Below are 576,716 nucleotides of genomic sequence, written 5' to 3'. Positions count from 1 at the left end.
TCTCTTAAAAGAGCTAGGACATGGAAATGCAGAGGTCCATCTTCTAGCTCCTTCTACTCACATCTTCCAGTCACCCCTTTGCAAATCAACTTTGACTCATCCCTTTCCTTCTGCTCTTGGAGACTATCCTCAGGGATTCTGTCCAACAAATATGGTGGGAGACCTAAGACCATCAGATGTGAAGATAAATGGCTGCAATTTCAGGGATGCTTATAATAGAGGAATCACTAATGTGACATGGCCAGGAGCTTGGCATATTTTTGGATATTTTCCAAAGGATTATATGCAGGTAATTCATGAATACACAAAAAAAGACCTAGGCTTCTCATTAAATAATGATTTCAATAGAGATCCCTCCAAATAATACATACAAATGAACCAAAAGCATATGAAAACATGCTTAACATAATTAGTAATCCAGGAAATGCACATCAAAATCAGAGATACTACTTCATATCCACAAGTATGGCCATAATAATAATAAAAAGACAGATATGTACAAATGTTGGTAAAGATATGGAGAAGTTGTAGCCCTCATGCTCTGATGTTGGGAATGCAAATGTGCAATGATTGGCAGGGGGGATATTGACAGTTTCTCAAAAGTTATGGAGTTACCATGCAATAGGCAATTCCACTCCTAGATGTATGCCCAAGAGAAATGAAAATGCATATCTACCCAGAAGCATGTACATAAATGTTCATAGTACTTTCATTCATAGTTGCCAAAAAGTAGAAACAACCTAAATGTCCATTAACTGATGAATGTACAAGTAAAATGTGCTATAACCATACAATGGAATATTATTGTCATAAAAAAGAATAAAATACCGACACATGCTAACACTGGATGAAGCTTGAAAACATCATGTTAAGTGAAAGAAGCCAGTCACAAAGGGCTATGAATTGTAGGAATCCTTTTACATGAAATGTCTAGAAGAGGCAAGTCCATTGAAACAGAATTTGGTTTAGCACTTACCAGGGACTTTGTGGGAAAAAGAATGGGAGATGTCTTCTAATGAACACAGGATTGCTCTTTGGGTGATAAAAACACACTAGATTAAGATAGCAGTCACATTTGCACAAACTTTTTAATTTATTAAAAGGCCATTGAATTGCATAACCTAAAAAGGTGAATTTATTGTATGTGAATTGTATCTCAACAAAGCTTTATAAAAAATAAAGAAACATGCTGAAAATATAGATTTTATAGTCATAGAATGGAAGATAACTAATTTCCATATAGTTAACCAAATTGATGACAAGATGAAGTCTGTAAAAGAAGGAATAGAATAAAAATTCTGTAGCCAAAAAGTAAAATTTAATGAAAACTAATACCTCCTAGATGGGTGAAACAATATTTAAGCACAGCAAAAGAAAGAATTAGTGAGATTGAAAATATCCAGATAAACACAAAAAGAAAAAAAAAACAATAGAAATTTCAGAATTAAGGAAAATAGAAATCTGGAATATGGTACAAAATTCAAATAAATAATATTTAATTGGAACCCCAGATAAAAAAGAAAAGGGGAAAAGGGAAAGAAGTGATATAAGGAGAGATACTGACCAAAAAGTGTTATACTGGCAAAAAGCACTAAACATTATATTGAAGAATTTCTACAAATCCCAAGCAAGATAAAGACAAAGAAAACCACATTTCAGTAAATCAGAATGAAATTTCTAAAAGAAAAAGCAAAGAAAAAATTTAAAAGCATCCAGAAAAATAAAGACATTTTACCTTCAAAGGAGCAATAGGATTCAAAGTTGAATTTATTAATGAATTATGGCAGTCAGAAAAAAATAGATTGGTATCTATAAAGTGCTAGATAAACAGCAGCCAGATTTCCAGATAGCCAAGGTAATGGATGTGGCATAAATCTGAATCTCTTACTGTATCTCCCAAAAGAAAATTAATTATAATAATAAAAAATAGAACTGCAAAATCCCATGAAATTAGTATAATTACAGCACATAGAAAATTTGAACTTCAAGGTTCTTGTAACTAGGAAAACCCACACCAAATCCAATGAGCTCTGAAACTGCTGCTACAAGCCTTCCCTAAGAGCAAGTGCAGCTCAAAACAAAACAAAACACCAAAAACACTACAGAAGAGAGAAGAATGGAAATGTCATCAGACCTGAGATTAGTGTAAATCAAACTTTATAAAGAGAAAACCCTTCCTAGGTGTGAAAACAAGAGAAAATTATACTCCTAGATAAGCTTATTAACTATAGGGAAAGGACTCAAGAAGTTGACATGAGACAATGTTGAAATAATAACACTTTGGATAAGAAGAAGGTAAAAACAAAAGAGGGAAGCCTGCAAAGTGTTCCTGGTCAAGGGAAAAAGCAAGAGTAGGAAATGAAAGATCTTACAGGACAGAAGAAATCAAGCAAATTAACACCAAAGACCACATCATCCTTCCCAATGAAACAAAGCTCCATAAAACAAAGGCTATCCATGAAGAACAGTATTTCACTACAATAATGGAAGAGGATACTAGGAATTGTATAAAACAACCCAAAGCTACTGGCTGTCTCCACAGAAACCTAAGAAATAGCTTTCATCTATTGAAAATTACTATTAAAAAAAACATAAAAGAATAATTCATCTAATGAAAATCTCTACACCTCTAAAGACAAAACGACAACAAGGTAATCAAATAGGAAACAGAATCCTCCAAACTGAGTTAACATATCATAAGCAAGTATTGGGAATATAAGGGAAATTCACATTGCATGAGAAATTTTAAAACTTAGAATGGGAACTAGAAGGCATCATGCTAAGTGAAATAAGTCAATCAGAGAAAGGCAACCATCATAAGGTTTTACTCATATATAGAATATAAGAAAAAGTGCAAGGGACCATAATGGAAGAGAGAGGAACTGAGTGGGGAAAAATTAGAGAGGAAGATAAATCATAAGAGACTCCTAACTCTAGGAAACAAAGGGTTGCAGAATGGGGAGGTCGGTGGGGGGATGGGGTAACTGGATGATGGGCACTGAGGGGGACACGTGATGGGTTGAGCACTGGGTGTTACACTATATGTTGGCAAATTGAATTTAAATAAACTTTTTTTAAAAAAAACTTAGGACATGGAAACGCAAAAAGGCCAGAGATGAAAGTGAACTGAGCTGAGAGAAAAATACAGAAGAAAATCATTTCAGGAAAAACACTAAGTGAAAACTTAATTGAGGCAGAAGGGACTAACCTGAAAACCTATTAAGGAACATTAAAGGCAAAAATGGAAATGAGGAAAATGAAAATATTTGGAAAGATTTAGGGAGAATGTGAGTAAAAGAGAAGGGAGACAAAGAAGACAAAATTGCATAAAATTGGAGACCCAGAAAAAGGTTATTTTAGAAAAGAAATGAAAATTAGTATTTAGGGGCACCTGGGTGGCTCATTGGTTGGATGTCTGCCTTTGGCTCAGGTCATGATCCTGACGTCCTGGGATTGAGTCCCACATCGGGTTCCCTGCTAGGCATGGAGCCTGCTCTCCTTCTCACTCTGCCCCTCCCCCCTCATTCTCTGCCAAATAAATAAATAAATAAATAAATAAATATCTAATCCAAGAAAGCTTTCCATAGATAAAAGAGGATTTAAATCTTTGTAAAGCAAAGGGCCTATGAGATACGAGGGAGTCACCACAATGATCAGCTCTGAGACTGATCCTGGGGAAACTATGAGACTTTAAAGATAAAGAAAATGTCCTCAAGATTTTCAGGCCAAAAAATAAATAAATAAACAAACAAATAAATAAATAAATAAAATAAGAGAATTAGACTGTAATTAAACTTTGGTAAAATAATATACAAAGTAGATAAATATGGAACAGTATTTTCAAAACACTCAACTAAACAAAGTTAAAATCAAAGATTGTATACCCACTCATACTGTCCTCTGAGTAAAAAAATTAGTTTTAAACATGCAGGAACTCAAGGAACTCTAAGCCCATTATCCCTTCTTGAAGAATCTAGAAAATAAACTGCACCCAGCCCAAGAGATGACTAGGGAACCTCAGGAAAAAAAAAAAATGGCTGATGAGATTTGAATGTAATAAAGTGCAGACATGAGATTAAAACAAAATTGAGAATGAGGATGGAAAAATAATAAGCCATATCTTACATGGTATATGCTTTATCTTTTGTATTTAATGTTCTGACAAATTTGAAATTAGGCAACTCATAAATCAATGAAATAAGAACAGTAAATAGATTACAAGTACAAAGATACCTAATAGAACAGAAATACAACTTTCCTATATACCAATAAATGTATAAAGAATTTTTAAACTATCATATAGAGAAAGGAACATGACAAACATAACATAATACACGTAATAATTATAACATAAAATAATATAGCATAAATGAAATAAACTTAAGAGACTTATTAAAAGAAGATTTTTAATTTTGCTGATAAAACTGAATTATTATATATATATACATATATATATATATGATATGCCCCAAGCAGATTGATTCTGAAAGGCTCAAATTAAAGAGATGGGCAAAGGTATACTAAGCTAATAGAAATAACAGAAAAACAAGTATAGCATTACTGATATCAAAGCAAAATTCAATACAAAATCATTAAACCATAACAAGGAATGACACTTTTTTAATAATAAAAGGCAATATTCACAATGTAGGTAGAAGAATTATGAATATTTACAGCAAATAACAGCATGTTGTTTTGTTTCATTACATGCAACAAAATTGTAGATGGAAGAAAACTCAGAAATAAGACAATAAGAAGCTTTAACACACTTTAACACACTACTCTCAGCACAAGACAAATTAAATAGATAAAAATTAACATCTAAAGATATAGCCAATAAGCAGACCACATGGATATAAGTAACTATACATAATATATAAAATAATAAATATATATTAGAAATGAAGAATCACTTTCTTTTAAAGTGAACATTCACAAACACTGCTCATATATGAGGTCGCAAAGAAACAGTAAGTTTCATAATTTAGAAATATCATGATCAACAATATTTGATCACAATGCAGCAGAACTGGAAATTAAGAGAACCCCTTAAGATGCCTTCCTAACTCTTAATTTAAAAACTTTTATTAAGTAACTCCTGGATGAAAGTGAAAATGCAGGGATCCCTGGGTGGCGCAGCGGTTTGGCGCCTGCCTTTGGCCCAGGGCACGATCCTGGAGACCCGGGATCGAATCCCACGTCGGGCTCCCTGCATGGAGCCTGCTTCTCCCTCTGCCTGTGTTTCTGCCTCTCTCTGTGTGTGTATGACTATCATAAATTAAAAAAAAAAATGCATGCTGCAGATAGAATCTGTGGGATCTGTGTTAAGCAGAGCTGAAAAAAGTCTATAACTTTAAATATATTTATCAATATAAATGAAAGAACAAAACAATAAACTAAATTCTCAGCTCAAAAGTTAGAAAAAGGATATTAAAATGAACCAAACACACACACACACACATAGAAGGAAAAAATAAAAAAAGTGTAATTAATAAGTTAAATACTAGAAAATTTTAATTTGTAATTAAAATCAAAATCCTCAATGTCCTTTCGACAGATGAATGGATAAAGAAGCTGTGGTCTATGTATACAATGGAATATTCCTCAGCCATTAGAAACTACAAATACTCACCACTTGCTTCAACGGGGATGGAACTGGACGGTATTATGCTGAGTGAAATAAGTCAAATAGAGAAGGACAAACATTATATGGTGTCATTTATTTGGGGAATATAAAAATAGTGAAAGGGAATGAAGGGGAAAGGGGGGAAATTAGTGGGAAATATCAGAGAGGGTGACAGAACATGAGAGACTCCTAATTCTGGGAATTAACTAGGGGTGGTGGAAAGGGAGGTGGGCGGGGGGTGGGGCTGACTGGGTGATGGGCACTGAGGTGGGCACTTGACGGGATGAGCACTGGGTGTTATGCTATATGTTGGCAAATTGAACTCCAATGAAAAGAAATTTTTAAAAATAAAAATTAAATAAATAAATAAATAAACAAACAAACAAAATCCTGAGTTTTTAACACTTAACAAAATTAGACAAATCACCTCATTTTATCAAAAAAAGAATAAAAAGACAATACACAACAGAAGAAATGAAGTGAGGAAAATACCATAGAAACAGGACAAAAATAAAAGGAAATATAAGAAAAATTTATAAATCTGCAATCATACTTGGAGGTTGCAATACACTTCTTTTAGTAACTGGTTTAAAATGCTGACCAAAAATGACTAGAGGAGTAAACTATTTGAAAACACAATTAACAAACTTAACCAAATTGACATTAATAGAATCCTGCATCCAACATCTGCAAGAAACACATTGTTTTCTAGTGTAAACTAAACATTTACAAAAATTGACCATATGCTGAGCTATAAAGCAAGTCTCAAAAATTCCAAAGTACTGAAATCATACTGTTCTCTGGCAACAGCGGAATTAAACTAGAAATAAAAACAAAAAATAACTGAAAAATCCCCAAATGTTTGTAAATTAGGCAATCTATTCCTATTTAACTCAAGGGCCAAAATAGAAATCCTAAAGCAAATTAAAAAAATATTTTGAACTGAATTAAAACAAACCATAAAAAATCAAATTTTATGGAATGAAGTTAGGGTGAAGCTGAGGAAGAAATTTAGTAAGTTTTTAAAAACATACAGAAGGGGAAAATGCCTGATAAGGATCATTTTCAGGGAGCTAGGATAAAAAAGAGAAAACTAAACAAAAATCTATTTAAAGAAAAAAAGGAACACAAGTCACTGAAAGAGGAAGAAAAGGTATATTTGAGGAAAATCAGGATCAAATTTAATGTAAAAAAAACTAATAAAATTCATAAACGTTTAGCAAGATTGATCAAGGAAAACAAAAGGCAGGAAAGAAAAGTGGACGTACTATAGGTTCTTATAGGCTTTACAGACATTTGAAAATAATGAAAGAATATTAGGAATAATTCTATGCCAATAAATTTGGGAATTCAGCCAAGATAGGTAAAATGCTTAAAAAATGTGACTTTGTACTCAAAAAGAGAACTTCCGGCCCATATGGCTTGCTGGTGAATTCTTCCAAGCACTAAAGAGAAATGTGATATTACGTTAATTACATATTAAAAACAATAGGTTCCTGAGGGGGGGGGGGGGGGACAAACCATACATACCAACTTATTCTATGGCTTTTTGCTACCAAAACTGGACAAAAACCTTATAAGAAAAAATTTCAATTATAGGATAGGCCAGTAGCTTCTATAAAAGCAAATGTAAAATACCCTGTGAAAAATTTAAGTCAAATCCAAAAATATAGAAAAGGAAAATGCATCTTGACCAAATTTAATTTATTTTGGGCCTGTAATACGAACTAAACATCTGAAAAAGAATCAATACAATTCATCGCATTATCAGAATAAAGGAGACAAATCATATGATTTTCTCAGTGGTTGGAGAAATGCATTTAATAAAACATAAAACCTACGCATAATTTAAAAAAAAAACTTTTGGCACCCTAGAAATAGCAGAAAATGTCCATATCTGATAACACTATGCACAAAAAAGCCAACAGCAAATAACTACACAACAATGAAATGTTAAAAGCACTTCAAGACAAGGAAGCCCACCATTTCTATTCATCATCATACTGGAGGCTTTTGCCAATAAAGTAAGAAACAAATAAAGATTAGAAAAGGAAAGAAAAATAAAACTATCACTATCTGAAGACAAGGTTTTTACTTATGTCAAAATCCTTTAAAATCTCCATAAAAATTACTAGAATTTATAAATAATTTAGCATGTTTTCCAGCTATAAGGTAAATATACAAATATTAGTTTTATTTCTATATCCTAGAAATAAACTTAAAGATATGTGAGATCTCCACATCATAAAATATGAACCATTGTTGAAGGAAATGAAAAGAGATCTGAATTAATGGTAGGATATGCCATAATCAGGGATAGAAAAATCCAATACGATCAAGAAGTCAGCTCTCCCAAATTTACTTAGGGAATCTACGCAGTCCAAATAAAATTCCTAGCTGATGACGTGTGTCAGTGCATTTGTGAAAACGGTAATACGTAAACTGAGAAGCTGATTTTAAAATGTGTATTAAGGCGTGCCTGGGTGGCTCAGTCTGTTAAGTTTCCAACTCTTGATCTCGGCTCACTTCTTATTCTCACAATCATGAGTTCAAGCTCTGCATTGGGCTCCATGTGGGTCATGGAGCCTACTTTAAAAAAAAAAAAAACTGTATTAAAATGTAAAGAGTAGATAAAGACAATAATCATGAAGAAGAAAAAAATTGGAGAACTTACACCATAACAAAGCTGCCATGAATAAGACAGAGTGGTATTGGTGCAAAGAAAGACAAACAGGCCCGCAATTGAATATAAGAGGGAAACCAAAAAGATACTCAAATATGTACAGTCACTTAGGACAAATGTCTCATTGCTATTCAGTAAAAATGGACAATACTTTCAATAAATAGTGTTCACTGAATCAGATATTCATTCTATAGGTCTTTTTCCCTACCTCATATTATGCGTAGCAACAATCGATTTTAGGTGGCTTGTAGATCTGAATACAAACATCTTCAGGATTGGGAGTAAGCAAAGATTTCTTAATCAGGACAAATTTTTTTTAAAAGATCTTATTTATTTATTCATGAGAGACACATAGAGAGAGAGGCAGAGACATAGGCAGAGGGAGAAGCAGGCTCCCTCTGGGGAGCTGGATGCAGGACTCCATCCCGGGACTGCCCTGAGCCAAAGGCAGATGCTCAACCACTGAGCCACCCAGGGGCCCCCCCAAATTAGTTTTTTAAGTAATCTCTATACTCATTGTGGAGCTTGAACTCACAAATTTGAGAATAAGAGTCATATGCTCTATCGACTGAGCCAGCCAGGCACCCCAGGACAACAATTATTAACAATAAAATAACCGTTGATAGATTGAGCTTCATTAAAATTCAGTATTTCTGTTTTCCAAAAGACACCAAGAAAGATGTGAAAAGGACACACATCCTGGAAGATTTCTGAATGCACGTCTTTCGTAAAGGACTAGTATCTACAATATATCTTTAAATGCTGGTAATCAACACGGAAAAGGGAATCAACTCAAAAGAAAATAGGCTACCGACTTGAAGAGATACTTCACAAAAGAAGGATATCAAAGGGCTAATAAGTATGTAAAGTGATGCTTGCCATCATTAATCACCAGAAAAATGCAAATTAAAGCCACAGTGACGTTCTACTGCATACCCACTAGAAGGACTGCAATCTTACAAAATGGCAGGACGAAGTGGTAGCCAGGATGTAGATTATCTAGAAGTCTTAAATACTTCTGATGATATGTATAAATTCATAGATTGTTCAGAAATGTATTTATTAAAGCAGAATATATGCATTCCCTATGACCAAGCAATTGAACTTTTAAGCATAGCACTCTACGGAAAGATTTTCATACCCGCTTCCAGAGACCCCATGTAAGAATGTTCAGGGCCCTGTTAATCACCTCAAACTAAAAACAACCCCAAACTTTCATTAGCAGTGATAAGTAATGATGCATTACGGCATATTCATAAAATGGAATAGTATAAAACTGTAAAAAAAAAATCAACTACTGCCATGTGCCATGGCGTGAGTGAATCTCACAAATAAAAGATTGAGTTAAAGAAGCCAGACAAAAAAGGAGACATACTTTGTGATTTCTTTGGTCTACATTGCAAAACCATCAAATCTAACCTATTGTGGTAGAAGTCAAAACTTCGCTGTCACTGAGGAAGGCGTATGTAATGACTGAAGGGACACAGGGGGTGGGTTCTCCGAAACGCTCTAATTCTTGAACTGAGTAGTTATATTAGTATGTTCACCTTGTAAAAATGTGTAGAGCTCTATACTTTGGATTTATGTAAAAAATATAAATACTTAACTGCATATATTTCCAATATCAATGATCATTTATGTATGTGTATATATTAATCTATATGCGTGTATGCTACGTACATACAAACTTTCCCAAATTAAAAAAAAAAAAAAAATCTCCTAAACCAAATAATAGGTAGAGCGCCCTTCTAGGAGGTATTTGTGCTTTATATGGTAAAATTAATAATGCACAAGATTGTCAGATACAATCTAGCTGTGACCTATGACATAGTTAAACAATCTTACTACTCTTTTCCAATGATGTTTTTAGCAGTCGAACAACCTTAAGGACGCGGGCCCAGCAGCCACTGCCAACACAGGAAAATGAAGTGAAAACTATTACCATCCCCAGCTACACAGCAGAAGAAGAAATCATTAACGCCAGGATTTCAAACTCTGTAGTAATATTAGGTTGACGGGAGAGGGCTCTGGGTTGTAAGATTTTTGTAGCCTCTGATCACTCTGGTAGGCAGGCACCTCTTTCGGCCCCAGAATAAGGCCAGCTTTGCCCTGAAGCTATAGCAACCTGCCAGGCCCGACAAGCCTGAACTTCAAACAGAGCTCAGGCCCATCATTTCTGCAAAAAGGTCCTATTAGAATGACCTTACAGAAATAGTCACCACCAGAGTTAAGTTTTGATCAAGCGTATTAGGAAATAGAACCTTATCTTACAGAGATTATAAACAACAGAAACTCTCCCTAGAGGAAAAAACCAGAACTTTTAACATTTAGTCGTGGCTCTCAAAAAGTAAAAAAAGAAGAAGAAATTATCATCTCCATTTTTGTGTCCGTACTCAGAATACTCTTTCAGGATTTCTGTAGCATGTACCTCAATAGCAAGTAGTTCCAGAAAAATCCTCATTTGGCTTACTAAACCATCTTTCTGTTCTAACTTACATTGTGACTCACATTTTCTATACATTGGAGATTCACATTTTCTTTTGGTAAACTGTTTCCTTAGGAGGAAAAAAAATCATAAGCAAGTGTTTATTTTTGTATTCAGTAATTATTTGCCTTATATTTATATACAGTAGGTTTCTCAGTGTTTCATAACACAGCGTCTTGAAACAATGTCTACTTTCTCCTACACTTTTAATCCTTAGGAACCACTTACACAATTGATTACGACATTAATCATTCTCCACTTTTTATGATCACCTGAGGTTGGAAAAAAGTAATTTACCCAACATTGGGAGAAATGAGCCACAGCAATTTGCACAATGCTGTAGGTTTCTGTTATGTTTTTGAAATTGAAGGAAAAAGCGTGTTTTGTCTTTTAAGATTTTCATTTCCACCACGAGAAGGTGGAAACCTAATTTCTGGTACGATCTTCATGACTCTGCTGTCTTCTCTGTACAGTGATGGACTTAACAAGTGAAGAACCATGACCCGGAATATTATGAACACACAGAACACTGACTAACGCTCAAAGAAATCTGTTTAAGTCTTTTAAAGTGGCGAAATTATTTTTGAATTAATCCACTGATGACCTGACAAGAGTCTCTTTCCCCAGAAACCTATCTCAGCAGCAGCCAAAGAAATTCTTTTCTATATTCTACAGAAAAGAGCCGGTCACCTCTCTAGGTGTGCTGAAGACAGTGCACTCCCCCATCCCCCGGAATCCTAGTAAGACAGTTCCTTTCTTCTTCTTCTTCTTCTTTTTTTTTTTTTTTTAAAGATTTTATTTACTCATGAGGGACACAGATATAGGCAGAAACAGGCTCCCTGCGAGGAGCCCAATGCAGGACTCAATCCCAGGATCCTGGCATCATACCCTGAGCCAAAGGCAGACGCTCAACCACTGAGCCACCCTGGTGCCCCAGAAGTCAATTCCCTACAGAAGAGCTTGGGTGTTGCTCCAAATGAAACTCATCCTCAAGGTTACACCTGTTATTTGTGGTCTATCTTCTACCACCTGAAATTCCTAGACAGGTATTGAAACCTTTCTACATACAACTGTATTTAATGGCTCTAATAGCCATTTAAGTGTTTGCTGAAGAAGGTCAGAGGGACCTTGAGCGTTTGTACCTAGTAAGATAACAAAAGACCTATAAGATGGTTAGTGAAAAATCGAATGAAATAGAGAAATCTTAGTCTGATAGGCGAAGGTTCCGGCTCAGTGTTCTCTGTGAATTAATTTCTTTTATCGGGAATGGTTTTACGAGCATTTTACTTCCATGCATACCAATTCCAGAGAAGTGGTTATACCAGACTGGAAGGCATTACAATCAGCCAACTCAGAGCCATTTATTTATTGAAAAGTTTATCTCTGTATTAAATTCTCACTGAAGAGGGTTTCATTAGACCCACAAGACCAGTATAAACAGGGAGCTGCAGTTATTTGGAAAACGAATCGGGATCTAACTTCTTGGTCTGTTTTTTTGTTCCCATTGCTCATACACCAGGGCTGCCAACTGCACCAAGAGAGAAGCATGTATTCAAGTTGGAATTTTTTTTTTTTTATTCCTGCATTTGAGCAGGCCACAATTTATATCACTCAGGTCTCCTTAAATTAGTCCAAGAGGATTTCATTTTACAGGCCTGCTTGACTGGGATCCTTTTGGCACGATGGGTTCAGCTTTGTATACAACTGAGATTCATATTTTATGTGTGTGTAAAAACCCCAGCCATGAATCTAACAGCTCAGAGCTTCACCTTCATTCTTTACAGCTCAGTTCAGAGCCCGGCACATTTCCATAGACTGAGTCTCAAGGCAGCTCCTGGCAGAGCTGAGAGGACAAAAGCTAAAAATAGATTAAGAAACTCAGGGACATAAGAAGAAGGAAAAAAAAAAAAAGGAACTCATTCAGTTCTTCTTTACAGTGCACGGCCCAAATTAATATGATGTGGACATAATGCTTCCCCTTCACACATTTAAATTGAAATAGCACTTTTGGCCGGACATTGTTTTCTGCTTTTAAGTTAAAAAAAGCTGTAGAATTGTCAGAGGCTTCTCAATTCCTATCCCACTCGTGGACCTCTTTGGCTAGGCTGCGAGGTTGCAGTCTACTCTCTCCACTCCTTTTCCCCAGATACCCTCCAGCTCCTGGTGGTATCTCTTTTTATGGTCTTGCTTTTCTCCCACTTCACTCCGAAACAGCTGCCACAGAGCTAGGAAATCTTGCTTTGTTACTCTTCTAATAATTTCATGGGCAGTTCTCAGAAACCTGTGCCAATGTGTATCCACTGATACCCATGAGAATATAATGGTGCTCAGTGCTGAGTAGAAAGAGTGTAGGTGAAGGGCGCTGAGTGAATGCATGTATTTCCAGGGTCTGGAAGAGAGAACGACGTTCAGAGGAGTGAAAAGATCCATAGGAGTTTTGTTTGAATTTCTGTTGTCATCTCTAATCATTTGTTTATTTGAACTAAAGCTGACTGCCTTCTGGGCACTTCTTGGCACTATTAATGTCTCTAATGAGGTGTAAAGCCCACAGGTCTATAGAATTGTCAATATTGTAGCAAACTGAGAGTTGTGATCCCAATACCATAGCTCTCTTAAAATAACAGAAATCTTGTCTCAAAGACCGTGAATCATGAATTTTCTAGTGAATTCTTTCATTAGTATAGAACTATTTAGTTTCCACCAACATGTAAATATGTGAAAGCATCATAAAATCATGATAGATAGGAACTCTGTCCCCTAGTAATAATTACAAAAATCCATTAGGTCTCCAGCACCCATAATGTGCCTGAAAACCCAGTGAATAAAGAACAAGATACCTTCTCAATCTTCAAGGAGCTTTCTATCTAGAAACACAAAAAATTAGATGCATGGAAATAAGAATAACATCAAACAGAAGTTAAAAATAGAGCTACCCTACGACCCAGCAATTGCACTACTTACTGGGTATTTACCCCAAAGGTACAGATGTAGTGAAACCCCAGGACACCTGCACTCCAATGTTAATAGCAATAATGTCCACAGTAGCCAAACTGTGGAAGGAGCCATGATGTCCTTCGACAGATGAATGAATAAAGAAGATGTGGTCTATATATACAATGGAATATTACTCAGCCATCAGAAAGGATGAACACCTACATAGGATATATAAAACTGGAGGGTATTGTGTGGAGCGAAATAAGTCAATTGGAGAAAGACAATCATCATCCTGTCTAACCCATATGTGGAATATAAAAAATAGTGAAAAGGATTATAAGGGAAAGGGGGAAACTGAGTGGGGAAAAATTAGAAAGGGAGACAAATCATGAGAGACTCTTAACTCTGGGAAGCAAACTAAGGGTCACTGAAGGGGAGGTGGGTGGGAGGTTTGGGGTAACTAGGTGACAGGCATTAAGGAGCACATGTGATGTGATGAGTACTGGGTATTATACTATGTGTGGGCAAGTTGAATTTACATTAAAAAAGAATATCAAGCAATAGGATATATTGCTAATTGAGAAAATGATTAAAAATAGACAAAATGTGAGATTATAGAGAAAAATCAATACGTATTGAAATCATTTGTGAAGACACTATAAAGTGAATAGGATTTGAGTTGACATTAAGGAAAAAGAAAAAAAAATGTATTAAGAAAAAGATGAAGACATGAACAGACATTTCTCCAAAGAAGACATACAAATGGCCAACAGACACATGAAAATACGCTCAATGTCACTTGGCATCAGGGAAATGCAAATCAAAACCACAATGAGATGCCACCTCACACAGGTCAGAATGGCTAAAATGAACCACTCAGGAAACAATAGATGTTAGTGAGGATCAGAGAGAGGGGATCCCTCTTACACTGTGAGCAGGGATGCAAGCTGGTGCAGCTGCTCTGGGAAACAGTATGGAGGTTCCTCAAAAAGTCAAAAAAGCAATATCTACCCTACAACTCAGCAATTATTCTACTAGGTATTTACCCAAAGGATACTAACATAGTGATTCAAAAGAGCACCTGCACCCCAATGTTCATAGCAACAATGTCCACAGTAGCCACACCATGGAAAGAGCCCAGATGTCCAAACAGATGAGTGGATGAAGAAGATGTGGTATCAATACAAGGGAATACTACTCAGCCACCCCAAAGAATGAAATCTTGCCATTTGCAATGATGTGGATGGAACTAGAGGGTATTATGCTAAGCGAAATAAGCCAGAGAAAGACAAATACTGTATGATTTTATTCATATGTGGAAATTAAGAAACAAAGCAGATGAACATCAGGGAAGGGAAGGAAAAAATATGAAAATAGAGAGGGAGGCAAACCATAAGAGACACTGAACTCTAGGAAACAAACTGAGGGTCGCTGGAAAGAAGAGGGTTAGGGGGAGGGGGTAACTGGATGGTGGGCATTAAGGAGGGCACGTTATGGGATGAGCAGTGGGTGTTATATGCAACTGATGAGTCATTAAATTCTACCCCTGCAACTAATAATATGCTATATGTTAACTAAGTCAAATTTAAATTAAGATTTTTTTTAAAAGATGGAGAAAATATTTTCTTAGAAGAATAAGGGGAGAGTGATAGCTCCCAGGAAGAATAAGGCTCAAAAGGCGGAGGAGTATATTCTAGGAATGGTAACCTGTGGTATACTAAGATGAGTATTTGGTCTTTTTCCCCAGTTCCTGGCACAGAGCTCCTAAAACCCTTGGGGTGCCCTGAGCGATAGGAGTGTCTTTTGTTATTCAGAGGGAGCCCCTTTCAAGCATACACCAGTTAATACTATGGGGTCTCTAGATAGCCTTAGAGTGGGACTGACCACCAGGAAGAGCCAATCCTTAGAAGGTTGGAAGTTCGGGCCAACCCGCCTCTGGAAAGGGAAAGGGGAGGTGGTAGGCTGATAAGACCTGCAAAGACCCCTGAACAAGGAGATTTAATGAACTTCTGTGTTGGTGAACACAGCCACCTGCCCAGAGGGTGGTGCACTCCAATTCCTTGGGGACAGAAGCTCCTGCCCTTGGGACCTTTTGAAACCTTGTTCTATGTACCTGTTCATCTGGTGGCGTATCTATGCCTCTATCATATTCATTATAATAAAATAGTGAACTCTAGTAAATATTTCCCTGAGCTCTGTGAGCCACTCTAACAAAGGATCAAGCCTGAGGAAGGGATCATGGGACCTTCTGGTTCCTTCTGGTTTATAGCCAATCAGTCAGAAGCATGAGTGGACTTGCAGTCGGCATCTATAGTAGGTCAGTCTTTGGGGGCTGAGCCTTTGACCCATGGGATCCAACGCTATCTCCAGGCTGTGTCAATACCAAGTTCCATTTGCAGGGCCGTGTTCACTAAGTGTTGGATAATTGCTTGGTGATTGGAAAACATTCTGGTGACCACAATACTGGTCTCCAATTATCCATATTGGTGTTTATATGTCACATGGTGAGTGTCCCTACCTGTGAGCCACCAGCCTGAACACGCAGGAGATCTGGGATATGTATCATGAAGCGGCACTGGTATAATTACAGTAAGGTGTTTTGTCTTGTTTTTTTTTTTTTTTTTTTTCTCAGCAAAATGACATGTCTGAGCACCAATCCTCCCCCTCTCTCCTGCCTTTATTCTGTCTTTTTTCTCTTCTTCCTTTCCTTCATCTCCTTTTCACATCCCCTCTTTCCTTCCTTCATTATATTATTTCCATCCTGGTGACATTCAACACTTCTATCAAAATGTGTGAGGATGAAAGGAAGACGCAGTAAAATGATATATTCATTTAAATAAATAAAATCAGCTATGGTAACAGGGACTCCTGCTTTCAGTCATTGAACACAATAAGGATTGACCTCTTTTTATTATCGCAGTGCTGTGCAGACTGAGGAAGGAGTGGGGGGGGGCACTTAGAGACCCAGACTCCATCCGTGTATCCAATGGCTATGCCATCCCATAAGACCTCAGTGTCTTCCCTCTGGAAGGGGCATTCATCACCTCCATCTTCATGGCATTGACCAGAACTCCTTCTTATGGCAAAGGAGGCTGTCAGAGGTAGTATGACCATGTAGAAGAAGTGATGCACAGCTAGCTAGTTTCTCCCACAGCTACTAAGAGCTGAGATTTCACATGTTTACAAGAAAAAATTAGTGCAGCTGTTCACCCTGAGAGAAAGCACATGGTCTGAGGGAGTGGCATTATATTTTACTCAACCAAATACCTGGAGAACATAACTCCACAAAGAAGATCCAAATAGGTAAGTGTGTCCTCTGCCCACCAAGTGCTGAACAGGTATGTTTGATCCAAGGATCCTGAGTACCAATGAATGGTAGCTGTTGAATTAGGTACTCTGCGGAGTGGCTCCAGAGACCTGAGAACCCCAACACGGACAACCACCTGTGTGAGGTCAGGACGTCAAGAGACCCACCAGGTGTGTCTTCCATGTCACAGCCCATTCCTCACTCTGCTACCTTCCAAGCACCTCTCTACCAGTGAGAGCACTGTGATGGGCTTGTGTCAAAGGGAAGAAGGTGGGGGAGACTGTTCACCTCACGTCGAAGCAGCTACAGCAGGAATGGAACCTGAGATGGGCAAAGAAGTGGTAGGAACTGCTGACCAGCTAGCATGAAAGAGAGTAAGAGACACACTCAGCTGTGGTGCCCACCAGAGTCACAGAGCACCAGTGCATCTACAGTGACCCTTGCCAGTGTACCATGATGAGAGTGACGGGAAGACGGCCCAGGGCACCAATAGCATTGCACTGGCACTCCAAACAACCCTCTTTCAGCCATGAGACCCCTTCAGCTTCAGAGAAGCCCCCACCCCCCAGGACTCCAGGGCTTGGAGGAAGGCACGTCCCAGAGAGGCAGGAAGAGTGACGGCTTCAGAGAATGAAGTCAGGCAGGGCCCACGGAGAACCAGAGCATCCACAGCATCAAAGCACAAGGCAGCGTGACATAATGAAAGATCAGGTTCAAGTTGAGTCCTTGCTCTGAGTGTCTTGCTGGGGGAATGAGGGCATCTACCTTTCTTAGACGGAAGGCTTAAATCAGATAATGCACAGAAGGGTTCAAGGTAGCGCTTGACACAGCAAGTGCTCAGGATATGCCAGTGAATCATAACAGTTGTTATAGTAGAAGTAGGAGTAGTGGTGGGGGGAGCGGGTGTGGTTAACCCATCAGATTGACCCTGGGGAGCTCCAGAACCAATTGGACATTTGGGGGGAAATAGACCCTTGGTTAAGAAGAGTGCTTGGATGGAGCTTTCGGGCTGCAGCAGAGGAAGTTTGTACGTACACACAACTTACACGTTCTCTGAGGACTTAAGTCAAGGGGCCAGATGCGTAGCCCCTCCCGCAGTATAGCCAGCAGCAGGAAGAATCAGGAGGACAATTTGACTCAGGGAATATACTAGAAACTCAACAGGGAGCCATTGTGAAGCCACAAGAAGTGGTAAACTATGAAGTTGGGAGAGGAGAGGAGAGGCTCAGGTCTGATTCCAGGGCTCCCCTCTTCCCCGGTTCCCCATCTTCCATATCAGACTCAGGTCTCACGGATCATTCCTTTCCTTTACCCCCACCTCTTTCCCCTCCACCATAGACTGCAGGGCGATGGATTCTTTGCCATGCTTTTCAAAGCATTCTGAATGCCCAGCTTTCTCGCCTGATGCTTTGATAATTGCTTTCCACCGAATCAGGGTCATCCTCTCTCATCTGCGCAAGTCAAGCCAAGGGACTGTCTTTATACAACAGTGCTTTTCTAACCAGAAATAGAAACAAGCAAAGTGGTATAACATCTCATTGTTGTTTCTATAGACATAAATACAACATGTCCTTCCACAAGGTAGAGTCACCCCACTTAACTAGCCTTTCCTGCTGTGTGTGAGGTTGTCTTCAAAGGCACCTTCCACGTGCCTCTTTGAGTCCATCCACATGCATCCCCAGTTCCACCCCCCAGCTCTCAGCCTCTCCCAGCCCTACAGCCCCATCCTTCCATCCCTTTCTTCTGAGCAGCTGCTCCCTGATTGCGGTTTTACCTTTTGGTGAGATTGTATTTATTTCTTCCTCTTTCATCCTACCCAGTAGGTTGACTCTAGTTCAAAAGCCATATATTTTATTGTTCCCACACCCTCCCTCCCTCCCTCCCTTTCTTTCTTTCTTTCTTTCTTTCTTTCTTTCTTTCTTTCTTTCTTTCTTTTTTCTTTCTTTCTTACTGGGAGGCCCAAAGACGCTAGAAAGGAGTGAAGAGATACTGATAACTTTAGGGGCATCTCTGTGGCTCAGCTGGTTAAGCATCTGACTCTTGATTTTGGCTCAGGTCATAGTCTCAGGATCTTGAGATCAAGCCCCAAGTCAGGTTCTGTGCTGAGCATGGAGTCCACCTGAGATTTCCTCTCCCTCTCCCTCTGTTCCTCCCCTGCTCTTCTTCTCTCTCTCTCTGTCTCTCAAATAAATAAATAAATCTTCCAGTTCCATCCACGTTGAAGCAAATGGTGGGTATTTGTCATTTCTAGTAGCTGAGTAATATTCCATTGTATACATAAACCACATCTTCTTTATCCATTCATCTTTCGTTGGACACCGAGGCTCCTTCCACAGTTTGGCTATCGTGGCCATTGCTGCTATAAACATCGGGGTGCAGGTGTCCCGGCGTTTCATTGCATTTGTATCTTTGGGGTAAATCCCCAACAGTGCAATTGCTGGGTCGTAGGGCAGGTATATTTTTAACTCTTTGAGGAACCTCCACACAGTTTTCCAGAGTGGCTGCACCAGTTCACATTCCCACCAACAGTGTAAGAGGGTTCCCTTTTCTCCGCATCCTCTCCAACATTTGTTGTTTCCTGCCTTGTTAATTTGCCCCATTCTCACTAGTGTGAGGTGGTATCTCGTTGTGGTTTTGATTTGTATTTCCCTGATGGCAAGTGATGCAGAGCATTTTCTCATATGCATGTTGGCCATGTCTATGTCTTCCTCAGTGAGATTTCTGTTCATGTCTTTTGCCCATTTCATGATTGGATTGTTTGTTTCTTTGGTGTTGAGTTTAAGAAGTTCTTTATAGATCTTGGAAACTAGCCCTTTATCTGATATGTCATTTGCAAATATCTTCTCCCATTCTGTAGGCTGTCTTTGAGTTTTGTTGACTGTATCCTTTGCTGTGCAAAAGCTTCTTATCTTGATGAAGTCCCAATAGTTCATTTTTGCTTTTGTTTCTTTTGCCTTCATGGATGTATCTTGCAAGAATATTATGCTGAGTGAAGTAAGTCAGTCGGAGAAGGACAAACATTATATGTTCTCATTCATTTGGGGAATATAAATAATAGTGAAAGGGAATATAAGGGAAGGGAGAAGAAATGTGAGGGAAATATCAGAAAGGGAGACAGAACGTAAAGACTGCTAACTCTGGGAAACGAACTAGGGGTGGTGGAAGGGGAGGAGGGCGGGGGGTGGGAGTGATTGGGTGATGGGCACTGGGGGTTATTCTGTATGTTAGTAAATTGAACACCAATAAAAAATAAATTAAAATAAATAAATAAATAAATCTTATAAAAAAAATACTGATGCCCTCAGAAGTAATGGAATCTGGAGTGGAGAAAGTACACTTGTTAAAACCTAAATATTTGTTCAGATATCTGTGGTCTTCACTAACCACAGAAGCATTGCTCTTTATCTTGTCAATTAAATAAAACTAAATACAATAAGTAAGCATTTTTTTAACTATCAAAGAAACAATCGTTCGAATTTCTGTTATCTGACAAACTGAAGATCTCAAAGCACTTTCAAAATATTATATTAAAGCGTGGTTGTCAACAACTGTTTCAGCTGGTAGGCCACAATTAATGCAGCCATGGACACATTTAAAAGTATTAAGCTGCAGTCAAGTGAAATGACTGTTACGTACACTCCTTAAAAAGTGTAACGTTAAATGAGAAATTTGAGTACTAACTGGCTTATTTCTTAGCTGAATAATAAACCAACTCAAAAAGGAACCAGGCTAAGTGAGATTATAATAAGAGAAATTGTTATTTAAAGGCTGCCTAGTGCTCCTCTAAGAAAGGCAGAAAGTCACCTCAAAGTAAATCTTATTGTTCTGTGTCATGTATGAATTTCTCCTCTTCATTATGCAAATGTAAGTTAATTTGGCTATCACTGCTGTGCTGAAGGGTGAACAGAAACCACTTATGCCTTGAAAAGCACTGCCCTTGGATGTCCAGAATCCCTCTCTGGGAAAAAAAAAAAAAAAAAAGATTATCATGTTTCACATAGGGATTAGGGAGCCAAGTGGAAGGAGAAGACTAGGGATCCTGGACACGTCTGTTTTGAAGTCCAATGTTATTAGACCCTTTCTGATGAATTGAGATAGCTTTGACCAAGAAGCATTGGAATTAGAGAACATTAGTGGTGCCCAAAATGAATCCATCATGAGGAGAGGAGGATCTGGCCGGTGATCCAGCCTCAATATTATGGTGTAGGCAGCTGTATAGGAGGGATGGTTCTAGCACATATGGCGATGCTCAAAGACCCTTCCAATCCAGCCACCCCGATATGGAGAGCTGTGCTTTGAGAGCAGTGGCTTAGAATGAAAATATAAAGCAAGAAATACCCTTAGCCAAGAGGAGGGACTCCTATCTCCCGTCCTTGAAGAAACCATGTTGTCTGCATCAGCATGAGTGTTTGCCACAACAGCAGACACCTGGGTAAGGCTCACGTTTGATTATGAGTGGCTAGTGTCAACAACTACTCTACAGTAGCAGCAAAGGCAATGGAAGTTAAAGCTGGGAGACCTGATGACAAGATCAGATCGCCAATAATTGTCACTAGAACAGGTAAGTTGCACACTGGTGACTGGAACACCCAAAAGGACTCATCTCAAGCACTATCTTCCCTGATGGCATCTCAACCCCTTCTGGCCACATCCGTTATCAAAAAGGCAATGACTGTCCCCCTTCTGCACCCGCTACTAGGAAAGTTTGCTGAATCACCAGTCAGACGCCACCCTGCTGATGGAGATGATGTAGATCCTATTTATATTTGAAATCTAGCCAGGGAGTTCCCAAATTCTCATATGTGGTGGGCCAATACCTCATCCACAATGAAATTTTCACCTGTTTACAAGGAATGAGAGAAAAGGACTATGCATTAATTTTTCAGACAGATTATGTTAGTCCAGATAGTTTACATCTTTCCTGATGATTCTGGTGCCAAAATAACATTTGTTTCAGGCCGTGATGAAAGAAACAGATAATTTTATATGATGGCATTATTTTACAAATAAAAAATTGTCAACTACTGCATTACTGGTTCTCAATTTCTCTTCCTCCCTCTCTGCACCCCCTCCTAATTTGTTAAATACACAAGAATGGAAGCGATATAGCACACATACCTAGAGAGTGTTTCATTTTTGCTTTCTTTCCCCCAAAAGCATGCATTTTCCCCCAAATTGATGCCAAGATATTAAGGTAGTCTCAAGAAATGGAGTCAGCAAAGCCAATCCAATTAATAGAGCATTACTTAAGTTTTTATTATGGATAATGTGACCATGGAATTGTAAAATTGCCTGTGCAATATAAACTCATGAAACTACTTAGAAGAAACAGTTTTGTACTGGAAAACAGAGCTGGCAGGGCCAGGTGTTCAGCTGGAGTACAGCAGATGCCCCTATTACAGCACACTACACCAAATTACAACTATCTGTTTACATATCTGTCTCATCTACAAACTGTAAGCTTAGTGAACATACAATTTCTCCCAATCCAGTCTTCTATTGCTAACACCTAAAATGCTTTTCACACAGTACATCGATAAATGTTTGCTGATTATGTCAATAGGTATTGGGTTTCTGTTAGATAATAAAGTCTTTCAAATGATTGACACATTAAGAGAAAAAGAAAAGAAAATGGATTGGGACCTGTTATAGGAATAAATATGGTGATTTGCTTGAATAATGATTTGGTTGGTTTTTGTTTTTTTTTTTTTTAAAGACACAACTCAACCCCAGAACCTATTTTTTTAATACCTGGCCTTGTATATCATGATTGCTTAGATATAAATATGCAAATAGAGAGGCTTCATTTTTATACATCAGGGCTTAGCCAACTGGGGTTGTCCATGGGCCCAACCCAACCAGTCACCTGTTTTGTAAATAAAGTTTTATTGGATTGCAGCCATGCCCTTGAGTTACGTATTATCTGTGGCTACTTTCATAGTACAATGACAGAGTTGAGTAGTTGCTACAGACATCTGTGGCCAGGCCCACAAAATCATATTTATTATCTGCTCCTTTGCAGAAAATGTTTGTTGATCAAAAGTTGCTATAGATCATCACTTCCCTATACATCCTAAGATTAATTAAATGCCAAGTTTGATCTTATATAACTAAAATGAATTTATTGTTCTTGTGATTGTTTCCTTAATAGACCTTTAAAAAGACCATCCATTGGCTTAGTCAGTAAAATGTCATAAAATGTCAACCCTTATTCTCCCAGACTCATGCCCAAGCCAGCACATCCTAAAGGTAGGTGCGTGCCACTTCTTCTGGAAGTCATCTCTTAAGGACATACAAGAGTCTTCTTACTTCCCATAGGATTTTGGTTTGAGCTGAGGAAAACTAACTGTATCTGGGGAAAGTAGGCCTTTCCATGAAGACATTATAAGATCAGATGGTACCACTTGGGGCGATTAAGATATCACATCTTATAAGGATACCAATAATAGTAGCTGCCATCTATTGAAGGTTCACTTTATGCTAATCACTAGGCAACTTTCCTTTTCTTTGCTTCATATCATTTTTTCCTCTTAACCAAAGCAAATGAGGCACATCTTCCTGGTTCCCCTTAATCACTGACTGTATCTTAGTCAGTGTGGAATCTGAGGCTTTAATACATTTCCCAAAGTTATACGTTAATAAAAGGCAGGACTGGGATCTAAAACTAGGCAGATTGATTACAGATCCTGAATTCTTCACTCCTCTAATATAACACATTCATTCCACTACATCATGGCGTGATAGTTTACTTGAGCTAACTCTTAATTTTCTTCCACAAAGTCTTTCAATATATCTCAGGTATAGGGCCAATGGTTTTCATTTGTTCTCAGCAGAGTCCCAATGAAGCATATCCCCCTGCTGCAAATGAATTTGCAGGGCAATTTGAGAGCAAATAAACTCTTCCTTGACTCCCAGGGAATGACCTTTCATAACTGGACTCCACAGAGGGTGTGTGAGCTGGAGACCAGTCAGCTAAAATCTGTTAGGCTGTGGTAACCCTCATTTCATACCACCATCCACTTTGATTGAATTAGCACCAAGTTTCCCAGATTGGACATTCTCTCAGAAGATTACCCACAGAATGATCTGCAGGACCTTTGTCCCTAACTATTTGTCTCCCTAGGGACACCAAAGCACAAATTATCTTCCTATGCTTTGGTGGCCAGGGATTTGTTGGGTAGCTCCAGGCGCCCTACCTGTTGGATTTGTTTCTTATGCCTCAGTCTATCTATATATCCTAAATAACTGGATGGTCTCTGTCTTAACTCAAGTTATTATAACAAATTTACATAGACTGGGTGGCTTAAAGAAAAAACATGTATTTCTCACAGTTCTGAAAGTTACAAAATCTGAGAGCAAAGTGCTAGCAGATTTGGTTTCTAGTAAGACACTCTTTCTAGCTTGTAGACAGCCACCTTATCTCTGTGTCCTAATGTGATGGAGAGAGACAGAGCTCTGGTTTGTATTTTCTTATAAGGACACAAATTTCATCATGGGGGCTTCATTCTCATGATGTCATCTAAACATAATTACCATATTACCTCTCAAAGACCCTCACCTCCAAATACCATCACATTCAGGGTTAGGCTTTAACATATGAATTTTGTGGGGGCACAAGCATTCAGTCCATAAAAGTGTCCACTAACAGTTCCCATGTTGCAGCACCACTAGACAATGCCCTGTTTGAATTATATGTGACATCATGCTTTCTGGAAACCAAAATGTCAGTCTGGTCATTATGTACATTTAACTAAGATAATGCCTGGCTTTCTCGGCCAGAATGCTCCCACAACTAAAGAGACAATTGCACCGTATCTACAGGCTACCTTTCAATCAAATGGTAATGAGACCAAATCATATCTGACTGGGAGCCACAATCGATTTCCCAGTTTTAGAAAGTACAATCCCCTCTTAATATAAAGTCTGGCTGACAGTACAATGCACTCATACCAGTAGGCAGATCAAGATAATAATTAGACCCTAGAGCAACACCCATCAGGTTATATATATTTGCCTCTATCAATTCCTCCATGGATTCTGCTATAACAATATAATATAATCTCTTCACCCACCATGTGACATTCCCAGTCATTTTATTGATTCTACCTCTGGAACTCTGCACTCAGACAATGGTTACATATCCTAGCCAAGGCTTTTGCCACAAGTTACTCTTCACAAACTGCCTTCTCTACCCCATTAACTTCCATTTCTACCTGGCTGACTCATGAGCTACCACACGAATAATCTTGTGTGGATTATTGTACTACTGTTATAACTAAGGTGTATGGAGATTATCTCAGTATTTCACCTTACAATGTGAGTTTTATAATTAGTCTGGAAATACAGTTAACAACCTAAGAAAGTGTTAATAGATGGCTACTATTAAAAAAAAATTGGTCAAAGCAATGATGGTAAATCAATAAATTTTATTGTGATAATAAAATTACTGAAACCAGTAAGTGAAAATTATAGGGATTCAAATTTAAACTTTAAGGGAAAGAATACTTTTCTCACAGAACAATTTTTTAAAATAGAATCAGTTGTCCATGAGGTAGGCCTTTCACTGTACAAAGAACAAATAGACATTGGATGTCATAAAGCAAGATCCAGCCTTGGGTGTGCACGGCTGACTTTCTAGAGCTGGAGCCTAAAGATATGAGGATCTCCTACCCAAGCTATCCATGGAAGTGAGTTAATAAGAATGATTCCTAGGTATACACTAGAGAGCTCAAATGCTTGGAAAGACAGAGCCAACACTGGAGAAGGCAAAGAAGAAAAATCATAAGATGAAAGAAAAATTAATGGATTAAAGCCTAGAGAAGTGGTTTTATCAATATTCCTAGGCTTAAAACAAGGCTGAAGGCAACAGAACTGCAGGAGGTCAAGGTGAGATCAAAGGGAGGCAGAGATGGAATGGGTTGTGAACAAAGGGTGGTAGGCCAAAAGGAGAACAGAACCTTGGAGGAACTAGCATGTGAGTGCCGTGGGCCTTTCCATACAACTTAGTACAGAAGATCCCCATTATTCATGGGTTACATGTGTGAATTCACCTGTTTATTAAAGTTACTTATAATCCTCCATCCCGATCAATACACATAATGCTTTCGCAGTTATTCACAGACACATTCACAGTTGTGAAAAACTTGAGTCACCTGGTGTCTGTCTTTCCAGTTGAGGTTGAACAAGGTGATGCTCTGCGTTCTTGTTTCAGCTCTCACACTGCAGACAAGTGTCACCCACTCATGGAGAAGTGAGCCTGCCAGGGTGAGACCTCAAGACGCTCAAGTAGAGGCAGAGCACAGGTATCCAGAGAAATCCATCTTAAATGACTTAAAGAAGAGCAGGATCAGGCCCAGCCCAGGAGCCAATGCAGTGTCCAGATATCCAACTAGGGTAAAGGTTAGGTCATCTCTATGGAATGAGAGGTATCAGGTAGAGAAACCAGTTATCCTGTCAACCTAAGCCAGAGATGGGAGTTTTAAAGAAGATGGAGTCAAGCAGCTGTTCTTCCATAGTACCACTGAAAAGCAATGGAATTAAGTTCATCATCCTCCGAAGGCCCACAGACGTAACACTGCAGGAAATAATAGTAATAGTTAATATTGTGCTAGGAGTTTTTCAGAAAGTTTGTAGGTGACAAAAGAAAAGGATTAAGGAGGTTGCAGTTTGCCGGGGGTGTCACATCTATAGGGTGTCTAGGGCCCTTTTGAGAGTAAAGAGGTTTTTGATAATTATGCTGGCATGACAGACAGAAGCTAAGATTGTCCAAGGCCAACCAAGCATATCACCTCATGTTTAAAATAGGTACTGGAGCTGGCATTCAAGGCCAGACAAAAGCTCCTTCACCCCCCCTGCTTACCGAGGCAAGAGTGCTAATATTATGCCCAGCTAGACCCCTTGGGGCAGAGAGGGTGCCTGGCAGCCCATAGCAGCTTGAGTTTAACTCTGTGATGAGACCTGAACCAGGCAGAGAGCAACAGTGTGAAAATGGTGAATTTTAATAAAGAGATTTCTGTAAGTTGCAATATCCCAATAACATATGTATGCCAAGAGGCCTAATAAGATTATATTACTTACAGTTATAAGAGCTGAAATAAAACAGAGATTGAAGAGTATCAGACAAAAGTCAGGCGGTTTGACTATTAGACTGGTTCCATACACATTGAGAAGGTGCAGAACTGTCATACCCTAGCATCAAATGAGACTCCTACGCACCCGACATATTTTTACCTCAAACAGATCATTAAAATATACTTAGATAATGGCTTTATTGTTATATTGTGTTAAGACCCAATTAATCCAAGCAATAAAAATGATGATAATGCCTTAGATTTATATGACTTTTCTTTTCTTTGCTTTTCTTTTAGTCTTTGGAACTCAAATTGCTTACCTGGTATTGGTTATCTCATGTATGTATATAGCCACAGAATGGAGAGAAAAGGTGGACTATAACTCCCCCCAATTCTTTGCCTGCTCCCTCAATTTTATCAATGGAGGAATTTGATTATTGCAAGCATAAGTGGCTTCATCGTGATTCAGGAGAGAAGAGAAAGAGAAATCTCATTATGTGCATCCGCTGATGATACAACCTCATGTGTTTAGTCAAAAATAAAGAAATCCACCTCACACTGAAATTCAGCGATGGGCAGGATCACGGTTGCAGTAGAGTTCAGTGGGAAGACCCTGGGCTGAGAATCAGGAACCTTTGGTTTCCAGCCCCAACGAACCCCATCACCATTCTAAAATCCCACGGTGTCAGTTTCTGATTCCGTAAAATGGGGGTAATGGTCTCTGCCTCATTCTACAAGAAAATGGGATCATTACAGGAAAAAGGAGAGAATGTATTTGGTACAACTCTAAACGTTGCCTAAAAGTAACCAGGCATTTGAAGAGTGTCTGTGCCACAGGAAGAGAATCAAAGTCAATTCAGAACAATGTACTGAGAGCCAGGAGTTGAAGTGTCATAAACAGAGTGATGAATAAAGCCTTGTAGAACTCATGGCCCCCATCTCCAGCAAGTCTCACCTCCGTTCTGAAAGACAGACTCCAAGCCAGATTTCAGACCCAGTGCCCTCTTCTCCACCGTTGACACAACTCCTTTTTACATTTATCCCAATGCTGGGCCTTGAAGGCTGTCTGCTTGATTTTCTGTGTTTCCTCCCTTTGGAAATGAGTGAAACATTCTATGCAAAATAGCCCTAGGGGTACAAAACAAGAAAAAATGTATAGGTCACTGATATATTTCAAGTCCTGAGACAAAGATCTTCAAATGCCCCCGGGATTTTTCTTTTCCCTCATAAAGTAATGGGAATGGTTAAGTGCTTTTAGAATTGCAGTGCGGAAGATGCTATGCTCCCATTCACACAAAGGGCCTGAGGTCTCTTCCAAGAGACAGGAAATACAGCGAATAGATACTGGATTTCCAGATCTGATGGAGTTTCTGATTGCAGAAGTGTTGCTCCTAACATCCCTGTCATTGTGGGTGTGCAAAAGTCAACAGGGACAGAGTTTTGTAGGTTTGTGTGTAGAAACCTGGAACTCCTAAGTCAAGTATTCACAATGATGGGAATGACTGGAAGGCCAGCCTAGCTTGCCCCTGTATTAGTTACACGCATTCCAAAGCTGAGCACATTTCTGGACTAAGGAGCTACGGTAACGAACCCCTCTGAGGACCCTCCCATTAGCCACTCTGCTAAATTTCTCTCTCACTTCCCTTCACAGGACAGTTCCTGTGGAGCTAACGTTGAGAAGGCTTCTTTTCTGCACTTAAAACCTTCCACTTCACTGTTCAGTATTTCCAGACCCTGAACACATGCTCAAGAGAAGGAATTTTGCCAAAATCGAGGCAACGCTTCTGAAAAACTGAGAATCCATCAATTACCTGCATATGGTGGATATTATCTAGATACTCTAAGATATTCTGCATTCTCGTGAGTTGAATTTTTTTTATTGATAAGGAAAAAGTATGATCTGGATGCTATCACTGCATGAGACGACCTCACAAGCATCCACCCTATATGATGCTAAAACCACAAATATCCCAAAAAAGATGAAAAAGTTGGCAAAATCATGCTGTTCTGTGGTTTCGTTGAGACTAAAATCAACTGAAGAGATGTTTGTTGAGTGTGTGCTGTGTGCAGCATGGCCACCACTACACGTTACTACTACCACAGGAAAGAGAAAGAAGATGGTGGAGGAACATTTTCTTGAGCATGTGTTTTGTGCCCAGCACTGTGGTGGGCACCCTAAGTACTTTAATTCGAATAGTCATTGACTAAGTGTCAATGGTCAATTTCCATTTTCTCTGTTTTAAAGGTGGGAAAACAGAAGCGCTGGTGGGTTAAGCAAATTTCCCAATGTCTCACAGCTACCCCATGACGGGATGGGATCTCAACCCCAGTCTAATGGCTCATTCCACTTTTTCTGGAAAATGTTCTTGGAACCTCTGTATTCTGGAGTAGATAGTTCTATTTTTTCCCATTGTACTTTGTACATCTCCTGTTAGGGTAACTGCTTAGTGGGCTGTAACCATCTGCTATGTTTTTTATGGGGAATGACTTTGGGAGTCCTGTTTGCCTCAGTACTTAGAACTGTGATCGACACATGGTACATTTTTAATAATTAATATTGACTAAAGATATTGTCTCATATTCCTTCAAAATAAAAGTTATGTGAGCCATAATGTGCCTTTATTTTTTATGTTAGGGGAAACCCCTACAGTGTCTCCTGGCTCCTGTGAGTCCAAATGACCCTACTGAATTGAGGTAAACCTGACCCTCCATATAGCAGAATCACTCCAGCATTATGTCTGATCTTGTCCATTCTGGTTGACCTTGTCTATTCCACTACCTTGAGTCTTGTGCAACCACCTTGAATTTGACCTTTTAAGAAGAATTTGTTTACCACCTTGAATATATCAGATGCTGTCCTAGGTGCTGGGAATACAAAAATTAATAAGATCTACTTCTTGCCTTCCCAATCCCCCCCAGACAAGGGGGAAGCCCACGTGTCGTATTGGTTTTGGTGTCCACTTCAATAACCAGGGTTCACTCTACTGGTCTCTCTGTTTCTTACAATTCTGCTCTGTTTTACAACAAGGTTTCTGCCACACACTCCTGACATCATTGCCATGGCCCATCACCTTCCAGTATAAACTGCTACTGGCAAGACAGTCCCATTGAGAATGTGATAGCCCTAATCATTGAATCACTAAAGACCCACTCATTATAGGTGCAATTGCTGTTATTTGTGACACTGAAGTGATTTTGGATCAAGACACACCTGAGGGACGCCTGGGTGGCTCAGCAGCTGAGCATCTGCCTCTAGCTCAGGTCATGATCCCAGAGATCCGGGATCAAGTCCCACATCAGGCTCCCTGTGGGGAGTCTGCTTATCCCTCTGCCTATGTCTCCGCCTCTCTCTGTGTGTTTCTCATGAATAAATAAATAAATCTTTAAAGAAAAAAAAGACAAAACTGAGTCCAAATCTTAGCTCTGATTTTATAGCTATGCGATCTTAGGCAACTTTTGCAGTTTTTTAAATATGCACAAAAAGGGTAGTAATGCCTCCTTCATGTGATTATGTAATTAAATAAGATACCATATAAAGGGTACTCAGCAAAAAATGTATTAAAGTTATTATTTTTTAAGAGAATTTATTTATTTGTTCATGAGAGCCACAGAGAGAGAGGCAGAGACACAGGCAGAGGGAGAAGCAGTCTCCTCAAGGTCAGCCCCATGTGGGACTCAATCCCAGTACTCCAGGATCACACCCTCAGCTGAAAGCAGACACTCTACCACTGAGCCACTCAGGCATTCCTAATGTTATTATTATTACTACTAGAGTCACATTACCTATTGAGATACAAGACATCATCTTCAAATTCCAAGTGGTACCATAATTGCGTGATGTTCTCCTCTGGGGCCTACATATATCATTTTCATAACCCTACCAAGGGTACTTCCCCCAACTCTAGCTGAGCCTACTGCCTTTGACTGTTAGAGCATGTTTGGCATGGAGACGCTTTGCTCTTACAGGCTCCATCTAGAGCAGAACTAAATGAACAAGTCTGTAGTAGAGCACCAAAGGACCAGGATACTATTCCATGTTGCACTCCCTCAAAAAATATAAAAACTAAGCACTTATTACTTGCTGTAAATTTTCCTAATCTAAACACTCTGCTCTAGAACTCTCAGCTGCCATTTTGCTTCTGCCATGATCCTCTCCTCAAGGGGTACTGTGTCTCATTAGTGTGGATGCTAACTGGGAAACATCACCTCAAGCCTTTCCAAAGTCCTCCTGTAGTCCAACAGGGAGCCAGAGAGCCTCTTCCAAAGGGACTTCTAGGACAGGTGATACCCCAGTTTAATCTGGGACTATGCAAATTAGCCCCTGAGCTACATTTGCAAGAAGAATGCTCAATCATCAAATATATTGGATTTACAGATAAATTGGGGTGAGGGAGACAATTACAGCTTCTATATATACAGTTCCCAGCCTTCATGTATGAAGCTGGTCCAGTCAATTGTTCACCTTCATTAAATTAGTATTCTAAGCTTTGGTCCAGAGCTGGCTCGTCACAAAGGAATAATTTCAGAATCATCTAGCAAATTAAAACAATTGTTCATCTGTAGAATGGAAATGATACCCACACAGAAGCTTCAGTTTAGAGCTAGGATTTCCCATTTCTTGTGGTCACACTACTTAAATCCAAACCTATGAAGTGTATATTAACTGGAGATTGCAATTGAATTCACTGAGAGAGCTGTGACCATTCTTACACAAGTTAGAATAGTTGGAAAAAGCAAACGAGAATTTTGGTGATAATCCTGGCCGATATTCCTCAATAACCAGCACGAGAGGAGGTCACAAGAGAAATTTCCTATGGCAGAAGCATTATGAAATTGTCCTAGCCATTGTGAGGCATGATCAAAGGGGACATGACCTCAGCTAGAGGAGACTCCTGAATTGCTTGATACTCAGCTTCTACCTCACAGGAATCAGGGCTGCTCTTGAAATGAATTGTATAATGGAGAGCACCTGTAAATTTCGTGGACTTTATTACAACACCACAGTGGCAGTATTAACTACCTCTTTAAGGTAGACAAATAGAATTTCAGCTCCTTCTAGCAGTAAAATTACCTCAGATGTATACTTATGAATACTCAGCACGAGTTAGTCACATATTGCTTACTTTTAGGAAGATGTAGAGAGCAGTCAGAAAGTGGATGATTCTATACAAATGGCTAAAAGACACATGAAAAAAATGCTCAATATCACTTAGCATCATGTAAATACAAATCTAAACCACAATGAGATACCACCCCATGCCAGTCAGAATGGTTAAAATTAACAAGTCAGAAAATGATGATGTTGGTAGGGATGTGGAGAAAGGGGAACCCTCTTACATTGTTGGTGGGAATGCAAGCTAGTGCAGCCCCTCTGGAAAAAGAGTGTGGAGGTTCCTCAAAAAGTTAAAACTAGAACTACCCTATGATCCAGCAATTGCACTACTAGGAATTTACCCAAAAGATATAAATATAGTGATATGAAGGACACATGCACCTGTTTATAGCAGCAATGTCCACAATAGCCAAACTATGGACAGAGCCCAGATGTCCATCAACAGATGAGTGGATAAAGAAGAGGTGGTATATATACATACATGCAGTGGAATATCACTCAGCCATCAAAAAGAATGAAATCTTGTCATATGCAACAACAAGGGTGGAACTAGAGGGTATTATGGTAAGCAAAATAAGTCAATAAGAGAAAGACAATTATCATAGGATTTCACTCATATGTAGAATTTAAGAAACAAAACAGAGGATCATAGGGGAAGGGAAGGAAAAATAAGATGAAAACAGAAAGCAAGACAAACCATAGGAGACTCTTAACTATAGGAAACAAACTGAGGGTTCTGGGGAGATGGGGGAACTGGGTGATGGGTGTTCAGGAGGGTACTTGACGGAAAGAGCACTGGGTGTTATATGCAACTGAAGAATCACTGAATTCTACCTCTGAAACAATACATTATATGTTAACTAAGTTGAATTTAAATGAATAAAAATAAAATTTTTAAAAAGGAAAGTAGATTCTAGAATAACTGACAGCAAATATCGGATTTACTAGCATTAAAATGAGTTGTACTGAATCAACAGTAAACAATCTGAGAACATTAACTCAATGACTCTGTTCCAATCTAGATCAGATCAGATCAATTTTTCCCTCGTTTGAACATCTCTGGCCATTGAAGATAAATAATCCAGGTCAACCAAATTTTCAGACATTCAGATGTCCGATCACACTGATCAACTGTTTTTGGAACTTCAGCAGATTGATAGGCAGCCTTATCTCTTCTTCTTGTGTTTCCTGTTGTTTTTCCGGAGCCTGTACATTGGGATTAAATGCTGAGATACTTATGTAAATGAAGTAGCAAATCTGATACTGAAAGCCATTAAAGAATGAAGCTGATGGAGCCGAGCACTCATTCTTGAAGCCTGTGGACAGAATCCTCTCCTTGGTTCATGGGGTGAGACTCCCTTGGAGTTTCAAGCCCATCCAAGAGTCTTCCTTCAGTCATCATCAAAGGGAATTCAGCCTTGAGAAAGAATGCTGGAACCTCAGGGAACGTTTCACGATTTCCAAAAGCCACATGAGGTGTTTGTGGCTGCGCTTTCCTCACAGAGACTGTTCCATATGGCACAGAGAGTGGCGGGCAGAGAATAGTCAGCCAACGCAGCAGGCATTTGTGGTGGCATTTAGGGAACGAGCCAAATTGTAGAGCAAATGCGTCTCTTAGAGATCATCTAATGTACCTTTGTAATTTTAAAGATGCAAACATTAAAGCCAAGGTTGATTAAAGAAGTGTCCAAGGTCAAACTCAGTAGCAGAATCAGACAAGGGCTCAGAACTTTCTGGTACCCCATTTGCCAGGCCTACGTAAGCCACCTCCCCGGCCTAACACACACATTTTTTAATGACACAAAGCAAATGGCCTATCTGCCTCTCTTTTGAAAATGCAATGTTTTCACCCTCTTGTCAACTCCTTCCTCATCACTTGCCTTCTCTTTCTTTCACCCCAAAGCTATTTATGTAGTTAGAAAAAAAATGTCTGAAAGCCTCAAGGAAACCAATATTTCTTGCGACATTCAAACCCTCTACTGTTCTGATGGCCAGGAATTCCACAGTCAGCATTTTTGTGCTATTTCTATTGAAACCAGAAAGTAAGTGTAGAAGAAAGTTATCTGAGAATTTAAGAGCTGCAGGAAAAAAAAAAAAAAAAAAGTTCAGTTTAAATCCCATTCCGGAAACCATGGACTACTCTATAACAGGAGGGCTTTTATTACTGTAGAGATAGCCAGCAGCCAGCCAGACTCACCGGGCTAGTTGTTAACTGACAAATATTAATCAACATCACTGGGCGATAAGGTTATCACCTTGCTGTGCCATGTGGGGGTCAGCCACTTATCCACTCTATCGGGCTGGTTCCCTTTTGGAAGAGAGCATAACCCCTCCACTTCCTAGAGCTCTGTGAAGCAATAAACGCCCGCTATGCCCTGGAGAAGAGAGCTATGTAAATACCAGGAGTGTCTTGATGATAATACCTTGGATTTATATGGCTTCCTTACTCCCAAGGAGCAGTGCATCCATTGTTATTACTCATCTTCCCAACTGCTCTGCAAGCAGAGACGACAGGGACGGTTCACTCCATTTTACAGATGGGAAAGGTGAGGTCGAATCTGCCTATCTGTGGTCATCCAACCAACCAGGAGTCATAATGATCCTGGTTTACAAGCAAAGTCCCCTTGGCATCTTAAAAAAACAAGGAATCATTTTTATTTAACATGAATTTGTCCACAGGAGTGGGAGTCATTGATTTTCATTTGTCATTGTTGACTCCTTGGAGATTGAAATATTTTATTTTTCTGGCACCTTCTGGCATGAACTCTAGATATAAATACTGTGGACTCTGCATAGGTGTTGATAACCCCTCTCCATTTACTCCCCAAGAGTGAAATAAGCCAAGAACCAACACTAAAAATATCCAGATTTCTTGCATTCTCTGTAAGTTATGTAGGATAGATACACGGGAAAGCGCATGGAATTTGAAGCTGGAGGGTCTTGGTTCAGGTTCTGGCTATGGCTTCCATTGGTTATGGATTCCCTGTCCAGTGATCCGGCCCTTTGTTTAAGGTACAAATTTTTATTTTTATTGTTATCTCATAAGATTTCAATAAATTTTTATAATAAATGTATGGAAAAGCACTTGACAAGTGGTAAAATAATGCAAATATCTGTCAGTGATTATAGTTTAGACTGTGTTATTTGAAAAAATATACTGTAAAGACAAACTGCTGACCTGTCTTTTAAAAAATGTGGTAGAAAATCAGAGCCATACACAAGAAGTTACTGAAGGTTACCGTGCACAGGGTCTCCAGGGAATTCTTGAGGAAACACTCTGGTGTGTGCAACAGCAAATTCCACAGTAGCAACATTTTAGAGTTTAGTTCCAAACATTCCACACCTTTCCAGTGTTACATGGTAAACTGGGTAGACAGTTCTTTAGATCACCTGTTGTCTCATCTCCAGAAAAATCACTTGGTCTGCTCCGAGTGACTTGCTCCAAATCACACGTTTCAGTAATAAGGCCCAAATTTAGCACATATCCCTCTCCCTATGGGCAATTGATAATTTTTCCAGTGCTTTTTATACTTTCTATATGTATATAATGGCAGCTCCTAAAGCATTCCAAAGATTCGCAAAATTTCCAAAAAGTAGCAGTTGCTACCAATTCCCTTTATTTTCTCTCTGACCCACCGAAGAAGTTCCTGTCAATCACCCACTCAGCATCAATTAGAAACTGACCTTCCTTTTGAAAATACTTGACAGTCGATCTAATGGCTACGCTCTGCTTTACCTTTAACCACAAGGTGGGCGATACTGTCATGAGCATCCTATGGACTATTTCATATAATCAAATCATTCTCAACCTAGTAATCCTCTGTCCAGGCTAGTATCTTCCATCTCTGCCCTAACTGCAGAACTTCCGGTTGTTTATGACTGTTCCCCAATCTCAAGGGAACTGATACATCTTCGTCTTCTTCTCATTGCCCATAGGTCATAGATGTTTCAGTAGACACATTATCTCCATTGATTATTTTACATATGGTATTTATCATTGGTATTTTGTGAATTTAAATGGTCATAGGCAGGGCATCTGGGTGGCTCAGTCAGGTAAGCATCTGACTCTCAGGTTTGGCTTAGGTCTTGATCTCAGGGTCATGGGATCGAGCCCCAGAGTCGGCTTGAAATTCTCTCTCTCTCTCTCTCCCCCTCTCCCTCTGCCTCTCCCTCCACCTGTGCTCTCTCTCCAAAAATAAATAAATAAATAAAATATTTTTTAAAAAATGAGTCACAGGCCTACCAATGAGAATCACGCAATCAGAGTGTATCTCATTTTAAAGACAGGAAGATGCAACTAACATTGCACACAAAATCCAGAGTCAGATGAGCGAATTGGTTTTGTCCCAGGTGCATTCCCTTGTGACTGGAAGTATTCTGCGGTCAGTTGCTATGACAGGATTAGAGAGCAAAGTACGCTGTGGCATAAAAACTGGATGGAAGGACATACCTTTGAAGAATACTTGCCAAAATGAACTAGAACAAGTGGTAGATGTCACTGTTGGTTCATAAATTAGAGATTACGTGAAAGTCACCAAGAAAAAAGAAAAAAACCCCACAATGTCAACCTAAGGAGGTTATATGGACTGGTTCTTATGAGCTGCCTCTTTGGGTAAAACTGAAACAATCTAATACTGAGGCATTTAAATAAATTCCATTTCCCTTGGCCTGGTTTTCAGCTCTTTTCACTGTCTGAACCAAACCTGCCTTCCTAGTATTATCTGTAACAACTCACTTTATCAAATATTCCAGGGCAATACATTATTTATTCATTATCCAAACACAGTTTACATTTTCTTGATTCAGAGGTTTCCCCCCCACCCCAGCTCCCTAAAGGTTTTTCTCTCTGCTTTCTGTATATTCAGATCATACACATTCTTGCAGATGTGGCAAGAATTTCTCCCCTCCTAATTCACAGTTTTTCCTCCATTTCTACATTCTTACTGCATTTAGCGTATCATTCATTTGGCAGTTAATCATGCACTCAGAGTTTTAGTGTATATATAATCAACTTGTTTGCTTATCTCTGGCATTATTATTTAACTCTTTGCATTTTTCTAACATTGTGTTTTAACTAACATGGACACTCCACGACACAGGGAGAGTGTCATGTTTTTCTTTGCATCTCTCTGGAGACATAGTTTTGTTATGAGCTCTTTGAAGCCCTGTGGCTCTAGGAAGCAGAAGCAAAGAGAAGCAAGGTAGGCAGAGCTCCGGGCCTCCAGGCCTAATTCAAATAGATCAACTCCAAGTTCACCTAATCTATGTTTTAGTGTTCCTTGTCCCTGGATGTCTTACCCAAAGTTTTATACTTGTTTTTGCCATAGTGCTGATTTCGCTTTTTGAAAAAAAAAAAAAAAACAGGTAGCAGGATAATACTGGAAATAGATCTGAAGTGAACACAAGACGTGCTCTGACCCAGATTCTCCTACTAAGCACCCAGGTAACTAGATATGTACAACTCCCCTCTTGGAGCCTCAGATTTCCTATTGGGGCAGTAAAGTATTTGGGGTAGATTATTTTAAGGATCTCAATGTGTCTACACTTCTCTCCCTACCCCCAGTCCCTGAAACCACCCCAACACTAGAACATACGACATACGACTAAATATCAAAGGAATAAATCCGGCTAACCTTGGCAGTAACATCCAGTTTTTAATATATATATTTTAAATATCATATATATGTGCTTTTCTACTTTGTCTTGGAGTTCTAGTTCATGGTTAAAATAATCTACTTTAATAATTCAAGTTATACCAGCCAGACCAGGAAATAAAGAAAACAAAGCATTCAAAGTACTCATCTCCAATTTTTCATAAATAATAGCTAGTTATCAAGGGAAGTCACAATGGCACCAGCTAAGTCCTTTCTGTCTGGGCCGAGCCAGAGGAATGCCAACCAGATCAGTAATAGCAGCCTCCCGAGTGGGGAGAAATGAAGGCTGTTCAATTTTGTATTCTGCTCATTTCTATTTTAGAAGAAAACAGTTGACACTGTCTCATTGAAAAGAAAATGCACTCAGATTTCATCATCAAATAGTATTTATTATTAATCCCCAGAGGGTGCACGGGGCTGTGCTAAGCATGCCAATTTGCCTGCCACCTGCTAGTGGCATTTTTGTGTGTCAGAATGTGGTCTCCTCGCTGTTGACGCTAGAGGTGAGCAAGGGCAGTGACAAAAAGATAAAAGGAATGAAGAATAGACTTTGGAGAAGAGGTCACAAGAATTGCAAAAGGTTAGTCACAGAAGGAAAGGCACAGGGGTTGCTTGGTTTGGGGTGGTTTTCAGATGGTGCATTATCTATAAGCAGGTAGGCTCTAATGTCGCAGAATATCAGACAAGAGGGGGAATGCATTTAGATTAAATGGGGGAAATCTTGATCTGCCAAAAGAAAAAGACAGTTAGAGATGGTGGAAATTCTGTCCCTGGAGATATTTGAGGAAGAAGAGAGAGTCCTATCTCCTGAGGGTGGGTGGGACACGATGGATGGGGTCTGTTTGAAGTCAGGCCCCTGGGCCCCTACGTCATGATTTCACAATTATCCTAAAATGATGGCCTTGATTGCCAAGTTCAAGGATCTCCTTGAGGTGGAGACATCCCCAGGTGGTGCAAAATCAAGAATGATTTCACAGGAGGACAGGAGCTTGCACTGAGCCCTGCGTGAGATTTTGACAAGTGGAAATAGAGGGAGAGGCAACTCTGGGCAAATGAATCAAAGGCAAAAAGACTTTGCGTCAAAGACGGAAGTGATGAGTATGCCTCATGAGTACCTATTCAGACCTAGCAGCTGCTAAGTCCCCCATAGGAATCCCAGCTCCACCCCTTACTACTCACAAGACCTAAGACAAGTTGCTTGGCTTCCAAGCCTCAATTTTCTCCTCTATGGAATGAAGAACAGATAAAGATGCTTTCACAGAGCTATTGTCAGGATTAAAAAACACACATGGCATAGGTAGCACAGTGCCTAGCGTACCGTGGATGCCTAATAGATGGTATAGTCATAATATTAATGGCATTATTTATCGTAAGAAGAAGGAAAGTGATTCGATTTAGGTGGAAAATTGAATGTATGTAAACAAATAATGGAAAGGTAAGACTACGAATATGGACCATGACCCCACTCCATAGGTGACAGCAGGTACCTTCCCGTGAAATTCTCCTACATCTCTACATGAATCCCCCCACACAGCCAGTTGCTCCGTCCTCAGCTCCCAAACACTGTGAATAAGCCTCAGAGAACTTAGCAGAGATGAGGAGCATTTGTGTGACTCATCTCCATGAGGACAAGCGTGTGTTGGAGAGTGTTTGAGTCTCACTTCTGAGCACAATGCCTGGCACTGAGCAGGAGCTCAGGAAACGTCCAAGTGTATCACTCGCTCTTCCTTTCCAGCCACCTCTGTGTTCGCTTCTGTGAGGATGCAAGAGAAACCCCAGTGGTTTGACTTCCTACAGCACAGCTCAGGACACCTGGGAAAGGAGGGAGCATGCGCCTGAGCTGGGCTGGCCTCTGTTTGCCATGAACCCCTTTGCACCAGTCTCTCGTGAGGTCACACTCACAGTGGCCTTGAGCCCGTGGAGATACAACCGGATACTGATCCCATAGCCACACCTCTTTAGTAAACCATGGAGTTATACTTAATGAATTCCCAACCCAAGAAGTGGCCATGGAATGGGTGACTCATGCTTTTTAATACCTGCAGACTACCCAGCATGGGTTAGTAGCAAACACAATTTGCTAGTTTAGTGCGCTGTCTAGTGAGCCACGCTGATCCTCTGCTCTAGTAACGTAAGAGACCCGGTCCCAGAGAAAGAAGTTTTTTGACTACTTGAGAAATTCAATCCAAGGAATACAGGAGAAAGTACCTTCCGGCCAGGACAACCTGGCATTGAATTTGGCTTTGCCTCATCCTAGTTCTTTGGCTCTTCTAAGCCACCCCATCTCTCTGTATCCTCGTTCAACAGTAATATGGGAATAACCGTGCCTGCCTTATAGGGCTGTCATGAAGTAAAAAGATTTGGTCATCTGTTCATTCACTCATTCATTCATTCCTTTTCTGTCTGAGTCAAGAAAAAAAGAAAAAAGCAGTGTTCATACAACACTTTGAAAAATGTAAGATGTAAATGTATAAGGTGTTATATTATCCTCAAGTGTCTTCAAAGTGTTCCCATAAAAATAATTATTGTCCGTTTTTATTAATGCAGCCTCAAGGAAGTGAGATTGTCCAAAAACCCAACACCCGGCTCACTGAACCATGTTAATTGGGCATAATTCCCCACCCTCACAGAATTTAAAGTGAGTCACGTCTTTAAAAAATAAATATATAAATCGTTTTCTCTATCATGACTCTTCTCCTCTTTCAATAGTGTGAATATTTTTTAATACTGTGAAGGATCTCAAATTTTTGTAGGTTATTTCCCGTACAGTAACGAATAAATACCACTTGCCTGAAAACAGTGATGGTCCTGGTATGGCTGTTTCTTACCCATCGCCATGTTACCCAGGAGGATAAAAATGGAAGAGAGAATCTGAAAATAAATATTTTGAGAGGCAGATCCCAACCAGTCAGCAAAATGGAATGTGGATTGTTAAGACGAGAGGACAGTAATTTCCAACCATTAGAGAATTAGTAGTAGTCCACTCTACTATGGTGTGATTTACCTGAAGATTTCCACTAACACACACACACATGCACACACATGAACACACTCAGCAGAGTGCAAGATAATTTAGTGAAAAGGTAATGGCATGTGCAGTAAGGGGGAAAAAAATCAACCCCCCCTTTTCTAGTTGTGAGTCAAGTGATCTCATATTAAGTCACTTAATCCTGACACTCAGTTTCCTATAAACTCTGCAAAATGAAGATCCTAATACCCACCTTGCCTACCAGGGTTGTGGTGATTAATATGTGTAAAAAGATTTCAGGACATTCCCATTTCTTTCCTTATATTCCTACAACATCACAATAGCTAATTAGATACAAAAATGTAGATCATATGATATTGGATTTGGGACTCACTGGTAGACTGTGCTAGAATTTCATCTGTGTGGGAAAAGTCCAATTTGGGAAATGTATAATAAAGCCAGCACAACAAGCTACATGAGAACTTCTAGAATCCTGACACTGCCCACCAAACTTCTTCCCAACTTCTTCATGACAATTTTGCTTTAAACTCTGTAGTTTGATGGCTTTTCTATTTAGCTTAGTTGTTAAATGGGATTTCAGCAAAATTAACGCTGGAAGTCACCTCTCTCAGAAACTTGGAGGATCTATTTAGTGCGGTTTGCCATCCTTAAACACGAGCACTTATAAAGCCTTCAATTATTGCCTTTGTCTAATTTCTACCATTCCAATTATTTATTTCCAGAATCAAATCCAAAATGTCACACACATGCACACACACGCACACACACACACGCATGCACATTTTCCTAAGCCTGAAGATCGTAGATAGTTGCTTGAGATTTCCACCTACATTAACCCAAACTCAAGCCTGCTATCTGTGCCTTCTGTTCTCAAAGACTTTCTATGCACATCGGATGCAGACCCTAGGACCTAAGGAAGCAGATTTCCCATGTTCGGCAGATACAAACCCTAGGACCTAAGTCCGCCCTCTACAATTGCAGAGAAAGCACTGCAGGCTCATAACCTTGGGAAGGATGGAGGAGAGGATGAAGGACAGATGTGCAGAACACAACAAGTCAGGGTCAGAGGCCAGACCCTCAGGCAAAAGACCTCAGGCTCTCCTGGCACCTCCCTCATTTCACTGTGGCAGGTCTGGCAGGTCTCCCTCCTTCCTTCCAGGTTGGGGAGGGAGCAGTGGGGGATGGGGGGAGTCCTGCATTCAAGGCCGGGGACTTGGGGAGTCGCTGACTGCTGCACTCCCATTAATTTCTCCCCTACCCTGTGGATCGCAGGCTGAAGAACAGGGACATTGAAAGTCACCTGCTGAGCCAGGATTCTGTACCAAATGCAAAAGCAAAACCCCCTCTGTTATCAAGAAGTCACTTTTCTCAATAGTATTTCTCTAATGATCACATATTGTTTCCCAGAAAGTGCTCCTAAATTATTTAAGAGGAACAGCCTGTCACCGTGTGCATTAAGATCTGCCTCTGCATCTCCAGCTCCTGAGGTGCGCTTGATCTCCTTCCTTGGGCGAGGTGCGCTTGATCTCCTTCCTTGGGCTTCGGGAGGGAAACTGACAACAAGGGGTGGGGGGTTGTTGTTGTTTGTCTTTCTGTCTGTCTGTCTGTTTGGAAGGGTTGCCTTTATTTTTGTGCCAAGAGGAAACGCTGAGGATTGTGTCCTAAAGTGAAATTACAAAGGAGAGAAGCGCACTATTTCCCCCCGGCCTGGGTGTGAGCCGTTATCATAATCGGATCCGCGAGCAGCAGCCACAGGAAAAAAGCAAACATCTCATAATAATTAGTTGTGGACTTTCTCTGTCTCTCTCTCTCTCTCTCTCTCTCTCTCTCTGTCTGTCCCTTTAGTGAAACAATACTCTGGCCTTTAATTCAGGGTAATAGCCTGCAGGTGAATAGGAAGAGTTGCACAAAAAAAAAAAAAAAAAAAACCCAACCCAGGAGTGGGTGACATTTGAAAGCCAAAGAAGAGTGAGAATGAGGGAGGAAGGGATCTTGAGACACGACCACGGAGGGGACAGGGAAGGGGCTGGGAGGGAGGGGAAGGGGAACCACGGCAGGTGCGGGAGGGGGAAGGAGCGAGGCAAACAGGGAAGAGATTGCAGGTAAAAATAAAACAGAAAAAGCCCAGGTGGGATTCATGCAAACTGTTCTCATCAACACGGCGACTCCCTCCTGTCACGGGAACTGTCAAACAGGCTCCGCTCGTAATGAAAGGAAAAATATTTTATTCAGATTTATTAATTTGAAAATGAAGCCCGCCTGTCGAGAGGGGGACAGTTCTTCTCAATCTGTCATCGTTGAACCACACGCTCCTGACATCGGGATTCATTTGTCTTGTCGGCTCTGACAGTTGGATTCTCCCAAAGCTCTTCCTAGTGGATCGCCCTGGGATTTTAAACCGGATGAAACACATTCCGACAAGGAACAGCCTCTTTATTAATGCAAATTACATGAGGAGGGGAGAAAAAAAGAGAGAAAGAGAGAGACGCCGGCAGCCGCTCTGGTGTTCTTATGCCTGTATCAGTCATTTGTTATTTACATTTATACACATTTTTCAGTTTTAATAAAAGGAGACCCGGATTTTCAGTGACATTTATGGACAGTTTGTTTCAAAAAAAATGATGCCATCACTATAATTGTATGCAAAAAAAAAAAAAAACCAAACCACAGCACGGTGCTTCGCTCGATGGTGTGCGCCCAGCCCGGGCCTCCTGCTGCGGGGACCAGGGCCACTGGGACCACCAGGGCCACCAGGGCCACCGGGATCACTGGGGCCACCGGGATCACTGGGGCCACAGGGCCACCGGGGCCACTGAGATCACTGGGACCATAGGAGTCACCAGGGCCACCGGGACCACTGGGACCACCGTGATCACCGGGGCCACCAGGACCACCAGGGCCACGGGGACCACCAGGATCACCAGGACCACCGGGGCCACCGGGGCCACAGGAACCACCAGGATCACTGGGGCCACTGGAACCACCGGGATTACTGGAGCCACGGAGACCACCAGGGCCACTGGGATCACCGGGACCACCAGGGCCACTGGGATCACCGGGACCACCATGATCACCGGGACCACCGGGATCACCGAGGCCACCGGGATGACCAGGGCCACCGGGTCCACCACGATAACCGAGACCACCGGGGCCACCAGGATCCAGGCCACCCCCTGAACCCGCATGCAGCCCCTTTGTCTTCAGAGCGGAGCCCCGGGGACACTCTGCGCCCACTTGGCCGGTGGGTGCCCTTGGCACAGCGCCCACGGTTGGGAGCACCCAGGAGGATACTTTCATTTCGATTTCCTCACAAGCACGAGGACTCCTAATGGATATACAATCATGAAGGCAGCCCGCGTGATCCGTGTCCCCTGAGGGAGGCAGGGAGCCAGGGAAGCCCGAGGCCCAGGCCGGTCCTGGGCGGCCCTGCAGAGACAGGGTGTCGCCCCCTGTGTTGCACGAGGTACTCACTAAGCAGCTTTGGAAACAGGCGTCCTGACTGTGTTTCTACCTGGACAAAGTCTTCCTTGAAAGTAGGCAAACCATGGTCACCTTGAAAGTAGGCAAACCCTTGGTCCCCACATGGTTGCCTCATTTGGGGACACAAGTGGCAGCAAGACCCAGACCCTGGGATTCTGGAGAGCCGGTTCCGATTCCATGCCAGTCTCCAGCGGTGACAAAGACCCAGACAGCCCAAGACCCCTGAGGGCACTGCCACACAGGAGGGCAACAGCATGGGGAGATTGCTTGGGTGCTCTGCGGCTGTCCCCCTGAAGACTTCGGACTCCTCGGAAGAACGACCACTCCAGAGGAGGATTTCCGAATACAGGATCAGAGTTATAACCTCCCGCGTGCTACCTGTCTAAAATTCTCCATGCTCCAGTGGGAAAGGAACGAGGTGGGGGGTCTGGGTCAGGCCCAGTGGAGAATCAGCCTTTAATGAAATGTATGACATTGGGCACATCGTAGTAACTTCTTAGGGTCTCAGTTTACTCATCTGTAAAATGTGAGCGTTAGACTAGATCGGTAGTTCTCAAAGAGTAGGCCCAGCTCAGAAGCATCAGCATTACCCGGCGGATTGTTAGGAATGCAACTTCTCTGGCCTCAACCCGGACCTACCTACTGAGTTAGAAATTCCAGGAGGTGGGACCTGGCAACCTGTGAATTTAGGAGGCCATTCTGATCATCCAAGTTTGAGGGTCACTGGCCTACATGCTCCCCAAGGGCCCTCTGCAGCCCTGTGATGATAATTCCAAATATGGCAAAGCTCTCCTTTCTATTTACAGTATTTAAAGTATATCCATACTTTAAGAATAAACTGCATAAGTAAGCCTTGCTAATTCTGTGGGCTAGAAGGTTTCCCTCCTTAACATTTAGGATCTTTACTTAAAGAGTCTCGAGAAGTAGTTGGAAAGTAGTATTAAATTGGGTAAAGGTCAGCCGGCGCTCTCATTTTCTCTGTGTGCCCCGCGTAGAGCTCTGCTTCTTTAAATCCAGATTCACCATCTACACAGGACGTGTTTTTATCCATGCGTGGCAGCCTAGAAACAGGTAACTCCCTTCGTTCTCCCTAAAATTGTCTTTCCAATTAAATGAAAGGGAAGGACAAGACAAATAACCAAAAAGGCAACGAGAATTTCGGTGATGTGTAAGGATACAATTAAGGGAAGCAGGGGGAAATCTGCTTTCTGCCTGGTGAGGCAACACAAAAGAGTACACCTAGCCAACAACCACATGTAAAACAAATGCCTGGGCCAGTGCGCATTCAGCATCAGGGTATATATGTTTGTTTAATGATGTCTCCACGGTCTATAGAATTAATATTTAATAGCACTTGTCAGCAAGATTCTATACAAGGGTTTGTTCTGGCTTTTTTTTTTTTTTTTAATGCTTGTTAGTGGTTGTGTCTTCCTGGGTTGTTCTTCTATAATATTAGAATTACTCTTTGCATTTGCAGCAATGTTTGTCTGCCTTTCTACTTTGTGACTTCGCGTGATTTGGCAGGGGACGGGAGGCAGGGAGGCAGGCAACAGAATTAAAAAGGCTTTCATTAGCGCCTCTTCCCTCCTTGGCCAGAGATATAGGGAGCACACCGGGCTTTTTTGTTTGTTTGCTGTTGTTTTTACCGGTCGTGCGGGGCCTGTCTTCTAGTAGTCACTCAAAATTGTTGGGTGGTTTCATCATCAGGATTATCATAGCAATCAACAGAAGTCAAAGAATTAGAACTAATAATATTAGCCAGATGGCCAAGTTACGTTTATAACAAAAATGCAATTTTGTTTTGACTTTCAAGGTTATTAGACTTCCAGTTATTCCACTGTGAATGAAATATTATACTGTGATGTTGAAGAGAACACAATTAGCAAATTACAGAGTATAGATCCTCCCAAGTCGATAATTGGGAATGCTCGGGGTCTTTTCTAAAATACCATGAAGTAGAAAGTCAGCAATTCTGGGTCTTTCATAGGTGAACTGGAACAAATCGTGTAAACTTTGTCCCCTCTTACCTGGCTTTATTTTCATCATGGCGTATTTTACTACCAGAAATTACAGACGTTTGCTTGCTTACCCATTTGTGTATTATTCTTTGGTCACTTGCTTATTTTTCTTCCCCACTGGGATATAAGCAAGGACCTTGCTTGTGTTGTTCAGTAAACCCTCCAAGTCTTTCTCTCCTTCCCCTTGCTGCTAAGTACATTGTCAAACCCTTACAGATATTAGAGGAGTGGCTGAGAGGATGGATGGATGAACGTTTTCATGGGTGCTAATGCCACAGGCACAGCCATGACTCTCAAATATGAGAGTTTTGGTCCCAGGCCTACACGGTAGAGAACCTGAGCTCTGTGGAAGGCTGTCCCGTGGACTGGAGACAGAGGGCAGAAAGGGTTTATCCCTGTACCTGGTTGATGGTAGACGCTCAAGAAATGTAACTCTTATTTAATTGTAGTCTCAGATAAGTTGTGCCCTTAAAAGCACCAGTCGGGTCTTACACTTCTCCATATCTCTAGAGTCCCTGGCACTTTGAAGGACAAATAGTAGGAGCTTTATAAATAGGTGCGTGACTGTGTGTGACTGATAAACTGAAGCTCCAACCACAAAGGAAAAAGTTGTTATATAAACCATCCAGATCCACAGATATTTATCAAGTAGCAACAATGATTAAGAATTGTGCTAGGGATTGTGTTAGCCAGACATCAGCAGGGAATTAGAAACAAAACTCCTGAAAAACTCTAAAAACGTGAAAATCCTGTTCATGGAGTCCATCTTCATAGTAGAAGCTTGGCTTCAGGGTACTCAGTTTCTATAATTCAAGTTCGGGCTCATACTCAGGAATTTACCTAAACGCTAGTAGTCTTAGCAACTGTCAGAAACCAAATATGTCTTTTGCTCTGTTTCCATGTATAATTTGCACTTACTGATGCTCTACCTGCTCGGGACCACCTGTGTTGTGTGTTCTCGTCATCTGAGCACCACACTCCCTTACGCCCCATCCTAGACCCTCTCCATCCTTTACAGACTTGACTGTGATCTGTTTTATGGGGGCGGGGGGTGGGGAATAAATTAGTTTCCTGGGACATCTACATAAGCATTTTCTCCAGAGAGAGTACCCCACTGAGAACAACCCAGGCCTTGAGCATTGTTTTGTTAAATAGTAATAATAACTTAAAATGTGATGGCAGCAGCTGATGCCTAACTGTAAGGTGAAGACCACTCTTGTTAGTGTTGCCTGGCAACCTAAGAGTGACATCTCAGAGAATCTGAAGGGACCCGTGAGTCAGGAGAGGTCATGGCACTAGAATCAAGGGAACCAAAGGGTCACCGAGGACCCACAAAAGTCTCCACTGATTTTATTTTAGTGATTGCAAAGGATCTGATCCTCATCTGTGACATGAAATTGAAGAATACGTGAATAAAAATGGTATAAATCAGATCAAATCCTTTCGGAGTTTAGTTGCCTATTATTTTTTTTAAAGCACCAAAAATCATAGATGGACACACTTCTAAGTGCTTTTCTGACCTTTTTTTTATATTTACATTAACTTGATGAGCTTTAAATACTTTGGGGAATACTCAGAATTTCAAGGACTAGTCAAGAAGGAATCAAAACCCCCAAATTAGAGACATAACAGAGCAAAAACAGCCCCCCAAATAAATGAACCTCCATGAATATTCAGGCTCAAACTTTGAAATATCAGCTTGCTGATCAAAATTCAATGTGGTCTCGCCTAGTTAACTTATGTATGTCCCACATGAGGAAGTACTAAGATTTATTCAGTTTTCTGCACATTGTACCGACCAGCTACACCATGCCCTACGTTATCATATGTCAGATATAGAAAAACACAAGGATCCTTGACTCTGCCCTCAAAGAAGAGTTCACAGTCCCAGGGAGAGTGGGAGTTAGATATGTACTTATACGTATTTGCAATTCCTATTCCAATCAAAGTGTATGGTCTACTAAGGCCTCTCTCTGGCCATGGCATTTTCAGTGAACAGCTGGTCCTCTAGACCTGGAATTTGAGGGAAAGTGACCTTCCCTCATTTTCACCCCCTATTGAGACAATGAAGGTCATCAACCCGACCCCTGGGTCAGGTCTTAGCCTCTTCCAATCCTGCCTGTCTCTTCCATAACTCCTTCCACTGGTCTACTCATCCCTTGCTTGGACTTGAGGAATAGCTTCCCAACTGGTCTACAAACAATCGCCACCCAGTCTGGGCTCAAGTCTGGGCTCTGACTTCAGCAGCTGTGTGACAGTAGGTGATTAGCATCTCTGTACCTTGCTCTTGTCATCAGTAAAATGAGGACAATAATAGCTCCTATCTTACAGCTGTTTTGAAGACTATACTTCCCTTAGAATAACACCCAGCAATAGGAACACTCAATAAAAATTAGCTCTTTTCATCATCACGGCCCCTCTTCCTTAAAATAGTGTCCATTGTACTTAGATAAAATTAAACCCATTAGGGCATAAAAGGACCTTCCTGACCTGATCCCTGCCTGTATGGGCCCTCATCATGAGCCAGTAACAAACCATCCATCCTCTCCTTGAATCTATACTTCAGCTGCACGGGCTTTTTTTACAGTGGATCAAAAAAGCCAAATGGCCTACCGCAGGGCCTTTGTACCTGCTGTACTCTTCCACTCTGAAAATCTGTATGGTAATTCCTCCCATTCTTTAGGTATCAGGTTAACATCTCTTTACAAAGGCCTTACCCAGCTCCCCTTTTAGAATACACCCTCACACCTGTGAGTCTCTCCAACCACTTATTTGCTTCCTCCCAGAACTAACTACAGTCAGGTTTAACTCTTCCCCTAGGATAGGAATCAGCAAATTTTTTCTGTAGAGGGCCAAAGAGCAAGTGCTTTAGGCCTGTGGGCTATACAGTCTTTGTCGTCCCTACTTCATATTTGTAGCACAAATGCAGTGCTTAAAATTATGAACATGAGGGATGCCTGGGTAGCTCAGCGTTTGAGCATCTGCCTTCAGCTTAGGTTGTAATCCAGGGTTCTGGGAATGAGTCCCACATCGGGCTCACCACAAGGAGCCTGCTTCTCCCTCTGCCTAAATCTCTGCCTCCCTCTGTGTGTCTCTCATGAATAAATAAATAAAAAGTTAAAAATTAAAATATGAACATGAATAAGTATATCTGTTCCAATAAAACTTTATTTATAAATTTTAAACTTGAATTCCATATAATTTTTGCAGCAGGCAAATACATTCTCCTGACTTTTCCAACCATTAAAAAATGTGAAAACGGGGGCGCCTGGGTGACTCAGTCAATTCAGCCTTCAGCTCTTGATTTTTGGCTCAGCTCATGATCTCAGGGCCCTGAGATCCAACCCCCGCATTGGGCTCCATGCCGAGCACAAAGCCTACTTGAAAAAAAAATTAATTAATTAATTAAAAAAAAGAAAACAAAGCCTGCTTGAGATCCTTTCTCTCGTCTCCCTCTGCCCCTCTCCCTGTGCAAGTGCTCCAAGTAAATAAATAAATAAATAAATAAATAAATAAATAAATAAAATCTTTTTTAAAATATGTAAAAACCATACTTAGCTCACTGTCCATACAAAAACAGGTAGATTTGGCCCTGCACCAGAATAAAAGCTTCATGAGGGGAGGGACACCCACATCATGTCATTATGTTACCCCAACATTTGGTCTGCGGCCTGATATATAACGGCACTTGTTAATTATTTTTTTGATGAATGAATAAATCTGGCTGTAAGTTGTCATAACTGCAGCTAGATCTATTAAATACCAAGCAAAGTGGCAATTTCAATAGAATTAATTAAACATTCATTTGCATTCAGTGCTTTATAGTTTACAACGTACTTCCCTAAACACGATCACACTTGATTCTCCCCAAAATCTTTGTAATAATGGGGGCAATGATATGAAATGGGAATTTAAGAACTGTAGGAACTTCTCAAGTTAATACAACTAATCAGTGGTGGGATCAGAACAAGAACTTGGTACAATTTCCTCTAGACAGCGGCTCTCAGAGTGGGATCTCTTGATCAGTCACACAAGCATTCTCTGGAGCCAATTGGAAATAAAAATTCTCAAGCCAGACCTACTGAATCAAAACTTCAGTTGTGGGGCCCCACCATGTCTGCCTTTCAAAGTCCTCCCAGATAATTTTGGTGCAGGCTAATGTTTGAGAAACACCGCTGTAGGCCAGAGGCTTGCAGCACTGGCTTCGTCTTGGAATCTCCTGAGGAGTTTGTGAAAAATCAGCAGTGTCTGGGAGCTTTTAAAAATACTGATGCCCACACCCACCCCCAAGATCTTCTGGTGCATTTCATTTGGGGTTGGGTGTGGGCATCAGTATTTTTTAAAGCTCTCTGGGTGACACTAAAGTACATCCAGAGTCAAGATCCACTGCAGCAAAGTCCATGCTGCTTCCCCTAACATAAAAGAAATGTTGCCCAAACTAGTTAGGATCACCTGCCATAGATCCAAGCCAATATTAGGTCCTGAACCTCCTCTCTTCGTGGGACATTGAAAGATGGATTCCGTACTGCCTCAGATAACTTAATAGAGTTTCACAGACACCACAGGCCCACAGAATAAGACCTGCCCCAATAATCTCTCATGTTCCAATTTCTCTTCAGGCCTTTATTCCCATTGCCACAGCCCCCTCCCCTCCTGCTTTCATCAGCTGATTGCACAGATTCCATTAGAACGAAGGGCAGGTGCAGCTTGGAATGAAGCAAGAACTCATCTGTTCCTTCACGTTCTCACTCCTGATGTTTGCTAGTTTGTATGATTAATTTTATCAATTTTCCTGACCTGCTTTGCCACGGAAATAAATATGACAGCTGCTGTGCTGCCTCAATTCTTCCTCTTGCCAAGTGAGATGCTGAGATGTGTTTTCTTGTTGATTGCAGACTTGGGTAAATATCAAGGAAACAGACCAAACAGGATCCATCCTGGTCATACTGACAAAGCAGGTGTGGAACCATACACGCACGCTCTAATAGGATATAAGTAGTAGAAGGCTAATTTCCCACGTTCCAGCTTTCCCAGTGATTCATTCAAGAAAACAAACAGCACATTCCTACATTTCCTGGTCCGTTTTACCCACAAGCTCTAATTTTCCTTCTTTCAGAGTAAACTACTTGATCAGTGACAAGATCAAAATATCTAGTCTCTGGCCGCCTCTTATATTTATCTGTCCGGTAGGGGTGAGGTTTCAGAGTAAAGGATGTATGAAAGCATTTTGCAGACTATAACTTGTCTCAGAAATGCTATAGCTGTTATTATTAAAAGCAGCACCACGTGGCCCTGGCCTAAAAGAAGGAAAATCGCTTGTACTGAGCACCTGGTATTTGCCAGGCGTCGTACATCACGACCCGTTACCATTAATCTTAAGGAAGGGCATACTGATCCCATTTTACCGAGGACACTGAGGCTCAGTTGACTGAGTATCTGTCCTTGGTGGGTTCAAAGACCAACCCGTAGCCCTGTAACCTACCGCATCACACCCCAACTGTCAGGGGTGATGGGCCATGGTCAGAACTGCTCCTAACTGCTCTTACCTGTGAACCCAGCTTCCACACCAGACTGTATTGAGGTGGCACCAGATTTGGCCTTGTAGGAAAATGAAAGAAATCGGCTTCCCTTGGTTCAGTTAGAGGAAAATCCAAAAGGCACTTCATTCCAAAATCCATCGCTACATGACTTTGAGCAAGTTATACTTTCTTCGTGATTCTTTCTTCTTTGTTTTCCAAAGTGGACTGACTTATTGATTTATTTTTATTTGAATTCAATTGGCCAACGTATAACACCCGGTGCTCATCACATCACACGCCTTCCTTAATCAGTGCCCGTCACCCAGTTACCCCAACCCCTCACCACCTCCCCTTCTGCAACCCTTCGTTTGTTTCCCAGAATGATTCTGTTTTCTAATGTGTAAAACACATAGAACACTAATGACTGATTTTGATTTGGGGGAGTTAAATTAGTTTTTTTAAGATTATGTACACAAAATACGCCAGAAGGCAATTCTTGATCCATATAAGGGGCTTGAGTGTGTGTGTGTGTGTGTGTGTGTGTGTGTGTGTGCGCGCGCGTGCGCGCGCGTGTTTCAGGAAGGGACAACAAAATACAAGGGCTGGGTCTTAGTGAGTGGCACCTGGTCATTTTGTACCCGTGGTAACCGGCTGAGGGCTGCGTGGGGGGACATGCAGAAGACTGAGCAGCCACACCAGCCTGGAGCTTCCCTCTGCGAAGGATGGGCAGCGAGACCAGTTTTGTGAGGGAAATAGTTGAAGAGAAAGTGCCAAAGCCTATTTTCCTAAATCATTCAACTGGAAGGAAACTTCAGAGGCCATTTGCCCCCCTGCCCCCTCCGCTTTCAGGGAGTAGGTACTATTATCTCTTTTGAATGGAAACACGAAGACCAGAACACTGAAGCAACAATGCCAGTGAGCAGCGAAGAGTGGACTCGAATCCATGCTTTCCACCCCTGTGTTATGAAGACTGCACCCAGCTTGCCCAGGCTTTCTTCTGTCCACCAGCCCTTTCTCCACATGAGGTTCTGGAAGAATACAGCCATCATGGTTGCAAGAACTGGCAAGCACTTGATGGGATGAGCACTGGGTGTTATTCTGTATGTTGGCAAATTGAACACCAATAAAAAATAAATTTATTATAAAAAAAAAAACTGGAGAGGGAATGGGCGCACCATAGGCCTTTCACAGGGAACCAGGCTTGCCTCGGCACTCCGTACTCTCTTTGCCATCCTTATCCCCATCCCTGCCCTCATTTGGGCTATTCCTCAAAACAAAGTCATCTGAGAATGTTCCTCTAACACCTGGATGGGGGCATGATAAGGTGTCGGCGGGTTATTGAGAAGAATGTGTCTGAAGGAGGCCTGGAGCCCAAGCAGCTGGGCGTCAAGACGCTCCCGTGGCTCTGGGGGTGGTGTTCTGATCAGGAGAAGCGACAGTGAGCAGGGCCATCAATTGTTGTCAGCATTAGCTTACATTTGACTTGGTGATAGTTTTTGGAGAATAAACCGCCAGCCTGCTCCCAAGTACACCACAGAACCCTCGGTCAATGGATCATTTCCCTCCCCACAGAAAACCTCCACTGAGTAGCTATCCTGCTGCTTCTTATCACTTGCTCCTCGCTGGGGGAGGGTGAAGGGAGTGGAATGGAGATGTTGTCTTTCTCTGTGGTCCCCTGGGCCTGCTGAGTACAGAGGTACGAGCAGGTGCTCAGCGATTTCCCCCCATCCCATTTGTAAAAAGAAAATGAGATGGAGGAAGGGAGGAGAGATGCTCACGTTACTTTCCTTCGCATTGATCGCTGCACACACCATCATCAGAGTCACCAGGGGGAGGGATGGTGGAGAGCACAGGCTCGAATCAGGGCCCTGCCTTCTGAGCAGAAAGAATCAGGCATGCGACATGATGTCTAATTTCCAGCCTCCCAATTGCCCAAGCAGACCTCATCCCCTGAATTCAGCTATTCCTAAATGAGGGGAGCGGGGAAGGGGGGTCTCCTGCCGGCAGAGTGTTGAAAGCACGATCCATGACATAGGCCTGGGAGGAAGATTTTGCTGGGGAAATGCAAGAGCTTCAGTATTTTGCACACCAAGCTTGTCTTCTAATGACAGCCTTGGGAGCCAGACATTTCTAAGTGCTAATTAGAGGTGTTGATTATCGTGGTAACCCTGTGGGGGCTCAACCCAAGCCCGAGAGCAAAAGCCACAGATAAAATAAAGATTGTTACAATAGCTCGCGGTGTCACATGAGCATCAATACTGGAATGTCAATGCTCAGGCGCAGTCCAATTGGGGACTCTGGCTACAGCAGTGACGGAGGCCCGGGCCAATACACGGGCTGTCACACCATTTAAAATGTGCAATTCTGATCGACGGACAGATACTCCATCCTAATCAATCAGGAAAAACTCACCAGGACTCAGATATGAAGAAATCGACTTATGACAGGATTGCACTACAACATATGCAGAAGCCACAGAAACAGGATGCACGGAGAGCCTCTAGCTTGCAATTTTAAAGTAAATGAGCTTTTTAAGGCGCAATGTGCTGCGTTTACACGTGTGACCTTAAGCATGCACATATTTCGACATGCATGCACGCGGTTTTTCTTATAGGGAAAGCATCTAGGTCATTGATTTGCGCTCACTTTACATCCCTATCCTTTGACAGCTCATATCTGTGCTGGAAAAAGGATGAGGATCAGAAATGGAAGTTTTGAGGATGAGTGTTAAGTAGAGAGGTGGTCCAGCATCAGATGGAGAACCGAGACTCTAGAATCTGAAGAGGGCCGAGCAGCAACTCCAACACTCCCTACTTAAGCTTCCTAAGCCCCAGTTTTCCCTTCTGTAAAATGGAAGTGATAATAGCAGGTAATAATAGGAGGCCTGAGGATTAAATGACATAAAGCTGACCAGACTCAGCACTGTGTCCGGCATTGATGCCAATCAAGTCACTTCACCTGTTTTGGCCTCCTTTTCCTCATTTGGAATAAACAGAAGATAATGATGCCCACTTTGAGAATTGTTTCAAAATGAAATGGGATGATGCAACTTATGAGCCAGTTCGAATTTACAAAAGACTGCAGTGATCATTATAAACACGGCCTAGGTTGCCATCTGTTTGAGGCAGATCGTCTAGGCTAGGCCTAGACCAGCTCCTCTGCCCTCGAGCCTCTGGCTTGCTGTGTGACCTGGAGGAGGTGGCAATCCCTTCTATTTTTCTTAATCCGAAAGCTGATTCAATAAAAGGTCAGAATTTGAATGAGGTAACGCACGGACCTCTCTTTGTCACCTGTGAAGCACGTACACAGACAACTGTCTTATGGTATGGTGTGGTGGGCTTTGAAGTGGGGCAGACTCAGATGCAATTTTGTCTCCACATTTTACCAGTTCCTTATCTCTGGGCAAGTTACCTAAGTTCCCTTGATTCTAAAACGAGGACAAGAGTAACTGTCCCAAAGGCCATGAATGAAACATCTAACACCATTTCTGGGATGCCGAATATCACAAACGGCCATTGTGTCCCATTCTCGCCCAGTGGGTAATCCTGATTAGGACAATGGGGATACCTTATCCCTCTGCAACGGGGAGAAAAGGTGAGCTCGAACAAGTATTAATATGACCTCCACACCTGGATGTGGTGGCATGCCCTAAGAAGCATATGAAAGTGCAAAAGAAGGAGAAGAAATCACTCTCAACCCCGCATACAGGCAGCCAAGCCCTGGGCATGATGCTCTATCTCTGATCTAAACAGACCCAGGAGGGAACATGGCAGGGATGGAGGAGGGCAGAGCCATGTAGTCATTTTTTTCTGCTGAGATATTCCCTGGCTGCTTAAACCCTCCCTTTATCCCCAGAGCTTACATTTTTCAACACCAGCAATCTGTACATTGAAGTCACTTTACTCTGTTGGGAGGCATAAATCTGGCCTCCTCAGAGTCCACTGCAGCAAATTGCTAGCACCTTCTCAGACACAAAGGAGAAAATCAAGGTTGACTGCAAAATTCTTCTAGTTGCTTTGAGAAAGTCATCCTACTTGAATTCGATGGACAAGCATTCTTTAAGGTATGCTCTACAGAACGCTGGTTCCAAGAGATACTTTTTTTTTTTTTTACTTTATGGCCAAAAGTTGGCAAGACACTGTATGCTCTATCTCCCTTTTTGAAATTGACAATCAGTATTAGCTCATTATTGGAAACGTATCCCGGTCAAGCAACTTCTACATTTCCATTAGTGTTTCCCTAACTGATTTGCCAATGGAGCCCATTTTCCAAAGAACACCTATCCAATATGAAGCTGGTTTCTAGGAAGGCACTTTTGTCGACTCGGTAAAGAGTCTAAGACTCTTTTCTCCCACATATGCAAAACTCTATTTTAGGTTTTAAGGAATCTTTGATAGATAGAGGATGTCCAACAAGTATTTGTTAAATGAAAGGATCCCACAAGTGATTAGCCATTTGGCAAATTATAGGGAATTATTCTATGTCCGTTAATGTGCCACCATAAAAAACTCACTGACCTATCGACCCACAAATGTTTATCCAATGCCCATACCTTTTGCTGTGAGGTGAATGGTTTCATACAAGCCAACCTGTTATTAAAATGCAAAGAATCCAAAGCAACCTCAGCCTTGACTTGGGTCAACTCTGGAATTATCTGTCAGCGTGCTTGTCTCTAGGTTGCTCTTCCCTCTAGCCACACAGGAGGACAGTCACCACCCCTTAGATTTTTTTTTAATGTCCTAATTGTCAACAGCCTCTCCCCTTTGTCTCATGAACCACTGAAATGTGCACAACGTGCTAATACTTCGATGCCCCAACTCCGTTTCTTAGATTTCTTCTTTCGCCTATTATCAGCACCACCACTCCTCATCAGATTACATGTCCTGATGTGAAATTCATAAAATATGACCACAGAATTCACAGGTAATCCAGTAGGAATCGCCCATGCCAGATGAGGTGAGAGAGATCTGATCTCTGTTTCCAAGGATAATGACAAGGAAATATATAATTCCATGTCATCTTTTATCATTGTTTTCGTTTTATAAAATGTCATTTTGTGGTTATTATATGTAGGTTTCTGTGCGTGAGTTTATATATTCTGAAGAAGACGGCCTTAGTCTGAAAGGAAATGCATACCACAGGGTCCTCACATCAATGCAAATATTACCTTTTTTCCAAGGTCTTAGAACAGCCAGCCACAGTGGTGGCCGTGGTGATTTACATTCCCCAGGAAGGGTTAACCTCATCTCACGGCCACTGTTGTCTCAGGACAACTTGTCAGCCCACAAGAACATCCCATAATGGATTTGAAGTGGATTGTGCAGCCCCTTGCAAGGTGGATGCTGTATTTATTGAATAGACATTAAAAAGAACATTTCTCAATTTCTCAGCACTGAACTCAGGGTCAATGGATCTTCTTGGCACTGACATGCTGAGTCAACTCCTAGCTCAAAGCTTTTAAAGGGACTGGGGTTAGATTAAAGGATTAGACTCCGTCTTGAATGTTTCCCTGGCAAAATCGTTGGGTCTTAAATCATTTATGTTGCCTTGCAGTACTTTACTTGGCCTTTCACTGCTAGCTTTGAAAGAAACACAAACAAACAAACACGCTCACGCCGACAACACACCAAGAGCATAGCAACTCTTCTTTTGCAGATTTGACTAGAGATTTTTAACCTCGGAGAGGAAACTACCCCAGACTTGTCATAGAGGTAAGTTGCTATGCCTTTAGCAATCATTAGAAGGTAGTAGGCCATGCCCGTGGGCTCCAAATCCTGCACCCCCAAGTGGAAAGTAAGCCTGGAATACCTGTGCCTTCGTATCCTGCCACACGGCCATCCTTAACGTAAACCCAATTGACTAATTGACTTTGTCTGAGACAGTCACAGTCCCCCTCACACCTTCTGCATGCATCATCCCCACTTCAGTATTCACTGGAATACCCACCCATGCAGTCAATCATTGTCACCTGTCACCCTGCTGGAAGTCTGTATATACACAATGCCATTCACTCATTGATGGCTTCTTACAAAAGAAAACAAGGTTTCAGTTCTTTTACATACTTGGCTCATGTACAATTAAATGCAGGTCAAACGACACACACATATTTTTTATTTAGTATATTCCAGTGTAGGAAAAATACCTGGCGTGTTACATGGAACAACTAAGAGTTCCATACATGATACCTATAGGTAGGAGCCCAACTAAGAGATGTTTGAGCAGAAGAGGAATTGGATATTCACAGGCTTACTGTGTTTTTGGGAGAACACAGGGTTTAGGAAAGGAGACCTGTGTTTGAATTTTGAGTTCCAAATTGAACTCTTCTTAGCTCTACTACTGACAAAAACAAAGCAAACACTCTTGTGACAATGAAAGTTAAGAAATCTCTAAAATATCCTCAAGAATCAGTAAGTCAAAAATGTTCATTTTATTTATTGCCTAGAACCTCCTTATCCCACCTAATTCATACAACAAAAAAAGTAGCTTTGATGAGATAGACATTAAAGCGTGATGGAAGGCATTAATAATGATCTCTTAAATACAAAATATAAACTCCATTGTTTCCTTTTGGCTTTGTCTACAGTACTTTGCTACAAAAACCTTCCAAGCCAGCCAACAGTGGCTTTCTCACTGACGTGCCAAGACATCTCCACCTCCACCCTCTTTTCCTCCGACTCAGGCTGTTCTTTTGCCTTTCTCTCTCTAGCCTAATCCTACATTTCCAAATGAGCCCAATTTTACATGTATGTCCCTGGTGAAGGCGTCTCTGACCATTGCAGTCACACTGGACTTTTTACTTATTCAATTGCAATGTTTACTATTGTTCCATGAGAATGTTTGTTATGACTTATTTCCTCAATTAGATAGAGAACTGATCAAAAGCTACAGCTTAGTTTTTACATGTTTCATTTTTGCATCTCATCTCTTCCCTCTCGGGCAACCGCAGACCCTTTATGTGCCCCATTGTTGTACTGAGCATGCTCTGTTTAGGATAGGTGCCCCACAGCGACTTGTTTCCTATCTGATTATGTTCTTGTGTAACCGTTCTGAACTATCTAGCTCTCTTCCCCCTCCAGAGTTGCCTTTCTTTCCTCCAGTAACAGCCCATTTCCTCCCCAGGCCCGGGAATCCATTCTATTCTGGGGGAGGATTTGTACTCGAAATTGTTGCCCTGCTTCCGGTACCTAAGCTACTGCCCCATTTCTGTGAACAAGTCCCTATCTTGCATCCCACTCTTGTACTTGTTTAATTTCACTGTGGTTGAAGCTCTGCCTCTGAATCTGACCAAGTTCCTCATTTCCCGCCCCCCAAAAAAGACTATATGTAACTCCTGGCAATTCTCTCCCAAAACCAGAGCCCTCCCCTAAAGACCTCTCCCAAAGCTGAAAAACAATGTCTGTTCATCGACTACTCTTCACTCCCTGCTGTCAAACTTCTTGATCTTTAATCCGGCCTCCATTGCACCAACGAATTCTACTCCTACTAGACTCTAAAAGTAAGTTTCTCATGCTCCCCTCCATTTTATCTTTACCTGCTTCCCCTGAAACTCTCCCCGACTCTGAACTCCAATGCCCACATCCCAGCTGACTTCCCCCTCTGGCCTCCAAGCCCTTTCTAACTCCCCCAGCACCCATACAACCATTGTCTGGATCTCTTAGGCTCAAGCAATAATACTCCATGTCCCGTGAAGACAATACCAGATTCCCCACTCTCCTATGAGGAGAGGCAGGACTCATAAATCACCCATTACTATACTTTTTGGACATCATTATCTACTTGCCTGGCTCTATTACCTCTACCATCTGCAGCTGAGCCCAGCTTCAAATGCCACCCCAGGCTTCCAATCTCTGCATCCAGATTCCCCGTATCCCATTCTGGCGATACCAGCTCTGGTGTGTACTGCGGGGCTCGGTCACTGGCAGTCATGTTGTCTTGAGCATGATGTTGTTTAGTGAGTAGAATAGTCTGTGGGCATCACCTGTGGTGTCATTGTTGTGACTTGGCTACATCTTCTGGTGGTCTCAGAGACAGAAAGCGCCAGTGAATTGCTCAGGCAAATTTCAGTGAGTTGGTGCCATCCAGGCAGTGAACCCAACAAACCAGAAACAAGGCTTGGAGTTTCTACTGCAAAATGACACAGGGTCAAGTGTTTGTTACAGGGACTAAAGAAAGGGAAGAAAAATCCTAAGCATATAGGCAGAATAAACACAAAGTTGTTCCAGAGTGGGAACAGTTTTTATTCCTCCCCTGGGCCTAGACTAATTCTCATTTCTCAAAGCTTCTTTGAGCCAAAGGGTCTTGCTCATAAACCTAGATGCACATGGCAATAATGTTAACTCCATGTGTGCCAAGCCACCGCTGTGTCCCAGGCCACAAGGAAACTAGTAGCTGTTATCAGAACCAAGCCATAGGTGAAGCAGTAAAAGAGATTCATTGTTAGGAAAGAGGTGAACCCAGAGAGTGTCTTGTTTGATTGTTTTCTCACACAGCTCAAGTGATAGTGGGCTACCGATCTATTTTAATAGTAGGCTTAAAGCATTCGGATTAATGCTTTGTTTGGCCTTGATGCCCATTAGACTAAGCGCCCCTACCTTGTCCCTGAACTTCAGGTGTCTCCCTCTCCCATTCTGGGACTCTGTCCTCCCCACTGAGTTCATGGGATCCACCTCAGTGATGGCATCTCCCACTGTCAACTCTGGCCTCTAGACAGCAACCACTACAGAGCCTTCGAGGGATGCTGGTGCTCTCTGACCACTATAGCTCTGGGTGCCTGATGAAGGGAGGCCCTCTGGATCCCGCTAGGGGACAGAGATGGCAGAGAAATGCCTCAGCATTCCTACCACCCTAAGGCTTTCAATTCCTTCTTCTACAGTATATCAAGGAAGTTCTAGCTTCTTGTCTTCATTTAAGATTGAGTAGAAGTTTCCATCGGCCAACTGAGAATATTGTCAAAGCCCCTTCCAGATGCTTGGGATGCATTTAATCTTTGGATAGTGCTCCCACATTAATCAGTTCAGCCCAGGCCACCACTAGAGATCTCCCTTCATGGTGGTAACACACTGAGATCCATTTCCACACACGTTTCCCTGATCACTGCTGATTTAAACTGGCAAAATAGTTCAGAATTTTTGGTGCGTATGTCTCTCCTCATGAGCTCTACTCCATGGTGCCGAGGCATTGAGTCTTGCTATGGGTCTGCCAGAAGTGAGAGATGGTAAGGCAGGGTGTTGAGAGACCCAGCATTCCCTACGAAGTCAGGTACCTTTCCCAAGGTCAATACAAGGTTCTTCCCTGTAAAAGGGCAGCCAGATCCTTAGACACTGGAAGTGGGGAAGGAAGGCTTATTGGTATTGGTGGTATTGGGAGGCTCACTGAACTCAAAATCATAATAATCAATGCAAATGCCCCATTCTAATCTCAGGGTTCCATTCTTCCTTTATTAAGGCCTAACTTTCATTTTCTTTCTTTCTTTTTCTTTCTTTCTTTCTTTCTTTCTTTCTTTCTTTCTTTCTTTCTTTCTTTTTTCCTTTCTTTCTTTCTTTTTTCCTTTCTTTCTTTTTTTTTTTTTTTTTTTTGCCTAACTTTAACTTAAGAGACAGCAGAAGCCTATGGGTTCAATTTACACTTAATTCTGTCATCTCCGGAACCATATGTATCTTGTTTTTCAGCCCTAGAGCTCTAAGAAACAGAGATTCCTTTAGGAGAGCCATAGACATTTTCTGGTTCTCTATTTGTGCCTTGAGCTGAGAATTTAAATTTAAGTTTCAGCTTTTGGCTTTTCTTTTTCTAGATTCTCCAGTACAGGAAGAAGCAGCCCTCCTACCTGCCCTACTCTTTGTGCTCCAGAAAGTGCTATTAACACAACTTGCAGATTCCCATGCCTCACCTTATGCAGACATTGGATTCCAGGAAACTGAAGGTGATAACTTAAGCAACTGTTTTATCATTTCATGCCATGGACTAGCTGTGACCCACTTTTCAGTGACAGTAAAGTCACTACTTCCTCCAAGTGTAGCCAGATCAGAGAACAAATTTGAGATTTTTAAATTTTCTCTCCTCCTGGCAACGCTTCTGATATGCAGAAACTTTTCTCAGTCGGACACCCCCCCCATCAGAAAACTAGGAAGTATTAAATGCACTGGGATATAAGAAAGCTTAATCACAGAATGAGGGATTTATAGAATCTTTAGAAAAGCTAGAGGAGCAAAGATCAAGGAAACAGATCCTGATGATAGCAGACCAAAGCCCCAAAGTGGATGATTCTCAAAAGCTTTCCAAGAAATTGCTGAGAAGCTTGCACCAACTGTCTCAGCCTGCCATGGAAAGGTTCTTAAAAGCTCACTGGAACCCCACTGTGAATCTCACCTTTGCCCTTGCACCTGGTGCAATTGTGTTTAAGGGAATACTGGCTTCTCCTTTTCCACCTTCCAAGGCACGCGTGAATTCTTCATACTGGAAAAGAGTAACCTAGGACTACAAAAGGAACGGAATTCTGAGAAATGTAATTTCTGGCTGTGCTTCTATAATGTAAAAGGGGATGATGGTGGTGATAGTTGACAACAGATAATCCAGGACACTTATCAAAAGGAAATAATCACTATGGATTGGGTTCCAGGCATTGGTGTACACACCGCAAGGGTCATATTTGGGGACAGGTTTTCTCCAGGAATGTCTAACTCACAACATGTAGACAAATGATTACCCTGACTAGACCAACACATATTTTGGCTCTATCTTATGAGAAAAAAATGTTTCCATATACATTTCTGCAAGTTCTGTTTCCAAGAAAGCTCTCCAATGCATCTATACCTTTCCATCTCCACTGTTAGACCTGTCATTTCTCATCTAGAAAATCATTTTATTCTCTTTCAGTTCTCTACACCCAATCCGCTCTCCACTCTACAGCCAGAGAGATCTTTCTAATAATACACTTCCCTTCTTAGAAATCTCCTACTTGTACCTATACCCTCCACTGAGTATCATCGGTATTAAACTCTCTTCGATTTTTTTCATTGTGCCCTATTTCCTCTGCCAAACACCTTTTCCTCTGCCAAGCCGACCCTCTCCTCTTTCCTACTCCATATTCAACTCTCTTCTGACCTTCCTTTGCACAATGTTCATCCAAGTCTTAACTTAAACATCATTTCCTTGAGGAGCCTTTCCCCACCTTACCTAATACACTTCATTATTGATTTTTGTGCCTTTAGTTTAAGGCCTATTCTAAGCTGCCCCATAGATGAGCACTGGGTGTTATGCTATATGTTGGCAAATCCAACTCCAATAAAAAAAATAATAAAAAAATAATAAGCTGCCTCATAGTCATAGCCTTTTGCTTGGCTCACCTTAGGTCACCCCTGAAACTGTGGGAGCAGGAAATAAGCTAGATCAGAAGGAAAGAGAGCATGAGCCCTTCCCTAGGGATGGAGGCCACCCAGGCTACACCTTTGCTCTCAGTTAGGGTATGAGGTGCTGCTTTCAGAGTATTTCAGTAAGCAATTGCATGGAAAGAAAACTGATGGGCAGCCCAGGTGGCTCAGGGGCTTAGCGCCGCCTTTGGCCCAGGGTGTGATCCTGGAGATCCAGGATTGAGTCCCACATCGGGCTCCCTGCATGGAGCCTGCTTCTCCCTCTGCCTGTGTCTCTGCCTCTCTCTTTCTCTCTGTGACTCTCATGAATAAATTAATAAAATCTTTAAAAAAGTAACTTAAAAAAAAAAAGAAAGAAAGAAAACTGAGCCCAGAGAGAGACTTAGAAGGACCAAAAACAAGGAGCTTAAGGACAACAAGAGCTTCAAAAACTTCCTTCCACTTGACAGTGTGCCACTACGTGGTTCAAAGGGCAGAATCAGCATGGCACCTCACATTCATCAAGCCCTCAAAAACACTTGTTGAGTGAGTAAATACATGAGAAAAGGGACAGATAATTAAATGAGGACAGAACTGTTCTTTCTTGAATACTGTTAAAGTATAGATCGTTCGCTGACACTAGCCACCAAAAGTGGACTGTGTCTGCTCATGTGTCAGGTGATTTATACCATGATACCGTGTGCATGCGTGTCTGTCATGGTTAGTGCTTCTTGTACCACCCGTCCATATGTCCTTTCATGGTACCTTCTCTGTAACCATGTGGACCTGATTGTCTATCATCTTAAGCTTTTTGAAACCAGCGCTTTGTCTTCAGTATTCTGCAAAAATACTGACACACAGTAAGAACTCAAAATGTCTTTTGGATAAAAGACTGTTACCACAAAGAAATACCATATTTTTTTACATATTCTCTTCTAAATAAGTGATTTTGCGAGCATGAGTATAAACCCTAGACAGTTATACCATGTTTCAAATAATAGAATTATTGGCAATCTAAATTTGGTCCTACCTATTCATAAAGTAGTTTGATATTTATGGTTGCTCTTCACTATTTCGATGCAGTGGAAAGGTCGGTATCACATCAGAGTTTGTTTTAAATAAATAAATAAATAAATAAATAAATAAATAAATAAATAAATAAAAAGTAGGTTTCCACATGGAGATACTATATATTTCCATCGTTTCAGACAAAAGAGCTACCAAATGCAAGGTGTAGAGCTAGCCATTGGGCAAATGAATCCTTTCTCTGCTACAACAGAGAACTCCTCCCCAGCGATGAGAAAGTTGGCATGGGTTTTGCTCCCTTGCACAGTCCTAGGTAAATGCTAATGAATTCTGGTTCTTTGGGTTTCTATGTCTTCTACTTTAAGTCAGCTTGCTCTCTTTCAGCTTTACTAGATTGGGTACAGTAAAATAGATTAAGCATTCCCTTATCAAATTACAATTCCATTCAGCCCCACCCCCCTTAGATTAAACCCAATACACTTGATGGCAGCTTGGGGCACCCTACATGTTACTGTTTTTTTTGTTTGTTTGTTTGTTTGTTTTTCTCACAATCTTTAGGTCTATTGCCACAGATGGCTAATTTCATCCACTATGTATGCTTTGGATATAATCTGTTTTGGATATTAAAGGCCAGACCCACGTTCCTCATCCACAGATTCTTGGTGGGAGGGATGCCCAGAGTGGACCACAGGCACTGCCAACACCTTGCAAGAGAAGGACGGGCATAGCTATCATGTAGGTATCCCTGGATGCATTTAGAGGCTGGTAAAATGAGATTCCCTGTTGACTTCAGAACAGCAAAATGAAGCCTGCTTGGGGAATTTAGAATCTATAGTAGCAAAACCAATGCAAAGAAAGGTATTTTGATCCTCACACTTTTTCAAATCAGCAGTACAGCACACAGCAGCCCAATGGACTCCTTGGGGCATTAGGCATTTATATCACCCAGGAAAAAGAGCCACAATAAATGCAGGCTATTTGGCCTCTTAGTGGAAATGGACTATAAGCCAATTGTTTATTAGGGCCCTCTATTTGCCTCCATTTGTATGCCTTCTCTGAAACTCTTGGTGTCTGTGAGTGAAGCAGTCAGGCATGGTCTACAGTCCCCCAAACAACAATTTTAGACTGTCAGAGCAGACCCCATTTTGGCAGAGCTAAATACAATTCTTATTGAAGTTAATTCCAGTTCAAGGAGCAAGTGTTCACAAACGCATGCCAGGACCATACTTTCCAGTCATGCCTTCAGGGTCTTACAAGACGTAACACGGTCTTGGAGTGGGAGCCACCAACACATTTCTCTAAAGGTGAGGGAGGGAGCAGCAGCACCCTCAGGAGAGGTCTGCAGAAAAGAAGTAGTTAAAATGGGGGAAATGACAGCTTTGTGTTTTGTGACCATATTGTCTCTCTTACAGTAAACGTAGAAATAAACTTTGTGATTGGGAAATTGAACCCTGAAATGATTCTTCTATTAATTATTCTTACAGCTTAAATGAGTGTGAGTTTTTAAGTAATCAATGGGCACTTAACAAGCACAAAGTCATTATTTTTAATAGGACCATTAGTGTATTTTTTTTCACAAAATGGTGGTTATTGAATCTATACTGCCTAAGAATAAAAATGCCAGATTTCATTATGACAATTCTCTAGTAAAGTTTAATGGGTATGTTGTATTCCATGGTGCATGCAGCAATGCTATTTTATAAACAGTCTATATACTCTTATCCATTCTCTCTCTCTCCATATATATATATATATATATGGTTAACATTGCCTTCAAAGATTTCTGATCCAATAATCATTAAACCTATCTCAATTTATTCATACTATTTGGGCTGACAAACTGTCTGTTACTTTTTTACATTTAATGTTGAAAATATCAGCCTCATAATACATTAACTCTGATTTTATCCTTTTAATCTATACCCCAGTCATCTCAATTGATTTTTTAAAAGATGTATCACAAAAAAGTCACTTTTTTTTTTGCAAGCAACTCATTACCAGATGCTGGAGGTATGGAGATGGTTTACATCTGAAAATAGCACAAATAAAGACAAACTACAGACACAGCAAATGTGATACTAATAAATCCTAAATATGTAAAGTTCACTGTATATGAAAACGGATCAGCTGATACAAAGCCAAAGTTATAAAAGCTCCATCAAGCAGCTCAGTGACACAAAACAGCAGCTACAGCTAAGAATCCGTGGGTCTATTTTACAAATTTTCACATTCCTTCATTAAGAGGCAATATGTGTCTTTATCTCATTAGATAAAAGGACAAACTTGAGGACAAAAGGATTAATTAACTTGTGGCCACTTTACAGAGTCATAAAGATGCAGTGAGGAAGTAGACAGAGGAGTCTGTGTTCACTCTAGAATTTGGTCATATTGAGGCATGTGTATAGGATTGGATGCTTAAAAGAACATGAACCCTGTGCGCATAACCCCTCACTTCCCAGCAAAATATCAATTGAGAAAGACCTTCCCTGAGGTTTAGCCAATTGTGATGCCCATCTATCCCTAGGAGAGCATGATTTGGGGCCCAATCATGGCTGTCACCTAATCTGTCCTATGGCCTGGAGCCTTCTGAAATCACATCTAAGTTCTGTGGGAAGAGGGCCGAAAGTGCAACTTTCTTCATCAAAACCTCACTGCATTATCTAGCACCACAAGACAGCACTATTTTGTCACCTTGTCATGTAATTTGTTTTAAAACACAAAGACAGAAAGCATTTTCTCCTACTTGAATGGACACCTATCAAGGGCACCATCCCCTTATTAATGTCAGAAATATTACCAGGCTTAACTGCGGTGCTTCGGGCATTCTGGAATTCAACGTGTCATAGATACAGCACACCACTGATGGGCCTCGGCAGAAGGCACCACAGCTGTGAAGTGTCCTCGTCAGACAGCACAGGTGATAGAGGAAGCAGAAAACAGCAAAAAAGTCAAACAGTAGGAGGGAACAATAGCAGGAGTCACATGATAGCAGAAGGTGCTACATTCCTGGCACACAAGAGATAACCTTCTACTCTCTCTTCTGGAGAATTCCAAAAAAAGCCTGCAGAGACTTCCCCATGGATTCAAGTCTCCACATTTGCAGAAGGAGGCAGGCCCTGGAGTACTTGTTGTGCAGTTAGTGGCATTCCCGTGACCTTATTTTATTATTCCTGACCTGTTTGGTAGGAAAAGCATAGATACAGAGAACACACAAAAGGGTAGATCATGGCCATGTGCATGGATCCTATCTAACGAGGCTGGCACTGCCTCCGAAAGCCAGCTAGGCAAACTTCCATGAAGCCCAGGCCCAAGCCAAGTATTCCAGTATGAATCACACACCCAAAGATAAGCTTGATTAGAGCTGAGTGGCTCCGCAAGGACAAAATGGTCAATGAGCCAAAATCAAAGAATAAAAGCACTTGATGGTAGAGTACCTGCCGGCAGAGTCATGCTCAGTCTCCTATCAGAGAGGGAGCAAGGGATCTGGCCTCTGCTGAACCAAAAGATGGCACCCAGCAATCAGCACCCAGGTTGAGGAAGGTGTCCCAAGTTTGGAAAAGCTAAGTTAGGGACATGAAGAAGCAAAACAAAACAAAAAGCAGAAATCTTTAATAACCAAAGTAGTTGGGGCTAGGCTAGATGAGATTAAAAGACCAAAAAAATGAATTCAATTAATTAATGAATGTTGGGGTTACTCAGTATGTCAGCACTGAGCCCTGAGCTAGGAGCTACTGATATGTAGGTGATGCAGGGAGGGAGCCAGGAGACTGCAGCCAGGGGGCTTCTCAGCTTCCTGTTGGGACACAACTTTTGTGGGTGAATTCCTTTTCCCACTTCCTTCTCCCGCTGTCTGTCATTACTGGTCTGTGCTCTCCATGGGGCCCTGAAATCTCTATGAGGCATTTGTACCACGCTACCTAATTCCCTCTGAGCTAACATTTGAATATTTAATAACAGTTTTCTGGTGGGGAAAGAGTTACTACCACATTAAACTTTTGGGGGACACCTGGGTGGCTCAATTGTTGAGCGTCTGCCTTTGGCTCAGGTCGTGATCCCAGGGTCCTGGGATCGAGTCTCACATCCTCCCCGCATGTAGCCTGCTCCTCCCTCTGCCTGTGTCTCTGCCTCTCTCTGTGTGTCTCTCATGAATAAATAATTAAATAAAATCTTTTTTTAAAAAAAGTTTGGACCTATTGTGAAATACATCATGATTTCAGAAATATTTAAATGGGGCATCTTCGCATTGGAAATACCACAGTATGCGCTCATAATTACTGTTGGAACAAATGAATGAACTCACCCCTCCTGAGTCTTAGTGCCTCGCTCTGCACCCCTCCTCCCATTACAAGGATAAAATGAGATATGTGTATATAAAGCACTCAGCACAATGCCTGGGACGTTAAAACAGTCTTCTCGCACTTGGAGAGAGTGGGGAATTCGAATCTGAGGTGGCCTGTCAGCTTTCAAAGAAAAAATACATTATAAGAAGTGACTGTGGGAGCAGTAAGGCTGTGTTGAAGGACATCAGGAAGGAAGAGACATAATGAGGGGCTTCGAGGTGCCACGACCCTGAGAGTTCTGCTGCAGTTGCAAGGCCCAGCAGGTGAACCAAGAGCAATCACCCTGGGAACCCCGATCTCCTGTTGAACTCAAGGCCCCCGCTGCCACTGCTGGGGGTGCTGAGAGAGAGCCTCCTGAAATATGAGAGCAGAACAATCCTCCAGAAGATGCCAGGGCCTCACATGGCACGAGAGGGAGGTGGCATCCCTGGCTGGGAGAGAGCCAAGAGCTCTGAGAGACATTTACCCCAGCCCCACTTAGAGGCACAGGAGTGCTGAGGGCAGGGCAGGACGAGAGAGACACACACCTTGAGCCACTCAAATGCCTGCAAAAGGAAAGATTCCCCCCAGCGTCGGATCATCCGATGCCTGTGGTGAAAGACATGAACGAAAGCAACCACAAAGCGCAGACTCAGGTCCACCACACACTGGACTGGCTCCACTCCCATCCAACACCCCCATGGTCTGACAAAGGGCCATGGCCTTTTCTATGGTTAAACATTAATTTCTTTTCAAGATTTTATTTATTTATTTGACAGAGAGAGCACACAAGCAGGGGGCGCAGCGGGCAGAGGGAGGGGGAGAAGCAGGCTCCACACTGAGCAGGGAGCCCAATGTATTGGGACTTAATCCCAGGATCCGGCAATCACAACCTGAGCCAAAGGCAGATGCCGAACCGACTCAGCACCCAGGTGCTCCCAAACATTGTTTACTCTCTTTCACGGCTTCTTTTGCATGTAATGTCTGTCGTTTAATCACAAATCAGTAGACATATGAAGAAGTAAGAAGACGTAGCCGGTTGCCAAGAAAGGAAACGGTCAAATAGAACTACACCCAGAAATTGCCCAGATGTTGGAATTATCAACACAGACTTTAATATAGCTATGCTAAATATGTTAAAGGATCTGGTGGGAAAACTTATAGGAACAGAGGAGGAATTTTGGTGAAGGGATAGAAAGTTTTTGAAAACAGTCAGAGGGAAATCCTAGAGGTTGAACAAAATCTTGTGGGAGAAAAAGAATTCTTTCAATGTGCTTATCAGCAGGATGGACTAAGCATCAGAGAATGAAAACAGGTCCAAGCAATCACTAAAGTAAGGCGACCATAAAAGAGAACACCTGCTTCCGGCAGGCAGCCGGCAGAAGCCATATACTGACTCATGGCCCAATGTCCCCACTCATTTTACCTGAAATGGTGGCCAGAATAATGTGGCCTAGGGTTCCTTTATTGTAGCTCACAAGCCACGGGGAGAAAATAGAGAAAATACAGAGGAAAGGAGGGATAGATAGAGCTTCAAGGGAAAAGAGAGATTTGGGTTGAGTGCTCAAAAATGGAGATAGGATGGTGGGTTTTTCAAGTACTAAGCACAGGATGAGCAAACAAAGGCGAGACAGGTAAGTAAGGCGAAAATTCACAAAATAACAGAAAGGGTTGTGAAAGTCATGCTGGGGAAAATTCTGAGTCTGCCCCGTTACAGAAAGGGAAGGGATTTTACCATAAACTTCTGACATTTTTTTTCTTCAACTACCCACGCTAATTAGTACTGCACCATGTGGAAAATAGGCACTAAATAAATGTTCATTAAAGAAGGAATATGTGAGTAAGTGAATGAACAAATGGAGGAAGGAAAGTTGTTTCCAGCACACCTTGAAGAGCTGTACTGTATCACCAACCAACCTGTACACTATCGTCAAAAACTTTGGGGTACCTTAGATCAAGAGTCCTAGCTGCAAGGAGAGAAGTATGCAGGGAGAAATGAGAAATGGGGTCGTGAATGTTGAAGCCAGAGCCTACATACGTCGCAAGGAGAGAGTTAACCAAGAGGAAAATGATGGGGCCTCCCCCTTTCTGAAACTGTCGCTCTGTCTCTTGTTAAACATGAGTGACCCCATCCTGGGATTTCTTCCAACCAGCACTGCTCCAGATTCCTGAATCCCTACATATGCTAGGCTGGATCAAGACACCACTGGATACACTTGTGAATGAAGCAGGTTCTGATTCCGCCCTCACAGGCTAGTGGAGGTTTCAAAGGCTGTGCGATGGGACTGGAGTCCACATGGGTTCTGAGATCCGGCGATTCAGCTTTCTGGACTCAAGGGCTCCACTAACTGGCCTTTGTCTTTAGAACCTTAACCTGCGTCTCCTCTCTCCTCCCTAACAAGCTGTTGAGCAGCACTGCCAAATATAATATAATCTGAGCCACGAATAGGAGTCGTGTGTAATTTAAGATTTTCTGGTGGTCTTATTTCAAAAAGTAATACGAAACAGGTTAAATTAAATTTAACCTGATATTCAAAATATGGTCATTTCTACACGAAATCAATATAAAATGTATTCAGGAGATATTTTATGGTGTTTGTGTTTGTATTAGCCTTTGAAATCCTGCTTACATTGACAGCTCATCTCCATTCTTAGCAGCAACATGTTTCCATTGTGAAGTAGCCACACGTGACCGCAGCGCCAGAGCCTGTCCTGTCTCATGAGTAGAGATGTGCACTTGATTAAAGAGGGAGGAGGCTTTGAAAAGTAGGTATAAGAATTGGGAAAAAACAAGCCCTAAACATATGAAAAATAACACCGACAAAGGCACATCAAAACTATGCAAAATCGGTAGGAAAGAGAAGAAATCAAGAAATCGTACTTTCCAGCCACCAAACTTGCTCAGGAGCAGATATCAGTGAGGAGCACTGGAGTTCCAGCGGGAGGAGCTGGGGCAACATTCTGTCTTCCCATCTACCAGCTGGATGACCCCAAGCAAGCGCTTGCTCCCAGCATGCCTCAGTGTTCTCACTTGAACCTGAGAATAATGTACCCTGGGCTCACACGGATCTTCTCAGCCTAATATTGGGAGGAAAGATCACATAAACTGGGGACAATGCAAAGGTTTCTAGTTCTCCACTCCTCCTCAATGTGGGACCTGTAACCTTTCCAACCTGGTTTCTTCATTTCCCATGGGCTAGTTGCTAAGACTCTCCAAGGGATGTCTTTACATAAAGACAGCCTGCCCCACCAAGCTGGGATTCCCTGCCAGGCGATTCTTGTGTCCCTCGGGGCATCAACCTACTCAGGCTGAATTTCATGGATTATTAAAATACGTGCACTTCTCCCTGGTGACAGATAGGAGTAAGTCAGGTAAAGTGTAGCCAATTCCCTCACACAGCGGTATGAACCAAACTAATGGCGGGTTCAAAGTTCTATATGAAACAAAAACAATCTAATGATATGGCCACAGTCATCCCAGGAACAAGTTTGGTTGTTTTTTTTTTTTCCATGAGCGCCGAAAATGACTGAAAATAAGTGAAATCCTTTTGGGATGAAGTCAGAGATCAGAGAGCCAAATATAAGTACGTATTCCTGAAACCTGTCTGAAAGGCAATAGAGCATCTGAACATCCGGGTGCTTTTGGCATTTTTAGCTCATGTTGTGGCTTCCTCAAGAAGTTATTGGGATTCATTATTACTCGAATGCTAAAAGCCTAAGAATAACTGGCTAAGAAAGCAGAATAAACTAAATAAGTCAATTTAGGATCCAGCCTTGATTGAAAAGTGTAAGAGACATCCCTCAATGCAGAGGAACTTTATCAGGGGGCCACACATGTCTGAAAATGCACACAAGGAGTCAGCCGTTTGAACATAGATGTTTTACTCCGCTAAACTATAAATATTCTGAGCAATGCAACATCAAAAGGTTGTCAGATACTTATGCCTCTGGCAGAATAAATATTCAATCTTTTTTACAAAGCTTGTATTTCCACAAATGCAGAGGCTGAGAAAAAGGCTGACATACAGGTAACTGATTTGGGAAACAATGCTCTACAGGGGAAGTTAAGGGGGGGAGAGTGAAACAGAAGGAGGAAAAGCCAACCCAGCACCTCAAATTGACCACAGGGATGGACATCTGATATTCAATCCCATGGGACTTTCTGGAAAGGGCTTGTCAAGTGAGCCTCAGAGCTATACACTATAGATTTGGAAGGATGGCAGAGTTATCCATTGGTTCCTTCTAAATGTCAAATCCATTTCCACAACTGTTCCAGATAATGGCATCAGCAAAACCCTGAGAAAGGACACAAGGGATATGCAGTGTTGGTCCAAGTAGAAGTGTTGTCAGGTGTTACTTGTGCAAAGCTAATCAATGCCTACATGAAACATGCTCTATATGATTGGCCGGAATAAAAAGTGAGGTTGAGTGGATCTGAGTGACACGTGAAAGGTGTCCGATACAGTCCACCCCTTCTATCACTTAGATCTCTGTTAGGTCCCATCTTTTAATCCTATTGAAGGTAGTGGGTGGCCACAATCTCCACATATACTAATACAAGAGAATAAGTGGAACAAACAGTAGGTCTTAAAGTACTACTTGGTTTTCATCTTCTCCCTCCAGCACAACAAAGCCCAGATTTTCTTCACCATCAGCCAACACTTCAGCTGATCCAGACTGCTTTCCTGATGGGGTAACCCAGAACTTCACCCCTGGTAACCCAGATCCTTCACAGGATCTCCATTACATAGCTACCTTGCCTTTACTCTTTGTTCAGCATTACCACAGAGCATGGAAGCACTGAGAGGTGCCACAGTGATTCCTTCAGATTCTGGATGTGCTCCCCTCTAATCTCTTTGTCTCAGCAATCCTAACTCTTCCTGATAATTGGGGTCAATGATCCCTTAGTATCATTCCCCTTCTCTTTGCCTATTGTTACTCTGGCATGAGGTGCCCAAAATGAGCAGGTTGTAATTGTAGATTTACATTTAGTGGAACTAGCACGTCTCCTAGTGGGACCTCCACCCAACCACCATCATCCCAAATCCAGAAACCAAGATTTCTAATCTGGCACTATCAAAACTAGTAGGGTAGGAGGCATAATAGTGAGTGACTCACAGAGAGTGATGGTGAGAGTCAATCCTACTCTCAGCTTTTGGTTCACAGACTCAGGTATTGAGTCTATTGGAGACTATATTAATTTCCTAAGGCTGGTGTAACAAATTGCCATAAGGCAGATGACCTAAAGAAACAGAAATTTATTCTCTTATACTTCTGAAGGTTAGAAGTCTGGACTCTCTGAAGACTCTAGGGAAGAGTCATCCCTTGCCTCTTCCCAGATTCTGGTGGTTGGCATCCTTCTTAATGCTCCTTGGCTCATAGCTGTGTCACTCCAATCTTCACCTACTATATCTTATGGCCTTCTTCCCCATGTCTCGCTGTGAGTCTGTGTTCAAATTTCCTTCTTATGAACACACCAGGCGTTGGATCAAGGAGTCATCTTCATCCAATATGCTCATCTAGGGTTTATTACATCTGCAACAATCCTATTTCCAACTGAGGTCACACTCATAGGTTCTAGGTGTATAGGAATTGGGGGAGGGGTACTATTTAACACATTATAGAGGCACGTATATCAACACAATACAGCATTCCAAAGGAGAGTACTCCCACCCCTCGGGGTTGTCTACAAGCTGGTGCTTTATCTGAGCCTACAGCAAACCTTTCCAATATTCCATTATCTATTCTATGCCTACATATGAAAAAGGTTAAATCACTAACTCTAGCACACACAGCTAGAAAGGATCCCGGAGTCAGGAGCCATGCCCAGCCTTTCACCCCTAAGTTAAGCATCCTTTCATTTACAGAGAATTTCCTCTAATTATTACTTTTCCAAATGTTTTATAAGCTTAAGGTATATGTGCCATCATTCCACATCCTCTCACCTTTCCTGACCTAGCTTGGAAAAGCTACTAAGCATTCTATTTCACCATCTTTGGACTCAGGGAAACCTGGTTCTGAGTCCTAACTCCACCAGCTCTCAGTGATGGAGCTTATAGCTCTTTCACCCTCAAATAACTAACACATAAAATGAGGACAGTAACATCTATCTCACATAGGAGTGAGTGAAATAAATATACAAGATGGTATTTGTAAAGAGCTGACCGAAGTCTCGGACATGTAGTGAGTTCTCCCTATATTACACTCATCACTGTGCCAAGTGCCGTGGGAGAACCACTCAGTCACTGTGGGGGACTTCTCAAGCAGCCACTTTATCCTATTCCTCTTTTTTCCTTCCTTCTGCCAGGAATGTTGGCCTGATGGCTGGGATTGCGGCAGCTGTCTTGGACAATAAAGCACCAGGGAAGAGAGAAGTCATGTATTAAGGGTGGTAGAGCAAAGGGAATCAAGATGTCTGGATCTCTGATGACAGTGGAAATGCCATGCAATCCCAAAGCTACCAACTCCAGATCTATTTGACATTAGCAAATAATAAGTCTCTATTCTGTTTAAGCAATTTATTTGGCTTTATCATTTTGTGAAGCAAAACCTAATCCTAACGACGGGTATCACATGTAAAACTGAGATCTCACTCTTTAAAATGTATAATCTTACTGAGGAGCCAAGAGATCTGCATACTTTCAAAGAGGAGAGAGAGGGAATGGTTACATTCTAAACTCTGTGGTTCAGATTATAAAAACAAGAGGATGTCAGAGAAGGCAAAAATCTATTTAGGTTGGAACAGTCAAAGGTTTCCAGCAGATTAAATCTGAACTAGGCCTTAGAAGAAGCAGAGGATTTGGATGGGGGTACAAGGAAAGATGAAACTCTCAACATGTCAATTCATTAAAGGCTAAAGAAAAAACTCAGAGGAAAGAAGGAAACAATTAACTAAACAAATTCAGGAGTATAGATGGAAGCTATCCCTATAGGGAGAAAAAGTATGGGTTTTCAAGAGTGACAAAAGAACCAGCTCTCCCAATAATGTGATGCAAAAGAATGAGAGTAAATTTATGGTTCTTTTAAGAAATGTTTAGTCTGGTCCCAGCAGTAGAAATGGTTAATCTGTCATGTACTTAAATCCCTGATAATTATTAATAACTTGTCATGATGGGAGAGAAATGCTATGGGAAAAAATGTGATGAAATCTCAAAAATATGGGCAAAATAAGCTTAAGAGAATAGAATGTAAACAGAAGAGTTTTTATGGACATATGAAAAACATATTTATATGAAAGGAATTAGTTGCGGTCATAAGGGGTTTTCCTCCTTCCCTTTCTCGTCCTTCCCCCAGCCCCGCACTTTTAGTATTTTAGCTTCTCCTACAGAAAAAAAATCAAAGAGCCCAAATCTGGAAAAAAATGATTCTTAGCCGGGACTGACTCCTATAGATGACTTGATTTTAGTTAACTTGCTTCATAGAATGTCAAACTCACAGAAATTATATGTGCATCGATTAACAGCTTTTTCGTTGTAAGTAATGAAATCCAATTCAAGTTAGCTTAAGCAAGAAAGGCGAATTGACTAAATGAATCCAGCTCATTCGTGCAATTTAAAGGAAGGATTAGGGCAGGGACTCATGGAAGGTACTGGAACAAAGAAGCCAAAAGCAATCAGAGTTTTCTCTCTTTGTCTCCCTGGTCTCAGCTTCTTTCTGCACATCTGCTTCTTCTCCTTCTCTTTATGGACAGACTTTCTCTGTTTCTCATTCCCGGGTCAGGAAGGTTTTCCCTCCTGCCCCTACTCCAGCTCCACATCAATAGCCCTCCCTTCCAAGAGACCATTCCAAGCTGAAGTACATTCTGCTCTCCCCACTTGCAAATTCCCAGCAGAGAAAATGTGAGTGCTCAAACTGGGCCCAGATCCGAGCAGGCCTACTAGGGCCTCAAACAAAATGGCCTTTTTGTGTCTCCCACTGGATACTATGTCCCCTCCCCTCCGTCCTCTAAACTCCTGACATGCTGGTCTGCTGCAGTTCTTGGCCTCCTCAGGGACTTTGCTCTCACTATCCCTTTTGACAAAATCCTTCTTTCTCCAGATCTGAGCACGGGTGCCTCATTTCCCTCCACCACAGCTCCCATAAGGTCTGCCCCACACATTCTATCTAAAATGGGAATTCCTGGCCCATCCACCCCATTTAGTCTCCATTGAGGGGCCTTGTTTCATTTCCACTTTAATACATCAATTGGGACATCTGGGTGGCTTAATGGTTGAGCATCTGCCTTTGGCTCAGGTCATGATCCTGGGGTCCTGGGATTGAGCCCCATATGAGGCTCCTGACAGGGAACCTACCTCTCCCTCTGCCTGTGTCTCTGCTTCTCTCTCTATGTCTCTCATGAATAAATAAAATTTTGAAAAATAAACAAACAAACAAACCAGGTTAGCCTGACCGCAGATGTCCAGTTATGTAAAGTTACAGATATCCTTAGGTCTGAGCTACTTCAGGACAAGATTTCAAGTACTCAGCTAGCTAGCTCATCCACTCTGGGCATAGAAACCGAGACTCTGTTGTCAACCATTTCCAGGGACTAGTGTGGTGCCTGGTTCAGAATAGAGGCTTAGGGATTACTGGTAAAATGAATGAGTTTGTTCTATTGTCTGAAGCCAGAGAGCTAAAAATCGTGTATTACAAATATGACTGCTAGAAGCACCAAATAAATTCAACAGAGTAAAGAAATCTTTTTAATGAATAGTGCTGAACCACTGAAGATTCACCAGGGGAAAAAAAATACATCTCAACCCCTACCTCACTGCAGAAAGAAAAATTAATTTGAGATGGAACACACGCAAATGTAAGTGTAAAACCTCGAATGATAAAGTTTCTAGACAAAAAGCTGTAAGACTATGTTCAGCACTATAGGGGAGCAAAGGTTTCTTAGACAGGTGGACATAAGAACAGTTTACCATAAGAGGAAACACTGGTAAATTAGACTTCATTGAAATTAAAATTTCTGTTCGTCAAAATACACCATGAAGAAAATGAATACACAAACCACAGCCCAGGAAGAACTATTTGCAACACATATACCCGACAAAGAATTTTTTCCAGAAAAATAAAAATTGTGTTGATTTTTTTCATAAAATGGATTACTATTGTTGAAATACAAAAACAACGAATACATAGAGCAACATGGGTGGATCTCTGAAACAAGTCATATAAAGGACAACAAATCTGGAAATAAAAGAATACCTAAATCATTCCATTTATAGGAAGGACAAGAACAGGTAAAAACAAACCTATGTTGATAGATATGAGACAGTAGTTGCCCCATGGGGGAGGTACGTGAAAGATGGAGTAGGAAGAGACATGAGGGAACTTTCGGGGGTGATGGCAATATTTTATGCTTTCTTTTGGACGTATACAATTGTCAAATCTCACTGGATGTGCACTTAGTATCTGCGCATTCTATTATATGTATATTGTTGGTAACAAATATGTGTGTGTGTAGAACAGGCCTGCCCACCCAAGTCAGCTCTTGTGGGTAAGGGGAGCACATAAAATACACTCCTTGTGGAAAGTTATATCAAAAAGAAGTCATGATAATAGTGCATATTCATATCGCTTTACCTAAAGACTCTCATGGACCGTATTCTCAAGGCAGACTACCTTACATCAGACAGTACATCCCCATGATGTACAATGTACAATGACTTCTGAAGTGGAAGACAGGTCCCTACATTAAATAAGAACAGCAGCACTGGGGGATTAAGAATAGACATTTAGGAAGTTGCTAGTTATGGAAATATTTCCAAATTGTTTTCCACAAAAAAACTAATGTGCCTTAAGAAATTAATCTATGTCCGGGGCACCAGAATGGCTCTATTGGTTAAGTGTCTGACTCTTGGTTTCAGCTCAGGTCAGGATCTCAGGGTGGTGGGATCAAGCCAGCTTCATGCTCAGTGGGGAGTCTGCTTGTGATTCTCTCTCTCCCTCTCCCTTGGTCCCTACCCGCTCATGTGCATGCTCACTCTCTCTCTAAAATAAATAAATAAATCTTAAAAAAGAAATTAATCTGAGTTACATGAAAAGAAAATTATCTGACCCAATGAATATGGGAAATGCTGCATTCTATATCTCTTACTGTGTCATTCACAGTGTACATGACCATAGTAGAGACTCTGAAAAGCACTAACACAGAAGCTGTTATATTTAGGCAACTCAGATGTCCTCAAAAGCAGCCCAATACAATTTTCATCACACAGTAGACTTTATGGTGACTTAAATCTTATTTGTCTAAGTCTTTTTTTTTCCTTCCTCTGATTTTTTTTTTGGGGGGGGGGGCAGTGGGACGGGAGGGTGACAAGGAATTCTTTTTTTTTTTAAGATTTTATTTATTTATTCATGAGAGACACACACACACACACACAGAGGCAGAGACACAGGCAGAGGGAGAAATAGGCTCCATGCAGGGAGCCCGACATGGAACTCGATCCTGGGACTCCAGGATCACACCCTGGGCTGAAGGCAGGCGCTAAACCGCTGAGCCACCCAGGGATCCCCAACAAGGAATTCTTAATAGACTTCATTTTACAGATAAGGAAACTAAACACTCCCTCAAATCAAGCAACTTTCTAAGCTAATACATTTCAATTCTGAAATCTTTATTTTTATACATAAGGAAATGGACACCCAGAGAGGTAAAATAGCTAAGGTCCTGTATCAAAGTGAAAAATAACTTTATGGAGCAAACAATGAAATCTGCTGCCTGAGCTGAGCTCTGTACATTGTATTCCCCCATTACCTTGTCATAATAGGGAAGGAATGCAAGCAAGACATGACTACTCAGAAAGTCCATTAGAACATGTGGTTTATGTATACAATGGAATATTACTCAGCTATTAGAAATGACAAATACCCACCATTTGCTTCAACGTGGATGGAACTGGAGGGTATTATGCTGAGTGAAGTAAGTCAGTCGGAGAAGGACAAACATTATATGTTCTCATTCATTTGGGGAATATAAATAATAGTGAAAGGGAAAATAAGGGAAGGGAGAAGAAATGTGTGGGAAATATCAGAAAGGGAGACAGAACGTAAAGACTGCTAACTCTGGGAAACGAACTAGGGGTGGTAGAAGGGGAGGAGGGCGGGGGGTGGGAGTGAATGGGTGACGGGCACTGGGTGTTATTCTGTATGTTAGTAAATTGAACACCAATAAAAAAAAAAAAAAAGAATATGACACTTAAAAAAAAAAAAAAAAAAAAAGAACACATGCTTCTAATTGGCTAACAGATCTCCAAGATAAAATATAACACTCTTCGCAGATATCTGCTTTGTAGATGTCTTTATCCCAAACATATATACACCAAGAGTGAAAGCTTCTTATATTTTTCCTAGATTGTTAAAATTACTTTCTAACTGGTCTACTTACTCCCACTCTTGTCTTTTATAACTAAGTGACTCAGTATCATACTTTAAGCAAGTTACTTTACTTTTCAATATTTCATTTTCCCTGGCTCTAAGATGGGCATAGTTGTATATTTCTCTAAAATGATTGGGTTTTATTAATTATTTTAGCATACTTGTGAAACTGTTGAGCCATTTAGGGGAAATTATATTAGATGGTCTAGTTACTTGACCATCTGGTGGCTTGATAATAATATTTTCTGACATTAATGAATTTTAGTTGGGTACCTACTATGTACTACATGTGATAGAACCTACTGATTTGATGTAGATGTTTCAGAAAATAGGCCCTCTATTTTATATTCTAAAGAGCTCCTTTACAGCAATTTCCAGAAGGACAGAAAGTTTAAAAATTAGGCCCATATCCATCCATCAAGCTATTCATCTTTTCTTCCTTTTCTTTAAACATGTCACATTCACAATGTATTTCAGATACAGACTCAAAAGTATTTGCTGATGGGTCGGATGTGCAATACGAGAAAAATATGTAACAAGAATCTCTTCTGGTCTTTGGCCTAAGCAACCACAAAGAAAATGGTATCATTTCCTAAGACCGGGAAAACTCAAGTAGGGCACATGAATTTAGGGTTATCAAAACCTGCCTTTTGTAAATATTGAGTTTAAGTTGATTTTGGACATCTAAAAATAGGTTAGAAGAGACACTCAGGGTAGAAGTAGGATAGACAAATGCAGAGCCCGGGGCCATAAACTTCACAGGCATAAGCATAGAGATGATGTTAAAAGCCGTATGAATAGGGAATAAGAGAGAGGATGGAACAACATTCGGAAGGTAGGAAAAGAATGAAGCAAACTGATCTGAAGCCAGTAATGTCAGCAGTAAACCAAGAAAATATGTATTTCAAAAGTCAAACAAAGAAAGCATTTTTTTAAGAGAATGATCAGTTGAGTCAAATGCTGCTGGCACATAAAGTGAGGATGAGGACCAAGGACACATCACGGAGCCTAACAACAGAGAAGACATCAGTGATCCCAGCCATCTGAGATTCCTATCATGCAGGGCCTTGCAGGCCATTAAAGGACTCTGGATTCTACTCTGAATGAGGTGGGAACCATTGGACGATATGGAGGAACTATAAGATGATCCATCATCCACTTTAACAGTCACTTTGGTCCTTCTGATGAAACGAGGTGGTCGGGGACAGAAGAAGAAGCAGGAAGGTCAGTTAGGAGATGATTGCAGTAATTCCTAGAAGAGAGCATGGTGCTTGGACAAGGAGGTAGCAGCCCAGGTGTTGAGAGGTTATGTTTTGGATCTATTTGTAGATAGAACCAGTAGGATTCCAAGGTGGATTAGAGGTAGGAAATAAAAGAGAGGAATCACAGGTGACTCCAAAAGATTTGGCCTCAGCATCTGGGAAGCTGAAGTCACCATATGAGTGGCACTCCTGAGCATTTGAGGAAATGGGGGCAAACAAACGAAGAGATGGAGGAGTAATAGGGAGGCTGGAGAAAATCCAAGAGACCCAGAAGAAAGCAGAGAAGAAAGTATTTCTAGGAAGAGGAGATGACCACTGGTATTAAGTGCTGCTGGTAGGTCAGGAAAGAGGAAGATGGCAAAATAACTCCTAGATGGAGTAACGCAGAGATCACCGGTAACCATGACATGAGTTCCATTAGGGCAGCGGTGGGGTGAAAAGTCTGACCGCAGGGAGTTCCAGGGAGAATGGAAGAAACAAGCCTGATATGACAAGGACAAAACAAATATTTAAATGCATTTTGCAAGCAAGACGTAGGGTCCTACCTGAGGGAGAAGGGAAGTGGAAGACAGTTTTCATTTTTGGATAAGAGGAGAGAGAAGCATGTTATGTCAAGAAAAATCCAATAGAGGCAAAGATTTGTTGACACAAAAGAAAGAGGGGAGGCTTGCTGAGAATCAGTAAGAAGGGATGGAAGATTTATGCGCAAGTGGCCAGCGATGCAGTGAAGAGAGTTCGTCCACGCAAACAGAAAGGCAGGCGGTAGCTGTGAGCGCAGGGGCATCCAGAGGTACGCACCATATCTGCACAGGTGCAGGGGAGGGGCCTTATGAACGCTGTCCTCTATGTGCCTCAGTTTTCCCCTAAGATGCTCCCTGGCTACAACTGAGACTGGGGAGAAGAAAAGGTAGGCAGGTGTCACAGAGCAGAAGAGTGATGCCAGCCAGCCTGTCAGCCAGCCTGCCAGCCAGGAGCCTGTTTGTGCTTTGAGGTCATGCGTCTAAAGTCAAGCATCGTCCCTGTCTCTCCTCCAGCAGGTTCATCTGCGCGGGGACACCGAGTAGGTGGAGGGTTGAATTTAGCCGGGGGGATACTTTTGCCCCAGTGAATAATTATTGCAATTAAGCTCTCAGATCCCAGCTGTGCCGAGGGGCACGACAGCTCTGGATAGGGAAAGGATGATGCAACAGACGGAAAACAGCATTTACTGGAGCCCGTCTCCACATTTTAGAAGCTTTAAATTTCATATAATTCTCCCAACAACCCTGGGAAGTAGATATTTTCCTCCTATCACAAATGAAGAAACAGATCAAGAGAAATGAAACCTTTTTTTTTTTCCCCAAAGAGATTCAGCTGGAAAGCAAAGTCACATGGAGAAACGCACAGATTTTTCTGAGACCCTCATGGGTAGGACTGGAGGGAAGATTTGGGACAGTCTTCTGGGGACGCTCATTGGCTCAAGGGCCAGGCTGTGGCTGAGTCAGCTGGCCAGACACCAGGACACAGCTTCCTGCCATCAAAACCCCAGGTGGCAGACACAGTCACCAGTTTGGCCAGGAATACATGGCGCCACCACTCACAAAACCACTCATTTGCTCCTATAAAACAGTCATCACCTAGCAGGATGCCAAGAAAATCAATCACGACTAAACTCCCAATTCGGTTTGATTCACTGACCACGTGTAGACATGATCATAATGTTTGGTCATCATTCTTCATAATTATCATCCTTAGGTCTGTAGCAACTGCGGGCCCGGACAAACCCAGTGATGTGTGGGTGAATCTTCCCTGAGACAAATTTCAGTGCTAGGAACGGATTGTTTAGCCTGTGGGTGATCCCAGAGTCCAAGAAAGGGTTTGCTAGTCTCTTAGAACTGGAAAAGGTTTTCCCACTAATCGTGCCCAGCCTCCTCATTTTACAGTCTTACGAATCCTGGTGTTAGAGAAGATGTCTAGAAAATGTATGTTATCCTGTCTTGGACACTAAGTCCATAATGAGGACCCATAGGGGAGAAATCCTTCTCAAGGATAAATACTTTTTGCAAGTAGGTACATCTTATGAAACTACTAGCTCCTTTTTTTTCCTTATATGGACACTGTTCTTGGCAAATTGCATGCACTCAATAACTGTTTATTAAGTGTTTAACTGGCCGGCCAGAGGGAACGAAGCCATGGCACAGAGAAAAATCGTCAGGAGAATTTCACACCCCTGGCAGTCTTTCTCCCAGACCAGGGCTTCATGGCCCTAAATGGGGACAGTATGGGGGAAAATAAGAACAGGTGGCAGATTTTATGAAAAAGTAAAAAGCCTATCAAGGTCACTGTAGCTGGGAGCCAGTCTTACTGAATTCCCAACCTCAAATCAGCTGCAGGACCTGTGGCTTCAATAATGACCATTAAGAGGCTATTGTTGGGTATTAAGTCAGTGACATGCAGTGGGGACCGATTTCTGAGCAGCAGGGGAATGTGGTCAGAAACAACCTTAATCTGGCTAAACATTTTAAAACAATCTCCTGAGTACAGAGAGAAAGGGATATCGAAATAGAACATCAAGGATGATTTAAGGACACGGAAAATTGTATTTCCTTCACTTAAAACCTTCGCAATTTTTTACCTGTTTGTCATCCATTGTTTTCAAGGTTTGCGAGAGGTATAAATTAGGTGTACTCCTTCTCTGGTTTAGAGAGGACTAGGAGACAGATGAGATATACACAAATGATCCTGCTCCGAGTGGTGTGTGGTGATGTCACAGAAGTAGCACTGACAAAATGGTGAAAGAGCTCAGAAACACTTTTACCGCTGATCCAGGCGAATTTTGACCATGGCTCCTCAAGTCACGATTATCATCCCTGCTATACGGAGAAGGATCCTGGAGGGGTCAAAAGGTTTAAGTGAGGTGTCTAATATCCTATGACTAGAATAGATGCTGGGCCTGGAGGCTCGAGGAGGAACTCAGCAGGGACAGGCTTCATGAGAGAGAAAGAAAAAGGGGTATGGAGTCTTGGAATGTTCCATTTGTGAAAGACCCTGCTGGTGAAAGAATTGCCAGTGCTGAGAATGTAGGTGACCTGCCGGTGAATGTCTGCAGTAGAGTGGTGCCAACTGCTCTTCATCATACCGCAAGAATCAGCAACCAATTTCTGGGTAAACCCTTATAAAATCTTATAGAATTCATCACGCAGACCATATTTCTATCAAGAGGCACCAAGAAACTCAAATTAACTAATATGCTTTAAGCACACTTTGTAAACTGCTATCCGCTCTACAAAAATCCTTTGAGAGACCCGACAGCACAGGGAGAGTGTATGGGGAGTTGAATTCCCAGCTCTATCACCCAGTAGCTGGGCAGTTTTCAGCAAATGACATGCACTCTGCAAGCTTCAGTGTTAAGGGTGACAGTAAGACCTACCTCAGGGGCTTTCCATAGAAATAATGGGCATCAAAGTGCTTTGTTATCAGGAGTATGACCATTGTAATAAACATTTTGTTAAAGAGGGAAAATGTTTCATTTCCTTGAAAAAAAGAGATGTTGAAGAAAGGCGATCGAGTCTGGAAAGTTCCAGAAAGGACATACAAAATTTTGTGGTTGGGAGTCACCATGCTATTGAGACAGCACCACCTTGTGCACCTGATTCAGCCAGGTAACAAGATGTCATGTGATTTGGGGTCAAGGATAGGTTACCATTGAGCTCAGGTCCCTTACCTGCAGAAGAGCAGTAATAAGAGCCCACTTTGTGGGGGTTTTGTGAGAAGGACAGCGTGAGATATCTGGAACAAAAGAGAAACTCAATACTGACAGCTGCTATCATTCTTGGTTCCTGCCTCACTGTCATCATCATCATCATGATCGCCCTTTCTCCCCTTGTGCAGATTTCAACCAGGGCAGTGGTAGAAAAAGGTACCTGTTTCCAACCAGAGCACAGATGGAGGTTTCCAGAAAGCTGCCCTCGCCCCCGATTTTAGAATTCGGTAGATTTGCCAATTTCTTCACTCTGCTATTGAAATCCTCTTAAAGTTTGTAAGTTCAGTTTCTTTGCATTCAACATGGAAGCCAACAAGAATTAAAGTTTTGTCAATGCAAAAGTGACCTGGCTTCAATAAGATAAGCAGAGTGAAATGCAAGGCAGAAATTCATTCAGAGATCTCAAGGTCAACGTTTATTTCTGTAAAGTACTCTCCGTTTGATTTACTTATTTGAGGTCACTGTGTAGAAGGTGCTAAATAAATAGGAACTATCATTTTGACAGTCTTAATGACTGCTACTTAAGTGTTTGAACACGGAACAATATTCAGAGTAAGCAATTTAATAAACTAGCAATTGCTCATGCAAGGGCAATTACCCCCATTTTGGTTTAATTATTAATGTGGGTTTTTTTTTTTATATTCCCAACTTTAGCAAGCAATCTTGTTGTAATGAAAAAGAAAGTACAAAATATTACATGCCATGATATACAAAATGATCATTTTATTAATATTATGGAGCACCTAGGAATAAGCAGCTAATCAAATCTCTTGAGGTCCTGAAATTCTTTCTCCACAGGGAATGCCAGCTCTGTCAAGACAGAGCTGAAGAGTCACGTCAGGGACACTGGATGCTCTGTGATCCCATAGATTTCTTGCACAGACCTAGTATGGTTTTCAAAATTCCCCCATTAAAGGGGATCTGGGAAAGCAGACAATGTTACTGGGCCACTTAATGCTATAGGGGAGTGTAAACTCTGAAGGAACTGGGTTGTGGGAGACTAGTGGAAGGGGGTGAAGTAGGCCAAAGACATCAAAAGGCAAAAGGGAAAACCTTAAAAAGTGGTTCCATCTTCTTAGTTAAATCATACAGGACATCCTTTAATGTAGACCCGGGAGTGAAGAAGCACCTGCCCCAGACCCCACTATGGCGCCAGGGGAAGCACTCAAGACCACAGTCCTGGAAGCAGTCTCCTGGCACACCACTCCAGGAAGCCCCCCACTAGAAGTCCCAACCTCGTAGGCTGTTTATCACCCTCCCTGCAAATCACATATTCTTTGCCTATGTGCTGGTCGGACCCAATCCTTCACTCTTTTTGCTCGCTGAAATCCTTCTTCACCGCCTTCTGGGCCTGTCAATCTGTAACCGGACAACTTCCTTGCATGGCCCAATATCATTTCACATCCTCCCTGGGAAATCACACAGACCAAAAAATAATCCCAAAGTCCCTACCTCCCCTAAACTCCATTCCAATATAAGCGTATACATCTTACACTAGCGCCCTGGAAGGGAGGGTTCATTCTTCTCGTGCTTTATACTAACTGTTTCTGTGTCTCTTACCAAATCCCCTCCTTCTCTATGAAATCATCCTGTTGCACTTTTTATTTCTACCAATATCCTGTTGATGTGCCCTCCTGGTTCCGTGAAGTCCTGAACTCCCTGCTCACCATATTCCTTTCCAACCTAACTAGAATCATTATATTTGGCAATTTCGATATTCATGTGGATGACCCGAGCTTCTCAAAACCTTGGCCCTTCAGGTCCTTCTATGTACAAAGACCATTCCCTCCACTGCACACCAGCCATTCTGTGTCTTTTTCATGGTCTTGGCTTACGTGACAGTAACCAATGACCCCAACATCTCAGTACCTTATAACAATAAGGCTTATTTTTTTTTTCTCATGTGAAATGTTGACTGCTGGTAAGCTGCTCATCTTCTCCATAGGTCTGAAATCTCGACGGAAGGAGCAGCCCCTGTCTGCAACACGTTGGGTTTGGGGCAAAACAATAGCAAAATAGGGGGAGGAGAAAGAGTCACAGCAGAACCCTATGATGAATCTTAACGCTGCTGCTCAACAATACCTGACATCAATTGTGTTCATATTCCATTGACCACAGCAAGTCCTGTGGCCACACCTGGCACAACAGGACAAGGAACTATATCCCTGTCACAGGGGAGTGCTGAGAGGAAGCAAGGAACACATAAAGAGAAATAATACTGGCACGAGGAGGATATTACGTAATTTAAAACACTAGTACAATCTACCGCATTATCCCTTTTACAGAGCACATATTTTATCATCAGACATTGAGAATATCAGACGGAGAATAGAGCTCTCTTGATTCCTCCAGCTTTCTGATACCAGCTTCTTATCCCACCGACCTTCTCCACCACAATAATTCTACATCATTGTGACCGACACGACATTGTTTCACTACTTGCTCACTATCCATCACTCCTCTTCATAATTCACTTCTCTTCTTGTCCTGTTTAGAGGGCATGGTCCATCATAACAACAAGAAGAGAAATACTAGCAGAAGGAGACATATTCTAGGCACCGGTCCCAACCCTTTATATGTATTAACATGTTCAATCCTTGCAACAACCACAAAGTGTAGGTGCTCTTGTTAGCACCATTTTCTTGAGGAAACTGAGGCACACAAATGTGAATACCATGCCCAAGTTCATGAATCTAATAAAAGGAAAGCAGACACCACTTTTGGCCACGATTCAATACTGTGAAACCACTCCCTCAAATAAACCCTTAAGTCCCTTTTTCACAGTGAGGATGTCAAAAGGTGGCATGGGGAGAGCTAAAGAATTTTCACTTACCCACCTCCTAGCTACCCCCAAATAAATATGCTTTCAGGTCTTCTGGGTGGTTCAGTCATCTAGGCACCTGACTCTTGGTTTCCACTAAGGTCCTGATCTCAGTGTTGAGGGATCAAGCCCCATGTGAGCTCTGAGCTCAGCATGGGGTCTGATTGACCCTCTTCCTCTGCCCCTCCCCCCACTCTCTCTCTCTCTCCTTCTGTCTCTCTCTCTAAGATAAATAAAATATTTTTAAACAATTCAATAAATAAGCTCTCTAAGGGAAAGCAGTGTTGTTGTGATGAAGATGCAGCATCCAAAAACTTGCCATGGCCCCAAGCCACCCACAATACCCACTTCCGGCGCCTCCTCTTCTGGTTGGTAATGCCACCTGTAAGCCATGCCTAGGTAGACATTTTGGACCTGCCACGATTTGCCCTATCCCACCATAACTCTTCAAAGAACGAATAAAATAGAAATCAGTCCTGTGTTAAGGCAAATCACCATCTTCTCTATATGAGAAACTTAACAGTGATGGAGGAAAACCACTCAGGTAGGCTAAATCTTTTCACATTAAATCATGGTCTCCGATTTCGTTATGCTCTCAACACTCCCTGGCACATCAACTCCCTGTTTCTGGGGCCTCCAAGAGGACTACTTCTTACCTCCTCCACCCTCTTCTCTACTCCTTGGTCACGACTCTCCTCCCCCTGCCCCACATACTCAGCTGAAGACCCGTCTCAGACAACATCTAGATATTCTATATTGTCATTGACGATTGCCTGACAACCTGTCACCACAGCTATGAAACCACATGCATCTGTATCTATTCCTTCCTCTCCCTTCCAGTTATGAGGGAAGAATTTTATTTGCTTTTCACAGGCTTGTCCTTCCACACAGGTGCTGAATCTCCTCTCTCAGCTCCCCCCAGATTGCACTCCTACATACCTTGTTTCCTCCTTTTGCGTCATAAAACTTTATTCCTCTTTACTGGAATAACTCAGCATACAGAAATTCTGTTTCCTCTTGTCCTAAAATAACTCCCCCTTGACACAGATCTTCCCCATTCCTCATCAGAGGAAAAGTGCTCACAGATATTGTCTATGTTCATTCTCCACATTCTCCCTCCTACTAAGTCTTCAAATCACTCTGATCTGCCCCCACACCCCAGAAACTGTGACTGCCAAGGTTACCAAAGACTGGAATTGACAGTCACTTCTTCCTTATCTCATTTCTTTCCCCTTAGAAATGCTCTTTTGGCTTTGTGTCAATCTCTCTATACGGCTTTCCTTCCACCACTACACTTGTTCCTATTCAGTGTCTTCTAAAGGTTGCTTCTCATCTACTTGACCTCTAAAAGCCACAGCTGATGAGCATTAGATCCTGGATACTTTATTCTTCTCATTTATTTCTACATAATTTACCTGAGCTCATCCATTGATGTGGTTTTAAATACTGTCTCTGTGCTAACAATTCCCCATTTATATTCTCAGTCACCACTGTGCCTCTGTGTTTTGTGGTGTACCAAATGAGAGACTTGATATATCCACTTTGAGATCTCATGATTACCTAAAAGTCAACATATTCCAATTGGAATCTATCAGTCCCCTCCTCCTTCACCCATGTCTACTTCTCTTTCAGGATTGCTCTTCTCAGTGCAGAGCAGAATGGACAATGCAGTTGCTCAAGATAAAACTTGGTTTCACCCTTGACTCATCCTTCTCTGTCATCCCAAACCCCATCAGGTCCCACAATTTTCTCTTTTCAAATCTATCTGGAATCTACTCACTTCTGTCAATCTCTAACTCCTTAAATGAAGCTCCTGAAATCCCCTACTTAAGTTACTAAAATAGTTTCTTTTTTTTTTAAGACTTTATTTATTTATTCATGAGAGACAGAGAGAAAAAGGCAGAGACATAGGTAGAGGGAGAAGCAGAATCCTCATGAAGCAAGGAGCCTCATGCAGGGCTTGATCCCAGGACCCTGGGATCACAACCTGAGCCAAAGGCAGACACTCAACCACTGAGCCACCCAGGTGCCCTGCTAAAATAGTTTCTTCATGACTCTTGTACATTCTACTCTTGTCCTTCTCTACATGCTATGTCCCACACAGTAGATAAACTAAGGAAAATACAACTCACATTTGCATTTTCCAAATAATTTGCTGAACTTTCTACTCCTTACAAACCCTTCATGATCAGACTTCTACCCAACTCCCTATCCTCAGTTGACTATTTTTCAATTTGTTTTTTGAGAGACAGCATACCAGCAGTGGGAGAGGATGGGGGTGGGGGGAGAGGGAGAAAGAGAGAGAATCTTAAGCAGACTCTATATTCAGCATGGAGCCTGACTTGGGGCACAATATCATGACCTTGAGATGGTGACCTGAGCCGCAATCAAGAGCAGACACTCAACCGACTGAGCCACCCAAGCACCCCTCCCTAGACTCAGTTGACGTCACTCTCCCTTCTTCACATAGTTTGCAGCCTTTTTGTCCCTTTTCACTTCCTTGAACACATAAGGTCCTTTCCTCAAAGACTAACAAACCCTCTGCTGGAAATATTTTTCTCTATCTTCACACATGGCTAGGTCATTCATTTCCTTTTGGTTACCTTCAGTGCTTTAAATGTCAGACATTTTTCCACCCTGTCCACTTAGGTCCCCACCTTTACTTTAAGAATTATTCAATGGATCTTCATCTCTTTCACAACTCTTAGTACAATATCTATGTATACACTTCCTGAATTCTCGTTTATTCATTACCAGGCTTCCCACCAGTCTAAAACCATTTTTACAAAAAGGACTCATGCTTGTTTGGTTCATCAATACATAATAGCTGTCTCCAGAAGCCTGACACTTAGTAGATACTCAGTAAATGTAACACTTGTTAAATAAATGTGTGAATTTGCTTTCCAGTTGTCTAAGTTATTCAAATCTTGGTTTCCTCACATTTAAAATGGGATAATTGGGATCCCTGGGTGGTGCAGCGGTTTGGCGCCTGCCTTTGGCCCAGGGCACGATCCTGGAGACCCTGGATCGAATCCCATGTCGGGCTCCTGGTGCATGGAGCCTGCTTCTCCCTCTGCCTGTGTCTCTGCCTCTCTCTCTCTCTCTCTCTCTGTGACTATCATAAATAAATAAAAATTTAAAAAATAAAATCTTAAAAAAAATAAATTAATTAAATAAAATGGGATAATTATTACCTATGATTATGGTAATAATTAATGTTTTAAATCTCACAGCACATGATACAGTCATCACATGGTAAATAGAAGATTCTCCTCTCTGTATTCACATATTAACCTATAGTATGTGTTTTCCAGGTAATGCACAAACAAGAGGGCCCAAAGGTTAAAATAATGATCTCAATGAGTTGCAAAGGCACAAATTCCAGTTTGTGTCTGAGCCTGAGAGAGATAGAAATTGTGGATAGAGGGGCACCTAGGTGACTCAGTCAGCTAAGTGTCTGACTCTTGATCTCAGCTTGGGTCTTGATCTCAGGGTTGTGAATTCAAGCCCCATGTTAGGCTCCATTCTGGGTGTGGAGAAGAAAGAAAAGAGAAGAGAAGAGAAAATTGTGGATAGACCACTTGAGAAGAAGGAGCTATAGAGACAGAGAGAGAGAAAAAGAGAGGGGGATCCAGAAGTCTCCTTAAAAGACACTTTAAGTCTTCAGCAGAATACTAAGTTGTTTACACATAAGATGAAACTCCATAAAACTCCATCACAAAGAACTACTATAGAACAACTATAAGTCAAAAAATCCCATAACTCACACAGGTTGGCAGATATTTGCATTGCAACCAGAGTAGAGAGACCTCACTGAATACCTGAAATATTCAGAATATATGCAGGAAAAATCATGCCTCAGTTTTAGGTCTAAATTAGTCCTACATAAAGTCTACTACTCTAGACCTACTCAGAAAAGGGGACAAAAAAACTTCAAGAAGTCAAGTATGGAGGTACCTGGCTGGATCAGATGGAGGCACATGCTACTCTTGATCTCAGGGTCATGAGTTCAAGTCCTACATTAGGCGTAGAGATTACTCAAGTAAATAAATAAAAACTTTTTAAAAAGATACACATAAACATATAATCAAATTACTGAAAACCAATGATAAAGAGAAAATCTTAAAAAGGTCCAAAGAAAAAAATATAATGTATAGGGTAGCAAAAGCAAAAATTACTACTAACTGCCAATTAGAAAAGAAATGTAATCAAAGACAATAGGATGACAACTTTAAAATATAAAAGGCAAATAAAATAAAATAAAATATAAAAGGCAGAAACAAAAGAAAAAAAAAACCCTGTCAAGCTAAAATTCTATACCTAGTGAAAAAAACATTCAGAAATAAAAAGAAAATAAACACCTTTTCAGAGAAACAAATCTGAAGGAATTCTTCACTTCAGGCTAGCACTATAAGAATTTTAAGAAAGAATGTTAAGGGGCGCCAGGGTACCTCAGTAGGTTAAGTGGCTGCCTTTGGCTCAGGTCATGATCTCAGTGTCCTGGGATCAAGCCCTGTGTCAGGCTCCCTGCTAAGTGGGGAGCATGTTTCTCCTTCTGTCCTTCTCCTTGCCCATTCTCTCTCATTCTCTCTCTCTCTCAAAAAATAAATAAAATATTTTTAATGTTAAGATTTTCAAGGAAAATGATACTAAATAGAAACTCATTTACTCAAAGGGAAATTAAGAGTGCCAGAATTGGGAAATATGGAGGTAAATATAAAACACTGAAAAGAGTTTCATTTTTTCCAAATTGATTATTTAAAACAAAAAACATGTATTTGAGTTTATGACATAGGCAGAAGTGAAAATTATGAAAACAACAGTACAAAATAATCAATGGGAAAGCGAGGCAATATTGTGAAGTTTTTCCATTATATGTTACCTGGTATAATATGTTTAAGATAAGAGTATGGTGAGTTAAATATGATATTGTAAATAATAGAACAACAACTAAAAACAAAAACAAAGAAGTATAGATAATAAGACAATAAAATAAATAAAATAAAAGCACATAAATATTCAATTAATCCAAACAACGCAGGAAATGAATAAAATAGAAACAAAGACAGAGAATAAAGAGAAAAAAATAGCAAATGACACAAAACCCAATTATATCAACAATTACATTAAATTTAAATGTGTGCTTTAGAGGGTATCATTAAGAGAAAAGACAATCCACAGAACAGGAGACAATACTTGCAAATACTAATATATCATATAAGTTACTTATATCTGGGTAAGGTATTTATATTCAGAATATATAAAGAATTTTTATAATGGAAAAATATAAAGACAAATAACCTCATTAAAAATTGAGGACAGGATTTAAACAGACATTTCTCCAAAATAAATAAATAAATAAATAGTCAATAAGCACATGAAATAATGACTAACATCATTAGTGACTAGGAATATGAATCAAACCCACAATGAGATACCACTTCACACTCCCTAGGATGACTAAAAGAACACAACAACACAAAAATTGTCTTCCAGAATATATCAACATTTTTTGGAGCCCTCCAACTTTGCTGGTAGGAAGCAGCCATTTTGGAAACAGTTTTTCAGTTCCTCAAAATATTAAATATAAGAGTTACCAGATGATCTAGCAATCACACTTCTAATATGCAGATAATTTGTAATACCTACATCTTAGACATCCACCCAAGAGAAATGAAAACGTATGTTCATATAAAAACTTATACACTGGTCTTTATAGCAACATTATGCATAATAACCCAAAAATGAAAATAATCCAAATATCCATCACCTGACAAATGGACAAACAAAACATGTGGTACATCCATGCAATCTAGTATTATTTGGACATAAAAAGGAAGGACGCTGAATCATGGTACGACATGAATGAACCTTGAAAACATGCTCAGTCAAAGAAGCTAGTCACCAAAGCACCAAGAATCACAAATTATGTCATTCCATAGAGACAGAAAGTAGACTACTGGTTGGGGATTAAGTAGGGATATGGAAAAGAACAGAATATGTGACTGCTAATAAATACAAGCTTTCTTCTTGGATTAACACACATGTAAAGTTAGTAATAGTAATGGTTTCACAACCCAAAATCACTGAATTACACACTTTAAAAGGGTGAATTTTATAGCATGTGAATTATATATCAATAAAACTCTTATAAAATATATATAGATATAAAGAGAGAAGGGCCTTTAGCCAGTTAGAACTGAGAACATCTGGCAGAAATGGCTAAAATCAGGAGGGAGGATTCAAAATGACCTTGGCTGCCGGAGAAAGAATCTGAATTCTAAGCCATGCTTCTAGCCGGCATGCTACACGTGTCCTCTGCCTATACATCCAGTCATGTGTAATAGAGGCTTTTATAAAAACAAGACGAACCCAGCCTTGGAAAACAGAGAAGTGGAGAGGAGAGCTAGCAGGATCACAGGAAGAGATTGCTAACAGGCCCCAGTTATTTTCGAAATAATGTCTCTTTGATTAGCAAGCATGGTGAGAAGCATAGGTGCCCTACAGGAAATGAATCTGGACGTTTCGTTGCAGTCTAAGAATATAAATTACAGAGCTGTGATTAGAAGAAAGTACAGCCTTGTTTTGCCTTTGCGGGGAAAGGACATTTCAGCTATTCACTCTTGGACTTCACGATGGCCACCACTGAGGAGAGGAGGCCCAGTAGTTCCACTTTGGCAGCAGGATCAGGTTCAAATCTTGACTCTATGACTCAGTAGCTGAGTAATTTAGAAGTCACCCTTTCTGAGCCTTGGCCTTTTCATTTGTAAAATTTGAATAATGGGGGGTGCCTAGGTGGTGCAGTTGGTTAAGCATCTGCCTTGCGCTCAGATCATAATCCTGGGGTCCTGGGAATTGATCGCCCCCCCCCACCTCTGTCACCATCAGGTTCTCTGCTCAATGGGGAGTCTGCTTCTCCCTCTCCCTCTGCCTGCTTGTGCTCTCTCTTTCTCTCAAATAAATAAATAACATATTTTTTTAAAAATTTGAATTACAGAATCCTTTTCATGGAATTGATATGTAAATGAAGTGAGATAATATGTGGGAATTTTCATACATGGTGTCTACACAGCAAGGCCTCTATGCCACCTGCGCTCTCCATTATTATTTCCCAAATATTTATCGGACATCTGTTCTTCAGAAGGCATTGGGATATAGAAACTCCCCAAATGTAGGGAATTATTTTGGGTATAATATGTGGGATATACCTCTGTTTTGGGAAAGCTGTACTGCAGAAAGGGATTATGTCTGATTCATCTTTTTCTCCTCAGTGCCAAGTAGAGTGCCTGGTAAATAACAGGTATCATAGATATTAGCTGAATAGTTGAATGGATTAATTCAAAGAAAATGTGGCAATTTTCCTATCACTAAAACTTGACCTTCCCCACTCCACCCCACCCCCCAGTCCCCAGTATACAGCTAGCTTGGAAAAAGTAACTCAGAAGCTAGGCCAACTATAACTGGGAAATAATATAAGAAATCACAAAATCCCGAGATTCAAGTCACTTGTACACAAGCTTCATTTACTGTGTGGAGGTTCGTCAAAGAGTTAAAAATAGACCTGCCCTATGACCCAGAAATTGCACTGTTGGGGATTTACCCCAAAGATACAGATGCAATGAAATGCTGGGACACTTGCACCCCGATGTTTATAGCAGCGATGTCCACAATAGCCAAACCGTGGAAGGAGCCTCGGTGTCCATCGAAAGATGAATGGATAAAGAAGCTGTGGTCTATGTATACAATGGAATATTCCTCAGCCATTAGAAACGACAAATACCCACCATTTGCTTTGACGTGGATGGAACTGGAGGGTATTATGCTGAGTGAAGTAAGTCAGTCGGAGAAGGACAAACATTATATGTTCTCATTCATTTGGGGAATATAAATAATAGTGAAAGGGAATAGAAGGGAAGGGAGAAGAAATGGGTAGGAAATATCAGAAAGGGAGACAAAACATGAGAGACTCCTAACTCTGGGAAACAAACTAGGGGTGGTGTAAGGGGAGGAGGGTGGGGGGTGGGGGTGAATGGGTGACGGGCACTGAGGGGGACACTTGACAGGATGAGCACTGGGTGTTATTCTGTATGTTGGCAAATTGAACACCAATAAAAAATAAATTTATTATTAAAAAAAAAAGAAAATCTCCAGTTAGAAGGAAGAAAAAGAGAAAGGAAGGAAGGAGAAAGGAAGGAAGAGAAAGCATTACATGGTCTTAAGACCTGGGCCCAGAAGTAGCATGTTATATAGAATTTCCCTTGTAAGGAGTCCATTGTGATCTATATTAGCACCACATACGTAACATGATGATAGCAAGAGCTACCTTGCATCCCGTGTCATTGATATACATGGACTCCTCACAGCAGTCCTGGGACATAGCATCCTGACCTTCTAGGTGCAGAGACAAGGGACCAGAGTGACTCTAAGGCCTCCAAAACCATCAAAATAGGAGTCACACTGGTCCATTGGGATCCACAGGTCAGACTCTTTCCCTTCCACCTTCCTGCTTCTCATTAGCAGCAAATTAGGAACCTTCTATCTAGTCCTAGACCCTCAAAAAGCATCTTTTCACCCAGATAGGCAAGGACTTCATTGTACTAGACAAAAACTTTTCATTTTTATAGCTTCTTACAATTTATGAAATGGTTTGTGCTTGACTTCCCTTGCTTTACATAACTAGACAAGACCAACAGCATGATTATCTCAATTTCTCAGATGAGGAAGAGGAGGGTAAAAGAGCTTAAATAATTTGCTCAAAGAAGGAACAAAGCCACTGGGCACCCTCTTGACCCAAGTCAATGAATGGTTTTTAAATGGGTAAACTGTACTGATATCGGTCACAATGGGGTTTTAGTTGTATGATCATTGTAAGATCAATTGAGGAGGAAGTATGTAGAGAACTTGGAGCAGAAGCAAGGCATAGGAGCTACAGAAATCAAGAATTAGGAGTAAAGTTTGAAAGAGAATCAACTATCCTTTAGGAAGCAAAACAGAACATGACGAAATTTGGCTTTGTGTATCAAGGCAAAACAAGAGAAATTGATTTTAAAGTACAACAGAAAAAAAAAATAGCTGTTAGACATGAGAATGGACACTTGCACCAAAGACAAAAACGTAACATTGTGTTGAATCCCCGTCCCCAAAAATTTCTATCATGTAGGACCCATGAATCCATTAAATGACATCTAGGTAGGGTTGGGTAGAGTCTCGCCCAGACCCTGGACGCCGGAGCAGAGACTCTTAGTCTACACTCTCCTCTGAATCAGAGAACTTTAGGGGTGGAGAACCAAAGTCTAATTTGACCATAATTATGCTCCAGGTAAGTCATGTGACCTTAATCAGGGCACTGAGCACCACTGAACCTCTATTCTCAACCAGAAAAATTTGATAGCGGGATCCCTGGGTGGCGCAGCGGTTTAGCGCCTGCCTTTGGCCCAGGGTACGATCCTGGAGACCCAGGATCGAATCCCACGTCGGGCTCCCGGTGCATGGAACCTGCTTCTCCCTCTGCCTATGTCTCTGCCTCTCTCTCTCTCTCTATCTCTGTGTGACTATCATAAATAAATAAAAATTTAAAAAAAATAGAAAAATCTGATAGAAATCCCTGCCCTGCATCTCTCACAGGATTGTCATAAACCACAAGTGAGATCACCTACCTGAAGGGGACTTTGTGAACTGTAAATGCCTTCATTTGCACTCATATTCCATGTGTCAACTTTTTATAATTTAACCAATAAGCCCCACAGTTTGCTTTTAACATACATAATTGCCTTAAATACCGGATCTCACTTTCTCTTCTTTCCATTTAAGATAAATGCTTTGATGTTATTTTACATAGGTGTGCTCAGGCAACCAAGAGGTGTTCTTCAGAAATCAAGATTTTACTGAACTTGGTCAGGGCATTGAGCACACTGGAGAATCTTTGCCACTGTTCCAATAATCAGTGGCAATTAAAACTCACTCATGAGTCTATCCATTTCTTAGGGTTATGGATGACTCTAGTTCTCCATGAATGGCTATCCCATCATTAATATTGGTTGCTAAATTGTTTTTGGCTCTGCTCTCTAGCATTACCTCTTTCCCTATTGATTTGTCTTTCTGAATTGAGGAGGTACGGGTCCCCCTTCTTCATGCTAAATGGCCCTATAAAAATTGAATTTTCCATGAAAAGATTCCAGGGAGTGTGAATATCAAGACAGAATCAAGACCAAGGCATTGCTACAGGATTTGGTATTAGGAGGAAGCTTATAAAAGGTCAGACAACAGGCAAGAAGAACATAGGGCCCTTCATCAGCTCTAACACAGTGTTGGGAGGTGTGGGTGGGAAATAGGTCCAGTCCTGAGATCCCACTCCTGATGACTACTGATTCAGAATATCTAGGATTCATGCCTTATCACATTGCATTTCTCAACAGACTGGTAAGCATTTGAGAATTATAATTCAGATCTTTTTGACATCCAGTAATTAAAATAAAAAAATAGGATAATCCAACCTATCTACTAATTTTAAAAACAAGCAAAATCTAATTTGAGGCAGATAAAATTTTTACTGAAAGGTAGAGGATGCTGTATTGGAGGATTGATGGTGGGAGGGGAGGCTGGGAAACACAACATTTTCTCTCCTCAAAGAGATTTTTCTCTCAGCAACACAGCTCCAATTAGACATTGCCAGCTTTTTATCTAGAGATATCTTTGATTGCTACATTTTTCTGCACAAAAAAAAACAAAACAAAAACAAACAAACAAAAAAAAAAAAACAAAAAACAAGGACGCTTGAAAAAAAACAAGGACGCTTGGAGTTTGAGACAGGTCCACTATATCAGCCAGTGTCCGCAGGAAACAGGAGCCCAGACTTCCTTTCTTGCCAATGCCCACCCATCAAGGCTTGGCACATGCCCCGTGCAACTCTTCTCAGTAACACTGATGTTCTCGATTCACATTTTCTAGGCTGTAGAGACCCATTCAAACAGTGTGGTGATACGGATCTCCTATAATTCTTCTTTCTTTCCTCATTTACCTACAAATTAATTCCCCTTGTCTGTCAAAATTTGGTCTTAACTTCACACTAAAAATCTCCTTACAGTTCTACATTTCTCAACTGTTTGATTTTGATACCCACGGGGCAGTGAGAAATGTTCCCATCTTTTTCTCCATCTCATCCTCATTCCCATTCTTACTTTTGTTTTGTTTTGTTTTGTTTTTGTTTTTTAAAAGATTTTATTAATTTATTCATGAGAGACACAGAGAGAGGCAGAGACACAGGCAGAGGGAAAAGCAGGCTCCCTCCAGGGAACCTGATGCAGGACTCGATCCCAGGACCCCGGAATCACCACCTGAGCCAAGGCAGATGCTCAACCACTGAGCCACCCAGGGACCCCCATTATTACTTTTGATCTCTTTTCCTTGTCTTCTCTCTTTGCCTCCCTTCCGGTCCCAGAAAGAGGATGGGGCACCTCTTCTTCCTCCCTTTGGAAGGGAGAGATTCTTGAGTGAATATCTTCATCTTCCTTCTCACTCCCTACTTGCTCATCGACATGATTATCAGATTTTTGAGGTTGGGGTGGGGTACCTGAGGCCAAGAGCACAAAAATAAATAAATAAAAATAAAAAATAAAATGAAAATAGAAAGCAAGCTCTACCCTATCTCACTCTTTATCCCTCAAAACCAACCTGGCCTTCCATGAAGCAAGCTTTCCTCTGCTTCTGAACCCTCTGTAGTTAGCTCTCCCTGGCTGGATCTCTCACCCTCTATCTCTAATTTCTCAGCTGTGAGTGGGGTGGGTACACTCATTTTGGAGCAAAACACCAAAGGTTCTGTGGCGTTCACTGATCCAGTCTAACCAATTTAAAAGCTAATATTGCAATGTGTATTTGGCTTCTTGTCCGCTCTTAATTGCTTAGAAGCCAAAACAGAGACTGGTGAGTGATTAACATTCCCTAAACACCAACGTTTCCTCTTCTTTTTCTATCTCTTGGCCTCTTGATTTTAATTAATTCTGTGTAGTATGTCTTGAGCTTCTTTGTCTGGAAGAAGCTGTTCAAAGCTAAATCATGGACATAATGAAGAATTCAAAATAGCCCCCTAGTATGAATGTTCTGACCGCTTTCTGTTAATAAGTGAAGTAAATAGAGAGCATATTTTGGGTCTAGCATGACACATGGCACATAGTAAGTACAAAATAATTATTTGTTGAAAGGATACCAACTACAGCATCATTTTTTTAACAATACGGCCAAGGATCTACACAGAGTGGCATATGAGATTATTTATAGATTTTTTTCCATTTAAGAATACCATATTTCCTAATTTTTAAAAACTAATTGTTAGATGTTTTTAAGTATTAACCATGTGAGGCTTACACTTGAATTGGGAAAAAAAAATCTGTATTTTAACTGTTTGACTAGAGATCTTCTTGCTAATCAGTCTGCCATCAAAATGGAGCATGTTCAATGAGATTGAAGCAGTATCTCACATATTGGGAAAAAATTTTCCTAAGTCATCCATTCACTCATTAACTGAACCTTTACTGAATTTCTACTACAAAGTCAATATTGTACTTAGAAATAACAAGAAGAATGAGACACTTTCTGCCCTAAGAAGCTTATAATCTCATAACTTAATAGCAGAAATAATTCACACGTATAAATGGTTTTAATATAAAGAACCATTGGGTGATATATGAGATATACTTTAAGAGCATGAGAAGGTGGGAACTTTTGGGAGTTGAGGAAGCTCGTTTACAGCCAGAGTAATTAGGTAAATCTGAATTTAGGAATTAAGGAGTTGTAGGGTAGAGCTGAGAGGAGGAAGTTCAAGGAAAACGGGTACCACAAGCAATAACAGACAAGCATCTAAACAGAGGCACAATTCATAACAGCCCAAAAGTCCAAACAACCCAAATATCCATCCTCTGAAGAATGGATACACTGTGGTATATTCGTATAATATAATATCACAGAGCGATGAAATTAATGAACCACTCATAACTGCAGCACCATGGGTGAATCTCACCCATAAAACCTGCAGCAGAAGAAACCAGACACAAAAGAGGACACGTTGCACACAGCTCCACTAATATAACCTTCCCAAGGCAAAACCTATAGTCTTAGAATCAAGATATTGGCTGTGATTACTTTTGGAGAGAAAAGGGGGTAGCGACCAGGAGGCGGCACCAGAAGCAGCTCCAGATAGAATGGAGGTCCAGCAGTGCTCTATTTCTGGATCTATGCCGGGGCTCCCAGGGGGGCATTCACATCGTGGAAATTCATTAAGCTACACACTCACGAGCTATGCATTTCCGTGCATGGATGCTATACTGCAATAAAAATGAAACGAAAAGCAAACAGAAAAATGAAAAACTCAAGATATAGAGAGACACTGGTAGGTCCACCTGGACTGGCGGTTGCAGGTAAATGCTGGGGAAGCAATTTGTGGAGACCACGCATCTTGGCAGTAAAAATAAAAAGTGGGGAAAAGTGCCAGGCAGTTATGATGCATTCCTCACCTCCTCCCACCAACAGCGTGCCCAGCTCCTAAATTTGTCATGATTCTTTCTGAGTTTGTGAGTTTAGGAAAAGGTGTTTGGGACATGATGCTTGGGAGAATTCAGCGGGATCGTGTTTAGGTTTGCTTTATACTCCGTGACAGGATAAGCACTTGAAATGCAGCCTGGTGATCATACCATCTATCTCTGTCCGCGATTCTCTCCCACTCCCGGCCTACAGAGCAAACGGCACCTGATTATTTTGTAGAGCGGGGTCAGAAGAGTCACTGGTGAGTGAGAAGTGGGAGGGTTTTGCTCAATATTCCTGAGTTTTGTCAACTGTAAAACAGGGCGAGAAAAATGGAAGGAGCAGCAGCTCGCTCGTAAAGTCTGACACGTGCTAAGCATCTCCATCAAGATTTTCTTCTTCCAACGCTCACTTCTTGAGCACCTACTATGGGCTAGGCCCTCTGATCTGGCTAAGTAAGACGTGCTGCACATTAAACCCAGCCAGCCTCACTTAAACAGCAAGATCATTAGAAAGGTAGAAAATACTCCCCCGGGGCTGGGGGGTAGGGGATTCCTGGAGCCCAGCAGAACCTAGGAGGGGCCTACTAGGCCCAGGCACAAACACTGCCCCGTTGGCCCAGTCAGCTTGGCAAAAGGGTATTTCATAGGACACCAAGAATAGGATTTTGCCTGTAATCGTACAGCAAGGATTTGCCAAGCAAATTACTGGTGGAAACCAGGGAAGTGTTAGCCTAGTTAAGAATGAGGAGATTTAGAAAGAACATTTGCATTCAGACAAAGAATATGCTAATTATAACCGAATCTTATCACTTGTGAAAGCAGTTACAAGAATTTGCACCACAGACACTTCTGCTCCCCCCTTTCCCCATTAACACTGTTCCTATAAGGACCTCAGATTAATAAGATCACAGATTAATAAAATCACAGATTAATAAGATCATATATATATATATATATATATATTTCCTACCTTCGTCTCTACCAAAGCTGGGAAACTCTGGACGTTATAAACGGAAAGGACATTCTGCAGAGACTTCACACCTCCCTTCTAGAATTTACTCTCATCCCTGCACTGCCAGTCATCATTGGCCACTCCGTCCTTTGAATCAGAAGCTTGAGAATCTTCCTACGCTATTCCTCCTCCCTGACCCCCAGCAATCCACCGATCCAGTCTGCTTTGTTCCACCTTTCGATGACCTCAGAAATTAGTTCCCTTCTTTCCATTCCAAGTGCATGAGTTTCCAGCCCTCAGCATGTCTCATTGAACTTCTAACATGAATTAACACTTCTTGGTGTGCTTATCTCCCATCTCTCCCACACGGCACGCTGTCTCAAGCCCTCTGCTGCAGAAAACTTTCTAAAATGCAAATCTGATCACATCAGCATTCCTTCAAAGACTACTGCCAGGAGAAAGAGAATAAAGTTCAAATCAAAATGCTTAACAATTAAAAAAAAAAAAAAAACAGCGGGCAAAGGATAGGAACAGATGTGTCTCGGGAAAGGAAAAGCAAATGATCTTACAGGTTCATAATAAGAGAAGTGCGCGTGAAAACTACGTGGACTCACTTGTCTCACACACACACACACACACACACACACACACACACACACACCAAGCTTCACAGCAAGCTCTACTGGAGAATCTCTACTTCTCTACTGGAGTAGCTGTACACAACCAGTACTTGCAAGCATAGGAAGTGGGAGCAAAAATCAGAAGAATCTGTAGACAGCTATGTGGCGACGTCCCCCCAGATTGTAACCCCACAGTCCTCCAATTCCTAGAAGATACTTATCCTAGAAGATACACATTCACCCTGGAGAAATTATACCTACAGATGCAAGGTTGATGCAGCACTTTTTGTAGTAGCAAAAAATTAGAAACATAAATATCCTTTAATAGGAGACTGATTCTGGGGGTGCCTGGGGGGCTCAGATGGTTAACTGCCTGCCTTGGGCTCAGGTCATGATCCTGGGGTCCTGGGATTGAGCCCCATAGCCGGTCCCCGCTCATCAGCGGGGAATCTGCTTCTCCCTCTGCCCCTGCTCGTGCGAGCACACACATTCTCTCTCTCTCTGTCTTAAATGAATAAATAACATCTTTTTTTTTTATTTTATTTATTCATGAGAGACACAGAGAGAGAGAGAGAGGCAGAGACACAGGCAGAGGGAGAAGCAGGCTCCATGCAGGGAGCCTGACGTGGGACTCGATCTGGGGACTCCATGATCATGGCCTGGGCCGAAGGCAGGTGCTCAACTGCTGAGCCACCCAGGCATCCCATACATCTTTTTTAAAAAAAGGAGACGGATTATATAAACTACCCTACACCCACAGAATGGAATTCTATGCAGCTGGGTTTTTTTTAAAAAAAGAAGGAAGAAAAGGGTAAATAGGAAAATAGAAGAGTTTTGTCTGTACCTCTGTGGAAAGATCCCCATTGCGTGTGACAAAAGGCAAGATGCAGAGTACAGAACCCATTTGTATTGAGAACTCACACACACACACAATCACACTTCTATTTGTTTATATGGAATAAAATAAACTTTGGATACCTAAGAAACAAATTACAGGGATCCCTGGGTGGCTCAGTGGTTTAGTGCCTGCCTTCAGCCCGGGGCGTGATCCTGGAGACCCGGGATTGAGTCCCGCGTCGGGCTCCCTGCATGGAGCCTGCTTCTCCCTCTGCCTGTGTTTCTGCCTCTCTCTCTCTCTCTCTCATGAATAAATAAATAGAATCTTTAAAAAAAAAAAAAAGAGAAACAACTTACAGGTGACCTATAATGTGTGTGCACCGTTCACTGTGTTTCTCTTTATACTTTTTGATTATTGGACCGTGTGAATATATTACATACTCAAATAGTTTATTCATTAATTTTTTTTCAAATGATGCATTAGCACAGCATAAAGACCCTTCCTCATTTATGCCCTGCCCACCTCTTCAGCATCAGGTCCTGTCATTTCACCCCAAGAACCACTGTTGCAAAGCCTATTGGTTATGAGAAACGGAACCCCTAACTAACTAGTGTCCTTTCTTCTTCTGTCTGCTTTGTCTTCTCTGAGCAGACCTCTCTGCTTAGAATGCTCGCCACCCTTCCTCTACTGTTCCACCATCTCATCACAGTCTACATGGCCTCTTCAAGGACCCCGTCCCAGAAAAGGGCAATGGTCAGCACACCTGCATACCCTCAAAATTCCTAGAATTTGCTTGGGTGCCACTCTTCTCATCCGCATGTGCCTTGATGAGTCCCCAGTCAACCTAGGACTCAGATAGTGGCCGCTCCTCGAGATGCCCACTTGGCTTTCTTGAAAAGTCTTTCTCCCTCTTCCCATGAGACAGGTGAAGGACTTAGTCACAGTCACACCTTTTTCTAGCTTGTCCATTGTCTCATTGCTCCCATTAAAAGTGAAATCTTTCAGGGAAGTGTTTTTCTCTTAATAGTAATAACACTTAATATTTATTTAGCACTTACTGAGCTATGACAGCACTATCCAAATAGAATTTCTTTGGTGATGGAAATATTCTGTATCTGACCCCATGTGGCTGTGGAGCACCTGGAATGTGGCTAATGTGACTGAGTAATTGAATTTGTAATTTTATCTGATTTGAATCCATTTAAATGTAAATTTTTTAAATCTCGTGTAGTTAGTAGACACAGTATTGGGCAGTGTGGCTCTAAGCTCTGTGATAAGTCCTGTATACACATTATCACAGTTAATCCTTACAAGAACCCTGCAAGGGGGATAATAGCACTTATCTCCATTTCACAGATAAGAATATTGAGCCTCAAAGAGTGTAAATGGCTTCCCTACAATCACTCAGCTACAATACGATGAATCTGAGATTAGTAATTGCACAACCTTGAGCCTCTGCATCCTATTCCAGAAAGACCTTTCTGGGACACCTGGGTGGCTCAGCAGTTAAGCATCTGCCTTTGGCTCAGGGCATGATTCTGGGGTTCCAGGATCGAGTCCCACATCAGGATCCCCGCAGGGAGCCTGCTTCTCCCTCTGCCTCTCTCTCTCTCTGTGTCTTTCATGAATAAATATTTTTTTAATAAAGACCTTTCCAACCCCCCAGAGTGTTTCCTCTTATTCCTTCCTAGTCAATCCCCACCAAACACCAGCCCCCAAAGGCAACCGCTCTTCAGATTTCTTCCACCACAGATGACTCTCATCCGCTCTAGAATTTCATATAAATGGAACCATTCAGTATACACTCTTTTATGTCTGGCTTTTTCCATTCTCCATAACATTTTTGAACTTCATCCATGTTGATGTATCAGTAATCTGTTCCTTTTTATTCTTGAGTAGTATTCCATGAGTTGAATATACCATGGTTTGTGTATCCATTCTCTACTGATGGACATTAGGTTGGCTTCTGACTTGGGGTTATTATGAGCAAAGCTCCTATGACCATTCCTACACAAGTCTTTTCATGCATATGTTTTCATTTCTTTTGCTAAATGTCTAGAAGTACGATCTCTAGTTCACACGAGAGGCACATGTTTAACTTCAGAGTAAGCTTTTAGCCTCATGGCCAAAGTAATTGCCCTATTTTACACTCCAGCAACAATGCGTTAGAATTTCAGTTGTTCCAAATACTCGCCATCGTTTGCTCTTCTTAGTCTTTGTAATTTTAGCTATTTTCATGAGTGTAAAATGGCATCTTGTTGTGGTTTTAACTTGCATTTCCCTAATGGCTAAAAACATCGAGCACTCTATCATGTGCCTGTTGGTCACTTGTATGTCTTCCTTTGTGGCTTGCCCATGTATGTGTTTTACCCATTTTTCATTGAGTTGTCTTTTGTTGTTTTACAGGCGTTCTTTGTATATTCTGGATAAAGTCCTTCATCAAGATACACGTTTTGTGAATATTTTATCCCAATCTGTTGCTTCCCTAGTGATTTTTTCATGTGTAGTGCATTATATCATATCGTGTTTATGCATTCATACAGTGTTTTCTGTTGAGAAGTTAAAATTTGGCAATTTCTAATTTTTCCACTTTCCCTTTATGTTATTGCTCTCTGGGTCTTATTAAGAAACATTTGCCTTCCCTGATGTCACGAAGATAGTCTCTGATGTTTCTTTCTAGAAGTTTTAAGGTTTCAACAGTTGACCCTGTATAGAAGGCCTATCTTTCACTTGTACAAATTCGTGTTATCAATAAAGTGCAGAGGTACATTCTGGATTGTTCTATTGCCCATTTCTTTATGCCAGGCACTACATATCTCAATATCCCCTTTTCTGTATATTCTGGGCTGGAGTTGGCAAAGGTGAAGAGGCATGAGTTTGGGGAAGAAATAGAGCAGCAGCCATACTTGATGAGGTTTTCATTGGAAGTAATGAGAGGCAGACGTGGAAGTGCCAACAGGATCCAACTTTCCTGTCTGCCCCATTCCATATCCAGCACTTCTTCCTGACAGCATGTGCTTGGGACCAGCAGCCAGCCCAACCCCACCAGACACTTTGCTCCAAACTCACAGGGGCAGTAGCCATGAAGAACCAATATCCTTGGGGAGACTTCTATGCCAGCCCTTTCTGTGCTCCCTGTCATGGCACCTTGATGTGTCCACCTTCAGATTTCCCTCCAGGCTTCAGCCCTCTTGGCTGCACTAGGGCTGCTTGGCAACCTCTCTCTGATCTTCCACTCCCTCTATTGGACCTTTCCTTCCCCTACTTGTTCCCATGTTTGTGTGTTACATTCCTAGTGTTCAGCTCCCCTGATTGAATGCTTACTGAGGAAGTGAAGAAGTGATGGAGAGGGTGGGAGGAAGGGCACAAAGATTAATCACCCTCATGTTGCAGAGACTATTATGAGAATTACTTGGAAGCCACTAGCTGTTTGCCTACAGCTAAAAGACTGTCCTGTCGTGGTTACTGGTACAGAGGAAAGAGCACTGAGTTTGCTCCCATTTCTGTCATGTACTGTGTGGACTTGGATAAGTCCTTTCAGCATTCATGTCCAGTTCCACCACTTTGTCATATGCTCACTCTCTTACCACACAGGATTGCATTAAGGACACCACAGGACCCAGTGTTTCATGCTCTGTAAACCAAAACACACACTTCAGCTTGTCACCACTGTAATCCTCATTATTACCATCATCATTCTTGCAATGATCTACTTGCCTCTCTCCCATGAAATAAGATCGTCATTTTGGCTTCCCTTTACAAGGCCCAGATGAAAGTTTAGAAGAGGAAAGAGGAGCTAGAGATGACAAGCTGCTCTCAAGTTTTTGTGTTCCCTCTGGATTTCTGTTCTTTTTCTTCCACCAATGCCCCCCGACCACAGAGACCAAACTGGTTGAACCACTCTGGCCCCTGGGAGAGTTAATGCATATTCAGGTTAAGAAATCATGCATGGGCCTTGCAAAGCATCCTGTCCAATAAGCTCTCAGCCACACCACAGGGTATCCCACTCAGGGTGATTGTCTGCTAGAGGAGAAACCAAGAGAGTTCTTCAGATGGCAGCAGTTAAGTCACATGAGTCTGCTCCTTTTAAACTAATTGATGTAACCGTCTGCCATCTTGCCTTTGTCTCACTGAAGGGGAGCAGGAGTGTGGAGGAGCTGAAACCACAGAAATAGTGATGAGGTAAAAACACGACATAGGTGAAAAAGCAGTGTTCATTCAGGAGACCCGAGTTCCACTCTTTGCTTGAGGAATAACCTTGAGGGACTTCAATAAATGCTGGCTTCCCATGAAACTCTCCAAGTTCATACTGGCAAAGTTGTTTCCATTCTGCTCTCCACAGAGACATGAGGTTCCATGTTGGGGACAGAGCTCTGGTCCAGTCACTGGGGTAGCCAATGGGATGGGATGCTGGCCTCTGCATTTCTTCAGTTTTATACCTCCTCTGCCTCATACGTTCAAGTTCAGAGTAATACTTTAGTATTACTTAAAAAAAAAAAAAAAAGCTCGAAAACATATTGTACTGGATGCTCTCTAAGACTACTTACAGCTTTGAATGCTATGAAATGTTATTTACAGCCAATTCCCCCTATCCTAACAGAAGCAATATCCTGGCTCCCATCATGCAAAACCTTATTTATTCATTCGTTTGCACTTTAATTCATTAATTAATTCAACAAAAGAGTCATTGAATAGCAGACATAGAATTTGGGGCTAAGAGAAGAAAAATGAATTTAAAAGCTCCCTTTACAATTGGCTCCCATAGGCCTAGGGGATCATACAAACAAATGAAAAAACCATAATAAAATGTGATAAATGCTATAATAGAAGTTGGTAAAAATGGCTGTAGGGATATAAAGGAATCCATTCATTCTGCTAGAGGGCTTGGGAAACGTACCACATTATAGTTTCTTATTTCTGCAAGGCATTGACTTGCAGACTTGCATTTTTGTTTGGGTTCATATTCAAATGATTTCTTCATTTCCTGAGCAGGGAGGAATAGTTCTTAGATTTGCTGGGCAACAGGGTTAGTTAGGCCATCAGAGCTGGAAAATGTGTCACAGATCATTCACAAATGGGAAAATCCACGTACGGGCAAGTCAGAGATGCCCACGGATGGCTTCACTATCAAATGAAGAAAACCTAACAAAGAGTGTCCAGGTGTACCCTGTCAAGCACACTCTCAGCACATTACTCCAGTATAAAAAATAAGTACAGTGGAGAAAGAGCTATGTTTTCCACGTGCCTAAATCATGGCCTCACGTTCTTCTCTAACTATGAAAAAGGTTTGCATCCACTCTCAAGACACATATTTCATTTGGCTTGTTGACAGTTTGTGAAGGGCAAGAAGGATTTCTCCCTCTCATGTCTGATCAAATGCACAAAGAGAGGTGCCAGCAATTAACTTAAAACTTTGGCAACGGCAGTGTCCCATGCCTCATTTAACAATAAGTCTACAATTTCTGACCCCATAATGATGTCGTCCCTCATAACTTATTCCCCTGGTTACCCACTGCTCACTTATCATAGGTTTGCAGCTTTGAACTCTTCTTTGCCTCTATAAATTTCCCAAATCACGCCTTTTGTGCAATTTATGAAAATCTATGGAATTTCTTAACACAAAGCATATAAATGTATAGAAAAGTTTTGCTCTCTGGTCTACATTTAGCATTGTGAGAAAAGTCATAAAACATGGGGATTTGGGGGACTTTCTCCAAAGGAGTCTTACATAATTCGAAATCTACACCTCTATAGACACCATCAATTTTCTTATTAATATTGGCAGTAATTCTGATAGGATCCATTGCATATAAAATGTCACTCAAAGTGCTTCATTCACAGCTATTGTGAATCCATAGCAATATCTCCTAATTCTCCAGCATGAGATACAATTTTAGTGAAATTAAAACTGGACAACTCAAATTTCTATAATTCATTACACTCAGTGCCAATTATCAGATTTCTGAGATTATACTTAACTCTGATGCATCCTTTAAGACTCATCCTAAATGCCACATCCTCTATGAAGCCAGTCACCATCTCAACTCACATATACTCTCTCTTCTATGAAATAAGAGCACTTGGCTTATTTACCTGTAATTTTACAATTAAAATCACCATGTCGGGGATCCCTGGGTGGCGCAGCGGTTTGGCGCCTGCCTTTGGCCCGGGGCGCGATCCTGGAGACCCGGGATCGAATCCCATGTCGGGCTCCCGGTGCATGGAGCCTGCTTCTCCCTCTGCCTGTGTCTCTGCCTCTTTCTCTCTCTCTCTGTGACTATCATAAATAAATAAAAATTAAAAAAAATAAAAATAAAAAAAATAAAATAAAATCACCATGTCTTGGAGTAAAATATTGCTATCATTCTTACTTGTGGTTTTCTTCTTTTCACGAAAGTACCTCATTTTCTCAAGTACAGAGTAAGTACCTCATGCTTTACTTCTCTTTGTACTGCTCATCACAGCAAGTACTCATTCATCCATGCAATCATGCATCCATTCCACAGATAATTGATGAGCAACTACCGAATATCAGAAACTGTGCAGGACACCGGAATTACAAGTCAGTGTCCCCATCCTCAAGCAATATAGTTTAGTGGGAAAACAAACCAGTATATATGTACTTACCATCCAGAATGAATTGTGTATTAATGAGTAGGCCCTGGGAGATGTGGAAGTCCACCAGAAAGCCCTCAGAACTAGAACTGAGTCCTTCTTGTGGGACTTCGAGAGTAGGCAAGTCAAGGAATGTATGCAAGTAAAAAGAAAGTCATGAGCAAAAGCCTGGAGAAGACACAGATAGATAGGACAGTGCTATAGAGATGGAAGACACCTGAAAGTTACTGTTAGTTGACGTGGAATGAACAAAGAAGGAAAGGGGGGGATAAAAAGGAGGAAGGATGGGGGGCCTGGGTGGCTCAGCCAGTTAAGCATCTGCCTTCAGCTCAGGTCATGATCCCAGGGTTTTGGGATCGAGTCCCCCATAGGGCTCCCTGCTCATCAGGGAGCCTGCTTCTCCCTCTCTCCTACTAATGCTCTCTGTTGCCATCTCTGTCTCTCTCAAACAAATAAATAAAAAATTTTGAAAAAAACTAACCATTTAAAAAAAAGGAGGAAAGATAAAATCAAAAGAAATTTCAGGGTTTTTTATTTTTAACACAGAATATTAAAAAGTACATGCAATTTTAGTTCTTTGTTGGAAGTTTTCTGTTGAAAACTACTCTCTAAACAACACTAATAAACTAATTACTAAATATTGGATTCACTTTTAAGGAAAGTGAATAAAACTCTCATTGGGGAAAAAAAAAAAAAAAAGATGTTTAGCTACCTGAGGCAGCTTGCCTTGTACAGGGAGCTAAATGTCGTTATTTCCAAGGATGAGTGTGCTTTACTCACTAAGATAAGACTTGATTACACCTTTCCTTTTTAGGATCCCTGAGGGCTGGGTAATTCTATGATGGTGGTATTCTTCTTGAACTAAATAAAAATAACTCTCTATGTGTTGAGGGGACAAGGTAGGAAGAAGGAGTCAAGTAAGATACTAAGAATATACTTAATTGAATCATTCCATTTATTGTATAGGAGTCAAAGATTCTCAGAAATAGGCTTCTCTAAAATAAATCAACCAATATATAGGAAGTGACATTCCCTTGCCTTAATTCAAATCTCTCAAGAGACAATAATGATAATATCTACCAGTTATCAGGAATTTATTTGGTACTGAAAATGTGCTGAGGATTGCATATATTCTTCTATCGTCAAGAACACTTTGAAAGTTAGGCATTATTGCTTGCATTAGGAAATACTCAGTAAATGTTTGTGAAATGAGTGAATAAAAGCTCCACCTAGCAAATTACTCCAGAAGCAATTCAATCTACTCATCCGACAATAAAAATTGAGGAAACGCCATGTGCTGTGTATCTAGCAAATCTTGCAGCTTCCTGGGAATCTGAACCCTGTTGGCCCTTAGAGAAAATAACCAAATAGCCATGCAAATATATAACCCATCCACGGTACTTGGCACATATGAAATATTTACCAAATGACTGTATAGGTGAATGAGTGAACGAATGCGTACAAGAACAGTAAAACCATTCCCAAGCCAATATATTGAGGAACCTTTTAAGAGACCAAAGAAAGAACCCATATTGCTTCCTTCTGAAACACTCAACCAAAATAAGCCTTTTTCCTGCAACGTGTGGGAGCAGTAACTTCATTCCCTACTTCTACCTTTTTCACACTGCTGCACACTACCCTAAAGCCAAATGGAAGGAAGAATGCAGCAAAGAGAGAAACCGAACATCGCCAGCCCTTGCCTTAACAATAAGAGTTGGGACAAATTCGATGGATTTGATCAATGGATCTAACAAAATAATTTGAGACTTTATGGCTTATTGATCAAGGAACTATGCCTGAGAGGTGCCCATCCATCACCTCTGAGGCCAGAGAACTCCCAGAGAAAACACTGCTCCTGCTGCAAATCACAGTCTCCCTTCTGAATTCAAAAGTTCAATGGCTCTGTCTACCAGAAAAACCTCAGCAAGGCCTAACAAGGCAATATTCTTTCTGCAGGAAGGGAGAGTGAACAGTTAGGAGGCAAAAGGGAACAGAAACTGAGTACACATTTTGAATATAATTCTCACCATGACCTTGTCAGATAAGTGATGGGATCCGTATTCCATGGACAAGGAAAATGAGGTTCAAAGCAGTGAAGTACCCCATCAGACACACACAGCCAGAATGTGCATTTATACCAGAGCTTTCGGGTTTCAACCCCACTCTTCCTCTCCAGCCAGTTCATCAGCCTCTACAGGGATATATTTTCTACAGGAGTCAGAATCAGAACATTTCTATACTGGGGAATATAATATCCAGATAAAAATAGTAATCATAACCCTCTAGAATTCATTTTTCAAGGAAAAACATTATCCAGGAGCTCCAAGGTGCCAACAGTCTTCTAAACCCTGGAATCCAACAGTGAACACAGGTAGCCCCAGGCCTTGCCCTCATGGAGTTCACCTTCTGGTGTAAGAGACAGTAAATGCTTAAGCAATAAGTGTGTGCACGCATGTGTGTGTGTGTGTGTGTGTGTGTAACAAGTTCACTTAACAACCTGGGTTCAGTGGAGTGTGAAGCAAAAATCTTTGTTTTGTTGTTTGTTTGTTTGTTTGTTTTCTTAATCATCTGAACACATTTTAATGTGTAAAGCTGAAGCTTTCTTTCTGACCCCTGGGTGAAATCTAGTGCACTTAGCATAGCATTTCTCATCATTTCCAGGTATTATTGAACAATCTCATTCTCAGTAACTTTAAAGATTAATCCAAATTAATATTCACTATCACTCTCATTGACTTCGGTTTTAGTGTATCCTCCCATCTTGGGCTGAGAAATGGGCAACAGGAAAGGGGGGTGGGGTCATGGTACGTTCCTCTCTGTCTCTTTAGTCTTCTTCACTCCGATTTCATTGTCTCTGATTCCTTCAGGGCTGGTGGAGAGTAAGGAGGGAAAAGAAGGAAGATAATTAAGGTTCAGGAAAGGTGAGTTCAGAACTGTAATCTGGCCCTTTCTCTTCAGGGCACTTTGTAGACCTTTTGGCGAGCTCATCTCACTAGGGATCTCTCTCAGGAGCACTTCCTGGCAAGAGTCTTACCTCCCAACCAAGTGACCTCATAACCTATGACCGCTTCAGACCCCACTCACCCACTCACCCTTCCTAATGCACACCCCTCCAGTGCCAGTCAACATGACCCCTCCAGTCTTTCTGTGGGTACCTTCCACCAGAAGGGAACCTCCTGGGTAAGATCTTGTTCAAGAAGATTAAAGGTTGATTACATTATTCAGGCTAACCTGATATGCTGAACAGTAGGAGTACTGCCATTGATGAATGAAGCTTGCTCTCACACTGGCCCTTCCCTGTGGCTCAAGCCAGCCCCTCTGAATCCCACCTCCAGGTCTAGACAGGAAGGAACCTGGCACCAGACAATCCCTGGATCCACCAATCTCCCACTTCCACCAAGATCCAAGGACAGAAGTCACATTTGCTGAGCAATTTTCTTGTAGACCATTTAGTTGGCTTATGTTAGAGAGGAGATTCTCCTTCCCCCAGAGAGAAGGAGTCAATGCACAGCACAGCCACTGGCAATCCTCTTTATGGGGTCCTTCCTCTCATCAATCATCTCACCTCTGCTTATATGCCCTTGAGATGGGCAAAGGGGTGAGGGCTGCTGGACGATTTTAAAGTCTCCTCTCACAGATATACATAGAAGGCCTATGTATTTTTAAAAAATGTATAAGCAATTAACACCTTTTGCCTTCCCCTTTGCAACCTCAGATAAATCTAAGATGACAGAGAAACTTTCATCATACACAATATAACTTCACTTAGTAATGAGTGTTACGGTAAACAATAAAGCAGAGGAAGTTGAGAGAGTATCAAAGAGAGCATCGACATTGCAGGGGCCACTCCAGATAAGATGGGAGGACAAGGCCACTCAGAAGAAGAGACATTGAAGCTGCAACCTGAATGAAGTGGAGCACTGAGTCACGCCAACAGCAAGGGCAGGAGCATGAAACAGAGGACACAGCAAATGCTCAAGCCCTGAGGTGGAACACCAAGTTTGTGCAGGAATTATGAAGACAGCTAATGAAGACAGGGTTAAGTGAAGGGAAGATATCATAGAAGTGGATATAACGGAGATAGGTAGGAGCCAAACAATGTGAGACCTCCAGATCATACGAAGCCAGTAGGAGTTGAACCCAAGATTGATAGAAGTCACTGGAGAGTTTCAACCAGGGTGGTATTACGAGTCTGGTTTTGTGTTTCATTTTTTAAAATATTTTATTTATTTATTCATAAAAGACACACAGAGAGAGGCAGAGACACAGGCAGAGGGACAAGTAGGCTCCTCAAGGGGAGTCTGATGCGGGACTCGATCCCGGAACCCCGGGATCACGACCTGAGCCAAAGGCAGACTCTCAACCACTGAGCCACCCAGGTGTCCCAGGTTTTGTGTTTCAAGTATCACTGGCTGTTAGGTGAATAATAGATGGTGGAGTTATAATTATCCATACGTGCAAACTATGTTGAGGATCTAGCGAGAACATCATGCTTGATGTCTATGGTCACCTTAGTTATAAAACTTATACACACAGAGCTATGAAGGAGCAAAGCCAGATACCACGTAAAACTACTACAGTTTCCCTTGGACATTAATTAGTTTCATGCATGAACCTTGAGGCTAGAAATTAAAAATAACATACTCGAGATCACAGAAATAGGTTAACTCAGGGTAGTAAAATTAATAATTATGAAATGTATTCAAGAACAAGGCTTAAAGGAAGTGTGTCTGGACTCTGTTGCTGCATAACACATCATGCCAATCTTGGCAACTTAAAAAGACAACATTTTTAAAAGATTTTTTTTAATTTATTTATTTGAGAGAGAGAGAGAGAAAGTATGAGTAGGGAGGAGGAGCAGAGAGAGAGGGAGAAGCAGACTCCCCACTGACCAGTGAGCCTGACTCAAAGCTCAATCCCAGGACCCTAGGATTATGACCTGAGCTGAAGGCAGACACTTAACTGAGCTGCCCAGGTGCCCCAAAAAGACATTTTATAACATCTAGTGGTTTTTGTGGGTCAAGAACTCTGGGAAGGCTAGACTAAGTGGTTCAGGCTTGGGGCCTCTCAGGTAGCTACAGTCCAGTGCCACTGAAGCTAGCCCAGCAGTGCTGGGCTACTACCCTATTTTCATATTATATCATGGCTTCTCCATGAGGTTTTTCAGCCTGAGCTAGTTGGGGTTTCCTCATAGCATGGTGGCCTCAGGACAGTTAGATTGCATCCAGGAAGGCTTATGGCTTCAGCACAAGAATTCCAGCTAACCAGGTGGAAGCTTTATCCCGTCTGCCACATTCTTTTGGTTACAAGTGAGTCACAGGCCCTCTGAGATTCCAGGGAAAGGGATAGAGACTGCCCCCCACCATCTCCCAGGGGGAAAATTGTCCAGCTCACGTTGCAAGAAGAGCCTATAGAAGTGGAGCCATTATTGCAGCCAATGGTAGGAAATACAATCTGCCACATGACACCTAACATGGAAGGGACTATTACAGAAAGGATTCAGAGTATAAGTAGAGATAAGACAGAGATGAGACAGAGAAAACTACTTTTGACCATCAGAACTGTTTCATGGTAAATTATTGTTTTTTGTTTGTTTCATGGTAAATTAAAAAAAAAATTGGAAATAGGATCAAGACATAGATGTGTAACACTGTGCACAAAAGTGAAGTGCCTCTCTTAGATGCCTACACTCACAGACTCGTGCTTGCACACATATGCATACACATATGCACATGCACACAGACACACAAATGCACATGCACCCAGAACCCTCTGACTCCCAACTGTGATTATGTCTGCCATGACCAGTGCTTTTATCCACAGTATTGGGACAACTTAGCAACTGTGCCCCACCACTTCCGTGTCCATTTTGTATCCTTGGAGAGCTTCCTCTGACCCTACTGGAGAAGATTTGTTGATGGTTGTCCTCTCAACTCAGGACAAAGTAATTTCTCTGGAATTCCTCTGTCATCCATCGTCCTCACGTGAACAGCCTGGAGACGTGGAGTTGCAGAGTGCGTGGCTCCAGTGCCATGGATTGGCCGGGCTCCAGCTTCTTTCTCCTAGCAACCTTGTTCTGCCATTTGATGTTAAATATAGAACGTAAGGGGCAGGGTGAGAACTCCAGAGTCCAAGACAAATTCTAATTCTTCCCGTCTCTCCATCTATCACCATCTGCTTATCTCACCATTTTATGGTGCTTATCATCCCAGTGCTTCGTTATTTCCTGCTCCATCATTCTGCTCCAAGCTAATCCACACCTTCAGAATGGGACACAAAGTTTACTGGTATCACAACTACTAATGATACCATTAAAATATCAACAAACCAGAGTGCAGCTTGCCAGATTCCTCAGTAAATGAGAAATTAATAAAAAGCATCAAAGGACAGGAAACAACTTTATATAAAAGAGTTGCCCAAAGGGGAAACTTCTAGAGTTTTTGCAGCACATGTACACTATGCCAATCTGTGTCTTTTGTAACGACAGCCACTCCAAAACACTATTAATGTCGAAAGATTTGGCAAATAAGCACTCTGGTATATTGAGAAGAGCTGCATTAAATTTTAGAGACCCTAGATCAAAACGTACGTCTTCCATCACTGTTAGTGCAAGGCTACCAAAACCTGGCTCTGCGGTCTTCAGTGACACCCTGGGCTTGGTTCCTGATCTGTTAATGGAAGGAATGGAGTGGGTAATGTCTCTGTTTCCTCTTAGGTTTCTGCTTTGAAGATTCAGAATGTTGCGCTTGGCATATCCCAATGAAATAGAAGATCCAACTAACTAGAACATTCATTCCCATACATTGTATTTAACCAAGTTCCACTGTAATAGTAAAAATAGCTACTTCTTCTATCGGTAAATCAATAGAGCTCACACACTTCCACATCCATCTATGCTCCAGGTTAACTTCAAAATGTTGTCCGAAGCTCATAGATGGCCCATATTCCTATGCTCTACCAAGTACATGATATTGAAGGGACAGATGCAATTACACAACAGGCAGTTTGTATGGCTCTTTTTTCTTGATTTAGAATAATACTTTTAGAATCATTCAGAATGAAAAACAGAACTTATAGACACCTAGGTCATACACAATATTCCTGTACTGGAGCATCATAATAATCTTGTGGAGACACATAGAAGAAATATCTAAGCTCAACTAGAAGCCCAAGTCAAGGCAAAGTTTGAATCAACTGCCTAAAAATAATGCCTTGAATATTTAGAGCACTTTCAAATTTAGAAAACACATTCACAAGATTACTTCACAATGAATCTCACAATGGCCCTGAGTCCTTGTAAACTGAAATGTTGTTCATCTCATTTAACCGGTGAAGCAACTGAGCTCAAAGAGGGTAAGTGGCTTGCTCCAAAACACAAAGGCAGCTAGAGGTGGGATCAGGACCTAACAGAACCACCAAATTCAAAGTTCTGAGGGACCTTGAGGGTTATCCACTGAACCTTTCATCCGAGGCTTCAGTTCTATGGCAGTGATGGCCAGCTGCCCATCAGAACTGGGGCTCTCTTTTCTATGCTGTGGATTTGTAACTGGGATGCGGCCTTCCAACCAGGGTCCACGTTCCCCAGTCTGTCCTGTATCCAGGAGGAATCATATTACCACTCACTGCCAATACCAGGTGAGCAGAAGTGATCTAGATCACCTCTAGGCCCAGATGGGTAAGGAGAAGCTCTCCTTATTCCGTCTCCACCATCTCTTCCCTGACTCAGAGGACGCTGAAGCCCAAGGAGATGGTGGCGCTAAAGATAGCAGATGCCCTGAATCACCACAAGGAAGAAAGTGTATCTGCCAAAGGGGAAACCCTCACATGGACTCTACATGAACAAGAATCTTAAATTGTGTTAAGAAACTGACATTATTTATTTTTCTCCATAGTTAGCATTATACCAATGTACCCACACCCCCACGCCCCCACTCAACCCCCCACAAGCTCCCTGCCTCCAATCAAACACAGTAGGGAGGGAGGGGCTCACTTCTACCACAGGCAGATCATTGCACGTCTGGATGGTTTCCCACCATTAAGCAGCTTTCTTTACACTGAGTAAACTTTTTCTTCTGTTATCTCAGCTGGATCACAGCATGCCTTTGAACTCACACAAAACTGATGTAACGCCTCTTCCACATAACTGGTGTCTGTCTCTAACCCTTTATTAGGACCTTTCTTTATCATCAACTACTGGTTCTTTGGAAAACCCATGTTTCTACAAGATCCTAAGTTCCTCTTCTCTGGCAGCCCTGGTGTCCTTCTGGGCAAAGGACAAGGGTTTGATTAATACCACATGTTTAATGGAAGCTCGTCCTAATTTTGAGGTTGAGCTCTCACCTCTTTTGGAAACATTCACAAATTCATTAAGACCTGCTTAGGTTCTTTCTCTGCTTGTTGCTACAGCACCTTTCACGTTTTTCTATCATAACCCTTCTCACATGATACAAATTGTAATCTACCCCCTCTATTTGATAAAGGCATCTGAGCTGAGTCTACCAGCAGCAAGAAGCCCACGTACCATTAGTTCATCACACACAGAACCACAGCTTGCACAACTCCAGGGGGCATCATTCCTTCCTTCATAGTCCTTAAGGCTGTGCCATGAGGTAGCCCTGAGCACAGAACCCCCTGGGGCCCAGAAGGTGATGCAAATGTGCCATTCTTTACTCTTGTTCTCAAGCTACCCCTCAGCCCATGTTGTGGGTACCTGGAGAGCCCATATTCCTTTTCCCCTTCTCACTCCTTTTCTGTCTCTCCTATTGCACATACCCAAATCCCACCTCCATCCTCTTCTATACGTCCTTTGTGCCCTGCATTCAAGCAGAGCAGATATAATGTGTTTAGAAATGGAGCACCAGGGGCACCTGGGTGACTCAAGGGTTGAGCATCTGCCTTTGGCTCAGGGTGTGATCCTAGGGTCCTGGGATTGAGTCCTGTATGGGATTCCCCAGTGGAAGCCTGCCTCTCCCTCTGCCTGTGTCTCTGCCTCTCTCTCTCTGTGTCTCATGAATAAATAAATAAAATCTTTTTAAAAAAATGAAGCACCAAAGAGACAACAAATTTCAAGCCTGCTCACACAAATACCTCTCCCCGCACTGCTTGAGAAATCCCTACATTCAGATACCTCCCCCATGGGGAGGAAGATTGACATGGGGGAGAAGACTGAGCAGTTCAATGGAGAAGGAGAAAGAGTGAAAGAAGTTGAAAGCCCCAATGCTTCCTTATTTGCTTATATGTCTTCTCCTCTGACCTACTATATATATTTATTAACTCACTTATTTGAAATTTCTGTAACATTTATTTGCTAGGTACTAGGCACTGTTCCAAGCATTTTGCAAATGTTAATTCATTTTATCCTCATAGTCCCTCCATAGGTAGCATCTCCTGTTTTCCCTATTTTAGGGATGAGGAAACTGGAGACAGATGTCTTGTGACTCACCTGATGTCACCAATCAGTAAGAGTTGTATCAGGATTTGAACCCAGAACCCACGCTGTTAACCACTACCTCTCTGCTGCCACTTAGAGGGGCTCCTTGAGAGCTTGTTTGGAAGTTTGAGCAGGGGATCACAGCTACTTGTATGCCCTTGACCAAAGAATGGTCCTCGTGTATCAGGGAAGTTCATCCTCTTCAACAAAGTGTGTAGTTTTGGGAGGGATGCATATGGAATGGTGAGGGCAGAAGGGGAGAGCCACCTACCAAGCCAGATCAGCTGAATCAACCCTGGCAATAAAGGGAGTGACCGATGTCACAGCCAGACTGCCCTCTCATCCTAGCAGAGTCCTTTGAAAATAAGAGACTGGATCCTACTTGTATCCCCACAAGCTGGCACTAGTTTCTGCAAGACATTGCTCGAATCAATGAGTGAGTGAATGAACGAACAAATGAACAAACAAATGAATGAATATCTCACCCGATTTACTCAGAAAGGATGCCTTGATGGGAACTGACTCCACCATGAGTTTGCAGCCATTTCCAGGCACACATCGTCCCTTTGGGTTGTTGCTCCCCGCTACACAACAGAGAGAGGCACACAGTGCTTCTCCCAGATGCCTAACGACAAGCTGAAATCAATCTACCCACTTGCAGACAGAAACACCAAGGAGGACATGGTAATCCTGTCCACTTCAAAATGTATTGCACATGCAGCCCCAGAGAAGATGCCTCAGGAGGAAAGCATGAGGTCCTCTACTGCAGGGGCCCCTCCCCATGGAAAGCAAAACATCATGTGCCCCAGCAATATGGAGTCACTCCAGCCACATCCCTTCTGAGGCAGAGGTGTGGAGGTGAGAGAGCAGCCACCAGAGCTGCTGCTATTCCTGCCTAGGAAGCAGCCTCAGGGCAATTTGCTGGCTCACCTAGAGGAGGTCACCGGTATGGCCTCCTTTGCCTTGTTCTCATTGACAGGTTGGAAAGGATTCCGGGTCTCCCATCCTAGAAGTGAGGGAACTAAAGCAAGGCTCACAGTGTTTCATTGACACGCGCAGGTTCACAGGGCTGATCATCTGAACTCTGGATCAGGACTTTGGACAGGAACCCCTTGCTTTTCATTTTTGCAAATGCCAATTTTTGGAAACTTAGATGGAATAAACCTTTTAAGCAGATGCAGCATAGCCCTAAGCTGCTGGGCCCACGTGTGGTTTAATCTATCACTTGCCCTTCCCTTCTCCAAACCATCCTTGACAGAGTTCCTACGGCCTCCTTGGAAAACCCCATCCTGGACCCAAGGCCAACAGTTTCCTTTTGCTAATCAAATCCTGGGATGTGTGATGTCAGGAACCCTCAGTGGACGGAGAAGAAGGAAGGGGCACAGCCCCAACTCTTCCACCAAGCAGCTGTGACTTTGAATGGAATCATTCAACCTCTCTGGACTTACTTTTTTGTATTTGTGCACACAAAACAGAAGGATTGGATTGAATGTGTCCTAGGTCCCGTGTGAGTTGACACTGAAACTGTAGGTGAGCTTCATGGCAGGTGAAACACAATGAAAACCCATACATTAAGGTGGAAATTATCCAAACGTTAACCATAGACAAGGGCCTGTGAACTCTTGGTTGCAGTCGAAGAAACGGATTCGAGAATTTATTGTAGCCTGCTGAGGACATGAGCCCAATGTGCTGTGGCCGCAAAGGTCAACAAAATGATGAGTGTTATCCAAAAGGGTATTGTAAAACACAAAGCAGAACACATTTAGCATTTACCCAGAAAACAGAGCCAGTCTATTGCCTGGGAAATGCCATGCTCTTCAAGCTGCTACACGTCTGGAAGCAGACTTGTAGGAATGAGACCAAATCTGGAATGAGAAAATTTTAATGGCTGAGAGCATGGAAAGTGGTAATCATTGAAGGATAGGCTGAAAAGATTTAAATTACACTATGATTATGAAAAAGCAATTCTCTGCCATTTAGTATCCCATATAATATTTAATAACATTCCTTAATTTAGTTATACATACATATTTAAAGTCTCAGATTAAATAAAGTAAAATGTTATTTTAGAAATAATGCTTCTTCCAACTCATGTTTCATGAAACAATTCAACTTTCCATGTGCACCTCTAATAGGAATAACTTGTTCATTATTAAAGTCACATTTTGAATCATCTAACATCTTTTACAAAGCACATCCTCCTCACTGCCACTGAAGTCATTTGAGATGCAGAACTTTCAGGCCCATGTATGATGCTTCACCGGAAATCAGGTTTCAACTCACAGTCGGGTCCCATTCACACAGCGTTTGGACAATCCATCATTTCATTCAACCTATAATTATAATTATGATCATTATAACACTATAATTTATGAGGTAGTCCCTCTAAAACTTTAGCCGCCCATCAGTGCTGCCTTTTAAAGTTGTTCACAATGACACCAAACGCTTGCAGTTGTGAGATTATACCCTCGGAAATAATGACTAAATTACCAATATCTTTGTCTTCTTTTATTTTAACAATTTCATCAGATGATTTCTCTAAGCATCACAAGCCGGCATGGATTGAAATGATTTCGGGATCATTTGTCTTCTTTAAAAACAAAATACTTTGTTGTCTAGAAAAAAAAAATTACCTGAGAGACCATGTCATAATATGAGCAGTGACGGGATCAAAGATAAAGCCACTCCGTCTTTTCCAAGAGAGAACTAGAAGACAGCTCACCTGGTATTCAGACATACAGGAGGACACTAATTACGAGTCTTAAAATTATAATAAAGGCTACAGTTTGGTTATTTCTTTTGTATGTTATCACCCCGGGTTTTGATTGTTCAAGGGTTGGGTGAGATGCCTAACATTTATTGAACATGTATTGTGTGCCAGGGGTTACCTATATGATTTCCCTGAATAATTAAGATCACACTCAGATACAGGTTCAATTATGTCTAGCTCCCAGGTGAATAAACTAAAACTCAAAGTTTTTAAATAGGCCATTTCCCCTAATCACCATATATCTGTCCTAGAATTAGAAATGAGTGGGATGTCTCCAAATCTAAAACCCATAGTCTTCCTTTTTTTTTTTTTTTTTTTTTTTTAGGATTTATTTATTTTTAGAGAGAGAATCCCAACACAGGGCTCCATCTCATAACCCTGAGATCACAACCTGAGCTGAAACAAGAGTAGGATGCTTACCTGACTGAGCCACCCAGGTGCCCCCCTCCCCAAACTTTCTATCATATCCGAAAGTTCAAAATACTAGAACAAAGAGCTGTAGTTCAAAGCCTTAGAGAGATAAATATAAAACAGAGTGTCTATTTACTTCATATAATTACAGGAATTTATGTTTCCTTGCTTTGCAATTTTGATAGTCTTTTGCATTTATTACCTCATTTGATATCTGTAAAAATTAAATATCTCCCAAATCGATACCTCCCGGTCGGTATCTCTGGTATGGCATAAAAATATAAAGTGATTCAAAGCAATTTTAGCTATATTCGCTAGCAATATGAATACATGGTTTATAAAAGTCCCTATGAGTCTGTGACGACAAGCACATTATTGTATTGGTGCTAATAGGTCCCTTCCGCATCTGACACAAGTTGGGTGGCCACGTTCCTCTGTGTCAGAGGTGTCAGAGACAAAGCAAATGGAGAGGTGGACCTCAGGCCTATCTCTGTCATTTCCACTGTAAATGCTTCTAAAGGATAAGTTTTTCCTTTTTTTTTTTTTTAACATAAGCACAGTTTTATTTTCACACCTAAAAACTAACAAGGATCCCTTTACTGCCAAAAATGCCACCACTGTTTAAGTTTCCCCAATGTCATGATTTCTTTTATGTCCTTTTAAAAATTTTATTTCCCAGTTACGTTTGGTTGATATGGTTCAAAGTGTCTTGTTTTCTAACTTCCCTCCCCTGACTGTGTCCCTGGCTATTTATCTATCGAAGTTCACTTGTTCAGCCTTTGCCCACACTCTGGATTTTGCTGACTGCATCCCTGTGATATTGTTGAACTTGTTCATCAGCACCTTCTATTTCTTGAAAATACAGGTTCTTAGAAATACTTAGATTGAGGGTTCTTTGAGGTTCTATTTTGTCTAAATATGTCTATCTTTTTGTGATGTTAAAACTCACCAATGGGCTCAGAAATTGCAAACCTCACAATCCAATTTTAGTAGCCATCGTGGGTCATTGTCTGTTTTGTCAGGGATTGCAAAAAAAAAAGTGATTTCTACAGGACTCAATTTGAATTGATTAGCTTGAAATCGAAAAAGAATTTCCTCTTATCAGCTACTTGATTATGTTAAAGCACATATTTGTACAGGAAAGTTAAGGAAAATGTTTGATTATTTCCCTTATTTATCACTGTGTAGAATAATGAATTTTTTCTCTAACATCTTCCAAAGGTAGCAAGTGGTATTTTTATTTTTTAATATCATAATGAACTCATGAATTTCAACATAGTTTACATATTTTAATCCTCTGGGGATTTTTTCCAGTGTTTAACTTATCCTATCTTTAGTTGGGTTAACTGCAGAGACTTTCTGTCACTCGTCTTGCAGTGGCCTTAGAAAACTTACTACTTTCTAATTCCAGAAGATGGTTCAGGCTCATTGGACCTTCTCTGCTCCAGTCTCAGAATCAACCATTTTTCCAATGAACCCTTGTACCACTTAATGCTAAGTGGTAGTAAGAGGCCACAGTGTGGGACCAGAGGTGCTCACTGCCACTGGGAGTTCAGTTTCTAGCCCTTATCACTGGATATAGCTAGAAAATAAGCCGAGTTTTTTTTTTAATTCTTTGATTTTATAGTCATACTATAAAGTATGACTATAAAATTTCATTACTATGAAATGATTTTCATTACTATGAAAATCTTATCTGCTTGCTCTAATGCTTTTTTCAGGATAATGATGCCAACATTATTACTAATAATGTTACTATTTATAATTTAAGATTTGCTTATAGTTTTTGTTGTCCTGAAAATGTGTCAGATTAGGAAGATATATGCAAATTACTATGATTTTGAAATAATTTTTTCTCCTGTGGTACATTCACCAATTTGCTATGCATAGTTTAATTTATTTTATTTTGCTTTTATTTTTTTAATTTATTATTTTTTATTATTTTTTTTACTTTGCTTTTAAATTTTAGGTATTTTTTTCTCATTTTGATCTGGTTTTGTTTTATAATTTTTAAAAATGTCCATGGGGTTCTAAAATGCATACAGTGCACATGTGGCTTATCTACATCCCAAATGTCTCCTCCATCTCATGTTCTCCCTCGTACTCATAGATAAACATTTAAAACTTTAGTATATCTTCACTTTTTTCTTTTAAGGAAAATGTCTATACACATTATACATTCCTACTGCTCCCATTTTTTTTTTTTTTTTTGCAAAAAGCAGGGTTTTATACAAACTCCAGTGAACCTTGCTTTCTTCTTAACAATACATCACTTCACAGTAGCATACACACTTTCTTGTTCCCTTTTTAAGAAGCCTAATAGTTTAGTATCTGTATGTATCAGAGTTTATTCAACCAATCCTATATCAACAGACATTTGGCATTTTTCTCCTGATAGGTAGAAAAGACAGGCATTTGTACTCATCTGCTACAAAGGGCTGCAATGAATATGTCTGTCAAATGTCTTCATATTTTTGTCAGTGTATATTGGGGTTCCTTGAAGTGACCTTATTGGATCAAAATGGAAATGCATGTGTCACTTTGTTAAGATTTTTGCCCAATTCCCCTCATAAGACTTGTACCAATTTGTATTCCCGCCCAACATTTGCAAATACCTTTTCCCTGCAGCCTATGCAATATAGTACGTTATCAAAACCTTGAATTTCTCCACCTAAAAGGTGAGGGGTACCATCTCTATGCCTTTTTATTTTGCATCTCTTATTATAGTAAGTGAGATTGTACATATTTTAATATATTTAAGGTCTTGTGCCTTTTTCCTTGTGGGAACTTTTTATTCATACCTTTGATCCAATTTTTCTATACAATATTTGCACCTTTTTATTTCTCTATTTTAAGCTTTGTATGTAGCAGGGGTACTTTGTGTTGTAATATGAAGATATTTTTCCAGTTTTTCCTTTATGCTCTTATTTAGCTTATAGCCTTTACTGTCATGAATTGGAGGGTTTTTTTTTTTTATATATATACACAGTCAAATTTGCCAAACTTTTCCCTCATTGCTTCTTTTTTTTTAAATTTTTATTTATTTATGATAGTCACACAGAGAGAGAGAGAGAGGCAGAGACACAGGCAGAGGGAGAAGCAGGCTCCATGCACCGGGACCCCGACGTGGGATTCGATCCCGGGTCTCCAGGATTAGGCCCTGGGCCAAAGGCAGGCGCCAAACCGCTGCGCCACCCAGGATCCCTCATTGCTTCTATAAAATGAAGCATAGTGAAAAATATTGTTTCTAGACTATGAAGGAATTTTGTATTTTCATTTAGACATCTAAGTTTTATTTTTCACGTTTATTATTCATTTGGAATTCATGCTAGTGTATAGTGTGGGGAATGAATCAAATTTTGCTTGGAATTCCAGTTCATGCTTTTTGAATTTTTTTTTTAAGCAGGCTCCACTCCGCGCCCAGCATGGAGGTCAATGTGGGGCTTGAACTCATGACTCTGAGATGGAGACCCAAGCCAAGATCAAGAGTAGGATGGTTAACTCTCTGAACAACCTAGGTATCCCTTAAACTTATATTTCTGAACATGTTTTTGTACATCCTCAATCATGAATAGTTTAAACAGGTATAGAATTTGAATCTGGAAATAATCCCCCCAGAATTTTTAGCACTCGGGGTCCTCTAGTACCCAAGGTTGTGCTGTCAATCAGATTCTTGGTTCTTTGTATGTAACCTGGATTCATCACCACATACACACATTTCCCTTCCCCTGCCCCCACTCAAATCTCTCTTTCCTCTCCCAGCATTTAGAATCTTTTTACTTCCGTCGTTTTGAAATGTCATATTGAGATGGCTTTCCAAGCGTGTTATTTTTACATTGTGCTGATCACTTTGAGAGTCTTTTCAATTTAGAAGCGTATGTCCTTCAGCATTTGGAAATTTTCTCCTTATTTCTTTAGCAATACTACCATCCATTTTCTCTATTTTTTCCTAGAAATACCATTAGTCAGTATTAGATAATTCATCTAATGTTTCTTTTTCTTTTCTTTTTTTTTTTTTTTTTTGTCATCTCTATACCCACGTGGGGCTTGAACTCACAATTTTAAGATCAAGAGTCACACGCTCCACTGACTGAGCTAGCCAGGTGCCCCACACATCTAATTTTCTTATCTTTTTCTCTCCAGCTTTCCATCACTTTGACTTATTCTACTTTCTAGCAATTTTCCAATTATAATATTGTAACTTTCTATTTCTATTATTTTTTCCCCAAAATTTGTCTTGAATAGTCCATTGCAGTAGCATTCTTATCCTTGTTTCTTGGAAGCAGTGTTTTCTATTATTTCTTTGGGGACATTAATTCTAGTTCTTGAAGGTTTTTTTGTTTTCCTATCTACAATGTCTCTGTTTCATTTAGGTCCCTTTTTTTTTTTTCTTTTTACTTCAGTCATTCATTTTGGAAGCTCTCCCCAACTATCTCCTTTGGTTTTCATTTTTTTTTTATTTGTGGGGCCTTGGTTTCATATTTAAAAGTGAGTGTGGTTCTGGGTGCAAATACTAGGCTTTCTCTCCGAGCTTTCTTTGGAAGATGATAGGACCTTGAGGTTGTCATTCATTGGGAGCCACCAAATCTCAGTGTCTGAATGTCCTCTCTGCAGAGACAAATCTTCCATTCTGCTGTGTGAAGGAGGTAGCTAGAGAGAAAGAACAGAGGTGATATTTTTGGCTCCTTACATTCCAGGATCTGAGCATGAGAAGGAACTGAAGTGTCTCACAACTTGCTGTGTCAATTCTCATTTAATCCCTCCAGTTTGGGCAGCCTGGGGGGCTCAGTGGTTTAGCGCCACCTTCAGCCCAGGGCATGATCCTGGAGACCTGGGATTGAGTCCCACATCAGGCTCCCTGCATGGAGCCTGCTTCTCCCTCTGCCCGTGTCTCTGCCTCTGTCTCTCATGAATAAATAAGTAAAATCTTATTTAAAAAAATAATAATCCCTCTAGTTTTAGTCTGCATCCCAGCTCTGCCCTCCACTATATCCACTGCTGTCCCAAAGACTGGTATGTACAATTTCTCCACAATCTAAACCCTGTTCTACTAAGAGAGGAAGGAGGACACCATCTAAGCCCCTAGCTCATGAAAGGGAGTGGAGCTTGGCAATCCAGCTAGTCTGTATACAGCCATTGAATCAACCTCACTCCAGTCTGGTGTCTCATTCCCATGTTCTATGTATGCCTCAAATGCTGAACTCCTTAGGGTTTTTGCAGAATTGGTTCATTTCACACCAATGTTCACAATTCTATGTACTTAACTATAACTTCATCCATTCCACAGAGGTAAATAATCCTCTTCTCTACTTTCTTCAAAAAATGTGCTAGATTCTCCCATCTACTGTTACCTTCTTTTTCCTTTTCCCATCCTTGATGGTTAATAATTATTTTTTTATTCCTTTACTACTTTTTTTTGTAGTTTTGTGTGTATGTATTTACTTGATTTGCTGTTGTCTAATTGATGATTGATTCTAACCTACTTCAAATCCTTTCTGCCAAAAAGTTCTGCTCTAAAGCAAATGTCCAAGTGCTATAATAACCTTAATTTTATCATTCACAGGTAGATGGGAAGATATATAAAGAAAGAAGGAATAAAGGAAGGAAGGAAGGAAGGAAGGAAGGAAGGAAGGAAGGAAGGAGAGGCAGGCTTAGTTGGATTTGAGAAAGGGCATCATTTGAAGAGACTATATGACCCAGATATTCAATGTAAGAAATGTTGCCAAGTTGTTATAATCTCAGGCATTTCCACTGGAAAAAAAAAAAATCATCATTATGCCTGGCCCCAAAAGCACACCTCCTGGCAGACAGTATGAGAGCACTGGCTGCCTCTAACTATCATATATTCTTCTCTCTCCCAGGCATTTTCCTGGATGAAAAGAAGACTTTTGAGAGTGAAGAGGGATAGAAGGGACAGTGTAGAAGTATCCAACTCCCCTCTGTGCCCAGCGGGGCGTTAACTATGCTTTCCAGCCAACATAGGGAAACCAGCACCCACAGGGGCCCCCCGACAGTGTCGCATTGAACAAAGAGTTGGACACAGTCCTTCACTTGGTGACCTTTTGAAAGAGATATGCTCCCAAAGTGCCAGCAGGCACCGCCAGGCTGTCTGAAAGAGCCTTTGCTGGGTTTCCTAGGTTTCTGCAGACACACTTAAAGAAGGTTATATGTGGTTTGTGCTGAGATGGTAATAAATTAAATTATAGCTCTGGACCAGTTATCTCCCATATAATGGTAGATTGTTCCACTCTGAAAAACCAGAGGCTCCGTACTTTCTCAGCTGCCTCTGATTTTCTGAGCAGTTGTCCTAGAAATTTTTAAAGAACATGTTCTGTTTTCATCTGAAAATCTGCCATCTTGTAAACATAGCATTTCTAATAGTCGAAAAATGTTTCTTGCTTTTGGTATGCCATTCACTTTTAAATTAAAGTGTCAGGTGATAGCAGATAAAACTTCCTTCCTCTCAAGTGTCCTTGTCACTATTCTAGTTCAGGTTCTCATTACTGCCAGTTTACGGCAACAGCTTTCTAGCTGCCCTCAACTTTAACCTTCTTCTTGATTCAAATCTCGGTCTGACTTCAAGCCTAGGCTCTTTTCATTACACAACACTGCCTCCCTACCAGCCTTTCTAGTCTGCTCATCTGATGTAATACAGGAAGGGCTGCATCTCAGAATAAAACCATTCGCCTTCAAAGTATTCCTCTCTGCAATCCACATGGTACAGATGCTAGACGTCCATTTTGTTTACATCTCTGTGCTTAGAATCTAGCAACGTCTGATACATAACAAGTGTTCAATTAGTATGTATTAAAGAAAGGAACCATTAATTTATAGAAGCCATCATTTCTCTAAAGTGTGTCATTTTCTCAAATCATCCCAGTAACTGAAGGATAAGGAGGAGACAAAGCAAATGATTGGCTTGATCTGGAGTCTGTGCTGCGTGAGTGTTTGGAAAGATAAAGGAGCAAAGTAGCTAATGGTACAGTCTACAGACAGTGGATGCAGGACTGTGTGATCCAGTGAAGGTTGGAAAAGAAGTCAAGACTTAAAATGACTCATATTTGAAGAAAACAGAGCAGCTCAGGGGTAGAAGGCCCTGACATCTAAAAGTGAATATACTGTCGTGGGAGTGAATTGAGAAACCGGATGGAAAAGAGCCTATGGTCAGAGATATAGCGGAGGGTAAGAGGTAGAGAAGTAATAACATAGAGCAAGGATCGGCCATGGGTGAGGACTAAGGATTACAGAAAAGGCCAAGCAACTGTAAGGCATCAAAATTACAAGACAGTATTGCTAGAGTTTAGGAGACCATCCAGGGCAGCCCGGCGGGGGGCTCAGGGGTTTAGTGCCGCCTTCAGCCCAGGGCCTGATCCTGGACACCCAGGATCAAGTCCTACGTCGGGCTCCCTCCATGGAGCCTGCTTCTCCCTCCGCCTTTGTCTCTGCCTCTCTCTCTCTCTCTCTCTGTCTGTCTCTCATGAATAAATAAATAAAATCTTAAGAAAAAACAAAAAAGGAGACCATCCATGCTAGAAGTCACATGCCGATGCTTTGGTGAAGCAGTTGGCAGTGTTGCAAGAGGGCACATACCTTGAGCACAGTGAGGCTTTTACACAAACATAAAGGAGGCATGATTTATCCCCACCTAACCTGGCTGGGGAGACGCAGGCAAGATTTGCCCATGTGATAGGACTAAAAACACAAAGTGCTGTAATGTAGTATAAATTGTTTGAGAATATTTGGAAGAATACAAGGAAAGGAGTATTGAGGACACTAGGGGCTGTTGGGGACCCATTAAGACTGGAAATACTAAAGGCATATATAATGAACTATATTTCCTGTCCACTCCTTGTTACCTGCTCAGACGGTACATATATACCGGGAAGATAACGGCCTACATTGTCAGCAGAGGAAGCAGTAGAGGCCAGTGGAAGGTGGGCAGGAAGGCTCAATGTCTGCCTATTGCCAGGCTGCAATGTCTCTAAGGGGCTCAGCTCTGGATTCAGAAAGTCACATTAATGTAATTTTCATAAAGAGTAAATAACATTTTAAGCTCTCCCTGAGAAAGGGTGCATAGCCAGGGATGAAGACAGCAAGCTAAGAAGGAAAAAATAAATCCAGGGGTGCCTGGGTGGCTCAGTCAGTGAAGCATCTGCTTTCAGCTCAGGTCATAATCTCAGGGTCCTGGGATCAAGCCCTGGGTCCAGCTCCCTGCTCAGTGGGGAACCTGCTTCTCCCTCCTCGGTGCTTATGTTCTTTCTCTCTCTCTCTCTCTCTCTCTCTCTCTCTCAAATGAATAACTAAAATCTTTTTTTAGAAAATCCAGTCACAGGACCCTTTAGGAGAGATGAAGAAATCAGCTGAGGTGTGGAGAAAGAGTACCGAACAGGGTAGGTGGAAGATTTCAAAGGCAATCCTCACTTTCCACTTGCCAACTCTACAGACTCAGGCTGCTTATTCCTGCTCTTGGCTACGTAAGGCACTGGGCACGCCTCTGGCTCGTCTTCACACTGCAGGGGTAAACTGTGCTTTCACTGGATGACTACGTACCACTGAAGCCACAGCAAAGCGCTAAGCAGAAGACAAAACCAAAAGGCCAAAGAAGGTGCACAAGGCACTTACTCGCTGCCCAGCTTGGAACATAACACAATTTCAGAATCCTACGTCATGGAGTCATCTGCCCATCTCGAGTTTGTTCACCTTATTATCTCTAGTGGGAAATACAACGGATGAAACATTCTCTTCCCACCCATCCCTTGTTTACTGTCTATCTCTCTTATGTGGCTATCTCTGTCTGTCTGTCATCTGCTGCTGCTGCTTCTCCTCCCCCTCCTCCTTCTCTCTCTCTTTAGCTTTTAAGTAAACTTTAAGATATAATTTACATACAGAAATATACCCATTTTAAGGATACATTCTGATGAGTCTTGACAAATGTATACACGTGCGTAACCACCACCACCACAATCAAGACACACAATATTATTCTCCCCATGAAGTCCCCTCCTGCCTTTTTCCAGACAATTCTCTCATCTCTGACTCGAGGTAACCATCGATATGCTTTCTATAGAAAGTGTATATGGTAGATTTGTCTTTTCCAGATTTCCCAATAAATAAAATCATATAGTATGTGCCCACTTGTGCCTGCCATCTTATGCAGAGGATAACGGGTTTTAGATTCATGCATGTTTTCTGAATCGGGTTCGATCCTTTTTTGCTGAATAGTATTCCACTGTATTAATACCTGGGTCATAGTGTAAGTTTATGTTTAACTTTATGAGAAACACATGTCCATTCTGTTTCAAAATGATTGTCTCACTTCTACCCCCACTGGCAGTGCATGAGAGCTCCATCTGCTTCAGATCCTTGCCAGCTTTCCACATTGTCAGTTTGTTTCATTTTAGCCATTCTAATGTGTAGGCCCTTGTAGGTCACTGTCATTTTCATGTGTGTTTCCCTGATAAGTAATTAGTTGAGTATATATTCATGAGCTCATTGACCATTCATTCATCTTCTTTTGTGAAGTATCTATTCATATCACTGACTCAAATTTTTAGATGATCTATATCACTATTATTGATTTATAACAGTTCTTTATATATCATGGATACAACTCCTTTGTCAAATACAAATATCAGTTGTCAAACATTTGGTTGTGTTAAAATAAGGGAACTTTAAAAATAGCATCACTGTCCATAGAATTCTAAAAATATAGAATATCTCTGTAAACATTGGCTTTTAAGTACCTCTGAACTTCCAGTTCAAGTCAAAAATCCCATTTTTTTAAGCAACAATATATTTCCCTCATACTCCCTCGGCCTAATTTTTCTCTACAAAAAATATCTGTTTGGTTTAATGTCTTTACCCTAATGAATTCGACCTTGAAATACTAGGCTAGTGGAACATGATTCCAAAATTTAGTTTGTTCTATGAGTAAACCACCTGCAAGAAAGCTTTTTGTTTAAATTTTCTCTAGTTTGCAGGTTGATAACTTTGTAAAGGGCCTGATAATAAATATTTTAGGCATAGAGGGTCATAAGTTCCTTCTGTAGCTACTCAACTCTGCCTTTATGAGAATATATTTACACATGACAAAGTATTGTCAGAGACATTCCAAAAATGAATGGCTATGCCCGTTCCAAGAAAGTCATATTTACAAAAATGAGTGGTAGGCTGGATTTGGCTTCCACATCCAAGCTGTAATAAGCACACACACACACACACACACACACACACACACACACCACATTCAAACATGCCTCAAAAAATAAAAATAAAGAAAAAGTTTAGTTTTTTGGTAAATTATGTCCCGACAGTGATCTCTGTACCACTGCAGCTGGTCAGACTCTAGCACTATATTGAGGCAAATTTTCAGGTTCAACCTCAATGTCATCTAGTTAAATTTATAGGACAAAAAAAATTTTTGTTGTAAGGTCACACACAGTGGTCTTAACTTTGATCAGCTATCCCATAAATCTATGCCAGTCATCACAAGGGAAACTGGGTGGATCAATTTAAGCCTAGCACTCCCATCAGAAAAGTAATTCTCAATGCATGTGAGGCTGAAAGAGCAGAAGCAACATGTATCTGAACAATTCAGAGTCCAGGAAACTACTGCACTGAAATTATAAGTGTAAATGATTCAGAATGAGCCTGTTAAGTTTATAAGAAAACTACCCTAACATGCTAAGTTTTTAGAATGCAGTAATCTCCCTGTGATCCATCTTTATATGCCATAACACCTAGAGGCATTTAATGGTATTCAGTAATTACCATTTGAATGTCTATGTTCTCTAAAATCATTTGTGTGCAAAACTCACCAACCCTGTTGCTCAAACGAATATAACATGAATTCCATTTTACCCACCCCAAATTGGTTCCTCACACCAAGTCACTTAATTCTACTATTGCCACCATGATTCTTTCCATCCCCTAGCTGAAATCCTAGCTTTGTCCTGGAGGGCAGAAGAATGAGTTTATCTTTCTTCAGAGTTTATCTGGGGACAACCTTGGTAATTCCCTGGTCTGGAGAACCCAAGATAATTTCACTCCTTGGGAGTTTTTAACCTCCATCTTAGATCCAATGTCTAACCTTCCGTCTTACAATGCAAATTTATGATGTGCCAAGCACTGTGTTAGTAGATTTTTAATAAGATTTATCTCCTTGGATATCTACAACATAAATTGATTAACTATTTTTATTCCAATTCAAATGAGGAAACAAAGGCACAAAAGAGGTTATGCCAGTTTCCCACGTGTTATACAAGTCACTACTGCCAAGGTCAATAATTCAGTAAGATAGGGTCCCAGGACTGGAGGAACTTGCATTCCCTAGAAAGACACAGGCACATACCAAAACTAAGAAAGTAAAAGTGCTACAAGGGAAATATCTACAGAAAACAAAAGAGGCAAAATAAATTAATGGAGCATCCAGGGCTAGATCAGAGTGAAATTTTTAATTAATTAATTTATTTATTCTTTAAATTGGCATGACTTCCAGGGCAACATTCAGATTAGCTTTTACCCTGAGGTGCTGTGTATTGAGCACTCCAGACAAATGAATGGGTATCAGGAAGAAAAGTTCAAATGACAGTGAGGTAGAACTTGGAAGTAACATGTCACTAGAGACGGGACAGTTGAGGTAGGCACAGAGAGGCAGGTGGTCTTGAAACTGAGTCTCTAATATCATAGCTCATGTTATTTCTCTCTCTCTCTCTCTCTCTCTCTTTAATCACCCTCTCTTCTCTCACCTTCAACCCCCCTTTTCTCATGAGCTCATATAGATGCCCATTCTCCAGAAAGAATGAAAGTTAAAATTACATAGTAGGAAGGCCTACCTATCCAATGTGTCTTCATTTTACATTTCCACCAATATTAGTCAAATCTGTCTAGAGCACACAACAAGGGTCCAAGCTAACAAAAAAAGGGAGTCTCATGGTTCTTCAAGATCAGGACCTTAGGCAGAAATTTCATGCTGACAGTCTCATGTTAGCCTCTTTCCTCCAGATTCTCTGAGAATCTCCTCAAGAAGCCTCTTCAATTGCAGTAGCACCTTCTGTCAAATACTTCACACATTTGTCACCAAAATGTTTTGGCAGAAGCATCATCTTTAGGTTTTGACATAATCCCGAAGAAAGAGTTTTTCAATTATTACTAATGGAACATTATGCTCCTCTTTGGGAACTTCTGCATGAATAAAAAGGGTCATTAATGACAACTACTTTCAGCCCGGAAATCATTAGTCAGTGCTTGGTGCAGGTTTTTTTTCCCCAAGCACCTGGTAATTCCCCACTCCTCCACCACCTCTCCAACTCAAAAAGCAAGTTATTGAGTTGAATACAATAAAGTCAGTGGTACTAATCCCCTGAAGGTGAATGCTATTTATTCTCCATTGTTTTGTTTCCCATAATAATATCTCACATTCCTATACCACTTTTATTCTGAAATGTTTTAGCAGTTCAGTGATACTTTCCAACAACCAGCAATAGAAACTGTTTTTGTGGTACTTTTGATGCTCACTTTCACATATAAAGACTGACCTAGGCTATTAAAACAGTGTGCTGGGAAGGCCTACCTACCCAAGTTGAATTGTTAAATAATATTTATGCTTATTGAATGGCCAAATCAACATGCAAATCCAATAAAGAGAAAGAACAATGGTTTTAGAGGTTCAGGTAAATTATCCATAAGATAGATGATCCCCACCATTGGGCCAATCCCACCATAGGATTCTAAAGGTCTAAAAATGTTTTGTTTTCGTTTTTGTTTTTTTGTATTTTTTCTATCGGAGTTCGATTTGCCAACATATAGCATAGCACTCAGTGCTCATCCCATCAAGTGCCCCGCTCAGTGCCCATCACCCTGTCACCCCCTCCCCCTGCCCACTAAAAATGTTAAATTGATCATCATACCTCTTAATTCAGTCAACAAACCTATAAGGTAAACAACTGTGGTTGATTGGTTAGATCAATGATTCTTAATCTCCTTTCTCTAAGGTATTCAAATATGACAGATAATAACAGGATCTGTTTAAGTATGTTTCCTCTAATTATAAGTCACCCATTCCTCTCCCAACATATGAAGACCTATGGGAACACAGATGAGCAGGATGATTACAATAGGACCACTCCGAATCTACTCTACTCTATTTAAAAGGAAGTCAATCATGAACCTTGATTTATTAGTAGTAACAGCTGGTATTTGATAGACCTCATGGCACACCAATAATACAATATGTCAAAAATTGCTGGTTATATTGAAAAGGTAGACATACTAGTTCAGTATCAGGGAAGTTCATTGGTTCCTTCTCCCCACCCCCCATCATCTCTAAATGATAGCCTTCTACAGGAAAATAAAAGAGAAGTTGGATTATATGCATGTGTAACTATCATTTAAGCATATAGAAATATTCTTTAAGGTGCTTTCTTAGTGTTATAAAGAAATGAGGGATGTCTGTATAGCAAGAAGAGCTTCCAAGACTAAAAGTAGCATCATGTATAGATACGGCACAGAGCAGTTTATAAGAGCACAAACTCTGGAGCAGATTACCAAAGTCTGGATCCTAATTCATCATTTATTAGTGGTGTTATCTCAAGCAACTTTTTTAACTTTTAACATTGGGATAATAACAGTATATGCCATACAAATTGGTTGTATGGATTACCTGTAGAACATGTGGAACACTGACTCACACATAGTAAGTACTCAATAAAGGTAAGTGGCCTCATTCATTACCCTCCTCCCATGACTGAAATCAGCTATGAAAGAATGGGTGATGTTGATAGGGTTTCAGATATTCTTTAATTTTACTTCAAGATCTCAAACACATGTGAGTAGTAACTTCTTCAATGAAATGAAACTATAAAAAAAGAAAAGCTAGAGATCACATTTTTCTTTGAATTCACTCTCCACTTAGATCAAAGAACCACTCTATGGATATATACAGTCATTTGAGGTTGCAGAGTCAAAGTGCTATAAGATATATATATATATAGTTTAAGGTATATATATATATACACACACACATACACACACACACACATAGTTTACTAATTCAGCACCATTTCTGGATGCACTTTGATGCACTATGTGGAGAAGAGTGTCCTGAAAGCTGTGATTCCAGACCAAATCAGAAAAGTGCATGACATTCACAACATATACGCATTATATATATGTAGCATGAAAGTAGAACTTAACATCTCAAAATGTGGACTAGATGACATCTCGGGAATGACTTTTACCACCTATTAATAGAAATGAGAAATAAGTGTGATTTGAGCAAGGTAAAAGTTTGTCATCTACCTATTAGGGCCAGTGTATACGATCCAAGCTCCAGTGTCATCACAGGGACACAGCTCCTTTTGTCTTCCTCCTTTGCCATCCTTGGTATGTAGCTTCAATTTCAAGGACACCTCCAGGACCTAAGTGATTCCTGGAGTTATAGCCATTTTCAATTCAAAGCCAGAAACAAAGGATGGAATGAGTAAAATTTCAATTCACCTATTAAGGAGCTTTCTCAGGAGACCAACTCAACATCTTTCACTTATACCTCACTAGTCAGAACAGAGTGTGAAATTATACAAAGGAACTCAAGGCAATCCAGAGTTGGAATATACAAAAGTAAAATTTAAAATATTACTAAAAGGGCTCAATAGTATATTTGAACTGGCAAAAGAAAGAATTAGTGAACTGGATAATGGATTGATAGAGATTATGCAATCTGAAGAACAGAGAAAAGAAGAATGAAGAAAAATGAATACTCTATTTCTGTTTCATATCAAGAACACCAATATATGCATAAGAGGATTACCAAAAGGAGAGGAGAGGACAGAGAGAAAGGAGATGAAAAAATGTTGAGGGGAGTAATGGCTGAAATGTCCCCAAATTTATTGAAAAGCATTAAAATGCACATCCAGGTAACTCAATGATATTCAAGTAAGACGAATTCAAAGAGAAGCCACAAATGGACACATTATATTAAAAATATTAAAATCCAAAGACAAGGAGGAAATCTTGAAAGCGGCCAAAGAAAAATAACTCATCACTTCCATGGAAATCCAAATAAGATTAACAACTGAATTTCCATCAGAAACAATGCAGGGCAGAAGGCAGATAACATATTCAAAGTACTCAAAGAACAGAACCAAGAATCCTATATCCAGCAATTTATCTTTCAAATCCAAAGGTTAAATAAAGACATTTCCAAATAAACAAAATCTAAAAGAATTTATTGCTAGACCAACCTTACAGAAAATACTAACAGAAGTCCTTGAGGCTAAAAGCATGTGACCCCAGTATTTTTAATCCTCATGAGAAAGCAAAAAAATGCTGGTAAAAGTAATTATGTAATTATAAAAGACAATATAAGGGTGCCTGGCTAGCTTAGTAGAGCATACAACTCTTGATCTCAGGGTCATGAGTTCAAGCCTCATGTTGGACTTAGACATTATGAGAAAGAAAGAAGAAAAGAAAGAAAAAAAAGAAAGAAAAGAAAAGAAAAGAAAAGAAAAGAAAAGAAAAGAAAAGGAAAAAGGAAAGGAAAGGAAAGGAAAGGAAAGGAAAGGAAAGGAAAGGAAAGGAAAGGAAAGGAAAGGAAAGAAAGAAAGAAGAAAAGAAAGAAAAAGTACATATTTCTTTACTTTTATTCTAAGTGATTTCAAAAGCAAATGTATTAACCATACATACAAAATATTCTATTGGGCCTGTACCATACAAAACTGTCATGTAAACATCAATAATGGTACAAAGGAGGTGGGCAAAGCTGCACAGAACCAAGGAAATGACCACAGGTGGTGTACAGAGGAGCAAATTAAGAGAACCATAAATGAAGACCAAGAAGGATAACATAACTAAACCATAAATGAATAATTTCCTTTCTTTGCTCACTTTCTCTCAAAGTCATAAAATTATGTAAATAATTGTAACAATGAGTTTGTGGCATTTACAGATATAAATTATAAAACACTAACAACAGTATTTGTAGCTTTGAAACTCAAGTGTGCCTCCTGCAGACAGCATATAACTGTTCCTTTCTGTTGTTTTTTGTTTGCTGTTTTTCCCTTCTGACAATCTCTGTCTTTTGGTTGTGTTGTTTAATCCATTTCACGTCATTATTATAAAGCTGGATTAACATCTGCCATTTATTTTTGTTATTTATATGTGTCTTGTGTCCTATTTTGTTCCTCTTTTCTCTTTACTTCTTTCTTTTGCATTAATAGCGTCTAAGGCAGCAATTTAGTTTTTAATGATCTTTCACTGTATTTTCTTAAATTATTTCTTCATTGATTGCCTAGAATTTACCCTGTACATCTTAACATGTCACAATCGGCCTCAGGCTTCTACTAACTTATAAGTATGTAGAAATATTATCGTTAGGTAGCTCTATTCCCTTTTCTACACATCTGTGAAGGGAAAAGGGGAGTGAGAACACAGACATGATAGATGACTTCTGTCTTGAGAGGGGAGCAGAAGGGAGAATAGGGTGAGAATTTCAGAAGAGAATTTCTCAGAAAATCCTGGAAGAGCCAATGGAGAGTTCCTGACCAAAACGGTCCACTACAGAAATCCTGTGCCAAGAAGGAATGGCCTGGTTCTAGTAACACCACCTGGCTCAGGGCATTAGCTGGCAATAAGGCCGTGGGAAGTGTGACTTCAGAGTGAATGCCGAAGTGGCTCCAGAGGAGCAGCAACCGGAAGAGTTTCATCAACAACTCTGTTCCTACAGCAGGTCCCTTTGTAGGGAGGTGTGAGCAGGGCATTTCCAAGGCTACCACAAGACTGTATTTTCCTTCCTTGTGAATCCATTTCAGGCCCATTAATATGCCCATAGAGCTGCTACCAATTGTTTTTACTCGAAAGATCATTTTATAAAACATTACACCACTGTCAGTTATACACTTTCAAAAGCACGCTCACAGGGCATGTGCAAAGTCAGTGCCGGATTTATATAAAAGAATAAAACGATAGAGTTCATCCAAGTGCCTCTGAGCATTTTGTCAAAGCTCCGGGCTGTGGAGCCAAGCTGGATGGTGCATGGTGCCGAGTCCAGCTGCCAGGATTACACAGACAGTGAGCAGTGCGCGCTAACTCCAGACGGTTATCTCACCAGTGCATGCCTTGGTCACAAGGGGGAACTGGCAAGGGGTTATTCAACACAAACTTAGCCCTTTAATCACAAAGCTTGTTAATGCCACACGGGGCAGGAGCTGGGCAGGTCTACTAATGGCCAACATCAGCAGTTTTTCTCCTGCCTCGTTGTGCTTCCAAAACCTAAATGCAGACATAGCAGTTCCACACCCAGGCTCTCTTTCGCTCAGTGAAAGTCTTTGCCGGTTTCATTAATGGAGACCAACAGGCAATCACGCCCAGAAGCTTTACATTTATCCTGCCTTGATTGAAAATTACTGTCTATTACATCACTATCCTACATCCCAAGGTCACAAAGGTGTGGACCTGTGTCAGCAGGTGCTCCCTATGCTCAGAGAACAAGGAAAAATTATCCCCCTCTTCAGTGATGAGATCAGGAAGCCCTGATATGTCACCATGTGTTAATGACCTCATTAGACTAAAACCTGTTCCAGGAAGCCTAATTGGAAGCGGCTTGTGATTGTCTTCCAAGTCCTTATTATGAGAAACTCTCAGAGGGAATGGCCAGTGTTCCCCCAGTGGAAGTGTGAGTGTACCCAACAGCCCCTACTCCCAACAAACTCCTGTAAAGCTACAGACACTACAGGCATTGCATGTCAAATCAGCTACGGAAGTCAATATGCTGCCGAATTCACCATAACTCTTTGGGTTCCAGGCAAACAAAAACCCAAGGCCACAGCCATAGCTGGCTCACCCACAGCCCAACTGTCCAACTCAGCCATGCATTTCTCCCTCCCACTCTCCTCCTTGTCTTCTTTATCTGCATGGGTTTGATTTTGATTCTGAAGTCCATTTTTTTCCACCTGGTGGCAAGAAAGCCTTACGTGGTCCCTGGTGCTCACCATTCCAGAGAAGAAAGACCATCTCTTCCCCCAGAGTCTCAGGAAGGCATCTGACAGGCTGGGCTTGGGTCACATGCCTGACCTGAGCCAATCATGGTGAAGATCGTAGTGTTGGGCCACCCTGCCTGGTCAGAAGCCCACCACCTGATGGAGATGAGTTGAAACACGATGGAGTCAACTCTGGCTGAACCACATAGACCAAGAGTGAGTGAAGGCTAATTCACCAGAGAGAGGATGAGCAACTGGGAAAAAAAAAATGCCCCCAACATTAAAGTATTGATTAAAATTCAACTTTCTGTTTATGTCTGAAATAGAAGGGGCAGAAATGTTCTCCTCTCTCAAGAACTGAGAAGCTGGGATCCCTGGGTGGCGCAGCAGTTTAGCGCCTGCCTTTGGCCCAGGGCGAGATCCTGGAGACGCAGGATCAAATCCCACGTCGGGCTCCCGGTGCATGGAGCCTGCTTCTTCCTCTGCTGCCTCTCTCTCTCTCTCTCTGTGACTATCATAAATAAATAAAAATTTAAAAAAAAAAAAAAAAAGAACTGACAAGCTAATTGGGGAGACATACGTAACACACATAAAACAACCCGATATGTAACAACACAGTTTAGTAAATTGTAGGAAGCCAAACAGATAATTGGAGGCCCAGTGAAGACTGGAGGGCTGGTCTAAACTTAAACGGATAATAATCCCCTATACCTAAAACCTAAAAGATACCAAGATGTGCATAGAGGAAATCAGGTTATAAATTTATTCAGACTGGTTTCTTCTTGGAGGAGCTTGCCTTTTTAAATTTGAATAAATTTTTCAACAATAACCACACTACTAAAGACAGTTAACATTTGTGAAGTGCATGCTATGAGTCTGGACCCGCTTTCTACCCTTTACACATTTCACATAGAATATTCACATCAAACCTAAGAGGTAGATACCATGATTGCCTGCATTTTACAAATGAGCAAACTGAAGCCCTGACGGCTAAGGAACTCGCCAAGCGTCATGGAGATGGTCACAAATGAGGTTGGGATTCAAACCCAGGGAGGCTGACTTGTTGATTCCACCCTCTTAGTCCCTATACTCTTCTGTGCTCCATTTGCATTTGAAAAACAGAAACAATAATACTGTACTTACCCCACAAGAATTTCATAAGAATTAAACAATGTCTGTGACACATGGCAAGTAATCAATAAATGGTAATAATACTATTTGTTTGTGAAAGAACTGCAGTGCCCTTTTTGCGTGATGAAAAAAAGCAATGAATTTAGATTAAAAGGGTCTGGTCGCGCATCACAGATCTTCACATTACTGGCTGTTTAACCTTGGGGGAATTCATTTAACCTCTCTGAGCCCCTCTTCCATTCACCTGCGAAGTTGGAATTATAATGTCTCTTTGAAACATCTATCTAAAAAAAAAAAAAACTATCTGAAAACAACATCTAAAAAATTTTTTTAAATAGCGTCTGTGTGAAAAAGTTCTCTGTTTGGGGAAGCATTGTCTAAAATACAGCTGAAGACAGGAGTCTGCAAACTCTTCAATACAATAAACATGCGAAATATTAAAAGGCTAGGTGAGGGGCTGTATACACATTTGTTCACGTCTTGGGTGGTACTGGTCATACTGTACAGGAAAGAGTGGTCATTTTAGGACACCTGAGCTCACCCCTGCCACTCATGAGCTGATTGGCCCTGGATGCCTCTCTATCTAGGCCATCGCACAATGATGAGACCTAAGATTACATGGCTTGTGCATTGCTTCCCTTCAGCTGGGTTGAGAGTTCCTACTTCAGCAGACTTGAAAATGCCTCCTTTGGATTGAACACATTTATGAGCAGTTAATGCAGGCCAGGGGTAATTCTGGAGAGCTGAGTAGAACATGAAGGCAGTGCCTGACTTGAGGTCATTGGGACTGAGGAAAAGTAGCATCTGTACCTCATTGTTTCAATCATCAGATAGCACAGTGGAAGGGTCCAGTGTTTTGTCGGGGCTGGTGACAGCGGTGGCAGTGTTACTGACTTGAGTACAGGTCGATGCAATAATTGAGACACGCAAATTATTTGCTTATTTGAAATTCAGATTTAACTGAGTTACTCATACTTTTATTTGCTAAATATGGCAACCCTAGTGTGCAGAGAAGCCACAATGATGGCTTATCTGGAGCAATAAGACACTCCCACAGCTACATTCTAAATAAAGTAGACAAAAGCAGTTCCTCATAAAGCACAATCTTTGCATCAATGTCTCCATCACACAGAACCAAGCCATGGGACCAGGGATTGTACTTGTTCCAAGTCAGTCACTTACAGGCTGGTCAGTGTTTGAGAAGTGGCCCGGCATGAGAAATCTGTCAACAGTGACACCATGTAAATGAATCGGTCAGATCTCTCTCTCCTAAATAATTTGCAGAAAAACATACAATTACCCAGTGAACAAGAAAATAGAAACAAACTCAAGAGACCACAGACCAAAAGCATGGAGCGGCCAAAGACAGGAGTAAGCAAACGCCAAATGATGGAGAGGAGTGGAGAGAGGGAGGCAGCCAGTTCAAGGCAAGAGGAGGAATCTAAGCAGAGACGGGCAGACACTGAGCCTTTGGAATGATAGTGTCAACAGTCAGGGAGCAGTCAAGAACTGACTCCGATGTAACAAATTCTAGAGTCATTCTTAGATCTTCGAGCTGCTATTTGTTCTGGAAGGAACTACATTCAATTTCATAAACTTTGTGGTGCTCAGGAGAAGAATTTTCTGTGTGTATTTATATATGTATCCTTATGATGAGCTACTGTCAATAAAGGTTATGTGAATGTCTCTGTTTCTTGAAACCTGAAAGAGCATTACACCTACCTTAATTCTCTAAGAGAAAGGTGCCTTTAAGCAAATTCATTCTAGGGGATCCCTGGGTGGCTCAGCGGTTTGGTGCCTGCCTTTGGCCCAGGGCGCGATCCTGGAGTCCCGGGATCGAGTTCTGCGTCGGGCTCCCAGAATGGAGCCTGCTTCTCCCTCCTCCTATGTCTCTGCCTCTCTCTCTATGTCTATCATGAATGAATGAATGAATGAATGAATGAATGAATAAATAAATAAATAAATAAATAAATCTTTAAAAAAAGAAAAGCAAATTCATTTTAAGGGATCTTGGGAATTTGGTCCAGCTGCAGTAGTGGTAGTAGTGGTGGTGGTGGAGGTGGTGATGGTGATAGTAGTGGTGGTGATGATAATAGCGGTGGTGGTGATGATGATAGTAGTGATAGTGGTGGTAGTGATGGCAATGTGGCTCTTGGATTTTGGTGGTGGTAATGGTGCTAGTGGGAGTGATGATGGTAGTGGTTTTGATAAGAGTAGATAATAATGATGGTGGCAGTGGTGATGCTAGTGGTATTGGTAGTGGTAGTGGTGGCGATGGTAGTAATGATGATGATAGCAGGTGTGATAATAGTGGTGGTGGTGGTACTAGTGGTTTTGGCAGAGGTAGTAGTGGTGCTTGTGGTGGTGATAATAGTAGTGGTGGTGGTAGTGATGATGATGCTGGTAGTAGTGATGGTGGTTGGTACAATCATGGTGAGTTGCACTGACATGGGCTCTGGTCCTGGCTAGTTGATGAAAGTCTAGGCCCAAGAGAGGAAAGACTCCCCAGTGCAGTATTATGCAGGAAGAACAAGGAACTCCTGCTTCCCAGTCTTGCACTCTTCTCTGTGTTCATTCCTAGCAGAATCATGCAAAGGGAAGATCAACGCGCCATCGGTGTCCAATAAATCACCTGCTACCCTGTGAGGAGTAAGAGAGAAAAGAGGGAAGAAACATTCCACTCAAGCATAGAAGAAAAAACGTCCATGGCCTGGCACAACACGTGATGCCCTTTAGACTCTTTCTAACCTTAAAAATGAAATTTCTAATGGCCATATTCTCATCAACAAGGCCATTACTCCAACCACCCAGAGATACAAACATACCCATGAGTTCCACATAAATATAATCTCTCTCACACACACAGGACATCCTGATTTTAACCAGAGCCATTCACAGTCCAGGCAGACTGCCCCGTAGGGCTGTTGGTATCCAGGGATCTTCCAGAGTTATTTGGAATCCAGGATTGCCCTTGTGTCGCAACTTTATCCTTGCATCTCTGTCTTACCTGAACGGAGGTAGAACCAATTAAATTCTTTCCAAGAGCTGATTTCCCACAGATTTGGGGACAGGTAGGACAACGCTCTGCCGGGACTTGACACCAAAGAAATGTCATCCATGTGTCAGCTGCAACCAGGTGGCAGGGAAGATCATGGCCCCTAGCACGGCATCAGCATTTCTCTTAATGACCTCACGTGTCTGTGGAGAGGAGGATGACAGCCCGGAGCCCCGTGGAACTGAGGGCCTTAAGGGCAAAAGAGCCCTTACTCTTGTCAGGGAGGAATGACTTCAGCCATGTTGGGCCCGAGGCCATATCGTTATCTGCCTTAGTTTGCTATATCTGGCTCACTTAGCTGCCTCTGCAATGCACACTTTTATTCCATATACCCTTCGCAGAGAATATGGATGGCTGCAATCCATAGAAACACTGAGAAGCTTGTAATTCCTCTCTGTTCCAGAGCCGGCATGACTATGGGTCAGAGGAAAGGAAAGTTCAGGAAAACACTATAAATTTACACCCACCCCCCAAAAGTGACAGTTCTCAACCATAATGTCACAGCACTCAGGTAAACCATGATGGGTTGTGAAGTTTGCTCGAAAGGAGTCCATTACTAAAAATAAAACATGGGCACTTGCAAATTGTTTACTTAAAAAAAATTAAGTGGATGCAAACTTATCTCAGTAATAATATGCCTCCCACCCTTTTCCGTTCTGATCCGCAATCCTGAGATGGAGTGAAAGGAAACGGTGTTGAGGAGAGAACCTCAGGGTAAAATGCATATAACCCGTGGCCTGTTCTTATCTATGTAGTTGCTATAATTAGCTAAGTGCTTGGGAATGTGTGCACAGGTATCACTGGTCACATTTCTCAGGAAAAAGAAAAATGAGATTGGATGCCCAGATTTGTACAGGCATGCAGTCCTCACCCTACACGTGCATCATCTTCCGAGAGGGTATTTGTCACTCAGGTATTTTCCATAGGCTGATGTTAACCGTGGCGGCTAATTTCTAACACCGGTTAAATATATCCCACGTTTCCAAGTGATAAACAATGGAAATTTGCCCTCTTCTTGGGACCAAAATGAGTCCCCAAGGTGGAAAGGAGGTGAAACCAGGAGAAAGAATGTTTCTGACTCCCACTCAACTGTCCAGATGGCTCCAATGTCAACCTTACCAAGGAACTACCTGTCACAGGCATAACGGGGTGAAGAATTTTATCCTCCAGAAATGTTCTGTGAGCGTTCTTTACAAGAAAAGCAGGATACCAGAAAATGTGCGTTTCTGCAAGGATCAGAAAGCACACCACTGACAAAGAATCATGTGCCTGTGCGGTAGCAGGAGCAGGAGTTGTAGCAGGTTGCGGGAACAGTGTGGTGGGTTTACAGGAGGAATTATGTGGGGAAAGCAGCCTGGAGGAAGGAAGCTGGATTGATAAAGGACAACAGGAGGGATTGTCATGAGGAGAGAAACTGGGGCAGAAAAAAATATCATCTAGACAGGCTTTGTGGGAACCTTCCTGTTTGGAACATTGGATAGAATCTTAGGTTAACCCCTTTCAAGAAAGTCCTCAGCAGAAAGCGCAGAGGAAGATGAATGGGAAATATCAGAAAGGGAGACAGAACATGAGAGACTCCTAACTCTGGGAAACGAACTAGGGGTGGTGGAAAGGGAGGTAGGGGGGGTGGGGGTGACTGAGTGACAGGCACTGAGGGGGGCACTTGATGAGATGAGCACTGGGTGTTATTCTATATGTTGGCAAATTGAACACCAATAAAAAAAAAACAAATTTATAAAAAAATAAAAAAATAAAATAAAATATAAAATAAAATACATAATAAAATAAAATAATAAAATAAAATAAAATAAAATAAAATAAAATAAATAAAATAAAATAAAATAAAATAAAATAAAATAAAATAGCGCAGAGGCTGGGCCATGCTAGCCCGAGCTCACAAGGAAGTCACCTAAGGATGGATTCATGCCTTCACACTCCTGAGATGCAGACGAAGTGACACTTCCTCCCAGAATGGACACCACCAATTTACAGGCTCCATCTTATGCAACTTGCTAAGGATTGGAGCAACCTACTAAGCAAATGTGAATATAATATTTTCAGGACCTCCGAGTGCATTCTAAATTCCACTAGATTGAAAATGCCCTAGCAATACATTTTTTTTTTTACATTTGCTCTGTACATTCAAAATTACAATAAATTTTTAACTGCATTGTATGATTTGGGGCTTACAGTAACCTAGCATGAAGGTCAATATTACATGATGAGAAAACCAAAACTTAATGGAAGTTCTGTGGTTTGCGATGTTCATCACTGTAACGAGCTAGAGAACTGGGCAAGCACTCGCTATTTTTGATTCCAGATATTGTGGCCTTCCCATCGTGAGAAGAAAAACCAACCAACAAAAATTGTCAGCCTAAGACAGGAATGAAACATCAAGGAAATGGGAAACTACTGTAGCTAATGGAGTTGGCTCAGACTGTGATTACCCTCCTTTCTATCACTTTCTATCACATGTGACCATTGACATAGCCCTAAACTTGAACAGGCTCCCCTAGAGAGTCAACTCTTTTCCATTACAGAAACCATGAGACAGTATTTCTACTCAGCACTGTTTATGTGCAAATGGCCATGGCCTATTGTTACCTAAATCTTAGATCCTTAGGGACATTTCACCACGTTTGACCTTAATCTTTTCCCAGGACCAGAATGTGAATTGAAAATGATCTACGGGTCTTTGCTGAAATAGCTGAGTTGAAAATGATCTCTTGGGTGCCTGGCTGACTCAGTCAGTACAGCATGTGACTCTTGGTCGCAAGGTCGGGAGTTCAGGCCCCACATTGGGTAGAGTTTACTTTAAAAAATTTAAAAAAAAAAAAAAAAAAGATCTTTAAAGAAGGTGAACTCATAAAATACATGCAAATTAAAGTAAAAAAAATAAGTGAACTCATAAACTAAAATTTCTCCTTTGATCTAGATTTTAATGGATGAGTGTCAAGTGAAGAATGGATAAAAGTCTTAAGCATGTGTTAAGATTGTTTTCTTTTCTAATATCTGGATGTTCCTGTGTCCTTCTAGAATTGAGCTTAAAGCAACTTTTTGCTCAGTTAATCAACAGAGCCTTGCACTAGTTTAGCAGAAATCCAGGCTCTACTTGGCAAATCGCTTGAAAACTCCCCAAGTCTGTTTCCTCACATATAAATAAGCTAAATGTTATCTGACTTGAAATTTCACTGTGCTGGTTAACTGAGCTCACGTATATGAAATTGCCTAGCATAGCAAGACAAAAATGGTTGATCCTAAATATGATATAATGTAGGCAATCTTGTGTCTTTTTTTTTTTTTTTCTGGGAAAATTGAGAGTTGGTATCAAAATTCTAGTCAATATTCTCCACCTATCATTCTCTTCAAGCCACATTACAATTGAATCCAACATTTTACTTCTTGTCCCTAATCTGTATTGTTATATCTGTGAACCTTTTAAGTAGCTTCTGCAACCCTCCCTCAAAGTAGCCTGAGAATTCACAGATGCTATAGCTTTGTTTCCAAAGTCAAGGAGAAACTGTCCTGAACCCTCAGTGCAGGTGGCTCCAGCACACTTATGATGCCAAGATAGAGGTAAAATGAGACAGATCTGATGATCTACTGGAACTAGAATGCTATAGCTCCCAGTGGGGTCAGAGTTGGATTTAGTAGAGAGGTCAAGCTGACTGAGAAAACTATGGAGGGAGAGATCTATATGAGAGAATTCATTTTTTAAATGAATGTTATGGGGGCATCTGGGGTGGCTTAGTGAGTGAAGCATCCCAGGGTCATGATCCCGGGGTCCTGGGGTCAAGCTCCCCTCAGACTCTCTGATCATCAGGGAGCCTGCTACTCCCTCTCCTCCCCTCCCCTCCTGTGCTCTCTCTCCCTATCTCTGTCACTATCTCTGTCTATCTGTCTCTCTCTCTCTCTCTCAAATAAATAAACATCTTTAAAAAAATAAATGAATGTTCTGTTCAACATTGAACCTCAGGCTAACTTCTGGGAGTGACAAAAATTATTGGGGCACCTGGGTGGAAGAGTCGGTTGAGTGTCCAACTCTCGCTTTCAGCTCCAGTCCTGATCTCAGGGTCAAGAGACTGAGCCCCACATTGGGGCTTATATGCAGGAAAACTTCACTCTATAGTCAGCTGGTTAGCTTCAGTAACTATCATTTTCCTGCCTTCCTTACACAAAATCAGTCCTTTTGATGCTCGTTTTACAGTTACTTTTTTCTCCTAGATTAAATACTTTGTCCTTGCCTTTATTGGATTTCATGTATTTCCTGGTGACACCCACCAAGGTGTGTCACTAGGACAGTGAGTCAGCAAGCCCTCTCACACAAACTGGTCGGTACCATAAGCTTAATCATCCAGCTCTATTTAAAGACTTGGCCAGGGGCATCAGGGTGGCTCAGTGGTCTGCCTTCAGCTCAGGTCGTGATCCTGGGGTCCTGGGATCGAGTCCCACATCGGGCTCCCTGCAGGGAGCCTTCTTCTCTCTCTGCCTGTGTCTCTGTCTCTCATTTTACTTTTCAAAAAAATTAAAATAAAAATAGAGTGGGCTGACTTCTTCCAGAAAGAGTCAGACTGAATATTTTAGGCCTTACTGACATTATGGTCTCTGTGGCAATTTATTACTCATCTCCACCGCTGTAGTACAAAAGAAGCCATGGACAGTGCCTAACCAAACAACCAAAGCAGGGTTTCAATAAAACTTTATTAACAAAATAGGTGGGGATCCCTGGGTGGCGCAGCAGTTTAGTGCCTGCCTTTGGCCCAGGACGCAATCCTGGAGACCCAGGATCGAATCCCACGTCGGGCTCCCGGTGCATGGAGCCTGCTTCTCCCTCTGCCTGTCTCTGCCTCTCTCTCTCTCTCTCTCTCTGTGACTATCATACATAAATAAAAATTAAAAAAAAAATAGGTGATGGTGGATTTGGCTCTCAGGCTCTAGTTTACTGACCTCTCCTCTTCCATTTGCCCAGAAATTAATGCTTATTAAAACCATGTTGATGACAAATGATCAATTTCATCTTATAGTTTACTTCTTGATCACCCAATAATTGCTTGAGGTAGAGTCTGTCTTCCAATGTATCATGAGGAGTCTGTGAAGGACAAGTTCAAGAGCCTTACAAAAAGTTGAGCTCGGTTACATCTGCCATACTTTCTTGACCGGCCAGAGCTATAAACTTATTAATAGAAGAATATAAGCCTCTGCAATCTAATGTTACACGCCATCACTTCCCAAGAGGAAGCTCGTGTTCCAAAAAGACTGGGTACTTGAGATGAATTCCACTTAGAACCAGCTTTTCAAATTGCAGGTCAAATGTTGTCTGCGATACAAAAGTCCCATAAGCTTCTGGAATGCTGGGCCATTATCTTTTTCATCCGCCCCGTATCCTAGTGCCTTGTACACTGTGGTGTTTGTTAAATATTTGGTGAAAGACGATGAATGAATGTTGTCCACAGAGACTAAGATTAACACAGACTGCTACTCAGTACATTGCCCTCTTCCAAAGACTTTAGTTCTTTTTAATTCATCAAGAATGTTCAGTGGAGGGGCACCTGGGTAGATCAGTCAGTTAAGTGTCTGCCTTAGGCTCAGGTCGAGATCTCAGGGTCCTGGGATTGAGCCCCAGGCTCTGTGCTCAGCGAGCAATCTGCTTGTTCCTCTTCCTCTCCCTCTGCTCCTCCCCTGCTCATGTTCGTGTGCTCTCCCTCTCTCTTTCTGTCTCTAATAAATAAATAATCTTTTTTTAAAGATTTTATGTATTTATTCATAAGAGACCCAGAGAGAGAGGCAGAGACACAGACAGAGGGAGAGACAGGCTCCCCGTGGGGAGCCCAATGCAGGACTCGATCCCAGGACCCCGGGATCACAACCTGAGCCAAAGCCAGATGCTCAACCACTGAGCTGCCCAGGTGCTCCAATAAATAAAAAATCTTTAAAAAAAAATGTTCGGGATCCCTGGGTGGCGCAGCGGTTTGGCACCTGCCTTTGGCCCAGGGCGTGATCCTGGAGACCCGGGATCGAATCCCACGTCGGGCTCCCGGTGCATGGAGCCTGCTTCTCCCTCTGCCTGTGTCTCTGCTTCTCTCTCTCTCTCTCTCTCTCTCTCTCTGTGTGTGTGACTATCATAAATAAATAAAAAAAAAATTAAAAAAAAAATGTTCAGTGGTACTGGACCTACCAAAACATTCTATAATATCCATAGACTTCTTAACATTTCATTAAAACAGTGATCCTTTTCCAGAAAATCTGTTAATGAGACAAAATAGACACTGGTTGGAGACTTAGAAGACCTAGGTTCTCGTCTTAGCTGTGCCACTTGGGCTGCAGGATTTCAAATAAGCTTTTCCCTGCTGTGGGTCTCTGTTTCCTCACGTGCAAGATAAATTAGCTGGACTCCACATTCCCTACTGGTGCCTTCTCTCTGCTCAACAGTGCGGCCCACACAGGCCATGCATCCACCTCTAATCCCACATTCTCGACCCGTTACCTGTCTTCGCCTGAAATGTGGGAAGGACATGACCACTAGGGCCTGGACTCTCTCTAGGCAGACAGAGAGCCCCTTTTCTTCTCCAAATTTGCACCTCAGGGGGGAAGACTTTCAGAGACTCACCTGAGGAAGGAAGCATCTTCTAGACAAGAGGCTCGGGTGGCAAAGGGCCCCGTAATCGCTCTGATGGATCTCCCTGAGATAGGGACACCACTCCTGCTGGGACAGAGTTTCATTGTCGGCAGGGGCAAAGCGAGGAATAATCAGCTCCTCCTGAGTCACAGGGACACGGAGAAGAGACAAGCAGCAGACAGGCAGAGAAGCTAAAGAGAAAAACAAAGGCAAAGGGAAACATGGAAAGTACTAACTAGGGAATACAAAAGACTTAATGGAGCAATGATTTACAACAATGTGCCTTTTTTAGGGAAGGCGGATTGAAATTCCACAGAGCTTCAATTTTCCTCTAAACGCTTGTGATTTCAGAGACTCCCCAGAGTCCGTGCTCCCTCTGGAGCACTCTCAGCAGGAAGGAAGTCCTGGCCCACCTGCTGTGGGAAGAGGGGAGGCGGGTGGTTTCTGCACTGGGACAGATGAGGCCACCCCCACGCCCCACGTGAAGAAAAATGAAACCACTCTTTTGAAAGAGGGGGCTCAGCCAGAGAACCACGAACACGCTCAATGAGAGATTTCTAAGCTTCCCGTTTCCAGAGGTTTCACCTTCCATGGCAGTTGTCAAGGCAACAGAGTCAAGTAACAACCAAAGGACAAATGGCATCAGCCTCACTGGGTGTCACCACCTTTACCTGCCAACTGCAGGTACACATAGTGCCCTCTCTTGTCTGGCAACAGCATCCCCGACTTAACTCCCAGATGCACAGACAGCAGGACACAGACAGAGACACAGGCACGCTCTCTTTTCCTACACATGAGGCCTCCTCGTGAGCCTACAAAGAATTTGGAGCCCTCTAAGTGTCTCTCAAATGTAGCAGCCTTTAGAAATATCTGTCATTTTTAACCATTCTGGCAACCTGGGCTTATGCATCATGGGGAAAATATTCTTTGTTCTGAAAACCAATCTGCTAGGGAACCTCAGGAAAGTCAGTTTGTTTGTTTGTCTTCAAAACAGACCTAGAGTCCCAAATATTTTCCTTATTCACAATTGCAGGGGATAAAGTGAACATTCAAATTAATATGGTCCCGATAGCTCCACAAGCCCTAAAGAAAGGACAGCCTCAAGGGCATCACACTGTGGACAAAAAGGAAGCAGGTATTAGAACTGGAGTGAGTGTGCGTGCAGGGAGCCTGCAGAGGAAGGATGGGCTCCGTGCTGGCCCCGGGCGTGCTCAGTTACCGCCGTAAGATGCTCCCTGTTTGGAATCTTTCTAAGTGGGAAACAGGCTAGGGAAACTCTACAGTGAATTATATGTTAAGACCAGCTGATTAGGTCTTAATTCACCTGTTTGCTCCAGACACATATCCTGGCAACACCATAAAAATGTGTAATTGGCCACTCACCCTGGTTTCAGTGCTAAGGACCACCAGGAAGCCTTCCCAGATGTGCCAGTAGACTGGTTCCTTCCATCTGCTGACCCGCTGACATCACTCTTTGTGCATCATTTTTCAAAACACCAACTACATCCTGTCTGGTCTCGAGTCACGCGTCTAGCCTGCCTTATCTCCTCACTACACTGGCATTGGCTGGAAGCTCCTAGAGGGTGGGTACAACGTCCAGATCATCTCTGTAGCCATCTTCACGGGGTTTCCTGAGGATCTTATTCATTTATTTATTCAACAAACATTTCTAAAGCTCGCATTAGGCCAGATGTACTGGGACCTGAAGATGCACCCATAAATAAGACATCTTAGCCACTTGACACTCACTTGTGAGGGAGAGACACTTAACTACACAAATGAAAAGCTTGGATGACCATTAGGATGGAAATCAACAGTACCGTGTGAATAATACTAGCTAATGTGTTCCATGGGGCCACCAACTATTTTAAGAATTTCATTGGGATGGGGAGTGCTAGGTGGCTCAGTCAGTAAAGCATCTGACTCTTGATTTCAGTTCAGGTCATGATCTCAGGGTCGTGAGATCGAGCCCCACATCAAGCTCCACACTCAGCATGGAGTCTGCTTGGGATTCTTTCTCTCTCCCTCTGCTCTGCCCCCACTCTACTCGCACCGTCTCTCTCTCTCTAATTCTCTCTATAATAAATGAATGAATCTTAAAAGAATTTCATTTGGCATCAACTTATTTTAATCCTCACCAGCCCTGTGACGTCCGCACTATTACCATCCACATTTTACAGATAAGGGCGTCAAGGAACAGAAAATCTAAGTAATTAGCCAAGGCCTCAAAGCCAGTAATGGCAGGGCTGGGACCAAATGCCAGGCCAGCCAGGCTAGTAACTGCTGTGTTCTTCAGGCTCTGAGAAGGAATGACAGGAGATCCTTTTTGAAAGAGGTCAGGAAAGGCCTCTCTGTAGAAGTGACACTGAAATCGGGAGCTGAAGGCAGAAGCAGCCACAGGTGTCTCCAGTGCTGTTGATGAAATAAGCCACCGGCTGGGGCAAGGGGCACCCTGCAGGGCTGACCTAGAGCTCCATTTGACCCAACAAGGGAGCTGTGGGATGAGAAGCATAGGCAAAGGCAGCTGAAAATATCAGATCAAGAGTTCCAGGTTTCATTCCAGGCTTTTGCAGACTTCTTCCCAGTGTCCCCATTTTCTAACCAGAGAAAAGTAATTATCAGCATCCATGTGAACCTCTGCCTGATGAGTCAGACAATCCAGTCTGGTTTCTCATCAAACCAAAGCCATCCATGGCCATCCTCTGTCAGGATGGTTCTGGGCAGAACTAAGGTGTCTCCTTTGAGAACTGAGTTTGGCAGGGGCGCCTGGATGGCACCATCGGTGAAGCATCCAACTCTTGGTTTAGGCTCAGGTCATGATTTCAGGGTCGTGGAATCGAGCCCCATGTTGGGCTCCACACTAAGCACAGAGTCTGTTTGAGATTCTCTCTCCCTCTCCCTTCTGCCCCTTGTGCTTATGCTTTCTCTCTCTCTCTCAAAATAAATATTTTAAAAAATATTTTATTTATTTATTCATGAGAGACACAGAGAGAGAGAGAGAGAGAGAGAGCAGGCAGAGGGAGAAGCAGGCTCCCTGTGGGGAGCCCAATGTGGGACTCAATCCTGGGACTCCAGGGTCATGCCCTGAGCCAGATGCTCAACCACTGACCCACCCAGGCATCCCTCAAAATAAATAAACTTTTTTTTAAATAAATAAACTTTAAAAAAATAAAAAAGAACTGAGGTTGGCAAAGTTTGAATGTGTGGTGTTCCTCTAATGAGCACTCATAGGAATGTGCCAGGCACCATGCTAAGAAGGGCACAGTGGAAAGAGGCAGCCTGAGGTGGGAGGAAGGTTAAAAGTTTCAGAGGCAGGCATCCCTGATTGAAACCCAGCTCCATGACTCAGTGTTCTCATGTCACATGGGATGGTGGCTTCCACTTCTACAAAATGTGGGAAACCCAACCTTTTTCAGGGCTCCTGGAAGGATAAGGCAAGAGAACCCTGTAATGCAATGAGAATCGTGTAGGCCCTAAAGACCATATTAGGGATTTTGTTGCCTTTCTCTGTCCCTCACCATCTAATGAGGGATCATAGGCATGTGTATGTGAACGAAAACAGCCACCTATGACCTAATGTGCTGTGTTGCCTGTGGGAGGCACCAGGCTAAGAGGGAGAAGTGGACACTGCCTATTGTGTTCACGCTTTCTGGGAAATGCATGGCCAAGCAGGTCTCCTGTGTTGACTTTTATGGATTCCCAGAACTTCCACTGTGGCTTTCCAGCCTCTGCTGCTACGCTTCCTACAACTTGAACTTTGGGGCACTAACATTTATGAAATACCCAAATACCATAATAATTATTATTATGCATATATTATCCCATTTAACTCTCAAGACAACATTATAGGATAAGTCTAATGATCCTCTTTGCTATTCTGAATGTTTACCAGTGTCTGGCTTTCCTCTAGTTCCTGGTACGTGAAGGAGTAGTAAGATCCCTCAGCCGCTGACCTCGAGGCATAGCCACATCCCTGGTATGGACAAGGAGATGTAAAGAGAAGAGAAGGATCTCACTTCTCTGTGTGGTTGCCAGTGTTAAAGCCTACACTCTTCCTCTGGGGGGTGGGGGGGGCACTTCTCCCAGGTGGTGTTGCTACAGAAAGATGTCACGTAAAGAATGGCTGCCCCAGAGAGCTGCCTCTCCCCGGCCACGGACTCCGTGTGAATTAGAAATTCAACTTTGTCATGTGAAGCCATGAAGTTGCTGGAGTTGAATTTTTTTTCCTTTTTTTCCTTGGCTGATCTGGGCAGTACACTCCTGAGACTCAAATTTGAAATCCGTCCTATCTGAATACAGGACCCATACCTCTTCCTCTAGGGCACACTACCTGATGATGCCAAATTTGATATACACGTTAAGAAAGAGTTGTTCTGAGGGCAAATATGGAATTGAAAAGAATGGAATTTCTGCAATGGCGGAACGTCAGGGACTGGGCAGGATCAGCAATGCAATAGGGCTTTTGAAAAGTCATCAAACTCTGCAGAAAGGGAGCTGGTGGTTGTAACTCTCACTGTAATCGTGTGGTGGTGGTGGTTAGTGTCAGAGGCAGGGCAGGGGCAGTGGCGGAAGCCAGGGCAGTGGTAGGTTCAGGGACCAACGTGGTCAGCAACGTTGAGAGTCACTGTCGGGAGGTTAAGAGTATCTAGTAAATAGCATTCTTCTCCTTCTGCGTTCAGAACCAATAAGAAATAGATCCAGGAGTTAGATTGACAGAGGTCAAAACATCCCCTTTCTGAGAGTCTGGATTGGAGGTCACGGCTTGGTCCACAGCAACGATGGGATATTTTGTGATATTTTATCCCAGAATTAACCCTGCCTATCAAATCACAGGTGGTGAGACAACCTTAGGCCTCCTCCTCCCATCCCGCAGAGGTGAAGCTTATCGAGGAAGCCCACACCATGATAACAGAGCCAACCAGGACACACTCAACTCAGGAAGAACTGAACCAAGCATGACCAGTTCCTAGTTCATTCCTCCAAACTCCACTCAGATGGGTCACTCCCCCTTCTCAAAGGTATGGAAGAGCTCAAATTTGTTTCTCTCTCCAGCCTCAGTCTCTTCCCCCACTAAAGAAGAGGTTGGATTTAGCAAACTATGAAGTTCCTTCTGGTTATGTAAAATGTAATGTTCAAACTGAGAGAAATCATACACTTGCAAAAAGTAGAGCAGTCCATCAAGTAACCACCAGAGTATTTTCTGAATCTTGACAGAGGGCAGAGCATGAAGGCTCTGCAGCTCTTCAGTTACTCCAGCAACATGCCCACAGAGCCAGAGGTGGTTATAATAAGCTCTCCAGACTCTGTGGAACCAGAAGTTAAGAAAAGGATTTGAACTGCAGTGGGCAAGAAGGCCAGGTCATACAGTAACCCTAAAAAGTTCCAAGTCGGAACACAGCCCACTGGAACAAACCAGAGAGAAAGGTGTTTGGAAATTTCTTTGATTTATGACCTACTATAGGATATTGAGACATTATTTATGATCGATATATGTGCCTGCTGGCATCTCACTGGAGCCATTGACACTGCTTCATGCCACGGAGGTTGGTCAGCCCAATCCAACAGACATACTATCTGTGTCCTGTTGGTGCAGGCAATAAACCCAGATATAGTCATCCATCTCCCTGAAAACGGTGCTGGTTACTCCAGCCCTTGGAGGGCTGCCCCAGAGATGTGGATTTGCAAGGAGAAGGCAGGTTGGTGGGAAAAAGACAGACTTCCTCAGTAATTCTCATTTGAAATTTCTCACAGCATCATCCTTCAGTAATTCGCCTTCCTTAAAAAAAAAAAAAAAAAAAACACACACACACACAGAGCATAGCTTTGGGTCGCTAGGACCCTCACTGTAAAACTTCCTCAACGTATTTCTCCTAAGGCTGATACAAGTGGAATGCCAATAAAAGTAAAACTCATCTAGATTGGCATCTGGTCAGTCAACTTATATACCATCCCTTACACTAGATGACATGGGAAATGTAAATTAGGAAATATCAAATATTTTATTTATGTAAAGAATAAACATGTCACTTGTATAAAATAAGAAATAGGAGTTTCCTTGTCTTTAAGGACCTCCCCCCTCTGGGGGCAGCAGAGACTCTTTGCCTAGAAATTTATATATCAGTCCTATTTCTCTTCTTCCATTCAGTCCAATGAGTACGCCACGTACCCCCCCTCCACGAGGACTTTGAACACGCTTTCCAATGTCTGCATCACTCTCACTGCATATAAATCTGTCCTCTCTCAAAAAACAACACACTGTTAAACCCCACTGACCTTATCTTACTGAATCCTACCTTTCTTGTAATCTCAGCTTAAATATTAATTTTTTCAGGAGGCCTTTCCTGAGGCCCTAGACTAGGTGAGATTCCTCTGCAAGGTGTTAGCACAGCGCCCTATACTTCCCCCAGCATAATATTCATCACATTGACCGGAATTACTCAGTTGATAGTCTACTGTTTCAGCCAGACTGTGGGTCCTCAGAGACAGGGGACATGTCTGCCTTGCTCCTACTAATCCAGTAGATTCGCCATCTGCATCCTCTGGCACAAGTTATAAATCTATGCATAGCTATAGCCATTTATCTTCTCGAAAATGTTCTTGGTTAATCATGCTCTTCGAGGGCTGACCAAAGATCTGGTTTTGTGGAAAAGGCAGAAAGATGACTTTGTGCATTTCCAGTGACTCGCAAAGTCTCACGCAAGGAGGTGTTCAATAAATGTTTATTAAAGAATAAACGGATAAATGAATGAATGAAATTATTATAACTAATCAGTGCTCATCAGAGAACTGACTATAAATGCAATAACACTCAACAGCTGAAAAGTGAAAATCTAGTCTAATGCTGCTGCCCTTGATTCGGTTTGGTTCAATGTTTGGAAACCTAAAAGTTGACCACTTTTTGGGACTTCGATATTCTTCTCTCAAAAGAGATGCATCCCCCATACTTTTTTTAACTGTTCCATTCACTCATAACAGCACCTCTAATCCTTCCCTGGGTCTACACCATCTCTGCCTCCCACTACCTTTCTCTAGGATATCTAATGCAAGGCAGAAGGTGAAGACTAACTTAATAATGTGTCTGCATTTGGCCAACGGCAAAGGCTCCATAGGTTTCTCTCTAAGAAGCAGGCTAAAATTAAAAGATGAGGGGAAAAAAAGACAAAGCCTAAATAAACAGAACTAAAAATTAGGGAAAGTTAGATGCTCTCATATTGGAAGTCTTCATGGTTGCAGGTATGAGGGGACAATGGTCCTCACTCAGGGAAGCACCATCTCCCTTACAGCTACTGTTTCAATGCTTTAGTTTGTGATCTGGGGCCCCCATTCCAGCCTCTCACCCTGTGACCTGGATTTGCTCTTACCATTGATCTGATAACTTCTCATTGGTTCTTAGAGGCCCCACCTTCAACACATTATTTATTCCACAAATATTTATTGAGTTTCTACTAGGTGCTAGAGACTGGGGATTTAGTGGTAAACAGAACAAACATGGTTGTTGTCTTCACGAAATCTACAATCTAGTGACTGGCATAGATCATAAAGTAATATTGCAAATAATAAATGCAGAGTTACAGATTGTCATGAATGCCAGGAAGAAAAGGTATAATGTGTTATGGGAGATTGTAATGAGAAAAATGTTTTAAATTAAGGGATGATAGAAAGCTTCCCTAAGGAATTAGGGGCCTAGAGAATGAATGGGTTTAGCTACTGAAAGACAAGGGACATTGTGGCCAGAGCAACAGGAAGAGTTTGTGGTAAAGCCCTGAGGTGGAAAGAGCTTAGTGCATTTGAAGACATGGAAGAAAGCCAATGTGGAAAGAACTTTTGGGAAGAAAATACAAGAAAAGCTTGAGAGATAGGCAGAGACCTGACCTCATAAGACTTTGTAGGCCAAGTCAATGATGAGGGTTTTCTAATGTTGGTGAGGATGTGGAGAAAGAGGAATGCTTGTGCAGTGTTGGTGGGAATGCAAACTGGTGCAGCCACTCTGGAAGGCCTTATGGAGGTCTGTCAAAAAACTAAAAATAGGGATCCCTGGGTGGCGCAGCGGTTTGGCTCCTGCCTTTGGCCCAGGGCGCGATCCTGGAGACCCGGGATCGAATCCCACGTCGGGCTCCCGGTGCATGGAGCCTGCTTCTCCCTCTGCCTGTGTCTGTGCCTCTCTCTCTCTCTCTCTGTGACTATCATAAATAAATAAAAATTAAAAAAAAAAAAAAAAAAAAAAAAAAAAAAAACTAAAAATAGAGCTACACTCTGATCCAGTAATCACACTACTGTGTATTTACCCAAAGCATATGAACAGTAATTTGAAAGTATATATGCACCCCTATATTTATTGCAGCACTATTTACAATAGCCAAATTATGGAAGCAGCCTAAGTGCCCACCAATAGATGAATGGATAAAGAATATGTACACACACACAGGAATATTACTGAGCCATAAAAAATGAAATGTTGCCATTTGCAACAACATGGATGGATCTAGAGAGTATAATACTAAGGAAAATAAGCCAGTCAGAGAAAGACAAATACCATGTGATTTCACTTGTATGTGGAATTTAAGAAACAAAAGAAAGAAAAAGAAAGAAAAGCAGATTCTTAACTATAGAGAACAGATGGTCACCAGAAGGGAGGTGGGTGGGGGGATAGGGGGAATTGGTGAAGGAAATAAGAGTACACTTATCCGGTTGAGCACCAAGTAATATATGGAATTGTTGAATCACTATATTGCACACCTGACACAAATAAAACACTGTTAAGTACACTGGAAGTAATTTTTTTTAAATTAAGAAATTAAAAAATGAAATAAAAATAAATAAAAACCAAACTCCCAGAAACACAGAATATGTTGATGGCTACCAGAGGCTAGGGTTTGGGGGAAATGAGATGATTGATGGTCAAAGAGTACGAACCCCCAGTTAAAAGATGAATAAATTCTGGGGATCTGATATACAGCAATTTAGCTATTGTTAACAATACTGTATTATATACTTGAAAGTTGCTAATTAAACTCATACAATGTTATCTGTCAGTTATATCTCAATAGAGCTGAGAAAAACGTAAAATTAAAGTATTCATAGTTACAAAGAAAAAAGAGGTGGATTTTCTACATTAAAAAGTTTTCAGCAGTAGATTGGTCTTAAGATGATTCTGGGGGCATCTGGGTAGCTCAGTCGGTTAAGCGTCTGACTCTCAACTTCAGCTCAGGTCATGATCTCAGGGTCATGGGATCGAGCCCTGTGTTGGGCTCCATGCTCAGCAGGGAGTCTGCTTGGGACTCTCCTTCTCCCTCTGACCTCTCCTCTCTCTCTTTCTCTCTCAAGATAAATAAATAAAAATATTTTTTAAAAAATGAAAAAATTACTTTGGCTGCCTAAGAATAGGTTGGAGGGAGGATGGGAAATAATGCAAGGAGACCCGTCACAACCATGCTGCAGCAGGTGTGGTAGGAGACCTGCCACTGGCCCAAGAGTAGTAGCCACAGAGGCAGAAAGTGGGTAAACTGAAGATGTTTTTGGAGATGGTGTTGACCAGACCCCTTCTCCAGTGAACTCCCAAGAGTCACTGGGTCTGCTTAAGCAACAGGTGCCAATGTTCTGACAGACTTTGTCTCGGTGAGAATCAGCTGGTGAGACAGTTAGCCAAGCAGCCCAACTCTGCCTCTGCCCCAGTCTGGTTATTTTGGTCACGTAGACGTGGCCTTAATAACAGTCTCCTTCTATCTATAGACTCGGTGTCAAATCTGGTTTACTGTGGACCAGATTTTTTCATCGACTCAGCTCTCTGGGAGAAGATACCCTCCCCAGGAGCAACAGAGACGGAACCTGGCCACCTATTTATAAAATTGGGGGATGGAGAACATGATACAAGATAGCAGGAGTTTTTGGAACACGAATTTTATGGTTTGGAGTCTAATTAATTTGTGGAGCTCTCTTCCCCAGCAGAAGGACTTGGCTGAGATGCTGAAGTTAGCAAATTGCCTGCTTCACGCAGGCACCATGTCCATTTCAGAATGTTTTCTATGGATTTTTCCCACGTCATCTATTAATTACCTAATTACATCGTCTAATTATGGGATTCTTCATGTATTTACACTGATTACGTAATTGGGTGCAATTACACTAATTAGGTTAATGATACAGGATAACAGACTACAAATTGCTTTAAAGGGACACTGGGAAGGCTGGTAGGCCAAAAACCCTTTGGGGGTAGGTCGGGATCTGTCTATTAGCAGCTTAGAGATTCCGTCTTCCTCGTCCTGACTTTGGGATCCATTCTAAAGAACAAAGTGGGTAAACTGACAAACCTGTTGCCCAAGGTCAGGAGACCCAGGACAAAGCTACGACAAAGGCACAGTGCATAAGCAACCCCAGGCTCCCCTCCTGTGGTGGACAGAATAATGCGCCCTCACAAAGATGTCTATGCCCTAATACTCAGAACCAGTGACTATATCCCCTCACATAGAGAAAGGCACTTTGCAGACATGATTAAGGGTAAGGACCTCGAGATGGAGATGGCATCCTGAATCATCCAGGTGGGCCCAACCTTATTACATGAGACCCTAAAGATGGAGAACCTTCCCTGCCTGGGTCAAGGAAATGCAACAATGGGATGCAGAAGCATCCCATGGAAGATGGCATGAGAAGGATTCGACATCCCGCTGCGGGTTCCTAGAAGTGGCAGGCCGTGTGCAAGGACCAGAGAGCAGCCTCTAGTGGCTCAGGCAGCTGACAGCCAGCAAGGAAACGGGGACCTCAGTCCTACAACCCCCAGGAACTGGATCCTGCCATTTGCGTGAGCAAAGAAACGGATTCCGCCCTAGAACCAGCAGAAGCAACACAGTCCCGCTGAACCTTGACTCCACCCTGGAGACACCCCCCCCGCCATCGGACTTCTGACCTACAGAACTGCGAGATGATAAATTTCTGTTATTTAAGCAACTACGTTTATAATCATTTGTTACAGCAGCTATGGAAAACTCATACGCTCCGTACTCTTTCTCCCCCACCTCCCACTCACTCCCTCGATGTCATTTGTCATCACGCATATCCTCTTGGCTGCTGTCTCTCTTATCAACACCCGTTTTCAAGGAAGGGTCTGACGACAATCTTATCCTTTAATAGGAACCTACATCGCTGTTACCTCTTCCAATGACATTGGTGTTTTGTTTCAGCTCCGTTGTAATAAAAGATTTTGTCCATAAAACTGGAGTGAGAGCCTCAAACTCGGAGTCAGACCAACAGTGCTTCAAATCCTGGCTTGGCTACTTGTTCTGTGGCCACAGATTTCCTTCCGTTCTTTGAAAAGTGCTTGAACCATCAGTGACCAACTTGGGAGAATTAAGAGACCAAGGGACTGTCCCCATATATAAGACATCACAAGGTCCTGTCAGACGAAATCAAATGCTAGATGATTTATCTCATGCCACTCGGAACCACCGGTGGGTCTCAGAGAAGTGCCACCATCCCCTAAAGGAAGCCGGGTAGTGGAAGCCACTGAAAAGCATCTGCTACCCCAGTTGGCTTCTGAGGGTCTGATAAAGGAATGTGGGTAGAGACAGCGAGGTGACACTGCCTCCCCCCATCTCTGCCTATTGCTGGCTGGACGTAGAGACAGAGCGGAAAGACAGCTCGGGATCCGGATTCCTATCTATGACCCTTGGCCATTTTTAGAACATAGGACTCTAAGCAGTCCCTGGGAATATTTGTGCTAGATGTTGGCAGAGAAGAGGAAAAAGTGTGCAGAAATATAACAATAGTAGCAGCTAACCCTTCTACGGCATCTGCTCTGTGTGCCGCATTCTACAGACACTGAATCACTTGATCTTCCCGGTAGCCTTGTGGACCGTGAATATCCTACTCTCATCTGCATTTACAGTTGAGGAAACCGGGGCACAGAGAAATAAAGAAATTCTCCCAATGGTACCAGCTGTAAGGTGGCGGCGCTGGGGTTTGCACTTGGGTTGGCTGGCTCTCGGACAACGCTTGCCTCCAGTGTGCCCCGTCCCGACACAAGAGATGGGGGCCCAGCCCCACCAGGAGGGGCTAACTTCTCAATGGTGACGTTTGGCTGTGTTTCCCAGTTACATTACAGCCATTAAAAGGTTCGTCATAGGGGCACCTAGGTGGCTCAGGGGGTTAAGTGTCTGCCTTCGGTCATGATCCCGGGGTCCTAGGCTTGAGCCCCACGTAGGCTCCACGTGCAGAGGGGAGCCTGCTTCTCCCTCTCCTGCTCCCCCTGCTTGTACACACTCTCTCTCTCAAATCAATAAATATATATATATATTTTTAAAGTTCCTTCAAAATCAGGTAGTCAGGTCTGGAGTCTCCGTGCAATCCAGTCCCTAGAGTGCTGATCTAAGCGGCTTTCCCTAAGTTTGGTCCAGACGCGGGTGGGAGCAGCATCCCTGGCGTCAGACCAGTTCTGCCTAAATCCCATCTCAGCTACATCCTAGCCGTGGGAGCTTGGAAAGACCGCTTAACCTGAGCTCTTACTGGTAAAACCCCGGACCGTGATCCCTTCAAGGTAAAGAGGGATTCTCACATATTCTTGCAAAGATTTTATCTGAGCCATTAAGCACTGTCCGTGGCAATGAGGACTGCCACGATACAACCTGAGGACTGCCACGCGATCTTCCACCCCCTCCACATGCACACACAAAATATTAGCTTGTGTCTGATGTGTTCTCTGATTTTCAGATGGGAGTCAGCATTCTGAGTTAGGACATGGGCCGTGTGAAAATGCACAGACTTCGAGAATAGCTGCACACATCATGCACTTCTTAGTTATTCGACATCATGTAAATTCCTGATAAACATCCACTTTTGACATGGTGATAGTCCAAGTCAGAAAACGAGGATGGTGAGGATATTGGGGCCTAGCCATCTTAAAAGGGTTATTTTGGGGACACTTCTGAAATAACGCATGTGAATACAATTAAAAATGCTACCTAATTTTGATTCCGGCAACCCTTATCTTATGTGGCACTTCCTGTATACCAAGGACATGGACAGCACTGTTTCTGAGCCAAATAGGTATCACATCCTCCTGGTAGGGAACTAATCTAAGCCAGATGGGGATTAAAAGAGTCAAAGGAAGAATGAAAAAATAAATAAAATTTTTTTTAAAAAAAAAGGAAGAATGAGAAACAACCCGTGTACCTATCTCCATCTTTGAATGTGTCCCAATGCTCTGTAACTATCAAGTTCAACTTCACGCCCATCTGAGCCTCTGGACTCTTGGCTTCGTGAGGGCCAGGCCTCGGTCATGTCTAACCTCCCAGGAAATAACAAATTGCTTGACACACCGTAGGTGCTCAGTGAAGTATTCACTGAGTGAATGAATGAATAAGTGAGTGAACAAAAAGCCGAATAGAATTTCTCACCAAATATGTGGATGCAATCTTTGTGCTCCTCCCAGGTCCCAGACACCAGGACTGCGTGAGCCTCTACCCTACACTCCGTGGTACTTTAATTTCCAGGGCAGTGGTGCACACCTTCCCCCTCGTCTGCCTTTCCAACCACACCTGTCTCCACCAGGAGCCGCCCTCATTTCTCCTCTTTGTCAAAGTGGCCCTTTGGGCAGCATTCCTGTGCTGCTTCCTGGCGTCAGAGCTCAGACACTGGTGAAATCACTTATCCGCTGCTTCATTAGCCACGGCTGCTACCTGGGATGCCGCACATAGCATCACCCAGCATTTATTGATTCACCCTTTCAGGACTGAGCAGAGTGATTTCACTTTCAACTGACTAATTGTGTGGGGAGAGGGCTTCAAGACAAGAAAGCAAGCATCCATTAAGTCCTCTAAGACAAAACCTAGGTCACCCCGGTAAGTACTACACCCATACAGAGGTGCTATTAAAGCAGATGCTCATGCAGACAAGCCTGGGCCCTTAGCAGGATTGCCATCTCCTTGAGGCTGTCTCCTTTTGCAAATGACTTCCTAGGATTTGGGGGGACGGGGCTTTGAGGAGGTGAGGGGAGGGAATCCTGAATCCTTAAGCAGCCAGCATTTTCATTCATCTCCTCTGCTCCATTTCAGCTGTTGTCACAGAGCTAGTGTATGTGGACACGACCAGTGTCCTCAGCGGGGAGATTTAAGGACCATCCAGTTATACCATATGGACTCAAAGAACTTTCCGACTGAATAGATTCTCTAGGCCACAGCTTTTCAGACTATAGCCCTTGGAGTCTTGGTGATCTGAGAAGCCGCTAATAGGGCTTTTGGCAGGTAGAGGGGAGTGGGAGCAGCAAAGCTAGAGGACTCTTGATCCATCTCCCACCTACTCCTACCACCATGTTTATCTGTGACATACGAATTATAAGGCGGTTGAGAAAAAAGTTTCCCTGCTTGAAAATACTTTCAAACTATGCCTCTAGGCAGTATGCAGAATGGTTAGCTCTACCTCCAAACTGGGTGGGTTTTTTCTTTTCTTTTTTCTTTCTTTTTTTTTTTTTTTTTTTTTAAGAGTTTTATTGGGGCAGCCCGGGTGGCTCAGCAGTTTAGCGCCGCCTTCAGCCCAGGGCCTGATCCTGGAGACCCAGAATCGAGTCCCATGTCAGGCTCCCTGCGTGGAGCCTGCTTCTCCCTCTGCCTGTGTCTCTGCCTCTCTCTTCCTGTGTGTCTCTCATGAATAAATAAATAAAGTCTTAAAAAAAAAAAAAAGAGTTTATTTGAGAGAGAGAAAGAGCCTGCAGGAGCATGGGGAGGGGAAAGAGTAGAAGGGTGGGGGAGGGGGAGGAGAGGAGGGGTGGGGGAGGGGTGGAGGGAGAAGCTGACTCCTGCTGAGTGGGGAGTCCACCACAAGGCTCAACCCCAGGATCCGGGAATAATGACCTGAGCCACCCAGGTGCCCAAACTGGTTGGGTTTAAATCTGACCCATAACCACTGTGCCAAGACGTCCTCCTGTGCCCACTGAGATCCCTTCTCTCCTACACAAGGATTTTGCTCCTACCATCATTTCCTCTCTCTCTCCTATATCATCATTTTTTTCTTAACTGAATCATCTCATCAACATATAAACATACTAGGCGCACCTGTGTGGCTCAGTGGTTGAGCGTCTGCCTTCGGCCCAGGGTGTGATCCTAGAGACTAGGGATCAAGTCCCACATCGGGCTCCCTGCATGGAGCCTGCTTCGCCCTCTGCCTGTGTTTCTGCCTCTCTGTGTCTCTCACGAATAAATAAATCTTTAAAAAAAAAAAAAAAGCTTCTGACTCTTGCTCTTAGCTCTGGTCTCGATCTCAGGGTCCTGAGTTCAAGCCCAGCATGGAGCCTACTTAAAAAACAAAATGTAACTCGCTTCTCATCTTCATTGCTACCGTTAGTTCAAACTGCCACATGCCTCCCATGCCTTCCCGCAGTAGCTTCCAACGAGTTCCAGGTCACATAAAGGACAATACACAAAATCCGTCGTGTGGCCTACACTGTCCTCCCTGCCCCAAGCTCCAGGTTCACCTCCTGCTGGTCTCCTCCTGACTCTGTGCGGCTTCAGCAAATGTGCTCTGCCGACACACAGCCCATTAGCTCACCTCCAAAGAAGTCTGACCTCCCTCGGAGCAGGCCAGGTACCACCTTATCCTCCCACCTGACCTGGGGTGCCTGCGACTCCAAGGTAACTGACTTGGAGCTTAGACCCCCTCTCCCTTGACCTGCTCTCACAGCCTGCTGGGATTTTATGAGACTGACCCAGCCTGCTCGACCGAGGCTCAGCCCAGAGGTGTAGGGAGTCAGCCATTTATCACACCTAATCACTCTGAAAAATATAAACTGGTTATTTTGAATTCCTGAAGATACAGACACTTTGAGTGGTGATATCTGCCAATTATATGGCAAATACATCTACGTACTTCTTGCCCATTCATGGTACGTGGGGGAGGTGAAGATGCACAAGTTATGAGACCATCTGTGGCCATTAAAACCAAGCAAGCCAACCAGATACACTAACGCAAATAAAACTGTTGCAGTACTCCGTGACAGGTACTGGAGCTGGCAGGCCAAATTCAAGCTCAGACCCAAATGCGATGCAATTCCCTTGAAAACTCTTACTCAAACGTGCTGACCCACCTTTTGGAGAAATTCTTACCTCTGCATTGCCACTAAAAATCTTCCAGGGAAGAACTCAAGTTTGGCCAATAAATCCAAGTTAATGACTTTGGTCTTGAAACCCAGGCATCCAGCTAGCAGTCAGTAAATTAGAGAACAGTAATAAATAAATAAAGATATATATATATTTATTTATATATCTGGAGGAACCTGTAACTACTGCAATATAAATTAAAAACAAATTTCACTTCCACCAATCTCAAATTGGCATTTTGGGAATGAAATAATTGAACTTCACAAGCCTTACCTTGTCTCGAACATGAATCATCCAGCACACTCTGCAGCAGCTGTTAGTTACCACCATCCCCACCACACAGTGAAAGAGACTGAAGCAGCCTAGAGAGGTAGGGTGTCTAACTCACAGCCACGTGGAAAATGGGGTAAACTCCAAATGCCAGCCAACTAATCTGTGGTTATGGCATCAATCTGTCAAATGACGCAGGATGTAATTAATTAAATGCCATGCACACGGCACTGTGCATTTAGTAGGCACTCAATAAACTTCACGGAATGAGTGAAAACAAAACACAAAACAAATATGAGTTCAACTGTGACCCCCCCCCCCAATCAAATGTGCCAGGCTGACGCCCTAAAGAAAGAGGGTTTTAGAACTGGGATCACAGGAAAAACCTGGAGGGACACGATCCCTATCCAACGTCAGCTCCGTTTCCTTTCCTGAGGACAGGATCCCATTGCCCGTCAAAGCATGCTGATGCTTCTGGCCAGCTATTGAGTGAAATGTAGACAAGTGGGTTTTTCTCGTAGCTCTCGAACTATAGCCAAGTAGTAGAAAGTTCACAGACCACCAGGAAAAGAGCATTTTTCCACTAAGCTACTATAGAGACACTGGGTCTTTCTTTATAATGATTAGGGGGTGGGGATGCACCTGGGTAGCTCATTTGGTTGAGCCGCTGGCTTGTGATTTCTGCTCAGGTCCTGATCTCAGGGGTCGTGAGATTGAGCCCCACCTCCTGCTCTGCCCTCAGCCTAGAGTCTACTTCAGATTCTCTCCCTCTCCCTCGATTCCACTCCTCTGCTCATGTGTGCTCTTTCTCTCTCTCTCTCTTAAAAAAAAAAAAAAAGGCAGCTTGGTGTTCTAAGTTTTAATAGCTGCCTTACACTACATAGCCATTATTATCAATTATGGGGAAAAAATCATGGTTATGGGCAGCCCCGGTAGCTTAGTGGTTTAGCGCCTGCCTTCAGCCCAGGGCCTGATCCGGGAGACCAGGGATCCAGTCCCATGTCGGGCTCCCTGCATGGAGCCTGTGTCTCTGCCTCTCTCTCTCTCTCTCTCTCTCTGTCTCATGAATAAATAAATAAAATCTTTAAAAATTAAAAAAAAATTAAAAATCATGGTAAGTTCCTTGAGGGAAGTCAGATAATAATACATCCTATGTGAATCTGTCCCAGGGGGTCTTTAGTGCTGACCCACCATTGAATTTGATGGTCACCCACTGACATTATTCAAACAAATGTTTTGGACATTCCCCTTTGGACATGTGTCTGGTAGAATATGGGGGACCTACTTTTTTTTGTCGTCCTTTTACATAAAACGCAGTTCCTTGCAATTTGTGCCTTATGATTTGGTCATTTCCTCCAGGTGGCTTGGGGTGGTGAGCCTGGACAGTCTTCCTTAAAGAGCAAATCATCTTAGGTCGTGATAGGGTATCCCTGCTAATCACCTGTGTTCTGGTGAACATTTTATAATGAAAACTTCTCATTAGGCTAACAGGCGAGCCACGTGATACAAAGGGAAAAAAAAAAAAAACCACCACTTAATTTAGCCGTTAGCCAGAAGATTTTGTTTTGCTGGGTGCTTTATTGGGAGGTTTACGGGCACTTTTTATATCTGTTTTTATAGTTTCATAATCAAACAAATCGCTGCTAATTGATTTAGGAGGTTTGGGGGTGTGCATAAAGCCAGAATGAGGAGGGCAGCCCTGGTGGCTCAGCGATGTAGCGGCGCCTTCAGTCCAGGGCCTGATCCTGGAGACCCCGGATCTAGTCCCACGTCAGGCTCTCTGCAGTGGAGCCTGCTTTTCCCTCTGCCTGGGTCTCTGCCTCTCTCTCTCTCTGTATCTCTCATGAATAAATAAATAAAATCTTAAAAAAAAAAAAAAAGCCAGAATGAGGAAGAACTACCTACAGTGTGGGCAGTTTGAGAACATGAGTGAGTCAGGTCTGCAAATAACAGGGGCATTTTCAATGGTTAGTCAGCATTTTGTGCTCTTCTCCAATCAGGTTTTAGTGAAGATTAATCTAGAGGTGACTTACTGGCTCTTAAAGGAAAGCCGTCAGAATTGCAGAAGTGGGGGGCCTCTCAGGGCTCACGGGCTGAGCTAGTGCTTGCAGCCTGTCCTCCAGGGGACCGGGCGCCAGGGGGAGGCTGTGGGATCCCCACTGAAGGACAAAGGGCACCCAGGCGCAGATGGCTCAGGTCCACTAGAAAGCCAGCCTATTTTTAACCGGGCAGCCAGGATGTGAGGAGTCTAGGATTCAGCTTCTATTTGTGGAAAGTCACAGCATCAGAGTGAAAGAGTAGATGAGACTCCCAGGCCCGGCTCCTGTCCAGCCCCGACACTCAAGGGACTCACTGGCCCACTGGGTCCCCCGGGGCCATCATTCCCCGTTCAGGGGGTGGGGGGTCCCCTTCCCCAACCAAGGAGGCTCGCTCTCTCCAGGCAGCAGCCACAGGAGGAGGATCCAGTGCAGAGGGCCGCCGGGGTCACCAGGAGAGGAGCCGGTGTCCACGGGGCGCCTGCAGAACCGGACAGTAGATCACAGCACACCAGGTGACCAGGCCCGAGAGTTCTTACCATTACTATTGGGAAAGGTCACTCCTTGAGGGCACCTCTCAGCCCTGGGAGGGAGGGGGGTGACACACAGGGGGTGGCACAGAGCCCTGCCCAGAAAGTCATCCGATCTGCCTTGCAGACCCAGCTGGTCACGCAGGTGGCTGTGGCTTTACCAGGCTGCGACCCGCTTCCCATTATGTCGCGGCCCCCAGGGGACTGATTCATTCCTTTGTGTGTCTCCTCCGGAGGATGAGTTTGCCTGCCTCAGGCGAGGGTCAGCCTTCCTTGGGGGCGGCTCTGGGGGCTGGGAACTGGAGGAGCCGGGTCCATCCGACCCCCACACCCCATCCCCCCACCTTCACCCCCTATCCCCCACACCCCCACCTCCCATCCCCCATACCCCACCCCATCCCCCCACCTCCCATCCTGCACACACCCACCGCCCCACACCCCATCTCCCTACTCCCTATCCTTCATCCCCCATCCCCACTCCCACCCCCACACCCCACCTCCCATCCCCCATACCCCATCTCCCATCCCCCACACCTCCATCCCCCACCTCCCATCCCCCACCCCATCCCCCATACCCCCTCCCATCCCCCACCCCATCCCCATACCCCCTCCCATCCCCCACCCCATCCCCCCACACCTCCATCCCCATCCCCCACACCCATCCCCCCACCCACACTCCCATCCCCAGGTGACCCACCTGCCGCTTCCAGCCCAGGCTCACAGCCTCGGATCCCGTGTTTGCCTGCCCTTCCCACCACTGTCGCAGCCCCGTGGCAGCCCCAACTCCGCCTGGGAGCACCAGCTCCCCCCTCCCACGAGGGAGCCTCCTCGGGGTGCAGAGCTCCCTCCGGTCGGGCTGCGGGGGGAGGAGCCGGGCCCGCGGGTCGCACCCACCGTGGGGACCGAGAGCGAGTCACCGCGATCACCGCGAGCTGGCCTCCCGGCCCAGGCCCTGCCCGCCTACCTGGGAACGAAGCAAACGGCCCCCCAAGTCCTTGACCAGAGGCCTGCTGTAAATAAAGAGCATTTTTATGATGGGCTGGCTGCCAACGGCGTTATCACCTCCATCCCTGCATCCGTGCCCCCCCCCCGCCCCCCCTGCAACGCACACACGCGCGCACAGACTGGGGCTCTGCTACATTGGATGCCACCGAGGGCGACAGGTTAGGGCAAGGAGCCGGGCAGGTTAGGATGCACGTTCGCAAATTCGGTTCCTGATTTTACCTATTTATTTCCTTTAAGGAGAAGAGGGAGACAGGAAGAGGGGGAGCCATGAAATCATTAAAAGCAATTCCCTCCCCGCCCCCCCCCCCCCCCCCCCCGGTCCCCGGGCGCGCGTGGAGCAATGTCTGCGCTACAGAGCCATCCCCGGGTATCGATCCAGATGTGGAAATTGGTATTGACTGCCGCCCGGCTCTGTGCACTACCCCCCGCTTTTAAAGATACAGCGGCCGAGGTGATGCCGCTTTGTCCACCGCGCAGCTCCCCAGACATCTGCAGAGGCAAACCCAAGGAGGCAAATGAAAGTGCGCCCTTTGTGTCTTGCCCCCCTCCCCCGACTTGCACCAAATGGGAGCCCAAAGGGCTGCCAAACAGATGGTGATAAAAATGAAAGCTCGGCGCCCCTTTCTGAGGGGAGAAAAGGACCATTTGTGTGCACTTGGAAGTCATCCTGGCCCCTGGGGCCTGGCTCTGCCCAGCCCCAACCTTGTTAAAATCCTTGGAGGGTCGGAAGGCTTAACTGGAGGTGCGGTCTGCTCCCCCAGAGATGCTGTTAACTGCCTATTGCTGCCCTAAAAATTACTGCAAATGCAGCCCCGGAAAACAAAACAAATGTATTATCCTACAGCTCGATAGGTCAGAAGTCCGATGGGGTTTCGCCGGGAATATGATCAAAGTGTCAGCAATCTTTGTTCCTTTCCAGAGACTCTAGGGGAGACTCCTGCTCACGGTGGATTGTTGACTGAATTTAGGTCCTTGAGGTTGTAGGACTGAGGTCCTGGTTTGGCGAGGCCTCTCACCCTCCTGGCCTTGCAGCCTCCTTCTCCATGTCCAAAGCCGGCAATTGGAGGCCAGATCCTTCCCAACTGGCATCTCTCTCACCCCCTTCTTTGCCTTCCCCTCCCATTAGGCTGACCGAATTAATCCAGATCATCTCGTTTCGTTGCTGCCCTGCACCTTGACCAGGCCCTTAAAGTCCCCTTGCCATGTAAGGTACCCAATCCACAGCAGGTTCTGGGGATTAGGACACTGACATGCGTGAGGAGCCGTTACTCAGCTGGGCACTCTCAATATCTGTTTCAGGTAATTTGGTGGGGACAGGTGACTTGGGGACCCTACTCTTCCACCATCTTGCCCCCTCCTCAATATCTGTTTCAGGACAGTCTGGCAGAAATTAAAAAAAAAAAAGTTAGCCTTCTATTTTAATAATGGACAGCAATGCCACTCCTGCGTTGCATGTGAGCACTTCCACAATGGCTGTCGATTCACACAAGGGACAGAACTGTCCCGCTACATTTAATACCAAGTTCTAATATCAACCCTGTCTTCCCAAAGGCTAAGCTCTTGAGAAAAGAGGCGGTATACCTGGCTAGTGTGCAGCTAGACTCTTGAAATACCACAATCAACACCACACAGTCAAGATTTTCCAGAAGCTCACAGTTTAGAGGAGAGAGAAACAAGGGATGGACGGTGAAGGTGAGCCTGTGCCGTGTGTCAGAGACCCTGAGACCACAGCAATGAGCCATGCTGAGGTGTCTACCTTCCTTCCCAGGGCCTCCTTTGGGGCCGACCCTTCCAGTCCTATGTCACAGGTTGTAAAACAAGGATTAGAAACGAGGTCATCTCATAGTGGCTGAAGGAAGCATGATGCTAGGGGTCACATCCTGACTTCTGCTCCCCACGGGACACTGTGCACCCCAGGCAGAGACTTTTCACCTGCCCAGATTCCTTTAGGTACTCCTGCAGCCTTCCTCTCTGTGCTCTGGAGGGGACTGCCGTGCTGTAACCTCCGCTCTACTATAAACCCGGCCCAGGGAAAGTCTGTCTCACTCCTGCTTATGCCCACGGACAAACTCATCATCTGTTTTCAGCCCACTGCAGGCGAAGGGCCCTTGGCTGAAAGTCTTCTGTCAGCCTGAATGGCTAATTGAGACCTTCCCGGGCCGAGCTGGTGCAGATGGCCATGAATGCAACACTGTTAGACAAGGAGGGAAGGCAAGGCATCATGAATATTTAAACAGGTAAAAGTAAATATTAGTGAAACAATTGCATCTTTAAATGGTTAAATTACTTTCCACACTCCACTCCGTTGTCATATGTCGTGATGGCGCTCAGGTGCACGCACACGCGTACACGCCTGTCCTCCCTGCCCCCCCCTGCAAATTATTCATTTTTCATCTCTGTTGTTTCCAGTCTGATCTTTTTAATGTGAGAATCCCCCCTATGCTTAATCTAAGCCTTCCTGCATTTATTCCTGAAGTTGAAAAAGCATGATTGGGCCCTGAATATATAGTTTGCAACTTGCTGGAATCCCAATGACACGCCTGAGTCTTGTCTACTCTGATTTCATGGCACAAAGCCATGCATGCCATCGGGAGGCAGGAAACCTTAACTCGAGCTCATGTGTGGTAATTGCTTTATTCTGCATGAACTCGTTCTAATTCTCCCCAAAACAAGAGAGAAGCTGCATTTTGCAATTTTAATGACCACACTATTTACCCCTCTGCCATTACCTGGTAAACTGCCTGGAGTGTCTTTGGACAGATCTTCCTCTGCTTATATTCTTTTGTGTTAATTTTCAATAAGGCGTCTCTGGTTTTTCTACTCTTATTTTGCAATATCATCTCATCTGGCATCGTCTTTCCATCTTAACATTTTGGGAAGTTTGATTCAGTCCAAATTGTGTCTCCTTAGACTTGTTCTGTCTGTCGTTCACCTATTTTTCACTGTGGAATTCAGCCTTCGTTCTTCCTTCTAATGTTCTCGCAGTTGCCTGAATCCTACACTTTCATTTTCCATTTTGAATTTCAGATAGAGCACTTCTGTGCCTCTTTGTTTGGTTTCTTAATGTCCAATGGGATCATCTCCCCTTAACTCTGAGGGGATGTCCGAGAACCTCATACCCGGCCTCTAAACCGTATCTTCTCTCTTCCTCCCCAAACACCGATTCTTACAATGGTCCATCCCGCCTTTTAACACGCATCGCTCTACCACCACCTAAAACTAAATTCCTGATTTTCTTTCGTGATCAAGTGACTTAACTGGTCTTCCAGCCACTCCCCTGTGCGCTCCCTCCAGGGACTGTGCTAGAGGCCACATCCTGTCTTCCAGCAGCCATAGGGTAATGGAATCAAAAAGCGAAAGATCTCTTGCTTGGGCAAATCCAATTTATTTTAAGGCCAATGTTTAATGAGTTTTTGAATCTTCTCTGCAAAGAATCTTCTCTGAAATCTATAACCACATTTTACAGGTCATCTAAAATCTGCATCAATCTTATTTTCAACATGTTATATGTACATATATGCAAATGCACATATGTCCACATATAATACACATATTTTAATATATATGTATAAAATATATGTGTATAAGCAGTTCCATTTGAGCCCTGGTGAGCATTCTGGGAAGGAAAAGCTGTGGCAGCCATTCATAGGTTCAAGGGCAGGAGGCTAGGAGGAGGGAAGTGAGGAGAGAAAGCTTCTAACTTGTCTTCTCATTTTGCAGAAAAGCGCAAGTCCTTGTCACAAGGCCCCTAACTTTTGTCCTCAACCCATGGCCTGCGCCTTTACCTGTTCCCCTAATGGCTATCACTCCCCACATCTTTGACCACACGGAGTCACTAACAGCAGCAACAAAAAGTAAAAAGCAAACTAGTTTGCTAACGGGTTGCTAATAACACCAAGAGTTGTCTGGCTTCAAAGAAGTCACTTGAATTTTCTGGGTCTCCTTTTCTTCCTCCATAAAAACTAAAGGATTAGACATCAGCAGGTGAGAGAGGATTTTAAAGGCTTTTTAAAGCCAGGAAACTTTCTCCCAACAAACTCGTACACAGAAACGTCCTTGGTAAAACCGGTGAAGTGGAAGTTGTCTGGGGCAGGAGGAGAGCACGGCGCTGCTTCCCGGGCTGTCCCCCCAGCCACTGGCAGGGGACTCCTGGCTTCCTCTGAGCCTATTCCACAAACACCACCAGACCAGAGTCAACTGAGAGTCAGTTCGAACATTCAGTATTTCTGTGAAAACCACGAAGCTTGGAAACGATGACCTACAAACGGTTACAGACATACTTCACTTTACAGAAAAGAAGTCCTGGCAGGTGATCTCTACACTAACCCCAATTTTTCCTATTGAATAACATTACATCTCAGAATTGTTGTCTCTTCGGCTCTGATCCATGGTCCTTTGGCAACAGCAACTAATATTCTGGCGTTTTTTGCTATTGTGTTTCTCCCCCCTCCTCTCCTTACACCTGTCATCGTTCAACACCCACTTGGGGCCAGGTGCTTTATATCCTGTAAGTTCCCCTTACGTTGTTCTCTTGACCTTAAAGGGGAAATTACACTTGATCTCAGCTGCGGGAGGAAAACTATTTGAGTAAATGAACCCTGTGTCCCATCTTTTAATAAAGTAAAAAGAAATTTAATCCTTGCAAGGGAATAATAATTACCTCCTGAAGTGTCTATTTGTTCAGTGTGAATGAGAAGATCATGTCTGTGCTTTGCAATAGAGTTTCAACGTTTTCTGCATGAGGAGTGAGTGGAACACGTATCCACACCATCATCCTCACCACTTCCCTGTTTAATGTGATAGGATAAAACTACTCCTTTGAGTGACTTTAGCTGTTTATTTCTATGTGAAACAAGGAACTGAATCAGGTGACACAAAAGTCAATAAACCATAGAGCCTGGCTTCAAGGAGCTCCCAGTCTGTAGGTAAAACACATAAATATCGAATTATTTTGAAGCATCCTGAATATAATAGTAGTGCAAACAAGCCTACCAGGAAAACAAAGGAGGCAGAAATTCAGTTTGTCTTAGAGAAAGTAGGACCCAGGGAAGTTTCATGGAGGAGTGACATTTGAGCCTAGAAAAATGGGTAGTATTTCCCTTGCATGATCTTGGCAAGGGGAACAGTGTGTCCAAAGGCACAGAGGCTCCAGAGAACAAGGCAGGATTATTGATTAAGACCCATGGTCAGAGCACAGAGTTTGTAGCATATACCCATGGACCATGAGGAAAAAATGTTACAGGTGAATTGTGAAACTATATCGTACCTTATTCTAGTCTATACTCAATAATAATATATTCAGTAATAGAGATTTTTTAATCAAGGAAATGGCATAAATATATGTGTATTTTCAATAGTCCTGATATGAAACATTCCAGAGATAAAATGTATAGTAGTGACATATCAGAGCCATGAAGAAGAGATGGTAGTCAAAGAAAATGCTAGAATGGTAGCTTGGATGACCAGGTATATAGTGATGCCATCAGAGATTAAGGAATCCCAAGGGGAGAAATAATGAATTTGCCTTTAAATACATCTTTAGATGGGGCACCTGGGTGGCTCAATGGTTGAGCATCTGCCTTCGGCTCAGGGCGTGACCCCGGGGTCCCAGGATCGAGTCCCTCATCGGGCTCCCCGCAGGGAACCTGCTTCTCCCTCTGCCTGTGTCTTGCTTCTCTCATGAATAAATAAATAAAATCTTTTAAAAATACATCTTTAGATATGCCTGTAATATATATGCACAAAATTATAATATACATCAAGTATGTAATTTACATATAAATTCTGTTACAAAATTCACATATTTAGATAATGCAAATTTATCTATTATATACTAAATTATATTCATATGCTCACCTATAATAGATATTATACATATAACATATAAAATACATTCAGACTGAAGGGTGCAGAAGTCCCTGTTCATACCTTATGGGATGTATTTGAACAGAGTCAAGCAATGCCCAGAGGAAGTGAGATCTGGACTTAGCGGGTAGGAGCCATTCTCCACTATCAGGATCGGTTACAGAACTGGTCGCCGTAGAGACCACATGGGAACTCAAAGCCTGGCAAGCTGGCCCAAGGCACCTGTAAGAAATCAAGCTACAGGGAATCTGGGCCTGAGGCTGGGAGGTCAGGTAGCATTAATCCAGAGACAGGGGCCCCTGCAGGGCCATGGCATGGACAGGCAGAGAGAAGGTGGCATCATGTCATGCCTATTTGCAGGATGGTCTTGAGGATTAAATGAGATAAGAAAAGCAAGGAGCTTGGTTGGCATGTGCACATGCTCCATAAGCATGACTTAACCTCAGCCTTTTAAAGATGTGCCGTAGAGCTCCAACAAGAGGCATGACAGCCATCGTGTCATTCTTAGCAAGTGAGCATTTGTAGTTTCTGTTACCCAGAAACTCACTTGATATAATTCCACATTGAAATGATTCATTAAGTCACAAATTCTACATAGGACGCAACATCCTGAAATATAATATGTTGGAAGCTCCAGTGACCATCCTGTTCATGCCCATCATCTTACTCTGGGCGCTGCTAACTCCCCTCCCCTTGTGTACTCTATAATACTTGGCATCCTGCCACATGTTTGTGTTTGGGTTTTTTTTTCCCAATGGTTGTTCAAAATAAATCATTTTTAATGAATAATTTTAATAATTAATTTAATGTAACAACTAAATAATTTAATAAATAATTTTAAATAGATAAATATGTAAATACTTATCTCTAAAACAGAATGCAGTAAAGAAAGCTTCTTTAATTCTTTTTTTTTTTTTAAGATTTATCTATTCATGAGAGACAAAGAGAGAGAGGCAGAGAGACACAGGCAGAGGGAGAAGCAGCCTCCCTGCAAAGATCCCAAAGTGGGACTCGATTCCAGGACCCCGGGATCATGACCTGGGTCGAAGGCAGACACTCAACTGCTGGACCACTCAGGTGCCCCGAAGTTTGTACAATTCTTTCTGCTGCCCTCAGCTCCCTGCTCTTCCATTGCCTTCACTCTAAACAAAGATCTTCTGAGATGGGAGCCCATACACAGAATGTGAAATTTCTCACATCCCAGTCACATACAGATATTATTATTTTTTAAATATTTATTTGAGAGAGAGAGAGAGCATGAGCAGGGACAGGGGCAAAGGGAGAGAGAGAACCTCCAGCAGACTCCTCACTGAGGGCAGAGCCCAAAGCAGGGCTTGATCCCACGATCCTGAGATCATGACCTGAGCTGAAATCAAGAGTCAGATGCATTACTGACTCAGCCACCTAGGTGCCCCCATATAGGGTATTAAATATGATTTTCCTGATATCACAAAGCCTCCACTGTGTTCTGTAAATTCTGCTTAACTAAAGTCAGGCTTCCTCAGAAACTTGTCAAAAGGATTTCTGACAAAATGGCTACTTTAAAAAGTTTCAGTACCGAAATGGATAACATTCAACTCTCAAAATGTATTAATTCAAAATAACTCACCATCCAGTTATGATACACAAATGTAACATTATGATACATTTAGAGACACTTTATTTGTCCATAGGATCTTTGGTTTTATGAGTGGTGAAGAAACAATGGTTCATGGGACATACATGTTTCACAGAAAAGTTTGCAAGAGTACATCTTTCATATTGAGAAACTTCTTTCTTGTTCCTAGATATTAGTTCCCTCTCACTGCATAATTTATTACAAGTTAAATACTTGCTCTCAATAGTTACTTAACAAAATATTACTTTTAAAAGTTAGAATCTTTTCTTCTGAAATACCTAAATGTCACTGTATTATGCCAAAATTGTGCCACATTCAATCTAGTAAAACATGAAAGAGGTTCATTAAATTTTATTTTCACAAGAAAAAAGAAACTAAAAATTTAAGTGCTAAACCAGTAATACAGCCCTCTAAATCCATCCTAGTTATGAAACAAAACAAAACAAATAATATAAGATCAAGGATCATACAATTAAAAATGGTTTTATCCATGGACAGGCATTTTGGCAGATTGGGGAAAAAAAAGTCCTGCCAATGAGCATTGCCTCTCTATATATGTATATAAATATATATGTGGAAGACATCATACATATATATATGCACATGTGCATGCATGCACACAAACACACACAAATATGTAAATAAAGATCTGGATTCAAATGTTTCAAGATGCATTTCTAACTGGCTTACTGGTCCAAGACATGGTCGATGCCATTATGCAAGTAAATATGATAGAAAAATAGATTTTATCCTAAAATGTATCCTGACATTAGACACAACAACATAATAAAAAAATCAACATTTTTCTTACTTTGCAGAATGAGGTGTCTTTAAGGCTCATCAAAGTCACATGGGCATGTTATCTATTACTGTTCTCCCCTTTTAGAATCAGAAACAGATGCACAGAAATCATATGACATCTTAAAGACTGTATCAGTCTCCAGCTGTCTTATCCAATACTCTGTCTAATAACTGGAAGAATAGATGCTTAGAACCACTGTCCCCCTCCCTCCTCTTTGTCTCATCCCTCTCTCTCTCTACCGTTGAAGAGAGCAAGCAATGACTTGGGTTTTCTAATACTCTAACTCGAATCATTTGCTAAAATGATGTTACGGTTCATGGAATTGCCAAGTTAATTGGATTTTGACTCCACTTAAATTACTTTTAGAAGACCAATCTCTTGGTCAAAGAGAAAACAAGTAAGTAGTCTCCAGAACTACGACTCAGATTTTTAAGTGACATCAAAACACAGAATCAGCAGATTATTCGAAGATGACACATGGATAATTGTTCCTTAATTTATTGATTATGGATTCATTGACCTTATGGGAAAATACAACAGACAGGCCTGTAAAATACATCCAAAACTCATAAGGCAAATAAAACAATAAGACAATGGCTGTATCTATGTGTTAAAAAAAAAAAAATCCCCAAATGACAAATTTTAGCTAGTTGTCTTCACAAAAGGGCTGACTGCCAGGTCCATTCAACTCTTTTGTGTATGGAAAATGGTCTTTCTAAAAATAAAAGAATGACCGACAAGCAGTTTAATTTCTATATACATCAACCACCCTGATAAAAGGACCCAGATTTCAGGGACACATGGGTGGCTCAGGCGATTAAGTGTCAGACTCTTGATCTCAGCTCAGGTCTTGATCTCCGGAACATGAGTTTGGGCCCTGTGTTGGGTTCCACGCTGGGCGTGGAACTACTTTTTATAAAGGGGAAAAAAAGAACCAGGATTTTTAAATATATATATAAATGTTTAGCATTTAAGAAAAATGGTGTGATGATGGTGTTTATTAGAATGAATAATAAATTTCACAAGAGTAGATGATCAAAAGCTGATATTAAAGAACAGACTATTTAAATTAGCCTTAAAAGAAGGAGATAGCATGAGAATAAAAATTAAGTACAAATGTGGAGACTTTAATGGGCAATGTATAAAATGCACTAAAAGAAGAAATGACGAGGAAGCAGGAAGACCGGCTAGGGAGTCACTTTAATGGTCCCAGGCCTGATGGGAGCTGCTGTAATAGTCCAACAAGCAGTAACAAGAGCTTACAATAAAGTGTCAGAGTGCAGGAATGGAGGGCTGGAGGCAAGGGTGGAGAGAAATCAAGTAGAGAGAGGTGGAGGGAAGCAAAATTGACCAGAATTGGAATCTAATTGGGTTCAGGAGGTGAGAGAGAGGAAAGTATCAGAGATGACCAGGAACTTTACCATTTAAGAAAGATCAAATCCATGGTTGGGGCTTAAGAAAACCCTCACTCAGATTTCATCCGGTACAATCCAATATCTCAGAGGCAAAATTTAAGTCCCAGAGAGTTTAGGTAATCCACTCAAGGTCACACAGCCATTGGTGACAGTTAGACCAGCATCCCAAAATGTTCATATCCACTTATCAAAGGTTGGAGAAGTTATCAAGAGAAATAACCCACCTAAGGGAGAACACATTTAATAACAAAAATAAGGTGAAGAGCCACAGTGAGAAATGATTTCATTTAGTGCATGTGTGCAACAAACCAAGCGGTGCAGCCACTCTATCTCCATATGCTTCCTCGTGGAAGCACCCAGACACACGTCCTGTTATCATCCCCAATCACAGGTCTGAGAACAGAGACTTACAGAGATCAAATGACTTTCCCTAAAGCATAAAGCTAATAAGAGGCAGAGTCTCTGGGTACAAACCACAATGTATGCATTCTCACCCACCTTGTGTCTTACTGATTTTGAGGGGCCACTGGGACATCCCAATAGAGATAGCCAACCAGTCATTACAAAGTTGGTACCATGTTTGGGATGGAGGTTCAGACTGAAGACATAAAGGCAAAGTTGGAAGTCATAGAAACACGAGAGTAGGAAAGTGGAGAAGGCAAGAGAAGGAAAAAGAAGGGAGCTGAGAGCATGTTCTTGACATGGCTTGCATTTCAGGGCTGGAGAAGGAAGCAGACTCAGGAAGAACAGTTGCAAAGATAGGAAAGGAAGCGAAGGGTAGTATAATGGAGGCCTGCAGACTTGACATTTGTTTGTTTTTTAATTTTCCTTATTGAAGGCCCCCAACCAGGCCTGAGGATAAGGTAGACAAAGAAGCCTGTCCTGGTACAAAAACATTTTCAACTCAAGATGGCTTCTTTTTCCAGAAATTGCATCTCAGGTATTCACCATGTTTGCTGAATTCTTAGATCTGTTTTTGGCCTGATCCTTGGATTCCAGGTTTCCCCAACCTTTGGGTCAACTTTACCTCATCTTGTGTTGTCCTCCTAGATGTAACCCATGAGACCCATCGGCTCCAAAGGATCCATCCGGTTCTGATTCTTGATCCTTCACCTGTCAAGGATTGTCTAATTTCAGGAGACAGCAGTGACCTGAAACAAGCTTTTTTTTTTTTTAATATTTTATTTATTTATTCATGAAAGACACAGAGGAGAGAAAGGCAAAGACACGGGCAGAGTGAAAAGCAGACATCATGCTGGGAGCCCAATGCGGGACACGATCCCAGGACTCCAGGATCATGCCCTGAGCCGAAGGCAGGCGCTTAACCGCTGAGCCACCCAGGGATCCCTGAAACAAGCTTTAGTGAAAGGAATGTCCTTTCATGAAGGGGTGTCCCATTACTCAGGGCAAGGAAAAGTGGCCAGGCCACAAAAAGAGCTGGTACAGGAAAATACATAAAGGCACACACGTTCTCTTCTTCTCCTCCTTCCTCTCTGTGTCTCTCTCTCTCTCTTCACATGGCTCAATCTCTCATCTATGCTGTGAACGCGCTTAATACTATCTCTACTATTGCGTGGTCATCATGCCCTCTGGCCATCAGAGCCATCCAAGGACCCCCAGTCTTTATGTTCTTCCAATTTTGGGGACTCCCTCAAACATATGTACTTTTCAATATGACAGTCTCAAATCTGCTTTTACACCATTCCTGTGTGATTTCTGTCCTGAGCACTCCAATGAAAGTGCTCTCATTAAGGTCACGAATGATTTTTGTCACTAAATCTAGTGGGATATTTTCAACCCTCACCTTATTTGGCCTATCAGTAGCGTGTAAGTGTTGGCCAACTCATCTTTCTCAAAAGTCTTACTTTTCACAGTTCAAGGAACAGTACACCCTCCGAGAATTACCCTTTGCCTCTGGCTCCCCTCTAATGAATGCCAAGATGTGGGGTTGAGTCTCTGCTCATTGATTTCCTCCTCTCACCCGATATGCTCTCATGGCAGACTCATCCACAGAGTCCTCATTTATACTCTGATGATCCCAGACTCTAGCCTGGACCACTCCTGTAACCCCAGTAATTACCATCCATCCACCCCTTGACATTTCCCTCTAGATGTCTCCCAGTCAATGGTGTGCTGGAACCAGGCTACACTGGCTCATGAGAGCCCACTGCAAGCATCTCTTCATAGCTCCACGTTCACATTGCTAGGTTGAAATCCACCATGATGAGAGTTTCTATAGTATGGAAATTGGCAAATGCGGCAAATTCAGTGTGGTGGTCCTCCTCCCTCTCTACCCTTCCTCCCCCTCCTTTGACAGCCAGTTGCTAATCATTTACAAAACATCACTGTTGGGGGCTTCATAAATTTAATAGTTCAGAACTGAGCCCACACTGTCCTTGCTTCAACCAACTGGGTTCTCTTGTGGTGAACCCTACTCTTGTGGCTATGGCCCCCAGAAGTCCAGTTCATAGTTAAGCATGCGATCTCCTCTTCTGTATTCTTACCACCAACACCTCTTCAGTTTCACCTTCTAAATGTTCCTCAGTTCCATCCATTTCTATGCACGTCCACCTTGCCATGGCCACTGTTTGAAATTCCTTTAGACTAATGATCTACTCAACATTTTCCCTAAATCCAAACTCTCGCCCCTCCACAAGGTAGCTGATGTGTTTAAGAACACAATTCTGATCGTGTCACTCTCTTTCATAGTTTCCCATTATTTTTGGATAAAGATCAAACTCCTCATCATGACCTTGAGGTCTTTCCTGGCTTGTCTCTGCCTTCCTCTCCCATTTCACATCCCTTCCCTCCTCTCTACACACACCTTCTTTCATGTCAACACTTCCACTGTGTTCCTGCCATGCTCAGGGCCACACATGCTATTCCTTCTGCCTCTTTCCTCTCTTCCTTTCCATCTAATAAACTATTTTCCTTCAATCTCAGCTTGATGTTACTTCAAGAAAATGTCTTTGGCCACTCAGATTCAGTCTCATGTCTTCATTACATATTCACAGAGCAACTCATATCTCCCCTGTACTTTTCACATCAAAATGTACCCATGAGGGCAGGTAGCAGGTCCATCTTGTTCAACATTCTATTCTCAATGGTAAACACAGTAACTTATACAATACAATAGGGGCTTGGTATCTATTCAATGAAAAAATAACATTTTCAGTGAATGAAGACCATCTTTTTATTCTTCTGCTCACTTGTAGAAAATATTCCATCAAGTTACCTAGGCCAGATTGTGAAGTGAAGCTAGGCAGCAGAGGTAGTTTCAGTGTAGACGTTGCCTACATATAAAATAAAAATGGTATAAAAACAACAGAAATATAGCCACCATAACCACCTGTAGACCAGAAGAACAGGATTAAGTGGATCATTCAATTAATGGTAGATTGGACAACTGAAGTGCCAAACATAACAGTGAACTCCTGGCCAAAAACATGGTTAACAGAAGTGAATAAGGAACCACATTGGAACCACATTCAAATAACCAGAAATACTTCCATTTCTTACTCCTGTAAGACTCCTCGAAAGAACAAACTCAAAATAGAATGTCACAGGGCAATTCTAGTTGCAATTCTAGTCCACCTTTAAATCCAGATGAGTACTCTTTTAACACTCCACAAGATCATTCTGGAAATATAAAATCCCGAGAGGTTCTGGAAGGATTTGACAGGGTTACTCAGAGTGTGAGCTACCTCAATACCTATGGATAGGGGCAGGGCCCCTCCCTGACTGCTGATATTTCTCTACAGAATTTGCTAGAATCTAATCTACCATTTCACTGTCAGTGATGCTGGATGTATGAAAGAAATAACACTAATACTGGTAACACCAACCACCGTAACTTCTATTTTTCCTAATAGACAGGAACCATTCTGACTATTTTTACATCCAACCACACATTTCATCCTCACAATAGCCTAGTGGCACATACTACTATTATTCTGATTTTACAGATGAGTAAATATGCATAAAGAGATTGTCCTTGACTCAAGGTCACTCAGTTTCCCAAGGCTGCACCATTCCAGATGAAGCCAAGGTCTAAACCCAGCATGCCAGCCGCAGAGCCCATTATTTTTGGTCCCTGCACTGTGGGACCTCATCTCTGTTAGAAGCTATCTGGAATCAACTGGAGGCTTACTTGATCAGCCTGCACATTTATAAACATAAGGAGGAAAGCGAGGATCTTTCCATTCTACAATTTTTGTGTTATAACCTGGCATGGAGGGATCTGCAGAGCTTGGTTGGTCGAATGCTATCATTCCCCGATCTTTCCTTTCTCTCTCCATGCTCCCTTCTCCACCTGAGATTCCTGTCCAAATGGATGACAATCCAATGCTCAGATACACAGAAAAATATGGATGCACTACCCACTGGATGCATGGACTAAAATGGCAGGAGAATGGGAAAAAATTGATGCCACGGGCAGCCAAGGAGCTCCTCTCCTGACACCTCATGGCTGTACAAAGCAAGTGTAGCCAGTGGTTGGCAGCCTCTTCCTTCCCTTTCTCGAATCATTTCCGGAGTGAACTACTTGTATTGTTAAAATATCCATCGGGCGGGTGAAAAGAGTGGCATGATCTTATGGGAGTTTGAAAGGTCTCTGCTTCTCTCATGCATTTTCAAGTCGAGCTGGCTGTCTTTGGAGCAGTCCCTTTTGCAGGCCCAAATGTTTATGTGTTTTGAAGTAAATGATGTGTGTTCGTCTTTGTAGTTTTGCTAAACATTTAAAAGCACAAAATAGTCTTTTAAAGATATAACTACAATTGAAATGCCTGGAGAGAAGCAGCAGAAGGGGCTACTCGTGTAGGCATGCTCCAAAGCTTTGAGCGTGATGCTCAGTCTGAAGGAGGATCAGAAGAACTCACTGGAGTTAACAAAAGAATTATTTACAAAAGCAGCAAAATATAGGATGCCATTACCCACCCCAATAGTTAGGTATGTTATTTGCTGACTCTCTTTTCAAATGCATTTTTGATCATAGCTAAAGGGTTGGGCTAAGGTGGACGCCACTTCCAATCCTGCATGAGAACTGCACACATCTGTGTGCCGCATCAGATGCACGTGGGGGAGAGAATGCACCAGAAGACCTGCGAGTCTTGGAGTCATACCCAGGACACAGTTCCACACTTTTAGGACTAAGGCCACAATGCTTTTCAAGGAAACTTCTGGCAAGAAACATAATGAAGGAGGTTTTCTCATCTTCTGATTCAGCGAGAAGAACATGCTCACCCACGTACAGCTTTAAGGTAAAACCCAATGGCTTTTAAGGCCTAGACCTCCAGGTCACAGCTATTCCCCGAATGTTCCATTTTCTCATTTCACCTGTTCCTCATTTTTTAAGCAAAACTTCCAGCCTCTCATGTGTCAGCCACCTGCTCCCAGGAAGAGAACGCCCTTCCCCTTCATGCGATGCTCTTGCTATGGGGAAGACGGAGACACAGTGTCCCCCTCTCCTTCCTGCATTTCCTCTGCTACCTCCCTCCTCTCTGCTCTGCCTTGGGCTTTGTCAGTTCCTTTCTCTCTACACTGCATCTCTTTTAGTTCCAAAAATAGATCATTCAATTTAGGAAGAACAATTAACTGGGATGAAAAAAAAAAATCCAAAGTATGGGGAGGCATTTCGGCTTCTCTATCAGGCATGAAGTAATTGGCAATGCCACAGCAGTGTCTTTACTGGGGATTCCAGCTCATTCTTCCTTCTGAGCTTCAGGAAAATCATGGACTCAGGAAGGTCAGATTCAGCTTCTCCAGTTCCACAGCACCTCCCCGGTGAGCTTCAAACACGTCACAGAACAGTGACACAAAGAACAGTCCCCGCTGCTGTGATTTCACTAGTGTTTGTACTCAATCTGCCCCAGCAACAGATCTGGGATGGTTTGTGTGATCTCTTATCAGCAGATACTTGTTATCTTCCAATGCATTGACCTGTCCCTTGAAAATTAGTATCTCCAGAGCATTCTAATTGCTCCCAGGGAATGTGCATTCAAGACCACAGTCATCTTAGGGGCGACGTTTCTCAAAGTATGATCTTTAGAAACACCTGAATCAGAATCATCTGGGATGTTTGTTAGAAAGGCAGATTCCCAGCTCACTTCCCAGACAGAGTTTCTGGATGATGCTCATCTGCACTAATGTTTGAGAAATGCTAACAGGGATTCTTCATAAAGACATAGCCAAGTTTTAAAAAGTTGAAGAGCCTCTAGAGTAGCGGTTCTCAACCGAGGTAATTTCACCTGCTAGGGTGTCACAACTGGAGGTGCGTGGGTGCTACTGGCATCTAGCAGGTAGAGACCGGGGACGGTGCTAAGTGTCCTCCAATGTACAAGACAGCCATCCACAACAAAGAATTATCCAGCCCAAAATGCCAGTGGTGCTGACTGTGCGTCAGATGGGTCATTTCTGATCCCAAAGTGGAATTCCCAAAAATCCCAAGAGTTTTTTTAATGCCTAAATGAATGTTTTTCAAGCCGTACATCATTAAATCAGTTTAGTGTGGTTTATGGCCAGCATTTTTTTTTAATGGAATGAGATGGAAGAGAAAAAGATATATCATAGTCTATCACCCTCAATAAAGGTATTATTTCATAAAATTTTTATTTCAGTTGCATATACGCCCTTAGTTACTGTGTAACAGATAGGGAGGATGCACAACACGTTCTTCTTTTACATATCTTTGCTGTTAAATATATTACATTTCCATGAAAGTATACAAACCACAAATGTGTGACCTAATGAATCGTGATGTTATTTAAAGATGTATTTACCTATTTATTTGAGAGTGGGGAGAGAGAATCTTAAGCAGACTCTGTGCTGAGTATAGACAGCCTGACATGGGGCTCGATCTCACAACCCTGAGATCATGACCTGAGCAGAAACCAACATCAGTCGCTTCACCGACTGTGCCACCCCAGGTACCCCCTGAATAATTATGTTTTTATGAAGTCAACACTGTATAACCATCACCCAGGACAAGAAATAGGATTCAGTGGCCCAGAGCCCTTAATGTACCCCTTCATATCATAACTCCCTTTCTCTCCACTAAAGAGAACAATTATCCTTTTATGGTAACCACATCTTCTCATTTTTCTTGTAATTTTTAAGCGCGTATCCCTAGTTCAGTTGAGATTTTCAGTTGGAACTTCATCTAAATGGTAGTCTATATATCTGACTCCTTTTATCAACTTTATCTTTGGGAGATCCTGCTAGGTGTTTGTACACAGTGGTTGAGCATGAATTTTTATGACCATATAATACTCCAGTGCATGCAGATACCAGTATACGTGCCCATTCTATTGTTTGGACATTTGGATTGTTTTCCATGTGGGCCTCTGATGTATAATGCAGATATGAGCATTTTTGTACACCTGCTGATACACATATGCATACACTATGTTAAATACATACTTAGGTAAAATTGCAAATCTTAAGGTGTGTGCATATTTAGCATTAGTAAATGATGCTTTCCAAAGTAGATGTATTAATTGACACTCCCACCAAGAGAGTATGAGATTTCCAATTTCCCCACATCCTCAATGCATTTGGTGCTGTCTGTACTTTAAATTATAGACATTCTAGAAGTTATGTGGTGGTATCGTATCGCAGTTTTACTTTTCTATTCCCCGATTAGTAATAAGATTGAACATATTGGGATCCCTGGGTGGTGCAGCGGTTTGGTGCCTGCCTTTGGCCCAGGGCGTGATCCTGGAGACCTGGAATCAAGTCCCACGTCGGGCTCCCGGTGCATGGAACCTGCTTCTCCCTCTGCCTGTGTCTCTGCCTCTCTCTCTCTCTATCATAAATAAATAAAAATTAAAAAAAAAAGATTGAACATATTGACTCATGTTTACTCTCCACCTAGATATCCTACTTGGTGGCACATCTGTTTAAGTCTCTTGACCATTTTTATATTGGATAGTCTGCTCTTTTTATTAATTTGTAGAGATTTTAAAAATATTTTCTTTTTGTTTTAAGATTTTATTTATTGATTTGAGAGGGAGCAAGAGAAGGAGACAGAGAGAGAGGAGAAGCAGGCTCCCTGCTCAGCAGGAAACCTGACACAGGGCTCGATCCCAGGACCCTGAGATCATGACCAGAGCCAAAAGCAGATGCCAACCGACTGAACCACGCAGATGTCCCTTAAAATATTTTCTTAAAATAGGTTTTATGTGTTGAAATATCTCCTCCCATTGAATAGCTTGCCTTTCTAGGCTCTTAATTGTTCTTTGATAAAAAGAACTTAATTTTAATATAGTCAAATTGATCCATTCTTCCTTTGTGATTAGCACTTGTTATAACAGGTTTTGTTTGTTTGTTTGGTTTTAATTTTTGTTAGTTAACATACAGTGCAGTATTGGTTTCTGGAATAGGTGTTGTAACCTGTTTAAAGTATCCCTACACTAAGTCTAGGAAGGTATATTCCCATATTATCTTTTAGTAACTTTATTGTTTTCTTTTTCATAATTAAGTGCAGTCTACTTGGAATAATTGTAGTGGGAAGAGATTTTTAGGACTTTCCCATATAACAGGTAAGCATCTCAGCTTACATATGCAAAGAACGATCCTTTCACCAGAGTTCTGGAGGTCCAACTCTCATAAATTGAGATTTCACATCTACTTGGCTAGGAGTACTGTTTCATCTATTTTTCTATTTGGTTGCCCTTGCCACAATACTATAGTATATAAATTAGTTTAACTGATTTGATATAAAGTAAAGCAAATCCTCTTGGCTTTTTCTTCAGGACTATTTTGTTTCATTTGTCCTTTGTTCGTATGTCCATGTAGATTTTAGAATCAGCTTATAAAGTTCTTCAAAATAGCCTATCAGAACTGTATTGATTGTATAGATCAATATAGAAGGAACTGACATCTCCAGATATTAGATCTTCTAATCTGAAAACATGCTGTACATCTCTTATTACAATCTTTCTAAATTTCCATTAACTAGGATTTAAAATTTTCTGTATAGGGATCTCAGACACAGTTTTGGTAACCAGTTTTTGCTATTTTTTGATGATAATATAAAACTTTACAATATTTTAGCTTCTGTTTATAATTGATTAGGGAAATATATTTGATTTTTTTGAGCTTCTACCCACCTATCAATTCTAATAATTTATCTGTGAATTCTTTGGCAACTATTAGACATACATACCATTGTAAACAATAACAGTTTTATTTCTTACATCCAATATTCACTCTTTTTTTTTTCTTTTCTCATGCCACTGGATAGAGCTTACAGTAACAAGCAGAATATAGGTCTGGATGTTAGGATCTTTGTTTTGTTCCTGATCTCAAATGAAAATTTTCAACACTTAACCATTAAGAATTATATTTGGGGGGCAAAAAAATCATGTTATTTGTAAGTTTTTATTGACAATTTTGACCAGGGATGCCTAGATGGCTCAGTGGTTGAGTGTCTGCCTTTGACTCAACATGATCCTGGAGTCTCTGGATGGAGTCCCGCATCGGACTCCCTCTACTCCCCTCCCCCGGGGAGCCTGCTTCTCCCTCTGCCTATGTCTCTGCCTCTCTCTCTATGTCTCTCATGAATGGATGAATAAAAATATTTTTTAAAAAAACTGAAAAACTGAAATTAAAATAAAAAAAGACAATTTTGACCAGATTAAGAATACTCTTTATAAAAAAGTTTTTTTTAACATGAATGCATGTTGGATTCTATTGAATGCTTTTACTACATCTATTCAGCTAACACTATTATTTTTCTCTTTTATTCCACTGACATGTCAAACTATATTAATATTTGAATATTATATGAACCCTGTATTAATGAAATAAACTCAGCTCATTCATAATGTGTACTCTTTTTACATATTGAGGGATTCAGTTTGTTGAAAGCATTTATGTAGGATTTTTACATCTACATTGATAAAAGAGTCAGGCCTGTCTCTTTTATTTCTCACAGTAGCTTTGTAGATTATTGATATCAAGGTTATAGTGGCTATAAAGTGTTACTTTTTCCCCCCAGTTCTGTGGAAGAGTATATATAAAACTGGTGTTCTTCATTCTTTTTAAATGTCATGCAGAAATACAACAGTAAAGAATTCTGAACTTGAAACCTGTTTTGTGGAAAAGTGTTTAATATTTTTGAACAGTTACAAGACTTTGCACATTCTCAGTTTCACTCTGTGGCCACTTTAGTAAATTTGATTTACTAGAAATGTGTTACTTCATTATTGGCAAATTTATTCACGAGATCCCCTTATCATTTTAGTCGCAACATAATCTATATTGATAGCACTTTTTAAAATTCCTAACACTGATTATTTGTGACTTCTTCCTTCTCTTTTGATCAGTCTTACTAGAAATTCATCCATTTTAGTAGACTTTTTAAATATCTGATATATCAATTGCTAAAAGTGCTAAACTTCTCTGTCCAAGATTGTGCATTTGTTTAGTTATCCTTGTAGTTTTAAAAATATTATATTTGAGACTGTTTCATTATATGCATACAAATCTAGATCAACTTCTATTTGGAAAAAATTAGGTTGGATCTATATCTCAAATACTTATCAGGATAACAAACCAAAAAAAAAATGTTTTAAGAGATAATGGGAGCAATGCATTATACTCTCCTTATGAAAGACTTTTAGACTATTCCAAAATTCCTAGAACTTCTAAAATAAAATATTGATAAATTTAACTATATAAAACTTTTCTGTGTGGCAAAAAAAACAAAAACAAAAACCCACCATAAGTAAAACCAAACAACAAATGAAACAGTGGAAAAAGTATTTGCAAATTATATCACAAAGGATTAATTTCTCCAAAATATAAAAACCTCCTGCAAATCAATAGCAATCTGAAAGAAAATAAGTAAAGGATATTAATAAGGAATTCAACTAAAAATAAATACTAATGGCTTACATCCGAGCTATAATACTCAGTCTATTCATTATAGGAAACCTACAAATTAGGTTTACACTAAGATATTATTTTTTGACCCATCCATTTGGCAAAGATTGTAAAGATTAGTGTCACTGAGGTAGTAAGAGGGGGAGTAAAGTAGAAATTCTCAAATATTGATGGTGAAATTAGAAATCTATACAACTTTCATAGAGGGTTATAAATTATAGCAGTATCTACTCAAATTAAAAATATCTTTTGACCCAGCAATTCCAAATTTAGAAACTTATCCCACCAAAAAAAAATGCACATGTGCAAAACAATGTGTATAAAAACCAATTCATTTCAATTTTTGTCTGTCATGAGAAAATTATACAACCCAAGTATCTACCAATAGGTGACCAGGTAAACTAGTTATGGTTTACCCTAATAATGGAACATTATGTAGTCATTAATAAATGAGGCAAAACTGGGGCACCCAGCTGGCTCAGTTGGGAAAACAGGTGGCTCTTGACCTCAGTGTTGTGAGTTCAGGCCCCATGTTGGGTGTAGTGCTTACATTAAAAAAAAAAAAATATATATATATATATATATATACACACACACACACACACACACACATATACATATATGAAGCAATACTATATACTGATATAAAATAATTTTAAACATATTTAGGTAAGTAAAATGAACAGAGTGCAGAACTATATGTATGTTATGGTATTGTTGCGTTAAAAAGTATATACACACAAAAAAATTTTTTAAATAAAAAGTATATACACTTTGCTAGTATATTAAAAATAATATATATGTGGGATGGCTGAGTGGTTCAGTGGTTGAGCGTCTGCCTTTGGCTCAGGTCGTGATCCCAGGAGTCCCGGGATCAAGTCCCACATTGGGTTTCCCGCAGGGATCCTTTTTCTCCCTCTGCCTGTGTCTCTGCCTCTCTCTCTATGTCTCTCATGAATAAATAAAATCTTTTTTAAAAAATAATTATATATATGTTATAATGCATACTCAAGACTCTTAAAAGAATAGTTTCTAAGCAGGCCAGGCTCTCAGTTGCTCTCAAAATTTCCAGTCAAGCTCACCTACTTCACCTATTCTCATGTTCTGCTGGGAAATAGAACACAGAAGGGTCAATAGAGAAGAAAATTTGAGGAATATTATGTATACATCTTTCTTAGCAATGAAGGGTTAGACAATTCATATTTGCAATGTTCCATGCCCTAAAGTCAAATTAGTAGAAAAATACAGGCTGAAAATACAGTTGATATGAATATGAATATTTACACATTGTAAAGTTCACTACACCCAGTGGCTTTAAAGCTCTTTTGAAATATGATCAATAGTAAGAAATACACTGGTATCCTGACCCAGTATGTACACACACACATGCACACACATACACACACATGCTCTACACAAGAGTTTCACCTAAAATAGTTAAGCTTTGCTCCAACATTTCTATTTAATTTTATGCTTTTTTATTTCCAAAATCTGGTGGCTTATACTCCAGGAAGGGACAACATCGGGAAATTTGAAAAATACTAAAATATCAATAGAATAGTGGGAGTATGAAGGGTGCAGTTTGGAAATTGCCTTAACCCGACTGTAACCTCCATGGGCACACCCTTTGCAGTCATCCCAAAGAAACACACGTCTTATTTAGAAACCTATGTTTGCTATGCAAACTCAGCTTCAGGACGAGCTCCCAGATTTCCCTTCCACCTCTCAGAAGAGTGCCCCCTAGCACCCCACAAATTCTAAACCCGCCCCTGAATTGAGCTGAAAATGAAGCTCATGAAGGGTGCCTGGACCCCACTGTAGCATAGGGAAGGAGGTCCCCACACAACACCAAGCAAATCTCCGAAGCCAGCAGGGTGTCCGAGGATCCAAATTCTGACACTTGACCCAGAGAGAGCATCAGCTCCCCCAGGCTGGGGCTCAGGCCTGCAGGACCCCCACTGCCCACCCCAGGTGCCACTCACAAGCCTCAGCACAGCCCACAACCTGGGCTTCCGACCCACTGCCCACAGATTGGAGATTCCAGCCACCTCCTCCTTAGCTCCTTTCCGTTTGCTAGAGCGGCTCTCAGAAGCCAGGGAAACACTTATTCATCTTTTCCAGGAAAGGACATGCTGAGGGATGACAATCACTAGTCAGAGCAGTGTGGGGCTTCTAGACCTCTCCCGCCTCCACACCTGGGTTTCGTCCATGACTAAGTCGCTGGCCATTGGCCAATTCAACCTCCAGCCCTTTCCCCTCCTGCAAGGTCAAGGTTGGGTCATGAGGTCAGGAGGTTACAAGGTCAGGCAGGGGTCAAACTGAAAGCTCCAATCCCCTAATTACTTGGTGGGTCCTTCTGGCAACCAGCCCCCACCCTTGGGTGGGGTCCAAAAGCCACTTTCATTAATCTAAGGAAAGACACCTTATCACCCTCAACTCAGGAAATTCCAAGGGTTTGTGGAGCTGTGAGCCAGGAACTGTGGATGAAGACCAAATATAAATATGATAAATATATTTTGGTCATCTGAATGGCCTAAAAGATATTTCTTTTTTTTTTTCTTAGATTTTATTCATTTATTTGGGAGAGGAATGCGACATAAGCAGTATGGAGGGGTGGAAGGGCAGAGAGAGGGAGAAGCAGACTCCCCGCTCAGCAGGGAACCTGACATGGGTTCAATCCCAGGACCTGAGATCATGACCTGAGCCGAAGGCAGGCTCCCAACTGACTGAGCCACCCAGGCACCCCTAGATCATTCTTAATAATCACAACATTGCTGAAGCCAAAACAAGGAATAAGTCATTGAAATAATTGATTAAAAGCAACTGAGAACGTACAATCCGATTTTCCCAGTTTTCTTCAAAAACCACGCAAATACTACTCTAAGGGAGTAGAGGAGGAAAGGATGTGAACACGGAATGACGAAAAGAATCGGAAAGCAAACAATAGCATAGAAGACAAGTCAACACACGGAGGATGGAAAACACCAGAATCCGTGCTGTCTTACCCAGGCGTCTGGTCTCTCCCATCCTTTGGACGTGCTTAGATGTTAAGGAAAATGATCAATACAGGCCAACAAAAGGCAAGTTGGTTTTTAGTACAGAAGGGAGAAAATGCTCAGGAATGAGAGATACTACTTACTTCTGAGGTAGGTACTTATTCAGAGAGTAGGGTTCAGTGTGTATTTAAAACTCTAAAAGGAGAAGCTACAGACTGTAGAGCTGGATTATTCAGTAAAGCTGCCACGAGCCACCTGTGGCTACTTAACTTTAATTAAAATGTAAAGCCCAGTTACTTGGCTTTGCTAGAAACATTCCCCTTACTAATAGCTGCTTTACTGGGCAGCATAAAAAGACACTTGCATCGTTTTATAGGGCAGTGAGGGTCCAGATCCATCTTCCAGACAACAGACGCAGGTGACAACTTCTGGCCTGCCTCGGCAGAAGAGAAGGGCCAGTGGACCAGGGCACTAGCTACAGGGGAAATGAAGGTGTGCTCCTTTTCTGAGAGAAGGAAATTTTTTTTTATTTATTTATTCATGATAGAGAGAGAGAGAGAGAGAGGCACAGACACAGGCAGAGGGAGAAGCAGGCTCCATGCCAGGAGCCGGACGCGGGACTCGATCCCGGGACTCCAGGACCGCACCCTGGGCCAAAGGCAGGCGCTAAACCACTGAGCCACCCAGGGATCCCCAAGAGAAGGAAAATTAAGAGAACCTCTACATACCGAACGAGAAGGCTTCAGCTTTCTTTTTTCTACTTTACTTTCAGAAATGCTGACATAAAAGCTTGTATCCCCCAGATAAAACTTGAAAAATTATTCTCTGGGAAAAAAAAAATGGATTAGCTTTTAGCTAGGAAAAAAAATCAGGTTTTGAGAGTTCCCAACAAAAGAGCTATATGACAGGCCTGATCATCATCTGAAACCCAGCAGTCAATGAACCAACCCCACATGGTTTTCGATCAACTGCTCAGTGCTTTGCTCATCAATGTAAACAGGGAGACAAAGGCCCCCAGACCCAACTAGCACACACAGCAGAGACCAAAACAAACAAATGTAAAAGGAAAATTTGGAGAAAAAGATAATGCGTAGAACATAAAAAAAAAAAAAAAAAAAAAAAAAAAAAAACTTAAAATAAGTATTATATTCAATGTCTTCACAGAGGTAAGAGCAGGTATTTTACAAGGTGGAGGAAAATCCTACCATAAAAAGGTAATAGATAATAAAGAATTCTTCAGAATTAAAAATACAAGAGTCAAATAGAAGGCTTAGAAAGTTAAGAAAATGGAAGTTAAAGAAATCTCCCTAAATGGTAAAGCAAAAAAATAAATAAGGGAAAAATAAAAAATAAAAAAAAAATAAAAAAATAATAAAAATAAATAAATAAATAAATAAGGGAAGAAAATTAATATGAAAGAAAATGGCAGCAAGCAGTGGAGGAGAGGATGGATTTAAAGCCTCAACCAAGAGGTAAAACTCCAAACAGAGAAAAGTTTCATAAAGAGAAAATGGGAGGAGAGAAATCAGCCAAGAAGTTGAAAGTCCGTTTCTTCTTTTTACACTAAATACAACTGGCCACCCAACTGGGAGAAGGGGAAGAAGCTTTCCCAAGCCACCCAATTCTCTTTCTGCTCCAACCTAGTGTCCTACAATTCTATTCTAAAGCTATTTACCCTGAGTTAGCATCAGATCCCAAAAGTCAAGGGCTCAGTCTTACACACCATTTCCCAAGTCAGACACCAATCACGAGCCAGAGAAGCCACCTGTGATTCTCACCAACCGGCTATAAATCAGGGTGCCATGATGCCCTCATGGGTTTGATTAACTTGCTAGAATGGCTCACAGAACTCGGACAGCAGTTGACTTACTAGGTTACTGGCCTATAAAAGGATCCAACCCGGCTAAGCCAGATGGAGATAACAAGGTACGTGGGAAGGGTAGAGAGATTCCATGTTCTCTTCAGGGGCACCACTCTCCAGCACCTCCGTGTTCACCACCCTGGAAGCTCCTCAAATCCTTCTGGTTAGGGTTTCTATGGAAGTTTCATTATGCAGCTGGGACTGATCACATCCTTGGCCATTGGTGGTGACCTCAATCCCTGGCCCCTCTTCCCTCCACAAAAGTAGGAAAGTTTCAGCCCTCTAGTCCAGAGATGGTTTCCCTGGCAACCAGTTCCCTTCCATCCTTAGGGAAGGATGGAACAGTCCAAAAGTTGCCTCATTAACATAAATTCAGGTGTGGTTGAAATAGGCTTATTATGAATAAAAAGTCTCTCCTTTTACCCACCCCTTCCCATTTATCACCCTTATCATTTGGGAAAACCCAAGGGTTTTTAAGAGCTCTATACCTGGAAGGGGACAAAAACCCAGGTACACTTTTCTTACTACAAATCACACTTTCACAGAAATAATACAGGAAAATTTCCCAGAAAAGGATGTAAGATTCCAGATTCCAAGGACCTTGTGAATGCCCAGGACAATGAATGAATAACAATATGATAGGAAATTAATACATAAAGTCATGGGGCACCTGGGTGGGTTAAGCATTTGCCTCGGGCTCAGATCATGATCCCAGGATTCTGCGGTCAAGCCCCAAGTCAGGCTCCCTGCTCCCGCTGAGCAGGGAGCCTACTTCTCCCTCTGTTCTTCGCCCTATTCATGCTTTCTCTCTCTCAAATTAATAAATAAAAAAAAATACATAAAGTCTTAGTTGAAAATAATCAGTTTATTTTTTTATTTTGATTTTTTTTTGGAAAAATCAGTAGTTTAAGTGCAGGTATGCTACTTAGAAATATGGAAATATAAAAAAAAAAACACCTGAAGGAAGAGCTAACATTACTGATTATTGCTGCTTCTAGGAAGTGGGATTCTGGTGAAAAAAGGAAAAGGGACTAACGCTGGAGGTTAAAAGCCTTGAAATGCAATCTGACATTTAAAACTGTGTATATAGTACTTTGTTTTTGTTTTTGTATTAATTAAAAACGTAAAAGAATAGAATTCATTTAAGACATGATGCACTTATGTCAGGGAGTCCTACCAGAAATTTGTTACCACTCCAAATACATGCTTGAGGTCAAATGGGAGAAATACCTTGCCAGTCTGGTAGCAGACTCTTAAATAGCATATATCTCAGCAAACTCTAGATAGAAGCCAATTTCAATAACCTTAATAAGTTGAATAGCACATTCCTAGTAAGTTGCCCTTAATTGTTTATAGAGATGCTCATGTATGAAATTACATATTATTCTCCTGTAAGAGCTCAGGAAGTGTCCTGCTTTCTTGGATCACTCCTTGGCTAATCAGAAAACCTCTTGGGAGCACAATCTTGAGCCATGATTCATAATTTGAATATGAGATACCTCCTAATTTTCTCAGATTTTTCAGGGTGTCTGAGAGTTTATCCGTTCATTAAACATATATGGAAAAATATTGTAAGGCAGACACCTTGCTTGCTAGATGCTAAGGATAATTAGAATCTAGTATGACCAGTGTTCAGAGATTCTAGTGAATCTAGGCTTGAATTAATTTCTCCAGGTTGCTACAGATAGCTGAGGCATTTCCAAGTTTTGGCTTAAAACTCTAAATTTGTCATAGAAACTTAGAAGGATCAAGGTGTCCCACTATTCAGAACTTTAAAAATATAAAATATACTATATATAATATACTATATATTATATAGTGTATATAAAATATGCCATATATATAATATATATATACAGAGAGAGAGAGAGAGAGAGAGAGAATGTGTGTTCCTGGGGCATCTGAGTGGCTCAGTCAGTTGAGTGTCTGACTGGCTCAGGTCACAACCTCAGGGTCTGGGAATCGAGGTCCCTGTTGGGTTCCACACTCAGTGGAGAGTCTGCTTCTTCCTCTCCCTGTGCCCCTCCTCCCCTCCTGCTCTCTCTTTCTTCTCTTAAATAAATAAATAAAAACCTTTAAAAAAGAATAAATATATATATAGTTCCTCTGCTAAAACGGACCTGTGGGAGATCCTGCTAGTTATCTGGTCATGGGTGTTCCCAACAACCTCCCCCAATTTTTTCTTGCTAAGAGAACCCTAATTTTGTGGTCTAATGTACCAGTGCCAGGAGATGGGTCATACTTTGCTCAGCCAATGTGACCATTGTGTTTCAGACCTTTAGAGCTTCCCCTGCTATCACATGACCAGTTCTGACCAATACTATTAAGTGAAGCCTATTGGAGGAGTTTCTGGGAAAGTTGTTGTCTTACTGATAAAGGAAGACAGGCAGGACTGGGAACTGCTGACTCCCCCTTTCTGCCTTAACACGGATGTTAGAACTTGAGTTCTAGCAGCTGTCTTGTTACCAAGATAATAACAGCCAAAATACAAGGACGAGCTGAGCAGAAAGACAAAAGGGTCTTAGTGTCTGAGGACATCAGTGAGCATCTGACTCAAAGGTAGCAACTGTTCTACTTTGGTTTTGTCGTTACCAAGTCCTAAGATCTGTTTCTACCCACAGAACATTTCTGACACCCAGTGAGTGAGGATTTTTTTTCCCCTTCACCAACCAATTCCTCCCTCATCAACCAATTTTTATTCCTCCTCACCAGATCTGTTTCTACCCACAGAACATTTCTGACACCCAGTGTGTGAGGATTTTCTCCCCCCCCATCTCACCAATTAAGTCTATTACCTGAACTTAGTATCAGATCCCACAAAAGGTTCATCCCTGCAAGACTGAACCTCAGACACCAACTGCAGTCCCCGGCCTCCTGTACTAATGGCTTACCAGCTGTAAATCAGGGATTCCCACAAATCTCTTCAGATCTGGTAACTTGCCAGAATGGCTCACAGAACTCATGAAGACATTTTGCTTCATAAAGGATACAAATCAAGAACAATCAAATGGAAGAGATGTATAAGGCAAGCTGTTGGGGGAAGGAATACGCAGAATTTCCATGCCCTCTTCAGGCCCACCACTCTCCCAGGCCCAGCAGCAACATGTGTTCACCTACCTGGAAGTTCTCTGAACCCCAACTTTCAGGGTTTTAATGGAAGTTCCATTAGTAGGCATGATTGATCATTGGTGACAAATCATTGGCCTTTGGTCATTAGCTCAATTTCTAATCCCCCCCCCGCACCCCGCCCCAAGAGGTCAGGAGTGGGGCTGAAAGTTCCAACCCTCTAATAATGCTTAGTCTTTCTGGCAACCAGCTCCCATCCTGAATCTATCTGGGGACCCCAAGGGAAACCAGTCATCTCATTAGCATACAAGTAGACACTCAACAATCTGGAGATTCTGAAGGTCTTAGAAGATCTTTTGTCGTGAACTGTGGGGAGGGAGGGTCACAAAGACCAAATATTATAATGAAAGATATCACTATCACTCAGGAAATACAAGCGTTCTAAGACCTCTGTGCCAGGAAATTGGGCCAAAGACCAAATATATATAGCTTTTATTCTATCACAATATCACTAAAAGATTAAACTTCTAGTTATATAAACCACTCTTACTTTTACTGGATTTTATCTCACTTGCCTTCTAATTGAAAGAGGATCTGAATCTCTTGTTTTATAAATGGGGAAATCCAAGCAAAGATAAATCAAGCAATGTAACAATGTCGTCAATGTCAGCACACCTTGCTTGATGGCAGAAATGAGAATAAAATCAAATAGGAATGTGCCAAACCTTAACATGAAGGAAAAATGGGCTGAAAAACTCATTCAATTGTGGCTCTTTGGTCCTTATATTTTCTGAGTGGTTCATTTGATATTTGACTATTATAGTTTCTTGAAGAAAAATGAAATTTTCTCATTGACAAGATCTCATCAAAATGCGTAGTTAGTAGGATTTTTCAATCATTCACATTTCCCTTCTTGACTCTATCAATATGTATTTATATCTCTTTTTTTTACATATTAGTTTTTAAAACTTGCCTTGAGAATTTGTTACCCATTTATTAAGGGTCCTAGGCATTATAGATTACTGCTCATAATAACTCTTAAATGTTGGTATCATAATATTCATCTTATAGAAGAAAAAACAGAGGTTCAGGATTACAGTGCATTAGATAGTGTTCCCCAAAAAGATGTGTTGAAGTCCTTACCCCCAGCACCTTGACTTTTTGGGAATAGAGTCTTTGCATATAGAATCATGTTAGGATGAAATCATAGTTGGACCATATGGATCCAATGCCTATTGTCCTAAATTCAATGACTGGAGAGGGCAACTTAGAAGCACCAAGACCCACACCAAGTGAAGGTGGCCATGTGAAAATGGAAGTAGAAATTGGGGTGATGTAGTTACAAGTCAAGGAAGGCCAAGCATTGCCAGAAACTACAGAGTCCTGACCCTTCCAAGGGAGCACAGATATGCTGACACCCTCATTTTGAGTGTCTACCTACCCGAACTGAGAGAACAAATTTCTGCTGTTTTAAGCCACTTGGTTTGTGGTAATTTGTTAGGGCAGCCCAAGGAAATTAGCCCAAGGAGTTAAATAATTTACTCTGTATCACACAACTGGAAAGTAGTGGGGCCTATCTGAAAACATGTCACTTAACTTGTGCATTGGAGTGGATCCGTTTAATCCACATGTAGTGAGTTGAGTAGCTATAGAAAGGCCAAACTGCTCCAAATTCTTCATTTGTTCTACAAGTCTTTAAGTTCTAATATACTCTTAAGAATACAAAGACGAGCTTTTGTGGTGCTCACAATCTATCATGCAGTTCTTTAAAAGTAATGTAAGATATCATTATTCCTTACTCTATTGTGCCAATATCCCTAGAAAGCTACTGTTTTTGGTTATAGCCCTTATTTCTTTAGTCTTGATTTTCTTTCAGTGATTTACAATGATCATTCCCATATCTCAGCTTAAACTGCTTCTATTAAGGGGCACCTGGGTGGTACAGTCGGTTGGGCGTCCAACTCTTTGTTTGTTCTCAGGTCATGATCTTGGGATCCTGGGATTGGATCTCAGGTCAGCTCCAGGCTCAGCAGGAAGTCTACTAGAGATTTTTTTCTCTCTCTCCCTTTGCTCCTCCCCCTGCCACCTTTCTCTCAAAAAAAAAAAAAAAAAAAAAAAAAAGTTCTATTGGTTCAACTGTCATGTGTCTACATGTGGTTTTCTTTTAATTTCCCCCATTTGGAGTCCACAGCTATTCTTGGATGTTTGGCTTGATATTTTTCATCAACTTTGGAAAATTTTAGCCAAGTTATTTTCGAATATTACGTTTAAATGAATTTATCTCTTACCTCTTTCTGGAGTTCCAATTACATGTATGTTGGGTCTTTTAACTGTGCTCCATTTATCCCATAGGAGCTTTCCCATGATTTTCACTTTCTTTAGTCTCTGTGCTTCAGTCTGTATCTGTTCTCCTGGCCTCTCTCCTCTTCATAGTCCTCCCTTCAGCTGCGTCTACTTTGCTGGTAAGTGTCTGTTGTGTGTTCTTCATTTTTGTTATTAGATTATTTAATCCTAGGGTTTTTCTGTTGATAAATTAAATTCTCCTCTAAAATTCTCCATATTTTTCCTATTTTTCTTACATATAAATCACGGATATTTTAAAATCCATGTGCATAAATGTTAATATCTGACCCTCCTCTGGTTTGTGTCAGCTGTTTTTCTTTTCTTTTCTTTTCTTTTCTTTTCTTTTCTTTTCTTTTCTTTTTCTTTTTCTTTTTTTTTTTTTTTTTTTTTTTTTGAGCTTTTGGTCTTGTCTACTAGAATGCCTATTCATTTTTTTATTGGTGTTCAATTTGCCAACATACAGAATAACACCCAGTGCTCATCCTGTCAAGTGCCCACCTCAGTGCCTGCCACCCAGTCACCCCCACCCCCTACCCTCCTCCCCTTCCACCACCCCTAGTTCATTTCCCAGAGTTAGGAGTCTTCCATGTTCTGTCTCCCTTTCTGATATTTCCCACTTATGCCTATTAATTTTTAATGATGAATGTTGTATGCAGAAAATTGTAGAGATAATTTGAGATTCAGATTAATGTTAAATACTTCTAGAGAGGATGTACTTTGAGAGGCAGATATATAGGATAGACCAATTAATCTAGCCTATAAGTGTGCTAAATAGAATCTGGACTTTAGGCTTTACAAGAACTTTTCTATAAAATAGCTCTTCTTTGGGGCAAATGGATGGCTCAGTCATTTAACTGGCTACTTTCAGCTCAGGTCATGATCCCAGGGTCCTAGGATCAAGCTCTGAGTCAGGCTCCCTGCTCCATGTGGAGTCTGCTTCTCCCTCTCCCTCTGACCCTCCCCTCCTCTGCCCATCCCCACTTCTCTCTCTCTCTGTCATATCTGTAAATAAAATCTTTTTAAAAATTAGCTGATGACTCAAAAGGAAAACCAGAACTGAAAGTGAGGCTTACTTTCCTGAATTTCCCTTGTCTCCTGGGTCAGGATCTTTGGTCTTCATTTATTATTTCAAAAATGCCTTCAAACAGCTTTCTCAGATTTAACCCTTTTTAGTTGTTTTTGTCAGGATTACTTGTCTGATACAAGCTAGTCTGCCATAGATAGAAGTGGAAATCCAGAACTGCTTGCTTATCGTAGCCTTGGAGAATTGAGCTTGACGGATCTTGTTTCATAGTGAAAATGAGAGACAAATTTCCGTTCTTCCATTCATAAATAAGGCTCCATTATAGAGCATGAGCTTCAACCTGCTAGCACAAGGTGATGGAGGTCCACCAAAGCCTGGGAGGCAGCTAGGTGGTGTGTGTGTGTGTGTGTGTGTGTGTGTGTGTGCGCATGCATATGTGCATGTGCATACTTCAGCTCTCATCCCTACTTCGCTACCAATTTGTCTAGACAGGAGGAATAGATCTAGGCAGAATGAGTGTTCCCCTCACCCCATTCTCTGTCCTATTTCATAAGTAACATCTTGCTCTCAGTTACCTCATAATTTGGGGAACGGTCATATAAACAATCCTTTACTCCCAACTAATGTTAGATAGTTAATACTGACTTAAGAAAGATAGTTGCTATTAACTTATATGTTTGATATTGACTTTACGAAATGTGATGTGATGAAGAGAAACATTAAAATTTTCTATCATTTTATCATCATTACTTAGTCCATTAAACTATTTTTTATGTTGCCTTGAAATTTGTTGAAATCCAAAGTGCTCAATTCAGGAACGTAAAGTTCATCGATTTCAATTGGCTTTTATCTACACATAAATACAAAGTAAAGGGAAGATTTCAGACATTTAGTTATATAATTGAATTCTACAAACTTTCGATTTTAAAGCATTTTGATAGAGCAATGAAAGAAGATACCTTTGCATAGAATTTTGGAGCTAGAAGGAATCTTGGGTGTCTTTACAGTCTGACTCCTTTTTGAAACATGAATTATCCCTTTCCCAAAAATAATTCTCTGAAAACACTTCACTTTGTATATGATGATGTAGATTTAATTTCATGTTAATTAAAAGAAATAAGCAAAAGGAAAAAAAAAAGTCTGTAATGGGAATATTCTTCCGCCTTTCTTTTTTCTTAGAACCATTGAGATGTTTCCTTGTGCCAGCCGTTTGGGCACTGACTCCCCTCAAGGCACTCAAAGTCCACTGGTGGATACTCACCCGTAAACAAAGAGTTATGTGAATAGTACACAGGAGGCCCAAAAGAATAAATAATTAATTTTGCCTGAGGAAGTCAGAAAGGAATTTCAGCTGGGTTTAGCTGATGAAAGGAGAGAGAAAGATACTTCTGGTAGAGCATCCTACTGCTTTACAGAATTGTGAAAGTTCAAGGCATACTTGCACTTACTTGGGAAGCAGAATTCAGTGCAGAGACATAATAGGAAATAGGACTAGAGACATAACATGGGGATAGATTTTGAAAGTCCTAATTTGCCATGTGAAGCAATTTGAACACTATCTAAACACAAAGCTCCTAAATATTTTTTCCAAAGCTCCTCAGTATTTTATTTTGTTTTATCTTATTTAAAGATTTTATTTATTTATTTGAGAGCGAGAAAGAGAGAGCATGAGCAGAGGGGAGAAGGGCGGACAGGGAGAGACAAGCAGGCTCCCCACTGAGCAGGAAGCCCAATGTGGAGCTCTATCCCAAGACCCCGACATTGCTACCTGACCCAAAGGCAGACACTAAATTGAGTGAGCCACCCAGGTGTCCCTCAGAGCTTCTAAATATTTTAAAACAAGAGAGAAATAGATACTTTTTGGCTTCTAGGAATACAACTCTGTCAGAATTTTAGACTCAAGACAAGCATGGGAACAAACTGGTGAATGGGAAATTAATGCAACTGTCCAGATATGAGACAAATAGGTCTAGAGCAGTGATTTTATTCTTCATTTAAAAAAAAATATTTATTTAGGGATGACTGGCTGGCTCAGTGGTTGATCGTCTGCCTTTGGCTCAGGGCCTGATCCCGGGGTCCTGGGATCAAGTCCCACATTGGGCTCCCTGCATGAAGCCTGCTTCTCCCTCTGCCTATGTCTCTGCCTCTCTCTGTGTGTCTCTCATGAATAAATAAATAAATAATCATTTTTTTTAATCTTAAAAAATAAATATTGATTGATTGATTTGAGAGACAGAGAGAGAGAGAGAGAGTGAGCAGCAGGGAGGGGTAGAAGGAGAGAGAGAGGAAGTCCTAAGCAGACTCCCTGCTGACAGCAGAGCCAGATGAGGCTCAATCCCAGACCCATGAGATCATAACCTGAACTGAAACAAAGAGTCAGATACCCAACCAATGGAGCCACTCAGGTGTCCTTGAGCAACAACTTTAAATATCTTTATACATTGTCTTCCTTATCCAGGTACACAGAAGGGTCTGAGGTAAAGAGGTACACTCTAGAGGATTTGGTAGTCAGGTTGCCCTGGGGCTGAAGAAAGCACTGTTTGACTAAGGAGAATGGGTGGCTGGTGATACCGTTAGCTTAGATGAGAAACAGATAAGGAGGAAATGCAAGAGGAGAATGGTGAGTTCAGTCTAGCTGCCTCGTGGCTTGTTGGTGTGGTATTGGGAGGGAAGTCTTGGTATGGCGGATACCTACAGAATGGCTTGCTTCCTTTCTCTTGAGATCTCCTTCCCTATCCACACAGCTAAGCTCTTCCTTGTTTTTATGTGATTCCTGTGCCTTGCTCATACTCAACGCCCAACCAGAGTTGACGATCCAAGGAGAAGCCACAGACTCTTGGTGATATCCTTGTTTTGGGGGAGAAAATGGCTTCTTTATTTCTTCTCTAAGTCCTCTATATTGCTAACATCAGTTTATACTTCAGGGACCATTTTCGTTGCTCTATTGGTTACGATAGCGTCTGGTATGTGTATCTGTGAACCAATAACAATGATTTCAGCAAATTATTTTGCCTCATTTAAAAAAGAAATCCAGAGGTAGGCAGTCAAGGACAAGTATGGTTTTCAAGGCAAACATTAAGGATCCAGGCCATTTCTAGTGTCCTCTTCCACCATCCGTACCTTTCGTTCTCATGGTCTAAAGACAGCTCTTTACCTCTAGATATTACGTCTATGTCCCAGGCAATAAATAAGAAAGGGAAGGGCAAAAGGCATGAGTATGCTAAGTCTGTCCATTTTTAGCACTAATAAAATAGCTTTCCCAGAAGTTCAACCCGAGACATGTTTTCTTATATTGCATTGCCCAGAATTAATGACACATAACCACGCCTAAATGCAAGGAAGCCTGGGAGATTAAGTTATCTAACTGGGTACATTGCTGTCAAAATAAATTGTGATTTGTGAATAAGGAAGAATGTATGTTGGGTGTATACAACTAGCTGGGCCTGCCAGCCATGTTTTCCTTTTAAATATAAAAAGTAGAATTTTTTTACAGGTACAGTTTCCATAGGTCAAGCACATCAACATGGACGGAAAAGGCAGCTGGGAGATCCTAAGGGAGGAAGATCCTTGGAGGGCCTGGATGGCTCAGTTGGTAGAGCATGTGACTCTTGATCTTAAGGCTGTGAGTCTGAGCCCAACGTTGGGTGTAGAGATGACTTAAAAATAAAGTCTTAAATTTAATTATTTATTTATTTAGTTAGTTAGTTATGTCTTAAATTAAAAAAAAAAAAAAGGTCTCACCTGTTTCTCCAGCAGCAAGTGCCATTCTATTACCTTCCTTTGTTCCCCTCTCCAACTCCCTTTCATAGGGGAAAGAAAGTGCTTAGGATTCTTACTTAGGCTTAGACAATGCTAATCCACAGTCTAAATTTGAGAAGAGTAGCCTCTTTCGGTATTACCAGGGCAACCAGAGGTAGGCTAAATTTTACCTCCTGGCTGACAAGAGAAAGAGGGAAGGATACTTAAGGCCAGTTAGGACAATCAGGATGCCTCAGGGCAAGGATCCATTCAAATTCTTCATTCCAAAACATATCCCCCATCCTTCCCCTCTATCTTTGCAACATGACTTTGCAGCTACTACCATCAAGAGATGGGGCAGGCAGTGCCCATCTCCACACCCTTGAATCTGGGCTGGCCTTGGGATTTGCTCCAGTTAACAGAATACCCTGGATGTGTGCCGGTTCCCAGCTCAGGCCTCACAAGACGTCGTGCACTTTCACTTTCTCTCTGGGAACCAGTCTCTACCACCTGAGCAAGTCTGAGCGAGGCTGATGGATGACCAGAAACACAAGACCTGACCACTGTTCTCATCTCAGACCATAGCTAGGCGTCAGATATTACAGCGAGGCCATCATAGACCAGGCTGGTCCCAGCCAATCTCCTAGCTGTCTTAATAAGTCCAGCTAAAACTCAGCCAAGCACGACCTTGCTCATCTGTGAATTTGTGAACAGTGAGAAATGATTATGGAAAAAAAAAAAAGGAAAAGAAAAGTTGTAATTTGAAGCCACTAATTTTGGGATGGTTTGGTATACAACAATACATAATTTGACAAGTAAGTTTCCGTAAAATTAAGCTCCCTTTTGGGGACTCTACAATTATGTCGGGGGTTTACACCTATGTTTTATTTATGTTATAAATTGCTTTAGTCAAATGTGAATGGGAATAAGCTCAAACTAAAGGAAGTTTGGTTTAGAGGATGGAAAAAAAAAATAGTTAAGCAGGTCACTCCGGTCACTAGCTGGAAGGACTGTAAGATTCAGGAACTCTGGAGGAAAGTACAACGTCATTAGTGGCCTCCAAGGCAGGGAAGGACAGAAGGAAAAATGAGACGATTCTGGGAGAAACTATCCAAGAGGCAAAGTAAGAATTAACATTGATTATGATCTAATTCCACCCTAACCCGAATCTTGAAAGTCGTGAAAATGAGGCTTTAGATCAGTTAACCTACTTGGCTGAGGTCATGAAGCTGGTGAGTTTCAGAGCAGAGTCTGTGTGATCTCTAAGCACTGGGCTCTGCTGAGCATCTTGTATTTGTGCCTAGGACTCTGGGGTGGAGCCCTGCGTCCACAATCTGTCCAGCTGAAAATCCTTTTTGTGCTCTGACCACACGCGGCAATTATTTGAGTAGCTACGTCATGTCATGACTTCTCGTTACACCATCAACCTCAGTTTCTCCAAGTTCATCCTGGTATCCCCGGCACAGACTGGTCTTCAAGCTGGAGTCTTCTCATTTCTCCACTATCCTCCACTTTTAAAGATGGAGGAGATAAAGGCAGGGATAAAAAAATAAGAACGTTGTTTGTACAATTTTTTTTTAAGATTTTATTTATCTATTCATGAGAGGTGCAGAGAGAGAGAGAGGCAGAGACACAGGCAGAGGGAGAACCAGGCTCCCCGAGGGGAGCCCCATGCGGGACTCGATCCCAGGACCCCAGGATGATGACCTGAGCCAAAGGCAGATGATCAACCCCTGAGCCACCCAAGGACCCCAATGTTCTTTTTTCTAAATGAGCAATTGAACCTGGGGTAATCCACACTCCGAGCAAAGATCCTGTGGTAGATAAAACATAAGTTTTGGTATTTTATTTGTTGGTACTTGGCTTCCTCATCTGTAAAATGGGCATGCTGATATCTACCTCACAGGGGATGCCTTCTCCACCACAGCAAGTGACATACCATGTATTGAACTAGTCAAACCAAAATCCAGAAGTAAGTTTAATTCCTTGTCCTCCTCTCCCTCCCACATCCCAGTCTCTAGTGAGTCCTGTTGATCTTACCTACACAAAAGATCCCAAATCGAGTCATTTTGACGGTGCCTGGTATCAAGGTACTTGTTCAAGGTACCATCCTTTCTGGCCTGAGCTACCACAATACTTCCTCACGCAGCTTCCGCTCGTCCCCCTCCCCACCCTGGCCATCCATTCTCTTGCACTGAGGCCAGATACATTTTTAGAGTAAAAGTCAGATGTTGCTGTTCTTCAGGGTTAAGATTGAATGTTTGTGTTCCTCCAAAATCAGATGTTGAAACCTAAGACTCAGCGTCATAGGATTTGAACACGGGGCCTTGGAAGGTGCTTGGGTCATGAACGTGAAACTCTCACGGATGAGATGTGTGCTTTTACAAAAGACCCTGCAGAGGCCCCCTCCCCCTTCCACCATGTGAAGATACAACGAGAGGACAGCTGTCTATGAACCAGGGAGCAAGCACTCAACCAGACCTGGACTCTGCTGGTGTCCTGATCTTGAACTTCCAGCTCCAGGACCGAGAGAAGTGAATTTCTGTGTTTTAGAAGCCACCCCCTTTACGGTATTTGCTGTCAGAGCTCGAACAGGTGAAGACATCGTGTGTAACACCTTCCAATGCCTTCTCATTTTGTTGATTCAAGCCACCTTTTTCTTTTTTTTGAACCTCAGGGTTGTACCCTCTTTCCTCATCTGGCCACACTGTCTTTGGTTCTTATCTCTCAAACACTGTAGGCACATTTGCTCCTCGGGGAGGGCCCCTGTATTGGCCCCATTTCTCCTCCACGCAATAGAAAAGTAGCCCACAGGGCACTCTCTGCCACATGTTCTGACTTTATCTTCTTTACAGAACTTACCATTCTGTCACCGCGTTTGTCTACTTGTTTGACTAGAATGTCGTTCCATGACAGCGGAGGCCGGGCCTGGCATATATACCAGGGACTGGGAAATGCCTAGCATCCTGTAGGTTGTCAAAAAAATCTTTGTTGAATAAATGTTCGTCGGCGCTCCCGTTTAGCATGCTGTGGGTTGCAAATGCAGTTGGTATAAAACCCCAAGTCCTTACCATGGCCTGAAATTCCCTGCATTATCTGGTCTCTGCTCCCCACTCTGATTTCATCTTTATATACTTCTCCCCTGGCTTATTATGCTCCCGTCTCGTTGGTGTTTTTTCCTTGGAGTCCCAAGATCCAAGCTCAGCCCTTTGCATTTGTCATTTCCTCCTTCCTACCCTACTTCCATCTCCTCCCCCTTCCACATGCTCTTTCCCAGGACCTACCCATATCTCACTTGTCATCACTCAAGATGAACCCCCATGCTGGCTTCTGAGAAAGCTCTTCTTTGGCCACCCTATTTGATGTTGCCTCCCCAGCACTGTGTAACATGACCCTCCTTTATTTCATTCATAGCATTTATGAGTCTCTGCATTTATTTGCTTATTGTTTATCTCTTACACTAGAATTCAATGCATTCAGGGAATCCATTTGGTCTTATTACTACTATATTCCCAGTGCCTTGCACAAGGCACCAGTGTGAATGTTCCAGGACAGGATCTCACCCCTTCCCTTTGATTGGCTTTCAAGGGTTGGTACCTGCACCTCTTTAGCCCTGACATTGCAATTTGATTGACTATCATTCGATAGTCCTAATGGGCTGTTGACAATCTGGTAGCTTGCTCCATTCAGAAAATGGAGGTGGATATTTCCTTGCAAAATCTCACCTGCTATGAGCCACCTGGTTTCTCCAGACCAATACAGGGTAAGGTTTACTTTACAGCAGAGTTAAAAAAAAAAAATGTTTACTTTAAAGTAAAGTAAAGTACCATTTACTTTACTTGATAATACAGGGCTAGTAGATGTTACCTTTTTTGGGTTTTGAAATCCCTTGAGACTCTGATGAACATAAAGGACCCTGCTCCAAAAATAATGTCAGGTAGTGCATAGCATCAACTTTTGTGTATAATTTCCAAGAGTTCACAGAACTCCTGAAGCTCATTTATGGATGACTGGTTAAGAATCCCTGTTGTAGGTTCGCCATGCTCCAATATACAACCTCAGGACTCATGCAGGGAGGTGGTCCCAGTACTGCTTCAGGGCCAGCCTGGTGAGGCAAGGAAACAGGACTGACCTAGGAGTGAAAGGTCTCTGTGACCAGGATGGAGGAGGGTAGAAGGAAGAAGAGGAAGAGCAAGAGGAATGGAGGTGGAGAAAGGAGTGGAAAAGTTGAAGAAAAGCAAGGAACGAGGGGCGAGAGAAGACCTGAAAAAGAAAGTCAAGAATCCTTGGATGGAGGAATCGGGGCCATGGACTGCCTGAGATGCTCTCTGGGGTTGTAAACTCTGGTCTTGACCTTCTTGGGCAGAGGACAGTTTCTGTTCCCACATAAGCAGAAGAGTTACAGAAGCCTAAAGGCCAGTTCAAATATAATCACAGAGATACAAAGATGAGTGTCTGCTTAGATGATGTAAGGCTGCGTGGTAGTGAATTGATTCCTGGGACCATGTAGGCGGCCCATCTCTCTCCATTTGGTCTGCTGGGGAATGGACCGGGTTCCTTGCACTCTTTGTTCCTTAATGAAGCTGAGAATATGTACCAGTGGGTTTCCAATGCAGTTTGAAAGAGAATCCTCAGAGTAAACTAAATCTTGACGCAAAAGTAAACATGGTGAGATGACTCTGTAAACATTAGAATTAGATCACACTGAGAACGACCAAGTGGCCAAAGTTGATAATGGCTCATGTCTTTGAAACATGATTCAGTGGACTTCAGTTATCATTCGGAAGAAATGCAGCATGATTACTAGCATCAGTCACTCTTACAACACGTATTTGTTAAAAATATCTAATGCAACTAAAGCATCGTTGAGATATGGAAGGGACACAAAAGCATTATCCACCCCTCCTCCCCGTGCAGAAGGCGTGTAAATTTCTCCTCAGAATCTACTTCTAGGAGTTCCTTAATGAAAACAGAAGATTCTGATTTTTATTCTATTTTTTCTATGATAGTGTTTCCTCCTAACTTCCTTCACCCTCTGTGACGCATTTTAAAATAAGAGAGTTTTCAAATCCATACTTTGTGAAGTAATTCCACTTCCGGGAACCTTGGTGTCTTCTCCTGCAAAATGGAGGAGAAAAGTTGTGTCTCACAAAGTTGTGACCATGAAGGGTCACATCGCTAAAACTAAGTACACAGGGTGCCTGAAGCATAATCAGCACTCGACAAATTGTATCTCCAGTTGGAATTATTATTCTGTTAACATCACCTCATTCTTTTTTTTTTTTTTTATGATAGTCACGAGAGAGAGAGAGGCAGAGACACAGGCAGAGGGAGAAGCAGGCTCCATGCACCGGGAGCCCGACGTGGGATTCGATCCCGGGTCTCCAGGATCGCGCCCTGGGCCAAAGGCAGGCGCCAAACCACTGCACCACCCAAGGATCCCACATCACCTCATTCTTCCCACATAAGCTGGAAAACATTTCTTTATCCTTCCCCCCAATTCACATAAAATCAGTTACCATGTTCTACTACTGGCTCTTCTTTGAAAACGTTCTTCATAATCGCTCTCCTTTCCCATGCTTCTGCCACTTTCCTCGTTCCTCTTCCTTATTGCACCTTCTCTTCTTCCAAAATGTGGTGTTGGGCAATAAGAAGCTGTTAACAGCTAAGTTTGGGGGGAGTCAAAAGTTTCAGGCAGATTTTTGACTCCATGGGGAACAGGTGCCCCTAACTCGGCTGGTTGTTCGAGGGTCAACCATATATTCGATGTATTTCATTAATTTAATCACCACAACTGTCCGACTCAATACCTATGCTTTTACTTATCAGCCAAAGCTTTCTTCTAATCACTGCAATTGGGCTGCCCTGTTTCTCATCCCTGATCGGCGTTTAGGACATGCTATCTCATCTATAGCATTAAATATATATTGAAATATATTTTGGCAACACTATAGAGTCATAATTAAAAGCACAGATATTGAGATGAGACAGTTGTGGTGATTATTAAATTAATAAAGTATGTTGAATATACAGTTGACCCTTGAACATATAAGGATTAGGGGTGCCAATGCCCCGTGCAGTTGAAAATCCATATATAACTTTTGACTCACCCAAAACTTTACTACTAGCTTACTGTTGACCAGAAGCCTCACCGATAACAGAAGAGTTGATTAACACATATTTTATGTATGTATTATTGTATGTGTCATAAATATTCTTACAGTAAAGTAAGCTAGAGAAATGAAAATGTTATTAAGAAAATCTTAAGTAAAGGGCAGTCTGGGTGGCCCATCGGTTAAGCATCCGACTCTTGATTCAGCTCAGGTCATGATCTCAGGGTCCTGGGTCTGAGCCCTGCATAAGGCTCCCTGCTCAGTAAGGAGTCTGCTTCTCCTTCTCTGCTGAACCTTACTTGCTCTCTCTCTTTCTCTCTCTCTGTGTTCAAACAAATAAATAAATAAATAAAATCTTAAAAAAGGAGAATCCTAAGAGAAAATACATTTACAATACTGTACTGTATTTATTAAGAAAATCCACATATAAGTGGACCTGCCTCAGTTCAAACCCATGTTGTTCAAGGGTCAACTGTAACACTTGATCATACTAAACCACTCAATTCCCTTTTTTTTTGTTAAACATTTTATTTATTTATTTATTTTTAAAGATTTTATTTATTTATTCATGAAAGAAACAGACATAGGCAGAGGGAGAAGCAGGCTCCATGCAGGGAGCCCGATGCGGGACTGGATCCCACGACCCCGGAATCGCGCCCTGAGCCGGAGGCAGACTCTCAAACCCTGAGCCACCCAGGGGCCCCTAAAGATTTTATTTTTAAGTAATCTCTATACCCAACATGTGGCTCAAACTTACGACCCCGAGATCAAGAGCTGCCAGCCAGCCACCTCAAGCACTCAGTAAATACTATCATTAATATTATTACTGTGGGCAGTTCTTATTTCTTCGATTTTTAGATTTTTTTTCAATTTTTAAATTTTTTAACAAAACAGCTTTATTGAGATGTAATTCACAGTGCCATAAAATTCACATTTATAAAGTGTACAATTCTGTGTACGTACCAAAAAAAAATCTGGTTTTTAGTATAGTCACAAAATGGAGCTACCATCACACCTATGGAATTTTAGAACATTGTCATCACCCCAAAAAGAATGTTCATAGGTGACAATGACCTTCTGGTATCGATGGTACGTACCTTTTCCAATAGCTTGCCTGGTGAACTTTTATCAGATTTTCTGTTAAAATTACTTGCTCACATCCTGATTTCCTATAGGATCTGGGCTGACTTCATGCTTGAAGATGTGATAATTTCATCATTGTAAGCGATACTGTGATTGACATACAATTTGAGGATATCATTTCGTGCTCAACTTTTTATTAGTGTTGATTTAAAAAACCAGTTTACAAGTCAGGGTATGTCTATGAATAAAACAGTTGTTACTAAGTAATGGCATCATCATTACAATTAATACGCCCTACTGCATGCCCTCATGCCAATAAGTGCCAAGTAGCTTGTTAAGAACTGCTTTGAAATCCTTTCATAAGAGCTCCTTATGTTGCCAAACTTGTTTTTGATAATGACTGGGAAAGAGGTTGGAGTGATGAAAAAGAATAACATTTTATTTTATTGTATTTATTAATTTTTAAAAAAGATTTTATTTGTTCATGAGAGACAGAGGGAGAGAGACAGAGACAGAGACAGAGAGGGAGGCAGAGACACAGGCAGAGGGAGGAGCAGGCTCCATGCAGGAAGCCTGATGTGAGACTTGATCCCAGACCTGGGATCAAGCCCTGAGCCAAAGGCAGACACTCAATCGCTGAGCTACCCAGGTATCCCAAGAATAACATTTTATTTGAGGATCTTAGAGCACCTGGCAAGGATGCCTTCCATTTTGCAGATTGGGTACACTGAGGTTTGGCTATGTTGCCATCCCAGGAGAGGGCTGGATACACATTAGAATAGTTTATGTTAACATTTTCTGGGCTTTTCCTAAGTACTTCCCCTGCCCTTTTATCTTTTGGCCATTGTGACTGTGTAGCCAGCCAGATTTCTCCTCTCACCTTGCCTGATGAAAAGACTGGCGGCAAATTTGTGATCTACCTGGAGCTACAGTATTGGACTTCAGCTGGGAGTTTATTGGTTTTTTTTTTCCCCTCAGTTCTACTTAAATCTTTTCTCATTCTTTCCTACCCATTTTCAATTTGAGTCATCTTGTTCGAATGTGTGTGTGTGTGTGTGTGTGTGTGTGTCTTTTAAAGCACTTTAAGCCTCTTTGCAAACAACACGGGCAATGCGCACATAGCTAATTTTTTACACGATTCACACATTTCCGTTAGACCCAGGCAGGTTGCACAGTTGAAACACCAGGTTTCTGGAGACAGCCACACTTAGGTTTAAATTCCAGCTTTGACACTTAAAAACCGTGGGACCTTGGACCAGTTTTTTAACCTTTCTGTGTTCCCTCTCTGTAAAGTGGAAATCATAACCCATAACTCAGAGGTGTCTCGAGGATTAAATAAAATAAGTCATGCAAATTACTCGGTGCATAGTAGGCATTCAATAAATGTCAGTTCGCTTCTTATTCCAGTTAATAATGCTTATTAGACCATATTAAAAACTAGAACCAGACTGTGATAATGCATTTCTTTATTAAGTATTTAAGCCAAATAACTAATTTCCCCCAGGGGGAAGGGAGAGATCTGTTGAATTAGATTCAATCGGTGGACTTCTTTATCAATCTTTCCCCCTCCCCTCCAACATTATTTTGTTTCATAGTTCACAATTGAGTGTTCATGCACCACAAATGTCACAGTTCGGTCTGACTTTTAACTCTACTGTGATTCCAAAAAAAAAAAAAAAAAATCTATTATTGCATCTGCCCTTTCTTAAGAGCTCAGGGTTGGTTGTGTTAGCAGCTCGACTGTGCTTCCTAACTACTTCGTGCTGACAAACTTTTGCTCTCTACGGTTTCCCTGAGGTCTAAGGATTTCCAGGGTTCCAGTTTTCCAAATGCAACGTCGCAAGCAAGAGAACACAGAGGTGGGTGGGTGCTGCTGGTGCTGCTGCTGGTGCTGCTGCTGCTGCTGCTGCTGGTGCTGCTGGGGGTGGCGGGGTGGGGGGTTGACTCACAGCGGCTGTGTTCTCTCCTGGAAAATATCCTACGTTTGCACTGAAGTGCAGCCACATTCGTCTTCTGCAGGGCGGCAGCCAGGCGAGGCAGGCGACAAGACCTGGGCGCAGAAGGCAGCCGGCGCTCGGGTTGCGCGGCACCTTTAAGAACCGGGCGCTCGGCGCTGGCCCGGCCTCCTTCCCCGCCCACCTCCGAGCTCTGATTGACAGGGCGCCGGGAGGGGCGGGGCCGAAGGAGGCCGCGGAGGAGGCGCCGGGAGGCGCGCGGCGGGGGGCGGGGCCGTCTTGGCGGCGGCGACCAATCAGAGCAGGGGGGCGGGGCCCGCGCGCCCTCCTCCCTCCTTGGGCCCCCCGCCCCCCGGCTTCCCCGCCCCCTCCCCTCTCCTCCTTCTCGTCCTCCTCCTCCTCCTTCTCGTCCTCCTCCTCCCCCTCCTCCTCCTCCCCCTCCTCCTCCTCCTCCTCCCTCCTCCTCCTCCTCCTCCTCCTCGCAGGCTGTGGTTTTTCTGTATGTGTTTCTGGAGTCCTGAGCCTGAGCTAAACAAAAGCAGGAGGCTGGCGGGGCTGCCGGAGTTTGCAGAGCCACGGAGGAGGAGAGAGCCTGAGCTCTGCCTGCCGCCGCGGCCGGGGGAGATCTGGCTTTTGCAACAGCCCACCCCCTTTGAGATCACTCTGGCCCGGAGTGGGGGTGGGGGGCAGCGGGGGGTGGGGGGGAAAGTTTGCATTGCAATCCCCCTGCCTTCCTCTCCTTTCTCCCGATCAATGCATATTTGCAAAAGGATTAAGCCACAGATTTAAGCGCCGGGAGCCCATTTCTGCCTCGCAAAGGAGACCGGACTGAGAGGAAAAAAAAAAAAAAAAAAAAAAAAAAAAAAAAAAAGCAACCAAAAGCCAGCTCTGATTTCTTTTCGTCAAGTGGGAAGGTGGTTTATTTTTCTTGCTTTTCGGAGTCAACACCCTTCCCCACCAGCCCTTATTCCCACCCTCACCCCGCAACCCCTTCACGCCCCCCTCCCCCTCCCCACTCCCCATCCTCCCACCAGCCTCTAAAAGAGGCAAAGGGATTTTTTTTTTTCTTCTTCTTTTGGTCTTCTTTTTTTTTTTTTTTTTTTTTCCCCCTTCCCTGTTTATCCTGAAAAGGATCTGAAGCCAGCTTGAAGGATAAAAAGCCTTGGTGCTGCCCAGGAGCCGAGCCGAGGAGCAGAAGAGGAAGAGCCGGGGGCTGCCGTTGCCTTTGGAGATGGACGAGCAGCCCAGGCTGATGCATTCCCATGCTGGGGTCGGGATGGCCGGACACCCCGGCCTGTCCCAGCACTTGCAGGATGGGGCCGGAGGGACCGAGGGGGAGGGCGGGAGGAAGCAGGACATTGGAGACATTTTACAGCAAATTATGACCATCACAGACCAGAGTTTGGATGAGGCGCAGGCCAGGTGAGATGGAGGCTTTTCTTTTCCTTTCTTGGGGTTTTTTGTTTTTCTCCCTCTCGCGGGGGGAAACAATGGGAACCGAATCAGCGCAGCGCTTTCTTTTTAAATGTTATTTCTTTTCCCATTCTGATGAGCTCAACTCCATGGCGGAGGAGTAAAATTGCAAGGAGCGTTGTTATCGAAAGTGTAATCGCCCATGCCGAGATGTGGCTGCGTGTGTGTGTGTGTGTGTGAGAATACAGAGATATTCCTATATGTGCACACAAACACTCAGGCACGCCGAAAATACTGCCAGCCGATCCAAAAGCGGCCCTCGGCACTTTTTACTGCTTTAAAAAAAGTATCAGAGAGAGCACAATTGTCAAGTTTTGAACCCCATTCCCTGCCTTCTTGCTGGGGGACTCCGCAGCATTACAAAATGCAATGTCCCAATAACACTTTTATTTGCAAATTTAGTGACTCCTTACCTCATTCAGAGACTTTTTGCTTTTCGCTCTTGATGCACCCCTCCAAAATGGATTTTTATCTTTTATCCCCCTTCTGCCCCCTTTGGAAAAACAACAACAACAACAACAACAACAAAAAGCAGATTAATTCTTTGTCAGTACTTGTCAGCTCTCCAAAAGATATTTTGCATTCATTTGATTCTGTTTCAAAAGAAGCTAATGGGAAGAAGGAAAACATAATTTTGCTTTCAGGCATATTTGTTAGTTCTGGGCGACTCAGATATTCAGTTTAACTTTATTGTCTGTTCATTTGAGTCAGTTTACCAGCCTTCCAGTGGCACCCAATGTATGGTCCTTTAAAAAGGGGTGGGGGGGGTGGCACAAAAATCAAGCATGCTTTTTTTTTTTTTTCCTCCATGCTTCTTTCAGGACCACTTAGAATGCAAATAAATAGAAATGAAGGCATGTGTGAATTGCATGTATTTCAGTGCCATAGGACAGGAAGATCTTTATTAAGGAAACATAATAAAGAAGCTGTATAGCTTCTCAACTTAACCCTCTGCCAGGTAGAGGTTCTCCACTCCAGGATTTTACAGGAAATTCTCTTTCAAAATAAAACGTAGAGTCAATGGCAACCCACTAACAGCTTGCCCAAGGCCGATCTCGAAAGGAAGAATTTAAAAAACCTAATGATCACATATGTCTTTACAGTTAATTACCCTGCTTTGTTAAATCTCAGAAGTAGTTGTTTTTCTAAAAAAGAAAATATGTACACTATTCCTATACCCCAGATGACTTAGTTATGTGAAAAAGACCTCATTTATAGGTGATTTTGTCCTACGGAAATAAGGAATTTGAGTTGAGAAAATGAGAAGCAGTTAAAAGCATGGATGTTATGAATTACACCCTTATTTTAGCTGCAAGCACATGCAACATGTAAACTCAAAAGTACTGAGGTTTATGTGTGCTCGAAAACTTAGAAATCTCTGAAGACTGGAACTATTCTTAATTTTTTTTTTTAATGGGGGAAAGTTTTCGGAAATGAATCGGTGCTCTTTTTGAATTGTATTATCTGAAGAGAAGCTAATAATTGTAGTAAAGTGGAAGATTTCCCACTGGCAGTCTCTTTTTGAATTGGAACAGATTTCTCCATTACATTGTTCCAGGAAAATAAACTCAGACATACCAATAAACAGGTTTAATAACAAGTTTGTGAAGTGGAAGGGGCCGGGAAGGCTGGAGACTCACCACTTTTCTCATGTTTGGTCCTACCTCTTTTTGTACAACTGAGGACAGCCGTGGCTTGGCGGGTCCCCCCTTACAGTGGCCTAGATGCTGCGAGGGATCTAGGCTCCCAATTTTGGAAGAGGGAAAGCTCTTCTCTCTCCATAACCCCATTGATGTGCTGTGGAAATGCAGTATTTCTGTAAAGCCGTGTGGGGCTTTTTGTTGTTGTTGCTTTTGTTTATTTGTTTTTCCATTTGGGCCTGTGCGTAAGAATACACTTAAATGAAAACTATTTAAAAAGGCCCCAGAAGGGGTCTTTGATACAGTGAAGTATTTTCCACCTTTTTTTTTTTTTTCTTCTCACCCCACATGAGAACTCAGTCACCACTAAGCTTGCTTTTTGGTTAAACAATGTAACTCTACTTAGCAAATACTAGATCTGTTTTTCCTTTCCTTAGCCATACCTTTCTCATGTACATTTATTATTTACAAAGTAAACCATTAGTGTTTTAGACACCATGCATGTGTTTATTTTGATACTCTTGAATTTTGAGCTTATTACCCCTCTGCTGTACAGTGTATGGAGCATGCTTCTGGTTACTATCCTTAAGGAGAATGTGTCTCTCTCTCTCTATTTTTTAACTTTCACAAGAATTAAAAAAGAATTGCATGTGTCTGGAGTGCCAGGGGTTTCCATTTGTCTTTACACTTTAATTTCAGTTTGTAAACAGAATTCCCTTAACTGATAGCTGATATGATCAGGATTTTGTTTCCAAAACAATATCCTTCTGTTAAGTGCTTCCATAGTAAAATCAAGGGAAAGGTATTGTTGTGTTCCTCAAGTGCACTCTGAATACAAACACACGCAGGAACCAGGTAAATCACTAATCTAAAAGGCAGAATTGTATTTATTTTTTTCCCCAATGGGTGCAAGGTCCTAATTGTAAATAATTGAATTTCAACACCTGCAAATAAGCGGTGTGTGCACAAGAGGCATAATGTGAACACGGAGAAATGAATTTATTCCCCATATGGGTATGTTTGCCCCCTGGCAATGCATTTCCATACTCTTTAACTTGGGGACTGAAATTTTATAAATTGACAGTTCTACTCAGAAGACCTTTCAAGCATCTTGTGTTTATGAGAATACAGGGGCATCTGCGGAATGAATTCGAACACATGGATGAATTAAATTTGAAAACACACACATAGACGGAGAGGCAGACAGCTCCTAGGCTGTGGTGGATGCATAGATTATAGAAAACTGTTACCCCATGCATTTGGCTTTGCCGTATTCATTGCCCTGGATAGAATTATTGGTTTAAGAATTCCATTTTGATTGAACTACTTGGGGAAAAAAAAAAAAAAAAACGCCCAAGCAAAAACCTAACTCTGCCTAAATGGGCATAATTTAGGTTAGTTCTGTTCTGTAGTTAAATCCCTACTCTCTCCCTGCTAATTAACATTATTTCTTTTTCTATGGCGGGACTCTGTATATTAAGTCATAAAACAATTGAAGCATGCCACAGAGTTATGCTTGGGATATAATTTTGGCTAAATGTTCAGATTTTTCCCCCTGTGCATTATCAGCAGTTTGATCTTGAAAGTCCACCTAAGCTATTATTATGTTGTTGTTTCTTTCTTGCAGAAAACATGCTTTAAACTGCCACAGAATGAAGCCTGCCTTGTTTAATGTGTTGTGTGAAATCAAAGAAAAAACAGGTAGGAATGAGATTCCAACATTTAAGCATTTTCTTTGGCCAATTGACTCACTTAACCAGCAATGACAAACCCATTATTTAAATATTAAAATTTCAGAATAAAAGTGCTCTCAAGATTGATCGCAGATTCCAATAGGAAGTCCTAGTAGCCCTGCTTCCTGGAAGAAGCACCAAGTTTCTTTGACAGTTATTATCCAGCATTACTGGTTTATTTTTCTTAACTCTGTTACCAGCCTCTTTGAAATTGGGGCTAAGATAGAGGTTCTGAAGGGAAATTTATAGAATGATGTGCCTTTGGGGGAAGAATATGAAAGTAAAAGTCTGTGTCCTGGAGGAAAATATTTTTGGCCCATATTTAAAACGCTCGTTTTTTTTGGAGTTGGGCATGGGGGCTAAACTGTTTAAAGTTTCCTTTCCTTTTTTTTTTTTTTCTTGTAATTGTACCAAGCAGCAGGCTAGAGGTTCTTAGCAGTGTTGTCAAATACCTTTGTGGAAAGCGCCATACAAGCTCAGGTTGCCGGTATTTGAAGTGCCCTGTGATTTTATAGCAGGGGGAAGCGTTGGGTTTAGGGGACTATAATGCCATGAGATCACTCATTCTGTTGTTTTTCTACTTTCTAGAGCTCATATCATGGACTAACACACTTATAACACATCCCAGGAGGGCATTTAAATTTTAAAGCAACAATTAAAAAATAGCAATCATCAATCAGAGGTGTTCTTAAACAACAGATGCTCTGGGAAGGACATTTAGCAACATCCTCTTGTTTGTTTATTTTAAGCCTTAATTTTCCAAAGTGGGTGCATCTCGCCCTTGTGAAAAGAAAGAGTTGAGAAGGCAATCTGAAACTAGGGCATAAAGATGAGGAACGAGGGGTGGTTATATAAAGCGGGAGCTTCTGCTGGCCTCTGGCTTGCTCGCTCGCTTCAGAGCAGTGCAAAGTACCTGCCATCCTATTTATTTATTTATTTTTTACAACAAGGAGTGTAACAGTCAATAATTCATATCTAAACCATATAAGCAAGGGCATGACATGAATGAAAGTGACAATAAATATGATTGCATGCCCGGTTGATATACATTGATAGTTACACATAAAAAAAAAGGGGGGGGGGAGGGCACCCAGGGTGGCTTTCTTTCTGAAAGCTCTCGGTGTTTCTCTTTTAAAAAATAAATAGTTTCAAGATGTGACCACTGATGGAACATGTAATTACTGGGGTCTTGAAATCTATGGGAAATTAGTAAGCAGCTCCTTTGTTGGATGTTATTTGTGTTGTGCATAACATTCTAGACAAAGCACCTGAGCAGTGATGTTCAGACCTTCCAGACTTCCAGGTTGCCTTGCCAGAGCCTAACCTGACTGCAAAGCTGTTAATTACATTATTTTAGCTGTGAAACACCTTTTAAGAGATTTATGAATTGTACATAGAAATATCAAAGAGCTTTTCCGGTTTGTCACACTTTTTAGTTTGCTTGTTTTTTTTTTTTTTTTTTTTCCTATTAACCGGAGCAGGAAACCTCAGTGCATGGCTATTTGTTTCTTCTCTCCTTTTTTTTTCTTCCTTCTCATTTTCTTTTTTGATCTCTGATGCTTATGTACTTTTGAGTAGAGTATTTGGTTTGTTGAAATTTGTCTCTAATCTGGTATGCTTTCTTGCCTCTCTTGATTAATGAAATGTAGAAATCAAGACATAAAGGCATATTTGATAATCCAGGCTAAGGCGACTCTATTTTTGAAGACACTTTATCAGATATTTATTGAAAGGAAGCCCATCAGGGCACTTGAATGTATATATTGTGGCCAAAGTGTTTAATTCTAGGCTTCTAATTAAAACCTACTAAGGCAGTAGATCAAAGTGGGTGGGTGTGAATAGAGATCCGGTTCTGGTGTTAAAGAGTTTGTTTCTTATTCATATTGGCTAAACTACGGTGATAGGAAGCAGTGGTATTGGTCAAAATAACACTGGAAAGGCGTCATTTATCATTGGATTGGTATTTTGCTTTTTTAAGAATTTTCTGTCACTTAATGAATTAATGTCTGGAGAGGTAAAAAAAAAAAAATCTAAGTTAAGGTTCTGTGTGCTATCTTTAGAATCACAGATTTAAAACATAGTTGATCAAGTCCTGGAAATGGAAGACGGCAAGGATCACTGCCCCTGTGTAAGGGGAAATAACATGTCCACACGCGCACACATACACACCTAGGCCTTGGGATCGAGAGGGCACCCACGGGTGAAAGTTGAAAAAAAAAAAAAAGACAAGAAAAAAAGGTTGCCTTCCTCCTTGTTATTCTTCCGCTTGGATGTTAGAAGGAGTGAGGGGAAGGAAGAAATGTGTCCTGGAGTGTTGAGTGTTCTGTGTTGAAGGTAGGAGACAGACAACCGGTGTGTGGAAAAGAGGCCTTTGATTCTAAAGCCTGATGACTCCCTTCCTTAGGATCTGCCCAACTCCCGTCTCCCTGCCAGCTTATCTTCCTTGCGGTCGATGTGTCTGAGACACAGAAAGTGTAAAGTTGCAGGAGCTTTTTTTTTTTTTTTTTTTTACCCCCTTCCCTTGATGCAGAGCTGGTAACCAGATCTGTAGGATGGTCAGGTCCTACGCATTCCTTCATTGTTATGGGACTTCTCCTATTGTTACTTCCAAGGGCCCTTGCCTTGAATGAGTATTTTCGCCTTCAATGAGTATTTTTGCTTTGGATGAGTATTTTTGGGCTCCCATCTCAAGCCCTGTAGACGTTACTTGATGTTGGGTGGGCTTGTTTGCTGGTTGGTATTCTCACACCAAGTTCACAAGGTTTGGCTCACCTGGGTCTTTCTATAGGGAGGACGGGACTCTGAGAGGTGCATGGCGGTGGCCTCTATTTTCTGCTTTTACTTTTTTGGTTTCTGTTCATGATTTCACTTGGAGAGCTCAGAAACAAGTAGGAATGCTAGCAGAGATGGTCTCACCAACCTTTTGGAACTTGAAAGAAACACATGCGCACAACACCCAAAGTAGGCAGCAGCGTCTAAATTACAGTTGATTGATGGGTATTTAAGTCAGAAATTACTGTGAGGATATTAAAAAAAAAAAAAAAAAAACACCTCACCATGTGTCTTCTTGCTTCAGAGTGTGGGTGAGTTTTTATTTTGATACCCTTTTGCTTTTTAAAAATAAATGCTCGGAAAAAAGAATGCCTGCAAAATGCTCGGTGGCAAATCTCAAACAACAGCAAGGAAAACCTTGTCCAGACCCATAGCAATGTGTGTTTCACAAGTGGCTTTTATCTGCTCTCTCCTTCTGGGAACAGAGGGATTTAATACAGAGTTTTGGACCTCAGTATCTCATTTTCTCTTGTTTTTTTTTTTTTTTAGGAACCATTCCTTGTCTTCTGACATATTAGCAATAGGCTGAGTTTTCCATACGCGTATATGTGGTGGTCGTGGGGTTGATGGGATATGGAAGAGGAGGAGGGAAAAAAAGGTAGACACACTGCATTTCTTAAAAAAGACCTTACTTATATTTTCCAGTGTTTCTTTTACTCTTTTTTTTTTTTTTTTTTTTTTTTTTTACTTTTGTGTCAAAAATCATGCAGGTTTAAAAATGAGGAAAACACGCAAAAAATATTGGGTGCCATTTACTAAGGAGAATATTTATAGATAGCAATGAATAGCTGTAATTGTTGTGAATAGTTTTTAATTTTAGAACATAATAGCTATCTATGGCATTTTCAGCCGGTTTTCCTCTGTGAATTATCTGCGCTGAAGTTAAATCAAATCACTGAAGGAGGTTAAAAAAAAATTATTATTATTATTTTTTGCTTCCTTAACACTCTTTTGTTCTCTCTCTTTTCTTTTTTTCTCTGTTTTCAATTAACACCCCCATCACAGAACTGTAGGTTTTTTTTTTTTTTAAGTCTACTACTGTATTTCACTTTTGACACCTTATCTTATTATTCTTGCCTGCCACTTCTTTGTAATACAGCAATTATATCATGGGACTGGTACTCCTCTCTTCTTTACAACATTAGAGAATCATTTGTATGTGTGTGTGCGTGTGTGTTTGTATAAATAGGAGATGGGCATTATGCAGCGAAGCTGTATACAGCAGGGGAATAATTCTGATGGCATGAGGGCTTGAGCCGAGCAGGAGTGAAATAACTTCAGTCAATGTAGGGCTGCCTCTGCTCAGATTCCTTGTGGGGTCGAAGCAGCTGGAGTGACTTCACAGAAGTTCATCCATAGCAGGCAAATGCAAAAACTTTTTCTTGCTGACCAGAGAGTTCAAGTGTTGGATCTCTCTCTCTCTCTCTTTTTTTTTTTTTTGATGGAAGAGGCTGAGAGAGCAAAGGGGAGAATGAGGGAAGGGAAGTCACAACCCGGCTTTCCTTGAACACTACCATTCAGGCACAGCAGTGAGCTCGGCAGAAGGGATGTGATTCGACGATATACGATTTGTCATAATCTGGATGTGAGCTATTGACCTGCAACTCGAGGACTGATGAGAAATACCCCTTCTCTCCAGTTACTTTTATGTGATCTGTTTTAAGGGGTGGGTTAGACAAACTCTAGTATTTGGGAGGTGGGGAGGATGGTGCAAAGCACATTTGGGTCATAACCCATCAGAGGGCTGAGAGTTTTGGAAGTTTGGTGTCACTGCTTCTAGCAGGGTGCCTGTGAGGATTGGGGAGGAGGGAGATCTAAGTTAAAGTGAGGGGATTGGGAGACACACACACACAGAGACTTGGGACCCAGGGTCAGTGGGTGCTGGGAGCTGGGGGTGTGGGGCTGTGGGTTCCCGGTTGGGCAGTGCCGGGAGGGGGCATTGCTGGCCTGTGCATTTAGCTCTCTGCTGGTGCCAGGCTTGTCACATGCTTTTGCCCCTGCTGTCTGCTGACATCCGTGAACTTTGGGTCGTATTATTGGCAAAGTGACAGAAATAGCCGTAAACAGGCAAACAAACCAAAACTTAAATATTGAACATGTTTAAACAGGAGAGCATTTTAATTTTAATTTAAAGCATAACCCCAGCTTCTTCGGAGACACAATTTGCATTCATGCCTTGGGAAAACTTCGCCTTAATTTTGGTTTTAAACCTCTTTTAGATGGATGCTGTTCTGTTTTGAACTTGGTGAGGTGAATCTAAATATACTTCATTCCTTTTCCTTTTAATGTAAAAAAAATTCACCCCAAAAGCCACATGACGGAGGCAGTGTCCGAGGTCCAGCTCCCCAAGACAGACCGTATTCATTTTCCTGTGACCCTAGGGGCCCCCAGTCTCTCTGTACTGTCATTTGTGTCTGGGTACGAAGAATATAAGAGTTCTGGCCCCAGCCCTGCCCCTTACCTGAGCTGGTGGGGTGAGGTGTAAGGAATCCAGTAATTGATAAATAAAGTACAGAGAGGATTCGGGAGTTGTTTGCAAAGTGCTTTGAGCTCCTCGGCCTATCCAAATAAAAGATGCTGTGTTTTCTATGATAAATTATGTCAGGACTCCTAGCCTATTCCATTTCATAGGATGTCACTGTATTAACTCTTTCAGGACACGGGGACACATCCACTGGTCTGTCATCACGTCATGGGTGGTTGGTTGTCTCTCATGGGGAGAATTCCCTGGTTCAATCTTTTGCTCCATCTGCATCTTAGAGATGTCACTTCTCAGAACTTGGCAGAGTGATTTCCAGAAAAAAAAAAAAAAAAGAAGTGCAGGTATAGACTGTCATAAGATTATAAAACCTATCTTCCTTTACGGCAGAATAAGGTCAGTAGTGACTTCCCGGATGGTCTTCTTACCAGTGACAGCTGTGTTTCAATCTCTTATTTATTGGTAGAAATCAAGACTGCAAAGGGTAAAAAAAAAAAAAAAAAAAAAATCATCCTTTTGGGTTTAGCTCATACATTCAACTATTCGTTGTGCTGATACGCTGATACTTTGGTCATTAAGCGGGTCCTGGGGTACCCATATTTGCTTGGGATCTACCCCTAAGTAGTTGTAAGATGATAGGCAAATTGCTTAAATAATTTTAGGAGAAACTATAATAGTACTGGATAAGGACTTGGTCTCTGAAGCCACACTGCCTGGGTTTGTATCCCACATCTCCTGTTCTTTAGCTCTGTGATCTTCAAGTTACTCTACCTCTCTGTGCCTCAGTTTCCTCTTCTGTACCAAGGAGAGAACAGTGATACCTATCGGAGAGGGACGTCGGGAGGATTAAATGAGGTAATACATGTAAATTACAGTGCCTGGCATAAGCAGTCAATAACTGTTAGCTTTTATTATTTCTGGCCCTGTTTTCTTACATGAAAACGAGAGGCTTGCACCAGATGGTCCCTACAGACCAAGCCAATTCCAAGACTCTGTGATTCTATGCTGAAAAGAGACAAAAATTGCTGAATTTAAGATTCGCTTCCTTTTGTTTCTCTTGCTGTTCTCTTAAAGTGAGAATTAGCTACATCTCTCCAAAAAGGCTGAGGCTGGGTTGGAAGAAAGGAGGGAAAAAAAAAAAAAAGAAATGGGTAAGAACAAAGACAGAGGGTTTTAATTATCCACGGACTGGACAGCAACTACCTGAAAAGCTAGAGTTGCATATGTTAGGGAGAGTGTTGTCTTAGCATCAGCAACTGGGGATATTATATAATTATAGTTAAAAATATTTTCTCTCTGAAAACACAGAGACCCATCCATTCCACTTACAAAGTTTCCAAGTAGGAAGAGTAACACCAAGTGGGTTCAGGGCAACCCCACCTCTTCCTGACTTCCTACTACTTTTCATATTTAGGAACAATTTTATATCTGTCATAATGACAGCCTTGATACATAGGAGGTTTATTCTTTTTTTATTCTTTCTGGATAGTTTTCTTTCTTTTTTTTTTTTTTTTAAGTAAACTCTGTGCCCCATATGGCACTCGAACTCACGACCGTAAGATAAAGAGTTGCAGGAGCCAACGAGGCGCCGCTGACAGTTTTTGTACAACCCTCAGAACCTAAATTCAGATATATTTTTATCACCTCCCAAAAAACCCAGTACCTATTTTACCAGTCAGTTCATATTTTGCCCTTTGCCCAGCCCCTAGTAATTGCTAATGTCTGTCTGTATGGATTTGTCTGTTCTGGACATTTCACATAAATGGAATCATATAATATGTGGTTTGTTACTGGCTTTTTTCATTTAGCGTAATATTTTCAGGTTCATTTATGCTGTAGCATAGCATCAATACTTCATTCCTTTTTTTTTTTTTTTTTTTTTTTAAGATTTTACTTATTTGAGAGTGAGAGTTTTGGGAGGGAGGGCAAAGGGAGAGGGAAAAGCAGACTCTTCTCTGAGCAGGGAGCCCGACTTGGGCTCTATCCCAGGACCCTGGGATCATGACCTGAAATGAAGGCAACTGCTTAACTGACTGAGCTGCACAGGTGCCTCACTACTTCATTCCTTTTTATGACCAAATAATATTCCATTGTATGGATATACCACAGTTTGTTTATCCATTCATCAGTTGATGGTTAATTAGCTTGTTTTGTATGTTTTTGCTGCTATGAACGTGTGCATCGGAGTTTTGTGTGGATGTTTGTCTTTCTCTGGATATACACCTAGTAGCAGCATGCTGATCACATGGTACTCTATGCTTGGTGTTTGATTGTAGGAGGTGTGCTCTCAAGTCATATTGTAAGTCACCTCAAAGTTTGTCTTCAGCACTCCCAGCCTTGCATTTTTTTTCAACCCTTTTCTCTAAGGTTCTACTATATTTTTGGTCGTCTTTGATCAATACCTATTCTAAATTTTTTTGATAGATTTAAAGCAAAAGAATTAATTTCTACTGCTGGAATATCAGATATCTGGTACCTGGAAGGGAAGGAATTAGTAAAAAAGATAGGGCAATTTTCTGAACAGCAATTTAGTATGAACCTGGATTCTGTTCCTAGCATGGCTGTGTAATATTAATAAGTTATTTGATCTTTTTTAGTAAGTTGTTTGATTTTACATAGCTTCCATTTCCTCACCTGTAATGTAAAGATAATACTACTACGTAAGGTCGTTTGGGAGACTAAAGAGCACAATAAATAATATAATGCATATAGTTGAGGGAGTGTGCCAATAATTGCCAACTACAGTTTTTTATTTTTGTTTTAGTTTTTTCCAAAACCACATGGCAGAGTGCTGACCATCCTTCTCACTAGTTTGGCCCTGTCTCTTCAGGTTGGGTTTTTCCTGGTTCTTCCCAGGGGTTTAGAGGCTCACCAAAATGCTTCCTGAGTCTGCTGCATTTAAATGCTTTAAGTGGTTGTCTGTGTGACAGGAAAAAAGACTCTTGGGCAAAGCTCAGCACCAGGCATCCCAACACATACCTGCCTCTCCCTCCTTCAGTCCTAAGAGTTCTAGGAAGGGAATCCCATAGAACAGTGCTGTTCAGTAAACACATATATAATTTTAAATTCAGTGCTTTAAATTTTCTAGTGGCTCACTTAAAAGAAGTAAAAATAAACAGGTGAAATATATTTTATTTAAGAAATATATTTTGCAACCCAAATAGCTAAAATATTTCCACGTGTGATCAACATAAAAATTAGGAGATATTTTACTTTTTTCTTTTGCACTAAGACTTTGAAACCCATTGTGTATTTTACCTTTACAGCACATCTTCAATGTGGACTGGCCATACTTAGAGTGCTCAAGAGTTACACGGGGTTAGCGTCTTCCATATTGGTCAACTTGGCCATGGAATGATTGTTTTGGCATAAACTTTGGTTTTGTTTATTTTTTTGGCATAGTTTCTGCACTCAGGAAGACACATGATTGTTCCCTACTCAAACTTGCTCTGGTACTTCTGTAGCAATTGATACTACTGTACCTGTTCCTGACGGAAAGCCATGTCCCAGAACAAGGCATATGTCTACGGCATTTCTTTTCTGGCACAGAATGTCTCACTAGTGGGAGTTAGGATGAGGTGATTCCCCTCTACCTTCTTCTGATTTTTACTTTTTTCTTTCTATGACTTATTGTTTAATGATTCTTTTCTATATTCTTAAAAATCTGAAATGTTCCCTAAAATAGAATGAGTGGGTGGAAGCAGCCATCTTGTTTTCTGCCCTGAGAATACAATGAATAAGTACAGAGGAGTCCTAGTGTGACAAAAACTTGCAGGACGCTGTGTCCGGAGTTCCCAGGCCTACTGCTGACTGCCTCCAAAGTATGTTATTTTAAGAATGTCATTTAACCTCTTGATCTTAGGTTTCCACATCCATGGAATGGGCAACTCTAGAAAACCAGTAGCCTGACCCCTGCATCCCATAGATCACCAGCCCCAACGTGATCCCTTGCCAAGGCTTGGGATCACAGGATGGAAAGCAGGTGGAGCATTTAGAAAACAAAATTCCTTTTTATTGTTCCTGCAGTTCTCATTTATCCTTTGACTCCTTGTATCTTTTCTAGACAGTCATGTAAAAGTGGTTATGGTGGTGTTAAAGCCACCTCCATCAATCAAGTGGAATTGGAGAAGGCAAACTGGGAGAGAAAAAAAAAAATCACTATTTTTTTTTTCTTAATTGAAGCATTTAGCATCACATTTACAAGGCCAGTTGGAGGCCAGTCCCAGTTTAATCCACCTTGTTGACTCCATGACTGAATACAAATAATGGTTCTTTTGCATCCTATTTGTAGCTATCAGATTCTAGCCTGGAAATTGCTTTTGGGAAATACAGAGTCTGGTTGCAGGATGGGAAGTGCAGTCTACAGCTCTGCAAGTTCCTACGGGGCCGCCTGGAAAGTTGGGAAACTTGGTTTTGGTTTTCACCTTGGAACTGGGGAGAGGGTCACTTGTTCACCTCTGGCCTCCCCTGAAATGCTAAAAGGAGGTCTGAGTCCCACCCACCTGTCAGGAGGGCTTTTGGAAGCTTCAAGTGAGGATATTCAGCAAGATGTCTGGCTCTCTTTGAGTGTGGTCCAGGGAGTGTGAGGGCAAGTGTGGCTGTCGCGCGTGGAGACAGGACGGAATCTGCCAGCGGGGCAGAGGAATAAGTTTACCTAGTGGCCTGTGCTGGTAGGCCGGGCAGGCAGGGCCGGCGGGCGGCTTTTCTGGGGGCTCTAGGTGATCCTGGGGCCGACTGCGTCCCTGTAGGAGAATCCTCCTTATAATTGCCATTGTTAATCGAATTGAAAGTTTGCATTTCTCTTTTGTCCCCGAACAAAGAAAACCTCTCGGGGACCCTGATGGGGAGCCCGAGATGCCTGTGTCCCGAAAGGCCCTCCACGGAGGGGAGGGTGTGCTCGTCGGAGCCCTCCTGCAGAATGTGCCTGCGGAGGCCCCGGGACCTGCCTGCAGAATGTGCATGTGGAGGTCCGGGACCTGCCTGCAGAATGTGCATGTGGAGGTCCGGGATCTGCCTGCAGAATGTGCATGTGGAGGCCCCGGGACCTTCCTGCAGAATGTGCATGTGGAGGCCCCGGACCTTCCTGCAGAATGTGCATGCGGAGGCCCCGGGACCTGCCTGCAGAATGTGCATGCAGAGGCCCGGGACCTTTCTGCAGAATGTGCATGCGGAGGCCCGGGACCTTCCTGCAGAATGTGCATGCGGAGGCCCGGGACCTTCCTGCAGAATGTGCACGCGGAGGCCCGGGACCTTGCATCCCGCTCCCATCAGCAAACACTTGCAAACAAAGCGCGGCGGCCGGGCCGGCTTCCCTTTGTGCGGCCTGCCGACGGGGGTACCCGTGACCCCGCGGCCCCGGCGACGGCGAGGCGCGGCAGCCGGGCCACGCGCGGGTGGGTGCGGGGCCGCGGGGCGGCCGGGAGGTGCGCCGAGCCGCGGGGTCAAGGGCGCGGGGTCAAGGGCGGCCAGGTGGGCGGGCGGGGGCTCACCCCGGTGGAGGACGGAGGGCGGAGCCCGCAGGCAGGAGTTTGAGGGGATGCGCCGCGCCCGCAAACTTCGGGAACTTAGGGGAGAGGCCGGGCGGGGGCGCGGGGGAAGGGGGCGGGGTCCCTGCGGGCGCGCGCCCCAGGGTCCCCCGGAGTCCCCCGGAGTGGGGCGGGGGCGGGGGTGCCTCCGCGGCCGCGTTTCCCCCCCCGGACCCCCCCCAGCCCGCTGACCGCGCTGCCCTTGCCCCCGGGAGGACCCCGTGTCTGCCTCCCTCCCCCGGGGGCCGCGCGGCCTTTCCGGGCACCCAGTGGGTGGGCCCTGCGGTCACGGGGCGGGGCGGAGCCTCGGGGTCGGCGGGCGGGGGGGGGGGGGTGCCCAGGGGGGTGCCCGGGGTGGCCGCGCAAGCACAGGTGCCACGCACGAGGCGGCCTGCAGGCACGTGGCTGGGGATGCGCGTGCGCTCACACGCGCGCACATGGATTGGCAGCGCCTTCCTCAGCCCCGTGTTGCAGGCTCTCCAGCCCCCGAGACTCCGCTGGGTGCCGGGTGCCGGTGCGGTGCCGTGGACAGATCCAATGCCATCATCTCATCTCAAGTTGCTGCAGCAGCCCACCCTGTCCTCTCCAGCTCTTCCAGGGAGCTCTCAGCAATTCCAGGGAGCTCGTCATCCCCCACCCCCCCACCCCCCCACCCCGGGAGATTTTTAACCCAAAGAACCTTGGTGCACTTCAAACAGCACTGACATTTGTTTTCGTTAAGCGTGGCCTGATTCCTTGAACACTGGAAGGAGGGTTGGGGCCTTCCGACGTCCCTGGCTCCTTAGATGGCCGCTTGTCTTGTCTCACAGGAAGGCTTGCAGGGGCCTCCAGCTGCCTGCTTTTTGCCAGAGTCCTCAGCAAAGAGAAAATTGATTTGGGGAGTTTGCGGGCCCCCTCCCCTCCCCCCCCCCCCCCCCCCCCCCCGTGCGCCGCGCGCCCCTCCCCCTCCCAGCCTACTGGAGCCGAGGCAGGAAGGGGCTGTCATCATGCTCAGGCCTAAGCCATATTACTTTATTTTTCTTCTTAGAAAGTTACACTAGGAAAGATGTTCTTGATGTGTGATTATTATTCTTAAATGGATTCTTGTGCTTTCCCGTTATTGCTGTTACAGCCCCGCAGAGCAACCACCAGGTCCTGCGATAGACCCTCTAGAAACTTTCCATTGAGTGCACGTGGGAGAGCTCAAGTCGGAGAGGTGGAATGCTCTCATTTTCCCATTACTTGGGAAATCTGTGAAGTTCAGTCTAGGAATTTCACCAGCCGGGTCTCTGATCCACCAACTACCAGGCCCCTGATTATAGTTTCACAGCGTGAATGTTTCATCCCAGGAACTCTAGGGCCGGTAGGTAGGTTGAGAGTTCCCGTGTTCTTTCTGTGAAACACGTTGTAGCTAAAATTCAAGAGTGGGGACGCTCATACCGGCTATGGTAATAATGAACACTTGCTAACCTCGGCTCCTGATTCGGACCCCCCCATCCTCCTACCCTTTACCGAGTCCCCCTTCTGTAGGGGGTTCAGGCTGAGATAGCTTGGTACCCGGATTCACCTCCAGGCTTACACTAAAGGGCCAAGCATCTCCGTCGTGGCCTCGTGTGGGCACATGTAGGCCCAGATTGGTGGTCTGGTCAAGATCCCATTGGAATAGATCTTCTCACCTGTAGTGTCACCTTCTGACTGTCGCCCTCCATCAGCGGAGGTTATGGAAGCTTAATTGTTTTTTCAGTTAAGTTTGGCCCCATCTGTTTGACCACTGTCAGTTCTGGAGATGTTGGCAAAGACTCTCATGCCCCACGGGTGGAATAGTGAAAAAGTTAAAAATGAATCCCTGTCCTGACTGAGGTTACTTTCTCTGTGCAGCTGGACATTGTCAGCTTAGACCTTCAGGAGGGCATGATGAAATGTGCAGAGTTTGTCCCCTGTTTTGGACCATCGATTGCTTTGGCAAATATTTATGGAACTCCTCCTAAGAACCTTAGTGCGAGACCTGGGAGTACAAATGCGTACACTCTGGCCCTTAACCCTCCAGGAGCCCCTGGCCCAATGGGGGACCTGAATCAAGGTCATGATCTTTGTCACGCGTGCCGCTAATAACTTGCTCCCAGAGCCCTGTGCCCAGGAGAGGATGTGCTCCTTAGGACCAGGAGTGTGGCCTTCCGGGTCGTTCTGAACGAAAGTTCATGAACACTTGGGGGTGATGAGCTGCTTTTGTTGATTCCAAGGGTGCTGCGTTTCACTGTGGCAGCCTGAGAACCGTTCTGTGTCGCAGTCTTGGCATGTTTGACCCCGTCTTTCCCAAATCTCATCACCCATTTCCATTTGCTTGGCCTTCTCCCCTTCATTGTCTCTTTTGTCCCCTTCCTTGCCTCCCTCACACCCCCAAATTTGCTATTTGCCAAACTTGTGACCTGAGACCACTTGGCATTTCCCTGGGATGGCTGGAATTTACCACCCGCCGACTAGGCATTCGGTGACATTTGCTCACCTGGGTAGCTTAAGCTACGGGGTCTGTGTTGAGGGAAGGCCGAGAGGAAGTGTGAAATTTACCTCTGTGCTCCAGGGTTCTTGCCAGCGGGGAGACAAACAGTGATGCTTCTGGAAGCTGGAATTAATTTTTATCGCAGTGTGCGTATATAGTTATATATATTCATACACACATTTATTATGTATTCAATAAATGCATGTAGACAATTTGTGCATTATCTGTCATTCCCTAGTCATTATTTTAACAAATTAAATTTTCATGGTTAGATTCATCTTTCACGTGCGTACCCGCCCCTCCTCGGCTACCTTCTCTCTTGCTCTCCCTCCTTGCTGGTCGAAGATGCTGGGTTAACTTAATGCTCTTTGAGGCCCTATGCCATTAGACCTCCTGTCTGCTTAAGGTTTCTGAGACTCCCGTGATGGCTTTCTCGTTGTGGCCTGCCCAGCCGCTCCGCCGGTGACGGAAGAGCTGCTTGTCCCTTTGGATCAAACTGGTCTGGGAGCTGGTGGGAGCCAGTCCCTGGGACAGGCCAGCCCCGGAGGCTTCTCCGGCTCTTGCAGCCCACAGACACCCGGTCTGTCTGTCCTGGCTGGTGGCCGAGCAACGGAGGCAGGCAGTGTAGATGGTGAAAGCTGTTGCTTTTTATTCCCTTGTACCCTGTCCGAGCGATTTGCAGGGAAGGGTGCTGCGGGCCCCAGGCTGGGAGAAGAGTGGTGGTGGTGGATCATCTCGGGATGAAGCAGGATAGGAGACGTCAGCAGGAGTGATGCTCCTTCCGTCCCCGTAGAGCAGGAAATTCTGTCCACAGGTAATAACAAATAACGTGCATGGAACGTTGACCTGCATGCGGAGCTAATATTATTTGCCCAATTTTTAAGATGAGGGTACAGAGAGTTTAATGAACTTCCTTAAAGTCACACGGCTAACGAGAGGCCACGTTGGGACAGGTGGCCACGTTGGGACAGGTGTTCCTCGGGCAGTTCTTTGAAATCCTCCTTCCCCTTGAGTGACAACCCTTCAGATTGTGATTCTTCCAAGAAAATCCTGTGGAATCCTACTTAGTTGTCCGAAAAAAACCAAATGGTTTGGCTCTGCCCACCTCTGGTCCTGTTTCTCAGGTACACAAATTTAATTATGTCTTGGCTGCAGTTGACTGTAAAACATAAGTAAAAGGAGATAAGTTCAAAATTCTCCTTGGGCCTATTTCCTGATTTTTTATTAGGTCTCTGCCTGTTAGCTTTTTCGAATCTCCCTGATTTCTTTCAGGCTGTGAGCATGACTTACTTTCACAGGTGGCCTAAAGCTTGCCTCCCCCCCCCCCCCTTATGTGTATATCACCTTTTCTGGTTCCTTCTCAGAAGCCTGGGGTTTTGACAGGAACGTAAAGCAAGGCACAGCGTCTTGTTGTTGCACACCCTTGGTCCTGCCATCCTCGTCTCGTACCTCCGTTTGTGGCCACACTCCAGGCCCCAGGGCACCCAGGTGCTTCCAGGTGGTGTCCCGGAAGCTGCGTTGGGGAGACCTGGAAGCCTGCTCTCTCCAGCTGCAGAGCCGCTCTGTCACAATGGCACATTGGGCAGCTCCTTTGTTTTGAGAAGTGGATGTTCTCAGTTTTCTGGAGGGCGCAGCTGCATCCCACGGGGTGGGGTGGCCCGGAGAGCTGGGTGGAGGTGACACTCTCAGGCTTGTTATCTTCATGTCGTCCCTGGTGGATAAAGAAAGAATTAAAGGAATAAAGAAAGAATTCAGCATATCCCATGTTTCAATGTATTGTTCAGAAAACAGTTTAACACCAGGAACTTTTCTTAATAAAGAAAATTTGACAAAAGAAAAGAAACCCACCTTAACTCGTACTACCCTAGCTCACTATCGCTTTATAAGCAACAACCCCCCGCCCCTCATCACCCTGTGCTTAATATTTCCTTCCTGTCATTTGCCTTATGGCTGTATGAGTTTTCTATTTCTTGGGGATGATTACGCGTGCAGGGATGAAAGTCTCTCCTATTTTTGCAACAGAACCCGTTATGGATCTTAATCTATTTATGGATTGCTCATATCCTCTCAAAGAGGAATTCAAGCAGTTTACCAAAAGGGATAAGCAAAATGAAGAGATTTACTAAATAAGTGAGGACACTAGAAGAGAAAATTGTGGTAGAAAATTAAAGTGCGAGGGAATGTTAGTATGTAAAATTGCCTGCGTAAGGATCCTTTCTCCTGGTAGACTTTCCAGTCCTTTTGCTGGTATGGAAATAGCTTCTGCCTCTTTGGATCAGACTAATCTAGGACCGTATTTAGTCCACATCCTATAGAATTGGTTATAGAGATTTAACTCTCTGCTTCCTGGCAGCAAAAGTGAAAAGGGAAACAGGATCAATTTTGGATTTCAAAGCATGGAGAATTGAAATGAATCAGAATTTGACTTCATGCAAAATTTCTCCCATCGCTCACTAGAAGAAGGCGTTAAGGGATGTGATAGATGTTGTCCTCTACGAGATCATAAGCAAAATGTTATATAGTTCATATTTTACCGTAGCCCTTTATATATAAAGTCCCTCAGCACTCACCAGATTTTATTATAGTTACTGGCTTATGATCTGATTCCTTCATTAGATTAATGAATTTCTGGAAAAATAATGATCAGGACTTCTATGACCAGCACACAGGAGATACTCAGTTAATATTTATTGAATTGAAAGGCTGTGTTCTCTGTTTATCCAAAAAGGAGATAAATCAATTTATTAGCATTTATTGAATACTTGCTACTAAAAAGAGGGGTCAATCAGAAGTGCTTGCCCTTGAGGCTACTTATGGGGTGTCTGGGAATAGCTCCGTCCTCAGAGGTATGTTGGAGTTTGGCTGGATAAGTGCTGTGTAATAGAGGCATGAACATTTTCTCTTTTGTGGAATGGAGTATCAGATTGCTTAAAATACGCTCTCAGTACAGCTGGCTTCTCCCTTTGGAGTTTGTGTTGAGATCTGTAAGCCAGGAAGGGGGTGGGGGGAAGTGGAAACAAGAATGATGAGGGCATCTGAGAGTTTTGGGGCCTGAGGAGAGGTGATTGTCTTACAGGTTTGCTCTTTCACTTCCATCTTCTTTTAGGAAAGAGGGTCCTGGGCCTTGGCTAAAACTAACTCTACCTCCCTGAACCCCAGGCCCCCATGAATGAGGGGGCAGGTGGCCACAGAGAAAACAGGTGCTAAGACGAAGAGCAAAGGATCCTTGGGCCGTACCTGTGAAAAAAGAGTGAAGAGAGCAAGGAACTGGCTTTTTACCAGTTTTGTTAATTATTAGTTGTTCATGACTACACTGACCAGAATTGTTTTCCTTTTTTTTTTTTTTTAAAGATTTATTTATCTATTTTAGAGAGTAGGGGAAGGGGTAGCAGAAGCAGAGGAGAGAGAGTCCCAAGCAGACTCCCAGCTGGGTGCAGAGCCCTAGCCAGGGCTCGATCCCAGGACCCCAGGAAACCAAGAGCCAGACGCTTAACTGACTGTGTCACCCAGGCACTGGAGAATTTTTTCCTTTTTACTTCCCTTCCTCTTTTCCTTTCTTCCTTCCTTCCGTTTAAAAACATTTACCAGGCACTTCTAGGCTAGGCATGCCAATTTCCCCATGATCTGAAAGTAGGGTGTCCTGCCACTCTTAAGCCAAAGCAAAGAAACAACTACCGTCTATTTAATTAATTAATTAATTTTTAAAGACTTATTTATTTATTCCGAGAGACACAGAGAGAGAGAGGCAGAGACACAGGCAGAGGGAGAAGCACGTTCCCTGCGGGGAGCCCAATGTGGGACTCGATCCCAGGACCCTTGGGTCACGTCCTGAGCTGAAGGCAGATGCTCCACCGCCGAGCCGCCCAGGCATCCCAACTACCATCACTTTATATGGAAAAAAATTTTGAGCATTCTCAGACTTTCTTAGCCTTTTCTCATACCTTGGGACACATCTTGCTAAGGGATGCAAGGATGCACAAAATACATGGGGACGAAGCTCCCTCGGGTGCTCATGGGCACGGGTCAGAGTTCTGGTGGCTTGCTGCTGGGGTGCTGACTGGGGGTCCCGGAAAGGGGCTGGGGGGTGCCCTTCGCAGTCCAGGTGCATGCTGCCTCTGTAACCCTCACTGCAAATCTAAAGTTGAAGGGTATTTTCACTTTTTGCTTTAATTAACTAATCAATTAATTAATTAATTTATGCAAAAGTGTAAGTCCTCTTTGGATTTCTTTCAATTTGCAAAAACAGGTACTAGTACAGGTTTTTTTGTAAAAGTAAAGTGACTCTGGGCACCTCCGTGGCTCAGTGGGTTAAGCATCTGCCTTCACCTCAGGTTGTGATCTCGGTCCTGGGATCAAGCCCTGCATCAGGCTCCCTCTCAGCGGAGAGTCTCCTTCTGCCTCCCTGTGCCACCCCTCTCCCCATGCTCTCTCTCAAATAAGTGAAACCTTTGTAAAACAAGTGAAGTGACTCAATGCAAACTTTTGAAAAGCAGAGGATGGATGCCTGCAATGAGAGATGCAAGACAGGAGGATGTTGTCCTCAAATATTTTACTCCCGGGAGGAAAGCAAGAGAGGATTCCAGGGCAGCATTGATCAGGACGTTGAAGGCGACCTTAATGTAGCCTAGTGCCCAACCCACTGTCTGCTCTCAAATGTTTCCAGAAAAAAGATGATTTGAGTTTTCTCTAAGATTGTGAACTTCCCCTTCCAGATGGTAAACTCCTCGTGAGCAAGCCATGCTTTGCACACCTAGCACAGTGCAAAAATATATATGATGTCCAGTAAATATCAGTTGAAGGGAGAGAAGGGAAAAAGGAGCCATAGGTAATTCATCTGAATCTAAATTGGACCTAGTTCTATTTTCAGACTTAGCATCTTCAAAAAAATCATTTGCAAAATCACTACTACCTGCTGTGCGCCTGCCAGTTTGTGAATGTTACGTGTGTGCGTCCGGGATGTGTCAGAGGATAAGAGAGGGTGGGGACCCCCCCCCCCCCTTCATCTACTGGCTCACTCCAGTGAAGTGCTCCAAACCCCGTGCTCCGAGACCAGGAGGTTTCTGGTTGAAATCAACTTGTCACTGAATGAAGAGAGTTCTCGGGTGGCTCCTCGGAGTCTGAGTTTTCTGAGTTACGGTGTTGGACTTGGAGTTGTGAAGGTGTGCGCGGGGTATCGTGGGGGTGGCTGGGGGGTGGGGGGGAGCGCGTGAGACAGGACACATGAGAACCGTGTAAAGACAAGTGATAATCAGAGGTAGGAAGCTGGCTAGACGCAACCTTCCAGTGGGAGAGGCGGAGGTGGGAGGGCCAGCTGCTGCTTTAGCCAGTGGCTCAGATTCCAGCACCTTCTTTCATGCCCATCTTCTTGTCCCCCTGCCTTTTCCCATGTGCAAAGCCTCCTCTTTGCTCTTTGCCCTCTCCCAAGAGTCGAGCCACCTGTTTGCTTGTGCCGACGTTTTGTCCAGGTTCCCTTGCATGTTGAATGTTTTGTCCAGGTTCCATCGAAATGTCAGAAATGGATTTCTCCATTTAATAATAATAATAATTAATAATAATAATAATAATTAATTAATAATAGGGGATGCTTGGGTGGCTTAGTGGTTTAGTGCCTGCCGTCATCCCAGGGTGTGATCTTGGAGTCCCAGGATCGAGTCCCACATCGGGCTCCCTGCATGGAGCCTGCTTCTCCCTCTGCCTGTGTCTCTGCCTCTCTCTCTCTCTCTGTCTCTCATGAATGAATAAATAAAATCTTAAAAAAAATAGTAATAAATACAAATAAACTCAAGAAGTTGAGAGTGGGATTTTTCTTAAGGTGAAAGAGGTTGTAGACCAGGAGGCAGGGGAAGTAATTGAACAGGAGGCTCTCTGGGCCCACCCCCCCCAGCCCCAGTTAAGCACGTGTAATTTAAACCTGTCCTTGGGGATGAGTGAAGAGAGAATCACCCCCACCTTCCTCCCACCGGTCCCCTCCTCCCTCAGTGAAAATTCCTAGTGGGGAGTCTGTGCTATCTCAAACTGTGCTGTCACTTTTCAGGGTCACTCCCTGGGGATATCCTTCCCCCAATCCCTGTGCAATTTAGATGTTTCGGAGGGAAAAACAGAAGCCCCTGTTGGGTCCTGCGGTTGCTTTAGTAACTTTGCTGGTTTGCAACTTAGCCTCCTTGAGGGGGTGGGGGTGGCGCTGGGTGGCGGGAGGGTGGTCCTAGACAGGGAATCACACTGTGGGCTCTCAGGAGGGTAGTGGGTCCTTGGGGCCACGTACAGTCGCCCGCCCCTTAACCCACAGGGGATGTGCTCCAAGAGCCCAGCTGGATGCCTGCAACCCTGGGTAGTACTGAACCCCACAGAAACTTAGGTTTTTCCCCAGACGGGCATGCCTGTGACAAAGTCTGACTTATGAATTAACCACAGTGAGGGATTGACTGTAGCAACTAATGATAAAAGGAACAATTATAACAAGATACTGTAATAAAGATTTCGTGAATGTGCTCTCTGTTTCTCAGAGTATCTTGTGGTCCTGTAGTCACCCGTGCCAGTTGATAAAATGCCTCCGTGATGAGACAAAGCGAGAGGCTGACGTAGGCATCAAGGTGTAGTGTCCGGTCACCGTGGGCACCCTCTGGCTCTACACCAGGAGGAGGTTCATCTGCTTCTAAACCTTGGGGTCCCCGAAATCTTGGAAAGTGAAGCTCCAATAAGGGGGGCAGTGGGTGGACTGGACTCTGCTACACTTAAAATGTTCTGTATTTTTTTCAAGGATTTTATTTATTTGTTCATGAGAGACACACACAGAGAGAAAGAGGCAGAGACACAGGCAGAGGGAGAAGCAGGCTCCCTGCGTAGAGCCCGATATGGGACTTGATCCAGGGAACCCGGGGTCATGACCTGAGCCAAAGGCAGATGCTCAACCACTGAGCCATCCAAGTGCCCCCATTTAAAATGTTCTGGAGATTTCCTTAGGCTTGGTCTGGAGGCCGCTAGAACCAGTTCCTTTGATTCTTGTCTGTGGCTGTTCTCCCCTGGAGAAACCACGGTCTGTTTAAGACTTGTCTGTGACCTTCTCGGTTGCCAAGACTCACCCCAAGTTGGGCATCGTGGGGGCTAATAACATTGTATGTCTCCCTGAGAGACGTTTGCCTTTCGGTTTGTACACTCTGTTCTTTACATTTGATGCTCAGGGGTGGTAGTTTTCTTGAATAAGGACCCTTTGTGCGATTGATCAACAAAATAAGTTTCAATGAATGGCCTCCCCCGTTTCCTATGACATTCCCCGAGTAGATAGTGCTTATAGACAGACATCTATCCCTTCAACCAAATGTTCAAGAAATGGTCTCTTCCTGGGGTTCTAGGTCAAAGAGAAGAACCACCTGGGAATCTGGTAGCCCACCTCCCACGTCCACAGGGGAGACATGTACAGCACATGTCAATATTGCCCTTGCTGATTAGGGCAATATTTTGGTTTGTTGAGAGAATCCTAAATCTAGGTGGTCACTTTTCTTTTCTTTTTTTTTTTTTTTTAAGATTTTATTTATTTATTCTTGAGAGATAAAGAGAGGCAGAGACAAGGGCAGAGGGAAAAGCAGGCTCCCCCAGGGAACCCGATGTGGGACTTGATCCCAGGACCCCGGGATCACACCCTGAGCTGAAGGCAGATGCCCAACCACTGAGCCACCCAGGTGCCCCTAGGTGGTCACTTCTCTAATCTGATCGGCAAATCCACATGTCAAACCGAATCGGAAAATACCCAACATCCTCCTCTTACGATGTGGAGTTTACGGTGTTGGAGTTACGGCTCCAACGTATATCCAGGCAAATAGGAACAAAAAGAGCAGAAGGTGTTGTGTGCAGAAGATGCACATGTGTGTGTTTCGTGGCTGGCCTAGAGGAAGCCGCTCACACGCGGGTGAGGATGCTACTGTTAGCTCCCTGTTGCAAGAGCGAGGATCCAATATGGCACCAGGTGCATGGTGAGTGGTCAGCAAAATGTATGTTTTTCCTTCTTTGTTTCCAAAGCAATATGGAAACATGCAGGCCCATTTGGAGCAGACTTCTGATGCAGGGGACCAGCCAGTGGCCTGTGGTAGTGCTGAGTGGGTCGGTAACCCTGGAGCCAGCCATGCACGCTCCTGGTGCGGGCATGCATGGTGTGGGCCCTGATTACACTCTTCAGACCGACCCTGATCCACCTCCTCGGTGTTTGTGAATCTCCAGGGAGCTGTGGGGTTTAAGATGCTTTGTAAGCTGTAAATTCACAGCGCAACTTAAGTGAGTTCTCAAACCCACCGAGAATTGAAGCAAGGGAAAGAAGCCACGGACTGGCAGGCTGGTGGAGGGCTGATTTAGAACGCGGTGTAGACGGAGAAGTCTTGCAGAACGTGGAATTGGTAGGGCAGGCCACTGTTGTAGAGCAGAGGCCCCAAGACGGTGGGACAGAGGGGTGTGATTGGGAGTTAGGTGGTGGTGGGGGGCCCTGGGGGCCTGAAAGTAGAGGTTACCTGCCCACAGTGGCCGCTGTCCCCTGGGATTTTGTCTGGAGAATGGAGCTGGAATATCAGCCTTCTAGCACCTCACAGCCATGTTGGCAAGGGAGATGGCACGCGAGGCTCATCGTGTGGTTGTGTTGGTGTGTGTGTCCCTTTATTTCACCTTTCCTGGCTTCCCACATGGGGCCAGGATGCTACACCTGCAGCTGTGTCTTCAGGGGACCTGTGTTGGCCGTCCCCCCCGCATACGCATGTGTGTGCACGCTGTTGGCTCACGGTGTCCCCGGCCTGAGTACCCTCCTTTGCTTCCTGGAAGCGTGTATGGTGGACAGGACGCCGGATGGCGTGGCGGACAGTGGTCGGTCACTCGGTAAGTTGCTTATACTCGAGGTCTTGGCTCCTTCCTCTTTAAGTGAGGGGGGTAGATTGGCGTGACTGGTAAGGGCTCCTCCAGGTGAGGCTTGGGGCATTCCTTTGTAGGGTGAAGAGCCCTTTTTGCGATGCGGATACTTTTGTAACGGGGAGGGCATTTTTTCCTGCCTTTCTTATTGTTGATTTTTGTGCGTCCCATTTTCTGAGGGCAAGGACGTCAGGCCCGCTTATTCCACGTGTGGAGTTTATTTTCCTGTTCATGGGGATGCAGAACGTGAGGTTTTCAATAGATTCACTTACTAGTTCCAGAAGGTGATGAAGGCCCATCTCATTGGACCAACTTGCCGCCTGTGTTTGTCACAGTGTTTCTGTGAATTTGAATCACAGGCACAGAGCTGCCCGGCTCGGGTGCTTGGGGGGAAACAGCCTCAAATGTCACACCGGGGGTGCTCCCGGGAGAGGTGGGGAGCCCAAGGGCCAGATGTTGTGTCTTCCTGCCCTGGGAGTGTGAAGCCCCCAGCAGGTGGCTTAAGTTGAAGACCTAGATGCGGCGGACAGGGGCAGGAGCCCCAGGGGTGCAGGGAGGCCTCGGCACCTCTCAGCGCCCCGTGCCCGGAAGGACACCTGAGTTTTTGGGAACCGAAATCCAGACCCTGGGAGGCAGAGACCAAAGGGCGGAGGCCAGGCCCAAAGTGAGTGCCTGCTCGCATGCGGGCGCAAAATAATTGAAGGAAGCAGGGATACCCATCACCGGGAGCTGAAAAGCCTCACGTCCAGATGTGGTCAGAGAGGTTCGCCGAATGAAAGACAGTCTGATGAGTGAGATACACACGCCTGTAGAGCACAATAGAAAAATCGATAGTAAGTGGAGGTGAAAGAGTTTGAGCTGGGTTTTATTGAGCACAAAGAGGACAGACTGGCTCTTGCCGTGGTTCCAACTGTATGTTCATGGTGCTTTTTTTTTTTTCCTTTTTTTTTTTTTTTTTTTGTTGAAAACTCCAGGGTAGGGGGGTAAAAGTCATCCAGGAACAGTTGCCAGCCCAGCCTGGACGTGCAAGCCCACGCATACACACCGATCGGCGGGGGTGGGGGAGAGACACACGGGCCTCGGGGCCTAACGTGTCTGGGCTCGCGCGTGTGGTGGCGCGTGCTCTTGGCTTCACGTGCGTGGGGGCACGTCTGTCATTGGGGGTTTCCAGGAAGCGTGAGTGGGAGCTGTCTTTTCCCATCCCGGGTTCCTTCTCCCTTCCCTTTGCCCTCCACCAGTCTACTGTGGCTTTATTAGGAATTCCCTTTGGTTTAGGGGGGGAAACATCGAGGGAGAAAGAGAGCTGGCTGGAGGGGGGGAAGCAGAACTAGCTCTTGGCTGGAAGCCCACGGTGTGGCCCAGCAGCCTTGTTTGAGAGCGCTGTCCCGGCCTTCTGTTTTCTTAAGCACACCCCCTTTCCCCCCACCGTGCCCTCTTTTTTTTTCCTCTAAGGGGGCTGAGGGAGGCTGTTTCTATCCCCTGAAGCCCCCCTTCCTTTTTTCCCCCCCTTTCCGTTGTTTAAAGAGGATCTTTTTTTTTTTTTTTGAGGCCTGAGCCCTGAGCCGGGGTTTCTCCACGCCGGCCTCCCCAGCCCCCCTCCCCGATGAAGAGTTCATCCAAAGTTCGCATCCAGACTCCGAACAAAGTGGCGCAGACCTTTTCCTGACTCCTCACCCTTTGTCCTCATCACTCAGTGACAGACAGGAATCAAATGCTGAGGACCCAGCCGGGCGAGGGGCCGTGGGGGGAGGGAGAGGGGGGTTGTTCCCATTAACTGGCTGGGCCCTCGGCAGCCTCAGCAGCCTCAGCCTCCGGAGGGAGGGAGGGAGGGGAGGGAGGGAGGGAGGGAGGCCGGCCTCGGAGGGAGGCCAGAGGCAGGAGGAGGGCGGCCCCAGAAAGGATTTTTGTTTTAGTTTCCCCAGGCACACACTGCCGAGCTCCCCGGTTCATCTGGTTTCTGTTTGAGGGAGGAGGGCATGGGTGAGCCACGAGGAGAGGCGGCTGGCGGGGGGCAGAGGAGAGGCCGGAAGGGGAGAGCTGGGGTGCTTTTTCCTGAAGCGGAAAAGCCTTGAAGCCTTCTGATCCTGCAGCGAGGAAACAAATTCTCTGGGAGTGAAGGGTTCACCTCTTGGAGGTGGATTACACTTTTCAGGACACCAGAGGACCATAGAGCAAATTACTTCTTCCAGAGTGCTAAATGATCCCCTGGTGCCCTGGAAAGAGCCCGTTTACCTCCAAAAGGTGAGTTGTTTATTGCCGGAGAGTCGAATATTGGCTGTAATGCCGGCTCATCCATCCTCTCACATCCCTGCGAGGCATTTAGGGTGGAGGTGATATTATCCACCTGTCAGCACGGGAAGGGGCCCTGACGAATGCTTGTCGGATTCCCGGATTCCCGTTCCCAGGGCGGGCGGCGGCGCAGGGAGGTGAAGTGACTCCGCCAAGGTCTCACGGTGCCCGCTGCCCGGAGCACCGGGGCCAGCTCCAGCCGGGAGGGGACAGGCCAGAGGACGGCCCTCCTGCCATTGCCCAGACCCTAGCGGGGGCCCCCTCACCTTTCCTGCTTGCGTCACAGGCTCCTGCGGAGGCTCCCAGCCTCCCGGGATTGTCGGGAGAGTGATCCTTGGGGAGAGGTATCCTTTGGGGTGAGCCCGAAATTGGAAGGCAGACCGACGTGAGATCTTGCTTGCCGCTGTGATCAGACCCTTGGCCCCTTCTTCCCCCTAAGTCGTCAGAATCGCAGGGAGCTCAAGGGGCTGTGGTCCCCCGGCCCTTGCGGGGTGGGTCAACAGGGGGCTCAGGAGCTCTTTCTGGTGGGGGCGAACGGGGAAACTGAGCCATGGAGTCAGGACGCCGGGGGTTCTGTGTCTCCTCCTGACCGGTGGATTTGTTGAGTGAGTCGTGGACCTGAATAAAGGCCTGAGTGTAATTGTTGCGGGGCTGTGTTTGGGGTGTGTGGGGGGCTCGGTTAAAAAGGTGAACGCGGCTTAGGCTTCTGGCCCGAATGGAGTCTCCTGTGCATTCCCTGCCTGCTCGTGTCGATGAGCTCATGTAACCCACGCAGCGTCCTGGGAGGTGCAAATCATTGTTTTTTTTTAAATTACTAGACATGAACTTTATTTTTTAAAATCGTCATTTTTTTAACAAGCGAGGGAACGGAAGCACAGGGTGACTAAAACCCCTTGCCGGGCATGGGCTTAGTGAATGGTCATGTGCATCATCCTGGAGATAGGGCGCGTTCCCAGTGATGTTTTTATGGGCTGGCTGTGCTCACAAGAGGGTTGTGGGAAGGAGAGACACCCCTATTAATTAGGATCCTGGATAAGTTGGGCCCCCAGGTGTTGCAGGCTCTGAAGCCTCACCTCTTCCCAGGTGGACAAAAAGAGGACTTCCCAACTAGGCTCCAGCGTACGCGGGCAGGGGGCTATGTGGCCTGCTTGGGAGAATAAACTTACCAATAAATGTTTTAATTACCGATGATCCTTGCCAATTAATTAAAAAGTCTGTCTGTCATGGCGCTGCTTTCTTGGCAGCACTTTTATTGACGATGCGTTTGCGTGCACATGCAAGGAATAAGGTGACATTTCTTCTCGACGTTTCCTAACCCCGGCTGTTTTGAGGCGGAACAGCCCGTCGGCAGACTGGTGCAGTTTTCCTAGCCTGTGAGCCGAGAGGCGAGAGGGAGGCCTGCGCACCCCCGGGCCCGAGGGTAGGTAGTGGGGTGACCTGGTCTACGCACCAGCCCGGGACTCCTGCGTGTTGTGGGATTCGTGTTTCCTGTGAACTTAGTTAAGCCGTTTGCAGAAAGTTGGGGGCCTCCGTGAAGAGGGGTGCCGCGCTGCCGCAGTTAGATGCAGTCTAGACTTTCCACCTCCCCTGTGGCACTTTTGGCAAGTTGACAGGTATAATTGATGAGTTATTCTAAGAATGTGATTCCTGAGTAAGTCTAGAGTGGAGTGGCTGTGTTTCTGAGTAGTTAATGCGGCTGGGGGAAGGCAGGGGAGGGGGTGGGGGTCGGGGAGCGGGAGGGAGATGGGGAGGAGGGTCTTTGTTCTACGTCTGCGGTTCCAGAGAGGGTGGCAGGGAATCCTAGCACACGCCGTCCCCTCTGGGCTCACGGCTGCCGTGTGACAGTCTGCACGCAGCCTTTCCAGTCCGGCCAGCCTGTGTCCTGGGAAGCGGAACCGAGGCCTCTCACCTGACTTGTAAACCTCTGGGCCAGCCTGGGCCAGCCTTCTCGGTTGAGCTTATAGGGATTCACAGAGTAGCTCTTAACTGCTTCCAGTTTGCCCAGTTGCCTGACAGTCCAAAGTTAACGATCACCACCCGCCCCCCCACGGCCCTTTAATGCTCAAGGGTCGGGACAGAAGAAGTCGGGGTGGTGGTTGTGGGTGTCGTGCCTTGTTGCTCATCTGGATGAGCAGGTGCCAAAGCTGGCAGTAGAGGCTCTGGGGGCATGGAGGCTCTGGGGGTGGTGGAAGCCTTGGGGATGGTGGAGGCCTGGGAGTGGTGGAGGCCTTGGGGACAGTGGAGGCCTGGGAGTGGTGAAGGCCTTGGGACATTTGAGGGTCTGGGGGTGGTGGAGGCCTTGGGACATTTGAGGGTCTGGGGATGGTGGAGGCCTTAGGGGCGGTGGAGGCCTTGGGACAGTGGAGGCCTGGGAGTGGTGGAGGCCTTGGGGACGGTGGAGGGTTTGGGGACAGTGGAGGCCTTGCAGGCGTTGGAGGCTTTGGGGGCGGTGGAGGCCCTGGGGGTGGTTGAGGCTCTGGAGGCAGTGGAGGCCTTGGGGGCAGTGGAGGCCTTCGGGGTGGTGGAGGCCTTGGGGATGGTGGAGGCCTTGGGGGTGGTGAAGGCTCCGGGGGTGGTGGAGGCTCTGGGGCCATGGAGGCCTTGGGGGCAGTAGAGGCCTTGAGGGTGTTGGAGGCTCTGGGGACGGTGGAGGCCTTGGCCTTGGGGGCAGTGGAGGCCTTAGGGATGGTGGAGGCTCTGGGGGCAGTGGAGGCTCTGGGGGCGGTGGAGGCCTTGGGGGCAGAGTGTAGCCTGTTCAGAGAAAGGAAGGAAGGGCCTTGCAGGACTTGGCCTGGCACGTCCATACAACACGTTGGAAAGCAGCACAGGACCCACAGCCCTAGGTGGCTTGCCAGAGGTCAGCGCTTGCTCCTCCTCTGCTTTGAACTCCGTCCCTCAGGGCTCCCCCCTCCTTCCCACCACACCAGTGCACCCCCCGCAGCAGGCCAGTCCCCCCGAAACCTGCCGCACCCAACCCCTTTTGCCTGCTGACCACGACGGAGACTCCCCCTGGGTCTCTTGAGCCCTCAGTTATGACAGCCCCCACCCCCACTGGCAACTCCAACTTCCCCAGCCTCTGCAGCACATGGCGCTCACATTCTTTTGAAACCCAACCTACTTATTTATAGATCCAGACACAATTATCTTATTGGATGTTGACCGTGGGTGGTTTGCTGTGGCTGCGCTTTAATTTTCCAACATGTCAGGTGGACCCCAGATCCCGAGGCTACTTCAGAAGCATTAGACTGCACTCTGGAAGGTTAGAAAGACAAAGTCTGCCCCTTAGTCTGCTCCTCACCCCCCACTCCCGCCCCATGGGAAGAATGAATCAGGTTAGGGAGACGTGGGTGTGAATTCCAGCTTTCGTGGTTACTAGCTGTGTGACCGAAGGAAGTAACCTAACCTCTCTGTTTTTAATCTGTGAAAATAGGGCTATTTGGCCTACCTCCAAAAGTCGTTGAGAAGGCTAAAAAAATAATGAATGGCAGGCACTACTTTGTAAAAATACTGCTAATTTTTGCTTTTTTTAAAGCTCATGCTAGGCCAATGCACACCATCCTGTCTCCTGTAAAGGATCAAGTGCCTGGTGCTTTGGGGGCCAGGGTGCTTTCCACGCTCTTCCTGTTACTGTGGCCTTCTCCCCTGGCTCTCTGCGGCTCTTGAGGGCTCCTGACGTGCCTGCACGCTGGGTAACTCTGGGGTTAGGCTGATGTTCTCTCCCTTTGGGAGAACCTAACTTTTCCTACTTCACCCCTGCCACCCCAGGTTGCTGTTTCTTGGTGGGACCTCCTGGACAGCCATAGGACAGGGTGATAATTATAAACCTAATTTACATGGCACTTTACCAATTTCCGATCCCTTTCCTATTTCATCTCACGTCGAAGGTGGTATTATCCCCATTTTAGAGATAAGGAAACCAGGAAACCGAATCTCGATAAGGAAGATATTTTAAATCCTTTCTGCTACTAACTTGCTGTGGGAAAGTCACTCCAGAGCCCAGAACGAAACAGGGAATGTAAAAGCTGCAGGGGAGCTTTTAGAGATCATCTAGTCCAGCACTGAATTTTAATAGGAAATTCAAAATGTGCAACTATCATGTTAAAAAAGGCAAAAAGAAACAGGTGAACTTAATTTTAAAGAATATCGCAATTTAGCTAGATTATTTCAATTTGTAAGCAACATAAAAATTATTAATGAAGTCTTATATTTCTTTTTTTGTGGGGGGAGTGTTCAGTGATCAAAAGTGGGTATGGGTTTTACTCCTACAAGCGCATCTCAGTTCAGATTAGCCACTATTTCAAGGGCTCTGTGCCACCCACGGCTGGTAGTTACCTTATTGGATGACCCAAATCTCACCTGTTAAATTTTGCAGGTTAGGACGCCGAAGACCAGAATTATTATTAATACGTGGTGAAAATGAAATAAATCTGCCTTCAGAGCCCTTGTCACTGTACTGTCTGCCCTCAACTGTCTTTTTTTTTTTTTTTTTAATTTTATGTTTATTTGAGAGAGAGCACAGGTAGGGGGAGGGGCAGAAGTAGAGGGAGAAGTAGGCTCCCCACTGAGCAGGGGACCTGATTGGAGGTGCTGGAGCCCATCCCAGAACCCTGGGATCATGACCTGAGCCCAAAGCAGATGCTTTAACTGATGGAGCCACGCAGGTGCCCTGATGCACTGCACGGTCTTTAATATGAAGACCAAAGAACTTGGTTTCTGGTATAATTCTGCATCTTCCCTCTGGTTCTCTATAGTTTGGGCTTAGAGAGGGCCCCCACTGTCCATGGGCTTTGAGAGAGTGCCATGCCTGTCTCCAAAGTTACATCATAGTCTTTCCAATGGCAGACAGAGCTTTCCGATTGCTAAGCATGTCCTCGCTCTAGGGGAAGTAGAAATGCACCGTATTTCTGTCGGACAGACTTCCCATCAGTGGAGCGGGGTCCTTGCCGCTCACAACTTGCCTCACCCTACCCTGTGTGCGCTTGGACATGACGCTCCCTAAGAATCCCCAGAAACCCTGAGCAGCGAGCTGCCCTTGGCATTGCACTGGTGAGCCAAGTGGGCAGTGCCCGTCGAGCACTTGTCGGAAATGGTCCCCCGGTGGCAAGCTGGCTGTAAAGCAGTTGAGGATGACATGAATGATGTCTCTTGAAGCCAAGACTGAGCAGCCTTAATGGCAAACAAGGTCAGTTACCTGGCTGGATGAGGACTCTGGGAGTCTTTTTTTTTTTTTTAAAAGAAGAAGAAGAAGAGCCATTTATTAATCACCACTTTTGGCATGTTATGTATGATTGATTTGCTCATTGGCACCACCCAGCTCAGCTTTGCTTTTAGGAGGTGATCTCCATACCGGTACGATCGCTGTATATTCACTTTCACTGGCTTCAGGAAACCACCAGTGGGAAGTCTTATTTATGGTGATGATGGTTATGGTTATGATTATTGACAGCCATTATTATAAACATCATTATTATTTAGTGTTAATCAACAACGGTGTGAAGGGTGCTCTAAAGAACACGGAATTAGACTCTGTCCTTGCAAATGGGCTCATAAGAAAAAAATGACAGAAAGAGACACCTAGCCTATGGGCTGGCTAGGAAAAATACATTCTAGGGAAATGCAGCTGACAAAATACTCCTAAGGTTATAATTTCTAGAGCTTTGGTAGAGTCCAATATGGTACCCTGAACGTAGATTAGAAAAATAGAAAGTAGAATTTCCCAGTAAAAGAAGGCCCATTGTTTCAGGCCAGTTTTTAGTATTAGACTGAGTCAGGAAGAACAAATACGAGGGAAACATTGGCTGTAATTTTGTGTCTTGGACATGGAGGTTCATTTTTAGGATCTGTTTTTACTGTGCAATATTTGCATTCTTGAACGACTTTCAAGGTCCCCGTGATGTCATTACAGACTTGCCCTGCCCATGGTACAGGAAAAACTTGGATCTAGAGCAGAGAGCATTTGTTTGTGGTATTTCAGAAGCTTCTGTTTCATTCATCCTGATTCTAGAAACAGCCTTTTACTTTTCGGCTTCTGTTTCCTTGTGTGTCAAATAGGGATCTCAGTAACTACACGATAGTGTCTTGAGAAGTAAGGTGTTACTCTTTGGACTTCTACTGTTTCCCACTAATTTTCTTTCTATACTAAGCTCTAAGTTTTTTTCCTCCCCCCTGCCCTCCCCTTATGTTGCTCAACTTCTCTAAAATTAAAAAAAAAAAAAAAAAAAAAAGGGAGCACCCTGGGTGGCTCAGCGATTTAGCGCCGCCTTCGGCCTAGGGCCCCACCTCGGGCCCCCTGCATGGAGCCTGCTTCTCCCTCTGCCTGTGTCTCTGCCTTTCTCTCTCTCTCTCTCTCTGTCTCTCATGAATAAATAAAATCTTAAAAAAAACAACAAAAAACCCACCCCCCCAAAAAAAAACCCCAAAAAACAACAAAAAAATCCCCAAACATATATCCAGGAATAAGCTGGGGCTCAGAGAAGTGTAGTGTCTTGGCCAAATCCACATAGCAAATAAGTGCACATCTGGGTTGTGAGGCTGGTTTCTTGACTTGGATCAATGATTTGTCTTCAGATGTGTTCCTGGCCGTTGTGCGGATTAGTGAGGGCATGCTCCAGGACCCAGGCTTCGAGATGGGAGTTCTTGTTGGTCTTGACTTTGAGATATATATGTATATATATATATATAGTGTAAATTGCCCAACAATGTCAGATTTCTAGTGGGGACTGGTCATTGCAAATAACAATTTGAAAATACCACTTGTGGTCACTTTTGCATTCTACGTACTGCCAGTTATTTCATTGCTTCAGCTGAGATGGGTTTATGTGGCCCCAAAGGGCCAGTTAGCCAGGAAGAGGCTCCCCTCTCCCTGTCTTTTGTGGAAGGAACTGAGTTGGTGGTTACCTGAGAGAGTGGTCATCTCCTTCGAAGGTAGATGGTGACATCAAGCGTTGATAGTTGGAAAATACAACATAGTTCTTTGAAGAAGTAGAACCATCTTGACTTGTTGGACTGATGGTATCTATAAAGAAGGTTTTGGGAGGGATGCAGAGGTAATTGTCTACCACACTTGCAAATTTGTTGGCCAAAAAGCAAGAATTTCCCAATTCTCTATATGGCCCTAGGAAGACCAATTGCACCCTTTTGGATGTCCCCAACTATGATGATTCTGAAGGTGTGGCCTTGAAGACAGGACTCCATATGCACTTTTCCTTAATAAATTCCTTAAGTTTCTTCCATGTTTTAGGACTTCAAGAATGGCCTTGTCATGGCCTTTGTTTTGGGGTCTTGTGGCTGCGTGACACATTAGAAAAGTCACTCTGTAGCTTGTAACTTTGGGCCCCTAAGAGGCCTTGGCCTTTTAAGAAACTGATCTGAATGATCACAGTACATTTCTGCAGGGCTTTCAATTCTGGGTTTCTGGTGTTTGTCTGTTTATTTGTTTCTTTAGGTATCCTGACTACCAGAATAAGAATATGGTTCTCTTTCTCTCTCTTTTCCTTTTCCCCTTCTTTTTCCCCCCCTAACTCCCTACAGGGTGGTGGAACCCAGAGCAGAATTTAATTTTAATTTTAAAGATTTTATGTATTTATTCACGAGACACACAGAGAAAGTAGAGACATAGGCAGAGGGAGAAGCAGGCTCCCTGTGGGGAGCCTGATGTGGGACTGGATCCCAGGACCCCGGGATCACGACCTGAGCCAAAGGCAGATCACGACCTGAGCCAAAGGCAGACGCTCAACCACTGAGTCACCCGGGCGTCCCCGGAGCAGAATGTTAGGCTGGAATTGGGTCAGGTCAAAGTGGAGGACCTAAGCCCCAGTCCTCCATTGTCTGTGGCATCCTGGGGTAGCTCTCCTCTCCCACCGTCCCCGATGCCTTCATACACTCTTAGACCTAGAAGGGTCACCTGCTGGAGGTGAACTAGTCTGATACTCAGATCTTTCTAATGAACAAACGGTGTCAAGTGGTCTTCAGTTGGGTGACCAGAGCCCTCATTACGTGCTGAAGTCCTTGGAGAACCTGCTCATGTCTGGTTTTTGTCATTTGTCTTACCATTTCTGGGCAGCATCCTCCTCCTTCCCCAGCTCCGCTATGCCCCTTTTATCCTTCCAGACTTTTTGAAGGGCTACCTGGGCAGCCACATTTTTCATAAAGAGCCTGGTACCTAAAATAGCTTGACATTTGTGTAGTAACTTAGAGTTTACAGCACACTTCATTTATGTTATCAGATTTGACCTTTAAAACCACCTGGAGGTACGAAGGAGAGGTATCATTATCCCCTTTCACGTAAGACATGGAGGCTCAGAAAAGTGCAGTGACTTGACCTAGGTTACTCAACAGGTATGTGGCCAAGCTTGAATTTGCATCCCGGTCTGCGTCCAAACCAACTCCTCCCTGCCCATAGACAGAGTGGTGTTCTTTTACATGGAACTCCATTTCCTGGGTCTTTTTCCTCCTGGTTTTTGCAGCAAAGAAGAGTCAGCAGGCTCATCAAGAGATTTCTTCTTTTTTCCCCTTTCCATCCATCCCTTAAGATTCCATGTCCAACACCACACTCTTTACTGCATCCTTGCTCTCTCCTCGGTCACCAGCGTCAACTCCAGTTTTCTGGAACTGGGTAATCCTGAGCTTGACCCCAGTCTCTCTACTGTCGCCCACTCCTGCCTGTGGTTTTGTTTCTTTTCTCTTTCTTCTGGCCCGTCTGGAGCTGCTGGACAAATGTTTAGCCTCTTATCATTATAATTTTTTTTTTTTTTTTTACAGTATTCTCATGTGAATCTTTTATCAGTGGCCTCTTCTTCATTTTAGCCCTTTTGGGGGAAGGGTTAATAGTTCAAACCCATCATTTTTCTTGGGAGGGTCAAGACTTACAAAAGCAGCCTGGAGTGGGGCTGTCCCTGGGATGGGCGAGGGGCCCCGGGCCGAGGTGGGGATGCTGGAGGTTGGGAGGACACTTGTCTCTTTCCTCCCTCCTCTGATAGAAGTGCCCAGGAAAGCTTGGACTACAGAAGCTGCAGCCTTTCTAAAAGCCTGCTGCTGGAGTTTGGAAGACTGGAAGATCCCTCCTGGCGGGTGTCCTTTCTTCATTTTACTTTTCCTATTGGTTTGCTGAGCAAAGAGCAGGCTTTGTGCAGCCCCCATCCCCCCTTCCCCCCCTTTTCTTAAAAAGCTTCTGTTCTCCTTTGAAACAAGCCAACAAAAGTTGAAGCCAGCGTGTGTAGGCAACTCAGACCTCATGAGCCGTTCTTTTCCGAAGCAAATTTTAATTCACAGCGGCCAGTTTGGGGGCAGCGCGAAAGACCCTAATCACCCTGGCAATCTGAAGGACCTTGCCTGATGCTGAATAATTAAGTGTGGTTGTTCCTGCTTCCTAAATCTCAATGTTGTCTGCTGGGCCTGATAATTGTGAGTGTATTTATGGGAAAATTTGGGTAGAATGTATGAGTCAGGAGTGTCCTAAAAAAAAACCCCAAACCCCAGATGTCTCATCACTGCAGTGTTAGACTAAAATGATGGAAATATTAAGGACCCAAACCATGTTACTGCTTTTTTTTTTTTTTTTTTTTTAGGTTTTATTTATTTATTCATGGAAGACACAGAGAGAGGTAGAGACATAGGCAGAGGGAGAAGCAGGCTCCCTGTAGGGAGCCCTATGCGGGACTCGATCCCTGGGTTTCGGGGATCTTGCCCTGAGCAGAAGGCAGATGCTCCACCGCTGAGCCACCCAGGCTTCCTTGTTACTGCTTTATAACTTAGGTCAACCTGAGCCCCTGCTCTCCACACAATGCAAACAGACTTCTGGCACTTTCCATTGATTGGGAGACCGCTGTTGCCTATTTAGTGCAGTGTAGCTTAACTGGTTAAAGCACCGGGCCTGTTCCTGGGCCACAGACTCCATCCCTAACGTGGTCTGGCCATCTCGTGCCATCTCGTGCGTGTTTGTTTCTAGTCACACTGTGCACTCCAGGGGGAATCCCGGGTCGATCTGAGGCTGAAGTCATAATCCCGAAGGATCACTCTTGTTGGGTCCATGGTCATGATTTTCACCCCTGAAGGATGGCTTGCGTTTTGCAAACTCAGGGATCGCTCTGCCTTCAGAAAACCAGAATGGGGCAGTAAATTTAAGCAGATTCTCCATTAGGTAGTAACCACCTTCCGAGCTAAGGAACCTCCTGTGCTTATGGAACACAAAGGAGAGTGAAGAGAAGTAACTGTGTGGTGCTCTCTGAGGCCTGTAGTTAAAGGGGTTTTGCAGGGAGCCTCACCCTCTGACAGGTAAGCCCATGTGAAGGTGGTGAGGGTTTTGGGGGTTGGGGGAGAGGAATTAGAAGTGCTGGAGTCAGCATCTCACTGGCCCGGAAAGCTTGCACGGCTCTTTTCTGCAGGAGGTGGGAACATGGGACTAGAAATTGTGGAAGCAGGGGCATGAGTCTTGGGGGTCAGGGCATGGCTGCTTGGCCTCCCCCTGGCCTCGACAGGGCGTACCCCCTTCTCCCCATCCCTCCCACCTGCCTTACCCTGAGCTCTCACTGCATTTCCTTGAAGATCCTTAAAGAGATTAACTATTGCATTTAGATAATCTAACGATGAGACCCCTTAGCTTGTGGGGTTCCTTTTCTACTGGGCCCATTCCAGGGAGACTCTGGGGTGGTGGTGGAGGGGAAGTGCCTTTGAGAAGGAGGCTAGCTGGCTGCCTTCTCCTTCCCCATCCTGGCTGAGAACGGTGGTGCCGGCTCTGAAAGTTAATCCTCACTGTTAATCCATTTAGGTAAAGCTGTTAGTTAAAAGGTAATCTGTTTAGCCTCCCTTGTCCCATTCTCCTGCTGGAGGCCAAGGGGGTTCCGGTCTTCTCCCTGGGACACCTGTGTTTTGGCCGGTGGACTGTTCTTTGTGGCCTGGGGAGGAAAGCTGCCTAACCAGTTCCCAGGCCCTGGTTCCTGAAGCCCAGTGCTGCTCCCGGGGACACAGGAGCAGGAAGGGAAAGGCTTGCTGAAGTAGAGACAGCCCCGGGGGGGGGGGGGGGGGGGGGCACCCTCCAGGCCACGGCCCCCACCCCTGCAGGGGTCAGTGTCCGTTCTGGGGGCAGACTTTAGGCTTCTACTGCCTTCTCCCAATCCTTGAGAAAATGTGCCCTCTGTGTTCACACTCCAGGACTCTGTCGTGGTTGTGTGGTTGTGCTCCGGGGGTTTGACTGTATTTTATATTGTGTTTGGATATTCTTGTATATTGAATTGCTTGAACAGGGCCTGGTTGTTTGGGAAGGGTCTCTGCACCCTGGCCCACAGCCCCACGTGGCCCCCCCAGACCCTGAGCCTGTGCTTGGCCCCCCCACCCCACCCCACCCCACCCCAGAACCCCCCCAGCCCCTTCCTGCAGCCTCCAGACGCCCACTGGCTCCGTGTCCTGCACTCAACCCGGCCCCCTGCCTGGCCCCCGGGGTCCCCAGCAGACAAAACATAATGTGCTAAATTGCTCACTTGCACGAAAGGCCTCTTGCCTTTGAGGGGAGCTCTCCAGGTACCTAATTTCTCTCTCAGATTTCTTTCTGTCCTCAGAGGTTCCCCAAAGGTACTTGGAGAATGTGTGCCGTCCGCCGGCTGTAAATTAGGGGCCGAATGTTCGACGCCTCGGGGAGGGAGGGGCTGGGGGAGGGCCTCCCTCCCGGGCTGGCGAGGGTTCAGTCCTGCAGGCCGGCCGCAGGCCCCAGTTCCTGAGTGTCGGGTTTCAGCGCTCCCTCCTTCTCTCCTGCAGCTCTCTTCCCCACCTTCCTTATCTTCCATCTCCTTCCTTCCTTCTTCCCAGCCCACTCCGCCCCCACCCCTCCAGATTTTTCTAAAAGTAGCCACTGGGAACGGAGCGGGAATAAAAGCGACGAGGAAGGTGGCAGCAATTCCCCCCCCCCTCCCCGCCTAAGGCAGGGCCAGAAGACTTGATTCTATCCCCCCCCCCCCCCATTTTCCCTTTTCTCTCTTTGTGTTTACTTGCTTGCTTGCTTTCTCTCTTGAGCCAAGTTCGGAAGGGTGGCTTGCAAAAGAGAGGAATTCTGAATAACCGCCTAAGTTAAACAGAATGTGGAGAAAGTTCAGCCCCGTCCCATGCTTTAAAAGTTAAAGCTGGAGAAGGAGAAGGCAATTTTGTCCTAGCCGTGCTGGCCAGATGTAGCTCGGGGGAGGGGGGGGGGGCAGCGCCGGCGTGTTGTCACCTGGGGAAGGGGTAGGCCCACTTTGTAGGAAACTCCAGTGTGTGCAAATGTTGGTCTGTAGAAGTAGACACAAAAATACTTGTGCGTTTCCAAAAGAAATCTCTGTGTCATTCAGTGTATCATTCACGTTTTTAAGAGGCATGATAGTAACCATGCAAGGTAATAGGGTTTTTTTTGTTTGTTACCGGGTTTTTTTTTTTTTTTTTTTTTTTTGAGATAACAAACCTCTGAGTTGGTCTAAGGTGTGGTTGGCTTTACCAAAAAAAAAAAAAAAACCCAAAAAACCAAAAAAAAAGAAACAAACCACATTTCTTCTCAAACAGAGGACTTTATGACAGATTGTGCGGAGAACAGGCACATACACCACAGCTTGGGTTGAGAGCGCTTCCTGGCGACGTCTAGCTAACACGCTTGGAGTTTTAAGTTTAGCGTGGTCTGCTTTTCAGTTTAGCAACTGGACTGTAGCTAAGAAAGAAGAACATAGTAATGTTCGGCACCTCCTGTTTGCCAGACATAGTGCGAAGGACTTTGTACATGAACTCATTTAGGCCTATTTTAGAAATGGGGACACTGAGGAGGAGCCTGGGATTCTGGAAGTCGTAGCTGGCCGCGCCGCGCTGCGCTGCTGGCCTCTTTACCTGTCTGCATTTCACTGTCACTGCACAGGGTGCTCCCGACTCTTAGGATTACGGTTGGACTTCCGAGGCTCCTTCCACCCTGGTATTCATTCATTCATCCATCCGCCCATCCATTGGCACACTCACCAGTCACCTGTACTGGACGCCTCCTGGTGCCGGGATGCCCTGTCCTTCAGGCCTGTGCGTGGTGACGACTTTTTGTCGCAGGATCTAATGAGTTAGCTTTAACTCATCAGGGGTGGACGTGGCCTCTTCTGCTGTCCTATGAGTTCTTGCCTATGCCATCCACTTACTACCGTGCATTCCATACGGAATAAATAACTTATCAAAATAGTCATAAAGGACTTGGCAGACAAAATGAACCGCTAGAGATGACTGCATTAAATTTTAATAGAAAGAATTCTTAGTGATAAGCTGAGGATGCGTCTCGGTGTGTGGCTGAGCTGTTCCTTTGAGACTTGCGTACAAGTCCTGTGACAGCAGAGACTTTGTCTCACTGCTCCGTCCTGGCACCTAGAACATTCTCTGCCATATGGCAAGGGCTCCCATTTTTATTTAATGACTGCATGAGACAGTTAATGCTTTATTTGTGCATGGAGACTGATGGTATTTGCAAATTTTGTACAAAAGACATTGCATAACCGTCCATACTGCCTTGTTCTAACTTTAATTTCTTTGATGAGAGAGAGGAGTTGCAGAATCTACAAGCTCATTTATTTAACAGAAGACGGCCTCACTAACTCTGCGGTGAGGTTTTGGGGAAGGATTCCAGAGTGACGTTAGCATGGAGTTTCAATAGATCTGAGGGATACAAAGGCGCAGCTACAGAATGTGAGTGTGTGGCGAATCCGAGGCCGAATACGGAGCAGCACGCAGGGGAGTCGTGTGATCCTGATGGCCACAGTCCAGGGCCATACCAGGGTCCAATTATGCCAAAGCTAAGGATTTCTAGTTTGGAAAGCGTGAGTAGTAATGCTTGAAGGACACCAAGCTTCTCAGAGACTGAACAGAGCCGTGAGGGGGATGAGCTGGGTTATGAGTAGCCCGGAAATACATGCCTGGAGCTTCAGAGAGAAGGGTCAGGGCTGGAGACATAGGTGTGGGGGGTCATCGGTCTGTGGATAGCAACTGATGTTATGGGAGGGAACGTGAAGACACAGGAGAGTCCTGGGAGAATAGAAGAGAACCGGGGCAGAAGATGCCAAAATGTGCAGGCAGAAGAGGGGATAAGGAAAGGATCATCAGAGAGGTGGGAGGGACGCTGGAGGGAGCTGGATCTTCAAGGCCAAGGTGAGTTTGAGAACCGTAGGTCATCACGGCCAGGTGCCTTGGCCTTCCTCTGGACTCTTCTACTTCTGTCCTAACGTAGATCGTGCTACGTTTTTCTGTTCACTGTCCTTCTCTCCCATTCGTTTGTGAGCCCCGTGGAAACAGGGTTAAAGCGTGCTTTCATCTTGGTGCCTAGGTCACGAATGGGGCAGAGGTTTCATTTCATCTGCCAAGTGTAGGAGTTCTGAGCTGAGTCCAAGGTCTTCAGACAAGAGTGCCTTAGTCCATTAAGGGTTTCTGGTATGGGTTTAGGATCAGAGACTGGTGGCCACTTGCCATGTATTTTTCATCTCTGCATTAGGCACTCATTCATTCATTATTCAGCAGATCTTTACTGAGCACCCAACCTGTGCCAAGTCCTGTGCCAGGTACTCAATAAATGTTTATCGAATAAATGTTGAAGGGTTAAAGCTTGCAGCAGCCTTCAAAGGGGCCTGACCATGGGCAGCCCGGGTGGCTCAGCGGTTTGGCGCCGCCTTCAGCCTAGGGCGTGATCCCGGAGACCCGGGATCGAGTCCCACATCGGGCTCCCTGCATGGAGCCTGCTTCTCCCTCTGCCTGTGTCTCTGCCTCTCTCTCTCTCCTCTCTGTGTATTCTCATGAATAAATAAATAAAATCTCTAAAAAAAAACCACAAACAACAAAACAAAGGGGCCTGACCAGGGATGGGCGACCTTTGAGAACCTCGCGGAGGTCAGGTCTCGGTGACCCGGCCGTCGTGCACAGGAGTGCTCTGGTCAGCTCAAAGTCCTCGCAAGCAGAAGGCCTGCCCTATGTCCACGATCATAGTACAAATGCTTTTCACTTGTGTAAGTACTTATGAGAGCACACGCACATCTCACTTGATCTTTGCATTTCTCCAACTGGAGAGATATGGACCGTTCTCTCCGTGGGACAGATGAGGTCACAGAGATGTGTGTGATTTGAGTGATCGACAGCCGAAACTGAGCTGGGAGCGGTCCACGGGTCTGCCTCCCACCTCTAGCTCTGGAGACTATGGCACTGGGCTTGGCTTCTCAGGGCACAGAACGAGGCCCTGCTCTTGGGGCAACTGGGCAGGGCCCGATGCCTTGCTTTTTTCAAGAGGTTTCTCCATGGAACCCGGGAGGCGCCAGGCAGCACTTGGGGTGGCAGGAGGAGGAAGAAATGATTGGCTCCCAGAGGTTCCCTGGGCTCCCATTCATGATTCATGATTCTTTCTCTGTAGCTAATTTTTGTTAAGTAGAAGAATTCCAGGAATCCTTCAGGAACTGGGGGAGACTGCTCTCTCCTGAAATATAAAACATCTGCTCTTGGTCTCTTTGGGGCTCCATTGTCTGGGGGGAAAACCAGGGAAAAGAGTTGATAGGAAACAGACATTTTTTTTCAAACACGAAATCCCCCTTTACTCATTAATTAAAAAATAAATTTAGGGACAGAGGTGTCACTTTCCAGGAGGCCTCTCCTAGCACAATTTCCCTCCACCCCCAGGAAAGTGATAATAGATTCAGAGCCAGAGACCGAGTCTCTGGGAACATGAAATTACGGGTGTTGGTTGGACGTTGCCCGTAAGCTCACCGTGCTGCAGCACGCTACCCGATTTGGAGGAGGACCAGTACTTTTCTTGATAATCAGAGCCGGGCACACCTGAAGGGACCTGTATTACAGTCTGAAAAACCTCGGAGGGAGGTTGCCCAAATCCTCATTTCCACTTTGTTAACCCTTCTGGATCCATCCAGATTCCCTTTCTATCCTGAGGCCCCCTGAGGCCTTCCAGCTGCATCCTGGGACACTCTGAGGCGCTCCACCTCTCTTCCAGGGCATTGCTCTTTGGCCCAGTCACCGTGAGCCCCACGGATTTCAAGAAACCACCTAAATAACCTTTCTGTTGAATTTGGCAAGGGCCTTGGAACCGGGGAAGGGAAAAGGAAGGCGAGCGAGTACAGGGGCGGGGACCGTCCTGATTCTGCTTATCGCTGTGTTCCCAGCACCCAGCCCAGCGATGGGCCCTTAGTAGGTCGCGCAGTGGAAAGCACCCAGTGAGCTCCCCGGGGGAGCAGGGGGGTGGATACAGTAAGAGGAGCGGGCAGTTGGTGCAGGGGAGGAAGTCCCCGGACTTGGAGGGGAGTTGGAGAGGGGATTTGGAGGGGACTTGGAGGGGACTTGGAGAGGGGATTTGGAGGGGACTTGGAGAGGGGACTTGGAGGGGACTTGGTGAGGGGACTTGGAGAGGGGACTTGGCGAGGGGACTTGGAGAGGGGACTTGGAGGGGACTTGGAGAGGGGACTTGGAGGTGCTGGAGCAGATGTTTCCTGGCAGAGTGACAGCAGGGACAGAGGCTCTCCGAGACCCAAAGCCTGCACACCAGACGGAGGGTTGGCCTGGTTCGCCGTGTCCTGTACGGAAGGGCCCCGGCCCTGTGCGCCCGCCCGTGTGTCTCCTTTGGTGCCATGAGAGGTTCAGTGCCGCCGCCCCCCCCCCCCCCCCCCCCCCCCCCCCCCGCCCCGTGTCCCTGCTTGCTGTGGCGCCAGCAGCAGGCTCCCACATAACTAGAGCCTCTGGGGCCGGGACGGAGGGTGGTCCACAGCCCCTCCCCTCCCTTTCTTTGAACCCGGGAGGGGGCCGCTTCCAGGGCTCTGTGGGGAAGCTCTTCTGAAGGGCGATGCACTTGGACTGCGGGGCACCATCGGGGTAGTCCAAAGGGTCCCTGTTGAGCTCCAAAGAAAACGTGGGGAGGTTCACATAAAGCAAGAGTTGAGCAAGCGGAGACCCAGGGACCCAGTGGTCTCCGGAGGGCCTGCTCCCTTAATTGCTGCTGGATTAGGGTGGGTGGGGAGAGCTTTTGTCCGAGGTTAAGTTCCTGGTGGAGCGATGATTGGATTAGCCACAACTTGGTGGCAGGGGAGGAGACACCAGGAGCCTGCCCTGCGCCGTGTCCCCGTGTTCCCCGCCTGGCCACAGACCGCAGGCCGGCCCCTGGGCCTGGAGGGTCCCGGGGCTGGCGCCACCCTCGCCGGGGACCTCTGCCTCGGGGAGCACATTTGCATGCTCCCCTGTCCCTCGAAGCCCAGAAGCCCAGCCGGGAGATGGGGAAGAGAGAGAAGAGAAAATCAAATTAAATGTTTGACCAGCAGAATGAATGCTGTCTCCAGTCAGGCTGGCTTACATTTGTCTGGCTTTCTATTTTCTGAACTTTCTCTCACCATAAATCCTTTTTCTTCTCCTTTTATCCATTAAAACGTTTTAATCTTCGTGCCAACACTTTTGGCTGGTGGTGTCTTGCCCCGGCTTCATAAGCCTCCCTGGGTCTTTTTGTCACCTTCTTGTGTCTCCCTCGGACCCCCAGCCCTTGACTTTGAAATGCCCCCCCCCCCCCCGTTTTTTTCCTCCCCTCTAATGCAGATTTCAGGATTTCTTGCTTAATGGTTGGCTGTTCACTGGATCCTTCTTGGGCTCCCCCATCTTCCCCCCCCCCACTCTAGCTTTGGGCCACGTTCATGTTTCTGTCTTTCAATTAAAACGGTTCCTCTTGTGTGTGTACAGGATCGCTGGGGATCAGGCCTCCTTTTGGTTGTGTGTTTAGAGAAGTGAGCCGGCCTCCTGGTGGGCAGGGGTGGACAGGGGAGGGCGGGGGTGGGGGATGGCGGTGGCTGGGGATCAGATTGTCCCCTGGATTTGCCAACCTTTACCTAACTGCTTTGAGGCATGGGAATAAAAATGACTCAGCTGGGCCACTCTGCCCAGGGAAGAGAAGGGAGGGTGGCGCGCCCCTGGGGACGGGACAGCCCCTGGGGACGGGACAGCCCGGGGACTGGGGAGCTGGAGTGAGCCGGGGCCTGCAGTGCGCCCGGCCTCCCACCAACATTTCCCGCAATCCCACTTTACCTCCAGCAAGAGGGGAGCTGACAGCCTGCAACAATGGCCTCCTTTCTTCTCCGAGGGCCAGTGTTTTGATAGTGTCAGGTTACACCCCAGCCTCCCCCTGGCCCATTTATAAACCTGACACGGGCACCATGATGTAATGTTATTTTTCAGGATCTCAATGAGGGAATGTTTTGCCCCAGGTCAGAAGAATGCTGGTTGATTTTTGCTGAAATGAACCATGGCGTGGTATAATAGATGGGCTCTTAGTTCAAGAAGGCGGGCTGTTGGGGGGGGCGTTGGGGGGTGTTGGGGGGTAGCACCCGGGCTGGGCCTGGGAGTCCGAGGTGAGCAGCGGGGCTTTCTTTTTTTCCTGCTTCGCCCCTTCCACCTCCTGGGGCCTAACTAAGCCAGCCTGTCCGTGTTGGGGAGTGCTCTGGTGGAAGGAGGCCTGGGAGCTGCCCCCCTCGAGCTGTCGGACCCTGTTGGCCCCTGTCGGCCTGGGGTCCCCTGCCATTGTCTTGATTTACGGTGGTGGCCTGGCCGTTGACGGTCCAGTGGTGGAGATTGAACAGAGGAAGTGACCGGAGAGAGGGAAGAGGGGCCTGTGGTGGCAGCTGGGATGGGGTGGGGTGTGGGGCGTTCTTGGGGTGACCGAGCCTGTCTTCCCGGCTGCCCCAGTTCCCCTGCTCAGCTTGGGCTGTGGCCGCCCTTGGCCACGCTGCTGCTGGGTGGGGAGCCGACAGGCCTGGGGGTTCCCTCCCATCAAGCTACTGCCCGTCACCTTCTTTTGTGGTCGGTTACCTGTACCCTAAAAGTTTCAGGAGCGTCTCCTTTCTGCATTCACATTTGGGTTGAACCAAAAGGCGCTGGAGATGGGTGGGAGCACCCACTGCCCTGGGTCGGGAAGAGGTAGGGAATGGTCGGGCCTGTCCCACCGCTGTCCCGTCCACCCGGTCCCTCTGGCTCTCTGCAGGGGCCCGTACCGGTGCCTCGCGAGCCGGTAAGGAGACTGGAGCTGACGTCCACCTTGGCTCCCCAAGCCTGGCCCTTGTCCTTAGTGAGTTGATGGGTTCACCCTGGGCCGGGTGTTTGACCTCTGCCTCTGTTCCTGCTCTGTCCCGCAGGACGACTGCTACTAGCCCTACCCCACAGGAGCTTTGGGGACATGACATGAGTTCGTGTACACAGAGTGCTCCCAACAGTGCTTGCCGAGTAGAGGACTTCCTTTAAAGAGTCCTTCCAGAAGTGGTTTTGCCAATTGCCAGTGTACTTTGTCTTCCCAGGTCCCTCTTTCTGGGTCAACCTCAGAAGATTTAAGTGGCTCGCGCCCAGGCGTCCTGTGTTCCAATTTTTGACCTGTCCTGCTCTGTTACCAGACCTGCAGGCAAGCCCTCTGAGGCCATCACCTAGATATTTATACCGAAAGCCGCGTTGGGCTGTCAAGGGAAGCGTTTTATACCAACTGCAGTGAACTTGTCACTATTCTCAGAGCAGGTCACACCCTTTGCTGCTGCGTCGCTGCAGCGCCGTGTCCTCTGTGGCCAGTGCCTTCCCCGGCTCCGCACCACCTGGCAAATTTTTCTTTTTTCAAGGACCAGCTCAAATATCAGTCATGCAGTAAAGCTGTGCCTACGTCCCCTTGTTCCTCCTGAGAGTCCCCGTAGGTGGTGTGTGGATCTCTGTGCTGTCCTCGAGGACTGTGTGGATTATGTGACAGCCCCGAGCCGCCCCCCCCCCCCCCCCCCGTTAACACAGTGCCTGTGATCCAGTTAGCGTTCCATATATATATTTTTTTCTAAAGTAGCCTCCACACCCATTGTGGAGCCTGAACCTACGACCCCGAGATCAAGTCCTGAGCTGAGATCAAGAGTCAGATCCTTAACTGACCGAGTCGCCTCGCCATATTTTAAATAAATGGACAAATAAGTACTTTTTTGGTGACAGTGATATACATTTCCTTGTCTTACGTCTGTCTCTGGTGAGGTCACCTTGGGGAGGACACAAAGAAACCAGATCCCATGTGAGGCTTCATCTGAGTCAGGATGACTGCAGAGCATGTGCTGGTCTCATGCTGGACTCTCCCCGGGGGCTGTGGCTGCACAGAGCCTCCAGGTTCTCTCTCCTGGGGTGGTAGCGATCCCAGGGGGCACCCAACCCTGGGAAGACCTGGCAGGTACTCCTCGCCTTGCCAGAGGAGTAGGATTGAGTCAGTAAAATCCATTAACTTCCCAAGGATAACCGTTCCAGGATGTTCCTGTGGGATGTCTGATGGGGGAAAGCAAAAGCGTGAACAGTTCCTCCGGAACACTCAGGAAGCAAGGTGCAACCCTGTTATTCCTCCACTTGGGGACCTTCCATGGCTGGGCCCTCCCTGTTAATGCAAAAGCACAACCAGCTGAGAGGGTCCGTGTAGTTTGGCCACCACTTACTGCAGCCCTCTCATTTTATATATGGGCATAGTGAGGCAAAGAGCAGTTACGTGCCTTGACCAAAGGGCACAGTCCTGTAACAGGACGAAGGCTTGGGACGCAGGTCTTAGGACAGGGTTCTTCTCGTATCCAGCCATGCTGCCTTTCGAACTTCAAGCTCACACAGTCAGGTCAGCCCGTAGACACCTCTTTTTTCTTCAGCTGGGCCTTTCTGGTCTGTTCTCTCCTTCTTTCCCTCTGGCTCCCATCCCTTCTCCCATTTCCCCGTCTCTCTTGTTCTGTAGACAGGTGACTTCTGGTCCCTCCAACATGGCCTGCTACCTAGGTCGTTGCTTTTTGCCAGCTGGCGGATGAAGAGTCTGCTCTGCTACTTTGCTCTGCCTCCGATTTCACCCCTGGCAACCTAGAAGCAGCTCATAAAAATGGCAAATCGACATTGGGCTTCGTTAGAAGGCACACAGTGACGATGGACGGGTCTGGGAGGGCATGACCATGAGTTGGTGGCTCAGGTTGGCTTCCTCGCTCATGTCAGCTAGACTCCGTAAGCGCATTCAACTTTTCCCGTTATTCCTTGGTGGTGAGGACTCTTCGAAACTATTTCTCACGTAGCCAAAGTTTGTGGACACAATTTCTGCGTGGAGTAACCAACCCATGGTGTAAAATAAGAAAAAGAATGCAGTTGGAACTCACTTCTTTTCCTTTTATTAGCAATCTGTGGGTTAGCCTGGTCCTGTTGACCAGTTTATTTCCACTTCTCCTTGTGGCCGAGATAATCTTTCAAACAACCACAAGGAGGTTTTTTTTTAAAACATTAATTCAGGGGATCCCTGGGTGGCTCAGCGGTTTGGCGCCTACCTTTGGCCCAGGGCGGGATCCTGGAGACCTGGGATCGAGTCCCACGTCAGGCTCCCAGCATGGAGCCTGCTTCTCCCTCTGCCTGTGTCTCTGCCTCTCTCTCTCTCTCTCTCTCATGAATAAATAAAGAAATCTTTAAAAAAATTCATATTTAAAAAAAAAACCACTAATTCATTCTTTTTTAAAAAATGTTTTTCTCTGTTTAATTTTCTCTGGCCTAATATAAAAATAATGAATCAATAACATATTTCTAGAATAATTTTCCCTTCTTTCGGGCAAATGACTGTCGAGGTGGAATGTTCCTGATTTTATAGGGGTGTTGATTCCCCACAGAACACAAGCGTTCAGGCGCTAGCCTTCTAAATGTTAGGCACCAAATTGACCCTTTTGTGATCAATTCGTTTTTATCCAGCTTTATTAACAGCCAACCACGGGACCATTGATTGGATCGACAAGGCGGTGACGTGAAGCGGTCACTAAACGTAGCCAGAGGAGCCAGGCTGACTTTTGTGTGGTTTTGTTTGCTGGACAAGGACTCTGTTAGTTAGAACAGCATTGAACTGTGCCCACCACGAGGAAATAAAACCCACGAGACAGTTACAAATGACCTGTCATGAGAGGGGAGGAGTGGAGTAGAAGAAGGTAAGGGAGGGAGAGCCCACAGTGACCATAACACCCTCTCGACTTTGGGATCCGGCTTCCCCAGGCTGGATATGCCCAGAAAGGTCTCAGAGGTTAAGAGCCAGGAGTCTGGGGAGGCGAAGGGTTATTGTGTTTGGTCACAACGGTGCCTTCCAGGCGGTCACCATGAAAATCCTTTGCACCGGGGTGTCCTGAGGTGACCAACCCAGGACCATGTGAATATGGTGACAGGAGCCATGGGGCCGGGATCAGAAGGCTGGCTCAGTCTCTTTCTGTATTGGCCTCTGCAGCTGTTGCCGTGTGACTCCCAGTAAACTTTTCGGTGGCTCTTCTCCAAACCTGAGGCTGATTCAGCATGTGAACAGGTCTGGGCCAGTTCTTGACGCAGCCATCCATGCCTGGTCCAGCAGGCAAGCTGCTCCGGCCCTGTGCCCTCTAGTGCCTGTGTCCATTCTCCAAGTTGCTTGCCACTCCCTGCACCCCTGGGTTCCCCCCTCCCTCCTTCCCTTTCTCCTCCTGGGCCTCAGACTAGTAGGAAACTCGGTTTACTGAACTATTAGGGTGTTGGTGGGAAGCACTAGGTTAGCCCCGATACTGATACCTTGCAATTATTTAGCATTATATGGGGTGTATCTCCCTTGAGAAATACATTCCTGGGAGTATACCAGTGTAATGAGTTTCAGTTAGCTGAATCATATTTTTTTTGTAGCTACGGGAATTATTAATTTACAAATCTGTGCTCAAGGACAGAAATCCTGACCCGGGCCATCTCAACCACAGGCTGAAAATTTCGGTAAAGGTTTAAGGAGGCCTATTTTCCGATGAATTACAAGGTAAAAATACTTTATTCAGCAGGAAAAAAAAATCACAAATTATGTTGTCTTCATGCTAACTTGAGAGGGGGTTGCGTTTTTCTAGGTGATTGGGTCCTTTTAAGGGTGGTAATAATAAAGTGCGTATTTAGTGGTACTTCTCATGTGCTAGGCGTAAGTGCTAAATCCATTGACATAAATCATTTCACATAATCCTCATAATAATCCTTTAAGGAATGGAATAGATTTATCCTAATTTACAGATTTTTCAGACTGAGGTTCAAGTAAGTGAAGTAATTTGCTCAAGGTCATACAGCTGTTAAATGGTAGAGCCGGGATTTGAACCCACTCGGGGTCCAGCTCCAGAGGTCATATCATGTTACTTCTTGACTGTTTCTTTCCTGTTATGGGCGGAATAGCATACTTTCATCTCAAATATTATTAAAAAAAAATCCTGAAGCTTATACGCCCAAAGGCCCCATGTTGGTGCCTTTCCATTTTTATTTCCCTTAGAGATTATAACTAAGGCTAATGTCCGGGGCTAGTCAGCTCGGTTGGTTAGAGCTAATGGGGCCAAGGTGACAAGGTTCAACCCTCCTATGAGTCTCTTAGCCGGGCTGAGTTTCATGGCCATAGAATTAACCTTTCACCTTGGCCAGCTGTCTCCCAAATGCATGTTGTTGATCATAGAGAATAAGGAGGGGATTGTGGATAAAACGGTGCAAAGCACTTGACCAGCCACCCAAGACCGTGGATGGTGGTTCAGTAATGTTGTCTCTCCAACCGGGGAAGAGCTATGACTGCCAGTTTTAATAGCTTACAATAGCATTTGATAGTGAGTTCCTTGGACCTGGTATTTGTTTTAGGGTTTGCCCGTGAGGAATGGTTGCCCACTCAAGTTGAGTTTGGGCCATGGTGAGTTAAAGAGCTTTCTTTTAATGACTGGGCTTCTTGGAGCTTTAATATGTTAATGCGAGTTGTAAATCTCCTGGAGGGGCCTGGGAGGTGGGGGAGTAGTTGCCTTTCGGGGAATTTATTTGACCTGGGGACCTTCTCCCTGGACTGGGATTCTTAGAAACACACTTTAGCAAATGCTGCCTTAAAGTGCAGTTGCTCTTTGCTATTTATTTTAAATTTCTGTAGTCACGCTGTCTTTGCCCAACAAGGGAGAGACACTGGGAACCAAAAGGACCCGTCTCCACGTTCCCCAAACTTCTGCATGTGTGGATTTCCTTTCAGCAGGTTATACACCTTTACCTCTGGAGGCTTCCCACATCTCTGGTCTCATTTTCTATTTTTGTCCTAATTTTGTAACTAGGATTGTGTTGCCCGCCGCAGTGCACACCCCAAGTCAGTGACCCAGCAGGAACTAGAACCCAGATCTCTGGGCTCCGGCCCATTTCTCTTTCCAACAGCCTATGCTGCCTCCCAGTGGACAGAGCATTTGCAAGGAGCAGAGATTTGAGCACCCGAGATTCTTTTCTAGAAAAGGTTTGCTTATTGACTGTGAGCATTTCTTTGGCCTTTCGTTGCTCTGAATTTGTAAAGTGATATTGTCTTAACTCCCCGAGTGAGACAGAAGCACCCCTTTCACACCCTGGTTTCCTCCCCAAATTAGCTGCGTTATTAATAAGCACTTGAAAGCATCATTTAAAAGTTCGAAGAACAGATTTAAAAAAAATTGTTCAAAGATTTTATTTATTTATTCATGAGGGACACACACACAGAGACAGAGACACAGGCAGAGGGAGAAGCAGGTTCTGTGCGGGGAGCCCGATTCAGGACTCCATCCCAGGACCCTGGGATCATGACCTGAACCAAAGGCCCACGCTCAACCGCTGAGCCACCAGGTCCCCCCCAAGAGCAGATTCTAAACCGACTTTCTACTGGGAGAATAATCACATTGGATGGATTTGACGAGGGTCTGCAGCAGTCCCCAACTTTCTCCGGGGGAATCCTGAAGATTGCTTGAATCTTGTCGATGATTATCCTACTTCATCGCTCACTTTTTCCTTTATTTCTGTGTAGCTTTGTCCAACTTCCCAGGCAACTTTGGTGTTCTGATTTAGTTTGGAAAATAAATGGGAGGCAAAGGTAAATTTTACTTTACTTAAAAAAATGAAACCCAAGTGAATAATCTTTATGCTCTAGTCCTCCGTAATATTTCGATGTGACTTCTGAAGAATAGTAGGGCTGCCAAAATCAGTAGGGTCTTCCCTTCCTTCTTTCCTTCCTTCCTTCCTTCCTTCCTTCCTTCCTTCCTTCCTTCCTTCCTTTCTTTCTTTCTTCTTTCTTTCTTTCTTTCCTTTCTTTCTCTCTCTCTCTCTTTCTTCTTTCTTTCTTTCTTTCTTTCTTTCTTTCTTTCTTTCTTTCTTTCTTTCTTTCTTTCTTTTTTTCTTTCTTCTTTCTTCCTTCTTCTTCTTCTCACTTGCCTGAAAAATTCATTATACTAAAATAAACACATTAGGAACTCCATGGTCTTTTACATCTCTAATATTTATGAAGTTCTGAGGCTCTCAGCCAGCCGATAAGGAAGCAGGTAGTTCCCAGCAATCAGTTAAATAGACGTTGGTTGATTTGGATTGCAAAATATAGGTGCCCTGATTACCCCCATATATGGACATGCATTGTTCTTCAGTCATTCAAAAGCTACCTAATTATGAATATTGAAGTATAATGTTCTGGCTTTTACCATAAGGCACTTACCTTTTAATTGGCCATCAGCTTTGTTTTTAGCTCGGATGTATCTCCACTGGGATTCAAATGAAATGGGGAGATAATCAGCCAGTAAGCAGAGAAAAGGGTAAAATGATCATAGATAATTAAGTGGCAGCAGGGAAAGTTAGGGTTAGGCCAAAGGGAGAGAAACAAAAGAAGGAAACTCCCGCTGCCACTGCACTGCCGGGCGCACCCCTTTTGAAAACACTTTGAATTCCCCTCTTCGGCTTTCAGGTGGGACCTGTGAACACCTTGGAGCTGACGCCCACCGGCTTGATCACAGACGTGTCTCCTCCTTGCCCTAAGCCCAGAGCCAAGTGGAGGGCGGGGTGTTGGATACTCACTGCACAGATTTGGCAGGGAGAAAAAGGAGCGAAGTGAAGGCTAATTGGAAGCTGCCCCAAAGTGCACTCTGTTGGAGCTATTTACAATATCTTTCAAGCAGAGGCTTACTGGATAATTCAGTTAAGGGGCTGTGGGTGGGTGGGTGGGGGGGTTGGGGGGATCGGTGGGGAGGGCTCCAAATGACCTGAAGGACCAGCTGGCTTGGAGAGGCGGTGCATGCCTTCTTCCCAAACCCTTGAAGTATTAACTCCTCCATGATCAGGGTCCTGGGGGCCCAGTCTCAGACCTGCCCCTTGGCAGCAGGAGCAGGAGCAGGAGCAGGAGCAGGAGCAGGGTGCATCTTCTGGGTCGCATGTCTCTGTGTCGTCTGATGAAAGCTGCAGCCCTCTCCCCAGAAAATGAACTTCGGTACACCTGGGCATTGTCTTGTCCCGCATGCAATTTCTGGAAACTAAGCAATCCCTGAAAGGCGAGCTATGGATCTTCTAATTTTGTCAGGTTTAAAAAAAAAAAAAATCCCTCTGCTTTAGATGCCGAGGGAGATCCAGGATGCTTTCTAGGGTACAGACAAATCCTAGTGCAGGTACCCGGGACATCTCAGGGAAAGCTCAGGTGGACTGTGGGTTTTTTTGTTTGTTTTTTAGAATACTTGATCCAGCATTCTGTTGAGCTTGTTTATTCGTGATTCTCTCGTGTATATCTTACGGCACTTTTTAAACATCCCAGTCAGGGATCCCTGGGTGGCGCAGCGGTTTGGCGCCTGCCTTTGGCCCAGGGCGCGATCCTGGAGACCCGGGATCGAATCCCACGTCGGGCTCCCGGTGCACGGAGCCTGCTTCTCCCTCTGCCTGTGTCTCTGCCTCTCTCTCTCTCTCTGTGTGACTATCATAAATAAAAAAATAAAAAAAAAATAAATAAACATCCCAGTCAGCTCTTACTACAGGCCCGGGAGGTAAGCGATGTTATTATCCCCATTGCTCGGTGCTGTCTCCATCGAAAGTGCCAGCCCTCTCGGAGGTTCCCTGGCACCTCAGCTGTGCTTGGTGGACAGAGACCCAGACAGAGCGAGGGGGGAGCACGTCCAGGGAGCACCCCGCGGAAAGGTGGGGGTGGGACAGAGGAAGACGCTTCCCTACATCAGTTTCTGGTGTTAAGAGGACAGGAGAGCTCTTTCTTTTCTTCCTCCGTGGTCAGGTGTCCCCACCGAGTCTGATTTTCCCCATTTGGAATTTGTGATCATTATTATAGAGACACAACGGAAGTTTACTTTTGTTTCGTTGGTAAGGCAGGCCCGTCCAGGCAGATTTTTATAGAAAAGCATAAACTACTTTAGAGAAACCTTTGTATTCAGGTACTTTGAATAAGCTCAGAAAGACCCACGATGCAGATTTATTTTATTTTTTTTCATTAAAGCGGATTTCTCATAAGTCACTCTTTTGAGGCTCTATTTTGCTGGTGCAGTTCTAGCTACTTCCAATTATTGTTATGCAAGCAATAAAATTCCATATTTTAAAAAAATAATCCTTATCACTTTAGGTTTTCTCACCAGCTCATATGCTTGCGTGTCTGCATGTGCATGTCTGCATCTGTGTATGTATGTGTGTGTGAATCTCTTTTCTTCCCACCTTCACCTCCCCAACCCCTGACGTGAAGGAGGAATTTGCCCACAACTATATCCCCGCAGCCTCAATCCAGGCCCTGATGCAGAGAAGATTGTTGAATGTATGATTGGATTGGTAGCTATTGACTTCAGGTTTTGGGAGGAAAGCCAAAGACATTTTTTCTTTTCCATTCATCTTTTTTATTTAAAAAGAAAGAAAGAAAGAAAGAAAAAAGTCCTTCCCTTTCTCCTGTCTTTATGTTTTGCCTTCCTTTTCTCTTCTATTCAGAGGGGGAGAATTAGGTTCTCAGAAGCTATTATGGACATTTGTCTGGCTGCTAAGGATGTGGAAAAGCACTGCAAAGGATTGCCTGGGGAGCTGTTTGGCACTGGGCCTTGGGTGCAAACTGGTTCACTACCCATTCTCCTTCAGAGGCTGTTACAGGTCAGTGGCTGAGCAGTCCTGGGCTGGATTAGGTGCTCATTCCATGAGCCACAAAGGATGTCTGGTTGAAAATAATCGTGAATTTTGGCCATCCCTCCCCGTGCACCGTCCCTCTTTTTGGCCATAATTAAGAAGCATTCTCATCCAAGGTGCCTGTTTGGCCAGTGGAGTTTCTCAACAGCTCCACGGAGAAAGGGATGGATGGATGGACGGACCTCCCCAGAAAGGGTTCTGCGTTTCTGGAATGCAAGATTTACATTCAGAGCTCAGAGAGGATTGATTACCCCTGTGTCTGCCCGTAGAATGCTTGAATAGGCATTTGGATAGATATTTTCTACTATTTTATTTCCATCTTCTTTAAGGATGAGACATTTGGATCAAAGAGAAAGGCCCCATCATTCATATCAAATCTGGTCTATAAAAGCAACTAACTGATTCTTGCTCCACGTGAGTGAGGCAGTGAGTGAGCCCCGGTTGCACAGACCTGCCGAGTAGAGGGATTGTTGATACACTACGAGGGCCGCTCATTCTGGTGTCAGAGAAGCCAGACAGGACAGGAAAAATGTCCATTTAGGTGCCATCTAGGTTGACCCGGCTCCTTGTCTGTTGTGACAGTGGCTTTAATACTTGTAGCTGCAGGGTCGACTCTTCTTCAGGTGTGGCCCCCAACAGACAAGGCGGGGCTGGAAATCTTGAAATGACCACTGCAGAGGAGAAGGCATCCTATAGGAGGTGTGTGTGTGTGTGTAAAACTTTGGCTCGCCGGACACCTCGATTTCTGCTCCCCGAGCTGTCCCTGCTGAAGCTGTTTCAGGGAAGCCGCTGTGACGCACTCTTCTCCGTGCCGCACTGTGTGAGCGCTTCGGATGCTTCCAGTTTATCTGTCTGGAATTTTAGATCCGCAGAAATCAGCCCAGAGAGACTTCTGCGCTGCAAGACTGGGGGGCATTTCAGACTCCCGAGTTCTCGATGAGCTCGTTACGCCGTGGCGAGTCGAGGAGTGAGGTTCACCTGGCTCTTCTGAGACCTGTGACCCTCAGCCTGAGACCAAGGCCCAGCTCACTTGGACCAAGCTCTTCAGTACTCAGGATGAATTCGGCCCTTGATTTGCACCCACTCTTATGTCCTCTCTCCAGATTCCTCCAAGTTCCTACCCACCATATGCTTGCCACTGTCCTACACTGAATACTTAATCCTGTTCTTGTCCACTTGGAGAAACATTTCCATGAAATCTGAAAGCCAGGCGCAACTGGCTATCCGAGATCACCTTGCACGCCCTGCACACTGGTGGTGTGCACTCGCACACACGCTGACATGCGCTCGTCCTGCGTACACACCATTGCCATTTTGTCAATACTGCCCCTCTTCCTTCTCTTTTTTTCTGCACCTAGCATGCCTGTAATCTCTGGAGGTCAGACCTGCCCCATTACACATAAGATGATCATCACTAACGCAGTGGGTGCAGACAGATAGAGACATCTAGCAGTGTGTTAATAAAGGGCCTGGTGAGCAATAGAAAAATGTTGCCCCCAGGTAATTCTAATGGGCCGCCTGCAGTTTTTTCCATAAGCACGACCGGAGAGGAGGTGGGATAGGATTTCAGGGGACAGGGTGCACCCATGTGCAACCATGTGTTAGGTCGGGAGAGAGGAAGAGACTTCCGTACTTTGTTTTCTCCTTGTCTAGGAAATTTTATTTTATTTTTTAAGATTTTATTTATTCATAAAAAAACACAGAGACAGAGGCAGAGACACAGGCAGAGGGAGAAGCAGGCTCCATGCAGGGAGCCCGACGCGGGACTCGATCACGGGATTCCAGGATCATTACCTGGGCCCAAGGCATATGCTCAGCCACTGAGCCACTCAGGTGCCCCCTTGTCTAGGAAATTTCAAAACCTTCTTCTGCTTCAGCACATCAAGAGCCTTGCCAGGTTGCAGTTCCCTCAAAACGGCGCAGGGTGCATTGGGGTTCCCCCTCCCGCCGGGACCGCCACCTAAATGCCAAAGCCATCAGCTTTCTGGCAATTGCTCTTGGGCCTGTCTCTCTCCGTCTTCCTCACGCGTCCCACCTTCCCTCCTGACCTTTGTCTGTCTGGGCCCCTGTCCCTGTCCCTGTGGCATCCGCGCCTGGATGTTCCCACCTCTCCGTGCTTCTTGGTTCCTGCCGAGCCTGCCTTGTGCCTTTCATTACCACGTTAACAAACTCGCGTCGTGCCTAACGAGGACGCCTCATACGTTATGCTAATGATCAAGAGACATGTTAATGATATTTTAGAAGCCTAATTAGTGGAATATATAACTATATGCAATTTGGTAATGGACTGTGACAACAAGTTGTTAAAAGGGGGCTTGACAAATCCAGTTGCATGTGGCCTCAGACAAACAGGAGCTGAGAATGGATGAGGGGAAACCCTGCAGGGAGACGGAGGGAGGAGGTGGGTCCTGGGGGTGCGAACGCCCCGCGTACATTGACGTGGGGGTCCGTCTTTCTGGCGGGTAGCACAGCTTTCCTATATGGTCCTGCCCCTGCCCTAAAACCACACGGCTGGCTGTGTATCCCGAGAATCATTTACTAATGTTTCTTAAGCAATTGCTACCGTTGTCATTGATCATACACATATATCTTTGTTAGAAATGTTGCTTTGATTATGTTATTCTCCACAACATCCTTACCCGCAATTTGTAATAGGAGATGGATACACGGAAGATGGAAGATAGGTTCTTGTGCCAAAGAGAAAATTTTATTGTGTCGTAAACCAACCATCAAGACCATGTAAACTGGGGAATTATCCGTACTGTGTCCATCAACATTTTGATAGAGTCGGTAGGAGTAAAACAAGGGCAGCGTGTGTAAAATCATTCAGCTGTTGGAATGTCATTTTCTCTCAATGAAAGAATTGGTTGGAGGTGTGTATTTCTTCATTTGGGATCTTCCTTCCTCTGCCACAGTGGTACCCAGTTTGTGGGCTGCGGACCCTGGTGGGGAGCCAAACAGTGGTTGAAAAGGTTTGGGGAAATCCCTGCGCACACGAAGCATTGTCGGTAAACAGAATAGTGTCAGGACACACGCACACACACAGACAGATAGGCCTAGTAAAATTCGTTGAGTGTATGAGATGCTATTGTGGTTAATAAAACGCACATTCATTTAAAATAGCAATTTATGGTTCCTATTGGCTTTTTTTTGTCCATGTGCCTCGTCTCACGTCTGTGGAAGCTAAAAATAAATGCTCTCTTGTAGTGGGCCGTAACGATTTTTAAAAAGGATTTAATTTATTGATTTATGAGAGAGAGCGAGCAGGAAGGAGGGACAGAGGAGCAAGCACGATCCAGGCTGAGCTCGGGGCTGTGGGATCAAGCCCCAAGATCATGACTTGAGCCGAAACCAAGAATGGAACACTCTAGTGAGGGAGCCACCCAGGCGCCCTGGGGGTCTTTACAGGTTTTGCTTTTTTTTTTTTTTTTTTTTTTTTTTTTTTAGATTTTATTTATTTATTCATGAGACACACAGAGAGAGGCAGAGACACAGGCAGAGGGAGAAGCAGGCCCCACACAGGGAGCCCGATGTGGGACTCGATCCCGGGTCTCCAGGATCACGCCCTGGGCTGAAGGCAGACGCTCAATCGCTGAGCCACCCAGGTGTCCTTTCCTTACAGTTTATTGATGCTAGAAAAGAGACTGTACAGTCACAGGGGTTGGCAACCTCAGCCTGGCCTGTTGTCATCAAAGCTGCTTGTAAAAATTAGGCAGGTAACTGTCACTCTTGACAACTGTCATATATTCCAGGAAATATGTCTGTGAAAATGTCCTTACAGTGTTGTCTGTTGCTACTGTGACCGTTATTAAAGATTTAGGAGTATCTTTCCAGGGGGTAGGAGATCCCTGTGAGTTGGAAGGACATGTACCACGGCCCACCCACCACGTAGGGTCTTGGGCACTGCAGGGTACAGGTGGCACTGGCTTATGGGGACTGAAGTTCTGGAAACTTGCTCTCTTTTATTTTTTGTTCAGGATGAAAATGCCCAGGAGAGGTAGACTCGCAGTATCACACATAACTGCCAGGCAAAGCTTTCAGAAACATGTATTCGGTGTGCACACGTCTAAAGTTTGATGGGCACACGTCTAAAGTTTGATGGGCACACGTCTAAAGTTTGTAGCCTCTTGATGGTTCAAGACACAGACAAAGAAAGTTAGTGTTCTGTGCATTGGCTCCATTCTCCTGAAATGGGTTTTATCAGGTTATTGGCGAGGGGGTGTATTTGTAGCGTTTCCTTGGCTGTTCTTCCCAAGGCAGTATGGCCCTATTACTGTTGAGGAACGTGGAAGGGTGTAGACTTTGTGTTTGGATTTTATAACGTCTTGAGCTCTACTTCTGTGTCGGGCAGAGCTCTAAGTGCTTTTCCTTTACTAACTGGTTCAGGCCTCATCAGGCCATCCCCTCCGGCTTGGTACTGGGACTTGGGCTTGGCAACAGAATGGCCTCCCACATGGTGCTTGAGTTCCTTCTCAAGATTGTGTTCCTTTACCCTTTTCTGTGTTAACCTTAAAGGATTGATTCTAAAAGTTTTTAAAAAATGTTATATTTGAGAGATAGAGAGAGAGAGAGAGAGGCAGAGACGCAGGCAGAGGGAGAAGCAGGCTCCTTGCAGGGAGCCCGATGTGGGACTCGATCCCAGGACTCCGGAATCACGTCCTGAGCCAAAGGCAGATGCTCAACCACTGAGCCACCCAGGTGTCCCATAAAGGATTGATTTTAAAAAGACATAAGGAAAACTATAGATCACTCCATTTATTAAATTGTACCCTCGTGACATCGAAGACATTTGATTTCAGTTTAGGCATCGCCTCTGGTTGTGCATGTGATACTTTTGCTCGCGTGGGAACTTGTCTCGTAAAGGGTCGCGCTCACCTTTGTAGAAATGTGCCACGAAGAGCCCACCTGGAAGCCCTTTTCGAATGCAGCAAGGCAAAATTGCGGTGCTGGTGGTGCTCTGGGCGACGTGGGCTCTTTTCCCTGGGGATCTTCTCTCCCTCCATTCTCCACGTGCATGGTGCATGGAGGCTTGGGGGGCTGAGGTTCCCGGTTTTACCCTTAAACCTGGATTCCGTTGATTGTGTAACTGCTCAGCTTCAGTACCTGCTTATTTCAGGTGAGCCTCATACCACGTTTCCTCCTTCTCTGGTTACCTTACTTTTTTTTTTTTTTTTTTGGTTAGAGCACTGATGGAAGATTGTGTATGAACCCAGGATGCTGTTACTATGCCTGATACTTGTTTCCAGTTAAAATGAGTTTTTGAGGGGTGGGGGGAGGAGGGATGGAAAGGGAAAAAGTTTATAAGTGAGCCAGTGGAAAAGGCACATTCATTATCAGTGTCTTTCTCGCCGAGTCGTTTGAAGCTGGGAAAATTAGCAGCTGCTTTGAAGCTCAGAAGATCTTTCATCTTTGTGTGTGTGTGTGTGTGTGTGAGTGTGCGCGTTAATATTAAGTTGAGATTCCTTTTCTTGCCACTTATTTGGTTTTTCTACTAATAATGAAATTATAATGAGATCCCTGATGGGATTTTTTTTTATTTAAAAAAAAAAAAAAGGAAAAACACCTCACATGAATTATCCCCTTCACCCCCCCTTCACCCTCCTTCTGCCTTTCTGTAAAATCTATTCTGCATAATAGGTCTTTGTCTCTGGGTTTGAGACACAATTGAAGGAGGCCAGGAGTTGAAAATGCCCCTATTGTTCTTTTTGGGAAACAAGACACAAAGTTCTGGGAGGCAGGAGATGCTTCCTTTGCCTCCACCTCCCAGCTCGGTTTCTCCCCGGACCTCATCATCCCCTGTCCTCATCCCCATCCTCATCCCCAGGCTCAGCACCTGCACCTGCAGCCCTCCTACCCTCCCCCCAATGTTGGGCCAGGAGGAGGTGAAGGCAAGTGTTCGTTCTTACGAGCTAGTTTATTTGAGGGGCATGTGCTCCCTTCTCCCCTTCTAATTCCCAACACTCATGACGTGGTCTGGTGTAGAGGGACTGAACATCTGTCTCGACTGGCAGAAAATAGAGTGATTTGAAACCTTGTGAAAACCTTGCTCGGGATGGTCACATTTCTAGTAGCAGGTGCCACGTCCACCCCACCCCACCTCCCGCCTGTTTCTTGTCGCATTGTCCTTTATCAGGAGGGCTTTTTTACAAATGCCATTGATTAAAGAGGGCTCGTTGCCCCGGCTGAGCGGCCTGAGCATTCCTCAGCCAGGCCTGGCTTTTTCTACTACACGTGAGCGAGTAGATGGAGCCCTTGGTAGCGTGAATCGATCCGTAGTCTGCTTGAGACAGACACACGAGACTTGCACTTTGCTAATCTCAGAATTTCCTTCTGTAGGAAAGGGAATGTCGTGGCCTAGCCCAGTGAACCACCGAAGCCTTGGCAACTCTCCATCTCAGAAAATTCTCCCCGAATGCCACCTAAATTTTCTTTGTCAGTGTTTTGTCTTAGGCCAGAGATCCCCCAACTGCTGTTTGCTGCTCTTAATACTCCAGAGAACTGGGGGTAGAAATGGATGAGAGATGCTTGCCTCATCTCCACGTGGGGCTTGATCCAAGGCTGTTCCCTGCGTTTTTCCACGTTGAGCATTTTCCGATCAGCGCTGATGACCAGTTTCGGGGCCCCACTCCCACTCATGTCTGTAGGTTCCTCCTCCCTTTCTTCTTCTTACCATTAAACAGGTATAATAAAGCTGACGAATCTTTACAGTTGGTGATTTTATATCATAGATCAAAGATCAAAGCAGAGGAATACACAGCAACCGTAAAATTAACTGCTTTTTCAATTTTACAATGCTTTCAGTGATAGAGAATCTTATAAATTTAATATTAATTAAACACTTAGCTTTTAACCTCCTCCTGCATCTACTTTTGGCTGGTGGCTGGAAAAAATTAATTGGGCATCTTAAATCTTGTGTTACTAACGCTCTGACAGGAGGGGTTTCAAAAGCACTTATAACTTCAGCAAAATGCTCTTGGAGCGTTTGTCCTTCTACTCACCTAATTGAAAGTGCCTTTTTTCCCCCTTAAGGAAAAATGAACCATTTGCTAATTTTTTTTTTTCCTCCAAAGGAAGTATAACTTCCAGTTCCTTTTCCTAGCTGGAGCTTTAACGCAGTCCCTTGGCACGCTTCACACTTCATAAGATGGTCGCCGTTGGATTTCCATTATTATGAGCGTCCTATTGATTTTGGCACGTGCCGGTGCAGATGTGCGGCTGGCAGGTGCTTGACCTGCTCACTGTGTCACCTGCAGCTCCTGTGTGTGTGGTTCAGCAAGAGTTGCCTCCTGCTTCAGGGAGCGTGGGAGGGGACCAGGCTCACCTTGGCAGTGGGACACCCCCGTGGCAGAACCAGAGGGGTGGCACTGGGGAATGGACCCTCCGCATCTGGAGCAGGAGGGTCAGAATAGCAGAGAAAGGAGACAATGATCCACGTGAGGGAAGAAGAACAAGGCCCAAGAGACAGGAGGCCAGTGTGAGAGGCGAGATGCTTGGGGGGAAGCAGGGGCAGGTCACGTTTTCTGAGCTACAGAAGGGGGACCCAGTTGTGGCCTTTAGTGGCAATGGGCGCTCCTTCATCATTAATAGGCAGGCATCCCTGTCTGTGCTTCAGGAGTGGCTCAGGAGAAATCCTGATCCCACTGCTTTCTTGCCAGAGAGCTTCGAGCACTTTCATCCACGTGCTCTTGCTACTTTTCCCCATGCATGAAGTTCTTGGAGGGCGGCAGGGTCGGGCCAGTGGCCTTGGCCCTCGCCGGTTTCCTGCCCCGACCGTACCTTTGAAAGTGGCACCTGCGAGTTGCAGGACTATAGAGCCTGGGCCCCCAGAGAAGGCACCTTTCCGGCCTGCTCTGGAGTCAGGTGATGGCGAGAGGTAATAAGCACAGGGACTGATTTGGGGGCCAGTATGGAGTGGAGTCCCCGGGGTCATGTGCACCTCACCCTGAGAAAACCCGTAAGAAATGAAATCTGGGGGCGAAACTTGTAAAAAGTCGTTACTTACGAAAACATTTTGGAGAAGTCTAAGACGGCTTACTGCAAGTTTGCCTTCGTGGTACGCGGCCTTCGAGCGGACCCTCTTCCGGTGAGACCGTCCCTAAGTTCCGAACTGGTTGCCCCGGAGCATGATTTTGGGGTCTGTAAAGCCTTACAGACGTGCGGCACCATGGTCCCGTCTCTCAGCGGCCCTCGCCCTTCATCACATCCCCGGTCACCTTGGCCGTCCCCGCGATGGCAGTAGGGAGCGTTTAATCCAACTGTGAAATAATAAATTAGCTGCGGAGTCGCCCCCGGAGCCTGGAGCCGGGAATCCCAGCTTGCCGCACCTGGCTGGTCCGCGCTCCCTGGGAAACCACCACTGTTCTCGCCGCAGCTGAGCTTTCTGAACCTTTTAAGAACTGAATTGATGGGACGTGGAGTTTGAGAGCCGATAAATTAAGGATATTGGTAAATCTTAACGACTCTATTAGAGGATGGCATTTGCAGATCTGTAGCAACCCCTGCTTGTGTGCGTGTGAGCCCGGCCGTGGCGGTCCTTTATATACGTATCCCTCCGTTTCTCCATCTATCCAGATATATATGATATGTGGGGTGCTGTAAAATTTTTAGTGCCTTAGTTTGGGTTGACCGCCTTATTACTCACGAGTGAGCTATACAGGTCTTCCTTAACAAGTGGCAATAAAGGCTTTACAACACCCCTTACACCGTCACATATTTTGTTTAGGCCACATATTGTCTTTTTTCTTTTTAAGTCTCTCTTTGCTCGTGCCCCTCTCAAGTACCTTTGTTGCCATGGCAACAGTTCCACCGCTGCTTAGAGTGGAGCGCAATGGCATCTTCACGCGACGTTCTTGAGGCCGGTGCTCGGCCGGGCTGACCTCGGACCCTAGGTGCGGGGCCGGGGCTGGGCCCTCACCCTGCTCATCCGTGGCACTTTGCTCTCTTTGATGCCATCAGCTCCCTGTATTAGACCGGGGTGGCTGCCCCGACACTGATGATCCCTGCCCCCCACCCCCTGCACCTGTCCTCGAAGGAATGTGAAGAGGCTGACCCACTCGCCATCTAAAAATTGAAAGAAAGAAAAGAAAAGAAAAAGGGAAAGGAAAAATGGAAAAGCATTTAAGCATTTTCGAGGGAAATACGCAGTCGACATCAGTGGTGGGCCACCACGGCAAGTACTGCTGGCCAGAGAGGAGGCTGAGGAAAGCCCTTTGCACAGTGAGACGCTTTCTGGAATTCCCTCCTAGGCCGGTATCTCTAGATTACCATCTGCAGGTTTTAGGTTTTCTCTCTGTATCCATCAGGTTTTTCTCTTTCGCCAGACTTTCCTTTTTCTTGCCTCTATGTGGACGATTAACGGGGGTCACTGAGATGTGTGCAATTATTTAAAATTTAAATTCAACTTGCCAACATGTACTGTAACACCCAGTGCTCATCCCATCGTGTGCCCCCTCAGTGCCCGTCACCCAGTCACCCATCCCCCTTGCCCCCTCCCCTTCCACAACCCTTTGGGTGTTTCCCAGAGTTAGGAGTCTCTCTTGGTTTGTCCTCCTCTCTGGTTTTTCCCCACTCAGTTCCCCTCCTTTCTTCCCTTATGGTTCCTTGCACTATTTCTTATATTCCAGGTATGAGTGAGACCATATGATAACTGTCTTTCTCTGATTGACTTATGCGGAGTGAAGTAAGTCGATCAGAGAATTGTGTGCAATTACTTTGAGGGAAACTGAGGCACAAACTGGCATGTGGCTTCATCGAGGACTGTGTGACCTCGATGCAGATGGAATGGGAGCCCCCATGTCCAAGCCCCCGGTTAGTTGGCTGTCAGCTTTGCCACGATTAGTTGATTCTTTACAACAGAAATTATTCAGGGGGTTTTATTATCAGGCCAACTTCCCATTAAGCCACTTGAGCATTTCTCTGGAACGTGGGTGTAGCTGTAGTGAGATCGTTTGGCAAAAACTGATACGTGCGGTGAGGCTATACCCCCCAGACGTCTCAGTTCTTTCTCCAGCAAGAAGATTGGCTTGCCAACACCTTGATGAAAGGTAGGAGTTCCTGTGATCTTTTATCTCAACCACATTTGGGATGCTTGTGTGTATGCTACGTATATTTATGGATCTTATATGGGCAATATTTTGACTGTTTCTTTTTTGAAACATGGTGTGAAGGAGCGTGCCAAAAAATCACAGATGATATCTGAGAAGTGCTATCAGTAAAAGCACTTTTTTTAGGAAGGTGAAGGAAACAACCCTAAAACAATGTGAAATTTTTCCTGACGTCCCGTTACAAAGTCATTAAGAAAGCTAGTGCTTGTGGTCGGTGGGAGGATGCTCACAAATAGCATGTAGCCGACCTTAGTGATTTGGAGTAGGGAAAAGAATTCCAATCTGAGACTTTTTTTGGCGTGGGCATAGAAGGAAAGGTGGTATCATCCATTTTTGGATGACGTGGAAAAAAAAAGACCGAATAGATTTTTCTTTTGTGGGCTGATCTTAAGTCCGAGTGAAGTATTTTACGTGTCCAGGCAACGTGACATTTTAGGAGACGGGTCATGCTCTGTTTTAGATCTTCCCGTGGGCTTTCCGACTTTCCGACTTGTAGGTGTGATGCGGTGCTCACGTGTCTTTCACGTATAGGCTTCCTGTCACAGCAGTTCGCCTTAACCATCCATCTACCAACCGGGAAACACTGTTACACACCCTTTGATGTCCTTTCTCTGTTTTCCCAAATACTAGGGAGAAAGAGACCGCTCACGTTCACTGGGCTCCTGCCAAGCAGGTACAATGAGATCTTCTATGCAAAATCCATTGAACGACCTTGAAAACATTACTATTCCCACTTGACAGATGAGGAAACTGAGCCCCGGAGCGAATAAATAAACCGCCCAGGGTCCTGTAACAACTCTGTGATTAAAACTTAGGTTCCTCAGATGTCACGACCCACATTCTTTCCTCTGAATCACTTCGCTCTCACCAGGTACTTGGCAGTTACTGACTCTCTTGTGCAATCTTTGGGCCTTTCTTCTTCTTCTTCTTCTTCTTCTTCTTCTTCTTCTTCTTCTTCTTCTTCTTCTTCTTCTTCCTCCTCCTCCTCCTCCTCCTCCTCCTCCTTCTTCTTCTTCTTCTTCTTCCTTCTTCTTCCTCTTTTAAAATAATGGGCTTAATTATTTCCTCCACGACTCATAATAAAACAAGAATGACAAGTGTTTGGCATCATCACGCAAAGGCTTGAGAGTCAGCAGATCTTGCCTCGCTGTGAAGGTACCTTTGTTGCCTCCAGCAGGTGTCTAGGTAGTATGATGTCACAGACAGAGTGGGTTGTGAAATCGCAGGTCTAGGCACCTGGCAGCGATTGGGGGTGGCAGGCGGAGGGCCGAGGGAGCAGTAGATGAACCTTAGTAACACCCAGGGTTGCTTATTCTTTTTCCTTGCAGGTTAATGTACACAAATGTCATCTCATTTATGGTTACTATTCTGTGTGTGTGTGTGTGTGTGTGTGTGCAAGGCACCCTTTAAAAGCCTCCATCTGGCTTAGGTGCTAGATAGATGAAAGTTCTCGTTAAAATAAAACACGCAGTTTCACGAACCCACCGGGAGAGACCGTGCTTTGGTGACAGACGTTCAAGGCGCTTTCTGAACCAACTTCAGTGTCTCTGGATGCAAACGATGCAGAGAAGCCAGAAAACGTAGCTCTCAGGTTCAGGTGATGACGTCAGGGGACAGGGGCTGGAGGAGGAGGGACAAAAAATAAAAATTAGGTAAAGGAAGAAAGGAACAGCTATCACTTTATGTTGACCCTTTTACGGAGATAAGGTGCGAAACATAAATAATCCACGTAGAGGGTGACAAGTCCACTTAGTTAATTCATTATTTATTTTACTTATTGGAGAAGCTGCCCAGCCTCTGGGCATATTTACAAGTGTGATAGAAAAAATAAAGACAGTCCCTGCCATTCCTGTTTACAATCCACAATAGATAATATATAAGCGAGACGTATTGTTTTCGGAGACAGACACTTGCATCAGATATACTTTAAACAAACAAGGGGGAAAGCAATTAATATGCATGTGAAACGGCGAAGATAAATCAGCTTTTGTGGCAACAGGAAGGAGAATCAGACAAATCAAGGTACAGGGGAGACAGAGCCGATCTGCATGGGACTGTTCTCCCCCCCCCACCCCCTGTATGGGATCGGGGTGTTGTGGCCAAGTCAGCCCCCACCCCGCGAGCCGCGCTGTGACTCGCTTGTTCCGCAAGCCGAGCCTGGGCAGCGCCCAGCAGCACCCCTCACCTTCATGGGCCGTCAGCCGGAGAGAGGCAAATTAGAGCCGTGGCAGGGCCACAAATCACAGGCTGTTGTTAGATGCCGTCTGACCCTTGGCGTCATTTTATCCGAGTCCTCTTGGATTTAATGTGATTCCTTTCACGCCACCCCTCTCTGGACAAATACTAATATTGTTATGTTATCATCATGATTGCTCGGGGCTGACCTGATGCCCTCCTGCCCCGAAACCGTGGGACCTTGCCCCGGCTGTGCCTTAACAGCCCTCCTCCCGGCACCTCATTGCCACTGGCCGTCCTGGAGCCTTGGGGTTGCAGAGAAGGGAAGTATCACTTAGAGGCCCCACTGCCCTCAGCCCCTGCGTCTTCAAACCCTGTGCTTGTTTTTTGTTTTCCTCTGTTGTTTTCTTTCTTTTTTTTTTTTTTTTAAAGATTTTATTTATTTATTCATGAGAGACACAGAGAGAGGAAGAGACACAGGCAGAGGGAGAAGCAGCTCCCTGCAGGGAGCCCGATGTGGGGACTCGATCCCAGGTCCCCGGGATCACGACCTGAGCTCAACCACTGAGCCACTCAGGTGTCCCTCCTCTGTTTTCTATCAGCCACCCCGACACACAAAAACTAGGCCTTTCTAATGATCAGTGGACTAGGAAGGGTAGGTCGGTGGGCACGGTGGACTCACACGGTGCGTGAGGTCTAGAGAAGATAGAGCCATGATCTCGTTGACGTTCTCCACGAGCTTAGGCGCGGTTGAAGGACAGACAAGGAGGCACAAAAGGATGTGATGAGGGTGAGTCTGGGAATGGCCTCAAAACTGGGAAATGGATTTTACGGTGCCCGACCTGCCCCTGTGGGGTGAAGAACTGGAAGAGACCTTAGAAATCCCCAACCGCTTGTTTCACGAGAAGGAAACCCCGAGTGGATGTAACTCGCTCGAGTTCACACAGCTTAGTGGACCCACAACCAGTTCTCCTGATGCCACGTCCACTTCGCTACACTCTGTTAACGATGTCTGCAACCGAACAGTGTTGACCGACTTTTTTGGGTGGGGCTTTTGCTTTTCAGGGCCATCTTCTCTCTCTCTCTCCTTAGACTGTTTGTCATCCCATCACTGTCTATTCCTGGAGTTTCCATTGTCGGGTCCACTTTGCAGGGATTCAGGGGATCTCGCTGTGGGTTGTTTGCTCGGGTCTGGTTAGTGCTTCAGTGGAGCATGTCATGCAGTAGTTAGGAGCATGGACTCTGGGCTCTGGCTGCCAGGGTTCGAATCACAGCTCCGCCTTCTATGTTAGGTGGCTCAGACGTATCATTTAGGTTCTCTGTGCAGCTTATCCTGATCTATGCCCTGGAGAGAATCACAACCGTCTACTCCATAGGTATCTCCCTCCCAGCTAGTGTATGGAAAGCGACGGCCCGTGTCTGGCCCATGTTAAGCCTCACAGCAGGTTTTTGTTGCTGTTACTTCCTTCATCCTCCAGCAGTGGCCTTGAGACGCCTAGAAGGTTATATGATTTAACCTCCCGTTCAGCTGAGGCGGGAACCCCCTGGAACCAGTCTTTGGTAATGGTGACCCCGCTCCCTGGAACGCTGCCACCTTGCAGGCCAGCTCTCCACTCCTTGCAACGCTCATCCTCAGGGACAGCTCTGTCTCTGACACTTGTACGGAATAGTCTCTTCCTCCTGCTATGGAGGTTCCTGGGGTGCTCGCGGAGTGTTCCTCCCCTTGGCTTCTGAGAGCCGGTGCTTGCAGGGCGCTGGGAGATGCGGCCAGAGCTCCTTCGGGGGTGTCGTGGTGACGTGTCTCCTGAGGGCTGAGGTCACACACCCTCTGGGGCTCACCTTGGACTCCCAGATCCCCAGGCCGAAGCACTGGTCCACGTGAGAGCTGTGGAAGACAAAATTTACCGCCTCCCTCTTCCTTTCTCCTTAAGCATAATACTGTTTCCTGAAGGTTTTGCAAAGGGAGCGTTTCTGAACTTACTGTGGAACCTGTCTGGACCAGAGGCTCAGGGCGGTGCTTGGGGTCTGCGCTTCCCTTCTTCCACGGGCGCTAGTTGGATTCTGTTTCTGGAATGGGGATTGTCCAAATCCCTGGTGGTGTCCACTGGACGGCTGTAAGCTCAGAAGGGCAGCGTCAGCTTCCTGCTCATGGCCACCAGCCCAAGGTGCAAACTTCCTTGTGATATAGTGAGGTCCGGGCTCCCCTGGACGTGGCTTGGGGTCTTTGATTCAGGGGGTTGTACTTTCAGGCAGGAGGGGTAGCTCTTCGTTGCTTCCTAGCCTGTCAGGACTTGGCAAGGCCCAGACGTTTGGGGCTGGGGGTCGTTGACGCCAGTGTGGTGGGAGTGAGCCGCGGTGCCAGTGCCATGTTGGACGGAGGCCCTCACTGTCTTGGGGGCTGGCGGCGGGGGGCCGGGGTTACCTCCTGGGCTGCTCCTCCGCCTCTGAGCCTTCTTTCTGTCTCCTTAGGGGAGAGAGAGAGCCGCAGGGAGGAGAAGGTTGAAGTGTGAGCGTGGGGAGGGGGTACAGGGAGCGTGGAGGTGGGGGTGGGGAGGAGGAACAACTGTAAAAAATGTTAATTTATTAATCACTGAATATATAGCAGTTCATCTGAAATGCTGTTGCTATGCCAACACCCTGGGAGTTTATTTTCTTAATCCGAGAGAGGAGCTCTCAGTCCCCTGCTCCCCTGCTGTGTCATTTGAATTCGCGGCTGCCACCGCTGCCACCATGGTATCTGTTTTAGATTGTGGGAGGGGGGAGGGCGAGGGGTGGGGGAGAGGGGGGCCGGGCTGAGCCACCAAAGCAGTCATATGCAAAGCAGTAAGAGGCCTTTCTCCGTAAGACTTAGTAAAAATGACACAAATTAATATACTCTACTTAAACCAGACCAAGATTAATGGTTCTCTTTCAGTGCAGCTTAGCCCAACTGTCACTCGACAGGCGTTTGTCGGACAAAATCAACACTAATCAACATTTATTCGTCTCTTGCCCTTGGGTCTGAGGAGCGTGAGCGGGCTGCGCCATTCCGCCGCGCGCCTCGCCACGCTTTTCACCCTCCATCCAGCTTTGCCATATATCACCCTTCTCCTGGTGCCTCTCCTCGGACGGATCCACACACTCAGCCATCAGGGTACATTAGAGGCATGATAGATTTTCTGTTTTAATTTACATCTATTATATTACAACATAACAGATTTTGATTCAGGAGAGACCAGCGTCTCCTATAGCCAGACTCCTTGGGAAGATTTCTGCATTAACTTATTAAGGTTCGTTAGGATGCAGCTTCGGATAGACTCCCTTGCTCGTTCTCTCCGTCCCCCTCCTCTCTCTCTCTCCTTTTCTTCTCTCCCTCTCTCTCCCTGGCACACTCAGTGAAGAGGTCCTGGCGCACTTTGCTTGCGCGCACACAGCCCCTCTCTACACTGGGCTGTCTGTGCTGGGTCACATGAGGCTGCCCGGGGTCCTCCCCCAGTCTCTGATTGGACTGGGATCAGCCAACAGTGGGACCTGAGAGCTCTCCCTACCTCCCACCCCCCATCCCACCCCTGGCCCAGGTCAGTGGGCCTGGACAAATCTGGTGGCCTAGCTGGTGGGAGTCCCCTCTGAGGCTTTCTTCCTAGCCCCTCGCATCTTTTCTCCCCCACCTTGTGATTTCAGTTACAGTTGCATTCTACGTTTACAGGTCTCCAGGGTCAGGGGCCCAAGAGTGGGGGGACACAAAGTTGGTTGGGCTGACCCAGGAGAAGGAGATGGACAGCAGGGGCGGAGCAGTGGGTCTGAATGGGACTGGGCTCATCTGCTACATGACCATCTTGAAAGCCTATTATTCCAGCTGGGAACAAGGTAGATGCGTGCAGCTTGCGTCTAGCGTGCGGGGTATGAGTATTTATGGTAGCCCCGGAGAGTGCCTTTCCACCTCATTTATGGAATTGGCGTTTTATGTTTATTTGTTTTCTCCCCTTCCTGTTACCAGAGATGTCGTGTTAAGTACGTCTCTTCTTTGGTGACGAAGTGCCTCTCCTTGAATTTTGGTGGGACGGCCACGTTAAGCTTTGGATATCTAATCCACCTGTTCACTGGCTGCAGAGATGAGCCTGAGAAGGGGACAGGAATCCTCCCCTCCGCTCAGATCCCGTTGACCCTGTATTACTTTTCACGGGGACACCGTGCTTTTGTCAAATGCCCGGGGAGGCTGTGTCTTTCTTCTCAAATTGGCTGGAACCCTAGATCCCTGGCCACTTACGAGGCCCGAGTTTTGTTATTTTTTTCTACCGCGATGTCCGCCCTAAACCGCAGCGAGGTTCCTTTGGTGGCCAGAATGCCGAAAAGCCACGGGCTGAGTTGGGGATGTGTGGTTTGTGTGTGTTTGCGGGTGGCTGCTGAAGTGTAGGATGTGCTAGGAGGATAGCTTAGTACTTCCATTTTGGTTTCTTATTACGCAGCAATAAAGTAAATGACGCTTAGTATAACTTTGCACTTAGAGACTGTAGCTCAATTTAAGAAACAAAACCCCACCAACAGGAGTGCTCAGTATCTTGAGCTTGGGAAACTGACCTCGTTAATTTTAATGAAGGGAAAAATTCTCCAGCTGGGGCTGGGAAGAAAATGAAATACCAATGAGGTTATCACTTCGGATGATCTCACTGAATTCAGAGTAGAATCAGAATGATGCTCGAGAATTTTATAAAAATCCCGCGGAGAGATTTAGAAGAGAATTCATAATGCCCTGGATGGCATTGAGGGAGCACTTGCCCTGGTGGGCAGAGCAGAACTCTGTATGGTCTCTCCTAAAGTGGCTGTTAGAGAAGTTAATATATTAAAAAGTTGGACCGAAAGAAAACAAATAAAAAAATGAACTAACACAATCCTTATGTGGCTCAAGCCTGAAAACAGCAGAGCAGGTCTTATGGTGGCCAAGACAGTTGACTAGAAGAGCCAAGGGCTTCTGAGTTCAAGTGCCTGCTGGGATGCTGACTTCCAGTGGGATCTGGGGCATCTGTGTATCACCCAAAGGCAGGAGGTGGGCTGAGGGAGTCCTGTTAGACAGTAGGCAGCTATTCGAATTGAACAGTAAGTTGATGACTTTGGCCCTGCTGTTGAGCCAGTGGGTAGTGATCAATGAGGTTAGGGTGACGGTAGCACGATTTTGCCCTCAGTTCGGAGAAGCTTGCCAAGTTGGGCTGGCATTTGGTCGGGGACCATGGAAAGAAACATCACGATTTAAGGTATCTGGCCCTCTTGCCTAAGCCTAGTCCGCTACACAGCTGATCCGGGGAAAAAAGAGCATCCCAACAATGAATCCTTCAGAGGTATGGGGCCGAGAGCACAGGCTTTCTTCTCCAAAAGCTGGAGCTTGCTGACTCAGGCTCTCTCCCCATCTTCCTGGCATATCGCTGCACTCGGTAGATTTCTACGGCCATCAGGTGAAATTCAAGTGTCACCAAAGGGGCACTTTCTGAGTAAATGGGGCCATCTTGCTCTGGGGGCCATCTGGGTCCGGGTGGAATGTTGAGGGGGATCCGTTCATACTTAGAGGCTCCTTTGAAATGCAGCCCCTTTCTCTCCAAGCTGTGAGACCCTGGTGCTGCTGCTGTGGCTGTGCGTGGATATGATGGGAGATGCTGGTTGCCAAGCAGCAGGGAATGGACATAATCGTGCTGCCTAGCAACCGCGGCAGCGTGGTCACTTGCGCAGCTTTCTGCGCCTCTTCCTGTTTGGTCTGCCGGACGACACAGACGGCTTCTGTGGGTCACCCTCTGCCCTAGGCACAACAAGGTGGCGGAAAACACAGCGAACCGGGGCGGATATGGTTTAAAATGACTCCTTTCTGTGCTGTCTGGTGCCGAGCACATGATTTCTCTTCACGGCCTTCCTCAGTTTCCCCTTTGAAGTTCTTGTGCACAGCTGCACCCGTAGGTTGATGGCTGAGACAGAAGAGGAAGCTCAGGAAAGTGCCAGACTTCTCTGGGTGTTGCCTCTCCTGCGCCTGGCGAGCCTCTCCTCTGCATGTGTGAATATAATATAAAACAGTCAATTTTTTGATAAAGACACACACACGCATGCACGCACGCACACGCCGAGTGGGAAAGACGAGGAACAGAGCATGACTACCTATTGTTCTTGGGGGTCTGAGGACAAAGCAGTCGGGAGAGGGAAAGGCAGGCGATCCCCGCGGGCTGGCCTGGCCATTCCTACCGGCTCGGACCTGCACCCCTCGCATGTGACGCTCCTCGGTGAGGTCACCTGCCTACTGCAGGGTCTAGAGCCGCCTGCTTGGCAGCGGCATGTGAGTCCTCTCGGGCCTGTGGTCTCCTTGGTGGCAGGGTGTGGACAGCTCCGGGAGTTCCTGAGCTGAGGGTGTCAGGGAGCTGTAACCCTCTTCTTGGGTGGAGGGGAGCTGCCCGGCTGGGTTCTGTCTATGGGAGTCGGACTGTAGCCGGGGCACAGGCCTGCATCCGGTGACCCCAGTTCAGCCCTCCTTTCTGCGCCCGACCGGCCGTGTGGGTTTGTGCAAGCCTCTTGTCCCACCTGAGCCTCTGTGTTCTTGTCTGTGACGGGTGGCGATACCTGCCCCCCGCCCGCCCCCCCCGGTGGGTTGAAGGCCCCACGAGTGTGTTGGCATATGTGCCCTGCAGCAAGCGTGAGGGGACCGTTGCTGTGACCCTCCTCCCTGTGGTCAGTGGGGAGGAGAAAAGCAAGCTTGTGCAGAACAAACGTCGACCTCTTGGCATCTGTCTTATAGGTTAGTCTTGCCAAGGAAGAGCTGTTATGTGCCCACCTTTCAGTTAGAGACCAAGAAACTGCCCCCCTGTAATGCTTCACGCGGTTCCTGGGGAGCTTGGAAGGCGTCCGTCCACTTTCCGTGGTTTCTCAGACCTTCCGGAAGCAGGATGGTTGCTCTCGTTTCACAGAAGACGAGACAGGAGTAAAGAACAGTGAGGTTATTTGTTTGGGGTCCTGGAGGCCCCCCCCACTTCCAAGGCGAGCCCAAATCCTGGGGCCTGAGGAGGTAGGTGAGGCCTTTGGCAAAGTGAGAGGGGATGGAGTGGGGTGGGAAGCCCCTGTGGCGGTCGAAGGTCCAGGAGCTCGAGAATTACGGACTTCCCGGTCGCCAGTGAGGGACCTGCGGACAGGGCACAGGCTGCGGGCGGCTTCTGGAAGCCTGGCGGGCTGGCTGGCTTGGCAGGGCCCAGGTGGGGCCTCGCGCCGTCGTCTCCGTCCTGTCCGGGTTTGTGCGCCTCCTCGTCCGCAGTGGCACGGGGTCGGAGGAGAAGGTTCCAGGCGCTCGCTCGGCTGGCCTCTCATGGAAGACTGTGGTGATGAGCCTTCTTCGGCCTCTTCAGCGCGACGATGATCACGTTGACCTATTTCTCAGAGGAGGAGCCGATGTTCAGCTTCGACTTGTCTGGCAACGGCCCCCTCGGCCGACCGCTCCTTGCCCCACGGGGTCCTTGGGCAGGCTGGTGCCCTGGGCACGGTCCTCTGGACAAACAGCTGTTCCCAGCATCGCTTCTCTGTCAGTGGAGGGACTTGGGCTCACAGAACCTTTGGGTTTTTCCCTCTTAGCCCCTCAGGATGCCTGCGTCCCGCTCCCTTTCTTGTTCCGTGTGTGGGGCGGGCCACCATCCTTCACAAAGCGCCCCCCAATCGGCCTTCGGGGACTCTGGTTCTGGAATCGCACCCCCCCCCCGTTCTGCCGTGGCGTCCCCTCCAGGCTGCATGTGACTGTCCCGATCCGTGGCCCTGTGCCACAGCGGACTCGTGACAGCCCTCTTCACATGTTACGTGGAGGTGGGGGGACGGGGGAGAGTCGCGTGTGGGCTCCATCCCTTGCTGGAGCCGTCGAGCGGCTCCCGGGATGGACGGCACCAGGGGCCTCGTGTGCAGGCTGCCTGGCTGCTGCAGAGACAGGCTCCCAGCGGGGAGAAGGGTCCTGCCCGGGGGATGCGACCGTGAATGGGAGATGGAAGCAGAGGTGGCCGCGGGCCTCTCAGCTGGCTCCCACCTGCCTCGTTGTGGGCCAGCCGAGGACATCAGTCCCGTTGTCACGTGCACAGCCACCCAGGTGTGCCTCTCGGGTTAGTTGGGAGGTGAAACCCTCGAGGAGCGGTGTGGAAACCTGCTGGGGGGCAGCTCCTGAGGTCTGGAGGCAGCGCGGCCTCGTTGCGCCAAGTCCTGCCAGGCGGTGGGCGCTCGGTAGGCCTTTAGGGACTCAGGTAGGTGCTGCTGTCCTGGTGAACACGGTTCCTTTAGTAGCAGCGAGGACATAGTGAACACGTGCCACGCCGACGACAGCAGATGCGACCAGATCTGACAAGAGCGAGCTGCCCTCCGGGAGCTCACGGATCGGGGTAGACGGAGGCTCTCGGGGCTCCTCTTCCCTGACTGGTGGCTCCAGACGGTTCTGAGTCTCCTCCTTCGCCTCATCCCAGCCCAGCTGTGTCAGGGGAAAGGATGGAGAGGCGGGCTTCTGCCGTGATGGAGGTGATGCTTTACTTTAAAATAAAGTATGGAAGCCACTGATTGATGGATTATAAACTGGGAGGTCCGAGATAAAGCTTCATTCTGGGAGCATCAGTGTATTTCACCGGGAGCCTCCTGGGCATTAATTCTGCCGTTAATTTTGTTATTAGAGACCTAGCCAAACAAAGGGAGGTGGCGAAGCTCGAGGCTGGTTTAACCTTGATGAAACAGTGATTTCACCAAGGATGATGTTCCCCCATCTATCTTCATCCATCAAGGCACTGCTGAAATATGCTAATGAAGCCGAAGATAGGAACACAGAGCAGTTAAATGGGGCGTTGCAGAAGCTCTCCGTACCCCCGTGACAGGGCGATGCTACTTACTGTCCAGATTTAGTAGAGGAGGGAGGGATGCTGACTGGTATGGTGGTGAAAGACGGCGTGGAGGTGGAGAGTGCACCTTGCCGAAACGAAGGGCAGGGTGCCCACCTAGACACTACAGAGCGGGATGGAGAAGCTTGGTCTTTGGCCGAGCGAGTGGGTTCCTTTATTCTCTTGGACCCCCCTTCTAGCCGGGCCGTACAAGAAGCAGGCATGTGGCTGCATCAGACCTCGTGCCAAACCAGCTTACCTGTCACCATCGGTCCACATCCCCGTGTTTGTTCCCAGTGGCCAGAGAACACTCGTGCCTTTTTGGAGTCTCTAAAATTGGGTACCGATTGCCTGTATCACTTACATACGTGACTGGGCATCCCATGAAGTTACTTTATCTTACTTTACTCAAAGATTCTTACGTGTTTATTCGAGAGAGAGAGTGAGGCATGAGTGGTGAGGAGCGGCGGAGGGAGAGGGAGAAGCAGACCCCTCGCTGACAGGGAGGCCGACACAGGGCTCCATCCCAGGACCCTGAGATCGTGACCTGGGCCGGAGGCAGGCGCTTAGCCGACTGAGCCACCCGGGCGCCCCTGAAGTCGCGTTATGCCCTTGAATCTGGTTAAATTCTTACCGTGAAGAAGCGAAATTAGAGGTATATTTTACAGATGAGATTTGAGGGGTTAAATTCGTGTCAGAAATCTCATAGCTAGCTGGCCAGTGGCGTCGGTTGGGATTCAGACCACATGTCCATCCACCTCGAGAGCTTTTGCGTGCAACTGCCGTGGTCTGATGGCTCTCCTGCAGGTGTCCCCGGGAATGCCTGCCAGCTGCTGGGGTAGTCTGGCTCGCTTATGTATTTATATATTCTTTGGGTTTGCTTTGACTTTAACTTTAGAATTCCCTTCACACTTCCTTCTTTCCTAAGTAGACCATAAGCTCTGTGAGGCCAAGGGCAGGGCACTGTCTCTAGTCCCCAAGCGCCACGGAGTGCTTTCATTTATGACTCGCGTAACCATGGCTCTCTCTCCCTGGCTTCTCCGTGGAGTGCTTATCTTGGCCTGGTTTTCCAGTGGATGATGGTAAAGCAAAGCTGGCCAGCTGCTTTCTGGTTCTCATACGGTAGATGAAAACCCTTGACGGTTTTATTTGTCTTTACAAGTTAATCCTACAGGAATCACAGTAAAATTTCTGTTGCTTTTAATTATTGGTGGATCCGGTTCTGTTTCCTCCTGGCTCGCTGGCTCCGTCCTCTCCAGCCCGTATCAGACCACACGCTGGAAGAAGAAACAACACATGAAATTTTATGATCGCTGATTACACGGCTTCTTCTTCTTCGGGGTGGGATGGTGCTGATCCTAGGCGGCGGCGGTCACCAGTGGACCTTTTCGCAAGAGGCAGATCCTCAACTACCAGGCGGTTTTAGGATTAGGCACGATGGTTTCCAAATCTGAAATGATTATGGGCCCCTTCCCCTTTGTGGAGATGGAGGAAGGCAGAAGCAAAAAAAAAGAAAAACAGTGGAACGAAAGATGTATTTTTGGAAATTTAAGTAAGATGCTAAGTAACACGAATTCCCTGACATACACCGCGCTGGACTATCTGCTCCGTCTTGGCCTTAAAATCTCTTGTGCCGTGGATCGTGGATCAAGCCAGCTCGGAACTTGGGGGCTCTGGACTGTCTGCCAGTAAAGAGTTAATAACCGGAGGCCCGCAACTTCCAGGATGTCGCAGGGGGTCAGAGAAACTTGCCAAAAGGTAACATCAGCCATGGAGTCAGTTGGGCTCCCCGTCTGGCAGGTCTGTGTTTCTCAGCTGCTCCTCCTCCACTTTCCAGTCTTGGAGTTCATATACAGTAAATCTTTCTCTTAATAAAGCCGTTTTTCAAATCTGACTTTGGACTAGGGACTGCTTTGCCTCCAAATGCAACAGCTGTTAAACATGGTGCATTGGGCACGGTGTATATCTCTTTGTTTAGTTTTGGGTTTTTAATATGAGCAGAGACGTGGAGGAGTGGGAGGGCTCTCGCCATTCTTTCTCTCCAGGCGACAGTCCGCCACTGGGCTTGGAAATAAGGCCTCGGGGCTCCCCGGGCCGCTCGCCCTTGAAGGCGAAGCCCATTGTCCCCCTAATAAGCAGTGCAGGGTCCCCCTTTCCTTTTTGCGAGATAAAATTGTGGAGCTCGAGGTGTCAGCCAGCAGAGGCCAGACCTTTTGGCCCCTATCTGTCCCGGCTACACGGGGGAAAGCATTGGGACCCCCTTTGCTCACTTGTCCCTTCTGCTACCGTCTCTGTTCCCAATGCGCTGGCGAGCATTAACTCCCTGCAGGGGAAAAAGTTCACAAAAGAAATGAATTATGCATATGGAATTCATTTCCTTGATGAATAGGGAATCTGAACAAACTCCATGGCTGTTTGAGTTTAAGGCAGGGAGGAAGGGGGGTTGGGGCCAAACAGTTTGGGGGGGGCCGGTGATCAAAAAGAATCGAGAGTGAGAGTTGGGAGGCAGATAGTAGCAGAGGACTTGGGCCTGAAATCTCAAGGAAAAGTAAGTGGCCCTTTGAAAATAGCTCGTGGCCCATTATTCTTGCCAATGCGCACGCAGAGATACATCCCTCGCCCCCAAGTGCATGTGCAGATTTGACAGCAAATTGGGGGGTGGTGGTGGGGATAATACGGGGGAGAAGTGATGCCACCGTCGTGACAGGACCCTGCACACTTAGAGTTCTGCAGCACTTCTGACCCGTGGCAGTGCAGGTTCATGATTCCAGGGCTCAGAATTTTGAGGCAAGAGTTGTGTGGCGTATAGAGCATCGCATTTAGAAGTAGAAGGCTTGGGGGCGCCCGGGTGGCTCAGTCGGTTAAGTGTCCGACTCATGATCTCTCAGACCTTGATCTCAGGGTCGTGAGTTCAAGCCCGGCATTTAAAAAAAAAAAAAAGTAGAAGGCTCGGACCCTGAGCTCCGGGGATCATAGACTGTGTGACCTGGGGAAGTCACTTAACCTTGGCCAACCTCAGTTGTCTCACCTGTAAATGGAGAGCGTGTCATCTGCCCTGTGGAGATAAGAGGATGAAAGACACCAGGAGCACACAGTGCAAATCTGGAGATTTCTTTTTTTTTTTGTCTCTGCCTTCTTTCCTTGACAGCCCGTTAGGTGTGCAGACCCAGTCTTTAAGTGAGCCAGAGTTCCTTTGAAGCAGAATGAAAGGGAAATGGATTCAGGAGAACATGGTGGTTAAAGAAAAAAGCGGGGCGCTTGGGTGGCTCAGTCGGTTAAGTGTCCGACCCCTGATTCCTGCTCAGGTCATGATCTCAGGGTCATGGGATTGAGTCCCGCATCGGGCTCTGCGCGCAGTGCAGTCTGCTTGAGCTGCTCTCCCTCTCATGCATGTTCTCTCTCTCTCTTTCAAATAAATATTTTTTTAAAAAGAAATGAATAAGCAAGCAAGCAGAGAAACAGAAATCTGTTGTAATCCTCACCTCATCTGTATTATGATAATCATTTAAAATAATCAAACCTGATGTTTTTGGCAAATGTAGCCGTGGAATTCGCAGTTGCTGCTGCCGAAGGACTTAGATCAACAGTGGGAAGGTTGGTCATTGGCGGCCACGTAAGTTAAGGCATTAAGCTGAAAGTAGGTTTTCGAGTTTGCTCTCGGGAACCACCAGGAAGAGGCAGGCACCCTTGGGCTCCAAAGACCCGTGGGTGCTCCCAGGCTGGAAATGTGGCCCAAACCGGCCTCTTCACTCCCAACTCTTCTCCGGTACTCCTCGCTCCTGAATGCAAATAGGGCTTGGAGACCCCCAGTCTTGAGGGGAGGAAACGAGTCCACACGCACACATACACGCACAAATGGTGGGGAGCTTTCCCTGCTTGTGGATTGGAGAGAGGTTTTCTCCTGATGGTCTTGGGGGACCTAAATCCCATTTCAGGATTGAGTGGATTGAGCCGGTCTGACCGGTGCCATGTTTCTGTATTTTTCTCACAACCCAATTGCAACACATGCAATTTTCACAGAGGTGCTCTTGTTTTACAACAAATGACTTCTTTTTCTGGTTATTGTGGTGGGGGAGGAGGACGTGTAATGTAATGAAACTGTTCTTGGGGCTGTCGACAGCCTCAAAGCCCGCAACCCAGCCCTGCGTCCTGTGCTGCGGTGGTTTTCCGTCCTTGCCCCACGCGGCCCCAGGAGGGGTACAGGGCGGCCCAGGGCTGCCCTCCTGGCAGTGGGGTGAGCCCATGAGGCTCCGGGCCCTCACCCCAACTTCAGCCCCTGGGCTTCTGTCTCAGGGCTTTTATTTGTTTGACTTTATGGCTAAGAGGCTGCTTCTAAGAAATGTTTGGAATCCAGTAGTGCAGAGACTAGACCAATACCTAATATGAATTATTTATTTGTTTATTAAGATTTTCATGGCACCTTTCGTCTGAAAGCTCCAGGCGCTGTATGGAACATTTCAAACTGATAAGGTTTAGCAGTAGAGATTTGGAAACAAGGCCAGTGGCGGAGGAAGGGCTGGGAACGATGGGAAAAGAGGAAGGAGAAGAAGGAGAGGGAATGGGTGACCGACCTAGTGGACCTCCAAGCCCCTCCCAGGTGTGATCTTCCATGGAGGCCGAGCAGCTCCCCTTTCTAGGTGAGAGGGCCAACACTCCCGCCCCGTGAGTCATTACGGTAATAAAAATGTGTTTTTGATGTCATGCATAAACCTCTCAGTAAGAAGTATGTTTGCCACACTGTGGTTTTCAGCTCTGGCTCCACATTAACATCACCTGGGGAACTTTTGCAAAATTCCACCAACGCCTGGGATCCTGGGCTCCTGGGCTCCATCCCGGAACAGTGCAGCCCCCCTTGGGTTGGGGTGGGGGGTGTGCTGAGCATTTGTGTTTTCTCCAAGCACCCCAGGGTTGTCAGAGCTCCTGTGGCAGAGGTTGGTCAGGGGAGGCCAGGAGGATTGAGAGTAGCCAAAGAAAGGAAAGCAAGGAAAGGCTTATTGCCGGGGCCATGGTTTGAGGAGCTGCTCTGCTAAACGGTGGGGGAAGGGACTTGCAACTCTGCTCTGATGTTATCAAGCTATAGGTTATTTCTGGTAGTGAAGCGTGTGGTTCATTTGGCTCATGGAGCTCATTTTTCTCGTATTTCAAGGCTGGGGAACTTCAGAACTGTCACCGCCGCTTCTTTGGACACTTCTTTAGTTGCCTGCCTGGCCCCCACTGAAAGTGTCTACCACACGCCAGGCCCGGTTGTAGACACATTTCACTTAACCATGTGTAAGTCGTGTGTAGGTCAGAGGTTGGCGTTATACTCCCCATTTTACAGAGGAGGAAACTGAGGCCCAGAGAGGCTAAATAATTTGCTCAGGGTCCCTAAACTTGGAAATAGTGGAGAAGGGGGTCAAACTTGTTGATGACTCTCTAAAGATGACCTTCCCCCGCTTCTTTCCACTGTACTCCCTCAAGATGACATGGGACTTGTGAGTTTGTTCCATTGGTCCCTTCTCTTGGTGGGAAGGCCTTTGATAGGATAGGTGAGGGACTATGAGGGGGAAAGTAGCTGCTGTAGGGGTTACCTTTGAGATGGAACAAGGCAACGTTGGGTAAAGAAAACATGCACATGAGCTGGGGCCTCTAGCCACAGGGCAAGCTTGAAACTAGAATCCGGCCAAGGAACAAAATGGTGGGGCATTTGTTCAGATGTGACCATGCTTTGTGTTTAACTACCCAGCCTTTGGTGTCCTTGACGTACGTTATGCCCTCTGCTTCTCTAGTTTTGGTCTGCATGGTGTTACCTTTGTGTTCAGGATGGACTCCCCATGTGAACACCGGCCTTCAGATGTAGTTCAGTCCTCTCCCAGAACCGTGCTCTCAGCCACTCCACTCACTGCCTTCCAGAACAAATGGACTGTGTGTGTCTCCTTCCCTTCACAAAATGTTCTATAATCATATTTTCTAGCTTAAAACAAAATTAGTCTCTTAAGGGTAACACTCTTCTCTGGCACTTTTATTTATTTATTTATTTTTATTTTTCCAGCACTTTTATTAACGGACTGCTTTCCTTCAGGGATTGTAATGCTTCGTACGAGGTGCCAACCCATGTCTTTTCACATCATCCAGGGAAGGAGGTGTGAACTACTTTGCGGGGAGGAAACTAAGCTTTTGTCTGTGTTGAGTGTAGACAGAACCTTTGGTAGGTGTCTCGGGCCTTGAACCTGCGACATGTGGTCCGTGTTGAGTGTAGACAGAACCTTTGGTGGGCGTCTCTGGGCCTTGAACCTGAGACATGTTTGACACAATTATCATGGCCTCTATTTTGTGATACCCTAGGTCTATCAGTTTGGTTTATTTTTCCCCCCAGTATGTGAAACAGGTCATTCTCTGGTATCAGTTCATCGTGACTTGGAGTCACGATCCCATGGCTTCCTACAAGATGACCAGCTCGGTTTGTGGATCTTCACACCTGGCCTCCTCCCACACCCTTCACATCCCTGTAGCAGATTGGCAAGCTAGCTTTGCTCTTTGGCCCACCTCCCACCCCTGCCAGGGGTTTGGTAGGGCAAACGTTCATCCAGGAAACTCGGACTGACCCCTGACGAGTCTGTTCTAAGTATGGATGGTGTCATTGATTGGGCCTTCACATGCGCCCCCTTTTAATGCTGCTCATGATGGTTTTCTTTTCTCTTCTCATAATAACATTGCTGGCTTTTGGGGGTTCTTTGAAACACCTTGCTTGAGAAGTCCTCGGCCAAAGAAAACCATGATATTTGGCCTCAAAGTATGGGCTCCGGCTCACATGCGTCCCGTCAATGGCTGAGGGAGAGGGGAAGGATTTCTGGGAAGGGCTATGGAAGCAGTTCTGAGCTCTGGCTGGGAGATCTGCTGATCAAAGGACATCAGGGAAAATGTAGCAACTGCAGGTACCAGCCCTGGGCTTCACACTGCGGCCAACTGTATGGAGTCTGCGCCCTTCGAAGCCAACTTCCTCTTAGGCAAGTGCAGTGAAGGGAGGCTTTCTCTTTGCCCCTGGGCATCTAGGATTATTTCCAGTGGAGGAAGAGGCCCTGACTTGGCTTGATTAGAGCCAGTGCATCCCTAATGCATCGTGTGCAGAAGACAAGGCCATCGCAGACTCTGAGCCCTTCCTTGCTACTCGACCCTCTTGACAGCTGGTAGCTGGGAACAGGGCACTTGTTCTCCCCGGTGGGCACGTTCAAGGGCTTTCCCCAGTCCGATGTGGCCCATGCAGCTCTGTTCTGTGGTCCAGTGCGTGCTGCCTGAATTTTCTTTGTCGCCCTCCTGCCACCGCCCCACCCCTCACCTTTAAAAGCAAAACGTGTGCAGGAGCAGCATCTCTCTTCCTTCATCACCACCTCTGCTTTCTTTCTCCCTTCTTTTCCTCCTTCCAGTGCCGCCTTTAGCAACAGGGAGAGACAGAGTTATAGTGGTTGAAGAGGGGTGGGGGTGGGATGATGCTGTTCAGGAAAAAAAAAAATCAGCTGAGAGAGCTTAAGGCCGGGAGGAGGGAGGAAAGAACCCTCCAAGCATAGCACAGCGCAGACCCGCTCCCCAGCCTCTCTGAAGGAGGGTGATGAATTTGGTTTGCGCCAACATTAAACTGATAAATGAAATTTGTACGTTAAAACAATGATAATTTAATTGTATTTTCTTTCCTTCTTTCCCATCCCGGCTTCCGCCTCCCCCCACCTCTTACTCACTCTTCAGCTTTGGGTGTTGGGGGGGGTGGTGGGTGGCTGCGGGGAGGGGGGCTCTGCAAGCTGTCGGTTTGCATTGTGCGGACGGGGAAAGGTCTCTACCTGGCTCATTTTGTCCCCTTTGCTTCGGCTGTCACTGCTGACAGTCCTCATGTTTATTTCATCTCGCGTGGTGGCTGTCTCGTTTCCCTACCCTCCGATGTCATTAACGCACAGAGAGCGGGCCCTGCAGTGTTGAGCCTAATGAATTCCACTGTGGCTGCTCTGCTCCCCACCTCGTTACCAAAGCTCAAGGTGTCAAATTAAACCCAGCCTAGAGAGAAAGAGAAAGTGCGGGAGAGAACGGCGGAGCAGGGGAAGCCGGGGAAGCGGGAGGCGTGGGGAGCACACAGACAGCGCCCCAAAAAGAGCAGGTGGGCAGAGAGATGCCACAAATGGGGGTGACTTCCTGCGACCAGGTCCACGTTAAGCAAGGTGACATGCGGGACTCTCGGTGGGACCTGATGACCTGCCCTGCGTGGTGTGGGCTTTTGCACCTTGGCCTTGGCTGCGGTGTGTTGCCTTTTTCTCATTGCCTGATTGATTTATCCTCATGGTTTATGCAGATTGGGCACCTTGCAAAAGCAGGCACAGCAACTAGAGCGAGCGAGAACAGAGCTTGTGTGTGTGTGTGTGTGTGTGTGTGTGTGTGAAAGTGGAGGCCAAACGAGCACTCCAGGGTTAAGGGCTCTGATCGGCTACAGAAATCCATGTTTTCAAATGGTGGAAAGAGGGGCCCCTGGCTGTCTCAGTCAGTAGAGCATGCAACTCTTGATCTCAGGGTCCTGAGTTCAAGCCCCACAGTGGGTGTGGAGCCTGTTTAAAAAAATAAAATAAAATGGTGGAAAGAGAAAATCACCACATAAGTGAAAATAATCCCCGTGGATGCTCTCTCTCCCTTTCCCCACACCCACTCCAGTCTTTTTATTTCCTTCATCTCTTTTATGCATGACATTATACGACTTACAGCATTTTTCTCTAAGTTACTGATATTTTATCATTGGGGTGTTTTGTCTGGACGACCACTAGAGTTCTCCCATTTTACAGATGGGTAAGTGTGTGGAGATGTTACCTCACCTGTTCAAGATGATTGAGCTAGAAAGTGACAGGGGTCCTAGTATAGGTCTTCTCTTTTCAGAATTTCACCTTTTCTCCCCCTTTACCACAAAAATTCCTAGACTTAGTCAAAGAGGGGAGGATATTGGTGATGAATTTTAAAAATTGAAGTAAATTTATATACAGTAACATGCATAAAACCTGAGTATATGCTTGGATGTATTTTGACAAGTGAATTTGCCCGTGTAACCGACACCCAGTTAGGACATGGAACTCTTTCATCATCCTAGAAAGTTTACTTTGGCCTTTTGTACTTCAGTTCCCTGCCAGCCTCCACCCCAGATAACCACTGTTGTAATTTTTATCATCAGAGATTAATTTTTGCCAGTTCTTACGCTTCATATTAATGGAATCATGTACTATATATACAGTTGATCTTTGAATTACTTGGGTTTGGGTGTGAGGGTCCGTGTTTCTGAGGACCTTTTTTTCTATAAATACAGTCAGTGCTGTAAATGTATTTTCCGCCTAATTTTCTTCATAAAATTTTCTGTAGCTTACTTTATTGTAAGACTACAGCCTATATAATACATAGAGCATACAAATTAGGTGTTGATCAACTGTTTATGTTATTGGTTGGGCTTCTGCTTAACAGTAGGCGGCTATTAGTAGTTGAGTTTTAGAGGAGTCAGAAAAGTTAATAGTGGCAAAAATCAACAACGCAAGAAACAACAAGTGTTGGCAAGGATGTGGAGAAAAAGGAACCCTCATTCCCTATTGGTAGGAATGCAAACAGCTACTGTGGAAAACAGTACGGAGGTTCCTCAAAAAATTAAAAAATAGACTTTACCATATGATCCGGTAATCCCATTACTGGGTACTTACCCAAATCATACCAGAACACTAATTTGAAAAAATATATGCACCCCTATGTTTATTGTAGCGTTATTTAAAATAGCCAGATTATGGAAGTAGCCCAAGTATCCATTGATAGATGAATAGATATAGAAAATATGTGTACACACACACACACACACACACACACACACACACTGGAATGACATTCAGCCATAAAAGGAATGGAATCTTCTCATTTGCAGCAACATGGGTGGATCTAGAGAATATAATGCTAAGTGAGCTAATTTAGAGAAAGACACATACCATATGATTTCACTCATATGTGGAATTAAAGAAACAAAACAAGCAAACAAAGAAAAAAAGAGATAAGCTAATAAAACCAGATTAACTATAGAGAATAAGCAGAAGGTTACCAGAGGGGAGGTGGGTGGGGGAATGGGTGAAATAGGTGATGGGGATTAGGAGTACATCAAGAGCGCTGAGTAATGTCTAGAGTTATTGAATCACTATATTATTGCACACCTGAAACTAAATATAATACTGTATGTTAACTAAATGGGAATTAAAAGTAAAAAAAAAAAAACTGAATGCATGGCTTTTCCATGATGCGAACGGTCAAATCTCCTAACCCTCACGTTGTTGAAAGGTCAGCTGTCCTTTCGTACCTAGTTTTTGCTCCTCATAAATTTCTTGAGATTTTTCAGATGTTGTTGCTTGAATCAATAAAGAGTTTCTTCCTTTTTACTGCAAAGTGGGTACTCTGTTGTGTGAACATACCATTGTTTGCTTATCCGGTCTCACTTGGGATTTTTTTTTTTTTTTTTGAGAAAAGTGTTTGTCAAATTATTTGATATTTTTTAAAGATTTTATTTATTTATTCATGAGAGACACACAGAGAGACATAGGCAGAGGGAGAAGCAGGCTCCCTGCAAGGAGCCCGATGTGGGACTTGATCCCGGATCCGGGGATCATGCTCTGGGCCAAAGGCGGACGTTCAACTGCTGAGCCCCCCAGGTGTCCCTGATTTGATGTTTAAGACACAAATTTTCGAAAACAGTTTTGAAAGACGTGACATGGTGGTCACCTTGGCCTGGCTCCCCTGGATTCAGGTGCAGGGCCGTGCTGCCTGGTGAGGGGGGTGGGCGAGCAGAGGTACACAGGCTTTAGGGCCACGCTTCTCAAACCTTGCCCCGCAGCTTGGTGCTTTAAACAGCTTGGGACTTCTTTTTCTCTTGGCCTCGAGTTCATTGCCTGGTTTGTCGTCCTGTGCTCTTCATGACAACAAGCAGGGCAGTAGGGCAGTGATGCCCTTCATTGGCATTTTGTCATTCCACGTTGGTTATTTAATGGTAAAAATTCTGCTGCTCCTTCCCTCAAGGTTAAAATGGAGCTTTATTCTGGAGAAACTTCTACGATTTCCTTTCCAAATAGTGGAGTGAAGTCAAAGATATCACTGGTTGGAACTAGAAATCTTGGCAGATACTCTTTAAGTACAATGAATGGGAGGCATGTAGCTATAGGGGCAACCTAGAAAACTTTGTCAGATTGTTTGGCAACTTAGAATCACAAGAAAATTCAGGTTCCCTGACATAGCCCAGCGTTCCCTTGGATTGGACAGGTAAGGTGTGTGTGTGAGTGTGTGTGCAGGGAATTGCCACTTGTATTGACAGAAAAGAGGCCTAGTCTTTTGTACTTTGGTTAGAGTTGACATCAGGGTAAGCCAGGAGTTCTCAGGTTTCATTGACTTAGACTTGCTAATAACCCACGGCCTCGCCTTGCTGGGCCCATCGGAGCAGCACGGACCCAGAAGGGTTCGTAAAGACGCAGACAAGTAAAGCAAGAAATACTGGAATTTAAATCCTTTCCTTCTTTAAACTCTCTCCAGTGCTGTTTGTAGTTTCTTGGGGATCTAAATGGGGAAGAGAATGGTCTGAGAGTAGAGGCGTGAAGGTGGCCCATCAACATCCTACTTTCTCTGCACCCTGCACACAAAAATTCTCTAGGTATAATTAGTTAGGGGGCATTATAAAGGCTTGTTCAGGAGGGACTTTGTTGTTGTGAGTCGATGGAAGAACCATGGCAGTTAACCGAACCGTTAGCAGAGCCTCTAGTATGTCCGCTTGTGCCAGGGATGGTGCCTTGGCCAGGATAACCCAGGGCAAGAACTGATTTTATGGAAATTAGCCAAAAGGAGTTATTCATTAAGTCAGCCTACCTCCCCCCCGCCCCCATCTCTGACATCCCTCAGGGACACGTGTCTTCTGCAGGGCACCATCCTATGGGGTCTGGTTTCTAGAGTGGAAAAGTCCAGTGTTGAATAAATGGGATTGATGAGGCACATGGATGTTGGGACCACTTTTAACCTCCCAGAGAATGAGCTGCTTTTGTTGTTGTCCCATTGGGATGATCAAGACAGTGTGAATGTTTCGGGTGATGATCAGTGAATTTTCTTCTTGCAGTTGACCCCATTTTTGTGTTGGCTGCTCTGGAGCTCCAGTTTGCCTCCTTTGATGGCGATCATCTGTTTTTGTTTTGTCTACTTGTTTGCATTGGGCTTTAGAGTTATAAGACACCGGTTTACGACTGTGTGATGTAGTTGCTCTAATCCTTACTGAGGAGGCTTTTACACGGCCTCGGTAGGTTGCTTTTATCACAAAACTGCTGCCATATTGTTAGAGTCTCATACAGTATAAAGACTTGGATGGGGACTCAGGATGACAAATGAGGCAGTGGCTGCCTTTGCAGTCAGTAGGTATATGGAACAGGAGGGCGGTGTTACTATCCACCATTATAGTATACGCCGCTTTGACTGGTGTGGATCGTAGACGTCAGCCTTCGGTGACTACAGGTAGAGAGTGGAATACACACGGCATATTCTTAAAATATTTTAGAAATGATCTTTTTTAGAGAGTCAAAAATAATCTTATTTTTAAGATTAAAATCTTAAAATCAGATCTCTCATGATCTGATTAATTGAGCAGAAAGTGGGCTGTTTAATATAATGAGTAACTTTCGGGATCTATCGATAGAGTTCCTGAAGAGGGAGAACTGTCCCATACAGATTGGTCTAACACATAAATAATTAAGTAACTGTGGCCAGGTGGGCTTAGGCAAATCTGCAGACTGAGGAGTGGAGCAGCAAAAGCCCTTATGTCCTGATGAAACCTGTTATAGTTGACTAGTTAATGATCTTTTTCAAGCAGATAGTAATTCAGAAAGGGCAGGAGCTTCGTATGTCTCTTGGATATTTTTGTCTGAGTTGTATTTGCCTGTTAGGATCTGTATTCTTGGGGTGGCTCAGCGGTTGAGCGTCTGCCTTTGGCTCAGGTCATGATCCCCGGGTCCCAGGATCAGTCCCGCATCGGGCTCCCTGCAGGGAGCCTGCCTCTCCCCCCACCTGTGTCACTGCCTCTCTCTGTGTCTCTCATGAATAAATAAGCAAAAACAATCTTTTTTTTAAAAAAAAGAATCTGGGGATCCCTGGGTGGCACAGTGGTTTGGCGCCTGCCTTTGGCCCAGGGCGCGATCCTGGAGACCCGGGATCGAGTCCCACGTCGGGCTCCTGGTGCATGGAGCCTGCCTCTCCCTCTGCCTGTGTCTCTCCCTCTCTCTCTCTCTCTCTCTGTGTGACTATCATAAATAAATAGAAATTTAAAAAATAAAAATAAATAAAAATAAAAAAATTAAAAAAGAATCTGTACTCTTCTAATGCATCCAAACCACCGCAGAGTTAGAAGATTTTTCAAAAACGATAGAATCCCTCTCGTCGGAGCTAATTCAGATCAGTAAACCAGTGATACCGAGTGTTTTCCTTACCCTGAAACTGAATTATAAAAAACACTCCTTCATTAGCTTTTTCAGGACTAAGAAGGCTCTCAGATTTGTATGGGACCACAACACGTCTCTTGCCTTCATTTTAGAGAAATGATGAGAAAACTGTCTGGAATTTGGCCGCAACACGGCATGCTATTTGATGCCACTGGAGGGTTTGCTGTGTCAATGTAAGATTGAGTGATGGACACTGAGGAAATGAAGGAAAAAACCCTGCTCAGTGTGAAATGGAAAGTAAAAGGACAGTAAAATGCTAAAATGCTCGGGAAATTCTTGTCGTATGACTAATTGCGTGCGAGGTTCGTAGCTTCCACTTCTGCTGGTACCCTGGTGTTCTGCAAATGGCCTGCCGTCGTGCTTTGCTACTGGCTTTCCTATGTTACGAATAACGTGTTATATCGTACGTGTCCCTTATCAGGTACAGACGATAACATGTTCCACCCACGTGTGAGTTTATGAATGGGTGAACTGGGGCTATTTGTTTGACACCAAGCTTGTGTTAAAAATGAAAAAAAAAAAAAAAAGATCTCCTATGGGGGTGGGGGGGTGTTTGGCCAACACAATGATGTTAAGACAACGTATTCTAGTCTCACTACGCAAGTGAGCTGCTGCTTGAGAAGCAAAACGAAATGACGGGGAGTGTGTTGGTCCTGTTTTCCACGGAGTGAAAAATAACAAGAGCGTATGTAGAGATGACGAAAAATAGTTGAGTTCAAGAGTCAAGCTTCTGAAACGCGTGACAATCGAGGGGCAGCAGAGTGGAGCACTTTTTTTTTTTTCTTTGGGGATTTGGGTAGTTCTACGTGCCCTCGTCAAACATTTTTAGGACGGAGGAAATGTGTCATGCCTTGGTGTCTAGTCAGAAGGTGGGGACATCTGTCTGTCATGTAATTGGGAGACTTCCATCTCAACAGTAGACAATAATAATAGTATTGGTAAACCAAACCTCGTATTATCACTGATGTATTAAAACTGGGATTAATCGAAGCCATAAAATCAAAATCACAGTGAATGCTTCTGTACTGCGTGAGGTAGGGTTGACTTCAATATCAGAAATAAAGCAATAATCTCACAATTCCAGCAGAGCCCATGATCCCTGTTTTATGAGGTCATCAATGAGACAAGAAAGCCGTAGAAGATGCTAATAACAACTCAGTTGGTCCTGAACCATGGAACGTGGGATGTTGAAGTATGTTTACGTCGCACCATTCTGTCCACCGCTGGGTGACTCAGTGTACCTATTGTTCCTTCTCTTGGTCTGCTCCAGTGGAGAGGAGACTGGCTTTTACCTTGATAGGGTGGTCGAGGAAAGAAACCCGCCTTTTCCTTCCTGCGTTAGATTTGCTGTCTTCTTGCCTTTCATTTACTCACCGTGATCTGTGTGGCTTTATCAACCTTTCTGCTTTAAGCCAGTGTAACCTGCGTGCTGTTTGGGAAGGAGAGGTGATGGACAGCTAGCCTCAGAGTGAAACGGACTCCTGGTGCCTCTTCCACTCGGTGACTCACCATCTCATCATCCCGGTGGCTTTGGGGACGGCTTCCTGCGAGGGGAGCCTCTGAAGACGCGCCTCCCTGTGGCTTCAGCGTCAGGGCTGGGGGGCATTTGTGCTGCGATGTCAGGCAGATTCTTGGGGACTGTCATGGGTGGGGTGGGGGGAGTTGGACAGATGATGGTTGGCAGGTGGGTGGCAGATGGGGAGACCTAAAATTCAGAAGTTGATCCCCTTTCTCTTGTAACCACGATGGCGTTCAAGAATTGTGGTTATTTCTCAAATATTGAAAGGGGGGGGGGAGGGAAGAACAAAAAGAAGAATGGGGGGAAGGGAAAAAAATAAAACCACATCCACCTTACAACCCGCTCCAGTCCCGCAGCCAAGATTTAGTGCACTCGTGAAAGTGACCCTGTGCCCACACACCAGGAAGGCGAGTGCCATCAGTTCTTAAGGCCCGAGTCAGCTCGGTGTGTAGATCAACCACTTGAAAGCTGCTTTCTCTCTGCTGCGGTCACAGGGGTTTCTGGGAATTTCAGTTCTTGCGTAAGAATGGCCAAAATAAGTGCAGATATCACTGGAGATAAAATACCAGAGACCTATTAAAACACATCATTGCTGTGCTGGCTCCTCAGCATCACAAGCAGCGGAACTTCAGCGTTTGCTCTGATAGCAGCTCCCTCGCCCTGCGTGTTTGACGGTGTAGAAGTGTGTGCGCAGCGTGGTGTCGTAGAAATAAGGCCGGTTTTTGAGTCCAACGTGAAACGTGAATGCGGCATTCCCGTTCTGCTGCACGTCTACACGGAAGAGCCAGCTTTAGGACTCTGGAAGGGCCACTTGACCTCCCCAACGCCGGGTTATTGGTTGGTAAAATGAGGATTTTAGTGACTGCCTTATAATAAAAATAATAGGCAGTGTTTACCGAGCACCTGCATAGCACGGAGTGTCGTCGTCACTTGACACACATCAACCATCCGAAGACCCGCCGCGGCCCTCTGGAGTAGAAGCTCTTCTGCTCGTTCTATAGCAGAGCAAAGAAAGGGCAACAAAGAGCTCGAGTCACTTGCCCCAGTGCAGTCGTTATGTGGCTCGATCGTGGGCTCTTAGATTTCTAGAACCATCACCCAGATGATGGGAAGACTTAACCAGAGCCATGCCCGTCCGTCACCCGGCCCACCGCCTGGCGACTAGGAGGCACTTACGAAGGGTGGCTTCCGTCACCACCCTTTACTCCTACTCAGGAACGGCGTGACCTGGGCACAGAGAGGAAGTCTTCCTTTCCCCGAGTAGTTGGAAGTGAAGTCTGTTGTTTCAAGCTCTAGAAATCACATCCTGAGAATGTGCCCAGACTTGAAGCTTACGCGTTCACATCATCTCACCTGGAAGAGGGGGGGTGGGTGGCGAAGGTCGGGTTGCAGTAAGGTTTGGGATCCCGCATCCTGATTCCTGGGGAGGGGCACGGGCAGGAGAGCCACAGATCCTTTCTTTCCAAGCTTCTAGAGCGGGACATGCATTTCTCTGCTACCTCCTCCTCGGGAAGCTAGCCCTCTGTTGTAGTCCCGCCTGAGTTCCTGGAGAACAACGGTGGCTTAGACTGACTTCCCTTGTGTCCTCAAAGCACCTTATTTAGGGAGAGTGGTGACCATGTGCTGTGTCTTCCCAAGCTGTTTGCTGAGCGACCGCCATCCTTTGAGTGAGCGAGTAAAGGGAAGTTGAGGTTGTACCAAGCAAGCAGATGAGTCTGCGAAGAGTGTCCTCTTGGCCACTGGGGAGGCTCCTGCCGATCCCCGCTTCTCCCCTCTCCCCAGCAGCGGGGGCATGAGCACCTGGCACCTGGCTGACTGGAAATATGTGCCCAGTCTCGAATTGGTGGTGGTGGTTGTGGTGGGCGTAGGAGGGAGAGAGGCAGAGAGGAGGATGATTGGGGCGGGGGCGGGGGGGACCCGACCGCAGGATTGAGGGTGGCGTGCGGCGGTGGCGGGACAAGGCCCCAAGCCAGCAGCGCCCTGCCCGGCTCCTGACTTCCTGTGACAACATTCTGCCTGTGTTCTCGGCTGCCTGTGCTTATTATTTTATTTTGCTTTATTTTTTTGAGTTCTGAGCTTGGTTCTCCAGGCTTCCTGTTGATTCCATGAGGCACCACGTATCTGTCCAATAAATTCCTTCCCTGGGTAGGCAAGCCAGAGTCCATTCAAGCTGTTTGTAACCAAAGCCCTGGACTGGTGGAGGAGTTTGGGTGGGGGTGGGGGTGGGGGACCAGATGCCAGCTCAGAAATCAACTTCCCAGGGGAGAGGGAGCAGGGGGCGAGCCCCATCACGTGTTCCTGGGGTGCGTGACCAGAAGGACAGGGTTCTCTGAGTGAGTGAAATCAGTTCTGGGAGAAAAGGTGTTACACGAACTGGGGAAGGATTGCACCTGGCTTTAATATATAGGGGAATGTTGTCTAAGCCTGAAATACTGGTTTGGGCTTTGCACGGAGGCCTTTGGGGACCTTGCCTGCATGGGACATGCTGGGGCCTGGAGCTTGGCGGAACTCACACCGGGCTTGAAAAGCAGCTGCCAGGAAGCTGAGGCCTGTCGGCTGCACCGACCATGTGGCAGGGCTGAGAAGACTCAAAACACCTGCCTGGTGTGAGCGATGGGCGAGAGATCCGGGCCACCGTGCGGCTCTCCACCCGCCCCCCCCTTCCCCGGGCTGGAGGGAAGGACTCCGGCCACCACCTAAATTTCCTTTCTGTCAGCCTGTTGCTCCTTGTCCGTCACCCTGTCACCTAGACGAAACCAAAGTCAGCTATAAGCTGCGTTGGCGAACGCAGAAGGAAGTGGTTTTGTCTAGAGGTCACACTTGGTGGTTGCAGTGACGCCTGCTTCCCCCATCACTTTCTTTTCTTGGTTAACAAAACAGGTCTGCTTTTGTGCACTTTACCCTTGACTGAAGCTCTTCAGTGCATCTGCTGGTCATCGAACTTTGAAAACCCAAGCATAGGACATATATAGACACACACACACACACACACAAACACACACATTTTTCTTTTTTTTTTTTAGTGTCGTATTTTATTTCTAACAATAATAACAGATTGGGGTCTATGTCTCCAAACCAATAATGCATCAACTGTTGATCCTCCTCATTCCCTTTCTAGGATTTATAAGCTCCTCTCCTACAAATTCTATGGAGGACAGGCATTTCCTGCCTTCCCTGTGGAGCCAAGAGCCCCCATTAATATCCCTACCGTGCTTCTGCCGGGGAGGGCGACCAGGTCCTCACCCCGCTGCAGTAGCTGGGCGCGTCTGGAGGCCGACACGCTGCTAGTGGCCATACCTGTTTCCCTTGCTGAAGGACACACAGGTTGGAAGTAGCGAAGAGCAGAAAATCTCTTATCTGGTTTTCTCCACCACCTCTTCCTCACCGGCCTGAATTCTTGTTCTTCTTCTTTTCTTTTCTTTTTTTTTTTTTTAAGATTTTATTTATTTACTTGACAGCAAGTGAGAGCATGCACGAGCGGGGAGGGAAGGGAGAAGCAGGCTCCCCGCTGAGCAGGGAGCCGGATGCGGGGCTCAATCCCAGGACCTGGGATCATGACCTGAGCTGAAGGCAGATGCTTCACCGAAGGAGCCACTCAGGTGTCCCTGGACTGAATTCTTTATAAGCCGAACCCCTGCTGCCATTCGCTTGTCTTTTAATTCTCCGGATCCATAGTGGGCAGGAAGGAAAGGAGTGTGTGCTTTGAGCGTCTGTGCATGAGCCCAGCAGAGCTCCCTCTCTCCCAGGTGTCTGAAGGACACCCCACCTGCACCAGGGGTCACAGTACCCGTGCTTCGGGTCCCCAGGCTCTCCACATCCGTAGGGAGAGCCCGGGACCGTTTCTGAGGTGCGGCCTAGCGACCGCTGGCAATTCCACCGTAAGCCAGTCTCTTATATTGATCTTTGTGATTTTATTTTTGGCTCGAATGTACACATAAGCATTACGACCGCGATGGAAGGTAGAAGTTGTGTCAGCTCTTTATTTATTTCGCATCTCCAAGCAGAAGTGGACAGGTTGGTTATAGAGTTAAAAGGCGGAGGTGTAGGGGGGGGGAAGCCTGAAGACCTAAAAAAAACACCAACTCGCATCAATTTTCTGAATGGTTTCTTCTTAAATACTCTCTCTAAATCCTATTAAATCAATTCCTCTCAGACTTGAAGAAAGACCTCCTCCCACCCCTTTATTTAAATACCTCCTTGGTCTGGTTTTGGAATGGTCAGTCTGACCAGACATTAGGCCTTGTAGGACGCGTGCTTTAGGGCAGAGTGCATAGGGTGCTCACAGAATCCCGTGAAGCCCTGGGAGACCCCGAGCATCCTCTGCACTGCCGCCTGTATCAAGTCAGTCATGAGTTCCCACAGTCAGCTGTGGTGGTCCGGTGTCCTGCATGATGGCGCAAGGTCAGACGGGACCCTGAGGAGACCCTTCTGGCAAGCCTGGAGCCCCCCCTTCATCCCTGCACCACCCCCCTCCCAGCAGACCCAGGGTGGGAGTGGGGACTTGGAGCATCCCTGGATCAAGGTGTCTTGCACAGCCTCCCGGCAGTGGGATGCCGTTGTTCCCAAGCTGTGCTGGTCTTTCTACAATTCTCCTGCAGTTCAGTCACTCAGTTATTATGATCACGCTCTTTCCCCTGGTCGTTACCTTCTGGCGACGTGAAGGTTTAGCATTCTGCGTTGTACATACCTGTGCACACGCGTGCAGGTTGATCCTCTTTTGCCAGAAAGTGGTTCATGTGCAGGATTTTGATCAGAACGGAGTTTTTCTACCTCCTGGACTAGAACCCTCTCCCTCCCGTATCTTAATGATTGTGTTCCTGTGAAGAACTACATCTCTAAAACACAGGTGTTTTGAAATGGACTGTGGTGCCATGGAAGCGCATTGGTGCTAACATGAGCACGACTTGTGAAAATACGTCCTGCCCAGCTTTGTTACCTTTCAGGGGTCTCCCAGAAGCCACGGCGCACATGTGTTGGCCAAAGGGATGACTTAAGCAAAATGGAAACTGTGCCTTTCCCCCCCCCTCCCCCAGTAAGTCTTGTATTGTGAGATTTGGTCAGAGCAGAAGGTGTCTTAGTGGGGGGGACCTCTCCCCATGGATGCAACATGATCTAGTGTAATAATATGTCACTGTTCAACATTACCTGCTTCGGGCTCTGGCCCATAGCTTGCCTGGTCTAGGCTCTGAACGCGAAGATACTTATCACCGACACGCTGTGTGTTCTTTAAAAGTAAAGTTATATCAAAGATACTTACATTTAATGAGATGATTGCACCTGTCTGTCATTGCAATTAAAACATTTATGAGATCATCAAACACTTTTTGAGCGCTCCTCAATGCATTGCTCTTGGTATGATATCCTATCCATCATAGTCCTATGCAAATAATTACATTAGCAAAGTATGGGGAAGTGTGTTGGCGCCTTAAGTAAAATATCAATTGCCAGGTAAGTTGGGGTGAACCCTAGGCCACCTTTCATAGTACAACTATGACTAATCAGATGATGTGTAAGTTAATTACTCTTCCCAGAAGCCAAGTGTTGAAGAAAGTTAGAGATGGTGGTCTTGCGTGCAGGAATCCAAGCACCTGCTGAGTGGTACCTGATGATTTTGTCAAGGAGTTTCAAGCAGCCTCCCCGTTTGTGACAGGTAAATCTGGGAAGAGCAAAATGCTTGCTTTTGTCAGTCAGAAGCTGGCAGCCACTTTGCGTGTGGTGAATATATTGAATTACTCATATTAATCCACATAACCAAGGGAGGTGGCTGTATGTCAGTGAGAAGGACATAGATACCTCCACTGAAGAAGATGAGCTGAGATCCTGGAGTTCAGAAAGCACTAGTGCCCCTCATTTCTTTCCTTTTTTTTTTTTTTTTAAAGATTTTATTTATCTATTCTAGAGAGACACAGAGAGAGAGGCAGAGACACAGGCAGAGGGAAAAGCAGGCTCCATGCAGGGAGCCCGATGTGGGACTCGATCCCGGGACCCCAGGATCACACCCTGGGCTGAAGGCAGACGCTCATCCCCTGAGCCACCCAGGGGGATCCCTATTCCCCTCATTTTACATGATGAAGTCTTTTCCTTCTCACGAGGGTCGGACATTAACCAGCTGGAGGACCTTGTCCATGGGTTGTTTTAAGGCTCTGTGTCTTCTCTAATAGGCAATGCCTGTCCCTCCACGGCCACGTGTTCACGTTGGTTTTGTAGCAGGTGGCTGCAGTGCCAACATTGGTCATGATCTCAACCAGCACAGTGTATTAGGGTTTCTGCCTTGGGTTGAACCCCCATCACGAGGGACAGGTCCTGGAGTCATTCTGCGTTGTGCTCGAGCTTCACAATGGCACAGACTTGGAATCTGTGTTGTAGGATCGCAGAAAAGAGACCTTTCATGATAGGTGAGGCAAGGGGAGGACTGGCACCTTCCTCAGTGAAGTATCAATCCTGTAATGAATCCTGTTGAGTAGTTTATTTAGGAGACAGTTGTCTCACTGGGCAGAAAGAATTGATGAGGTCACTTGCATTGGACTTTTTAGCTCATTAAAAGTAATATACTCTGGCTCCTCTGAGCAGAATAAGAAAGTTTCTTAAGATCTTGGGTTTAAAAAAAACGAAGGTTAAAAAACACGTGAGGCCCTGGTCAGCTCACAGTATGTCTGGACGGCCCGACTGGCCCGTGTCCCCTGAGCCCAGCAGTGCCATGGAGGCTCCTCCACCAGCCAGGACAGTGCAGACCTGCTGCCAGTGGTTTGGTCACTTCTGCCCCTAACGATCCACATGCCCCGTCACCGAGGTTGCCAAGACCCAGGCCTCTGAGTTCAGCTGCTGCTCTCTCAAATCTAAGCTTCATCAGATTGGTGGGGGACCCATTTTATCTGCCTGCATCCAGGTGCAAGGGTGTCTGGGGTTTTAGGTCTTGGGGTTTGGCCTTGGGAAGGTGGACTCATAACGTAGGAAATTGTACTGGCTCGAAGACGTTCAGCAGCAGTGAAGTGTAAGGTACGGGATTCTCAGTTTGGAGCAACTCTAGGGACAGGGTGGGGGTGGTTGCACCAAACCGGATGGTGTTGGGGAGCTCTGGAGCGTGGCTCGCGGGTGCTGTTCACTGTCCTGGGAATGCCTCGGCCTCAGAGGAGGTCCCCGTTGGCCACCTTCTTGGGGTCTACGTCTACCATGGTGGCTCCCTCTGGCGGCTTTCTTGGCTGCCACGCGGCAGCTCAGCTCTTCCTCCCAATAGCTTCAAAGGCTGGGTGGAAGGAGAGGCGGCTCTGTTCCTTTCTGCATTCAGTGGACACCCTCTGAATGCTAAAAGGGGGCTCACGTCCATTATTATCATTATTCTTATTTGATGCTTTTGTATATAAATATGCCTAAGGTTTCAAAGATTCCGTGATGTATTTAGCTAATGCTTATGTTGTTATAATGTACTAGTGTGTTCGTTTCTCAGATTACTCTGAGAAAGAAAAATGAAATGATGATAGCTGCTCGAAGACGCCTGATAACAGATTCTGGTTGATGGAGCAGATACTCTGCAGCTTGATAAGCTCAGTAGAACTGTGGGGCTTGGGTTATTGCTATTCCAATAATAGAAATGTCCCTCGACTGGCTTCAGAGAATATCAGTTAATAATGCCTGGGAGAGGGGCTGAAATAAATACAGAGGCTGAGAGATGGGGGCGAGAAAGAAGATTCCCGAAAGTCCCTGGATTTTAAAATCGAGGCGGATTCAGACTAAAATCCTCCCTTCCTCCTGAAAAAGTAGCGATAAATCATAGATTAGTAACCACTACCTTTTATGAGTCCTGATTATGTGCCGAGGGCCTTTATTAGGTTATCTCACTGAATCTTCTTCAAAGAACTCTTTTTTTTAAAAAAAAAAGATTTTATTTACTTATTTTAGAGACACACAGGAGAGCATGAGCAGGGGGAGAGGCAGTGGTGGAGGGAGAGAGAATCTGAAGCAGACTCTGTTGAGCGCAGAGCCCGACGCGGGGCTGGATCCCACAACCCCGGGCTCGTGACCTGACCCGAAACCAGGAGTTGGTTGCTGAACTGCCTGAGCCACCTGGGCGTCCCCGCAGAGCTCCTTAAAGGAAGGCGTCGATCCTCCTTTTCTCAGGTGAATAAGCTGAGATTTGGCGATTTTCTGCAACCAGTCTTCGTCACATGTTTCTCTTGAGTGGAACTGGGGTCTGAATCTGGATTTGCTTGTTCGCACCAGGCTACACCCTCAGGACAGAGCCTGAGCTCCCATCTGTCCTGGGATGGTTCTGGAGCTCTAGGTAATTCCTCACAGGCTTCGTTGCCCTCCACCCAGATGGACGCTGCCTCTGGAGGCTTTTTCCGGCCCGCTGCTCCATTTTCACGAATGCTTGGCCTCACGACTGTCCCTTTCGCTCATGGACCTCATCTTGCTCATCTAGTGTGTGGGTGTGTGTATTTAGCTTCTGTCTTTCCATGGAAGTGAGCTAAGACGTGCAACTGTTTGCGCGAAGGCCTTGGCCCTGTAGAAGTTTGTAATCTGAAAAAATAAGTATTGGCAGAGTGATAACTCTGACTCTGCCGGGACCCCAGCGTAGGAAGCAACAGGAGACATTTGGGCCGAGACAGGTGCACTGGGTCGTGGTCAGCGAGCTGCATCTCAGACCCTGTGGGTCGCCGCTTGGGGCTGAGAAGTCATCTTACGCACGGGACCTCTGTCGTAGTCCTCTGAGTGCTTCTTCACTGAAGCGGGGTGGACCCTTGGTCCTCAGAGTTCGTATTCTTGGTGTCGGCTGGTAACGTGACGGCAGGTGCCCATGGTATCTAGAGAGCTGTAAGTTTGCGGAGACGCAGGTGTGAAGTACTTCTGCGGGAGTCGGTCCTCAGGCCGGAGAGGCCCCCGCAGCTGTCTCCTCGAGTGGGGTTCCCGTCTCCAGACACAAGGCTCCCTGGACATGCAGTTCATGCTCCCCGCGTTTTGTTTCCTGGCCTGTCCTGGGCTCAAGCGGTCCGGACGGTGGAAGGCTTAGAGGCCAGCAGGCTGTCCCTCTGGCTGGACGCAGAGGGCTCCGGCTCCCCGCATCGGGGTGGGCGCTGTGCTGTTTGCAGATCTCTCCCTGATTGATCAGGCTTGTCTGCAGAAATGGTGATTGATGTCCGCTTCCATCGCTTCTCCTCCGTGAGCTCCTCCTCCTTCGCGTTTTGGTCAGGAACTGTGTCATCGGCGCCAGCCTCCTATCATCTGTCCCCGACAGTCGACCCTGTCCTGTACGGTCCTGAACTCGGGCTCGGTGAAACCAGGCACAGAGCCCCCCCACCCAGCACACACCCGGGAGTCTCCTTCTTCCCTAGGCGTCCTTTGTTGTTAACTGGGGCGGCTGGTGAGGGGACAGGAGGTACTGTGCCCCGTTCCCTTTTCCCCACCGCCCCGATCGTGTCCTGATGAGGCGGGGGCTGACTTCCAGGCTCCCAAAGGTTTGTGCTGTGTCTCGAGAAGCGGCCCGGGGGGGGGGGCTACCGATCCTCTCTCCTGTCCCACGCCAGCACCCCGGCACCCGGCCCGCCCCCGCCGAGGCTCAGGGTTGCCCCAGCAAGGGGTGCGCGGCCTTCCAGGCCAGGGCTCGGGCCGGGCCGGGGCCCCAGATGATCTTTAGGGTAGGCGTAGCTGATAGGCAGCCTCAAAGCCCTGCCAAAACCACTTGGCCACGGCCCCAAGATAATATTTGAAGTCCTCGTGCTCAAGAGCATCAGAGGATAATGTACTCTTGCCCCTCTTGCCTTACCTTCCCCCAGCGCGGCCAACACTTGACGTCTTTTTATCAGATGAGCTTGGCGCTGCCAGGACGGGCTCCTCGCGCCAACGTGGCAGCAGCCGCAGCCCCTCAGCTTGTTAGACTGAAAGAATGTGCCGTTTTAATTAATGATATGTAAATATCCTTGAATGGGCCGCATTTGCATATTAAGAGAGATTTGCGGAATCTGCGGAGTAATATATTTTAATTAAGGATTAATTAAAAATAATGGGAATTTCATTTCGCCCTGCAGAATCCGTTTAGATTTTAGCACACGTCTGCTTGGGAGTCTGGTAGGAAGGCCCCGCGTTACGATTCCCGCAGACGAGCGAGGCCCTCCCGTGTTTACCATCTTGGGGCCCCATCCAGGAGCGCAGGGAGTACGCAGAGGGGTGCGGCGCTCCTGTCGCCTTCCCCAGCACCCACCCATCTTCCTTCCTCCTCTTTGTGATTTTAGGGCTGTTTTGGTATTCTTTATGGTAAAGTAAGTAAATGGCTCTGAGACACGGAACACTAGTTGTGTTGGCAATTATGTTAATGGGATGCTATTAGGCTATGATTCTATATGAGCAATTGGGGAGAAGAAATGCCTTACTGAGAGAGAATGATACAACAGACGTCTGTCTTATTGATATAGCTCCAGTGGTGCTTTCTGCATAATTACACTCGGCCACTTTCCTTTGGGTGGGGGGAGAGGCCGCTGCATTAGGGAGTTGGCAACCAGGGATCGGGGTGAGGGGTGCCCCGTAATAAATGCACAGAGGACGGTGGGGCAGGGCAGGCTCCCATCGCGGATGTGGCTGCCGGCAGGTGAGCACAACTTGCTTCACAGAGATCCTTCTACTGCCCGTCCTTTGCCCTCTCCTCCCTGGAAGTTGTCTCAAGTAGGGACGGAGTTCAAGCCCCGGTAGCCCTTTCCAGAAGCTGGGTTCTCTGGAACGCACGCACCGCCTGTCTTGACCTTCGGCCTGGTGGTGGTGGTGGTGGTGGTGGTGGAGGGTCTATCCTTGGCACCTTTTCCTGAGTTTACGAAACTCAGACCCCGTCCTCCTGGGGGGCCGACCGCTTGCCCCTCAGCCCTGCACACATGCCTGCAGCCCTTGATGGATACTGCCTGCCGCCCGGTGGGCTTTTGCCAGGGATGTGCCTGTGCGGGGGCTCGACCTGGCCGCTGCTGCTGTGGACGTCTGTCCGTCCGTCCATCTGTCCGTCCATCCATCCGTAAGCCTTTCCCCCTCTGTTCCAAAGCTGCTGCCGGTTCGCAGATGGGCCGGCTTGCCCTTCCCGAGGGCTGGAGGGGATTCCTCTTGCACATCCCACTGCGCGCAGAGCGTGAGGGCCCGACGACGTGGTGGGCAGCCCCACAGGAAGCCCGACTCTGCCCTCAAGTGACTGCGTCCCCATGACAGAAAAGGCTTATTTGGTTTTCTTCTCTTACCGAAACACCCTCAGGGAGCTGGGGGGTGGGGAATAGCCCAGGACCTCTTTTAGAGCCATGGCCCGAGGCTTGCATCTTTCAAGCACATTTCCGGATTGTTTTGATGACTGCCACCGCTGGAGGAATCTGGGGGGCCGGGGATCTGGCAATTAGGCTTCCACGCGGTCCTTTCCAGGAGAATCCCCCGGTGGGAAATTTCAGCACTTCCCCTGGAAGCTTGAACTCCGATTTCCCCTTACTCTCATTAAAAAATATGTGTCAGCTGTCCCCCTCCCCCCCACCGCGTGCGACTCCTGTAATTCATGAATTTCGGGGAAATCTAGCTATAAGCGCCGCCGCCGTGATGATGGCCTTGCCTTGTACGCCTCCTGACATCTCAATAGCCAGCGGGCCGGAGGCGTCGGGGTCAGGAGTGGAAGGAGGCTGGGGTGGAAGCTGAATACATCGCCGCGTGGAGCGTGGGGTGCGGAGGGCCCGGGGCTTCCAGTGCTTCCAAGCCCCGCCGTGAGGTGGGAGCCTCGCGGAGAGGGCGCAGGGCGAGCGATGGGTGCGCCTGGGCGCCGGGGTGAGCCGAGGGGAGGTGGGGGGGCAGGGAACAAAGCGTGGGGGGAGGATCGCGAGGGCTGTTCTCTTGCTGCCCATGTCCGCGCGCCCGTGTGCACTTTGCAAAGGCAGCGGTGCCGTATCTAATGCAAATGGAGAAAATGCAGTTTCTGGTAAGTGTTCCCTAATAAATAACATCAAGTCTTCTTCCCTATCAGCCGGTGACATCCCGCATTTCTCTTCCCTCTGCGCCAGCCCAAGACATTTAATGATGTGGTGCTCCTTGCGGGATGTGAGGTCCATGCTAATATCTCCCTTGCACAAGATGGTGGGAACGCGTTCAGCGCGGCTCAATTATTCTGCACCAGCAGAAATCACAGAGTAAATACGTATATATTTCACATACGCAGATAGACCTCTTTTTTTTTTTTTTTTGGCCAAGTCGGTGAAGTTCTACTCTTGTTTTTTTTCTTTTCATTATGTAGAAATTCGTCCAGGGCTAAGCCCTGGGTCTGCTGGAGGATTTCATTAACGGCACGAAGTAAAAATAATCAATTTCAGATGTTCCCAGGGTTTGCGGAGACGGTGTCCCTAACAAGTCTGATTCGCCGCGTGACACGGAATTCTCGCTCTGCGATGACCGCTCGCCGGCGTTCTGTATTGGGCCAACCTGGGGTGTGCGTGCACGCGTGTGCCTGCGGGTGTGTGTACCTGCCGGCGGCCCAGCCTGCCTGGAGCAGGGAGAAAGGCTCACAGGCGCCCCCCCCCGCACCCCCCCCCCCCCCCGTCCTTTTCCTGCCCCCCTTTGCCGATTGCTTTGCATTTGATTTCCCCTGTCGTAACCCTGGCCCTCCGCCGGGATGGCTTCTGAAAGGCTGTTCTGTCCTTTGCTCTGTCCTCATAAGTCTGGGCCATTTCTGGGAACATGTGTGAAAGGCTGAGTTTTTTTTTTTTTTCCCTTTTTTGTAAGTGGTTGGGGGGAGGGTAGGAGAAGCTGGTTAAATCTGCATTCGAATCAATGGCAAGCCGCTCGCCACCACGGGAGTAAAGGTTTTATGTGGGTGTGGGTGTGTGCATCCGTGGTATATATTATCCTGGTAGCTCTGCCAACTGGGATCTCATCAGGAAGTGCTGGCTTGCCCATATGCCTTACCTTTCCTTTCTTCCCCAGACCCCCTTGTACTTTCAAAGAATGAATAAATTAAACTGAAGAAGAGTCCACAGTGGTTTTTCCATTATTAATATGTTTCTTTTTATTTATTTTTCATGGATTTCTCTTACTCTGGCTGTTTTTCTTTTTTTCTTTTCCTTCCTTTTTCTCGTTTGCGATTCCCCTGTTGATTCCCCACACCGAGTCTCCAGCCCTGCCATCCCCGCCCCCTCCCCGCCCCCCCATGAACAGGGACAGCGATTTCCCTGCAGCCTGCGTGTGACTCCACATAGACGCTCACAGATGTAAACACACCACAGAGGGCCACTGCATGTGTGAATTGTTTATACTTCCTCCCTTTGATAAGCTGTCATCTGTGGGCCCTGCTCGGGGATTTGATCCCAGTGATCTCTCGACCCCACGGAAGACTTAAACACCCTCCCGGACCCTTTGCTCTGCCTCTGTCTCTGAACCTTTCACTCTCCTTTAATGAGAATTTCTCCTAATTATTTCAGTGGCTGCAGCAGAGGGACCGCAGTGTACTTAGATCTCGATACTGGGACGTGACTGTTATGCTGATAAAGGCAAGAGATCAATAATTTAGGCCCCAGCTTTAATGGCAAAGCTGAGAGCTTAAGTGTCTGCATTCAGGTTGAGTCTTAGAGGTTCCTGGAGTATTAATGATTTCCACAGGATTTTCTCCCCCTTCTTTTTAAGCTGCTGCTGATCAGCATTCCTATACCTGATAAATTGCATTTGTAAAGAGATATTTGCCTCGTCTCTGTGAACATATGTCTGTACAGCCCGTAAATGTGCAGAAGCATGCCTTTGCATCTTGTGTGTACATCTGATTATTCGCAAATGCGGATCCACACAGAGGCACACGGGACTTCTATTTTTGTTCTTATCTGGGGAGTGTCCTCAGTCACTGAGTCTTGGCTTTTGGGCTGCCCATGGTTTGTCCTTCTCCCGAGTCATCTGGTAAACACGCAGGCACTTCAAAGGCAGGGGGAACATGTCATTCTCTTTTTTTCCCCCCCTCTTTCTTTCTTTTTTCTTTTATTCCCTGTCTAACTCGCTGCTCCGTCTTAAAGCTACAATTGTACTCGACGGAGAGGGGCGACACCAAAGCACAGGACTCACTCAGATGTGAGTGTGCATGGGTAGGTGGTAAAATTGAGGTTTTATCCACAATCATTCTTTCAGGAATACTGACAAACCTCTTTGGGCCCCCAACAGATTTCTACAATACACTTACATGAACCAGACAGATAAATGCTGTGAAAACAATCCTAGTACACGACACATTTTCTATTAAGGTTGAAAGTGGTGGGGTGGAAGGGAGCATACCTCACTTGAGGGATTTTCTTGGACGATTGGTCACCCGAGTGCCCATCAGCTACAGTAATGGAAGGCTGTAAATACGTAATCAGGGCTGTCCTAGAAGGTCACGGGGGCTGAGAGCGGGGCTGCACATGCACACCCACATCTGAGTACCCCTTGTTCTGCAGTGAATCCAAGCTCCACCACGTCTCTGTCCTCTTGTCAGCTCAGCCTCTCTGATATTGTTGTTGTTGTTGTTTCTGGAAAAGTTGCTGACATTTTTAAGTTGCCTTAGGACGCTGAGCTCCTCCTGTGCACCTGCTTGTGTCTTGGCACTGTAGACTCCGTGGGGACAGCATTTCTTTCAGCGCTTAGCTTCCAGCTGGTTGGAATTCTTGAGGGAAGGTGGTGGGATTCCACACCGAGCTCAGCACAGGCCACACCAGCCACCAGGGGGCAAAGCTTCGGCCTGGACAGTCTGCAAGGTCTCAGGAGGAGTCCACAAAATGCAAAGATGCGCCCCTCAGGGAGACCAGGAGCAGCGTGCAGAGAGGGGCTTGAATATCCGTAGTGTTTTATACACACTGGGAACCCGGGGCACAGTGACGCAGGGACCCGAGCTGAAAATAAGACATGGCCACGCGCAGGTTCCAACGATGAGTCGGTTTCTCCATCCAGTTGACCTTTCAACACGTGGCAGGTTTTATTTACCTTTAACCTGTCCATCGCTGGTCAGCTTCCACCCCTGCTTCTCAAGTTCATTAAGGTTGGGGCTTCCCAACTCTACACCAGATCCCATTGGTTTTGCGTTTCCAAAACCCTTATTTCTAGAAGCAGATCCCCTTTCGTTTGTAATCAAACCTAGGTTTTGTGGGGTCATGACTTCCATGTGAACAAGGGGGAATGAGAAGTTGAAGTCTAGATCCAGGAGCCGTAGCGTCTTTGTGTTTTTGGTACCATTCTACTTGATTCTGTGGCTGAGGTATGCAAATAGCTCGTTTTCTCCCCCGAGTTCTTGACTTTGCTCTGCTCTGCCAAGGTCATCGTTTTTTTGCTAAGTTGGAATGCTAGACCTTGGTAATTGCCACCAAAACCCTTTTTTCCTTTTAAAAGAGATAGCCTAGGGACCCGGAGTAAAAGCCAGCAGTCAAGGAGTCCTGAGAAAGCTATAAATAGGCGTGGAATGTCCTGGATAATTCTGTGGTGGAGAAATTAATTCTGAACCACTAAGTACCATTAAGAACTTGATGCCAACTAAATAGGCAGAAATTTTTACAGATGCTGCCAGAATTTAGAAGCCACCCAGTGTGCCGTGGCTTCAGGGGAGCAAAACTACTAACTCTAACAAACTGGGGGAAATGAAGAAACACAAGTCTGAGTCAGTTGAGCCTGGAGACCACTGATCCCAGGTGAGCAGAGCAGAGGGTCACCCCAGGTGGTTGGTCAGAGAAGGAAGTCACAGGCTCACCCTACTGAGAAGGGTCTTTACACTTAATGGGATAACGTTAGGATTTTTTGGTACCTGTGAAAGTAACCCTTTTCTTTACATGGTACTTTATGGTTTACTAAATGTTTTCACATCCGTGTTCCTACTTGATCTTCAAAACACCCCGAAGAGATTGGCAAGGGAAATACCGTTAACTCCGTTTTAAGATGAGGATCCTGAGGGCTAGAAGCCCAGAGTGGCTTGTATAATGTCACACAGCTGGTGAAGGTCAGAGCCAGGACAACAGTCCAAGGTCAAATTCGTCATCCTGGGCTGATAGGTGATGTCTGCAGATCTCTCCCCTGGGAGTTTTGGTGAAACAAAACTGTAAAACCATTTCATTCATAGAAATGGGATAAAGGTTCTCTTCTAGGTCTTTTTTTTTTTTTTTCTACTGCTGGCATGCAACCCTTAACACTGAAGAGAATAGGAAATGTCTTCCTTTTACCATTCACGTAAGAAGTATTAATAGTAACAGCCACCAGGCAGTGCCTCCCAAGCTCCCCCCTGGTGGAGAAGACAGCAGTCTCTACTTGATCGGCCACCCCCCTCATGCCCAGCCAGCGCAGCTGAGGCCAAGCCAGCTAGATCTGGCCGGCGGGTTTCCCCTTCGATGAGGGCATCAGAAGCTATTCTGTTGTATGCCATGCATCAGGCTGCCCATCATGATGAGGGGTTCGTGCCCTTTCCTAGCTTTTCCTTTCATGTTCTGCCCTTGTAGTTGCAAGATCCTTTTAACTCGGTATTACTCATATCACTATGAATGAACTCCAGGCCCCCCGTCTGCCACTAAGGACTATCTGTGGTCTGTGCATTGTATTCCACTGGACCTGCTGGGATGAAAAACTTTTAAGCAGATCCTGGTGTGGGATTGGCCATGAAGTTTCCATATATCATCAGACTGGGTGCATTAGGCAGCTCAGGCTGCCGTAACACAATACCGTAACCTAGGGTGGCATAAACAACAGGCATTGGGGGATCCCTGGGTGGCACAGTGGTTTAGCACCTGCCTTTGGCCCAGGGTGTGATCCTGGAGACCCGGGATCGAATCCCACGTCGGGCTCCATGGTGCATGGAGCCTGCTTCTCCCTCTGCCTGTGTCTCTGCCTCTCTCTCTCTCTCTCTCTCTCTCTGTGTGTGACTATCATAAATAAATAAAAAAATTAAAAAAAAAAACAGGCATTTAATTCTTGCAGTTCTGGAGGCCAGGAAGCTCACGATCAGATACGGGTAGATTGTGTTCTTGGTGAGAGCCCTCTTCCTGGCTTGCAGATGGCCACCTTATACCCTGACATGGTGGTGAGAAGCTCTTCTGGGCCTTCCTTTTTGTATAAGGGCACTGATCCCATTGTGAGGGGCTCCACCTTCATGATCTCATCTAAACCTCATGACCTCCCCAAAGCCTGCCTCCTAATACCGTCATGTTGGGGGTTAGGGCTCCAACAGGGGCATTCTGGTGAGACAGAAACATTCAGTCCAGAACACTAGGTTTTGGATGTGGTGGCGCATGCCATGTTTGGTGTGGTCTATGTGCCATCTCCTTCCATTTCTGCATTTGGGAGTCTGGTGACCTGTCACCCGTCTTCCTTCAGTGGGACCCCTGCTCCCCAGTCATGGCTTGCTGGTAGGGCTGTGCTGTTTCCATTTGGCGGGAACTGGTGCGGTTTACAGAGACCTTCACCTAAGTTCTTGAGCCCACCTTGATAGAGGAAGGGCTGGATCAGGGTCACCCGCTGTACAGAGGGGAGCATGAAGGAAAAGAAGGGGTTTTGCATTCTCTGTACTGCCTGAGATAAACCGAGGCCTCTATGGGCTCATGAAGTGTTTATATAACCGTGTTGTATTTGCCCAGCCAAGTGCCTGGGTTTCCACTTGTGATTCCTCTTCTGCTTTCTGATTCCTTCCTGAACAAGCAGATGCCTTGAGGTGCTGGATTTTTCATCGTGGAAGTAGTAGGGCTGGCTGTAGACCAAGAGAGGATGGAACCAAGGACGAACAAAAATATGAAATTAAAATCAAATCCATGCGGGCCAAAAAAATCAAACCCGGATGGCAAGACAAAGGTATATGAAGGGGGAAACTAGAGCCCTCAGCTGAAACCAGGTGGCTCCTGAGCCTCAGAGGATCCAGCATCTCAAGCCCTAGAGCATGGCTTCTATGGCTACAGAGTTTATTTCAAGGACTTTTGGGAGCTCAGACACCAAGTCTTGAAATGGGTTATAGTGAAGGGATTTAAGAGGAGCTTCTGGAGTGGGGCTGCCTGGGTTCTTCAAAGCCTGGCCTCTCCATTTGGCTACGTGATGTTGAGTTTTTTAAACTGCCCTACTTAATATGTGTTAGCATTGTTGTTTTCAGAAAGCCATGCCTGACTTGCTTCCTAGCTGCTGAGAGTTCCTTTTCTCAAAGCTTAAACCTTGATCTTAAGCCAGGGGTTGAGGTCTGCCTTTAAACGGACTTGCTGCCCCAGAGTCCCTTCTACCCAATAGCCCTGACGGCTTGGGTGTGTTTTGCTTTTGCAGAAGAGTGCCCTGTCAGGCTCCTCTGATCACTGTCACACCCATTTGGATACTCCGGTTAGGATTCTTGGCCTAGTGTCTACCCCTTGACCAACTGGAAGATACTGCCAAGGCCTCAGTGTGAATAGTAGCCAAGCCTTCATGGTTTATGGCAAATAAGAATATCTTCCATGCATATACTGCTTTACAGTTTACCAAATGCATTTATTTGTTCCATTTACTGACAGTTTTTAAGGTACTGTGAGGTCTACAAAAAAAATATGTAAAAACTGATATCTGCCTTAGGGGAGCTTCCAGTGTTCGGGAGAGAAAACTACAATACATAAACTGCAGACGGTAATGTTCGGGGAAGTTGTAATTAGATGTCATGGATTAAAAGTACAGTGATATTTCAGAGACAAAAGCAGTGGCTTAGAGTTCGTGGTAATTAGAATTGGCTTCGTGGAGAGGAGTTGGGGTGGAATGAGGTAATGGGGAAGGCATGGGGGTGGTAGCGGGGAGGCAGTTGCCAGCGCTAAGGAGGTTATTGGAATTAAGAATTACTTCCACATGGGAAAGGAGTGACAGCGAGGATGTGGGCCTGCCTGTTGTGCGGGATTTGGGTTAGCTTAGCAGTGGATTAAGAGGATGCTATAGACTGAGTATCTGTGCACCCCTGACAGGTTGTATGTTGAAACCTAAGAGCCAATGTGATGGTATTTGGAGGTGGGGCCTTTGGGAAGAGATTAGGTCATGAGGGTGGAACCCCTGTGAATAGAACTAGTGCCCTTATTAAAGGGACCCTACAGAGTTCCCTCGCCCCTTCTGCCTCGTGAGGACAGAGCAAAAAGATGGCCATCCATCTATGATGGATCTGGGACTTCTCAGCCTCTAGCACTATAAAAAGTACAGTTCTTTTGTTTAAAGACTGATAGCCACCGGCCCATGATATTTTCATTATAACAGCTTGAATAGACTAAGACAGACAGGATGAGTAGGGTCAGATTATGGAAAGGAGACCAGAAGAATTTAAGGTAGGTAGTTCACATGGGTATTTTGTCATTTGATTCACCAACAGCCCTATCCATTCAGTAGTACTGGCCTATTGTTCTTATAAAGATTTTATTTATTTATTCGTGAGAGACACACAGAGAGAGGCAGAGACACAGGCAGAGGGAGAAGCAGGCTCCATGCAGGGAGCCTGATGTGGGACTCAATCCCAGGACCCTGGGATCACGACCTGAGCCAAAGGCAGATGCTCAACCACGGAGCCACCCAGGTGCCCCTAGTGCTGGCCCATTTTATGGAAAGTATGTATGATGATGGGTACACCTACGTCTCTGTAAAGCTGTGCTCTTTCCATTCCAGGAGGCCTTCATTGAGGGCAGGCTTGCAGGCTACATGTGGTTGGAGGTGGGGAACCTCTGTGGCTTTCTTAGAGAGGAAGTGTGAGTGTGAGGGGACTTACCAGTGAAGTTGTTGACTGCAGCTGAGTGTGTCTGTTTCTAGAAGGCAAGGAGATCATCTGGTGAGACATACAGAGCAATCCACGAGGCAGACTGGAATGTCAGAATAGGAGCTCTGCTCCCAGGATCTGCACCTTTTCCCCATGTCCCGGCAGCAGCCAGCCTATTTATATCCACCCAGTGCTCTCTCTGCAGCCCAGCCAGTATCAAAGACGTGATCTTTTTTGGGTCTGTGTCTCTACAATTTACGATGCTTTCAGATCACCAAACACAATCCATTTGGCAATGAAAGAAAATAGTTTTGTGCTCTTGCCTCCGTGTGCAGGAAACTGCATTTTTGATGAGCAAAGCTGTTGGCCTTCTTCATTCACACTTCTGGTTGACAACGTGAGGCCAGGGCCTCAAGTGAAAAATCCCAGGAACAGCCACCCCACTGCCACAGCCCATCCAGGGGGAAGCAGACTTCATCCCTGCCGTACGTTAAGCTGTGTTTTGTAATCTCTTGGTTTTCGTTAGTGAGTGTATACACTAATGACTATCTGACTAAAATAATTGTTTTTAAAAAATATTTTACTTATTTACTTAGAGAGAGAGCACGAGCAGGGGGAGCAGCAGGCAGAGGGAGAAGGAGAAGTAGGCTTCCTGATGAGTGAGGAACCCGATGGGGCTCGATGCCAGGACCCTGAGATCATGACCTAAGCTGAAGGCAGACGCTTAACCGAGCGAGCTACCCAGGTGTTCCGAAAATAATTATTTCTTAATGAAGATTCCTTTGATAGACTTTGTTATCAAAAAGTGGGAGATGAGGGTTGATGGGGAAGAAGGGGTGATTCTTGTCAACACTCATGGATTTTTCAGGTGAAAAGAGGTAGTAAAGCAACCTGGTTGTCTGGCCCTTGTTGGGAGGATGGCAAAGGGGCTCGAAGGAAGAGTATAGCATTCTGTGTCTTCTCTATAGGGTGGGTTCTGGTTAATTCCAGTCCAGGACCATATTCCCTTAATCCCTGGTGGTCTGGCTGGATGACCCCTAGAGGTGATGCTCTTCTTTAGTTGTCTCTGAGCTCAACCAGTGGGAGATACTTTATCAGCTGGAGATTATTTCCTTTTTTACAATCTTACCTACAACCTGCACAGTACCGAGGAGGCCAAGGTTAAGGGTACTGCATCCGCAAACCCGTCCTTTGGTCCAGTCTGCAAGGCACTTTTACAGACAACTGGATTTTTGTTGTTGTTGTTGCTGACGGCCTCTGTCAATGAGGACTTACCGTCTTCCAGGCTCAGAGGGAGGGGGGGCACCTGTCTGGAGATAGAAGGAGTGCTAAGGTCATTTTAATTTAGATTTATTTATCTAAGATGGCAAAGAAATCGTGTCAGTGGTAAGGCGACTGTCTTCATGTAGTCAAGGGGAGAAATAAATTAGATCAAATCTACGTGTATCTTCTTGCGTCCAGACCAGTATTTTGAGAAACTGGCTTGCCAGTAACTATAAAAAGCTTCCATAGGTTTTCCTCCCACTGCTCATCCTCCCCCTAAAGGTTACATGGCTTCCACGCTCTTAATTAACCACATCAAATGCTTTGTTTCCTGGGCTGGGCTTTTTATTCAGTTGATGAATGATAGCCAGGCAGGAGATGATGGCGAGGAGAAGGAGGACTCAGGAGCCCTTGTCAAACTCTGTGGGCACTTTGAAAGGGAGAAAATGACTCATGAGGTAGGGAGGGAGCCAGTCTGCTGCTGTGGCCACTGGAGAGGCGGGTGGCCACGGTCAGGACTCAGGGACCTCGGTAGGAGACATGTATAGAGGTAGGACAGAGTTGAAGGGCTCCTTCAAAAACGCGTGATGGGGACACGGTGTGTGGAGTCATCTGGGTTTTCACCATGAGTTGGCAGACCTTTTGGGCCTTTTTTATTTTTAAGGTCACAGTATGAGCTCATCAGATTGTCAACCACAAGAAGAAAATTCACGGTCATTGACTCTGAGACCTTATGTTGCTTTTTAAGAAAAAGTCAAGCAGACTGTATTCATGTCATTATTGTCTAATTAAAAGACAAAATTTACTACTGCTTTTGTAGTTATTTTTCAAATTTACCCAAAAAACACTCCCCCACCTGTGAATAATAGCACTAGAGGGTTTCCATTGATGTTTGTGTTCTCATTTGATCTGCATAACCAAGTCTGTGAAGTAGGTTCTTGGGACAAACACGGATTTCACCCCATATTAAAGATGGCAGATCTGAGGCTCAGAGCAAGGAAATAATGGGATGGATTTCACAAATTATGTACTCTGACTCTAAGCTCCTCCTTTTAAAAAAAAATACTGATCTGATCTTAGTTGGGCAAGGAGGCTGTCATTGGAAATACCAGTGATGATGTGAAATTAATTAGTGGTTTCTTCCTTCCTGGTGGGAATGAGATCTCAGAGTAGAGCAGGTGCGTTACTTCATTGCATGTGGAAATCTGGCCCCTACCTGTGTGTTTGTTGTTGGTGGGGTGAACCTGGATGGTTTAACCAATGCAGAAGGAAAGCCTGTTCCCAGGCAGATGGGTCCAATGGATATTCCATAAGGAACTAGAAATTAACTACTAAAAAAATTGTATTTTAGAAGCTTATAAAACAAGCATTTATTATATTCATTTGCTTTTTTTTTTAAAGCAAAGCTTTTAAGCTTGTTTGGTATTATCTGAAGAGAGGACATTAACAATTTTAGAATTACAGATTCAAAAGGGATCCAGTTTTAAACTCCTACCCAGTGAGTGGACTTACCCTTACCATGAGCTGCGACCGAGCTGGCTAATGTCATCTAGATTTTGTCTAAATTCTCCTTGAAATTGGTAGCAAGAACATGGAATTTTTCTATCTTAAATTAAGGAGCCTTTGAGATAATTATTATCTGAAAGTCATTAGGATGCCATACGCATCAAACAGGCTGTTTTTTTCTCCTGATAGACTGAATCTCTCTCAGTGAAACATTGTGCTCATCTATCTGAGGTCTCCCTTTGGACATCTTGTAAAACAAATCCCCCTTTGCTCTTCTGCACGATGGCCACTCAAATATTTGAAGACCACTGTTTTTATCCCTTCATCTTTTCTTCCCTAAACTGAACATGCTCAATTCCTTGAGTTTCTGTGTGTTATTTGTACCTTCTTTCTACTTCTTTCATACTTCCACAGACATTTATGGAGCACCTACTATGGACAAGCCTGGGCACTTGAAACAATTTAAACTTTTTTCGTACAACTTGAGAACTAGGAAAAGGAAATCTGGTTGTGTTCTTTTCCTTTGTGCTTAGGGAATAGAAAATGTGTGTGTGTATGTGTGTGTACGCACATACCCACAGACACATACATACACATACATACATGTGTGTATTTTTAACTATAGGAAATGAAAACTGGAATGTAAATAAATGAGAAAGATGTTGAAAAGTTAGTTAGGCATTTAAAATAAATCTTTTGACTTTGTTTTATTTTATTTTTTATTTTATTTAGAGACAGAGCGAGTGAACATGGGAGCATGAGGAGGGGCAGAGGAGAGGGAGAGAATTCCAAGCAGATTCCACACTGAGCACAGAGCCCCACTCGGGCTCAATCCCATGACCCCGAGATCACAACCTGAGTCAAAACCAAGAGTCAGAGGCCCAACTGGTTGGGCCACCTGGGTTCCCCAAATCTTTTGACTTCGATGTTGTAAAATATTAATTTTAGGAGCACTGGGCTGGATCAGTCAGTAGAGCATGTGACTCTTGATCTTGGGGTCATGAATTTAAGCCCCACATTGGGTTTAGAGATCACTTTTAAATAAATAAACCTTTAGAAAATAATAATAAAATCAAATATTAATTATGGAGTTAATTATAGCTGCCCTTTAGAGACAGAGCATTAGAGTTGATTGTCAGGCCTCAATGCCTGTGAGGGGAGAAATGCAGCTTTGGCTTCCTGCTTCAGCAGCTTGCTCAGTTTTGTTCCAGACCAGTACATAGAATGCAAGTGAAAACCTGGTTGTGTGGTTGTGTGATTTTCCTCAGCAGTCTGGGAACAGGTGGACAGAAACTCAATGATTGCATGAAGCCAAGGCTTGGTTGCAGGACAAGTGACACAGAGCTTTAAGGACAAAGGAGAAGAAGTAATGAAATTAATCATGAGGGGTAGCCCAGGATAGGAAAAGACCCCAAAGTCAATGAAAACTAAGTTGCCAGGAGACACATTTGTTTAAATTCTACTATTCTCAAAGTTTTGATCTTTTTTTCTTGAGGATCTCAGATGTACCTTTGTCTTTGCTGGTATAAATATTGACTCAGAAATAAATAAACTTGTTAAAAAAATTAGAATAAATAAATAAATAAATAATAATAAATAAATAAATAAATAAATAAATAAATAAATACTATAAGAAATACTTTGGGGGGAATGTTTTAAGTGTCCAGGCGAACAAAAGAGAACCTTCACATATTTTCCTAGTTTATAATATAAATGCTCAATAAAAATGTGTTGATAAGTCACTTACATACAATGACAACATGTCTTTCTTATAGATTTATCTTATTTTTTAAAGATTTTTAAAAATTTATTCATGAGAGACACACAGAGAGAGGCAGACACATAGGCAGAGGGAGAAGCAGGCTCCCTGCAGGAAGCCCGATGTGGGACTCAGTCCTGGAACTCCCGGTAGATACTCAACCGCTCAGCCATCCAGGTGCCCCTCTTATAGATTCATTAAAACAAATGTGATCTACCAAGGATGTTATAAGCCCAATGAAAAGAGGTAGGAAGAAATCATCCTACTTTGAACATACTCTCTTAGACAGCCATCCCTAATTCAGACTGGCCCTTCTTGTTATTTTGAATTGGTGAGAAAATGGCTCATAAGTTCCATTTTGGGGTCGCTCACTTTCTTTGCAGCTGTTTGGAAATAGAGCAGGTTTGGTACAGCTCTTCCTGGACCCACAGGAAAGACCTGTTCATCCATCCTCCCATCTGTCTGCCCATGTGTCTGTCCATCCACTCATCCATCCATTGAATAAATATTTATCGAGCATCTACTGGATGCCAGGTGCTATTGTCAGTGCTTGGAAGATATTAGTAAACAAAGCAGGAAAAAGGGGATCCCTGGGTGGCGCAGCGGTTTGGCGCCTGCCTTTGGCCCAGGGCGCGATCCTGGAGTCCTGGGATCGAATCCCATATCGGGCTCCCGGTGCATGGAGCCTGCTTCTCCCTCTGCCTGTGTCTCTGCCTCTCTCTCTCTCTGTGACTATCATAAATAAATAAAAATAAAAAAAAAAAAAAAAAGGAAGTCTGGAGACTGGGTTTTCTAAAAAAAAAAAAAAAAAAAAGCCCGACCTCAAGAAACTGTTTTTTTTGTTTTGTTTTGTTTTTAAGGAATGATGACTTTTAGTCACTTGATAGCTGCTGTTTTCTATCAATTATCAAAGTTGGATACTTCCAACTTAAAAAAAGAAAAATCAAAACTAATCACGCATGAAGGGTAATCGTGTCTCCTACACTTTCTGTGCATTTTCCGTGAGTCTTCGGTAGCTCCCTCCTTCCTCAGGCTGCAGGGGAACAGGTGGCCCAAGCATCAGGCCTACGTGCTCCAGGTTGTAGAGGCTGGGCTTGCTGCCATGTGGGGGGCCACCATGGAGAGCAGTCCCTCACCAGGAAACCACTCCCAATAGGAGGACAGAAAGTCTTCTCTTTCCTTTCCTACTCCCCGCACACCTTCCTTCCTTGCTGGTGGTGGGATTGCTGTGAGGTGGAGCCGCTCAGGGGTGCTGGGCTTCTTCATTGTGCTGTGTTCCCGTGCCCCAGTTCAGCTCAGAAGCTGGGCTGTGAGCCTTCCCATGTGGAGAGCTGTTCACTTAGCCTGTCCTGGGGAAGAGCACACAGCAGGAAAGCCTCTAAGGGGATGGTGTTTCTATGACCCTCATCAAATTCTGGGTTAAAACTCAAGATTGCCGGATAGAGGTGAGTACGTGGATGGTACTAACTGCCATTCGCATGACCCCTATGGGCCTCTGTGGAGTGGAGTGCAGCTTCTAGATATCACATCAGGTGTCCTGTCACTTGATCCCCATCAGGATGCTCTGAGGCGAAAGAGAGAGCCCTGTTCTACAGAAGAGGAAGCCCAGCATTTCAAGGAGTTTACCCAGGGTCCTGTAGAAAGTGTCCAAAATAAGACTCCTTCCCCCTTAAAGACTTTATTTTTAAGTAATCTCTACACCCAACTTGGGGCTCAAACTCACAACCCCAAGGTCAAGAGTTGCAAGCTCTACCAGCCAAGCCAGCCAGGTGCCCCCAAAATAAGACTTTTAAGCCTAGTCCTGTGAATCCAAAGCCCGTGGTCCCTCTGGCTGGCTACACTGCCTCACCCCTGTTATCTTGACTCACACAACAAATGAGACAAGCAGGGTTCATGTCATTATCTTCTGTGTGTTACAAACGGGAAAACCGAGCTAGAGAGGCTAAGTGTTTGGGGTTGCACAGGTGGGAGAAGACTCTGCATCCAAACCCGGGTCGTCGAATCCAAGTCTTTCTGCCCTGCCACCTGGCTTAATGTATCAGGAACCACCGCGCCACGTGTGGGCACACACATGTGCACGGGAACCCACGAGCGCGCGGGCAAGTGGTGCACTCACGTTTGGATCCATCACTGAGTAAGCTAGCTTAGGGCTGCAGAACCTGGTCCACAAACTTACTCCGATGATAAAATGAAGTTCTGCTTTTGTTATGTGCTTGTGTGGTACTGGGCACCCATCTCTTCTTTTTGGTATTGATGGGGGATCGCTTTAAGATTTATGGTTATTCTTAAGATTTCTTTTCCGTTGTTTATGCGCAGGATATCTAACAGCTAGGCTTGCATGTAGAACGGCCTTATGAATATCCCTGTGAACCCCTCCAGCTCCAGCATACTGTTTGCTTTTTGTAGATGAATCTATACATAACCTACCCATCTCTGGCAGGTAGCATTATCATCCTGTTTCTTGATACTTTGTGAAAGTCTTGCAGAAATAAAAGAGCTGTCTTTATTCTTTGATCTCTCTTAGGCTTTATGCATCCTGAAAAATTGAGGGAGAACAAAGGAAATAGATGCATTAGGGCTTTCCCTGAGTTGTGAGAAGCAGCTTTAAAAAAAAAAAAAATGCCTTAAAATTGTTAGAAGCCCGAATGGACAAGACACTGGAAAGAAGGATCCCGTGTGGTCAAGGCAGACCAGGATACTTCTCTGACCCCAGCCCTTGAGTTGAGAAGGCTGTGTTTAAATGTTTCTTTACACGTCCTAGATTCACAGACCCATTTCTCTGGGCATTAAAATGTATATAGATGTTACCCTAAGGATAATAAACATGGAAAGAGAGTTATCATTTCACGCATCCAGAAGTCACTTAAAGTGGGGAGGGGGGTGCTTTTCCTACAAGCTCCCTGGGGTAGAGTGTCCTTCTGATGTCACCTTGTATTGGCAAAGGAGATTTGAGGCACAATAATGGAACTTTTTTGTTCTTATACACATGTAGTCTTACCTATCCTACAGAATGTGAATGATCTTCATGGAGCATTTTATGGTTAAGAACCACTTAGTCTTTTTTTTTAATATTTTATTTACTTATTCATGTGAGACACACAGAGAGAGGTAGAAGGGAGAAGCAGGCTCCTCACAGGGATCCCCATGTGGGACTGGATCCCAGGACCCTGGGATCACGACCTGAGCCAAAGTCAGACGCTTAAGCACTGAGCCACCCAGGCGTCCCAGAACCACTTAGTGTGTTGAAATAGTACGTACTATTTCTTTAGTAAGAAATAAAAGAAAACTCACTTATAGGTATATTGTGGTACTTAATCATTACCTTGATGCCAGGAGTTAGAGCCTGGTACTGGTCGGGAAACTGAGTCCTGGAGAGATTGAGTTCCTCAAGGATCAAGACTGGAGCCTCCTTTTCTGAATCCAGAGTTCTCGCTCTGTCTGTTAAGGGATGTCTCATGACCCAGAGGCAGTGGCAGGAGCCTTCCAGTGTGACCCAGACTCTTCAGCAGCCCCCCTTCTGAAGCCTCCCCTGTCAGGGCTATTCCTGGGGACGGGAATGGCTTTTCCTAGATCTCTCTACATTATTACTGTTGCTGTTATGTTTTTACTTTTTTAAGAGTTTTATTTTTATTTATTTTTATTTTTTTATTTTTTAAAGATTTCATTTATTTATTCAGGATAGACTTAGAGAGAGAGAGAGAGGCAGAGACACAGGCAGAGGGAGAAGCAGGCTCCATGCTGGGAGCCCGATGTGGGACTCGGTCCCGAGACTCCAGGATCGCGCCCTGGGCCAAAGGCAAGCGCTAAACTGCTGAGCCACCCAGGGATCCCCATGTTGCTGTTATTTTTAATTCTCTTCTCCTGAAAAACTGTACTTTTAGCCCATGCAGATCGCACCGCAGCAGCTCATCATAATGTTCCAGATTGGAAGGTCTTATTTCACCTATATATTAGGGGCACCTTCATGCTTCCTGGGGTAGAAGAAGCAAAGCCAGCTTTCCCCCAGGGGACAGCTAAAGCCAGCAGGCTCTCATCCCACCCCAGACCCCATGCTCTGCTCTCTCCTCCCTCTTGCCTCTTCGAGGCGTGAAATAATGCAGAAGTGTTTCCGGTTTCCCTGTGAAGGCGGGGAGCTTCTGGAGACCCGGGGAGAAGTACTTCTCGTTGATTCTGTACCAGGGACAGTGCTAGGACTCCATAAACATTTTCCCGAGCATTACAACAGTTCTAGGAGGTGGGCATCATCTCCATTTTTCAGATGGGGGATCTGGGACCCGAGTACCATTTCCAAACTTGCACAGGTGATAAGAAGTTGAAGCCTGGATGTGAGCTCAGAACTGTAGGAGTCCAAAGCCTGTGTGTGGCCTGTCTATACCGGGTGCCCTCCCTCGTGCTGGAGAACACCTCAGACCATGGCTTCTTGAAGCCTTCCGAGTGGAGACCACTAGGTGCCCATCCTCTATGTCACAGACGGCAGCACCACCCAGAGGGAAGGGCCTGGACTCGGGAGCCAGTCAGGCTTGAGTTTGAATCCTGGTTAGCCCCTTCCTGTTGATTGGGTCGGCATGCTGCTGAACCTCCCCAGACCTCTCTTTACTCGCCTGTAAAGGGGACGTATGAGGATTAGATTGGAGGGCATGTGCAGAGCCCTCACCCCGGTAGGTAGGTGATCACTAAGTGATGCTCCTTATTATTATCATGAGTCCTCTATTATACCTTTTTTTTTTTAAGATTTTATTTATATGTTTGAGGGGGGACAGAGAGGGAGAGAGGGGGAGCGAGCAAGAGCCCCCAAGAGCAGGGGGGGAGGGAGAAGCAGACTTCCCACTGAGCAGGGAGCCCGACCCTGGGATCATGACCTGAGCCAAAGGCAGACGCCTCACCGACTGAGCCACCCAGGTGCCTCCCCACCCCCACCCTGCCCATTGCACATTTTTTAAAGGTGCCAGTGGTAGGTCACCTGGGTCCTGCAAGGGTACATTCTTCACCAGGCTCTTGGATCTGTGATAGAACTCTGCCAATTTCCCAGCCTCTCCTCTGTGCCAGGGTTCCGGATCTTACCAGGCATCTCTGTTTCGCCAAACCTGTCTGGCCTGGTTCCTTGGGAGGCTTCCCTGGCCCGTTTGATGGGAATCAGGCAGGTGGGAAGCAGAGAGGAACAGCTGGCCCATCGACTGTGTGGCTGCCCCAGGGGGAGTGGAAGGACGAGTGCCTTAGGAGGGCAGAAGGCAGGAGGAATGGTGATGCTTGGGCTCACAGAGGGGAGGCAGTGAGGGAGACCAGGATGCCACTTAAGTTCCCTGTCCCCTGGGCACAGGCCAAGTACACCCCCAGCCCTGGGTGAGCTTGTTGAGCACAGGAGTGATGCCTTGACTCCTGACTCTGGGCGCAGCAGTGGTATTGACACTAGTCAACAGCGGGCCGGGTGGTGTGGACACCGACGTAGCGCGGAGCAGGGTCCTGACGGCTGCCTTCCCTGGGCTGGATGTTAACCCAGTGGCCACCGGTTCTCGGGCCGCACGGGGAGGAGACGGAGCAGAGAGAGGGTGGCCCTGGGAGATGGCAAGGTCCGTTAAGGTGCAGCCATTTATCAGCCTGTGCGGAAGCATCTCGAGGTCTAGGCTGGTGGTCCCCACGTACTGGGCTCTAACCAGATCAGCCTCGCCTCGGCAATGGCAGGGGTTCTCAGCGCACATGCGGACCAGGCCAAACACTTGGGCCAGGTTTTGTACGTCTTCCTGGCAATATGAGCTGGACAGTCATCTGGTCACCATAGCCGGCGTTGGCTTCTGGTACTTCGTGCTGTGTGTCCTTTTTCTTGCTTTCTTTCTTTCTTTCTTTTTTTTTTTTTTTTTTTTTTTTTTTTAAGATTTTATTTATTTGAGAGACAGAGAGAGAGGGAGAGAGGGAGCATGAGCGGGGAGGGAGGGAGGCACAGAGGGGGAAGCAGACTCCCCGCTGAGCAGGGAGCCCGATGCAGGGCTTGATCCCAGGACCTCGAGATCACAACCCACACCGAGGGCAGACGCTAACCCGACGGGGCCACCCAGGCGCCCCTGTGTGTTCTTTTTTTAAAAAAAAACTTCTAGGGCAGCCTGGGTGGCTCAGCGGTTTAGCGCCATCTTCGGCCTATGGCCTGATCCTGGAGACCCGGGATCGAGTCCCACGTCGGGCTCCCTGCATGGAGCCTGCTTCTCCCTCTGCCTGTGTCTCTGCCTCTCTCTCTGTGTCTCTCATGAATAAATAAATAAAATCTTAAAACAACAACAAACTTCTAGATGGAGAAACTGTGGATTTAACACTCAGTTATGGAAGAAGTAACTTTGATAAGAACCAAAAAACCAAGGTTTTTCTTTACTGGTTTCGTGTTTTTCGCATCTCACGGACTCTCGCCGGCAGGGTCCTGCTGTGGGCACGTGCTGTGACCTCCCCGGGGGGCCACCGGCCCCAGGCTCTTCCCCCCTGGGACTCCGGTGCTGTCTCCGGCGCAGACTGTGGGGGACGCCTGCCTCTCCCTGCTCCTCTCACTCCTGCCAGGGCACACGCAGCTCCTAGCATCTCTCCCATCTTCATTTCTTCAACCTTACACCTGCATCGTATTATTTTTTTTAACGCACACCTTTATTTTTCCTGGAGGGTGGAGAGGCAGAGAGAGAGGCAGAGAGGGAGGGAATCCCAAGCAGGCTCCACACCCAGCAGGGAGCCCGACAAGGGACCGGATCGGATCTCACAACCCCGAGATCATGACCTGAGCCGAGGTCAAGAGTCGGGGGGTTAAGGTTCTGAGCCGCCCAGGCACCCCACGGCTGTGTCTTGGAAACACAAGCGCACCTGCCTTTAGGTAGTTCATCATTAGCTGCAAGTAACTGGACAGACCCGGGGGTAGTTCTTTGGGTTATTAAAAAGGATTTTTCAGTTTGGTGGTCTTCGCCAGCCAGCTTCCGGGAGTGTGAGAGTCTCTGGTGTGTCTGAGCGGGCACACGAGTCACTGGCAGCTTGAAGAGAGGCTTGGCACTCTTTGCTAAACTTGCGGGTGCTTTCAGAAATGGAGGTAGAAATGAGTAACGAATAATAATAATAATAACAAATAATAATAAAAGGAAATTTGTGGAGTCCTCTATAGAGGCTTTGCAAAGCTCGAGTACTCATGTTCCCATGGGTGTAGGAGGTCTCCATCTCTGATCCTCTGCAGGATGGAAGAAGCGCTGCTGCAGACATTTCTGCACTGGTGGGGGGTGGATGGTGGCTGGATGCCGCCTCCGGGAACCCCTCCAGATGCACCAGGACCACGACGCTCCCGCACCCATTTTCAAGGCCTTCATCAATGACCCATGACCCTACCTCCATTCTCCCACTCTTCTCCTGATATTTACCTTTTAGGTACCAAGGCCTTGCCCTTCTCCACAAATGGTCAGCATCTGGAGATTTAGGCCAAGAAAAAAAAACAATAGGATCCGACTTCCTTTTCAAACTGGGGCACGCACCCAGCTTCTCCCGACGGTCGCTGTGGCGCCGGGCTGGGTCTTCCCCGCAGCGGCCCCTCTTGTCGGGGTGGCACTGAGGGTGGGTGGGGTGACAGTCCCTCTCACCACCCTCCTGCTCTAGAGCTGGGCCCCCTGGGGAGGGGGTGGAGCCGCTCCCCCGTGGGTGCTGGGGCCCCGCGTGGGGAGCCAGCGACCTTCCTCCGGGGCTCCAGATATCGAGCTGGGGAATGAGTAATTGGGACTCGCCAAAGTGTTTAAACACCAGAATTGAAATTAATGTCCTCTCATTGCTGGCTACGCTGACAATACATTACAGCAAACACCTTCCCAAAGTGAAATGAATGTTTGTTTATCCTCATGAAATATACATCAAAACATGTTGGTGGGAGAAGCCCTAATGACGGAAGGGGCCAGGTTTCCGTTAATTCCCGGCGAATAGTTAACCAAAGTGGAGTCGTTTTTCCTTTCCTATCCTCTCTTTTCTTTCCTTCCTTCTTTTTCTCCTCTTTTTTTTTCTTTTCTTTTCTTTTTTTTTTTTTAGAATAACCTGTCCACAGCTGTGTATCTAGGACATTAATATGGGTTTAATGAAAACTCCAGTTGATCTGTCCAAAGATATTGATGAGCATTGCCCAGCTGTATTAATCATCTCCTTGAGGGAGGAAATGAGGGAATGGGCGAGCAACATCCTGTCAGATGCCAATCCAGATGAAGAGATGTGGAAAAAAAAAAAAAAGAAATTATTTTTTAACCCTCTGTAGCCCCATCCTGTTTCCTGGGACGCGGACTGGGCCAGGAGGGAACGGGAAGGACCCATGACAGCACGGGAAATTCTGGGGGGCACGTCGCCTGCGAAATCATTAAGCTGGTGCCAATAAATCCATTACTGTTAATTATATTGAGAGGGCCAACGATCCACTGACAATATCCCGTTATTGATTTTCATTCGCCGGGAATCGATGTTCTGGCTTTAATCTCTTTGGTGTGTTCATTTGTTGGTTTCTTGCTCCCTCTCCTCATCTCTTTCTCCCCATGCCCCCGCTCCCCACAGCCGGCCGCCCCCTCCCCCCATGAGCCTTCACAGTAATCCAGTTCCCCTCTCACTGGTGATACAGTTCTCTCCCTAAGTGCCAAATGTTTCTTGATAGGAACAAGCTACATTTCTTTATGGCTTATGGCAAACTGCCTTGATTACTTCTACTGCTGTACCCATTATGTGAATTAAATATGTATTCAGTTGCATGCTGCTTGCGATGTTATTGCAGGGTGACATATGGTACTGACTCAATTAGAATGAGACTAGCATTAGATAACCCTTCTGATTACATGCATCCTGACCGGCTCCTCCTCGGCCTCCCCTCCGTGCACCCGCTCGCTCCAGTGTCTGCAGGCTGCAGGTTTTCATTATTGGTTATCATCGCCACCACCCTGGATGCGGGCGGGGGCTGGGAGGGGGGCTGTGGGTCTCTGGGAAACAGGGCGCGTCAGGCAGATATAAAAAGGTTGCTGGGAGAGGAATAGTCAGGGCTCTAAGCTTGGATTTGGAATTAACCTCTAAAATTATATTCTTTGGAAGTGGTTGTCAGGCCTGCGAGGAGAGGAGTCCAGAAAGGTCTGTCTAGGGTTGGAAGATCAGAAAAGGGGGAACAAAAATTTACTGTGAAATGGCTTTTGTGTGTGTGATTAGTTGGGCCTCACTTTAAAAATTCTTCATTTAGAAATGATGCCTTTTTCCTCCCTGGAGGAGAGGCAGCACCCATTCTAACACCAATACCCTTTTTACGTAGAGCACACTCGTCTTCAGTGTGTGTTAACAGGCTTGATTCTCATCGGCACCTGGTAATGCAGGTAGGGTAGGAATGGTCGCCCCCATTCCACAGATGGAGTAGTGGAGACAGAGACCCTAAGTTACACTGTAACTCAAGGTCGTAATGTCATTTGGTGGCAAAATGAGGAGGAATCCTTAAAAATGCCGAGAATGCTGAAGGACAGCTCAAGGGTATGCTATGAAGCCACCGAGAGTTGTTAAACCTTAAAAACCAAACCAAACAACACAGAAAAGAAAGGAAGTATTGAAGCGTCCGGAGCAGGGGCAGGAGTGGCTGGGATATTGCGTCCAGCCGCAGCACAATTCATGGCAGAGAACAGCTGACACACAACATTTCCTTCTGAGGAGTGATTTTCTCTCCTTGATCCTGTCACCATGTTGGAAGCTGTTCTAAGCTCCTGTCCTTTTGTTTTTCCTGCTCAGTCACTTCTGCTCTCACTGAGAGCCCAGGGACCCACCCTTTCAACCTCGTCTAGCCGCAGCCTGAGGCTGGGGCAGACCCTTCCCGGTCTAGGGCCCCTCCAGGGCCTGCAGGCCATCTTGGATTTTCCCGCGGCCGACAGAAAAGCTGCTGGACCCCACACTGCCTGACTGGCTGTTGCACCACCATCCAGAGGGACTTCTTGTCCGTGACCAGCTCAAGTCTGTTTGAACATCTGCTGTATATATTTGTGTGTACCACACCATATGCTAGGGGAAATATAAAAAGTTTATTTGGTATATGGTCACTGGCCATAGGCTGCTCATACCCAGAGTGAAAACAAGTATCAAAAAGGATGGTATGAACTCAGAAATGCTATGGATGCACTTATGAATCTTAGGATTTCTAGAATTATGCTGTCATTTAGCTTTGAGTATAGGTGGCATTAAAAGTATTGCTTGGATGGATGGATGGATGGATGGATGGATGGATGGGTAGGTAGCTGGGTGGGTGGTTGGATAGGTGGGTGATTGGATGGGTGGGTGGGTGGGTGGATGGATGGATGGGTGGGTGGATATAGGTGGGTTGATGGGTGGGTGGATGGGTGGATAGGTGGGTGGATAGGTGGGTGGATGGGTGGGTGGATGAACCATAGCATCACTGAGGCAGGTTTCCATGGAGGAAATGGGATTCCTTATAGACAATACAAACATCCATCCTCATCCTACTCCTCACCACTTACTGTCCCATTACAACAATGATCACTACTTTATATAGCCCTGTACTTTGAAGCAATCCTTCAAGAAACACTGAGGAGATAAACAAGCAAAGATAAATAAGCAAATAATTACCCGTTGAGGCCAGGTAGGAGGGGTGGGTGGGGGTATGGGGACAAGAATGGGAGCAAGACCCAGCAGCATATGGGAATCATTACATACATATTGTAGATGTATTTTTTACAATGTAAACGTGTTACCTATTTAAAAATAATATGTATTAAAATCAAGAAAAATTTCAGGAGCATTAGCTTACCTGATCTGCACAGCAACTGTGTCTGTGAAGGGGGCTGGTTACTTTTGTTAGGTATTGATTTCACATAAGGAAACCGAGACACAGAGAGGTTAAGTAAAGGATGCAGGATCATAGAGCTAGTAAGTTTAGTCAAGACTAAACCCAGATTGGGTGGTTTCCACCATAGCACATGGCTTCTGTGAGCCTTGGCCCAACTGTGCTGATCCCCAAAAGGGAGCCTGTGTGAGTGGGGTCTTCCCTGGGACCTCGGTTTGCCAGCGTAGCTGTGTGTGTACTGAGGTCTCTGCACATGGGGGAGGACGTTGGGTAGGGACCCTCCCAGTGCCACTGTTACATGGCAAAGTTAAACTCCCACGGACAGATGTGGCTTGGAGTTACAAAAAGAGGCATCTCTGAACCGGCCCTATAGTTCATATTGCTGGAGGAGGCAGGAGACATCAATCAAGTGGGTTTAACCTGGTCCTTAGGGTGGCCTTGCCATTCCCTGGGTGCCTGCCGAGGAGCCGGGGAGGTACAGGTGCACTATTCAAAAATTCATGTTAGCCATTTCACATTTATGAAAGACTTAGGTCAGTACCTGTTTTTGCTAACTGAAAGAAATCCGAAGGGGATTTTCACTTTTACGAGAAAAAGTAAGGAACAAAAAGACCGTTCAATGTTGGCTTTGCAGCAAGCCTCTCGGAGGCAGTGCGCGCCTGGACAGGGAGGGGCACCGTCCAGCTCTTCTCGGGAGCCACTCTCGGGGTCTCAGCTGCCACAACTCTGACCTGTGTCCACGAGCACCTGTGCTTTGTCTCCCTGTATTTTGTGCATCCCTCGGCAAGATGTGTCCTAAGGTATCAGAAAAGCCTGAGAGAGGTTATCTTTTGGGTCTGGGAATGCTCAAAAATATCTCCATATAAATTAATGGTGATTGTGTCTTCGCTTTATGGCATCTTGGCTCAGGGGAGGTTTCATACGAAGCTGCTTCTGGATAGCCGGGGAAACCTGTGTGACAATTATCATAATACCTAGAAGGACCTGGGCCCAAGTCTGGCACCGGAAAAGCCAAAAAATGGTTAGTCTTGTAAACTGAGTAAAATATGGTGCATATTTTTGAGAGCAAAGTGTGATGACATTTTCATGGCACCCTTCAGGTCCCTGTGTCCCCTGACTGTCCCCAAGTTGCTTAGGAGTGCTCCCTTCTCACCATCCGCCCCCACCCTCTCCTCTTTCTCCATCCCCTCTCTCTGGGGCTGCCTCACGTGGCAGGAGAGAGGGAGAGCTGTGCCATTGGCTGTTCTAGTGTGTTCTCAGTATGTCTGTTGTTCCATTTGCAGCTTTCACGGATGTTTGCTTTACAGGCCCGGCTAATTCATGGCAAGGCTTTTCCGTGAGCATCACACAGCCAGTGAAGAATGGGTTTGTCCACAGATTCCATGAGAGCGTCTCCTGTCCCAAACACCACAGTGCCTTTCTTTTGGCAACATGTTGCTAGGCAAATGTATATTATGCCCCTGTTTGATCTTCGGAAGAGTTGGGACAATATCCTCCCTTTATGTGGGTCATATTCTGTTTCATTTTCATCTAAAACTGTCCGTTGTATCTTCTGCACTTCCTGACCCAGATCCCACCTTATCCCACCTCACGAAGCCTTCTGGGACTATTCGAGACCTCACAGCTACCCTGTCTGTTGATTCTGAGATTTCCAACTTTCTTCAATAACTTCTAGAAGCTTCTTTGCTTCTATTGAGAGGAGATTTCTGCCTCTCCAGTTGGAATCTCCCCATTGACAAGTCCAGTCTACACCCTTTCCAATTCTAGACTCTAGCTGTATTTGATACCTATGACTTTTCTATCATGAATCTTCCATTCCTCCTTGATTTCCATTTTATCCTATTTGCCTCATAGTTGTGTGGTTGGGACTTCTCAGTTAACTTCAGTGATGCCTGTCTCTCGACTCACCCCTGAAATATTCCCCACTATTTCTCATGACTTCATTTATCCGTGCGATACTCACGGCTCACAAAGGTATCTGCTTGTAGTCTCCCTGAGGACAGGGACCTTACCTTTCTGCATCCCCAGTGAACAGTACAATGTCTGAACCAAAGCAAATATCCAGTAAATATTTATTGAACAAATGGTAAATTACTAAAGTCTGTATTTTCAGCCCTGGTTGAGTCTGTGAGTTTCAGATCTGCACGTATAACTGCCTGGCTGGCATTTATTCTTCATCCATATGCAACGGGGCCCTCCAGCCCTACATGGCCAGAGCACACCTTCTCAACCCCCCAGGCCACATCAGATCCTCTTCCTATATGCTTTCTCTCTTTCATCTGCCCAATCCAGAGATCTCATGTTTGTATCAGACCCTTAACTTCTTCCTAAGCCTGCAGCATCCCTCTTTCCCACCTTCCATCTAATCACTGGACAATCTGTGTTAATTCCAGAAGCAGGCATTTGTTGAACACTTTATGCCAGGCTTAATGCCAGATGAGGGAATATCAAGGTAAACACACCACCCTAACAATGTCTCATATCCTCTTCTCCCCCCATCTGCCACACTCCTGGGTCAGGCCCTCGCCATCTTTCACCCAGACAGCTACGTTGACCTCTTAGCTGGTATCTCTGCCCCTAATATCTTACAGCTGTTCATCCTCTCTGAGGCCCACCTCATGGCCCACACTCCTAACATGCAAACCTGCTTGCCACACCCCTATTGAGAATTCTTCACTGTCAGCCCCAGTGTCAAAAGCTACAGTCCCAAAACTATAGTTGTGTGAAGTATGTCGAAGGAATTATGATATTAATAATAGGCTAAGACCTGAGATTCGGAAATTATTTAGAATTTTAAACTAATTCAAATTATCAACATTCAAACGTCGCTTTCACTCACTTGAATTCCTATATGCTTTCTTGAAGAGAAGTAGCTTTATAGTCTGCTAGGAACTGGGCATTTCTCTGGGTGCACACTCCGGAGTATGCCCTGAATCTGAGCATCATTGAGCATGCATCATGGGCATGACATTGAAATCTGCAGGATGAACTCCGAAGGCGTTGGCATAAGTACATGAGCCTTGTGATCTAGGCCTTGTCTATTTACTTCACCAGGGCTCTTTCCCACCATTTTCTTCTACCTCATTGTAGGCTGCAAATACATAGAGTTCCCTACAATACCTAGCACTTGCCACACTTTTCATTATACCTTTGGAGATTGTCTCCTCCACCAGGGATTCCCTGTACCCACCATCCCTAAAGTAAACTACAGCTAATCATTCAAACCCTAGCAGAGACCTTGTCCAAATATTCTGACTCAGCCCTAGATATTCCTTCTTCTTTGTATTCACTTTGCCTTATATTCTTTCATTGTAAATTATATTACCTAGTCTCTGTAATTTTATTTTTTACGTGTTTATTTTCCAATTGGACTCTAAGGACTCTGAGGTTAATGTCTTTCTATTGTGTTTCTTTTCTTCTTGCAATTGTTTAGGACAGGCTTGGATGTTTAGTAGATGCTCTATAATCATTCACTGTATGAACTAGGGAGTCACGTGGGCACCATCTTATCCAATGGTCTCAACATTCTCCAGAGGCAGGCAATTTTAGTACCATATCTTACCTTGATGGACTCAGGATGAGCCATAGACAGGGAGTCTGAGGAGTGAGCCCTAGCTCATCCATGAGTGGTTATATGGCTTTAGACATGTTACATAAAACTTAATATGCCACTGTTTCTGTGTGCATGGTCTCTATGTTGGGAGTGTCCTATGAAATGTTTGCTTAGACCAAGTTGGAAGATCTCTATTGGGAAGTATGAGAAATAGGTTGTAACAGATAAAGTGGTTGGCACTGACCTTATGGCATTGAAAGTCTAGCAGAGGGCTTCAGGCAAGAAGTGGAGACCCTGTGGGGGTGCCTGGGTGGCACAGTTGGTTGAGCATCCGACTTTTAGTTTTGGCTCAGGTCATGATCAGGGTCATGGGATCTAGCCATGCATAGGGCTTAGTGCACAGCAGGGAGTCTTCTTGAGATTCTCTCTCTCCCTTTCCCCCTGCTTGTGTGTTCTCCCTCTTTTAAGTCAATCAAGCAATCAAAAAAAAAAAAAAAAAGAAGAAGAAGTGGATACCCTGTGGTTGTTTGAACATAGATGACACTGAAATCAGAGTTAAGGACTTCTATTCTGATAAAAATGTGCAGGATGTATACTAGACTGAAGAGGAAGATTGAAGACAAGGAAGGTCAGCCAGGAGACAAGAGGACCTGGGGTCTGGGTAGATGAAGTGGTATTTTGAGAATGAAATGCCTCGGACTGTTTTGAAAGAAAGATTAACAGTGTGTGGTAAGCATCTAGATATGGAAATTGAAAGAAAAGTAGGAGTCAGGAATAGTTGAATCATTTAAGTCATTGATTAATTTGTATTCCACAAAAAGTTTCAGATGGGAGATGACTTAGTACATAAAAAAAAAACTATTTAACGATTATAACTGTCCCAAAATAGCCAGAGGGTATGGTCACAGATTCCTGCATTATCATGTAGCTGTGGGAAATGATGCTTTGCTGGGATTGCCCTAGAGGCCTTTTCTGAACTGTGTGCAGGTTCAAACTAGACTCTGAGTTGTCTTCCATCTCTTTATCTATGTGTCTGTGTTTCTGTGTTACCTGGGAAAATGGGCTTGACATTAATAAGGACAAAGAAGTTAGGAAAGGGCGGGAATTGGAATACCTGTAGAGTTTCGTTCATTTCATATTGTGGTAGATCTTTCAGTTTCATGGAATATTGTGATTGCTTCTGTGTATTGTTGAGTTTCTTATGGAACATGTGTCTGACATTCATTTGACTTTGTTTCTTCAGAGAAAAATGTGTAATCTGCTAGCATCATGCTCTATTTTCCGGTGATTTCCAAGACTTTGCTTTTTAGATCTTGGACTTCCTTTCTGGGAGGAGCTAGAGTTTCTTCTTGTGGACCAGAGTAAAATATAGTGAGAAAGAATTTTGACTTTGGAGTCAGACTGACTTGAGGTTGTGTCCCGAGTCTTCCATCTACTGTGTGACATTGGGCAGGTTACCTAATTTCTCTCTTGTCTGTTTTCTCAGTACTAAAAGTAGAGATAGTAATATCACTGACTTCATAAGGTCTGGGGGGAGTATTATGACGATGATAATAGCTAATATTAATTTAGGGGTTGTGTACCAAGCACTGTGTTATTTATGTTTATTATTAACCTTCCCTCCAAAGCCTGTAAGGTAAATACTGTCATTGTCCCCACTATATCGACCAGTAAACTGAGCTCAAAGGGCTTAAAAAACTTGCCCTGATTACCCATGGTTGGAACTGGCAGATTAGGAATTTGAATTTGGGTTGAATGACTACGATAGCTGAGCCCTTAACAACTGAAAACTCCGCAGCCTCCCAAATCTCTCTCTTTCTGTGAAAATCTGAAAGCTCTCCTAAGACTCCCATTTAAAGTAATCACCCCTTCTACCATGTTTCTATAACAAAATGCCTGTAGCTTTAATTAGCATGTATTTTTCTAATTATTCAACTCCTAATTTTAGCTAGTTGTTCATATGTCCCTCTCTCTTCACTAAATTATAAACTTTGGAATGTAGGAACTGTGCCTACCTATGCATTTTCCCTCTAGTGCCTTCTTTCTACATAGGCATTCTCAGTATTAATTTGTTGGAAAATTCTATGAAAGGCTCAGCTCACTCTTTCCCTAGGGGACATCTTTGGTGCTGCGAGGTCACCTTTCCCTTTCTGTCACCAAAATAGAAAAATTAGAGTGTCAAGGAGTACTGTAAGCAGCACTAATGAAATGTGATCATTTAAAATAATGAAATAACATCACTTAGTCTGATGATGATCCTTATATCTACTCTCCCACCCCCCAAATAAAAAGTTATAAAAGCAGAAGTGATCTTTGCCTCAGTAAGTTAGACTGTGATATTTGGAATTGAACTAGACAAGAAATGAAGTATCAGGAACCAGTTCCTCCTTGCCTCCAGGCATCAGACATGCTGTATCCTATTTGGTCTTAGCTTTTTCTCACATTTGCCCCTTCTGTTGGAATGCAGGCATTCCTCTGAAGCTTTGCAGGAAGTGCCTTAGACATGCTGGAGTCTGACCTTCCCTCTGTGGGGAGCATGTCTGGGGAATCAGTGTGAGTACCCTTCAGGGTACCCATCGTCAGGAGGGTTGGGCTCTGAGCCTGTCCTTTTCTCCATTCTGCCACAGACTGAGATGGAACAAAGAAAGTCCGTGGTCCCTTGCGTAGGAGTCAAGGGAAAGCAAGACTCCCACCTCTGAATGCTCTTAGGGTTAGAAGTGCCTTATAACTGTTCTAGGGTGCAAAGATGAGTGATAATAATGTTCCTGTTGGTAAAAACAATAACACACAGAGTATGTCATACTAATCAAAGCATTGTGTACACTGTACCTCTTGTTTCTGTCGGATGGAAGGAATTACAGGATTGCGTTTGGCAGTATTCAGTGAAAGGCCTTCAGTTAGTTGTTTTGCCTCCTGTCTCCTCATTCTTTCCTTATCCCAAATGAGTCTCTCTGGTAGTTACTTCTCACCATTCAGAGCTCAGTGTTAGCAGCCTCGCCCATCTGAAGTAACAGGGAGCCAGGACATTAGCATAGAAGGCCTCTATGTGACCAAAATAAAGGCGCCATGCACTTCGGACTGTGCAGTTGACTCATCAGAGAGCCCAGAGGCCACCACCCAGAATCTCTTTGATCTTATTTCAGACACAATTCCAATGGTATGGTTGTCTGGTCTTCCAGCTCTTGCCAGAATATATATGTGGTCATAACTAATCCTTACTGAGCACAGTTCGCCATTGCTAACTGCAGACCCTGGCTCGAGGGCTCACAGGTATTAACTCGGGTAATCCTCATGACCCCTGCTAGGAGCTGGGTAACAAGTTTGTCTCCATTTCCCCGGGGGAGGAAGGCACGAAAACAAGGGTCTATAGCCAATGGTTGGGTTTGGCTTCCATGATCTGGTCCCACAGCCGCGCTCTTAACTATAACACTACCGCCGTTGAAGAAGAGGAAGCTCCAGGAGGCAGAAAGACTGTGCAGAGGAGAGGAGAAAACTTGCACGGCCCAGCAGGTGGAGTTTATGTACAGTAGACAGGCAGGCTCCCACCTAGCAGTGGGTCTGGGTGGTAATTGGCATTCATAATGATAAATGATTTGGGTCACGAAGAGGAAGCCAAATTATGTTCAAGATTATCCATCTACCTATCTGTCTGGATATCTTTTTAAAGAAGCTAGATGGAAATATAACATGTTTTAAAATGATTTACATCCAGAATGATGAAAATAAACACAGTTTTGGTAACCACCTCCCCCGCGCCCCCAGAAGGTGGAGACGAGGCAGCTTTCCAGAGTGATTTATTTCTCGGTACTTAATGCTCCCTTGCCTTGCTGCCTGCTCTTGGGTTCCAGAGTTGCCGCTCCCTGGGTGTCTTCCCCCAGAACAAAGGTGGTGGGCCACCGGACTGCCTCCACCCCCTCTTGCTCCAGAAAAGATGACAAGAATTTATGAATCGCCCTGCACCGTGGATGGGGTGCCGCACGCTCCCTCAGCTCTGTGTTGCTCTGCCTCCACGGTGGCAGGTAGAGGGAGTGCAGTGCAGTGAACATCAGTCCTTTCGTGAACCACCGTGGAAATGGAAAGTGGTGGTGGTGGGGGGGGGTTGGTCAGGGGAGTCGAGAGGAGGGAGGGGGTTGGTGGGAATCACTGCTTTGTCTGAAAGGGAAGCTCTGTGACTGTCCCTTCAGGTCTGTGAGGTGTCTGTTGGATGAGAAGGAAATTCTTCTCTTCTTGGCTTCCACCTCCCCTGGCCCCTTTATTTTATTTTATTTTTTTTCTCCCTTTGTAGAATCCTATAAAATAAAAAAGCCCAGCAGAAAGGGAGCTGTGATGCTGTCGTCCCTGGCGTTGATGTTATTTATTTTCCTCAGTTGCTGCTCTGGAAGCCCGGAGTTGACAGAGCGGTTTTGTAGAATAGAAACATTATAGACTGTTACTGTCAGAGTGTTAAATGTGATGGATAGAGAAATAGAGGCGAAGGAGGGGACTTAATACTGAGAGCCAGGGTGCTCATGGGAAAATAAACCATCCGCATATAAGAAATGAATGAGGTAATGTGGCGGGAGGTAATGGGCTCTCGCAACATGCCGGAACAGAGATGCTTATTACGGGGCGTGCTTAACCCTTGGCACGCTGGCTCCCCTTTGTGGGTACCGGGGCTTCTCTCTGGGTCCCTCTGTGGGAGCCTGGGGGGCTTTCCTTCCGGCAGGGGAGTGGGAGTGTGGGGAGCAGGGGGCCTAGCATGTTCCTAATGACGCCTGGGACGGTGCATCAGAGAGCCTGGGTGCTCCCCAGGGGATCTGGGGGAGGAGGGGCTCTGCTGGTTTCTCCACTGGAGACCCATTGGGAGCACTTGGATTACTTGGGAGGGCGGGAAATTCCTGGTGCTTGGCTCCCTTGCTTGACCCCCACACACACTCGCCCCCCGGAGACGCCCTGCTGCTCTCCGTAGCTGGTGCCTAGCCCTGTGCCCCTGGCCCACCTGTCGGGGGGAGGGAAGGGCAGATAGGGTCATCTTTATTACCCCCCTGTCAAGCACGGTGCCTGCTGCAAGGTGAGCCCATCAGGTGGGCACCCTGCATGGATGGGACACCCCAGGGACCCAACCAGGCAGGTGGGGTGCAGTGCAGTGAGCTGAAATGTGGTCGGGTTCTGTGAGCAACATGCTTTTTCCCTCGGCACTGGGTTCCTGTGGCCTTTCCTACTCACTCTTGTGTCCTGCGTCTGACAAGGATTTAGTAAATTAGGAGGACTCAGCCGACCCGGCCCCCCCCCCCCCCATCTACCTGCTGGGTGGCCTCGAGTGAATCATGTACTCTCTGGGCGTTAGTTTCTTCATCCATAACGTGGCTAAATTTATTATCGGGAGTAAACATAATCACGCTTATGAAAGTGTTGGCAGGCTATAAAACATTGTGCAAATACCAAAGTATTACCATTATTTCTGTTGTTAGTAACAGGACAATAAACACGCATTAAGTGATAAAGTGAAGAACTTCACCCAAGAAATCGTGTTTTCAAGTCAGCGGCTTCGCGTGCTCCAAGCAGTGCCATCCTCGGCGGATGCTAAAGTGGTGGTCACATGGTCAAGGACACCGCCCTGGTGGGACGTTGGTTTCGTTGGGGACCCCGGGGACTGCAGTCACCCTACAGCTGGGGTATTCGTCTTCTCCTCTTCAAAGTTTCATGGAGCCGCTGGATTTTGGAGAGAGAAGGGCTCATAGAGAATGTAGATCATTGGCCTTGATTCTGTTTGGAACATGCTGCCTGCTGGAGCTCGGACCCCACCTCCAGCAGCTGCTGGATGTTTCCCTGGAGCTCTTCCATCCAAGATCTTCTTCAGCCCAACCTCGTTCTCGGAGATGTGACTGCGCCCTATGAGGCCATGCCGCTAAGGGCCCTCATGATGATAAGATAGTCCACATTCTGGGTTTTTTTTTTTTTTTTTTTTGATTGTCAGTTTGATTTCAGAGGTCCTTAGTATTTCCACAGGAGGAGAAGGACCTAGGTTGGGGGGGCATGGTCGACCGTGCCAAGTCTCAGGTTGGCATAGGTTGACCACTGGAGGTGAGGGGCCAGTCTTACCTCCTGCTTCCTTTTCCTCTAGATCTCGTCCTCGCTTCTGGGTCCACACCTGCCAGACAGGGTGGAAGTCTTGCTTTTTCGGCTGCTCGTCCTGGGGATGTCCGGTCACCTGTCTCTGGTTTGTCCTGTGTATGTCTGGTCTCCGTCTGTCCTTCACACTTTGCTGTCTTATACTTTTCTCAACAACCATGGCCTGTATAGAATGTTCGTTTCTCTTGATTCCTCAGATTTGTAGACTATGTGTAACAGCTGGCTAGTTACAGTTTCTGGTGTTTGATTGTTTTGCATGAGAGCATCTTGTCTTATGAAGGATATTAAAAATTTCCTGAGAAAAGGGGTATATTCTGTATATATATATATTTTTTTTCCCTATGATTGGCATTGCATTACCCTCTTTTCTATTGACTTGTCATCTGTTTGTCTCTAATACTTTCTTCTCCCTGTTTCCAGTCTTCCTCACCAGATTTTCAGTTCCTCCTAGAAAGAAGCATCGCCTGAGGTGTCTTTTGCTGTCCTGAGGCACCTAGTATATAACCTCCCTTGTTATTTTTTTAGCTTATTGACAGTTTTTTTTTTTTTTAAGATTTATCTATGATAGAGAAAGAGAGAGAGAGGCAGAGACACAGGAGGAGAGAGAAGCAGACTCCATGCCAGGAGCCCGACGCGGGACTTAATCCCTGGACTCCAGGATCGAGCCCTGGGCCAAAGGCAGGCGCCAAACCTCTAAGTCACCCAGGGATCCCCTATTGACAGTTTTTAACAGAAAATGTTCTGTTCTTGCCCATGTCTACTTTATGTGCTCAGACACCCTTATATCCAGCCTTAAATGGAGCAGGAAGGAATGCTAGGTGGACATGAAAAATAGTCCCAACTGATGACACAATCTTGTCTCTTGGTAAATAATATTGTTGACGCATTACGGTGAGAGTAGCTTTGGCGGGGGTGCATCTAGGTCTGTGCTTAAGCATCTGCCTTCAGCTCAGGTCATGATCCCGGGGTCCTGGGATCGAGTCCCACATCGGGCTCGCCATAGGGAGCCTACTTCTCTCTCTGCCTGTGTTTTCCCCTTTCTCTGTGTCTCTCATGAATAAATAAATAAAATATTTTTAAAAAGAGAACAGCTCTGAGGGTAGAATGTGCTGGCGCATCTGAAGGCTTTCGACCAGTACCTGACACCAGAACTTGTTAGTTACCCCAGTAGTGCATTGGTGGTGGTCATGATGGTTGAGAAGCAGGAACAGTCGCAGTAATGCCTGATGCCCTCTGGTCTGCCTTTTTTGCTCCATTTGTATTTTGAGAGAGTTCCGTATATTTGGGTAGAATCTGTAAGCTGAGGAAACCCCACGACTAGACCCTCTCCGTGTGAGTCTGCCTTGGGCTGCTGGGATCCTTCTGCCTCTTGCTTGTTCTAAAGGCTGGAGCCTGTCATGGTGTCTTCCTGATGGCCTCTGTGGTCCTGGGACATTGTCTTCAAATGTGTCCCTATAAAAGCCAGCTTCAGTTGGGTTCATGCAGCAGTGGGTGGGGAGGAGTGTATTTTTGGACCCAGTAGGTACAAAGCCCTGGGTTTGTTTGAAACGTACAAGAAGGACAGTAACAAGGAAGAGGGGAGATCTGGCTCCTGGCCTTTTCGGGAGACTCTGCTTCTGTGCATCCAGGCCCCTCTAGGATGCCTAAAGTGGGCGGACATGGAGACCAGAGTTCAGGAGCAAAGTGGAACAAAGCAGAGAAGGGCAGTGGTTTCCCCTTGTGGATCAGCTATTTTTCTAACTCCCCTTCTTTTCTGTCTCCCAAGCCGTAGCTCACAGCGCTGTCCGTTTCACCACCTCTTAGCTCAGAAGGGTGTGCACTGGGCCCTTCCTCTTGGGAATAGGGAACTCCTTTCGGGGGGAATTGCCGGTATCCTTCAGCAGGTGAGACCAGTTAGCCTCCAGAATAACCTGGGCTGCTTATAAAATGCAGAGTCACAGGCAGGTTTGCTCTCTGGCCTAGGAATCTGCTTTTCATAAATAACCTCCCAGGAAGTAGATTCCTGCTGCACATACCTTACTCGTTGGGAAATACCTCTACCTTTGCGCCTCCTCCCGTTCCACCATGGTGGTGCCTCACTTACTGGTCCTGAAGCTGAGGATCCACTGCTATGTGAGAGCATTTTATTATATTTTTTAAATATTTTATTTGTTTATTCATGAGAGACACAGAGAGAGAGGCAGAGACACAGGCAGAGGGAGAAGCAGGCTCCCTGCAGGGAGCCCGATGCGGGACTCGATCCCAGGACACTGGGGTCACGCCCTGAGCCGAAGGCAGGTGCTCAACCGCTGAGCTCCACAGGTGCCCCAACCATGTGAGAGCATTTTAAATGCAGCCCGTGTGCTCACTTCAACAACACATATAAAAAATGAGAACAAGACGGAGAAGATTAGCATGGTCCTATCCAAGGATGGCATACACATCTGTAAGGAAGTTCCTCTTAGTTCACTGAGCTCTGCACTTGTGATTTGTGCCCTTTCCTAAACCTGTTTTATATCCTGAAATTTAAAAAAAAAGCATCTGTTGTCCTTTAATTAATGGTCCTCTGACCTATGACCCCAACCCAAGAACTTTTGACCTGCATCAAGAACTTTTGAGGAGACTAGAGAACTGGTATTACGGATCCAGGGTGTTCCTGTAGACAGCTGTCCCTGAAGGGTTGGTAAGATGCAAGTGCCTACATCTTTGTTCAAAAATCTAGTTTGTAGCAGTTGCGGGGAATGGGTGGCAGGAGCGAGCAATGCCTCTCCTCGTTCCTCCTGTGCAGTCTGTGGTGACCACCGTCAGGATACCTGCGGTGTCCCCTGCACACAGGTTAGAATGTTGGCGGCTCGAACTGGGCCAGGAGAGCCTGTGACAGTGTTGCCCGGACACTCCTGGAGATGGGGATCATAAGGGGAGAGTGAGAGGGTGCCCTGGATTTGCATTCACAAACGTGAATATGCTCACGAGCTCCAGCTTTTTCCAAGATCTCGGAGATGCGATTGTGTTTACTCACGTGCACGTGCACTGCCTCCTGCTGATAGAGTTGTGTATTTGTAGGTACCGTTAGGCATTTCCCTTCCACGCCGCAGCTGCCATACCGGAGCCACCTGTCCACTTAGAGTTGGCTGAGTTGTGTGTGTGAGTGTGTGCCCTCACGTGGGTGTATGTGTATATGTTTACGCCTGTGTTTGGTGACCGGCCATCCTCTTCTCATGGTCTCCTGTTAGGACTTGGTCTGTGCCACAGTGCAGAGATGCTTAACTTACCCTGCCGGTTCCACTGATGTCCAGCCACGACATGTCTTCTGATTTTTGAAAACTTGGTGTTTGCAAACATCCTTGTTCCTCTCTGATTTCCCCCCCGTGCTATCGTAAATGTGTGAAGGCAGGGGAACTTCGGGACGATGGTCTAGAGATGAGACGGAGGAGAACGTGTCTGGATTGTGTGGGTAGTGGGTTACTTGGTATAGGTTTGTATCATTGGAGTTGAGTTATAGTGGTGGGACCAGGGGAGGGAGACAGACAGACACACATGGACATAGAGACACTCAGATACAGACACACAGACGCTCAGATACAGGCACAGACACACAGATATACAGACATGCAGACACACACATAGACCCACAGGCATTCAGATACAGACAGACACACAGACATACACATAGACGCACAGGCATTCAGATACAGGCAGACACCTAGACAGACACAGACAGACACCCAGATACACACACACACACACACACACACACACACACACACACATAGATACCCAGATACAGACAGACAGACACACACCATAGACAGACACACAGGCATTCAGATACAGACAGACACACACAGACAGACATCTGGACAGACACAGACAGACACCCAGATATAGACACACACACACACACACACACACACACACACATAGATACCCAGACAGGCAGACAGATACACACAGATACCCAGATAGAGACAGACACATACGCCTAGATACAGACACACAGACACCCGGACACACACACACACACACACACACAAGCACACAGACACCCCGATGTAGACAGACACACAAACACACACACAAAACTACACATATACATACAGCACACACACATTCAGATACAGACACAGAGACAGACAGACACACACACACAGTATCTGTACTGACTCTCATGAGCCTGAACTCCTTCTGGCGGGGATGACCTGTTAGCCAAGGGCCCAAGCCTGCGGGTGACAACGTGGGTCTCTCTCTCTCTCTCTCTGTCTCTCTCTCTCGGTCACAGCCATTTCTGCCGGCTGCACTCAGTTTCTGCCTGAACCGAGAAGCCCACATACTCTCAGGCCTGAGACGGGGAGGAAAGGAAAAGGAATGGCCTGTCCTCTGACCTTTCCTAAACCTCTTCTCCGCACAGCTCCAACAGCGCCCATGAGGACCGCGCCGCCTTGTTACGGTGGGCTCTGGCATTCAGAGCCACTTCCCTACAAATCTCTTTTTCTTGGCATTTCCTCCAATTTAACCACCCCTGAATTGCATTTGAATCAGTTGAGAGAAAGAGAGAAGGGGAGGAGGCTCCCCCCCTTGCTCTTGGAAAAGCAGCTCACAACCAGCTTTATTTGGTAAAACGCTGCAATAGATGCTTGTCAGAAATAATTTATTCCTGTTAGCTGTAATCTGAAGGAAAACAGATACAAGTCCTATAGTTAAAAAAAAAAAGTAAAGTAGTCTTGCTTTCGCTGACAGTACAAAGGTGTCATATACAAGAAGGATTGACACAGACCAAGGGGTCTTGTGGGAAATATGATAATAACTATAAAGAAGACAGATTATTCCCCAGTTGCCAACATTCAAACCTTTTTACAGTCAGTTCAAACATATAAAACTTTATTGCTCTAGCAGAAAGGGGAACAATTTCTGGTTGCACAGCTTTCCCAGGGCTGGGTTTATACTGTCTGTGTTATTGCTCTATAGTGGCATTTTAAAGTTTATTGAACAAGACTTTTACAATTGAAGGAAGTATATAAAACTGTAAATTTATTAGATTTTTCAGGATAAGTGCCCTTTCTAGTTGTGCTCAAGAATTCGGAGCTACGAGAAACTGCTAGTTACAAGACTTATTAATATTAAAGGCTGAGACTACGCACATTTTATACCTTAACCGGTCTCAAAAATAATATTATTATATTACTGGGCGTCAAGGCTCTGATGCTGTGGAATTGGATGGCTACACACATGGAGGACTCTGAAATACCAGACGTGTTTATTTTTCACTGGCTAAAAAGTTAGCTCTTGTTATATCTTACTTTATCTGATTTGAAGGAATCGGTCAGGATTACTCCTCTGTTCGCTGAAGATCTCTCACGGTGGTTTTTCGGTCAGACTCTTGCTTATTTCCCAGCATTTCTCGGTGGAGGGCTACCGTGTTGAGTACAGGTGATGGGCTTTTGGAGCGTATTTTACGTGAGGTAATGTATCGTGATCTCCCCCCCCAAAGCAGCTAAACATTCAAATAATCGAAATGCTGCTAAAAGGAGTTCTTTATTATGTTTTTCAACTTCTCTCTTTTTAAATTTTTTTAATTAAAAAGTTTTTTATTTCTTTTTTTAAAAATTTTTTATTTCTTTAAAAAAAATTTTTTTTTATTTCTTTTTTTTTTTTAAATATTTTATTTATTTATTTAGGATAGTCACAGAGAGAGAGAGAGAGAGGCAGAGACACAGGCAGAGGGAGAAGCAGGCTCCATGCACCGGGAGCCTGACGTGGGATTCGATCCCGGGTCTCCAGGATCGCGCCCTGGGCCAAAGGCAGGCGCCAAACCGCTGCGCCACCCAGGGATCCCTTTTTTTTATTTCTTAAAAGCCTTTGAGGGACCTGACTTTAGGAATTTTGTAATGTTTGTGATCATCTGTATCATGGTTTCTGACCATCTGCACTCTAGATTTTTTAGGCGAGAAGATTCTTTGTTGTGGGGGCTGTACTCTGCTCTGTAAGGTGTTCAGAGGCATCTCTGTTCTCTACCATAGTAGGCAGTGTCCCCGTTATTCCAGCCAAAATGTCTCCAGACATTGCCAGGTGCCCTCTGGTTGGGGGAGGGGTAATCATCCCTTGTTAAGAAGCACCCATTTATTTTATTTTTTATTTTTTTAGAAGATTTTATTTATTTATTTGACACAGAGATGGAGAGAGCACAAGCAGGGGGGAGCAACAAAGGGAGAGGAAAAAGCAGGGCTCCCCGCACCTGATGTGGGGGTGGAGGATGTGGGGCTCGATCCCAGGACCCCGAGATCATGACCTGACCCAAAGGCAGACGCTTAACCAACTGAACCACCCAGGTACCAGAAGAACCACTCACTTACCCATTATTATAATATGTCTTTGAAAACAAATTTTTTTACTGTAAATAATAAAGTATATGATGTGGGTTATATCTGGTAATTAAAAAAAAAAAAAACCAGTTACCCAATATGGTCAATGACAGGCTTTTTTTAACTTTCAGAAATGTCTGACTGTGGACTTCTCTTCAACAGTGTGTTTGTTACCCAAAGAATATGGCCTAACTCAGTCTTTGAAGTGTTCTGTGGAATTTCTCGGGGCTAAATTACTCCATAATAAGAAATGACCTGTTTGCTTGCCTGAGTCCGACGGCCCATGTTTACGGGTGTATCCATCTCTGAGTCTGGAGGGCATATTCTTTCTGTATTATCTTAGGGTTCACCACTTATATATATGTTAGCCTCTTTGATTTTTCAAACGCATGTGCAGAATCATATGTACATACACATACACACATTTACATTACGAGCCTTTCGCAGTGAAGGATTTCAGAGGGACGGAGACATTTGGATTATAATTTTCTCACTTGACATATTTAATGTGGATGTACCATCAACTTGCCTTTAATTTTCAATTTGTGTTCGAGAATTTTTTTAACCTCATCAGAAGGTTTTATTAGTGGATACATTAAAAACATTCAAAGAGGTTGTTTATAGCACCTGTTCACCTTCGTGCCACCTAATGTTAGGGAAGTACCTACGTGTGAATGGCACTTTGATTTGGGATTTTGTGCTAATTTGCCTAAAATTAGCCATAGCGTTTAGAGAATAATTAAGACAATATGTTTTCAAAAGAGAGTAAATTATAACAGGCCTTTTGTTTTTTATTGCTTGCTGCAATTTTGGAAGTCTATTTGCTTTTTCCCCCTTCATTGTAAAAATTTTAGACACTTGTGACTTAGGTGTACCTCGAAAGTGTCTTGCTTCTGTTACTATTTTGTGGAGCCACTGATCTTTCCTGTCCCCGTGGCCTTGGATGGTTGGTGATGTTAGCCGTGAGGCAATGTGTCCTTTCTCCTCCTCTTGCCATCTCTCTAGGTCGTTGGGCCCCTACCCTGTCGGTGCATCCGAGGTTCTCTTGTGTGAGGATGTGTGACATCCCTAAGAAGCATGCTATAACTCACTTTATTTATTGATGTTTTTCTGGTAAGCTGGATATAAAATACGTGATTGGAAAGCAGATCATACAATTGGAAAGTTGGTGGGTCGCCTCTGGTGATCCTCTTAGTAAGTCAAAGGGTGTGTTCACCATCACCCCTCTAGCTACATTTGGTTTCCTTATGTCATAATACACCTTGCTTGACTTTTTCAACTACTAATATCCATAGCCATGTGGTACCCGTCCAATATGGCAGCTGTGGAGTTACGCGTGAGTCATGTGGCCGTCTTTGAACTTGGCCATCAGAGGAGGTGCTTAGCCCCTATGCGGCGGGCTCCCACCCCTACAAATGATAGCGTCCACACTTCATGAAGTTAAAGAATGCTTACGGTCTGTGGTGTAACTTGTCATGAGAACCCGACACTGAGTCAGGCATCCACAGCCCTCCCCTCCAAAGCACTCCTGGTGAAGAGCAGAGTCTTCTTCAGGTCGCGCTAACCCCTGGATCCCCAGGTCCTGCTCCCAGGCACCCTGGGGGAAGGGGCAGATCGCCGTCTTAGGAGAACTGTGGCCAGGTGAAAGGAGTCACTAAAGGAGACCAGAACCCCAGGCAGAGTTGGGTTCCGTGCATGTCCCAAGTTCCTGGCCGGCCTCGGCCAGGCCGCCACCTGCGGCGGTGGGTCGCCGAGGCCTGTGGACTCCTCCAGGCTGAGAGGGAGCGAGCAGGAACAGCACGAAACAGCAAATGTCAGGAAAGTGGTAAGCCCTGAATCTTTTATGAGACCTTGGGTATTCTGATCACAGCTCCGCTGACACTGAGATGGGAATACAGATTACGGGAGGGGGCGGCTGTGACATGAAGCCCAGGCTTAAATCTTCCCAAGGTTTTAACGTGCCTCGCCATATGAATATTTTGTTATTTTATTTGGCACCGTTCCTGCAGGAGGCCAGGAGAGAGAGCGCTGGCCGAGCCTGGGCCAGGGCAGGGCCCGAGATGCGGGAGCTGAGAACCACACTGTGGCTGATGAGGCTCACACCCTTGTACGGCTCTGCGTGTGCGTGAGTGTGTGAGTGTGTGAGGCAGTGTGAGGGTGAGAGACTGAGAATGCAAGTCTGTGTAATAGTGTGTGTGTGAGGAGGTATGTGAGATTTCATGTGAGAGAGTATTGGAACGTGAGTGTGCATGTAGGGTGTGTGTGTGAGAATGAGTGTGTGTGACAGTGTGAGAGGAATGTGAGTGTGTATGTGAGAGAATGTGAGTATGATTTGAGAATGTGAGAGAACGAGTGTGTAAGACAGTGTGTGAGAATGAGTGAGTGTGTGTTGGAGACAGAAGGTGTGTGAGAGAATGACTGTGATGTGAGAGAAAGAGTGAGAGAGACCTGTGAGCATGAGAGAGAATGAGTGCGTGAGACTGTGTGAGATCGCGTGTGTGAGAATGGGTGTGGGTTGGAGACAGAAGGTGTGTGAGTGTGTGAGAGAGTGAGCGTAATGTGAGAGTATGAGAGAGAACTGAGAGCATGACAGAATGAGTGTGTGAGACTGTGAGAGAGAACGAGTGTGTGTAACAGTGTGCGTGTGTATATGTGTGTGTGTGAGAGAGAATGAGTGAATGTGACAGTGTGTGAGACTGTGAGAGAACGAGTGTATGTATGTGTGTGGGGAATGTGAGTGAGTGTGTTGGAGACAGATAGTGTGTGTGAGTGTGTGAGGGGCCACGTGTGAGAGAGACCTGTGAGCATGAGAGAGAATGAGTGCGTGAGACTGTGTGAGAGAGAACGAGTGTGTGAGACAGAGTGTGAATGTGTGTGTGGGAGAGAATACGTGCTGGGGGGATGTGAATGCGCGTGTGAGCCAGGGAGTGTGCACGAGAGCACAGCTCCCCGGGAATCGTGTCGCGTGTCAGGCCTGGATGCTAAGGCCCTCAGACCTGCTTATGAATTCCCTCGGCTTCCGGTGAGGGAAGGAAGGAAAAGAGCAAGGCCCCGAGCTGCCACGAATTGCTCGCCTGAGAGCTTGTCTTGGGAATGCAGATGGTTCAGGGGCCTCCAGGCTGGGGTGGCTTTTAGGGAAAATGGGGGGAAGCCACGAGAACGTGGGGGCCTGTGGGGCCGCGGGACACGCGAGCGAGAGACGCTGCCGCCCCGAGGGGAGGCCGCAGGCCTGTGGCGGGGCGGCGCGGCCAGGGGCTCGCCGTGGGCCCGGCCGGGGCGTGAACTTGCGGCCGAGCTCAGGGGAGGCCCGAGGGTGCAGCCGGCGCGGACGGGGCGGCCCTGACGGAGGCCGAGCGTTGGCCGAGCCCCAGAGCCCCAGAGCCCCAGAGCCCCAGGGAGCCGCAGGCGCAGAGCTAGACTTTGAACTGCTTTCCCGGAGCACGACTTGGCAGCGCCTTCGAGCGTCTGGATTCCGCTTCTCCACACGTGTCCGCATCTGGAGGGTCGCGCGCTGGCCCGGAGCCAACCCGGAGCCAAGCGGCGAGGCAGGCGGCGAGGCGGGAGCCGGCAGCCCGGCACGGGCCACGGGGCAGGCGGCGCTGTGGGCGCGGGGCCCGGGGGCGGCCTTGTCTCTCGTCGGAGCCGTTGCCCAGCAGAGGAGCGGTGTGAGGGGCACGCGGGGGTGACTGAGGCGTCGTCATTCATCAAGAAGAACTATTTGTATCCAGTGACGCGGAGGTGTCAGGCTCTGGTCTAAGTGCCTTTAGCATATGTCACCTTCACAGCAAATCTGTGGCGCAGGTACTTCATCCTCACCTTAGCGATGGAGGAGCCAGGGCGGAAGCAGGCGTAGGGGAATAGAGCCGGGTTTTGCCATTCATTCATTCATTCATTCATTCATTTTAGAGCGAGAGAGCAGGTGTTGGGGGGAGGGTGCAGCAGAGAGAGAAAGAGAGAGAGAATTTCCAGAAGACTTAAGCACGGAGCCCGATATAGGGGAATAGAGCCGGGTTTGCCATTCATTCATTCATTCATTCATTCATTTATTTATTTTAGAGCGAGAGAGCAGGTGTTGGGGCGGGGAGGGCGCAGCAGAGAGAGAAAGAGAATTTCCAGAAGACTTGAGCACGGAGCCTGATGCGGGGCTTGATCTCACGACCCCAAGACCGTGACCTGAGCCGAAATCAAGAGTCGGACACTCAACTGACAGCCACCCAGACCCCCCACCTGGCCGGAGCCGGGTCTGAATCAAGGCTGTCTCCAAGGAGCTTGGCCTCAAACCCCCACCTGGCACATTTGGCCTGAATCTGTTCCTTCCCTCGAGCCCCCACTCACTGAGCGCCTAGCAGATGCCACGTTCCATGCGGGGTGCTGGGGGTGCACACTGGGGGAACACCGACCCCATGCTCACCGTCATGGGGCACCCAGGCCAATCGGCAGTGGCGGTGGTGCCACAGGTGCTCCGAGAAGGCTACCCATGGTCCACAGTGGCGGCCAGTCTGCATAGACGGGATGGCTGCATCCCACCCAACTTTTTGAGGTCCCCTTTGTCAAAATCGGCGTCCCCCGAAGGCTCCATCTGCCTCCGTTGTTGACACCCAGAGAGCTGGCCTTCGTTCCATGAAAGTTTCCAGAAGCTTCGCAGGGGAAGAGGGGCTTGTGGACAAAATGGGAAGCAGACCCACCAGAGAAACAGGCCCAGCTGCTTGTTGCAGGAAGTTCTCTAGCCTCGTTAGCCCCAAATTGTAGCCGAACAAAGCTAGGTCCATGGAAACAGAAAGAATAAGTAAACAAGAAAAGAAAAGGAGAGAAAACCCCACTTTAACTTGAATAACCCACCGCTGAGCCGGCTCCTGAGTTCAGAGTGGGGGATTCTCATGTTTCCAGGATATTTTCAGATTCTGATGGTAATTAGGGGAAGACCATTGTGACCTTGAAACTTGGTCTGGGGGGACTGAGCTGAGGACCACCAAGACATTGCACACAGACCACCCACGGCAGATGCTTGCATGGATCTGCTGGCCAGTCGTAGGGTTGTCTGCGAGGCAACCTAAGCCCTATTTTGTAGGGCGAGTTGGAAGGGTGAGAGCAGGTGTTGAAAAGCCATGAAAAAAAAAGGATTAAAACAAACATGTGCCTCAGGCTCATTTCAGCTAGCAGCCGGACTTCCTCTCTCTTTCTCTGAATTTGATATTATTACAGGAACATTATCACAGACTCAATTTTCAGTCGAGAGTGAAAAAGCAGTCAGCTCTGGGGGTGGCTTCTCGTGAGCCCCATAAATCCGCAGGGAGGAGGGCACGGGGTGGGCGGACAACACCAGGACCAGTGTAGGCCGTCACAGTGCCAGGACACACTGCGTGGTGTAGGTGCAGCCAGGGAGCGGGTCACGGGGCACACCGCGGAGTGTCGTTTCGAGGGTTAAACGGGCGAGCGTGTGTAGGATTGGGGCCTGCACGCCGTGCTCAGCGAGTATCAGCTGTTGCTCCCATTTCTTCCTGGGCAAAGTGACGCCATCCTCTCTCTGCAGAATGAGAAGGTGACATCCCAAAAAGAGAGGCACCGTCGTGGGTAGGAAGGAACTTCTTTGGGGTTCCCTTAACTTGTTCCCGTTTTCTCATTTCAGTTCCCTGCTTGTCCTTATTGGAAGGCTTCCAGAAGTAGAGTTGAAACTGGGGACCTTCTCCAGTGCTGTTGAATTGATGGGGTGTGTGCCCCGGTGGTGTGAAGGGCCACCTTTCTTCCTATGGGGACAGAGAAGGCCCATGTAGGGAATTCAGGATGAAGGAAGGGGATGACCAGGTTGGAGATACCAGATTCCTTCCAATGTTGAACAGAAGAGTGGACAGTGACAGCTGAGTCCAAGGGACTTGGAATCCACCTGCTGTCGCTGACCCCATCTGGCCCGCTCGCCTCGCACCCTCCTGCCGTGGGCCCTTCTTCCCCCCTGCTCCTCACCCCGTCCACTTACATGAGGGGAAATTGCGTCACCCCCTGAAAGGACCGGGTGGCTGTTGGCCATGGGCCCTCAGCGGTGACCCAGGGCTGCACCGTCAGCCACCGAGACGTCTGCTGACCGGGGGGCAGAGGCATGGATGCTTCTAGCAAAACTTTTACCCTCACGAGTTTTTCTTTGGGTCCTTGCTGCCTCCCTCCCCTGCGATGCCCCAGAGGGTTGACTTTCTGTGACAAGCCTGAGAAACAGGTCTGTCGGGAAAGAACATGGGGAGAAACCGGATTTGGGAAATTGCTTTCAGGACACGCAATCTCCACAAGCACGGGCCTGTCCCCCACAAGCGCAACCGTGGTTGCTGCCCGTGTCTCTATGAGAAGAGTTGAAGGGAATGATATAGACGCTCCGTTACGGGTGTCCAGCCGCCGTGGGCCGAGGGCCTGCTACGTGCTGGACGCTGGCGTGTGGCGCTCATTGGTGGGAGGTCTCCGGTCGTGCTTGGCCGTGGGGAGGGGACCCCGGTGGGGGGAGCAGACAGGTTCTCGGAATGCAGTTGGGGGCTGAAGAGCTGAGACAACTGAATTGGTTTCCCCTGTTTCCCTTTGCTAGTTTTTTTTTTTCTTTCTTTTCTTTCTTGCTTTTTTTTTTTTTTTTTTTTTTTGTCTTTCTTTTCTTTTCCGTGAGAGAATCAGAAAGGTCCCATCTGCCTTTTAGGGGGAGGGTCTTGCTTGGTGACTAGTAGCATCTGGGGTAGGGTCCAGTTCATTATGCCACCCAGAATATCAAAGCAGTTTAGGCGTTGGAGACCAGGGAAGAAGAAGGGATTTAAACATACACACACACACACACACACACCCCACAACCCTGCTGCCAATCGGGTAGCTCTCTCTGCTGTCTGCAGGCTGCTGCTACCCACTCGTTACAATTAAAATGAAGTGTCCGTCAGCGGCTATCTTCTCTGTGTGGCCCATATGTTTCTGAGCTGATACTGTCCGGATTATTCTGTTCGGGAAAACGATAACGGCTGTTTATAACCTTGGCAAACACTGAGGCTTAATCAGGCTGGAGCACATTTTCACCAACTGGCTGATAACAGGCTGTTAGCAGCCTTATCGCTGGGGAGAGATAGGCCAAAATAAGCAGATCTGTGAGCACAGGAGCCCAATCGAGTGGTACACACTCTGGCCCCAGCTTTATTTTTAGATTCCCTTTCCCCGGTTGATATCAGAAGGCGCAGAGGAAGGAGGTGGGGTGGGTAGTAATGTGTGCCCCCGTGGGATGTTAATCAACATGAGAGGCAGAGGGTCAGCCCGGCTTCCAGTGCTCCGGGCTCCCTTCAAATGAGGGAAAACACGTGCAGGTCTTAGGAGACAAAGGAAGGGAAGGGGCTCTGTTTCCTGGCCTGGTGTGTGGGCCCCGATGCCTGTTGGGCTCAGCATCTTCCCGCCGTTGGAGGCTCCATCTGGACCGGCCGGCATAGGTGCTGGGCTCTTCCTCTGTAGGGAAGAGCCTGCTTGTGCTTTCTCTCCTGCTGTAGGGCCTGGCTTGTGCTTTCTGTCTTGGTGGCCTCCCTCCGGAGTGACAGACCCTGTCCCATTCATCGTCCTCGCGTGGGCTTAGAGGCCACACAAGTGGGCCGGGTCAGTGGAACACAGACAGGAGAACGGACACTGAGTGGGAGGCCCAGGGACCAGCATAACCCGAGGCCCCATGGAGTCCTGGACTGGTGACTGGTTCTCAGCCCCCAGGGAGGCACTACTGTGTGCGTTTTCAGAGCGGCCCAACCTCCTGCCTCTTGGGATGGTCTTCAAGGACAAGCCATTTGGACCCGTCCCCATACAGTGAGAGATAAAAGCCAGATCCACAGCTAGCTTTTTTGCTTCTGGACCCGGTTCTCCGAAACAAGTTACTCCTGAGCCTTGACATGTGTGCGCTGCTAGAGCAGGTAATGGATTTGAGACAAAAAGATAGAGGTGAGGCCGTCAAGCGTGTGATGGAAATACACGTTGGAGGGGACGCGGAATGGCGATGGGCAGCAGATGCCAGAAAAAGAAGGCAAGCGGGAAGGTGTTGTTTGCCGTGGACAGTGGAAGTCTTGATGTTTCCTCTGCATTCTGCAGAGACCGTCCTCTCCGGAAGAGCATTGGGCATCTTTCTGTCTGCTTCCGTCCGTGGGTCCGTCTCCATCTCTCTTCTCCCCTTTCTTTCCTGTCCTCTCCCTGCTTGCTCTGCGCAGCTGCCCCGTTCCCGACTCACTTTTGTCTGCCTAAGACCCAGCCAGTGGAGTCAGGTGGCGGGAAAGAGGGGCAAGCGGACCCGTGCATGGGGGGAGGGAGGCGTTTTCAGGGGCGCACAGATTGAAGTAAGCACAGAAGGCAGCGGAGAGCATTATTACCATTATCATGCAAATCTATTTACAAGGCTCCCTTTATTCATTAATCTTTGAATAGCAGAACCGTTCATACAGCCCTGAAATAAGAACCACCTGTGCCTCTACAACCAAAAAAATTAAAAAAAAAAAAAAAAAGATACGGGCGTTAAGGACAAATGATATGTGGGAGCAGGAAGGGAAAAATTAAATATAAACAAATCCAATCATTCTGTCATTTAGATCTCCACGTATATGATTTTACAGCTCCCCTGTTGCAAAATGGCCAGCTGATGGGCAATTTAGGAGACGTCCCCCAAGTTGAGAGAAAATCTCGGGGGATGGCTGGAAATGTAATCAAATGACTCCAACAGTCTGTGTTTAAAAATCCAAACACAGGTTTTTCTGCACCAATTCTTAATTCTCCTGTTTGGAAGTTAGTGCCCATAAATGGAATCTAAATGATCCGGGTGAGTGTTTCAGAGCTGCTGGTGGACTCAATATAGAGGAATCTCTTATATTATTGTCACTGAATTCATCGTAATATAATATAAAAATCTAAATCTGGAAGAGACCTTACATATGATCCAGTTCAATCCTCTCACTGTCTATTAAACCTTTAATTAAGAGTTCTTTACACGTACTCCACATCCCCATTTGTCACATGGCACATAGGCTGGTTACATTATCTTTGGAGCGGTTATTCTTACAGGGAGCAACATAGCTCTTGCAAACACTTATTACCCTGTGTTATAGGCAATTAGCAGGGGCTGCAGGGAGATGCGGGGAAGGGCTCCAGCTTTCTTTGCCACTGTTGCTAAGATGGCAGGATACCAGTTAGAAAGTCCACAGAAGAGAACATCTCCCACGTAGGGCTAAGCCTCTTCTGAGGAAACCTACAAGAGTGCCAACAAAATGCAATGGCCTCCGCATCCCTTTCAAGTGGACCTGACGTTAGCTGAGCCTGACAGATCCTGACAAATCCGTCAAGACGCTTGGCTCCTTTAGTTCTAACCACCAAACATTATTGCTCACAAGTGTTAGAGTCACAGAATCTTAAGAGCCAGAGGAACCCACCTGAAGAAGTACGTCCTGGTTGTGTAGATGAAGAAATCGAAGCCCCGGAGAGGGGACTGGAGCTGCCTGGTCCGTCTGAACGAGGGCTCCAACTCTAGGGATGAAGAGGATCTCCTACCTTCTAGCTCAGCGCTTTTTCATTTTTATGATGACTTTATAGGGTGATTTAGTTGTAGGATGAAGAAGTTAAAATAAATCCCTTAACTGTCCATGCCACTGTGGACTCATCTATAAAATAAGGATTGTAATTCCTCAGTTGATTTTTAAGTTCCCCAGGAGCTGGGCCTGTGCCATCCACCTCCGCCTTTCCCGGGTGCACGCTCTGAACGTGGAGCTGCTCAATAGATGTTGACTACTGAATATTTGAATGAATATTTGAATGAATGAGTGAATGAATGAATAAATGAATATGACTTTTAATTGGATTTCTCAAGTGATGACTCTTTCATTAAACGATTGATCTAAGTTGGGCGCATATTCCCAGCCACTCATTTCTTAAATCTGTTTCAGGAGAAACAAAGAAAAATGGTGATGAGGCCTTTGGCAGTTCTGGTGAAAGACCTCTCGGGACTGCAGAGGCCTGTTTATAATCGAGGAATTTTGTTATTGTTCGTTTGCCTTGTGGTTGGTGGTTCGCAAAGCCCATGCTCCTGAGGGTCATTTGACTTTGAGGTTCTCGGTAGTTAGAGTCTTTCCATTTTTCCCAGCGATGGAAGGGGAGTTTGCTTCTTTTCTTTTCTTTTCTTTTCTTTTTTCTTTTCTTTTCTTTTCTTTTCTTTTCTTTTCTTTTCTTTTCTTTTCTTCTTTTCTTTCTTCTTTTCTTTTCTTTTCTTCTTTTCTTTTCTTCTTTTCTTTCTTTTCTTTTTTTCTTCTTTTCTTTCTTTCTTTTCTTTTTCCTTTTTTCTTTTCTTTCTTTCTTTCTTTCTTTCTTTCTTTCTTTCTTTCTTTCTTTCTTTCTTTCTTTCTTTCTTCTTTCTTTCTTTCTTTCTTTCTTTCTTTCTTTCTTTCTTTCTTTCTTTCTTTCTTTCTTTCTTGATTTTTCACTTATTTGTTTGACACAGAGAGAGTGTGTGTGAGCACAAGCAAGAGGAATGGTAGGCAAAGGGAGAGGGGGGAGCAGACTCCCCGCTGAGCAGGGAACCTGATGTGAGACTTGATCCTAGGACCCCAGGATCATGACCCAAGCCGAAGGCAGATGCCCAACCGGCTGAGCCACCCAGGAGCCCCGGAAGGGGAACTTATAAGGCACCCTGGGTGGACACCTTATGTAAGTTGCTTCCTGCTGTTCTCTAGTGTCTAGATGACCCCTGTGTCCAAGCAGGTACTTGGTAAATGGAGGCGTTAAATGGAGGTAGGTCTACTTTGACTCCACTAGCCCATGCCTTGGAAGTGAGAAGCCGAATTGCAAGTCTGAATTATCTGAATTGATTCCTCTGACTCAGAAATCCTGGCCAGGATACGCTTTTCCCCTCAAAGCATACATTCTGTCAGTTGGCTAAAAATCTGTGTCTTTGGACCTTAACTCTTGTCACCAGGGCCCTTTGTATCCTAGGCTTGTCTCCCCATCACCCTGAGAGGACTATGCACAAAAGCTGATTGTCCACCTAGGCATCTGAAGGTGGCCGTTCAGAGGGTCAAAATCCAAGGCGGAGAGATTACTTGGGGAGGGGGTCGGCTGGGTTCTTTTGAATCGAACTTGCTTCTCAGAGGCACGTGACTGGCATATTTGGGTCATTAAATATAAAGACATTCCTACTTATGAATTGTGCCAGCACGATGTTTTCAGATCGTATGAAAACGGTGTGTGTGGCGACTGCCAAGTAGTGTTTTTATGCGTGTGCCTCTGAACACACCGCCCACTGGTCCGTGTTGTGTAAGACGGTGGTGCTGTGCTCCAGAGGCCGCATCATTCATGCTGAGATCTTAGAACCTTCCTTAAACATCCAGTCATTTACGACTCCTGTGAGTTAAATAAATAATAAGATCCTTACCCCCTTGAACAAAATAGGAAGACTAAAATTTTGAAAAATTAGGCAATTTGGCTCCAGGCGGAATGTGCAGCAAAAGCATTAACCGGTGAACCCACCCTCGGCACCAGCGGCAAGGATTCCTCCCGTGAACATGTTTGTAGCAGGAGGTTGCCGTGTGGCTTCGAGAGGGGCTTTGAGTCTTCGGACTGACACTCAGCATCTGGGAGGGGCCTGCTCCTGAGTTGCAAACAGTTAAAGAGAGAAAAAAAAAGACAAAACATACACAATCAAGATCTTCCCTGTAAGACCAAAGGACACCATCGGTGGGATTAGCTCCGTGGGGTACGTAGTTAAAGTATTAAAAATTGTGATACAGATGATGCTCAGTTTTGGAGGTGGAGAGCACTCACGTTGCAGGGTCGTGGTGGGGGGGACTTATGGTAGGGGAAGGGAGCCCGGGCTCTGAGTTGAAAAATGGGTAGGATGGAAGTCAGCATAAGGTGGAAGAATGGGCCTTGCTTTTGAAGCAAACCAAATAAATAAAGGCAGAAAGATGGGAAAGAGGGTGATGGTTTTGTAGTAGCTCTTACTATATCTCAGTTTCCCCTCTGGTAAAAATAAAGGAAATGATACTGGTTAGGAGTGTGGCACCATGGGCAGGACAGTACAGTGTGACATATTCTCGGCTGCCTGGGTGGGTTGCTCTGTGTCTCACCTGCATGGGCATGGCATTGGCTTTAGGTTCTTCGGTTCCTTGAGAGCCTTCATTTAAGAACTTAGCGGGGGATGTGTTTCTTCAAAGACTTTTATCCACCTGGTGTGGGGGGCAGTCAGAACCGGACTGGGGGAAGAGGAAGCCCCTTCGTGGCCACAGGATGAATATAGCCCAGCAAATGCAACCATGAGGGGAAGGAGTCCTTGGGTGTCCCAGTGGCCCCTCCCTTCCAAGACTGAGCTCGGTCTAGGATTGTCAGGCAGGTGTTCAAATAAATAATGCATCTAGAAACACTTCCAGCAGCAGCTGGGACCGCCTTAGTAGCTCCAGGATGGTGGGAGTACACGGTCCCAGCTACTTGGGCAGGTGTGTGTTGGCTCCAGAAAGTTAGAACAAACGCTCTCTAGACATATCCCCTACATGGACTAGGGACCCGTTTCTGACGGAGAAACAAAATGAAGCATTTATTTCGTCTAGCCCTGCCTGGAAACCGGTTGCCTTGGCTGAGCCCATCAGTTCAAAAACAAATGAATAGGCTTCCACTAGGGGGAGACTGTGGTTTCAGAGCACTAGGTTGGAATTAATACCTGTTTCTATCCAGTTCTTGTCCATTATTAATAACAGCACCTAGTATGACCTTAAGGAGAAGATCAATCTCCATTCATGATCATAATGACGATGACTTAACATATTCACAGTCTGTTTAGTGCTTATGCGCCAGACACCTTATGTATTGTTTTATTTAATCTTCAAAAAAAATACCAGTATTGTTCCATATCCCCCAATAGTTCTGAATGGTTCATGATAGTTAAAAACTTTGTCCAAGGTGCATAAGGCTTAAGTCATGGAGTTAAGTCAGCTTCTTGAGCTACCATACTTTGTTAAAAATGTGAACTTGCCATTTAACAGTATGTTTTACCTTTTTTTTTTTTTTAACACGTTAACTTAGACATATGGATTAATGTAGAAAAATATCTTATATTGACCTTATAGCATGTTCAGGGTAATTTTGGAGAATCCAGATTGTTTCTGTCAAAAGATGTCACCCCCAACCCCTAAAGACAGCCGTGCCTGGGGTGAAAATCAGCTGCTGCCCATTGAAGCTTCCCAGTTGGATCCCATTTGGGAACCCTTGAGAGGTCAAGATGTGGTGACCGTCATCATTGTGGATGCCACTTCTGTAGGGCTAACTCTGGTATGTTGTAGGTCTAAGAGGGATACTTGACAACTGGGAGGATTTAGGATTTGAGTGACAAATGTAGTCTTGAAAATGATTCTGTAGGTTCTCGTTGTTGTCACGTGATGAGTATCCATCTAAAAGGTTTTAAAAGGTTTTATTGGTTGGAATTGTAAATATAATCTGTTCTGAAGGTAAGGAGAGCGATGTGATAGATCATGTTCCTGGAGCTTTCTGATTCATCTAAGTTCTTTTAGTTAGTTCAGTGGAAAATAGTTAATTTTTGTGAGGAATCGACTTAGGGAGCACTCCAGCAGCCAATCCTTGGATTGCTCAGGCTTCAGGGATGAGCTAAGCCCACCTCTGCCACTTTGTGGAATCAACACTGATGAGAGAGGTTGCCTGGCTAGAGCTCGCCAGAGACTCCACCTTGGTTTTGACTCTGATCATCTGGAGGTTACATAACGATGGTGGAGATAGCCACACACTCTTCTCTTTGTGGCATTGGGGGCTAGTTTTGAGAGAGCGCTCTGTTTCCGAATTTCAGATTTTGGAATGGGAAAATTTGAGTTGCAAGTGAGATAGAGGTTAGGTCTTTCTGAAACCGAGACTGGAGTCCTAGAGTCTCCGTCTCTGTGGTCCACTGGCCTCCCTCTTGTGGAATCACACTTGGGTTTACTGAAGAAGGAGGGGCTGACCCTCAGGAACTGGCCAAATGACAACCTTTTGGTTGATAACGAAAGTGTTTCAGAATTCTACTCAGCCTTGCTCCCGGCTGGTGACCCCGTCAGATCTGATAAGCCGAACAAGCTGGGGATGACCGCGAGCTGCAAAGGAGCCCCACACAGGCCTGCTGGTCTGTGAGAGCCAACAAAGGGGCAGGGGGGTGCCTCCCCAGCAAGCAACTCCACGCTGAGCCATTTTTCTCTGTACTCCCTCTCTTGCAGGTTTAAAGCGGAGGTGAAGTTAGGGGAAGTTCTTCTGTCTCTACTTTGTCCTGTGAGAGGGAAGGTTGGGAAGCTGACAGTTTGATGTCTGTAGTAAAATGTGGACTATGAGCCCTGATTCCAAAGGCGATGAGATTGTCCAACAAACATTCGACCAGAACCTGGGGGTCTGGGGGCGCTAGCCGTATTTACTTGGTCTGAGTAAAAGCTTTAGGCTGTTAATTGGAGTTGTAAATACAATATTTTTTTAAAACATAAACTCCATGAACCTGATACAGTTCACTTTTTAAATAATTCTAATTTATTTATTTGAGAGAGAGAGAGGGAAGGAGAGAGAGAGTAGGAGCAGGGCAGGGAAGAGCAGAGGGAGAGGGAGCAGCAGGGTCCCCTCTGAGCAGGGAGCCCCACATGGGACTCTATCCCAGGACCCTGAGATTGTGACCTGAGCCAAAGGCAGATGCTTAGCCGACCGAGCCGCCCGGGCGCCCCTGGAGTTGCCCATATAGCATTTACAGGAAACGAGGGAGTAGATGTATGGTGTATTAAAATTACCTGTAGACCTTGTAAAAATTGTACATATCCTGGATCATCCCAGACCTGTGCAGTTTTGAAAAGCTCCCTGGGTGAGTCTGTGCTGTGTCCCACCGAATGGAGATCCGGTGCTTTACATTATTATATAGGAACATTGTTGTTGTCCTGCTCAATGAGCACCCCGATGATGGCCCACCATTCCTGTCATTGCATTTGGAAGTATTTTGGCTCCTGAAAGCACATGGGGGTATGCGTGAGTCCATGCACGTGTACTCACGGGTTTGTTTTCTGAAGCCCACGGTCTGCTGCTGGCCCTTGACATGTGATCAGAGTGATGTGGACATACAAGCCTGGGCAGACCGACTCTCCCCATTTCACCCTGCCTGCAAACACAGTTAACATCCTCAAGGTAAAGCTCTGAAATCCCATGCTGACCTTTTCGTGAAGCATTATAATCAAGTTGAACATTTCCAGTTGTACCACAAATGCTTGCCCCATGGGAAAACACTTCCCTACATTTTATGACAATTGATTCTGATTTTGAGGAACTAATTTGTATTGAATGCAAAATGTCCAGCCTCGCATGGAAACTGGAAAGTCCCCATGTCCAGACAGGTCCAACAGTGTGTTTTTGTTAAGAAGACAGAGAAAACAATGAAAGATTGTGTTTTCTGTTTCAGAAAATCCTTCCTTCATTGTTCTGCATATTTTTTCCCTTCCTTCCTTCCTTCCTTCCTTCCTTCCTTCCTTCCTTCCTCCCTCCCTCCCTCCCTCCCTCCCTCCCTCCCTCCCTCTCTCTCTCTCTCTCTCTATCTCTCTCTTTCTTTCTTTCTTTCTTTCTTTCTTTCTTTCTTCTTTCTTTCTCTTTCTTTCTTCTTTCTTTCTTTCTTTCTTTCTTTCTTTCTTTTCTTTCTCCTTTTTTTTTGTTAATTTTTGTTTGTTTGTTGTTTTTGTTTTTTATGGTCCTATGGGTCTAATGACAGCAGGCAATGTTCAGATGTATGGGCTTATGGAAAGCTTCACCCTGTCTGGATTCTCAGCTCCTAGATGGCAGAAATCACTAGATCTTCTTACCCTGTGTTAAGCCCCCCATTGTGCCGAAGATCCCTACGTGAACATGCTGACCCCTTCCAAGAGACTCTTAGATTATATGACTGATGTTTGTTCTCTGTAGGGAAAGTCAGCGTTTCACTCCCCACATGGTGGTTCTGGCTACAAAGGGAGCGCTGCCCCTGGGACTCAGGGATGAACCCAAGAGCCCTGGGGCCTTTTAACATACCTTTGGAAGAAGTCACCGAAACAGAAAGCTACCACTTCTCAGGCTGACACCTGCCGACACAAATAGGAGCCTCTCGAGGTTGCCTTCAGCCAGGGCCCAAACCGGGGCTCACTTGGAGAAATCTCATTGAAGCTTGAGTTCCCCTGGCCCCCCAGACCCCAGCTAGTGTCTTCTTCGGTGTGAATCACAAGTGATACTTGGGCAGGGATGTGGTGAGACGTCTGTTAAGGCAACAGATGCCCAGTGGAACATTGCTTGTTTGGCTTGTGATCTCCGGTCCAGGGAAGGTGCTGCCCCTCCAGTGGCGCTGTGGGATGGCGCAGGGCTTCTGTAGCTTCCTTTCTGAGGGATACTCACAGTGGTCACACCTGTGTTGTAACAAAAGACAAATTTAGGGGAATCCTTGTGGGGAGCGGGAGGGGGTCTCTTTTTCCGAAAGAATGTCAGGATGTCTTAGGTGGGCATCTGATTCTACTTACCTGGACCAATGAGAAGAAGGCCAAGCAGGTGTGGGTGTCTGTAAAGGTTTCATCCAATCCCAAGAGTCCGTGAGCCTTCTCAGGTGCATGGCAGACTGTCCATTCCTATTTCTGGAATTTGCTTCTTGACATTGTCATGCCGGGGACTTTTTCTGAGTTGTGCTTTGTGGTAGAAAGGTCAGCTGTGCACCGAGGAATATGGGACTCATGCTCTTCTCCATCCTCGGGCCCTGGAGCAGGCATTTGACTGTGTTGCATATGAATTGGGGAGTTACAGGGTCTTAAGACTTTCTCTGATCCCCAGTGTGGCCTGAGTTCTCTTTAGGGCACTGCTTCAAATCTCAGGGACTCCATCTGTAAAATTGGGTGGTGGTGTTTGGTGTGTGTGTGTGTGTGTGTGTGTGTGTGTGTTTTCTTTCTACGGGATTGGGGAGAGAATGGAGGTAGAAGCATAATGACTTAAAAGCAAAAACAATTGAATTCTTTGAGCTGCGGTGCTCTGCTATGACAGCCCAGTTGTTTCCCGTGTGGAATACCTTCCAACACATTTATCTGGATTCTCTCACTTTTCCGTTTGCTGTCATTGGCCTGAAAGAGCAATTTACTAAAGGTTCCCTAATGTTCCCCAGGTAAGAGCGCTGAGCGTTTTGCGGTTGACCGTTGGACTGAGCGGGGATTGGGGGCACCAACCCCCTGCACCGTGGAAAATCCACGTATAATTTTTGTCTCCCCCAAAACGTAATAGCTTCCCGTTGACCTGAGACCTTACCGATTACACAAGTAGTTGATGAACACATAACTTCGTATGTTACATGTGTAACACGCTGTATTCTTAGGATGAAGCGAATTAAAGGAAGTTATTAAGAAAATCATAAAAAAGAGAATATCCTACTGTAAAAAAAATTCTGTGGATAAGGGGACCTGCGCAGTTCAAACCCACGCTGTTCACAGGTCAGCTGTGTTTAATTTCTCATTAGTAGCTCCCTGTGGTTCCCCTTTCCCTGCCAGGCTGCCCTAGGAAAATGGGGAACCCCATCTGGGGATTAGCCAGGGTGCATATTTTCATTTAGAATGTTTTATTTATTTGTTCATCTATCTGTTCATTTAACAGAACTTTATGGAGCATCTTTTTTTTTTTTTTAAGATGCTAGTCTTTTTTTTTTTTTTTTTTTTGAGAGAGAGAGAACACAAGCAAGGGAAGCAACAGGCAATAGGAGGGGGAGAAGCAGACTCCCCATGGAGCAGGAAACCCTACATGGGCCTGGATCCCAGGACCCTGGGATCACGACCTGAACCAAAGGCCACTTAACCGACTGAGCCACCCAGGCGCCCTATGGAGTGTCTTTTAGCGACAGGCTGTATCCTAGGCACTAGGGATATAGTGCGAATGAAACAGGCAAACAAACCCTTGCCCTCACGGAGCTTCCATGTCAGTGAAGGAAATAGACAGTCAATAGGTCACAACATGGTGGGAGGCGGTACCCTATCCTATAAAACCCTAATGTCTCAGGCCCAGTTTTGCATCTTACCCCTGGACTGACCCTCAGTGCGAGGCTCCCTGGCGGGTGGCCCCCTGTGTGGCGCTGCCTGGCTGTCACTGATTATACGTATCTGCAGGGCTTATGCTCGTGCTCTGTAACCATTTCTGCTACGGGATCATCTTGCCGTTCACTGAAGCCTTAATCTCTTACGCCGCGATCAATGGGCGTGTGCCTTTCCCCGTTGGATGCTCATTTTTTAATCCTTACTGCCTCCTTCAATGTCATCCCGTTCCATTTTTCTTTATAGACTTTCAGGTCTACTGTACCTGCTGATGACTTAGTGGAGAGTGTTGGGCATCTCCCTTAATTAATTCCATCGATTGCAAATCCCACAGGGTTCGAGGTCCTTAGATTTCTGAAGCAGCTAAAGGGAATGTCTAAATTCCAACCTTTTCCTCCTACAAATTGCTTTGCCACGATGTTGCTGGGAGGGAGTGCTGTGGTTTTATTCATCTGAAAGAGTGTATTAATCCACAGAGGGTTCTGCATTCTTAACTGGGCTTTTTGTATACGAGGTGGAAGGAAAATACTGGGCTTGGATCTCTCCCTCTTTCTCTGTCTCCCCTTCTTCTCCCATTGACTCCCATAATGCTGGCTGAGCTGGGCTGTAGTCTTCGCAGCCAGTGGTTTCTCGGATTCTTTGAAGAAGGGTATGACCGTCGACCTAGGACTTCTTTTTGAGGAGTAACCGCGTAGGGTTTTTCCAGGAGGATACAGCTCAAACCTATGGCAGTGACCTCATTGAGTAATATCTATGTGATTCTTTTTTTTAATGCTCCCTGTGAAAAGGAAACACAGAATTTCTGGGAAAGAGTTATCAACTCTGGCTCCGCATCGTGAGGTTTGTAAGAACAGCACATCTTCCACAGAAATCAGCATTGCTGGGAACCTGAGAGATGATGACCTCATTTCCCTCGTTTTGTAAATGTGAACACGGAATAAGGAATTTGCACCGACTGAGTACTTGACAAGCACCAGGCCCCTAGACGAGGCATTGTGCACATGCGATCTGTGAATGGTGCAGTAACTGGCTGGATTGGGCAAATTCCAAGCCGCCACTAAAACCCAGTCCCTTTCCAATCATCCTACTGCCTCTCCTGAAACCCAAAGAGCCAAGGAGAGGGAGGACGGAGGCAGGGCGCCGTAGAGGCTTGTGCACTGCTCTGGCCTGGGCAGACGCTGGGTGGCGGCCAGACTGGCTGCGCTTGGAGCATTGGCAGCTCCCAAAGAGTTAATGTGGGACCGGCGTGGGTGGTGGGCAAATGGAAGGGGCTGGAGGGGAGAGATCGACAGATGAACACCCCCCCCTTCTCCCCATCATGCCATCTGACCGTCTGAAGTTGTGTGCGTGGTGGAAGGCCAAGAAGCACATTCTGAGAAGGGCGTGGACTTGTCTGCAAGGACTTTTTCCCCCTCTGCCTGGGCCAGCCAGGTCGCAGAGCCCTGTGCTGCCTGCGGCTGGAGAAGAAGACTCTGTTGCTATGCGCCGGAAGCTTAATTTTATTATTGCTCTCCCCTACTTAATGTCTGTCTCTCAGGCAGCTGGTGATGTTTTAATGAAGCTGGAATTGTATAGTCTGTAGCGCTGGATAATCATAAGCTGCCGAGTCAGAATCAAATTAATAATTCATGAAATTAAAGTGTATAATTAATTTGAACCATGCAGATGAGAAGAAGGGCCAGCACCCACAGCCTGGAAGGAGCTGAAGTGTGGGGAGTGTTTACCGAGCTTGGCTTCTGTCCCCAGATCGTGTCAATCGGCGTGCGGGTTAGGGGTCGCCGGCCTGTTGGTCTGTCCACCTGCACGCCCATGCTTACCGGAAGGAAGGTGCTTTCACCTAAAATGTGAACTAATCCTAGAAGCTCCAACTAAGCATTTTAGTTGGTTTTGAGTCCCCTTTCCCAGGCCCTGAAAGGATCTTACTCCAACTGGAAATGAGACTGTCGGTCGTTATGGGGTTGTGTATCCTTGTGGCAGGGGGTCCGTTGAAAGCTCCATCAGAACCCCACCACCACCATTTTTTTAAGATTTTATTTATGTATTTGAGAGAGAGGCAGAGATAGTGACAGAGAGCATGAGCAAGGAGGAGAGGGAGAAGCAGACTCCCCGCTGAGCAGGGAGCCCAATGTGGGGTTCGATCCCAGGACCCCGGGATCATGACTTGAGCTGCAGGCAAATGCTGACCCTTCTGAACCACCCAAGTGCCCCAGAAATTTCACTCTTTTGTACAGGTCACCAGGACGTAAATCAAATCCAGAAATTTAGGCATTTTATTGAGCTTCCAGTGTCTTACATTTCCGCCTCGTGAGTGCTGTCTCTCACACACACAGGCGGACACTCGCACAGCAAATGCGAATGACCTTCCCTCGACAGCCGCAATGATGTGTTTCCCATCTAGCATCCTGGTTTTTTTTTTAGCTCTTGCAGAGGCCCCTGGCCTGGCCATAACTTGAAAAGCTGTTCTTGGTGCCATTCCTAGCCCACAAAGAAGGAAGGGAGAGGAGCCCAAGTGCCTCATCCAGGGACGGGGACTGGTCGATCCGCGTCTGAATTGCTCTGCCTTTCCTGCCTGCTACTTTCAAGCAACTCTCATGTTGTCTTTGTTGTCTCTCTGGGTGTAAGAGGCAGGGGTTCTGCTTATCACTGGTGTGTTGACATCACTTGCCGGGCATTTTGCCTGTCTTCTGCAGACGTTGACTGGGATCCCTCTATTGTATCTGTAGGGGGTGCCCGCACTGGTCCTCCTCAGCTTCGAAAGACAAATGCTCTGGTGCTCTATCTAGTGAGAGAGGGATCTCTGGGTTGTGCTTTTCATTAGAAAATCCCTTCTGGTGTTTCAGCCTCCTAAGCATGGCATCTCCTTTTCCCAGTGGAGGCTTGCAGAGAGTGAGAAAGCAAAATGGGGAAGTGCAAGTGTCCGTTCCTCTTTGTCAGGTCTTTGAGAGTTCTTGTTCTAAAGGGACAAATGATTGGAAGCCGTGATACAAACTAATAATGCATAAACCCCCAAAGGTTTGGGTTGCATTGAGGCTCCGTTGACTTCACGTTCTTGAGTCTTCAGGATGTTTATTTGTCCCTCCTAGAGAGGCTTGCTCGGTCTGCCTCTGTGCTCACGCACTTCTCAGGGAACAACGGGAGGGAGTTGTACCGGTGGGAAATCTCCGTGGGTACCCAGGGCCTCACAGACAACATCAATTCTCTTTACTGTCTCTTGATCCACGTGCTTCTCCTAATGGGCCTTCGCTTCTGTGGCCTCAACTTCTGCACACCCTTCTGCTTTCCCACAAGTAACTAACTTCTCAGCCACTGATGCTTTGCCAGACGGGCTGATTCCCTGTAAACACATCTCAAAGTTCTAGCTTGCTCCCAGCAACCCATAAGCCATTGCCTGTCTCACAATCTCCGACTAAGGTGCAAATCAGAAACATCTGAGGCCCAACACATAACAAATTCATTTGGGGGCCAAAATAATGGTCCTGTAATATGCCTGGCTTCCTATCTTCCAAGCGTTTTGCCTACACAAGTAAATCCTGACTGTGAAGTAGCTATCCATCATTTTTTGGTAAGAAAGCCAAGACAGAGAATGAAGGTGACTTGCTCAAGACATCTAGAGTGCTTGGCACCATGATGGAATTTGCTTTGTCTTGCTCTTCAGTTGGTAGAGGGAGCTTTTGACAACCACCTAGAGGATTTGGAAATGAAATGTAACCACCTAAGCACATCTGGAATTTCCTACTCTCATGTTTGGTTGAAAATTTTTGTCTGCCTTGAGTGATTGGATGCCATCTTTTTTTTTTTTTTAAGTTTTTTAAAAAAATTATTTATTTGTTTATTCATGAAAGACAGAGACAGGAAAAGAGAGAGAGAGAGGCAGAGACACAGGCAGATGGAGAAGCAGGCTCCCTGCAGGGAGCCCGACGTGGGACTCGATCCCAGGTCCCCAGGATCAGGCCCTGGGCTGAAGGAGGCGCTAAACCACTGAGCCACCCGGGCTGCCCAATTGGATGCCATCTTGCTGGAAAAGTGTTATACTACCTGGATTCCTGTATGGCCTTTTTAGCATTAAAAGTGGAATCTGTTTTTGACAAGATGAAAATATGGAATGATCACAATATTTACCTGTAATCTCTCTCTTTACATACAAACAGTTCGGTGGACCCATAGCTGCCTCCTCTAGGGACTGGGATCTTGCTGATTTGAATATGTTGATTACGGTTTGCAGAGGCTGACGTCTTTTTTTTTTTTTTTTTTTTTTTTTGCTGTGAGCTTGGTGTAGAGAGATGCTGAGTCTACTTGTATGTTACCTGAATAACTGGACAGTGACCCTGCCAGCCCAGTTATTCTAGCCATGCAAACAGTAATTAAGCTCGATTGCCGTAGGATCAGTTTAATTAACCAGGTGGCATTCAGCCATGAATATGGGTAGAACCAATGAATTAACCAAAAAAAAAAAACAAAAACAAAAACCAACAACAACAACAAAAACTCCAAACAACAACAACAAAACCCAATAACACCTTAGCAACAAAACCTGGTCACATCTGGGTATATGAATAGGTGCATATTGAAGCCACTTCCAGGAATTATATAAAATTGTGAGCATGGGCATTCACTTCATCATTGAATTAGCACTGTTTGAAGTCTATTGAGTATGAAATGGAGGTCTATGGAGTATAGAAATGGTCTTTAGGAAGTCTTTTAGGAAGAGAAGTACTTCCTAAAACCTGTAATGACAAAATAATGCTCTACTGGTAAAAGCATCCCTTGCATCTCCAATGGTGAAATAATTCTTCGTGGTGGTCCTTACTTCATGACTTTATAGCAGTATTTGTGTGGGGCTGACAGTGCATTTTTTGTATAGGAAGAAACTGAGACACGTCTTGAGGGCAGTGACATCGTCGGCATCCCTTGGGATAGGCGCTGAGTTGGGGCTCCACTTCCATCTTAGCATCAGCTTTCTCCAAGAGCCTCTCTCGTTCTAATGTAATGCAGGAGAAAAAAACCTTCCCCTTGGTTTTCTGGGTTCCCTCCAGCTACTCTCTTTGATCGCTTCAGTTTGGTCAGGTGCCCAAGCCATGCAGCATAGCATTACAGTTTTGCTAAAGCTTAATGCCGGGCTTAGGGTTTATGAAGCTAGAAACCCCTAGGAATAAATATTCTGACCCTTTAGCAACTCCAGGGTGAGTTACTGCACTCGCCCCTTGGCATGCGCATAATGAATATGTAATGAAATTCAGTGATTAACTTATTTAATTTATGTATTTGTTTAATGTATGGCCTTCATATCCGTCTTACCATCTCAGAGAACCTGCAATTTCTGTTGGTTTCCTTTGGAAGATTCTGGAAGTCAGGGACTGTGCATGTGCACTTTTCTTTAGTACTCACTATGTCACGTTAATAAAACTCCATTTGGTTATAATTCCAAGTAATACAATTCCTATACAGTCCATTTTAATAAAGTGCACTTTTCAAGAACTAACATACTTTAAAAAGTAAAAAGGGCAAATTACCTTCATTTAGTGCATCTGAGCAGGCGGTGGTAGCTCTTGGGTGGGTCTTCTGGCCTGCCCCATCCACTCACATGGTTGTGATTGGTTCTTATTACTGAGATTTAGAGATTGACTCAGTGTTACAGACACAGCCTTTGGTTAGTGGCTAGAATTTGGTTATAGGTCATGGTTTGTTGGCTGCTTGTCATTTGAACCCCAGAGAGTTTTGCTCAGACTTCTAAGTTAGCAGTTAGTGCTGCACCTGTAAGGGGCAAGTGGGAAAAATCACCTGTCCCTCATCCGAGAGGGAGGCTTTTACCTCATTGGTGTTTCCAGTGGGGTTTGTCAACATTTGTGCCCTCCCTGCATCATCTTCTGTGGAGGGTATGAGAAGAGAAACCAATGAACAAAAAGTGGAGATGGCTCACCCCTACGCGTTCTGGTGAGAATGGGGGTGACTCTAAGATGGGTGAACCGTTTGAGGCTGTGGTTCTCGGAGACACGAGCAAGGAGCCCACATGCAGCATTTCCATTTCATGGGCAAACCAAGAATTTATTTATTTTCCAAAATGGAGCCAAAAGCAGAGAAGGAATTCATAATTTTCAGAAATTATTTATTATCATTATAACATTTCCCCACAGGCAGCAGATATCCCATTATTCAGAATTATAACCTATCCTGGGTTTAGACATGGCCTGAATAATGAAATTGGGGGAGATGCAGAAAATACAGATATTAATGTTAACTAAACCTACTTCACTCAACAGAAGGAGGGACTGCCTCTCAGCTACAGATTTGTTTGTTTTCTCAAAAATGCATATTTTTTGCTCAGGGCCTCTGGTTTTTAACTTTACAAACCAGTTGAGAGTCACTGAGTAATTTTTAACTGCAGGATGCATCTCTTTCCCAATATTCTCTCCACCCACTGCAACATATTTCAGCTTAAATGGCCTGTTATTTTTCTTCACAGAGCCATGTCTCTGCATGGGTGAGAACTACAAAACCAGTCAGGAGGAATTTGATACGCCAAATGGGTCAGCTCATTATAACTTCTAGGAAACCACAAGATAATTGTAGGGTTACTGCTGGTAGGCTCCTCGGCCCCGTGTTAGGCATTCATACTCTTCTCCACTCAGCTTGCGACCGCCGCTTCTCCCTGTAGTACGTTTGCTAGGACATCTGAACAAAGATGGGGAACATGCCTTTTCCAAAAGGCAGAATTTTCAAGGCAGCGTCCAGGAATATTAGGTAACTGACCTTGGAGGTTTACCAAAGCAAAACTAAAATATGCGATTGAATTCTCACGGTAAGTAGGAAATAAATTTGGGGCATCTGCTCCAAATGATTGGAGTACCTTTGTTGATTCAAAGCGAATTTTCCCTGAATGATGTCCTATTGATAGATTCACTCACTATGTAGTGGTTAGGGTCCTACTGAAGACATTTATCCACGTACTTATATTTGTATCTTCATCTATGAGGGTAACAATAGATTGGGCCTGCTTTCTAGGTCTCACAAGTTAATATAAATATTTTTAATATGGGAGCACCTGGGTGGCTCAGTCAGTTAAGCCTTTGCCTTCAGGTCCCGTCATGATCCCAGGGTCCTGGGATGGAGCTCCATGTCAGGCTCCCTGCCCAGCAGGAAGCCTGTTTCTCCCTCTCGCTCTCAAATAAATAAATAATGTTTAAAAATAAAAAAAATTAAAAAATAAATGCTTTTAACATGGATGTAGAGAGTTCAAGGAATTGCATATATGTGTGTGCGTGTGCTCTAGGTCTATATGTATGTCTTTATAGATGTTTGTATATATAAATAATTAATATTTCTAATTATAGGCAGCATTCATATAGCAGTTACTATATGACTGGGGTGATTCTCAGTGTTTTTCAGGCAATTTATTTTAAAGAAGCAGAGGAAGTAGGTATAAATATTATCCTCCTTTTACAATTAGAGAACCTAAGGTCCAGAGAAGTTAATTAACGTACCTGAGGTCACACAGCTCATAAGTGGCATATTTAGTTAATGTAGGCAGGCAGTCTGGCTCGGGAGTCTGTGCTGCTTCTCACATATGTGTAATAAGCAAAGGACTGATAGAAATAATAATAAGAATAGAAGAAGCAGGGGCGCCTGGATGGCTCAGTTGGTTAGGGGTCTATTGATTTCAGCTCAGGTCATGATCTCAGGGTTGTGAGATCAAACTGTGCGTTGGGCTCCACACTTAGGATTCTCTTCTCCATCTTCCTCTCCCTCTGTCCCTCCCCAAACCCCTAGCTCATATGTATTCTCTCTCTCAGAAAGAAAGGAAGAAAGAAAGAAGTAACTATCACCAAAAAGTCTCTGTGCCCCGAGTACCGTGGCCCACACTTCACATCCATTCCCTCCCTTCATCCTGTCAATTACTGTGATGATGTGGGTGCCATCAGTACCCTTCACTTTGCACACTTAGAAATAGACTTAGTTTCTAACTCGCCTCATGTTGCACATCTGGGAAGCAGCAGCTCTCTGGTATTGTTGGGATACACCCGGAGGGCTTCAGGACCTCTAAAGACACATCCACTTACATCCCTGTGAGGGAAGGAGAGGCCGAGCTGGGTTTGTAGGAGGGTAGGAATGGCGGGTCTATCAGCTGGTTAGAGCATGGAGTCTGTGAATCCATTTCTCGTTGGTTGGTTTTGCTCCTCTCCATGGACATAACCTTGAGTATTTGTCCCAGAGTTGGTGGCATCAATGAGGAAGGACAGAGCCATCCCCATGCTAGAGCACTGACACACCTTGTTGGCTGTGGCCTAGCAATGACAGTTGTGCAGCAGAAGTCGGGATGTGGGTGTCCTGACCTCTCTAGTGCCCACCCCAATAGTACGGAGTGTGTGTCCTGGGACCTCTCCATTAATAGGGTGGAATAGTGTCATTGTTTCATCCTGGGTCTTATGACCTAGTTAGGCATAATCTTTGGGGGAAGGAGGTGATTCTCTCCTCTCCCCTTTTCCCTCAGCCTTCTCCTGCCTTTTGGAAAAGGTTCAATCCCATCTCCCCGTGAAATATTTTACTGAAGAAAAGGATCTCTGGCCCTCCCTGGACTCCTCAGTTGAGCTGCCACAGCTAAATGGGATCTGAACAACCTGGCACTTCAGACTCCACGATTCATTTTGCAGAAAATGCACTGCTTTTGCATAAGCGTGGTCAAGTCGAGGGCAGCGATAGGGGACAAAATCAAATGAACTCAACTGGCTCTTCCCCCTTGGCATTAAAGAAGCAACTAGAATGACCATTTATTGCAACATTTTTGCCATATTTTCTCTCCTTTTCATATTTGTCAACACCGATCTCTGGATGGTGGAACTTTGAGTCTACTCTTTTGTTTAAATGTGGAAAAACATAATGGATGGATGGGTAGTGCTCATCAGAATGAGGTCAGAAAAGTCGAAGACTCCGGTGTGTTTTTGCCAATGCAGTGCGTGTATGTGCACATGCATGCACTCGTACACATATGTCTGTGTCTCTGACGTATGGGCAATAGGTCTTCTGGAGACCGACTCCCTCTCTGTAGGTTCTAGAAACTTCTTTACCAGCGATGACCCACTTGACCTATTTTCCAAGTGTCTTTTGCCTTCCTCCTACTCTTTGCATTCCTTCCCCCATCAGACATGTTAATGGCTCATATCATCTTCCCTTTTCATCAGTCAAAAAAAAAGAATCTCGCTTGGCTTCCCCTCTGATTTCAGCCTGTCACTTGATGAGGTCCCTGCTATTTATATTTTTGTTTGTTCAGAGGGAGGGGGGGGAAACATATAAATAAAGCCCAGGCAAACCCAACCGCCCTGCTGGATTGGAAGGGACTCCCTGGCCTCATGGCAGCAGGGCTGCCTAACTGGTAGTTAAGCAGGGACCAAGAGGTCCACACCATGAAAGCCGTTGAAAGGGTTACTGGGAAATGCAAACAAAAACAACATGCAAATGAGGCCGCCAGCAACAGGTAGGCTTAATCAGATGCTGTCAGATGAATTCAGCATCTCCCGATTGTCGCCTCTCTTTGCCTCCCATTCGGAAGCCCTCATCTGCTCCAGATGTGGTTTAATTTACTGCGACTTGGCTAATTACTGTAATTAAGGATTAATTACTGTTAATTACTTTCACATAAACTCAACGCCAGTCAAAGAGCGGAGCCTTATGAAGTCTGCCACAGAAGTGAGCACGGCTTGGCGGCCTGCGTGCGCTCTGCAGGTCTGTGGATGGTGCCTGGGCCCCTGCTGCCACAAATCTTCCTGACCTTCCAGCTCGCCAGCGGGACAGGAGGGCCAGAGGTGCGGGAAGGGTCAGCGCTCAGGCCCTCACAGGGCATCAACTACCAGGCCCTTCCCTACACAGTGGGCCACCAGAAGGACAGGGCTGCTGTTGGGGAGAGGGCCCGGTCAACCCGCAAAGAGATGCGCAAAGCACCAGCCTTCCCGGCGGATGTGGGAGCCAGCCTTGTCTTCTTTTTCTGTTATTACACTGTTGGCTTTGTGAGCTGATAAAGAAGCCAAATTCCTTATCGGTGCTGAGGCATCTGAGATGTTCACCGTAGGTAATTTGGAGCAAAAAGAAAAGAAGGGGCTGGCAATCGGCACCAGGTCATCCATTCTTTCTAAGTACTACCTTCCCTTCTTAACACATGGGCCGGTTTCTGTAGCGAGAAGCGGATAAAGGAATGGTTAAGCATCCTGCAGGCACCCAGTCCGTCCAATGGGAGATTAGTGCCACCCCAAATACCTGTTCCCCGACTTCGCCTGGGCTCTCAGCTCTGCCAGTTAACACTTCCACGCCTTACGGAGAAGTAGGCTTGCCCTAGTGACTGTTAAAACAGATTCCCTTCTTAACCCTGAATGCGGCCTCCGCCTGGCAGATGGCACTAGGTTCTAGTTCATGAAGAAAATTGAACCCTTTGATCTCAGAATCCCTTAATCTCCCCCCACATTATCTCCAGATGGATCCATATTCCACCTTCCTCTTCTGCTTCCTCCGAGAGGTATTCCCTTTCTTATATGAAGGTGACTCTTCTCCCTGTGTCCCTTATGCTAGTCTCTTCTCTCTTCTGGTCCTTGGCTTTATCCGTGGTTCTGTTTGTCTTCCGTGTGCTCGTGGGCATTCTCAAGTCTTTTGTAACCTCCAGGAACCTATCTGTGGCTCTGTCCTTCTGTCGCTACACAGTCAGTCTTTCCCTTCCTCCTGTCATTCCAATGCTTGACGACAGAAATCCGCCTCTGATCTTTCTCGGCCTATCACAGTCTTCCTTTGCCCCATCCTTAGACTGTTCTAGATAATGTCACCAAAGCCACACAGCTGCTTGAATGTAATGTGTAATTTACAGTCTTCATCTTATTGGGCCTCTATCGTTGCTGTGTTTAACACTTTTCTTCATGACCTCTTGATTCTGAATGATTTTGTTCCCTTTAATGGGCTTCTCTTTCTCCATTAGACCCTTAGATATTGATATTCCTATAGAGTTCTAACCTCAGATGGGCTGCAGATGGACCTCATTCTATCTACTTGTTGGGTGACCCCATCAACCTCAGGGTGTTTACGACTCATCAAGTGGCCTAAGAACTCTGGGCTTAGGGTGCCAGGCCATGTGTCTCATTCACTCTTGTATCTCACAAGGGGGAGTACCACTATTAATGTAGTGGTGCCTCCTGCTTGCTGGACTGTGGAACCCTGGGTCATGTGCACCTTTGGGTGCCTAGCAGGGCAACTTTCGAGAGTCTTGTTCCCACTACCACCTTTCTTCTTACACAGGAGGATATTTCTGTTGCGGTGAGGCAGGTCTTCATGTCATCTAAGAAAATCCTAGGACTAGAATCATTTCAAAGTCGGGTTCAGAGATCTTTCCTGATTGTGCAATTCTAAAAGATGCATTGATTGTTGGTGCAGAAAAAGAATACTGGGATATGCACTCCCATATGTTTATAAAAAAGTAACCTCCTTGTTCATAAGTAAGGTCGTCTTGAATTTGACAGAAGGGAACTACCAAAACATAAAAGGAACTTTAATTGAGGGCTGAAGAAACATTGAAACTAATTTTTTTACTCTATCCAATTAATTTTTCAATAAATTAGAAAAGGAAAACTATTAAACAGCTTTATAGTTGAGTTAATTATAATTATAAGAGAAATTTTAACTTTTATGAAATATTTTTAAATCTTAATTAAACCTCTTAATCAATTAAAGCAAAATAACCTTTATACAATTAAAATGTGCTTTAAAAAATAGACCCTTTTTTGTGTTTGTTTCTTGCTATGTCCACAGAAATATTCTACTCATTTTTTTCTTTAGTTGACGCATTGACAAATGGATTGCTGGGCTTTATTGTGTACATGCGTGTCCTTACATACTATATGTTGCTGTGTTGTGTAGGTGTGGGTTCGTTATGTATATGCACTTGTATTTTACTCCATGCGTTTGCAGATTGTGATTTTTTTCAGACAAAATCACATTTATTTCAATAGTTCAAAGTACAAATACAGCAAGTCAGTTCACAATGTTTCAAGATACAGTTTTAAGTATAATGAAAACTTGATATACAAAAATGAAAGGGTAAAGAGCAGAAATAAAGCTCAATTTTTAAAAAAAAATTCAAGTAACCCAAAAACCTTTAGACTAAAATATTCCATTTACAACAATTTGGAAATGCCTTAATTTATAGATACCAGTAGTACATTGCAATCCAAAAGGACTTCTCAAAGGAAAATCACCCCAAACCAGTCAGCTCAGGAGAAGAGTGGAAGTTCTTGGGGCGGGCTGTTCCTGATTTGGCAGCCTCACTCTCACTGTTGATTGATATGGTTCAACCCATGATACTTTGATGTTTAGGCAAATTCTAGAAAATGTTTAGTTCAACATGAGTCCAACACCCTAAGAGATACTGAAATAGCCACTATATATTTACTAGATTTTAGAGACCAATTTTAACTTCAGGCCTATGGTGTCACTGGAGGAAAGACACAGATTGATACTTCTTCCATTACTTAAAACCTTTCTTTAAGGTTACCAACATGGCCTTTACAACTTCCTCATGAAAATCATACTTCATTATATATTTACTTATTTCTACACATACAGAACATTTATGTAAAGTGGAAAAAGTTTCCACTAGGAAGATAATTAAAGGTTGTTATGTTCTTTGTATCACTTAGCAGCCAACACACATGTTTATTTCTGCTCCGCAGAAGCAATGTTAGCTATTCGCAGAAGCAACATTCGCTATTTGCTTCAATTCAGGATAGATGTGTGTTTTCAGGATGGTTTAATGAGATATGTATTGAATCTTTTTCTCAATCTTCTTCATCTTTTCATTATAGGCAGTAAACTGAGAGTCTGTTCCGAAAATTCTATCCCACCATGTAAATGTGGAAGCATAGTTTCCGATGAAGTTCACATGGTGGAAATCATGATGCCGAGAACCAGCATAGAAAGGGATCAGATTTAAAGGGTTCAGAGGAATGTCATAGCCACTATGGACATCCATAGTTTCTATCAAATGAATGGTCACCCATGCCCAAAGGAGAATGATATGATCACATAAAAGCATGATTCCAATGAAAAATCCAGTTCCAAAAATCAGAGTTTCCAAAGGATGTGCATATTCAGCTTCCATTCCAAATGGAGCCTGAAACTCATGATGAACTTTATGAATATATTTATATATTCTTTTGTGATGTAAGAGCCTATGCAGGAAATAGTGCCAGGTATCCTCAATCACCACACAGCCAAAGCATCTTGCCAAAAGCATATAGCATCTTGGCATTCTTTCCCAATCATAAGGTATATTAAAATACTCTGTAAGATAAGAAGTTCCACAGATCAAAGGAAGCTGGATACACAAGTGATTAAAGAGAAGTACTTTAAAACATTTCCATTGGTTTTCCCATGTTTCTGGTTTATCCTTTTGAATTTTGTACTTTTTCATGAAAGATATAAATTGAAACAAAAATCCAGGTAAACAGAACAAGATATAAAGAACCTCATGAACTATCAAGGATCCCCATGTTGCAATCTGGAGCTTTGTATAATTCAACATATATTTCCAAGCATTGTTAAATGGTTCTTGTAGAGGATTCTCAGGTGAAAGTGAATCTACATACTCCACAGCCAAGGATGCTGAACTAAAGATGCTGATACTTTCATTTGTTGCCATTTTTCAAATCTCTGCAGAAAGCCTTTGAATTCTGGCCCAGCGGCGGGCCTGCAGATTGTGATTTTAAAGGACATTCAGCTGTATGAGATTTTAGTGGGCGTGCACTTGATGTACAGCACTAATAATCAGATGCTAGTGCTTTATATTTTGAAGTTATCTCCTTTTTCATTTTTTTCCTGGAATTTTGTTGTAAAAAGTATAGTATTGTAGGTCCCGATTACCAACGATGGTTTGAAGGAAACATCTCTTGTACATAATGGACCAAAATCAACTTCAGTGGGCAACTCATTTGCATGCTTAAAATCCAAAAAATAGAAAAACTGCCATGCTAAATTACTTAAATACATCCTATTATTTCTTGTCTGAATAATCAACTTCGTGATTTGAATTTCTCTTTTAATGCGATTTTGTTTGTTTTGCACACCATCACCATCAGATGATGTGTTTGCCGTGACCCACCATGTACTGATTCTTGAAGTTTAGGGATTGGGTAGCTTTTTCCCCTTATGTGATATGACTATCATATAAGGCGTCGACTTAACAAATACTTTTTGAATGCCTGTTGTATGTCACACACAGTACTAGGCCCTGAGAATAACGTGGTGTTAAATTACCTGTACTAGTGAATTATATAGTGTGATAAAACTAATAATACACCATTACCCAGAGTAACAAATAAAGTTTGACATATTGAACATTTTTCCTCTCTGTGGCAGTATTTACTTAGGTGCCTGGACTGCATGTAAATGTTGAAGAATGGGAAAGATAAAGCTCTATTGGATGGTACTGTGATCTGGAGAGGGAATCTTTGTGGGGCTGCCTTTTGCCAATGAAACCAATTACGTTAGGAAAATCTCTGAACTAAGGAAACGTGGAATAAAGAGATAATATCATGGCATTATTTTCTGAGCTGCATAGCAAGAACTATGGAAATTAGGTGAAAAGTGAAACAGAGAACCTTCTAAATGCTTCTATAATTCATTAATGCTATTAGAAAAGTATTCATTTCCAGTTAAAATTTAATTTAAATGCTTAATTTGTTTCATTATGTTTTATGCAATTATTTACACTATATTGCATAAGCTATGTATATACACACCGTAGCTTTAGCTCATCTCTATTCCAGTCACAATGTAAGTACATTCCGTATTTGCAACGCCACGATCATTTGAAAAAACAGATATTCCTTTTGTAAAATAAAGTGTTTAGATTCCCGGATTCATTCAACACTTGGCAGCGTAAGAATTTATGGATTGCTTAGAGGGGCCACAAATAAACATGCAGAGATACGCTTGATCTAGACATAGTGGGATTAAATTCTGTAGGTTATTGCGTATCTAGAACGTGCATGTGTTTTGCACTTTGGAAATTTGTTGTAAATAGCACGGATGCGCGTGTGCCCGTCTGCGTGTGCTCATACGCCTGTTGTATGGAAGCTCGGAGAGGTAGGTAAAGGCCTTACTGCGGAGAGTGGGAGCCGAGAGCCCAAGAGCAGGAGGGAGAAGGAAAGAGAACGGTGATTAAGCCGGCATTGTTCTACGGGAGCGCTGGCTGCTGCTATTGTTTTCGAGCATTTGAAGAGGAAACATACTCATTTAGCTTTCAGAACGAATGGCTTTAATAAGGGCTGAGCGGAGAGGTGGGGTGGCCCTGATGACTGGGGAGGCCCATCAAGGCTCCCCCTAAGGCCATTCCGTCAGAGCCGGGGACCACATGACCATTAACTCTGCAATCAGGACAAGTTTTCAACATTCCGGGGTATCCTTCAATGGCAGAGAGAGCCATTTGGAGTCCAGAGAAGATGTATATCAGCAGTAATTGGATTCCGGCCAAGGCTCCAAGACAGTGTTCTCTGCTGGCGGGCGGGCCGGGGAGGCGCTGGGCAGGGCAGGGCAGGGCAAGGCAGGGCAGGCGGGCCTCCAGCCACCGCCCGGGGCGAGTGGCCGCACGCAGAGCTGTCGGTTTGCCCGGGAGCCAGCCTGGCCTGTCTGCGGGTGTAAGCGATCCCCCTTCCCCCGCAGAAACCGGGTTCTGACTGTCCTGCGGGGCGGGCTGTGACTTGGGGCCCGCGGCCGAGGCTGCCCCGGTTGCACTTGACTAGACAAAGCTGGTTAAGGCCTGAAAGGGCCCGTCCGGCCCCTTCCACGGCGGCCCCCTCCCTTCCCTTCACCCTGACTACTTCATTACAATCTGCCTTCAGGCCGGAATTGCCCTGCTTAAGCCTCAAATCATTATAATTACCATTATTAGAAATAGCTGCGGGGGAGGCGTTGGAACACCAAGTGAAAATGTGTGAGTGTGTCCGCTAGGCCTGGAATCACTCCTTTGGAGCTCGGGGGACCACGAGGCACGAGGGTTCCACCAAAGCCAGCTAATGCGACGGCTGTCAGCTCCACTCACCCCACCTGTCAAGAGGGGGATGCGGTGGGGTTCATTTTTTTAATTGACACCTTCCTCTCTCATTCCACGCTCTCTCGTCTCCATCTAATTCCCCCTTTCATCCTCGTTCTTTGAGGAGAATCCATTCCTCCGCTCCCCGAATAAAGAGAGGGGAGAAAGCCACCCGAGGAACAATGACACACGCGTTATCCTCCGGAAGAGACATAGGTTTTGAACAAAGGCACAAGCCAGGAAATGCTGCGAAAGTCAGAAAAATAATTGTCAACCTAATACGAGGTAGACAAGATGGACGGATGGAGGGGCGCGAGACGGGAAGTCAGCGAGGCCGAGTGGGGGGAGGAGGGCGAGGCTCGCCCACCTCCAGGGGATGGACACGTTGTTTCCCACTGTCCGGTTTCCTTCACGTGTTGAGGTGGAGCCCAGAGCTTCATATGGGGGGGCCCACAGAAGGGACACTGGGTGAAGGCCCGTGTGTGTTTTCGGCCCCTCAGAAGGACGATCTGTAGGTTATTCAGGAGGATTATGAGGGGAAATGGGAGGTAATGCTGGTGACCTGAGATCCAAGGAGGCTTAGGAAGTAAGGGACACGTCCAAGTGGATCCTGCCCAGCAGAAGTACCTCAGGACCCCCTGGCCTTGACTTTGGGCAGCCCTGAGACGTGTGCCCCACTCTGTGTTTTCTCAGCACCTGACAGCAGAGCCCCCCAAAGAGAGCTCCTTCCGTGAGCCTTGGCCTGTTGAGCTCTCAGGTCCCTGAATGATGGGTTTGCTTGAAGTTAGATTGACATGTATCACATGTGACATTAGTGGTATTGAAAGGTGGAGTGGATCAGTTCCCTAAATCAAGAAATAAAGTAGGATTCAGTGAGGGAAATATGTCAGAGCCTTTACTTCAATATTGAAGTATGAATGTTGCCTCTTTTTTTTTTTAGTTTGTATTTTTAATCAACTTGAGGTATAATTTACATAAATAAATGCACCTATTTTATGTGTATAGTTTGATGAGCTTTGACAAATATATGTATCTCCCCCAATCACCACTTCAATTAAGATAGAGAACTTTTCTATCACCCTAAAAAGTTGCCTCATGCCCCGATACAGCCACTGCCACCCCCCCAACACATCATCCCTGCCTCTGGCAATCCCCTTTCTGTCACAATGGTATCATTTCTCTTCTAGAATTTCATGTAAGTGAAATTATACAGAATGTAGTCTTTTGTGTCAGCCTTCTTATATATAAAATCTCAAAAATAGTATTTTGAGATGCACCCACGTTGGTGCTTGGCTCAAAAATGTGTTCCTTTTGTTGCTGAATATGATTTCATTGTGGGAAAATACCACAATTTGTTTATCCATTCATCCATTGATGGACATTTGGATCATTTCCAGTGTGGGGTTCTTATGAATAAAGCTACCGTGAACATTTGTGCATAAATCTTTGTGTGACATAGATTTTCACTTCTCCTTGGTGAACACCTAGGACTTAAGTCATAGAGTAACTTTATATTTAATTTTATAAGAACTACCAGGCTGTTTTCCAAAGTGGCTATACCTCTAGCTCTTCTTGAGTTAGACCATAGCATCTTTTCTACAAAGGAAAAATTAGGTGAGATTTTACTTACGGTGATAGAAAAATCAGCCAGTTGATACAGACTGCTTGTGTTCTATATAAAGCTGTCTTTAGGCTCTGGTGGATAATTCGAATTATTCCATTTTTAAAAGTAACTTTAAGGGGCACCTGTGTGGTTCAGTTGGTTGAGCATCCAACTATTGATTTCTGCTCCGGTCATGATCTTGGGATCGTGAGATTGAGCCCCACGTCAGGCGCCACAGTGCTCAACACAGAGTACTGCCTGGGGTTCTCTGTCCCTCCCTTCACCTGGGCACTCTCTTAATTAATTAATTAGTTAAAATGAAATTAAATAACATTGAAATAAAACCCCCTTTCCTAAAATCTACAGGTCTTAACTATTAATTGATCTTGTTGAATTGTGCAGCTATTTAAGGAAACAAGAAAACAGGGTTCGGATCTGCATTGTGTTCCATGGCCCCATTTCTCACCTTCTGCAGGAAACCTTCTCCGAAGAGCTCCCTCAATTCTCCTTCCTTCCACTGTTATTTATGTAAATTATCCTGTAGCACCGTCTAGCTTGAACAGTATTTTTCTAACTATTCAGTTGTTTCTGGGTGGTGTGATGGTTGGTCTGTTTGGTGATACCAGTTTTGGTAGAGGTCCCTTATAGACCGGAAGCATGTTTTCTCCTCTTCATACTCCCCATGCCGCTTACTAATGTCATGCATACCGTAGGTGCTCAGTAAATTATTCAGGAAGCTTAACTGATCCCGGAAGCCCTAGTTGAAGGACTCATGACCACTCTACCATCTAAGATGACACATCTTGAATAATGTGGGTTCCCCCGGTGTCAATCAGTCTCAGCCCTACACTACATGCGTACTCTATGTGCTTTTTAAACTCTGAAACCTCACCTGCTCATGTGCTTTCAATGGGCTCCATATACAGCTTCCTGCCTTTAGAGTAAATAATCACGCGATAAAGCTCAAGAAATATTTGGTTGCGGGTTTTATTTTTCCACCTCAGCTGCTGATGTGTTACCTAGCAGGCTGCATTCTACACAGTGCTTGGTTCTCTTGCACAGCTTGTGGTGAGTGAAATTATTACAAGATTCAATGAATACCTGCTACTGAGCAGCTTCCCTAACCACCCAAACCAGTCTTTTGTTAGTGGTTATTGAGACGATTGACCTACTCAATTTTCCTTCAAAAGAAATGAGCATTTTTCTTCCCCTTTCATTTCTAAAAGCAGATATGGCAATTTGCTTAAATTGCTGTCTTTAAAAGTTTCAATGATTATACTTTTTCCCCTCTCTTGCCTTTTTTCTTCCTTCTCATTTAAGTTGCACACTGCCGTCCTCTTTTTTTTGTGATTGGACACAGTTCCTGCTGCAGCATTTATGAAGTAACTCTGTGTGTGTGTTTCCTTACACATTAGCATTTATTTACCTGAGATCTCAGAGACAAAATAGGTTATATTGAAATATTTGAGTAACATTTTATATTTTAATTACAGTGTCCATTTCTTTAGGCATACATACCAGAGTTCTATAGCTTAAAAAAAAAATGCAAGTGCCCCTCATGGAAAGCCTCCATTTCTTTGCAGAGAAAGGTAGGTAGTTACTGGCCTCAATGAAGTAAGAGGAAGTCAGGTTATGTTTTAAAGATTTTTATATCTGGAGAAGAGACAGTTTGATAGAAATATGAGGAGAGGAAATCAAAGTTACAAGTGAGGGACTGACTGGGGGGGCGTGGATGCAGAGAAGACTGGGATGGTGATGAAGTCCTACCACCCATTGGCGGAGGCCAGGAGCATCGTAGTCACTGATTCAACACTATAGGTTCAGTTCCTGTGGGACTACCGGTTTCTTTACGGTGATCTGTGACCATGGCAACAAAACACATTGAGCCATCACTTCATGCCATATGCTTTCTATGTGCTGAGCCATATGATGGAGAAATTATATTCTAACTAATAGTATGGAAAGGATAACAAATATGGAAAGACTCCGTTCTGTCTTCAGAGAACTCACAGTCTAGTGGCCATAAACTTGACACACAGTAACAGGCAGCTATATTGCTAATAAGTTGACTATGTTAGAGGTAGGACCAGTGGATGAGAAAATAAACTTACGACTAATTTGTAGGGGGGCGGGGGACTCACCAAGCTCAGACCCCATTAATAAGGCTTTATGTAATATGGAATTAGTATATTTAGATTAGGTACCAATGATTTGTGTAAGATACTTCAGATTCAATGTGGATTCATTCATTAATTTGCAAAATATTGAATATGTGTCTATTATGTGCCAGGCATGAATAAGACCTTCATTATCTTTGCTCTCAAGGAACTCAAGAGTTTATATAACAGGTAAATACATAATCAACTCTTTAATACATAAGAATAAGTGCTTGATAATATAAATATTTGCAAAATTCTTTGGGAAAACAGAAAAGGGAAAATTAACTGTACCTGTGGATACTGGTATTTGTTCACTGTTACTAGATACAGGATAAAGATTTCAAAACCATCAGGCTTGGAACATTATTAAATATTGTAGGTAAAACTATAGGGAAAACCTAACAAGAGCTGGTAAGGTATGTATGTGTGAGTATTGGTGTTAGAGGAAAGGGCTAGTTCTTCCTCTTCTTTGCTACTATGTGGTGTTAATAGTTTTACTCAGGTATATACTGAGAGACACATTTTCTAAGACATAAGCAGAAAAGTTGGCCAAGTAGTCTCTGGCTGTTGAAGGCACATGGAGTATGAATAGCACCCGTGGGCCCTGAGGAACACATCTCTGGATTCAGTGGGCCAGGAGTGCATTTTGGTAAATTCTTTAGTGATCCAGAATTCATATGATTTAGATGTAGGCTTTTACTATTCCAAAGAACACTGGACAGGTTTCCAAGGTTATAAATTGCAATTCCTGTTAACAAGCAGCCAGAAAGGGTCCTATAAGTAAAATGTATTTCAGATCCAAGAGTGAAAGAATAATGGTATAGTAGATCAGAGTCTTTCGCTCCTGTCATTTAAATGTAATATCTGTACAAGGAAGTAACTGCAGAAATGGGCTGTGGGTCCCTGTTGGTTGCATTGGTAGGATGGTAGCCAACCTTTTTGTCCCCCTTTTTCACTATACTTCTCTAATAAATGGTGAGAGTGTTTTAATAAGTCCCCTGGCCATCGTCGTAGTTATGATCTCTAGATGAAGACAACTATGTGAGGCTGCTATCCTAGGAGACTGTAGTCAGCATGTATGCGTGCATGTGCGTGTGTGTGTGTCTACACGTATGCGTGCTTGATTTATGAACCACCAAAGCTACAGTGAAGTACTAGGGTGAAAATCACCTACATTAGTAGCAAAGAAATGTCATCATCAATTCCAAGAGGGACTTGTAAACCTGGAGCTAACAGCCAATGGTTTAATTCTTTTAAAATAGAAATTTCTTTAACCTTTCTAGGCGAAACCATATCCCATCTGGAAAAAATGCAAATTTATGGGCAAGAAGAAAAGCTGAGTTGTGGTTTTCATCTAAGAGCCAAATAAAAAATACCCATATTTGAAGGACAGTCTTCTAGGGAGTCTTGAAGAGAAAAGTAGCTTTTCTACTCACATTGCAATCAATTCTAGAGAAACTCCAGAATAGGGAAACCTGTAGGTATTTGATACTTGTTCTATCCTAGGTATGGGGAGAAAAGTCTTCAAAGCCTTCAACTACAGGGTATCATTACTTGTTGACTGAAGGATCCAACACGTATTCAATATTCAACACTGAGGTTCCTAAAACTGGATTTCCAGTACAGTAGGAGACTCCTCCTAAACAGTGAATGAATGAATGAATTAAATGAAAAAATGATATAGTCAGGCCATTATCTACAATTAGAACCCAGATATCAGCTTGAGGAAACTGCCTAATAAAAACAGTCCATTTATAACTAACCCTGTTAACTACTGACTTAAAAAAAAATGAAATCAAAGAGCTGCAGCTTGACTCAAAATAAAAACAAAAACACATAGAGATCATTTTCGTCAAATTTGGGCTTATATTTAGAGATCTACAGACTGGGGGTTAATAGTCCTACCCAGCTTACTGCTTGAAAATGCTAGAGGCATGGCTTCTGAAAGTGACTGTAGAGCAGTTGACAGTGATGAATGCGAAGTGGTAATGAATAACTTCATCATAGAGCAGAGATGTCATGGCTTTGCATACTACTTACTGGACGGAAGGAGTGGAACCCAGCGTTGACTCCGATAATATGATCGACTTTCCTGCTACAGGGTCAGTTCCTGGCAAACAGCAGTGTAAGCCAGTGAAGAAGATTCCTCAGGGGCTAAGACCAGTGGATGGAGCAAAGTCAGAGAGCCCAGCTAGCCTAAGTGGGGAGCTCCTGGTGGGATTGTAGCTGTTGCATTCCTTTCACACAAACGTCCAATCAATGGCAACATAATTAGATGACCATGATAATGGTAATATTTATTGCCATGATAACAAATTTGATAACGGTTCTATTGATCTGTTTTGTTCATTTCCTTCCTCCACTGGAAAGTCAGTCTCGGATGACTCTGACATGCTGAATTGTTCCTTTTTCCTTTCCTTCTTTCTCTCTTGATCTCTCACTCTCTCATTTTTTAATAAGGTATCTTCAGGACTCGAGGATCCAACACTCCTACCCCTCACTATCCACTATTTTGATCTTTTTGCTAGAAAACGTACTTCCTTCTGCTGCTGTTGGAAATGATATATGTCCAACCTGCACTTTAGCACAGCATATGCGCTAGACCCCTCAGAATTTATTAGGTAGTATCTGCGAGGCTGTGCATCATCTTTCATATTATGTTTCCAAAATTGATTCCAAGGAAATCCAGGATTCTCTTAGACAGCTTAGCAACCCTGTATCACCTAGCATCAGATCTGTCTGCTGGCAACATTTAAAAAAAATGGTGGCTTAAATAATATCTTGTGGAATAGAATTCCAAAAGTGAGTCATCGGAGAACGAGGGGCCTTATAAAGCCATCATTCTGCATTTAGCTTCTATCCCCAAGGTCCCCTCATAATTTAGCATTACTGCTGGATTTCCAGCCATCCCGTCAATGTTCCAGGCAGTAAGGAAGGATGGAGAAGGTTAGGAAGGGCATAGTTCTCATTTGAATCATTCCTTGAAGGAGCCTTCTTAAAACTCCCATAAACACTTCCACATACACGTTATTATCCAGAACTTGGTCCCATGACCATTGCTAGCTTCAAGAAAGTCTGAGAATGTAATCATTTGCCTGGGCATATTTTCTAAATACATTGGATTTTTGTTTCTGAGGAGGAAGGGTAGAGAATGGGCCTTGGCTAGGCAACTAGAAGTCTGATGGGACTGTAAGGACTTGTTGCATTAATCTGGATTCCTTGAGCTCACATTTATTCCATACACCAGAAGATAACACCAGGAGGTAGGATCACAGAACATCCGAGAGGAATGGCATAATTTCCGAAATAGCAGAAGACATAGGCAGACCACACCCATGGTCGACACCAAGTCAAAATCAGAAATTCAAAGTAATGTGTCTGACTCAATAGTGGGTTATATTTCCGAGGCCCATTTCTAGCCACATCTTGTAACTTTAGGAGATTTCCCTCTTATCTCTTCTATAGTTCCTTACTTCTTTGTGTTTGGATTGAGAGATCAGAAATCTTCTGTACTTACTACTTGAAGAACTTCCAACCACAACATCATAACATGTGTCCAATTGGCGAATAGTTTACTGAACATGCCTCTTTTAGCGAAGTAACTGTTAACACTCATGGTTATTCTGATATGTAGCCTCCGTATCCAATGTCTTTAGATCTGCTGCCTTTATTGGATCTTTGTAACAACCTTGCAGGGCAGGGGTAGTGTCTCATCTGTGGGAGAACATCTTGATCTGTCTAGATTGTTTCTGCTTCCCCAGTAGCTACAATAGTGCTTAGTATATGACAGTCACCCAACAAATAATTTCTCCCTCTCTTCCATAGTCACCACATGATCAGAGGTGAAAGGGTAATAGGCAGAGGTTGTAGACATGCCCTCTACTCTTAGGTAGCTGTTGATCAGGGATGGGAGATATATAGATAATCCGAGAGAGTTGATTCATCAGCAGGGGTGGAAATTTCACATGGATCCCATATTTTATTGAGCTATTTGATCTAGTGTCATATCTAAGAAGATAGCGTATGTGGGGGGACAGGGAGGGGGTTGGGTGCAGGGTCTGGGAAGGAGGGATGGCATCTTGGCTGATTACTTGTCATCGGCAAGACTCTATTCCATGTAATATACCACGCTTGCAAGGCACTGTTTTTATTCCCTACACCACTCTTAGGTGGCAGTGCTTTATTATCTACGCCAGACTTGCAGGTTAATACTTCTATCCTCATTTTAAAGATGGAGAAACTGAGTCTGAGAGATGAAGAAAGTCGCCCAAGGTCAACATATCTAGTAAATGGCAAAGCTGATATTAAAATCCATATTCTTTTCCACGGCACCACATTGCCTCTCCAAGGAAAAATATCAAAGCAGGACACTTAAACTTTACAGTGAAAAATAGAAGGAAAGCACGGGCCACAGACTGAGCAATGGCCTGGAAATTAGAATTACTGAATTCTGTCTTTCTCCCGACGCTGCCCTAGGACTTGTCTTTATCATCACAGGCTGCCTGCTAAGAGTGCTTTGTAAAGGATCGAGCCTTTATTATTATACAAATACTATTTCTTAATAATAACAGTTATATCTACACCTACACTTCTGCCCTTATCAAATTGAGCTAATAATACTGTTTCTTGGCCAAAGCGATGTAATAATTAATGTGTTGGGAAGTGCATAGAGAACCAGAGATGAGGTGCTTCACTGCTTTGTCAACATGATCAGTTTGCAAAGTGGTTTCGAATCTCCTCGTTGAGCTGCATCCTCTAAATTTAAAGCACCCAAAGAAAGTAGTAGTTATCGTAACGATATCAATCCAATCGTCTATTTGTAGTAAACTTAGTCAACCAGCTGCAGGTTAGGCCAAAGGTTCTAAGCATTTTCTGCCAATTTACTCCTGTGAAGTGTCTAATAAAGACATTAGCAGAGTGAGAGACCATCTGAGGTTAGACCTTTCCAAGAGCCTTTAGAAATCTCTTTGTGAATTCTGCTGCATGCCTTCCTATGTGCATATGTGACCCAGTGCCATTAATATTAATATCCTATTCCTGCGTTCCATTTTCCTCTGGATACTGAGACTTTCCAGTCCAATCAGAATTGATGTGACTGAATCATGTGCTTCTGAAGGATCCTGCCAATTGGCCTCCATCGCACATCCTAAATATCAGAATTGAAACAATCTCTCACTGATCTGTTGTTGCCACATGGCCCTTGGCAGTGCCTAGGAAAGCATCTGATTGTTATTTTTTTTTTAAGATTTTATTTATTTATTTGAGAGAGCGGGCGAGCAAGCGCACAAGCAGGGGGAAACAGCAGGCAGAGGGAGAGGGACAAGCAGACTCCCCGCTGAAGAGGGAACTGGATGTGGGGCTTGATCCCAAGACCCTGAAATCATGACCTGAGCCGAAGCCAGACACTTAACTGACTGAGCCATCCAGGTGCCCACATCTGATTATTTTCTAAGAGAATAGTATAGCATGTATATTTTTAAGTGGCCATCCCAAGTACTTTGAAATAAAGTATCAAATCTAACTTTCCTAGGGCCAAAGAAAAGCTAAGAAAGCCAGCTTTTAGGTACCAGAAGTATTCGGAATTATTTTCTTGTGCTTGGCGTCTTGGTGCAAGAGGTTCCCAACAGACGGTAAAGTGATGGGGAGCATTCTGCTCACACATCTTGGTCACTTAGCCTGGAATTTATAGGTAAAGTGGTAACAGATAGTCACACTCTTAAATGTAATGAGAAAGTGCTAGTGAATAGTTTTTTTTTTCCTATGTTTCCCACCTGGATTTCTTGCCAGCACTCATTTTAGCATCAATTCTGCACAGAATGGTGTGGGGTCCTCATGGATGTGTGTGGCTACAGGGAGTGGGGATGAGGTAAGGTGGGCAGGTGAGTAGGTACAGAATTTCGTTTCTGGAGTAGAGTCACCTGGGTCTAGTTTCCATATGGTGCTTCCAAGTAATCCTAAAGGAAGGATTTTGTTTCACAGAACACAAAACTCTTGAAAATCACTGCACTTTCTCATTTTATTATGTCCCCGAATCATTGAGAAGCTGTTGTTCCCTTTGTATGGATGAGAAACTGAGGCTTAAGCAAATCAAGTTTCCAGGGAGCACCTAACCCAGAAGTTACTTAGTAGCAGCTCAGAATCTGATCTGCTGACTCTAAATTTTGTTGTTGTACCACTAAATTCAGACTCCTTTTTTCCAGACTTAAGTACTAGTAAATTTGAGAGTGGTCTTTTTCCTTTTAGCAGATCCAGACTATAAAGAGTATTTTTGTAACTCTCCTACTTACGTTAATGTGGCACCGTGTGTGTGTGTGTGTGTGTGTGTGTGTGTGTGTCGTAGGTATATCTGAAAGTAAAAGAAAGGAGGACAAAAGCTGGGGCAAAGACAAATGTGGTCATGTTTATATTCTTGGCCTATTATGGGTGTAATATGACGGTGCGTTTTTTGTATATTTTTGTGTCCTGCTTGCCAGATCTTAGTTTAGAACAGCCCTCCGCTCTGTGTAACCGTAAGCAAGTAACCGTACCTCTCTGAATCTTGAATGACCATGGACTCACTAGAAATGAGAGTATCTGCCACCTTCCACAGGAAAAGTAGGCAACGCAGGATTTTGTTGGCCATTTCTTCCTGGGCTGAAGAGTAGAGCAGTTGTGAGATAATGAACAGTCCTCTGAGTGGAGACATTTACTGGACCTCGGCGATGCTCAACTTGACCCGAGTTGTAGTGAGACCTAGGAAAAAAGGACAGCCTTCATGGTTTGAGGAGGAATGGTGTTCCAGGACATGTTGGGGTCAGACAGCTTTAGAATTCTGTTTAGATTGGAGGTTGACAGCGGGAAGATAAGGTTTATGAATCAGAGCAGAAATATTTCTTACTCCATTTCCCCTAATGTATACACCCGATCATGAGTAGTAAAATAATATACAGCCAACAGCCTGTGAAGAAAAGTCTACCCACTATTTTAACTTCAAAATGAAGTTTAACCAATGGGAGAAATAGTATGGGTGCCATTCATTCATTCCTCCTCTTCTTCTTCTTCCTCCTTTTTTTTTTTTTAATTTTTCATTTGATGGGAAACGTTAAGGTCCTGTTAATAACACAAATAGACCAGCAGGATTTGAGATGCAAAGTGTTAAACACTAAGAGCCTCAAATTCTTTATTCGAAATAGAAGATACAAAAAGACCATGTCACACCATAAATAATAATTGTGTGATCAAAGATGTGTGTGTGTGTGTGTGTGTGTGTGTCTCCAGGGATGGCAGGGAGAGAGGAAGTTCATTGGGGTTCACCTGACTTCCACTGCTTTGTGATTCCTGCTTGCTGCCTTCTAGAAGCACTCATGTGTATCAGAGGACAGGCCAAGAGATAATTAAGTGGAAATAAGAACTCCACGTCCGGCCTCTTCAGAAAGAGGCAGCAAATCCTCCTAATCAATTCTGATTTCTACTGGCTTGGTTGCCTAAGGTCAGCGTAATAGTCATTAGAAGAGGTCATGGCGGGCTCTGTGACCTCGATCATCTAAGGTTAAATAATACGTCATTAAAAGGGTCAATCAGAAAAGAGCAGATATTTTCCCTGTGATTCACTTATTTTGCAGAAGCCTCTGGCTTGGAAATTTCTATTAAAATTTCAGATCTCACAGCAGAAATGTTTACACATTGCAGTATGGCCGGATTCAGAGGAAGCTGTCCTGGAGCTGATGAGAAGGGGGGGGGGGTTGTGGTCTTGAGGAGCAAACGGCCATGACATCTGTCCTTCATTCTGGATGAGGAGAAAGGTCACCTCATTTCATTAGATCTTACATGAGGATTTGAAAAGACCACACTAACCTTATGGGAGCCCCTCAGGATAGCACGGGGATGCAAATAGTGGGGGGGAGGGAGAAGACAGGAGGAAATCTTTCTTCACTTCAAGTAGGATCAGAAGTATGAGAAGGAGGAAACCAGGAAGAAAATACTCACAACTCTGTAATAGGTTTGATTTTAGCCTCACCTTGTTGTTACGGGATAGTCCTCACTCCCTCTGGGAAAACTTCACGAGCCACCAAAAATAGGGAAAATCAAGTATAGCTAAAGCTCTAAGATGTCCTTCCAGACAATATTAAAGCAGCACAGAAGACGGGGAAAACAAAAGGAAAAATACTGGCAGTACTGTCCCCCAAATACAGGAACACATTGCATTTTGCTGTATTACTTTCAAATAATTACCTTTAACAACTGCTAAATAGTCCTTAGGTAAAGTTTTTAATTTATTTTTTTAAAAGATTTGTTTACCGGGATCCCTGGGTGGCTCAGTGGTTTAGCGCCTGCCTTTGGCCCAGGGCCTGATTCTGGAGTCCGGAGATCGAGTCCCACATCGGGCTCCCTGCATGGAGCCTGGTTCTCCCTCTGCCTGTGTCTCTACCTCCCTCTCTCCCTGTGTCTCTCATGAACAAATAAAATCTTTTTTTTAGGATTTGTTTATTTATTTGGGGGAGGGGGAGGTGAACATGTAGGGGAAGGCCAGAGGAAGAGAATCTGAAGCAGACCCTGCACTGAGCATGGAGCCTGACCCAGGGCTCAATCCCATGCCCTGAGATCACGAGCTGAGCTGACACCAAGAGTCGGACACTTAACCGACTGAGTCACCCAGGTGCCCCTCTTTAGGTAGAATTTTTTAAGGGTAATTGCCCAGGAAATAGGTGAAAGTAATGACAAATAGCATTTATTATTATGAGTTCCTGGGTAGGCACAGAGAGATAAAGATCTATTTTTGTGTTTCCTTCAGATTCTGCCAAAAACTACTTGTCAGCCAAACAAAAGTGAGATGAAGTAAGTGTTCAGGTATTTGGTTTGAGTTACTGGAGATTTTTGGTGGATTTGATCTTTCACATGAGCTTGCTTTTGCTTAAATGAGCTAGGCCTGAACCGTTGACCATCCCAAAAGCTTTCTACGAGGACGGGAACTAGAGGCTGTTTGTGCAGGTGGATGAGCGGATGGGAGAGGATCGTTCTGTCCCTTTTTGAAGCTTAAGTGCACAGTTTAGGAGCATTACAGACCGAGCAGGCCAGGATAGAAGGCCTGCCTTCTCTCACGGTGGTTACCATCACCTGATGGACCAAGAATCCGTATGTAGAAATGATGGTTTGAGTGAATACAGACATCCCCAAGCCTTGTTTTTTGCTTTACATAAAAAGTTAGGATTTAAGCAAAAACATTACTACTTAGAGGACAATGTGTATTACCTTTTTAAAAAGCAATTTCATCTCTCTCTCTTATTTTTTTTTAAAGAGACTTCAAATGAAGTAAACACTGAGCCAGAGCCAACAGAGTATTTGTACTTCTCCCAAGTTGCATTTAAAAGGAGCTTTCAACGCAGGGGCTGCGTGGTTGTGTTTGTGTGTGTGTGTGTGTGTCTGTATGTGCGTTTGTTTCCTGAGCGCTTACTGCAAACTGTGTGGTGGCCTTTCTTACTAAAAAGCATGTGTGTGTGTCTTTGTGTGTGTATGAAATATCTGAGAATACAGTATTTAGACCCCATTAGTGAAGGTAAAAATGTACAGATAAACTGTATCATTTATGGTTATGATATGGCTACTGTCAAAATAACATGCTATTTTGACAGTTGCTTTATCTTTACTCTCACTGAGTCTACAATAAGAAACTAGTTTCTTAGCAACTAAAATATATTCTCAAACAAGAACATTAAAAAAGAAAAAAGCCCATAAAAGAAAAACTATACCCTGTAGTTGATGTCTGGACCAGCTATTCTTGTTGGGGGGCGGGGTGAGGGGGAAATTGATCTGAAATAGGATGATATCCAGTTGCCGGTCCTGCTGCCTGGGGCAGCATCATTGGCAGAGGCAGCTCTTTCTCAGAGAGTCTGGATGCTAGAACAAGAGGTGGCTTGCAGGAGGCTCGGGGAAGACTTTGTTTTTCCTTTTTCTTCTTCCTTTCAGTGTCTTTAACAAAAAATTATTTTTTATGTGTCCCTTATCTCCTCTGTAAGAAAGTTCTAGAACTAGCACAGGAGTTCTGAAGCCGGAAGCCTTGCATTCAGGTTTGTCATCATTGTGACTGGTGGCCAGTGGTTTATATATTTTGCGATTAGCTACGATCATCATCGGAGTAGGGACTTGGGGGAGCAGAGGGGAATTGACCTATTTCAGGCCTGTGATGTTCTATCCATAAAACGTTTTGAACTTCTCTTAGTGCTACAGGTCTCAAAGGATGGTTGGGGGATCCCCAAGCCCTTTCAGGGAACCGTGAGGTCAAAACTATTTGGATAACAATACTGAGAAACTATTTGCTTTTTTCGCGCTCAGTCTTTGATGAGTGTACAGTGGAGTCTTTCTAGAGGCTCCATGATATATGATATTGCCACGGACTGAATGCACAGACAGGACAATTTGCCTGCTTTCTATTAGGTCACACATTAAAAAAAAGATTTGCAAAATTGGAACACCTGGGTGGCTCAGTCAGTTAAAAGCATCCAACTCTTGATTTCGGCTCAGGTTGTGATCCTAGGGTCGTGAGATTGGGCCCACCTCGGTCTCCACGCTTAGCATGGAGTCTGCTTGAGATTCTCTCTCCCCCTCTGCCCCTCCCCACCTTCCTCTCCCTCTCTCTCTACGTCAATAAATAAAATCTTAAAAAAAGATTTGCAGGGTACCTGGGTGGCTCAGTTGGTTAAACATCTGCCTTTGGCTCAGGTCATGATCCTGGAGCCCTGGGATCGAGTTATGCATTGAGCTCCCTGCTTAGCGGGGAGTCTGCTTGTCCCTCTCCCTTTGCGCCTCTCCCTCTCATGCTTTCTTGCTTGTGCTCTCTCTCTCTCTCTCAAATAAATAAATAAAATCTTAAAAAAAAATTTGCAGAAATGTAAAACACGCCTCTCATTAATTTTTTACTTCAAAATAGTATTTTTCATGAAAACATTTATGTTACTGTGTAATAGCTTATTATTGTTTCAAATGGATTCATAAACCCATTTTTTTTTAGTTTCAAGTTTCTAATACAGTAAATATCAACAACTGTAATCTCTATAAACAAGAACTCTTTGGAGTCCTTAATACTTTATAAGAACGTAGAGGGGTCCCAAGCCCAAAGTGTTTGAGAACCACCGGTTCTAAACACTGATTGTCTCTACCTTTGTGTGATCGGTGGCTTTGGGGAAACACCAGTAATGATTACTTTTCAGATGCTGTGCAGGCTTCAAGGTGGTTCCCCAAGAAATGAGCAAGTTAGAGGTGTCAGCAGTGAGCACGTCAGTTTAGCGTGCCTCAGGGTTTTGTTGCACACCTGTGGTGCTCAGACTCTCAGGTGGACAGAGAACTAGGCCTTAGGAAGGAGCCTGTCCCCATGATTTCTTCTGCTGGCCCCACAGCCCGTGCATTTCTATGGAAAATGGCCTCTAGTGTGTAGGTGCCACCCTACCAAATACTGCGAGCCACATTACCATTCCAGAACAAGATCTGAGAAATAAGACATAGGGGAGAATGCAGAATATGGAAGGAGGAGAGGGGGGAATTGTTAATTAAGCTCTATTAAATATTAATTGAAATATAAATTCAAAATCTCACCAACTCCTGACAGTTATATAATCTAATTAAGTGGTAGGGCCTGTTGCCCCACGGTGTCACTGGGCGTATTAGGGGAATAAAGTGATCTTCTGCTCATAAACACCATGAGGGCTTTATTAATCCAAGGCATTTGCCAATAAAGTAGATGGGGAAGTTGGCAATAATAATAATTCTATGGAACGTGGAAAAATTGAAGGGGCAATTTTGATCTGGTGAGCAGTGTAGTGAATCAGCCCATGTGCTCCGTGTGCGATGGGTCAGCCGGTGTCACTGGGGCGGGGAGGTGAGGCCTACCCATGGTTACGTAAGTCTTTTCTGCTTTGGGGAAAAATCTGTGGTATCCTTGGGGTTGGTGTCAAGTATTTCCCTCCCCTTGAGGGGAGAGATCGTGTGTGTGTGTGTGTGTGTCTGTGTGCGTGTGTCGGCTCGAAAATTTTGAAAGAACGTAACTTGAAAGGTTTTTGGAGATGAAGTTGATTTCTTAATAGCAGAAAGGTGAGGAAGTTGGTGTTTTGCACATTTTTCATCGATGGGGTTGGTGAGAGGCATGAATCCCCTCTACACCGCGAGAGAAAAGTTGTTAAGTAGACGTGCACTATATTGTCTATATGTTTTTGTCTCTTCTGATTCTTTCATAACTTCTGAAAAGTGCACGGCACGGGGTTCTGAGTTTTCGTCAGTGGTGCAACTCCATTTTGAAAACCATTATCCCGAGTTAAATCAGCGGCTCTTTGCGTCTGTTTCTAAAAAGCCTCTAGGTGGACGCTCGGATCATTTCTTGGTACTTGGCAGGGTTACGTGAATTCTCCTGGTTCTTTGGTCTGCTCTGGTTTTGTTGGCGGTGGTTGTTTTGTAGCAGGACCTTCTTGCACTAACTTGTCTCGCATGTGCTCTTGATACCTTGGGCCTCCCCCCTGCCCATTCCTGAGACTGATGTCAGGGTTTCGGAAGCCGAGTTTGCCTGCACGTTCAGATCGCGTCCTGCCCGCCCGGCCGCCTTTGCCCTCGTGTGGTTTTGCCAGCCCCATCTGTGAGTGACACAGCCGGCATGTGGTCGTGCTCCCGCTGGTTCTCGGAACTGAGGGTGGCTCCTCCGCCCCTGGGCCACCGTGGCTGGCTGGCTGGGGCGCGCAGAGTGTCCTAGGATGTGGTGTCAGGCGTTGCTCTCTTCTTACTCCCCGTATGTTAGCAATTTGGCTGTGGTCTCTTTTCTTTCCTTTTCAATTTGGGCCTGGGCAGTTGGCGGAGGAATGTGGATCAAGGCTCCCAGGGTTGGGAGCAGGAATAGATGCTGTGTGAGCAGTCGCCTTACCCTCCAAAGGGGCTGAGGAGCCTCGGAAGAAAGGCCCCCCCAAGAGGGGAGATTTCTGTTTCGCGTGGCCGTGAAGGGGTCAGCATCCTTGGGCTTCCCTGAGGTCAGATCATAAAAGCATTTTCCGCGTGGCTGTTAAGAGGCGTAGGCTTGGGGAAGCGTGTGTCTCGGCGCCTTTCGCGCCTGGGCCCCAGGGACCTCCAGGTGACCCAGCACCTGCTGTTCTGCGGCCTGGGGGGCAGGTGGGGGTGGGGGGAGGCAGAGGCCGGACACCCTTCGAGAACTTGGCAGGAGCTCCCCCCGATTCACTCTGGGGTGTTTCTTTTCTTCAAGCCAGTGCTGGATCTTGGGTCTGTGCTGCTGACGTTTTAGAACATGAGAAAGAGCCGCCGTAGGAGCCAAGTATCTGCCAGACTGTGTCGGGAGAACCTTTATCATTTCTGTCAGATACATCACAACTCGCTTGTCTTACCATACATCTTCCTAAATGTGACAGAATTTTCAGCTGTTATTAATTGAATACTCTCTAATTTAACTGCTTAGCAGGAGAAAGAGTGACTGGTTTGTTTCAACACGTAAAACTGGCATCAACCTGTATGTGAGTCTCGATCCCGTTGCCTTGCCGGGCCCACCAAAAAAAAAAAAAAAAGAAAGAAAGAAAAGAAAAGAAAAGAAGTCTTGATGTGAAGAGGAATGGCTACCCTACATTTCAACAGGGGAACTAAATTCAGTTTATTGTTCTAAAACAAATAGAGGGGTGGGTGTGAGAGAGAGAGAGAGAGACAGAGAGATGCATTAGAGGGATACACATTGGCGTGTGAGCATGTTACGCTCCATCGTTCTTCGTGATAGGTGCGTCCTTCTACAGCTCCTGGAGTCGTGCACAGCTCACCCAGAAGGTTCCATGGCACGGTGGATCGCTTTCACCCGAAGGCTTGCAAGGGTGGACTGGCTTCCTCTGCCTTGATCTTTTCCCAGCCGTGGACCGAGAGCAGAGAGCCCTGCACATCTCTCTGTAATGTCAGATGTCGCGCTAAGAATTAAAAACCCATCTCCATGAGAGAAATTAAGAGATTATGATTGAAGGAGCTCGGGGTGCATTTTGAGAGACTAAACACAGGCTTTTCTCCCCTTGGACCTTTGGTGGAAGAACAAAGGCTGGTCACCCAGCAGCTTCTGCAGCTGCCCCCCAGAGAAACAGAAGAAGATTCCGATTCCTGGATCGACGGAGAAACCGGTGCATCAACTGGACAGCCCCCCCCCCACCCCAACCCTGGTGTGGATTTTTAACATGTATTTTTGTACACATAACTGTGGGATTTTTTTTTTTTAAAGGGGAGATAGAAAAATGCACTCAGTGCCAGAACGCCTCTAGGTACATGTACAACATGTTCTTTTCTTAAATGAATTCAGAGCGTGACAATAAGTAGGAGCCAGACTTGGCTTGCACGGAGCACCCTCCGCAGTGAAGTAAAGTGAGACAAAGGATCGTGTCCCCATCTCGGCCATGAAGGTCAGCGGAGTGTGCGCTCCGGCACTTTGCAGAGATGGATGAGAGTCCAACACCCGGGACAGAGAAGAGCATACCTCTAGTCCTTCGAATCGCCCATCATGGGACTATTAGCTTGAGCGTTCTGGAAAATATTATTACCCCCAGGGCGCCATGTAACTCCCTGGCTCCTGACAAGCTGCCAACGTGGCTCTCTCTGGGCTGCAAAGTTGGAGCTCCCCTGGCAGGCTGCCAGCGTTTTAAGAAGGCTCTGGGGGCCCAAGGTAGTCTCCTGGTGCCAGTCAACATTCATTGTAAAACCCAATTCAGAAGAAACTCCCCCACATTCCCCTCTGCCCAGAGCTAGCTGGCATACAAGGGCTGTCTACGCTGGCACGATGCCTCTTATTTTAGGGGGCCGGCTTTTGCTTCGGGATGGCATGGAGAAGGGGATTATTTGCACTGTGGCTTTTGATGTAAGCCATCATTGTCATATTATATGAATAGCATTGCGCGGGGATGGCCGAGCACAAAGACTGGCCCCCTTCCCTCCCTCATGCTGCCCTGTGTAACCCAGGTCCTGTCTGTCACAAAAAGGCTTATGGATTTTTCACCCCCTCTGTAAGGTCTTATGGAAAACGGTGGCCTCGGTTGAAAAAAAACCTCAATTTTTTAAAAAGGCCCCTTTAATTTGGGCCTTGCAAAACATGTTAAAAATTAGAAGAGTGTTTTTTTTTCTTCCCCCCAAAGAAATAATTTACACATTTTTACACAGAACTGCCATACACATATGCTCACCATCATATTTATAATTACTTTTTCTTTGCGGTCATTTAAAAAAAAATTACCCTTGGCCACGGGGTTTCTTAAGCTACCCTAACGCTGCCTGCTTAGTCCAGAGATGAAAAAAAGCATCACATAAATTTCAGGCACTCAGAGTAGAAAGCTCTGTAGTGAAAATACCAGAACCATAAAATCCACTCACTAGAGGAAGACTGAGTGGAGAATTCCTGGTATGTCTCTTAGCTCACCAGATCCAGTGTTTATAAGACAAATGGAGGAAGGTAATGTATTTAGTGCAAACTCTGGATGTCTGTATACTTATTTATAAATATATGCGTTTAGGCTTATCATGACATATGAGCATATGTGCAGAGAGGAAGGGTAGAGATTGGGATCCAGAGAATCCCTAATGTGGTAATACAACAAAAATCATAATTCAAAGAGTTGTCAAAGATAAAGTCTAGATGAGGAGAAAATTTTTTATATTTATGTAGCAACTCATTGAAGAGCTCGACACTCATAGGTCAGTGATGCATCGGGAGCTGCAGCGGGATTTGGAGTCGGTGGAGTGGAGGTGGTATGTAGCCGTATTTCTGAAACTCGTTGGTCTAGGCTTTTTTGGTCAAGAGGAAGATGCATCAAAAATTTATAAGCCCCCTTCTTCTGCTCCCAAGAACAGACGAGATAGCGATGAACAAGAAAGAGGACACCATGGCCCCCATGGGACTCAGATTCTTGGAGGGGAGACATATAAAAACTAGGTTGGGGTTCAAGGATATAAACCTGATGAGGGACAGTGAAATCTTTCAGGGGCTGACCATGACTTTGAGGTTCAGTTTCAAAGAGTACAAATGAAGAAGAAGTCGTGAAACATTTTAATTTTTAGAGAATGTTAACACAGGGACACCTGGGTGGCTCAGTCATTAAGTGTCTGCCTTTGGCTCAGGTCATGATCCCGGGGTCCTGGGGTTGAGCCCCGCATTGGTCTCCCGGCCCATTGGGGAGCCTGCTTCTCCCTCTCCCTTTCCCTCCCCCACCCTCCCAACTTGTACTCTCTTGCTCAAATAAATAAAATCTTAAAAAAAAAAAAAAGTTAACACAAAACCCGAATGTTCTAAGTGAACTGCATTGTAACCTCATAATAACAGGCCCTAACTTTGTGGGCTCAACTCTTGGACTCACTGAAGATTCATGTTTTCTGTTACTATCTGAAGTGTGACCAGTGAGGGCATACAAATGGGGTGATCAAAAGATTATAAGCAGTAGCCCCAAAGTAATGTCTCACCTTCCAAACTCCCTGAGAGAGGTTTAAGGACTTGAATGGGGCTCTCTCACCCACTCTTACAATCACATAAATTATCTCACCCATTTCACATAGCTGGCCCGTGAAGTCAGTGTGTTGCACCTGCAGTCAATTGGGTATTGACAGAGAAGGAAGAAAAGGGTTTTTAAAAGGCATTTTTCCAAGCTGGTTTAAGCCTTTAAAAAAAAAAAAGAAAAGAAAGAAAAACCCACTTCTAAATCATGCTGTTCCTGTTTTGTAGCCCAGCCTGCTCACACTCAGGCTCTCACACCAGGTTGTGGTGACCCAGTGAAACCCCCTGAGGCCTGTGGGCCGGGCCCAGTCGGGTCTGAAGGCCCAGCCCAGGGTCTGTACCTCTGCTGAGCCGGTCAAAGCAACCCTCTGGGTCTGTTGGGATCTAATCAGACTTAGTGTACTTCTGTGTCTTTCACTACAGCGCCAGGACTTTTATAATTTAAAATGGGCTTTCATGGCTTTTGAGGGACTTGGGCTTTGTAGACAAGCTGAGCTCTGTGACACGTGGGATGATGAGTCAAGCAGCGCGTTTACTCAGACCATCCGGTTGGTCATCGGAGCCTCAGCCACGGCCCCCTCACGTTTATGCAGCATTTTATGTTTCACAGCAAGTTTTCCTCTTTGGTCCTACAACTCGTCCGTCCGCCACCACCACCACCCCCGCGCCGCCTCCCTCCCCCATCCCAGAAGCCCATATTATTTTGCCTCTTAGAGAATCCAGTCTGCATGTGGGGCTTTGTGTTCACAAAACACCCTTGGTTATTTTTACCACTTCAATGGTTGTTTCAGACAACCACTGTTTTCTTGTTCATTATTGCTTAAATATATCATTGCATGGTGTCATGGCTTATGGCTAATAAAACTCCCACTCTGAGTGACTGCAGCCCGGCTTGGTGGGAAGTGACATTGCAAGCTGCAGGCAGACTCTGAAGTGGCAGGTTTTAGATGTGCCCTGATGCTGGGGATTGATCTCAGCTGCACGGAGTCGAGGACACGGGAAAAGCAGGTGACACAAGGGTCCCTGCGTAATGATCCCTCCTGGAGCATGGGAGGAAGGGGGGACTCCCAGGGCCAGTGGCCGGGTGCAAACCTGCCTCTCCTCGCTTCTTTCTTACTCCGTCACCTTCAGAATCCATGATACAGCCTTTCTTTTCCCTCGCCAGCAACCAGCCAAGTGCAAGTGCGCACGTTGAGGTGGAATTAGCCTCCTCGAAGTGCGCAAGTTCAGTGACTGACTTTTTTTTTTCTCCTCGCTCTCTTTTCCTGCCAGTGGTCGAGATGCTCGAAACTAAAATCTGTTTCTTTTTCCTTTCGGTGGAGTCGATTCTGCTAGCATGTCTTGAGTGCCCGGTGGAGGCTCTCCTAGCTCAGTGCCTAGCACCTAGTAGGTGCTCACTGAGTACTTTCTGAATTGCTAAATGAGGGGAGCACCAGGCTCCGTGGAGGGATGAGGAAATGTAGGGGGAAACTGAGTTCCAACGCAGGCAAAACCAACCTCTGCTTAAGAGGAGTCAGGACGGATAGTGGCTTGCACTTGGATGTAGGGTTACCCTTAACTGTGAGCGGCTGCCCCAGGCTTTGGGGCAGGGGCTGCTAATTATATTCTCTGTCTCTCTCTTTTTTTTAATTTTATGCAGCTTTGCCATTGCCTTTTAGTTCCTGTGGACGATAACACCCTTAAACATGTTATTTTATTCTTTTGAAGTAAGCTCAATGCCCAACGTGGGGCTTGAACTCATGACCCCAAGGTCAAGTGTGGCACGCTCTACCTCCTGAGCCAGCCAGGTGCCCCTCTATTGTCCTCGACGCAGGCACTTTGTTAAAAGTCATCAAGCCCAGCAGCTCTGAGTTGTGCGCTTTTATTTAATGCATCCTATACCGCAAGAAAAACGTTTTCTTGAAGGGTAGCGTCCGTTCTCGAGTACCTGACGATCTAATAGATGGAAGGTGGAGGTAGTAACTGAAACACAGGCAGTAGATTATAATGCATTTGACTGAACCCAAATTCTAGTAATGTGCTGTGATAGCAGGGTCATTCCAAGCTCCGCCCTGATGTGTGGCATTAGCAGGTTTCGGGGCGGGGGTCACCTGAAGCTGAAGTCCCCAAGTCTAACACACAAGGAAGTCCACATTCGGTGCCTGTCTCCTGCCCATGACTCAGAAGCCTGGGTGGCTGGTTCAGCTTTGTCTGCTGGCTCCCATTTATGATTTTTTTTTTTTAAAGAAGGAAACATAAGGAAAACATTTGCTTTGACATTGAATCCACCCCCACATGTAACAGTAATTGCAGGCCCTGGAGGGGAAAAAAAAAGTATCATTCCAATTTGGGGCCAACCAGCCTTGACAATATTGTGTTAAACCTTCAGAAGAGACGAAGCCAAGCTGCAGCGAGGCAGCCCTGGCGCAGGTGGACAGTTGGGGGCATGGGGAAGCGCGGGCTAGGAGAAGCTTCCAGAAGCAAGAGATGTGAGGGCACCCACGGACCTTTCCGAGGCAATTTCAGGGAAGACCCTAGTCTTAGCCCTTGGAACGGCTTGTGCTGCTGACCCCTTGGGTTTGGGGCTGTGAGCTAGTCAGATGCCCGCTTCCCAGGATAAGATACCACCACTTGACCTGCGCTTGGAGCCCAGATCTCCCAGAAATGACAGCCATAAAAGCACCGCACAACCAGGAGCCTCTGCAAAGTCCCCAAGCACACATGCTTTCTCTTCCAGTCTCCGTGTGTCTGTAAAAGTTCAAATACTGAGTCAAGTTTATTGTTTCTATCTCGTTTATTTTAAGTATAGTTTTACACTTTATTATGTGCAGTGACATCTTAAATGGAGCCTGTCACTCCGTCTTGACTACTGCTAGGGGCTAGAGCCACTTACCATGTCACACGTTTCGGCAGCCCTGATTAGCGGTATCAGAATGAGCAGCTCAGACTCCACCCGCACCCCCGCCCCGAAATCGGGCCCCTGTTTACACAAAGGAAGATGCTAGAACCACGGGATTCTGTATCTCAAGGGAGAGGGATTCTAAACTGATGAATTTGGGGGTTGCACTTCTTTCCCCCTTCCCCCTCCCCTTCCCCCTCTCTCCCCTCCCCTCCCTTTCTGTTTCCCTCTGTCCCTTTTCCAGCTTTTCTGAGAATAATAAATAAATTAAAAGTAACTCCCCCTGATCCCCCCACCCCCAGGCATGTTTTCTCTCTCTTTGAGAATAACATTTTTGAGGTTAAGTCTTGCCCCGAAAGGGCAACAATAAAAAAAGAAATAAATAAACCCGACACACACAAAAACTTTCTTTCCTTCATCGCACTCCTCCCCTCCCCAGGTCCCTTTCTGTAGCCCCGTCATTATGCGAGGTAGCCTAGAGTAATTTGAATATTTCATTCTCCCGGCTGCTAATGCAGCATGCGTTACAGATGGTACTGCTCCATCCTTCTGGACCTGGTTCAATTATAAATGAAAGTAGGGAGCTGAGATTTGTCTTTTTGTCTCTGCTTAGTTGGAATAACACAATAAAGCTTGATGGGTAGGAATTTCTCAAACTGCCTCTGTCGCTGGGACGTGCCCCATGAGCTCTCTTGGTGGCACCCACTTTGGAAGCCGAGTGTGTAATGGTCATGATTGTTTTTTGGGGGCATATTTCCTTTCCTCTCACTTGGACTAAGGCGTGTTATGCAAGTACAAGCGGCCTTTGCCCCCCTCCCTGCCTTTTTCTTGCTCTTTCCTCTTTCTCATCAATTCCTTGGCTCTGACTCCATGACTTATTCAAGAGCCTTCAATAAAGCCACTTCCCCACTCTGTGCCCTTAAAAGTCCTGTCCCGTCACATCGTGCCGCTGAAGGACACATTCGTGGTCAGGGACGAGGATTTTTCTTCCCATGAACGCATGTATACCCAGATCACCAAGTCAGTATGTAAAAATAGGACACGTGTACAGCAATTTATGCAAACTTATTAATGTAATCTCATATGCACATATTTATCAGACACTAGTAGTATTTTAAGTGCATGTGTGTACATGTGTGTGCATGCACGAGCATGCCAAACGACTTGAGCTTGGTGTGTTTTGGAAGTCTGAAAAATAAACACTGAATATATTCTTTTATCGGGGTATTACTGTTATGAACATTTAGGTAAATAGAAAGCAGGCTGTTTACTCGGGCTATGTATATTTGGGATCAGTGTAGTTTTTTCCCTCTCCACCCCAAATGCATGAGTGTTAAGTGTTGGGCAAATGCAGTGTCACCTAGAGGAATGAGTGGCTCACATATCTCTCAGCTATTTCAAAAAATGGAGGAAAAACATTAACCATGTTTCTTTTACAGTGATTGATTGATAATTCATGAGATTATTATTATTTTTTAAATTTCATTGTGGGAGCATCTGGGAGGCTCAGTTGGTTAAATATCCAACTCTTGATTTAGGCTCAGGTCGTGATCTCAGGGCTGTGAGATCGAACCCCACATTGGGCTCCATGCTCAGTGGGGAGTCTGCTGGGGATTCTCTCTCCACCCCTTTCCCCTGTTCTCTCTCTTTTTTTTAATTTTTAAAATCTTTTTTTTTTTTTCAAGATTTTACTTATTTATTCATGAAAGACAGAGAGGCAGAGACATAGGCAGAGGGAGAAGCACGGAGACACGACATGCTTTTAAAAAATAAAGTGTACTTCGTTTTCATACTGGTTTATGACAAAACATTTTTTGGAGGTGACCTAATAGTGGAAGAGCTGGTTCTCAAGTGTGCTGCAGATGGAGTCCTCCGTGGGTCCCAGTCCACCTTGATTCCAGCTCAGCTCTGTCATCCTCTTAATATGAGGTGAGCAAGAGGTAAAAACTTGGGACCTAAACGGAGTTAGAAATGCCACTGTTCCCTGTTATTTAGGGAACTGAAATAACGTCATTGCGACAATTTTCTAGGAACACAACAATTAGAAATGTTTAATAACCTGTGGTCACTTTCATACAACTAATTATCTTGGACTCACTTTCTGCCAATAAAAAAATCTTGCCAGAGAAATGAAATTGGAGTTCCTATTTTTAGCTAGCTTTAATTTGTCAATCATTGCCCTACTTTTCTCTGGTGGTTTGAGCTAAACTGAAAAATAATAGCAACAATACTAATATTGGTGTACTTATTTTCAGTGTCCAAAGTACTTTTTGTATATATTATCTCTGCTCTCACCCTCACAATGACTCTGGAGAAGTGTTTTGCTTGTCTTAGTTTATGGATTGGAAGAGAAGCTTAGGTTAAACAATTTAACCACAATCACAATTCAAATAAGTGAGAATGTGTTAGGATTAGGCCCAATGGTAATAGAAACCACAGTCATCCCATTGCGAGAAACAGAAGACAAGTGTAATCTTCTGACGTATTCATGATCCAGAATGGCTGCTCACGCGCCAGCCCTCCACACACATTCCAGGCATCAGAATGGAAGAAAGGGTGAAGATGAGGAGCAGACTTAACTCCCTTTTAAGAGGACTTCTTAGGCTACCAGCTATATTTCCACTTGTATCCCATTGATGAGGACCTACTGATATGGACACTCTTGGTTGTAAGGAAGAGCCTTGGAGATGTGGCGGCGTGGGAATGCTTGGGCAAGTTTCTGAAATAGCGCTGCACCTGGGTTTAGAAGAGAAGTAAAAGCCTCAGCCCCCAAATATCCCTTGACCCTCGACCAGGTATGATAGATGAGGTAGTCACTTTTATTGTCTAGAGCTGATTTGGAACGTAGGCATCGTGTTATACCTGAGAACCCGTTCGCTAATGGAAAGACAAATCCTGATTGTGTTCATGAATGTTTGCTAAATTGGTGCGACGAAACGTGTTCATGGTGAGGCACGTGGGGAGGCGGTGTGCTTCCAGAAGCCGCAGCAAGACAAGGGGCTGACCCTGTTCATGCCACAGGCGGCCAGTCCATGGCCGGAGTGACCTGCAAGCTCTGGTGTAAATTCTTCAAGTTAACTTGCTGTGCTTCTAGCAGAATTTTTAAAAAAAGAAAAAAAAAAGTAGCTGTTAAATCCACATCCCCCCTTGGTGTTACTTCGATTGAAATCATAAAAAGAATGGTTTATAGGATTGCGGAGATTTATAGGATCAACTCCTTGGTTTTCTGTTGCCAGTGGTCAAGGAACCCATATGCTCCATGTAGCCTCCATGGAGAGGGCTTCTTATTGCTGACTTTAGTCTTGAAGGGGGAAAAAAAAATCCGAGTTTCCAAGTACTAGGGCACGTCCTTTTTGCTTTGTAGCTCAAATATCGCTCAAGTCATCGTCCATGAGCTGGGCAAGCAGGGTGTCTTCTCTGCGCTTTGTCATTTGAATTAACTGCCCCAAGGGCTTTGGAGTCACAGTGCGCGCACGCACACACGTCATGGGTCCTGATGGCCGGCCGGTAGCTATCTTTTACTTATTTATTTTGTATTTACTTTTAAGATTTTATTTATTTATTCATGAGAGACACAGAGAGAGGCAGAGACACAGGCAGAAGGAGAAGCAGGCTTACTGCGGGGAGCCCGATGCAGGACTCGATCCCAGGACCCCGGGATCACACCAAAGGCAGGTGCTCAACCACTGAGCCACCCAGACACCCCTGTATTTTATTTATTTATATATTTTAAAGGCTAAGATGAACACAGAGCACCTATATGATCGTGACAGAAAGCATTTTGTGTATGTCTGTGTATCTGTATACTGTTTCACCTTATACATCGCATCAGCCTCTTCCTATGATTTTCCTTAGGTCACAAATCCATACAGTGTTTGACACTGTAGCTTGCTCTAATATTTTTGTTGCAGTGATGTGGGGATGACCACATTACTCACGAGTGAGCGCCGCTGGTCTCTTCAGGATGTCAGGAGAAACTTTATGGTGCTGCCGGCACCATCACATATTTTATTTAGACCACAGATGTTCAGTCCCATAATTTAGTTGTCTTATTTTGTTACATTTCCAGCCTCATTGTTTTCCCTTTTATTTTGCCTTTATAATTTTATTAGAATTTGCCCAAATAACTATAGTCTGCCTATGTTGAAAAAGACTCATCAATTGTGGCGACATTGGTGCCCAGATCTACATATAGTATAATTTGAGATGCGTACTGACATGTGGTTCGATACAAGACCTTTTTCCACTGTCCTGTAATGAAATACTTAGGTTAGCGTATTTCTTTACCATTGTCGAGACTACCATCTATTATGTCTAAAGACGCTACTCCTATATTTAAGGTGTTTTTATTTTTCATTTTGGTTAGGCAAGTTGTCATAATTCTAATTCTTCTGTGAATTGGTCTTCTTCCTTTGGGAAGGGATTTTCCAGCACTGAAAGACAGCTCTCCATGTAGTTACAGATTTAAAATACTCTTCCTCCACCCTGGCCTTTGTAGTGTAGTTGCGTCTGCCAGCAGCTCCGTATATGGTCATCAACAGTATATGGTTATTGATTTAACCCTCCGTTGGAGGAACACATGGAGATAATGCCTTGACACGAATTGGCAGGTGGTATAAAGACATATATGCATACAGTTCTGCTCTTAATTCACCCATGATTTTGTCTCTGCCCAGCAAGATTAAATGTTACCTGTAAAAAATTTGTCTTGGGCATGTTGTGTCCGTGTGTGTATGCGCACACGTGTGCCATGTGCAGTAGAGTGGGCAATAAATGGCCTTTCCTGATGGAAAGAAACAGGACACTTTTGCTCTGATTTCTTTTGCAAACTGGGCCCAGGAAGGGGAACAAGGCGCTGTATATCTCCCAAGGTGATTGGCTCCTGTTAATGACTCCCTTCCGGCGCCAGATTTGGGGAAGGAGCAAGCAAATCCTTACTGGAGTCGGCGAACTGCTCAAAATGGATTTCACCTCGTGAAAGGCAGAGAGAAAGCAGCTAACATTTCCTGGATGCCTTCTGTGTGCCAAGCACTCGCCTAATGACTTCACACGTGTTAACTCGTTTAAACCTGATGGCGATTGTGCCCGATAAATGGGGTTTCCCTCCCGGTTTACAGATGAGGAAACAGTCCGGGCCTTTGAGAAGTCAACTAAAGTGGCCTCAAGTCAGACAGCTAAGAAGAGGCAGAGGAATCAAAATTCCACTTAGGTCTGATTATGAAGCCATCCGGTTTCTAGGGCCCCATGGAAACTTGTGTCACTGTGAGTCAGGTAGGCTCCTTCTATCAGGGTGGGAAATGCCCCCCCCCCCCCCCCCCCGCCCAAAATCTTGTTGTGTGAAATCCTAGCGATGCCTTTATGGGCTAGACTCTGATGCTGCTTACCTTGTGTTTATGAGCCCGTTTCATGCCCCTAGCAAAGTCCTGTATGCTAGAAGAAGCAAAAGAAGGGTAAGGTGTGGTCCCAACCCTTGGATGGGTGACTCTGTGTAGACAGTGAGAAAACAGCATGTAATTGGTGGGCCTGATGATTTGTCACGGAGCCGGAACTCATGGGGTATCGGGGGTCACTACTGAGCTGTGCGCTGTGGTCCAGAGAAGACCTGGAGAAGCACAGGAGGGTGAGAGGAGCACAAGGCTGGCTGAACAGAGCCCTACAGGGACGCTCTCCATGTGGCTGGCTGGAGGGTGCAGAGAGGACCTTGGAGGATTGGCTGGACGGAGCTTGGGTGGATGCTAGAGAAACCAAGCATCATCATCCTGCAGGTAGAACAAGAGGAGCATCGGCCTGGCCTGGCCTGGCCTTCCACGGTTCTCGAAGCACTCCTTACCGCCGCCTCTCTTACTGAGGTGTGCTGGTTATCCTTCTCACCATGGTCATTGTTGTTGCCCGGATGAGAAGCACTGGCCAAGCCCTGCTCCACCTCATGCTGTGCTCTGCGAAGGGCTCCAGAGGCACTGCGCGAGGGACGCCGGGCTGGGCGCAGCAGCTCTCCACCTGCTCAATGTCCCCAGCTAATGATGCGCAGACACTTGACATTATCCCAAGTCTTCTGATTCCAGTTTGGATCTAAACAGTAAGGGCTCTTCTAGAGTTTGATACCCTGTCAGTGGGTTCCAGTTTACGAATGGGTTGTATTCTAGACTCTTGCAGTCTCTTCTAGTGCTTATCTCCTGACAGTGGCCCTCTCCTTTGCTGCAGGTGTGACATGGCTCGATTCCCAGGCCCAGACATAGACGCCTGCTGTAAGATCAGGTGTGCCTTGAGTAGGTTATGCTTGTCCTGTTTTGGTTGTATCAGATCACCATTTACAGAATCATCTTTAATTAAGAAAATACACGAGGCAGGACCGGCTATATAATGTGTTGGGGCCGAGTGCAAAACAAAAATGTGAATCCCCACGCTCAATAATTATTAAGGATTTCAAGATTTCGACCTTAGAGCATTAAACCAAACGCAGCGTCCTTCTGAGTCCGGGGCACTGTTTGACTGTGTGGGGCCTCTCATCCAGGGGGCTGGCCCTGTTTGGAGGTTTGGCTTAGGATATAAGGAATACCTTCTGTCCTAGAAACGTAGCAGGGCCTCCCAAAGCAGGGAGTGGAGAGGAGGCATGTGCACGCATCGGGGCTGAGAAGGAACAAGGTTCAGGGTGTGGGATAGACGTGGTTTCTTGGGTCTGCCTGTCCGGGTAGATGTACCAGGAACGTGTTAACTCTCCATTGCATAAGAAGAGATAGCTCTTTATTAGTCATTCCTGAAGAATTCTGATTTGGAGCAAAGGAGAGAATGGGTAAGTAGGAGGAATCACACATCGAAAACAGGGTTCTGTGCTCACTGCCAACCCAGATCTGGTTCAGTTTCAAGTTTGCAAGTTTATTATTGTAAGTGGAGATAAGGCCCATAGTTTTATGTAGAAGTCCCAGCACCTTCCACGTGTATTTCTGGGACAAAAACAGATGTGATAGGAATTTACACAGAAATCACATCTGCCACTCTGGACAATTAAAAGAAACATGAAATTGCAGCTGAAACCACAGGGTATTTAAATAGAACAAGATTTCAAATGAAGGACTCATGTTGTTGAACCAGAATGTGGTTTAACTCCGCATCTTCTGAAGGAGGGAGTAGTTTTGTGGGGTTTGTTTTTGTTTTTCCATAGGTTTGGGAGTTTTGTGATTGTCGTTGTGTTTTAACATGAGTAGACGTGCCCACTCCACAAAGACAACTCTTCTCATTCTGGGGGAGGCTAAAAATCTGTACATTTTTGAATCCTCCTATCAAAAGGGACATGGAAAAAAAAAATCCTAATATTTATTTCACACCAGCCATGTACAGGGGGCCCACAAAAGCCACAGACAGAAAGTCCTGCCAACTTTATTTTACAGTTGAAAAAACAAGCTCCAAGATGTCACCCACGGCCTTCATGCCAGTAAGCGACACAAAGGGGACTTGAATTCTAAGTCCAAAGCCCGTGTTCCCCCGCCCACCCCCCGGCACACCAGATCACCCCTCCCATCTCAATTCCAGCCTGGGAAGCCAGAAGCAGAGGAAGGAACAGAGCCTGCGAAGTAATTCAGCCTCTCAACCTTGTAGGAACTGAGCCATCAGGAGCAGGCCCTGCTGTTAACATTCTCTCGGTCCTTGTGGAGGTGGAGTCCTGCTTTATAACTTTGCATTTGCTCCCTGAAACGTTTCCAAAATGTGATTTGGATTTACAGCTCCCATCTCCTTCCCTCTGTGTAAAACCCTGTGGTCCCCAGTAGGATGGCTTCCCCCAGGAAGAACAGGTGCCTAGAGCAGAGTAGCGCAATCGAGAGGAGGCCTGTGAACTCTCCCATAAAAGAAATTTCACTTGCTTGCCACTATCTTTGCCCATGCTACTCTACCTCGCTGCCCCCTGACCCTGACTGTTATTCGTGTGAGATAAGGATGCTTTTAGTGTGGAGTCTGTTCAAATCGGTTTCAACCTCAGGCCCATTGCCTTCACCTGCACATGTGGTTTGATTCCCTCACAGATAAATTGGATTTGCCTGCTCACGGTTTTGAGGGGATCGTGAAGAATCTCGCAGAGGTTCAGTTAGACTCTGGCCCTAATCATGGATCTGTACCCTGGGTTCCTGTCATTCCCTGACCCCTACAGAGCCGGGGAGTGGGCGGGGAGACACATTCCCTTTGCTATCAGAAGTGGCTCCATCTCTGACCCATGTTCCCTAGGAAGGAAAGTAAGAAACAAAGGCATTAGGCTCGGAAGACCCCTATTTAAAGCAGGGAAGGCATAGTCTCTTCTCGGTTCCTCACATAAAGGAGGCTCAGTGTGTCGTTTATTAGCAGAGCTGGTCTTCTCCTACAGGGCTGTTTGTAAGGATCACATGAGGTGTATTGTGTGTGCTGTACAAATAAAAATGACATCATCCTAACCAGGAAGCTGGGGCTTGGTTTGGCAGTCTAGGGACTTGTGCCACACGTGGACCTTAAGCCAGTTTTTATTACAATGGCACCAAATGAAATTGTTCATGAATAATTGTCCTGTAAGAGAAGAGGCGCTTTATTCCTGAAAGGGAGTTGGATCCAGTTGCTGCCATGATGCCCCACCTCCTCCATTCTTTGTAAGAGACAGCATCCACGCGCACCTCCACATACTGTCCCCGCTCCCCTGCCCCTGCTTGCACCCCTGCCTTTTCACAGCAGCTCGAAACAAGGTAATGGGCTTCAGAGGAGTCTACACATACCCAAGCCATCCTTCCCTCTCTGACTGCCAGGATTTTTTTTTTTAAAGATTTTATTTATTCCTGAGAGACACACACAGAGAGACAGAGACACAGGCAGAGGGAGAACCAGGCTCCACGCAGGGAGCCCGATGTGGGACTTGATCCTAGGACCCAGGAATCACGCTCTGTGCCAAAGGCAGGAGCTCAACCACTGAGCCACCCAGGCACCCCGAAGCCCAGGATTGTGCAGAGGACTCGTACCTTGAAGAACTGGACTTGGGTGATCCGTGTAACCCTGGATTGAATTGAGCTTCTCTGAGCCAATTTCCTGAGTTGGGTATCTGTGATCTACTTCTGAAGATTGATTGGGGGGGGGGGGTCGGTCAGGTGCGATATGGAGATGAGGTAATATGCAAGTTCTTGGTAGAGCCTGAAGCGCTTTGGCAGAAAAGAAGTTCAAAGGAGTCAAAGGCTGTCTCACACGCTGTGTCGTTTTAGAAAATGGATCGTTTTCCAGAAACATGTCTTAATCACCAAGATCTTTAAAAATGACCTAATGAACCCCTCCCGAGTGCCATCCCCCCTTTTCACAAAGCAAGGAGAGTCACTTGCCCACAGTCACAGAGTTGAAGAGTGACCAACCAAGTATCTCAACCTCAGTGGGAAACCAGCGCTTTTCCCCTGGAGCCAACCCACGACGGCCCAGAGCCGCCTCCTGTGCTCCAGCTGTCCCAGCCTCGCAGTCTGGTGGACATTTCCTCCCCTTCGTGACCGAAGCAGGTTAGAGCCCTTCTCTTCCCTCTTCCTGCTGTGCTTGGCTGCCCAGATGTCTTGCAGACTGTGCCTGCAGGCATTGCGCATCAAGGTGGCTCCACTGTTTTCCAGGCTCTTCTCTACGCTCGGTCAGGCAATTGATGCGGTGTGCGCAGGCCTCTTCTTACTGCTCTAAGCTTGGAAGCCCGTCTCCATCTCTACCAGTTGATGCTGACAGCTTGGAGAAAGAGCCTTTCTGAAGCCAAGCCCTTAGTATCACTGTGTCTTTCGATGCCCCCGACTCCCTTACTCAATGTGCAAGGAAGGTTCTGGTGTTCATCACACTGGTGCGAGAGGTGTGCAGAGGAGGCGAGGAGGTCTCTGACCTCCCAAAGAGGGACACAGGCCAGTACAAGCAACATTTGTGCACTTGTACATTCCAAAGACTGCTGCCCCTCTGTATTTGGCTGGTCCTTTCAGCAAAGCAAATTGCAAAGTAGGGACCTCTCTCTCCATCCTGTTGCCTTAGGATGTCAGCTTTCACAAGAGGGGCACGCTTTTCTCCCACAGCTCCTGGGGGCCCTTCTCTCCACCCTCCCTGGTCCTCTCAGCCTTCCTTTTCCCTGAAAACCTTGAGGATTTGCAATACTCCCTCACCAACATCTTCAACCAAGGGACTGCCAGGGGATTTGAGTGTTTATTGCTTTTTTTTTTTTTCCTCCGGGATTGGAACAGCTCCGACCAGTGACTATTTGAAAAACATAGAAGTATATATATAGTTTTTTGCTTATTATCGAAAGGAGAATAGAGTTTTCTTGCAACTAAATGAGAACTTGATATCTTTCTTGCCCCAGGGGTGTGTGTGTGTTTGGGGGGAAGGGGAATCCAGCCTCCCCTTCCCCACCATGGCTGTCTCCTGGTAGCCAAAGCTGATGTTCAGAACCACACCAAGGGCGGCAGGTTGCCTTTCATCAAAGGCAGACGTTCAGTAATTAGCTTCTACCTGCTTCTGTCTGTACCCTTTGCCCAGAGGGCTCCCCCATGGGTCAGTCTGTCTGCTGTCTGCAAACGGCGTTTGTTTGTCTGGAACGCAGAAGTCCCTGCACTTGACGATCACGACAGTCTTTCTGTCTTTTCTCTTAAACAGCTTCTTTAAAGCCCCTGGAGACCCTTAAAAAAAAAAAAAAAAAGAATGCAAATGGAAATTGTGCTGGAAGCTAAAATGAACATTGTTGTGAGTCATGGGATCCTGGCCACACGGGGACAAACTATTTTTTATTTTGGGTAATATTTCTTCCTTGGCATTTATTACACCTCTGTTAAACACAGCTCATGTGACACAGTGTTACTCACAGGCAATCAGAGAAAAAGCTGCAAGTTGAGCCATCAGAAGGGCAGGGCAACTTATTGTTAATAGCGGCCATTAAAGCTGAAAGGAAAGATTACCCATCTGCCCCCGACAGACCTGTCTGCCTGGGATGAGCCCGGGCCCCCTGGCTGGAAGGGGGGGCTGGGGGCACCCAGGGAAGGGGAAAGGAATGTAGAAAGTCCATCGAGATCGGTGGAGGGGAAGGGAGGGCTGGATTCAAGTGTGGGCCCTACCCCAAGCATAGAAGAAAGCCCACCGATCCCAACACACAGGCCCACCTCTCCTCCTTTCTCCCGAAAGCACCTGATAGCTCTTCCCCAAAGGTCTACTGCGAGATCCAGTTCAGCTCCAGATCAGAAACTCGACAGAAAGATTTGTAGAGGAGCAGCAACGCCTTCTAACGCGGTGCTTCCCACCACAGGTTATAATTTATAACAGATTTTACTACAGCGGAATTCTTTGCCGTGAGACCTTGGGGTTCAGCGATGCAATTTTTTTTTTATTTTAAAAAGTCGATATTTAAAAGCGCATATGGTTTAAAATCCTTTCAGACATTTGAAATCCTAGCCAAAGATGCCACACCATTTACCCACTCTGACAGGTCACTCTACAAGGGTGCTTGTTTGATGGGGCCGTATAAAGTGTCAGCTAGGAAAATAAATTTAAGAGGGCTTTGCGGAGAGTGTGTTTGTAAAACTTACAACAGGGGCGCACCTGGGTGTTGTCGTTGGTTGAGTGTCCAACGCTTGGTTTCAGCTCAGGTCGTGATCTCGGGGTCGTGGGATCGAGCCCCACAATGGGCTCCGCTCTCAACACTGGAGTCTGCTTGGGAACCTCTCCCTCTCCTTCTGCCCCCTCCGTCTCTCCCTGTCTAAAATAAATAAATAAATCTTAAAAAAAAAAGAAAGAAAGAAAGAAAAAGAAAACAAGAAAAGCTTAAACCAGGATTGGAGGGGAAAGGCACGGGCTGGTTTTGCACATGGCGCTAACTCCCTGGGGGTGCGAAGTGACTGTTGGTATCAGGATCATGTACAAATTTGGAGAACTGTAACGGAGACTGGACTCGGGGCTTGGAGTATGGCCCCTCCCCTCCCCCTCCACACCCTGCATGCTTTTGGCGGGGTGGGTGGTGGAGATACTAGAATGAGGTTTGAAAGGCTAGCTGGTTGGCCCCAAGGATGACCTCTGGGGCTGGCTGGAAGTGTGAGTACCCAGATGGTACTTAGCAACCCCGAGTGCGTGCCTGGCTCTAGATAAGTGGTTGGGCCTGTCAGAGGGGGAGGTGGTGCCTGCTGAGTCAGACCTGGAGAGGTGCTTCATGCTCAGAGTACTTGATTTTCCAGAGAGGACCACGCCCAATTCTGGGCTCCAGCCCTAAACTGTTCCTTGGCTCTCGAAACCAATGTCAGGTCACATCAGCCTAACTCATCACCGAGAGGATTCTTGGTAGAGCTCGACTCCTTCTGACATTTGGTCGCTTCGTCCCACTAAGAGTGGGGATTCTCAGCCTCTCCGTGTTCGTGGCACAAGGTTGAAGACTAGAACTATTTTGGCTGCACTTTGGTGTGAATTTTAAGCCCTCTCTCAAAGGATCTTTGGCACCAGGTCTTTCATTGACTAGAACTCTTTCCTTCCCTTGATCCAGCTCTTAAATACAGTCACCACGAAGTTCTTGGTTTTACCCTGTCTCTCACCTTCTGCTCTTGGCAGTTGGATTGCACCCTGATAGACCGAACGGGGCGACCCACTCAGCTCAGCATTCTGCTGACAGACACCTCCTGACACACTGCGTATCTCACGTGTATCAGCACCTGCTGCTGTAGTCTGTTCAGTTGTAATTAAAGAGGAGTTTTATGAACTTATCAATTGTTGAAGAGTCTGACAATGTTGGTCACAACCTGTCCTGGCAGAGACCATGGAGATAAAGGCCTGTGCTGTTGGGTTCCACTTGGTGATCAAGTGTAGAGAGTGCATTTGGGAGGTACATGGCTTAAGAGCTAGGATGGGGCTGGTAGGGCAGGTGGTCCAGACACATCATTTCTGAACCATTGGATTATCCCTAGAGGGGATTCATAATATCACCTTGAGATACCTGCTGAGTGTTCTGAAAAGAATTGGGTGTTGGAAGGCATTGAAAAGCAGGTCTGGGAAAGAATTAGCTGAGGTGAGAGAGTCAACTGAAGAGAAGCAAGCTTGGCAGGGCCCCAGGGAGCCACGGGCAGTGAGCAGCAAATTTGCAGTGTCAGCGTAGCGGATCTGCCTCAAGAACTAGGTCCAGGACTCCGGAAAGTCAGCAAGTCCTTTTTCCCCCGTCGTCCCCATGTTAGGACAGACAATTCCCTGAAGCGCTGTGTCCATTTTGGATTCTTTGTTTTGCTTTTTGGTTATAAAAAAAAAAATTTTTTAAGATCTATTTATTTACTTGAGAGAGAGCAGAGTGAGAGAGAGCACGGAGGGAAAAGGAGAAGCAGACTCCCCAAGGAGCAGGGAGCCTGATGCAGGGCTCCATCCCAGGACCCTGAGATCATGACCTGAGCCGAAGGCAGATGCTTAACCGAGTGAGCCACCCAGGTGTCCCCATTTTGGATTCTTTGATCTTTAAGAAATGTGAGTAGCAGAGAGAGATAGGTGGCAAAAGATGAGGAATTTCCATTTCACAGGCCCTGTGATTGTTTATTCTTTAGAAGAGAAGGCTCGTGGTTTTTTGCCTGGCTTTGTGTAGAGGGCTTCTACACAGAAGATGTCGGAAAAGTCGGTCGTGAAGAAATAGCAGAACAAGGGAAAACCCACCTAATATACTTTCCTCTTCAAGCAAGCTCCTTTGGGAAGCTTCAAAAATCCCAGAAGGCTTGGTACCTCCTCTCACAGGACTGATGAAGTGAAGGCCTCTTCGTAGCATAAAATGCTGGCTCTCCAGTACGATGAGAGGTCTCTGTTTGGGAGCTAGAGAAGGCAACCCTGATGTGGCTTGGGTTGGTTTGGCACCTTCAAGGTGAGGCTGGAACTCTCACATTTATTTGCTTGGATTTCCAAGCGGTCGCTGTGGTAAGAGGCCGTGGGCGCTGTGCCACAGACACTGCAGAATTTGCTCCTGTGGCCAACCGAGGGAGGACTTGGCCCCGGGTTGTTAGGGTTTAGGGGATGGTACGTTTTTAACCGACCTGACAAATCTGCTCCACTGCAGCCGCTTGGAGACTTCCCGAAGACTGGAAGCAGTCGAAGGGGGCCGTGGGCATCAGTCGTGATCTAATGTTTCTTCCCTGAGACTGGCTTTCCCCCGTCTCTCCGTTGAGATCTCCCAGTGTAATTACCACCCCAAGCATTTCCTGTTTGTCCCCTGTAGGTACACCACATTGCGCCAATAACCCGCGGCCCAGCAGGAGTATACAGTATCCTTTGCCAGTGTCGATCAGGGCTTGATTACACTTCACGGCTGTAATTCAAGCCTGCTAATCCTCCTCTGCGTTAGGAAGAGAGGCCTGTTCTATTAGATAAGCTGATTACTGTCTGGTGTGTGCTTCATGCCTCCCAGAGTTGTTTATATGTGGAATTATTGCTGGTTAGAGTCTGTGCTTTCCTGCACCGAGTGAGCTTGCTTCGGGGTCAGGGGTATCAGGCTTCACCCCAGGTCTGGGAGGGGTGAGAAAGGGAGCCTTGATTATAGCTGCTTTTCTCTCGACCTCTGCCACTGACCCAGCGTTGACTTTTCTCCTCTGTGAACGGAAGGAACCCAGATAAGATTTTAAGAGTCTGAGACTTTTGCCCCCAGGCCTCTCTGTCAAAGATCACAGACTGAAAGGTCACCGCCCCAGACTCTTCACGGCCCTGGGCACTTTGTAGGACCATCTCAGTGGGGTGTTGTGGTGGGGTGTTGTCGGGAGGGCCCAGGGAAGGAGCAATAGGGTGGGCGACGTTGAGTGTGTGGTCGAGTCAACAGCCACAGACCCAGGAGTGCCCGACCACAAGGCGAGATGCCTGCAGAGACCATTTGAATGCTTTCTCGCATCCAGAGATGGGCTCTTCAAAGCCACAAAAGCCTTGAAACCACCTTTGTGTCTCCCTCCCCGCCCATCACCAGTCTGCCCTTCAGCTTGTGGCTTGGGTGCAGTCCCCAAGGCCCTGGCTCTACGTGGAGGAGGAAGTGCATTTGTTATGACTGCCCGCCAAGCAAAGCTGGCCTGATGGATGCTGGCTGTGCTCTCTTGGGGAACGGGCGGGGGTCCTGTCCCCTGTGCAGAGCCCAGGTGGTGCTCCATAATGGCTCTTAGGGGTTTAGATTCTACAAGAGGTTCCTGGTTTACTTGCGTGAGGATGGCATGAGCGCTGAGTGATCCCGGGTAGGCGTGAGCGCCTGGCCCCCGGCCTGGTCAGCCTCTGCACTGGCAGATGTTGGCACCTGCTGACCTATTTGAATATGCGGTGGCCTCCACTGGAGGAAGGGAGGTGGGGTGCATGTCAGCCGCTTAACTGTGCACGTATCCCAAGCAGCGTAAACTTCCTCCACAGCGGTCTGTGCGGACGGTCTGTTTGTCTGCCCTTCTCCACGGGACCATCCGTCCCCTCCAAGGCAGGCATTTTGTCTTTTATTTCTGTGCCCCCAGTACACCTGTCCTGCCCGGCATGTGAGAAACACTCAACAAATGATGATTTTGGATTAATGAATTGAAGGGCGCCCGGGTGGCACGGTCGGTTGGACATCAGACTCTTGGTTTCAGCTCCGACTGGGATCTCAGGGTCATGAGATCGAGCTCCGCCTGGGGCTCCACACCCAGCACAGCGTCCGCTTAGGGCCCCCTCTCCCTCTCTCTCTGTCCCTCCCTGCTCCACCCCTACCCTGTGCTCTCACAAACTCTCTTTCTCTCAAATAAATAAATAAACCCTTTTAAAAAAATTTAATAATGAATAAATTAATATATTTCAGTCAAAAGGGACCTACCTGAGAACGAGTGCAAGTACCCATCACTTTGCACGGTTCACTGCACGTGTGTTCCCTCTTGTGTACCTTTCCTTTTTTTTTTTTTTCTTTCTTTCTTTAAGCAGACTTTCAACCCCCGGGGGCACTGGTGTTCCTTTCCTTAGATGTAAAGGGCACGGTGAGCCGAAGGCAAGACAGGACACTGCAGAGCCAAGTCGCGTGTTAAGAAGGACACTGTGACATGAGATTTAGACAGAAGGACCACTGCATTGTGTCCTCACTGCTGGGCATCTGGTCTGTGTAATGCTTCTTGATCCACAGATGTCTCCAGACTTACTTGATCTCCCTCTTTTCTTCTCCCTTTGCCTCCTTCACCTTCCCCTCTGAGTCCTCTTCCTTCCACCACCACCCACCCCCCCCCACACACACACACTCCCCTTCTTCCCTTACCTTTTCTAGGGAAATCTTTGTCTCCTGAAGATCAGCATATTCTCCAGAATGGATGAGTTGTACCCCCAGGGAGATTTCTTTTTCTTCTGAACTTGAATCAATTTGTGCTTCTAGGAAAAACCCAAAGAGTTGTTCAGAGGGCATGACACACTAAAGCAGAGCTCTGGAAAGGAACTGCAAAGTTTTAAGCCTGATTTAAGCAATGAAGATTTTCTTGGATGTGTGCTGATGAATTGTCTCTTCTTTAAGGGTTTGAAACATGTGTGAGTTTAGCCTACCATCACTGTAGGTAGGTATGGCTTTAGCTTCACAGCTACCACTGCAAAAAGACTGGATATTTACCCTAGATTCTGTGGCTGTGCATTTGTGTTTTTTTCTGTGTGTGTGTGAGATAGAGTATGTGTGCCATCTTCAGAACGTGGAGGTACAAGCCTTTTTTTTTTTTTTTCTTCTACACATGAGTTGAGTAAAATGCTTGCCTCTCAAAAGAGTAACTGTCCAGGAAAACCACATTTGGAAATTCTCCTTAGCATCTTCCAAATAATCTCAGATGTTCTGAGAGGCAGTAAGTGAATAGTAAGGTTGCATCCCAGAGACTTAGACCACGAACCCAAACCTGAGGGTCAAACCTAAATAGGGAACTCGTTTGGTCCCTACTTATGTCTCAAAGGACATAAGTAGGGACCAAACGATCATGTCTTGACTGCACGAGGAGCAACAAGGCAGAGAGAAATTAGGGGAACCTCTGCTTTTTATTCTGTTTATAATTCTTCACACCCTTGTCACTGAGAGGCTGGATGACTCTCTGATCTCCTATGTGTTGCTGGCATCTTGAGCTTTAAGACCAGCAGTGTTGTTTGAATATTTGCCTGAAGTAGAAATATCTAGGTGTTTTGTTTTTTGTTTTTTTTTTTTCCTGGAGTTGGTTTCCTGGGATCCTCTCTCCAAGCAAGGGGAAACAGAAATATGTTAACATGCTTTGTGTTGGTTTATGAAATCTAAAAATTAGCTAGTTTTTGTCCTAATCTTGTTCCATCATCAGCTGTTGAAAATCCTGTTTGAAGATGAGGAGGGTGGGCTCAGATGGCTCCAGACCTTCTGACTTTATCTTGGAAAAGGAGATACACATGATACCTAATACATTGAGCAGCTTGACAGGGGTATATGTGGCACCTCTTTCTCTGGAGGACGTGAGAGCATCTTTTTTCTCACCTGGCTCAGCCCTTTTGCCATTTTGGTAGTCTGTGATGTCTGAAAACTATAGAGTTTTTCTTGATTGAGGCTAGCTCAGGAGAGGAGAGAGCAGGAATGTTCGTGTTGGCCTCTAACCAGTGAAAATTACCAGCTGCTGATTTCCAGGTGTCCCAGTTCAGCCCTGTGAGTGTTTCAGGGCCTGGGCCCTCGTTGGCTCCTGGCTTTGCTAAGACTGGACGGAGGCGGCCGTGATGTAGGCGAAAGCCCTATGTCAACTGCATAACCTGTTGTGTGGCCACGAGCCCATCTGACTCCCTTGTATTTCTGTTCCCTCATCTGAATAAAGGGTTTAATAGCACCCCATAATGTTCATGTGAGAGTGAAGGCAAATGAGCTCATTTTTGATAAATTGCTGTATGAAATTTAATTCCCATGCAAGAAGAGATCGTTGCTCCCTCCCTCTGTTTCTCCCATGCCGTTTGTCCACACCAAGTCCACCCATTGCACTTGGTGGTGTTAGCCAGTGCTTCTCTATCTTCCGTGATTCTGCTGACTTATTTCTGGTTGAGTCTCCCCAGTGGAAAATCTAGGATTTAGCAGAGTAGGTACTCGGGGTATATTGTTGAATGAATAGTGGATGAACTGACAAACTGGGGTCCTCGTCAGAATGGCAATGTTGGTGAAATCGTGCTGGCCAGCCACACTTTGTGTGGGCTAAGAGATTTTTGTTTTTATTTATTTTATTTTATTAAGATTTTATTTATTTATTCATGAGGGACACACACACACAGAGGCAGAGACACAGGCAGAGGGAGAAGCAGGCTCCCTGCCGGGAACTCGATGTGGGACTAGATCCCAGACTCCAGGACCACGCCCTGGGCTGAAGGCAGACACTTAACCACTGAGCCACCCAGATGTCCCGAGATTTTTATTTTAATTGAGCTGCGAAGCCGTCACTGAACAGAAGTGGACCTGACCAGTTTGGCAGAGTCGGGCAGACTCTGGAAAGCAGGCAGCACTGAAAGATTAAAGCAAATTTGGCTTCTAAGATAGCCATATGTCTGTTGCCACCAGAGAGCGTGAGCCCTTGCAAAGGCCTCTGGTGAAGTGGGGACAACTGGAATCCCCTCTCCGATCTGTAGGGCCCTTGTGGAATGCTCAGCACCCTGGGCCTCTGTCCTCCTCGACTCAGACAGGGCTTGCTAGGGGCTCTCCCTTGGGACCACATGGGACCCAGTGACGTGCCGTCTGTGCGGCCCTGACAAATGCCTGCAAATAATGTCTGGCTGGTGGAGCAGGTGGGGAGCTCCCACACCGTGTCAACTCCAGAGCAGCTATTTTGTGGGTCACAGAGATGTTGGCTCCCTCCGTGGAGGAGAAAACAAGACACCTCTTCAGAGAAATATAGTAAGAAACACAGTAAATAAGGCCCAGCCTCGGGGAGGCAGATCTTTAAAGGAAAATTAAGATAGCCTGTCATCTGTCTCTGTGTCAACCGTTGATGTATTTAGCTAGCGCCTTGCGGTGCTAAATGCTTTTTGATGATGATGGTCATGATGGCCACTGTACCTCCCCTCAGTGAGAGGCACCCCCCTGTGCCAGAGCCTTTGGTGGGAGGGTGGGGGGGTGGGGGTTGGGGGCAGACTCATCACAAGTGCTCCGAGAGAAGGGATAGGCCCAGCAGACCCTTCTCTCTTGTCCCTTTCTTCTGGATTTTACCAGGATGTAAAAGCAAGTGAAGACGACAGCAAAATGCTCGTCTGAAACTCAGAGCCTAATCGCTCCCATCTGCTCCAGGGCTGCTTCCCCTCGCTGCCTGCCAGGATGTTTGCCGCAGACGCTAAGTAGCACATTATTTTCGATAAGTTGCAATCATTTACTTGAAATCTACTTCTCCTTTAAAATGTCCCCCTGGAAACTCGAATCGGCGTTTGAGAAGCCCTGCTCAGGATGGAATCTGAAGGCTTGCGCTCAAGTTTAAGAAAAGTTAAGCCCATTGGTCCTCCAGGTGTTTGTGTATTCGAGGTTTCAGCTGCTTGGACTCTTCGGGGAGAGGAGAGAGAGGTGCCGCAGGGGGGCAGTCCGGGGGATCAGAGCCACCGTGCCCCCATCCCCGAGGACAGACACAGGAACTGAGATGGTGAAGGTAGGAAGTGGTGGCTCTCAGTGGACTCTTCCTCGAAGCAGAAGTCTCACGCCTCCCTTAAGACGTCAAGCCAAGGCCCTCCGTGGTCCCCAGGAGATGTTTCTCTTTTAGCTGGTGGCTGGGCTCGTGAAGGCACGTTTTGCAATCTGGAACTCATAATCTTGAGTGCCCTGCCCCCTCCACCCCACCCCAAGATCCCCACCCCCCTCCAGCATTTCTTCCTCAGCACCCCTTGCCCAGGCCCAGAACCTAGACATCCAGCCTGCCATCTGATCTTCCCTGTCACTCAAGCCTTAGTGCTTTCAGAGGCTACTTGGAAAGTTTCGAGAAGCAGCAAAAGCCTCCTGCTTCTCCTGCAGCCTATTTGCCTGCGGACTCTGCAGCTCCGTGCGTCTGAGGATGGTACGGGTGACTCATTAGCAGCAAGGCATGTGCTTGGGGTGGTTTTCATAACGAGCAGTGATGGATCATCCGTATGCTCCCCCCGAAGGACCCTGCCTGACCTTGTGTGCATTTGTGAGATGGCTGTCTGGGGTCACAGGTGTTGTCTGTGGTCATGGAAAAAGGAAAGCTAATTGGCATGTGTGTTGAAATGGACCTGGGGCGCCCATAAATAGACCCGGTGTCCTTCGGCTGCGTTTCTGCTACCAACAGAGCGAGGGGAGTTGATGTCTTCTCTAAGTAGGCTGAACGAGGATTTCCTTTCCCGTCCCCGTGTCCCCGTTCTGGTCCTCTGGAACCGACAGGTTCAGCAGGCCGGTTAGAAGGCAAACGTTATTCTAGTGTTGTATAAGGAAATGTCCCATTACGCACTGTTGTACAGGTGGGCAAGTCAAAGAGGCCAAAAGGAATTTGTTGGAATTTCATCTCCCGTGTCGTCGCTCCTCCTATATTTGCCTCCAGGTTTACAGTTTGATCTGCCTTAGTTTTCCCCTCGTCAAGACAGGTCCCTCTCTTCTCTCTTTTCACCGCCGAGGCAACAGCATGCCCTCGGCTGGTTTCCATGTGCAACCGGCCCTCACCCCCCACCCTGTGACCCCCAGTCTAGGCAGCCAGTCACCCAACACCCTGACTAGGAGGCACCCCCTTCCCTTCTCCGTTGCCCCGGACTCCCTGGAGAAGTCCCACCTCTGCTCATTTGCCAGAGCAGTTCTCGGAGAGCCCCCTCAAATGATCAGCTCTCTTGCTATCTGTGCTAAACCTTCTCCTTTAGCAGGAAGAAATTCTCCCCAGTAGCTACTCAGGCTCTTTGACTTGCTTCTAGTTCTTGAATCTGCCCCTTTGTAATTACATCTCTAGCATGCTAACCAACATGGAATCACTCTGCCTTGTGGAGTTGTTCCTCCTCCTTTTTAATAGGTTGGATTGGCTAGGCTGCCAAAAACAAACAAAAACCTCCAAAACCCCCAAATAAGTAACCTAAACAAAATACAAATTTATTTCTCTTTGTTTTCATAGAGTCCGAAGGTGATCATCCAGGCTGGCCTCTAGAGTATGATAACTTCTATCTGGTTTTTCTTCCTAGTGTGGCTTCCATTCCCCAGCCAATTCATGGCCCAAAGTGGCTGCTAGAGCTCCAGTCATTGCATTTCATATTCTAGCCAACATAGCAGACAAAGAGAGGGATGAGAAAGACATTCCTTCTTTTTTGAAGTTTTATAGCCTACCTCATTATCGCAATTCTATCACTAGAATTTTGTCACCCAAGCCATGACCACATCTAGCTGCAAGGGACGCTGGAAGGTGTCTCTCCTCTCAGTGGCAATAGATTCCCCTGAAAGCCAATGTTAAATATATTGGAAGAAACTGGAAAAGTAACCCATCCCTTCATCATTGTGCCAATGCTCTTTGCCAGGCCCTTCCCCAGGGACCGCCTCTCCCACATCCCATGTAGAGGATGGTCCGTGCTCCATCATATCTCATGTATTGACAGAGTATTCGTATAGTCAGCATACACATGTATGTGAAACCATCTCATTATCAGTGGTAGTTGCAGAGGTAACATAGTCCGAGAGCTTCAGGGAGCCCCTTTCTCTTGTCTTGTTCAAGGCCTTTTACTCTCTCACGCTTCAGCCTCCCGTCCTCTTTATAGAATGAAAGGAATCCTGTTTCTAATGGAGAGAGGATCAGAAGGACTGAGTCCAAGAGGCCAAAGGGATGGAGTGAACTAGCATGTTGTACCTCGTTTCTTTCTTTTTACCTTTAAAAGATTTTATTTATTTATTTATTTATTTATTTATTTATTTATTTATTTATTTATTGAGAGAGAGAGCAAGCACGCAGGTGAGGGCAATGAGCAGGGGAGAGGCAGAGGGAGGCAGAGACAGTCTCAAGCAGACTCTGCCCTGAGAATAGAGCCTGACGTGGGGCTTGATCTCATGACCCTGAGATCATGACCTGAGCCCCAACCAAGTGTTGGATGCTTAAGCAGCTGAGCTTCCCAGATACCCCTCTTTTTAAAAAATTATTTATTTACTTTACTGAGAGAGAGAGAGAGAGCAAGCAGGGAAAGGGGCAGAGAGGTAGAGAGAATCCCAACCAGACTCTCCACGGAGCATGGAGCCCGATGCAGGGCTCAGTGACTCATGAAGTCATGACTTGAGTTGAAATCAAGAGTCGGATCCCCAATCACCTGAGCTACTCGGATGCCCCTGTTGTACCTCACTTCTTGATTCCAGACCCTGTGTCCACCTGCTGGAACCTGCTCTTTGCCAGTCGTGATGTCATGGTCCGTTTGTCCCTGGGGTGCTCACCTCTGTCGATGGCGGTCATCTGGCAGCGGTGTGAGGCCGACTCCAGCAGGGCAGTACTGTTAGTACTATTAGTCTTCCTGACTGGTGGAGTTGGAAATAATCGTGGAGCAGGTGGAGACTAAATTATCACTGTCTTGTGTAAAGACTCCTTAAGGTCAGTAGCACGTTACATTCAGGACCCTGCCTTGGAATTATTCCATGGCTCTCAAAACCTGGGTGAGAACAGAATGTTCTTTATTTCAAACTAAAGTCTGATAAAGTTGTTTGGAAGCCTGGAGAAAAAACAAACAAACAAACAACTAGTTCTGTCATGATTGAGTTTGTAAATACAGGTGAGAAAATCCCACTCGTCACCAGGCACCAGAAGAGCATCTGTGGTCCTGAGAGTGAATGATGTCAAGATGGTAAGACCACACGTAGTAGGAAATGTGGTGACATCTAGTATTTTAACATTTGAGTGTGGGGTTTCTTGATGCCCCAGCAGAGAAGGATTGTGAAGTTGGAATCCCACCCAAAAAGTCGAAACCGAAACACAACTTGCTCAAACTTTAATTATGAATAGAGTCTCACGCTCTCTCTGGTTCTCTCTCTCTTTTTTTTTTTTTTTTTTAATGGAAATGGGAAGCTGCCATCTTCAGATGACTTCCAGGCTAGCTTGTTGGACACAGGTTGAGGCCGCATTCGAGCTAAGTGGTTCCCAGAAGGGTGTTTCTGCCTCTAGAAGGACCCAGCCTTCCCTAGCAGGCCCTGCCAGGTCGGGGAGACTCCATGCTCCCCAACTCAGGAAGAATGAGGTCAGGGGCTCTGCAGAGAGGGGACACTTCAGGCTTTAGAGGAAGCGCGATCCCTACCCAGCTTGGGAGAAGAACAGCAAGAAAGGAATGTGAAGAGGAAGGAGCACGAGGACACAAAAGAAAGATGTTTGAAATCTACTGTGTTGGCTGAGGATCGGTGGCTCGGCCCATGATGGTGTGAGCACGAGCCTGTCCACACACCCGGGACAGTGAGCTGGAATGTGCGTCCGCATGTGAATCCGGGCGCTCAGGGACTTCTGGTTCCTTCTGTCTGCTGATTCCTGAGCTACAGAAACCAGACTCTTGACTTCTAAATCTGTCTTGCTTTCTTATTCTTCCCAAAGGGACCGTTTTTTTTTTTTTTTCCAGTGGGATTGATTTAGCTTTAACCAGCAGTGGAAAACCTACCAGTCTCCAAGACATCTGCTTTTATAAAAATGACCTTAGTTCATCTTTAATAAGGATTGCAGTGTGGTTGATATTATTACTGACCATTGGGTGATAGGGATGGTGAGCTTAGGGGACGTCAGGTCACAGGGTGGGGAGTCTTGTACGTCGCTTTGTACCAGCATTCTTCCTCTGTGCATGCTCTGGCGCTACCGGGATGGGGCCCTGGGCCCATACCGCACATCCTGGGGCCCAGGATGATGACGGGAGGGTGTCTGGGTGGCTCAGTGGTCATGATCCCAGGGTCTTAGGATCCCCTCTGCCTCTCTCTCTCTCTGTCTCTCATGAATAAATACAATCTTGAAAAAAAAATAAATAAATAAAATAAATAAAATAAAATAAAATAAAATATGATGAGAAAGGAAACCTAGTGTGTATTAGCGCTGGGACGGAGCAGAAAATGTGTTGGAGACTCCAAGTTACAGGACATTCTCATCTTCAGGCAAGAGAATATTGAGAAACTTCTCTCACTTTCTCGGCAGTCACCTCTTTTAGAAACTACCGCTGTAGAGAGAAGCTTGCATCTCCTGGGAACGCACCTCAGGCCACGAACCAGTGGCTTCATGTTTTTCATACAGCTTCGGAGGAAACCATGCCTCGCGTGGTGGGATACCACATGCCGCGTGGGCCTCGCACACTCTGCAGTCCTGTGAGCTCACCCGCTTCCTCACACCGCTCAGCAGGCGGCCTGAGGCCCGAGCCAGCCTGGAGTCCCGGCCTCCTGCTGGCTTCTGCAGCATCTCTCTGGGCAAAGGGGTTCCCCGGGCGGCAGACCGAGCTTGAGCTATTAAGGCCCAAAGCCCCTCGCCCCGGCAGCCGGCACCCTTCCAGAAAGGCAGGAGCCTGCTGCCCGGCACATGAGCCTCCTCTCTCTGCCAGCTGGCCCAGGGAGGCTCAGTGTGCCAAGCAGGGGACGTGTGAATGGGATCTGTGCCCGAGCATCGCCTGAGAAGTAGAGAATGCATGTGACCAGAGCTGCCGAAGCCTCGCCCAGAAAGAGATGATGACAAGAAAAGTGTGATGTGTTTCTCTAAAGAAAGCCCGAAAACATAAACCAAAAAACAAACAAACTCGAAAATCATCTCAAGAGCATCATATAATTTCATTTTCGCCCCCACCCCAAAACCTCACACGAAGCCCTGCGCATTTGGTGGCTGTTGGCTAAATGTAGACAAAGTGAGCACATTACATTTTCTTTTGAGGCCCAGCACCGTGCCCGGCACCGTAGGAGATGCTCAGTGTTTGTGGGTTGAGCTACTTGAGGAATCCCAAGATGGTGCTGCTGATTGGCTGTTGCCCTCGGGTCCCCTGGCTTGGCCCACCTGCCTAATAACCCAGAAGGAAAGGTGAGAGGCCCCCAGGACCTCTTATTTTTGTAGCTAAGCCCGTGGAGCTCTTCAAGAGACCCCAGACCTGGGGCCCCGCCTTCGCACCCCTGAGCTTCTGGAAGGCCGAGACACAGACGCCGCAGAGTCCCCGCGTGGTTTCCAGCACCTGAGGATTTCAGGAGCTTGGGCTTCTCACCTGCCAAGCCTGCCCCAGGCCAAGAGCAGCAGCGGGAGCCCCAGCGGGCCTGGAGGGTCTCAGCTGGCTCCCCCCCGTGCTTAACCACAAGCGCTGCCTTCTTAGGGTGCTGGTCTGGAAAATCCAGGGCACTGAATTGATAATCATTTCCATTTGTGTGATGGACAAACTCTTAACAACACACAAAAATAAGCTCTTTCATGAAACAAACGGGAGGGGGGGGCTAAGCATTCAGAGTGGAGAGGTCAGGATGCACCAGCCCGAGCCCCCAGCCACTCATGCGAGATCCTGGTCCCCCCTTTGGGGTAGAAGAATCCAGTTACGTCCTAGTTGGTTCTCAGCTCGAGCTGAGGAGTGTCCGGTTTTGGGTGTGATTGGGCTTGTGGGAAACCAAAAAACGTGGAGCAAGGGGAACGGGTGTGTGGGTTGAGAATTTTTTGGTCGCCAGCCACCTATTCGGGCCACTTCCTGTGTCCACCGCCGGCCTCAGAGAAGGGACCAGAGGAGGATAACCCGTGGGCTTCATGTGGCCAGAGCCCGTGGCTGGGTCCTCTTGGAAATCCCAGCCCCCACCTGGTTCCTGGCACCTTACAGGTGCTTGGTCAGTAACGTGAGCGACTGAGCATTCCTCGGAGGGCTCGTTGGTGCTCAGCATCCTGCGTGTGGCCCCTTCACTGGGGCTGCTGTCGGGCCTTCCAGGAATTCCTTCCAGGTACCGGTCACCTGCCAGGCTCTCTCCAAAGCACCCAGAGCCTTCATGGGTAAGGTTGAGTTTCTGGGGGAACCCCCGAGGCTGGGGGTCTTGGAGGCTCTGGCTTAAACCGTAACATGGATTTGCCTGTTTGGAATCATCAGATTCCCAAGGGCAGTTTTTTGAGGTGGGTATGCAAGCTGGCGGAGTGGCAGCGTGCTCCTACCCCATAGCATGCTGGCCATGGCCCAGCCCGTCACTGTCATGTAGGGGAAGGGCCACACGGGAGCCCACTGCCTCCCTAAGGGCGTGATGAGGCAGTGGGTCCAGGGTCACTCCACCCCCCGCCAATCTTTCCCTCTTTTTACATATTAAGAAATGCTTGAGTAAGTGCTTAGTGCCAGAGGCTCGGGGAGGCCATCTGGGGGATGCACAGATGCAGGACGGGTCCTCACTGCCTTTCAGGAGCTCACGGCCTTGCTGGCAAGCTGGCAGGTGTGACCCGAGGTGTTCCAAGATGCCCTGTGGCCGTGGGGTAGACAGCACATGCTCTGGTGACTTCGAGGTGAGGGAGTTCATTTTGGGCTATTATTAGCTTAGGCTCCACGGAGGAGAGTGCTGAGCTGAGATTTGAAATAGGATAGGACTGTGGTAAGAGGATTTCTCTGGCCGAGAGGGAAGAGGGCGCTCGGTCACATGGCACAGGCGGCCCTGACCGTCAGGGGGCCCTTGGCAGAGCGAGGTCATTGAACAGGATCAGATTTGGAAGAATTGAAAGAAATTAAGGAGTCCGTGAATAGTAGACCTTCCTTCCTTCCCTGCCTCATCTCTTGTCTCCTTCTCAGCATTTGTGCATCGAAAGACATTGTGTGTGTGTGTGTGTGTGTGTGTGTGTACGCGTACACACGCACACCCCAGGTTGATGTCACATCCACCTAGTGACCCTTCGTGGAAGAGTCAGAAGCCTAATGCTGGGGATCCCGGGTGGCTCAGGGGATCCCTGGGTAGCTCAGCAGCTCAGTGCCACCTTCGGCCCAGGGCCTGATCCTGGAGACCCGGGATCGAGTCCCGCGTCGGGCTCCCTGCAGGGAGCCTGCTTCTCCCTCTGCCTGTGTCTCTGCCTCTCTCTCTCTCCTCTCTCTCTCTCCCTCTCTCTGTCTCTCATGAATAAATAAATTAAAAATCTTAAAAAAAAAAAAGAATCCTAACGCTGCAGTCGAGGAGACGGTGTCTGAGACCCCGATTCTCCTCTCGGCTGTGTCCCCTTGGCTTTGATGTGGGGGATGTTACTTTGTTGTGACCACCTTGGTCATCTTGAATCGTCTGCGGTGCAGTTTGGGCCTCACATTTTGTAAAGTGACACAAGTCCGTGCACGCAGGCACTTTATGAACTAGCGGAAGGTGTCCCCGTGATACCTCGACAAGGCAAGCAATCACCTGTATTTCTAAAAATGCAAGCACAGCCTATTTCTGTCCCTCACTTCTCTCCAGCGTTTTCACCAGCCGGAGATGGCATAGCTGTCGGGGGGGTGGGGGGTGACTGTCCTCCCGGCCCTGCGTGTCGTGGAGAGTAGCCCACAGACCGTGGATCGCTCCGTGTGGGGGTTCAGTCTCAGGCCTTCCAGCCCAGCAGAGAAAGGCCGTGGCCAGTGTGAGGGCGTCCACCCTGCAGAGACCACCTCGCGCTCTTTCTCAAACCACCTGTCTCTATCTTTAGTCTCCATCCCCCCCATCCCCACTGACCATGTCTCTATCTCCGTGCATCCTTCTGTCCCCCAGCCCATCCTTGGGTCCCTGGATGCCCGTCCCAGTCGGAACGACCCTGCCTGTAGATCTGCCCTCCTCCCCCCACCTGCCCCACTGTGGACCTTGGATGGAAGCAGGGGCCAAGCTGGGGCGGGGGACCCTCCCTGCACATCCCGTCCTCGGTGAAGACAGGGTGCCCTCTAGTGGGCCTCGGCCGCGCTGCCCGCGCTCCCGGCCTTCGGGGAAGGACAAAACAACCAGCTCCGGCCCTCCTGCCCGGGATCTTGAACATGCCTTTGGGTTTGCCTTGTTTTTCTCCTTCTCCGAAATAAAAATAAAGGAAGAAAGGACAGCGGCAGGCCAGTTGGGAGAGCAGCTCCGGCGCGGCTGTGACAATCTCCACGCCTGTCTTGGGAGTTTTACCGAAGGATGCCCCCCCCCCTTCCCGGGCCGCCCGAGGCAGCGCCGTAGATGTGACATCAGATGCTTGTCCGAGGGCTCCTGACAGTTTCTACACAAATCACACACCTGCCTTGACCGGCCTCGAGTATGAGGGGTTAGATTCGGGAGGGGTGGTCTCCTTCTTTGACAGTCCCTACCCAAAGGGTTACCTCCCCGGTTGGGTGACCCCCCCCTGCCCCGGGCTGGCGAGCCCAGTGCAGATGATGATTACGTTTTCAGGTAGCGGACAGGTGCACACCTGACTCCTGACTGCTAGAGCCCCGTATGCCCGGGCATAAGCGGGGGGCCTTGGCCCTTTAAAAGCTGGTTCGGTGAAGGCTGCTGGACTGGGGAACACGGGGAGGTGGGGGGGGAGCAGAGAGCGCAGGGCGCCCGTCAGGGAAGCAGAAACCTGATCATATGTGATGGTTGCTGGATTAGGTAACAGCTCCGCTGGTTGAAATTGGATCTTGGAGGATGAGTGTTAACATCTCTGGTGTCCTGGCGAAAGGTTCATTTGAGTCTTGCATGGTGCCACAGAGATAAAAAGGAGCTTTTAAATAATCATTTTGTCTCCTACACACCAGAGTGCTGGCTTCGAGCAATAAATAGGTGGCATCAGTTCTGCTTAGACATATCACCCGTTTCATTTATTTATTTAATGTTGGAGGGATTTTTTTTTTTTTTAACCGAACAGCCGAGCGTTTTCCGTATCCGTGAATCCCAACACCCATTTTTTTATAATGGTTCACACGGATTCTTCTCCTGGGCAGAAATAAAGTGCAGGCAGTTTATTGGCCCGTCCATGCGTCCGCTCAGTGCACAGACACAGCCCCAGAGCATCGGAACCGGAATCTTCTATGCGAAGTACAAGATGAAGATGTTCTCTTGTTTATGTTGTTGGTATATAGAAGCACATAACAGATGTGTATATACACACACACACGTGCATTCTATATACACACTACATATACACATTATGCATCCATATATACACGTTATATATTCATTATATATACACACATTATATATGTATATACACACACTATATATACACACACTATATATACACATGAGGGATATATATATAGCAGGGGATTCCAACACATACTCTGAATTTTTTAATTCCCATAATGATTTCAGTATAATTTATTTCTATTCTTAATTTTTTTTTTAAATTTCAGTATAATTTAAAGAGTGTAATTTGGAGAGGACTGCTCCTCCTCCACCCCCAACCCCCATCTTTACATTCTTTCATTTTCACTGGATCTCTGGTTTGGGACCTATTTATGTGTCCTGAACCCTAAGTATAAATGCAGGCGACACCTATGTTAAGAAGCATCGTATTCTATAACGATGTCTTATTGGCCACATTTGGAAACCAGTTTTATTAAATCTTATTAAATCCAAATTTCTTTTTAAAGAGTGTTTGTTTACAGGATTCATAAAATGGTATAAAAGCAAAACGAAGTGCTAACACTTGCCCTGTTTTTGTTTTTTGTTTTTGGTGTTTTTTTTTTTTTTTTTCTTTTCCTCTTAACTAAATGTATCCTTTATACCTGAGCAGGGACAAAAAAAAAAGAGTCCGTATAGGTGAGCGCTTTGCACTGTGTGACTGCCGTGAAGTTTCCCTGGTGGTGAGGGGCTCGCAGTGTAACCCTTCAGCATCCTTTGCTGGTCTTAGCCATTTTCTTTCTTATTTCATTTAAAAGCAGTTAGATTTCAAGCCCAACAAAATGTTAATTAGGTAGATGTGTGGATAGTCTGTGTATCCCACTGATTGTTTCAAAGAAAAGGTGGAGCAAAGGTGTCCATGCAACTGTGTGGGTCTGGAAGGGGAAAATACTCTCAGAAGTAAGTACGGGTGCTAGTAACACGCCCATGGCTACCTTCCTAGTACCTGGAGGGACTGGGCCCAGCACTCTGGTCTGTGGATGCCTATCTGCTTCTCCTGCTTCTCTCCTAACAAACTGAACTTTGTTGGAGGAATAAGCTGATGGGGTGAACAAGGCAGTCGTAGGCACATGTGCTGTCCAAGGGTCCTTGTCATCATCTCGGGTGGACAGGTTGTAGACTGGATCTAGTGGGGCAAGTCCTGACCATTAGGGTGATGTTGCTCCATTTCTCTTTGCTACCTTCACTGAGACCAGAAATTCTTATGAGATCTTTCATGTGCATGAGGAATTGGCTCTGGAACAGCCAGGAAGACCCAGTTGGAGGCATTACCACTGGCTGGGCATCTGGGGAGGGGGTGGTTTCCTGTCAGCCTCAGGGGCCTGCTGTCTAGAGTCTGTGGCCTCTTCTGGAGGTCCGCAACACCAGATGCAGTAGAGTGGATTAATCAAGAGTAGAATTTTGCAATTTATTTAATGACCAACAAATTGTAAAAGTGCAACAATTACATTTGTTTATTAAGAATAGCTCAGAGGTGAATCTTTTAAGTGACCCAAAATGTTTTTGTTGATAAAGCAAATTAAAATTCGCTGAATCAAATTCAGGAGAGAATCACCCGTAGACACCACACACGAATGCCCTCACCCATAGGGGTGAGGAAAGGGGAGCTTCTGGGCTGCTCGGGTGGGTCCCCTTTCTTATCTAGCCCCTTTAGGGAATGGAAAGGTCTCTAACTCAGGAAATGGGTACAGCATTGAATTATTTTCTTGAGGAAACCTGTTAGTGGCGATGTGTTCTTCATAGGACTTTGAAGGTTTGGGTGAATGAATTCAAGGCACAGAATAACATGACTGGATGTTATTCAAAAACCAGTCAAAGGGGCAGTTTCTCAGTTCATCTCCTGGGCCTACAAAAGGAGGATTTCCCTGGAAAGAAGCCCAAAAAACAACCCTCAATAATGCCATCACTGATACGGCAATTTTATTTTAGTGCAGCAGGAAATTGAGGACTCAGGTGTAGAAGGAGAAGAGCCTGAGTCCAGAGGTGTTTGGGGTTTGCCTACAGGTGCGGACTTCCTTCTTTCCTCCCCAGCTAGCCGTCTTCCCTACATCTTTCCTCCCCTCCGCCCTCCCTTACTTCACTGCTTTTCTACCCCGAGCCTTCATCCTCTGCTCCTAACCGCCACTGCTGGGCCACCTGGCTCAGCATGCCACTTGACTGTCTCGGGTTTCATGGAAGCCATGCTGCAGGGTCCCACTGAGTGTAGGAATTGGGATTTCCTTCTGAACCATGCTCACGGTTGGTCCTTGTCTCGCCTGATGGAAGCCAGGAGCATGTGGTTATGCTGGCGTTACATGTGATGGGACACCCTGAACATCTATACGTCCTTCATATTGACCTCATATCCGCCTTCCCGGTCATGACCCCGTGGGACTGTCTTGCTAGGGCTCAGGAGACAACTGGGCCCACCTCCTGGGGGCTCCCCAGATGCACCCCACCTGGAATCAGCTTGTGTCCATCAAGCCACATGGTGCCTGCCATCCCCATCCCGAAAACAGACGGACATGGCTCATTCTCCTCTGCCTTGACTCTCTTCCCTCCTTTCCTTCCTTACCCCAAACTTTATTCATTTTTTTTTTATTGGAAATTCTTTTCATGTTCTCTCTTGACAAAGATTTGGATGCTGACAGATAAACTAGGTTTAGATGAGTGATTTATTTTATGGCAAGTTGTATGATGGTAGTAAAAAGAGACTGCCTAGCTCTTCTGCTGATTTACTAAAACACTTGATCTCTTTCGGTCCCGACCCCCACCTCCCCACCCAAATGGCCAGGGTGTTTTAATAAAAAGCAGCCATTTCATTCATTGGAGTCTCCTCCATCCTACTTGGGTTCTCTGAAGAATACCCAAAACAGCTTGTTAAGTGGGCCTCACCCTGGTTTCCAACAGGACTGTCTATACCTGGAATGAAGAGATCTCAGCGTCCAGAGAGAAACATCCCTACTCACTGGCCAATTTGTTTTCCTGCTGTTTTATTTTGTTATTTTATTTTATTTTTTATTCAATACTAATTGGCATGTGATGTTATCTTCTTGCTGTTTGAAACTTCCATACTGTCCCTGCTGGCCTAGAGGAAAGGTCTTAAGATTTCAGTCCAAAATGACTAGATTTACGTGGCTTAGGTTATTTTTGGAAATGAAAATTCAGGCCAATCAAATATAACAAAGGCAATATGAGGGTAAAACCACAAACTCACAGAACTCTAAAATTAGAAAAGAAGGAAATGTCTTTCCTTGATTTAAAAATTTGGCAGTTTGGAGATGAAAGTGAAAATTATATCCTGCTATAATTAATTTTTTGTACTTTTGAAATTTCTTACGTAACGTATACATAACAAGGTTATCATCTTAACCATTTTTCAGTGTCCAGGGTACAGTTCAGCAACATTAAGCGCGCTCACTTTGGTGCAGCCGTCACCACCATCCCTCTCTCCTACGTGAAACTCTGTCCCTAGGAAACACGGACTCCCAGCCCCCACACTCTTCTACTTTCTGCCTCCCTGAATTGGACTGTTCTGTGTAGCTCTCATAAGTGGAGCATCATCAGTAGTTTCTGGAACAAAGCAAACCTCTCCTTGGGTTCTCTCCCCTTCGTCATCCCCCTTGCCCGACCCTTCGCCCATCCTACGTGTGCCATGTTGCAAGTACTTGGGTGACTTGCTGCGCCAGTGGCATGCCATTGCTTTCTGTTTTCTTCATTTGCTTACCTATGGGTTACCATTAACCCTCCCCTCTGCTGTGTCCCCCTGCAGTCTTGAGTATCCGGGGAGCCCAGGAGGAGGAACCAACAGACCCCCAGCTGATGCGACTGGACAACATGCTGCTGGCCGAGGGGGTGGCGGGCCCTGAGAAGGGCGGAGGCTCGGCGGCAGCAGCGGCGGCAGCGGCAGCTTCGGGAGGGGCGGGCTCCGACAACTCGGTGGAGCATTCAGACTACAGAGCCAAGCTGTCCCAAATCAGACAGATCTACCACACGGAGCTGGAGAAGTACGAGCAGGTAACCGCGGCCATGGGGGCGTCGTCGGGCACCCTGGCCCTTTAGAAAGGAGGGTGAAGAGCCATGGGCCCCGGGGGCTTGCAGAGCCCCAAGGGCCAAGCCTCTGCATTTCTGCACCAAGTCCCTGGCCGGACGGGAGGCCAAGAGTCCTCAGTCTCCAATATTAAAAACCTAGGTGCTCTGACCACAAAGGCACCTAAAAAACTTAAGTTGTAAGTGATGATTTCAGGAAACACGAATAGTCAATATAAGAAATGTTTGAGCTGGGCTCCAGGAGGACATTTGCCCACGGTCGGCAGCCTGGGTTTCATGGGATAAGAGAGGTCATTAGCAGAGTCACCACCTGACCCATGGGGCAGTTGGTGGACTCCTCTGGCCCTCTTCTGCTCCTTATTTGGGGATGATTCCTCACCTTCCAATTGTTCATGGAATCCTACAGGAAAGGATACTAAAACTTGACCTTCAAGTCCCTTTCTCTACCCAGACTCAGCTCAAGTGAGAGTCAAACGTGTTCATTTTTATATAATACAGGATGTGGTGCTCACCTCCCTCCAAAAAGAAGAGTAGAGGGTCTCAGGGGACCCCTATAGTCATCAAAGTTGGATTCCAGTCCTGACGCTCCACTGATGGGACCCAGTGGACCACATAGTCTAACCAAAAGCTGGCAGTGTAGGGCAAAGAGCTGTAGATTTAGAGTCGAGGATATCACAAGACCATGAAAACCATATAAAGAAACCATGGGAAAGGCTTTAAATTACAAAGCAGTATGTAAATGTAACGTATTCTAATTATAATAGAGTTCCTCTCTCCAAGAAACGCTCCCTGCGCCACACACACAAACACGCGCACGCACACACGCATGCACATATGTGCGCACACACGCATATGGGACTCTATGTATCAGTTCTGCTTCCTGGGGTCCGTATGAGCAATACTATTTTAACAGGAGTCCCTTATATGCACCTTTCCTCCATCAGCAGGTGACAGGTACATTTGTTGTCACCTTTTTGGATGCGGCATTATGCTGAAGTTTGACACTTAACTTACTTTCATGGAATTCCTAGCTTTCTGGATTCCTTTTCTTTTTTAAGAGTCGCAGAATCACGTGGGAGAAAAAGCAAAAGGCAGAAGACCCTTTCTAGTCCACTTCTGACTGACTAGGTCGACAGCAAATGCAAACTTAATAGAAAATTTAAATTTTAAAATAGAAATGGGCGTTTTAAAATTTAAAGTGAGGAAAGTTTCATTATTGCACTCCTATCTGCCTTCGAAATGGATTTCTACCAAGTTCCTTTTTTCTGAGGGGTTGGGGGGAAGAATAGCTGCGAAGCTTGCAGCCAAGCGTGGTGAAACTCAACCATCGGATAGGCGTAGGGAGGATTTGAGGGGAAGAGCATAGCAGCAATCTTGCAAGAAGAACCTGTGAGTCATCGCCCTTCACCTTCTTAGTAAAGAGCAAATATTCTTGCCGCAGTGTTGGCTCATGTAGATATTTCCCAAGATCTCAGGAGATGCTGAGCCCACAGAGCTCGCCCATCCCTGAAGTTTCCAGGTCCATCCTGTCACAGTTCACAGTCTACCTTAACCTTTGGAGGTTAAGAGACAGAAGGGGACAAATCCTAGCTGGCCTCTTGAGTTCCACCCATTCAGTGCTATTCCTACTTTACCTTCAAGACTAAGCCTGGTTTCTGGCAAAGCAACTTCTCTAGACCTGCCATCCAGGGTAACTCCCACCAAACACCAGGGGGACAAGAAGAGCTCAGGGAGTGAATCTTCTCTCCCCACCAAACTAAACCCATAACTGGGATGGATTTTAGGCTGGTAAGTGTTAAAAGCTGGCTTTATTCTTAGCTCAAGTTGCCCACAACATAGAAGAACTGACTGCTTACTTTTGCTGACACAATTGCACTTGTTCCTCAAGGTAATTTTGTGGTTGGGTACCCAGGACAGGTACTGTTGGCCTCTCTTGTTTTGACAGGTGAGGAAGTAGAGATCAGAGGGCTTATATGGTCACATATCCAGTGAGGGACAGAGGTGGCCCTGGAATCCAGTTTCTGACCCTTAGTCCAAGGGCTCTTATTGGAACACCACCTGACTGCACTCAATATGGATTGTGGGCTTGTGCAGGCAGTGAAGAAGCTGGCCTGTCCTTTGTTACTTCCAGGGACTAGGTTAATTACTGGTAGGTAAGAGAAGCTAGGAATAATAACATTCTCCTTCAAAAACTTCTCAAAGATATCTACCTGTTTTAAATAATAAAGAGGTTGGAAATCAGAAACTTAAGGAAAAACTCTCATCAGTACAGAAAAATTACATAATTATAAGGGTGGTCATCTATACTTCTTATTCTTAAAAATATTAAAAAAATAATTTCATTAGTTTTGTGGACATTTTGTGGGTAAGAACCGAATCCTACTTAACATACTTTGGGCACCTAATTATTTATTAGTGCTAATTATATTGTTAATTATAATAAATAGTAGATGGTAGGGAAGTTATGCCATTAAGCTCCTAGCTAGTATGTCTGGGAGATGCATCGTCTTCATTTTTCTGTGATCATTCCTCATGGGAGCTTTTTTAAAATCCGGAAACCTCAAGGATGCCTGGGTGGCTCAGTCACTTAAGCATCCAACTGTTCATTTTGGCTCAGGTCCTGAGATCAAGCTCCACACCCGGCTCTGTGCTCAGCAGGGAGTCTGCTTGAAAATCTCTCTCTCTGCCCCCGCTCATGCTCCCTCTTTCTCTCTCTTTAAATCAAATAAATAAATAAATAAATAATAAAATCTTTTAAAAATAACAATAAAAAATAAAATGAAATCAGGAAACCTCAGTAAAGTAAAAATATCGCTCTCTACTTTAGTCGTACCTTGGATGAAGTTGCCAAATTGGCTATTAATAGTTGACTCTGGTATTTTTATTTTGTTTTAAATATGGTGGTGATAAATAACCAGACGATCAATTAGCTTTCTGCTAATTAGGTATCAGGCCCTCCTCAATCCTATCCTGAAAAAAACAAAACAAAACCACCTACCTGAACCATCCATTGTTTCACCCTGAGGTTATTAAATAAAGAAAGCTTCTAGAGATTTTCATTAGAAAGAATGGTAGGAAATTATTTTATTTAGTTACTGGTGTCAAAAAAATGCTTTTCCAGGAGATCATGGAGGTAGCTAAGGTATTTGAGAGCTGGCTTATTCTAATAGACAAAACCGTGATGTCACAACACTGAATTTTACTCCACGGGGTATTTAAAAAACTGATGCTCCTTGTCCCTTTGCAGGGTTCTCTAGCTTTTGTAAATAATGCTGCTGGGGCATGGATGGGGCTAAATGTGTACAGCTGAACCGGGCTGGGTTGGTCGGTCCATGGCCAGGAGGAACCCAAAATCCCAGTTATGTTCTTTGCTGAGGTGGGCACCACATCCAGTTTGAAGGAGTAAGGGAAGAAGATGGGCTGACCAGAGTGCAGGAAGGAAGCTTAACTCTGGAAGCTCGAGCAGGATGTTCTAGGAGGGCCTGTCTTTAGTCTGCAGCTCCCAGAAATGTTCTTGCCCTGGAACCTGGGAAGTGTCCCTTCGAAATCCTCAGCCTTGTAGGGGCACGTGGAGTGGCAGTGCCAGAGGGTGACTCCCTTTTTGACCGTCCGCAGCAGAGGGTCCCCCCGTCCAGAGACTTCCAGCCTCTGCAGGTCCTGTTTAATTAGCAGTTGTAGCACCAGCTCTTCCCATCCCTGTCCTATGGGCCACATCTGACAGGACAGAGGCAGCCTGGCCTGGCTTCCAAAGGCACAAGCTTGCGGGATCCAAGGAGGATGGCATATGGGTCGTGTAGGTCCTGAAGAAACCTGGATCATCATGTCCTGTCCATCTGAAGTGGACTTGGAACGGGCCTCTGCTCTGTTGTGGGTTCCTGAGCAGCTGTTGAGCAGCTGCCTTGCTGTACCTCAGCAGTGGGTGAGAAGACCCCACTGTCTGTTTATGGCAGAGCAGAAAGGGCCCCGGGATAAAAATGTCTTGAATAAACATCAGATATTGTGAGTATTTTTATTCCCTGTAATGAAGCACATTATTATTAGCCCAGCATCGTGGCTTCCCTGTGGAGAGCGAGTGCACTTGACAATGCCTCCTCACATCAAGCCCCTCCCCCGGTGGAGCCCCCACCAGGTGAGGAGCTGCAGGCCAGCCAGGTGGCTGGGATGCTAGCCCTGTGCCTGACCCTGCACTCCCCACCCAGTGGCCTCATAGAATCCAGCCAACTGGGGGGTGGGTGGGCAGGGAAGAAGCTTATATCATCCAGATCTTGTGTTTATATGGTAATTCTCTTAGTGGAGAGCAGAATGCCAGATAGATCCCATCTATGGATTTCTCTTCAGCATGTAGAGAGAAGGTAATTGGAGGATAGAGTAGAAAGAAGGGAATCGGACCCTGTTTATTTTTACCAAGAGACAAACAGGGGTCTGGACACATCTTTACACAGCCAGACACACACCTAGTAACTTCTCTGGTCCTTACCATACCCTTTGAAGTGGGAACTGCCACCCCCATCTCACAGATAAGGAAGATGAGTCACAGAGAGGTTAGGCAGCTTTCCAAGGCCCAAGGCAGGATCCGAACACAGGCCATTCAGGCCCCTCTCACCTCATGAGCACGATTCACACCATCTGAGGGTCACCATATAAGACCATGGGTGTTGCTGGCCTTGCTAAGGGGTAGGAATGATTAAATCCATTCCCCCATATGAATAAAATGAGGCACTGAGTAGTGAAAGGCTTTGCCCAGACACCTACAGAATTGGGGTCAAAGACCAGGTCCCCTGGTCCCCAGTGTAGACTCAGCCTGGTGATGGGCCTGCCTAGATAATCTTTGGCCAACCAATCTCGAAAGATTTCTTAAGAGAATTGAGTAGGGAATATGTTGTTGTTACTGCATTATTGACAGAAATGAGGGGCTTTGTGCTGTAAAAACAGATGCAGCGCAGCGTTACCATTCATGAATGAGTGGCATTTCTGGTGTTGGTATTAAGTTGGAGCCCTTTGAGTCCTTAATTCTTTAACTGTCAAAGATCGTCTTGCCTTTTGTGTTACAAATCTAATATAGTTTTGTAATGTTGCATCTGAATGCTCAGCTATGGAAACCAGACTTGAGATGATAAGTAATAGTAACCACAAGGAAGGGCACTGGTTAGTGTTCAGGGGAGCAAGTTTGGGCTCTGGGAAAGGACAGAAGTCCCCGGCCTGGAGTAGGAAGTGTTCAGGTCCTGGCGTGGCTGCTCCTTTTCTGCTGTGTGTCTTAGGAAAAGGCCCCTCCTCTCTCTGGGCCGCAGTTTTACCCCAGTGTAAAGTAGGGAGGTGGGACAACTGATATTTAACGTCACCCCCAGAGCTGGTGGTCTACTGGTCTAACCTGAGAGTTTTCCCTTCTGCAGGGATGACTCCTGAATCCTCTACATCATGTGTTGATCCCATTTCTACAAGGCCTCTGAGGACAGGTTCCAATCTGTGTGGTGGATGTAGTGGGTCTTCAGAAGCCCAGCAGAGGAGGGAATTCTCGTAATAAGACTGAAAGGAGAAGTAGGTTTATGAGAGATCTCCCAGGAGGGTTAGCTTTTAATCCCATGATTCCATTCTTTTGGCTGTTTACACATCCCAAAATTGAACATTTGGAAGTTCTGATACATCAGCGATAATGAGCAAGGGAGAAGTTTGTGCCCTCTCTGACCCTAAGCTCTCTTGGGCTGTGAACCTTGGGGTGAAGGGTGGTAGAGTGTATCTTATACTAGGATTCATGTTCTCACCTTTCACTGTAGTAAAATTGTGAGAAAAAAAGATGAAGATTTATCTTCACCCTTAAAAAAAATCTCAATCGTGGCCAAACGTAGAGTCAAACAGGATGAAACGTATTTTTAGGCCTGTCATTTATTTTATCCCACAATCTAGCTGAGTTTTCTTTCCTCATTGCATCCCTAAAAGAGCCCACACAGCCTTCTGTCCAGGCCCTGGCCGTCCACATGTGCCGGTGTTGATTGTCCTGCTGTTCTAGGCGTGCAACGAGTTTACCACCCACGTGATGAACCTCCTGCGGGAGCAGAGCCGGACCAGGCCCATCTCCCCGAAGGAGATCGAGCGGATGGTCAGCATCATTCATCGCAAGTTCAGCTCCATTCAGATGCAGCTCAAGCAGAGCACATGCGAGGCCGTCATGATCCTGCGCTCCCGGTTTCTGGATGCGCGGTGAGTCGCCAACAGGGCCACCTGTCCACTGGGGATATCCCGGATCTGGGGTTGGGACCCATAGCTGGCCCCTCTCTCTGGGCTCCATTTTCACCATGTCCAAAGCCACGCTGAATGGCAGCCTGCTTCTTGGGTCAGGAGAGGGAGGCTGCAGGACGGCATCAGCCATCGGTTTTAGGCAGCTCCAGGAAAATGTATGATGAGAAGGGACGCCTTCTGTTCCCACTGTTACTCACTCTGCTTGGGAAGCAGGAATGAGTGAGGCAGGTGAGAGCAAAGGTCGCACTTCTGTGTTCATATGACTCAGTACCGCTTTTAGAGCTACCTGTTGTCGCCCTGGGCTTGTAGCGGTCTCACTGGATGCCTCAGGGACACATGTTCTCCAGAACGTTAGTGCAGTTTGAAAAGCTGGGATCTTCTCCACGTTACGTATGGCCAGAGAGTGCATTTTGCTTGGCTTAACAAATCTTTGTAAGTAGGTGGCCACGTGGCATACTCTGAGCTGCGTATTAGGAGCACAAGGATGTGGAGGAGGAGGAGCAGGGGCCACATTTTCAATCCAGGCTTCATGTCTTCCATCTGGCATTGCTACTCATGACCTCACTTGTGAGTTCATAGAATTCAGTTGAAGAAATCCTAGATTGAAAGGTCCTTTTAAACAAAGATAAAAAACTAGAGAACAGAGAACCAGTAATCAGCTCTTGGTCCTTGATTCTCTAGACCACTGGATTTATGCAAATCCCTCTGGTATCTTTAACTTCTGGTATGCCGGCTGCAAGATGGCAATCATCATATCTTTCGTTTACTGGGGAGGAGTGTTTCGATAGTTGATCTTGCAGACATGTTTGCAGAGTGTGGGTATCCTTCACGATCTGCAGCCCATCTTAGATTAGCCAGCTTCTGTAAGTGCAGATTTCACTAGTCATTGCTTCAATTCCTAAAAATCACCCCACTCTATGATTTGGGATTATTGGAACTTCAGGTGTGTCAGGACAGTATGCCATTTCATGATCTATGGTTTTGTCCCTTTTCAATGAGACAGAGTCACTGCTCCTTGTAGAATCTTTTCACCCTCGAAGTCATGCATTATTTAGCGCTTACCTGTATTTCTCTCTGTTCACAATGGTGGTTTTTGCGGTCCACAGACCTCTTTAAAACTCCCTGGCATCTCCTAAACTCCCTTTTATTCAGTGTGTTTTGGGTCACATGGAATACAGAATGAGAATGCCAGCTAGCAAAATGTGTCTCTGGGCCACCAGAATTCCACAGGATCAGTCAAGAGAAAGTTAACACAAAGAGAGCTTTTTCCAGCTGGGCATGGTGATGCAGAAGGAGGCACAGTCGCCCTGAAGCAGGTCCCCTGTGCATCTCCCTTGCCTGATGGCCTGCTGCCAGCCCAGCTTCTTTAAAGCAGGCTGGTACTCACAATCCAGAGTGCAAGTGACTGGTGGCCTCTGTCTGGGCTCGGCACCCATGCTGCCACCACCGCCACTCTGCATGTGTTGCTTCCATCCCCATGGAAACCCCCCTAGTTAAAATTCTGGAGTTGGTATTTGTGTTGGCAGTTACTGAAAAAGAGGAAAGTTGGGCCCAAACTGGATTCCCATGCAGAGAGAACCCGGGGAGGAGGGAGGAGCAGAATCATTGTCTTGTTGGATTTCTTCTCGCTGTAACTATGCTGTGCACAGCTGAAGGTCAGACCCAAAACTGGGCGAGCTTTGTACGCAGTTCCTGTCACTTCCAACAGCCTTCGCCTGGATGGTTCCAGTTGGCATCAGAAGGACAATCACTTAAGAGAGGGCCTCTTTCCTGCTTTGGTTGCAACCTTTGAATCACTGCCTCTGAGCCATGGTTCCAAACTAAAACAACAAAGCTATTATCATCGTTAGCAGCATTTATTTTGAGGGTCTATCTGGTATCGGTGAAAGAGTATAACTCCAAAGGGCAGCCCACGGCTGAGCAAATGGTTTTCTCAGCTCAGAAAGAAATATTTACCCAGACCTTGTAATTGGGGTAGTTCCTATCATTGCTTCCAGTGCTATAATTGAAGCTCTTGCTAAGCAAATCTCAGTGAGAAAGACAGAGTCAGTGCTAATATTCACATGCATCTGACGGGCTGGGCTGCATCAGTGAAAGACTTGGGAAGACAAGTAAAATACTTAGTGGCACGATTAGGCTTGGTATTGTCACAGGTATGTGGAATCGAATGATCTGACTTTGTTGCGAAATACTCCTCATCTCAGTTTTCTGGTGCCACCTAACCGATGACCACAAAGCAGATTAAAACAACACAAAGATACTATGGAACAGTTTTCTGTGGTTTAGGAGTCTGGGAACAGATGAACTGGATCCTCTGCCCTTCGTCTCACAAAGCTGTAATCTGAGTGTCAGGAGAGGCCGTGATCTCATTTGAGGCTCAGGGTCCTATTTCACACCCATTCCCACTGTGGGCAGAATTCAGTTCCTTGTGGTTGTGGGACTGAGGTCCCCAGCTCCCTGGAGCCACTCTCTCCCTGGCCAGCATACATCTTGGCTGCTTGCTTTCTTCCTGGAAGCCAGCAAGAGAATCTCACCATTTTAAGGTTTTAACCTAATCTCCTGAGACACAAGGACACAGGATGGATATCCATTCCTGGTCACAGCTCCACCCACACTTGGTGGGAGGGAGGGGATGCCAGGCTGGAGTCTGGGCCTTATAATTTTGCCTTCCCAACTCCTCAGCTGAGCACTTGGTCCAGGTTTGTCCATTCAGGTCATTTCTTTTTTCTTTTCCTTACGTTGACTTCATTGTGCCAGAAATAAATCTATCCATCCATCCATGCATTCATTCTACATTTATTATCTCATGCTATGTACCAAACTTTGTGCTATCAAACTTGTAAGGTTATTGTCAGGACCATCAACACCGTTTTCTCAGTTGAGAGAGAGAGAACTTACAAAACTCTTAATGATTTTCGAGCAATAATTTTAACTTCTGTTATTGCAATCACATTTTGCTGGAGACAACAATAAGAGGATAAACAGCTGGAAGAACACCTCTGCATTTCACCCTGACAGAGGGATTATGTAAAATGAAGTAGTAAAGTAGAAGACAACGAGAGGGCGGGACATCCAGGAAGGTCTGGGTCCTCTCACCTATATTTAGATTGAGGTATCTCCTTGAGTTTGCTTTCTGCCAAATGCTGTAGTAGCCACTGGAAAAAATAAAAGGAAAAAAACACATATCAATGGGGGGTCTTACCTTCAAGGTGTTCATAACTGTGTGGAACAAGCAGACGATTCTTACGAGTGAACGTAAAATTGCGTGTTCCATGAAGTACATCTACCAGCTCTGCGGGAGAGGGTAGAGGGTTTGGGATCTCAGAGTCAGCATGGTGTTTGCCAAGCAGAAGGACTCCCATGGACACGGTGAAACAACGTAACCCAACTTCAATGGGCGATACTTACCCGGAATGCTTACTATGTGTCAGCACTGGGGTTTCAAAGAGGAATGCCATGTGGCTTCAACCCTTGAGGAATTTGCTGTGTAGCTGGGGAGACATATGGAAACCTGTGGCAAATGCCGTGGGAGAGAAATACACAGGTTGGTGTGAAGAAGCATAGGAGCATAAAAGTCACAAGTGTCTTTGGGGAATGGAGAAGCATATGATGTGGCTAGATGAAATTATGCAGAGCATGTTTAGGGCTGGAGGAAATGAGGCACTAGGGATGGGACAGATCCATTGAACACCCCTAACTGTGCCCGTGAAGATTTCAAATTTGTCCTGAGAAAAGCGGCAGAAACCGTTAGAGCTGTTTAAGGAAAGGATACAGTAATTTGTAGCATAAGTTCTCAAACTGCACTGCTTGGATTCCAATTCTGGCAACCTTTGTAACTCAGGCTAAGTGACCTGTCCTCTCTAGGACTCTTGTCTGTAAAATGGGCCTAATCCTATACGCAGGAGTAATTAAGATAATTTGAAGAAAAAAAGACTTTGTATAGTGTCTGGAATATGGTATTCACACAATAATTCATAAAAGAATTATTTAATATATTAACTATCACTATGTTATATATTATTTTGTCGTATTTATATTTTATTATTATTACTATAACTATTACTATGATTAGTGACATGATCAGATCCATGGTTGGGGAGAGTTATTGTAGTGCTTCTCTTGAAGATGAGCTGAATGGGAGAAGAGATGCAGTAAGAACCCCAGTTAAAGCCTGTGCTCTTCAAACTGGGTGAACACAAAATAAATATGAAGTACCTTCCCCATTTTACTCAAATATGCAGAGCAAGATCATTTTATTTTAAGATAAACATTGGTTCATCACAGAATAAACTAAAGAGGCCTTAAAGACCTTTCATGCTCTTGACAGTGTGCAGCAGGGCTGTGAATTCACACCTTCCTTGTATTTCTGGAAAGCGTCGGTCTAGAGTTACACCATCTAGTAAGTGGCTATTTGATTTTAAATTTAAATTAATTCAAACCGAATTAACATGGAAATAAGTAAGATTTCAGAATTAACTGCTCAGTTTCACTAGCCACATTTGAGTTGCTCAGTGGTCAAGAGCAGGCTCATGGCCACTGTACTGGGCAACACAGATCTAGAACATTTCCCTCACTGTTGAAAGCGCCACTGCGCAGCACTGGCGAGACCGTCACATGATAGATAGTGGCTTATCTGAACCCATTTCAAAAATAGAGCAGCAATAGGCTAGAATAAAAGAGTTGGATTTTAAAAATAGAACTGGCAGGACTTGCTTTGGGGCCCATCATCTGATGAAGGTAAGACAGCAGGAGGGGTTGAGAATCGCTTCCAGGTTCTGGCACCTGCTAGGTACTCAAATATTTGAATGAATGAATGAATGAATGAATGAATGAACAAATTAGATACAGTGAACTGCGTCTATGAGGGTGTGGTAAGGAAGACAATGGAGCTGGTCTGGGTGAAATCCGATGCTAGTTTTGGAGACACAGAGTGTGTTTGAAGCTGGAGGAGTGCAGTAGTAGATGGACAGTGACTCTTAGGAGAGTCACATTTGGTATTTAGCAATGTGTGTCTGTGGCGCTGCACTTCCCACTCTTGAGTCACTCTGATGCAAAAGGTTTCCTTCCTAAAATGCCACATTTTAGGCATTTAGGCAATAGTACATCCAGTACTATTTGATGATCAGCCTCTTACAATAAAAACCTAGATACCCAACTCCCGAGGCTTTTGTTGAACTCAAAGTCACAAATGTTAACTCACCCAGCGGCTAACACTTCAAGCCAAAACCAGATGTCTAACTCAAATAACCTTATCGGCAGAAGTACATCATTTTCACTAGGTTTCCTGAAGTTCCGAGAAGTCCTGATCTTGGGATTTCCAAGGCCCTCCGTGGAGACGGCTCTAAGAGAAGTGATAAGGGAGCCCATCAGAGTAGATGAGACCACCTAGGGAAGGTTGCACATGACTATGGGAAGAGATTCGGGAACAGCTGTCTGCACCAGCCCCGCCCCACCAGCTCATTCCAGAGAGGCTTCCTTTGAGCTCAGTTGGAAGACTCCCAAAAAATACAGTGTGATGCTAATGCAGACAGCTGAATGAATGAACCGAGGTTCTCCCAATTAGGGGAGCCCTCAGGGTCCAGTTCCCCAGGCCTAAGACAACTGTTTTCTCTAGGCAGAGAAGAAGCCAAGGGTTATCTAAAGCCTGGCCTGGAGCCCGTGCTCGCCACTTGGCTATCTTCCTCAAATTCCCATCAGGCAAGGACTTATAATAAATGCCTATTTTTTGAGATGGGCTTTTTAAAAAAAATCCATTCTGCCCAATTTCTGATGCTGGGTGACCCAGAAACTCAGCATGATTTGGGAAAGTGACTTGGGCTTGGCATAGTCTGGACAGATGTGGTTAATACCTATGGACAGATGGTGTTCATCCGGTAAAATCAGGCACTTTATTGTGTTAATTAATCCAAGTGGGACCCTGAAAATACAATATTAGCTGAATTTCTTGTCTAGCGAGGCGATCAGTGCTTTCTGGTGGGCTAAATCGGGAAATCCTATGTCCTGGCATAACCAAGGATGTTCTGGAAATCCCTTCCATAAGGAAAAAGCTTTTGATAAAAGCAAGAAAGGCAAAGTGCTAATAGAGCTAATTTAAAGATGGAGTCCCCACCGCCTCGAGGAGGGCCAGCCAGCCTCTGCTGTGAGCCTGGTGTCCCCAAACAGCTCCCCCAGCTGCCTACAGGCCTTAGCTGCGAGGCGGCAATAAAGTGATTCTCACTTTAAATTAGTTCAATTAGCACTTTTTTTTTTTTTAAGACAGAAAAATGCTTTTATTCAAAAAGTGGTTCTCTTCCTTTCAGCAACCTGTGTATTAAAAAGATTTCTGTGGGCTTTTGTTTTACCATTTAGCAGCTGTTCTTGCTTAAGAAGTGCCACTTTTCTCTTTCTAAGGGAGGTCAAGCAATCCAGGGGGCTAATTTCCATGCCTTCCACACCCTCTTTCCCAGATGCCTTTAAAAAGTGCTGTGTGCATTTACCTGAATGGAATACAGGGGAAATAATAACTTATGTTTAACTTAAGGCAGCAGAGTCTGTGTAATTGCCAGGAGATGATTTGTTTCTAAGAGCGAGGTTGGGTTTTATAGTCAGGAAGACCTGAATTAATATCTTGGTTCTAGGACATGCTGGCCGAATGACCTATGGACTCAGTTCTTCATTGGTAAATGGGAAGAACCAAACCTATCTCACTAGTTGTGCAAAATGAGTAACTTGAATTGATTGCTAAGGGTGAGATCCAATGCCTGGAGCCTTGGAAGAAACCCCGTCACCTAGCACTTGCCACTATCCCGGGCACTGTGCAGAGCACACTCGCTATTTTCCAGCTGCAGTCACTCTGCAAGGCCAGCATGACTGTCTTCACTCTCAGTTGAAGAAGAAGCTGAGGCTTGGAGGGCGGGCATCTCACTCCCCCGGCTGGCGTTCAGTTGGTCCAAGATTCAAAACCAAGGTGGTTGGGTTTTGCAACTCTGTGTTCCTCACCACTCCGTGTGAGCATCTGTGACTGTTCTTCTGGCCAAGCGCTCCAGTGACGTACAATCAAAGTGCTTAACAAGTACCTTCAATGATGGTTTTGGCATCCAGCCCCTTGGTGCACATTTCCTTGAATCCACTTTTAAATAAAAAATTTGTCTTTTCCCAGAAGTAGATTCTCATTCCCTTTTTATACGTACTCGCTGTGAACTTTTTTGTTGTTGTTGTTCTTTCCTTTCTCTTTACGAAGGCGGAAGAGACGAAATTTCAACAAGCAAGCGACAGAAATCCTGAATGAATATTTCTATTCCCATCTCAGCAACCCTTACCCCAGTGAGGAAGCCAAAGAGGAGTTAGCCAAGAAGTGTGGCATCACAGTGTCCCAGGTAAGGAGCCCTGAAAAGTCTCAGCCTGTCTGTCACGTGGCTCTGAGGGAGCCACAAGGCGGGGGCTCGGAGATATTGCCTTACTGGGCTTTCGTAATGGCCTGTAGGCTCCATTTGCTTAAGCCCTAACCTAACACGGCAAGGTAAACACATGAGATGTTTCAACTGGAGAGTTTCCAGTTGGGTACCTGGACAATCTTGAGAGGGACCAACAGACTAGGAGAAGGTCAAGGTTCTTGCAGGCACTTGGAAAGCTCTCCGCATTCTTTATACTGTTTTCTCAAGCACGATCCATTCCTTAGCCCATCTTTTGCCCAACCTAGGAAGTAGTCAGTGAATGGAACTTGTAAATGAAAGGGACTCAGATGTCTTCTCTTGATGTGCTCGCTCTGTAACTGATGAAGTGTGGGGATTTTAACGTGTCACTATGATTGCAATGGGATGGTTGCACAAAATGTCACTGAGTGCCACCTTTTCCCAAAAAGCAATAACCCTAACAGGTGCCTGTTGACATGGAAAGACACATGATAACACATTTTTATGGACCTGAAGTCTTCAACGTTAGTATGAAGAAAAAAAAGTAGGCAGTATGTATGTTTAAGTGTATTTGTCTACCCAAAAAATCCACCTACAACTATTATTTCTTCCAAACTTCATATATCACCACTGGTCTCTAGTTGACAGCAGTAACCATAGTTCTGAAAGCTACCAGAGAAAGTCCCCCTGATTTCTGTCACATGCAGGAGAACCAAATCTACTGGCATTTCCAGAAAGGGAGTTGGGGGAATGAAGGAAAGAAGGCTACTCTAGTGGGAAAGCTTCACTTAACATTTTCCAACCAGAATAGATGCTGCTTTGTATGAAGCGAGCATTTGTACTTCCTTGAGTTGACTCTTGGCTTCTGTTACTCCGTGCTGGGTGCTGATCCCGTCAACCTGTGTTTAACTAAGCTGAATTAGGTCCAGTCAGAATATAGAACTCCACACAGTGTACGCACAATGAAGAGATTGCCAGGGCCTCCCCGACAAGCTTTGGGGAATTTGCAGCAGCCTTGGAAACACCAGCTCCTTTCAACTCAGACCCTCCTTAGGTGCTTTGACCCAGGGGAAGGTTGTTGTAGTCTTAACCCTAGGAAAGCAGAGCATGAGTGGTCAAACTCACGTGACCTGGTTTTGTCTAGGTCTTCTAACCATTCTTGTCCAACTTTAGATCCCTTGTCCACAAGAAAAGGGAATTGATGCTTTTTGATATCTGCTGCATGTGTGAGGAATGGTTCCAGGCATGGACCATATCCCTAACTGACCATCAGTGAATTTGATACATGGAATCTTCTGCTTCTAAAGTAGAATTAAATCACTAGACTCTTTGAAATCTAATTCTGGGATTAGGAATTCTAAATCCCTGTTGAAGGTAGAAGGAACATCTCCCAGGAGCTAGTCCGTATTCTATCTCAATCAAAGCTGGACTCCTGGCCCATTCCGGCAACTTTCACCTCCATTATTATGGAAACTCAAAGTGCACATAATTTGTCCATTAAGGTGGATATTTACATTTATATCACTTTTCCCTTTGCTTCACCCATCCTAAGGCCATGCCATCTTCCTTTCCCATCACATTCCTCCCTCCCAACAACAATGAAGCTGCCTCGCTGTTGCCAAACAAGTCCCAATGGGAGACAGTATGATATGGTGCTATAACAAGAGCATTCGTCTTGGAGCATGTTTTTGTCAAGAGTCAACTGTGAGATTTTAGGGAACTCCCTCTTTTTGGGTCTTAATTGCCCCATCTGCCAATCATGGTGTGTTGGACCACATGATTTATTAAATCTCCTTTTAGTTCTCAAATCTAAGGACTGCAGATTTTAGACTTTTTTTATTTATTTATTTATTTATTTTTAATTTTTTTGTTTTTAGACTTTTTTTTAAAAGCCCTTTTGGGGCTCTTTCTTTCTTTCTTTCTTTCTTTCTTTCTTGTTTTTGTCATTTTTTTTGACACCCTCCATCTTGGGGCACCTGGGTGGCTCGGTCAATTTAGCATCTGACTCTTGGTTTTGGCTCAAGTCATGATCACAGGATCCTGAGATTGAGCCCCACGTTGGGCTCTGCACTCAGCAAGGAGTCGGCATGAAAAATTCTCTCCCTTTACCCGTTCCCCAACTCATGTGTCCACTCTCTCTCTTTCAAGACAAATAAATAAATCTTTAAAGAAATTACCCCTCCCTCTTGAAATTCTCCTCCCTTAGCTTCCTTGATACTGTTCTCTGTGGAGTTTCCTTCTTCCTCTTGGGCTATTTTTGCTTGGTCTTCTTAAAGGATCTACTGTCTCTACTTAACCTAGAAATACCATTTGTTTTTTCTTTAGTCCTCATCTCTTCAAGCCTCTCCCATAATTCTTACCCAATTTTCTTTAAGCCACAGATTCTTTCGAAATCTACTTACTGTTGATTCCTTCCATGTTCCAGAACAAAAATGTGCTGATACACCAAAGACCATCCTCTCCTCTGATCCCTAGACTGCCCTTCTCTATACTCATGCTGCTTGGAGTGTGGTCTACAGAAGGCAGCATCAGCAACTCCTGGGAGCTGGCTGGAAGTGTAAATTCTTAGGTCTCAGCCCAACTCCTGAGTCAGAATTAAGGGAGGGTGGATGGGATCTGTTTTAACAAGCTCTCTGTGCACACTCAGTCTAGAAAAGTATTGTTCTACACACTTTCTCGGAGAGATCTCTTCTCTGCTTATAGCTGCAAGTATACCTTTATTTGAGTATATTCAGATGAGATTCTCCTGGCACAGCGAGCTCGTGTATTTTCCTTCCTGCTGGACTTTGCCATGGCTCTGCCCAGACTCTTCGAACTTAAGATGTTTGGGATGTGATTAAACTCTCCCAAGAGAACCGATTATTTTTTCTGTATTACCTGTCTTTGTCTGTCCTCTATGTGTCTCTAGTGTCTGGCACATAGTAGATGCTCTACAGCTGTGAACGGCAAGTTCATTAATGAAAGCACTGATTACATACATGGCTCAGGGCATCCGATACTGTAGGAAATGCCTGAACCGACTAAGCACCTTGTTCACCACTCTGTTCTTCTCATTGAGGGGGGAGTCACTCCCACAACACGTTCCATCTCCTCTTCTCATGTAGCTTATTTAACTAGACCTCAGGCATTTCTTTTCTTCCTCAAAAGCCCCCCCAAACTATCTTCATCTTTTCCCTTTTCTTCCAACTCATCAGTTACCTTAGAAAAATCTCATTGCCTCTTTTCCTCTCCCTCATATCAGTAGTGAAAGTTACATCAAGGAAAGCATGAGTTTTGGAATGATATTAGATATACTGTGGTCCTAAAATGGCCCCAGAGTGCCCTTCCTCTCCTAGCATAACTCTCTGTAGGCACTGCAGCATTTACAGTAAATAAAGCAATTTCTCATTGAATTTTTTTTCCTCTCATTTACTAATACTGCAATGGTATGGTTTGGTTTTGATAACAAAAGCTTGGCATTTCTCCCGTAGCATAAGCCACACAGGCATAGGAGGGCTTACCTTATAAGATTTTTAAATTTTGCTAATGTATTTACAAGGTAACCGTAGTTTTTCAAAAATTTCCTTTATCTACCACTGTTTGGGTAAATATAAACTATGTGGTACATGTGTTATCAACTTCCTCTTCCCTCACCAAATCCATAGGTTATTTTGTAATTTTATTTAAAAAAAAACACACAGTATTTTAAAATGTTTGAAATCACATCTGGAATATGGGGTATAAAACGTTCCTCATAAGGCAGGAACTATAAGGGTAAAACCTGAATTTCACCTACATCTCCTCTTGTGTCTGGCAGAGGTCTTGGTAAAAAGGGAACGGGGACACAGAAGCAAGCCAGGACAGCTGCTGTGAACCACATGAAGGAAATAAATTAACAAATGAAAGTAAATTAGGTTTATTTTGCGTATTGGCTTTAACATTTAAAGCCTGGAATTCAAAGGAATAATCTGTGGTATAGCTCAGCTTTTCCTTGAGTAGATAACACCAAGCTTTGCACAAAATAACTTGGTGAAATCTATCGGATTGGATTATACTGATCCTAAGGTCTATATAGTACATGCAGTTAAGAATCTAGTCCGTGTTAGCTTACATAAATTCTGAATATTTAAAATTAATCCTTCAGTGTGAACACCTATATGTTGATACAGATTTGTATGGATGTTTGAAAGTCTGTGCCTCTTGATTGCTCAGTGTTAGCACTGATATGTAACATTTCCCCTGAAATGCTGTTTATTTTGGTGTCATGTTCTTAAGAGTAAGCAAGTTTAAAATGCTTACCCTAAACTAACTGTCCGAGTCCAAATGAGCAGCTCCTCCGTAGGAAGTTTTTGCGGCAGTGGTTTTGCTCTATGGTGCTGTGTTAAGCAGGAGACTCTCCTTGTATGCAATGGCCCCTCTCGGTGCTCTTCCTTCGGATGTTTTCATTGATGTTTCAAAATCAGAATAGGATTGGGGGGTGGGGTGCAGCCTGCCTGCAACCCTCTCTTGATGCCCCCTTTTCCCCTGAGATGTTTGCATAGGATGGAATGTTAACTTTCTCCTCTTCTCTTAAACTGCTCTAGGTATCAAACTGGTTTGGAAATAAGCGAATCCGGTACAAGAAGAACATAGGTAAATTTCAAGAGGAAGCCAATATTTATGCTGCCAAAACGGCTGTCACTGCTACCAATGTGTCAGCCCATGGAAGCCAAGCTAACTCACCCTCGACTCCTAACTCAGCTGGTTAGTTTTTTCTTTGATTTGGGGGGATCGTGCTCCATTTTTATACTTGCTTTTCTTACATTGGGGTTTTCTTTCACTCTTTAGGTTTCCAGTTGGTTAACTTACGTATTTGATTGTCCTTTTTGTTGTTGATGCCACTTTGGGTTTTTCCTTTCATTTCCAAGGAGCAGTGTGTTTTACTGTTTATAAGATGGGCTTGCCTGGAGGTTTGCGATAATATGTCTGTCCAAGTTGGACAGGCCTAAATTGGTTGGTTTTGATGAGAAGACCTTCACATTCTCCTTTCAAAGATGACAATGAGCTAGATCTAATACTTGGACATAATCCCTTGGGAGCTGTAGCATTTAGTCTGGCTCATATAAAGTTTTTATCCTTGTCTACTTTGCTGTTCCCATCACATACTGTTTGGGTGACCTACTAGCATACATTCTCAGCAAGAGTATTCCTCATTATAATGCTCTGGTCTGCAAAGCCAGACTGGGGTTACTGCTGTACACTGTTTATAGTTGTTATTCTTTACTATTTTGATTTGTTGGTTTCTTTACATAAACTACAAAGAAAACTGCCAGTCATTAATTCAAAGTATTCAGATTCCAGTTTTCCGGTTTAAATATTAGTCGTGTGCTACGCCCCTGGTTTTATTTTAGTGAACGTGCATTATATCACTAACTTCAGAGTTTAGGCTAACGTAAGATATTTTGGGGTTTGCCTCATACCACCAGTTGTGAATTTCCACACATGAAAAAAAAAAACGTAGTCAATGATCCATAAAATATAACCTTAGTGTTTATGCTGTGGAAGGCATGTTGGTACTTTTTTGGTTTTTTTTGTAAGAGAAAACCAGACCTACTTCCTTTTTAAATACTTTTGGTCTCAGATCATGTGATATTTGCCCCCCATTATGAACCAGCTACACTGATTTTGGCAGTGGGTTGTATATCTCAGAAGATTGTCTCCAACTTGAAGGGTCACAAATTCAAATGTGTTTGACCATAATGTGATGAAAAATCTAATTTCTAACATTTCTGGGAAGTGTGTTCGAGCCCAAGGCTTGTTTTTTCACTAAAACAAATTCTCTTTATACCGTATGGTGGGCTGTTCCTGGAGACCTGTAAGGCTCCACACACTAATGTCTTCTGTGAGCATCTAGATGCCCTAAATTGTTATAAGGTTCTCCACTGGGAGAACCATCACTGGCCTTCTTTTGTTTAATTGGAATCTTACATGAAGAGTGGCCGGGGCTTTATAGGCATGGACATGGTAAGACAATGTAGAATGCAGTCTAGTTGTACTTTTCCCAGCACACCAGGTCGGGTAACTCTAAGGAGCATATTTACCTTTCGAGCATATTTACCTTACCTTTTGTGCGTGTGGATTTCCTTCTCTCCCCATCATGGCATGATTGACAGAGGATCAAGGCTAAGAGATTCACTAACCCAAGAGTTTCCTTCTACCCCATGTGGTCAACTATTAAGCATTTCAGACTTCGGCCAATGCTAGTTGAATCACACTGCTAGGCAGACATATGCACTTGTCTCTGAAAGAAGTACAGTCCTGTCAACATTAGCAAAAACACACTCACCACTCCTGCAAAGGTTATCATAATGCAAAACAGATATCAAAATGACTTTTTCCTGTCCCTGATAATATCTGCATTGCAGATGGTTGGGCATGATTTATGACTAGTCCCTAGAAGGGCCCTGTGGACTCCTTTCATTACTAAAGCCCTAACTTTTTATTCTTTTCTAAAGCACTTAAAAAGAGAAAAGTAAGCATTTTAAACCCCCGCTCTGTGTTTAAGAATTATGTTGGCTCTCTTGGAATGTCAGTCAATGATTACAGTTTTCTAAAGAATTTTTCTGGTAGCTTAAACTTATGTGACTATTCTAAGCACAGAGTAAATTATTATGGAAAATTTGAGCTAAGCCTTCCAGTTGTGCCTGGGTGGTTGGAAATAATATGCAGAGGAACCCCTTTGTAGTGCTTTTTTGTTTTTTGTTTTTTTTTTTTCTTACAGTAGAGACAAAAGAAAATACTATTGTATATGTGCAATAGCACGGGATTTTTATTCATCAACGTTTTAACAGGAAAAGTTAGACACGGGCTTTTGTGTATTTTCCTTTGCCCTTAACAGAGCCCAGATCACTGCACAGATAAACCAAGAACTTGAAAGTGGTCAGACTTTTCACATAGGGTGCCTATGAAGTTGCATACTAGCTCCTTGATAATTCCGAAGGGTAGATGATCATTGAAATAGGTACAAGTTTTAAATAAAAGGTTAATAAGTGAAATATATGTGGGCTGAGTTTGAAGTCTAGAGTTCTGGAACCTGGGAGCTTTTATATCCTTAATATTGGAACAGGGTTGTTGTTGTGGTTCCCCACCCCCCAGAAGCTTTACTAAATATACATACTCATTTCTACTGCAAAGAGGATACTTTGCAAGTAAATCTTCTTCCCTCTAGAAGTTTTTGTGTGGACCAGCAATACCTCAGTGTCTTTATTTAGGTCACTTCTGAATATTCCTGTTCGGTGATACATGGCTGATCTCTTGTGTCCTTAAGCATAATTCATTAAAATCACTTTGGGCGAGGACCCGTGGGGGGAAGAGCAAGCATGTAGAGATACTTGGCATGCTTCATATTTGACACCAGCAGAGTTGTGCAGAATGGAGAGAACAAACAGGAAGAATAGAAGGAAGGCAAGAAAATTAAGTTTCCAAGAAAACAAAAAGCAAGAATGGGGACCATTCGAAGCAATAGTTATAACCTTGGATCCATAAGTCTGCACTCACCTAGAGGGACACATTCTCATTTCTATTTTTGATGAGATTATAAAGGCAAGAATGAGATCTCAGAAAAAATGGAGCCCCTTCTGGAAGGTCACCTTATCTTCTGGAGAACATTTAGCATCCGAGAAGAAAGAAACTGGCTTATGCATTACAAATGTTTGCCGTGGCATGGCGTCAGCATTGATATTTTATTAGATTCTGTGATTAGCTAAGTAATCCCAGGCTTATTGAGCCTAAGGACTTCCTCCCCCAATTTGAATTCTTTTCCTGGCTCTGTGTGTGTCAAGGACACCGGCAGGCTCAGCCATGGAAGTCCTTTCTCTGGCACTATTTAGTTAGTGGCAAGCCCTTGTATGTATTTGTTACACCCCCTAATAGAAGGTTTGGTGTGTTTTCTGGATTGGGGGAAGATGATCATATTAAAACTCCTAGACTCTGGCTTCCTAGGAGAAGTTTGTGTATATAATACCCACAGTTAGAGAGGAGGTAACACATCCGGGGAGGTTGGCTGACAGTAAATCCATGGGAACTCTTAGAATTTTTTTCTTTTTAAACCAAGTGAAAGAATTTATCCCTTTGATGTTTTCTGCTGTGTTCTTTCTTCCCTTAATTTCTAAGTAGAAAATGAAAACACAGCCTGCCGGAATTGGAACTCTAGAACTTTGCCATGTGCACCTTCTCAAAGGGCTTTCCTGTTGAACCAGATGGCCTTTGTCTCTTGTGCTTTGTCCTGAGTAGAAAGTAACAATGATTTTTGGAGTTTGGAGTTTGGAACAATGATTTTTGGAGTTTTGGAGTTTGAGCGTCCAATCTGACCTACTGCCACCTAATGTCTCTGGAGCCTTGATTTCAAAACTGCAAAATTGGGGCCACACTTGTCATATATCTGCTTCATTAAAAGTGCTATGAGGAATAACGAGTCAATGCTTTTAAACACTTCGAGTTCCTCAGTAAGAAAAAGTAAATCCCCTCTTATTGTCCATCACTAGTTCTCCACAGTGTGAACTTGTACCTCAGGGGACATCGGGGCTGTTTGCAGACCTATGGTTGTCAGAGTTTCAGGAGGCAGGTGCCACTGGCATCGGTGCATGGAGGCCAGGGATGTAGCTGACCATCCTACAGTACAGAAAACATTCCTCCACAGCAAGCAGATTTTTAGCCCAGAGCATCAGTTATGCCAATGTAGAAAGCTTGTTCTAAGTTTAGATTTTATCATTAGTACTCTAGGTTTTTTTTTTAAATTATGATTAAAAATCATAATAACATCAGTTATGAATCATAATTCATAAGAATTTTTAAAATTATGATTATTCGATTTTTTTCTTGAGCACATTTAAGTCTCCTAGAGACTCTTTAAAGTAGAAATGCAGTCTTTAGGAAATGATCTTAGGAAAATGGATGTTAACACATCTCCACATCTTTATATTTGCCTGAGCCAGTGCATTAGAATCCATAGGTGATCCATTAGTTCTTGTCTGTCCAGTGGAGTGCGGATGTAGCTCTGTACCTGCCCCCGATGTCTGGATGACAGCTTAAACGAGCCACTTGCCTCCCTTCCCACTCAAGCTCAGAACCTTTTAAAGGCGAGCACATCTTAGAGTGCGCTTCTGGTAATTGCTGATTACTTTACAGGTGCCTGCAGGTGAGGTTCTTGATGGACCTTCTCAGCAATGCAGGTGCTTCTGTATTAGTTCCTTGAGCATCCGCAGCACCTCCTGGACGGCCTGTTCACTCTTGGGCGAGGAAGTATGTCCTTCTCCGGGAGTGGTCCGTTCTGTGTTGAGTTTTTTTGTTTTGTTTTTTTTTCTGACATCCAGTGCCAGATGAAGGACATGTCTTCTCCTCCTTATTTCGAGTTTTGTGTGGGCTTCTGTCTGCTTTCTTGCGTTGGTGGCACGTGGCCTCTTCTCTCAGAGCCATCCCTGCCTCGAGATACTTATCAGAGAGTCAGAGGCCATGGTTGTGTAGTACATGGCTATACAGGGACAACAAAATGCCAGAACCGCAGAGGCAAGAGCACCCGCACTATTCCTGCAATTACTGCTCTGATTCAAATGCATTTGTACATGAAGGCCATTGATATGCGCATATTTATCTCTCTGTACATTAGGCAGCCAGACATATTTACAATTTATCTATGCACATATATTTCTTAAATCATCTGTGTCAATTGCAGTGTGTATCTTGTAAATGGCACATTCCATACCCTCATGGGTCCACGGATGCCATGTTCCTTGGCACCAGCGCAGCCCTTCTGGGGGTCTCTCCCAATTCCTCAGTCTGTGTGCTGATTTCCAGTAAACCATCAGCGAGGCATAAGGAGTGTGGGTTTATTGCATGGCATTTGATTGGGTGAGAAAGAAAGTATCTGGGCATCAAACTGAACACTCTCTGGGGGGGGGGGGGCGGAATTCTGATATTACGTAAACAGTCACAATTTGGGGCCTCAGAGCTGACCGTCCTTGGTTCTGATGCCATCTAAATGTGAGCGTGTGTTGCCACAACGATGATAAAATGGCTCTTATTATGGAGGTTACCTCTGATTAAAAGAAAGGCTTGAGAGGGATGTAGGTAGGACACGCAGGCCTGGGAATTATGTCTCTCAACCTGGGAATCCGTGATCTGTGCCATGCGCTGCTTCCCCTGCATGCTGGGGAGATTGGCACCACATTACTGGAAGAAATTTCCAGGGCAAGCTGCCCTGCCTGGTCAGACCTTGGGCCTCTTTTGCTCAAGACCCCCAGTCGTCTACATCCTTGCAGAATAAGCTAAACAGAGAAAGGTGAGCCCAATGAGACGGGACATGTTGCAGAGCTATGGGGACGTTGTAGTTCCCTGAATGGTGCTCAGGTCGCCCTTTCCTGCCCCCCAGAGAAAGTATTCCCTTCTTCCCATGACAAGAGAGAGTGGGGGATCAGTTTATGTAGCACAGGAGCTAGCTGGTTCTTGGGTGTGGATGGACATCCCCCAAACAAAGAAAAATGGAAATGTTTCCTACCTTGAGGGTCTCCCCAAGTGGACCTAAGTGGGTCTTCTAAGTGGGTCTCCCCTTGGAAGTGTGAAGATATACTCGGAGCAGTTCAACATGCAGCAGAATGGCAGGGTTCAGAATTCATTGCTAGTTAAGTGACTCTTCTATGGCACAGAAAAAGCCTTCTCTTGAGCTCCAGGGAGACAGCCCTCTAGGAGAGCGCAGGTCCCCGTCTTGAGAGATTCAGAAAGTACCAGAGCTGGGGCATCATTGCTGGGCCATCCCACACGGATGATGGCTGCCAGAATGTTAGGACAAGAGTGCAATTTGAGCAAGACAGTTGGGAATAGAGTGGAACTGACCTGGGTCCCTGAGGTCTCTCCTTTTCTAGGCTAACGTCATGTTTTAACCAAACCTTGCACGTTGAGCTTTCTTTCCTAATGCGCTGAGCTGCACGATGACTTCAGAATAATAGAAAGCTTCACCACGCCCTTGTGTTTAGGCCGAGGGTGGGCTGAGTGTACCACAGTGCCACCCTGGGTGCTGCCTGGAGGCTATCTGGGAGAAGACTAATTTTCTGGGAGATGAAAGCCGAGGGTTGACTGCTCTTCCTGAGGCCCATTTTTATGATTGTCCTGAGCGTTATTATTAGGACTTCATATTTCATGCATGCTTCAGAACTCCTGGCCCATTATTCTGTTTCATGTTCCTCCATGATAGCAGGTGGCAAGGGAAGAAGTGACCATTCTCACATCTCCTGGCGGTCCTCAAGGCTCTCTCAGGCTGCTTGCCACCCAGCAAGGAACTTGACCTTCTTTTTAGAAATCGGGAATGTCAATGGACTCCCATCCCAGGCCCAGCCCTATTGTGGGCCATTGCCTTCATGCACTCCCCCCCGACCCCCCCACCAGGGCTGCTTACCATGTGAGGGCAGATGGGTTGGTGGGGGCATATTTGGAAACTAGCCGGACAGCTCATGTGCTCCATCATGGTGGCAGAAATACCATTGGCTAGCCCAGATTCTTCAGCTTGTGGTCCCCTGGCAACCCCTAGAATTTTATGGGCATGAAAGAGAGGTCCTGGAGACCATTTCCAATTCAAATAGACTAAGTTGAGAAGAACAAATGAGAAGAAATACTCCCTTTTTCAGCTTGAAGTTGTTAAGGGGACACAGTCCTATTGGCAACTTGCAGTGACATGTGGCTTCACATAACATGAACGATATGCACCCTTTATTGCTTGCTCTGTTCTTCATGCTACTAACCAGACTCTGTTGATGTTATTTTTATTTTGGTATTTATTTGGGGGGTTGCTTTGCATGTCATTTCTTCCTCTTGGCTGTTAGTTGCAGGGGTTGAGCCTTTTCCTTTCTGTGATTCAGGTGCCTCACTCTTTCCTTTCCAGGTTCTTCCAGTTCTTTTAACATGTCAAACTCTGGAGATTTGTTCATGGGCGTGCAGTCACTCAATGGGGACTCTTACCAAGGGGCCCAGGTTGGAGCCAACGTGCAGTCACAGGTAGGGACCCAGCCAATGTGCCACCAGGTGAATGCATTGGAGCCCAAGAGCCCTCGGTAGTCTTGGCACTTGCCAGTTCTGTCCAGAGAGAGAGGAAGAGAGAGCGAGGGAGAGGGTGAGAGACAGAGAGAGACAGAGAGAGGGAGAGAGAAATGAGAGAGAGAGAGAGAGAGAGAGAAAGAGAGAAACGTAGAAACAAAATCTTGCCAACAACCAAACCAAACCAAAACAAAGACAACCGTGGTCGTGGGGAATCTCGTCCACACTTTGTGAATGCATTTGGCTCTGGCTTGTCAGCCACACTGGGAAGGCAGGAGAGCAAGCACGGGGTGAGGGGACCAAGGCCCATCAGGCACGTGGAACCAGCATATTCTTTCTTGGCTGAAGGGAAAGGGAGGAGGAGTTCAGTCCGTTGTGTCACGTTGCAGGCCTCCCTCTTGTTTGTGGGTCTCCCTCACTCAATATTTGCCAAATAAGGAGGTGACTGGTGACTAGGCAAATGCCTTCGTGTCTCCTGTTTTTGTTTCAAGCTTTAAAAACACCCACCCAGCCGGGTTGACCAAGCTCATCTTCTCAATCATCCTCGAGGTCAGGGGACTTGGGTTTCTGGTCGTGAGTCAGAGCCCACGTTGGGAAGCGAACACCAGGTCGTGTGGCGTAAACCCTCGGTGTCCATTAGCGAACGGCCTGCCTTCACTGCACCTCGGGAGGCCGCCCTCCTGCCTCGGCACAGAGCCTGCCGTGAGAGGGTGGAGTGGACTGCTGGGGGCAGGATGGCTAGGGGAGCCTCTCAGCCACGGTAGCCCGCTCTCCCACCCTGCATGTGGCACAGGAGGCGACCGGCTGGCCAGCGATTCCAGAAACACTGCCTAGGGGCGAGTGTGGGGAGCCGTGGTCAGGCCAGCGGAGCGGAGGTGTTAGTCCGCACCGCTCTCGGTGAGGTGGCTGCCGAGCCCCCTCTGGGCAGAGCAGGGTAGCAGCGAAGGAGAAGCTATGTCGGGGGGCCTGTACGCCAGGGGCACCTCCTTCACCCTGCCCTCTCTCACCGCCCCCGCCACCCCGCCCCGCCGTCTCCTGCAGCGCTGGGAGTTAGGTTCAGTGGCGGGAATCCCAGGTTTCTTTGACCATTTTACCGTCTTGCTGACTGAACTCAGAAAGGAAAACGGATTTGGCAGGTAGAGAGAGGCCGGCCTCCTCCGAGCGGAGCCCTCCCAGGAAGGATGCCTCCGCGAGGACTGTGGACGTTTGGCCGCCCGCACTGTAGGCCGCGTTGTGATGCTCTGCCTCCCTTTTCCTGCATCCCCCTGACTAATTTCCTCTCTGTTGTTCATCTGTTTAGGTGGATACCCTTCGCCATGTTATCAGCCAGACAGGAGGATACAGTGACGGACTCGCAGCCAGTCAGATGTACAGTCCGCAGGGCATCAGTGTAAGAAAACAAGGCTCCCCCACCCTTTGTGTTTATTCTATCCTAACCAATTATTTCAAAGCCATAGGGCTCGGAATGCCACTTAGTAGGACCTATCTTAGCTTTACGGTCCCCTAGTTTCTCGTCTCTGTATCGGCCACGCCATCGGCAGCGTCCTCCCCACACGAAATGTGGCGACCGGGCAGGCTTCATGCAGGCAGCTGGCGTCTAGGGCTGTCACACGCAATCAGTGTCCGCATGGCACCTGCGGCCACTCGCCTTCAGCTGAGAGGAGCCGCTAAACAGGTGACACCTAGCACAACAGTGGTAGGAAATGTCACCACGAGCCGGGGCCCCGGGGACCCGGGCGGGAAAACCGGTAGCCAGAACCCCTCGCATGCAGGTCTGTGGTCTGCAAAAGAACCTTTGTCCAGTCTGTCTAAGGACGAAAACAAGAAGGAAATGAAACACAGAGGCTGGGGATGTGGGGAGGGCTGGGGAGGGGTGCGGGACCATCTTCTCCTGGTTCTTGGGCGCGCTGGCGGCTTCTGACTAGCATGAAAATTCATAGCGACAAGCTGTGTCGCACAGAGTGAAATCAATCAGACAGACACAAGGAGAACCGAATGTGGATTTGGGACAGCAATCCAACTTGATTTCTCAGATCAATCGTCCGCTATCTCAGCAGCGGTGACAGCATGCTAGGACGAGAGGCAGCCTGGAAAAGGAGGCTGTTGTGTAGATCAGGGGTCATTTCCTGGGCTTTTAGAGGTTGCGGGGGGCTCCCGTAGAACCACGGGCTAAGAACTCGAGAAGAAAACTATGGCTGATTGATGGTGATGATTTTTGTTGTCGTTTGTTTCTGTTGTGATGATTCAAATGAATTGGGGATGGACGGAAGGAAAGGTAGGCACGATGCACTAGCGTCATCCGAGTCTCTACTAACTGAGGTGCCGGGTCTGCAGTGCGGGAGGTGCTGGTCCCCTGGACCCTGCATTGGTCAAATCAGACATGGCTAAGGCGAGACTGGAAGGAATCAACCCAATACCGACCAGTTGGTTGGTTCATCACAAGGAGTGACTGAAAGAATGAGCAGTTCTTAGCCCACGAAAGAGAAAATGTGAGTGGTCTAGAGTAGTTTTGAAAGAGGGGTATTTGTGAAAGAGATTGGCTTCATCACGAGTGATCTAAACAGGGCAAGGGTAGCGGTACTGAGTAGAAGATTCAGAGAAACACGCCTCACTTCGAGCTTGAGTAGGGCCTTTCTCCTGGTCAGACTTGTCCGGAGAAGGGACTGGCTGCCTCCGGAAGTCCAGAACTCCCCACCATCAGAGCGTTCAAACAGGGTGCAGCTGGCTACTCAGTCAGGATGTCGGGGGTCGGAGAAGAGAGTCAAGTACCAGGTCGTAAGTGTCTTGGTGACTTTTTAAGGCCCCTGCCAACTAGGAAACCTTTATTTTCTACCTTCTTTAGGCAGACTCTCCTCTGGATTTGTATGATATTCCTTAAGCCTCTCTCTGGCAGGAGATGGAGGAGGTCAAAGCCAACCCCGTTGAATGTAACCCTGGGCAGTCATGTCACTTTTCCAGCAAGGATTTCCAGAGCAGAGGCAGTCTTCTCTCCTGTGGTTATCCTAATTATTATTACCATGTTAATGGCTGATGCGCTGAAAGCCTGCTTAGAAAAACACAAGATACTGTGGCAGAGGAGTTATCCTCCCCAAACAGACTCCAGACATGAAGTTGGTCTGTGCTCAGCTGTGTGTGTGTTGGGGGACGGGGTTCAAGCACATACACGTTTACGCGTTCTCTGAGCCTATTTGAGATGTCTTCTATCTCCAAAGATTTTTTTTTTTCCAGAAAAAGCTTTGCTCTGTATACGTGGAAGAGAAGAAAAGGAGGAAAGTACCAGAGCATGGGGATGAACATATGAGCTGCAGAAAGTCTGTGTGAGTGGGCAGGAAATGGGCTCACAGTTCTGCTGTGTGACATCCTTCTTCCTAATCGGGTAGTGCAGGAGAGGGTGGCACCAGACTCTGGGGGGTCGACACTGACCCCTCTGACGCTATCTGGTGGGCTGGGAATCATTTCTGAAAGAGTGTAACCAAACATGTGCAGACAATTATGTCTGATTACATAAGCTTACCACAGAAACTGGGCTTGAAAATGCCACTCGAAAGAGTCGCTCGTGGTGCATTAATTTTTTTTTTCCCTGCGAACTGTGTTTATTTTATTTCTGAGTCTTTAACAAGCAGGGTAAATGATTCAAAGGCTGATCGTGATAAGATACATTCCTTGGGGTACCCATTTTAAATTTTTAAAATGTGCCACCTGCAGGAGACGAAGCTTGTTAGGGCAAGCCGTGTTTTTAGACAGCGGTGTTCGACGCGGACGCGTGTGAATGTGTGGAGTGGGGCTCTGGCTGCCAGGAGAGGAAGGAGAGAGGGAAGGAGGGAGACAAGAAGAGACAAGGGCAGGAATGAAAGGCTCGAGCCAAGAAATAAAAATAAACAATTCCTAAACCCAAGGCAGCAATGGAATTCCCAGCTGGACTCTGGATTGTGTTTCATTTGGTGGAGGACATTTTCTGGGCAGCCTTTATCTGCTCCCCTGGCTGGGTTTCTTAGCACCCATATCTTATCCAACCAGTGTCTATTTTAAATCCCCTAAAGTTCAGACCACTTGCCTCTTTCACTGAGCCCATGTGGTGATGGTGTGGACGGTCGGGAAGAGCTGGGAGACCGGTCCTGGTCACTCTCATGTGTCCGTAGGCAGGCCTTGTACCTCTCTTCCATAAAACGGGACCAGTAATTCCCACCCTTAATACCTCCAGCGCTGCTTTAGGGAAAATGAGAAAATAAGTAGGAAAGGGCTTGGCAAAGCAGAAATGTTTCCACATGAATGCAGTGTGAAATGTTATAAGCGATAACTTTCTAATTTGACCTTTTTTTCTCTTGTGTGAGCGGTTTTCACAGTAGGTAGTTGCTAGTGAGGATTGGTTAGGACACGGTTGTCACTTTTTTCCCTTCTGATGGAAAGATAGGCTTTCGACAAGGATGTAGAGTTGTGCAAGTCTTAAACACCCCTTTCCTGAGCGGCGGCGAGCGTTAAATTATACATCCCTAAGTCCTTTGTGCTCTCAGGTGACAACGGGCAGTACTTACCAGGTTAGAGTAGCTCTGAGTAATGGAGGGAGATTATTTCACTTCCCTGTCAATCAGACGGACTTCGGTCACTCAGCTATCGCATTCGTTCTCCTCGGTCCTTTCTCACTGCCACTGTCCTGGCTCTAGAGTATTTCATCGGCTTGGCCATTGTGCTCATTTCCTCATCACTGTTACTGACTTCAGCATCTCCTTTCTCCTGCACACACTCTCTGAATTTGGCCGTGCTTTTCCCAGAAATCAGCAGCGCCTGTCTGTTGCCCACCTAAGTAAGCTCAAACCCCGAGTCTGACACTCAGGCGTCTCCCACACTCTGGTCCCGATCCACCTGCCCTTCCACCTCACCCTCCTGACACCCAGGTAAAATCTGGATGCTGGGCAGCACAGTCAGTTCATCCTTACCTGGTAGAGCACGTCCCCCCTTGCATTTGCACGTGGCTACCATCTGTCCTTCGTTCCCGTGCCACCTTCCCCATGCTTCCCTCATCTCAAAATCATACAGCCAGCTCCTCTTTGCTTCCCCAGGTTATCCTCCTAGGCCCTTCTTCCCTGCTTCTCTCTGCTTTATCACACATACGCTTCCCTTGCATTATAGATATGTGAACAGACTTAATTGGTCTTCATGTCTTCCACTCTTGTATATTTCCTAAATATTTCCTAAATGCCTGTATTAGTTGCTCAGAACATGTTGACTGATGAATAAATCTAGGAGAAGACAAGTCACCACTGAATTTAGAAAGGGTGTTTATTTAGTAACCAATAGCCGCATTTATGTAACGGCAAAGTATCTGGAAATGATTTTTATTTTTCTTAAAGATTTATTTATTTATTCATGAGAGACACAGAATGAGAGAGAGAGGCAGAGACACAGGCAGAGGGAAAAGCCGTTTCCTCATAGGGAGCCCGATGTGGAACTCAATCCCGGATCAGGGAATCACAACCTGAACAGAAGGCAGGCGCCCAACCGCAGAGCCACCCAGGCATCCCTGATTTTTATTTTAAATGCTTTACTAGCCCACAGATATACTGTGTTTCCAGTTCAAAAAGTTTCTTAAGTCTTTCTTTTTACATATTTTTAAAATATTTTATTTATTTATTTATTTATTTATTTATTTATTTATTTATGAGAGAGAAAGGGAGAGAGCATGAGGGGAGAGGTAGAGAAGGAGGGAGAGAGAATCCCAAGCAGACTCCCCACCGAGCAAGGAGCCCAACATGGGGCTCGATCCCATGACCCGGAGATCATGACCTGAGCCGAAACCAAGAGTCAGATGCTCAACTGACCCCATCCAGGGGCCCCAGGTCTTCCTTTCTATAAAATTGAGGGGTACCATCCATGTAGGAACATAACATTGTCTCCACCAGATACGGGACTGAAATCCCCCAGCATAGATTTGTGGGAGATTGAGGCAACTAGCAACTAATCAGGAAACTTAAGTCCTTCCTGTGCCTTTTCTTTTGATAAGTCATCTCTGTATTTTTGCTTCATCTGTAAAATTACTAGAGAAGCAAGCTCTAAGTTCCCTCTCAGCTGGATAGTTCTAGAGTAGAGATCTAAAGTTCTACAAGTAAGATCTTTGGTCCTCACTGTCAGCCCCAGGGATGCCAGATTCAATGGTAGACTGCGCTCCCTGGAGAACTCTATGGGGAGACTTAGTCTCTGGCATTCCTTCTAGTCTAACCCATTGCTTCCCCTTCCAATTGTATCCTGAGGTCCTAAATGGGAAGGAGGAAGAGCTGTCATTACACAAATATTTCCCTTTGAATCCTTGGAGATATGTGGTAGCAGAAAACATTATTCTTCAGGAGCAAAACACTTTATTTTTAATTATTTTCAAGTGTGAGTTAAGGGATTGAGTCCACTCCAGCCAACCTTAAGCATAAATAGAAACCCCTGCAAGATGTTTCTTATTCAAGAGTTGTAGTGAGGATGGAAATAAAGTGTTAGTGTTCTCTCCAAAAAGGCAAAGTGCCATTAACGTCAGTTTATGACAGAAGCATCTCATCAGTTTTGCTTAGTGATAATTATAGGAGTGGAAAAATAGAGTTGGAACTTTTATCTTTGTAAACCATAGCATACATATTTTTGTTTTGGTTTGCTTTTCTATCATATTAAGCAAAGAGAAGAAAAGGACATTTATTGGGAAAAAAATATAAATCATTAAGGCAAAAATAGCATCCTATTGACGTGAACACAGTGCAGATGCTTGGATATCAGAAGGGTTACTTGGTAATACTTGGCCACGTGCCATCATCTTAATTTTTCCTTAACTACTTCTGAGAGACCTCCTTCCACTTAAAATATATATTAATAAGATGTTGCCACATGTGGAATTGGAAGGCTGGGAAGCGAGAGTGATAATTAAAATTCATATGCAAATCTTTAAAAACTCATCTTAATTATATGAAGTTTTAATTCTTCTATTTTGCCGAGTGGAATTTGAGATTTTAAGGTATTAAAATATACCCAGGCTCCCCTGTTAGCTGCCTTCGAGTGCCTCCCAGTGCTGTGGCTGGGGACTTGTGAAGAGCCCCAGGGTGAAGGGATGAAGCGAGTGATGAGAATCGACAGGTCTGAACATGGTGAACCAACCTCTGGAGGGTTTGAAGGTAGCAGGAATGGCATAGATGGACTCCTGCCTTCCAGAAGCTTCCAGCCCGGCTTAACTTTATGGCAGAGTCAAAAGGAAACAGAGGAAAAAAAAAAAAAAAAAAGGAAACAGAGGAAGCCCCTTTAGCTTCTTATTTGACGAAGCTTTTAAACCTTAATACCATATCAGCTCAGCATTTGAGAACAGAAAAGCATCTCATTCATTTGAGCCCACAATAGTTGGAGAAGCAAAAAAAAAAATCTCAATATTATAATTTCATATGTAATCCATTGTTCTTCTCCCAGCGGCCAGGTGAAAGCCCTTCAAGGTACAGAAAACAAATAAGACCAAATCATCCAATGGCATCTTGATACACGCATGCATTCATGTGTTCATGTGTTCATCCATTCACCTGTCCATCCCTCCATTCAGTAATAAATCATCCATAGTACTTTTGACCTTGGGAAAGGAGGCGACATCCTGTTATGTCCAGGTCAGGTTAGGGAAAGCCCGTACCGGAGATAATGTAAAATCCTGATGCCAGTCAGCACCTGTCTTAGCTTCCAATCTCATTCAGCACTTTGGGATTAGGTTTCCTGTCCTTGGAAGACTCAAACAAAGGAACCAATGAACTCAAGTTTAGGAGGGAAACTGGAAGTGACTTACACAGCAGAAGAGAGGACTTCAAGACCAACCAGAGGTAGTTTGAGAAATCTCCTCTCCCCCACAAGAAGCCCTACTGGGACCTGGCAAGAGAACATATCCTTTTGGGGAGACTCCTTATCCCTGTGTAGAAGCAATCGCAAAGGATTTTGTTGATCCCAAACCTAGTGATACGATCACTCTGGATGCAATCACATTCACAATGTGCACGTACACATGGATACCCATTCCGTTCCTGCCACTTTTTGCCTATGTGACCGTGGACAAATCACTTCTCCTTAATAGGACTCAGTTTCCTGAACTCTGGGCATGACAACAGAGCTAGATGTCTATGGCCTCGTCCAGTGTCCTATTCTGCTTATAAAACACGATGTTTTCCCATTTTTAGGAAAATACAGCGGGAAGGGAAATAGTTCAAAGCTATAAACTAAAGAGAAATTTGTCTTTTTGAAAAGAGCCCCACCTATGAGATGACAACGTGTGCCATGCCGTTCCCACTAGAATTGGTATTTTATAGCAGCCTGCCCAGGTGGGCCGAGATCTGGCCCTACAGCCGTGCTGTCCTCGGGCTAGGATCCGGCCAGTTTTCCAGACTCCAGTAGGTCCCGCCTTCTGCTCTATAAAGAAAAATTTCAGGGATCCCTGGGTGGCGCAGCGGTTTAGTGCCTGCCTTTGGCTCAGGGCATGATCCTGGAGACCCTGGATCGAATCCCACATCGGGCTCCCGGTGCATGGAGTCTGCTTCTCCCTCTGCCTGTGTCTCTGCCTCTCTCTCTCTCTCTCTCTCTCTATGTGTGTGACTATCATAAATAAATAAAAATTTAAAAAAAAAAAAAAGAAAAATTTCACAACCTCAAAAGGGCAGTTTGTTTTTGTAGTGGCTCCTGAAAGTGGCCCAGCCCTTCTAGACCTCAGTAAATATTAAACTAATTAAATCGGCTGAATTTAATTGTGGGAAACGTTGGCATCGATTTCTGCTGATGGCTTCTTGCCTTCTGGGAAGGAGTTCCATGCTCTTAGCTTGTTTTCAGATAAAATGTTAGACCTCTGTCTCAGAAATCCAATTGTTCTTTTAAAATTTGGTACTTAAAAAAAAAAAAAATAACCTCTACTTACCTCTGCCTGTGTTTGAGTTTGAGGAAATTCTTTTCCATAACTCTAAACACTAAGTGTTTATATGCTCCAGTTTGATGGAGAAATAAGGCAAAAGGCAGGACCGATTTGAGTCTGGAACAACTGACCAGATGAGTAAATAAATGAGTAAATGCTTTATTAAACAAACGTTTATAGAGAACCTTCTAATATCCATCATGGGCCATACAAATGTCAATAAGACATGGTGCTGGGAATTATCTCATTCCACACCTGCATCTCTGAAACAGAAGGTCTATACCACCCAGTGTAGCCAAAATAATAATATTCTAAAGGATTTTGGGAATGGCCATTGTGAGAGGAATTTATGTATATAATCATATTCCTAGCAACCAAAAATGTGAGTGGCTTGTAAACATGGATTGACATTTGCCATTCTTTTACAGAATTTGCAAGTGACAGTGCCAAAAACTAGTCTTTCCTTTTAGAAGCATGCTATCCGAAAAGAACTTTTCATACTGATGGAAATGTTCTGTTTCAGTGCCGTCCAGTAAGTTAACCAATAGCCACACGTGGCTGTTGAGCACTTGCAGTGTGACTAGTGTGACTGAAAAAACAAATTTTTAATTGTATCTAATTTGACTTAATTGAAATTTAAATAGCCACACATGGCGAGTGGCTGCCACTTGCCCAGCACAGTTCTAGATGCCCTGCCAGTCACGTAGTGGCCACCAAAGGTGGGACGATCGTGTTGGCAGCTGTGACCAGGCTGTGCAAACAGAGCAGACTTCCTGACACAGACCGCAGAAAGACATGCTTTCTGCCTAAATCAGCCTTTCCTAATGTAAATAGAACTCTTTATTAAAGATTCACCACGCACAAGAAGTTAACTGAGATTAGCATATTCCTATGCTTTAAACCATGAAATAATGCAGAGGAAGGTTTAAAACATAAATATATAAATGCTACATTTATTGTGGTTCTATTTGCAGGAATTGTCAACTGTCAGCCATTCATTCATCTAACCTAATAGTTTTCAAGCCTAAGCAGGACATGTCTTTGAACTCATCTTGAACCCTCTCTTTACACCTAAAAACTCTTTGGAGCTCAGAGGAGGTCCCATCTCTGTTTCAGATTTCCCAGGTACCCAGAGTCTTTGCTGGCAGCCACTGCTTGGCTGGCCCTTCCCCACCCTGGCCTGCTGGCCTATTCAAAACATGGCCCGCAGATGAGCATCATCGGCATCTCCTGGGAGCTTGTGAGCCCCATCGAGACTGTTAAATCAGATTCTGTGCTTTAACCACATCCCCTGGTGATTTCTGAGCACATTCCGTTTGAGAAGCTCTGCTCTAGCAAGAAGCACATCTGAATGCTGCTTAGGACTTACCCAAGAGAAGGAATTATGTTGTTTTCTCTTGCTGGAAGGATACCACCTTTAAAATGTTTTTTGATGTTTTATTTTAAAGTTTTTCAAGCATGCAGAAGAGTTGGAAGATTTTCGCAGTGAAACCACTGTGCCTACCACCTATATGTTGTCATCCATATTTCACTCTGCCGGCTTCATCGTATATCTATGTCCATATCTGCGTCCTTCTGTCCATCACCAACCCAGCTTACTTTTCTGATGCATTTCAGAGTAAGTTGTAAAAGTAAATCAACAGCAGGACAGGTTCACCTAAATAAACATTACTCTGGTATCATTAACTGGAGTTCAGTATTTGTTTACAGTTTTCTTTCTCTTCCGAAGTAAAATTATGCACAATTAAGCGTAGATGATGAAGGGCACGTTCTCTTGAGTTTTGATAAAGGTAATGCACTTGTGAAAAGTTTACTATCCTTTACCTTCTTGTATCTACCCCTTTCTCATAGTTTACAAAAACAAAAATGAAGTAAAAGGAAGGACAGAGTTGTCCTGAGTAATCTGTCCTTTCAAAACCAGTCAGATGTCCTCCTTGCCTCCCACTCCCCGCCGCCACTCACCCCCTCGCTCGATCTGAGAGCCAGACTCTGCTAACAAGTCTATTGCATATCGAATTAGATGCTTTATTGTACACTTGCCTTTGGTTCTGACTTGATATAACTGCTTTTAAAGGGACTTGTGTTCCCTTTGGCATAATAAAAACTTTTGAAATACATAAAAATAAACACTGATGATATTTGAAAATTAGAGTGGATTTCCTCACTTAGAAGATACTATATCTCCCCTCTTTCTATTTTTTTAAGATTTTATTTATTTATTCATCAGAGACAAAGACAGAGAGAGAGAGAGAGGCAGAGACACAGGCAGAGGGAGAAGCAGGCTCCATGCAGGAGCCCGATGTGGGACTTGACCCCAGGACTGCAGGATCACACCCTGAGCCGAAGGCAGATGCTTAACCGTTGAGCCATCCAGGCATCCCTCCCCTCTTTCATCTTGTCTTCCTCACCCTTTTCTTCTCTAGTTCCCTTTAGCTGAAAGTCCAGTTCAGAAGCTTCTCCCCCAAATTATACAAACCTCTTATTTTTCAAAGCCACACAACCTGTCCAAAATGGTACTTTGTTCCTCCTTAGAAGTAATCTGTCAAGGGAGTGTGCAAGCAATCCCGAGACTAAGGGGATGATCAAAGAGTGTGAGGTTTTGAGGGGAGGAGTGCCAGGCCCCTCTCCCACCAGATCTGGGCATCATAGAGGGACGTGGTGTCGCTACTGAACACTCTGTGCCCTTTTCAAGGGACAGGAGAGCAAAGGCACAGCCCAACTCCATCTGTAAAGTTCTGAGACAAACCTGAGCTCAGTATCCCAGTATCCACATTAAGAACAGTAACTCGTAACATTTAGTGTGTGTCCTAATATAGTCCAGTGTTTTTCTTAACACGCTCTTCTCCATTTTGTGGATGAGAAAACAGAGACTCAAATATTAAGTAGTTTCCTCAGGATCAAATAGCCAGAAAGGGAGAGAGCCAGGATGTGGACCCCACCAAGCCTGACTCCAAAGCCTCCATTCTTTCCCTTTGTTCAGAGGGAGCCTTGGGCTCTAGTTCTTATGTTAAGTAAAGGGAATTGGTTAAGAACCCTTACACTAAGAGAATCTGTTGTGTTTCCTGATGATAAATCTCTTAGAGCATGGCTGATAAGAGAAAAGAACTGTGGGTATTCACTTAGACTATTATGTTATGTGTCCTTTTGGGTGGCCTATAGAATGCTTAAGACCAATGGGTTTTCTTCTTAAAATTAAATCTAAAAGGTATATAGAAAGCCCTTCCCTGGAGATAGCCTACATTACATCGCTATTGTGTCTCATTTGGTTAACCAACCTAGCCAAGAACCCAGGGATCATATGAGAGAGAGCAGTGTCTCCTCATGGAGAAATTTGGGGGTTCATTAAAATACATGGCAAGACTAAGGAATCTAAGTATGAAATCAAGAGAAATCTTTTTTTTTTTTTAATTTGGGGACAGTAAAATGGAGGAAGAGAAAATTTTGCCTGTTAATAGCTTATCTATGGTAAGTTAATGGTTTTGGGGGAAGGTCAGCATTGAAGAAACAAGGGTATCTACCACAGAAGTAACTGTTTGTCTAGGACCAACAATCAGGGTAAGAAGGGACCACCTCACTTTGCTGGCCAGGACTTCTACCAAGACAGTCCCTCCTCTTTGTTGAACACTGAACAGCATTTTTAATCCATTACAAGACTAAATATATTGGGGCACCAGGATGACCCAGTCGGTTAAACTGCCACCTCTTGGTTTCGACTCAGGTCGTGATCTCACCATCATGGGATCAAGCCCATGTCAGGCTCTGTACTCAATGCAGAGTCTACTTCAGATTCTTTCCCTCTCTCTTCAACTTGTGAGCTCTCCCTCTTTCTGTCTCTCTCTCTCTCTCAAATATGTAAATAAAATCTTTAAAAAATAAAAGACTAAATTAACAAAATGCAAGGATAATATGATATGGATAAAATTTTAACAATTTAGAAGAAGAGTGACACGTGTTAAATTTAAAAGAGCTAGGAAATATGTCAACTGTACTTCCATAATAAACATTTAGATAAAGAGAGCAGGGAAAGAAGAGAAATGGGAAAGAAGAGAAATGGAATCAGGAAGAAAGAGTATACTAATGAATCACAAGGGAATGATGGGAGAATAAGAATGACAGGAGGATGAGGAAATGTAAAGCAGCAAAGTGAAGGTTAAAAGCAATTAGGACAGACAATTACTAAAGAGAACACTAAAAGCATAAAATAAGCTAGGATGAGTGGTTAAAATAAATAACATCAGCTAAGAACATACTTACCAAGATTATAAAACAGATCAAGTAGTAATAAAATAAGGAAGTGGTATAAAGCAGTAAATTAAAGAACAATTAAAACACAATAAGGATAGAAAATTAACATGCTAAAATGACATTTAATAATTGTATTAATAACTAACACTTCTATGTGCCAGGCACTTTATATGCATTATCTTATTTAATTTGTTTATTAAAACAATTAAGACATTTAAAAAAATGTCAACCAAAAACCTTTGGAGATAGGTAAAAGCAGGCATCAGAACAAAACAACAAAATTAAAGGTGAGCAAAACAGACCTGAAGATATCCATTGGCATGCCTTGTCTTGTGTGATGATTTTTGCTGTTGAAGATCACCAAGTACCTGGGCTGGTGCTTCCCAGCTAGACCATGGGTTCTGGAAGCGTCTGGTGCCATAAATGTCAGTTCTCTCTGCCTCTTGTCCTCCTGAGCTTGGCCTTTCCTAGAGGCAACTCCTGGTGATGAAAATTCTCAAGCAATAGAATCCGTGGTCCAGAACCGATGGCAGTGGGCACGCATCTCATAATCCCACTCGATTTGTAAGATTTAGCTAGCACAGGATTACCTTCTAGATGTCCTTCCTAGTCCCTGCAGACAGCACCTACCTAGTACTTAGCATGCTGGGTTGGAATGGGAGTCATTTTCTGGTTGTTTTCCTGTAATTTTTCTCTAGGTGTCCTGTTTTTTTAAACAGAAGAACCCTCACTTTGTATCCTAGCCTTCAGTCCAGGCCTGGTACATAGTAGGTGCTTAATACATGCTTTTTGCATTGAGTCTGCTTGAACCTGTAGTCAAGAGCTTTCTCTTTTCTTTTCATTCCTCTTACTTTTTGCTTACTTCTTTTTAAACCAGCAAGTAGACTTGTGGTTGGATTTTCTGCCCGCCTGGAACCCCTGCACACATATGCATTTTGGTGTTTCTGTTGTCTGGAAAGTCTCTCCCACAAAAGAATGGATTTCTTCTCCTTTTTCTTTCCATTTAACACAGCCTGGTATGCATCTTTACCTCCAACTCCTCTATCCCTTGTACCCTACGGTCTTCACCAACTCACACCCTAAGACTTTTATGGGTAGATACTCAATGACCGGAGATCTGCTGCCCTTCCCTGTTTTCCCATACTTCCCTCTGGAGCAGATGTTGCCTCTATGGCCTTGATCTTGATCCAGAGTTCATTCACTCATTCAGTTGGCAGGCTCTGTTATGACCCAGTTACTGCATTGAACATGAGGGCAAGGAAAATAAAAAGGAGATTCCCAAGCTCCTCTGCATCTCATCGAAGTTGATTGCTATGTTTCGCCTTCTTTGACCTTATTTTTTGCGGCAAGGGAAAAACAACTGATTAACATTCTTCGCAGGTAGTTGTGTTTTGAAGAGAGTTTTGAAATCATTTGCTAACTCTCTTTTCTCTAGGCAAGAGTCCCAATTGCCTTTGTCTAAGACCTCAGACCAGTGATTGCCCTGGTTGGCTTTCCAGTGAGTGCTGGAGGTTGACCAAGACCTTTCAAATGTACGAGACAAAGACCTAAATGAGATGTGGATTTTCCCGCATATGCTTTGTCTAAATTCTACATTTACTTTGTATTTTCCGATTACAAATTAACATTTAACATAGAAAATTTGGAGAATGCAGGAAAATCGCACAGAAGGAAGTTACTGCTAACTTTTTTGCTCTTCCAGCCTTCTAGCATTCTGTGTGTAAGTGTGTTTTGTGTGGATGTAGAAGAGCTATGATATCGAATGTATCATCTCATCACCTACTCATTTTACTAAAAATATATTACAAATATTTTTCAGATCATTAAACATTCTTCTCAAACATAACTTTAATAACTGCAGAAGCGTGGTATAGGGAAAGTCCATAATTAATCAGTCTCTACGGTGGAATACTTAAGCTGTTTTCTTGTTGTTTTTTTTTTTATTTTATTTATTCATGAGAGACACAGAGAGAGGCAGAGACATAGGCAGAGGGAGAAGTAGGCTCCATGCAGGGAGCCCGATGTGGGACTCGATCCCGGGACTCCAGGATCACACCCTGGGCCGAAGGCAGGTGCTCAACCACGAGCCACCCAGGGTCCCATGTTTTTTGTTTTTTTTTTACTATTACTAAAAACAGTGTGGTAAACATCATAGTTCAGAAAACTCAGTATATATTTTCTGTTAATTCCTTTTTTTTTTTTTTTTTTTTTTTGTTAATTCCTTGAATAAATTCCTAGAAATGGAATTGCCGGATCAAAGGATAGGAACTAGACTAAGGCTTTTGCGATATCTGGCAAACTTGTCTTCTGGGAACTTGTATGAACCCATGATTCCCACCAGCAGTTCACGATCATTCCCATTTCCTCACTCTTGGGAATAGTATCTTAGCAGGTTTTTTTTTTTAATCTTTGGCAGTTATCCAGCTATAAAATGGCCTCTCATTTCTATTTTAATTTGTATCTCTTCGATTACTAGTGAGATTGGATGTTTTTCATATGTTTGCTAGCCTTCTATCTGTATTCTTGAAATGTTCATCTTTTCCTATTGATTTCTAAGAACTTTTATACAATAAGGTTATTATTCCATCCTGCACTTTGTCAGCATGTAGACAATTGAGAAAACTCTCATTCCTCAGTGGAAGAAGGCTCTTATGGAATAAGGCCCCAGGGCTTATTCTGTTTCTGTGGAAAGCTCTTCAGATTTTTTTTAGCCTAGGAAAACGAAAGGCAGATCTCTAAGTGATACTGGTGTTGATTTAAAAAAACAAAAAACTAAAATAACCCTCCAATCAGAATTCACTTAACATTTTCTGTATTTCTCGTCTATGAGAAAACTCAGGTCTATAAAATAGAAGCTAAGAGTTTTCTTTGAAAACCTAGGGGTATATCAATCAGTCAAAAACTTCCTTGACAACTTACCCTGCGCCTGGTATGATCGGAAGTATTAGGAGTTGCCAAGTAAGAACTTGGCGAGTTTATAGCCAGGACGAAGAAAGCAAGCTGCGTACATTAACAAGCTTTCTTATGACCTTCGGTTGACAAACTGGTCTTCTGAATGATGTGGTGTTTTCTGGCAGTTTGGCTGCTCTATCAGTCTCCTGGTATCTTCTTTGGCCACCTGCGAAGGAGCTCATTCTTCGGGGCTGCTGAATTTTGACACCTCCTGGGCACCGCTTCCCTGTGCCTTCTCCTTCCAGAGCAGGACATGTGCAGAAGAGCCAGGTCAGACTCCCGAGCCCTCAGCACCAACGGAAGATTCCCACTGCAGAGGTTTCTGGGGCAATGTAAGAGGAAAACAGATTAAAATTTTAGAAAATCAACCCACTCTCACACCTGGCTGAGAATCCCAGAATATAAGAGGCCATTCCCCAGTATCCACTAAACGGCTCTGGGATGGTGGCACATGAATTCTGAATTCTCAGGCCCACAGTTTGCAAGCTCTTGCCCTCATTTTGTCAGTAAATGAAATTCTCCAAACAACAATATCCTCCCCTATATAAATTAGTGCCCCATTCTAGCACATTCCCCTCCACATTCTCCGTCTGCATTCCCCCCACAGCTTCCTGCCACATCTCCCCCCTCCCCACCCTTCTGTTAGCTGTAATGACCCTGCAAACACTAAATGGCATTTGAGTGCATTAAGCAGCAAACTCTCTGGTGACATAGCAATTATGACTCTGAAATAGATTTGGTGCGTCACGGAAGATAAGGGTTTTAAAAGTTTCTGTTGTGATTATAGCCTGTAACTCCCACAAATAATAGGCTTCAAAATAAGAGGCTGCCAGTGGAGCCTTTGTGGCTTTGTCTCAGTGATGGCACGTAAATTGCTATTAATGTCCTAAGTGTACTTGAATATGCCAGTCTTTGGGATGTAGAGTTGGCTCAGTGTCTCTCTGTACGCGGCATGTCATTGTTGGTCTGATAATCTGGGGTAATTGCTGTCTCTTGGATGGTCAGAAAAGTGTAAGGGGCTTTAGCTTCCTGTGTGATGGCAAATAGCCTCAAGGTTCACCATGTGTTTCATCTGCGCGTGCGTGTGTGTGTATGTGTGTGTGTGTGTTCTGTGTATAGCTCTCGTTCATCATTAAGGTGTGTATACAATCTCAGTGTGTGCCCTGAGCAAATAATAGCCTTTCAAAAAAGCCAAAGCAAAATCAGAGGTTATAAAAATAAAATGAAGAATTTGGGGCCGTGTAGAATCAGCCAATCGGATAATGTATACTGAGAGTTTAAAAAAAAAATAGCTTTGCTTGAATTATCTAGACTTTAGGCATATGAGTAAATATGATTTTCTGTTATCTCATACAGCTATTCTTTTCCCTTTTAAGCAGCATCTGTGTATGTGTGTGTGTGTGTGTGTGTGTGTGTGTGCTGGTTGTATATGCATTTTTTAGGCGCTGTATTTTCTAAACCTGTATTAGTTCTCTGTAAATATGACGAAATAAGTACAAATTCTGCCCATTTATGAACACTGTGTATGAATGTGTGCAAGTGTGTATGTGTTTTGGTTTATGCAGGTGTGAGCGTAGAGGATGTTTATTCAGATATAAATACATTTCTGCACTAAGGCCCCTCCATTTAGCTAAATCAGGTGGAGCTTATTTTTCTTTGACTCTGTGAATGAAATAAAACAAATTCTTTAAGTTTAACTTCCTTGATGCACATTTAACCTAAGGACTCTATAAGCCTGTGGGACCCAGAAACATTATGTGTAACTGTCCAATTTGTACTTGTGGCAGAAATAAGGAGCAGCCCAGCCATGAGCCTGGAAATGCACGTGACTTCATATCCTGTGCGAGCCATGAAAGGTTCCACCAAACCGTCTTGTGTGTCTGAAGAGCCTTACGTGGCGGTATTAACCCTGGGCCTTCATAACAGATGAATTAGAAAAGAATGAAGCTAAGAAGGTGCTGAAACAGATCTCGATCTCAGAGTTGACCTACATGTGTACTTTAGTTGTGTGGTGCACCATCTTGGTGTGGCAGTTGATATTCTTGTGGTTGGGTTTTGACTGTCACCACTTGGACAGCAGCTAGAGCGCATACCGGATAAGGCTGGAGACAACGACGGGTCCTAGAGAGTTCATGTTCGTACCAAGTAGATGAATACCAACTTTACTGTACAGGTCTTAAAGCTGGATGCCCCATTTCCAGTTAAGATAACTTAGTATTAGCAAGATGACACCCCACGTGGTGGTGTCTCAGAGGTATAACCCCGGGGGAGGAGAGTTTGTCTTGTCCAGAACCAAGTTTGGGGAGGTGGATTGCAGCTTAGCAGTGGGAAATACTAGAATCCCCTAAAAGAGGTCTTGGAGGCCTGTCTTGTGGTTCATAAGTTCTAGCATCTTAATTAACAGCACAGAGATTCCCTGAAGGTCAAATGCAGCCATGAGTCCCCTGCCTTCAGCCCTGAGCCATGCTCTGCCTGTGGTGCCCACCCAGTCACACGGCCTGGCCTTTTGGAACTTGAAATGTCCAAAAGCAGTGGCATATAGCAGAGACTGAGTCTGAAAAATTCTAGTTTCTGAGTCCTAGATTCCTCACCTGAGAAGTAAGAATAGGAGCTCCCACTGGGTTTATGTACCATTATGTACTCATCAACCGAAGTAAGAGAATTAGCACCACAATCCCTGTACAACAGCACAGTTAGAGTGGCCACCAGCCTCCGGAAGGCCTCAAGTACCTAACTGAGAAGCTCTCTATGAGACATGATCCTTCTGCTCTGATGACCTATGGCTGAATGATTCATCATCTCGTTGAGAGGAAAAATGAAAATCCTTCATGTGTCCTGAAACCATGATCAAGCGCTGCAACCCTCCAGCCCCGTCTTGCTACCCTCACTACCCCTCTCCTCATTCCGTTGCTTCTGGCCCTCTTCGAGGTCCTTGGAACCTTAGGAAAGGATTCGCCTTCTGCCCAGATTGCTCTTTGCCCCACTGTTGACTTGTCTATTTTCGGTCACCTCTAGGCTGACTTTCCCGAAGCCCAACCACAATGAGGTCCCTTTTATACTCTCATGGCACTTACTACCATCTATAGAATCTACATTTGTCCTTTTGATGATTTGTCAAATGTCTATTTCCCACAAGGCAGGAAGTTCCAGGAGAGAGTAGATGTCAGATTTAAAAATTTATATATTGTATCTACCACTATATGCCTAGTACATAGTACAAGGTAGACACTGGGTGCTTATTTGTAGAATTCAGAATTAAGTGATGACAGTGAGTGAAACCTGGTGCTCACATAGATATTTAAATAAATAAATAAATAAATAAATAAATAAATAAATAAATAAATGCCACACATGGCAAAGTGTTAACATGAAGGGTCAAAAAGTCAGGGGTCCTGGTACATAGGCAAGTAGATGGTGGTATGTCTTGAAGAAGGAAGGAGGTAACTCTCAGGCCAGGCCGTGGACAATGACATGGAGTTCTAGAGACCAGAGGAGAGGAAGAGGCAAAGGCACGGAGCCTCTTGCTGGACTTTGCTATAGAGTCAAAAGGAATCTTACTTTGCAAATGGGTAGTCTATTATTTCTTGGCAGCAGCTTAAACTGCTGAAGTCTTGGTTAGCCGGGGTATCCATTCTCTACAGGAGTGGCTGCTTCACTGCCGATTTTTCTTCACACGTGGACCTTCAGAGCAAAATCTCAGGACTCAGGAGGCTGTGGTGGAGCCAGCCTAGAAAGGGATGTGATACTGGGACTTGGTTGTAAGGTCACCAGGGACTGACCTAGTGGCAGGTGGGCAGTCAGGGAGGGTACCCACAGAGTCAGGGGACCATGGAAACAGGGATTCTGGAGTGAGCAGCGTGGGATAATCCAAGCAGAGGAAGGGCTTAGGGGAAATGTGATGGCAGGTAGTAGTTGGCGAGCTGAGGTTCCAGAGCAGGACCAAAGTGCAAGAGCAAGTCACCATCTCAGTCTCAGATGAACTGTAAGAAGTAGCAAGACATAAAGCAGAAGCAGGCATGGACTTGGTAGAGATGGTGTGGCCACAGCAAAGACACACCTGTATGAAGATTCAGGTGCAAAAGGTCAAAGCAGGACAAGCAGCAAAATTGATTCTGAGTTACCTATGGTACCAGAATAAGCCAGAATAAAATATTTTTGGGTTGAGTGTGCATGTTATTCCCAATAGAGCTGCACATGGAGATATCGCATGCAACAAACTTACACTAAAAAGTTATTTGTTGTTTACCTAAAATTTGGGGGGTGTCCTATGTTATTAGGCAGCTCCAATCCCAGATCCCAAGGTAGGAGCTATGTGTGCATGTGGGTCTCAGCTTTGGAGGAAGTAATGATGGGGAAACCTCTGGTCCTTACATTTTTGTGATTCCCACTGAGGAAGTGACCAGAAGACTGTTCCAGATTCAGGGTACGGTACCTGCTTCCTCCCCGTGTCCTAGGGAGGACACTCCTTATAGAGGTGGTGTGCGAAGCCAAGGAGCTGCAACAGGCAGGATCCAGTGCTTGCTCAACTGTTTTTGAAAGAAGCAAAACAGAGCAGTGTAAATAGGAATCATTGTTCCTTGCTTGGGATAAGCTAGGAAGCACCAGGTCTCCTTGATGCCCATTTAGACAAGTTCACTTCCTGGAGGTAGAAGTTACCCTGAAACTTGGCACTGCCTCGGCTTTAGCCTTTGAATATTTTCTAGGGTACACAGCTCTTTACGTGTCCTCTGCCTGGACTGTGAAGGTCACGGGTCCAATACCATGTATCTCTCCACACCCACAATGGGGAAGGAATGTTGTAGCGCCACTAAATGTTTGTTTCCTTCTTTGTGTGTCCCTCCAAGAGATATTTATTAGAACCTGTGCTGCAACAGGCACTGTGGTAGGCACTTTGGAAACAAAGAAAAGTTCCTGCTATTGTGGTCTGGTAGGTGAGACAGACATAGAACAAATGCAATACGGAGAACACGGGGAGGGGGTGCAGTGGGGGCGGGAGCACAGGTGCATACGGAGAACACGGGAGGGGGTGCGATGGGGGTGGGAGCACAGGTGCATACGGAGAACACGGGGAGGGGGGTGCGATGGGGGTGGGAGCACAGGTGCATACAGAGAACACGGGGGGGTGCAGCGGGGGTGTGGGGACTAGGGGAGCTGAGGGGGGGCAGTGGAGGACGCCGCACCTGCAGGAGGAACAGACCTTGCTGGGGGGCAGATAGGGACGCGAGACACGTCACCTCAATCTTCAAAAGAGCCAAGGTGTGCGTGGCAGGTAATGGGACGAGGGGAGTGTTCAGGAGCAAGGAGCAGGCCTGAAACGAATGCTCCACTCTGGTCGCCTGCGGTGGCCGGAGTATTAAACACGAGCGTGGAGTGGGGGACTGAGCCAGATCAGGGACGTTGGGGGCCCAATGAGGACACTGAGCCTCACCCCGAGGCCAAGGGGAAGCCGCTGAAGGTGAAGCGGGGAGATGGGACGCAGACCCTGGAACGAGCGCTCCGGTGGCAGCTGGGGAGGTGGCTGCGGGTTGTCGGGGCCGGGGAGCCCGTGCACCGCGGGGCAGCTTCCGGGGAAGCTTTGAACGTCGTGTCCCTGAGGGACCTGTCCACGGCGCCACTTTGCCCACGAGCAGCTTTTGGGAAGCGCTGCCTGTGTGATCTTGGGAAACATGCACGCACGGCAGGAACCCCAAGCTCTGTCCTCATGGAAGCGAGGAAGATCTGGATGTGGCCCCGGGGGTGAGCCGATGTCTCCGCTCGCGTGGGCCCGTGCAGCCACGTGTGCGTGTGTGTGCGTGTGTGTGCATGTGCCTAAGAGGCCGAGGGGGTGCGTCAGGGTGCTCAGTGTTCCTTCCCTCCCCCCGCACCCCCCCCACACCCACACCCAAGGCATCTCTGGAAATGGCATCTGGCCCGTATGCAGATCGAGCTCCACTTGGTGCTGACATCAGCCAGTTTGTGGCACCTCCGCGGATTTCTGGGCTGCAAATGAGAGTTTCCTAGTGCCAGGCTCGCCTGGGCTGTCACATCCGGTGATGAATTCTCTGCATCAACCGTGTGCTGCGAAGGGGAGCTCAGAGGCAGGGCCGGAGGGAGCGGAGGGCGGCCCGGAGGTACTCAGCCCGGCGGCCGCCGCTCCTCTGCGTCCTGCGCAGCGAGGGAGAGGCAGGTGGCCCTTGCTGGGGCTCGGGAAGGGGGCGAGGAGAGAGAAGCCGGGGCTTCGGGGGCCCTTCTGCGAAGTTCTCGTGTTTGGTTCGGAGACACCGTGTGGGGCGTCCGCGTCCACACTGCTCCATCGCCGGCTTCACGGCTAGCTCGCTCTCTGCCTCCCTCACTCGAAGGCTGGGCCTTATCTGTTAGGGGCAGCCCGGCCACCTGGGGCACGTGTGCCAAGTGCATCCGGGCAGGATGCAAATAGTCATTTTTGTCCTGGAACAGTTTGTCCCCGTCTACCTTTCTTCACGTTGTGTTTGAAAGTCCAGCTTTTCTTAACTAGGAAACTGGCTGCATCTTGTCCTAGTTTTTTTTTTTTCTTTTTTATAAATTTATTTTTTATTGGTGTTCAATTTACCAACATATAGAATAACACCCAGTGCTCATCCCGTCAAGTGCCCACCTCGGTGGCCATCACCCAGTCCTAGTTTTATATTGTCTTCGCCTCCTGCTCGGGAGGGCCCACGATGAGCCGGCCGCTGGCCCGGGCTTCACGGGTGGGATGAGCCGCGCACTGGGCTCTGGCTCCAGCACCTGCGGGCCACAGGCTCCCTGGAGGCCGAGGTGCAGGCGTCCACGCTCTCGCACCAGGGCTGCTCGTATTCACCTTTCCACCCCCGTAGGGCCAGGTGCGTTCCCAGCGTCAGCTCTTCGAAGTGAGCGCGTCTGCTACGAAGGCGAGTGAGAGTGGAAGTTGGGGTGCAGAAGGAAAATATAAAAACAACGAGGCTTGCTTCTCGCCGCCCCCGCCTGGTGGCTAATGAGCCCATCAGGGACTCTCCTTGGACTCTCCGTGCTCCCGCCCCAGAGATAAACACACAGAGGCGGGGTTTCCCACTTGCTGTGCACCTGCAGTTGGAGAAGGAGGAGATGACTCCCCGGGTTGGGTGCTCCGGGAGCGGGGTCAGCTGGTTCCCAAGACGGAGCGGCCCCTGAACGGCTCACATCGCGCGGCTGGAACCGCAGCCCGAAGAACCCGGTTGCGTTGGGCCACCTCACACTTGGCGATCGCAGAGGTTCCAGCAGGGGGGCAGCAGCCCCTGGGCCCGGGCAAGCAGTGCCCCCGAGAAGCAGAGTCTCCAGCCCACGCTGTCACAGGGGATGCCTGTTCCAGAAAGGGCTTGCAGTCCTCTAACGGGAAAGCCAGAGTCCGCAGGGTCCTGAATGTGGCAAGATGTAGGGGGTCATGACAGGGGACACCCTAGGGGATGATGAGCAGCCCCCTTGGTGTCCCTGGGCCTTGGGGCGGGTGTTTCCGGAATATGGGATTTGAGTGTTCTGCACGAGGGATGCAGGCCCTGGGCGCGCCGGGACAGCTGGTCACCCAGTCTGCGTGGGGGTGTTTATGGAATAAAAGGCAGCTGAAGAGATTGATTTTATTTATCTGTTTTTAATAGAAGGTCTTGTGTCGTCTTCTTCGCCGGGCCAGCTAGCCTAATTAAAATGCCAGTTTTGATATCGGCTTGAAATAATTCGTGTCTCTACCATCTGTGAGTTCCCTGGACCCTCTGGCATCTTGTGTACCGGTCTGAGAAAACAGAACTTTTCTCACATGGTCTCCTGTTCGAGTTATTTCAACCCAGACACAAATCAAAAAGGGAGCCTCCCCGAATCTTCTGGTCAAAGTCGCACGCCTTGCCGGCTCCCTCCTAATGAGACGCCACAGGGCTCATTTTCTTGATTGATGGCTTTATTTGGGGGGCACCACTTATTGTTATTTTAATGAAATCGGAGCACGGCTAAATAATGGTAATAGTGGTGCATTATGAGCAAGGTCGTGAAAGTTCTCGGCGCCGTGTGCTGCGCCTCGGACACCGCCTGCTTTTCCGCATCTACTTGTCTCCTGCCAGGTTGAGTCTAAGACACAAGCGTCTGTTTCCTCTTGTACCAGCACTTTGCTCTCTGCATCGTGACACCGTACTTAAGGAACTTCCATCAAGTTTTCTGAAAATCCTGCACCACTCGGCAAACACACATACACATGCACACGCATAGCCGTCTATTTAGTTATTTACTTACCTGTCCCTCTGGTAGACGCCCATGGATAAAAAAGGGTCGTCAGGGCAGACAGGTCTCACGATGCTAACAGCTAACTGTCTTTGAGTGTTAGGATTATAGGTGTTTCCATTTTGTATTTCACGCTTTTTTCTCTTTTCCGAATATTACGTTGCATATAGAATTGCATATATTATATTTGAAAATATGATATAAGCTTGTATAATCAGGAAAGATGAATGATGACAATAAGGGATGTTCTTTGGGGTAAAATAAATGCAATCGCTCTTCCCAATCTGCCCAAAATGGCACCAGAATACATGTTCTTGGTTGGAAAGGGAGGCTGAGCTCTGTGACCAGCCTGCATTAGGACGCCGAATTAATTCTCTTCTTGGTTCTGGGCGTAACTGCAGCGTCTTGACCCCAGAAAGATAGCAAAGAAAGAATTCCCATTTCCCCTTCCTTATTCACCATCCGATCCCTTGCCAACAACAGGAGAAATGGGCTGTGCAGGGAGAGGGGGCGGGAGGAGCTACCTGACTAAGTCAGGAGATGGAGATTTGGATTTTTGTGAGCAATGATTCATGGATCCCCGATTGAGGTGGATTGCCCAGGATGACCTTTTGTGCTCTTAGTATCCAGACCTGCTCTTTAGTGATGGGTGGGGCGGGGAGGCGATCCTATCTTCATGCAGAGGTAACTGGTGGGAGCTGCTATGAATTAAGCACCAGGCTTCCCTGGAAAAATTGGATCATCATTTGGGTGAGCTAGTGAAAAAGAAAGCCCAGTGGATGAGCAAGCAGAGGAAAAGGAATCTAGATTCAAAGGTCAAGAAACTGGTGTGTCTCAGCCAGAAACCAGAAGCCTGTGTTTCTCTCGCCCCCCTGCTTTCTTATGAATGAAATGTGAACCCAGAGTTGCCAGCACCCAGGTGTCAAGCATGCTTCTAAGAACGGTGGATTATGCTAGAGTAGAAGCTGGGGTCCCTCCCAAATGGCAGCAATAGTACCAGCCCCGGGTACCCCAAATATATGCGTGGACAGTACAGTAGAAAATAATTTACCAAGCCTGCCTAAGACCTGGTCTGTTCAACATTAACATTTTCAGAGGTGAGGTATGTCAGCTTCAAGGGAACACAGCAACTGGGGAGAAAAATGCACTTTAGGACACTTCCATTTCAGTGCTTTAAAATACATACACAATCACAGATTACGTACGGATCACGAACTAACCACTCTTAACAGATCACTCCTCAGGTATTTCAGTGGTGAGATATTTCTGGCAAGGGGTGCTCATTAAAACCGATCCTTTTCAAACAATCCCATTGTTTGGATGCTTCCGGATTTAGAACCGTAGAAAAAAGACCTGTAAGTGGAGATCATACTTAGAGCTTCCTGGCTCGCCACCTCTCTAGATGTATTTACGTGGGCCAGTCCCTAGTCCACCTCTGTTTCACCTGTTCTATTCGCCTCAATCACCTCTGACCTTTTCGTGGCTCGCCTCCAAGAGTACCTCCTCCCTGACGCTTCTCCTGATGCTCCAACAAGATGGGATATTGTCTTCATCTGAACTGTCGTAACACCTGGGCTGTATCGTTTATTAGGCTCTGCCTAGAGTTAGAGTTCATTCGTGTGCGTGTCTTCTCCCCGTCCTTGAGGACATGCACTGTATCTCGCTCATCATTATATATACCCGAGAGCACGTAGCACAGAGCCTTGCACAGAACAGGTGCCTGGAATCCTGTAACATACGGAACATGCGGGGGTGGGGGGGGGGAAGGGCTTAGAAAGCATTTGGGCAACCTTCTTGGGAAACCTAAGGCCAAAGAGGTGGAAGTCCTTCGCCAGAGTCAAGAGCTAGTCATTGCCAGACTCAGAACTAGAACTGGGGGCCCTTGACCCGTCCTTCCCCTCAAGCACACCCAATGATCATTGGATAGCTTTGACCGATTTGAAGTATCTTCGAGAAGTGGGAGGTGTCAGCTTGGGTCCAAAGGCTCACTGGGAGGACCCGTACTCATCCGAGGGTGGAGGGAGCATCATCAACCACAAGAAGAGCTGCCCATGTGCCAGGCCCCTTACACAAGTTGCCTTGTTGTCGTTGTCTGCTCAATATGGCCGCCCGATCTCAGAGGACTGACTTGTCTCCCTTTTTCCCTTCTAGGCTAATGGAGGTTGGCAGGATGCTACTACCCCTTCATCAGTGACCTCCCCTACAGAAGGCCCTGGCAGTGTTCACTCTGATACCTCCAACTGATCTCCCAGCAGTCGCATCCCGGCTGACCCTGTGCCCCAGTCGGGACAGGGCCAGGAGGGAGGGTTTCTCTCCCAACGCTGAAGCGGTCAGACTGGAGGTCGAAGCACTCAGCAAACACAATAAGAGTCTCCTTCTCTTCTCTTCTTTGGGATGCTATTTCAGCCAATCTGGACACTTCTTTATACTCTCTTCCCTTTTTTTTCTGGGTAGAAGCCACCCTTCCCTGCCTCCAGCTGTCAGCCTGGTGTCCGCCATCTTTCCTGCCCCCTCCCTCTGTCCTAGACTCCCTGGGTCCCTGCCCGCTATTACATCACGGAAGGATATTTTCAACAATTAGAGGAATTTAAAGAGGAAAGAAAATACAAAGAAAATAATAAACGTGTTTGTATGTTTTCACGCTGGTGGTTTGAGGAGCCAAATTTACCTCACTCGGATCCCTCGCTCCCTCTGTTAACAGGCAGCCCTTCTCTTGTTTCTCTTCTTACTCTCACTACCTCTTCGCAGGAATGCGCCACGTTGCCCCCACTCATTCCAGGCCCCCTGCCTCCTCTCGCTCTTCCCTCCCTGGGCCGGTTCTGCTTAGAACACTTTCCTCCTCTTCCTTCCCAGCCCCAGCTGTGCCCCGGAGACTGCCGCAGCTGGGCTTCTGAAGGTGCCACATTTTCCGGTCTCGGCTCCACTAGGTCGATTCCCAGGCAGGAAGTGGAGCCGCAGGAGAGGACGTAAGCAACCAGCAGGGGAGAATTCTTGGAGGCCTCCTCCTCCTCCTAACAGCTCTTGGTTTCAGAGGCATAGTCTTTGGAGACCACGCAACACTTAGCAAGCAAAGTCCAGCACCTACGGCAAAGCCAGATCTGAGTGGGCGTGGTGACGAATGAGCCACTAAGGAGTAGAAGGTTCTTACCCTGAAACCCTTCAATGAAACCTTCACAGACACACACACACGTGCACACACATGCTCACGCACACCCAGGCACACGTCAGCACAGGCACAGCCTCATACATTGGTTTTCTCAAGATCAGTCACATGCCACATGCCAAGACCTACATTAGCAGCCACAGCAATTTGCCTGGTGAGCCCAGGAGAGGCAGTTAGCCGCTCTGAAGGTTGCCGACCCAGAGAAACAGTATGTGCCTGGGGCTTCCCCGACCTGCAGCCCCCCAGCCTGCACACAGCGGAATGACCTACACACAGGACTTGATCGTGATGGAGGCCAGGTTTGCAGCGTACACTGTTGTTCCCGCCACCTCTGGAGCGCTCAGGGAGCCACACACAGTGCTTACAATGTCTGGAACGGATTTGGTTCTGTTCTGGTTTTGTTTTCGTATTAGGGACGTTGCATTAATTCTCCGAAGTGTCACATGGCACCGCAATCTGGTTCTGGAGGGGTTGCGTAAGAACACGGCTCGGGCAGATTTTGCTAGCTTAACGTGAAGACCTAGGAGCGCTGGGGAAAGGGGAGGTAACGTCCTCCGTGAAATTGTCACAGTGGTTTTCATTCCCTGGAACTATCTGAGAGGACAGTACGTATAGAAAGCTCTTCTGTAGTGTCACCTGAGCTTACATTCTTCAGCTGTGCCAGCGATCAACGTGGTGGCTCTGTAACCTAAGTGGGGAGGTGGCCACATCTCTCGGCACCTCATTGTCTTCATCTGTAAGATGGGGATTGTGATGCCTGGTTTACCAAGAGGCTTGTGAGAGACTGAGGAAATTGATTTCGTTCATATCCCATTTGTACATGTGAAGTCAGGGGAAGTGTCATCCCTGAGATGAACCGGTTCGTGCCATGGAGGGGCAATATATGGTTTTGCTGTTCCAACCTCTGGTTGCCATCACAACCATCTGGTAACCCCTGACGTCATTGCCGTGGTGACAAAGAGGAGAAGGGGTATTATTGTTGGTTTTTTGTTTGTGTTGGTCTGTTTGGTTTCATAGACTAGAGATAAGCGTCCAACCTAGAAAAATAGGACCCAGTTCTCTTAGTTTGTACTTGAACCCAGTATGTGGCCTTGTAAGTACTTAGTCCCCTGTCACATCCACTCTGCTTGAGAGGCCTGTGGGAGACATAGAAGCCCCTGAGAGGTAAGGATGGCCCGCTAACGAGGTCGTGGAAATTGTGCATGGCGCTACGGTAATGAATAGAAATTGCTCCTGTGTGTGTGTGTTGAAGAGAGAGGTTCCCTAAGAAACTGGAAGGTGCGTGACTTTAAAGGAAAGGCAAAAAAAAAAAGGTAAATCTTTGGCAAGATGGAATTGTGCCTTGGTGACTAGGAGCAGTGGAAAGACTGTGTCTGCTGACCTGTGCCCCAATCAGAACAGAACCCGGTAGAGGGGCTTCCGGGCAAGAGCCGTCTTGTGACAACTCCGTAGTCATAGAGCCTTTGGAGAACCTTGCTCAGGGTCAGGGACCTAAACTACCCACACGGGGGTACGGCTGGGTCACATGCCTGACTGCGCTAAGTGCAGAATAGACCCGAAAGGGTTCTCTTGGAAACCGGAAGAGCGATTCCAGATTTGGGTTGAATGATTGCCATTTTAAGGTGTTGAAACAGATCAGAGCAGAGCTGCATTTGCACAGACGGCTTCTCTCCCCGCAGGAGTTTGCACTGATTCTCACCTCTCCCAGCATCTTCCCCACTCAGCACTTACTTCCCTCAGACCTCGGTTCCAGTTGCCCACCACCTCCCCTCCATGCCCACCATCACGTCCAACACGGCAACCGCCAGATCCCTGACAGTGAGCGAAGCTTGGGAACTCTGGAAGCAGAAGGAAGGGGATGGAAAGAGCGTGCCTCTGGAAATATAGCTCCCTGGGAATTCGTATTAGGTCCATCCTACAGATACCAAAATGTGCCCCAGGACTCCTGCATTTTCTAATGGGAGTGGGAGCGCCCTGTTTTCCCTGGCAGCTGATTTCCCCTGAGTAATACTAGCCCTTGGGTTTGCCCACCTTGTTAACTCTCCATCACATCCTCCTTTTCACCCCTAACTCCTCCCCCTGGCGTGGAACTGACGCCTGTGCAGTACTTTTGCCAAGTGGCACCTTCCTTAACAGTGATTTTTTTTATTATTATTATTTTTGGGGGTTTTTTTTGTTTTTTTGTTTTTTGCTGTGGTGGTGGTTCTTTATTTCCTGGTTGCCTTCTCTCACATACCTTACCCCCCCTTTCCTTCTGAGTTTTATTTTTCTGCCCAGAAAAACCTGACTTCGATACCAAAAAAGATGAAACTACAGAAACTCAAATTTAAAAAAAACTTAAAAAAATACAAAAAAAAAATACTCAACAATTCTTTCAGCTTTATTAACATTTTCCATTGTTTCTTGCGACTTGTGTCTCGTTCTTTGTAGTATTGATGATGAACATTTGATAATGAATGTTCTTGTATATTCAGATAAAGAAAAAAAAAACCAAAAAAGCGGTCTGAATTTAATAGTGTTTATAATAAAAAAATTTTAAAAATGACCCTCATAGCACGCAAAACAGGATGGGGGGCTTCCCCTCTTCTTTCTGTGACAATACACATCATTCCTGCGTTCGTTTTTAACACCAAACTACCTACATTAATCATTTCCCCCATTTTTCTTTTATTTTCTTGCATTTGTGAATTAGTTCAAGAATGCTAGAAAAGTGTCGAGTTGTGCACATTCATTTCCTGTTTCACAATGTTTAAAAGTGACAGTAATTCATTTTGTAAACTAAAAAAAAAAAAAAAAAAAAGGTTGGGATAGTGAGCATAATAGGTACAACCTAACACGTTACGTTTATTAACTTTGAGACCCAGAAATAAATTCTTTTCTTTCTTTATTCCTGCTCTTTAAAATATTAAAAAAAATATGTTTTGTGTTATTTTTGGTTGTTTTATTGGGGGGGGGCTTTTTTTTTTAATTGTCAGGATTATGATCTTGCTGTTTTGATTCCTTAAATATGTATACGAGGTGATGTGAAAAGATGACATTTGTAGAGTTAGGTGGCTTCCTTGTACTTCTACTTTGCTCCGGAATTCAGTTGACTTCAACGACAAAGATGAAGCCCATGCGGATGTCACATCACTCACGTGCATTTCCAGAGTGTGTGGCACTCCTGCAGTCCCTGAGAAAAACACAGTCAGGGACCTGGGTTCTCCTTTTGGCCCTTTAAAAATTCAAGGACTTGGTCCAGGAGACCTTGTCTACAGTAGGGAGAGACTTCTTGCCTTTGTTGACTGTGAATGTCGCAACGAAATGCTTTCTTTTCTTTCTTCCTGATTAATAACAACATTCCATGAGCCCTCTTACAACTAGAGAGGATCTTTTCTCCCAGAAGCATCCGACAGGAAATCCTGGTGTGATGGACCACTGGCTACGTAGACTAGATCCAGCAAGCCATCCCGGGGGTCCGCCGGCCCGCTGATTCTTTGAGTCCCGATTTTGGATGAAGAGTCGAGAAACTGAGCCTGACTCAGGGCTCTCCTTGTAATGCTGAGAGGTGAAGTTGGACTCCTTGACAGCATAGCTCTTACTACCCTCCGATTCAGGTGGCTGCTTAAAACTAGTTAACCCGGCGTGATTTGGAATGTTTTTATTAGTTAATAGGAGAAAAGAAAGCAGTATTATCTGGAAGAAACTTATTTGAAACACTTTGCATTCAACAAATGATTATAAGTGTCCAGAAAGCAACCAGAACGTAAGCAAGAAAAGTGAAGGCAAAGATGCGGGACTGTGGAACAGTGCTTCGCAGGTGTTTCTGCCCAGACACCTGCACTCTTGTTCCTGAGTCAACAAAATAATGACGAGCTTTTCACATCACCTTTCTGGTTTCAACACCCAGCTCAGAGCTTTCTGGAATCTTCTATTTTTTGTAAACTTTTTTTTTCCCTTTTGTTAAAATTAATAAAACATTCAATGTTTTCCCCCCTTTTCTCTCTTATTACTTACTTCCTTTCTTTCCAATTATTTTGAAGTGCTTTCCTTTGGTGGTTGGTTTTATTCTCCTGCTCCCCTCCCCTGTTCTTATTATTCAGAGTATAAACCTGCAAAGTTCTGCTCTGTTTTGGTTTTTGAAAGTTTAAGCTTTTCTGCTTCTGTGAGAGCACAGGCTTCTGTCCCTTTTGATTCCAACTGAACTTTTGTGTTCTCTAATGATACTAACACGGTGTAGGTTTTACAGTCTCCTAATTTGTACTGGTAATGCATATTCCAAATAAATAGTTTCTTTTGTTGCAAAAAATACATATACTTGTATTTTGTGTAAATTTCTTCTCTTACCTGCTGGCAACCTTGTCTCCCCCCAAACTAGGGCCGTGTTAGTATGGACGGTGGTTCAAACTGTGGCCCTAATTATTTTAAAGGCTACATACCAGGGCAGGGGCGCGAATGACCTCGCGAGTCACCTCTCTCACCCACAAAATGAGAAGGGAAGAAGTAGGGAGGGATCTTTTATGGGCGATTATTAGCTGTGCTGCAGGGGGGCAAACCATCCCACCTTGTGTGCTTGTCTATGACTGGCTGCCACCCTCCAGACACCAGTCAAAAAATAAAAAAAATACCAGGGAGATTTTCCATAATAATAATAAATAAATTTTAAGTCTTTAAGTCCCAGCTGTTTGCCCAGTGGTTCCCCTTTCCTTCCCTTTGTCTGCTGGAATCTGGTCATAAAGAGAAGCATGGTACCCAAAAGATGGTTCAGAGGAAAGAATCTGGGTTGTGAATAATACTGGTAGGCTTTCAGAGGCATGCTAGGTGTTCCTCTTATAGATCTGCACACCTACCATGTGTTACGTCTACTATCCCATGCGAGCACCTGCCCCCCTCCCCCATTCTTTGCACTCATATTGTGCCCCTTTCTCCATCTTCCCCACTGAAGAGTAACAAAGCCAAATCTGGAAGGTGGACTGGAAATGTTTTTACTGGGAGTGCGATCTGTTCCGGTGTTTGATGGCTGCAGTACCCTGTCAGCTCTCCCGGCCTGAGGCAGTGTCCCAGCCATTAACACCATCTTTCCATCCATGGGCTGGATGGAACTTACCTGGCAGTGGACGTGTCATCCCTCCAGGGACATCACATATACTGTTTCCTCATTTCCATGCCCTAAGCCTCCAGAGCATGTATCCATGTGTTGAATGAACCAGTCACTCACCCTCTCATCTCAATTGTGATTCGAATCAATAGACAATAGATATTGTAGACAATATAATAGATCAATATATAATCAATAGACAATAGATATTGTAGACAATATAATAGATCAATAGACAATAGATCAAAGGGATGGAGAGATAGGATCAAATGATCCTTGTTATTCAGGGACCAGCCAAGAGCCCAACGGCCTCAATAGCATAAGGCCTTGGGGATCATCACCAGGAGCCAAAACGGAGGCCCCATGTTCCCTCCTCCCTCCAGGACACTGGAACACACTTGTGGGAGGTGTATGTATGTATGCCAGGCAACCTCAGACTCCTACCTTTTCCAGGTCAGTGAAAAACTGGGTGTGACTCTGCCCCCTAGTTTACCACTTGGAGTGATATTAAACTGTTGTAACAAATAGACCAAACGTGTGATGCCTCAAACTCAATACAGTCCATTTCTCACTTAGGTAGTAGCCTAAGGCCATGTTCCTGGTGGGGGTGCCTCTTCTTAGTGTAGTGACTCTGGAATCCAGCTCTTTCTACCCTATGGCTCCCGTGCCCTCCAGGATTACTGGTCCTCCACATTTAGCTGGCAGAAGGGAAGTCAGATGAAGGCTCGCCAATTTTCGAAGGCTTTGACCAAGACCTCCCTTCCATCCATATTCTTAAGTGCAAGGGGTAGGGAGGTTGGGGTGGAAGATGGAAAAGTGGTCCCTGGCTAGCCAGCCACTTCCTGGCAATAGTGCCCCATTCACCCACTTTTTGGACAGTGGATCATCTGTGTCACAGCTAGTGACCAAATGGATAACCGAGAGCAGAAGACAAACCCACATGGTTGTTTCCCTGTACTAGGCACACTCAGTAAAAACATTTCCAGTCAACTTCCCAGATTTGGCTTTGTTACTTTGCAGTGGGGAAGATGGAGAAAGGGGCACAGCCTCAGGCCTTAGAGCTATTCCACCCAGAATTCCCCTTCAGGGAAGAGTAAATGGAAGTCCCTTCCTCCATGGGGATGTGCTAGAGGGAGGGGACGTGACCCTTCCCCAACCATCTCCAAACTTGGCTATTGCCTAAACCCAGGTCTCAGCACCCAACCTGTGATCATCACGCAGGCAGAGGAAGCTGCGGGCCATTAAGACAACCTGTCCCTGCCTTCAGAAGTAGCCCCAGGTCCATTGCTGGCTAGAAGAGCCAAGTCTGGTGGCCAGCAGTCACTTTGAAGACTATGGTCTGAAGCCTTAAAAATCACAAAATCTGATAAGCTCACTGCCCTCCACCTGCTTCCCTCCTCCCCACCCCGTTGGTTTCTTCATACTTACTTTCATAGACTTCTGCTACTTGCCCAATTAAAACAAAACAAAACAAAAAGACATGCAGCAAAATGCCAATGTTGTGAGCGCCGCCATAGCCACAATACAGCTTCTGGAAACATCCAGCATAGGGAGTGCGCCGGGAGCTCAGTGTTAAGAAATGGTTCAGTGTGTCCAGGAGGGTGTTTTAGCCTGGATCTCTGAACTGGGGCCCTGGAGTGAGAATGGGGTTCTGCTCTGGGGGCTTTGCTCTCATGCCTTTGCATTAAAGTTACAACAGCAAACAAAGGCTGCAGAGCATCCACTGTGAGATGCAGTCCATGGCTTCTAGCCTTGGGCAGACTTCCGAGGCCACTCTGGGCACTCTAGGCGTAGGAGCTATAAGGGGTTGTGACAGTGACAGTGTCCAGGGCCATGTGCTTTGAAGAACCATCGCCCTCCTGGGACCCATGCAAAATATAGCTTAGCTCGAGCCTCTGGACGCCCCGGGTTAGAGCAGGGGGGTTCGTGCATTAACATCCATGTTACACTGTACCCCAGCCAAAATTCGCTCTCTCCCACGATATTCAGCCACAGTGTCCAGGGTTAACTCACCATCAGAGAGCACCTCCTGACAGCATAGGAGGTGCCAAGTGCTATCGTGCATTGGAATATAAACCTCCTGTTGATTCGTATCCAGGGAGAAATGAAAGTTCAAGAGAAAGTCCTCTTCTCTTATAAATTAAAATCCAAACGCTAGTCTGCAGCTCTGCCTTCCATGAGTTCCTCCTGTGTCCATCGTCGGCCCGACGGGGAGTAGAGGCCTGCCGTCTAGAGCGGCAACAGTCCACAGAACAGCCGTCACTGTTTGGGTCCCTCCCAAGTGCAGTTAATCCAACCTTGCATCTCTCTAGTGCCCCGCTCTTCCCAAGAAGTCACTTTAGGAGGCATGTGAACCGTATCTCCTCGGCAGCCTGCCCTACAGAATTTAGAAAACACAAGCAAAGCCCAGGCTTCGGGTCCAAATTGAGTCCCCAGAACCCAGAACGTAGTATTGCACGGCGATAGCCAATGAAGGGCCACTCCAGAGATGTGATCGCTCAAGGGAAGATGCAGGAAAGACGGCAAAGACATGGAAGACTGAGAAGACAATCTATATATAGCTCAGTCTTTACATGGCCAGTTGATTAGTATCATGTGTGGTGTTGAGAAAGAGCCAATGTCCAGAGGTTCATGTAGCGCACTGCTCCCTGCGTCCTGGGGGACACGATCCAATCTCCATATCCTGCCTCCCCTCTCGGAGAACGACCTTTGAAATATTCATGCCGTTGTGAAAAATTCACAAGTGGAAAATGGGTCCCCTCCTGTCCCCAGGCTTACTTGCGACTCCCTTCTTCCCCGTGGTATTCATAGACATATTTAAGATGTATTTTGATTTCCACTTCCCATTACGCCCAGTGTTCCTAATCCCAGATATGTTGATCCCCGTCCTCCTGTGACTCCTGCTCTTCCTTCTCTGGACTTTGCCAAGCTTGCGACGCCATCTGGGCTTTTCCTCTGTCTCAGCTGAGCCAATGTCTAGCTGCCAGCCACGGGCTGAGGTCTGACCCCGCACTGCTCCCCCCAGACCTTGCCTATCCAGCCTGAGATCTCTTGGAGGTTTGCCCCAATGTTTCTCCTATTTCCCCCCAAATCTATATAAATGAGCAGAGCCAGTAAAGCTAAAATGGTCTGACCTGCCTTTTCCCTAGTGACATCCATCCCTTCCCTGTCTTATGGAGGGCTCGCTCTCTCTGCTGTTCAGCCCAGGCATCTGTTTTCTTCTCATACTTTTCTAAATTCTATTTTGAAAAGTTTTTCAAAACTTCCAGATCTGTCCAAGACTTCCATTGTTCAGATCGATTCTGCTCAGCTTTAATTCCTTGAGTTGAGTCCCTGCAAGAGGTGCCTTCCCATCACACACCCAACAGCCTCCACGACTGTGTTCCCAACCCCACCCCGAGGCCTCCCTTAGAGCGCTCTCTCTGGGCCCACCCTCAGAGCAGAGGGCATGTCAGAGCCCCTGCACACAGTAGCTCCAATGTTGAAATGCGTTCATTGTTCTTGAAGCATTTAACACGATCTTCTTGATTTTCCCCTTCGGATGTGCCCACATTTTCTTTTATCATCTAGTGAGACCTTTAAAGTCATCCACAGGGACATCTCGGATTGCTTCTAGTACTGGCTCCCCATCTGCTGCTTTCAAAGGGTCTTTCCTGGGTCTGATGGTGTGAGGAATACATATAGTTTGCTCGCTGAGATCTTAAAAGTCAAAGCACAGAGCCTTGAATCCTAGCTCTGCTACTGTCGGATTCATTCTGAAGCTACATAAGAGAATTTTTCTCGCACCAACCAATTCTCCAACTTTCCAACACCAGCTCTGTGTCCTACAATTGAATTCAATTCTGACACTTACTACCCAGGGTTAGTGTCAGATTCCACAAGTACAAAGGCTCAGGCCCACAAGACTGCCCTCAATTCACATGCCAGCTGCAAGTATCAGGTCACTCCTGCTTCTGACCGACCAGTTATAAATTGAAACTTTCCACAATCCCCATCTTTGGTTTGATAATTTGCTGGAACGACACACAGAACTCAGGAAGCCACTTTACTTACATTTACTGGTTTGTTATAAAAGATACAAATGACTGTTCAAATGAAGAGATACACGGGATGAGATCTAAAAGGGTCCTGAGTATGGATCCTCTGTCCCTGTAACATTGGGGTGTGCTGGCTTCCCGGCACGTGGAGTCACTTGCCAACTCGGAAGCTCCCCAAACCCCGTGGTTTAGGGGCCCTCGGAGTGGTTTTAGTACAAGAGATGCTTGGTTCAATCATTAGCCCTTGGTGATTAACTCAGTTTCTAGCCCCTTGCCCTCCCTGGAGGCTGGGATGTGGGGCTCAAAGTTTTGAGTTTCTAAACAAGGCTTGGTCTTTTCCTGGATCAGCCTCCATTCTGAAGATTTCTAGGGGCCCATGAACAAAAGATGGTCCATCACCTTTATCACTCAGGAATTTCCAAAGCTTTTAGGAGCTCCATGCCAGGATCCAAGGACAAAGATGCAAATGCATTTCCCGTTACACTACAATTGCTTACCAGCTACGTGACCTTGGATAATTGCTTAATCTCTCTGTGCCTCACTTTCCTCCTTTATGAAATGGAGATAATTAATACCTACCTCATAGGGCCATCGGGAAGGTTGAGTCACTACTTAGAACAATGCCTGGCTAGCACTGACGAGTGCTACAGATGTGCTTATTAGCAGCGAATTTAGCCTCCTCACATACCTTTCTGGGTGCTTCTCCTTCCCTGAACTAGTAACAGTTAGGATGTCCTCTTTTTCCCTCATTCCACTGTAAAGAACTGTTAGTTATGTGTATTTTCTTGTCTTTCTTTTTCTCTTTTATATCCATCTAGCCAGGATGCTAAGATCATACCCTTCCCAAGGAAATCCCTGGCACCTCCCTGGCTCAACCAGCGTATCTTCCACCATTTCTCCATCACTTCCCCACTGTTCCTAACTTTAAGAGAAGTTAGGATTCTTAAAAGAAGTCACAAACCTGGTGCTTAGAAGCATACGCAGAGTTGATTGCACAGATCTGGACAGTCCCTGAAGCCTGCCTTTGTACAGGCCACGTCCTTTCTTTAAATTCTCGTTCTGTCCCTGAGCTCCTTTTCTAGGCTTCTTACCACCAAGGACATTTCAGCTGAGAAGGAAAGGATGCACTGTGCCTCTAATGTCTTACTTGAACGGCTCCAACACGGTGATCCTGTCTGCTAGCTCCATCTAACTTACGTTGAAGGTCGGGGGTTTCCAGGTTCTTATTAACCAACACTAGTAGCAGCACTGAATGGGAATCAGGAAATGGACCACATGACCACCATGGGTAACACGGCTGGCTTACGGTGTATTTGAAAGTTGCTAAGAGAGTAGATTTTAAAAGTTCTCATCACAAGGGAAAAGTCATTTCTCTCTCTCTCTCTCTCTCTCTCTCTCTCTCAGTATCTTTGAGATGATGGATGTTAACTTACTGTGAAAATCACTTCACGATATATGTAAGCCAAGTCATTACGTCATATACCTTAAATGATACAGGGGTGTATGTCAATTTTATCTCAATAAAACAGAAAAACAAGGAAGATGCCATTTTTATGAATGGCCCAAGAGATGCCAAGTTGCTGTGCAAATGCAGGCCTCTGGGCAACTCTCAGAGAAGAGGGCAGACCTCCCGGATCTTACCTTGTATTGAATACAGGGGCTGTCTGTGCAGGCCTGGCCTCAATCAGCCTCCAGGAAGGTCCACAGGATGGACTCCTGAGTAGAAAGCCCTGGAAAGCCATGATTTCCGGAGCTTCCACGGAGCCTAGAAGCTCAAACTGGGCCTTCTGCACCTGGTTCCAGAGAACAAAAGACCATAGCTCTGGAATCACCTTAATCCTTTGTTTTCTGCACCCAAGTTTATCCAGGACAAGTCACTGCCTCTTGATCCTCAGTGACATAAACCCGGCTCTTTGGCTTCTGGATCTGCCATCCTGCCTCTCCACACATTACTGCTTTATTCAGCACATTTTCCTCCCTGGGACTTTCCATGCATGGCCAATACCTCCTTTCTGCCCATAGCAGAATGTCTGCTGGGGATTCCGTGAGTCCCCTGGGCTCCTCTCCCAGGGGGTTACTCCTTAGGGCATCACAGACACTTGCCAGCCAGGCAGCCATGTGTGTGAGCATCCTTGTGTTTCTTGAGTGAGCAAGCATGCCCTGACCACCTCCTATGTGCCAGGCACTGCTCTGCAATTCACAAGGATCCCAACCTCTGGCAGAACTACCCTGGGAAGACTTTTTCAATAAGACAAATGATTAAACAAAAAAACAACCCAAATCTCCAGGTCCTTGTTCATGGCTATGCCTGTATTCATCAATTTACAAGCTTGGGCAAGAATTTACAATTATGATGTCCCTTAACAAAGCCCTAAACCAGGGGGAAATGGAATTAGGCTGGGCGTATGGGAACAGATGTGGATTAAAATGAAAACATTCTTGCTGTCGGATGACTTCAAGCAACTAATCCCATCCAGGGAAGGAACAATAGGAAGCTCAAGAAGCTGCAGAGTAACTGTATGAACCAATTATTTTAAATCATCTAGCTTCAAGGAGAGGCACAAAGATGCTAGGCAGGAATCCTCAACACCCAGAAGCCATGATGATGTTGATTTAAAGCCTTCCTGAGCCTGGAATGTAGTTCGTCTCCCTTCCTGCAGTCATACAGAAATTCAAGTCCATTCAATTCAACCAATACTTCTTGGCAGCCAGGTCCTGGGAATTTGCCAAAACAAGATCACTAAGATGGGTTAGCAATTGCTTGCTTAAAAAATATGCATGTGAAGTTGGGTTGCTCCGTAGAGGTAAAGAAACAATGTTAGAACGATAGAAAAGCAATATTCTAACTTTGGAGGGTTCACGGATCTCTCCGCCTTTTTCCTACAAGTTCAAGTAAGAACGGTTGGGGACGCCTGGGTGGCTCAGCGGTTGAGCATCTGCCCTTGGCTCAGGGTGTGACCCCGGGGTCCTGGGATTGAGTCCCGCATCGGGCTTCTCCCAGGGAGCCTGCTTCTCCCTCTGCCTGTGTCTCTGCTTCTCTCTGTGTGTCTCTCATGAATAAATAAATAAAATCCTAAAAAAACAAAACAAAACAAGAACAGTTGGCTCTTGCCAGTGGTCTTCTGGCAGCACCCCCAGGATTCCAAGCTTGTTCCCTCCCTTCTTTTGGCCTTTTGGCAAACTTCACCCCTGATATCCTGATGTCAGCCACCGTGGATGAAGGCCCGTGCCATGGTCACAGACCCACTCCCGCACTCATTCTCTGAGCAGGTGTCCGTCTTCTTCTATGAACCCTTTCTGCTTCCTGGACTCCTCTGTTCCTCCAAACCCCTCCAATGAGTCCTTGGCGGGCCTAATTGTTACTAAATATCTTCTCTGTCTACATAAACTGTGACAATTTAAGGGGTCCGATCTCTCACCCAGAGGGAAGCACTGTGTTGTGCCTCCAGCAGGTGCTCAGACCCTGAGGAGAAGAAGGGAGCGAGGGAGGGAAGGAGGGAGGGAGGGAGGAAAGATTAAGGAAACGGAAGGGAGAGAGGAAATGATGAAGCACACAGGAAAGTAAAGAGAAGGGAGAAGGGGTAGGAGGCGATACGGAGGATGGAGAAGGGAGGGAATGAGAGGAGGGAAAATGAGAAGGAAGGCAGAAGGAGGGGGAGGACAGGCAGAAATATCAAGAGCAGTGGGTTGTGGGGGTAGGGAGTAAGGGGGACAACGGGGTCTTTCTGGTAAGACAAGGAAGGCAGGTCATGTCCGTCCCCCCCTAAAGTGAGATCTCTGGCATTTGGGAAGGGAGAAGTCAAAACAGGCAGCTGCAGAGAGAAACAAAGTCTCAAGGGAAGGATGGAGCAGGTGGGAAGACAAACTTGCGGGGCCTGACCTCACAGTCTTAAGTGAGCTGTGCCGGCCTCACCTGTGAACGTCAAGTCTGTGACTTTACTTAAAAAAGATTTTATTTACTTATTCATGAGAGACAGGCAGAGACACAGGCAGAGGGAGAAGAAGGCCCCCACAGGGAGCCTGATGCTGGACTCGATCCCGGGACCCCAGTGATCATGCCTGAACCAAAGGCAGACACTCAACCCCTGAGCCACCCAGGTGCCCCTATTTAAAGAACCCTAACTACTGGCAAGCTCTCACAGGCCTGCCTGCCCCTGGCGTTGGCCTGAGCACATGCTTCTTCGCGCCCGTCCGTACACGTGTTCTTTCGCTCAGCGAGTCCTGGATGAGTGCTCCCCGGTGTGCCAGGGTCTGCTCTAGGCACGAGGACCCAATGCTGGCCAAAACCCCTGTCACCAGGGTGCTTAGGTCCCCATGGGAGGGGTAAGAGACAGAAAACAGAGTAAGTGAGCAAGTGGCATGTCAGGTGGTGATAGCGCTGGAGGGGAAATAAGAAAGGACTGGAGTATTCTTGTGAGTCAAGTTGGGTGGCCCGGAGGACTGGCTGAAGGAGGGGGCGCAGCAGAGCATTAGAGATTCTGAGAAGGCTGTTCCAGGCAGGGGGATAGCCCTTGCAAAGTTCCTGAGACAGGAGCACATCCTGTTGGTTCAAGGGGCTGCCAGGGCTCCGAGGTGGCAGTCAGAGAGGCAGTGAGGGCAAGACTCCGAGGAGACGTGGTCTGACAATTATGGTGGAAGGGGCGCAGAACAGAGAGTCTCCTGTGGGGCTGCTGAGGACCTCGGCTGTTCCTGGGAGTTAGGAGGCCTCGGAGGCTTTGGGGCGGGGGATGACATCACGTGATGTAGCAGGTGTGTCCTTGTGTGACGCTGGAGCGGTGTTGGGGACAGACACAGCGTAGACACAGGGAGGCCAGTCAGAAGACGGTGGCCATCCTGGAGCCGAGAGGTGGCCGTGGCTTGGCCCTACAGCAACCCCAGTGCAAGTGAGGCCCCTCTGTCTTTGCTGTGCCCGCTTCTGTGCACACCCTGTCTTCTCCCTTGAGTGGCTTTCTCCCTGCTCCACAGCCTCCCAAACTTCAAGGCTCAGGGCCGGTGTCACCCACCTCCAGGTAGTTCCCATAAAGGGTCACCCCCACAGCGCTCTGTGTCCGCCTCTCGACTCCCTGAGCCGATCCTGTTACAACTACTCATCTACCTCCTCCTTCTAAACTGCAAATGCCTCGACAATAGTCAGTCTACAAACATGTACACTCAGTGGGAATTAAGAAGCAAATAAGACATTATCTCAATCCCAATCCAGTAAGGAAAACAACTACTCCCAGAAGGACCACACAATTTGGTTCCTTTATTCTAAGATTTTATTTATTTATTTATGAGAGACACACAGAGAGAGGCAGAGACACAGGCAGAGGGAGAAGCAGGCTCCATGCAGGGAGCCCGATGTGGGACTTGATCCTGGGTCTATAGGATCACGCCCTGGGCCGAAGGCAGACGATCAACTGCTGAGCCACCCAGGTGCCCTCAGTTTGGTTCCTTTTGTCAAATGAATAGGTGAACAAATTAACCAGAAGCCAAACCACCAGGACTTGCGATGTGCTGTCCTTCCTTACCACATGTCTATGAGGTCACAACGCAGGCTGTCACTGGCCGCTCCCACGCTTCCCCGGGCCGGTTCCCAGGAGCCCGGTCCCACCGGGACAGTTGCCTGCAGATGCTACGGTGTCGAGAGCAGTGTCCTGTCCGATTGAGAGAAAGTGAGCCCATGGAAGATTCCAGAAGGGAGAAGTGCAGGATGCTTAAAACACCTGTGAATGTATTTATTTCTTTTCCCCTAGTACTGGCTGTTGATGCAAAGCTGTCTCCCTGGAGTCTCTTGGTGACATTTGTTACTTGGCTTTTCAGTCCTTAAACAGAAATTCTGTCCTTTTCACGGAATTGCTCCTCCTTCGCTAATGTGCTGTCTCCCCCAAGTCCCAGGCAGAGCATTTGACATTTGTTATTGGTACAAGAGCATCATTTGCTGAGTGTGAACAAAAAAAAAAAAAAAAGTTTCCCCAAAGCGGGGAAAATGAATGATTACGTCGGATCTCCTCACCCATTTCCTCTTCCCTTTGGACATAGCAGCGGCCCACGGCCGCGCCGGGCCCTGGCGGGGAGCTGCCCTAATCAGCCTCCCACTCCAGCTGCATGTTTCAGGGGTGGAGGGAGAGCAAAGGGGGATGGGTCATGGAGTCATCGGGTTGGGGTGGGGACTACAGCGATGTCCCCCTCACACAGCGCGGTGACATCCTGAAGGTTGCTCCTGCCCCTCCAATCAACAGATGGTTCCTGAGAGCCTCCTGTGTGCCAGGCGCTGTTCGGGGTGCTGGGGGCGACGAGGAAAAGGAGGGAAGTACCTGGTCCCTCGGGGGGGCGGGGTCTAATGTCCATCCACTACTCATGCAGAGACATGTAACTCTGCAGCTCCATATGTTCCACCAACAAAAGACTTGGGATCCTATGAGAGTCTACACCAAAGAAAACCGAGTTGGTGCAGGGGGTCACGATGTGTCCCTGAAGAGTCACCCCTTGAGCTGCAACCCAGGAAAAGCAGTTGAATACGTACAGATGGGTGAGAAGAGAGTTCCAGGCTGGAGCAACAGTAGGTGCAAAGGTCGTGTCTGAGCCGGGAAGCCGGCAGGTGCCACCAGCTGAACGCAGGCCGGCGAGAGCAAGGAGGGATGCACCCGGGGGGGGGGGGCCACGGGGACCCCGAGGCCACCACGGTCATGCACCTGCTTGTCCCGCCCGCGGGGACTGCAGCCTCTGCTAGAGGAGAAGTTCCTTCCCTTGCCTTTCTGACGTTGACCTGTTGAGTAGCAGCCTTGTGCCGCAACGTGGGGGGCAGAGGATAAAGGGTTTGCATTCCCATCCCTCGTGAGATCACGGTCCCCTAAGACGCGGACACAGACACATGCCCCTAGGCCATCGGCCCGTCCATGCCGCCGTCGCGTCGTGTCCACTGCCACGGGGTAGAGGTGGCTCGAGGGCGGGGAGTCATGGCTGGTGGGAGGCACTGTGGGTCCATGTGGTGGACGCCAGGAGGCTCGGCACCACTCCTTGTCCCCTGTTAGCGCCAGCACCCGCCGGGGCCCCCCGTCTCCCTCCTCTCCCGGCCCCCGGCCCTTCAGCTCCAGCGCCATCGGGTGTAAATCTTTCCGGGAGAGTTGTTTCTCCTTGTGGTCATACAGTACCGGGCCTCTAAAGCTGCCTGTGGGGTGAATTACGAGCTGGTCTCTGGAGCCCCAGCCTCTGCTGCCCGCAGAATGAATTGTGGCGCTCCAGGCTGCTGGGCTTTTTATTTATTTATTTGTTTGCTTTAGCATATTTTAATCTGATCATTAAATTGCAATCTGCCACCCATCCCCAACCCCGACCGTCTTCAGATGGAACAGATTTTTCATAGATAATGATACCTATAAACCTCGGGGATGGCAGCCACCAGAGCAAAGTGGGGGGCGGGGAGGGGCGAGGGGGTTGCGGTGACCCATCGTTCCGCTGTTGCCCTGGGCTCAGCCTGACCCATCCCGGGGCCGCTGCGGTAGCCACGTCCTCCTGGGCAGCACCTGCAGCCTTTTCTAGCTGAAGAAACGTGCGCTGAGAAGGCAGGGGTGCGCCCCCACACCTGTCCTCGCGTGCATACGACCATCCCTGCTCCATACTGTGCCAGGCAATAAAGGTGTCACCTAAGCCGCCTTTATGGGGCTGCGTGGGGAGGGACCTGCCCTGATAAATCAAAGGCGCACAGGGTGCCAGATGGTGCCATGAGGCTCATGTTCCCGAGGTCGTCTGTCTCATCTAGTGCCACTCGACCCTGGAGAGATTGCCATCTGACAGCGGGGCCCTGACCCTGGAGAAGGTGACGGTCGTCGTTGGTTATAACGTTGGCACCGCCGACTTGTCTAGCGTTTTATATGTTGTGCTGACACATTCCTTTGGGGCCTCGCAATAGTCCTGTGAGGGCCACAGGGCAGGTGTCATGAGTCCCATCTGAAAACTGAGATGCAGGCGACCTGAGTGGCTCAGCAGTTTAGCGCTGCCTTCGGCCCAGGGTGTGATCCTGGAGACACAGGATCGAGTCCCACGTTGGGCTCCCTGCATGGAGCCTGCTTCTCCCTCTGCCTGTGTCTCTGCCTCTCTCTCTCTCTCTCTATGTCTCTCATGAATAAATAAGTAAAATCTTAAAAAAAAAAAACAAAACAAAACTGAGATGCAGGGCTGCGGAGTGAGTTGCCAGGGCATCACAGGCTTGGAAGGGGCTGCCTACAAGTATTGAATGAATGAATGAATGAATGGCTTCCTGCTGCCCCGAAGCAGCCTCAAAGGCACATCCCCAGGGGCTTCTGAAACTGTGTCCAGATAAAGGGTTAGAACTTCATGATGGGAGCCTGCAGGTCCTACCTGAATTAGCTGGGTAGGAAATCACCCCCGCACTCCCCACCCACTGGTAATTCTCATGCCCCCCAGAGTGCTCACTGCTGGAAAAGGTGCCTCGAAGGTGCCACGGCATAGCAGGCACCAAAAGACCCGTCTCCACCTTACCGTGGCCGAACCAGGCACGGTGCTGGGGCTCTGCACGTCCTCACGTCCTCAATCTTCTCAATACTCTGGGGCAGGTGCCATCACCATGTCCATGACCAGTGACCGAGCTGAAGCACAGAGGGGTTGGGCAACTTTCCCAAGAGTCCCAAACTTCTAAGTGAAGTTGCCAGGGTGACATCTGGCAGCATCTGAGCTACTGACCCGGCTGCCATACCACCTCTTTCTTTTCCTTCCAGAACATACGGCCTCCAGACTGCTCTCCGCGCCCCTCATTGTGTCTCACTTCGGGAGGTCAGGGGCAGGTGGAATGGAAGAGACAGCCCTGGCCTGGGTGAGGGACTGGGAGCTCAGGAGAGGATGGAGAGAAAGATAGCGGGAGTCTCTGCCGCACTGGACAATCGGATCTGGTCAGTGGATACCAATGGTGGGGCCCTGGGGCCTTCTGGAGCTTCAGGAAATGCACTCGACGCACATGACTTCCTCGATTTTTCAGGAGAACGAGGAGTCCAATCTAGAAGCAAAACTCAGGACTTCAGGCTTCTAGTCCAAATACCAGCCACCAGGTTACGCCCCTTAGAAACCCATATTTTTTCATCGATGTTTTAAAATCTGTAAATACCGGATAGATATTTCTATTCATTATTCCATAACTGGCTTGAGAATGGTTTGAGATCAAATCGCATCTCTGCGAAGAAGGTGAATTTATAGAACCCGGGGAAGAGTGGACGACGGGACTCGTCCATTCACATTCCTACTCACGTCTCAGGCCTCCTGGTGGGCAACCCTGGGGTAGAGGCTGTTGTTCCAGCTCCTTCTATCAACAGTCTGTTACCAGTGATTTCTCCATATCATCCAGCCTTGGAGTCTCAGAGAGCGCAGGACGGGTCATCAGATGCCCGAACATTCTGTGACAACGCAGGGCATCATCCGACAAGCGGTGGCCCAAAGCTACTGTGCCAGGAAGCCGTCCTCACGTGACCTTCCTACTGCTGACCTTCCTAGATTATGAGCTATCCAGAGATCTAACCCGGATCCCGACCCTACAGCCATAGACCTTCCCTTAACTCTGACCAGAACCACCCACACGACCCCTCGCCTGACTCCAGGCGTGACCCTCGGACTAGCTTTAACCATAACCCAGATGCCAACTCAGCCGATTGCTGGTAGATCATGTGTTGAGGATTTTAATACCTGGGCCCTTAAAGTTCACAAATGAAGCAAGATGATCATGCTTTGAAGAATCGTTCTAGGGTTGAACTTTCAAGAAATTAATCGAATTTGAAAATAAATAAATTGCATGATATGTGAGATTCAGAAGGGGCCTCAGAAATCCCGTGGCCTAGTCTCCATCTTTTTGATGCAGACACAACCCTATTCCATTCAGTCTGTGGGATCTGGTCTCCAAGGTAGTGGCTGCCGACGGTTTTCAACAAGAGAGAAGCCTTTATTGAAAACTGAGGTTTCTGGGGCGCCTGGGTGGCTCGGCGGTTGAGCGTCTGCTTGGGCTCAGGGCATGATCCCAAGGTCCTGGGATCGAGTCCCGCATCTGGCTCCCTGCATGGAGCCTGCTTCTCCCTCTGCCTGTGTCTCTGCCTCTCTCTCTGTATCTCTCATGAATAAATAAATAAAATCTTAAAAAAAAATAAAGAAGAAGAAAACCAAGGTTTCTGAGACCTCGTCTGGGTCATTGCATTTTAAAGAGGACAGCGTTCAGGGAACAGCGGAGATTCAGAAATTTGTGAGACCACGTGGCACAGAGAGCCCTTGGTTTAAAGACCTTTGTCCTGCTGCTTAGGAGCTGGGAGGTCTCGAGCAAGTTATTCAACCTCTCTGAGCCTTCTGAGCCTTTCCCTTCATCTCAGGGTTGCCAGGACTGACGAGACACTGTATTCAAAGGGCACAGCCCACGGGTGACACGTAGCAGGTGCCCCATCCATCCAATTGCCCTTGTGCTTTTGTGACATGCGACACCTGACTTTGCACCCGGGACAGGCTACGAAACTGGGCTGTGTGGATTACATCTCAGAGACCATGCAGGGGAAAAAAAAAAAAAAAAAAAAAGATGTGTTGGAGACAAAAATGGGCCAACAGTGGCCCCGGAGCAGGCTTACCAAACGTGTGCTGCAGAGCGTCCCATCTTGAATGTGGCCCCAAAGCCGCCCCCTGTCCCTGTCCCCCCTCACCTTGCCCACTAGCTCCAAGCTTTCGGGAAGCATTTTGCAGAAGGAATAATGAACAAACCCAGAATCGGCCTGATACCTGGAAGGAAGGGGAGGGGGGAGGAGCCAGGCGCGGTTTCAGTCACTGCTCACCGACTGCTTCGTATCCCCCGTGGAGTTCTTGTCAATGATTATTCAATCTCAGGCCTGACCTTTCTATTCTAAATAACACTGCAATATCAGCGCGGCCCAGCCCGCAGCTCTTGCAAGAAATTAACTGTATCTGGCTCTCACAGGAGACCCCAGAAATCCCCTCAGTAACTAAGCCCAGGCTGGTTTACAGAAAAAAAGACCTAGCATTAGCTTCTCCTCGCACACTCCTCCTAATGCCCGTCTAAATATCACAGAGCCCCCAGCTGTTTAATTCTAATAAATACTCATCTATTCTCAAAACAGACAAATGTTAGGTCTCAGGTGGGCCGCCAGCATTTGTGCGGGAGGAAGAGGATCTGGAGAAAGAAAGGATAGAGTGGGCTCGCAGCTAGCTTCGGAGGGCCAAGCGGGTCCCGCAGACGCCCCAGGGGGTGGGTCATGGTGCCCCGGTGTCCAGCTGGGCCAGAGCCAGAGGAGACTCCTAGGGGAGGCCACGCTCCCGGCCAGTGAATGGTCTGTCTGCACCGAGTGCTCCTTCCTTCCCTCAGTGGAGGGTTCCAGAAGGGCTCGGAGGCCGCGAGACCAAGCCCATCTGGCTCCGTGCCTCTGGGGTTGCAGGGCTGGGAGGGCTGGTGTGAGCCCCACGGTTAGGGGTGCAGCCTTTTCACGGGAAAACTTCCTGCTCTGAGCTGGTGCTCGGACCTGAGTCCTAGGGGCTCCCCAGCAGGCAGGAACCCCCACCTGGGGTGTAAGGAAGGCCTCGTGCTCTGAAACCTCGCTGATGTGCGAGCAATGTGGGCAAAGGGTGGGTGGGGCCAAAGGAAGAAGCCTGTGACATTGTGGGCTTGGAAAGTGTCAGAAAAGGCTGGGTTTGGGTCACTGAGTATGAAGAAATTCTGTCCTGCGTTTCATGGGCCCTTAACGAATCCATAGTGGCTGGAAGTCAGTGAGAGGCTGCGTGGAAGGTCTGGACTCACAGCAGGGCCCTGGGAGTCTGTGGCCTGGAATGCCTCCCCCACCAGGTGATGTTCTGTCGGGAGCAGATGTGGATCAGGACTCAGATGCTTGAGTCCCTCTAAGAGCTGGTGATGACCTTGCGACTCAGCCGGGAAGGCACCCGACTGAGGTTGTTCTGGCTCCACGTTCCTCCTCTCCCCTGGGTCCTCGGTTCTCTGTGTGGGGCTGGGGGATCTTGGCTGGTGGACGAGAAGGGTTCTCCTGGCCACTGGCAAGTAGGCCTCTGACCCTTTGAATGTTGGTTGTTTTTCTTTTTTTAATAAAGTTTTAATTTATTTATTTCTTTGAGAGAGAGAGCTGAACAGGGAGCCCGATATGGGGCTCGATCCCAGGACCCCAGCCAAAGGCGGACCTTTAACCGACTGAGCGACTCAGGTGCCCCTGAATGTTGGTTTTTATCTCCAGCATGAATTGATAATAAGCTTGTATTTTAACAAAACCTAAATACCAGGGGATCCCTGGGTGGCTCAGTGGGTTTAGCGCCGCCTTTGGCCCAGGGAGGGGGGAGAGTCCCGCGTTGGGCATCCTACATGGAGCCTGCTTCTCCCTCTGCCTGTGCCTCTGCCTCTCTCTCTCTCTCTCTCTCTCTCTCTCTCTATATATATATATATATATATATATATATATATATATATATCATGAATAAATAAATAAAATCTTAAAAAAAACAAACACCTAAATACCACCACAGTGATGCCCCCCGCCCCAAACAGCCCCCGACGTTGTATACATCAGTGTAGGCTGTTAGATGCTGCATCTCAGCTGGCAGTGAAACACTTGAAGCCCACAAGTCTAAATCCATTGTGAAAACCCCACGAGATCCAGCTACCTCCTGTCCCGCTCTTCAGGGAGCCTGGACATCTCCTACAGGCAGGGGGAGGCAGCTTAACTTCCCCATTTGGCTCCCTGTGCATCCCTTGAAGCTCCTGAGTGTTCAGCTGTCCTGGTCAACACCACCGTCACTTATTTGATGAGAATTAACACCTTCTAAGTTCGGGCCTTAGGGTCATCACCAGGGATAGGTGATGAACAAAGCAGAGTGAAGCCCCCCACCCCTTGTGAGAACACACATTAGGGTAAAGGAGAGAGGCCCACACAAAATAAACAAGTAACATAGTGAGAATGTTAGTGGTCAGTGCCAAAAAGAAAGGTTAGCAGAGGAGGAAGGGAGTGAACGTCTGTCTGGGACAGGCGGGAGGACCACTGGGATGACCGGGGAGGGCCTCTGTAAGAAGGTGACGTGTGAACAGCGCGGAGGAGACATAAGGCAGCAAGGTGATGGATATGTGGGGCACAAGCAATGTGGTCAGAACCAGCGTATTCAAAGGTCCTGAGGCAGACACATGCCTGGTGCTTCGAGGAGCAGCACAGAGGCCAGCATGGCTCGAACAGAGGGGACAAGGGGACAGCTATAGATAGGAGAACTAGGCCATTGTCAGGACCATAGCTTCTATTTGGGCCGACATGAAAAAGCTCTGGAGGGTTTAGTAGAGGAGCACTTACCTGGAACTCAGGTGATCTGGGTCCAGGTCTCAGCTTTGCTCCTAACAAGCCCTATTACCAAGTACTTTAAATGATTTTCACCCTAAAATTACTTCCATCAACCTTAGTTTCATCACCTTTAGAAGAAGGAGGCTATGCTTTTGAATTCTATCTTTGTTCCAGCTCTAACATTCTGTGATTCTAGTTAAATGAATTTAAAAATAAATCAGGGGAACTGTTCGTTAGCATCTCAAGGGCCAATCTCCACGGCCTTCCTTGGCTGGGGTTCCTCTGGAAGGTCACGTGAGAGCCCGGGAGGACATTACTCCTTATCTCCTATTTAGTTGAGGCATGGGGACTGATCGGAGGTATAGAAGATTCATCGACATCGCTGTGGGAGCCTTAAATCCTCCTTTCCCAAATGCTTATCAACTAGGTCAAGCTGATTATCTTCCACCCCTTGGTTTTATAATCATTATTATCATTATTTCCTCCAATTTAATTGAGCCCCTCTGACATACTCTGCTCAATGCTCAATGGAGGACAAAAAGGACACAAGACAGGTTCTCCGTCCCTGGAGTGTTGACGATCTTGTTGGGCAACAACTTGTCTAGTTTAACGCAAGACAAAATGTACTAAATATCAGTACAGAATGGTAAACAGTAGGCGCCTAATGAGAGTTACACAGAGTGGGAGCTCCAGAGGCTCAGAGAAGGGAGTGCTCTCACTGGCCACAGGGCCCGGAGGGACCCCTGGAGGATTCAGGGTGACAGCCAGGCCTCCAAGGCCAGGTAAGAACTCGATGGGTGGATATTACTGCCTCCAGTGTATTAGCCCAGTAAAGCAGGCGTTAACGTCGTGGGTAAATACAGGTGAAGCGGGTTGGCAGTTGATCGTGTGCCCCCAGGCAGACCGTCGGTGATTTGGGTTTTCATGAACTGATGGAGAACAGATTCCCACAGGTTTCATGACATCTCATTTTAGGACGCCCTAGAGCGCCCGCCCCATCACAGGCAGATGGGTTGGATCTTGGCGGGAAGCTCAGTTTTGGAGACAAGTGATTCCCCGAGCCTCGCTGAGGCTCTCAGGACATCTACTGTTTTGTCAAATCCATCCCCCCGCCGTCCCCAGAGAGTCAAAGAGGTGGCAAAGATGGCCAGCAGCCCTTTTGCGACGGCCTGTCGTAGACTCCCGGGACCTCAGAGTTGGAAGGAAGCTCCTCTCGGGCTGAATAAACCATTGTCTCCCTGCTGCTCTCCTGGATCCCGTGCCCCGAGATAGCACAAATGAGGGGATTTTTATACTTGTCTGTCGAAAAGAACACACGAGACTGGCAGTTTCCCTTTCCAAGGACAGAGACCCTTCCCCATCTCTGTGTCCTCCTTATCTAGCCTACGAGCCTACAGTAGATGCTCCCTAAATGTTGGAAGCAGCGATGCACCAGCTCCGTTCATCTTAATCTTTTGGGGAGTCTCGGGTTCCATAAAGGATCTGAAGAAGGCCTCGAAGCCTCTCCCTAGAGAAAAACGCACATCCGCACATACTTACAGGGTTTTGCCAATGATTCCTGGGCCCCGGGGACTGAGGGTGGAGCTCTCTCTGGGGACATCCTTCCTTCGGGGACACTCCTGGAGGTGGGACTTCCCGCCTTCCCACGTGGGAATGGTGTTAATGGTCAGAAGGATCGTTTTTTATATGTAGCACAGCACCCGTCCTTTCTGGAATTCCACCCTCGTCCTAGCTCCCTGCTAAGCAACTCCAGGCAGGGAAGGAGCTGGGGGTTGGTACCCAGGGGCCCTAACTCGGCATCCTGCGTGTAACTGCTTTGTGCTGGGGGACCCTCGTCCTGAGCTTCCCCGGTCTTCCTTTTGCTTCTGCTGCTCTTTGCTCTGATGGAGCTTACGCCTCCTCGCTTATCCTGATTCTGTCTTTGAAGAACCCCTGTTACCACCCTGAGAGGAGCCACAGGTAGCTGGTGTTCTTTCTCTGTTTCCAGACAGTGGGCTTGCCTTTAAGCTGCCGAAGACTGCATTTGCTTTGTGGCAGCCACCTCATGCCATTGACCCAGCAACGAGCTCCGGGTCGGGTAGGGCCCTGGGTCTTCTCCAGGGGTGCCCTTGCCATGCGCTGTCTCCCCACTGAGCATGTGTGCAGCTTGCCGTTCACACCTGACCACAGGACTTTCACATCTCTCCCTGTCAAATGCCATCCTAACAGACCTGGGCCTTGAGTCCAGCCTGCTGAGATCCTTCTGGATTCTGCTCTTGTCATCCAACGTATCAGCTCATTACTCACAGACGATGTGTTGAGTGCGCCACAAAGAGCGGCCAGTTTGGTGTACGTCTCCGGCAGGTCTTGTGCTTCACATGACACGACATTTCACTCTGCCCTCACTTCAGCTCTGAGGTGTGTGCTGTCCCTGTTTGGTAGGTCAGCATGTGGTGGCTAAGGGGGGTTAAGTACCTGTCCAGGGACACACAGCCCATGTGGGGTAGAATCAGGATGCGAACCCCACTCCATCTGACTCCGAAGGCCATGCACAGAGCCACTCTGCTGTGCTGCTTTCACCCGGCTCAGTAATATGTGTAGCAAACACGAGAGCTCTTCAGGCTGAGGCTTGCTTCGTCATGGTCCTCCACCTTGGTCCTTTAATTGGAGAAATAAATACTTTTTTGTTGGCTTTTAATTTCAAAAATCTTGATTAAGTTTCTTTTAAGATTTTACTTATTTGAGACAGAGAGAAAACAAGCAGGAAAGAGAGGCAGAGGGAGAAGCAGGCTGCCTGGGGAGCAGGGAGCCCGATGCGGGACTCGATCCCAGGACCCTAAGATCATGACCTGTGCTGAAGGCAGACGCCCAACTGAGCCACCCATGCACCCCAAACCCTGATTACGTTTCTTAATAGTTTCTTTTGTGGCAGACATCTTTGCTTTGAGATCACTGAGACAAGACTTTCTTTAAAGTTTGTTCAAAAATAAAAGCTGAGCTCCTGGGCGGCTCAGTTTGTTAAGCATCTGCCTTTGGCTCAGGTCATGATCTCAGGGTCCTGGGATGGAGCCCTGCATTAGGCTCTTGGCTAAGCAGGGAGCCTGCTTCTCCCTCTCCCTCTACTCCTCCCCCTGCTTGTGCTCTCTCTCTCTCTCTCCCTTTCCCTTTCAAATAAATTTTAAAAATATTTCAAAAATAAATAAATAAATAAATAAAAACAAAAGATAGGGACAAGAAGGAGAGAGTCTGCATCTACTTGCAAACAAACCCTCTGTGGATGACAAGTCCTGAGCAGCTGGGAAGGGGAGGGCTACATCCCCCAGAATTCTGGTGTGCACCATCCAAGAAACTTTTCTTTTTGGAGGCTCACCTGAGTTGTTGTTTTTTTTTTTTTTAACCCCTGTTGAGTATAGTTTAGCAGAAGACTCAGGCATTAGACCCTCCTGGAGTACAGTCCTCTCTTCCCCCATGTATTAGTAAGACAACTCTACTTATTTCTCTCTGCTGTGAGATCCCTGTCTTGACTGATTTTTTTATGTGTGCAAATGTATTAGATCACTTATATTATGATATTTTAAAATTATGTGCATTGTGGCTTATCACATGTTTAATGTATTAGTTTACACGTACACATAACTTCTTACTGTATAATTTTCACACGTTGCAATCCATACTCATAATCATCTTTCTACTCACGTTTTGTCAGAGGTGGAATCATTACAGATTGTTGTAGGTAGGAGAATGGGGGGCTCTGGAGCAGTGAGCTTGTTCCTCAAAACCCTCTTCCACCACAAAAGTCCCATACGTAGAGGCTCAACACTCACAATTTATACTAAATCTCTTTCCATATAGATTTACAGCCATCACAGAAAGGAAGGAATAGAAAACCCTTTGAGACAATTCAAACCATTCACCCTGCATATATTGGTGAAAAATCTCAGTCGGGGCACACTTGCCTAAAATGGCATGGCGCCTTGTCAGGGTTTATGCCGGCTGGGTTCTCGGGGAAGCAGACGCTGAAGTGAAGTTAGGATTCCTAAGTGCTTATCAGAGGATTACCTCTGTGAAGGAAAAAGCAGAAGGATGTGTGACTGGGCAGAGAAGAAGCAAATAATAATGCCGACCTGAAAACATCTCAGCCAACCCAACGGGAGGTTCTAAAACAAAGACCACCCAATGGAAGAGCCCTACTTGGGGCAGAAATGACCAAGCTGTGTCGCATGGCCATGTTCAATGGCTGTCTGTATGGATCCCGAAACGTCTCACCACCAGAGGCTCCCAGCTAAGCCCTGTCTTCAGAGCCGGGCAGGGAGGCCTTCCTTGAAGGGATACGTGAGCAGATGATGCACGTCTGTGTTTGCCACACGACTCAAATTTGCCCTCAGTAGGTTCCATACCTGTTCTGGAGGAACAGGAATAGGACTTCAGTGACTTCATAATAATAGTAATGCTTATTTTTATTCATTGAAAAGTAGGAGTATTGCCTTGATAGATACGCGACAAATGCCAAAAAAGGAAAAAAAATATACTTGTATATATGCCAGATGGCTTTTCATTAAAATATTTTACAGCGGGCACTTGGGCAAGCTATTGGAAATGGCCTAAGGTGTCTCCAGAGTGGAGGTCAGTGAACTCAGGACAGCCCCTTGGATTTCCATTAGCGAGTAGTTAGATGAAGCAATAAATAAATTATTATTAAGCACTTTGCAAATATAGTGTTATGCAAATGCTAAATAATCATAATAATATAGTAGTGTGCTGATCTTGATAAACGGGTCGGCTTCCATGTCATTTAAAATGGATGGCGCAGCAGTGTCTGTGAAGATGAATGAGGTCCGGGCTCACCTCACTCCGTAATGAGCACGGTGTCCTCTGCTGGGAGGCTCGGGCCTCCTCGTCAGTGGCTGCCTTCTCCTCTGGCCTCTGTGGGACAATTAGTGGAGGAGAGGGGGATGCAGCTTGGAGGGGGTAGGACAAGGCTCCGGTGCAGCGATGGGGAAGGTGGCCTCCGGTGAGTGCACGTGGATTTGCATTTCTGAGAAGTCAGGGCTCTTGGCCAAGAGGGATGGGGGCAGGGGATTAACATTTATTGAGTGCCTCCTGTGACCCAGACACTGTGCTCAGTGCTCTGTTTATTATCTCATTTATCCTCCAGGCCAGCACATTAAGGTAATAGAGGAATGGAATAAAGCAGAATGCATCACTGTTTTCTGTAGAAAAGCAGAAAGACTGGCCTCAGTGGTGGAGCTGCTGTCTTCTTTTTTGCATTCCGGCCAGCAGAAGGACCTGGAAGGTGGGGAGAGTCCCCCCAGGGAACCAGAGAAGGCTTGACCCCTTGATGCGCCACAGCCCCCACACGCTGGGGCCTCTCAGGACACACATTCTTGCGATGAGAGAGTCCCTCTCTCCTTTGGGGCTACACCTGGGTTAATGGCTCTCCTTGCCCCTCGCTGTGACCCTGATGCCCCAGGGGCTGCAGAGCACAGGGAACCTCATTTGGACCTTTCCAGTACCTTCCCAAAACACAGCAGACCTTGATAAAGGGTTCCTGTGAGCCACATACTCCATTGAGGGGTTTATGCTTACCATCTCATTGAATTCTCACGGGGTCCCCAAGACGCAGGATTTATTGTCCCTAACATCCTCATCACCTCAAGGAAGAACATGAAGATTTGGGTAAGTAACTCGCCAAAAGTCAGACGACTATTCACGGAGGAGGAGATGAGTTCCAGGTTGGTCAACAAAGTGGTAGAATCTTGTTATACTGGGTGGACTCCGAGGTCCTTGGGGATGCTTGGGGATTTGTTTATTTTTTGCCCATCACTGGGCTGTGTTCTTAATAATGACTAATTACCTTTTGTTTAACATGTCAGATTTTGAGGGTATAAAAGTAGCTCAAGGGTTTGCTTTTTTTTTAAGAAATAGCTTTATTGAGCATAAGTGTCATAAAATAAACTGCACATAGTTGAAGTATACAATTTGGTTAGTTTTGACAGACATAAGCACCAGTGACGCCATCACTGCAATCAAGATGATGAACATGTCCATCTCCTCCAAAAGTTTCCTTTTCCGTAATCCATCCCTCCCACCCCTCCTCACCCGATACCCTCCCCAGGCCACACTGATCTGTTTCCTGTCACTATTGTTAGTTTGCTTCTTCTAAGGTTTTGTATAAATGGAATCATGCAGTCTATGCTCTTTTCTTTGGGTCTGGTTTCTTTCACTCAGCATAATTATTTTGAGATTCATCCAAGTGTTTTCTTTTCCTTTGTTTTATTTACAGAGGCATAAGGACTTTGAATAATTTGTATGTATTTTATTTAATTTTAGCTTTGGATTCGGCCCAGAGTTCAAATTCCAGCTCTGTCACTTACTGTGTGTGTGCCAAGGGGCAAATCTCTTAACCTCTCCATGGTTCAATTTTCTCATCTGTGAGATGGGTATAACAAACACCCCATTGTGGGGTTCTTGTGAGGGTTAGATGGAGTAGGGTAGGTAAGGTGAATAGTGCAGGATCTGTACATGGTAAGAACTTGTTTTTACGATTCAAATAGAAATTTTTAACAATAAAGACAATATTTTCATCCAAATCTCTTTGACATGCCTCAGGTTTTCAATACCAAGTAATAGAATAATAGTAGGCAAGAACTACTATTTGGCCAGGTAGAAGGCCAATTGTGACATATAATCCTCAAAGAAACCTGTGAAGTATGTGGGTTCATATTTATGCCCACTTAGAGAGGAGGAAACTGAGACAGATGAGAGGTATGGTCATTTTCTATTCTCACCAATAGTAGGTGGTAGATTCAGCATTTGAACTGAAGCAGTCTGGCTCAAGACCCTGTATTATTTTCCATTATGATCTGGCTACCTTTTGGTATGCAGTGACATCATCCACAAACAAACACTAAGGTTTCACATTTTTTAAAAAGTATTTATTTTTTTATTTTTGAGAGGAGAGAGGGAGCATGAGTGGAGGGGCAGAGGGAGAGAGCAAGAATCCCCAGCGGACTCCCCACTGAGTTCAGAGCCCCATGCAGGGCTGTCTCAACAATCCTCAGATCATGACCAAAAGTCCGATGCTTACCCAACTGAGCCACACAAGCAGCCCTAAGGGTTCACATTTTAGGGAAAAAAAAAAATCTAGATACGAAGACCATACCAATAACTAAATAAAAATTAGAAAAATGGCTAATGGAAGAATAAAATGATAGTCAGGACACCCACCAATTATTATTAAGGGATACCAAATATTTCAAATGTATTTTGGGCATATACTTGCAATTTGGAATTGTGAATGGTGATCCACACCTGATTCTAGGTTTCAGCCATAAGTGAGTCAAAGACAAGGAATCCACAAAGAAGAAACTATGGCACCCAGAACCTATTCTGTCTTTCCCAGAAACACTGGGAAAACTTCTGAGTGTCTTATGTTTGAGCCTCAGGTTTAAAGCCAGCCAAGAGTGCAGCCCCGTCACTGAGCATGTGGTGTGGCTGCACGGTCCCACCTGAGCAGGAGGTACTCACCTCAAGTTTGAGGTTGCAGTTGTCAATTTAGAGCCCCTTGGAATACTTGTTATTATAGAATAGAGAAACTCGGTTACATTAAGTACAGTAATAGATACTCACTAAAGATCTGTAATTTCGTCTAATAGAAGGAGGGACATTTTAATTCAGTTCAGGTGAGTGAGTCTTTCTTATTTGTCTGACAGAGAATCTGCTTTGAGATACTCCTTTCTGGAGTAAGTGATAGAGATTGAAGGATACAAATAAATTAATTTCAGTGCTAAGAAAGGCTTGCATTCAAAGGATATTTAGAAAGCAGAATCAATGGAGTGTGTATACCTAGAAGGAGGCATGAAGGGAAGATCAGGGTCCTCACTTTGAGAACTGTGAGCCACTCACAAAGAAAGAAAATTAGGATACACAGATTTTATAAAACAGGTAATGAGGATGATTTCTGGCATCTCCATCTGAGGTGTAATAGGAGATCCAGGGGGACACTTCCAACAAGTAGTTGTGTTTCTGGATCCTGAGCTCTGGTGAGAGGTCAAGGTTGCAGAGAAAGGTGTGTGTCATCAACATTTAGGATGTCGATGAGGCTGTAGGAGTGGATGAGGTCTCCCTGCGTGGGTGTGTGGAGTGGAAGCAGATGGTCAATACAGTGATGGAGAAAATACGGTTGACCAGATACCAGAATCAGAAGGCATATTACAGTCATGGGAATGGGACAATAAACCATAAAGATCTTTCCTTTGCCAACTCTTTCAAAATTTGTTCAGCATACGCTATTTATTCACTGTGAATAGATGGAAGCTCTAATCCAAATCCCATTGAACAGCAGGAAAAAGGAGCCCAAGTAAACAGGAGCCTGCCCTGGGTGTGGTCCTTTACCTACTAGTTGGGGTAGAAGCACTTTGGGTGGCGGATGATGGACAGAGGTGCAGGTGGAATAGAATAGCTCCTTTGTTGCATTAAATACAAATCTGGCATAAACAATAGTATCTTCCTAAACCTGTCTTTCGTCAAGGATGGAGAAACTTGAGATACTGAACTGAAAAGAAGGCTTGTTTTTCCTGTTTCCTACTTGTGTGCTGTCCTCCTGCTACCTTAAACCATCGCTTCTCCTCTCCTCATAGCCCTGCTTCTCTATCGTTCAGCTAACAAACACATGTTGAGCACCTTCTATGCGGAGACTCTGTGTGAAGTGCTAGGGCACAAAGAGGAAGGGTATTTGGTTCCTGCCATTGAGAAGCAGAGAGTACACTCAGTGGTAGTGTGCTAATTATCAAAACCGTCTCATTGGTGTAGTCCTTTGCAGGTGTCAAAGAACTGTCATCTACAATATATTGTTGGCATTCTACAACACGGGGGTGGAGGAAGTAGGGCAGTGATGATTATTACTATGCATCAGTAGCTGAGACGCAGAAGTAGAATGACTTGGGGAAGGGCAGTCGGTGGCTGAGATCCAGATCTTTTGGCCAAGAGTTCTTTCTGCTAAGGGGAACGTTTTCCCCGGCACTCTCATCCTGGGCACCTTGCCTTTGCAATTTCCTGGTTGTCTATTTTATCTCTTTCAGCTGACAAATTTGACAGGTCCTTGGGGAATACTGACTCCAGAATAACTTGCCTTTGGTCAAGTGCTAAATCCCATAGGTGTAGGACAGACTTTGGAGGAGCCACCATCGCTGTCCCTGCCCCCCCAACCCCCACTGTTTGTCTGGAGGGAAGTATGCTTATCAGCTCTGTACGTACCAGGGAGCAGCTAGCAAAACCAAATTAGCTCAAACTGGCTGCCTTTCAGGTCAGCTAATTAAATTAGCTATTGTTGCATTACTGATAAGGACAGTTTGGAAAAGGAAAAAAGCCACTCATCCCAGCAGCCATAACACTAAAGCCAAGAAAATGTGTTAATGGGAACACTCGGAAATGAAACCCCTCAGACGAGCAGCAGTACCTGGGGGGTCTTTGGTAGTCTGTTCTCCTGGCCATCTGCTCCCAGCTCAGTACTCCCAGCCCTCTCTGGCTCTGGTCCTTGTGGGCACTGCTGGTACCCAGCTGCAGCCAGGGAAACCCTTTCCTCTCCCCACACCGTGAGCCCATCTTCCTGGGAGTCTGCAGAGAAGTGAGGATTTTTCTGGGAGAGAACAGCTTACTCTTGTTTACTACCATTGGATCTCTCCATTGTATAAAAGCTGGTTGGTGTTTTCAAAGAGCCCTTGAGAGAAAGAAAGAAAGGAAGAAAGAAAGAAAGAAAGAAAGAAAGAAAGAAAGAAAGAAAGAAAGAAAGAAAGAAAGAAAGAAAGAAAGAAAGGAAGGAAGGAAGGAAGGAAGGAAAAAGAAAGAAGGAAGAAGGAAGGAAGGAAGGAAGGAAGGAAGGAAGGAAGGAAAGAAAGACATAGGGAGGGAGGGAAGGAAGGAAAAAAAGAAGGGAAGGAGGGAGAGAGGGAAGGAGGGAGAAAGGAAGAAAAGGAGTGAAGGAGGGAAGAGGGAGGAAGAAGGAGGAGGAAAAGTCCTAAAAGCTTACACTTTTCCTTTTTTAGGAAAAAAGTCCTAAAAGCTTATACTGGCTACTTCCCAGTGTCTGCCCCTTGCTAACACCATCTCCACCATTCCGGGCAGTGTTGGTGAAGGTGTGACTAAATTGGCCGCCATCCTAGGTGAATTTGCACACAGAATCTACCCTACTCCATTAGCCTCCCTCCTAGGACTCCAGGTCTTGAGCAGAAAGATGCAAGGTCAAAGTGCCAGGAGCTCATTTGCTTCAGCAGCAGAACCTCAAGGAGAACTGCCCGGAGCCTGCAGCCCTCCCCCAGCCGCCCGCCCCCCACAGCCCTGCCCACCTCGCTGTCCCGGTTCTGTCTCCTGCCAGGACTGATTGTCTAGGCTTCCCAAAGTTCTCTGAGTGAACTGACAACTTTCCCATTCATTCCTTTTCTGCTTCAAAGAACCAGAGTCTGTTGCACCCAATCCAAATGGTCTCAAGATTGTTTAGTCCAACCCCCTTCTCTAACAGCTGAGGCTGAGGACCAGAGAGACTGAGTGATTTTCTCAAACTCACACAGATGGTAATTGGCAGATCTGGGGCCAGAGCCCAGACTTCCAAAGCCATGAACTCATGCTGCCCTAATCCAGGGCTCACTGTGCAGAAAGTGAAGGTGACTCCAGGGATCCCACCTGAGAGTCAGTCCTCCCCCGCAGGAGAGCCTGGGAAGTTCTCATTGCTTTCCCTCCTTTTCATGACCCCCTTCTTTTCTTCTTCTTCTTGTTGTTCTTTTTTTTTTAATGGCAGGAGGGTGTGATGGTGGGGGGTGGGGTGGGGGATTTACGAAAAAAAATTCATTGGAATTCACATATGATGCAATTAAGCATCTCAAAGTATACAATTCAGGGTTATTTGCAGGACTTACAATGTTGTACAGCAAGAGGCATTCCAAAATTCCAAAACATTTTCATCATCCCACAGAGACCCCATACTCACTCCTCGAGTCGCTCCTCGTACTTCCCACCCCCCTCACCTGGTAACCTCTGATCTGCTTCCTGCCTCTATGGATTTGCCTATAACAGATGTAGGATGTTAAAGATGTGCTTTCGTGTTGGGCTTCTCTCACTCAGGTCTCTCTCAAGGTCCATCTATGTGGTCGCATGAAACCCTGCTGCATTGCTTTTCAGGGCTGAATAATATTCTAGGGCAGGGCTATAGCGCATCATCCATTGACCTATTCATGGGAATTTGAGTTGTTTCCACCTTTTGGTTTTTATGATATTGTGGCTGTAAACATCCGTGTGCATGCAAGTTTCCGGGTTGAGACATGTTTTCATTTCTCCTGGGCATATACCTACGAGTGGAAGTGCTGGGTCCTGCAGTAACTCAATGTTTAACTTTTGGAGACGAAGCCAGATCATTTTCCACAGCATATTCCTACCGGAGGTCTTGACCTGACTATGCCCTGCTTGTCTCTGTGCCCGGTTCAGAGCCTGCATCTTGTCGGGGTTACAATGGAGGAAATGTTTTATGATCTTAAAAGAAGCCATTAAAGGGACAATGATCTCTTCGGAGAAAAATAAGTGCCAATTTTTATGTGTTAAGTGTTATAAGGCGGGTGTGAAGTCTTGGGGGTGGAAGGGTGACACAGGTCTTATTCCACAGGGAGGTGAACTTGGAGCTCTCAGGATAACAGGAAGGAAGGAGGAGGAAAAGTGGAAGGAAGAAGGGAGACAGAAAAGGAGCCTAAAAAGGAGCAGAAAGCTGAGTCCTGGGTACTGGGGGATGGGAATCCTTCTAAACTTGGCTTCCCAGAATTCTCCTGCAAAAGATACTATACTTTCAAATACTGGGAATAGATGCTTTTCCTCATGACGGTGGCTCCTAATTCTGAAGAAGGGGTTACATTACATTGGGCGTGAAGTGGTGTGAGACAGAAGCAAAATTCAAGGAGTCTCTAAGAGGCTGAGAGGCACGGACATAAGCAAACAGCCCCCCTCTTTGCCACACCTCCCTGGTGCCTACCTTGGATTAGCAGAAATCTGGGAGAGGACATCAGCCTTATCCAAGCCATGGGATTACCCCAGATGGGACAGGGATGACTCCCTATTCTTTTGATTAGGTAAATTCTGTTTCAGATTTTTCATATCATGGGATAACATCCTTCTGAGAGAAAACACGTGAAATATAAACCTATTGTTACAGTTGTCCAGTGTAAGGTCATGCAGGCAGTGTCTACTCTCATTATGAAATGTGGAATTTCTATAGATCAAGCGTATTCTTAAACCCTCAACACCCAGAGCTGGAGTACTTTCTACTGAATTAATGAACACTGACATTGAGGGAGGCAGTGATATCAAGGACAGGAACAGCTGGACTTATTTTATAGGGCAGCTTGTAATTATAATTGGAAAAATAACATGTATGCTATGCTATCAGATACATGCTTACTCTATTTTTTTAAAGATTTTATTTACTTATTCATGAGAGACAGAGAGAGAGAGAGAGAGGGAGAGAGCGAGAGAGAGAGGCAGAGACACAGGCAGAGGGAGAAGCAGGCTCCATGCAGGGAGCCCGACGTGGGACTCGATCCCAGGATCACGCCCTGGGCCGAAGGTGGACGCTCAACCACTGAGCCACCCCAGGCGTCCCTGCATGCTTACTTTAAATTTCAAGATTTATTTCTTTATTTTAAAGAGAGTAGAAAGAGAATGTGAGCAGGAAGGGCAGAAGGAGGAGGAGGGAGAAACCTCAAGCAGACTCCCCCCTGGGTGCAGAGCCGGATGCGGGGCTCGATCCCATGACCCTGAGATCATGACCTGAACCAAAACCAAGAGCTGGTCACCCAGCTGACTGCACCACCCAGGCGCCCTCATATTTATTTTTAATTTAGAAATACATTCTCTAAGTCTACTTTCTTTATCTGCAGACAAGAAAGTTCAACTGTCTTCTCTCCCTTAAGCTCTGGCATTCTAAGCTAAATGGGGAATTACAAACAGTAGTGAACTCCATGGGAAATTACAACAGTTAGTGAATTGGGTGTATTTACTGACATAATTGATTTTAAAAAATCGTCCAAGCCCTTAAGATAAAGATATAAGGGGGGGAAAAAACTTGCTAGAGAAGCTGTTCTAAGAGACGTTGGTCCCCAAATCAAGCTCTCCCCTCCGTGCTCATTATGAGGTGTGCTGAAAGGAAGTTGAGGCCCCCACTGCTTGCGGGTGGGGTGCTGATTCCATGCATAATATGTTACTGAGAAGACGCTGTCAGTGCCTCTGACCCAGAAGAGATCAGTCTCCTGAGAGTGTCAATCAATTGTTATATTGGGAATTTGATGGAAAGAAGTAGCCTACCCCTGGGCAAATGGACACCCTCATAGGGTCCAGTAAAGTGGAATATAATTCTTGCTTATTTTCCTTGTATAAAATAACATGAAATCATTGCACAAAATGTAAAAGTGGGAAAATATTGTAATTCTATTACCCTAACACAGTAATACTCATTTTCTGACATTCATCTCTCTGTGCTATTATATATGTTTGTAATTAATGTTTTGGCAATTTGTCAATAGATGGGTTTATTGCAAAAAGCTTGTCAGCCTGAGCTTGACATATGATTCAGAAGTTAGGATTCTGGTTCTTTTCGCAACTTGATTAGATGTTCTTTCTCTCCTCTTGATCCCCTGGCCACCAAATCAAATACAGATGCCCTTCCTCCCCTTCTGTAGGGACTGGGGATAAAGCTTCATGTCTGTGGGGTGATATTAGCTATTCAGAGACAGGTACACATTAAACTTTAGAAACATTATTAACTTTTGAAAAGACTACTTTTTAAAAGATTTTATATAAAAAAATAAAATAAATAATAAATACAAAATAAATAAAATATAAGATTTTATATCTAAGCAATCTCGACACCCAACATGAGGCTCAACCTTACAACCCCATAATCAAGAGTCACACGCTACAGACTGAACCAACCAGGTGCCTCCAAAACTATTTTTATTCTCTGAAAATGCTTTTGTATTAAAGCCTGGTTCTGTGTATACATAGATTCATTAAAAGAGGAGACAGTTCAGTAATGCTCCCTCTTCAACCTTTGTTGATGCATACTAGGATCAGGAGAGGCCATCCTTTATCAATTGTCTTTAGATGGAAACATAAAAATGAGGTGCAGAGGAAAACTGCTGGACTCAAATTAAGAGCCTGTAGATTTAAGCTCTAAGTTTGCAATTGATCATTGCTTCATCTGTAAAACACGGGTAATAATAATTTTCACAGGGTTGTTATGAAGATTTAACAAACTAATGTAAGAGAATGTGCTACACAAATGATCCGCTTGTTTTCCTTATGAAGAAATTATAAACAGTTACTCCACTGAACTCTTCCTAATATTTATCACAGAGAATTTTTTCCCACGTTATATGAATGAAAAAGTAACTTCCATTTTTGATGGCCGATGAGCCATTTCCTGCATCATCTAGGGCTGGGCCTTTTCCTTCTCCTACTATTTTCAGCTGGTTAGCTGCTCGTTGAGATCTTGCCAGAGGGTGGGCAAAAGAAATAAAAGCTGAAATCGGTCAATTTGACTCTTTGATAGCAGCCCTGATGAAAGATTTGTGGAAGAGGGTGTTGAAGTTGTGAGTTAAACTGGGATTTTACCTTCTTACCAGGAAATTGCAAGAACCTACTGATCGTTTGGATGTCCTGGTGGTGACAGCTACTCCTCTCCTCTTGACTGAAGAAATGTCTTCCTCTACGCGGAAAGTGGTCTGTCTTCCAGAATGACACATATTGACTTTTGAAGGAGTAAGAGGATACCCGCTGGCCAGTCGTATCAGCCCGAACATCTCTGGTGAGCCGTGGGCTGGCAGATGTTGCAAGTAGATGGCTGTTGCATCAACAGAATCCCAAAGCAATAATCACTCTTCTTTCTATTCCCCACTAATCCGGGAATCAAAAAATCACCTGTAAGCATTTACCATGCACTGCCATATAATATAAAATGTGGTGAGTACCTAGCTATAGAAGGCAACTTCTTAACCCTCAATAAAATTATAATGCATTAAGAAAGCGAGAGTTGTGCATGCGAAAATACAACCGACTACATGGGGAGAAGATCTTGAACACATTTAGAGCATCTCCCACCTGCCAGTCCCTGTGCAAGGTGCTGTATGTGTATTAGTTTATCTAGTCCCCACCACATCCCTGAGAGGCATTCCTATCCTTGTCCTGTGGATGATGCTGCTGGGAGGTAGAGATGTTTAATAACTTGCTCAAGGTTACGTAGCCAGAAAAGTGTGGAGCCTGTTTTCAAGCTTAGATGTGTCTAGCTCCACAGAATATGCTCTGTTACTAACCCTCTGACACAGACAGAAGTCAGAGCTCAGAGACATCGTCTGGGTAGATGGGTCAGGACAAGATGCTTTTAAAATGCCCCTCAGTAAAATACACTGATGAAGTTTACCAAGTCCATTAATTGGTTTGGGAGAGATTTCTGGCCCGAGAGTAAATATCTGGATTCTGGAGGCCGGGGTGGTGGAGTGGAAATGACAGCACTCTGGTCACAGCTCAGCCACCACCTGCATGTGTTCACCTGAGCATGTTGCTTCCCTCTTGTAGGCTTTTGTGTCATCATCTGTAACAGAGAGCGTTTCTGGATTCTCCAAGGTTGCTCCCACTCCATCACTGGGCAGGTGTATGGTATACTAGCTTCGAAGTCAAGTAGACTTGAGTTTGAATCCTGACCCTATCTTCAAGAGGTGTTCTGTTGGGCAAGTCATTTAACCATCTGTACAATGAACGTAATAATACCTACCTCAAGGTCTTTGCCTTTATTGCTCCTCTTTGGAATGGTCTTCTGTTATTCAGTTATTCACAGAGGTCACCCTTTTACCTCCTTCAGGGCTTCACTCAGCTTACTTTTTTAGTGAAACTTTCCTTGGACATGACATCTACACTTGCAAACCACCTGGCATTTCCTGTCTTCTTTCCTCATTTTATTATTCTCCTTAACACCTGACACCTAACACACTATATATAGCACTTAAGAATCTTATTTATTGCTTGTTTCTCACCTCTAGAATGTAAGCTCTATAAGGGCAGGGTGTTTTGTATTCTTTACTGCTGTATCTCCAGTTTCTAGAATGATTTAGGTGCTTAATAAATATTTGTTGCATAAATGACTGGTTGTTGTGAGGATAATATGAGTGATGTGCTTTGCACAGAGTCCAGCACTAGCAAATACTCTACACACAGTACCTGTCTGTTTCCATTACAATTTCATTATTACTTTGCCATGCCTCGGTGTTCTCTTCCCCTCCAGATAATCTGGGATGAACATTCTGATCCTTTTGGTAATGTGAAAGCCTGACTTTGTTTAGATCAATCTAGAAGCAAGAGTAATTATCCATTGTGGGGGAAATTTTAAAAAGAGGCTTTGCCTAGTAGCTCTTTCAAATAACTAAAGGTGTGGTCACAGGGATAGAAATTCCAGGAAGCATATTTCTGCTACATAAGAAATGGTCTCTAAAACTGGTTGTCTAATGATGATAAAAGCTGTCTCAGGAGGTAATGAACTGCTCATGCATAGAGGTCTCCTAGAAGCTGGATAGCCACATCTCAATGACCCTGGGTATAATTATTGTAATGAAAGACAACTTGGAATCCAGCGAGGGAGATTATGCACTTAGAGCGCCATGGAGATGGTTGGTAAAACATGGCATCTCTAGGGGCAAGATGGAGAAGTAGCCAATAAAAATGTCGCTGGATCTGTACAATTGAAGAAACCAAGGATCCATGATCAGGAGGCTGAGCACAGCCACCTCAACTACAAGTCAAAATCTCTTACCCAGCTTCCAGACATGAGTCATTTTTCAGACCCAGGACCCACTGACAGTAGGAATGGCTGAGGCTCCAGGTGGAAAAAACTTCTCAAATATCATAGTATGTATATATGGTAATGATTTTCCAAGTTCTTCCCCCAAAGGTCCTTGGCTCTCTTCAGATAAGCATACGCTGGGGGAGGAAGACTACTGAAGCATTTGAAGGCTCTTAGGCCTCAAGCCGACATTGATGTCTGGAACTGAGATAAATATCATGGATGTGTTGTTAGAGTACAAGTCCTAGGTCTGGTCCTTACTGCATTCTCTAGGTCCATGAACCCAACCTTGGTAATTTCCTCAGTCCCTAAATAAATGATTACAATGCCTAAACTTGATAGTTGATAGAAACCTCACACAGTTCCTTGGTCTGTGAGGTAAGAGCTATTGTAATGAGGAAGACCTGCTACAAGTTTCTGAACCTTCTCTTCCTCTACTTTGTGTGGTAAAAGAAGTGGACTGAAGTAAAGATACATAGAGACTCATGGGCATGGTGAAGGGCATGGCTAGTGTTTGGGGGCCTGGAAGAAGCGAGATTTAAGATCAGAAATAAGGAGATCCTGGGAAGACATATATGAATGGACTCATGGGTGTGGAACCATCCCTTCTTCAATGATTATCAGAGGAGATTCATCACAGAAGAAGCACTCAACAGCCAATTAGACAGAATGACTTCTCAAGTTGATATCAGCCTGTTTATATCATTGGCCACTCCAGTGTTAGCACAATGGGCCCATAAATGGAATGCTCACGGCAGCAGGGAACATGCATGGACTTCCATCCACCAAGCCTAATCTAGATACTGCCATTGTCAAATGTCTATGTAGCAACATCGACCAAACTGAACTCTCCAACCTCCCCTCAAATGGCACCATCCCAAGGAGACAAATCAACCACTTGATAGCAACTTAACAACCTGGAATCCCTTCTACTCCATAAAAGGCAAAAATGCAGCTTGACTGGAACCTACAGATATCCCACATTTGGGTTTGTCTTTCCTGCCTTCAAGGCCTTAGCTAGTACCACTCTTTGAGAGCTTCTAAAATCTACTAGCACAGGATTCCACATAATATTGCATTGGACCAAGAAACCTACTTCATAGCAAAGGAGGGGTGGCAGTAAGCACAGGATCCTGGGGTCTGCTTTCCCTATGATATTCAACATCATCCAGATGCAACTAGCAGGAGAGAGAGGATAAAATGGATTTCTGAAGAAAGCACCAATTTGGAGATGATACCTTGCAATGATGGAGCTCCTTTTTCCAGAACACACTGTACATCCTAAATCAATGGTCATGATATGGTGCTGGATCCCTGGGATGTAGAATGCATGAATCTGAGACCAAAGGGTAGAAGTCAAAGGGATCGTACTTCCATGACTCCCAGTGACCTACGTGGTGGGCAGTGGAGGGGGGTGGGGGGCAGTTGTGTGCTCCTTTCCCATACTTCTGGTCTCTGTGAGTTTGGAAGTCTGGTTCACAAAGGAGAAATACTTCTCCCAGAAGATGAGACAAGTGCCATTGGGCTAGAAGTTGCAGCTGCTGTCTAGGCACATTGGGCCCTTTGTGAGGAAAGACCAGCAGGTAAGGAAAGCAGTCAGGGGTAACTGATCCTGGTCAGAGAGTGTTGCTGTTATCAGTTGGATTGGGGAAGAATAGGTTTGGCGGTTGGTGGTTCTGGTCACCACACTTTCACACATGGTGCACAGTGTACATATACACATGCATATGCATGTACACGCACACATACATATACACAGGTGTGCACACACGCATGTGTGTGTGGTTCTATCGGTTCTGTTTCCCTGGAGAACCCTGACTACTACAGTGCTCTAGGCAATGCCTGACAGATGAGGCCCAGCTCAACGTGTGTATGACACATTCTTTTCCGGCTTATGACAAACCTTCCCAAAGCCACTTCTAGCCCAGGTCCTCCACATCCACCCCAGGGGAGTGGGATTTTCTGCTGCAATTCAGCCCTGGCACCTCCTGGTAGAGTCCTCCCCGCTCTGGTGGAGGATTTTTTCTGTCCCAGGATGCTCACCCCGTTGGCCTTCCCCTTCTCTTTTCACATGACCTGTCATTCTTTCCAATTTTAGGTGTTCTCTAGTAGGAGAGGTGATCCTGCACCGAGCAGACCCTATTAAATTCCTCTCTTACATGTTCAGCAGTTTTCCTGTTGAGGCCTGCGGTATTTCAAAAGTTAGTTCTTCTTAGGGAAAATAGGTGGGAGCTCAAGATGGAGGAGGGGACCATGGGTTGTATACCATTTGAACTAGTTCATCCTTTTTATTATTCTATTCTATTGTTGTACGGATGACCCTTTGGATGACATTTTAATTATGATGGCTCATACAGAAACTATCTCTGTTGTTCCAAAAAGGGCAATAAAAATTGCTGAATTTGTTTGAAAGCTTCTGGTTCACATGTGCAAATAATAAAAAAAATGGAGAAACCCCGAGTAAGGCAAGAGCTGAGAAACCTGCCTCCTGCATCCCCCCCCCCTTAAATGTGCCTCAACCTTCACCTTAAAAGAACAGATGGGAAAGCTGATGTTGGCAGCTACGAAACATTGTCCAGGTCTCTTATCTGTTTCAAGCCTCCACTGCTGCCCTCTCCCATTTCCACTGGCTCAGGCATCCCTGGGATGCTTAACCCATATTTCCAAGCACTGATATCTGTAGGGTTGGATGCAGCTTCCTTGGGCTGGTGAAGGGTTTGGGGGAAGTTAGTGGTGTGGCCGTGGAGTGTGCTTGGCTCAGTCTTCTCTTCCTAGTGAGAGCTTATAACGCCACTTCCCATGGGCATACTAATCTTCCATTGAACTTTGGTTTTGGAAGATGACCTTTACAACATTATCGAGTAACATGCTGATACTTGGGGTTCTTCTGTAAGCTGCAACCAGATTGCCCTCACTCTTCCTGGATGGATTATATGAACACACACACACACACACACACAGCGCCTTTTACACGTGATGGTCAGCCTTCCAGAACCTCTTGAGGCTGGTAGGACTATCTCTAAATGCGCTCTGTATAAATGAGGCTGGACTTGGGCCAGGTTTTGTGACGATGGGGCCTGGAGACAGGATGAAGTCCGGCAGTTAGGCAAAGACAGGTGCCACCAACACACCTGCATCCAGCCTGGTACTTGGTGCAATGAGCCTGCAGTGCTTTTAAATCATTCTTTGAGCTTTGGAAAATGGGTCTCCTGCCTAAGCTGTGTCTGGCCTCATTCATCTGACATGTAAATCTCCCCACATGTAAGGAGAGCTACTTCCCCCTTGACAACTGGAAGAGTGCGGGGCCGCTTGCATGTTAGTAGGTGGGGCCTGAAGGTGGTAAAGATGGAGAGACAGTAGAGAGAGAAACAAGGACATCCCACTGCCTCCTCTTTCCCACTCACAGGCATGAGCATGGCACACAACGTGTGCACCGTGCCCACCTTCTTCTCACGCATTAGCTTGAGGTCTGATGTTCTTGAGAGCGTCACAGCCTGGAAGTGAGATGGAATAGGATTTAGGGGCCCTGAAATGGTTTGGATTGAATTCTTCTGTTATTTAATTTTTCACATCCTTGTATTTTATCTCCTGACCTTGACCAGCTTCCTGAGGTGGTCCACCTGCCATGGCTGCCTCTGTGACCCCACCTCTGCCAAAGCACAACGCAAATGTGTTTGCTGTTCTCATTTATGTGTGAATAAGACCAGGAAGAAGACCGTGGGTGAAACTGGGGCTGAGAATTTGCCAGGATTCCCCCCAAATCTGATCTTCCCCAGGATTTATGGAATACTTTCATTTTGAGGGTCATTTTTTCTCTGTCTGTTAATGTACTTTCTCTCTGGGCATTCATTTTCTGGAAGAGGCCTGGACTGCTTTCCTGGAGTTTGGGGAGTCAGAAGGGATCTCAAAGCTCATTTTCTCTAATTCCCTACTTACCAGATGAATCCCCATTATTCATTGAATCATCCCAGTGGCCCCTAAGATGGGAGCTGTTGCGCCATCCCATGGAGCAGAACACTAAGTACCAGGGAGATGGTGCCATTTGCAGGACCACATAGATGGTCAGTAATGAGGTCAAAGGTTGGCCCAGTCACCCTTGACTTGGGTTGTTCCAGGGGTGTCCCACCTTAATTAGAGGTGCTTACACATCAGTCTAAGGATCATGCAGTTGGGAGCATTTTCATACATCTGTAACAAAACATGAAAACTAGACATATGCCAACATAGCTCACCAACTTCCTTTCTTGGAAAAGCCTGTCTTTTATGATGAGATGATGTCTTTCCTACATTTTTCACAAAGGTCTCTTCTTTATGAAATTATAGTGGTAATAATTGGGGGGTGGTTTATAGAAGTCCTTGGCAAACTAAAATACTGGCAATTATATGACACAGGCTTCAGTGTTTTAAAAAATCAAAAATCCTCAGGCTAGAAACACAGCGCGAAATGATGCCACTTATAGTCTGCCAGCAGTGTTGGCAAAGATGAGCAGGAGGTCCCTGTAAGCATCCTCATCTTGTCGGGCAGCCATCATCACCCTACGCCCAGCATCAGCCTCGGCACCCTGGGGGTGGGACCCTGCCCTTGTGGCCCTGAAAGCTCCTGCCTGGCTCCTTGTGAGGACCCTGTGCAGGCCCAGGGGGTGGCCACAGGAGGTCTGCAAGGAATGGGAGCCCTCAGCTGTCCCAGGACCTTGGGGGCTTGGTTAGTGGATGGGCTGACTCGAGTCTATATTTGATGGCTCCTTCCCGGGTCTGGGGTGCTGGACAGGAGAGAGGGCAAAGTCCCGAGAACTTATCTTGTGCATCTGTTGCTGTTCTCTGTGCCTCGGGAGAAGAGAAATAACGGAAAGTAATAATCATGAAGGCATGCTGTGCTGGGCACCAGGCAGGGTTCCAGGGCTCCCACCTAATGAATGTGCGGCCTTGAGTGGGTTCTTTTTTAAGCTCCCCGTAATGTCGTTGTGACAATAGAATCACATAATTCAGGCAAAGCTCCTAACTCGGGACTAAATGCTCAGTCAGTGTTCGCTTCTGTCTCTGCTCACACATGTTCTCCTCCTGCTTTGTCTTGAGGGGCAGTCATAGGCAAAGCTGTGAATTGTCCTGTCTTCTGTGCCCTCGTGTCTACACGCTTCCACCCCGGGTTCTTCCAGCCAGGGAAAATGCTAGCTGATGCCCAAATTCACACTGAATGAGTTGGAGTTTATGAGAAGAAGATAGTGCATAAGCACAGGGAAAATTCTAGCAGTGGCATTCTGGACCCCATGGCACCCAGTGGAGGGGGCTTTGCAGCTCCAGCCTCCCTGACTTTCAGCTGGGGAGCCCCACTGCCCCCACCCAGGCAGGAGGCGGGTCCCGGTGCCAGGTCTGGGCCGGGCACGCTGGCCTCTGCTGTCACGGCCCATCTATCTCCTGCTCTGTGCACTTGCTGTAACAGCTGACACCTGGGATGTCACATTCTGACATATGAGGCTACAGGGGTCAAGTGAGGCAGGGGTGGGGGCAAGAACGGGGCTTTCACAGCCAGGTGCGTGTCAAACCAAATTCCACTCATGATGGGGTGTCACCGGGAGCTGGTTTGGATCAGAACGGTCTGCTGCAGTCAAATGACAATGTTTGTCTGGTCGGGGCTCATCTGACGGGATGTACTCCCTGGCAGGTCCCAGGGTCCAGGACGGAGGCCGCAGGGACGAGGATGGGTGGGCCGCAAGTAGTGATGCCTTACCCTCCTTTTCCTTGTCTTCAAATTTGTTGCTAGCTTGTGCTTGCTGACATTTGAGCAGATTGTACTTATGCAAATAGGCTATTTTTGCTTTATTTTGAGTCTCCTACATGCGCAGAGACCACTAACTGTCACAAAGGTTTCTTTCCACAATGGTGACTAACAGCACGGTCACTCACCCAGCAGCAAGGGAGAGGTCTAGCAGGGGACAAAGAGTGTTTAATATTGATGTGAGTCCTGAATGCATGAGGATCTGTGAAGCAGTGTTAGGTGGCATTCAACAGCGTGGGCTTTACATTCTGACAGACCGGAGTTTGAATCTCTGCATCGACACTGAGTAGTTGCATGGCCTTGGGCAATTTTATTTAATGTCCCTGGTCCTCAGTTTCTACCTCTGTAAAATGGTGATGTAATACTATATATTGCATAGGAGTATTTTAGGGATTAAAGGAAAATGCATGCAAAGCAGTTTGCAAAAGGCCCAGAGAAGTAAAGGATCACTGTGTTATTATGAGAGGGCTCTTACTTACTGCCACATGAGACTTACCCTTTTCTTCTGTTTCCTTATTTGCTGTCTGTAAAATTAGGGTAATAGGAGGGTACCCAAAGGAAGAAAGAAAGAGGAGACATGGTGGTTGGTGGTCTGGAGGCAACACTTGGGAGAAGCAATGTGTTCCACTTGGAGATGTTTCTAGTGAAATGTTCTGCCCTAGGAATTTCCTTAGTCAATCCTACAGACTCATCGGAACTCTTACAAGGGTGCACTTTTGTCTTGGGAAACATGAAGGAGAGTGCGGGAGGATAACCAAAGCATGGAATACATTTATACACAAGAGGACATAAAATAATGATTCACAGAAAATCCATTTCTTGCTTCCTCCAAATAAGTGTAGAAAAGCAATAAAGAATATTTGATTGAAAGGACGCCTTTATATCTGTGTCTGACCGTGAAGTGGGGCGGGGGCGGGGAGGGGGGGCAATTGCAGGAAGGTACGGAAGGACTTCGAGAAATTTATCCTTTTTTTCTCTTTGAGGGACAGCCCGTGAGGCAGCAGCCAACCTCACACTTGCCGGTCCAAGCCAATGAGTGGTGGGCCTCAGCAGTAGTTTGCCAAGAGGCCAGAAGAAGAAAGATGAAACCAGGGGGTTCCTGGCTACCGTAGCTGAGAAATAAGGCAAAGTAGATGAGAAGTTATAGCACAGATGGAAGTTGAAGAGCAGGTCTTCAGTTATTGGAGAGCCCAGCGAATCCAAGGTGGTTGCCATTAGGGGGAAAACTTATCTTTTCTTCTTTTTTTTTTTTTTAATTTTATTATGAGCATTTCCAAATATGCCCGCAGGAACAGAGTACAACATTGTTCATCATCCAGCTTCATCAGCAATCAATTTTTTTATTTTTAACTCCTTTTAATTTTGTTAGAGTAAGGTCCATTTCAGACACTCCTAAACCCTCCAGTGTCCACCTTAATTACTTTTTACCCAATCCTAATACCATCTTCAACATCCGCCAGACTCAACAATTATTCATTAACAGTCCCTAGTCTTGCACCACCATTTTAAAGAGCTACAAAATGAAGTTCAAAAGTTCAAAGACAGACCCGAGCGTATATACGTTAATATAGGATAAAGGTGGCAGTGGAAGGGCTGGTTTATTCACTGGTTGGGCTAAATAGTTAATTTGTTGGGAAAGAAAAATTTCAAAATAAATGTCAGGTGAAGTAACCTTTTGGTAAAAATATCAAGATGGATAAGATTTTCTAAACACAGCACGGAAGGTAGGAAAAGAGTGTGTCTGGCTACGGAGAAAGCTCCTTGCTCTCTCCCTGCTCCCAATAAAAGCAACATCAAAACTGGTTAAATGATATGCAAAATTTAAATAAACTGAAGGTTCTAGAAGGTTCAATCTATAAAGCATACGAAAGGTTAGGATCTCTAGCATAGGAGTGTGTATAAATCTGTAAAGCACTTGGTTCTCCAGAAGAAAAAGGGAGAGGATTCTTGGTTAACTCACAGACATTTCATGTTGCAATCTGGCAATTCGCTCATGACTCCCTCACCCAAAGTCCACAGGGAGACTCCCTTGGCAAGGGGGCTTGGGGACATCTGTGAATTACTCATGTTCTAAGAAGTCATGTATCTGGCTTCCCTGTGTCCCAACAACTTATCCCAGACTTAACATTATTAGGTGGATGTGCTTTATACTTTGTGGTCGGAGTCCGTGAAGTACTCTTATTTCATTAAAGAGAAAGCTTACTCTCCTTTTTATTCTTTTATTTTTTAAAAGTTAATTTCAATGGATTAGTAGATTTCAAGGGAGAGGAGCTAAACAAAAATATTATTACTCCATCATCTTTACATCGACGTCCTTGGGTGACATTTTACAGCAGTTTTTAATTTAATGGGGTTGCATTTAATAAACATAATGTTTTCTCATATATTTGGGGGGGAAATGACACTGGCTCAATAGAAGAATGAGAAATACCTGCCCTTACTCATTAAAATGAGACATGGTTGTGACTTTGCTGTATCATAAAGATCTGTTAGGGAGAAAGAAAAGACTGTACAGCTAGAGGTCCTATGATTTCTTAAGTGAGAGGCATGTTGGCCCAGCAAGGAATTGGTAAAACTTTCATAAACTGTGTCACTATACAAAACCACTTCATTCTTCATGAATCTTCCTCGAGTGAAGTTTAGTACCTGACCAAGTCAAAGGATATCCTCCCTTTGAAAAAAAGTCTGGATGGAAAAAGAAAAAAGCAGTAACAATTGTCATCGAGGGTGAAAGGCATCTTTGACATCCCAGATTTAGACGAATGTCATTAGCTTGGATTTGGGTAGCTGAATACTGCTGATATTTGTGCCCTTCAGCAAATTCTATATTTGATTCTCTTATCCCAAGGGCTTTTGTGAAACAGGGAGCTTCGTATCAGAACAGAGTTGCAGTCTGCTTGCTAGTCATTACAGTGGAATAAATGGCAATACGTATAACACCTGGCCATGAAAAGGCCAGTGGGTAAAGGGAAAGATGGGACTCGATGACTCCTTCCACTGATTTATCCATTGCCTTTCAGTGTCTATGCTGGCTGAACTTTTATTTACTTATTCCTTATGAAAACTCAGAAGGTAACCTTGTTTTTCAGATGTTAAGCATAATTATGGGAATGAGCCCTTGGAATTATTTAATTCTTGTTTTCCTAGAAGTTCAAAGAAATATACATATAAATATATCTTAATAAATACAAATAACACATAAATATATAAGTATATACAGAGATAGATAACAAAATCTGATTTATTAAGCAGTTTCTCAAGTAGGAGTCACTATTTACTTGCAACTTAGTGCATCTACAAAGTAATGGCTATTGCTTTGTGACGATGGAAGTCAGATGAAGACCAACGCAAAGAATGTTAAAGAACAGTAGTCGTCAGATCAATACCAGAAGAATTGCTTTATACTGAGGGCTTGCCAATGACCAGGCTAGAACTGGATGTGCTTTGACCTAGGTTCTTCGGCCTTACATCCGAGCTACCCAAGCTAGAAACTGGGCATCGTTCTCTACTTCTCCCATTCTCTACCACACCCATGTTATCGCCAAATCCTTTCAACTCTAGGCGCTAAATAGAATGGAATCTATTGCTGTCTCCAGTCATCGCCCCTTTGTCCAACTCTGCCTTAACTTCCTCCTCCAGATCCTATGCTCAATAGAAGAATTGAGCCAACAGCCCACAATGGCACCCTCAAGGGCTCATTTGAAAATGCAGCGTTGATCTTGGTTCTCCCTCAAAAACCTTCAATGACTCCCTCTCCTCTTGGGAATAAACTCCAAACTTATTAACATGAGATACACTTTTCCAGTCTGGGATTTGCCTTATCTGTTACCACTTCTCCAACCACAGTCCACGCTCCAGCCACACTGAGGTACCTGTAGCATGAATCCTGTGCATGGCAAATATTTGATGCTTTTGCTTGCTTCCAGCTATCTGAGCTATCTCTATTTGCTCCCCTACTATCACTCCTGTTTGCCAGAGTTGCTTCTTTCATTTAAGAGTCAACACTCTGTCATATTCACTCAGAAATCTTTTTTTGAATTGCCTTCCCTCCAAGCCAGGTACTTTGTCCACACTCCTTAGTAACTTGTACACAGATCTTTTAGAACATTCATCAAATTTGATTGTAGTTGTCTATTTACTTGTCTGGTTCTTCTCTGTCATGTTAAAATGAGACCATCATTGCTAGTGTGTCCCAAATAGATGATCCATGACATATTTCAAGGACATGGAATGCAAAACTTAAGAATCAAGTAGAAGGATAAAAAGGATCTCTCAAGTCTCTTCTACTTTTGAGTTTCTAAATATCTCTGATCCCAAGAGCCTATGACACTGAGGCTCCTTGCAAGTAATCAGAGAAACAAAGTCATCACTGTTTTATCATAAAAATATTTGGATCTTTTTAATGACTTTGAAATTGATTTTTCGACAATAAAATTTATGTAATAAATGTTGACTACATTATAGTCCTCAACATGTAACACTTTTGCCCAGTTATGCACATAAAGGAAACTTCTCTTCATGATGCTCCTGGCCAGGGTAATTGGGAAATCTACTGCCACTTTGTTCTACCTACATTAGCTCTATTCAGGACTTCTAAAACCATAATGTGGCAGTTGGATTAGAACATGGGTTTCAGAAGAAGTTGGCTCTTTTTTTTTTTTAATTTAATTTATTTATGAGAGACCCAGAGAGAGAGGGAGAGAGAGAGAGAGGCAGAGACACAGGCAGAGGCAGACTCCATGCAGGGAGCCCGATGTGGGACTCAATTCCAGGTCTCTAGGATCAGGCCCTAGGCCAAAGGCAGGTGCTCAACCATTGAGCCACCCAGGGATCCAAGAAGTTGGTTCTAAGTTCAAATTCAACTCTAGAATTGTGATAAATTTCAAAAGTCACTTTATATTCTTGAATATGATTTTCCTCATCCAAAATGGTTGTTATATGGATTAATGTGTAAGAACTGCTTCACAAAGAAATTGGTACATAGGAAGCATTCATAAAATGATAATAGTATAATTATTACATAATAATATAATACAATATAAAATATGGTAATTATAATTATTATAATATAACTGAAATTATTAGTATTCTAAAGGAGGAAAACTAGGAAGAAATCACTTCCTAGATGTTAGATCCTCATGCTTGCACAAAGTCAGAGAGGACAACGGTTTCTTTTAAATGTGAAGGCCCAACTTTCATGGCTGAGCCCATATTATATTCCACCCAGAGCTGGATGCAAATAGAGATAAGGGTTTTTTTTCATACCAATCCTAGTAGTATTAAGGTTATTAATATTGGAATCCAGATTTCCAAAGGGTCAGGAAATTTTGAGCAAGAATGTCCTAAAAGCCCATGACCAAGTGGAGGCATATGGGGAAGAAAGAAGAGAGAGAGGTACAGAAGCTGCCCAGGCTTTCACCCCCTAAGAGATAAAGATGTTGGGATCTCAGCCAACACCCTTAAGTAATAAGGAGTGATGGAAGACAAAAGCTGACAGTCTATGACATGTGACATGTGACTTTCTAGTGACCCAGAGATTGGATTTGTTCTAAATGGGAAAAGCTAGCATGGTGACATCAGAAGCAGTTTCCAATGCAGCAAGTAGCTCACATCCCACTCACAAAAGCTGATGGCCAGAGGGAATGAAATGATTCAGAGGACCAGAGCCCTGCCTTGGACACTAAATTGACAATGCATTATTAAACTTCCCTTGAGCCCTTCACCACATCCATTCTGGCATGGAAAGTTTTCTTTTTCCCCCTCAAAGAAAAAGCAATCTCTGACATTTTGAATTTACCAAACAAGTAAATTAAAGGCTTGGTACATAAAAAGTTCCCTTTGCTTTATAGAATTCCCTGAATTTTGTTTGAGTCATTTGTTGGTTTTGTTTTGTTTTTATATAATGAACTTATCCAATACATTTACAATATAAGTCAATATCTATTAACACCAAAATATACTTCTGAAGTGGTTCAGTCAGTTAAGTGTCCAATTCAATTTTGGCTCAGGTCAGGATCCCAGTGTCATGAGATCAAGCTCCACATGGGCTCTGCACTGGGTGTGGAGCCTGCTTAAGATTCTCTCTTTCCCTCTGCTCCTCCCCTGCCCCACTCATGCACACACACGTGTGCACTTTCCCTCTCAAAAAATGTATATACGAGAAGCCTGGGTGGCTCAGCAGTTGAGCTCTGCCTTTGGCCCAAGATGTGATCCTGGAGTCCCAGGATCGAGTCCCACATCGGGCTTTCTGCATGGAACCTGCTTCTCTCTCTGCCTATGTCTCTGCCTCTCTGTGGTGTGTCTCTCATTAATAAATAAAATATTTTAAAAAATGTATATACTCCTAAAAAATGTACACGTTTTTCACCTCAGCAGTCCCTCAAGGGGGATAATGGGCACTGTAACATCAAAGGGCATTATCTCCATATATGGGGTAACCATCATGGCAGCATTATGGTTTCGAAAGTTGGAAGCAACAAAATATCAATGAAAAGAAGTTGAAATAGAGTCATCAGGCTATGGGATATTATATAGCTACTACAAAGAATAAACATGAGTTACATGTATTAACCTAAGATGTATCCCAAATATATATTTTTATGGGGAATAAAAGCAATTTTCAGAGTGATGTGTAAAGGATGTTTGTGTGAGCAAAGAGAAGGGCATGAAAGAGCAGCCCCCAAACTACTAACATTAGGTATTTAAAGAGGGTGGGATTGGGGGTGGAGAGATCATTAAGCATTTTATTATGCTTCTCTTTGACTTGCAACAAAGATTACAGATTACCTTTGTAATTATTAAAAATGTATTTAAGTAGAATATGTGTGTACATATATACATGAATAATACATATATACATAAAAATAAGTAAGTAAATAAATAATTTAAATTAGAATAAATAAAATCAGGCAAATTTGTGTTTTAGAACCAAGGAGCAGAGGAAGAACAGGAAACAAATTTATTGTCTCTGTCCTTTGAGTTAACGCATGGTATATGTGATTTCATTTAATTGTCATTTTTCAATGAAATAAATATTAGCAGTCCCCTTTACAGTTGAGTAAGTGGAAGTCCAAATAGATCAAATGGTGTTCCTTAGGTTACGTAGTTAGTAAGTAGTAGACCCAGGAATTTGACTCAAGTCTGTCTATATTCAAAGGCCATAAACTTTCTATGAACTCAATTTTATATAGTAATTTCTCTAAAAAATATAGATTTCTTTATGTGCAGCTTATATAGGTATAACTAAATAAAAAACATTCATTGTTTGCTTGCTAAATCTCATATATATAAAGAAGGAAGTCACTGAAAGTAACAATTCCATGGTTAAAATATAACATTATTTTATTATAGACAGATTTTTTTGACTACCTTGTCTTAAACCTTCCTCTATATATCTAATGAAGAAATGACATTTACTGATTTTTGCTGTTACTATAGAATTATTGCTTTAGAGTAATATTGTGGTTGTGAAAATAAAAAATGCCATAGAAAAGAAAAATGTCATAGAAAAGAAAAATGTTTTTTGAAAAAACAACCACACGCTGTCAGGATAGGTGAAGCGGAGTCTTGGGTAAAGGATCATTGTCCATGTCTTGGTTTTCTCAGCTATAAAAACACACAAACAAAAATAGTGGTCCTTGAACACATAGTTATTCCCAGACATACTGATGTTATTTTCATGTTGACTCAGCTGGAATCCACCATTCATGACATTTGCTTAGTTATACCTCCTTTTCCCATCCCTTGGAAGAATCTTAGGCAGATTCTGGAGTATTTGTTTACTTTCCGCTGTAAGTAGGGTCATTTCACTAATGATTGCTCCCCTTAAAGTATTAAAAAGTCCAATCTAGTCTAATATTAAAATTTTAATATCGGATTTGGTCAGATTTTAATATCAGATTTGGTCCATAACTTCTTTCCTCTCTTTAACTGGTGCCTTGCTCATCAAGCACCTGCAGTTGGGGGAAAGGTGTGATGTGTTCTTTTGTTCTCTGCCCGCCACTTCCCCTTTTTGCCTTCTGCATATCCTGGGGTCCAAAGAGGGGGAAGGGCAAGCAGATGAAGAGGGGGAGACTTTTATGTCACTGGTGCTACTGTAATCTTCTCTCAGCTAACCTTGGCTGTCAGATTGTTCACCCCATGCCTCTTACTGCTGAAAAACTTCACCCCAAAAGGGCACCCTCTTGAAAGGTAACTGAAGCCCAGCGACTTCCCACAGGATCCAGTTGGCTCTAGGAAACTCATTCATTCTTGCCAGTCCAAAGGGTGCTAATGTCTATAGCTCCTCAGTGTTGTCTCTTTCCTCACCCTACCATTGTGCATGGCCACAGCTGGTCTCCAGCCATCTGAATTCTAGAGGGAGAAGCACGCATCAGTCCTGAGTTTCACATACAATCCCAAAGAAGGACTCTTTCACCCCATATCCCTCTTCAGCCCTGGAGCCCAGAGTCTACACTTCCTAAATATCCAGTGGGGGGCAGTGAGAGACCCTTCTCTGTTTCTCACATGTACTCTCAACCTCTGTAAGTATTTCTGTTGGATCCCTCTCACTTGATTTGGAGGAAGGCACCCTTGAAAAGGAAAGTAAGTGGAGAAAAAAAGGTATCACAGTCTTCCCTGCCAGTCTAATAATCTTCTTTCAGTGAAATCTCTTAAATTATTCATTTGAATTTCTGGACTTGTATTCACTACTGGGCATTAATGGGGCTGATGGACAGGTCCTGCTTTTTTTTTTTTTTTTTTTTTTTTTTAAGAATTTATTTATTTGAGAGAGAGAGAGAGAGAGAGAAGCAGGCTCCATGCAGGAAGCCCGATGTGGGACTAGATCCCGGGACTCCAGGATCACGCTCTGAGCCAAAGGCAGAGGCTCAACCGCTGAGCCCCGCAGGCATCCCGCCCTGCTTCTTTTGAGTACATTTTGGTAATATGTTTTTAGTTCCTCTCTTTAAAATGAGAAATTACTTCTAATCCATTGTTCTCAACTTTGGGGATTTGGCCAAACATTCCAAGATGCTAGGAAAATCCCACTCAACATCCTGTTTCCTAAGAAAATTGTTTTTATTTAGCTCAAGATTTTTTTCAAGAAAATTATACAACAGAGTTTCAAATCCTTCAGAAGGAACAAGGTAAACCATAAAATCACAGAAGTTTTAGGGTCTTAGAAATCATTGCCTTTTCATTATCTATGAAGAAAACATGTTCCAGAAAGGATAATTGACTTGCCCAAGGTCATGGCTACAAGAGATAGATAAGGGTAGTATTGGGCTTACCTTAGATTCCTCACTTGGTGAAGACACAGCTAGAAAAAGTACTGTTTTTCATCCTATTTTTATCATTGGGAGGCAGACGGGAAAGAATTTATGACTGAACAGTGTCTTGAGATATCAAGAATATAGTAAAATATACCCATATGGAATATAATGCAAAACCTGAAACAAAAGGAATTTTTACGTATTCTTTATTTTGATTCTATGAGAAAAGGGTAAATGACCTATAGACAAATTGATGTCAGAAACTTATCCAAAATAAAAATTTCCAAGATATGTCATTTCTTGATAAATCTGGTCAATAGTTTTTCCCCCATTTAAAAATTGAAATTATAAACCCTATATTTCTTTGTGTGTTTTTTGCCACTTACAAAGAACGTCTACACATATCATCTGAAATTTCACTCTACAGTGAAAAACTGAGGTTATACTAATGACTTTGAAGCAATATGAGTGCCTTTTGAATTATTAAGGGAAGATGGAATTTTGTTCTGTGTCATTTAGTGTTAAGTATATTATTTAGAAATACTCTCTCCACATACGATATTAGTGGGTAGAAATTCTCCACTAACTAGAACTTTCCAGTGACTAAGTATTTCACTATCCCAGGCATGTTGGGTATTGGATTACTATTCTGATGTACTTATGAGCAAATGTTGTTGCCTAAGACAAAGTTCCTAAATCCTTTCTTTCTCAACCTTTAAGTTATATTCCAGAAGCTTATCCTAAGAAAAATCAGTGGACAAGAGTACAAAGCTGCTTTATAATGCTATTCAGTGCAGCACTATTTTATCGTTTTCAATAGTACAGATCAAGTAAATGGTAAAATCATAACTTTTATTTAAAAAGTTATGTATTTGTAAGTTTGTGCGTACTAGTAAGTATTGCTGAGATATGTACACCCTTGGCTTGCTGCCACTGAGAGTCTGTTTACACGAGCTGATAAGACTCCTCTGATACATATGAGATCTTTACCTTTTAGGCTAAAAGAGGGGAAAAACGTTTGGGGGATGGTGATATCCAAATAGAAAGAGGGAAAAGGAGATGAGGATTGATTTTGGTGACATGGACTCTGCTCCAAAACCCATGCGGAGAGTCTGGTTTTGAGACTCAACTGAAAGAGAAGTGAGGAAAAGAAGCTAAAGGCTGTGCTGGTAAAACTTGCGTTCCTCTGGGCATCCATGAGGCTACTTCAGGATCTAAGTAACAAGACTTCAGAGATTTGGGAGAAGGCCACTGGCCTACCCTGTCCCCAGCCTCTGACTCAGCTCAGGGTGACCTCTGCAGAGGATAGCTGTGTGCATCCATGTCACGGAGGGCAGTGGCACACATGCAAAGGAGGCTGGAGCAGGGGAGAGGTGTGTCTCTAAGCATATGTAAGACACCATCACCCAGGACCCCTGGAAAAGACTATGACATGCCCTGAAGGAGAGTTGAAGTTCAAGGTGAACAAGTAGGGGCTGGGATCTGTCACAACATGCCTTCATCTGATCAAAGTTTCTCAATTTCAGCACTACTGACATTTGAGGTCAGATCACTCTGTCGTAGAGGCCGTCTTGTGCATTGCAGGATGTTTGGTGGCATCCCTGACCTCTACCCATGGGATGCCAGTAAAAACTCCTCCCCTAATTTATGAGTAAAAATGTCTCCAGATATTGTCAAATGTCCTCTGGGGGCAAATCTCCTCAGGTAGAGAACCACTGATCTAATGGAGCTGCAATTGTAATCAAGGTCAGTGAAAATCATTGCCTGATAACGATGGTTACTGTTCTGATGAATCTTTACAGCACCTTGGGCCCTCTTCTGACTGCGTCATGTTTTTAACTTATGAATGCTCACAAATCCATAAGGTAGGTTCTGTACTTGTCTTCATTTTACAGATAAGAAAAGGAAAGCACAGAGGAGCGAAGAAACTCCCAGAGTCACCTTGTCAAGACCAGAAATCTTGCAACAATGTTAACAATCGTGGACTTTCCGAGTGATTGCTATTTTTCTTTTCTCTGTGGGTTTTTGATTTGTTGTATTTTTCAAATATTTTCCAATAAATCACCTTAATAACAATTACTAATCAAGTAAATCAATAAGACGCAGTGGTACAGGACTCTTGGGATGCTGGGTGGTGAGCATCTCCTAGTAGAGCTCCAGTGGAACCATTGTACACAGTCCTAGGAAAAGATTGACATGGCCAACATAACTTTAAACTAAGACTAAAAACCAATTGGAGAAAAGAGAGTATGTGTTCTCATGGCCAGCTGAGTTCAGCCTTCATCTCTTCTAGCTCGAATAGGAGTGGATTTGCTGTCCACACTATATGGCCCACCAACTGCAGGCACCCACCTGAGGGCAGGCAAAGGGCAGGCTCTCACCTTTATCAAGCAACCATCTCCTCTCAGCGTGGTTGTCGGGGCTGTCCCTGGGTAAGAGGGCTGGTGGGTGTGGGTGGAGGGACCTAGCTGGGGAGACTCCAGGAAACAAAGGCTGAGGCCCACAGGCTTGGATTGCATCCTGTGTCTGTCAAGCGCTGGCTGGGGCAGGATTCGGGAGTGATTCCAGCAGAGGCTGGGCTGGCAGCTGAGTGTTTAGCAGAGCCTGCTTGTCAGTCACTACTTACACTCATCCCTTAATGGCTCTTCCCTTGTCATTTGCCTGGTGTCGCTTTTATCTTAAGTGAATTTAACAATGGTGAAAGGTGCCAGTCTGAGGTCCCCAGAGGGAAGCTTTGCTGGAAGAGCAGTTGGAATGAAAGTTTCCCCCAGCAAATCACCTCTGCTGCCCCACCCGGAAGAAAGTAACCCCATGGCTCCGGGGGTACCCTGGAGGCTGGACTGAGCCAGCCAGCTCTTTCCACCACAGCTCAGCAGGCATCCTTAAGGGAAGCCAGCTGAATGCAGGTCTGCAAAACGGAAGACATCTTGCAATTGCTTTTTCCTTAATTTCCACACCCAGGAGTATTTCAGGAGGAATTTAATCTCTATGTTTCTGGTTCATTTACACTTAACTTGTCACAAGATTCTTTCCAAAGAGCCATTTGGTGCCCAAGAGAACTTGTGAGCTTTTTAAACATATATCCATCTTTTTAAAAAAAAATGTTTTTTGAACTAGCCAGATTCAAGCAATGTCTAAACTACACATGAATACGAGGAGGTTTTAAATTTCAAATCCAGTTAAGATCCCAAGAATTTTTCTGTGGGGCAGCAGCCCATCTAACAAATCAGTCAATGATAGTTGAAAACAGGCATCATTTGCCCTCCCAGGGTTGGAAGTCGAAGCTGGGGTATAAAAGGAGTTAGCAGGAGAAGAAGGAGTAGAGGAAGCAAGAAAATGGAGACAGTGCTGAAGGTATAATGACTCCAGCTACCTTGTTTGACCTCTTACTAGGTATACTACCTTGTTTGACCTCTTACTAGGTCTACCTCTTGTTAGGTATACTAGGTACTATGCTAAGTACTTGGTTGGTAACTTCTTGCAACAGCCCTATGGCAACTTTCAGGTTACCAAGAAAGGAGTTCCCCCATTTAATAGACAGATAGACTTAAATTTATAAGTTAAATAAAATATTCATTTGTTGGAAAAGAAAAAAATTTCCTCTACCCTTCAAGATTCTTCTAGGTAGTCTAATAATGAAGTTGGTTGAGATAGATTAACAGGAGAAGAAATAGTTTAATTGCATGTGCACAGAGGTCCAATAATAAAATTGAGACTCAAAGAAATGACCCAGACGGTTTTTATGCATTTTAGACAAAGAAACAATAAACCTGTGAGACATTGACAGGAAAAAAAAAACATATGCTTAAGAGCTTAATTTGTAAGGAATTCTGAACAGAATTTGCACTGGGGTGGTAAATTAGTAAATGTAATAAGTTTTTTTATACATCCTTCTCAGCTTTGAACTCTTTGTCTCTGGTGATAAGGATGTTTCTTTACCTTTAGTACAGGGAGGGCACCTTTCACACGGGAGATTTATTTCTTGTTTTCTGGAGACAAAGGAAGGTAAGAGTGTTCCTCTTACACTGACTGTTTCTTAAGTAACTTCAAGTTCAAAATAATCAATATGTCAAAGTGGCACATGTGGAAACAGCCTCCCTTTGGCCCTTCACACAGTTCACACAGATAATAACTGATGTATCCAGAACGAAGTTCAGCCCCATTTAAATCCAAATTAGCAATATTGAAATGAGGAGAATGTGTAGGAAAGAAAAAAAGGGGGATACAATGACCCTACTCTGTGCCACTGCCAATGACTTCAAATACAACACCACAGACTTTTTTTCTGTTTCCATTCCTTATCGACTTATCCAAGAACTGTGTGATTGAGGGCAAGTGCAGCTGATTTCCAGTCATCTCATCATCAGACCATGGCTCTGGAAGAGCTTCCTTCCAGCTGTAGCTGCAGGGCACTGTCTTCGACTCACTCAGGAAACTGCTCTGATGTCTAGCCAGAAAGGCTGAGGTTTATGACCTTTGGGCAAAACCTGACTTTACTTCTGAAAAGACCTGAAAACAATTTCCTAGGCACTGAAGCCAGTCATTTCTGGGGGGATTTGTATTTTTAAGACAAAATTCCTCATATGTTCTGCAAATAAAACAACAAAAAACAGGTATGTAGGTGTGCATGTGTGTGCACATGCACAGGTGTGCTCACACTGCTGGGCTATCCATGAGAGTAGAGGGCGATTTTCAGCTCTACCAGAACCCTGGTGTGTTTATCTCTGTTGAGCACTAGTTTGCTGGAGTCCTTACTTCCCATTCCGTTTGGTTCATGAAGTGCTGAGGACCTCTGATGGCAAGACTGTTGTACTTGATATTAAACACACCACAGTGAGAAAGAAACTATCACATGCATTTATTTTGGTTGTTTTTATCCAGCATCACTGCCTTTGGTGTAATTTCCATAGATGATCCCGGATATCTCCAGGGATTAAGGGCACCCATAGGCCCCCTGGTACTTCTTTCTCATCTGTTTAAATATGGATGGGTACTGGACTCATACTTTTCTTTCAATAAAGACTCTCCACTAAAGTAGTAAGTGTAAGACTCCCAAAAGACATGATGGAAAGTGCTAATATAGAGGCAATCAATGTATATAGGGATCCTAGAGGATCTTGACCATAAGCCCTGCCATTTCTAGAGAAAAGCATCTTGTAGGTCCATGCTGGAGGAGATGAAGTTTTAGGGGATGGGAAAATGTGAAATGGAGCCAAGACAGGCTTTCCCTGTGTCCCTAAGTTCTTTTTAGATGGGAGATGACATACCTCCATCCACTCCTAGGAGCTGATGTTGGCAATAGATGTTAGCAAGGATTGAAGAACTATAAGGAGAAGAAAAAGTGCCAGTTTCAGGAGGAACAGCTATTTGAAAGAACTTAGGATAAATGAGTCTAGATCTGGTCAACCTTCTGCTATGAGCTACTCTGGCATCCTTGGTCTACTCCCATCCAATGCTATATCTTATTTGCCAGAATTAGGTTCTCATTGCCTTTTCCTGTTTCATGTGGGGCTAGTTGTTTTGTTTCCACACAATGGCCTCTACTCAAAAACTTCCAAAGGCTTCCCCTTAACTGCACCATGAACTCCATATTCTTTCTTGCAGCCTCAAATCTCAATTTTCACTGTTACTCTCAACATCTCCTCAATAATGTGCAAAAATACTTTGTTCTATTTAAAAAGATACATTTGTCCCATAGGGTGACCCACAATCCCAGTTTGCCCAGGACTGAAGGGATTCTCAGGACCCAGGATCTTTGGTGCAAGAACCAGAAAAATCCTAAGCAAACTGGGATGAACAGCTTACCCACTGTAAGTCACACTTGAATGAACAAATCTTGAGTTATTCTGCTTCTGTGCCCTCATACTTTTCTTGCTTGGAATGCTACCCTCTTTCTACCTAATAGGAAGGTGCCCTCCTGCATCAAATTCTAGCTTGTGGGTGAATCTTTCCCAGATCCTCCTCAGTGACAACCCATTTCTCTTTCCTTTGAATCCTGATTGTTCTGGTTGCCTTGGGGCATTCACAGGGGAGCCATGGAGTGTTTGAGAACATGGATTTAGGAGGTGGGTAAATTCAGTTCTAAATCTGATTATTTAAATTCTAAATCTGGTAAGTACTTCAGTTTTCTCACGTTTAACAAAGGAATGAAGATTGAATGAAATAATATATGTAGCACCTACCTTGTAGGTGGTCTATTGAAATATGTTTAATGAATGTTACTACCCTTTGGTTCCTTCATTCAATGAGTATTTGTTGAGTGCCTTCCATGTGGCTGTCCCCAGTCCATGAAACAGTGAATCAAACAGACAAATACTCCAGACTTTGAAGAACTCAGATGCTAGTGGGTGTGGGAAAGATCATAAAAGTAAACTATAAACTATGGCAGATGGTGGTAAGTGCTAGAAAAATAAAGCAGTGGAAGGAGATTGTGAGTGCTTTATGTCTGGGTGGTCAGACAGCCTTAAGCAAAGACCTGTGGAAGGTAAGCAGTTGGCCCATGCAGATAGTTTGAGAAAAGTAGTCTCCAGGTAAAAGTGACAGTGAACAAGTACCATGTGCCGAGGAGGTTCATGCCTGGGAATTTTAGAAAAATATGGCTGGAGCAGAAGGAAAGAGGAATGTGGTAGGGAATGAGATCAGAGAGGCAAGGGCAATGGGGAAGCCATGGAGAGCTATGTAGATGACCGAAGGACTCTGGCTTTTATCCTGAATAAAAAAGGATGACAGTGAAGTGTTTTGAACAGAGGAGTGACACTTAAAATTTCTGACTTAAAATTTTAAGAATCACTCTTCCCACTATGTTGAGGATAGATCTGACAGGAGCTTGTGGTTGCAGTAAATGAGATGAAAGAGGAAGGTGACCTATGTAAGGGTGCAACAGGTCAAGGATATGAAATTCTGGCTGTTTCTGGAAGTAGAGCCAACACAGCCGCCAACTGAGAGCAGTCAGACTTAACTCAGGAATGGCTCCAAAGCTTCTGTCTACAGGGTAGAGTTACTTTCAACTGGGACAAGGGAGACTAGGGACACACAGGCTGAGAATTAAGACCAAAAGCCTTGCTTTGAGCATGGTGAGCGTGTGACATCTCTTAAACATCCACGTGGAGAAGCAGAGCCATTTTATTTTTTTTTAAGATTTTAATTATTTATTTATTCATGAGAGATACAGAAAGAGAGAAAGAGAGAAAGAGAGAGAGAGAGAGAGGCAGAGACACAGGCAGAGGGAGAAGCAGGCTCCATGCAAGGAGCCTGATGTGGGACTTGATCCTGGAACTCCAGGATCAGGTGCTGGGCTGAAGTCTGCAGTAAACCACTGAGCCACCCAGGCTGCCCAAGCAGAGCCATTTTAAACAGGCAAGTTTTCTTTTCCAGCTGATCTCATGGTTATTTGGAGTAGTTCAGGGGAGAATAGAGATTACTGGGGGATGGGGGGTAATTAGTGGCCCCTTTCTTAAGCCTTCCTAGGTATTATGAGTGCTTTTTAACCAGAAGGTCAGATCCTTCATCTTGTACCTTTTTCTGGACCTCCTTCAGTTCTGAGAACAGTGCTGGGCACAGCAAATACCTGCTTTGTACTGAGTAGTGCCAACACAAACTACCAACCTGGAATTTGGGGTTCCATGAGCTCTTTTGAAACAGAATCCTCATGACCTTAAGCCCTTTGCATAAAAATCATGGTCCTCCATGTGGAAGCCTTCTGAAAGTGCCTAGCACATTCTATAGTCCCACTGAAACCTTAGTTGAGTGCCCAGCAGGTGATGCTTTGTGGCGGAGCTATCAACTCTTCTAGGTTCCCAGAAACAAGAGCATAAAAGGCAGAAGATGAATGGCCTTTGCCTCTGGAACAGCTGGTGCTGCTCCTGCATCTGCATGGCCAGTTGATTTAGAGATTTGTGAAGAGAGCCTCTGGGCCCCTCGCTCCTGCCAACTGAATTACTGGGAACATCCCATGGCAACGATGGAATTATCATTCTCTTCCAGGTGCTGCAGGACCAGTGCCCTGGAGCTGGAGGGTGAAAATACACTTGCTCCTGGAGGAAACTGCGGACATGACTTGGTCACAGCCCAGAAGACGAAGGTCTTCTTGCTCCAGATGGTGACTTGGAGCCACCTCAACAGCATACATCCAAGACTGATTCCCTGGGGGGGTTGCCAAGGACTTGCTGCTGCCAAAAGACCCAACATTTGTGTCAATACGCCTGGAGGTGGAAGTGGGTGCCATGGCACAAATTGTTCCAAATGATATGTATTCCAGAAGCCAAAATGATATCCCTCTTACCATGAATGACATTAGGACCTTTTTGCCTTATTCAGGGCACCCTTGGCAGGTATTTTTGGTACCAACCCAGTTGCCAGGGCTCAGTTCTCCCCTTCCCCTCCAAAATGGAGGATCTACAAAAGGGTTTCTATATTGAGTAAGTATGGGGAACTCTGAGTTAATGAGTGAAACAGGTTTCTTTGTGCAGGATCTTTCAAAACTTTCAACATGCTAATACACACTGACAGTTTCCAAAGAGGAAGAGCATGTATGGCCAGTGTTTGAACACAAGGATCTGGTTTCCTGAAGCACCTATTAGGGCGAGTGTTGCTCTCATCTCGCTTAGGGAAATGCTTCCTTAGGCTAACATTGAAATGGCTTGCATTCTCTGAGACCAAACGATGCTTGGGGAAGAAGCCCAGGAGGATGCAGAGGAATCAGTTTTAAAGTGCTGCAGGAGATTTAAAAAGAAAGGCAGAAGGGAGAACTAATCAGCCCAGGAGCATGAGGACCAAATTGATTCTCCTGCCTGAGTAGCTTCTGGCTGAGTTCCTTCAAAAGCTGTGAACAGGGCGCTTGTTCTAAGACCTGGTGGGCTCTGTGTAGTGTTAATGGGAGGAAAAGTCTGGAGAATTCTACTCAATGCTTTGAATTTGACTCAATGCTGCTTTGAAGGAAGGAGGAAAGGCCTAGCAGCATTTAAATACACAGAAGGCTTTGCTTAAAATACGATCCCCAGAGAAGCTTTGCTGGAAAACTTCTTGTGGATGAGACGGGCTTTAACGAAGGCCCGTGGTAAACTCTTTCATGTAACAAGAAAATCAGAGAGGTTGACAGGAAGTATAGGGGATCTTAATCTCACCCCCTACTTTAACCATCAGTCTACTCTGCAGTATTGAGAAGAGCCATCCTGTTGCTGTTTGAGCAACTCCAGTGGTGAGGGAGGCCCCACCTCCTCAGGGAGCTAGTTCCATTGTCAGGCAGCTTTATACGTGTGCGTCCAGGAAAGTCAACTCCACTCCTTGATGAGGAACATAATCACCAGGTTGTGGCCCTCACAGCTCTTGCTGCTTTGTGCATGCTGTGCACTAGACCAGTAGGTTATGCAGGATCTAAAATAAGCAACAAAGGGCACATATACTGAGATTCTAGAACAATGAACGGAAAGAAACATACAAATGATACAGCCAAAAAACCAGTATTTGTATTTTATCTTTGGGGGAAAAGCAATTCTGTGGATGTGACTTTTTGGTTAAAGAGGAAGGTTGTTTTGCATAAAAAATGAGATGGTATCCGTAGGCATGTTTCAAGGAACTCGAGTATGCCGTACGAACCTGAAGTATTATGATTATTAGTGACAGCGCTAAGGGTGGGAAGGATAAGGAGACAGTGCTTGGAATGAGGAGAAAGGATCGGATTGCTGAGGAGCCATCAAGGGTAGAAGGAAGGCAGTGGAAGGTGGGGATGAAAGATCCAAGTGAAGAAGAAGACAGTCAATGAGAGCGAGTGTCCTCTTGGAAAATCAGTTTCCATTTGCGCAATAGGCCACCTGACAACCACATGCCTTCAGTTCTGTTGCCTAACTCAGAATCTTGGGCATTATCTTTAACCTTTTTCCCCCTTATCCCACCACTGCTCCCAATCTGTCGTCACGTCTGTGAACCTGCTCTCTTAAGCGCAAGAAAACGCTATGGTGTGTTACCAGCTGGAAGGTGTTCACTATTTTTAATTAAAATGAAGTAAGGGCCTTTTAACAGGTAAAGCAATGTGAGGTGACACATTCCCTGTGAATGTCTCACTGTGTCAGTGGGCACCATTTACCCAGTCGAGGGAAGATGTACTTCTCAGCAAATGAGCCGTTAAGACTCAGTTTCTGGATCGATGACAGCACCAGGAATGAGCTAAAAGGGAGGAATATCCTTTGTTGGAAGGACTTGCTGCCTGCCTGCATCTCTGAACAGACAGCTGCCTCCCTGAAGATGTGTCCTTTACCCTCAGACTCTCATTCATCTGCTCTTGAACTCCCCGATGAAGTCACTGGTCATGGCGAACATCACGTGACTCCAGCTTTGGCCTTGGCTGACGAGGTACTCAATCTTCACTCACATCAGAGTTCCTCAGGGCACCTAAAATCTGGAGTGAGGGCGTGTCCTAAAAGTATCAGCTGGATGAGAGAGGTGGGTTGTGTGTGGCGGGGGAAGATGCACATGCACGTACACCTATGCAGGTGCATATGGCAGGGACAGGTTGAGCTGCGGATCTGCACATTCCTCTGCTGCCTACATCTGGAAACCAGGAGATTCTCTGACTCAAAGTTGGGGTATGGGTTGACTACAGTATCCAGTGTGCACTGGTGATTTGCAGTGATTTAAAGTTCTCAAAATTTGCCCACTGTGCTTCAGTGGCCCCTGACAGCCTTCTATCTCCAACCATGGCCCATGAGCCCAGAGCTCATCACACCCAGCCAAGCCCCGTGTCATTTCCTCCCTGGAGCAGCTTCTTTAACTTCTAGGCCCAGGGGCCTCGCCTGCTCCTGGCTTCTTCCCTGAGTTGGCTCTCTGACTCTAGCATCTGCTTGCCTGATTGTATATGTCCCTTCTAGGGATCTTAACACCGAATGTCTATTTTCACACGTAGACCAATATGTGAGACCTGTGGTTAATCGAAAAATGTTGCTCAAGGGGATTACAATCATCTATTTTATGAAACACTGTCTAGGGAAAGAAGCACTGGTGGGTGAGCAAGCAATCTGCTCCACACTAGAATCCTTCCAAATGCCTTCTTCTTCAAACTTTACATCTTACCTCTTAAGCCCTAGACACCAGCCCTTTCTAACCAGCCCAGGTTGGAGGCTCCATATATCCTCACAAGAAAATAGGTTCCTAAAGCTTAAAATTCAGAGAACACCTGATCATTTTTGGCCACCCAAAAGCTCTGACACAGAAATTTGTATGGAATTGGTTCTGTTCTCATCTGTGCGCACATGATTAAGTGGGTATTAATTTCAGGTGTCTATAGGAGGTAGAAGCTGACTGTTTACTTGAGATTAAGGCGAAAGAAAGGGCCATAATATTGGAAATTCATGTATTCACCACTCATGGGTTAGGGCAAATGTGGTGTGAGATAGGCATGAGTTTTGGAACGAGACCAGAGTCTCAGTGTGGATTTGGATTCGGCCGCATGTAGTCTTAATGTCTCTGAACTTCAATAGAACATTGATTATTGTGAGAATAGGATGAAATAATGTGTATAAAGCACTTGTGCATTACTTACTTAGAATCGGTGACTTTCAATTGTTATTTCTGGGTACCCAAGATGCTAGTTTGAGATGCTAGGTTGGATGTTACAACCTCTATAAAAGATTTATTCCACAGTTGAGTCCAGATTCCAAGTTCCTACTCACCGTGTTAGTGGTTGTTAGCCCTGGCTGATTCCATAATCGCCCCTAGAGCCCTTTTGTCCAATTACAGACTTCTCACACTATTTGAAAAGATTCTGATTTAGCAGAGTTTGAGTGGGACCTGGGAATCTGTATTCTGTAAAAGCTTCACTTACGACTTTAATGATCAAGCAGAGACTTGAAAGAACTATTTATGCAGACAGGTGTATTTCACCACCAAATCTGTAATTCTTAATTATGTGGTGATAATGAAGTTGCAATGATTGATTAGATGGAGAAACTTCTTCTCCACCCAAAAAAACATACTAGCATTCCCCTTCAGCCAATCAAAATATTGAGGGTGGAGGAGGTAAACGTTTTTGAAAGGCTTCCAGAGAATCCTTCCTACTTCTATTGAGAACCACTGCACCAGGGCTATCTTGGAACTTGAAGTCCAGTGGGATGCCAGCATCTGCTGGCATCTCCGACACTATCCACCTGCCCTGTGGCTGGGGTTTATAGAGTCACCAACCCTAACCTGGGCCGATTTAAGACAATGACAAAGGACATTCCAGAAAGCAATCTGGCATTGGGAGAAGAAGCGACTCAGATCTTCCCTATGTGCCTACCCACATCAACTAGCCCACAAGGGAAGATTTGTCCCAGAAGCTACTTCATGAGATGTTGCAAGTCAATGACAATGAGAACTAGAGTGGTGAAAGGCATTTGTCATTTTGCAATTCCTTGGCACCAAAGCAGTTGATTAGTTCTCAAGTCCTGAAGATTAGCTTGTCCAAGAAGTACAAGACTAGGCAAGTGAGTAGTCTCATGTTAAAGTTAGAGTTGGGAGGTCAGGGTGCTCCCTGGGAGCTTCTCATGGAAAGTGAATTACCCCAAGGGTCAGAGGCAGGAGCAGGCTCTCTAATGTGATGGACTCGTGGTAGGTGCCTCTTCTTGAGAGTAGTTCTTCCCGGGTCTGAGGGACTTGGAAGCTAGAAATAGGTACTAGCAAGAGAGGAGTGTTCACTGGGACAGGGGAGGAGGAGGGGAGAGTGGAGGAGGGAATTGAAGCGAGGGGCACATTCTGACTTAAGGGAGTAACAAGATCTACAGATCTTTGGGAAACTCAAAAGCCTAAACTTGAGGGATGACTGTGGAAGCAGTATATATTTTTAAAGATTTTATATATTTATTTGACAGAGAGAGAGAGAGAGAGAGAGAAAACATGCACAAGCAGGGGAAACAGCAGGTGGAGGGACAGGGAGAAGAAGCAGACTCCCCACTGAGCAGGGAGCCTGGTATGGGACTCTGTCCCAGGGCCCTGAGATCATGACCTGAACCAAAGGCAGACACTTAATTGACTGAGCCACCCAGGTGCCCTGTGGAAGCAATATTTACATGAAATTATGCTCAAGAGAATGTCCTCCCCAAGAAGGCAATGGCTTCACCTTGTCCAAGCCATCTATTCCCAACCGAAAGACCCATCCCATTTAATTCAGATCAAGAAAATAGAGCACCCAGCTTGTGTATTCTGGGAAGCTGTTAGGTGCTCTCTCAGCGAAGAGAAAGCCAAGGGGAAGAAGTCAATATTTAACAGATGCCTGCTCTGTGTTTTGTACTTTAGTGCTGTGGTTCCCAAACTTTGTTGCACATTAGAATCACCTGGGGAAGCTTTAAAACTCTTAATGCCCTGTACTAATTAATTCACTATGTTCGGAAGTGGGAGCCAGCCATCAGCATTTTTGAGATTCCCAGGTGATTCCAATGTGCAGCGAAGTTCAGAAAGGACTAATTTCACACCATATTTCTTTATTTTTTAAAAAATTTTTTTTCAACATATTCCTTTAATCAAAAAATTAGTCCCGGGAAATAGATATGATGAATTTAAAAGTCCTGTTTTGACAGATGAAGAAACTTCAATTTTCCTTCAATACAAGGAGCTGATCATTTGTCCAGGGCTACGCAGCACTTATGAGCCTAACTCTGGATTTAAAGGCTGCACCGGGTGATCTGATGGCTATGCTCTTCCCACTGTGTATTGTGCTACAAAGCACACAGCAGATTGCCAGTATCTAGTCTCCATTTATACGAAGCAGATTCATATCACATAAGAGTGAATATTAACTTTTGTGATCCATTCCCCAACTCACTGAAGAAGGAACAAGAAGACATAAACCTAAAGCTCTAGCAGCAGGAATTTAGGCTTAGATACTAGAATGCATTTTCTGAAAGAGATTATTCAGGCATATTGGAACGAAAAATGCAAGGATTGCTTTGGCTTCTGCCTCTACGGGAACAAGTGCAATATTGCATGAGATGAAAGAATCATACTTTTCTGAAACAAAATATTCCAGGAAAGATGAGCTATTTGTGAGGATGATGAAGTTTTCCTACTGATGCTTGGAGAGGTACTTCACTGGACTCATTCTCTGTGGTCGTGGGTCCATTGTAGGATGCTCTGCCCAGGCCAAAACTTCCTCTACACCTGAGCAAAGATGAAACATAATTTCTAATTCTTCATTTACTCCCCTGTTGCTCTTTAAGGATGACAATCCTCAAAGCAGAAAGGAAGCCCAAGCCAGTTGTGTAGATGGTAGGAAAACACCTCAGCTCTCTATAGGAGTCCCAATGCCTCGGTCCACGTGAGGCATTTATTCTCATTTTGATAGAAATAGGCAGCTTCCCCATAAAATAAAGATCTACTCCACACAGAATAAAGATCTTTGAGAAACCATACAAAATAAAAGGTAGGAAAGAATAAAATCCAATTCAAGTTTTTGGGAAGGAAAAAAAAAAGATTGAACCTGGAAACTGCACGCTAATAAAATAGGTGTGTACTCTTGAGGAAAATGATCAAATAGAGAATTCACCAACGATGAGTGCTTACACAACAAAGGAGTGGTCTCTGGGATCAGCATGGATTCACTACAAATAATTCACACACCCTGCAAGCATGTCCTTATTTTACTATGATTGTTAAACCGACAGATCAGGAGAATGCCGTACATGTCTTTCTCAGCAAGACATTTGACAGTTTTTAAAATTATATCCTTGGAAGCAAGATGAAGACATGTGAATTGGCTGGGAATTCAGGTATACAAATTTATTGAAAAACGCTACTCAAAAATATACATCCTGTGACTAAGACTAACAATGGAGGGTAGTTTCTAATAATAATTATAATGTTAATCACAGCCAATATTTATCTATGGGCTTAGTACTTCTCATATGCTTTCACTTTCGCTAACTTACATGAAGTCTCTAGAGATGAGCTTAGCCCCACTTGGTTAAATACTTTTGGCAAGGATTTAGTGGATACCAAGCAACATTTTGGGTGGCAGAACACTGGGAAGGACAACCCTGTGTTGGATTATTTGAATCAGACATAACTGTGAAAAGTTCAAGGAATTTTCAAACTTTCCTAAAAGCATCAAAAATTTTTCTCAAGACAATCTTCGGAAGGCAGATGTGGGTAAACATGTAAAAGGTAAGTTGCCTGGATTTGAGAGCCTGAGAGCTCTGGTCAGTCTCTACACGAGATGCCCTTCACCTGCCTCCTCGTGGGAGCCGGGATGGGGCAAGGAGGATCCTAGGGCTTTCAGGGGTCCAGTGTGAGAAATCCTATGTACTAGTGCAACTTGCAAGCCGATGTCCGAAACTAAGGTTAAATGATAGTATGTCAGACACAGTCATGCCATTCTCATGTCTGTAACTTGCTTCAAGACACTTCAACATATACAGGGTGGATTCATGGGTGTAACGTAAGCGTCAAATGAGCCTCATGTGGAAGCAATATTTGTTTAAGCCCCCACATCCTTGGGACCCTGGGTGAGCATTTCACAATGGGGTTTATAGATGTCAACAGTCACCCTCAAGGAATGACTGGTCTAAAACAAAAACAGGTAGACAGGAAGGCATGATGGGAGAAGAGATATTCTTAAAGCAAACCAAAAGACATCCACAATCCAATTCATGCAAAAACTGTGATGGCTTCCTGTGGGTGCAAATATATGGTTCAGATGCCACGTGAAGGGGGAACCTGTACCACCCAGTGGGGTGTGTCATTCATGTGTGCGTTTTCTCCCACATAGGCAGTGGAAGAAAGCAAGAGGGAACATTTACGTTTCTGTAAGCAACTGGAAGGACAACTCCTCCTTCATAAATAGGAGAAAGAAACAGGTCATCATCTGCTTTGCTCTCTCCCTAAGCAGAGGTGGTCGGGAAGCACCAGCCCTGGCTAAAGGCTTTGCAGTGACCCTCTTCTGCACTCACATGCAGGAAAGGGAGTAGAGTGGGCTTCATGTCTACCCCTCCTCTGACTCTCCATAGAGATCAAGCACTGTGGTCCTGGAGCTGCAGGGGAAACCCAGCACAGTGCTGAGAGCTGAGGGTCGTGGGAGCAGAGAAGCAGCGACCAGGTAAGGACTCTAGGAATCAGAAATGGGCCCTGGTCTCAGGGTGCTAGAGGTGGAGCTTGGGTCATGTGGGTTACAAAGGTCACAGGCTGGAAGAAGGTCAAATGTCCCAGGTCGCCTTGCATTATAACATGTTCTGTGTTGGGTTTCTTTCTGGCTGGATAGTGAGCTCTTCAAAGATAGGAGAGATACTCTCTCCCCATTAATCTGTCCGTATCCCCCAAATAGGCTCCTAAAATACCTGGAGATCCTTTAGGGCAGTGTTTCTCAGAAAGTCATTGTCCTCCCAATACCTCCTCTGGCATTTGATACAAATACGGTATCCTGGGACTTGCCCGATAACAATTAAATCCGAATCCCTAGAAGAAGGTCCAGAACCTGAGCATTTTAGACGCTTCATAAATGATACATATACACACAAGTGCTGGGAACTGCTGAGCTAGAGCAGAGGTCCTGCTTGTCTCCATATGGCCTGAGGTAGGTGAAATGGCCCCCATCCAAATGTTCCTGATAATCTTGAAAGTTTCTTCTGGAACACTTGTCTACCCTTAGTCATGAGAGCAGAGAGTGCAATATTTTCTTTTACCTGGTGGGAGGCAGGAAAAGGAATGAATTTCTGAAAGAAAAATATATACACAGGTTTTCTCCATCTATATTTGTAACTTTCTGTTAAAAGACACTTTCTGATACTGCCTTGCCTTTTGAGCTCTTGCAAAGGCTACCCTTTGCTAACCTTTTAAAAGAGAATCTACAGATGCTGATGAAGAACAATATCGTTTTCCTAGAACTTTTATTCAGCTTGAAAAAAAAATCACAGCTGTATGATGTCGGATTCTGAAGCCAGGTGGCTTGAGTTTTAAATCTCAGCTCTGCCTCTGACTCATTGTAAGACCTTCGGCAAGTTGCTAAACTCTCTGTGCCTTGATTTCCCTACCTGTAAAACAGGTATAATAAGGATTTCTACCTCATAGAATGGGATTTGCACCTGTGAAACACTTGCCACGGCTGGTCCATAGCGAGCAGTCACAAATGAAAGCAATTGTTATCTAGTCGTGTTCAGTATAGAGGAGAAAATGGAAATTCAGGTTGGGAAGGGATACGTGGCCAGTCCATGGCTCCATGAAAGCAGGAATCCAGGACCTGTATTCTCACTACAGGGCACTTTCTGCTTTTCCCCTTTCTGTCTCTTCCCCCTCCTATGATTCAGAAATTTGATGCTCAGTCCATAAGACTGATCTGAGTGTACTTTTTAAGAGCAGGTCCGTGGGGAAAAGAAAAAAGTCTAAGTACCATTTGGAGAACTAAACAGCATGCGAGTGCTGCCAGGGCATGCTCAGCTGGAGCCCCAGCAACAAACCCCAGTGAGAGATGACGAAGACAAAGGACTTCTCAAAGGACTTCGCTCCACGGGAGCATCGTATCCATCTCTTTTACAAACAGTAGAACGGAGGTTGTGAGAGCTGCAGTGATGTGTCTGCAGTCCTGGGTTGTGATCTCAAACACACAACACCTGACTCCTAGTTCAGTGCTCTAGTGCCTACTGACCCGACTCCAGTAGGGATGCCATGTGCAGGGTGGAGCTGCCCATCTGACCCGCTGCTCTGGACACTTTTGCAGACTACTCCATGCTCAGATCTGCTGGCCCCGCTTCCAGCCACCCCTCCGCTGGCTGATGGTGCCCATCAGCTTGCAGATCCACAGCTTTGTGAGCGGGACGTGGAATAAACCAAATCACTGTGATCAGACTCTGGTGGGGAGGACCCTTTCTGATTCCTCTAAAGCAGGTAGAACAAAGCATTTAAGATGGTCCTAGGCTGGTCTTTTTTATGACTACCTCCAGGTGAGGGGGCATACTTCACGCCGGTACCCCCTTATTACCTGTAATGAGTTGCAGTGACATTGGATGTCTCCTGGCCCCCTGTCCTTGATGAGTTTCCAACGACGGTCTTTGCTGCAACCTACAGATCCTCATCAGGTGCTTCTTCTCTTTGGGATAGAATTATTTTCAGTTTGCCCTCCTCACACTCCTGCTCACCCCAGGTGGCCTCAGGGTCCACGTTTCTGTCTGGGATGCTGAGAGAGAAGGCTGGGTGTGAGAGGCAGGAGAGCCAGGGCCCGGTGCCTGGAAACAACTCAGCATCTTGCCCTTGTTACTAATAATCCTCCCAAAATCACCGAATGGTTTCTAGGCATTAAAGTTATCGTTTGCCATAAACCCCTTGTCTGTTTTCTGGAGAGTTTAATATACTGCAGGAAGTTTCACCCATAAAAGGTGGCGGCTGTGCTCCTGTGAGCGGGCTGGGCGTCTGTAACTTATGACCTTCATAAATGTGAGTGGGTCTCACGAGCGGGCCCATCAGTCTTTGGAGTAATTCTGCTTCGTAGTAAAATATTTTACTGTGCACGCTCCAGTCAGCATTGGCCTCTGTGGTGAGATG

The 576,716-nt window shown here is 45.1% G+C and overlaps 2 protein-coding genes, 2 long non-coding RNA genes and 1 other non-coding gene across 12 annotated transcripts; 2 read left to right on the top strand and 3 right to left on the bottom strand.

Moving 5' to 3' along the window:
• Positions 1-216,724: 216,724 nt before the first annotated feature.
• Positions 216,725-542,505, top strand: PBX1 (PBX homeobox 1). 8 transcript variants are annotated; one of them, XM_025420901.3, is made up of 10 exons: positions 216,734-217,275; positions 217,493-217,783; positions 221,102-221,175; positions 450,528-450,772; positions 456,810-457,000; positions 464,259-464,394; positions 468,993-469,152; positions 476,318-476,430; positions 477,770-477,859; positions 502,931-508,234. In XM_025420901.3, the coding sequence occupies exons 2-10, from the start codon at positions 217,593-217,595 to the stop codon at positions 503,021-503,023; spliced, it is 1,293 nt and encodes a 430-aa protein (XP_025276686.1). In that variant the 5' UTR covers positions 216,734-217,275; positions 217,493-217,592; the 3' UTR covers positions 503,024-508,234. The 8 variants fall into 8 exon arrangements, with proteins under 8 accessions (XP_025276685.1, XP_025276686.1, XP_025276687.1 ...); XM_025420900.3 differs by having other exon boundaries at positions 216,725-217,783; XM_025420902.3 differs by lacking the exon at positions 502,931-508,234 and adding an exon at positions 540,994-542,505 and having other exon boundaries at positions 216,734-217,783.
• LOC125754580 (uncharacterized) lies at positions 279,584-291,487 on the bottom strand. Its single transcript, XR_007409210.1, has 3 exons — positions 291,390-291,487; positions 285,168-285,302; positions 279,584-281,834 (listed from the first exon to the last, which is right to left on the bottom strand). It is a non-coding gene; the product is annotated as an uncharacterized LOC125754580 (long non-coding RNA).
• Positions 356,697-356,801, top strand: LOC125754583 (U6 spliceosomal RNA). The gene has a single exon (XR_007409230.1). It is a non-coding gene; the product is annotated as a U6 spliceosomal RNA (small nuclear RNA).
• Positions 391,378-392,423, bottom strand: LOC112643069 (methylsterol monooxygenase 1-like). Its single transcript, XM_035711096.2, has one exon. It carries the CDS (start codon positions 392,393-392,395, stop codon positions 391,505-391,507), a length of 891 nt encoding a protein of 296 aa, XP_035566989.1. The 5' UTR covers positions 392,396-392,423; the 3' UTR covers positions 391,378-391,504.
• Positions 398,020-408,547, bottom strand: LOC125754579 (uncharacterized). The gene is made up of 2 exons (XR_007409209.1): positions 408,274-408,547; positions 398,020-405,280 (listed from the first exon to the last, which is right to left on the bottom strand). It is a non-coding gene; the product is annotated as an uncharacterized LOC125754579 (long non-coding RNA).
• Positions 542,506-576,716: the final 34,211 nt, after the last annotated feature.

The sequence above is a fragment of the Canis lupus genome, chromosome 38, assembly GCF_003254725.2.
Source record: "Canis lupus dingo isolate Sandy chromosome 38, ASM325472v2, whole genome shotgun sequence".
Classification (NCBI taxonomy): domain Eukaryota; kingdom Metazoa; phylum Chordata; class Mammalia; order Carnivora; family Canidae; genus Canis; species Canis lupus.
This window is presented reverse-complemented; position numbering and strand designations above follow the sequence as displayed.

Bases quoted from the DNA above. Each gene is read 5' to 3' on its own strand.
- LOC112643069 (XM_035711096.2), bottom strand. From the start codon at position 392,395: ATGGCAACAAATGAAAGTATCAGCATCTTTAGTTCAGCATCCTTGGCT.
- PBX1 (XM_025420900.3), top strand. From the start codon at position 217,593: ATGGACGAGCAGCCCAGGCTGATGCATTCCCATGCTGGGGTCGGGATG. The intron at 464,395-468,992 runs GTAAGGAGCCCT...AAACTGCTCTAG, and splicing joins GTGGCATCACAGTGTCCCAG to GTATCAAACTGGTTTGGAAA. The intron at 469,153-476,317 runs GTTAGTTTTTTC...TTTCCTTTCCAG, and splicing joins CTCGACTCCTAACTCAGCTG to GTTCTTCCAGTTCTTTTAAC.